General features: G+C 32.2%; 16 protein-coding genes, 2 long non-coding RNA genes and 1 other non-coding gene across 28 annotated transcripts; 8 read left to right on the forward strand and 11 right to left on the reverse strand.

The window, feature by feature from the left end:
• Window positions 1-7,031: 7,031 nt before the first annotated feature.
• On the reverse strand, window positions 7,032-18,845 carry LOC113398347 (terpene synthase-like). The gene is made up of 8 exons (XM_026637061.2): window positions 18,671-18,845; window positions 18,152-18,306; window positions 13,364-13,508; window positions 10,029-10,149; window positions 9,014-9,153; window positions 8,300-8,402; window positions 8,033-8,160; window positions 7,032-7,326 (listed from the first exon to the last, which is right to left on the reverse strand). Exons 1-8 carry the CDS (start codon window positions 18,713-18,715, stop codon window positions 7,231-7,233), a joined length of 933 nt encoding a protein of 310 aa, XP_026492846.1. The 5' UTR covers window positions 18,716-18,845; the 3' UTR covers window positions 7,032-7,230.
• A 721-nt stretch (window positions 18,846-19,566) lies between these two features.
• LOC113398344 (uncharacterized) lies at window positions 19,567-25,750 on the forward strand. Its single transcript, XM_026637057.2, has 3 exons — window positions 19,567-19,979; window positions 20,380-20,572; window positions 24,183-25,750. Exons 1-3 carry the CDS (start codon window positions 19,730-19,732, stop codon window positions 24,904-24,906), a joined length of 1,167 nt encoding a protein of 388 aa, XP_026492842.2. The 5' UTR covers window positions 19,567-19,729; the 3' UTR covers window positions 24,907-25,750.
• LOC113398326 (calcium-activated potassium channel slowpoke) lies at window positions 25,261-90,905 on the reverse strand. 4 transcript variants are annotated; one of them, XM_064215404.1, is made up of 28 exons: window positions 89,986-90,904; window positions 52,134-52,195; window positions 51,505-51,601; window positions 50,864-50,975; window positions 49,464-49,615; window positions 48,840-49,007; window positions 47,776-47,867; window positions 43,900-44,010; window positions 43,128-43,233; window positions 41,960-42,112; window positions 41,661-41,816; window positions 40,632-40,744; window positions 40,116-40,271; window positions 39,938-40,014; window positions 39,609-39,644; window positions 38,656-38,721; window positions 36,868-36,930; window positions 36,211-36,246; window positions 35,359-35,491; window positions 34,590-34,655; window positions 33,727-33,898; window positions 33,155-33,379; window positions 32,799-32,970; window positions 32,676-32,735; window positions 32,261-32,397; window positions 31,941-32,077; window positions 31,489-31,714; window positions 25,261-31,292 (listed from the first exon to the last, which is right to left on the reverse strand). In XM_064215404.1, the coding sequence occupies exons 1-28, from the start codon at window positions 90,298-90,300 to the stop codon at window positions 31,212-31,214; spliced, it is 3,480 nt and encodes a 1,159-aa protein (XP_064071474.1). In that variant the 5' UTR covers window positions 90,301-90,904; the 3' UTR covers window positions 25,261-31,211. The 4 variants fall into 4 exon arrangements, with proteins under 4 accessions (XP_064071474.1, XP_064071472.1, XP_064071473.1 ...); XM_064215402.1 differs by having other exon boundaries at window positions 32,676-32,970; XM_064215403.1 differs by lacking the exons at window positions 39,609-39,644; window positions 40,632-40,744 and adding an exon at window positions 41,134-41,246 and having other exon boundaries at window positions 32,676-32,970; window positions 89,986-90,905.
• A 6,901-nt stretch (window positions 90,906-97,806) lies between these two features.
• Window positions 97,807-99,780, reverse strand: LOC135193366 (uncharacterized). The gene is made up of 3 exons (XR_010309186.1): window positions 99,650-99,780; window positions 99,070-99,170; window positions 97,807-98,247 (listed from the first exon to the last, which is right to left on the reverse strand). It is a non-coding gene; the product is annotated as an uncharacterized LOC135193366 (long non-coding RNA).
• On the forward strand, window positions 98,977-219,709 carry LOC113398311 (uncharacterized). Of its 2 annotated transcripts, XM_026636972.2 has the most exons (8): window positions 98,977-99,004; window positions 190,280-190,364; window positions 206,178-206,326; window positions 207,040-207,211; window positions 207,688-207,919; window positions 209,003-209,152; window positions 218,099-218,864; window positions 219,493-219,709. In XM_026636972.2, exons 2-7 carry the CDS (start codon window positions 190,341-190,343, stop codon window positions 218,839-218,841), a joined length of 1,470 nt encoding a protein of 489 aa, XP_026492757.2. In that variant the 5' UTR covers window positions 98,977-99,004; window positions 190,280-190,340; the 3' UTR covers window positions 218,842-218,864; window positions 219,493-219,709. The 2 variants fall into 2 exon arrangements, with proteins under 2 accessions (XP_026492757.2, XP_064071493.1); XM_064215423.1 differs by lacking the exons at window positions 98,977-99,004; window positions 218,099-218,864 and having other exon boundaries at window positions 190,216-190,364; window positions 219,493-219,705.
• LOC113398352 (uncharacterized) lies at window positions 100,188-102,011 on the reverse strand. The gene is made up of 4 exons (XM_026637070.2): window positions 101,872-102,011; window positions 101,704-101,740; window positions 101,263-101,363; window positions 100,188-100,316 (listed from the first exon to the last, which is right to left on the reverse strand). Exons 1-4 carry the CDS (start codon window positions 101,911-101,913, stop codon window positions 100,188-100,190), a joined length of 309 nt encoding a protein of 102 aa, XP_026492855.2. The 5' UTR covers window positions 101,914-102,011.
• Window positions 106,744-108,115, reverse strand: LOC113398306 (uncharacterized). Its single transcript, XR_010309187.1, has 4 exons — window positions 107,981-108,115; window positions 107,696-107,785; window positions 107,278-107,378; window positions 106,744-107,029 (listed from the first exon to the last, which is right to left on the reverse strand). It is a non-coding gene; the product is annotated as an uncharacterized LOC113398306 (long non-coding RNA).
• LOC113398351 (protein spaetzle) lies at window positions 118,556-132,422 on the reverse strand. Of its 2 annotated transcripts, none has more exons than XM_026637068.2 (6): window positions 132,165-132,422; window positions 123,882-123,966; window positions 120,487-120,620; window positions 120,123-120,236; window positions 119,657-119,757; window positions 118,556-118,822 (listed from the first exon to the last, which is right to left on the reverse strand). In XM_026637068.2, exons 1-6 carry the CDS (start codon window positions 132,201-132,203, stop codon window positions 118,651-118,653), a joined length of 645 nt encoding a protein of 214 aa, XP_026492853.1. In that variant the 5' UTR covers window positions 132,204-132,422; the 3' UTR covers window positions 118,556-118,650. The 2 variants fall into 2 exon arrangements, with proteins under 2 accessions (XP_026492853.1, XP_026492851.1); XM_026637066.2 differs by having other exon boundaries at window positions 123,831-123,966.
• LOC113398307 (protein spaetzle-like) lies at window positions 136,232-138,575 on the reverse strand. Its single transcript, XM_064215429.1, has 5 exons — window positions 138,569-138,575; window positions 138,181-138,311; window positions 137,614-137,724; window positions 137,250-137,350; window positions 136,232-136,428 (listed from the first exon to the last, which is right to left on the reverse strand). Exons 1-5 carry the CDS (start codon window positions 138,573-138,575, stop codon window positions 136,257-136,259), a joined length of 522 nt encoding a protein of 173 aa, XP_064071499.1. The 3' UTR covers window positions 136,232-136,256.
• Window positions 156,001-163,124, reverse strand: LOC113398315 (uncharacterized). The gene is made up of 6 exons (XM_026636977.2): window positions 162,975-163,124; window positions 159,903-159,948; window positions 158,487-158,632; window positions 157,514-157,603; window positions 156,695-156,801; window positions 156,001-156,263 (listed from the first exon to the last, which is right to left on the reverse strand). The coding sequence occupies exons 1-6, from the start codon at window positions 162,999-163,001 to the stop codon at window positions 156,059-156,061; spliced, it is 621 nt and encodes a 206-aa protein (XP_026492762.1). The 5' UTR covers window positions 163,002-163,124; the 3' UTR covers window positions 156,001-156,058.
• On the reverse strand, window positions 173,291-175,791 carry LOC113398308 (phospholipase A1 VesT1.02-like). The gene is made up of 3 exons (XM_026636967.2): window positions 175,680-175,791; window positions 174,542-175,210; window positions 173,291-173,634 (listed from the first exon to the last, which is right to left on the reverse strand). Exons 1-3 carry the CDS (start codon window positions 175,789-175,791, stop codon window positions 173,414-173,416), a joined length of 1,002 nt encoding a protein of 333 aa, XP_026492752.2. The 3' UTR covers window positions 173,291-173,413.
• A 6,379-nt stretch (window positions 219,710-226,088) lies between the features above and the next one.
• On the forward strand, window positions 226,089-238,449 carry LOC113398309 (uncharacterized). Its single transcript, XM_026636969.2, has 8 exons — window positions 226,089-226,133; window positions 232,988-233,187; window positions 233,806-233,948; window positions 234,681-234,778; window positions 235,130-235,228; window positions 236,248-236,397; window positions 236,844-237,914; window positions 238,160-238,449. Exons 1-8 carry the CDS (start codon window positions 226,125-226,127, stop codon window positions 238,364-238,366), a joined length of 1,977 nt encoding a protein of 658 aa, XP_026492754.2. The 5' UTR covers window positions 226,089-226,124; the 3' UTR covers window positions 238,367-238,449.
• Window positions 238,450-239,059: 610 nt separating this feature from the next.
• LOC113398312 (methionine aminopeptidase 1) lies at window positions 239,060-244,220 on the reverse strand. Its single transcript, XM_026636974.2, has 6 exons — window positions 244,032-244,220; window positions 243,696-243,966; window positions 242,925-243,096; window positions 242,058-242,352; window positions 241,602-241,738; window positions 239,060-240,869 (listed from the first exon to the last, which is right to left on the reverse strand). The coding sequence occupies exons 1-6, from the start codon at window positions 244,189-244,191 to the stop codon at window positions 240,768-240,770; spliced, it is 1,137 nt and encodes a 378-aa protein (XP_026492759.2). The 5' UTR covers window positions 244,192-244,220; the 3' UTR covers window positions 239,060-240,767.
• Window positions 244,221-253,311: 9,091 nt separating this feature from the next.
• Window positions 253,312-361,605, forward strand: LOC113398316 (tolloid-like protein 1). 2 transcript variants are annotated; one of them, XM_064215418.1, is made up of 20 exons: window positions 253,312-253,330; window positions 301,795-302,043; window positions 330,733-330,983; window positions 331,075-331,649; window positions 334,760-335,075; window positions 335,992-336,215; window positions 338,033-338,211; window positions 344,424-344,654; window positions 345,372-345,509; window positions 351,671-351,874; window positions 352,891-353,003; window positions 353,359-353,507; window positions 353,625-353,830; window positions 353,957-354,132; window positions 356,049-356,177; window positions 356,657-356,883; window positions 357,371-357,485; window positions 357,953-358,133; window positions 358,572-358,822; window positions 359,513-361,605. In XM_064215418.1, exons 2-20 carry the CDS (start codon window positions 301,851-301,853, stop codon window positions 359,756-359,758), a joined length of 4,104 nt encoding a protein of 1,367 aa, XP_064071488.1. In that variant the 5' UTR covers window positions 253,312-253,330; window positions 301,795-301,850; the 3' UTR covers window positions 359,759-361,605. The 2 variants fall into 2 exon arrangements, with proteins under 2 accessions (XP_064071488.1, XP_026492763.2); XM_026636978.2 differs by lacking the exon at window positions 253,312-253,330 and adding an exon at window positions 288,976-289,088.
• A 671-nt stretch (window positions 361,606-362,276) lies between these two features.
• Window positions 362,277-365,385, forward strand: LOC113398319 (ubiquitin thioesterase Otu1). The gene is made up of 4 exons (XM_026636985.2): window positions 362,277-362,845; window positions 362,930-363,102; window positions 364,215-364,373; window positions 364,649-365,385. The coding sequence occupies exons 1-4, from the start codon at window positions 362,458-362,460 to the stop codon at window positions 364,856-364,858; spliced, it is 930 nt and encodes a 309-aa protein (XP_026492770.2). The 5' UTR covers window positions 362,277-362,457; the 3' UTR covers window positions 364,859-365,385.
• A 4,778-nt stretch (window positions 365,386-370,163) lies between these two features.
• LOC113398317 (calcium-binding mitochondrial carrier protein Aralar1) lies at window positions 370,164-395,498 on the reverse strand. 4 transcript variants are annotated; one of them, XM_064215422.1, is made up of 16 exons: window positions 395,237-395,498; window positions 388,450-388,588; window positions 387,846-388,022; window positions 385,465-385,556; window positions 384,387-384,581; window positions 379,605-379,843; window positions 376,014-376,104; window positions 375,737-375,796; window positions 374,042-374,117; window positions 373,176-373,384; window positions 372,216-372,296; window positions 371,888-372,100; window positions 371,607-371,729; window positions 370,894-370,996; window positions 370,656-370,746; window positions 370,164-370,407 (listed from the first exon to the last, which is right to left on the reverse strand). In XM_064215422.1, exons 3-16 carry the CDS (start codon window positions 387,973-387,975, stop codon window positions 370,242-370,244), a joined length of 1,869 nt encoding a protein of 622 aa, XP_064071492.1. In that variant the 5' UTR covers window positions 387,976-388,022; window positions 388,450-388,588; window positions 395,237-395,498; the 3' UTR covers window positions 370,164-370,241. The 4 variants fall into 4 exon arrangements, with proteins under 4 accessions (XP_064071492.1, XP_064071490.1, XP_064071489.1 ...); XM_064215420.1 differs by lacking the exon at window positions 395,237-395,498 and adding an exon at window positions 394,642-394,792; XM_064215419.1 differs by having other exon boundaries at window positions 370,165-370,407; window positions 395,241-395,498.
• A 1,090-nt stretch (window positions 395,499-396,588) lies between these two features.
• Trnac-gca (transfer RNA cysteine (anticodon GCA)) lies at window positions 396,589-396,660 on the forward strand. Its single transcript has one exon. It is a non-coding gene; the product is annotated as a tRNA-Cys (tRNA).
• A 13,963-nt stretch (window positions 396,661-410,623) lies between these two features.
• LOC113398318 (oxamate amidohydrolase proenzyme-like) lies at window positions 410,624-413,396 on the forward strand. The gene has a single exon (XM_026636983.2). It carries the CDS (start codon window positions 410,648-410,650, stop codon window positions 412,232-412,234), a length of 1,587 nt encoding a protein of 528 aa, XP_026492768.2. The 5' UTR covers window positions 410,624-410,647; the 3' UTR covers window positions 412,235-413,396.
• A 70,551-nt stretch (window positions 413,397-483,947) lies between these two features.
• LOC113398314 (uncharacterized) lies at window positions 483,948-487,544 on the forward strand. Its single transcript, XM_026636976.2, has 5 exons — window positions 483,948-484,735; window positions 484,947-485,046; window positions 485,915-486,004; window positions 487,231-487,386; window positions 487,474-487,544. The coding sequence occupies exons 1-5, from the start codon at window positions 483,948-483,950 to the stop codon at window positions 487,525-487,527; spliced, it is 1,188 nt and encodes a 395-aa protein (XP_026492761.2). The 3' UTR covers window positions 487,528-487,544.
• Window positions 487,545-576,716: the final 89,172 nt, after the last annotated feature.

Raw genomic sequence — 576,716 nt, forward strand, 5'->3', positions numbered from 1 at the left:
ACTACTGAAAGGAACCGGCAAGAAACTCAGTAGTTTCCACTATTTTAATTACAGAAAAAATTATATATGTCCGCCTAGAAATCAACAAGTACTTAGTCCACCCTCTTTTATCTTTAATATAATATTGTATTGAGTAATATGCCTTATTTATCAATTACTTTTTTTATATGATTTAAATTTTTAATGGGCCAAGTTAAAAATAGCTGTGGAATCCTTTTATAGAAACGAAAACCGTGTTCCAGGAATAATATATTAACTTTAAGTCGGAAACTAAGTGTTATTAGTTTACCTGTTCTCCTCGTGTCTATACAATGATTGTCAACGTTTCTTTCAAAAAGATCTATATTGCTGTGAATAAACATAACATTATTAATTACATTATGTAGTTTAGTTTTAGATGACGTAACGATTGAGCTAAATAATTATCCCGCTAAGTTTTTGACAAATGCATTCTTATTATATAGTTTTATTCTCTAACTACGTCGGCTCAATACATGAGTTTAATCTTTTATTATCAGTTCCTATACATTCGGTATCCATATTTACACTACAAATGTTATCATTTTTAATGCATATGCACATTCTTAATTCGAAAAGCAACAAACATACAAAATTAATCTCTTATTAATAATTATTTGTAAATATGTAGGTACTATCTTGATTTATACTAAAGTTGATTTATTTATGTATTTTCTGACATTAATTAATAATACAATAAAAACATTCGGAGATTTGTACTCATAAAATCAACAGATTATATACATTGATATTATAGTTAAATTAAAAAAGAAATGTTCTTACTATATATTTAAACATTCGGTTTAATCGAATAACTTTATTTTAATAAGAAGAGATATAGTGTCCGGTTTGTATTTCATATTACGCAATTAATCTATGTATTATTATAAATTATTCTGGTTTTACATACGAGTACGTTATTTACAAAAGAATACTCGACAAGTTCGAGAAGACTACATTACCAAGAATACACGAAACATCACATAACATCTCGAACACGTCCCAGGGCTTCTGTAACTTCTTCTATTTAGGAGAAAGATAGCTGGCCTCAGCCTTTGGCCTTGATCAAAAATGAATAAATGTACCTTCAATCTATTAATAATCTATCTTTATTGACTACAAGAATTTATCATTTATTTTATCAAACACGTGCTAAATGGTATAAAATTGTAAAAATATATTGTTAAATTTTATAACTCGTAAATTAGTAATTATTTGCTGTATAAATCACAGTTATTACCTACTATTACTAAGTTTATTTTTATAAGCGCGTGTTTTGGTTGTCTACAAGTTTTTCTTGTTCAAAGATATTTAATTAACAGTAAAAGAAAAATACAAGTAAAGTAACTTGCTATGTCCACCGCTTGGATTGACTTAAGGACCCTTGAGATGACTTAAGAAATTCTGGGTCTTGTGTATCTAGCAAACAGCATTGGAACAGCGTGGTGGAGTACGTTCCAAACCTCCTCAAACGGAGTGGTGGCCTTAGCTCAGCGGTGGAGCTTTTACAGGCTGTTCTGTTATCTTACTTTAATTTTATAAACTATATTTTAAATTTTGTTATAGAAGTTACTCATAATAATACTAGGTAATTATCATACACTTAATAAAAATGTATTCCTGATAGTGTTAAAAAAAAAACAAAATTGGGTGCGTTAAAGCTTTATTAATGTTTACATTGCTTATATACTTCCTATATTTTATAGAACAGCATCAAACATTAATTACGAGTACATTTTTGCTACTTCTATATTAAAATAATTCCATAGTAAATAGTGTAATATTTAAGCACATAAAATTTATAATGCAATATTTCGTATATATGACCCCACTTGAAAAAGGAATCAAATGATATTGATTTCAGACTTTATAACGTGAACATGATATCATTTGTCTCGCTTGTAGAACTCACTCGTAGAACTGTATAATTAAATACAGTTAGTAGATAGAACATTCCCCTTTTGTTTACTTTATAAATAGGTTAATTTTATTTTGATTTTTTTTTTTAATAATACCAATGAGTTTAATTTTTTTTTAAATATGTGTTGCATAACAAAAGGCCCATCGCGGCACTTTTATTGGGAATTTTTTGGTAAAAGATATGTCTTGCCCAAATAGTTAAAAAATTCCTATACGTCTCTCTTCATAATACAAGTATCTTGTCACAATAGACATTCCTTCTCTAAAAGAGTCTTAAATTAATTAATGGTGTGGAGAGACTTGATAAGCGGATGATAGACCATATTGAAAGATACCAGATCCGTTGACACATTGCCTCGTTTCGGATCAGGAAATTGTCCTCTTAAGAGCACATTTTAAAATAAATTATTGGCGAGAGATAACAACATAGCTACCTAGTATCTACTAGGTAATGAGGTTAATGTGGTTACTATGTGTATTTGTTTAGCAGTATTTAACGCAATACGGAAAACAAAAAGAACAACCAATTAGATTCTCAATTTTACAAGTTTTAATTTAATATAATTTAATAGAATGAATGGATCAAAACAAACCATAGACAATTTATATATCTACAGTGTTTCACAAAAAAAGAACTAAAACAAGGGAGCCAACTGAATTGTCCTGGTGTGCGTGACAGCTACGTTCGACACTCGTCAAACGTCATACTACTTTACTAGTGTGCGTTTACTTTGTGGTTAAGTTGGTCATTATTCTTTCTTCTTTGTTCTTTATTCTCTTTGACAGTATATTTAGACATATAAATAATCAAATTACACCATTTTACAACCCACCAAATTAACATCCGTAATATTAAGTGCTGGTGACAATAGATCTAATTTTTTATCAACATTGTTTAAAAAGTGTTTTTTTTTTTTTTCATAAAACTTATTGGCGTTTAATTTATTGTCATTCATTGGAAGACATTTGAATTCATCGTTCCGTTTGAAATTATTTCCATCACCATCAATCGATACATTATTTACTATATAACATTTCAGTGGGCAGTGTTTCCAGATGAAAATTGGATGAATATAATGTAAAATTAGCAAGTATATACAAATTAATACATTAATAAATACTGATTTTTTAAAAATAGTTAAATAAATGTCATGTGTAATTTTTTTTTTTTGGGATATCTTCGGTAGATGAGCAAAATATTCTGCCAAATTCAAATTTACAAGAGATGTGAAATGTACATTCTTAAAGGTAGGTTAAAACAAATAAGTGGATATAACAAATGGCAGTGCTTTTATTTATTTCATGCCTATATCCGACGCGGTTTTTAATTATTGTCTATCAATAATATTTCCAAGAAATTATTTATTCAGATAACCTTGGAATATTCATCAGAATAAATTATCATTTATAAAAAAGGCAGTTTTTTGTGTATGAAGATTTCCTAATATAACTAGATACATTAAAAGTTATTAATAAGGTCTACTCTACTTCACGCTCTGTAATTGCGAAATTGAAGGAAAAATTACTACAAAAGACTGATAATATAATTTCATTCATAAATATATTAATTATATTCATTCTTAATTGGTATTAAAGTCAGATTGCCATAATTGCACGTATTGCACATAAAATATATCAATATTAATAAAAATTTACTAAAATACATAAATATAAATTTGTACGATCATCTTTCCTTTAATAAAGTAATACTTATTACATACATACAATTAAAACTAACAAATATCAACATATAATACAAAGTAACCGATTGCGCTCTTTAAATATTAAAACTGATAATTCGGACGAGTTTTAAACATACCATTAAACGCACTTCAGCCAATTTCAAAGAAAATACAACTTCTCTGGATACTTTATTGTGTACAGATATGCATCTGTGTGTGCGCCCAAAACGAAGATACACTCTATTTTCACATGACTATTATTGATATTTTCAAGATAAGTAACCAGGCCCAAAATAAATTTTAAGAGAATTTCTAGAGCGATTCAACTATGGTACAAGACTTGGCCATCATCGGCGAGACGCCAAGATTTTTTGCACCACCTGACAAACAGATTAAGACAGGACTGAAGAAAACTCCAATAACCTGCACTAGAGCAGGCAACAGAGAGAGAGAGTCAAATTTTATGAAAAGTTTTAATATGTATACACGTTTTAAACCAAAGCATTATTATTAAGCCGAATAATACGAGTCCAGTGTAAAATTTGAGATTTAGGAAACTTCTTATAGGCGATCTTTTAAACCACTTGCCTTGACTTTAACGAAGCGTAGTAAATGAAATATTCAAACGGACTAGATATAATCCGTTTTTTATTTAATCGTATGTGATATTGCAGCTAGCTAAATAACTCGATTTTGTGTCATTATGATTTACGACATTTTCCTTTTTAAACGTCATATTATATAACTGATAGTAACAGTTATTACACAATATTATATACAAATACGTGTATTGTATATTAGAATAATTTTCATCGTCAATACCTTGATAATTAATTTATTACAACTTTAATCGATTTTGGATTGCTTTTTTTAATCGATTTATATTTTATAGTATTGCCAGCTTAATATTTGTTATCAATTTTGAGTAACTTATCTTTTAATTTTAAATGTATAATTTATACTGAACTCGGTAATGAGCGAATCTAATAAATTTAAAAAACAACTCAAGTCAATTAAATAAAAAAAAATAACATGTTAATGATAAATAAAGAAAAACAAATTTCGACTTTTTTAATAAAAAAAATCTTTCTGTAACCAAAACATTGATCAAGTCTTATCTTTGCACTTATTTACATCAGCTATATATTCAAGTACTGATTATTTATATTAAAAAAAAAAAAAAAAAAACATTTAAACAAAATACAATCGAACAAGCGGAATGAAAAAGCTCATAAAATATCAAAGCAAAGACAGTTCCAATTAACTATGACTATTCTATACTAAGTACTGTCTTAAAATTATACTGCAAAATAGAAAATACATCAGACGAAAGAAAAATTGAGGACTAACGATGACATTTTGTTTAACAGATTATAAATAATTACTGTAATAATTATAACATTATTGTCATTCGGTTTTATGTTAGGCTTTTATATTTCTACAGTCTAAGGTAACTTACTAGCTTATATAATTGTAAAAGCGTAAATTATTTATTTTAATATGTAACAATAAGGGTATATCCATAATTAACATTACGCCCACAGAATGGTAACACCACGTGCTCAGATTATAAAATAAAAGGCATATGGAACGCACGGATACAAAATCAAAAGGAAAGCGAATTACATAGTAGCGCTTTGTACAAGCCCTTCTGAGTAGGTACCAACCACTCATCAGATATTCTACCGCCAAACGGCAGTACTCAGAAGTGTTATCGGCTTGAATGGTGAGTGAGCCAGTGTAAATACAGGCACAAGGGACATAGCATCTTAAGTTTCCAAGGCTGGTGGCGCAATAGCGATGTAAGGAATTATTAATATTCTTACAGCGCCATTGTCTATGGGCGGTAGCGCCCGCTTACCATCTGGTGAGCCATTTGCTCGTCCGCCTACGTATATCATAAAAATAAGAACCGGAACTACCGGGTACTATGTAGTAACGTACAACGGTTAATGTTTAACATCTCACCACTAACCAGTTATAATAAATACATAACATCAAAAACCACATTACTGTCTGAATATAAACCCAAGTGAAATTATCAACATACATTTTACATCTTGCAACACTACAGCAAATGGCTCCAAACCAATCATTGTTTATTAAAAAAATAGTACATGACAAACAAAATATATCTAACATCGCGTTAACTTTATCTTTTACCGCAGTGCAAAATGTTTAATTGATAAAATTATAATAATAATAACTAAATAATAAAGATCTTAATCACCGTCTGCCTCCGATTCTGACGAAGAATTCATCAATGAAACTGGGTTCAACTAGGACAGGTCCGTGTGGTGTCTGGTGATAATATAACAAACCTTTTGTTTTATAATCTGAGGCAACTTATTCATTACAATCGCACCCCCATTCCCTCCCCTCTCTATTAATGTGGCGTCACACAATTATATCCGTTTCTTATTGAGTTTCAATAGAAGTAAAAAATGATGATTTTTAAGCTTTCAGTTTTTCCGCCACAGTTAATAAACTTTTTTCTTATTTTGGGACGAACTTATACATCCTTAAGTGTGAATGAGATGATTATTGCTCACTCTCTCTAACCATGATCGATAATCGTCTACTCAAGCGTACTTCACACTTCAGTTCAGATTCTGTTATATGGTAAATAATACTATTAACTTATTTTAAATGTACTTCAAGAGTTGAGTGTGTATAATACTTATTATTTTAAAGAAAGAAATATTTTAAACAAACGCCAAATATATAAGCCATCCATGACTAGGATTATTGCTGCGAATTTCATATTAAATATGACAACACTCAAAATTACCATTTCATTGATAATATTTAATATAAATTTAATTTGGGTAAAACACTAACGTTTGATTTCTATAAAATTTTGTAACTTTAAAGTCTTTAGCAACCTAAAGCGACGAATAACAATGCAAATCCATAATATTGCAGACATATTAGCGAATCGCTCGGTACATTGAAAGGTAAGGTTCGTTTATCTTTACCACTTCTGCGATTGGAATAGGCTATAATCACTTACAACAAAAATAAATATCCAAAATTAAGCCAAAATTAATTACATAAGTACAAAAAAAAACAATTAAGTAACTATCTACATTAATAATAATTATGTTTGTTGTATATTTACGAATAAATTAGCAATTTCATCGCTAAGAATTCGACGATTAAAATATTTAAAAAAACAAAAACTTTGGTAATTTGCAAACAAACCAATTAAAATTTCCAATTGAAACAAAAAATATTAATTTTATGTAAAAAAAAATTAAATTAATCATAGATTAAATTCACTTTTTTACATAAAAAATATAGATATATTTTTAAATGTAAATAATGTAAAAAAAATATTATTCTTAAATTATAGATTAAAAACGATAAAAAATAAATTTCAAGAAATCGTGACAACAAAATAATTTTCAAAATGACATATTATTAAGAGATTGAATTATTAGTAATTCTCTGAATATTTAGCAACAGTTTCTATTAAAACATACAACCATGCTCTTCCTGTAGTTCTTAATCGATGGTTTTTCATGTAAAGAGCAAACTGTGTGTGTATTCCACAAACGTTAATACGAACAGAAGCTTAAATCATGAAAAGAAAACATTAATTTTTAACTTATTCTTCATTGATGGCAGGTTTCTTGTCTCGTCGCCAGCTGAGCAGTTCGTCTAACAACTCTTCCAGATGTGGATTACCACCTAAACGTTTGACCTGAAATATAAATGAGCTAAACGTCAGTCACATATTTGTATGGGACGTATTATCTGTTTGGTAGTTGGGATATAAGTCCGGGGTTCTAATGTTCATTATCCTCTCAGCGTTTGGAAGTTGTTAGTGTTTGCTTTCCGACAGCTTTGATAGCGCGCAGTGGCGTTGACTCTGCTTCTGAACTCTTGTGCTGGCGAGCACATTTGTTCCCTGTGATAGGTCTTGCGCAGATGACTAGTCTCGTGGAAGTGTATTTAACATGTGCGATTCGCTTATAAAATCTCCATTTGATTTGATATCAAAATATAAAGTTGAGTAAGCACGATGTTCACGAGTGTAGTCAGATAGTTCAGGCTCTTTGTAAGAGTACCACACTTTGGTCTAGCGACTAGATAAGGTATTGGAGGAGGAAGTCAAATCTTTGGCCAATAAATAATATTGGGTATAAGAAACTCATACTCGTAATTTGGAGGGTAAAGAGAGACAGCTTGGAAAGTAAATAAAGCCTTTGACCTGTGTCTGATTTCTTTCTATAAAACGGAAATTGCACATGTCTTTGCACACACACACACACACATAAGCTACATTATTTCCTGCACCTAAAACTAGTCTTTCTGACTGAAAATGTCCATCGACAATTTCTAGAGGACATTAATCAGCGTAAGAGTGACATTTCCTGATGTTTCAATTTGAAATGAATATGATTTACCTCAGCTCTGGCCTCGTTGTCGAGCTCCTGCAAACGATCCCGCGTGTATTGGAAACTTCCAAACCTCTCCAGGAGTGAGATGCAGTAACGCTTCACTTCTACGTCTCTCGTGCGTTGCCTGAGAATATCTGAGAACGCTAAGGATATGTTTATCTTGTTTACATTTTTTTTATATATTATATGCAAATATATATTGTGTATATGAATACGCACACACACGCAATCGCACGCGCACACACTTATAAGACACTTTTGTATAAAGGATACGAAGTACTTGGTTATCCCCTTTCTGATTTTGTATCGCGTGTATGACGGGAAAACTGAATTTACCTTCCGTCAGATCTTCGCAATAGCTCTTGTTCTCGGAGTACTGAAACGATCACAATTATATTCAATAATTATTTCTCGAGATTTATTTGTAAATTGAATCAAACCTAACCGCCACCGCGGTTTCGTGAGCCTAATTGGCGCAATTTATTACTAAAGAAATATCATATATCTCTCTTAATATTCTTATGTTATAAATATAATTCGTACGCTATAAAACTTAGGAATATTTTTTTACACCAGTAAAAAAATTTTAGATTGAATCACTAGTTCTGTATATTATCCCCTACATACAAACAAACAAATTTTACCTCTTTGTCATAATAGTATAGTATAGTCGTCACTGAAGATAACATCGTCAGAAGACCTGCATGTCGGATTATATCCTGTGGCACATGCAGCCACATATGTATCGAAACAGTGTGGAGAAATATCTCCAAGCTTTATACTTGAGAGCTGATGGAAAAAGTGTTACTTTTGCTAAAATTTCACACAAGTTATAGTAGACTACGAAACATTAAATCAGACTCCAAGCTTAGGAGTTCCTATATCCTATAGACATGTACAAATTATCGATATTTTTTTTAGTGCAGATAGTTTATTAATTCGATATCGAAATGTTATATATAATATTAAAGTTGTTTGTAAACTTGCCTCCTGTAAGCACAAATTGCAATAGTCGTCTCTTATTTGAAAATATAGACCGAGGATTGATGACAGTTTGCTGAAGTCCGATTTGTTATCGCTAAAGAGCTGCATCAAGCGAATCGCCAACATGAAAAGACCGCCCGTCTCTGGAAAGAAAATAAGCTTTTTAGTTTATATTGTTTCATATTTTAGATTTTCGACTCATTAATAACTATGATTTTGACTACTTCGTTGGTCTAGTGGCCAGATATAAGGGCACAGATTCCGAGGTTCTGGATTCAAACCCAGATGGGGCCGATAAAGTGAATAATCCATCGAAAAATTCTCAGTAACAGCCGGACTGTTACTAAGAGGTTTGGATATTGGAAATGTGTACACTACCGTGCTTCGGAAAGTACGTAAAGCCGTTGGTCCCTTAACTCTTTCCGGTCGTGTTGGGATTATGAGGGCGAGGGAATAGTGCTGTGTCCACGCACTGGAGCACTATACTAATATGTCCCGCTTATTTGGTCTGGTCTGGTCTTGGTCTCCCTTGAAATTGGGCATCGTTGCCGAAATTAGCCCATGATATAATTTATTAATTTTAGTAATACAGCTAGACGACAAACTCTAAAATATTCAACTTATTTCCAAAAGTGTATATACGTCAATTAAAACGTCATAATAATGTAACATCGGTTCGGAAGCTGTCAGATTATTAATGACGTCACGGCTGCTATCCGCCATTCCCGGCGGCAATTTAACTTGTCATTAAACAGTATAGTCCTTGTCTTATTAACACTAAAAATATATTTATCGCCGCAGACAAACTTCAGCAATAATCTCAATGGCGTGCAATCGACGCATTAGTTAACCACGACGCAAGTAAAGCATTTGCGTTGATACGGCACAATGTGCACATAACCAGTTTTCCGTATACCTATGTTTAAATGTTCTCGTTAATTCCATATTCAAATTTAGGGTGAAAATTTTGATGACAATTAAAAAAAAATTGAGGCAATACAGCGAACAAATATCATACTTTTCATTGTCATCTCCTTATATTCCTCTTCAGTCGGACATTGGAAATTATCCCTCCAGTATATCTCTATACCTTGACCTCGGTGCAACTCCAGCAATTGTTCGGTATACACAGCGGTAGCCTGAAATTACATGATTTATTACATTTCACAAATAGAAACTTAGACTTAGTAGGGCTTTGTTTCTCTGGTTACCCACTCGTATTATTCTACTATCAAGCAGCAATACTTCGGATTGTCGTGTTCCGTTTTGAACAATGAGTGCACCAGTGTAGCTACAGGCGCAAGGGACATTACATCTCGGTTCCCAAGTTTGGCGGCATTGGCGATGTTAGGAATGGTTAATATTTCTTACGACTCCAACGTCTATGGGCAGTAGTGATTTCCGAGCCGAGATGGCCCAGTGGTTAGAACGCGTGCATCTTAACCGATGATTTCGGGTTCAAACCCACGCAAGCACCACTGAATTTTCATGTGCTTAATTTGTGTTCATAATTCATCTCGTGCTCAACGGTGAAGATAAACACCGCGAGGAAACCTTCATATGTCTAATTTCAAAGAAATCCTGCCACATTTGTATTCTACCAACCCGCATTGGAGCAGCATGGTGGAATATGCTCCAAAAACCTTCTCCTCAAAGGGAGAGGAGGCCTTAGCCCAGCAGTGGGAAATTTACACGCTGCTAATGATTACATTCCAGAAGGTCCCATATGCTAATCAGCCTACTTCAATAGGTAATATATAAAACTAAAATAGAAATAAACAATATAATATTATTGAACACTTCGAAGCGTATTTGGACTGTCTCTTCTCTATAGCGTATTTTATCTACAGAAGTAAGTATCTTGTTTATAATATTAGGTCGGCGAAGTTTTCATTAAAAATTTTCAAGTTAAATTAAAGTTGATATAAGTAGTTAAATAGTATATGTATGTATATAATGAATATATATTAATCACGAACTATTTGTAGTGCACTATATAGCAGAGCTATTAGCAAATTACATTAAATATGTAAATCTAAGATTTGTTTATCTTTACCCCTACGATTGGAATAAGGGGTTTACCCTATTTTATTGTATAGGCATGTATATTTTTAATTATATATGAATTTCATGAATACAAATTAAAAACAATCTTATCCGCAATAGAAATACTAAGCCAATACAAGATCACATAGAAATTTCTAGAATTATTACATTTATTTTTCAATATGCCGCTCTAAACAGGTATTGATGATTATCTAGAAATATATTAAAATACTTCGTGTAGTATATTTATATTTATAAGTATATTTCAGGCGGGGGTGAGTGGTCGTGTATGTGATAAAACATGCTAGGCTAATTGAAGTGCCGCCTTCAGGAATAAACTATACGTAACGTGCGTCAAATTTTGTTTACGAATATTAAACAAAACAAACATATGAATACATTTTGTCTTACAGTTAAAATCCTCTTCTCTCTTTTTTAGGCAGGAAACGAAATTTTACTCACATATGCATGTATAACTGTTACTCAATCACGCCATAACAGCTAAATGGATTTGAATGAAATGCACAGATAAAAAATATAATCTGGTATAACACTTTTAATCCCCGAAAAATGTAACTAACACCTGTAACCGCCCCACGCTTCCCCCTCTCGTATCACACGCAATCTAAGCTTCAGACGTAAATTTGTATAACGTATAATTATAATATTCTCTTGCTTCTTCACATTAAATATTATGATATGATCATCTATTCTTCAATCAACCTAAAGCGATATTTGTGCAAAATATTAGTGAATCGATAGATTATTATTATATTTTAACGTTTTGATAGAACGAGTTAGTCTTTTCGTAAAAATAGATTTCAAATAATATATATTAAAAGAATCAATTGATGGTCATTTTTAACTTTTTAAATTGCACGGAATTCAATTAACCTCTGATCGATCAAGTCAGTATTTACAAAGTTTATATTTGTATTTCAAATAGATATATATTTATAATTCATATGCATCAAGAGCAACATAATTACTTTTGTGATAAAGCTATTAAACAAAGAATATTATTATATTAATTAAGGAATAAGATTCCAATCACAATCCATTCCAATAACATAAGGAATAAACATAAATAAGCACAATAAGCAATATATGTTTATTTTACAACAAAATTACAATCAACTAAATAAATTCCGATAAAAAAATCGCTGCCCTTTAAAACTTTTTCAAATAATAATATATTAAGATTGTTTTAACGTTTATTAAAAAAGAGAATATTATGTACATATTTAATAATTGTTTAAATTATGCCACTCTCGTATGAAAACATTGTTATATGTAAGTACACATTAAAATATAATATATAGGGAATAAAATATATATTTTATATACTTTGTAAGTAACATACAGTATAAAGTACTGAAGAGGATTTCGTTTTTTTTTTTAATTGTAAAATAAAATAACTGTCCGTTACTAACCCACTGCTGAGCTAAAGCCACTTCCCCATTTTAGGATTCTGAGCTTATTGCATCACTTTGAACTAATTTGGGTTGGTGATACAAATGTAGCAGAGCTTCACTGATTTTAGACACATACAAGTTTCCTCAATATGTTTACCGTCACCGCTGAACACGAGACGAATTATAAAACCAAATTAAGCGCACGAAAATTCGGTGATGCGTACGCGGGTTTGATCCTGCAATCATTGCTGCAGCACGAGTTTTAACTAGCTTACCTAATAATACTTTCAACAACAAATTAATTAAATAATAGCAACTAAAAACCACCAAGGTTTTAACTGTTCTATCATGAGTCAAGAGTATATTTGTTATTTTACGAAAATATATAAAAACTGATTACTGTATCTAATTATATAAATGATTACGTACGTTGTTTAATGAAAGTGTTAAAATGAGATACGTAACTATTTAATTGCTACTTAAATATTTCAAAAATACTCAAAAATGGATCTTTAAACGAAACATTATTTTAGAAATCCTTAGTTTAGCTTTGGATTCATTTATTATTCTGATGCAATTGTTATGACAACAGTTAGCAATCACTATATTCTAAAAACTCCTTTCAAATTAAAATTGAGACAAACAATATGATCATTATCGTTGAAGATTATTGCCATTACAATCCTCGCTACTAAAATTGTCGCACAGTAAACATTTTTATTGACGAAAAAAAAATAAGTCAACCAAACATTCTTGGTTATCTAATCGGAAGACAACATAAAAATTATCTAACACCGATAAATATTATTTGAAAGAAAATCTAAAATGTGCGTATAAACGTATGTTTACATTTGAATTCGTAGATTAAGAATAACAAATAAGGTTACATTACCATTGGATGTCCAAGCTGCAAAGTCTTTTCAAGGGCGATGATTATGACGTAATTAGCTGCATTAATAGTGCTCGCTATACCATAAATGGAATGCGCCACTGGAATACCTCGACGTAGAATGGAATTGTCTTGTATGTCGTCCAATCTGTTAGAAAAATAATATATATTTTAAAAATAAACAGAGAAAACATATATAGAATTAATATTTTATGAATTCGCTCCTCGTGCGACCCTCGCCCCCTCAATGTTGAGTCGACGACTCAACACATCTTCAACGTACTGAGTAGCAAGCACACATTCGGAATGTAATGTCACTGACTGAACTTTACCCTTTGCTCAAATAAAAAAAAAAAAACTTTCTTTATTAATAGATATATTAGCTTAAGGTCTAAACGGCTATCCAGTTTCAAAACTATTATGTGTACAATAAAGGTAAACAAAACAAATAAAGTAATTTTTATGTTTCTAAAACTAACCCGCTTTACTGGTTTCGAAACCATGGAAAAACTGCCGGTGAGGCTCGAGAATTGTGTTAGTAGGTAAAAATTTTAGTTTTTTGTCATCATTATCCAGCAAATATAAACGGTTCCAGTGAATTTCCTTTTGTTACTATTTCAAAAATTATCTAACTACTCGTCTTGCGCATAAAGCTTTTGAGCTTCCTCCAAAACGTATCTGTGGTAGACTTTCAGGGACGTCAATAGTCAATTCCATTTACCTATTCCTATTCGAACCACAAGAGGACAAAATCCAAATGAATAACATTTGACATAGAATTGACGTGATATCATTGGTCGAAAGCATGCCTAATCTATGCTCCTCATTATTGATTGGTGATAAATGGGGTTATAAGTAGTCAAATGGAATATTGTTCTATTATAAATAAAGATATATTAAGCAATAACTTTTATTAATGTACAATATAGCTGAGCTATTTGAAAATTGCATAAAATTTGTAAATCTAAGGTTTGTTATTTTTGTTAATTCTTAGATTAGAATAGAATATACAAATATGTGGGTGGTTTTAGTTACGAGGTCATTAGCCCCAGCTTACTATATTTCGTTAGCATTGTAACATTGGTTTAGGATTGAAGGATAAATTAAAATAGTTTTTCGTATGTCACAAGCTCATTCCTAAATGTATTTCTTGCAAATTTTCCTCAGCCATAACGCCATTCGCTTGAACGATAAACAATTTTATTACTAAAATTATTACCTACGAGTCCGTAAAATCTGCTGTAAAATAAGTAGGTACTTAGAATAGGTAATTTTCTTTTTTTAAGCTATTATTATAACATTTTAATTTATTTTAAATTTTAACACAGCATGAAATTAATTTGTCATGTCGATAAACTAAATTTAGTAACGCAGCTTTTTATAAGTACAATAATATTAAATACTAAAACTATTTATATATTGTATAAGTTTTATACATATTTAGTAATTTATAGTATTCAAACGTCAAATTTCTGTGAAATTGTTTTATTATTGGTTCGAGCTGGATGTAGCTTATAAAGGTGTTTGTTTCGACTCGAAGTGATTTGTTGCTAGTGCGAGGTATTTGAAAAAGACTTTGTCGTGACAGTAGGGTAGGGTATACTGTCATGAATGTCTTAAAAGTATAACTATAAATATTTGTGGTCTGTTTTTCACTAAGCGTTACGAAAAAAATTATTAAAATTATGCATTTCTATACTATGCCGCTAAGGAATATTATCCAAAACAAAGACGTATAAGGCTGCATTTTCTAAGAATACTTAGAAAATACCAACAATAGAATTCATAGAAGTAATTGTCGTCCAGAGAAAATACTGGAATATCTATTTAGATGTTAATATAGATCTTCTTTTGATCAATTCGACAAAAAATTCGTACCAATTTTAGTTTGAATAACCAGCAGCTTATGAAATTCTCATACAACAATACTGCCTTTCCTGTCCGGAGCCTCAGTCTTTCGGGTTAGTTAAAATTTTCTTACCCAAATTCCTTAAAATAAGGCGAGTAAGAAAACTCGCCTGTTTTTCAAATAGAAAGGGAACCTAATTGATGATAGAAAGCTACTACTTATAATCGTTTATACTCTGGTTTTAGGTGCCAAATTCTCGTAAGCACAATCACCCATTTGCTTAATATTATAAATTTATATTTTTGTTTAATATTATATAACAGAAAGTGTTACTCTTCCTTGACCGAAATTTATAAAAAAAAAAAGTGAAAGAGCTGAAAACCCGCGAAAAAGCTGTTAAAACATTGACTGTAATATAATTATATGTGTGTGTAAAAAACGGCATTTACAATTTTACGATTATATATAGATCTACACATTCACAAATACCACCCACCACTTTAACTACGCAAGATTTATTACCTACACAAGTGTGTGCGTAAATAATGGTGCACTTTCATATTTCGATGGGTCGTCAAATTTGACGCGACCGAATGAGTTCAGGTGCAATACCGACGACTCTGGGCTGCAACTAAAACTTTTGCGACAAATAAACGGAATAACTTTTTATCGGTCTGACCTGGCGTTGAAGCTAGAACCTCAGAATCTGCGGCCTTATATCTAGCGACTTGGTAGTCAACGAGCATGAATTGTATAAGTACTATTGGAATGGAGCATAATTGCTTATAAATTCCAAAGCACTTAGATGCGTAACATGTACAAATTAATTAATAAAAACGAAGTCGCCCCCTCTAGTCTGTTGAGCGTCAATTAAACGAATGATCATAAACAACGATTAATCTTATAAGGCAAAACTGAAATAAGCACTGTTTCCAAGACGATCGTACCAAATTTAATAAATAATATACTTTGGTTACATACGGGACAGTAGATAAAGCCGTGGCATTGATCCCACACGTGGAACATCTTAACGATTTTTTCTTTGAGCACGAAATTAATAAAAGACATGGATGTTTAAATCTGGACAATGATCTCAAAATAGTTAATTTTAATTTGATAATTATTTCAGAAACTGGATTCAATGGGGAATTACAGATTCCCTATATTTTCATCTGTTGAGCAGTCATATATATTTAATTTATTGGCTGCCTCGTTGGTCTATTGGCTAGATATAAGGCAGCAGATCCCGAGGTCCTTAGTTCAAACCCCAGGACGGAACCCGAAAAAAGTAATTGAGGTCTTCTATCGCAAAATCTCAGTAACAGCACGCAGTCTGAAAGTTGAAAGTTTTCACCGTGCCAAAACACGTACAGCCGTCCCATTGCATAACGACAGTAAGGAAATAGAGAGTGTATCTGTGTCTGTGCACTATATAATAGGCCATGTATGGTTGGCTGGTCTCTTTTGAGAGTGGCCGCGGTGGCCAAAATTAGTCAGGGCGACATTATCAATCATATTTTAAACATATACACTTTATTCCAACCATAACAGGAAAAAAAGCCAAATAGACAACATTTGACAGCAAATTGACGCGACATAATGGTCGAGAGCTTGATTAGTCTATGATATTCACTATAAATTTGCGAAAAAATCGCATTTTGAACGTCGACGAAACTGTTATTGGAATTTTGGAATTAAAATTAAAATGGATAGTGGATAGTAGTTATAAATAAAGATCATAAACTCTAAGTAGTGCACAATATAGCTAAGTTATTAGCAAATTGCATGAAATACGTAAATCTAAGGTTTGTTACTCTTTTTCTTTCTTCCATTGGAATAGGCTATATATAATTATGTATGTCGAATTTGGACGAGATACTTCTAAATAAAACTATGGTGATCACTAAGGGCCTATTCAAATTTCTTTTTTAATAATTATTATTTAACTATTGTCCCAATATTTATATAATATAACAAGATTGTATTGACACATTTAAATGTTAAATTATTTAATAAATTCCCATTATACTCATTACTATGTAACTTTATTTAACAAAGGTCAATTGTATTCTCAGATAAATTATTATAATGATAAAAGAATAATAATTTACATTTGAATACATATTTAAAAATGTATTAATTTACATAATAATTTAAACGTTTTTTCGTATTGCCTTACCAAAAAAACATACTAAACCAATATACAAATTTGGATTGTCTGGAAGAGATGGCTAATTAGCCATGACTCCGCCCATTGTACAACACATCAAATATTTGTATATATTTTAAGTATTATTATTATTATTTTGTTTTACGTTTATTCCTAAGATTTTTCTGTATTTTATGTTTGTGGTGTACAATAAATTACATTAATATTAACATTATCAAATATCTAACTTATACCAGAAGATATTTGTTGTAGTTTTCTACTATTTGTTATTTCACAGGTTTTAAATTTAGACTGTTGATATGATGAGCATGAACTTCCTTATTTTTTTTTTAAATTGTAATGCAATCATAAAGGAAAAAATGATAATAATAAATATATACTTAAAAACAACAAAAGTTTTTAGTTATATCTTGATTTTATCAGGGGTCATGGGTTCATTATTAACCTTATAAAATGAAAATTTAAATACTTATGGTGTCAAGAATATATACATAATTTAAGACTTAACAGTGTTAATTTTTCTTAAGTATAAATTGTATTCAGATCAAGTAGGACTATACCAAGGTGCATAAAAGACCGAATGCTAAATTGATTCTGGTAAAATTTTATTTATTACAAGCTTTGAAATAAATAAAATTAAATTAAATATCTGTACATTTATTATAATATTTACCTACAAATACATAAACAAGTGCTAATATCTAATGCCTTATTCAGAACAAAATAAGAATAAATAAAAATTAAAAAAAGAACATGTATTTGCTTTACTTACAATAAGCTTGAGTTGTGTAACATCTGTACTATCTCACCGATGGCACGGAGTTTCTCATCGCTTACTCTCAACCAATAGTTAAAGGCCAGGGTGAGCTTGGAACGTATCTGTTTCCCCGGGACTTGTTGGATGTATGTGAATGGCATCAGGAGTTTCTTTAAGAAAAATTCAAGCTACATTGTAAAAGTTTCATAAATTCAAGTCTTTAGCAAACTAGTAAAGCATCAAATAATAAAAAAAAAATGTGTGCAGAGCAGTCAATTTTATAAGATATCGACTGCTGGTAGCAATATATTAAAATAAAAAAAAAATATACTTATTGGAATTTTATCAGAAATGAATTGCTAGATTATCATAAAATCAATTTAAGCTTCATATATCTTTATGCCTTGTTACCAAAGAAATTTATAAAAAACTAACCAATTTATATCAATATATTTAGGCGTAAAGATTTTATTTTTAAAAATAAATACAAGCGTGACGATAAAACTATAAAATGTCATGTACTATAAAACTTACCTCATCCTGATTTTTGTCACCACTTTTTGTTGTTATTTGGGACATTTTGTTATTGAATAAATTATTTTCCTTGTAACAAAAATTAATAATAACGAATTACTATCAAAAAATCGATTTCCACTGCAGTGGAACAGAAAATGACGTCTGACGTCTGTCGAGTGTCGAATGCCAGTTGTCACTTGCCACTTACTGCCTTACTATAAAATAAAATTGACAAATGACATTAGAACTAGTGTAATTTTTTTTAGATAAACATTAATAATAAAATGATATTTATTTACATAAGAATTATTTGCATTAAGGTTTTCATTATATACGAATAAAAAATAAAAATAGCTACTATACAAATCATGAACATTGATTGATAGAGATGACTGTGCATCAAATACATTTAATGGTCTGCACATAGGTTAGTAACCTATGTAGCACATAAGTTAGTAGGTTCCAGATTACATCTCTATCTCTGCCTAAAATATGGACTAGCATTAGTCTTTTAAGAAAAAATTTGTACTTTTAAGAAAAAATCCCAGATACCACCGATAAAAAAACAAATGAAGATTTATATGATACTCAAAAGTTACAATTAGCTTATTAATGTTAATTTCTACCCTGTAAAATAAGCTACCCTAACAAATTTTCTTAAATTATTATCATTATTAAGTTTATTTAAATTCGTGTTATTTTAAACAATTAATTAGTATACTGCCTGTATATAAATAAAAATTGTTTATTTTTTTAATTAATTTATACAGTTATTCGTAAAACTAGTAGGTAATATGTTTTAAAGATATTTATGTCTGTCATATAAATATAATTATTAATTATTTAATATGTACATAAATATCGGGCAAGATTATTGGTAACTCTGTAATATTAATCTGTCGTCTCTCTGTCGACTGTCATTCAAATTCTGTTATTGCTTATTGATTTGTTGACGATTTTGATATTTTGAAAATTATTTTGTATTAATATCAATTAATTAACCTGCTATTTACAATACATAAACAGATTAAAGACTAGGACAATCGAAATATGGAATTCGTGGATTATTAATTGATTATGTCGGCACGTAAATATATTTTATCCGCTCGGGAGAGAAATATTAATAAAATTATTGATTATTTGCCTCAAATATCTCAACAAAGGGCTAGCTATCGGTCAGTTCAAGAATTACCTGCACTATCTGCGAATTCTAGTAATATCGTTAACAGAAATCTTATTTATTCATACAAGATACCTCATTATGCAGATGATAGTTTAGAGAGAGCCAGTACACCGTTTTCTGATTTTTTCTCAGAAAGTGAAACAGGTAAAAAATAAAACTTCTTTATATAAAGATATAACGATAACAAATTCAAAATTCATAACTTTAATTGGTGTAAAATATTTTGAATGAACTTAGTTAAAATTAAAAAAAAAATAACTGTTCCTTAAAAACTTATAAAGTACACCAAACAAAACTAAAAATTAATAATACATATTTACACATAAGTGAAAGTTATGCAATATGTAAATGTATTCAATTGAATAAAAAAATGATATAGTAACAGATTGTCCTTTCAATACATATACAAAAGGTTTTTGAAATTATTATTATGTATTAAAGTCTAAAAATATCAAAAAATATAATCTTCATTTTAAAAATGGTATTATAGTGATGATGATCATTACTGGTAAAATACTAACTATGATTTATGCTGACTTTTCAGATTTTCATAGTGAAGAAAGTGACAGTAGCTCTGGTTCAGCCCTGAGAAGAAATACAGCAGAGGCAACCAAGAGTTTGACTGAAGAGTGGGAGAGGATTGAAAGGACTCTGTATGATGAGGAAGGAGAAAAGTGTTCTAGACCAAATATTCTTGAAGAATGCCGGCAATGGAGACAGCTGCATCCACAACTCAGGTAAAATCTGTACTTAAAATAGAATTGGTGCATAATTTTTTTTCTTTGTATATTTACAAAAATATTTAATTTGCAGTTTAGATTATTACATTCAACACTGGCACTCCTAGAGTTTAATTTAATTGATATTGCTAAATGAAAAATAATAATATAATTGCAGCTTTGTATTTCCTATGATAAATCAATCAGAAACTATTTATTTTGAGTTATATTGTATTTTTTGTAACTTTTTATATGCAGTTACTTTAACCGGGGGTGCAAAGTGTTGCCTGTTTTTACTTCCCTAGACAACTCTTACAAAGACCAATGTATAAAAACAACATACATTTAAACAAATCTTTACACACACATTTCAAAAAGTAACAATTCTAATACATAAGACATAAATTGAGCGAGGTAATTGGATTAAATTTTTCAAATTCTATTTTTGATATTTATTTCTTTTTGATTTGGTTAAAAAAACCTAAGTTGAAAGATAAAAATGTATTTATTTATTGACTGTGGTGAATTTAGCGATTTCATTAATATCTATGGTATGTTTTAAATTGTAAAAGCAGTTCTCGTATTAAATGAAATTCTGTAAAAAATATAATATATTCTGTAATTCCGTAATAATAAAATAGCTCCTAATTAATACACTTTCGTGCCTCGGACCGCACATAAAGACTTGGTCTGGCCCCTGACCTCTTTCCAGTTGTGTTGGATTTGCCATTCCAATCGGATTATCAGAGTAAGGGAAGATGAGGGAAGAGAGTGCACCTGTGCTTGCACGCACTGAGTACTATAATATGTCTCGCGCAGTTATGAAGATAATCAACATCAAAGTTAATCAACAACTATTTCTATTCGTTTCTCAATAAGTCGAATATCGACGGAGACAAAAAAAAATACCTATGAAGGAACAAAAGCTTTAAAAAGTTGGGGAAATTTTCAGCTTAAAGAGGCTTAGATTATATAGACGTTAATAAAAAATCCTTTGACTGCCACTCTACTCGTAAACACTTTCTTAAACTAGTATGACGTCTGGCGAGTGTCAAGCGTAGATGTCTCGCACATCAAGTCAGTAAATCAATTTGTTTTCGTTCCTTTATAGTGCTACACTCTATCTAAATATGTGTGTATATATAATCTAAAAAAGGAACATAAACATTTAACATTAAATAGTTCCGAGAATCGGTACTCCTACTTGTCATCATTGACATATATATGTTATAATTGTATACTACTAGACGATGTCCGTCACTGGATAGATTTTGCGAACAATTTACGGTCAATGGACCACAATTTTATTCTTAATAAGTTCGGTCATTTTGATGTTTAGTAAATCAAAATATAAAACGACATTATTATTAAAACGCGCGCTATGTTTACATGATTTCATATTTATTTATGGTTAGTAACTTAATTTATTTCATATTATCTTTTGGAAAAAATATTTGACGTAAATACCTAAAACAGTAAAGGACAAATATATATATTATAGTTTATAATACACTATCGTGTCAAAAGTAAATAGACACCTATAGGTGCAAAGAGTTATTAAAAATATAAAAGCGGGTAGTTATGAAAAAAATATTAGAGTTTAGATGGGACCTAATCTCAGTTTATTAACACGATTTTAAAATACCGCGAACAAGTGGGTCTCTAAAATTAAGCGATTTTACTCGAGGACGCATTGTTGGCTAATTTGAAGGTGGTAAATCTCAGCGTAAAATCATTGCTGGATTAAATGTGTCTTTGTCAACTGTTAACCGGGTTATCGTGCAAGATCAGGGAGACCCGGACCTTCTGAAAGACAAAAACGGGCGCTAGTTCGTGAAGTCTTAAGAAACCCCGAAATATCTGTGAGTGATGTGGCTTTATCTTCAAATTTATCACGAAGAACTGTTCAGAGGTACTTACACGATCTTGGCTTTTATAAAAGAGTAGCCAAAAAGAAACCTCTGTTAACAAAATTTCAAAAAGAGCGGAGATTTGACTGGTCACAAGAAATGATTTCTAAGGATTTTAACTTTTGGAGGCATGTGATTTTTTCGGATGAATCCAGATATTGTCAATTCAGCGACAATGGACGAAAATGGGTCTGGCGTCGCTCTGTAATGCAGTTAGAAGACCGATATTTGCAGCAAACCGTGAAATACGGCGGTGTGAGTGTTATGGTTTATTTATGGATGATATATATGAGGTATGGGCTATTTGGTATGGCGGAAGAAGTCGCTTGGTGTTCTGTGAAGGTAAAATCAATGCTGAAAGATATATTGAAATTCTAAAATAGGGATCTACCTCTACCGATCTTTGAAGGAAGAAATTTGAACCGCCAAGATTACGTATTCATGGAAGATGGTGCGCCGTCTCATAGAGCTCAAAAAACGACTGCCTGGGAATCGCAAAAAGGGCTTAAAATTCTGCCGTGGCTAGGTCAATCGCCCGATATGAACCCTGTTGAGAATGTCTGGCACATTTTACAAATGAATATTGCAAGAAGACCTAAAGAATTGGAGGCGATGTTGATTGAGAAATGGAGTAATTTAAGATAAGATCAGATCGATGATTTGATTGATACTATGCCAGCTAGAATAAAAACTCCATACGAAAAAAAAAGAAGTTCAACACACCATTAATTATCATGTATTAGTTTTTTAATTAAGTAATTAGATTCTTTGTAATAATTTTTTTTTTCTAAACTACCCTGTCTATTTACTTTTGACACGGTAGTGTACTATTAAAAACTACTATTTTTGAGTCAAATAATTTAACAATAATACTCTGAGAGGCAAACAGATAAAGATAAAGACTATTGTAACACATTTGCGCGATCATCTTGGCTTCTGAACTATAACTCAATTAATTAATTTAATTTTGAACAAATTGTCTAGTAGTATTAAATCAATGTTTGTCACTCGTAAAATATGTAGGCGTGTCTCGGCAATATTCTTAAAGTATACTTACTTTTATTTTTTCGAGTTATAAAAGTTATCGATTTAAAATTATCCATTTGAAGAGCTATTCGGTTAGACATATTAAACATAAAGTATCGTTCAAAAATGTATAATATTTTAGGGACACTAGACAAAATTAGTTTTTGTGAGTTATAGAGAAGTACGCATTAAAATACATTGTAGGAAAATAGTGATTATATTGACTAGTCGAGGACTCGAATTACACTAACTTAAGTTATATTTGAAAAATGTAAATGAAGCGTGGGACACACCTTGTGAGGCCCATGGTTGTTGAATTTTTACAATCAATCAAAGGACAACAATGCAATGAATACAATGAAAATAGAAATAAAAATATTTAATGAGTAGCCGTGCGCGCCACTTTGGCTTCCGCGCCGATTTATCAATATTTTTAGTAAAACATTTTCACGCATATTTACTGTCAGTGCGCCGGCTAGATTATATTATGTATATGCAGTGTGCGCTGCGTGGGTTGTCAGATGGACGCCTTCATAGTGATGTCGTTTAAGACATTCCGTTTCCTATAATAAGTCAGTTTATCGGATTTTCTCTTATTTAGATTTTCCCTCAGTTTTTGTCATACGATTCTGTATGTTTACCCTGTATGTCACTAAACATTTTTAAATTATTTAAATAATAATATGTTGCAGAATCGTTGGTAAAGCTATACCGCTACCGGAGAAAAAGTTCCATCGTCAAACGGAACACGAGGAGGTCATTGCAATGCATTACAGTGATTATGAACAGTTCAGTGAGAGCGAAGAGAGATTATCACAGAGTAGCACAGACGTTACCCCACAGAACTCGCCGCGCGTTTCTATTACAGATGATTTATACGAGCCAAAATTATCAAGAGAGAAAGTTTCTTTCAAATTTGAGGAAAGTTCCGACCTCCCAGACACCTTCTGTTCATTATTACACATAACACCGATTCAAATACGTAGCCCGTCGCATAGAAAGCGACCGAATCCCTCAATACTCCGTTCTGATCTGGCCTCATCGAGATGGATGAGAAATGCAAGGCCGGGCTCGTCGATCCACTACGAAAGGAACAGTGCCAAGTCTTTTGTTTCTCTCGATACAAGAAACTATAACAGTATTGTCACAGATAACAGTAAAGTGTTGAACGCCAGAGTTTTGACAGCAAAGCATAGAGAATTAGCTAAATTGGAACCTCTTTACACGCCCGACTATCCACCAAATGAGGGATCTAAAATTTGTAATGGAATACAAAATCATTTCAATGTCAGAAAAGTTTCCCTTCCTCCGCTACTTTTGGAAGAAGAGAAGAAAAAAGTATCTATTAGTTCAGCGAAGAAGTTACGCTCGAGGAAAATGTCAAAAGGTTATTTAGATAAATTTAAGCTTGGCTAGATAGAAATTGTCATGGGTTTGTTAACTATTTAAAAAAAAAATACATATCTGATTTGAAGAACTATGTAACTAGCTTGTTGTTATAAATGTCAGAGATTGAGAATTGACAATTTTTTTTTAAATTCTTTACCGTAAAAACCTATAGCTTTTAACACATACAGTATTATTAAATAAATTATATGTGATGTTAATTTATTAGTACATATGTGCTTGTAACATAGTAGAAAATGAAAATATATAAACTATATTATTTTTTAAATGTATTTTTTATCATAACATAAGCGTCCATTTTTAACATAATTAACTAATTATGAAGCTATTTTCATGGGTGGATGAAAAGTAAATAAAAACAACTTTTTCAAATACAAATACAGAATTTATTTTGATATTTACATTATTTGCATTTTATTAACAATCAACATCAACAATATTAAATAATTTGTTTTTGTGTTGTGATTACATTTCGAACAGTCGGGGTAATATTACATTTCCCGAGTTGTGCAGTCGTTTCGCTTTTTAGTGCACACAGCAACATTTCCTGCTACAAAATTATAACAAGCCAATATTTACTCTATTATAATAAACCGTAAGAGCTATATTTCCACAAATTTTGGCAGTTTGTATGGGAAGTGTTGCTATCGTACAAGTGTCGAGGCTTATGTAATATTACGTGAAAAATGGCAACACACAAAATTCGACTCGCTAATCAGGTCTCTATTTGCACTGTAACTATAAAATCGAAATTAGTTCTTCTCGTTTCGATTTTACAGTATCAGCTATTGGTCTAAATGATGATACAAGTCTCCGCTTTATATAAAATATTGTAAAAAAAATAAAATTAAAATAGGTTAATTCAGTGAGCCTTTGTGATGCTTCGAATGGAAACTTGTATAATCTTTCTTAAGCGCCTCGTTTTGAATCCAACCGCAAATATGGTGATATTAAATTCATAAATGGGCATCTAGAAGCGGTGAAACATGGGGTTACGATTTGAGAAATTTGAGCAACTGCGAAGAAAGCTGTGAGCTTGAGTTCATGGGTTGCCATGAATGTAATAACACTTTTATTAATTACAACATAATTATACAACAGGTCGCTATGAATTTAGAGTCGACGTATATTTAACACTATTAAATTATATTCTTACATATGAGCTAAGAGGTGAACATATTCAAACAACAGTATGGCAACCCGCAACATGAATGGCGGCATCGATGCCAATACCTGATCAAATTATTGGACAATTGCTCTGTCTTGGCACTGGCGCTAATAGATTAAAAATGACATTAGACATAGATAAAGCATTTTAATATATATCTTAAAATCTAAAGTTCATAAGTGATTAAATGTAAGCTTAGGTATCATCGATCATAAACTTTAGGCAGTCTAGATATTACCGTGGACGCCTAATATCAAGAGTCAGTGCCAAATCATAACAAAAAAACTTAGCATTTGACCGTCTTTACGTCATAGCGATCTCTTCCTTACTATTTTTTAATCTTTTCATTTACATAATATAAATTTAAATTGTTTTAATAGTTACCTCACAGCCATCATTATATATTGATTCTACTTTAATTAAGACAGGACTATGCGTATAACAACACGACAAGATGGCATCAGCTTACAAAAAGGGTCTAGCGTATATCCGTAATATAGAGCGTTAAGATTTTTTTTTTTAAATACGTATATAATACATAAAAATTCATCATTCTGTTCTAAAAACGTTAACAACCTCAAGCTATTAGCAATAGTCAACAATGTTGTTAATTCTAGGATTTTATTGCACACGGAACATGGTACTACCTAGTTGCGAATAGGCATTTAGTGTTTATATAATTTTCGACTTAAATTTTCGCGAGAGAAAGTCATTAAACCGAAACAATTCAGGAACTAACACACCGCCGATATAGTTCATTAGATAAGACGTTACTACATATTTAATCTTCGTCTGTACACGAATGCTTTGTGCGCGTGCACGGTACAGTGTGTGTTTATTTACGTATTATTTTATAAATAATAAAAAGTCGCTACTCGAATTCGAATACTAAATCCGTTTCAATACTAAATCTTTAAAGATCCGATTTGTACAAGGTTTTCGCGTCATAAACCTACTCGTGTACTGTAACAAACTATTTTAACAACTTTGGCCTCTATGTTGGACCTCTACAGAATTATCTATATTTTATCTAGCATTTAAACCGGTAAATGTGGATATACAAGGCATCTATTGATATGGTGTTTAGTTAAGTATTTTTTTTATACATTAGGGTAATTATTATATTATTAAGATAACTGAAAATTGACTACCGTTTTGAAGTATGTTACAAATCGGATCGTATTATAAGTAATCGTTATTTTGACGTAACGACGCATCATCACATAAAAATCGTGATCGGCGACGTGATGCATGCATAGAGCATAAAAATTTATTACGTACGATAACATTAGACCACATGCAACCACACGCAGAAGGACTCAGCAATATTCTCTCTTGTTAAGGCGATTATACAATTAGACACTATTTAAATTGCACACTGATCCACCTCTATAAACTTTTAATTGCGATAAATATTTGTAATGCTGTATAAAAATATTAAAGGAAAAATCATCATTTAGTATTACCCTTAGATGTAACATTCATAATTAATTCAAAATACCTATTAGCGTGTATTTTACATTTTTACAATGAGACGTCCGAATTCTAAACCTAACTAGCATACAGTGACAGAAGGCTAATTCCCAACAAACTACACACGACAGTATCGAATATAAAGTTTAAAGCAGCCGTAGCCATCTATTTTTAATGCAAAGGTGTATTTTGAAAAAATCTTACGTAACATACAAAATTACATTTGACTATTTACAAAGAGCTAGTAATGTTTAATAGAGATTGCAGCTGTTGGTGGCGGCACTCTAATCATTTGTTGGCGTCTACAGGCTCTCAGTGGCATGCATGGTTACTGCTCCGATGATTGCTAAATTCTTTTATATTTATTATCGTTCGACTCGAGGCGGCTGTTTGCATCCCTCACGTTAAAATCCGGGTTACTCAATCGAACCGTTCGCATTGCTATACAGAAATACAACAATAGATAGATAAGGATAAATTTTTGGACAGACCGATTACTTTGATTTAAATACCTATCGTGCACAACCATCTCGTTTTTTTTTTTTATAATTTTACGATCGATAAAGATATCTTGCGTCAACTATCTAGGTACAATAATTTTTCGAATTTATTACCTATACCTTGCCAATTTATCTCGTGTTATTATTTAAAAATTTATCATGTGAGAGTGCAGATACGAATAAACACTTCACGATTTTCGTTTTCAATTGAAAATATCAATCTCAAACAATGTAAAGACACGGAATATTAAAATTACGTTTTAAATATTAATAAATTACGCCAAAAGCCTCTTGATTATAATTTCGTTACGTCACTGCAGTGAATACATCATTACCTGATCAAGCCTATCGTTTGGCATAACGTTCGTCAAAGATGTCGCAACACTTAGCCGATTATCTTTATTCCTACTTTTCCATACTATATTATTTTTATCGTAACATTTATTTCGAGATTTATTAAAATGAAAACGCAATAGACGAATGTATTGGTGCAAAATTCGTTACGTTTTACAATAATTATATATTTTCACGTTTCTCCGCATTCGTGAAACTATTTGCACTATTCGTGATTTAAATTAAATAATTGGACTATTAGAATTTACACAAAAAATGGCAGTGTATTTGTTGTAATACTCAATTCCGTTACGAATTGCATTTAGCATTATAATTCGTTTGGACCGAGTTGATTAAACGACACTGACGTTACGTTGCGTGTTTTATTATCCTATGTATAAATAAGGCCGGTATTGCCTATCCTATTTTAATGGTGATCCTAATTATTAATCTAATGCCGCAAACTTTGGGTGAAACTGTGCTTAAAGATGGAATTCGACTTTGCTGAAATATTTTGACAAAAACAATCGATAAGTTTCACCTTATGTTATCAGGCGTAGGGTTCGCACAAACATAATGCACTTACATTTTTATTAATTTTATCGTAATCGTACAGTCGGCCAATAAATATGTTATCGATTTTAAGCAATGAGCGAATTAAATGCTATTTTAAATCGAGTTGTTTTGGAATTGATCTCGTGAACTTCATTATTGTCCGACTTGTATCTATGTACATTGAATTTAATATAGAATTTCCATAGCATCTTTCAGTAGGCACGAACCCCAATACAAAACTATATACAGGATGTTTGACAAATGATAATTTTATTTAACATTCAAAAAATTACACTATTATTTGAGGTATTTAATTCGTTAACGACTAATATAATGCGGTGTTAAACAGCGTGAATAAAACGCGTTTAGCTCGTTGCGGTGTCTATTTAACTATATTCCTATTTATTATAATTATGTTCATCGCGATCTTCATCAAACATCTTGTAATTGTGATTTAGTAATAAATTATTGCATTAAGTTCGATCACTAAATGATTCTATGTGTACGATACTAACCACGGTGATGCGAATTTGACTAATTTAGTAAATTCTAAGAAAGGAACTTCAAGTAACTGCCCGATGTTTAGTTTTTCTTTATTTAGAATATGTTTAGTGCAGTTATTTAAAGTTTTATCTTATCTAATACAATAAACTATCAAGAGTCCACAATCGTCAAAGCACCCGGAGTTAATTCTAATTACATCGCAGGCTTCAAAAGCCATATTAATAACAACGACGTTTTCAAAATAATATCACACATTTACAGCAAAATTACACTTTGCACTCAGCTCTTCACGTACATCCCATTGGATCAGAACATTCTCGCAATTGCAATGGTAGTATTATATTTTTTTTATATAATTTGTTTCAGTTCGTTTATTTATTGTGCAGCGCCGCAAACCACGTCCACTTTGACAATCCCCCGCCCTATTTGAGGAAATAAAAACGAAAAACCAAATACTTTAAAAAAATATTTATTAAAAAAATAAACAAAAAAAAAGAACTATAGTAATGGTGAAGCTTAATAATTGGTAAATGTCAATATTTTCTGTGCATAAGTCATAAACAGGATTACATAGAAAATAAAGCGTTCACCAAACTATCTACACTATGATTACAATAATAATAATAAGAGAAACTAAATAATATGAAAAAGAGGACAGTGAGCAATGGAACTGTATGCAGACCTCTACCATACCGTGCATTATAAAAAGCGATAAAGCCTTAAAAACTCTAAAAAACGACGAATTCAATGTGAATTCAAGAAAACTTATAAAGGTGTTAAAGTATAATAGAATAATGTATAAGTAAATATGTGATGTGAGAAGTTAACAATACGTCAATCAGTCGATGAGTATTTTAAATGCTTAATATATTTCTACGTAATATCAATTAGAAATAACCTTAGTGGTGATTATGAAAAGTAATCTACTTTATAAGGAATGGAAAATCTAAACGAAGCAAAATTTATATATGCAAGTATGTACCTTATATTTATACTTTGTCCAGATATATTGGCGTTCGTGCAATTAAAAGTTTAAAAGGTTCTTTTACATTGAGCATTTGATTACATAGTCCTTGTTGTAGTCTGCCTACCCTCAGTTTGGAAAGTGTAATAGTGTACAGTGTGCCTTTATCGATGGACATGTGCACGGTCAGAGTCATTTGTTACGATACAATCAAGTGTTAGCTAATATCACTGACATGACACGATCTAAATTCACGACTAAAATATACTGAGACATTGAAAGCTTTTCTAATACTATCACTCTGACATCCTGTATATGTCCAACGATAAGTGTCGTGTATCTATTCGATAACATCCTGTATAATTTGTACAAACTGTCCCGGTATTATGGGGCTATTATTCCCCAAAAAACAGTTTCGAGAAGCGACACGGATCTTCTAGAATCTTCTATTAAGTGCTCGAAGTGAGTGAAATTTTGCAGTGCAGTGTCCGAAAGGAAATGCCGTCCAAAATAAAAATAAAACTCAAACCCGGTATTGGCGACACAGACAAATCAAAGTGGGTGAAATAGGAGGAAAGGTGGAAGAAAAAAGTATAACAAACAGTTCGCAAGTGAGAAAGAAAAGAAAAAGGCCGAAATAAAAATAAAAAGTTAAGGTATCGCTGGATAACTAAAATCTGATAATATCGACGACGTCCGGGAGAGGTGGGCGGTCGAGGAGGTCGGGGCGGGAGGGTAGGATTGTCCTCGGGCGAGGGTCGCCAGGCCCCTAGATGTAGGAGTAGGGCCCGTCGGTGAGGGCGCTGCACAGCAATAGTCAGGACGCGTCGTCCTTGCCCGCCGCGCGCCGGCTCGACCGGTACTCTACGCCCGGGTCGAACTGCATCAGCACGAACACCTATAAAGTTACGTCAATTTTAATCCTCCTGTACACTACTAGTATTTATTTTTTTGGTAAAGGGTACTTGGTCATTTACAGATGAATGACGTGAAACAGAAAATTCTGACAAAAGTTATCGAACTTTTAAAAGTGGCATAGCCCAGGAATATAAATTTGAAAAAAATATTATTATTATAACGCCGGTAATATTTACCTGATCCGTCGGCAGCAAGCAAAAGTCATCAGGTGGGTTAGTGATGACATATCGCTTGCTGCTCGCGTCGCACGAGGACGACGTGTCCCTAAAGCGGTAAAGTCCGATACACAGCATGCCGTACGTCCGGAGCGCCGCCACGAACAGGTCGCCGTACTTGCCGGCCTCGCCGAACTGCGCCAGCGGACCGTCATACAGCGATATCTGACCGACTCGACACCGATCTCTGAGGGAGCAGAAATGTTTACGTTAATGAACTGTTATGCTTCCGACTTGGTTCGCTAACGTAACAGAGACGGTTTTCTGGAAGTTGTCCAAACAAATATATATGTAGTGACTTGTTCAAACAGATAAATACTAAAGGTAATTTGATTGCCTATCGATAATAATTTTCAAAAATCTTTTATTTTAGATATACGAAATTATACGAAAATTATAAGAAGAAAATTTACCTGTTAGCCAAGCTCTCGGGCGTGGAGTACCCTCCGCGGAGACCAGCTCCCTCTGCGAGGATTAACTCCAATTCAGGCGTGGCACCACCAGTGATCAGTGATCGAATCAGTGTTAAGGCATTCTGATTAAAATAAGTCTGTAAAACAAGAAGGAGTATATAAACTAAAGTTGTTTTTTTAAGATTTTTTTGTGTAATGTAGGCCACGAACACCACGAATACTACATTTGATAGTCATAATGAAGACTTAGGGATATTTATATCAGTTGAATCTGTTGATTGAGTTACTAAATTAAATTAACTGTAAAGAATAATACTCACAGTGGACATTAGGGAGTCCAACACGCTGACAGCGAATGCAGTGCCGCAGGCAAATGGTTGCGTTAGGTACAGCTCCGTGTCCGGGTCGTCATCATCGTCTTGGTCGAGGAACTGTACGTTGCTGTCGTTCACCAATTCTGTTCGAAATTAATGCCATTAGATATTTGATCTGTCATCGAAAGTCAGGTTTTTTTTAGAAAGATCCACGAACGGTCAGGCCACCCGATACTCAGTGGGTACCTTTATCCATAAGCATTGGCACTGCAAGAAGCTTAAATCATTTCTTACGCCGTCAACCAAAGACGTCATAATCCTCGTGCCTATATTTACACTAGGGCAGTCAACGGAAACACTTCAAAAAGGATAATTGCGACATAGGGTATGATATCCGCACGAAGCGATGCGCGATGCTCACCCGTGATCATGGGCACGTTGGCGCCGTAGACGGACCCGCGGCGCTGCAGCAGCACGGGCGCGGGCGCGGCGCCGGGCGGGGGCTGCGCGCCGCCGCCGTTGGCCGCCGCGCCCGCGCTCAGCACGCCGATCGTGTCGTCGAACGTCATCGCCTTGATGTTCAGCGAAGCCAAGATAGCTTCCTTGTCGGCCAGCGTCGGGTCATCGTTCGATGGCACCTTCGCTGACAGTATGCAGCACATATCGCACAGGTTCACGTTCACTGCGCGCAAGTCGGCCCGGCTTAGCGGTGAACCCTGGAAGAGAGCGTGTCGGATCGAAGTGTGCCTCCATTATTAAGATTTAATTGAGCTAATTCAAAATTGATAAAAAAAAATATCTGGAATAAAAAACAATAGCGTCATTATGAACTGTTATATACAGTTCTGTTCTGTTCTGTTAATACACAGTTATAAACAAGTATGATTTTGTCTAACTTACATTCAAAACAGAAATCTTGGGTAGATTCTGCAACATCTTCCACTCTCTTCTGATATATTCGACGCTGCCCACGATAACGACGTGCTTCAGCTCGTGGTAATGGAAGTTCGATGCTCGTAGTGGCATCACGAGGTTCCTGAGTCCTATTAGAGGCGAGTCTGGGTCCGCGAACAGGCACACTACCACGTGACCATTTAACACTGTCATAGCCGCTTGATTCCTGTCCTGTTAAGCAATTAAATTATTTTGAAATCATATTACACTAAAACTACATCATTTTAAGAACATTGGCGCTGTAAGAAATATAAACCATTTCTTAAATCACCGATGCGCTAAAGCTCTTTGGAGGACTAACCCTTCAAATACAGTAACACAACAAGTAAAATCAGATATAGGTATATTGAATTTTCCAGTAATTATGATCTTTATTAAGAACTAATTGGTATGCATTGTATTATTTTTTTCTTATATTTTTTTTCACCACAGACGGATAATAATCTTTTCCATAGTTTCCAAAATAGAACAGAAGTTACCTATTTATGTTAAATATTAATCATATAAATTATACATACTAATATACAATCTTCTAAATTCCTCGCTGGACTCCAATGGAACATGCCTGTGGAGTCATATTTCATTTCAGTCTTTTCGAAGTCGAAATCTTTCGACTGGTCGTCTGCTAGGCCGGCAGGCAGACTTACACCATTGCTGTTTTGATTGCCGCCACTACTTCTGCTAGTTGGCCTGAATTAAAAAAGATAAATTGACATTTATATTTCTGACGGGAATGTCTGTCAGTCGTGCGTCACTTTACACGGTGCAATAATGAATAAAAATATATATTTTTTATTCTTGTGCATGTTTCAAACACTTGCTTATTGAATTATTTGGTGATTTTGTTTAAATGGGCGTTTTAGCGTTTGATTTAATTATTAGGAAATTTAAAAATAAAATACTAAAATTAATTATCCAAGCATTTTCTTAAACAAATATTTTACTAAAACTATAATATAAAGGCAAAAAACTTTAACGGCATAAATTGTCATTTAAAGATCAAATGAATTTGTTTCGAGTATTAGAGGATAAAAAAAAATACGAAAAATTATCAAACAATATCATTTTGCAAATAATATAATAATTGCACAGTGCTCTAACTACACTACACTATCCAAAGTTGGTAAACGTAAATCGAACATTGATTTAATCATATTTTTACGGCATTCTACAAACAACGAATAAATACGTGCCGTGCGATCCGGAACTGTGGATACACAAGTAAAAAAAAATAAATAACCATTCCAACTCAACTACATGAAACGTAAACTACATACTACACGTAGCTTCATTCTACAAGACTGAAAGAACAACGTCATGTAGATACAAAACTACGAATATCAGAAAAGAACTAAGTGATATATAATTTTATAAAAATTACATGAGTTTTTTCACTTCGTAGGCTAGATGATAGGCTTGGTAATTGGTATCTTGGTCTTGCGTATTCCTGCAAACAGGGCCAGAGTTTCGTCTCCAATGTTATAAGGAGTCGTAAAAGTGCAACACAGTAAGGACAAATCATTAGACAGAGATATACATAAATAATTGTGCCGTGCATACAAAGTGCACTTCGTGCTAAGTAACAGCAGACATCAAATGCTTGTAAAAAGCAGCAATTAATTTGACATAAACAAATTTTACAGGGTTTTTGATTAGTCGTATGTTATTTGAGGCTTTTTTTTTAATTGAATATCGTTAAAACTACTTTTTTAAATATATTTTTTCGTGTAAGTATTCCATGATATACCGTTGAATTCCTTTCTTGTACCTATATAAATAAAAAACCTGTAATACCTCTCTGATAAATTACTTATCAAAATCCGTTATTTTATGTTTCGTCCTATATAAAATGTTAGATCATTGTCAACTACGTAAATTTTTTTTACCTCTGTAGATCCTGAAAAGTTGTTATATTGTTGTTGTTAAGAAGCTATAGAACACCGTCAGCATTTGCTTAAAAGAAATTGCTTAAGTTATAGGGCAAAATCGTTTTCAATATTTTCCATAATCTTACTATTTTGAAATTTCATGTCAACCATTTTTTATGGATCGTTGTTTTTTTTTTACATTTAAAGCGTTAAGGATAACTTAATAAATATATTTTGACGTATAAGAATAGGGAAGCTAGTTTAAATAAATGAATTACTTACGTATCCGGCGGTACTCTGTTGACGTTTGGTTTGACTTTGTTGACTTGCCTCGTGGTCGTTGTGTTCATGAGCTGGTTCGCCATCGGAGACAACAGGGCCGTTGGAGCCGCACTCCGATGATTACGGTTTATGACTGAAAACATTTTTCCATACATTTCTGTTTTTTTGTCTCTTTCTATTTTTATGAGTTTATTCAATGTCAAGCCAAGTATGATTTTAGAAGCAGTTTTGTCGTCATATTACAAGTTTGTTACCAGTAAAGTTACTATTGAAATCATGATGTGTAAAACCGAATTCAGTAGTGTATTATTATCATAATAAATCAGTAATGTCGTATATCTCATAAAACTCTTTAAATACGCGTAAGTTATATAACGGCCTTCTAATCAAAGATATTAAATACACATATATATTCCTAAATAGCTTACATTTTCATATTCCTAATAAAAAGATTCTGTTTTTCTTTCAAATGAAGTAAAATATTACATTATTGTTATCTATTAAATCTTGCATTCAATTCATCGGACAATAACAACGTTGATTATCGACGCACGGTGATTATTTATATATTAGTATGGTTTAAAATTGTTCAGTTTCTCCAACAGATATAACAGAAAATGTACCAGTATTATGCTAATATAAAACCTATTTATTGTTTTAGAATCAATAATTTTACTTACATCAAAGGATTACAAGAATAAAACTTTTTTAAACTCATTAATCAACTTATGTTATATTTATAGTCTCAAATAAACTTTAAATTCGGATTCAAAATTTTGTAATTAGTTCTAATCCTTGAGATTTATAGTGTCAGAAATATATATTATATGCTATATTTATATATGTACTTACGACTTATATCTTCTCCCCTCTCCCTAGCGATTTCACCTTGAACAATAATTTAAAAAGGAAAAATTATTATCCAAACATTAAGGTAGTTAATAAAATTGTATCAAGTAATTTATTTATAGGATAGAATTTACAAAATTCTACGACAAGAAGCTTAATAACAGATCATTCAATAGAGATGATAAAAAAACATTTAGATGCAATGCCATGACACAGATCCGCAAGCCTGGCGTTAGGATACAAACCAGAAATGAATAGATCCGCTTTAGAGTTAACCAAGAAGCAAAGATCAATGATTTTCTTACTTCAATCTATATTCGCCTCGTGAAAAGAAAGTGTGATGCAAAACAAATTATATTACTGTCAGGTTGTGTCAATATCAGGTCTTCATTTGTTTCGTGAAACCTAAACTTCGTCAATGGGAGGATATCGCTCGCACAAGCGTAAGTTAGTCTATGGGGTCATGCTTAGTGAAAGCAAGTTTAGACCTTCCAATGGCTTCCATAAGCCATCTGGTGCTCGCTATGAAAAGGCGTGGTGAAGCATCTAAGTGCAACTCTTTAACCTATGGGTAAGCATCTGGCTGTAAATGTGTTGGCCGATGAGAAAGTATAAGGAAAATAAAAAAAAATCACTCAGTCCCTTGAGCCTGAGATGTACCTCGAACATGGACCTTCTTGGGCAACTCTGGCGGCGTGAAGGTGGGGGGAGGATGGTGGTCATCTGCAAAACATCAGCACAAGTTCGCATTCCGATACACCACTCAATCGATAAAACAACCTACACATCGCAAATGTACTTGTTAAACAAAGTTGTATGACGAACTTTAATGAGATACGAGTACATTTATATTAAAAAGATGACAATCGGTTTCACCTCGATGGCAAGAACAGCTAATTGAAAAAAAAAAAACATTCATTTTTCAAACAATTCTAAGGTCATGACTAAAAAATATGCTTATTTTGATTTAACGTAAAACATTATTAGCTTAGATAAGTATTTATAAAAAAGGTGAAACTGATTTTTAAAAGACAAATTTACAGTGAAGAAAACATCAATATTTATTAATTTAAGTTTAGAATAGACATACTCAAAACATTCACATGCAAACACGCTACATCTAAAGTAACAGACAACAATAAAACATTTATTAGACAAGCTTGTGTGAATCTAGAACTAAACTACTGTTAAAAAACTCTTGTATTTAGACTGATTAATTTAAAATGAAATCATGACTAATGTTAGTGGGAATGGAATGAGAATTAAAGATGAAATTTGGAGTATTCTGAGCCTTCTAGTATTCTAATATTTAATATGAATCGAATTCTAATAATGATTTGCTGAGATCTTACACGATGGACAGTAGCGTATACCATATTTTCGACGGAATCTGATGCACTGATTAACCACTGCAAGGTCCTTTTATTTCTATCGAGGCGGGGCCATCTAATATTAATAAAACGTTCCCTACGCAAGATGATGACAATTAAAAAAATTCACTTGAATTATAAGCACGTTTAAAACTATAACGTTACAACATCCATTTCGGAAGGGCTATTTCGATGCAGTAAATTAAGGATCAAATATACTCCTAAGTACATTTTTATATTGATACGATATAATTTAACATTAACATGACCAAAATAAAATTACATCACAAATTTCTCTCTATGTTTACGGCTAATAGAGAGGCGAAAAATCTAACTGCTGTATAAAATGCACATAGATAACGTATACAAGACAATGATAACAGGACACGATATTGCTATAATTGTTGGTGCGTGCGAGTTGCGACCACCGACACCATCGCCTCTTAACACCACATTGACATTTACATTGAAACGTATGCACAATTGTTACGTACTTGCCCGGCCAACCATCTGGACGGCTCGTACGCCTTTCCTGAATGTAGCCACTGAATTGAGAAACAAATGTTTATTGCTCACTTATTAAATTACATTTAATCCTGTTTATTTTAGGATATTTGGACAGGAGATTAAGGCAAATAAAATATATATATATATATTATATGTAGGTATATATGCAGACAGAGATGCAAAGCTTTTCATTTTGTCTTATTTTTTAGGTGGCTAAATATGAAATAAGACTTTTGGTAACCAATTCCCAAAGAACAGTCACTCTGTGTTATCTTAGTACCATGATCTTAAAATTAAATCTGTTACAATTGTATTAATAATTTAGTATTGGTTATTGGTATCCAAAAGCACAACGATTCCGCCCCCCCCGAAACCTAGTATTTATTCACTGTCAAGCAATATCGCAGTTAAGTTCGTGTAGTAGCATTGCTTTCTTCTATTTGCGTGTATCGTTCGCTGGTGAAATAGCATACTTTAGCCCAATTTTATAACAATTTGGAGCGCTTGTTAGTTAATGCAAAAAAACTAGTATTGTGAGGTACGGTAATTTGCACAGTTCAATGCTCCGTACCGTCGACACTTCGATATGTATTACTTTGTTTCACCATCCCCGTCTGCATCATCATCATTCCGACATCTGGAAAAATCCAAACACTGACACATACGAAGGCACGCTCCTGTTCGACTGATTGGGGATTTGATGTTAGAACTAGAAGAATCAAATTTTTAATCTCCAAATTTTCAATAGTTGGATTTTTTGTAATCTCGTAATGGATTTGGGATTTGATTCTACTAGGGCGCAGATGATATCATAATGAGTAGCGACCGTATCTCTCGACCGTGCGTTAGTCACTGCCATTAGCGCAGACAAGCCGGGACTGTCGTATGAAGCCTTTATATCGTTTTAAGCTCACTCCCCATGATATAATTTTAGCGTCTTTGTTTCACTCTGGTTTTTCTGAGACATGCTTTCATGGATTTGCGTTATAGACGTAGTGTTTAAACTAGGTGTTCGGGAATAAATGAAAGTGCAAGTTGCTTTGCGAAATTCAACTCTACTTCAATTTCATGCATATGCCGGGGTAGGCTCTGAAGTGCATCATATCAATTTATATCTACGCCTTATCTCGAACCAGCTGACTCTAAGTTGTGCACCAGAAAATCATTGTGAAAATCAAAAATGTGAAAAACGTAATTTTTGTTTTGCGTTGGTGGTGTTTCTATAATATTGAATGATGCACAATCGAACAAATTCAGTACATAGAGATTTCTCAAGAGGCATAGAAAATGATATAGTGTCAGAGTGATTTATTGTATTTGGCATATGGCATATCCATTCACGAGCGAGCAGACAAACACAATGATCGCTAATATAGGGTGTAACGAGCACGGATCAAGAACGCTTTGCAGCCGATCCAGTCTGTGAGGTACGGACGCAACACCACTAAAGCAACTCAAAATTATATAGACACGAAAATAAATTGAAAAACGTCAATCTGTATGCTTATGTGTGGTGCAAGTTACCTATGTCGGCTCCAACCTTCCGCTGGTGCGCGGTCACTAAAATTTTAGCCGAATATTGAATTAATGTCTTACAAGTAAAGGACATATTGTGTGACGTATATATGCTGTGTACAAATTCCTGGAGTGTAATACGTGACATACATACAATTAGTTTACAAAATAGTGATAATTATTGACATTAGGACACAGCAAGTGATATTACGTTTCCAGAAAGTATGTCACAGAATTTCATTATTCATATACATAAAAATTATTAAATAATCAGTATCATCATTGTTTGTCGTTGCCATTAAACAGAAGTACTTTATCTAAGAAAGCAAGGATCTTACAATTTTTGCATTTGCATTTCTTGATGAGAGTTTCGTCTTTGATGTCCTCGTGACACGCTTTGCAATAGAACCAAGCTCTGAAATTACAAAATATGGGAAATTAATAAGTAAAGTTTATTATTAATAAATTTCCTATCGTTTTGATAAAAGATAACATCTTTTAGCGATACTATCTTACCTTTTAACTTCGTCCGCGGATTGGGCGATAAAAAAGCCTTGGGTGTTAGCATGTATCTTCACGTTTCTTGGGTTTATTGAGATCTTGCTGTCTGTACCTTCTTCACCTTTGATTTCGATTGCCAGTAACAGGAGTTTCAACTTCGTAAAGCATAATCTGCGAGAAATCAATTGCTTTATTATATATATTGTAACATTAATTAAGGAATCATTTATCATGTATTAATTAAAATATATATTATGTAATATTTATTTATTTTATTATTGAATTTTATTTAAACTGTATCATTCAAAAGTTAGGTTTATATACATTTTAAAATTATTGCACACTTAAAGTCGATACCGAATGCAGATTTTATTTAAAATTAAGAAATTCTCCACCATTCTGAAATTTACAATCGGTAATATTAGTTACGGATCATTTTTATTTAAACAATGACATTCATGTTAAAGTAAAAGCAAGTAGCATTAAATACTAAATGATATTAATGGAGTTGTAGGATTCTATAGGTCTTACTCGCTCGCTTGTGGAAAGCTCATTCCAGTGAACGATGTCGACAGAGTTTCCGTGTACATCTCGCACCCCGTACCTTGCAGGTAATCGTTCTGCCAAGCTTGCGTGTCGGGGGACTGCAATCAACCAATATGGAGACGCTGAAGCTCGTGCCGAGTTAGTTACAGCCAATCACAGATATGTTAACCTTACTAATGTGCCCGCCGTTTTTGTGGATCAAAATTTTACATTGGACAAATATTTTACAATATTAGTATCTTCTACTAAAGTCCTATCATTACTAATCTATTTTTTGATCAAGTTATTTTGTGCAAGTTTGGGAACTTGGGAATATTGACCTAAGATAACAGACTGTAAGCAAAACTATACGAAAAGCTGTGTAGTTGTGTATTGGTTGGCGGTTAGTGACGTCGTTTGACGACGTTATGGAATGGATATTGAACTGGTATAAAAGTTCAATTCGTAACGTTGACTCGGCAGCTCGCAAGCGTACTCTTTCACTTACTCCGCTGCGTGCCTGAACTGCATTCCAATAAAAGATGAATTGAGTGTCTCCGTGTACATCTCCATGCCGGTACCTCTTTTGTAGTCATAACTCCATTTAGCCTTTCGTCGGGACTGCGAAAATTCCGCATGCGATTTGTTAGGTAAATTTCGGAGCTCACCCACTTTTCTCGATTTATACGATAAAGTAGGACCAAAATCGGTCAAGAGACTAGCTAATTGCGCAGGAGATATTGTAGTTGTAAAGTATGTTCCCAAACACAGACGGGCAGAGGAACATTTTTTTGCCTTAACCCGGGGACTGAATCCAGAGCCCCAATTTTATTAACAAATTAACAGTTTATCTGACTCTTTACCGTTATAAGTTTGTAGTAAGTAGAATGGACCTGGACCTCGGAGCTTACAATTTGATAAGCTCGATAGTAGATTAACGAGACAAAAATAGTTTCTCCCAGTACTCGAAATGTCCCCTATGATCGTTTTAGGCGAGATTCAATCAGATGCCTGAAAAAAAAACAAAAAACTAACCGTTTTAAAACTTCTCATAGCGAATAGGTTTGCCATCATGGTGGAGAAACCAGGCGCTAGACAGCTCTGCGCGATGAAACCTAACTTTAATTCCGCCAAACAAATCACATCATCGCCTTGCTTCCAATCCCACGACGGAATGTTCAGGAGGTAGGCCTAAAAATGTATACCAATTAAAATAAGGTTATTCGTAATGGTTTTTCATGATTTTTTGTTCATATTTAACAACATTTGAATGGCCAAAGCCGTTCTTTACTTTAAGTATTATAATTTTAAAAAAATATGATCTTTCCAAATACCTTATTGTGATATTGCATCAGCTGGATTATAACCCTGATGTCATCTGAGTAGTTTTTAATGGAAATGACCCTCATGATGTTCGCAGCGTCTTCCGCGTCGGGATCTTGGCAATACTTGTTGGCTAGTACTAAACATGCGTCAGCTTCGTGCACCTAAAATACGTTATTTATGTTATAATATTTATAAAATCTGATACAGTTTTTAATAATTGCTTAAAAAAAATTAAATTTAAAAGTTTAATTAACATTTATGTAAGAAAATGATTTGACTATATTAGAACAATCTTCTTGTAACTTCACGATAAGTAATTATATGTGTTAGTAATGTAAATGGTACTTACCTAATTTCATAATTAAATCAAGAAAAATTGTGTACTCATTATTTTGTTATATCCTCAAATGATACAACATTTAGGAACTTAAATTGTAAATATCTATATTCATACTGACACAAGCGAAGGATAAGTTCTACAACATGGAAGATTTTAGCGTCAGGTTACAAATAAAAATGACTAATGCATTTTATAATTGATTTAATAATTATTATACGTCGCATTAGTTACTTTATCAGAAGAAGCAGATGGTTTTGTACGTGACATGCAACTGACTTAAGCATTCTTAATCAAGCCATGCATCTAGACTTACCGTAAACACTCGACAATATCGACAATCGACATTTGTACTTAAATCCACTAAAAGCCAATTTTTAAAAGGAAACTCTTTCATCGGCAACCATTAATGCCAATTTTTTTTTTTTAATAATTTAGCACTGTTCATAAACTTGTACAGTACAAGGTAATATCGATTGTTTAGAGTACATTTAGTGGCCAAACTCGCACACAACACCCAGTTTAGGTACAAACAGACACAAAATATGGCCGGGCCGGAGCGTGGCCACGACGAGGGAAAGACGCGCGCCGGGAGCGACTCCAGGCGAGCACGTGCGGGACAACCACACATATATTAACAACATTAGCGATAGCCACACAAACAGCCTTTAAGTCATGGCATTAGAAGGGATTTTTACATCACTCGAACGATAGAACGTCTTCTCGTATAATAGGTTTGAACGAGCATCGCCCTACGTCTATAGAAAAGACAGTCTGCACAGCATCAAACCGACACCACGCCCAAAATATCACATTGTCGTTTGAGCAGTACTACTTACTTTTACTCTCTGTAGATCGATTGGGTTCATAATGGTGCCTTGAAAGAATTCCACAGTGGTAAAGTGTCTCTTGAACAGGCCTTCGAGCTCCAGGTCGGGCGGTTTCCTGCCATCAACGCTCAGTTAACTTTACGGACAATATTTAGGCCAGTCCGCCGCCTGTCGCAGGCCGACGTTACCATGCAACTCTAGTTACCATAATATGCAGTAGTGGGGTAGGACGGGAGCACCCCCTACTGGCCGATGAGGCACCCCAGTCCCACCGTGCAAGCAATGATTGCATTAAAAGAACCACAAGATAAAATTACCAAAGTGATAAATCCTACTGTGACTATGAATCAGCACCTTTACAGAAGAAAAATTCCGTAAAATGCATATAAATGAATAAAAATATTGGTTCGATTAGACGCGTATCAATGATAAATAAGTAGGGCCGTGCGGTATCTAATTGCCTGCGCTATTCGGTCTTACTCTAACCTTGACTCGCTCAAGGTCGACGGCATTCATCATTGTACCCTGAAAAAACTCGACGGTGGTGTAGTGACGCTTCAGGAGACCTTCCAGCTCTAAGTCAGGCTCCTTTCTGAAAGCGTCGTTTGACCATACATGATTCACCACCTTAGAACTTTCTAAGCTGCCGTTCAATAACATTTTAATATCATGTCAACCACAGCTCTGTGCTCATCTTGTACTAACTCTAATACATACAACGTCATTATTATGTCTCTGCTTAATGTTATTACTAATATCCATATCGAAAAAGTTATATTACCTGTGTAAAAAAACAACCTCTACATCCACGTCTTCTCTGTCTTCGTGTAGGAAGTCTTTTAAGAAATGGCTCACGGATTCGTACGTTATATGTCCACATACGACAATATGCCTGAAATCGTACAAATATATTAAAGTACCAATCGCGATTGTCATTCAAATTGATCTATTATGATAATTATGATTAAAGGTAAGAAGCAGTCAAAGCTGTATTGTTTAACTTAGCCTTTATTATTTACTTTAAGTTTCGTAATTTTAAAAAAACAATAGCTAAAGAAAAAACTAAAAGATTCGAAGCTAATAATATATTAAATTATAATTTGAGAAGTATTAAAAGCAAGTTTCACAAAAGCTGTAGTTTTTTGTCAAAAGAAAAGAAAGAAAGAAGTAACAGCAATTTCTAGTTTTCATTATTCAACACTCGAAACCTCATCAGTTCCGTATTAAATGTTAATGACGTTTTCATAGTGTTAAATAATAACACGGGTGACACAAGCGTGATACGACTACAAGAAACTATAACAAGGCCTTCATTTGATGCTATGAGCTCAAATTTACATTTGTAAAACAGTCCAAATGATATTGGTATAATTTCATTGATAACTCACCGTCACCAAATAAAGATCTTCTTTATTAGTAACCTCCATAATTACAATCAGCTTTGTTCATTAATTTGTGACTGAATTAATCAATTTAGTTTTTCTCGTAGCAATTAATCAGTCAATGGTAATATACAAGCGATTATCACAAATAAATGAACAATCTCAGTTTCGTTCAGGATTTTGTAGCTATCTACCGCACTAAACACAAAATCGACAATAATATGACGGCAACAAATGATTTTGTTCCAAATGATAATCACTACATCAACAGTCCCAAAGCGAACTCGCGTAAGGTAGGATACAATATGATACGAGTAGATATCAATGTTATTTTTTTGTTATTTTATCGAAAACCGTTTCAAAGAGTCTATACAATTATGACTTCAAGGTGAATGTCCTAGTGATCTTAAAATTATATCTAGAGACAATGTTAAGAATATAGCACTGATTTTAATTAATTTACGTATTACATATATCTTTATAAAAATGCTTATCCAACTATATACCCAATTGTCTTTAGATAAATATAGATTGTTGGTAAGTACAAAAGGCGCAACGAGTACTTAAAAGCTTGCCTCTCAGTACGGTTCTTACTATAAATCATTATTGTATATATTGCGTATTTTAAAAATCTTTTGTGATCATGACTCAATTCTTTATAAGTTCGATAAAAAAGGGTCAGGCACGGCATGAGATTTGGGTGTGGATGTGGGAAGAGAGTAAAATGTATAGACAATGATGGAGGTTGGTGAGTTAAAATATATACAAAAAGATAAAGAGTGTGGAGCAACCGTTCAAACTGGACAAACACGGAAGAGAATTTAGTATTTATAAAGAAAATAAAAAGATCAAATACAAGACGGCAAGAACTAAACACAACATGCAATCTATTAATTCATCTAAGGTGTGGCAAAGGAACTGAATTCATTTTGATCATAAAACGTAACAATCTACTTCTTATGGCTGCATAAATTCGCAAACAATCTTTAAATATTTATAATTTAAATCTTGTATGAATGATTCGTGTATTTTATATTTCTATTATGATGTCAATCATGACTGATGGTATGCCGAGAACTAAACTAATTTGGCGTTAAAAATGTCCTCAATGCACACAGCCTTGCCACGCTCTATGAATTTATATGTTAATAATACATAACACTAAATAACCGAGGGGTCGATTCAAAAAGTACATTACAATTACAAAACATGAAAGAGGGCCAACATTACGAGTACAGTACATTTACATTAGACGTGCAGGCAGGGAAGTAGAGAAGGAAGCGAGCGGTTGGCACTCACTAGGTCGCAAGGGCTTCGGATCGTATCAACAGCCCCCCGCGGGCTGAGGGCCCGGGGCTCCGCTCGGCGCGCTGAAGCGCACGACGCGAGGAGCTGTCGACTGGTACACGACAACTCCAACAACACACTACTGTACCACTCAACATTTATCTCGACGTAACTAAGCTTTACGATTACCATTAACATTCCTCATTACGTACGTACGGTACACTAACAGAAAATATAAATGATACCTATATGACGAGCGTTTACACTAGCCACTATCTGCTTTTTACTATTCAACTGAATCAATACCAATTCACAGATAATTTACAATCAATATCGACTCAAAAACAAAGAAATTCACGGGACTCGCGTCCCGCCAAAGATAAAGTGAGAACACAGAAGCGTGCTAAGAGAGGAAAAGGAAGATATAGATTTACAACACGGAACACATTCAACGGAACGGATTGAAGACAGCGGCTCACCTGCGTCCCCGCTCATTCTTGAGGGTGCCGCCATACTTGGGTCTAGTGCCGATTAAGTCAATTATCTCTGGGATACAACTGGCAAATATCGCCTAAACGCCGACAGACAAAACAAGACATTCACATTCAAGTCAAGTGAGTAGTGAGCGGCGCGGAAGTGAGCCGCCAGCGCGCGCGGTGCGGGCGGCTCGCTTCGACGCGGCGGCGGAGCAGCGCGGCGCGGACGGCGGGGCGCGGCGCGGCGGCGAACAGTCGGTCGGAGCGCAGAGCGCGGCGGCCTCGGCGGGCCGCGGGGGGGCGCGCGGGCGCACGAGCGCGGGCACTGGCTGTGTGTGATCTCGGGACTCGTGGCGAGGTGCCGGAGCTAGCGCTACAGCGTGGCGACAGGCATCGTGTGCAAGCGAACAAACCAAACACTACTTCATCGACAGCATTACAAAACTTTACATCGGCTCTCTCCAGATCTAGTCTCGTTAGAAGGATTAAAAAGCTCAATGGTATCTCGAGTGTATTTTACGAAAAAAGGCATGTAGTAGTGCGTCGGTCGACCGCGCGCCTGTCTCTCGTGTACGGGGAGAGGGGCGCGGCCGCCGGGAGCTAACTCTTCGAGCATGCGCCACGGCACCGAGAGACCGATTCTAGTGAAGGATTAATAAATTTCATTAGCAAACTCCGCATTCAATCAACCAAGTCAGATCGAAACCGTGAGAGGAAGCCTGTGGAGCGGGGGCGTGAGAGCAGGGTACCTGCGGCGGACGTCCTTGTTGTACCGGCCGCCGTATTTGTTCCGCTGCGCCGCCAGCTCCGTGATCTCGGGGATCCAGCTGGCGAACACAGCCTACGATACACAGCAAACACCGTGAGGTGAGCGATTGCCCCCCCGCGCACCCGCCCCCCCGGCCCCGGCCCGCGGCCGTGAACCCTCGCGCTCGCACAAGGCTGTGTGGCTTGAGTGTCGTCTGTCTGCGTGTGGCTGTGGCGTGGTGTGGACGGGTGCGGGACTTGGGTGCCGTGCCGAGCTACGCTAGCGGGAGCTACATGACGGCAAGCCGTGACGGGAGTCGTGACCGGGTACATGCAAGGCCTGGATACATACGCTAACTATCGATGAACAGAACTTAAAAAGAAATCGGTATCGCCGGTTACTAAACTAAGACAATGGGCATTCGGTATAGACGCATGGTAGTGCGCGCACACGAGCCGGCCGTCCCGGGCAGTCGCAGGGATGGCCTCGCTCCCGCCTCACTTTCAAACGCGAGGCGCTGAGTGACGCAGGAGCGAGGTCCACCCTCGGCCCGCCCGCGTGGCAAACGGGTGTGCGCGAGTAGATAACACAATACATCTGACGGCACTGAGCAAGCTTTTGTAGAGGTGATGATTTGACATCGTCTCGGAGAGTTCGAGCGATTCAGACCGGACACGGCAGACGCGACGAGCGGCTACCGAAACGCGCGTGCCACGGAGTGATTCGCTTTCGCTCTCGATTCAATTTATACATCAAATTGATACCTTTTTCCATGTTCACGCTTCAGCTCGCCACTGTACTTGGACCTACTTCCTACCAGCTCTATAATTTCAGGAATGCTACTAGCGAACATTGCCTGCAACAGACCATGGTGTCGATCGAACATCGAGTCTGCGCGCGGACACCATCGTGTGCTGCACGACAATGTCCACCTCGAGTCTCGGTAAAACTATGGTGACGTATAGTAAATGAAGCCGATAGCGGAGCGAAAATAAAATAAAAGGAACGTGTGTGTCTACCGGTGATGTGAGCAACTGAACACAGCCAGGCACAGGTGCGCATGCAGAGATCGCGAGGTGGGAGGGGAGGGACGCGCGCGGCGCGGGGCACACGGCGCGCGGCTAGGCGCCTCCACTCCGACTACTGCGAGCCGAGGCTCGTCTCGTACCACTGTCCCCGTTGGGTGACTCGTGATTCGTGACCCCGTGTGCGCGTACGCACGTGTATGGCACGCATGTCCGATATTAAAGCTTGACAGTTGATAGATCCTCTGGCGGCACTTTGGTGGTAATCACATAACAAAGCAAAAGAAAAAGAAAACATTCATGCAATTAAAATATCGGTCGAAGTGAAGCTCGTCTCGATAGATGCTCCTTTGAAAGCGGGAAGTTAGAAGGTTGCACATTTAACGGCGACCACCGACAAGACGGGCTGTTGCGGCCTCGCCTCTCAGCCGAGTTACTTGACATGCTCTAGTGAGTGCACTAATCAGGCTTACGGTCATTCAACGAGCTGTGCGTTAAACCAGTAAGTATAGATCTCTACCAAGTCCCATGTGAGCTATTATGGTAATCTTATGAAAGAATCATTATATTTCCTTTTGCTTTGTTATTCAGAAGGGCTGAATGCAAGGAATCGCAAGCGTAGCGCGGTACGAAATATAAACCTTGTCTCGTCCTAGGATGCGAAACATTTACCATCGGAAGACTTAAACAACTTTTGACTTGCACCTCCTTGCAATATTTTACTTAAATCAATTTTGTGAATTCAAATTTAATTAGAATAAATATTTAACTGTTAGTAAATAAACAAAGGGAATGAAACTTACCAAGCCGACGAGGAGAAAAAAAACCAAAAATGTTCTGCCAAGAACAGTGTGGCAGAACACATCACCGTAACCTACAGTGGACATGGTGACTATTAGAAAGTACACGCATGTCCAGTAAGACAATGACTGCGCATTGTCGAACTCTAATGGATCGCCAGAGTTTTCCAACTGAAACAAAAAAATATGTCTTCTTGCTTTTAAATCCATACACACAATAAAACTGATAAGTTTTATTTTATAAAATAGGTGGACAGGCATATGGGTGACCTGATGGTAAGTGGTCGCCATCCCCATAGGCATTGGCGCCGTAAGAAATTTTAATCATTCATTACATCTCGAATGCGCGGTCAACCTATCGAGTACTAAGTTGTTATGTCCCTTGTGCCTGTAGCTACACACAAGTGCGTCTCATGATATAGTTATCTTTATATTGTATTTTAAATTGTCTTGTCTTTGTTTGGGCACGTGTCACCCAGATGCAATTCTAATGGAATTTGTCTTCAAACTCATCCATCGTCCACGAGAATGCAAACGCTGGCACAACATATTATGCAAATATTCAATAAGTGACTCAAATAATAAATAACAGATCAAAAACATATATTATACGATGTATCAACTTACTAAATGAATAATGCCGGCTGCTGTGAGCCATACTGATATAAAGATAGAAACTAGTTGCGCCAAACGAATTGAGCTCGATGTCTTTAATATATTGAGGTACTGCAAAATATCAGGCACGGTCATTAAGCGTAGAGCACGGAGAAACCTTAGCCCTGAAATAAAAGTTCCTCATTTAGAAGGAGGTCCTGTCATATCATAAAAAAACGTGACATTTTACAAACATATTTTTGTCTTCACACAAACTCGTTAGATAATTATAAAATTATTATTGGAAAATTTTTTAATGATATAAAATGTAATTTCACGCACCTACAATTTATTTAATAATATTGGTAACCTGTTAAAGGTAATGTTTTTTTTATGAATTATATTACGTACATTTGTGAAGTACGTATTTGTCGGATGATCTTTTGTCAAACATTAGGGTTCGTACAAAATAAAACAATATATAATTTATTTGTCGTAGTCCACAATATCATCAGTCATGTTTAATCACATTATTTCAACTCCCCTTCAAAGTCAGAAGGAATAACAATAAATTTCATGAAATATATAAACGTAGTTCTTCAGAAAGTCATCGAAAAAAGCTAATTTTACGTTGTCGAATTCACTAGAAACATCTGAAATATTCGACTTGCGAGAATAAAACTCATATTATAAATGTCAAAGTAACTGTCTGACTGTTGCATCAGTACTTCTAAATCGGTAATCCAATGATACTTAAATATGATATAGAGGTAGTAATAGGATCTGGATAAGGGTATTGTTGTTTTATTCTCACTCAATACCAATGAAAAATAATCATACATTACAAGCCACATCCAGTAACTAAACATCAATAAATTAACTGAGACCATTATGTGACGAATCTTCATCACTCATTACGTTGGTACTTAGTTCGTTACGCTAGTGCTTCAATGTTAAGTAAAACGACACACTTTATAAAAATATGTTATTGTTGTTACTATCCTATAGAAGAAACTGAACTATGTATTTTTAAATTGATTTCTCTTTACGCTTAATATATATGTTAAATTATTCTTAAAAGTTAACCACTAAGTTCCTTTAAGTGAATGTTGTAACATTATTTTGGAACATTAAACATTTTCAAACCTTTATTCGACTTCAAGCACGGCGGCCAATTTTAAGAGAGACATTCTATTTTCTCAGTTATAAAAATAAATAACAATGGCTTTCGTTCTTCCCAACGTACCGTACCGGAGTGCTCGGTGCTACTGAGATTTATGGACAGAAAAACCCAAGACCTTGTGGTCTGTGGCCCGATGTATATCAGGCAGAGGCAGACAAGTATGGATATAGGGCATATAAATTAGGATTGTATGGGATAAATAAATTTGAAATATAAACGTGTATTATAAAAGAAAAGAGAAACATCTTACCTATCCACGTTCTATCCAGGTATATTGATACAAAGGATGGGGGTATCGTGAAATAATCTACAAATGAATACATCTCGAGCATGAACCATAGTTTGTCACTAGCTGCTATAAACTGAAAAAGAAAAATTCACATTAGAATCTCAGTTTGTCAAGCGACACTATTTTTTTAAATTGTCTTCGATTTTCGAACAATAATTAACTTATAATATATAAACATTATAGATGAAAATTCGTATCTTTAGTATACTATAAAGTTTAAGTAATCATCAACCATTGATTCTCTATGACGATCAATTTAATTTTTATTTGACGAGTTGATGTTCCAAAACGTTTAACTTGCAAGGTTCTTTTATAAAAGAAAACGAAAGAATTGGAAATTCGATTTTACGAATTCTTCAGAATAATTATACTACAGCAAAAGAAAATTAAACGCAACTGCATTGTCATCGGAAATGATATAAAGGATGTGTGGTATTCCGATCCTATTGTGAACGGATTTCTAACAATGAGAAAATCGATCACATCCGTGGACCGATATATCATGTCAACGACTAAGAAAATTGTTTATAACGTTTTTTTTTTAATTACTATAATGCAGACGAGGGTGATAATTTAAGCACCACGATTAATTTACCACTTACTCGTATAAAAAAGTAGACCATAAAAAATATGTTAAAGGCAAGGTCGATCTGCTGGGTAATATTGTCACTCCATTTCTGGCATCGCTCCACCTCCTCACTAGAAAAAAAAAGTTCGATTGCATCAAGAACAAACTGATTTGGATAACACAAACGTATAAGCCTCTAATACAGACATCAGCTGCATGGTTCATTAGATACTAGTCAAGACCAGTATAAGAGCCGTAACACACGAAGCATCGGTACCTGAAGGATTTGTTCACAACATCAACTAAAATACGACACAAACTATACATTGCAGTTCGTTGGCTAAACTAACGTTTAGCTTCCAATTTACACAGTGTTATACGCTTTTAATACACATAAAGCATTACTATTTAGTGCACATATACTAGCATACATATATAATATAAACAGACTTTAGTTCTCGTCGATAAATCTTAGCATATCTTGACTAATATCAACAGAAGCCTGATACAGAAGCTAACATTTACTATATCCAGCAAAACATTTGATCACATTGATTTGTTGGGACTCACGTATTCCTTATGAATTCAGCATTATAAGATACGTTAATAATTAATATTTTAGCTACAATTTGCAACTAATCTAGCATTAGGAATGTTGATTACCTGGACGCGTCGATGAAGTAGATGATGAGCGATGCTATACTCAGAATGAACACCAACACTACCTGAAACAAGATACGAAACCAGTTATAGGTAAAGAAGAAAGTAGCTCGTAAATAGATAATAGAATTGTTAGTGATGTAGAGACTATTGTCCTGGTTCGGTACGTAAAAACTTTTTCGAATAGTTTCTCAAACTTAGTGGTGCTTGTCCGAATTTTTAGCTTTCGTGTGTAACGTGAGGGTTCTATTACCAAAATACCGAAACTAATAACTTTTACAAACTTGAATGCTCTGATGAATAATAATTTCAATTTGATAAAAAGAGGTCAGTAAATTTACATAATGTAATATCAGCCATTAGCATTTTCATCACTTGAATGATCGTTATCATAGTAAAATAAAGTATCTGACAAATATAATATGTGAGAATGTCTGATGATTCACATACAATATTAATGGAAATGTTGATTTTTATTACTTTAATTTAAATTTGCAGAATGATTCAAATTCGCAACACAATATAAAACGATATAACCAAGAAATTTCGGAAAATACTTTAAATAAAAAATCAAAAATTAGAGTTATGTATGTTGTATAGAATGTGAATACTCTATTTACTCTGTAATATAAATAATTGTAGCTTGTTGCGCCAAAATGTTGGTGTAAAATTGATTTGAAATTTGATTTGATGGATACGCTAGACACAAGATGAATCATAAGCAACAATCATCGACTTTCCTGTTTAAAAAGCAGACACAATAGTTAGACAATAACCATGAACCATATGTGACTCACGGGTCAGGGATATGGTAAAGCATAGAAAAAAATCAGAGCTGCGTCCTCAATTTATTCTGGAGTTGTGCGATATGATTCATCATCGACGTTTCATATCGTTTGTATTTTATTATTATCAAATGTGATGTTATAAAATGTTATTGACTAGTCAATAGTCAAATAAAACAAAGTCTAAACCTGTTTTTAATGTTTTGTTAACAGCAAGTCTGTTAAGTTTTTGCATATTAGATACTGTATCAATAAAACCAGTTCTATGTAACTAGACAAATACCAAGACTTGAATAATTGTAAAAAGTTTATTTATAAGAAATTGTTAGCGAATATATTATTGATTAAATTAGAGATTATTTATCTGGTAATAAATGTTTATAATACGAGTATATATTAAAAGATCTTTCTAATGCTTGAAGTCTTGCGTAGCAACGATTTTATACTTAATTAGTTGGTCAATTTAATAATTGCAGATATTATTGAGAGAAAATTTGTATCAATTTAACCTTAGGTCCTATCCGCTCCTATCCCTACGTGACTGCTCTTATGTATATGGGATTAAAAAGGAAATCCCTTTCCTTAGGCTTATTAAAATAATTTGCAGTGATAGTCATCACCATTAAAGGATATACGCAATGATAACATTTTTCATATTACACGGTTGGGATCATACAGAGTGGATATAAGGGGCCCTTGTCAACATTATTTGACCTGTATTATTGTTCTGCGCTGTTATAATATAATTTTTTTTTAATGAATTTCATTAATTTTATAATTAAAGGTCATTGATGCACAATACGTCTAAGCATAAACACATAATGAGCTTATAACTACTTTTAAATATAATAATTATCTATATTTTTTTTAGTTATATGTAAATATTTATTTCTATTTTATTTTTATATAAATGTTGCAATATTTGAAGTGGAGGTATACCTAATATTTTTTCTTGTGTTGGTAGTGCAAATTAGACCAATGAGGTTTAATAGGAATAATTTAAAACAATTGATTGCGTTAGCAGTGTTGTATTGTGTCACGTTTTATGACTGCATAAGTAATAATTAATATTCATAAAGGCACTTATTACTCGTTAGGTATACCTGTAGTGTTATGATCATGATATCATCCGGTGATGATGTTTGAAGTAATATTCTAATTTTGCTTTAAGGCTGCAGTCGTAGTATAAGATAAAATAGTACAGTAGTAATAATATTTTTAAATGTTAATAGCTAAAAATTAAAATAGTTTTATTTTATTATAGACTTCAATTCATTGTAACAGCTACCTACTGCTTCGTTCAGAAGTTAAGACTTCACAGAACAAAAGAAAAATACGAATTAACTTTCCGTACTAGAGAAATAGATAGATACTGGTTTATTGTAAACATAAACTCATAAAATGTACGAGGGTTTATATCTAAATTAATACATACAGCATCGAAAATAACCATACATAATCATATATATAAATATACTATGTGCCATTATAATATTCTCATAAATATGCAATATATAAAGTAACTAATAGTATCACATAAGTAACAACAACTCTTCTTTTCTTCTTTTTATAAATAAATATAAATATCAAAACATATTCGAGTCTATAAATGAAATTATGCCGATAATAATCGCTACATTATAAGGCTTATTAAAAAACATAGTAAGTATTTTTCATTTTTTTTTATTGTAAATATAGTTAGTTCTTACAAGTTTTTTAATTATTTCAAAATAAATTTTCAGGTTGAATGTATTTTTAATTACAATAAAAAAAACTCGCAGCTGTGCCAATGTTATAGATTTAATCACAAACGAGGTCATGGCACTAATGACGAGCGAGTGACGATAAAATCAATCAGTCTGTGTCAATCACTTTTGACCAGGGAGCGATATTTTTATTTAAAAAAAAAAACGAAAAAATTTAACGAAATTTTAAATATCGAACAGTAGCTTCCACCAAAGCAACTATAAAGTAAAGGGCGGTAGAAATCGATGTGTTACTATTCACCCCCTAAACATCGACTTTTGAAATGTCTATTAAGTTAATTGGTAGCTATTGTTATTACTAGCGTTAAGAATGTATTAATTAATTAATTTTATAGCAAAATCTAGTATACGTTTTTATACCAATTATTGTGGAATTTTTAAATGGTATAGAACCTTTTGTACTGCAGCGCCATATTGCGGTGAATTACATCATATCAAAGTATAATAACCATTAAAAAATACTTGTCTCAAATTGTATGGCAACCGGTCCAATGATTTCGTAGTTTATTCTGATACCAAAATTGATTTTCGTATAAGTTTTTAGTATCGCATAAATATCGCTAGGAATATGTTCCCAGCCTTAATTGGAAGTTAGTAAGACCCACTGTAATCTCAGTGCAAATATGGCTGTGGTATCTTTGTTCCTTATGACTAATACATCTAAGATGCAGAAACAAATTAAAGAACCTATTTTATTTTGTTTGGAATTTATGATATAAAACACACATTTGTTTACATGAATATTATACAGAACCGATTATGCAGACTTGAATGTTATACAGAATTCATAGAAACAATAAATTGAAAAATATATATATATATTCAATGTTTTACATAAACATGTTTTGTAAAAGGAAATTCAAAAACTATCAACAGTTTCCCCTAAAAAAATATACTACCGAAGTTGGTTTCATTCATAAAAAAACTACAATTGAGCATTCATTGTGCCAACTTAAAATGTCTGGGGAGAAAAAAGTTAGCAACTGCACCCACTTAGTCAAGAGCCGCCCACTTGGCAAGCCTCCGATACCATCTTAGCTAATGGCCGCAAAAACTCTGTTCTCTCCATATTTTCATTTGCAATAAATCAAGCATTCACGACGACAAATTGAGAAAAAACTTTTTGATTTACTGCCGCTAAAAATTTCATTGATATGCTAGAAATTGCATAAAGTCAACATTCATGATTTCAGGGTTTATTGGGTGCGAAGTTGTTTCAATTTCATTTTGGCTGTTTTTCGCTTTGACTAAGCTTATATGGAGCGAAAAAATATAGCAGTTTTCTTCCCTCAGCCCGGTTTCAACATGTATTAAACCGCTAATGAAATTATTATAAATGGTAAATTTTAGTAACAAAAAATACTTAATCGATAAGAAATACTGTACCTAAATACGAAGACTTACCTGTTTCTAAAAGGCTTGATCAAAGTCAAATTAATGGTCATTGGTCGATGGCAGCTGAAACGCCATAGACGACGTGCACGTTCCGTAACCATTCAACGAATTGCTTATATACCCAAAAATATTGTGCCAGCTCTAACAGGAATGAAAGTATCTAGTCATGCTTCTATAATCCCTCTACGCCAACGTTCGTATGCTTTACGAAAAAAGGAATTTTATATATTTTCTGAATCAAGTATCTTTGGGCATTAATATTATAATGATGTTTGTTTCGTGCAAATCATATTTTACAGATCTACACAAACGGGTAAATATTGAGCATCTTTAAATGATTCATGCTGTTTTAAATAAACGCTTAGTCGGAGAGACAAAATTAAATTATATATTACTATTCAATCAAATGCTGGTAAAACTATAATGTATACAATAAAATAGTGCAAAATTTAGTATGACATAGCGTGATTTTGATGCATCAAAGTCGAAATCACAGTAATCGTTTTTATACCTACATTTTCTTACAATATTTAAACTAAGTTTTAGCTTAATTGAATGGTCACAAAATATTAATCCATATCAAAATAATTATGCTATTGATTTTAAGCTTTTCGTGTAGACAAAACAACTCTTTGAAATTATCTGTACTTAAATTGTCGGGTTGATGTTGCTGCCATGTTTATTTCTAAATATGTTTTTTATTTTATTTACATTACATTACATTAACAGCCTGTAAATTTCCCACTGCTAGGCTAAGGCCTCCTCTCCCTTTTGAGGAGAAGGTTTGGAGCATATTCCACCACGCTGCTCCAATGCGGGTTGGTGGAGTACACATGTGGCAGAATTTCGTTGAAATTCAGGTTTCCTCACTAGGTTTTCCTTCACCGCCGAGCACGAGATGAATTATCAATACAAATAAAGCACATGAATTCAGTGGTGCTTGCCTGGGTTTGAACCCGCTATCATCGGTTAAGATGCACGCGTTCTAACAACTGCGCCATCTCGGCTTTGTTTTATTTATTTTATTTTAAATACTTTTTTGCACAAAATATAAATAACCGATATTATAAATAACAAGAAAACAATGAACAAACGGTGCGCGAAGGCGGTCTTATGCACAAGCGATCTCTCACAGGCAACGTTTGGTGAAAGAAGTTTAATCGGAGATCAGGTACGCGAATTTATTTATGAGAGAGAAAATAATGACTATTTAAAAAGAGTATTTACATTAAACTATAACAATAAATTACACATATCTCTACATGCCAATATACACACATAATAATATATATTTTATAATTAAGTATATACTATCAAATTATTTATACATAATTATAAACTACATATTATTTCATATATTTAAAAAAAAACAATGAATACAGATTATCACAGAGACTATTTATTAACAGATTAGTATAAAATTCTTAAAGTCCGTATTTTATGTCTAGTCAGATGTTGCAACGAACTTATAGCTACTGTCTACGTACCTCTGAATAATCCCATTCAGACCATTATAAAACAATGTTATTCATACAAACAAATGCATCAGGGACACATTTAATATCGCATAATATACACATGTATATAAATAAACATATAATAGCTCGCGTATGAATAGATCGTCTTATCTCGTTTCACTTAGATAACGGAAAATACATCAAATTTACAAGAGCTTATCCGACACATAAACACATGTAAAGAACTAATTTCCTCTTGAAGAGTCTTAATTTGTTTCCATTAGATTTAATCGTCTCGTTCATGAAGAACTTTTATTAGATTAATTCGCGTACATACGCATCGAAGAATCCAATTATCTTGATCCAATTATGCAGAGGCGCATACTGGCATCTTACAAGGCTGCAGCCTTGACTTGAAGGGTTGATTTGTCATCATACGGATGTAAGCATAGCAAGCCTTTTAATTTTCCTTCTCTCTATTTAATCCTCTACCATGCGTGTTGAGCGGCGATATATGTCTATGTCTACTCAATTATAAATTGCATTGCATAATTTATAATTGAGTAGACATAGAACTTGTTTAATAAAATATGTTTTTTATAGTTCTACAGTGCTATTCGATAAGATCGTTTCTCACTCGTGAAATAGTGAAACGTGACATAATCTTCTTAAATTACAATCAATGTCGCGTTTACCGTTGTAATATTTTCTAACATTCGGAAATTTTATGATCGTAGTTAGCGGTGTGTTTCGTGTTGGTTCTTCTAGGTTATATTACACAGAAAAGCCCTTGGTTCACTAGAGTAACTATAAAATCTCTCTCTTTCTCGCTCGCTCGCTCTCGAATTGAACTAAATATTAAATTAATTGCCGTGTTACATTAAAATCAGAGCTCTGAATGAATAAAATAGTAAATAATTTATAATAAGCGCAACATTAAATAATATCTGTAATGTTATAATAATAATAATTGTATAATTACACAATTCGTACAAAATAGGTAATTATCATTCATTTTAGCACGCAAACGAATGAACGAATATAATAGTCGTTCAATTATTTGCTTATTTAAGAAAGTAACAACGGGGATGATTTTATGTTAATATATCTTTAACAATGTTTGTTTTTGCCAATAAATTTAAAGAAATGATTCTATTAGAAATGTTATTTTATTATTTTCCAAATTTCTATAGTCTATAGAGTAACCTGTATATTCATTTATAGATCACGTTGAATGCGAATGAATGAAAAAACTGTTTTCAGTCAGAAATGTGTTTTCATATATGAAAACTCGGAAGAATCTTCAACTATCGACGGTTGATTATGAAAGGTATTCACAGTATTGATCGTTCGGATAGTTGTACTGGATATAAATATTATATTCGAGTGTAAATTGTTGATACTCGATATTATAAAAAGTTATATAGTATTTGCAAATGTACACTAACATTAATGCTTAGTATTGTTATGTTCCAAACTGCAGGCGCAAGGGACATCTTAGTTCGTAAGGTTTGTGACATATTAGTGATACGAGGAATGATTAAAATTTCTGACAGCACCAATGTCTATGAGCAGTGGTAACAACTTACCATCACGTGCCTCATCTGTCGACTATCTTTATACCATGAAAAACACTCCTATGGTGTTGGTAGAAAGCACATGAAAATTCAATGGTACTAGCCCGAAATGAAACCGCAATCATTGACAATTCAAATGTTTGTACTATTTGGCAAACTTGGCGATATACATTCTCGTCATCATTTAAAAATTACAGTTAAATATTATACAAACTTTTTAATATATTTATTTTAATTTAAAATTTAAATAATCAAATACATTTCTTAATGCAATTAAATAAAGGTCTGACGTTGACGTAAAATTTTATGCAAAATATTTAAAATGGTAAAAACAGCTTTAAACTAATGGCAGTTTAAGAGTTAAGATGCGTTATAACTGCAATAAATTGTAGCTTCTGAACACGGAATAACATTTTCACGGGCAATTAAATAAATATGCGCACTTTCATTTCATTACAGTTTCAGGTATTTGAATGGCGCTTTACGAGGAAACGTGGAACGTATTCAAGCCCATATTGTCACAAGCTTTTACTTTAAAAAAATAAAAAGTCGACTAAAAAAATGTATGTTTTTCGTTATTTCATTCCCATGTGTTATTAAGCTCTCTCGTTGCACTAGCGTTTAAAGTTACGTATTCGGATATCATATAAAAAAAAACCGGTTTTATTGAGATGTTATAGGTCTATTGACTATAAAGCTACATGTCCTGGTTTCAATCATCGGTGCGGGCTTTTTAAATTTTTTATTAGTTTTATTACTTTTGAGTTGCAACGTAAAGCCGTTGGTTCTGCATCGGAACTGTACCTGTACGCGTCGTAATTTCCGTTCCATATAATTACGAAAGTGTCAGAATAGACTTGAATATGTACATTTAATATTTAAAGAGTATTTTGATCGTGATGTATATATATTGGTGAAATGCGAAAAACAATTCTATAAAAGTATTCTCTGTTTTCTGTGCACATAGCTTTATAGTGGCATTTTATTTGGCGCAGCGTGTTTATTTATTAAATGCCATATTGCACGATACATAATATACTACGTAAAATGCTGGCTTGCCAACCTTAGGAAGCAGGTATGGATGTTTGTTGATGTGCAACACAGAAACTGTTTACTAGCACTTATACATAAAAATGGACATGCTAAAATATACAAACTCTTACTATATACAAAATATATATAAAAACAATTCGGATTCGTATATTATTACTTTTTGCATTAATTATCCGAACACAAAAACACTTTAAGGATAAATTTGTTCATATGTGCTTTGGTTGCACGAAAAAATACAAACAGCATAAACGTGTTTCCACAGTATTTAGTTACAAAACAAAGGAGTCAAATAAGGCAAATATTTTCGTTGTCCGTCAACACTTCACGTCACATCGCTCTTACGTTCATTGCTTTTTGAATAAACAAATATTCATAGCTTTCTGAAGAAACAAATGTTTTGGTATATTCAAATTGTTTAAAGTTTTAGTTCATATAATCGTAATATTTGCTAAATTTTTGGCCAAACAAATGTAAGTACGCCCGTGTTAAACTAAGTTAAATGACGCCTTTAGTAGCTGCCTAAAACAATTATCTTTATTTATCTATATCCGTCTGGCAGAAGAAGTTTATGTACATATTAATTATTTACATTAAGGTCAAAAGCTAGAAGCTGCAAGGTAGAAAGCTAACCGTTTTCTACCGTTGAATCGCAACAAAAATAAGAGCTCTCCTATTAGAAGAAGTATAAATAAGAACAGAAACAGTTCCTCATTATCAAATTCCCATTTATAATACAAAAATTATTGATTTCCACTTAATATTCACTTCCAAATTTTCACGCCATTTTTTTACGAATTCCTAAAAAACCTATGATGTCATGTCAATTCAAGGTTAAAGAGGTTTATTAATCTTTACTCCTCCTCGTAATAGGATATACATACATTTACAATTACAATTAAATAGGTTAGAACGCGTGCATCTTAACCGATGATTTCGGGTTCAAACCCAGGCAGGCACCACTGAATTTTCATTTGCTTAATTTGTGTTTATAATTCATCTCGTGCTCGGCGGTGAAGGAAAACATCGTGAGAAAACCTACATGTGTCTAATTTCAACGAAATTCTGCCACATGTGTATTCCGCCAACCCGCATTGGAGTAGCGTGGTGGAATATGCTCCAAACCTTCTCCTCAAAGGGAGAGGAGGCCTTTAGCCCAGCAGTGGGAAATTTACTTATATAATAAAATTATATACTAAAACCTTCTCTAAAACGCGTTGCAACTTTAGGTTTAAGTTAATGTATATATGTTTAGTAGTTTTTTCAATTGGGCATTACAACGAAAAAACCTCTCCTTATTTATTAAAAATAAATCGTAATGCATGTTATATAAAAAATAATTAAAAGTTGTATTCCTGTGATTGCTGTATTGTGATTCCTGTATTTGGTTTAAAAATCACAACAAAGTTCTGAGTGATGACATTCATTTACGCGAATTGGTAATAAAACGCAGAATCGTAATAAAATTTTATCGAAATATCAATTCGCATCTGAATACACAATGATGCATATTAAAGGTAAAATATAAAGCTAAGATAATATATAGATCAGTAAAGATTCATTTTTATTGCACACGAAATAAGAAAAACTAGAGTTGCTTTAACAAAATATGAATAGTTTTATGAATTTTTAATAACAAACACAAATATAATGTTGCTCAATAATTTTATAAACATATTTATATTTAGGTAGTAAAACCTACTGCTATGGTAGAACAATGACGGTTAGTACTTAATTATTTACTACCCATTTTATAACCAAGACTATCGTCGCTCAACAATGACTAAATATATTTTTTTGTATAAAAATATAAAGGTAGCAATTATTGTTTCATACACATTGTTTTTCCTAGCACTTAAACTAGAATAGAATGAGTATTATATTCTAGTTCTAATTAATATTGTAAGGAAATTATATTTTGACGTTAAAATTAAAATATCAAATATTAGGTTATATTGCCGTTACTTAAGCCGTCAGGTCGTCACAGATGCGTAAGCGATCTCGTGGCGATCACTATGATGGAAAGAGAATCGCTAGTTTTTAGTGGATAGCCTAGCACTACGCCAATAGTCCCACATACCCCCACGTGACATCACTATAAGTGAAAAAAAAGCGATATTCAATTGTCTGGACGTCACGGTAGCATGCGTAAGGCGCCCCGTTCCCTCCACCGCTGATTTGAATGTGATGTATGGCAATCAGCCATGGGACCTACATACCCCACCCCCTTAATAACGTGGAGGATTCGTGAAACCAAATCCCAGAAAAACAATAAAAATTTACATTTACTTAATTCATAGAAGAAAAAAAAAACAAATGAAATAATGACATTATTTTTTTTTACAAGATTTATATTTATTGAACCCTTAGAAATTATGACTTATGAATATTTAGTAATGTCTATTATTGTCTAGCGTTGGAAGCATTTCAATAATACAAATATTAGCTTAAGCGCATGAAGGTTTTCCGACTTCCTTGACCTTTACACCCTATTAGTGGGTTAATGGTGTCGGTGCTTCGCCTTGTATGTCCCACTTTCTGTTATTGGTTTAAAACGAATCAAAGAAATATATATTTATTGAATTACACGAATGGTATACATTGTACAGCGCTTTGTGATACACGCTCGCACACGTAAATTATATTCCAAGTGGGACTTGATATTATATGTGTGCGTTTGTCAAAGTAAAAATTTTAACGAAATTCTATTTTGTTTTGATTACTAATAAACTGCTATGTATTTTTAGCATAGCGTTTTTGTATTCATACATATTTATATAGACATGTCCAATCGTAATGTATCTCGTATATATTGAGAACAAAAGATTGCGTCGATTCGTAAGTCAATTTAATATTCAAATGAACGTCCAATTCAGTTTTCATGACATTTATTGCAGCATTTCTTCATAACAGAAATACTTATTTATTTATTCGTTTGTTTAAATAATTTATTGCACAACATATATATATTATCTGTCACAAGAGGAACCGAAAACATATAAAGAAATGGTTAATGGTAATGGCACATTATCGTTAACATATACTTGATGGTAGGGATTTGAGCAAACCCACCAGCGTTGGTCCAACCAACCCATCATATATTCTAACACCGAGTAGCAATAATTAGTATTGTTGTGTTCCAGCTTAGAGGGTAAGCGAGCCAGTATACACTTATTTTTACAGTATACTTTTCTGTTCCCAAGGTTCGTGACGCATTGGCAGTATAAGGGATTGACAAAATTTCTTACCATTTTTTCTTACATTGACACCATTGGTGACCACTTACCATCAGGTAGATTATTTGCCAATCCACCTGTACTATAAAAAAATAATAGACACTTAAGGGCTCCTTAAAAGCGGTTTATTAAAAAAAAAATTGTATTGCTACGTAATTGATCATCTATAAATTCTAGCCGAACGTCGAACACGTTGAAATTTTAAATTCGACTATGAACTAAAGTCAAGAACCGAGAGGTAAATGCATCGCAAACTAAGGGAGGAATTGGGGGTCGGGAGGTATGTACCCATTAGAGGTGGACGATAGATTCTACTTTGGGGATTATGCATCGATATCAATAGGATCTTTGTTCTCCAGATGAAAACTGAACTTAGGGTTCAGTTTCATTTAATTTCATTCAAGTAATATCAATTAAATAAAAACAATGACTTTAGTTTGACCATAAGAAGGCTAGAATCATACATTTGTAACAACCGAAGTTCGTTTAATTCATTTCATCTATAGATGTGATCGCATCTTCATAGAGATACGAAGTTTCATAATATTTTCCTATCTCTTTAAAGATAAAAAATCGTCAAATAAAAAAAAACACTTTTTTTTTATAGCCGAGTACATATTTCTAGAACGTCTTCCTAAGCGAATTACTATTAATATTTCTTAAGTATTTGCAGCTAGCTATCATAGGTATGATAGTAGCTTTATTAAAAATAACAATTTCAAAATAAACGTCAAAATAGTCATTAAATAAAAAAACTACTCATTTTTTTTATAGCTGAGTATATCGCAACACTAGGGGTATTTATTCCAGAGAGAATTCGTATTCATTATTATTCATGTCTTATATAGTATAGTGTGGTGCCACCCTCGTCTGGAAACCTATTTGGAAGGCATCCAAGTGTTTGGCGCTTCGATCAAGCCAATATTTACGGCTCCACGAGCTTTTATAAACAAATTTTATTCAAGTTAATATTATTCCACAAAAAATATACGAGTAAGTACCTTATATATCTTCTCATATGTACTCGTATTTTGTATTGGAATTAATTTGGATAAGTTATTTTGAATAATTTTAAGATTGAGAACCAAATCTGGGAACTATTATATACATGTGAATCGTAAACGAAGATCATGAGTTCAAAAACTACAAACTGCTCGCTCGCTCAACTCAGTGAAATTTGTATCAGACATATACGCAAACCATACTTAAATATATAAATGTTGCATTCACATTCGACATAGGTACTTACCCTTAATTATCAGAAGTATTCATTTAAAATATTAATTTCAAATATTAATCAAAACAGTTTTAAAACTAAATAAAAAAAAAATCCAAAAGTATTAAAAAACAAAGAAATTACGTCGAACTTAATTCTATATATTCGTGAGTTTTATAATAAACATGAAGTTTGTTATGTTTAGCTTTCAAATTGAAACAGTGCTCTTACAAAGAACCCCGTGCATTGTATTTGAACAATGCGGCCGGATTGCTTCCGCTGTCTGAAAACGCTATTTACATTACAATTAAGCTCAACCAACAAGGGTTTGATATAGCCTACAATTTTGATGAGTTATGAAGTAATCCTGACCGAATTTTGGTCGCGGAAGCGCCTCATTGTCTATCCAACTGCCACTTATGATATTGTATTGCAGTGCGTACGGAGGTTCATACGTACTTTTTGACAAATGATAGAGTGGATCCAATACGACTGAAGATATATTAGACTCGGAACTACAGATTTGTGGACTTTTTGAGAAATTGTGATACTTTGAACGTTTACTGATTATCTCATCACAGAAAAACCTGATATTTTCTTAACTATTACTGAGAGATTATTGATGGAAAAGTCAAACAACTTTTTATTCGCCCAACGTGGGACACAAGAATAATATTGCTTTTGTTTTTATTTTGCATATTAATCTTGATTATAATGCTGCAGTAATAATTATTTTGTTTAATGCTTGCATTGCTTAGGTATATCTTTTTTTAAAACCATACTCGCTTCTGTATAAAATCGATATCAAGTTGTACTTACATTTCACTGTATTTCCAAGTAACAAATTTGGATACTTCAGAAATAACATATGTTTTCGGAGAAACCGTACTTGGCTGAAGTAAACCGGCGATATTGATGACGAGAGGCGTGTAAGCTACATTACAAGATAAAATCATAATGTACTTTATTCTAATACTCTCTTACAAGGATATTTTTATTATAAAACTACCACCGGTTCAAAAGGTACATTTAACCAAGAAGAACCGTAAAGAAACTCCGAATTTACTCTTTTCGATCAACCAAAAAAATTATATCATTTATTAAATTATCAAGAGTAGTAATAAGTAATATTTGTCTTAAAAAAATGACTTTCAATTTTAGTTAAAAGTTAAGTAAACCTAATATGTTATGTCCCTTACGCTTTTTAAGCCTCTGGCATTAACACTTTAAAACGGACAGCAATACAAAGTTTATCAGTTTGGCTTGCTAATAAAACTAAATACCCATCAATGCTGGCCTGTATATATTACATATATTCAATTAATATTATCAAATCAATTGTTATGAAATATTAAAGCCAATTCTCGAAAATATGATCACCATACAAGTCACTGAGCAGAACAATAATTGATTTGATAAATTGTACGATTTATTGCAATTGGCACACGTCACAAGCACAACGTGCGATGCATTCAAATAGAAAAATACCTTTGAACATTTTCATTTCAGTAATTTACGTTCGAGTTTTTACTTCGCTTCGAGTTCACGATGCATTTGAGCGTGTCATAATAACGCTAATTGTAGTGCGATCGGATGATAAATCAGAATTATTTTTATAGATTATTGATTATATATTCATTATAGAATAGTTTTACTTGATTATAGGGATATTTGCGAACAAGTTTGGTTAATCCACTTATCATAATATATTCTAACGCCAAAAGTAATAATTAGTAATGTTGTGTTCCGGTTTGAAGGATGAGTGAGCCACTGGTTCAAGGAACACCACGTCCCGAGGTTGTTGGCTCATTGAACACTTACAATCAGGCTTATGTATTTGCCTATCTGTCTACCTATTTTAAATAAAATTAAAGAAAAATTAAATGCTTCTTCTCAAATATTGGATCATGCATTTTGAAAAGCGCATTAAAGATTTTTTTAATAGTTGCATACTAACCCAGGGAGCGAACATAAGCTTATAACCTCTGTTACTTGAATACATAGGGTTAGTTATTCTTTTGTGGGAAAAAGTAAACGCAATTAGAACGTGATTTTGGAAAATGTTCAAAATTGTTCTCTTATTATATTATATAAAGAAATAACGTATTAAGCCTTGAAAACCAACGTTCGGTTTTGGAAACCAACTTGGAAGCTGAATGGTACACCTATTTGGGATACGATTGCAGTCATTGCTTCTCAATTTTTTTAATTTTTTCATATCTTTATTGTTGGTTTTTGTTAAGATTAAGTATTGTATACTTTGTCTATTTATTGTCAGGTTATATTGTTTATACTTTTTTTTAATGGTGTCGTATCCTAAATAAATCTTTTCTTTCTTAAGCTGAAAGTGTTGCAGATAAAATATTTTCTGATCAGATTTTTTAGTTTCTTCTCGAGGTATTTCTTCCCGAAAAGAGTAAGTTAATGAGCAAGCGTAATCTTTCATAAGAGATAAAATACTATCTAGAATTGAATTGAAGAAGGTAATAATTGCTACTAATCTAACATCTCTAATAGTTTCTATTAGTATAAGATTAATTTAGAATATTATATGTTCCGAAATAAAAATGTTAAGAGATACGAATTCTAAATAAATTATCAGCCAATAAAAATCACTAGATGTGCGCTTGTTACGATGTATAAATTAAGATCAGGTGTTATTTCATTCAAAAACTATAATAAAACGATTCAAGAGAAACAGCTATAATAGTTCTGTGGCCTATTTACATATTTCGTTTGCAAAAGAAAGTTTCCCTGAAACGTAATATCTAGATAGTCAATAAGGTTCATTTTCGCATATCAATTATGGAAGCGATGTCGCACGCTGTGACAAGACGGTATATTTAGACGGGATAAATATAGTATACACTCAGATGGTTTGTGGACATAGCACAGTTGCCTTTGAGCGGAGTTGTAATTATCAAACGTTATGACCGTTGATCGGTATAAGCTTAAACGAATTATTACCTAAAACGGTAAGAGACAAAATATAGAGTTGCTGTAATGTCAAAAAAATAATCAAAACATTGCATAGACTTGATACTTAACTTTTTTTCGTAGAATTATGATGAATCATAAATAGTCCGAATTTTAAATGCAATCTGAACTATTTCTTCTTTCAAATATCTTTAATTTTTATAGGAATAGCATTTTATATGTTTCATTTTATTATGAACGTCATTCGCGGGGTCAAGATCAAATCTGTGACATTCTCATCGTTGTGGAGTTCGTACACCTTCATACCTTCAATTATCTACTTTCAAAACAAGTTTAAATTTGGTTAAAGAAGAAAATATACCTATTAATAGAAACTTAAATATAGCGCGGTTATGTAGAAAACGTAAAAATTATTACACATAGGTAGATGTAGTCTATCAATTGCCAGTTTTCAACTCAGCGAGTGTCTATTGTCTTGCTAAGATGCAAAAGGTATTAAGTACCCAGTTACCCAGTACAAGTATGGATTTTGCATCGCAAAGAACTCTGTTAATGTCTGACGTTTGAACTAGCAGCTTTTCGCAATTTCGCCTTCACTTATATATTTCTTGCTCTATGGGCACAGATCAGTTACAAAATATTTGGTTTTTCTTAATTTCCTAAATTATAACTAATGACTTGACTAAAGTAAGTTAAACTATTATTAGAAACCAATAAAATATATCTTTGTTTCCATATCAACTTTAAGTTAATTCGCTATTAAATTACATCATGTAAACTGGATTAAATTATAACTCTAAATTTAATTTATACGAAATATTAAAAAGTAAAAATTATCAAACACAATAAATGTCCATAATCTGAAAAACTGAAATCCATGGCGAATGAAATGTTCCTCAGTCATCTCTCAAGTGCTCTACTAGTACTACACTTCTTTGCCTGCACTAAAAAAATCGGCCGAATTTCTTTGCCAACATCTGAAATAAAAGTATAGAAACGGCAAGTATCTTTTTTTCATTGGCTTAGTAGAAGGTTTAATTACTTTCCTCGCTGTTAAGTATACTTGAAGCCGAATGTTTAGAAATCTGAAATGGTTTTCGTTCTCTTTGGATTTCCAAGTATAAAATATTCACTTAATTCTTCTTGATAAGATTATCTATACTAATACTATAAATGCGAAGGTAACTGTCTGTTACCTCTTCACGCCAAAACCTTCGACCCAATTTAGATAAAATGTTTGTGAAGGGCGTAGGTTACTTTTTTGTAATTTACCCCTCGAGGGGGTAAAATGGGGGTGACAGTTTACGTGTACGAATAGGTAAAGTTTTCAGCTAGTCCATTATAATTTAACACTTTGATGATAAAAGTGTTAATATTTTCATAGAAATATTTCAATAAGTACGTCCGTCTTGTCGTTGAGTTAAATTTTTTTTAAATGTACGGAAATTCATATAATTCTATACATATTACTAGACTGAGTTAACCAGCACCAAAAGTGTGTGTCAAATTAGAACTGAATCGTTTGAGTAGAAATGTTCTAAAGTATTACGCGATTAGAAGGTAAAATTAAATAAATGACGGTTGAAAGTTTCAAATATTGTTTTTTAAGTAAAAATGAGTGCGATATTACTACTAATAAATTCCACATTCATATTGAAATTAATCTTTAGCGAATGATAGTAACATATGTGACGTTGATAATATCATCGTCCAGATCGATTTTGGTTACAGCGGACATTCTCAAGGGAGACTAACAAAGCGCATAGAATAAATTTTCGTGCAAAAGTGTGTGCACAGATACGAGTTCTCTGTACTCTACTAATCTACTAAATACAACCTAATCCACTTGGTACAGCAAATCTGAACGGCCGGTAAAAGTACAGCAGGAACAAACGCTTTACGTGTTTTCTGAGGAATAGAAGCATATCAATTTCCAGACACCGGGTAGCTACTGAGAATTTATCGACTGAATAAATCAAATAATCTTTTGTTGTTCTGACCAAGGGCTTGAACCCAGGATCGAATGGGCATCTGCAAACTTATAAGCTAGCCACTGGGCCAACTATGCAGTCAATAATATGTATGTATATATATATGTAGTAAAAGCATACTATCTAATATATATGTCATATATGTAGTGCATGATCCCTTTGTCTTAGCTCAAAAGACGTAGACCGTTTACAAAGTCAACGACCCCAGGATTTGTAAGAACATTTTACAAGAAACGTCATCGTATCACAAAAGGTTTTCTCTCGTGTCGTTTACATCAATAAAATATTAAGTTCTTGGCCCATTTTTCGAAGTTTCCTTTGTGCGGTTGAAAGTTATTTTTTTAATTCTATAAAAAAAATACCATTCCAAACCGACTACGAACTGAACAGACAACTTTTGAAATAGTCACGGAAGTATCTATACAAAACGAATAACATTTTGAAAACAACTTGCGAGAATTCAGTGGAACTGTACAATGAGAACAAACTCGAAACTCACCGCTTAAACGATCGTGAAATGTCACAAAGTCATATGCGACATTGACTTTAATAAACGCAACATTTGTATCCTACAAGTATCAAAATAACCTATTAACGTAAGCGTGTTTTCGATCTTTCAAACATGAGAAACGAAATATATTCTTACGGCGAAACATTTAGACAAAGCAAATATTTTACATAAAACACTAGGTCTAGACTAGAAGTGACATTGGATCGATAGAATAACCGTGGGTGTGGCTGGATGAAACCATTACACTTGTATAGCGAATAAACAAACATTTTTAGAGCACCATTTAACACCACGCGTATCAAATCGCGCCATTAAAACATGTGACGTTTGTTAAAATATCGATGTTGCGTTAAAATCTATTAAATGTATGATTACTTGTTGTCTGGTTCGACTTCGTATGAGCAAAATTAATATAATGTCAATGAGTCCTCCCTTAAAGTTGAAAGTTGCTTCTTAATCTTTCTTTAAAATCCTTTCTTAGGTGAAGCTTGCATTATAATTTATACTTATGTTCCAAATTTCAGCTTTCTAGACTTTGCAGTTTCGCCTGCGCGTAGATAGCAAGACAAACGATTTTATAACCATATATATAGCGTTCTATCTATTTAAAAAACATGACTTTTATATTCATAATAGATAGGCATTGGTCATCATCACCAAAGACATTGACGTAGCAAAACATATTACCTATACAATGCACCGCCTATGCGCCCCCAAAATTTGTATCTAAAATGTCAGCTTGAGTGTATTTAAACCGATTCATTCACATCTACCAAGTTATATCTGAAAAAAATATTGATAATAATTCACCATCACAGTTACGAATATAGTAGAACTTAAAGAGTCAATTTAGAATGTTTTTGTCGTTTTTTTTTTTAAATAATTTATATGACATTTGCAAAAATTAAAACAAAATTCGACATCAAAAAACTAAGTATCATTAAATATTACATTCATACTTTCAGAACAATACAGTATCGAATACAAAATTATATTCCATGTGACAGCTTCGGATCGTGTCTTAGTTTAAACATTGTATATTTATATACAAAGGAATACAATATGACTCTCTGGAGAACTGTCCCATTTTTACGTGCATGTATATTTTAAAAGCTGTTTCTAGCATTTTCTTGGTCAATCAACTTTAATCCAATTCTCTAGATTGTTCTAGAATGTTGATTGTTGTAGAATAAAGGTACTAAAATAATAACTGTGATAGTGTGAATTATCCTTAATTATAACTGAAGTTTTGCAATTGTAAAAAAGTATTGAAAACTCTGTGGACCATTGGACTAAACGACCAATGTCAATCCTAACTTAAGATCGGTTCAAGACCGGGTAAGCACGGTGAGTTTTCATAATCTTCGTAAGGAAATCTGCATGATTAGGATAATACAATTACCGATTTTTAAACTCCAAACATTCTGCTTAGGGTAGAAGGTTTTCGCCAAGCATAGAGACTTTTATGGGCTCTTACTTTTTCTTTACTTGAATGTTTTCATATCTTAATTAAGCAATGGGTTAACTAGCAATGATTTGGAAAAAAGAACTTTCTGTATAACAAAATTAGAGTATATTTTAGAATGCATAAAGTTCTACAGTTGAATAAATGTTATGAAGTATACTTTTTTTCAAGGTAACCATAAAACATTTGTAAAGCAATTGAAAGCGACATCTGGTTGATTTTTTAAATGAGAAGAATGGTCTCATTTAGTACGAAAGTTTTCCAGTGAAGGGTTTGCTAGGTGCGTTGTCAGCTTTCCTTAATGAGGATGCCCGGTTTATTAAAATGTGAAGATACACTTTGCAAATACAGTAATTTTACTTTTTTTACAAGTGTCGTATTATTATGGAGTATCAGCTTGTAGCACACGTGGAAATGTTTTAATGCCGCAAACGTTCTTGAAATCATTCCTGTTTTAATTATTTTTAAATTTGTATCTGTTTATTTAATTACGTCTTTTGTCACAATAACCTTACCTTTTAACATAAATATTTTTTGCGCTTACAGACTGTTCATTACATTATATAAAACAAAGTCGCTTACCGCTGTCTGTCCCTTTGTATGCTTAAATCTTTAAAACTACATAACGGATTTTGATGCGGTTTTTTTTAATAGATAGATTGATTCAAGAGGAAGGTTTATATGTATAATACATGCACAATATAGTAAAGACTGATGTCGTAAATAAACGATTTTTTGAGTTTACATTGCAAATGCGAGATAGCAAAATAATGTACTACAGTATTGTATTATGTACCTTAAGAAAGTCTTCAAAAAAGTCCGCGATGGTATTTGTCTATCTTTTAAGGATAACCCACAATAACTATTTTTTATCCTTTACTTTTTACGAGAAATTATGGCTTATTTTCGAAGCGATTTTAAGCAATACAGCATTAATCCTTATCCAAATAATATAGATCAACATGGCCCTTTATAGCATGTAATTTAAATGATTATTTTCGAAGATATTACAGATTTAAAACACAGGGACATAGCGGTTTGTATAGTCTAACGACTGAAAAACTGTGAACGTTGTAATCTTACAACGCCCGTGCGTTACTACAGAATGTCTATTCCATAGTATGTTTAGTGGCAGCATTGCACCCGTGCGAAGCCGGGGCAGGTCACTAGTTTGTAAAATAAATTAAAGAAATCATGCAAAAAAAGAGATCGTAATTTTATTAAATATTGAAATCCCTTGATTGAAGAATGGCAAGGTTTTTATTTTAAACATGTATGGAGCCATCTCTAGATCTTTTATAAAAGTTTTAAATCTTTTAAGCCGTTACCGAAACTGTACAAAGGAAATACATGCCTTGAAGTCGGTTAAAAAAAGTGTCTTCGTGTGATTTGACCGAGCTGTAGCTGAGCTGTCTTCTTTTATCTAAAGCGGATGAAATCCTGTCACATATGAAGTCACCAAACCATAAGCGCTAAATATCCTTAACTCCCATTACTCAATAGACATCACATGCTGATATTCCAACATACACAAAAACACTTATTATCATTAAATTAATTAATACATTTACTGTTGAACTATAAACAAGTCTCAATCACAAACAGGAAATTAATAATTAATAGATATAATAATAATAATAACATATTCTCATTATGAGAATTAAACGTCTACGTTGATTTTCAGTGGCAGTTCCAAAAGTACGTCAACGATATTATGAAAAAAAAAAAAAAGACGAACCCACAAAAAGCCTATCAAACAATAAGATAACAGTTAAGTAATAGATTTCTATTTTTGTACCACAAGGGTGTTATTTATTGCAGGCCGTCGTTTCAATACAGCCCTACCCTGAATCGATATCAATAGGGTTATATTAAGTATGGAAAAACACGCAAACTCTCATCTGCCATCTATACAACGGCCTCGTTGCCAATGATTGATTAGTAAAATGTTTACTTAACTACAATCCATTTAAAGCGCTGTGTTGAGAGATTGACGATGTATCGAATGTACCAGCGTATCAATAAAGCTACGATCACATCTGTGACAGATAGCACAGTACAGGGCCCACTAGTTACAGCTGTTGCCGAAAACACTATTAAAAATAAAAAAAAAAAAACGATGGAAATAGTTATTAATATGCTATCGTATTTTTTTAATACGTATTCATTTAAAATTGCATAAATCTTTCTTATATACGTTATTTAATACATAAAACAATGTTTATGTTATTAAATAGAACTAGTAGAACCTTTCTTCTTTTTTGGGTAGGTAGCGCTCACTCCCGTTTCTTCTGTCAAACAGCAATATTCCGGTTTCAATAGCAAATTATCTCAAAAAAAAAAAGTTTACACAAGTCACAAAGAATTCGTTAGGGTTTGTAACTTCGTACACTTTTATATGTTAATCGGTCGGAAATATTTTTTTAATATTTATGACTGTTAAGTATTTCCCAGTATAACGTTTGTAAATAGCTCTTCCATTGTATCGATTTTAAATTTAAAGTGGAGTTCAAAGTGAAGATAAGTAGGCGTCCATCTTATTGAGTAAACCAAATCAATAGCAGTTCTATTGAGTTAAATTGCTTACATTTACATAAATCAACAACGATTCTTTATTCTTAAGGGGAATCTATACCCGGAGCATTAAGAGGTCTGTATTTTCCAATTAAATTGAACAATATTTTCAGTCGAGTGTTTGAATAATTAAAACGATTTGAATTGTTTTATCTCTTTATAAATCTTTTAGTTCTTTATAAAAATAAATCTTTTAATAAATATATTTTATCTGTGCTATACAAGTATAATTCTTGTGTTTTACGATTTATGCATCATGTATATATTTCTCTTCTTTTCTGTAGCCATCACCTAACTCAGTCCCTCTATTCCAGTGTGAAAGTAAACTGTGTAATTAGAGGCAAAGAAAAAAACGTCTAAAGCCCTATGAGTTCCAGTGTATTTATAATGTAAGAAATAACTTATGCCTATACGGGTATGTGGGCAAAGCTAAGTCCTAATATATTCATTCGTTTGACAACAAATCAAAAAAAAAATCGTCAAAAGATGTATTAAAAAAAAAACATATTGAATAATCTGTTATCAACGCGTTCATTAATCGCATGGTATGATGAAGTAATTTCACAGATAGTTAAGCAATTCATCAATATTCCACGGGGAACATGGCAGCATTACGTCGAAAAGCATATAATGTCGTGGAAAGTTATTAAAGGTGTTCATATAATATATTATTTTAAACTAGCGGTGCGCCGGTGATTCAATCGCTGTAGGAATAAAACATTATATACTAAGTTGTCGACTTCGCTCGCGTTTTAAGGGTCAGAGACAGATGTTAGATATTATAAACGCGAAAATAACTCAGGCTGTCTGTCTGTAAAGTTTTCACAGCTAAACCAATGAACCGAATTTGATGAATTTTGGTTTGACGCAAGCTTAAATCCCAATGATATATGCTATTTTTTGTACCATAAGCCTACCATCCTCCACTATACGTGGAAAAACCCATGACCGAAAATTAGTATAGAATAAACTTGCATATTTTTAAATATAATTTACTAAGTACCACGATGTTGAAATTAATCATGAAAATTCAGCGCATAATTTGGTTTTGCCGCGTTCACCGAATGGCGGAACGAAGTAATTTCAAAAGTGTTAAGCCTTTAATTCGTCAATATTCCACTGAGAATTTATCTTTATTAAATATTATACAGTGTGTTGCTGAAAAGTGTTTGTATTCTAAAAAGATAAAGCAATATATAAATATTGTAAAACTAGTTGGAATAAAATAGTTTTTTACTTGAGTTGTAAGCGAATTAGGTCATTTAAAAATGAGTTATAATCAAGTAGGCATGTAATTTAAGTGTTAAGTCATAAAATGGGCGACTGAAAAATATACAAGTATTTCATGTTGAGTATGATGTTCACTGTGATTATGATTATAGTTTATTCTTAAAATGATTTTATGGATCGAAGTTGCTTCCACTGTAAATTAAATATTAAATGCGAAAACGATGAAACGAATTAACAGCATTCAAAAATATATGATTCAATGACAAGAAATTAAATTGTTATTAAATATTCCGTGCGATTTAAAACAATAACATTAAATAAGTTTTAATAATCAAAGAGACGAGAGAGAGAAGGAAATCTCGCCCAGTACATCGCTTTTAAATCTCCTGTATATCGTTTTTTCCCTCGGCTCGGCTATTTCACTCTACTGTAAGCCGCGTAGAAGAACTACGTTCCAATAAAAACATGTTAAATGTATTTAATTTATTATAAAACTAAAAAAAAATTTAGAACATAAACAAAATTAATCACATTTATACACCGATAACCTTATAAATAAGTCACCATTACACACGCTACGCACACTGACACACATTGAAATCATTTGGCTTCACTTGTTCGTGCTACGCGTTCCGTCAATCTTATTCATTGGTGTGTGGTTAAAAATTATAGCAAGCCTAGACATTGTGAACAAAAATTTCCGACACAGAAGTTTATCAAAATTAAAATACATATATTTCCTTCTCGCTCTTACAAGTTATTTTCAATATTCATATCTTTTTTTAACTTCACTTCATGATTCATTTTAAACTAATTCATTATTAAATATTAATATATTTGATTACAGAATATAATAAAGCCTAAATTTTGTCTGACATTTATATTGTAAAAATAATCGATTTAAAATAGTTTTCATGTTTATTTTTATAAAACGTAGGTGTACTGGAAGAGTCACGTGTTAGAATTAATATGTGATTATAATTCAAAACAAAACATTTTATAAATATTACGCATAACGTAAGTGGACGCACGGGGACAGCTGATATGGCGGTCGGCCAAAGGAAAAGTGTATAATGCCAAACTAACAATTTTGACGTAACACGCGATCACACCTCTCACTCTTTCTAACGTTGTTTCATTCACACCATTGTTTCCAATGCCGATGTCAATGTAATTTTTACAAGTCAATTTTAGTCCGTATAATTTGTTAAAACGATAAGTACATTTTTATCAATGTTTAACGTTAACGAACGATAATTGGAAAAAAATTGTTTTTATTTTTTATTATAATTGTCTAAGGCTAGGAATAATCCGTTGTAGTTTTTGACATTTTTTTTTATATATTTTAGAAAGCACAAGAAAAAATGAGCTAAGCTAATAAAATAGCTATAATCATTTGGTGGTAAGTGGTGACTCTCGCTTATAAGATACTGACACTAAGAATCCAATGTCCTCTTATACCTGTAATTACACTGGTTCACTCAAAAATTGAATTATGAATAACCGGTGGAGTATTACCTACCAGACACAATGTACAAAACCCTTCTCCGCTGAAAAACGGTATACATATATAAATTCCCTTGCTTGAAATGTATAATTGTTCTTAAATGCACAAAAGATTTAAAAAAAGAACAACGCCAATGGAAGTTTCTAGATCGTCTAAGTGGGCGTTAACAAAAGAAAATACAACTAAATGAATCCCAGTTACATAAGACGTTCATTCTAAAAATCCAGTATCGTAATGCCACTCTAAGTCCGGACAAGCAAAAAGTCTACGCTCTTACGTAACTACATACGTATATCCAAGGCGAAATCTACGCTTGGAAAAAGCTTAAACGTTTCACCCCTTTGTACCGTATTTCTTAGGCCATAAACAAGGACGGGAAGCGAGCGCGGTAGCGGGGAATTATCGAGATAATTAGCTCTATGTAAAACCGTTCGGAACTACATTAGAGGAAAACAAGTGACGCGGGATATTGCACTTTATAATTAAGACAACATGGTTTATTTTTAGTTGCTACCATTGCAGATAATTTAATGATTTAAAAAAATAATAATTAAAGACAGTAATGTTTTGTTAACATGTCGTGATAATAGCAGGAAAGTCGTGATAAAATTATCTCTCTATTTCTAAATATGTTATAAATTTAACCTAAATGTAATAAAATATAATGTAACAGTCGAAATATTTGATTATTTAATAATATTTACTTACACCGGTGGAGGTGTGGGTGTGGAGGTGTACCTCTTATTTCGATTATGATTGGATCAGTCGAATCATCTCGTGTCGGAAGGTTATCTCACGGGCTCACTTATTGTGTATAAGTGAGCCCGTAGTATAGGATCAGTACCATTTATGGCATTGGAATATTATTATGATAGCAGGCAGTTATACAAAATTGTCAACAGGCGAAGTATTACAGTTCTAAAGGTACATTGATTGTATACTATTTAGTGCAATCTTGTGGCAAGCAGACGGTAAGCATAATAATAAAAAATAAATAAATGCAATATGACATTGACATTTGTCAGTTTTTTGGAAGAAATCACTGATTGCATAAAAATTGCACAGACGATGTATCAATAATAATAATATATGTACCTACGGCCTCAGGTGATAAAACGAATGGCAGATGGGGCGCACCGAACATCAAAGCGAAGTAACAAAAACTAATACAAAATCAGAAGCAAATGTAATTTAACGTTAGTGGGTGTTATTAATATTTTGTTAATACGTCAATAATACATATTTAAAATGACAACACTTGGCGTATTAACAAAAATACGAGTCATTTCGCACTACAGGTAATATGTTTATATATTCAATTTTATTGCTTCACTTTAATGTTCCGTGCGCTCAATCTGCCATTTGATTTATAATCTGTGCCTATTGCGTACCAATTACAGAAAATGAGTATCATGATATACAACTCATTGGATAAAATTAAGTTTTATTATTAACCGTCTTATGGTTTTTTTGTGATTAATGAATTATCGTATTAAGTCGGCACAATTAAGAATCATAGATACCGAATGATAAGAACCCATTCCGTATTTACAAGATGCTCGCTCCTCGCTTATCGCTTCAGCTTATGGTGTGGTTACACTGTTACAGCGTTCCTGCGAACCGCACAAGTGGCGGCAATCGATAGGACTCCTCCCATTGACCTATTTAGAGATTAGGTTCGTTCGAACCCTGTCTTGCGTTTTTGCTTACAACCGCTGAGTATTAAAGAGAGGTTTACAATGCTTTGTGAATATTATATTTCGTATTTCTCGTGTTTATTATTTTATTATATCTTAATTGTAATTGCTATATTTCTTGTGGCTTTCGATAAAATGCTATTTTATTAAAATCTACATTAGGCAATAAACAACAACGATTAAGGAATTTATGTTTATTTTTGACGGTTAGATAATTACTTTACTTAATATTGGCTACTTATTTATATATTTATAGTTATAATATACCTTCAAAGTAAAGTAATTTAAAACGTCTGTTATACTGTTATTGTAATTATTTTTCTCATGGGATGACACGCGAAATATATATATTATTAATATATATTTTAACTGTCGATAAGTTTTTTTTTAAGTTGGTTACCTAAAAATTTTTGTATTTAAGATATTTCTGTAGTTTTATCTATAATATTGAATTCTCTTTAATTATACAGTGCTATAAATGAATTAGTAGTTCTTATGTTACTTAATTTTTTATTAATAGTAATAAATGCCGAAGGTAGAACAGACGATTTGGCCATATGTGTTAACAACTGGCCACTTCTATTTCATACATATTTTGAAATGTATATCTCATTCTTTAAATATATATGTAAATAACTACTAGGTAACCATGGCATAGATAAGATCCTACCGGACCACATTACGAGATATCCTTGTAATACCATCTAATCAAGTAAACATTAAGTATATGTCCTTTGTATATTATACCTTCCAATCCCCAAATAGTTTTGATAGATCAATAGAGAGAATAGATACGCGTCACCAAGGAGAAATTTCGTTACGAAACACCCAGTACAGTCACATAAAACCTTTTCGCAGTTCATATAAGTCAATGAATGTTTTATCTTTTAAATAATCCATAGTAGAAAAACGTCCATTCAATTCCTTCGCTCGCGTTCCTGATGGCTTTCAACAGTTCAATGTATTCGACAGCTGAATCCAATATACATCACATTTTTTAAATACTAGCTTATGTAGCCCGATATCCAAGTTACATAAAGATTTAAATAGGTCACAGAAATGAACGTTTTAGATATTTTAAAATGGATAAAAGATTTATACGTGAACTACCTTTAATCGAGGACTATTCTGATGATATGATATACTTTTAGGATTCGATTTATTCCGGTTTAAATTCTTTGAATGCGTCACGAGTTTTATGTAATAAGCGCCACAAAACACAATTGTGAGATGTCAAAGAATTATATTATGTGACATTGTCTATAATAACATTAGCAGCCTGTAAATTTCCCACTGCTGGGCCAAGGCCTCCTCTCCCTTTGAGGAGAAGGTTTGGAGCATGTGGAATATGTGGAATACGCTGCTCCAATGCGGGTTGGTGGAATACACATGTGGTAGAATTTCGTTGAAATTAGACACATATAGGTTTCCTCACGATGTTTTCCTTCACCGCCGAGCACGAGATGAATTATAAACACAAATTAAGCACATGAAAATTCAGTGGTGCTTGCCTGGGTTTGAACCCGAAATCACCGCTTAAGATGCACGCGTTCTAACCACTGGGCCATCTTGGTTCTATCATAATTATAGCATTAAACGGTCTATAATAATTATAGCATTAAAAGTATACGCACCAAAACAGCGTATCACCGTTAGTCGGTTTACAATATTTCAGAAATTATACACGAAGCGATTTCTTATATAATGTTAAACTCATCGTTGCGACCGACGCGTATATAATTTAGAACCTTATATTTATTTAAGTTGATTATAAATTTTGTTTCAATGTTATTTAATTTCGTGATATGATTTGTACATCTACCGTCTACCAACATTAATTGTTATTTGAATTTTGTATAAATTGCGATGTATTTACAATGAACAATTATAATTATTGTTGAACTTAAGCAGGATGGTTACTCTGCTTGCTAATAAATATTGTTTATAACAATACAACAATTCTTTCGCTGTCCTGGACCACCTTTCGTTTCAATAATGACACTGAAGTTCTGTCAAGTTTGATAAGAAATCGACTTCTATTTACTACTATTTAATTGCTATTTAATAGTATTATATATACGAGATGTTTTTGTATTATATTTCTCGAAAATGATAAAGATATTCTAGGTAAGTTTTGACGATTTGGTATAATATGTAAGAACAACAGATAAAATAACAATAAAATTTGAATAACATTGTAACATTAAGAATATTCGAGATGTTATGAAATCATAATAAAAATAAAAATATATCTATTAATAGGTATTAAATATCTCCTTTTTCAAACATTCTCTCTTGCAAAATATAAGTTTTACGTAAAATGTCACATGATTACGCTTCTTGAAATTAAAATGTTTCAAATCCGCGTTGGAAACATCTTCAATGCGCTATTTTGTGTTTAAGCTAAGAATTTAAGTGTGTACAGCGTTCACCAAGTCGTGCTTCATTTCGACTATCTAACGCTTTGGAAGCATTTAAGATGAGCTAGTTTTGAATATTTCTAAAGAACTCACTGGATTTCACTACGGTTTTGTATTTAGACTTGTTGGTGGGCTAAATGTGAACTTCTTTTGAACATAAGCACGTGTGCGCCATTTTATTTAGTATGCGTCGTTTGATTATATTTTTTTTATTGTTGCTATTTCTATCTCTAACTAATAATAAAGTTGATATGGAAATCCTACATGTCAATTTTATATACATCCTAATTAAAAAAAAAATAAAAAAAACAATTTTATTATTATCTGTGACTGTGCGACGAAACATTACCGAAAGGATTTTTATGATAATCAGAATACTGTAAGATACAGTTCAGAAATAAATAATAACTGTTGTGGAAAAAAAAATTATGCCGTTTGAAAAAAAAAATGTATTAAGCCGACCGTAATTCGTTTCTCCGTTACTTAGAAATCCAAAGTTACGTCTTGTTACACACACAGTAATGTATACTAATAAAAGCGAAAGTAACGCTGTTGTCTGCTGTTGTTCTTTCACTGCGAAACCACACCACCTAATTTGATGAAATGTTATGAAGCTAGCTTGCACTGTAAGTACTTGGCTGCTTTTGTGCTCAACACCTGGTGACCAGCCAACTGGTATTTTATTAACGTGTTGGCTAGATACTAGATTCGGTTTATTTATTTATTGAAAAAATTACACCATCAGCTTATCACTAAGCACTTAAAATGAACAATATATATGAGTAACATTGAAAGTGATACGTCTTTAAAGGTGTAAACAACATGCGGTTCATTACATACTAGAAAAACTATTAATAAATTTTCTATATTCTAACAGATTTAATTTTTTATATCGCAAAGAATGGCACAGCCATCAGACAATTTAGAAGTGTTTTTGTTATAAAACAGCTAAAAAATATCAAAAACCTTATTTACGAAAGCTAAGGTGTTTGAACTATAAAATCTACACGAGAGGAGCCGCGGGCATAATCAAGTTTACAAGTATTTGTAAAAAATATCTAAATTAAGAATTTATAATTATCCCATTGCGAAGTCATATCTTTTTAGAATTCGGGTAACTTCTCATATTCTGGGTTGAATGCAACATGTCCGGGAAGTCAGGTTAACTGACTTCCCAGACATGAGATGTTGCAATAAGACAGTTTACAATAAGAGGATTCTTGGGTTTGCGTAATCTCCTTTTCCCGTGAAATTTATTCAACCACGCTGCTTCGACGCGAGGTCGATACACATTTGCCAGAATTTCATCCGACACATACAGGTTACCTCACGATATTTTCCTTCAACCGATATCGCGATGTAATATAAACACGGATTGACACTATAACTATAACTAGTGGTTTGGATTTACAGTCTTGGTGTTCTGTCCCTAAATATGTATAGGAAAATTAATCTCAAACAATGCTAAGTTTGATGCCATCGGATCTTCGTTTTTCAAAGTTGTTCGTGAGGACATACTTGAATAAATTTGACTTTTATTTCAAATGTTTTAAACTTAATCAACATTTTTTTTTAGATCTGATCTTTCAAGAGCTCGCATTGAAATAATTATAGACAAACAAGAAATAATAACAAACTGAAATGAATATAAGACAAATATCGTCCTCGCATTGAAATAATTATAGACAAACAAGAAATAATAACAAACTGAAATGAATATAAGACAAATATCGTCCATATTTATACCCTGCGCTTGAAGACTGACACATTATTAAAGTAAAAACCATGGAGAACACAGGATTCGGACGTGTATTTCTTTACCTGTATTCCAATAGACTACTTTGTAGAAATATGCCATAAGCAAATTAAGAAAGAACACCAAGAACTACTTCAAGATACGATGATTTTATCGATCAACCAATTTTGATTATTGATTGAATCAATCAAACTACAAATCGAAAAATAAATAAAACTATCTATCCATTTCCTCGAGGTGGAATAAGTTAAGTTTCAGTTCTCGATATAGCCTTCGGAAAAATCGGGTCGGGATCCGAGCGACGTCTACGGAAATAAACAGGTCTACTTCTAAAGGTCAAATCCGGAGTGAGCGCTCGATTCGCAAAATAGCACCTTAAATAAATATTTAATTCGATATTCCGTTTTAGGAATCGTTCCGGATGTTTCTGGAATATTCCGAAAGGTTATTCGTCTGGGGCGTTCGGATTTAGATGACACTGTCTTTGGGTCAATTGGATGATTGTCGTTTTGGGGGCAAGGGTTGCTTAAATAGAATCGCTCTTCGTTTGACGTTCTTTGAAGTTTATTCTGAGCTAAATTAAATTAACGGCGTTTGAAATATTTTTAAGAAAAATGTTTATATTTGTTATACGTACACAGAAAGTTTAAATAAAGTATATATTGAAATGTATGTCGTTGTACGAAACTAATAATTTTGATATTAAATATTTTTATGTCATAAAAAGTAAGCTTTATTTAAATATTGATAAAAACGTATTTTTTTATATTATAAACTAGTTTCGTTCACAGATAACAATTAAACAGCGGTTTGAACCGCCACGCGTAGGATTACCTATTAAGGTACCATATCTCCTTTTCTATACCTCTGACGACGTCTATGCCAAATATCATGATGAAACGGTGAAAGCGTAACACACAAACAAACAAATAAGCTCACTATTGCATTTATCATATAAGTTAGAATTCATAACAAACTAATCAAGGATTTATCTTTGTCTTACAAATATTTTAATTAGGACGTCGGTTTACATTACATTAAATTTATAATTACATTATTTAATTTAAAGTGTGTTCCGTCCATAACAAGCGAATCGAACTTTACTCGTTTATAGAGAATTTTAAATATTCATTTTCTTAAGCAAAGCATATTCGTCGAAGACATTAATAGTTTCTCACTATTTCAATCAAATCGATATAAATTCAACGCTACTAGAAACTTGATAGAATTTTCTAGAAACATTGATTACTTACATAAATTATCAGATGTGTGTAACAAGCATTTTAATTTCAGTTTCAGTAAATATTCAGAAAGTTTTAATAGCGAAACGAGCTAGTATATTTATGTATAAATATAATTTATAACACTCAGGAATAATATAGCTTTCTAGTCAAAATAATTCTAGAATGTTATTATTAGTTCTGGATTACCCCCTACAAACAAATGTTACCTCTTTATTTTACTTAATTGTTAAATAAAGAGACACAAAAAACATTTTAGGTTAACTTCAGATACATCTAAATCATTGACTTATAGAAAAAAATATTTCGCAGTTTCGTAAAGGCACTACGCCTCTTTTCATTTGATCGAAGCGTTTGGGTCACGGATTTTTTTCTCAAAAGAGTACAAGTAAACGTACAAGAAAAATAAACCTTATAATAATTATATTTAAAACTAAAATGGTGAATCATATAAAAAAAGTCCAATATAATAACGGTATGAATAGGAAGGAAAAAGATATATCGTTTCACGAACTTCTTTATTACATTGACTCAGGGAAGTTTTACGAAATACCGTTGGAACGAGCACAGAGTAAAAATTTATTTTATTGTAAAAAGTTATGACTTTATTTAGCTAGAGTTGTATATACAATTAAGCTGAAATGGAAATCCCTATATGTAAATACACAACGATTTATCTGTAAATATATACGGCTTCATCTATAAATGTTGTTTATGGGATGATTTAATTCAATATAGGGAGTCAAATGAATGATGATTGAGAGCGATATTAATGTTCAATTAAACCTCCGTTCGACGTTTGCTAGGTGGATAGTCTTTTAGAATAATCCGCAGGGTCTAGAAGGCCGATCAAAATGATTAGACCGGTCGACATTATTACGTGTATGTATTTACTATTTAATTCGTTTTATTTATTTTACCTAGAATATTTACCTACCGTATTGAATTAATCAAATTTCCTTATTTAATTATTCTTTCTATAAATAATAATAAATAAATAAATTATATAATTATTATTTAATAAATATATCCTCTAAATTAAATAGGTACGTCAAATTAAATAATAATATCGTAACATTTAGCATTGAAGGACTTCGAATGTAAAAATTAATAATATTTGTAAACATACAAATATTATAAAGAGTTAGATTATGTTAGTTTGTTTATTTGTGTGGCCGAATGTAGACAGACGGTCGTAGACAAACCAGTTGTAAAAAATAATAAAACAGCTTTAATAATAATTGTCGAGTTTTTTTTTTCTTAAAAGGTTACGAATAACCTTTTAGTTTCGCGAATATGTAAACGAATACTATTCGATCTTGAGCTTTTTTCATTCTCATTTTGAGGGCATAATAAGAATATTTCTCGAAAAATATTGCGAGAATTATAAAAAAAAAAGTGTAATCACTCTATGTATCAAGCATATTACCTTGACTATGAATTATATGTCCCATATATAAGTTTTACTGGTCCATTCTATCCTTTCAATCCCATCAAGCGTATTGTAATGGATCACTTGTCCTACATTGAGTTGAACAACTTCTTTTATTATCTGTGTCAGCTCGTCTGCCAAAAACTTAAGCTATGCAATGACATTTTATTTCTATTCATTAATCATTCTAAAGCAAGCTTATTTTAGTGTGAAAAAATATTTAATATTCAATTCCATTTTGGCATATATTTAAATAAGATTATATATTTTCGATTGCTATAAAATATTGCATAATATTCAAGCTATACAATAGGCGAACATTTTTAGTAATGGTAATACTGTATGACAGTGCTATGATAGATCAATGTAAAATGTTTATGACAAACGAGATAGACACTGAAAGCCAATTTTTTTTAAATTTTGGCTTTTATTTATGCCGAGAGAGCACTGATTATATCGCCGATGTCACGTACGATGGAGAAGACACGATGGAGATTGAATGTTCATTAAAATATAATTGAATTAAATTAAATTCTGTCAACTGTCAAATTGAATATAAGAAATATTAGACAGTTATTTGTTTCATTTAAATAAGCTATTAAGCGAATAACAAAATTGTACTTGAAATTGCTTAGTACGAAACTTAAACGAATATCTTAATTAGTGTGCACAGCTAATTAATATTTAATGCAAAGAAGCTAGGAACTTTTTTATCTAATATATATGTCCCAAATCTGGGCAAATTCCTCCTCTTAGCTATAAAGTTTCGTGATTTCCTTTGTTGTATTGTTGGCTTTGTTAGGGTCCCGGTGTGGATTGAATATACATTTGGGAGGAATTTTGCCAGCTTAGTTTTGGTCGCGATGGTATACTTTAACACCGAATACGACATGAATTATAAACACTAATGCTTGGTCGGATTTAAACCAGCGATCTTGGCTGTGATATGTGTTCTGATTTGTATCAGATTTATTTACTTGGGAAAGAATAAAATTTATTTAATAAGTTATATAAATAATAATTATTTATAAAACCATTTCCAATCTATCTAATAATAACCCAGTTCTAATTTAGCAAATGTTTATAGTATACATATTTAATTATTAGAATAAACGATTCAAGATTAAAAAACATAAAATTGTTAAATGTTTACGAATAGTAAATAAATAAACAAGCTTTAATAGTTAATTTTATCGAAACAGACTATTTATAAACATTTCACCTTACAGCATCACCGTTTCAATGGGAGAAAGCGAACGTACTTGAACTAGACACATAGATAACGAAATAAGGTCATGGACCATTACTCGCTGCGTGCTGACGTCGTGGATCTTGTTAACAAAGCGGTCGATGTAAGTAAGGCGTGGCTAAATTCTCGGCCGATTCTTTTGTGATCGTAGTATACGGGAGACGTGAATTGCGGAAGTATTGACTACAATGCGTAATTGTGTGCGCGTAAACCCTAAATGTTGACTTGTTCCTTTGTCAATATTTAGCATATTATTCGGGGTAGATCTTTTAAATTGCAAAACTGCAGTATTTGATTGCTGCTTTAAGGACTCATTGATAGTCTTAATTTGATATGGCGAGCAAATTCCACAGTAAATTAATAGGTTATTAATTTTTGCTCATAATCTTTTTTTTACAAATTAAGAATTGTTTGAAAAGTTTTTGCAAATTTAATTTTCCTTGCTATTTTCTTTACAGTTTTATCTTTGCTGTTATTTTTTTATTGTAATTTACCGCAGTTATTGAATATAATATAAAGCTGTAAATTAAAGCATAGCATATAATTGTATTTAATGTAACGAATAAAAAACTTTTGTGAAAGTATTTTTTTTAATTTCTCATTCCAAGATTATTATTATTATTATTTCATATTCTGTTTGAAACAAACATGGAAAGTTCGTTTTGTTGAACCTAGCGTTTTTGTAGCCAAATTACTTTGTTAAAATGTTTAAGGGTGAAATTTGATTGGATATCTCATACATATCTCAAAGAGTAGTCATCCTCCTGCCCTTATCCCAATTTTACTTGGGGTCGGCGCAGCATGTCTTCTTCTTCCATACTTCTCTGTCGGACGTCATCTCACAAGTAACATTCTTTCTAACCATATCGTCTTTCACACAATCCATCCATCATTTCTTGGGTCGTCCCCTACCTCTATATCCATCCACATCCATTTTTACAACATGGTCCTCATTCCTCCGCATAACATGCCCATACCAAGACAGCCGGTTTCCAGATAGCTTCTCGGTTACCGGTGCCACTTTCAAACTTCCTCTTATGTACTCATTCCTTACTCTATCCATTCGCGTAACACCACACATTCCTCTCAGCATTCTCATCTCCGCCACATGCAATTGTCTTTCAGTCATCCCTTTTATAGCCCAACACTCTGATCCATATAGAACAGCAGGAGTAGTGTGGGAAATAATATTACAGTGGACAAGTGTTGATGATACTGGCGCAAAAACAGGTGCACTCTCTGTTCACTCATTCTCATAGTCCGATGGGACATTAAACAGACGAGACCGTAGAGACAACTAACGTGCTTATTGAGGCACGAAACCCTATACCAACATAACTATCTATAATGTTTGAGAAAAAAATCCCAATAACTTTTTTGTTGAAGTTGAGTGGTTAGATCTCGTCCTCAACATCGAACTGAGTCGTAGACATTTTTTCGCAATGTAATGCAAACTAGTTATATTTATTAAATATTTTTCCTTATTTTAAATATATCTTCGTCTGTTATTATATTCGTATTAGTCGTTTTACATTCTTTATGTAAGTATACTCGTTTTTTTTCATCTGTATTGTTTTTTTCAGTCCATAGCGTGACGTTCATCAAGTAAATTATGTATAAATTTAATTATTGTCCCGACCCGATTCTGCAGCATTATTAGTTAACTACTAAAAAAACGATCACGCAAGTAAATTTTTATATATATTATATATACTCGATAGGTAATGTTTTATTTGCATATCATCTTTATAGATGATATATTATATATTATGAGTAAAAGTAAATAAACAATTTGACCATCTATAACAAGTTTGGACGTTATAGTGAATTCCTCTGCTTGCCAACAGATTCTCTTTTTATTTGGTAACTATTGAGCTGTAGTGTTAACAATAAAAAAAATGGAAATAGTATATTTGAAACCATATATGTTTGCCTTGATATTTTTAATGATGGTTGTGGTCGAATTTCGTTCACATTTATCGGTATTTTTCCCGCCCTTGCGACTGGATGCTTTCCATAGAAATTTTGGTATAATCGATGTTTGTGTATATTTTATTTTTATATTAAAGTTTGATATATTTAATCTTACTAGGTGAGTAATTATTAAGGTATTGTTTTAATTTCACGGATTAAAAATCGATACGCCGGGAATAAAAGATAGTTTATATTTTATTCCCGGCGGATTTGTAATGAAACTCGTATAATTGGCTTTTTAATTCGATTGATGCACTATTTTGTCTCATAAATATTATTAAGGCGTGTCTGGGTTAAACGATGAGACAAAGAAGTTTGATGCAACTCATCGTAAAATTCGCTAAAAATGAGCTACATATAAAAAAAAAATGTTTACAATCCATGTAATGTTAAATAATTTTCGATATATATATAGTGTTTTACAAATTATTAAATTTAATAATTGTTATTCAATAATTTGTAAATATTTTTTTGTAAAAAAAAAAAAACAAAATCTTAAATTATTTAGAAACATCAAAACCAGCTTCAATATTGTAACCTTATAATAATAAAAAAAAACCTTTATAATATTGATTCTCAAATATATTCTTTTATAAAACATCATATTTTTTAAACTTTATTTAAATATATATACATAATTATTATACCATTCTATTGAAGAATGAAGTGTTGAATTTAGAATATAAATTTTATTGTATACACGACGTGTAATCGTTGTTTTTCTTAGAAGAGAAATGCTGCAACAGTACCATACATTGATAATAAGCTGGGCTACCCTCAATAGTGTATGACGTCACTGAGATTCTGCAAATTGGGTCGAAGTTTAACAGTTACAATGCCCTTCACATTGCTTACATAATGCAAGGAGACAATAAAATAAAACGAACAAATAGCTCGTATGATTAATCAGATGCAATAAATTACTTAACATATTCTAATAGAAATAATATTAATATAATAATTCATATATTAGAAATGAATCTCGTGAACACAAAAAATGTTTTCATCCGAAATTTAAAGTGGGTCAGGCTTAGGTCACTGCCATTATTACAAGTGCGTATTGAGTAGGTAGGTCGAAGACGGCTTACGGGGGATATTGGGGATCGAGTAATATAAAACCTGAACGCTGAGAATATCGAATCACATTTATTTATTCAATAAATGGTAGTTATCACCATTAAATCTAAATGTTTATTTTAACCGCAAGTCGTTTCTAACGCACTCTGCATCTCGTTTAAAGCGATTTCCTTTAAATACATTTGAGGTACGATTATAATTAATGATTAGGTTTTGATAAAGAAAGTCATTATCATTAAACACCACCGTAAGACTTACGTCTTGTCGGTTGTTTGTGTTGACTCGTTTAAATAGTATGTAAATGGTACGCACCAGTATTCGTCCGGTGGTGGTCTGGCCGGAGATGAGTTCGCCGGCCCAATCCTTGGCCTCGGTCATGAAGGTGCCCTCGAACTCCTGTTTGCCCTGGCGCGCCGCTTTCTGCTCCTTCTGCTTCGGGTCGTTCGGCGACAGCTCGGGCTCCTTGCGGCAGCAGACGAACGCGCAAGCGCGCCATAACAGCACCACCATGAGCCCAGCGGCGAACGTGAAGATCGACGATAGCAGGAAGCACCACCATTTTCGGACACTGAGGCAGTCATATTCAGAGCTCGACGTGGTTGTCGCCTCTTCCTCGGACGAAGCCATTCCCCGAGGGCGCGAGGCATCCAGACAGGCGCGCCATGCACGTGCAGAGACGCGCGCGCTCGCACGCCGGCCCGCGCGCGACTAAGCGCCGAGCTACGAGGCCGATTGCCGAGTGGGCGCCGCGCCGTTCGATGCCGCGCGATCGATCCGCGCCTGCGCGCCCGCTACCGTCCGCTCATGCTGACCCGCGAACTGCGACCTTCTCTTCTTTTCTCTTCTAAACCCGTCACGCCACCGCTTCTTCCACCTTCGATGATGCTGCCAAATCTCCTTACCTCGTTTGCCACGGCTCTTGAGTTAACCCACCTACCTCTTAAGTCTCTAGGCTGTGAAAGCCCCGAAATACATATATTTGTTTCGGATATTTATTTAGTGATTTGACACTTTTAAGGGTGGATTTATGACAAATCTATATTTCCACGCTGATCTCGAATAACTGGGATATTTTTAATATTTCTCTGGTATCTTCTTTAGTCTGTCACACTTATAAATCAGTTGTAACGGACATTTCTGCTTCACGGACTCGCGCGGACTAAGACTGCGAAGATTTTTGTTGTCATTACACTGTTTCACTTCCGACTGAACTAAGTTCGAAGTATGGACTGCTCGTTGCTATACTCACTTCGGTGTTGCCGCTCGAAAATAACGTTGACTTGTTGTGACGTCGGATATATTTTGTGGGGAATGCGGAGGTTTTGGAGAGGTCAATGATTTCAGTTTTGCTTGATACGATGCCGCCCTCTGCGTGCGTCACTATAAGCTACGAAAACCGTAGACGTCTACGTAAAAGCTTCTGTACGCAATCTCAATACAGATAGAATATTAATTCGTTATATACATCAAATATTTAATGCTTTTGGTTAGAATTTTATGTTTTGTCGAAATTATTAAATGTTTATTTTAAGCTTCAATGTAAAATAAAGTAATCTAATAAATAAGAAAAGTTGGTGGCGATTATTTATACCTCAGAAAGAATAAGATTTGAGATTTTTTTTTCTGTACGAAATTTCTCGACGAATCTCTCGGATAACGAATTTGTACAAAATTATTGAATTTTATTGTTATAATGTAATATTAAACTTTAATATCTCGTAGAATATTGATTAAATTAACATTTAACGAAGTCATAGATTGTTTTTGCATTCTCAGACATGCATGTATGATGAATGTATACTTAAGATTCGTAGACGGTCTACAGACTAAATTCTTTACCTACATTCAACTCAATTCTTGTATAAATGAATTGATAGAATTATTTACAAGCTTATTAGGTTTTTATTATTATACCGAACAAAATGCATGTTAAATATTTGGAATCAAAAGTGGTCGCTATCGACGATCATTTTTTGATCAGATCCTGTGCCATTGCCGCTTGTAGTTAACATTATCGATTAATTCGTTTTTATCAAAACTGTATTATTTAAAAAACGTGGTGTTTTGAATAAAGTATTTAAAAATATGCTACTTATTAGTAGCTTTGCTTTGAGATCCTTGTTTAATTTGTTTTCTACAACTTTCCAATAAGATTCGCACGCCACCTTTTGGTGATGGACTAACTAACCACTTCGTCTATATAAGATCCCGATTTTTAGATCATACAGAGAAACCATGTAGTCGATGTTGCCTGTGACGAAATGACCAGATAGGAAAGAGAGCAAATATCATCAATGGCCAAAGATATTAGGTAAGAATATATAAATCTCTTTGCTATTGGCTAATTAGGATTTATCCTATTCAAATCCAATAAGGATAAATTGTCTAAATCACCCTTCGCGCATAATAACGTTATGTGACGCATATACGCGACCGTTAATTTTTGTGTATAACATTTAAGCGGGCTTCTTTAAATTTGGGTTTACTGTTAAAACACAAAAAATATATTTCCAATATTTTTATTGCTAAATAAATATTAAACTAAATCATTTAAATGTTAAGGAGATATGACAATAAATTTATTGCTCGTGTATTATTTTATGTGTGCGTTGTATTAATTTCTTTGAAACAAAAACAAATAAAAAGCCAATTTTGTCATAACCTTAAAATGATGAAACAATCCACTTAAGCTTTTTCAAAAATCTTAAAATTACATAGTCTTACGCAAATGCTTTCATACTTAATATTTAATATATCATACGTTTAATCGACTAGATTTAAAAATATAAAGAACTGCAAAATACATTTTTTATCTATAGGTATAATAATTTAGTAACACTTTTAAAAGTAATAAATGCTAAAATTGAAATACCATTCACGTAAGATGTTTCTTGAAAAAACAAAATAACACTTAATAGAATGGCATTACACACATCTATAAAATAAACTATATCTAAATTATTCCTTTAATATTCATTTAAATTCAATTTATTTTTAACGAAGTTTACACTCCTTGCTTGGTGAAATAACTCATTAATTGAGAAAAATCTCATTTAGACCAGAGATTAACTATTCTTTTATTTTTTAGTCTTGTTTTTAATCAATCATATCAAATCATAATATATAATATTATGAAAAAACAAGACTATGTTGGCTAAAGTAGGCATTTATTTGATATAATAATAAGTGTTTCTTTAATGTTTAGTAAAAAAACGTAGTTTTAAAGTGTTATTTATATTATTTATGCTTTTGAAATTTTTGAAGTGCCCACCCAATCCCATCCAATTCAAAAATAATCTATGTTAGTTTTATTTACACTTTTTCTGCATTTTTTTTGCTGTATTTATTTTTCTAAGCCATTTGATGACTATTTCAACTTAGTTGTTGCTACGCAATATATTTGTTATTTATTAATTTTTAGTATGTATATTCTATAAATTTTATTTATTCTATAAATAATTAGCCATCCATACTTGGCCTCATATTACTAGGGCCCCGAATGGGCTAAGATGGCTGATGATAACCTGAACAAGCCAATATAATTAATTATTAAGTAAATTCATTGGCAAATTACATTTTATAAAACAAAAAAATCTAGTAATGTTTTTTATATATCAAATGTATCAAACCAGCGTTTATTATAAATATGAAAACAAAATCCTTCAATTTTGCCAAAAGTTATTTGTAAAATGCAACTTTATGTTAATTTTAAAATATAATTACTGGATCTCTTAGTGTGTTAATGTAATTTTCCAATTAAAGAGTTGAAAGAACTTATTTTATTTTTAATCTACATTTAAATAATATGCACAGGTTATACATGAAACAGAAACCAGAAAAATTAACAAAAAGTATAACTTAATAATTAATTACTATCAGGCACAGATTCCCCGATCCATTTCAAGTATGGTGGATTTCCGTTTTTGATCGGGAGTGAAATTACTTCACAAACTTCATAAGGATGATTTGAACGTACAAATTCTGTAAGCTTGTCGACGAGCGATGTCCTTGTCTTTATCATCAGCAAAGCCTTAAAAGATAAAAAAAATTATTGAGCAATATAATTGTGTTGTAGTTAGAATGATGACAGATGTGAGTGAAAATGTTATTTTTTACCAACAAAAAGAAAAACCAGTGAGCGAGTCAGTATAACTACAGGCACAAAGAACATAACATTTAATTCACAAGGTCGGTGGTGCGTTGTTGTTGTATGGAATGGTTAATAATTCTTATGGCACCAATGTCTATGAGTGATGGTGACCACTTACTATCAGATGACCCATTAGACCATCTATCTACTTACATTATATACAAAAAAAATAGAGAATACATCTGCGTACATACCATAAATTTCAATGTTGCACAAACATTTTAATTATAATAATGCATTACATTAATCAATATTGATATATTTAAGAAGGCTTAGAGAATAGAAAACAAAATTATAATTCAAGTTATTTTTTTAAATTGCCGATTAACTATTCTGTTTTACTGAAGCAATATTACAAGGAATAACCATTCATGTGTCAACCTATACTGCAGTTTAAAGATTTAGTGTGCTGACATAATTACATGCATAACATTGTAGATTTCTTATTTTAATTTAACAGTTGTAGGGAAGGTTTTCTTTTTACAGTATCAATGTATGATATTAGTCATTTATTATCCTCCTAATATAAGTATAAAATACTAGTGTAAGTTTTTTTACTTTCATCAAATACTTATATATAAATGATCCTATCCTATATAACTGAGTATCTTCATTATAAATCCATTAATCTCTTGAGACATATTTTAAAGTATGCCTATCCACTAAATGGTACATATATATTTATTTTAAAACTTATTATTAAAATAGTAACAAAATATAACAGTGTAAATATTTTCACTACAATGAGTTGCTATTATAATTTGATTATTATAACTGCTGTTGTAAAAGTTTAATTGTTTTAATATATATTTCATAAAATTGGTGGGTTGATGGGAACATAGACCATCTAGCTAAGTGGTCATTATCGCTCATAGCATGTTAGAAATATTATCCATTTCTTACATTGCCAAAGCACCGAGGACACTAAGATGTTTTACCCCTTGTACCTGTAGTTACACTGGCTCACTCACCTTTCGAACTAGAATCAAAAATACTAAGTATTAGTGTTTTGTAGTAGAATTTATGATTTGTGAGTGGTCCCAACCCCCAAAAATGTAAGTAAAAGATGCATAATACCTCATTATCTTCATTAATTTCATTCTTCCATTCATATATTGATGTTACTTGAGGAACAATGTTAACGCAGGCAGCAAGTTTGTTTTTAACAAGCCCATGTCCGATTGTTTTTCCAACATCTGTGTTAGGAACAGTCACATATGCTACTGAATATTTATCTGTAAAATACAAAAACATAATAAGATTTTTTTCTACTTCACAGTGTAATTTATCAAAACAAATATATATATCATTGAGTAGCCAAACTATGAAAATATTCAAATCATTCATTTGTTCATTAATGGAAACTTGAATTTTGAACATTTTAATAGACTTTTATATAATAATAAAAGTAAGTGAATTAAAATAATACTATAATAATGTTATTTTTAAATCAGCATATTACTAGATTCTATAATATATTTTATGTTAGTCTTTATAAACGTATAAAAATAATATGGTTTATTTATTGTGTTTTATTTAGTTCACAATAGATAATAGTTTTATTAAAAATTTTATGAAGTTATTTATTCTTAATATTCATTACCTGCATCTATGCTGCCCGAAGACATATTTAATTCAGCAATGACAAAACAGGGTCTTAATACAGACAAATAAAAAGCCAGTAAGTGATTTCGGTTCACCAACGTAAGCATTTTATGCTCCGTTTCTGTTATGGATTTTTTATGATTTGTCAAATTTGTCCTACCAATTTATTATTTTACAAAACTGTTATAAAAAAATTGGATCATTTGTAAGCCGTTGACATTTGACAACTGACAGTTGACACTACAGTTTTACAATTTACGTTTCACTTTAAGTAGTGATAAATAATATTAAAATCTAAAAACAAACCTGATAGAAAGAAATTATTTACATAAGAATTATTCACATTAAGTCTTTAAATATATACAAATATTAATTAAAAATAGTTACTGTATAAATCATGACCGCGTGGAACGGTGGCAAGAATGCTAGCAGCATTTCCTCCGCAATTCCGAACCTCTGGGCAATAAACGAACCCTGACAACCCTCCTGGCATCAGTGGAGGCAATAAAGTGAGGTATTTTATTTTTAATGAAGCTTTTCGCACTACTATTCCAAAGTCAAGGTTTCAACAGCAAAGAGGACAAAAATATAATTTTGAATAAGACACAAATATTTGGTATTTATTAATTGTTCGCTTAAAAATGAATTTCTATGAAGTTTTCTGTTGTTTTCAGATTTAACTCGTTTTTAATATGTTAAGTGGTTATTTTAATGGCAATAATGATGCTGAAGAGTATAAATACGTTAAATGACAGTATGTATTATTATTATAAATACCTACTCAGATTATAATATACAAGGAAAGGCAAGTAAAGCGCGTGGTAGACCAAAGTGCCACCAAATTAAATATAAATAAAAACTTTTACTGATACGTAAAGAAGTGTCTTGGTGAATAGGTCACAATTGCTGTCAGTTTACTTATAAATAATGCCGTCTTCGGAGTACAAACAACTGTTTCCGAAAATAAAAATATGATGAAGAAATATATAAATATTTTTTGTTCCTCATGAATACGATCATAAACATAATCATAATCAGCCTGTAAATTTCCCACTGCTGAGCTAAGGCCTCCTCTCCCGTTGAGGAGAAGGTATGGAGCATATTCCACCACGCTGCTCCAATGCGGGTTGGTGGAATACACATGTGTATTCCATCAACCCTCACTGGAACAGCGTGGTGGAATATGCACCAAACCTTCTCCCCAAAGGGAGAGAAGGCCTTAGTCCAGCAGTGGGAAATTTACAGACTGCTAATTTAAATTGACCACAGCCTATCCCAATCGAAGAAATAATAAAGACAAACAAACCTTAGATTTGCATATTTTATGCAATTTGCTAATAACTTACCTATATTTTACTCTACTAACAATACTTGGTTACTATATTTTTATTTATAATACTTTATAGTGTGGACTAGAGAATAGAAGGCAACAGCTTTTCGCGACACCATAATTAATATCATAGACTATTCAAACTCTCAACTAATATCACGTTAATTCGATGTAAATTTTTGTTAATTTAGCTTTTGATCTCTTGTTTTTGGAATATGAACACAAAAGGCTTGCCCACAAAATGCAGAGTCGACTAAGCTTTCTTCTTTTAGGCCTCGAAGGTATTCGTTGCTAGCCAAGTATACGTAGCTTTAAGTAGGGTCAAGTCAATAAAATATTACTTAGATTATAGTAAATTCACAAATCAGCAACCAACACAAAAATAAACTTTGAAATAATATTTCACCTAAGATAAATAAATTAATGAATAATTAAAAAGCTATTTTACAAATAAGTTATTATTCAATTGCTTTAAAAAGGAGTAAAAATATTTTGATGTAAATCCATCATTTTGTGACTTGATACAATTTTATATGATTTAAAAAATTGTTATGAGGCACAAGTAAACGTTCTTAGTTTGAAGCTTTTATATCGTACACAATAATTAAATTATTTAACAAAATGATGTTAAATACTTTACCTAACATAAGCGTCATGATGGAGATTTCTTCTTTAAAAGTAAAAAAAAAGAGACATGATTATTTCGCCTGATTGGAGGAAAGAATTAATAAAAAACTGAAGAAAACTGCCGCTTTAGTATTAATAATATGATGGGAAACTCTGTGTCATTTGAACAACTGTAGCTAATGTTCAACGATTATTAGGATTTAGTAGTTCAGTAGTTGGGGCAAGAATTAAAAAAAAAATTTACTTGAAAAATGTTTTTTATTCAAAAACATATTAAATTAGTCGTCCTAAAGAACCGTACCGTATTAAATGACTTTTTAGTATTCTTTCAGAATTTTGTACCGAATAATTATAAGTTTTATCAAATATTGTTAAAACCTGACTTAAAAAAATATGAGATTCTCATAGTTTTTAAATATTTCACTTTTAGTTTTAAGTTTTTGTTTTTTTTTTTTAAATACGAATAACTCTATCCGTTGCTTTTTTTCTCATCAATTCAATTTAGATTATTAAGTCACCATAATATGAATGCTAGCAAAAATTATGCTTCATTATAATGTTCTGCGTGGTCCATATGTCTTTTGTTTTCATAATAATCTGAGATAAAGATAAAATAATATAATTTTTTTTATTCAGTATTGAAAGAAGAGTTTGAATATAAAAAAATCATAGTAATTGACAAAACTATTAATTCGTATGAAATAATTTACAAGAGCAACACGTGGGAACTTTAAAGTAGTCTGTTCCAATTTGTTTGTTTTTGTCAATATAGTACATTTCCTTGAAGGTAAACCTTTGGATGCATGCGCTTTCGTAGTTAAGTTCTGGTATGAGTTTCTCAGAACATTTTGATCTAGAAGTCCTGAAACGAGAAATGAAAACTTTAATGTAACACGAAAATGTAATCGGATATGAATTGCGAGATGATAAAAACACATTAGGGTGAAAGAAGTATTTGATTGTACTAAAAAATAAAGAATCCTTTACTACGTTTAGCGTTGTGACATCACAAGTCTCGTAAGTCGCTTTGTGGGTAATCCGAACGAATTAACCACGTCTTGACTATAACGCAATTTTATTTATAATTACGATATTTTTCTACTATATTACGAAGATACTTGGTTGTAGGGCAAACAGTAGCACTCAGTATTGTTGTGTTCCGGTTTGAAATGTGAATGAGCTAGTGTAAGTACAGGTACAAGGGACATAACCGATAGGAACATACCGATTTATATGAAATTTGGTGTGGAGATAGGTTGATTTCCGGGGAAGAACATATGTTACTTTATTTAATTTACCCCTTGAGGGGGTTTTATAAATTATGCGCTAGTAAGCCACAGGTTCATCTAGTAGCAAAAAAGACAAGTGGTCAGCCTGACTATTCTTTAAGTATACGTAAGCAAGCACTACTGAATTCCCACGTGTCTAATTTGTTTTAAAAATAAATAACTTAGTGGCTTTTAGTTGTACCAACCAGGCACATATTATTTCATCAATGTCACGTAGGAATAAATAATCTCATGTTCGGCGGAAACCTTTTACACGTTTAAATAAAAATAACTGGCAAAAACGCTTGAAGATTTTGACTTTCATTCTTGTTTATTTTTTTTTTAATTAACAAGTCAAACATAGTCCAAGGCACGGACGCATAAGTCTGTGAAGAAATAAAAAAATATATACATACTTGCAAATTTCGGAACGGTATGTTTGAACCGGATCTTCATCGTCATTTAGGATAAATTGCCACGTATTGTTTCTATTTTCAGCAATTTTAGGATGTTTATACTGTAATGTAAAATTCACTTCAAAATTACCAAATATTTTAATTGCTTTTTTATTGATTTATTGGCGATGTAAGAGATAGTTCATAGTTCTAAGTTCTAATGTCTTCGGGCAGTGGTAACCACTAAGGTACCATCGGGTGGCCCATTTGCCAGTCTGCCTGCGTATTTGAATAAGGCATAAGGGACATTATATCTTTCATACCAAGGTTGCTGGCGCTTTGGCGATCTAAGGAATTTTTAATATTTCTAACAACGCCAACATTTCTATGGTATATGGTGACCACTTACCATCAAGTGTCTCATATACTTGTATTCAAAAAAAAACAATGCGGATAAAAAATCACGTCAAGAAAAAACTTTCACGATATTGACTTTTGTTATTTTTGAATTTCTATTGCTATTTTAAGCCTAATTGAGAAGATTTTAATATTTATTAGTGGCAATATTTATTTATTTATAGAAAAGTGAAATATAGTGTACCTGCACTGTCGATTCACATAGTTTTATTTCGTTATCTTCTTCCTCGGTATAGTCTTCATCATCATATGAAATTCTTGTAAGAATTTTGGGATTTTTTCTTCGTGCCTAATAAATAATTTTGTGTGAAAAAAGGAACACATTTATAAGAAATATTCAACGAATAAAAAAACCTATTTAAATTTATCATCTGAACCGATGGAATCCGTAATAATGGTTTCCATGAAAGTTCTTCATATATCAGTTTTTACTTATAAATCTGGTGCCAAATTTTGGTAAAATAAGAATTTTGAGCGATGAGCAAAGCATGCAAATGCAGAAACAAAACAACATCAAAGGAAAACCTGCAAACTTTTGTCTTGTTTGTCGCTTTGACCAAACGGTTTACTCGCTTTAGGCCCTATTAGGGCAAAGCGGGTTTTTAAAGAGCCTTTAATTTGTAATAATGAATAATTATCTCTCCATAAAATCATATCAGATTAATGTTGTAAAATATAATTTTGCTTAATTGATATATATTATAACAATGGGGCGTTCAGTGCTAACCTACCTGCTTTTTTATATCATTCCCTGTGTTACTGGTTAACATAGTAAAAAAAAATGTTTCTTCATCTTCTTCGCTAATGTCGTATTCATCGTCAGCAGCGAATATAGTATTTTTATCTTTGAGCTGAAAAAAGAAAAAATGATAGCCGTATGAGGATACAAAACCAAGACAATAATTTAAAAATTGTCAGGATTTTTTAGCTTTTTTGAAGAGTCGTGATGGACCAGTGCTTGTAAGACGTGAATCTAAACCGATGATTATGAGGTAAGCCCGGGGCAAGCACCACTGAGTACATGTGTTTCATTTGTGTTCATTTGAGGTCCGCACTGAAGGAAAACATTTTGAGAAAACCTGCATTTGGAGGATGCGAATTTGCCACGTGTTGCATTCGATCAGCGTGCTATAGTTAGCTCCAAACCTCTTCAAAAGGTTGAGGAGGGCTTTGACTTTTCAGCACTTTAACTTTTAACATATTAAATATGTAGGTATATAACAACGTCACTTTTATTTTTGTTTTAATTTCGATCAGACTTACTGTTAAGATGTGATGTTTAGTCAATAAATGGCTAATTTATCATTTGTGCATTATACATTTTACCAATTTAATTGGTATTGGACTTTGTTAAGTTTTATTTAAAGTGTTCATTCAGACAAAATTTGAAATTTGTTTTATTTTTTTCTTGGCAAAAATATGTTATTCACATAGCGTTTGTTCATGCGAGGAATATGTCTAACTATGTTAAAACAAAAAACAAAATTGTCTTTTTGATTAGATGGCTATGTAGCAGGACTGTCGATGTCAGTAGATGTATTCTGTAAAAAGAAACTCACCGCTTAACGAGATCGTGAAATGTCAGTGTTATGCGACACTGCCTATAATTTATGCACACGTACCAAAATGTTGTATCACCTTAAATCGGTTGTCAACATTGAGTGAGATACGCCGTGAATTCTTTGAGTATAAAGAGTTATAACATACTAAATACTTATTGTGATACGAATTATTAAATTATAGTTAAATTTAGATATCCCGCTGGCACATCTACATAAGCTAAATTAGAATGCGTACCTCTTGAATTAGTTTCTTTGCTAACATTACTGGATAGTTTGAGACACTATCACAGATTCCAATTTTACTGCACCATCGACTGACCCTGGGCTGTGGTAGTGCTGAAAATTAAAAGTAAAAATATATTTATGGTAATTTGTTATTTACTATTTAATTATTTTAATGTATCTGTATAAAGAATGGCATACAAGTCCTAATAACTATAGAATAGTCATGGCACACTTTATTTTATAATATATTAGAGTAAAAATTATACTTAATACTTAATTTTTTTTTTGTTATTGGCTATGAAAATTGGCCTGGCACGAATTGTTCTGACCAATAAATATATCGGCGGAAATTATTTTCTATATAACAATATTATTTGTAATAAAAATTTCAACAATACAATAACAATTTCTTATGCTATAGATGACTGTAAATTAAAAAAGCAGAACTTACTGTCTTCACTACCAACTGCTTCCACTATCATCGGAGCCTAATAAAAAAAAAAAAACAATTTTAAAGTAACGAATCTTGGTTTATCTATATTATTAATTCGAAAGAAAATATTTCTCACACAATAATTAAAATTTACATGAATATTAATAACGTATACAATGTACTTACACAGATAATTAATATAACAAGAGCGTTGTGTACTTGAACCATGCTTACTTGATACTAGTTAGCAAATTTGTGACAATTTGATAAATAAAATAATTTTATATTGTTATATTAAATTATTTATACGCGTATTTATCTGTTGACCGCAATTAATAATGGTCATAATTTCCTGTGGCGAACTTGTATTTTTATCCTCAATTGCAGCCCTATTTTGACTTGTGACGCATTGTGTTCATAGGTTATCATACTTTTTTATAAGTAAAGCTATTCTGTAAAAACTAACTCTAATCTCATCGCAGAACTTTATCGTCATATGTACAGAACATCTTAATAAATTAAAACGATTGTTTGTACGTTTCCTCTAACCGTTGCTAAATTAGTAATCCGATTGTGATGAAACTTTGGTGATTCGATGTACGTTCATCAGTGAAGGTCTTGCTCAAAAAAAAAAAACGAACCTTATTATACCCTTATGAAGCCGGGAAGGGTAGCTAGTTGTGTATGTATAGTATAAGTAGTCCATTAATATTATATAGTATATAATTAATACACTTGTGTTATTATATATTATTACAAATTTCAAAATATCACCCGCACCACCTAGATGTCCGAAAATCCACAACAGCGCGATTTTTAAGACATTTTCTGCCTCGCACAACCACTCTGTGGAACCAGCTTTCGCCGGCGGTTTTTCCGAACCGATACGACTTGGGAACCTTCAAGAAAAGAGCGTACTCTTTCCTGAAAGGCCGGCAACGCACCTGCAAGCCCCCCGGTGTTGCAGATGTCCATGGGCAGTGGTAGTCACTTTCCATTAGGTGAGCCTCCTGCTCGTTTGCCACCTCTAACATAAAAAAAAAAATAAAAAAATAATGGGTGGATACGTGTTCTTGCCGGTTCTTCTCGGTAGTGTGAGTCCAGGGATAGCTTAAAATTTAATTAAATACTGTAATATGACGATTCAAAATTGCTTTTATTAACCAACTTGAATAAAGAATATTCTCATTTTGCCAGAAAGTGATGTAACTAAGTATTCTAATTATACTTAATACTCGCATCATGATTAGTCGGTTTTCAGCATTTCACGAATAAGTTATGAGGTTCTTTCCCCAGAATAACACTGCAGTTACTTCGGCTTAGAGTGTCGTGACTGAAATACAAAGAGACATTTTAACATGATTCAAATAAAACACCAAAAAATGTGATAGATGTATATAAAATATGACGACCTCCGTGGTCAAGTAGTGTAGTAGTTTTCATGGGTGCGTCACTCCGAGGTTCCGGGTTATATTTATTTATAAAATACAAATTGATAAAATGAATTTAATATAATGCAAAGTATATTTGTCAATTGTGAATTTTCATGTGATTAATTTTATTAGTGTTTATAAATATTCTCGTGTTCGGCTGTGGAGAAAATCACTGTGAGTAAGCATTTGTCTAATTTCAATAAAATGCAGCCACATGTGGATTCACCAACCCGCTTTGGAGCAGCGTGGGGGACGAACATTTTCATTCAATTCATATTCTATATTTAGAATAATTTATATTAAACTATACATTTGCCTTATGTACCTATCTATATATATCTTGTTAAATAACGTATGGAGTTTTATTGCAAAGCACCACCAAGGCTGGTACATAAATAAATAAAAAGTTTGATGTATAAATTATTTGATACTAAATATAAATCCTATGGTGTTTTGTTCCTCAAAATTTTAACAACGAAACAAAAACACATAAATAAATTACAAATAACAATAATATAAATATGTTATCATTAAAATGTTTTACGTAATTGTTCTGACGTAGACTGCGTCATGTAATTAAAGGATAAATAAAAATACTTATTTTTATTATATATAACGGAGGTAAATGAGGATCTCGTTATGAGATTCGTAATTAGATGGATGAGACATCGTAGCAAACTCAAATAATATTGTAGAAAGTTCTAGTAAAAGTAATGTAAATCTCATGTAAATTTCAGTTCTAGAAATGTCTATTGTTTCGTCAATCAGTAGGGTACTGAAAAAACTGATTTCCCCACACTGGATATCTTGAAGATATCCTCGTATATATTTATATTTCTGAGCTGAGCATTTTTCCTGCTATTTCTCAAATGCGAGTTCAGTGTTTCGTATCTCGCGTCGAATCAAAATCACAAGAGGAACGAAATGTACCGTAATTCACCTGTTTTTTGTCCAAAATAAGTTTGGTGTAGCAATGGATTGAAAAAAAAATCCAATTATCGTATCATAAATCCGAAAATCGGTAAATTCGACTGTGAATAAAATTAATAATAACGATTAAAAAACATTATAAAAAATGATGTATTTTTATATTAAAATAATGATATTAGTTCGTTTCTAATCATTCGGGTTTAGATAAGATGGCAATAACCGTATAACTTTATATTGCTCATTATAGTTTATTAGTTTATTAAATTAACAAAATTGTTGAATTAGTCATGAATTTAAAGTTTACGAGTTGTTTCCCTGTATACTATTGTTGCCACTTACAGTCTTCTTAGACTGATTCAGTATACTGTATAGTTCAATTGACATATTGTTTAATTAACACGAAATAATTTTTGTCAGCGAAATATGGGGGGGGGGGGTTTATATGTGACCCCTACCACCAGGTGGCTCATTTGCCAGTTTGCCTATCTAAATATAAACATAATATAAATATAAAAAGATTAGCTTGAAATACTTGATTTCAAGCTAATCTATTTTCAATATTTATATAATGCATGATTTTGTGTTAGTACTACAATGTAAATAATGCACTTAATGTCAGTATAAGTGAACACTGAATAGTTAAATCTTTTGACCGAAATCGATCAACACAATAAATAAATAAATAATAAATAAATGAATATTGGACAACATCACATACATTACTCTGATCCCAATGTAAGTAGCTAAAGCACTTGTGTTATGGAAAATCAGAAGTAATGACGGTACCACATACACCCAGACCCAAGACAACACAGAAAACTAATGAACTTTTTCTACGTTTTTTACTTTGTCTACAATACACTAAAGGTTTTGCAAATATGTACTGAACGTTCTTCAACACTTAACAATAAGCTAAAAACATTTTAAAATAAAACGAACAAATTTTGTAAATAATTTTTATTTCTAACTAAATAAATAATAATATAAGATATACTTATACTACGATTTCGTATTTTCCGTTTTATCATTTATTTGTAGAGACATTGATATAAATGCTGCCATCTTCAAATAGGTGAAGGTGCTTAAAATAATATAAGTAGGAACAATACATTTAGTGCCATAAGATAATTCTAATTGGAACGAAGTTCTTTTAGGAATCTTACATAAGAGTGAACTGGCAGAAATCGACTCGTAAGGAGAAAGCGGTATGCTCTTTCCAATCTTTTCCTACCGTTTTCATTCTCTATGTCACTTTTTATTATATACAGCTCTGTATAAAATTATTTACGGTAATTTTTCACACGGGATTTTTAATAAGATTTTTTTTTCTTGTTTTTTTTTTTCGAACTTCGTTAATTTTTTTCATTGTTTTTGTTCTTTAATAAATTATATATAACGAAAGAAAATTCGATTCAGCCGAGTGTCCCACTACAAATATCATTTTTTTTTTAATTTTATTATTATATAAGTGCACAGGCTCATTCAAATGCACATTATTATATATGTTCAATCATATTAACTACGAAGCTTATAATTTAAAATCATACATTTTTCTACCACACATTATAAAAAGGTTACACTTGTATTTTCTAGAAATAAAAGCATCAAAATAAATAATTCGAACACTGGCCTATCTATTTCGTTTATATAAAAACAATAAGTAATATAATTATAGTATATATAATAAATAAATGAATATTGGACAACATCACATACATTACTCTGATCCCAATGTAAGTAGCTAAAGCACTTGTGTTATGGAAAATCAGAAGTAATGACGGTACCACATACACCCAGACCCAAGACAACACAGAAAACTAATGAACTTTTTCTACGTTTTTTACTTTGTCTACAATACACTAAAGGTTTTGCAAATATGTACTGAACGTTCTTCAACACTTAACAATAAGCTAAAAACATTTTAAAATAAAACGAACAAATTTTGTAAATAATTTTTATTTCTAACTAAATAAATAATAATATAAGATATACTTATACTACGATTTCGTATTTTCCGTTTTATCATTTATTTGTAGAGACATTGATATAAATGCTGCCATCTTCAAATAGGTGAAGGTGCTTAAAATAATATAAGTAGGAACAATACATTTAGTGCCATAAGATAATTCTAATTGGAACGAAGTTCTTTTAGGAATCTTACATAAGAGTGAACTGGCAGAAATCGACTCGTAAGGAGAAAGCGGTATGCTCTTTCCAATCTTTTCCTACCGTTTTCATTCTCTATGTCACTTTTTATTATATACAGCTCTGTATAAAATTATTTACGGTAATTTTTCACACGGGATTTTTAATAAGATTTTTTTTTCTTGTTTTTTTTTTTCGAACTTCGTTAATTTTTTTCATTGTTTTTGTTCTTTAATAAATTATATATAACGAAAGAAAATTCGATTCAGCCGAGTGTCCCACTACAAATATCATTTTTTTTTTAATTTTATTATTATATAAGTGCACAGGCTCATTCAAATGCACATTATTATATATGTTCAATCATATTAACTACGAAGCTTATAATTTAAAATCATACATTTTTCTACCACACATTATAAAAAGGTTACACTTGTATTTTCTAGAAATAAAAGCATCAAAATAAATAATTCGAACACTGGCCTATCTATTTCGTTTATATAAAAACAATAAGTAATATAATTATAGTATATATAATAAATAAATGAAATTAATAACGATTAAAGTAGTTTCGCAAAAAAGAGGTTTTAAGTCTTTCTGAGGCTCTGCAATAGGCTCGGTATATCTATTCTCAGCGTAAATCTATTTTCGTATTTTTCTTCGGCGTATAATTATTTTAGTTAATTAATGTACAGGAACAACAACTTGGTATTTTAAATTTATTAACCGCTAAACTTCTTTTTTCTATATCTAAGTAAACCATTCTTCGGTATACATGCATTTGGACGCACTTGAGTGTATAGTCTGTACGGAATGGCCCAGCGGGACAGTTTTTTCTGGAAAAAAAGATATCCTATGAAATTTCATTTTACCACCTACCTGCGTCGGAACACCGTGGTGGAATAAGCTTCAAACCTTCTTCTCGAGAGAAGATGTCTTTTCCCAGCAATGGGATATTTACAAGATGTTATTTTGTGAACTTGTACAAATTTTAGATAGATTTATCTTTTATCTTAATGTTATAAGCGACATTGTACATGGGAAAAATAAAATTATCTATTTAACAAATAATTTCGAAACTTACTTGCATCTCTCTACTACAAATCCTTGGAATGCCTGCGAATGTCCGTTCAGTATGAAATGCCATTTTCCTCTCAAGTCTTTTGCTGCTTGCGGATAATAAACCTAGAAGTAGAAAAGTTTAAATAGTAATTTCGCCCATATATATATATATTATTTATGATATATACGTAAAATTAAAGATGGATTTTTATCTGTTTTTATTTTTTTAATCCCTCAAATTCTGTAATAAATATTTATTAAGTTTAAGAACAGTTCAAAGCCAAGCAGTCTAAGGCTACAAGCAAAGATATTTAACACATCATCTTGGGCTGTAAAAATCGCAATAATCCGTACACAGGTAAAAAAAATGTGTTTGATTGCTTTTCTCATTCGAAATGTAATGACAAATATTTAATTGATCTAATTAATTCATCATTTACCTCGTCTTTGAATGAGCATAATTTTTCGTAATCAACATTTTCCACTTCCAAATTTTCAGCCGTAAACTTTGTGAAGTTCTTCGTTTTTAGCTGAAAACGTGACATTTTGAATTGTTAGTGAATATTTTTACTTTATTAGGTGTAGGTTTAGTTTAGATAGTCGTATCAGTATAGATAAAGTAGAATCACTTTCAATGTTTATAAACTTTGAATGTTGTTTAAAATGAAAAAAAAATAATAAAATGAAATTAATATATCAATAAAATAAAAAACTTTTTAGAATACCTCTTCAAATATTGAAGTTACAAGTTCCACGGGGTAGTTTTCTACTTTGTTGCAAATTTCATAATATTCACAATCGCTGCCGATAATAGGTTCCAATATTGAGTCGTATTTTGTTTCATTCCAATGTAAAAGTGTTCGTCCTAAAAAAATAACAACAGTTTCAGATATAATTTATTTTTTAATTTGTTATAGGCAAAACCTGTCATGTCATTAGCACTTTTATAAATATTAACCATATCTTACATTGCCAAAGTACCATCATTTGGGAGCTAAGATGTTAAGACCCCTGTGCCTATAGTTAAAGAGTGCAATATTTACGGTTTTATAACATCCCGGAAAGTGTACTATTACTTGCCTCTGTTGTTAAATTTGAAGGAATGTTTGTACGAACGTTATTTAAACGTAATTTAAAGGTTATTTTAACAATTGGTAAGATCATAGATAAAACGATAACTAAGGAACGAAATTATTGTCTTCTGGATCTTTTTTTTAACATGATAACCAGTTAACCGTTAACCGTTAAGATCTATCTTAAAAGATTAATCCTTTTTTTAGTAAACCAGTAAAGGTATCAAGGGCTTAAAGTTTAAGCCTAAATGTCCAGAAAACTACTAAATGTAATTTCCAGCGTAAATACAACGGAAATCTTATAGTACTAAGTGTATGATTAATAATTATTTATTTAATCCCATTTTTTAACTCAGCCTTGTTTTTATCGCGTCAATATTTTTAAGCAATATTTTCATATAAAATTAATAATAGATTTTTTTAAGAGTCTGATATCTGTAGTTTATTTAATTGAATAAGAAAAGTACTTACCAATGGATCTTGCTCGAGCCGTCTGCAGTAAAACCTTAAATGAAATCACATATATTTTTTTAAAATAAAAATACGTTATCAATTATCTTAATAAATAGAAACACTGAAGGTCATATAAGGTTTAAAAAATATTTTTAAGTAATTAAAAGTATTTTACCATGATAAAGAAGATAACACAGCTTAGTTTCCTAGTCATCGTCAAGCTTTTCCACAAAAGGAAATTTATCTGCTACACGAGTTCGCGACAAAAGTTTTCGTAACAATTTGAAATGTCAACGTTATTGAGACAATGTTTTTTTATAACTATATTTAACGTTCTGAATTGCGTGAAAAAAATTACAACTATTTCAGTGAAGCGAACCATTTGACACAAAGTTCAAATCTTCAAATGACCCGCATTTTTCCTATACACCCGATTATATACTAATTTTCCTTTACGTCACGAAAGGCTTATACTAACATTTTCCCGTTGGTGTATGACGCAATGGACCTATCAAACGTATGCACAATATTTAATTAGATTCATTATTTTATGCAAAAAATGTGATTGTCTACACTCGCACGAGTTATTATTTTATTAATTAATTCCTTAAGTGGAATTAAACTGACATCATGATGAAATATTCAAAATGAATACAGCTTATTCAAATTGGCAATCAATGTTACATGAATTTCAGTTTTTAGGACAGTAGACTCGTTTATTTATGATAATAATTAATGGAGCTGACTCGGCCTGTTTGTCAGAACACGTTAGATCGAGAATAATATTAAACTTTAAGGACAAGAAAGTTTCGCACAATAATTTAATCAATAAACAATAATGATGTTTAACTAACTGATAATACTTAATTAAAAAATTAAACACAGATTACTATTTTAACTGTAAAGTCTTACTATTAGTATTAGTCTTACTAATGAGTTTTAACAGATGAAGCGAAGCGATTATTATTACAACGTCCACTAGAAATTTAAAATGGAAGGTAACAATATAGTTTTTTATTATTCTTTATAAGAAATGAGTAATGGATACAAAAGTACGATTTACATATTTTAAATTAGGGTTGTTGAGGAAGTGATTATGAGGAAGAGGAGGAGGAAGAGGAATTGTCACGCGCAAATTTATAGGATGCGGATGAGGATGAGGATATTTTTGGAGAAAGAGGATGCGGATGAGGAAGGTAGAGAAAGCGGATTAGGAAGAGGATGATAGGAAATTATAAATAACGTTTTTCTTTAATGTAGTTATTTAATAGTAACTTTAGTAGCACGCATCTATCTTCTATTGGTAAACTTGCACCATGCACTATAATTTGTAATCAATAACCTCAATTTGACCTAAAATGATTAACAAAACTCTAGCTATTTCTTTCACTAATTTTGATCAGTTTTATTAATCTTCTAAATAACAATAATAACTGTTTTTAGTTGAATTACTTTACGTTCGAGAGAGTGAAAAAACGTTTCTATAATGTTGGTATATATACATCTCAAAGGATATGTAAATTAGTTTTTAGGGCAGCAGTGCGATTCTGTTAGAATTCACTTCATATCTCACTCGTTAAATGTTGACAACTGACTTACAGTGATACGCCATTTTGATAGGGGTATTCTATATATTTTATAATCAGGCATATGACTTCACTTCACCTTATGGTAAGTGGAAGTGGAGACCAAACGCGAAGAGGACCAGTACAGTCAGCAAGAATGAGCTGCACTAGTCGCCTATGCCATGCCGGCCCGCAAGATGCCTCTTCAAGTCTCGTTTGAAGGCACCCAGGTTATAAGAGGAGGGGAACACGTGTGCTGGTAGAGAGTTCCAATTTTTGGCGGCGCGACAAAGAAAAAAGTTGCCAAATTTCTTTGTGCGCGATGGGTTCGATGTCACAGTTAGGCGGTCTTTCACACTCGTGATATGTAACGAGATTCGAGTTTCTTATTACAGAATAGCCCAGCAGCAGTGAGATTCTGTTAGAATTCACTTTGTATCTCACTCGTGAAATGTTGACAATCGACTTTGATTCATGTATATACGTGTAATTTTATAATTATTATAGTCAATGTTTTCTACATCGACTCGGCCGGGATTCGAACACGAGACCTCGGAACGGCGTACTCATGAAAACCGGTGTACACACTACTCGACCTCGGAGGTCGTTATATTTTGTACATATGTAATGTCTTTATTTTTCTGGTACATGTAATTAAGTGTTAAATAAATAAATAGTTTACAAATATCAATTATTTTCCTACATACGAGCCGCGATGATTCAGTATCTGATGTTCGATGTGTGTGTGTGTGTGTGCGAGGCTCAACGTTTATCGCAGAACTTTGGTACGATTTATAATGGAATGGGAATTACCCAAAATAGAACTCTTATAAATAATCTTATAATCTTATAAAAAATAATCAGCATATAAATAATCAAATAATAAAACTCTTTTATCTTATTAAATAAGCCATCTAATCGTTTTGGAGACTAAGATGTTATGTTTCTTACTCTCACATCAAACCGGAACACAATACATAATGCTGTGTAGCCGTAGAATAAGCTATAGGTGGGATGGTAACGTCCCAAACGGACTTGCTCAAAACCGTATGATCCAGTAGTATCGACTTTAGATCGGTGTCTGACTTTTCTAACCGTATATTCTGCAGAGCTTCTGTTAAAGACGATAAATGAGGATTCCTCTAAAGTTTCGAGTTTCGAGTAAACCCTTGAAATACCGTAGCACCGTTACATATTAAAATAACATTTTTTTTAGCTTATCAATTTGTTTTCTCATATTAAGTACACTGCTTATTTTGTTTGACTTAAAATCAACATGAATAAAATCTAAGTCAACAAAAAAATCTACAATGTGCGTTAACCTTGCCAAGTTTCTTCAATCGTTCGATACGTACGAATAATCACATTTTCGTGACTAGATAGGAGGCAGGTGCATGAATTCAGTACATTCACTACGGTGACATTCTCAATCGTCGAATACAATCCAATATTTTTTGTCTTTGAATATTATGCATGGAATTGTGAAATATGTCGCGTTCAAGCTGTATTTCGACCAGATATTATTTATTCGCCCAACAATTGGATCTCTTCAATGTCCAAATTCTACATGAACATATAAATTAATATGACAATTCATACACAATACAAAAACAAAACAAACATAAGTAGTACTTAAATTATGTAAAAACAATGTTTCTTAATTTACCTCAATAAATAATCATGGTTAAGTCAAAAACAAACAAATTAAACGCGTATGAATCATACGCATATAGTTCATTCATAATAATTTCAGAATAGAGCGCAATAATATTTATTCCATGAAATGTTCTGGGTCGCGCCGCAACAATTTTATTAAGAGTTTCCGTCGAAAAGACTCAATAGCAGAGCAGAGTTTAGAAAATGACATTGAATTTTGTGTTTAGATTAGGGTGTTCAGATTTTGTTTTCGTAACGAATTTGCGGTTCCATCGGATTATGATAGTTTAATAGATATCACTTGTATTTGAACACACACTCGTTTACTCTAAAATTATATCCAGCTGATCAATTTTGGACACGGCGGTCATTTTCAAGGAACTCAACTGGCTGGCTACCATATGACCTGTGCAGTTGACAGGCAATATTCAGGGACTTGGAATCTAAAGATAACCGTTGTCAATACGGAGAGAGATCTGAGATTGTGTGTGCGTTCTACTGGTTGCTCGGCTAAATTCTCCTCAATTAAATCCATAAAACACCATACACGAATGGCCTTACTATTGTACGTGGATTGAATAATAGAAACTTTTTTTTGGGAAACTTTATTTATTATCCAGTCTCACAAGAGATCTGGTTATCTTTTTTAAATTTTAATAAGGGAGGCAGATGAGCAGCTGGTTAATACAACAAGTGGTTAGCTTAATATTTAGAAATTGAAAGTTGCGGCCATGCAATCTAATTTGTTCCGAATTATCTCTGCAATGACTCACAATTTCGGCGAAAAAGCTGATGAGAAAATGATTTACACTCAGACGGCTCTGCACAAACCTATGAACCTGTATTTTTTGTACGGTTAGTTCCGGTTTTAAGTCAGACAGTATTATAAATTTCGATTTGTAGGGATTTCTATTATACAGGATCAATATTGACATATTACAGAAATTATGACGAGACTGTTATTATATAGCAGGCAGGATTTTCCAGTCTTAAATGTAATATTTGAATATGACGACTATACGGAATGCAGGGCCGGATTTATTAAACCTTTACCTTCAAGAAAATACTTATTATAACATCCATAGGTGGACGGGCGTATGGCCCCATGTGATATTAGCGGTGTATGAAACTTTGATAATTTCTTGCATAACCAATTTACCACCAACCTGCGAAACTGAGATGTTACGTCCTTTGTGCCTGTTACACTGGCTCACTCACCGTTCGAACCGAATAGCGACACTAACTATTGCTGCTTTACGGTAGAATATTTAATGAATGGGTGATACAATACTATAATATATTCTGTGACCAGTATCAGTGGTCTAGAAGTTAAAAAGATCATCAAAACATTAAATTCCAAGATCGACCCAAAGTATGTAGTATGATAAATTATTTTTAATGAGTAAATTATGTCCATATTAGGAATTAATTGTATGTATGACTCAAATTACAAATGTATTGAAATGTGGAACAGGAAATATTAATAATTTTGCTAACTTAATTATGTATCATCGTTGTTTCAGATATATTAAAACTGTTTTTTCCGCAATACAAAACAAAAATTTATTAAATTTTTCACAACATTATAATATAGTTATATTTTTTCGAAGAAGTTAAAGAAGAAAACTTTTACGATTTATTATTAACTATTGTCTATCGATAGAGTTACATCTCTAATAGTAACCGGTTCATTATTGTATGAGCTTTATTAAAAATGAATAATATAATATAAGATATTATTATTATAAGTGATGTAACTTACATTGGAATTACTTGTTACATAAATCTATTCCGATTCAACTTTGACCGAAACGTAACTGGATTGTTGTGTTGGTAGAATGGGAAAACGGCTGAACGGCAACTTCCGTTTCGATACGATTGCGATAAAGTGACAATTTGTTAGGAGTAGTTTGTAGAATTGGTGACCTGTTTACAAAATGTGATTCCTAAGCGAAGATTGTGGGTTCCAAATTGAAGCACTACAAAATTTTCATGTGTGAAATTTGTCTTTATGTGAAATATGCTTGGCAGTGATCTGAACCTAAAGATGCATAGTCTGTAGTAATAACTGAGAACTTGTATTTTTCTGCAATGGTTACTAAAGAAACTACTTAACCAATACACATAAAACTTATATCAGAAGACGCAGCGTGTTTCAGAGGTTTTAGATATAATGTTATTATTAACACGCTTTGAATTTAGATTTTTGACGTGCCAAGAGTGATTACATGTTCTTGTGCTTCAGTCGGAGAAATTATATCGAGGGAAGATTAAAACATCCTGTTCAGTAATTACTTACCGTAGCCGTTCCGAAATATGTCGAACTTTAATCCCAGAAACATTTATCAATTTTTAGTAGTTAAATTGCTATAAAAAAGTTCTGCAGAGCTATACCAACACCAAATTGACCACAAAACACGATTTTGAAATATCAGAAAATGATACGTGAAGGCTACAATAATATTGACTTTAAACGATACACGCATCAAAATAACGGGTCAAGTTATTAAATAAGTTTTAAACATTTCTAAAGGAAGATACCTCAATACTGCAAAACGAAATTTTAGATAAGTCCGATTTTAAGATAAGACAAATCGAAGGACCAAATTAGTTTAGGTGCCAACAGTTAAATTTTGATATATTGCATTAGGTATATGAAAAATTTCATTTTGATATTATTTAGTCTATTTTCCTTGTTTTGTAACGGATATTATCATTTCAAAGGTCAAGCAGCATGTTTAGCATAGTTGTGATCCGGTTTTAAGGGTGTGTAAGCCACTGTAACTAGGCACCAGGGACATAACATCTTAGCTCCCAAGGTTGATGGCGCATAGGCAATGTTTTTTACCTTTCACTGCTGGACAAATGCCTAATCCACAGAACGCCAACCACCCCCACTTTGGTTTGGTTGAAATCGTCGCGCCACTTTGTGGCCATCAGGTGGCCCATTTGGCCGTCCGCTTAACTTTATTATAAAAAAATCTGTATTTCGTCTAATGTGGATTCTATATCATTGCCACTTCTGTATATGTCGCCTGTTTCTCAATCCAGCCCTGTATTTATCCATTCTTATACAAAACATAATCTTTGCTCATGGGGAGTTCTGTAGTTATTAATTTTCCTTAAGTAATATCCGTTGCAAAGCGATAATGTAATCGGTTCATACATGAAAACAAACAGTGTATGCTCAAATTATAATTTACTAATAATTATTCGTTATTTGACGCAATTTTAAAGATATTAAATAAAAAAAAAACCTAAAACTGTGTCTGAAATATTTCTAAACTATAACATTTCATGATTAATGTACGTGCTTACAAGACCTTTTTTGAAACGTACGATTTTGTTTCTACAAAAAAATATATTTAATAATTAAGACAAATGCTCTCATTTCGATATGTTTAAGAAATGTTTTTGTAAATATCTATTTTCCGTTTCACTTTTAAACTAACATTATATTATCACCAGGATAAAAATCAATTCGCCGTAATTAATTCCCCTTAATTTGTATTACATTAATATAAACTAAAAAATAAACTAATAGGAAAATGATTGTAATCGAATTAATAATTTTGACGTAGTTAGTATTTTTTTTTTTAATGTTTTAAACAAAATAAATTTTGGAAAGTTTGTACGTTACTATTTGTACACAATATTTTAAATGTATATTTTGAAAACTTAATTAATTTTTTATTTATTTGTATTTGTAATTAATAATTGTATAGAAAAAACTAATAACAACTTTACGACGATGCGACGACGAAAACAAAATTGTAAACTTTTTGTCAACGGTGACTTAAATCATAATTCAGGTACGATCTCTCAATAACAGTTGTGACGAGTTTAAATATATTTCATATTTTTACAATTTACACAATAATACAAATCGTATTGCTGATTTCCAAAACCAATGAGGCACCGGGTTGTTTCAGAACTTCGACGTTGCATAATTGAAACTATCACGGAAGTCTTCTCATCGATCCAAAGACGTACTTAGCATATAATCATGTTGCCTAATTTATATTCGTGTCTATTTACTATTCCTTAGGCCAGCTCAATATACTGCAAATATACATATATAGAGCATGTATTTTAGTCTCGTGACCCGCCCCGATTTCGTACGGGTGCAGTTTCTTTATACGGAAAATTATTTCATATAAATATAGTATTCAGAAATAATATAGCTTTCTACCAGAGATTTTTGGAATTGGATGGTTAGTTCCGGAAATTAACCCTACATACAAAGAAACAAATTTTATCTGCTTATAACAAAAATGTTATAGTTGTAGCCTAAGTTCCTCCTTATTACATCAGCTATCTGCCCGTGTAAGTCCCGTAAAAATCGGTCCATTAATTCCAGAGATTACCCAGAACAAACAGACAGACAAAAATTGAAAAAAAAAACGTTATTTTGGTAAATGTACCGTATATACATACATATGCATTTAGTAAAAAGCGATTATTTTATTATTACAAACAGACACTCCAATTTTATTATATGTATAGATTTACCCATGTAAAATGGCTTTGCCAAATTGTCATCTAATAAAATACATTAATATGGTCTTACAGTCGATCAAGTATTGATCTTTAATAGTTAGGTATATTCGTATCAGTAACATGTATTTGCTTTTGATAATCCTTAATTATCTGTGCTTTATTAAGGTATCGTAGTAATTTTAATGTTAATCTGTTCAATTTTATTGTTTAGCTTAGTTTAGATTAAATGACTATATGGACGGTAAAAAGTTTTAAAAACACAATACAAAAACATAGGTATCACGCGGTCAGCATTTTCACATCGTTCCATACAAATCGTAAAGAAATTGTACAAATTTGCGATTTTTATACGGTATACCCTAGAGGTCGATACTGGGGTATTGCTTTTTATAATTTATATAAATAACATCGTCAATTTAGCCCGGTCAATCTAGACATTCGAAGTTACATAAATTTACAACAAGCTGAAAATGCTTTCACTTATTCAAAACATAATTTAAAATAATATTCAGAAATTCCGAATCATTCCGGTACCTGGATTTTTTTTTATTTGAGGTCAAATGTCGAAAATCCCGAAAAAAATTGTTTTTTCGCAATTTTCAGGAAAACGGTAAGTTTTATCGCAAAATTACTTTAGACAAAATTTGAAGCTTATAAAATTTTCTATTAAAAATGTATTTATACTTTTTTTCTTAGAGCAACCGTTTCTAAGGCATAGCGCGTTAAAAAAATGTAAGCGTCATAATATTTATAAATACACTACGTATCTATGAAGCTGTAATATAAGTAAAAATATTTCGCAATCGGTATAGGTACATAAGTATAACCAAAGATTCTTATACTCTTTGAGTATGACCACCCTTAAAAGCATTATTTCGTTACAATTAAATTCTATGAAAAAACTGGCTTTTTCAATATTAAACAGCTAATCATGTAGTTTAGTAAAAATAATAATGACGCAATATATACACTCTGATATTACATGCAAAGAATATTAAGCCACGAGTTAAGAAATAATCTTATTTTTTTTAAATTTCATATCATTTTTTGAACGTAATCCTTTACGACATGTTACAAGAACATCATAATCATCTACGACATATTACAAGAACATTAATTCATTCATTCATATTCATTTGCTCTTATCATATCAAACTGAAATGCGAAACTGCGAATCGCAGTTCATACACCGAGCGGGTGCAGAGAGAAATACTCCGAGTAGTCCCGGGACCTACCACCCGGATATAGGTTTGCATTACGCATTAAGGCTTATAGTCACTGCTCGTGTTACCCTCCTCACCTAGCCAAATTTAGTAGGTACCTACTATTTAATGTAAAATATTTAAAACAGAACTTACTGCAGTTCTTGACGGACGAAGGTCTTTTAGTAAGTTATTGAGAAATTTTCTTGGTATACCTCTCGCTAAAAAATCCACCGCGAATAAAATAGCCACATAGCCATTTTGGTTAGTTCATTTGTTATGTTGTAATATTCATTAATTTTTCCTGTTTTGTCTTTCGGTATGATAGTTTCCCACGGTGCAGTGAGCTCTAAAAGTGCTATACTTTGCCTGAAGAAAAGGAATATGGCCAGTTTGCATGAAGAAACCCCCAAATTTACTAGGATTTGATAGTTCTATTCATAAATATCATAGCCATTAAAATAGTCTAATCAATGCAGTAGATTGAGTAGGGCTTGCTTTTTGAATAAACATTTGAGCCCTCTTTTATAAAGTAAATTTATCTTTTGTTTTTGGTTAATCATTTTTTGCCTCTAGCTACTTAAAGCTTTATATGGTGGAACCTTTTCCGAAACGTACTGCATCATCTAGTACAAGTTTTATGTATATTATAGGTTAGTAATTTTCTCAGTTAGGCATTACAAAAAATACTCCTAATTAATATATATATAAATTAATGTACAACATTTGAGTAACATTTTGATACTTAACGGAAATTCTGATAATATATAAAAGTTCCGGAAGCGAAGATTCTAAGATACGATTTAATTACAACTAAACCTAAAAACACGTATAATTAAAACAACGTCAAATTAACATCAACGATTACTATAATAACATTGTTTTATGTTACAATATATTTGTAATACAACAAGAAATGTGTTATATTATTTAATAGTTTTATTCTTTACACAACTTTCACGACACAAGAACAACAACTGGGCACTTGGAAGGGTCTCTGAACGACTTCATTTTGTTCATTTAAGGCAACCATCTGTCGTAACATGTATTTCTGCACGCATCGCGCTTCGTAGCCATTTTGAAAATACGCCACCGCTGAGCAAGGCGAATCCCGGGTCCTGTAAAATGAAATAAAAAAAAAGTTATTAAACAAACACAGCCATACCTAGTATTGTCTTGTTTTAGTTTTAAGGGTCAGGGAATTAGGGCGTTTATTCTACTAACGAAATGTCACTTTATCGAATCGAAACGTAATTCTCGCCGTTCAGCCGTTTTCCTATTTTTTCAATACAGTTGCGGTTCGGTTGCAGTCAGTTTTAAATATAATCGGGATCGTATAGGAACCGATACAAATAAGTAGAATTAGACCTCAGTTACAATTAAGCTGAGGTTTAAATTTCAGAGGAATAATCGAAGTTACTTTGGAATAGAATCGAGAATGTTATAACCGTTATAAGTCAGTACAATTGCCCCCAGGGCCGCTGTGTTTACAACCACAGGACATAAGAAAAAAAATTGAAAGAAAGAAAGACAAAGTTTATTTAGAACACGACACAATTGAAAAAAAAGTATAAACACACCATCCAAAAAAAAAATAGACAAAATATATAACACTTAATTTTAATTTAAACAAAACACAACAATAAAGATAAAAAAAGAGAAAGAGACTTGAGAAGCAATGACTGCAATCGTGTTCAAAATAGGTGTATCACTCAGCTCCCAAGTTGTCTGCCAAAACCCAACACAGATTTTCAATGGTAACCTTTGTAGTTGTGACGGGCTGTGACAATCTGTCTAGATTGTAAAATAAATAATCATAAAATTATAAGGGTCATATCATTTCCAATGTTGGTGGTGCATTGGCGATGTAAGGCATGGTTAATATTTCTTCTTAATTTTCTATTTATGATATATCGATCGAGTACGCTGTGAATTGAGTTAAAAGTACTTACTGGCATATTTCTACTCGAAAAGTTTGCTGTGGCTTAACTTTATCATTCATAATGACGAACCATTCTTTATTGGCATCCTGAGCGGCTCGTGGAGCGTACAGCTGGAAAAGAAAAGTTATCAAAATTATTTCAAACATTCGTGTAATATTATAAGGTAGAACTTTGTGCAGTTTAAAATTGGAGTTAACCAGTGTTGTATCAGGGACAAGGGACATTTCATTTTAGCTTTCATTATTATTCGTAATGCATTGACGGAGTAAGGAATGTTTAATATTTCTTGGAATGCTAATGTCTATAGTGATTGTCAAATTATCATCCGGCGAAACACGTACTTATATATCGTGTAAAAAGTATGGAAAAATTCTTATATTTATTAAAAGGTTTTAACATGAGCTTTTTGGGTTTTGTACATATAATTACATAAATTACTTATAAATAATAAAGCATATTTAACCATAGAAAATACCTTTTGTACTGAATTGCAAAGTTCAATGTTTTCTTCCTCAGGTCCAATTCTTTCAGCTATCTGTGGTATGTCCAGAACATCTTTGTTGAATTTACTGATGTTATTTTTTTCAAGCTGTAATGTTATAATTTCTAATTTAGAATAAGGTTGAGGCCATTTAACTGGCGTTATTTAATGTTAAAATTTTTTATTCAGATTTAAAATAATACCTAATTATTTTTGCCTTAATACCTAATTGTTTTAAAAAGAGTATTTTTTAAATTATTAAATATAATAAGTTTTTAATGTGAGATGATTTGTTTTATTTTGTTAAGACTCAATTTGTGTGTTATTATTTAACGTATAATTTAGAGTCATAGCTTACTTCTTGAGCTAAATTCTTCACTAAATCTTCTGGGTAATTGGGTATGTCTTCACAGATGCCAATTTTCTTGCACTCATCAGGAATTACTAGATTGTTCCCAGCCCGTGACGTTAATCCCGGGAAGACGAAACCCACTGAAAATAAAAAAATAATATGTTAGTATATTATGTAGGGAAAGTATGTAAAGTGTGATACATAAAAAGTTCACATTTTTGCCAATAAATTTCATATTAATGCCAAATTAAAATATGTCCAAAATTCTGAAATTTCCGACTAATATTTGCAAATTTTAATAACACATTAAGACTAATCCGTTACAAACTAGGTTCACATGAAGGGTACTACTAATGAAAAAATAGTGCGATTTTTTGTATTTAATACAAAATACACAACAAAAAAATCGCACTAACTTTTCAGTAGCACCGCTGAGTTTGATCGGCGAGCATTAAAGCTGTTGTTTCAGCGCCTGAACTGTTTCCAGTCGTGTCAAATTTTCAGTCCCATTGTATTATAAAAGTAAAAAGATTATGAGCGTAACTGTATTATAATCAATTTTGTGCAGTTGTCTATATATTTTGATGTTGTACCTACATCTGTTAAATAAAATAATACAGATAATGTATACATTATAAGCAGTAAAACAACACCAGAAGAATATTATATCATAGGGACAGATAAGTATGAAGTAGTTTCAGCTATTTAAAGAGTAACTCTGTACATAGACAATACATACATAATACTAAAAGACAAAAGTTGATCACTTCTAGAACTGGCAATCACTTACACTGTCGATATGCAATCAAAAATATTTAACAAATTGCCGTATTATATAATTTACCTTCATTGCAAATCGTAGTTCATAAATAACTATTTATGTACGAAGTCATAGATAACATCTTTCATATAACTATTTATCATTTATTAAAAGAATCGTAAGTTTTCAGAATACTATTTATATTATATTCAGTTTACATTAGCAGCCTGTAAATTCCCCACTGCTGGGCTAAGGCCTCCTCTCCCTTTGAGGAGAAGGTTTGGAGCATATTCCACCACGCTGCTCCAGTGCGGGTTGGTGGAATACACATGTGGCAGAATTTCGTTGAAATTAGACACATGCAGATTTCCTCACGATGTTTTCCTTCATTGCCGAGCACGAGATGAATTATAAACACAAGTAAGCACATGAAATTCAGTGGTGCTTGCCTGGGTTTGAACCCAAAATCATCGGTTAAGATGCACGCGTTCTAACCACTGGGCCATCTCGGCTCTATTATATATTCAGTTTAACTTACATCATTTATCGAGGAATACTCGACGTCTTTTTGGACAGACTACAGTACCTAATATCTTGGATCGGACACGTGAAAATTACGTCACAATATTAGTAAAACCGGTTTATGAAATAGCAATAATATAAACAATATCTTTAACTAGACATTAATTCTAACATAAAGTTACAATCATTAGTATCGCCGATGGTATGATAATTATTCTTATTTAATTATGAAGGACATTAAACAATGAATCGTTAATGTTTATGATGGCAACTCGGTGATTTATTGCGCGTGCTTTGAACATAATTACTTTAGTTTATGAGATGACTACACTACTTTTTCTAAGTGCACATAGTCTTATTATCTTATGTTTTTTTTGTTCGATTCTTGATATCTGGTTAACTAACAATAGTATGGTATAAAATACGGCCTTAACGTTATCTAGGCAGTCTTTACCAGCCAGTGCTTATATTGATATGTGAGGGTTTCATTAGAGAATTTACACACAAGGGAGATCAAATCATAGTTCGCGTCGGCGTCGGTGCCAAGTGAATACATGTACCGCCAACGGTTATAAAAATTGTTGATTAACAGTATAAATGGACGACGCGTTCCTTAAGGACAGTAACTTAGGTTAATAATATTTACAATAAAATAAATTTTTGTTTAAAATATTAAATGTTAATTATAATTAGTAATTTTTTTTTTATGGCATTGGTCGAACATATGGGCCACCTGATGGTAAGTGGTCACCACCGCCCATAGACAAAGGCGCTGTAAGAAATATTAACCATTCCTTACATCACCTATGCGCCACCAACCTTGGGAACTAAGATGTTATGTCCCTTGTGCCTGTGATTACACTGGCTTACTCACCCTTCTAACCGGAACACAACAATACAGTGTACTGTTATTAGTAATGACACCTATCACATTGTATTGCGTTGTGAACAAAACCAACCTATATACATACTTATATAGTATTTAACTTTTACCCTTAAGAAGAACACGGGCTACTTTCTATACCTAACACATACACGATCAACTCAGGTAAAATGCGTACAAAGTCGCAAGCGACAACTAGTTATATAAATTTAACGATATGTCTTTTTTCTTTGTTTCCTATTAACGTGCTTTCTTCTTCTTCAAGTCAGTTTATATCACTTCTAGCATATAGACTCTATTTTTAAATATCTATTACTGTTTTATTGGCACGTCATACTCTTAAGAAGCCATGAGCAGCAGCCCTGCTAGCATATCGTGCGCGCATGCCAATCACCACATTTAAGGAAAGGGAAACTTATTGCTACATACAGCTATTTAATTTTTAATTAAAAAATATATACAATAGGAGGAACATTAATATTTTTTTTTTAGCATTAGCAGCCTGTAAATTTCCCACTGCTGGGCTAAAGGCCTCCTCTCCCTTTGAGGAGAAGGTTTGGAGCATATTCCACCACGCTGCTCCAATGCGGGTTGGCGGAATACACATGTGGCTTAATTTCGTTGAAATTAGACACATGCAGGTTTCCTCACGATGTTTTCCTTCACCGCTGAGCACGAGATGAATTATAAACAATTAAGCACATGAAAATTCAGTGGTGCCTGCCTTTGAAAACTTGGGCGCCAAATCTGGTAATAAATTGTCACTTTATCGCAATCGAAGCGAAAACTAATCGTTCATCCGTTTTCCTATTCTACTGAAACAACGGTTGCTTTCGGTCGAAGTTGGATCATAATATCATCGGGATCGTATCGAACCATATATATATATATAAAATCGCCACCAATTACGATTAGGCTGAGGATTATTTTTGTGAGAATTATTCAAAGTTGGATCAAAGTTGGAATCAAGAATAACCCTTATAAGTTGGTAGAACTGACCCAGTCCAATAAAACGATGAGATCCTCTACAATTTAGTATATCATTACGTATCTCTCCACAACCATTCTATACGTCTATAATATTTTTTTGGCATTTAAAAATATCTTGTCCATAACCACAAGCACTTGATAGTCTTTTGAAAAGCAGCATTGCATTGGAAACACGCTCGACGTTTCGATACGAACCTCTTTTAGTGACAAAAGGCTTCACAAATCTATTCAGGATTTTGTACGAACCATTCGGTTTGTGGTTGGCAGACCTCTCGCTCTCCGACACTGACCGAGTGTCACCTACGTCAGCGCCATTCGTTGATGCCTGAAACTGATGAAAAATTGCTTTAAAATCTGTAAAAGTGTAAAAAAGTATGTTTAAAAGTGGAAGCCTCACTGCTGGGCGCAGCCTTTTGCTAATTAGACGATTAAAAGTTTATACAAGCCGCTTCACAGCGGTTTCTTGTTAGAATTCCATGTCGGATTCCTCAAGATTTTTCCACTTATATAAACATATATTTGTTTAAAATTATTTTTAAACAGTTTGTAAGTGAGTCATATGTCATCATATTGTATATACAAAAGTTTATCGTAGAATTTTTTTTAAATTTTTTTCTTATCTGAATAATGTCGTATTTTTTATGTTATTTAAATGTACCGTGGTAAAATTAAAGTATGCGTAAAAATAAAGACTAGACATATTTCTTTTGTGACGTCATGGTTGTATCGTCTGTCTGTTTGTCAATTCGCTAAAAATCTTGCAATCGATATTAATGTTCCATGCATTTCATTTGATGAGTGGTTGTCGTTTTATCTTCTATAATAATTTCATCTAATAAAATATTCAGACTTATGTCGGAGTGTGCATCAACATAATAAAACTCCAAGACTGACTGACATACCACGCAGAACCTAAGCCTAAAAGTATATAATTTTGCACTGGAAAAAGGATCTCCTGTGCAAAATCATACCTCATGTTATATAAGGTAGCAACGTGAGCAGTATTATGGATTTTTTGTAAATCTGTTTTCTAAGGGGATAAAATAAGAGATTAAAATTTATGTGTTAGAATTTTTACGTCAAACATTTATATAATTATTTCTATCGCCGTCCTCTTAGAAACAACATAGAACAGTTTGTTAAATAGTACTCTTAATTACCTAGTTCACATTCAACGATTCCGAGTATTTGTTAATAGTCGAATACCAATTGGGCAACTTCAAACAATGGATTCCGTTTCTTGTCAATCATTAATGGAATATAAATATAAATTCAATTTGTAATGAAAATGTTTTTGGAAGTTCGTGGTAGGATTTGAAAAATATTACTGAATTAATAAAATTAATCAGAGGTAATTTAAGTCAGACAGAATGTTAACGCGTCTCCTTTTGTTCTTAAATATTTGAATACATATTCACAATGATTTTAAGGCAATATACTAATGTAAGTATAAATACTATATACGTAAGTACGTAAAAACTAAACATATCATGACAGAAAAAAAGTTTCTCGTATTTAATAGACAAAAAATTTGAAGATTCTCTGTTTTAGAATTTTCGTTATTATTTGAATGAATGGATTGAGTTCGCAATTATTTATTAATACTATAATATAATACAGTAGGTATACAAAATTTTTAAAATAGTCGTTGGAAAGTTTTTTCTAACAAAATGTATACGGTAATAAATACGGTTTAATAAAACTTATATTAGATAGTTCCAGTTTGTTATAATAGATGGCGCTGCTTGTATCGCACAGGCAAATGTGATTAATTATTATTTGGAAAGTACTTATTTTATCAAAGTGTATAAAAGATGTAATAACACTATATAATGTACTATTATTTAAGACTACAATAAGGAGGTAGATAATTAATTCGTTTTAGGGAAAATTTACTTAGTGGTAGTGATTTGTGCCAAACCATCAGGGTAGGTACTAGACACTCATCAAATGTATATTATACAACCAAGCAGCAATACTTAGTACTGTTGTGTTTAGGTTAGATTACTATTGCTTATAGTGTTATAGTGTAGTGTTGTCTTCGGGCAACTTTCAATCATGGTTAATTAAAAAAAAAATCATTCACGTAAGCAACTTTAAGGATGAATTTAAATATTTATCATTGCCAATTAATAACTAATTTAATATGCAGAAAAACCATAGAGAATGAAAAGTGCTGTTGTTTTAACGGCTGAATATTTTAATTTAATTGTATTTTACTAACACACCAATATTATTAAATTGATGGCACAGAATATCTATTGAGTTTCTTTTTGGTACAATCTAAATACCGATGCGTTGATGATGATGATAAATATAAATAAATATTGGACAACATCACATACATTACTCTGACCCCAATGTAAGTAGCTAAAGCACTTGTGTTAAGGAAAATCAGAAGTAACGACGGTACCACAAACATCCAGACCCAAGACAACATAGAAAACTAATGTACTTTTTCTACATCGACTCGGCCGGGAATCGAACCCAGGACCTCGGAGTGGCGTACCCATGAAAACCGGTGTACACACTACTCGACCACGGAGGTCGTCAAATGATGATGATGCAAATTTGATTTAAATAATAATAATACATGTATTAGGTTTGGCAACGCACCCGCAACCCCCCTGGTGTTGCAGATGTCCATGGGCGGTGGTAATCACTTTCCATCAGGTGAGCGTCCTGTTCGTTTGCCCCATATAACATTAAAAAAAATGTGTATAAAATTACCCAGCAGTAAAGTTTAATGCATAACAGTCTTGCCGGTCCACCCACTCATTAATAATACTATTCTTAATATTCAATACTTGGCATTGCTCTGTTATTGAGTTTGAACAAGGTATTAATAATAATAATAATAAGTATATCCACCTAGGAGAAATGACGTATCATAAAAAATAGTACTATATTTGTTTTTTTTTTTAACATATGGCGCATAAGTCTTATTTGCCGCAGATGATTAATTAAAATTGTTTAAGTAAAATTCATTATATTTAATTTTCCAAACACGTATTACTAAAACCTAGTTTGTACACTCTTGTGAGTGTAATATCATGGCATTCCACTTGTGGCAATAACACTTGCACCTGACACGCTCAACAGTTAAACGAAATACACAAGAATACAGGAAAATATAAATAAATTGATGTATGAATAATATTAATTCAGTATAACTTATGAATACTTGGTGACTCAAAGTAATTTACTAATAATATTTTAAATTAACGATTATTACACTGAAAGGTTGTTTAATATGCACACGTGTTAACAATTGGCGTCTTGTAATAATTAATTTTGATCATTGAAGATACTGGGTCTTCAACGATCAAATTTGTTCTATTTGTCTACGTTACATAGTATTTTAATAACGTTAGGTGAGTACTAATATTTGTTGTTTTTTATTCCAATGGAAAAAGTCGTAAAGACTACATAACGGGTGGTCTTCATATTATCCATAAATATTGTTTAATTTTCTTGAGTTAGGAACCCGGTACCGATAGTTATCGTTGATTAAATATTTGACGTTTTAAATCGTAAAACAACATGTATGTTACTTGGCATACGTGTTCTATTTTTTTCAACCCACTGGCGCCGCTATAAACAGAGATGCGATGCGAATATCTCATAGGAAATTCCATGTGGAAAACATTGTCATAGAAATAGAATTTCCAAAATCTATCATAAGAGTGAATAGGCATGTGATGACTTAAATTTCAAAGTTTAGTACACGCCACACAACAGGTTAAACAGCATTTACAAATTCAGATAAAAGTCTATTCATATTACTAAGTATATATCGATTTATAATCGATTGGAATAGATAGATTAGTTTATAATCGATTTTATCAAAGTTACAATTTGAACTGTGTTAAAACACTTTGATTTGATCCCCGGATAATATGTATGCCCGTATCATCTATTTAAATCAATGATTCCTTGGTGTTAGGGTTTTTTGCATACCCGTATGGGTAGGTACCATTCACTCGTCATAAATTCTACCGCCAAGCAGCAATACTTAGTATTATTGTGTTTCGGTTTGATGGGTGAGTGAGCCAGTAACTACAGGCGCAAGGGACATAATATTTTAGTTTCCAAGGTTGGTGGCGCACTAGTGGTGTAATCAGTGGTTAATATTACAAACAGCGCTAAAGTCTCCGAGGGGCGTTGCCATTACCCCGGTCGGCATTACCAAAATCATACAAAAAAATACATACTGTTTTTCGACTGTGACTTAGGACCAACTCAGAAATAACTTTTACTTAAAATAGATAATAATAATAAAAATATTACTTGTCCTTAAAACAATATTGTATTATATATAAATAAAATTATATATATGAAAAGCGTGGATATACTTTCTGGTTGTGTATCGTTGGTCCTTGGGGTAAGTTATAAGGCCCATTCCGTAAAAAAATTAACACATGAAAAAAAAACACTCACAAAAATTTACACAATATGTAAGGCCACCATATTCTCAATAGAATGGCGTTTTTATTTAATATACAGATTGATTTATAAAACTTCAAAAAAAAATGTATAACGGAGTCGATTACTACTAATTCAAATTAAATTTTTTTTCAAACATACCTTAAAATATTTTTTTGAAAATTGTCCGTTTTGTCCCTCTTAGTAACGATACATTTTTTTACGGAATGACTCATAAACTCGTGTTACAGGTCACCAGGTCTAGCTCTCGAGCGATATGAAATCAATTGCTTGGAATTTCTCAGATATATCAATATCAATTTATTTTCTTTGTTTAAAATATATAATTTAATACGCAAATATTATAAACAAACCCGAATAACGAAACAGACTATTGACAATTTTTATTTTTTTTATTTTGAAACTTCTCATATAAAGTGTCCATTATAAGTGTCACGTCTCACCACTGTTGCCAAAAAACGACTATTATTACTGAAACAAGTGGGACCTCGTCCAAGTCAGTATTTAATACTTCGACTAACTTTGACTAATTATAAATAATATCTGGATAAAGTGATTAATTTCTAACACTCTCTAGATAATTTAGTAATTATATGCAATGACCATTCGTTATGTAAAAATATGTAATCACTATGATTGTAACACATACAGTGTTGGTTTTATGGTTAAAATTCGTTAATAATCAATATTGAAAATTTTAAGAGAACATACCTATATGAATGAATGATTTTTTCTGCTCGCATTGCCAGTATATTTATTTATTCTTTATTAAACACCAATACTTAAAAATCATTTTAACATTTGGATTAAAACATAAGTTGCATGAACTGCAACAGGCGGCCATATCGCTAAAGCAGCGATGAGGCCGCCTGGAAGAATCCAGGCAACTTTTAGGCAGAGGACTGATTATAAAATAAATGTGCGATACAAAGAAGGGTCGTTTTTTAATGATAACATTAAAGATCTTCATTCGTCATCGTAGACTCAATAGAAAAAGATAGGAAGATAAAATATTCTAGATGTTGAAAAAAAGTAACTACTGAGTTTCTTGCCGGTTCTTCTCGTTAGAATCTACATTCCGAACCGGTGGTAGCTTTACTTAATAAAGTTTGTTAAATGACGATTCAAGAGTGTTTGTGAAAGCCTACTTGATTTTTTCCGAAAGATGAAACTGGGCCCCATTTCTAGTAACAAATTGTCAGCTTGTCGCAATCGAATCGAAACATAATCGTTGCCGTTCAGACATTGACCCATTATACAGACACAATAATCCATTTGATCCAGATTCGGTCAAAGTTGCTTCAGAATAGAATCGGGAACGTATCATTACCGTTATAAGTTAGTGGAATTTCCGCTCTGTTTATCCTTTGTCTATTCATTTCAAATGTATCTTCTAAAACACTTTTGACTCCAACGATTCAAATAAACATACTGTAGTTAACATACATACAGGTGACATACGAGTGTTGACACACATAGTTAGAATCAATATGCGAGGCTTTTGCCTTTACGATTGCCATTATCAAGCAAATGTATTTATTTATCTAAAATCTTTACAACTGTTTTTTTATCTATCTTTTATAGAGGCATAAAATAAATTATTCAATATTATATTATAATATATTAATTATCGTAATTTATGTGCATAGAATTTATGACATCATTCCCTATATATGGTAACATTTTTACAAATTATTGTTTACGTAGTTTTCGAAAGTATAATCTCATGCTTCATTCGACTTTCGGTGATACGCAATTTTGATACATGTATCTATTGTCTAACCTACCATTTTATAACACATTCTGATATTTCATGAACGTGTACTTTAGATCGTGGTTTGAGTTTGATCTTACAGGATGGCTCGGTTGGACTAGATTACCTTCCAAACAAAAAAAACTCGTCTTTATTAATATTAGTACAGACATACAGGATTTGTAGTTCTATCATATTCATACACAATAAAAAAAGACCTAACAATTTGCTATCTCATACAACCCCATACGCGAGAATGAAATAGCAACATGTTAAGTTATCGATGTATTTAAAGCGATAAGTAAAATGAAACCAATTAAGAAATTGACTATAACGAATAGCATGCAGACGAAACCGAGCGTAAAATGTAGATAATTTTTTTGTGTGTTCTATTACCTCGTCCAACGATTCTAAACACGAACAAGTCTTAGCACGTTGCACATATAAATAAAGAAAGTCACTTTTACTTTCGTATAGCAACATATTTATAGCCGGCATTTATCACCGGTCAAGGAAATTGTATCGATATGAAATATATATAAATATATTTTATTATTTATTAAGTATTATAATTATGAACTGTATTGCAATATATTATAGTGTATTTTAACTATTAATTCAGAATAAAATTGTTGGATAGTGTTACTTTTAAAAACATTGTTAATAGTCGAAAAGTAAGATTGTTTGTGTTTATGTAAAAAATTATGTCGATATTGATTGCTTGGGCTAATGCTATATATGTATATCCTTCGGTACATATTATATATACCGCAGGATATATATTGGTTATATATTGATGTGTGTAACAAGTAAATTATCATAATGACTTCTTCGCAAAAGTATAAAACTATCAAATACCATTATTATGTTTTGTACTGCCCCATCCCCTCTTAAACGTTTATGGAAGGTATCATTGTTTTTGCAAGAACGTTGTAGAAGTTCTTCGCATAGATTTTTGATTGAAAGTCTGAAACGATTTTAAATCGATTGCAATAATACCAGAAATCAATTCGTGCAACTTTTAAGTTTTTGCTAGGATGAATATAGACTACTTTTTTACATAAAACCTACGACCACCTCCCTCCTCCTCAACATACAAACGAAGATAAGTCATTATACATAATTAATACACAAAATAATAAATTAACTTTACCTGCATGAAATAATTCAACAGATATTTGTACAGTATGACAAACGTACATAGAAATAACAAGGGGTAATTACTGGTATAGATTTTATTATTATTCATAAATAATTTGTAATCATACTATGTACCTACATTGCAGTACCTAGACTTCAGACTTTTTGATATTGTAGCGAGTTCGCCAATTCATAATATAACAGTCATAACAGGTGGAGCTTGAACTTACCTAAACGAAATTAAATTTTGTTTATAGACTAGTTGACCGTTTTCGTACGGATAAAATTCAAACAAAGTTACCGCTAATAATGAAACGTCTAACTCAGCTTATGTTTACTCTATAAAATGATACTATGTTCCAAATTTCGAGAGTGGAGTCGAGAGTAATTTTGTTTGCACGTTGATAGTCAATCCGGCAAACGATTTTATAAATATAGATAAATCAATTTAAGATTACATTACATTAGCAGCCTGTAAATTGCCCACTGTTTGGCTAAGGTCTCCTCTACCTTTGAGGAGAAGGTTTAGAGCATATGTGGAATATGCTGCTCCAATGCGGGTTGGTGGAATACACATGTGGCGGAATTTCGTTGAAATTAGACACATGCAGGTTTCCTCACGATGTTTTCCTTCACCGTCGAGCACGGGAGGAATTATAAACACAAATTAAGCATATGAAATTCAGTGGTGCTTGCCTGGGTTTGAGTCCGAAATCATCGGTTAAGATGCACGCATTCTCACCACTGGGCCATCTCGGCTACTTATATTTAAGTTTATCTTAGAATATTTATTACTTATATTTTCATTGTACACAACAAGTAAGCTAAAGGAAAAAATAAACCATTGAGATAAGAAATCTTAGTCAATGTTTTAGTGTGACTTATTAAGCGATAAGAATTCACATTAATTATTTCTTTCAAACGAATGCACACATAGATACAATAAATTCTTATTTTAAAAGAAAAAGTTATTTAAAGTAAATAAGTTACTAAAAATATGACCTTGTATTTTTATTATTTTCGTAAACGAAATATCTTCAAAACATAACATTAAACTATCAGGAAACAGAACACTCTATATATGGTTTTCCGCTTAAATACAAGGTCCGGGCATATATTTATTATGTGTAAAATAATCGCATACTATGCGCTTTGTATGATACGTGTCTATTTATCAAACTCAAACATACCAGAGAAACCAAAAGAATGCACAGAAGAATCCAGGCCATCACGTCTGACTTATTGATTTAATAACATCGTCTGTTCCACTATACAGCGTGTTTCCTTTTTATGTATAAATTATAACCATTTTTCACTCGTCACTTATTTACGTCACAACGAACAAGCGGTTTATCTGCGACGCCACATACACTTATATCAGCGTCTGAATGACAACTGGCGTGACCGCTGACTCGCTAAATTGTAATGCTATTCACTGGCCGCTTTACCAAGACCTGTATTTTTGATTGTGATAAGTTCTTTATGGCCCTTGATATTGGTGCGCGGGAGGGGGTTGAGCTCAATTATAATTTGATAGTGTGAAATAAGTGTTTCCCATTCACGTATAAAGTTGAATACGTAATGGGAAAAATAATGGAATTGTATATACGATATCATTAATATATTTATATGAAATAACATTGTTCCTTGGTTGTATTCTTTAAAGAAAGTTGTTTTTTGTCCTCGCTATGAGCTCGTTTGATAATATACAGTGGATTTTACGTTCAGTAACGGCAATGAGGAATTTCTCTTAATTAAGCGAAGCATTGATAGCAACTGTAATAATAAAATATTGCAATAAAATTATATCTTGATTGGAATACATTTTGTATTGCAGATCGCAAGCGTATATGGAAGCGAAGACTTCCTGATTGTTTTTTCCATACAAAATATAATTTAAATTTAAGCAAATAACACAATAATTAATATTCTTGATTTATTTCTACACTGGCTCACTCAACTCAACTCATATCAACGATTGAAACAGGTAGGAGTAGTTAAATAATATACTATATTATGATTTTTTATAAACACTTTCATAAAAGACGAGAAATTATCTTTGAGAATTTTTACTGGCCCGATCCGAGCTACCAGATTAAGTACAACATTGTGAATGTTTTCTTTATAACATCTGGGTCAGTCCGTACCGTAAAAAAATGCAATTTGTACACTTTTGATAGTTTTAATTATTAATATTCGTATGTTAAAATAAAATACTTTAACTGATGTAGATAAGCATCAGTCTCTTCTTCTTTGACATGAAGATTGGAGACCTATTCCACAGTAATTTCTTGTTTGTTTCATTTAAAAAAATATCTGCTAATGCAAATAATACTGTGAATATATACAGAATTGAGTTGTCCTAGTTTAATGTTTTATATGTATTTATGGTATGTGTATCAGGATTTAATTTTTTATTAGTTTAGATTGAGTTTTAGTACAACAATGAAATTGTTATGAATTAGAAAAAAAAAACAGCCTCAACATCAGCATACCTATCTTTAGTTAAGTATTTAGCTGTGATAACATTCTAGCTTAAACCAGGATGACTATTTTACCAGTATCCGTACGCTAACAATTAATTTTAAACTAAGCAACGGTTTTCATCAATAAACAGAGTTTCAAGAGAAAATTTTATATGTAAAATATTAACCCTTATTAAAATATAAAATAATATAAAAACGACATTTACAATATACCGTTAGGAATATTTTGAATGGAACACGTAAATATTGATGGCGGTTCCTTAGTACATATACAAATAAAAGTCATTTGTCAGGAGAATCTATCTCTTTCTCACGTGTGGTTTAAATAAGGATAGCTGGTCTCTTAGCAATGCTACAGTAAAGGCACCATTGCATATAAATATGGAAGTTTAAATTAAGTCTAATCCTCAATCATTTACGTCCGTAAATATCTAATAATATCTGTCCAGAAGTTCTCGACTTTTTTTCTTTTCATTCGATTTAATTAAATTCAATTTATAGTATTTGTTATTTTTATAGTAGTATTAGGTACTTAGGTTAGTAAGTTAACCACTTGAAAGTGGTTATAAAATATAAATTATTATATTTATTTCGAAACCAAATGCCAACCAACCTTGAAAACTAAGATGTTACGTCACTTGTGCCTGTAGTTACACTGGCTCACTCACCCTTCAAACCGGAACACAACAATACTGAGTACTGTTGTTTGGTGGTAGAATATCTGTTGAGTGGGTGGTACCTACCCAGACGGGCTTGCACAAAGCCCTACCACCAAGTGTGTTTAAGATTTTTTTGCTAATGTCTAATGTTTCCGTAAATTTTTAGTCTAGTTCAATTGTGTTCATTCAGTCCTTCAAGAAAGATTTATTTCGTATCGTTTAACTTCTCAAACTAGTTTAAACTAGTTTAAACAAGTAAGAGTTAAATGATACTTTGAGATTAGTGTCTGATAGTTTGACCGGATAAAGTGAAAGCATCAGGCGCAGGCGTGTTTATATTTCGATTGACAGACAAAGAATAATTATAATTATAATAATCCTAAGTTATATTTTAAATGTGCTAGAAGATTACTATTAAGTCTTAACTACTGATCATCCCAAAATTTTGCATACTTACAAAGAAAACTCGAATAAGGATACAAATCCAAAAGTGTGTAGATACGATTATTATTAAGTACAGTTTTTAGTAGTATTTATTTATACATATGTTTTTGGTTTGGCTTTGTACGAGCTCGTCTGTGTAGGTACCACCCACTCATCGGATATCCTATCACCAGACACTATTAATTAATATTGTTGTGTATCGGTTTGAAAGGTCATGTTATGGACATAACATTTTTATTCCCAAGATTGGAAGCATATTAGCAATGTAAGGAATCATTAATATATCTTACAGCAACAGTACTTATATGTGGTGGTGACCACTCACCATCGCCTCCGTATTACATGAAAAGTCTGATAGATGATGGCAGTCATTTATAATTGTTTGTTCAGAAACTATGATTACATTCCAACTTCCCGGACTTTATTACGCTAATCGATCAGATGGGTTTTAAATGTATTTTTGGCGGGAGGCAGCGTGAAATAACGTCAGGCGTATAACTGTTAAACTGTTTTTAATAATATTCGCAAACCAAAAATGGATAAAAGTATTTTGCTATTGATTTTATACTAGTGGATCGTACGCGAAACTTCGCGTTTATTCAACAGGTTTTTAGAAATTTCGAAACCTATGACGGGTTTTGTATTGATTTAATTTCATTGTAAAATGACGTCTGTATGTTATTTTTTTTACGTTTTCCGTTATCTAAAATTAATTATTTGTTAAATCGTAACAATTTAGTAAATTGTAATCAAGAATCCTCTTTAATTTTCCGCACATTTAAGACTGAAGCTCTTGAAGATATGACCATAACTGACGTTTTGTGTGCAGCTATCGTTCCATAATCACTGGGACAGAAATTGGCTTACGCTATTAATATAAAAGATTCTTGTAATACATTAATAATTAAAATTAACTTTGATTCGTTAATAATATAGTATCAACAGTGGATATCGTCAAACATAATACGAGGGCTTAAAAAGGGCGTGTCTGTGCAAATTTATTTAGAGAGATGTTATCAAGGAAAACAGCGTGAGTAATCCTGCATGTATTATGTTGAAATGATTTCAAGTAAATAAGTATGTTTCTCGATTTACAGTAAAACATCGATTGTCTCGTTGGTCTGCTCGATAAAAGGCCATAGATCCCGCAGTAACGTGGTTCTGGTTTCATACCCAAGGTCGGATAGATAAAAAGTTATTGTGTTGTTCTGTCGTAGAATTCTCATTAACAGCCCGGTACATGGAAGTTGCAAGTGTGCACAGTTTAGTGTGTATTCTGTGCCTGTTGTTCCGGCGCCTGAACAATTTCCGGACGTGTTGGACTTGCCGTCTCATCTGATTATGAGATTGACGGAATAGAGACAGCGCCATGTTTGGGCACACTATAATAGTGCACAAGTGTGTTCTGCGTAATTGGGTAGTCTCCCATGAGATTGGCTGGTGAGCCAGAAATCGACCGGACAACATCAGCAAAACATCAGTTAATAAAGACATAATAGAGTTACAATTAAGTACCAACATATTTATAAGGAATTTTATTACATATAACAACTTCGTCTATTGCTTTATACTTAAGGGCTTGAAGAAGCTCTCACCTAATATATATAATTGAAAACTAAGCTTGAAACTTATTTATGATTACAAAAACTTCAACTTAACACAAGTTAGTAATACGATGGAATAATTTTATTCTTTACAGATTTTTCATAACGCAAGAACAACAACTGGGCACTTGGATGTCTTGCTTAACGATCTTATTTTCTCTGTCTAAGCCTATCATCTCTCGGATAATATACTTCTGGACGCATCGCGCTTGGTAGCTACTTTGAATATATGCCGCTGATGAGCAAGGCGAGCTATCGGTTCTGTAAAAATAAAATAAAATTTAAATTTGCCTCAATAACAACATAGAAAACCTCAAAGTATATTTCCATATACAATGTTAAGTTTGTTAAGAATTCACTTCAAACCTCACTCGTGATATGTTGCCAACCGACTTACTTCCTTCATTGGGGTTCAAGTCTATTACAATATTTTTTTTACTGTTACATACAAATTTAAATTATAAATAATATGAATTAAAAGATAAAAAAGTCATATTAATTAAACAATATTAAGAGAGTAAGTATAAAAAGTAAAAAGAAGAGGAAAAACAAATCATGAAAATACAAGTTTTAAAGAAGAGATACTAAATTATTGAGACATTAGAGATGAATTCACAAATTATTATTAGACTTCAACTCAAATATTCACCGATTGAGTTGAAAATGTTTGCACCTTAGCGCAGATCGTTTCAACACGAGCCTTCAAATTCAATTTATTTATTTTATAGAGCCCTAAAAATTTAATAGTGATTGTTTCCGTAGTTGTTACCCAGTCAACAACAATCAACAATATTTATTAAAATATAGTCAATTTTTTTGTCCAAAATCAGGCAAACCGTCGTCAAACAATGTTATCAAAGGAAAGTCATTAATATAAATTGTAAATGACGATTTAAAAGTGCTTGTTCGCTTTGGAGGGTGATTCACTATCAGTGTGACTTAATACACAATTGACAAAACATATTAGTTCCGAAGGTTGGTGCCCACGCTTTGGCGAGATATGGAATAGTTAATATGTTTTATAGTGTTTTTATAGTGTTGCTAGGGGCGGATATAATTGAATGGTTAAAAGTCAACATTACTGGCATATTTCTAATCGAAACGTTTGCCGTGGACGATTCTTATCATTAACAATGAACAACCATTGCCCATCAGTAGCCCGAGCGGCTCGTGGAGCGTATATCTGTAAACAGAAAGATCATTAAAATTATTCGCGTAATATTATAAGGTATAACTTTATGCAGACTGGGTAACTATCATCCAGTTTTTATTTTAGTTTTAAAGTTGAATTGTTACAAGCTCGAGGGATTATTTTAGTTTACATTTTTGGCGGTAAAATGAAGAAGTAATGCTAAAGTTAATGGTAGATAGTGAAACGTAACTCATGGTTTTCCATATGCCTTCCTTCCTACTAAACTGATTAAAACGTATTTACGTCGAAAGTACCTGTTCTTTTGATTTGCAAAGTTCCATGTCATCTCCGGATCCAACTCTCCTAGACCCCGTTGGTACGTACAAAGTATCTTTGTTGAATACGCTCATGTTACTTTTTTCAAGCTGAAACGTTAAAATTTCATATTTACATAAAGCTATCATTAACATCACTGATAAATTTAAAATATTAAGTTTAACTTTAAGGTACAATCCTAGCAGATTTAAAGTAACAATCCTGCTATCGGTTCTTTCAAACTAATGGTACAGAACTAATTTTAATAAAAGCAGATAATTTTTGCCTATCCTATTTAAAATACCTTCGGTCAATCCTGTCTGGGTTGTGGCCCTCGCTCATTAGACATTCTACCATCAAAAAGCAATACTTAGTATGGTTTTACTTGGCACATGGGACATAACTTCTTAGTTATCAGGGTTGGTGGCGAATGTGCGGTGTAAGGAATGGTTAATATGTCTATGAGCGCTGGGGATATATCATCAGGTGGACCGTTTGCCTATTTTCCGCCTATTAAAATATTTGTATTAACATATTATATATTTTATAACATAACAGTAGCTTACGTCTTCAATTAAACTCTTCACTATATCTTCTGGGTAATTAGGTATGTCTTCACAGATGCCAATTCCCTTGCAATCATCGGGAATTTCCAAATTTTCCCCAGCCCTTCTTAATTTTGGGTCCTCGAAACCAACTGAAAATAAAAATTGAAATATGTATGTGTTGATTTTCTACACACAAAGTCTATGTTTGTAGCGATTCATTTATGTTTATTTTGAACTAAAAATAGATATGTCAAAAATACTAAAATTTTCGCCTAATATTTGCAAGTATTTATGACACAAAAGTAACTCGTCTAAACTTACTAAAGAAAGACTACTATTACTAGAGAAATACTATTCACCAGAAACGTTGTCACATACGAGATGTTACAATAGACACAATGCTCACTGTTCATTGCATTGACCAATTATTAAACAAATTATTTTCAAATTACAATATTATAGTTATAAATTGTTAAAATTAAAGTAAATTGTTATCGACAAACTCAAATTCTAACTGAAGTAATGTAAAGGCATTTCTTGATATTAAAAATTTAATTTAAAAAAGGTTTGAATACGAAAGCCGAAGCTATGGTTGACTATTAAAAGTACACTAACATCTTGATGGCTTTTGAAGCAACTGTGAACATCGACAGAAAGATAGTCGCACATCATAGTCTTTTTTGAAAATTACTATTGGATTGGAAAGACCCTCGTTTTTCGTAAAAAGTTTCTTCACAAATCTATTCAGGATTTCTTACGAACCATTCGCGTTGTTTGACGACCTCCTGCCATCCGACGCTGATCGAGCAATCTTGCCGCCATTTGTTGTTGCCTGAAATTGATAAAAATATCTCTTAAATATAAAGTGTGAATCTGTAATTGCCTCTCAACTGAGTGAGAGAGTGAGAATCTCTTAAAGAGAGATAAATTTATAACCACGCTGCTCTACAGAGGCTGCTTCGTATCAGAATTCCACATACGTTTCCTAAAATGTTTTACATATATAATCACACGTTTATGTAACATTTTTTTTTAAACAGTTAGTAGGTCAGTCATGAGTGATTGTAAATATAAAATAAATACAAATATTTAACAAAGAATATGTTTTTAGACTATTTTCTTATCTAAATCTTGTAGTATGTTTTATGATATTTTAATGTACCATCGTAAAATTAACGTATTCGTAAATTTGCTGGACATGTGTCGTTTTTGATATTGTTTTGGTTAATTGCAATAGTTATTAAAATTTCATAATTACAAACTTACAATTTTTGTTTACGTACTTAATTATTTGTGACGTCATTCTCAGCAACAGCATAAAACTGTTTCAACTCATAGAACTTTTTACTAGCTAAATTTCAACCAACGATTAACGGTCGCCATTTGTAAATAGTCAAATACTAAACGGCCAACTTAAAACAATTGATTGCGTTTGTTTTAAATAATAAACGGAGTATAAATACGATATATGATATGGGCATGTTATGCGGAGGAATTAGGACCATGTTGTTAGGAAGGTCTTGAGCATGGCCATGGATGGATATAGAGGAAGGGGAAGACCAAAGAAACGATGTATAGATTGTGTAAAAGACGATAAGGTTGGAAAGAATGTTACTTGTAAGATGACGTCAGACAGAGAAGTATGGAAGTAGAAGACAAGGTGCATGATGATGAAAGTAAAATATAAATGAAATTTTGTAATGAATATATTTTTGGAAGTTGGTTTGAATTAATTACAAAAAAAATTAACACAGGCCTAATTTTAACGCATACATTTTCTAGTGTTAGTTTTAAAAACACCTTGACAATGATTGTTAAAGCAAAATAATAATCTAACCTTAAAGACTACATACGTCATTCAAGTACGTAAAAACTAAACTTATTATGACAAAAAAACTATATCTTCGAATTCATAGAAAAATATTAGGAAAAATATTTTGTGCCTTTGATTCTTCGTCATTATTTGAATGTCATGTTTGTTATGTTTATTATATAGAAGGTATATAAAAAATGTTAATAGTCATCAGCGGCTTTTGCCTCACAAAATGAATACTTATGGACTGATTATCTGATCATGTTTTTTTTTTAATTTTCCGCTAAATTTAATATATACAGACACGGTTTTATTACATTGAAACGTGTTGCTATCAAACAACGCGAATAATACGTTTTTTTTAAATTTCTTTTACTTGCAACATTACAAAGAATACACGTTGAATCTTTCTGACTTATATCAAAACATATATATGAGACAACTCAATCCCTTTTTACGTACTGGGATATAATAACATTTTTAACATTTTAAATAAATCTGCGGTGGCGACGGCGGTGGAATAATTATACTTGAAAATTTGAGGATTGCAAAAGGAATATGTTAATTCGAAGTTAAAATGCTCTGAGGTAAGCGTAGGATATATCTAAAAGTATAATTTAGTATATTCTCAAACACAAATCCATAGTCTTAGATTATTTATAAATCTCGATATAGTGTCCTACTACAAAATAACTAAAACAAACGAACCAACTCTATTGTCTAAGCGTGACAGCTACGTTTGACACTCGCTAAACCATACCTCTTTACTAGTGTGCGTTTTCTTAATAGTTGTATTTTATTGCGTTCTCAGATTTATTCAACAGTCTATCTAGACATGTAAATACTGAAAGCCCGTTGGTAAAAAATATACGAACCGCATTCAAAAAATAAAATTGCCTGATATAGCCGTCGGTGGAATCCCACCCCATCTCATCTATTGCTACTTCGAGATAATTTTTATACATTTACAAAAGTACAATGATACAAATATTAAGTACTTGTTACTTAATATTATATATCATCGGGACGTATTTCTTTCAGATAATAATAAGGTCCTCTGATGGCTGAATCTAAGGTAGCATCAGTTAAAGCTAAATTGACAATTCCTAAATTAGAATCACTTGCTGCGGCATTGGTTGTGAAATTATTATATTATGTTTTAGGTGTTATTCAAAATGCAATCGATATTCCTCTTCAAGCTGAAATTTCGATCTTAGTTGATGTTTATGTTATAAAATAAACCTTTGTTACAAGTTTTGACCATTCGTTGATAGTCAATCAGAATTCGTTTATCTAAAAATATTTAATAAATATCCAAATTGTACACACTAAATAAGAAAAAGAAGAAAACTAATCATTGAAATTAAACGATATTTTCACCTAGTCAATATTATAGTGTGACTTACTAAGCCATAAGAATTTATATTAAATATATTTTTCAAAGAAATGAATAAACAAATATAATGAAAATTACGATTATAATAGAAATAAACGTATTAAAAGTAAATAACATACTAAAAATATGATCTTAATATTTACTTTTTTTCCAACAATATATTTTCAACTAATAACGTTAAACTATTAGGAATTCCGCTTAAATACGAGGTCTGGATATATAATTTTTATTTAAAATAATCGCACACTATTCACTTTGTACGATACGCGTGTATTTGGCAAACTCAAACATACCAGAGAAATCGAAAGAAGGAACAGAAGAATCCCGGCCATCGCGTCTGACTTATTGATTTGATATCCTCGCCTGAGCGTGCTTCCTATTTATATAAATATCATAAACATTTTTCACTCGTCACGTCTCAATAAATATGTAACATTAGATTTTATCAACGACTACACATACGCTCATATTTAAATTCGACTCGCTAAATTGTATATTATTAACTGAACATTTTACCGAGACCTATATATTTTATTTTAATAAGCTCTCTATGGTCCTTGATATTGATGCGCGAGGGGGGGTTGAGCTCAATTATAATTAGATAGTTTGAAATAAGTGTTTCCCATTCACGTATAAAGTTAAATACGTAATGGGAAAAATAATAGAATTGCATATACGATATCATTAATATATTTATATGAAATAACATTGTTACTTGGTTGTTTTGACTAAAGAAAGTTATTTTTTGTCCTCGGTATGAGCTCGTTTGATAAGATACAGAGAATTTGACGTTTAATAACGGCAATGAGGAATTTCTCTTAATTAAGCGAGGCGTTAATAGCAACTGTAATAATAAAATATTGCAATAACATTGTATCTTGATTAAAGTACCTTTTAAATTGCAGATGGCAAACGAAATGGAACTTCCTGTTCCTTTTTCTCGTGTACTGGTTTATTCGCCTTTTAGACTCGAATTTTTAAGAACCTTGGCCTTTTTGTACCCTTACCGAGTGGAGCTCAGAGTTACATATCACATAAAGAATTGTAAAAATGGGGTATACTAAGTTTAACTGTATCACGCTTACTGGGCGTGATGTTTTTTTTTATAACTTTTTATTTAATTTTATTATTGCATTTAAATATAATAATGAAATTAAATTAAAATACAAAAACAATATAAACTTTACAAAATAAAATGAGCATTTTAAAGAAAGTACGAAAATAATTTTATAGTCATCACGTAATATTTTAATTAAAATTACGCACACGCATCTTTTTCTCGGATGTGGTTAAATAGGAAAGGAGACCGCAATAAATAAATAAGTTTTACAGACAGAAGAGGTTCTCGATATTTTTCGTTCGTATCAACCTTGGAAACTTTATGTCCCTTGTGCCTATAGTTACACTGACTGACGGCCTTTAAGAAGAAAACACAATTCTGTGTGTGTGTTTTTTCGGGAATTTAAACACTCAACTCTAGACTCTGGGTTGCTACTGAGAATTACTCGATGGAAAATCCAAAAGTTTTTACTGGTTCAATCCGATGTTTGTACCTAAACTCTCGTGTACTTCTATGCTAGTCACGAGCCTAGTGATGCAGTACATACATGTACCCAATACTCTAGTAGATGGCGTTAAATCACACACAGAGAATTTTTTTTTTTTAATGTATATAATTATATGGTCAATTCTTTACATCACAATTTAATCTACCGCTAAAGACTTTCTACACGTACACCTAAAACTACTAGTTAGGTTGTTCAACCCAGACCCATAACCAGGCCCGCCTTTGAGCTTTCAAGTAGGACATTATCACCATAGTAAGGTCGACTCTCATAAGTAATAAATATAATCCAAAATTGTATAGACCTGCTTAATATAAGCGAGTAAAGTATTCTTGAGAAGAAAGTCTTATTCCATATAACTTATATTATATATAAACAAGGAAGATCACTGATAAGGTCACTTATTTATAACTTGTAATGTACCTATTTTTTTCGGCAACTAAATTTTGAAACAGATATCTTGAACCGATTGAACTAAAATTTAGAATACACTTTTAGTGTGGATGACAATTTATGGTTAGATATGTGACCCTATTCTAAATCGAACATGACTTAACACCCAAGATAGCTGAATAGTTATTTTTAATGCACAATATCTATATCAAATAAAAGGGCATGCTGAGAATAACTCGAATAATAAAGTAACGTCACTCTAAATCCAATATGGTGGACATCTAAAGATGGCGGGATAAGTGTTTTATGCATTCCTACAATATGAGTAGCGAATGAGAAGACTCGTTGATAATATGCGTTTTAAAATAACCTGATCCAATCCGTATTCAATTTTGGTGTACTGGAGTTTTTGAACTTAGGCGAGATAGGCTAGGACTGATTGGCTTACTGTTCGAAATTAACCAGCAAACGACCTTGCAACAGTAAAGCGTTAAATGAGATGAACAGACTGATAACCTGTCCAGCGATAACTAAAAAGAAAAAAATAAATTAAAAATATATATCACTCATCGCATGTCACGTCATTACATTAACCGTCACTTAAAATAACGGCCGAATAATATTATAAGCGTTTTTATTCTAAGATTGCAAGATATTGCAAGAAAATTATGACACTGACAGACTTTGACAATTCAGTAGAGGATATCATATTTAATTTAAATCTTCTAATGACTAATTAGGCCATAAAAAAGTTTTTATGTTGATATGACACTAGACGTAGTCCAAAGATGTTACACTATTTTGGACCATGTTATCATACTATGTTAGTTTAATTTTATATGCAGTTGTCTGTTTAGTGCTTTAGATTCAAAAGGTACTAAGAGTTTACGACTTGATAAAGGAATGAATTTGAAAACTGACGAAGGTTTTCTTACTCTGACTGTACATAGTGAGTAGGCGGGCCTGCTAAATCAAAAGACCTCTTGAGAAACAGGAATCCAACAAGTGACTGACATCAATTCGGTTACGAATTTGAAGGTTTTCTTTCTAACTCGGGCGTATCACTGTAAACTTCGACTGCCGTAGCATTTCTTTCTTATCTAAAAATTCTGTTCCAGAAAAGAAACTATCTCAGAAAACATAAATAATCATGACTTGTTTTTAATTATTCCTCGTCTAGTTTGATATTGTTCGTTCAGACGTAATTTACATCGTATTATCGTTCAATAACTCTGCTCGAACTGGTTTGAACAAGTAAGCGAAATGATACTTTGAGATGAGTGACTTACAGTCAGACCGGATGAAGGGAAAGCGTAGTCATTAGGTCTGCTTATATTTCGATTAACACACAAATAATATAGTATATACTAATCCTAACTAATATTACCAATTAAAAATAAGTTTGTCTATTTTTTTGGTACGCTTTCATTTCTTAGCTACTCAAAACGATTATTATGATTTTTTTCATAGATACATTTATTGTTAAAAAAGTAAAAAGTAAAGTAAAGTTTTAAAAGTATTTAAAACGTTTAATATAATTAAATCATATTATATATAGTAATATTGAGAGTCGTCAATCAACAAGAGCAGCTTAAAAATAATTTCCAAAAGTCTTTGTCTTTGCATTTTTATTCCGAGATATATTATTAAGGAAAATATCGTAAGAAAACCTGCATATGTTAAAATGACTTCGTAGAAATGTATGTCTCGACTTGTGTTACAACATAGGCTTACTAAAGGTTGTACGTACAAGAGTTAAAATTTCATATTTGCAATTAAAATTATTATTGTTGAACTACTAAAATAAATCCGCTTAAAGTAATTTACTAGAATTTTGTTATTAAGTAATAACTTCATCTATTTCTATAAGTCACAATAAGCTCTATTGTAAAAGATACTTATATATCTATATAAATAAATAATTAATTTATTATTGAGTCGTTTTGATCGTTAAACAACAATTTATTTATGCGGTTTTTATGGAATATAAAATAATCATACCATGAATAAATTAGTTAGTTGTCATTTTACTTTAATCTTCGTTTAGTCTTTCATACTAACGTTGTAATTCCATTAATAAGACCAAGTAACAATAGATTTCCTAATAGTCCTAAATATAAATATAATTAATATTCACAGTGACTCAATAAATTCGTTATAAAAACTGTCGTTCGTTTACCTTGAACCTTTAACTTAGTCGTCAGAAGGTCAAACGATGTTTAAACGTACATATGTATCATACTCGTATTATGAATATGTAAAATTGCTCTTTTCCTGTTTAATGGAACTTATCAATTAACAGTTAACCGTTTGATAATAAATTTAATATATAAAGGGTTTACTTATAGACTTTGTTTAGCGTGTTTTTAGTTCACAGATTGTCTCTTTCGGTCTTCCTTGGTTTGACATTCGAAAGAAAAAAACAAAACATTGTTTAACGAATTGTAACTAAACCTGTAAACTTTTGTTTTTTTTTTATGGTATAGGTGAAAGTGACTACCGTTGCCCATGGTGATCTGCAAGTGATCGGCTTGCAAGTGCATGGCCGGCTTAGAAAAGTCTACGCTCTTTTCTTGAAAGTTCCAAGTCGTATCAGTGATAATACCATACCAGAAATATTTACGTTATTGCTATGAACGTTTGTATAAAGTTTCAATACGATACATTTAAAATGATGTGAGATTGTGTACGAGTTTTATACGTTATATATTTAATACTATTTGCTTAAATATATGCCTTCTTAATACCAAAACTTTGTAAGGGATATTTGTCAATCGAAAAATATTTATTCAATAAATCTATGATAGCATAATGTATCTGATGTGAATTATTCAAGTAGGCTCATATGACCTTGGCATCATCTAATGAGTTATTTTTATACAGATAATGAATATTTGCGCTGAGAAAATTTGGTCTAGTAAGAAAATTAAGTAAGAAGTAAATTGACAGACACAATCATATTATTTTTATTATATGTATTTAGTGACTCTATATACAGAGTAAGTGATAAGTACCTTCGTGTTTTAAGAATGAAGATTTTTTATGCGGCTTTCTGAAGTGTGAACTGCCAAAAATCGTCACGCAATGATCGTTTGGCTTTGCGTTAAGACGTTGGATCACTCTGGATCCTCTACCGATTTTTTCACGTGAAATGTTCCGAGGATTGATCGCGTCTACTGAATTTCTACTTCGGACATCTTGTCAAAATTCCAAGTTTTTCATTCACCCGCACCACCTAGATGTCCGAAAATCCACGACGTCCATATTCTGCCTCGCACAACCACCCGAACGAAACCAGCTTTCGCTAGCCGTTTTTCCGAACCGATACGACTTGGGAAACTTCAAGAAAAGAGCGTTCCCATTCCTCAAAGGCCGGCAAAGCACCTGCAAGACCTCCGGTGTTGCAGATGTCCATGGGGAGTTATAATCACTTTCCATCAGGTGAGCCTGGTGAGCTCGTTTGTCACCAATAACATACAAAACCAACTCAAGGGGAAAGCGTAACGCCCGAGAGGGGCGTTTCTCTTTCTCGCTTCCTCTGTCTAATGTATATACAAACATACATTACATTACATTACATTAGCAGCCTGTAAATTTCCCACTGCTGGTCTAAGGCCTCCTCTCCCTTTGAGGAGAAGGTTTGGAGCATATTCCACCACGCTGCTCCAATGCGGGTTGGTGGAATACACATGTGGCAGAATTTCGTTGAAATTAGACACGTGGAGGTTTCCTCACGATGTTTTCCTTCACCGCCGAGCACGAGATGAATTATAAACACAAATTAAGCACATGAAATTCAGTGGTGCTTGCCTGGGTTTGAACCCGAAATAATCGGTTAAGATGCACGCGTTCTATCCACTGGGCCATCTCGGCTAGATTAAAAAAAACGGGATTCCTCTCATTTTTATGATTTCTTTGAATAGTTTGTAACGATTAAACAACATTAGTATGAACTAGAATGTATTTAAGTCTCATGTTATAATTACGTATATATATATATTAAAACAAATGTTTATATAATTACCGTAAGATATATGCTTAACCCACATAATAAACTGGGCCCTTTTGATCTTTACATGATAAGAACAGTTTGAGATGAAATGGGAAAATCCTTAATACACAAGATATAATAATCTTAATCATTTCAAGATAACTAGTTTCCGCCTTAGTTTTAGCGGCTAGCTTTTTAGAGTTTAAGGAATTGTGGGATGTGGATGCGTAAGTTGGGGCTATCGCGTGTCTCATTTAAGACGGCCTTGAGGAGGACGGCAGCCGGCGTGGCCACGCTCTGCCATAAACATTAGCGAGGAATTTGGGGGAGACCAGATCACCTTCGTCCTATGAGCCAAGAGCAGAGCATAGCATGAGAGTGTCGCGGAAGTGTTGTATCAACACGATCACGCAGTCTCTCCGATCCGTGCCTAAGACGGCCATCGCAGTGACAAGTCAATCGAACATGAGCTGTTTGACATTTGCGGGCTGATTTTTTACTTCATACATATTAATCTCAGCGCACAATATTTCTATTAGCATTGAATATCTGTTCAGTTACGGAGACGCGACTCTCTACGTTTAACTATCGGTGTGCATTAACAAGTAGGTATAATTTTTTTTCGCTTCCTTTATACTTACAACCACGTGCTTCCTTCATAGTACGTCAGAAATTTATCGTGGAGGGGAAAGCCTTCGTGAGCGCAAAGATCTGCATTAATAGAATACAGAATCGAGTAAAAATAATTCAAAATACTTTGTTAATTTTAATTTATACTAATCATCAGAGGATGTCACTGAATTACTATATACTGGCGACACACCCGGATTCACACGGGTGCAATTTCAATTTATTAATAAAGAATATCATATGATATTTATATAATATACACCATATAGCATTCAAAAATAAAGTAAATTTCTACCAGTGTAAAAATTTAGAATTTCGTTCAATCCGGAAATTACATTACATACAAACAAACAAATTTTACCTCTTTATAATATTATTAAAGTGTTAAGTGTATACATATATATGACTTCCTGCTATAAATAGACTAATGTCAGTTATATAAGCATGCATTTTATAATGGTGACTTCCAATAAATACGTTTATATGGAAAACGTTGAAATTCTATTAAATAATATTGAATAAAAAATACCTTCGTTTGTTTTTTATATAAACATTAATTATTGCTTATTGATATTGCTTATTCTACCGTCAAGAAGCAATACCTTGTGTGGTCTATATCGGTTTGAGATCAACGATCCTTTGGTTTGCAGCGTATTTATTACATGAGAAACTGTTTATATATTTTTTAAATACCAGTGTATATGAGTTAAAAACTGAAGGAAAAAACTCCAATATGGAATTATACGTCAGAACTTACTCGTAGTAACTACTTATGATCATGCTATTTTGTTCATTACGCACCATTCTCAAAATACGTGTCAATGAACTCCACATTGAAACACAATTTAAGCTTGGTACTTGACTCAAATTTACACGTGTATATTGTATACTGGAATAGATTATACAGATGATTAACTTACTATTTACTATAAATTAACTTCTTGACCGATAGTAACATAACAATAAGCTACATATATATTTTTAAATGTTATGTAAGATACAATATAATTTCTCATACTTTGATAAATGATAATCTTATTAAATCAAATCTGTTTATTATTAAATTTATCGACCGTGAAAATACAAGATTTTTCTTTAAAAATCAATAGACAGTTTACTTGGTGGTAGGGCTTTGTGCAAGCCCGTCTGGGTAGGTACCACCCACTCATCAGATATTCTCCCGCCAAACAGCAGTACTCAGTATTGTTGTGTTCCGGTTTGAAGGGTGAGTGAGCCAGTGTAACTACAGGCACAAGGGACGTAACATCTTGGTGGCGCATCGGTGATGTAAGGAATGGTTAATATTTCTTACAACGCCATTGTCTATGGGCGGTGGTGACCACTTACCATCAGGTGGTACCCATTTGCACGTCCGCCTACCGATATCATAAAAAAAAAATTAGATTCGATAGCTGCCTAGATTAACATTTTACTTTATTGAAATTAGTATCGCAACGTTGAATATGTCTCATGAGTTTATTAAGTTTTGGAATTTATTACCCAATAACATTTAATTACTAATAAATGATACATGTTATGTGTTTTGTTGCAACTATTATTGGAACGTGATCATTACATGAATAGGAAAAAATCGACATAATTTAAACTCTTCGTAGTAACTATGCATTAATTTTTCCTCATATAATTATGCTGTTGTTAGTTGATGTTTAGGTTAGTTCTAATTTATCTGTTTCACGTGAAGTCCCTCTAGGCAGTGCCTTGGCATTAACAATAAATTAGTCGGTAATGATTTTGCTTTGATCTTTGTATAATTTTTCATAATAATTTATGGATTTATTATATACGATTTAACACAGAGCGATTCAATTTTGCGAGGATGACACATCTCCGATGTTCACGACTGGCTCCAGTAAACAGTATCGTTACATCTTAGGTCAAGTTAATAAATATGTACTTACAATGTTATATACAAACACGATGCTGCTATACGTAATTTATGAGAAACGAAAACGAAAATATATTTTGTCTATTGTTAAATTATTGAGTAGTTCCATCAAATTCCATAAGTGAATGGGTCTAAATTTATGTTTTACTAGGCTGACTCCTGTATTCTGTCACGTAGAATTAGAGTAAAGTTCATTTTTTTTTTTATTTTTATTAAACTGTTGCTATATAATTACTTGGTACAACGCCAATCGATCTTTTGCCCCGAATTGTAACACATTTTACCTCAAGCTTTTATTTGGAGATTTACCAATCTTAAATAAAAATATTTTTGTATGATATTACTTTGGTACCGTCCGTTCAGACAATATTCTTTACGACAAAATTCATATAATAAGTATACGTAAAAAATAATATGAACATAGATTACGTACTTCCGTCCACTTTCATGTTATGAGAGGTTACAAGTTCGAAAATCACCTGAAAGTTCTATATCAATCGGACAAGTAATGTAAGACATTATAGCTTGCAGGTATATAGCTAGCATATATAGGCTATATATCTTAGGGTCTTCCACTAAAAAGCTTATGAATCGGATTTTTTCATGTAAAGTTTTTAGTAACAGCAAACAGCTTGGAAGTTGGCAGTGTTTATTTTGCCGTACATCATAATTCAAGTAAAGCATCTGAACTCTTTACTGTATTGTATTGGATTGGACCACCATCCCATTGGAATATGAGAGTATTCACATTCTTTATAGAACGCATTGAATAGTTGTACACTATAATATCTCTCGGGCTGCAGTGATTGGTCACACTTGAGAAAATCAACCTGGAAAAGATCACTGGTCGTTTACTTTTTTTTTTTATTTGCGTACCATAATTCGTGGCAGAAACCATCCGTTTATTACGACATACAATCGTAATTGTTCTGATCCAATTAAAAGAAAAAAATATATATATCACACAAACATTCTGTGCATTCACTGAAAAAGATTAAGACGGTTATCGGTTCGTCTACAATTTATATCAAGTATTTTCATAAAAATCTAAAAAAATTACTTTGAATGATCTTTGTTCAAAGGAAACAGCCCATAGTAACAAGTCAATGATGAACGAATGTATGCAAAAGGCGACTTTGATTTCGGCACTATTAGCCCGTCGTGACAGACGGTAAACAAAGTTCTTTGTTTGATCAAACTCCGGCTGGAAGGACCAGTTAGCCTCGATAAGTGAAAGTATGCGAAATACTGGCTCTATTTACAGTACAATATTTTGGTGCTGCCATGCTGCATTTACAAAATGATTTAAAACATTAACTAACGTATTATATTAGATTTGATTCTGGATCTATATCCCGAAGTAAATGTTTTAAATTTGATACAATTTGTTATAAAATGTTAATTAACAAATGTTCAATAACGTCTAATAATATTTTACAACTATTTTGTGGAAGCATCACTTCAGCGTGTTGAAGCCGTATTCATTTATATATTTTGTAACTTGTAACATCGTATCTGTATATTAACCAAAACCTGTATTTTAAAATGTTTAAGGTTTTTATGAACCTTGACTGTTGTTGGAAGGGAGATTTGTATATTAATACGTGAATATCGATATTCCTATGTTTTTATATTAGTTTTTCGTATGTTTTGTTAGTACTTATTTAAAGGATATGTGATTGACAAAAAACTCGTATAAAAATTGGCCTAAAACAAAATCGATTAAATTCGACCACACTTTTGAGCCCTCCCCCAGAATTGGGCTATTAAATGCAAGAGGATTTTTTAAAATCCTCATGATGATGATTATCCGACCACCGATTCTGTTCTATATATATTAGTGACTCGCCCCGGCTTCGTATGCACTTTTCTAATAAAGAAAATGAGAAGCTTAACAAGAAAATATTTAATAGTTATATATATTTTGTAACGTTTACATATTTATTGTAATAAATAGATTGTAATAAATGATAAATTTGAATTAAAATACTATCGTGAAAGATTAAAATTTGACCAGAGCTGATTCAAATTTGTATGATTCAAGTGACGAGATCTAAATTTAATTGTTAATTGATTGATTGTCGATGTTGAATAAAAAATGTTCGGTTACTATGCCTCGTGTTTGTATAATTTGATACAAATTTGCCGCATTGTGTACTTTAAATTAAATTTTATCGGTTTACATAGCAAATAATAGCGAACAAAATATCCACGTGTTTGTCGTGTCAACTATGTAGGAGTTCAATACATATAAATGGGGCTTAATAATTATTTAGACACACCGTGTTTTTTTTTGCGTATCATTTGATAATTTTAAAATATTGTCTTTCTACTATAATATAAGACTATTATTTATTACGCAACAATTATATTTTTAAAGAAAAAACGAATACATTTACTGAAAAAAAACATTAATAAAATAATTTAATGAGATTAAGCAGTTTATATGTTTCCTTTATTACACATTTAACTTGTATATAATCTGGAAAAAAGATGTTCTACAACAGATTTCAAAACCAGAATAATCTATCTTAAGGTAAAAAAATTATAAGTCGTGCTTTTTGGAGGTAGAATTTGAAATTATTGGATGACGTCTCCCACAATAGGCTTGCACAAAGCCCTAATACCAAGAAAAAGATCATAACTCAGTCGAGTCCTAGAACAAAGGAATAATATAATGAACAAATGATTTTGATAATAACAACATTAAACTCGGTGAATTATTATGTTCGTCATTAATGTCCTGTATATGTTTTTAAAAGTATTAAGCGTAATGTTCAGGACGTATCCCGCTTCCCCGCTCCAGTGCAGATTTGTATATAGTATACATACATCCAAACAGAACGTAAACGATATTTTCCTCCACAAATGACAGTACAATAATTTAATGATCTAATAAATTTCAAGGTCAAAGAGCGCAACATGTCTTATATGACGTTTTAAAGTGAAACGAAAAAGGAACGTGCCACGTCTGTTAAGTATAACGAATAACAGCTAACCATGAAACTATATTTTAATGTTAACATGTTTTCTTAAAATGGAATAGATGAGCAATTTACTGTAACGATTTTCCTCGTCATCTGTAAATAATTGTGATTTTTGCAGTTGAAAAACTTGAACTTAAAATAATAGTTATTAAAAGTATAACTCCTAACTACTACTACTCTACTCCTTCTACTTTAACTACTACTAAAAGTATACCTCCTCAAATTTGAAAATTTGAATTACTCATGACAGTAGATTTATTGTTACTCACATAAAAAATAGGATGGCATTTTCACGTCTGTTATATTTTTAAATTCAGAACGTTTTCCGGTTTTTCCCCTCGCACTTTTGAATTGCCAATGTGTGCGTACGAGTATGTACATACGTATGTAGTTGTTACATACGTTGAAACAATGACAAATCTGAACTTCTAATTTTAATTACTCATAATAGTACATTTATCGTAACTCACAAAAATTAGGAGTGCATTGTTATATGTATAACTATAAATTACGTATATCTCATAAATAAAAATTTACTGATGTATTTTAAGATAAATATTTATTCACTAATTTTAATCACGCTGTATTTATTGTAATTTCTCTGTATCTATATTTTTTGAGTCTATTTTTGTAAAAGATTGTAGATGCTTGTGCGAGGCAGAAAATTACTTAAAATTCTCTTATTGTGCGTGAGATGACTAAGAGAAAAACAATACGAATTATATTATATTTTTTTAAGTTTAATTTATTAAAACGCCGACATTTAAACCCGAAGGCACTTGAATGGATCAATATGACGTTGTAAATCACCTTCATTTATAGAAATTGGACGATTTGGAGTTCATCACAGGATCTAAGGCATGGTCCCTATTTAAAAAAAGGGCAATTAGTACAGGAATAAAACAAGAAAATTCTTTTATGAATTTATTCGATACACTTAATTTGACTAGTCAATAGCATGCAAACTATTTAAATAAATTAACATTAAATTACTGTTACGTTTTAACAAAATCAAAATCCCTGAACACTTGACTATGAATTTCATTTCTCAAAAAGAGTAATTATAGAACTTGTTCTGTTTTCTTTTGATGGAATTAACATTTCGAACCGATACAAGCATTACATTTGATTTAAACTTGTAACATGACAATTCAAGTCTACGAGAGATTATGATTTTTTTAACAGAAAAACAATAGCTTAAAATCGAATGAAAGGCATTAATCAAACCAATTTAATTAATTGATCATTTCTACGAGTTGGAAATAGTTTAATAAATGCTATGGCAAGTTGTGTGAAAAACCAAACAATCACAAGAACTGCGAAACATAATCCTATTTAAATTACCTGTCTTTTAATATTAAAATATTCTATACAATTATAATCTAAGTCATATTAGTCATGTATGTAACTTTGTCGTTTTCCGTAGTTTACAACTAATAGAACAAATGTTTTAAATTGTGTTAGAATAATAAGGCTACGCCACAGTGCGAAGTAGCACGGGTTTTTTTTTCGCGACTTATCTTGTATTAATGCTAGATTGTATGAATATAATTGAATTAGAGATTTGTACAAATTGAATCGAAATTGAAGTCGCTAGCTAGTATAAATGCATAACATGATAATAAGTGTTTGTCTGCTTTTATGTAGCACAAAAACTTATGACAAATTGATATCGTGAATAATGACATTATATTACATAGGCTGAAAAGTCAAAATTTCATCCACCTCTTTTGTAGTTAGTACTAATCTTAAAAAGGCCACTGTTAAAATTTCATGATATTCTATTCATTATTTTGTGAGTTATTGTACTAAGAGTGACGATACTTTTGTTATTTTCAAAATAATGGATCAAACACAAATTCGTGTTTTTATTTTACCCTGCTTCTTCACGAGAAAAAATAGCGTTCAGGCGAAGCAATGGCGTGGAAAGTGTTATGGGGACTCTGCTCTATCAGAAACAACAATAAACCGTTGGTTTTCTGACTTCAAACATGGTCGTAGAGACACGGATGATGTAGAACGCAGTGGACGTCCAAATGAGGCGGTAACACTAGAGAATATCAAAAAATGCACAAAATCGTTTTGAATGATCGAAAAGTCAAAACATCGTAAAGATATCAAAAGAAAGTATTGGCTTTATATTGCATGAGCATTTGACTATGAGAAGGCTCTGTTTAAAATGACTGCCGCGTTTACTCACTGTTGACCAAAAACAAGAACGTGTTGATGTTTCTGAGCAGTGTTTGGCCATGTTTAAACGTAATAAACCGGATTTTTGCATCGATATGTGACAATGGATGATATATGGATCCATCACTTCACTCCAGAATCAAAACGATAGTCATCTCAGTGGACAGCAACTAGTGAACCTCGTCCAACGCGCCCGAAAACACAACAATCGGTTAGAAAGGTTATGGCCTCGATATTTTGGGATGTGCATGGTGTAAACATTCATCGGCTATCGTGATATGGGAAATAACATCAAGAGTGAATATTATATAGCGTTACTGGAGCGTCTGAAGGCCAAAATTGCAAAGAAACGTACGCACATGGCGAAGAAAAAAATGTTGTTTCATCAAGACAACGCACCGTGTCACAAGTCAATCAAAACAGTGGTAAAACGAATTGAACTTCGAATTGCTCCCATATCTATATACCATATTCGCCAGATTTGGCTCCCACCGACTACTGACTATTCAGAGATCTAAAAAAAATGCATGCCGGTAAGAAATTTCGCTCAAATGAAGAGGTTATCGCTGAAGTTAAGACCTGTTTTGAGGCAAAAGATAAATCGTTTTACAAAAGTGGTATTGAAATGTTATAGCGGCACTGGAATGAATGCGTTGTTTTTCATGGAAATAACGTTGATAAAAAAAGCTAGTTTTGAAAAAAAAAAACTTGTTTTCTTTGTGAAGCCCGGGACTTTTCAGCCCAAGTGTTATGTTAAAATTAAAGAAATACGTAAAAAACGTAGTACGTATTTTTCTTAAAATTAATCTATGCATAATATTAAATAAAAAGTTACTTTTCGAATTTATTTAACAGAAGACAATATTTTCAAAAAAGTCAATTTGGATAAATGCAGTTATCAAATGGATTTCGATCTGTATACGACAAAAACATATAAAGATTTTCGACATTTTTTTTTGTAAAACAAGCCTCTTCAGAATCCTTCTAGAATGGATACAATTTAACCCTGATTAATTCGTCCCATTTTACTTCTTAGGTTTGCCGAATCTGACTTTGAAATCTAGTTCTCTATAGTGACAAGAGCAACACACTGGAAGTTCTGCTTTGATCATCTCTGTTTCATTGTCTCCCTTGGCGACCATAACTTCCCATACATTGATCTTTTGTCTGCAGAATGTAACAAATTCTGGCAACGGTGAAAGTTCCTTAAAACACGGTGCGTTAGGAGTTCTGAAATGAGAAAATGTAAATTAATTAATAAAATTAAATCTTTATCTTTCGCGCTTGGAGTCTGATGATGATGTTCTTCTAATAGATTTTGACCAGATGCCATTCTCAACAAAAAGTAATGGAGAAGTACATTGTGCAAACAGGTGCACTCTCTATTTCTTTACTCACATAACCAGGCCTATTTTTTGGATTTAAAAAAATATCTTCGATTTTGATAGCTCAATTTTTGACGAAGTTTATAGGCTATTCAATGGCATGTAAAGGTAAACGAGAGCAGAGAAGGAGGGAAGCCCATATACCATCTTATTTACCAAGATTGGTGGTGTAAGATTTGACTTAAATCTCTTACAATGCTATTATGTTAATTGTAACCTTAATTTAAAATATTTTGTATTGTAATTTTATATATGTAATGTAATTTTGTAACTTACGTGCATGTCTCGAGACGTACTCGTTGAATGATGTCTTTACCAGGAACTTGGATCACTGTGCGCCAAGGTTCATCTCTCTTCGGTCTTACTTTGTAGAGGGGTTCGTACTGTTAGATAAAGTAATCAATGACCAACGAGACAATAAAATTTCACATATTTTTAAAATATCGCATTTAAACATTGATGTACATATGCAAAACATTCAACAACTATATTCTCAAGAAAAACCTGCTCGTAACCTTGAATATAACAATTTCCGTAAGGCGTTTATCTGCATTGTTACTAGAGTAGTATATTGCATATATGATTTGGTTGTTGTATATAGATGATTATATAAAAACTGAATCATATATGCAATTATGAATAGATTGCTATTTGGTAGAATTTTGGACCATTTCAGAACGTCAACGCAAAATTACGATAATAATTATCTGATCTATTCAGATATTGATATTATATATTTAGAAAAATACAAAGAATTCATTTTCAAGTATGTTTATTTTATTATATTTCTAAATTCAATGACAAGCAGCGGATCGCGATTGGCTGATGATGATAAAAATGAAGTTTATTCGAAATATATCTAAGTAATAAAATACTTCGAAGTCACCAAGATTTTGTTTGATATACACAAAATATTAATAAATATTAAAATGTGGTCACATGTAACTTACATACATACATTCAAAAATATATGTAAACTAATATTGATCGATAAATATGTATTATCACGTAGTAACCGGTTCAATTTGAATTAAACCAAATGGCAAGGTTATAAAAATCAAATAAATGATAGAATAAACTTGAATTAAAACTTACGGTCACTATACTCTCGCAATTGTCAGCACTATCGGGCCCGCCTTGACGGTTGTTAAGTTCAACTACCATTGATGGTTGAGGCACCACTTTCTGTAAGAACAAATAAATTCGTACTTGATAATCATACCGTCGAACTACTGCAAAATACCAATTCTTAGTATTGTTACATTTCTGGAGGAGAGGACCAGAGTAATTACAGGGATACATAACATCTTAGTTTCCAAAGTTAGTGGCGCATTGACGGTGTAAGGGATGGATTAATATTTCTTATAGTGCTATACTTATGGGTTGTTATGATCCCTTGCAGTCAGGTGGATTATTGAGCAAAATTTGAAATTCGTTAAGGCAGACGAATGTTAGTCGACTGATTTTTGTTACATTTGAAATATAATGTCACGCTTCATGATAAGTAATTTCCGTTTTTAGTTCTAACAAAATCGATTCAATAAAATTATGTCTCACCATGAGACTATATATTGTTGATTAATGTTTTTTATGATACAAAACGTTGCAAGATATGTTTCATGCAAACTACATCATTTTATGAACTAGGTAAGATGAATAATAATGATATTCAAAGTCGAATGTATAATTTAATTTTATACGTATCATTACATTAATCTCAGCAGCTTCATTCGGTTGACAATTTGGAGTAGGGTTGCTTATCATCAGCTCCTCTGCGATGTGTATGAGTGTCGCTCTAAGTAATTTATTACAATTTATTGCATGACATTTTTTATTTCAAAACGTATTATAAATATATAATTAATTCCTACGATACATAGGTAGTATACTCGTATATTTGATTAAACAATAATCAGATACGAAGTTCAATTAGTTACGAAATTTTAATATAAAAAATATTTAAAATAAATAAGAGTATGTTAACACTGTACAGAAGAAAACCAAATCCACACACAGAAATAACACAATATATTAATAATTTGCCAGGAATCACATCCGAGTAACTTACGTAATCCTTGAACATGTCGTTAAATTTTTCTTCTGGGTAATCTTTTGGTTTCACTGTACAATACGTGAGATCCTTGCACGAATCAGGGATATGTTCCGTTTCTTTGTCTATTGGTTCTGGATATTGAATCGAGGATGCTTCCATAGCTGAAAATTTATTCACTTTCATTTCAAACAATTCATAATTTGTCAATACGATGAGTACAGTTATTAAGCAGGTAAATTCATTCGAGAAAGGAGTAACTATAGGGGTAGCCGATTCTTATCCTTAGAAGATGGTGGTCGCTTCGTAGTGAATTGAAGATTCAAGCATTACAAGTATGCTAGAGCCAACTTGATTAAAGTATTATATAATACAAAAAGAGAGAATATAATTGAAAAATCAATCGTCACACATCACAATGTAAATAATATTCGGTGTTACTTAATGTTTGTGTAATTACAGAATTGTGTATAGAATTTGTTACAGTTCCGTCTTATTATGTCATATTAAATTTTAGAGGCAATTTTTCTTATCATATTATAGGACGTGCAATTAGACCACCACCCTATAGACAATGGCGCTTTTATTGATATTAATCATTCCTTACATCGCCAATTCACCACTAATCCTGGGAACTAAGATGTTATGTCCTTTGTGCTTGTTTAGCAAACTCACAATTTAAACAGGAACACAACAATACTGAGTACAGTTGTTTGACAGTAGAATATCTGATGAGTAGTGAGTGCCAATTCGAGGCTTGAACAAATTCCTACGACTAAGTGAGGCAATTAGGCATACTGTTGTTGAAATGTTTATTAATGGCAAAATATTTAGGTATTTATTTATCCTCTTGTTATCATTTACTGCATGAATCAGTTTGAATATTGGATCAAAATTCGTCAGGTTTCATCTCAGTACCAAATATCGACACTTTGTATTACTGAAAGTTGATCGGGACGTAAGAATTGCATCCTAAGTCATAGTCTATGTATATGCCTAGCCAGTCGATGTGAAACGGTGAGCAGTTACCATACACATTCGCTCGACTGCGTTTATAAACAAAATAAAAAATAACAGAATCTTTCTTTTAATAATAAATTCTTAACAAAGATACGATTTATATATTTTAATATTAAATGGACAATTCTTGTATGTAATTATAAATGTTATTATATCTCGCAAATAACTAACGATTTGGCTCAAATTTTGTATCTCAATCATTTTAAGTAGATATATACTAGATGATATATAGATGTTTCTCCTGAAAAATACGCTCTTTTGATTTTTTTTTTTAAATGTTAGAGTCGCTTGAAACTCGGTCGTGTTGAGAAACTCGTCCGTTTTCTATAGTCACAATTTATTATTTTAAAATGTTTGTTTCTTGTTTGAGTGTGTTTATGTGTATGGTATTATATAAAAATACGTTAAACTTACGATGCTTAGCGCTCGCTGCATATGTTTGTTGTAGACTAGCGCTGACCTGTGAACCAGATAATATATATAAATATAGCAGAGTTAAATATAAATAAACACCGTTTTCCTTATTGTATAAATTTAAAAAAATCAAGTTACCGATGATTTATAATACAAAATTGTATTTGAACATTTTATATGTTTTTATAGAATTAGTATTTCATTTAATAAAATCCGTTAAATACGATAAATATTAATATCGTTTTTGCTAACCTTACTATATAATGTTCAAGAATTCGTCGTTATTTCAATTTGTAAAGATTTGTCATAATATTTAAATAAACGAAGGTCTTTTTAAGGAAATACATTTAAAACCCGTGTTTTATAGGATTACTAAAGATCGTGATCAATAATTATGTTCATAATTACCGCATATGTATCATGCATTCTCAGTATCCGTTACAATAGACATTATATTGAAGAGATTTATTGTTATATTTATCAAACGAGTGTCTTCAGAGATTAAATATCGACCTAAAGTATACAAGAGTTTTCTTAATGACGTTTTAATTTTTAATAGAAACACTAGTATCTTTAATATTCATACATTAATTTATCTATTTAACTTATATTATATATTGCACTGAATAAGAAATATATAGACTTCGTAACATTCACTGATATGTTCAATAATATAGCGATTAAGAATATACACATAATTTTAAAATATTTTACAGTTATGTAATATAGGAAAAAAGAAAGAATCTACTCATATTAATAAAGTTTGTTCATACCTGATTTAAGTTCTTTTCTAAAAATGCAATGTACAAAATCTATTTTTGTTCCTACTACTGCCTTTAGTCCGTAAGGCAATTAAAGCTATTACGTCTTCTTTTTTAATAATTCAGAAGTAGATTTAAGTTACAATGTTGTTATATGTTTCATTATAATGTAGTTACAATGTTGTTATATGTTTCATTATACTATATTTATTTATTTTTACTTACACACACACACACGTATATATACATATAAATGGATCCTAATTTCCGTTCGTCTCGCTATAACTGGAGAAAGACTATCGATTTCATTCTTATTTTTTAATACTTATAGAACATACTTATACTCTTTCAGAAAAATAAACAGAAGACTTACAAGCGTGTATGCCATACTAGCAGTTTATACGGATTTTTTTTTAAATTATTTATTCCAGATCGAATTGTATATACAAAGCTAAGACAGGACAACGTCTGTCGTATTAGTATTACAATATAATTACATCCATAACTGCCCTTTCGGTCTAAAGTAGTCAATTAAAATTTATTAAATTTAATTTATCCATTTTAGTTCTAATTTATATCCAAAGATGGCATCTATGATCATCTTTTTGATATATCTTTTTCCTGTGACATATGGCTCACGATTATCGCTTAAGCTTGTCTGTTCTTTGTTTGTTAAACAAAATACAAATTTAGATTATATTCTAATGACAAATAATATTTATGATCTTAAGTTGTAAATCTGATACTTTAAATTCGCTTGATATTCCTTCAAGTTTTTGCAAAGACCATTTAATATTTATCAAGGTGATACATATAAGCACATTAGTAAACGTAAACATACAATGTTGATTATGTTATGTCTTATATATTATCGATACGTATTTATGTGTGTGTTATGTTTTATCATTTATCTCTTAATGTGAGATTTATTTTAATTTAATCTTTTCTATGAATACAATAATAAAGTTGAGCAACACACTTCAACTATACGCGATATATAAGCATTACAATAAAATCGATTATTCTAACTGGCAATAAATGATTTAAGTTAATAATTAGTTTTAATATAAATATACAATGTTATGTTATTTTTATATTCATAGTCAATTTTTAGTTTTACGTATAAAAATGATAGCATTATGGAATGACCTTAAGTTGCTAAAAATCCCCCTTTAATCAACAAGTAGGTACATTGAAAACAATTGAATTAAAATAATTGTAATTAAGCATCTGAGTCATTGATATGTAATATGAATGGCTTAACTGTGTGTGTGTGTGTTTACATCAATTATGAATTGATTTGAGCCTATGTGTAAAATGAATACGAAAAACTCAAATAATATTCCATTACGGTTACAGTTAAAAATTTGACAACGTATAATATTTTAATAGAGAATTCACTTAGCTTAGTCCACTAATCTTTTGTTAACAAAACGGTGTTCTGAGACCTGAATTAAAGTCAGTAAGTACCGTATAATATATTTTGGATGTATTTATGTTTATAACAGCATTAAAAAGAAACGACTATAGAATATAAAACTTAGAAGTCCAAAGGCTCAAAAAATTTGTTAATCGAAATGATCGGTTTTAAATTTGAACTTAGTGGAACACGTTTTAAGAACAAAGACTTTTCAAAATCTAAAGTTTAATTAAATCTTTTAAAAGATAAAATTAAAAAATAGCTTTACTTTTACAGCAGGCGGGATAGCTCCGCGTGAATTTGCATTTATTTTCTCAAAGAGTATCACTACAGATTTCTCTTTTATGCGTTTGAATTAGCTACTCTGATTACTTTATAGTACTATATATAAATAGACAGGCGATATGAATTCTCTTAATTTATATTAAAATGAAAGTATGTCATGTAACTAAGTTCATATTTCTTTATTTAATTTGTATTTAATGCACACGACGAAACTTTTAATCGATATGTGCGTTCATGAATACATACTCGTACATAAAAATAACATTAGATTTTATTTATAATAAGAGCTTTTATATAAATCTTAGGCTCGTCATTTTATACAGCAATTGTCAAATACTTTTGCTAGTCTTTTTTTAGTCCGTAGACCAAATGGTTAACAGGATCAAGTATTCTTGATATTTTATTTAAGTTGGGTTACTAACCTTTAAAAAAAACATAGTATTAAATATAGATAATCCGTATAAGGTATTAAGATATTCACAAAACTTGTTTAGTGTAGGGCAATATCATCTCTGAATTCCTTAACTATAAACAATTTAATAATCGACCCTCAGAAGTATACTTCTAAATGTATTTATCTCAATAAATAATGAACAAAAAACTTACAATAAAAACGAAAGTGATCGCCAACATCTCGACAATATTGTTGTATTCACTAAGATTGTAATGAACCGTTCGACACTTGAACTCGGTATGACAAAACGTGCGGCCGATGCAGGCCTAAAATACTAACTGGCACCAGACAAGCCGGTAAATGAGATAGTTTCTAAGTGCGTGCTTATGGCGGGAGATTATCGTCAGAGACGCGCAGTGCGCTGGAAAAACGCTAGTAAAATCAAACAACGCTTACCGTTATTAGGTTTCATAATTTAATAAATATTTAGTTATTAATCTTATTTATAGAGGGTCCATTAACAATTATGAGAAATTTATATAGTTATTGGGTAAATCAAAATCAGAGGAATGTACTTCATTCAAATATATATAATTGTAAATCGTAATTTAATTTCGAAAGGTTTCCATTGAAATTTCTTAAAAAACTAGAATATTTAGCGTGGGACTGGCTCAAACTATCTCGTGAACTGGCTTGTGTTTACTGTTTGCAATTAACAGACATGGCAAGCTATTCTCAATTCAATGTCTTGCATGCAAGTTACTTGCTAATTCCGGTAGCTAGCTTACCAGCTACTAATCCATTTTATATGCCTTAAGGTGTTAATAGTTATAAGAAAAACAGTAATCGAAAAATAAGTTATATACCGGATTCTCAAAGACTATATTTAGTCGTAACTTTTTTTGTTTGGGTATATTTATTTTGAGCAAAGGCTACCTTACCAATACCTTTACATATCATACCTTACATTATTAAATATAGCTTTTATTTTATAGATTTTTAAAACGCTTATACGTGATTGTGATGTCTTTGTATTAAAACTTTTGAAACAAGGATAGGTAACGTTTTAAAATACCAGTGTAAGTTTCTCTCAATATTTGCATGGTTTATAGTCAAAACAGGTACGATTGAGTGACGTAGGCACTATCGGGACACAAAAGGAAAACCCAGTTAGGGAAACAGGTAAAGTGTCAACTGGTATTGTTATTATTACGTATACGATGATCACAAAACAGGACAATCATAATACTTGCATAATTTGTTAGTTACGAAATACCTACATCACTCTCGGAAACTCCCGAGATTGCTTAATTAATTGTTGAAACATGATTAATATATATATATATATATATATATATATATATATATATATATATATATATATATATATTTAAGAGATTAATATTTAAGAGATTGCTTTAAGCAATAAGACCGCCTTTGCACGCTTCTCTTTTTTGTTATATGTTCTTGTAATGTTATGTACACTGTATCTTTTGTCTTTTGTGTGCAATAAAGTGTTTATAAATAAAAAAAAAAATTAAAAAAAAATGATTTGTTTGTTAAATACTCGGGTTATTTGCTATGCATTTTTAGAAAGCATACTGAACTATAGTTCAGTATGCTTTCTAAAAACACTTCGAACTAGGATTAACAAGTCTCCCGATGTTGCAGATGTCAATGTTAGTTATTTTCCAATACGTCATTATGGTAATTTAATTAAAGTCTTCCATTTTTTTTTTTGCTTTTAATTTTTTATATTCTTTATTAATATATATATATTATGATGATTTGTCTTTGTCTAACTGTTTGTTCTATTTGATGACGTTTTATTATTAAAATCTAGCGTCATTTTTAGCCCTTCAACGTCATTCCTTATCCTTAATTTCACATAATATGATTCATGGTCATTGTTTAACTGTTGTACAGGTTATTTTGACGAGAACCTGTCAACCGGTCAACAAAGTTAATAAACACGCTCAGTGTGTATATTGTTCAAAATTCACGTACAGATAAATAAATAATATAAAAGGGGCCTCTTAAATTTGAAGTTTGATTTTGGAAGTGTTACAAATAATTATTTAATAAATCAAAATAAACTAACACCTGAATACAGTATTTAATTTTTAATTTTAATACTTTGTAAATAGGAAAACCACTTATTTTCTAGTCGAGCTAAAGAGTTTATAATCTGAATACCAGTTGTATTAACGCTTAAATTGGTAGATCCAGTGTAATTAGGGGCAAAAGAGAAATACCACTTCAAGTTCAAGATAAGCATCGCATTGGTAACGGAATGACTTTTATAGGGTTGCCAGACTTACTATAACTAATTTGTTTTTTTTTCTTCTTTTTATGTTATAGGAAGGCGCTGTTAGTAATATTAACCATTCCTTATATCGCCAATACGGCATCAACCTTCGGAACTAAGATGTTATGTCTCTTGCATTTCATGGCATGGTCTCAGTTGCATTGGCTCATTCCCACTTCAAACCGGAACACAACAATTATACTAAGTATTGATGTTTGGCGGTAGGAGATCTGTTTAATCGATGGTACCTTAACAGACGGTCTTGCACAAAGCCTTACCTACCACTAAATAAAATAGTATACTTATTTTTTTTATATTAGAAATATTTTTTTAGGAAATTGTTTAGTTTATGTCTTCGCTGCGCTTTTATGAATTTTACTGACTTACATATACAATAAATGTGCTTATGACGTATCTTACGTTATTTTTTTTTTGCAGTGTGATTAATTAATTTTACTTGTATATGAAACGTAATTGGTCATTTATTAGCGAAGAAACAGGTGACCAATGAGGATTCAGTATTTTAGTCAGATTTGTAAATCATATTTAGCTTATTTTTCAGAACCTGCTAGTCAAGGTTGAATTTTGAGGAATCGCTCGTATCAAACAGTCATAATAAGCCACTTATTACCCGATACTAAAAATAAGAGGACGATACAATATATAAGATGTGAGTTGACCGTGCGAGGGGGATTTAAACTAAAACTGATTGAGGTAGGTCCTCAGGTACGTCTCATTTATAACATACTTATCCTATTTCTTAAATACTGGAAATCCATTTATACATGTTATAAAGTATATAAAAATAATATATTTTTGTATGGTTTTTGTATTGTGTTATGTTTATCATAATTAAAGTTTGACTTTTCATTAATGCCACATCCGAATTCGATTGTAAACTGCAATGTATTATTGGAGATTCGGGCAAGTCAGGTATTTTATTGAAATGTATTGAGTAGTTTTTTATTAGTTATATAGTAATACAGCTTAAATTAATGCGTTTATTAATATTAACTTACATACTATCGGCGCTTAACTAAATTAATAATATATAAATTTTAATTGTTTATTGTAAACATAACTTACTGTTTCTTACTGTATATGGGAGCTAGTTAGTCTAGTCGTCAGGCGGCTCACTTGATTCACGGCTTTTTAAATAGAGTTGCTTGCTTGTATTCTTTCGGGGACTCTTAATCTAAATGTGCATTTTTTGAACTGTGTGAGTGTGCACGAATGACCAACAGGCTTTAGAAAATTTATTTTCCGATCTTATTAAAAATATTATAAAATAAGTAGTTTTGAGTTCCATGATTATAAAAAGACTAGATAGGGCATCGTGCAAACCCGCCTAAGTACCAGCCACTCATCATATATTCTACCAGCAAAAAGTGTTGTTCTGTTCTAGTTTGAAGTGTCAGTAAGCCAGTGTTAATACAGGAACAAGGGACATAACATCTTAGTTTCCAACGTTGGCGGCGCATTGGCCATGTAAACATTGGTTACTAACGATTACAGCGCCGATGCTTTGTCTATGGTTGACCACTTACTATCAGGTGAGCCATTTGCCCGTCTGCCTACCAATTATAAAAAATCAATGGAATGCTATTTTGCCATCAATTTTATACCATTATAGATGTAGGAATGTATGATTCATTTGTAAATAAAAAAAGAACATGTAAACTTTTTATAATAAATATAATTAAAAAATAATTTGGGTTTACCAGAGTACGGTCATTGTATTACGGTTTTTGTCAGTCTATTTATAAAAAGATAGTCTCGAATCGTTTTTAAATTTATTTGATGGAATAATTAATTTTTCCGGTCGGATTGGATTGATCAATCGCTCTATGACAGTTTATCTGTTTGCACACACACATGTGAGCACTATAATATGTCACGCGCCCGGCTATTGATCTGACTATCACAACCATAAGTTGTATATTGAAGTTTAATTAAGCCCTCCTTAATTTAAAGTTATAAAAAATAATGTTTTACTTGTTAACGCCACCACAGCAAAAAAAAAACTGCGAATACTCCAATATAGGTTATATTTGCGCGTATATAACCTAACCTAATCTATTTTGACACATTTGCAGAATGTTTTTTTTTTTGCTGCGGTGGTTTTAATACTTGTGTACCAAAAATATACTTTATTTAATATATATATATATATTAAAGTAATAATTACAAACTATCGAAATTTTGAAGATATATATACTTTCATTCTTAACTCTAGGAATAAAAAGCCTTTAATTTGAAAATAACATTTTACATATAGGGCATATATTATCCATACTAATATACTAATATACTAATTATACCAATACTATTCCATACTAATTTAAATGCGAAAGTAACTCTGTCTGTCTGTCTGTCTGTCTCGCTTTCACGCCAAAACTACTGGACCGATTTAAATGAAATTTGGTACACAAATAGTCTAGAGCCTGAGAAAGGACATGGGCTTATTTGGAAAAAAGTGCTGAAAAGGGTTGAAAAGGGAGATGAAAGGTTTTAAGTTCTTGAAAGTATTGTAATATTTAGAACTAGAAGCATAACAATATATTTTAGGCTGTACACTTATAAACTAACATATCATGACACCCACTAAGGAACGAATTTTGAAAATTCTACCCCTAAAGGGGTGTAATAGAGGTTGAACGTTTGTATGGAAGTTCGTAATTTTTCAAGTTAGAAACATGAAACTTTATTTTTGGGATACTTATTAAAAAGGAGTAGATACTTATATAAGTGTTTCTGCATATTCTACTCCCGAGGGGGTGAAATAAGGGTTGCAAGTTTTTATAAAAGTCGTCATTTTTTAAGCTAAAAATATGAAACTTTATTTTTGGGATACTGATTAAAAATGATTAAATACGTATTTAAGTGTTTCTAGATATTCAATCTATAAGGGGTTTAATAGGAGTAGACATTTTGTATATAAGATAGTCTGGAAGTCCGTCATTTTTGAAGTTAGAAGCATGAAATTTTATTCTTGTGTCACTGATTGAAAGTGAGTAGATTCGCATTTAAGCGTTTCTGGATATTTTACGCCTAAGGGGAGAAATAGAGTTTGACATTTCGTGTACAGGTTAGTCTGGAAGTCCGTCATTTTGAAGTTAGAAGCTCGAAATTTTATTTTTGGGCTTCCGATTAAAAATGAGTTGATTCGCATTTCAGCGTTTCTGGATATTTTACGCCTGAGGAGAGAAATCGGATTGACATTTCGTATATAGGATACTCTGGAAGACCGTCATTATTGAAGTAAGAAGCATGAAACTTTTTTTTTTGCCACAGATTTAAAATGAATTCATACGTATTTAAGCGTTTCTGAGTATTCTATCCTAAGGGCTGAAATACACACCGGTGTAGTATACTAAGAGGTCTTACATGAACGTAATATTTTAAGTTAATTTGAAAATATATTCATATTCTACGCGGGCAGAGCCGCGGTTAACAGCTAGTATACTTATATTTTATATGAATCTATAAAAACGAAAAGTTTAAGTCTTTTCACGACTAATTAAACAGTATCGTCTTTAGGCGAGTCCTGCTCAAGCTTTTCTAGTATTTTATTTTAGTACAGTTAAGACCGCTAAGTATAAAAATGTAACTAACTCGCGTACTTATTGAGAAAAAACTTGATAAAAAGAAACTTGGATAATTTTTGAATTTCTCTACTAATTAAAATTATCGAATTTAAATATAGTTTATAAAGTATATTTAAATTCGATAATATCACTTGAAGTAATTATTCTTCTGTATAAAAAAATCAAAACTGTAAATGTAAATAAATCAGTTGATTGGTAAATAACTCTCACCATTGGCCAGTTTTTAGTGTCTTACTTCAGTGGAGAATAGTTCAATTGCACTTTTTATTAAAATGGTTTCGTTTTGATTACATATCCGAGATAACCCAGTGGTAAAAACACGCGAATATCAGTCAAAAATTGGAGATAAATAAACATTATAACAATATTTGTTAAGTAGATTTTTGTTAACTAATTAGGGCATCTGCTATTTCCGTATATCAACGGTAAAACTTTCAAATTTTCCTTTTGAAGAAACACAGCTTTACAACGAGCAAGCGCGGATAAGTTCGTCTGAAAATATGGATTTGTTGGATGAAAATTTGCTACATATGTATGAGGTACTTACAAGATACAAGACCTGAGGTAAATGTACGTACAGGCTGTAAATACTGTTATTCTTACTTTACATGAAAATACTACAAAATAATCCGAAGTAACATCATAGCATTAGGTATAATCAACCTCATTTATTAATATAAGGGGATTTTATTATAAATTTCCAGTATGCTCAGTAATATGTGTCACGGGAATCTCTTAACAAAAAACAAAAACATTACACTAAATATTATTGTTTGTTTCATTTCAGAAAATCGAATAACAATTACCAATATTATGAGCAAATATTTACATTGTAATTATGTAAAAAGGTTTTACTCGGACATCAAAATAAATTAATGTACGAGTCCAAGTAAATCCAAATCCAAGTAAAAAAGCTAACCGAATTTCCCACAATTCATTAAAGTCTTCTTGAAATTGACTGAAGTATGACGATAATGACGGTATAAACATTCTACATATGTAGAACCTTATTGTACGGTTTTCAATAAACTAATTACAAAAAAAAAAACAAAATACATCATTGTATCGAAACTAATTTTTTGTCATATTTATATGTCAAGGTAGTGGGTAATGAAACTATGAATGTGTGGTGAGTTTAGATTTCTCACCATCAGTTTACCTGCCCATATTCCAGAAATAAATAAATTTCATAAATAGTCATCTTCTTTTAAACGGTACATTTAGATGACTCATCATATAAACATGAATTATCCAGATCTATATCACTGAGACAAAAAAATTGAGGAAGGAAAACGAATTAACGCTTAATCATAGAGTAATTATTTCTGTTTCATACGTAATGGTCTAAACTAACCTAACACAATGTTGAACGGTCGTACATATATCGTATTATTTAAACGGTTATATTCATTGTCTCCTGTTTGACCTTAAAAAAATACTGTTATAAAATAAAAATAAAAAAATTGCAGAAAGTAATCTTTAGATTCTTAATTTAAAAAATAAAACACATGTTGGTTATATGAGAGCCTCACCAGGATCAGCTGTCAGCTGTCAGCAGTTTACATTGAAATAGGCCTTTAAACAACATCTGGTATTTACATATATTTTAAATAGGTTAACTGTAGATAAATTACCCATATGGGTAATTTATCTACAGTTAACCTATTAACCAGTTACCAGTTACCAGTTAACCTACCTGTTAACCAGTGGTAAGTACCACTATATAGTGGTACTTACCTAGGACTAATATTTGATTTAAACTTAATATTTTCTTAAATATTACCAACTGGATCTAGTTAAAACTAGATCTGATATTAAATAACGCAAATGATTTAATTAAATACAAGCCTTTAAAACTGTAGTTGCTCTGCGCTGAAGAAAGTGGCCTTGATTAAGAGCCTCGGAGTTAGCTCGATCAACGACTTTCTTGAGATACTCAAATTGAATTCATTAATTACAAGAATTAGAAAACTTATCTCAGACAAGTAAAACTATAAAATGGCTACTGAGAATTTTTCGAGAGAAATATCGAATATATTTTCTCGACCCTTAGGTTTTATCTTAGGGCCTCGGGATCTGCTGTCTTATATCTAACCACTAGACCAACGAGTTAGATAAAAAAATGAAAATACCTGAAGAAAATTATACCTGTTTCAAAGTATATTTACATTTTTTTAAACAATAGTATCAACGCCCTAAATAAATTATGGATTCAATAATATTCCTATGTACCCCTCCTTTTAAGCTTATCACTTGCATTAAGGACGACGATGAGAAAAAAAAAATGAAACAATGTTTTTTTATCGACGGTCTACAAGGCGGTCAAATTTTAGTTACTATCGCATAAACATTGTTAAATATTTATTTGTTACCTACATACTTTCAAAAACTATGTTTAAGAGTCGAAGTGGTTGCTTAGCTTTACACCGAATAAAAAAAAAAAATAATTAAATTTTATGAAAGATATGTTATACTACCAGTAGCTACTTTTGTAGGAGGCCCCACTATAAAAAAGGAAAATGAAAATCATAATATTATTTATTCAAGTAGGCTCGTAAGAGAACTTTTGAATCGTCGTGTTACAGTGTTGAATTAAATTTAAATCTATTTACGAGGTGTCCTGATTTTGCATGCGTCATGCGTCTACAAGGCTCTAAAGTTTTAAATTAAAAATTATTAGCTTCACTTGCAAATATGTATGTAAGAATCTTGAAATCTTGGAATCTTAATTTGACTCACTTCCCGGTCTTCGATTAGGATGAAATTTAACACACGCTCTGAGTTCTGATGACAATACATGACGTCATTACAAATCCAATATGGCGGTCTCCCCTAAATGGCGGACTGGCTGTTTGAAATCCACCCCCATGATATGGATATCAAATGAAAGGGCTTATCAGGAATACGAAAAAAATAGTCACGTAACTTAAATCCAATATGGCGGACGTCCAAGATGGCGGACAGGCTATTTGAAATGCACCCCCATGATATGGGTATCAAATGAAAGGGTGTGCTTTCAGGAATACGAAAAAACAGTCACGTGACTTAAATCCAACATAGCGGACATCTAAGATGGCGGATGGGCTATTTGAAATGCACCCCCATGACATGGGTATTAAATGAAAGGGTTTGCTTTTGTAATTTTTAGTGCGTGCTAAAAGCGCATTTTTTAGTTTTTTTAAAGTATTTTAGTATTATTGACCTACCCTATAATTTAAATTTGACTCCGAGTGATTTTTACGTATTATCAAGTAACTAAAAAAGTAAGAACACAAAAAATACCTTCGCAGTTTTAAAACTATTTTTAATATGGTATATCATCAAACTAATTAAAAGTTCTGAACTTTTTTACCATTTTGCAGGTGAATATTTTCCAAAGATTAAGAGAAAATTTTACGTTTAATTTTCATAACCCTTCAATTATGCGAACTTAAAAATTTTCCGACTATTGACTAATTGAAAGGTTGCCTTGATCTACTGCAATCGTCTAAGTAATAATTTATACTTTATACAACTTTAGCAACAAGAAATTTAAAAAAAAATCTATCAACTTGGCACTGCATGATAAAGATATTTGACATTTATAACGGTTTTAGATATGTATACAAATCGTGGCTTGTTTAATATCTACTCAGTAAACAAAATATTTCAGTAATACTAACAGCTTATTTCTACTTATTATATAAAATGTTTGATATAAGCTTGTATATATTAAGGTATATTATATCATATTATGATATAGAGTTTCGTGTACAATAATAACAAAATAAAACAGTTTTCAGAATAATTATTAAAGTGTAGTATTTATCCTATTTTTTCCTTATTTCACTTCTTGTATTTACATATAAAATCTAATTAGCTCGTGTTATTTTTAATATGAATTTCCGCAATAAATGAACTTACGCACATGAAGTGATTAATGCAATACCCAGTGGCACATATTTACGTCACGTTTTTTTCTAATAAATAGCAATCAAATGACTGAAAACAGTAACTTTGTCCTTCTTAACGTATTTTGTTTGAAACACAATAACATCGTGCCATAACATCGTTGAGCCGAGATGGCTCAGTGGTTAAAACGCGTGCATCTTAACCGATGATTTCGGGTTCAAGCCCAGGCAGGCACCAATGAATTTTCATGTGCTTAATTTGTGTTTATAATTCATCTCGTGCTCGGCGGTGAAGGAAAATATCGTGAGGAAACCTGCATGTGTATAATTTCGACGATATTCCCGCATTGGAGCAGCGTTGTGGAATATACTCCAAACCTTCTCCTCAAAGGGAGAGGAGGCCTTAGCCCAGCAGTGGGAAATTTACAGGCTGCTAATGTAACAATAACATCGTAAACCAAAAAAAACATATTTTTTTAATTCTGATAATCTTTAAGTACTACTTATGTATTATTTTTTGTTCGAAACTGTAACTGTTTTAACGTTAATGACTTTTTATTCTTCAAGCAATTAGAAGCGAACCAGGAAACCAAAATCAAACAATTAAATGTATTTACGTAACTATTAAGATAATATTTTAATGAACGCCAAACACAATAGTGCTATAAAATACATATTATAATCTAGATTTTCTTTTGTTTCCCTTTGTACTCAAAATATCAGATGTTAATTAATATAATCATATTACTTAGAGAATCGCGTGTGACATAAAAACAAACGTGAAAGTGATTCCATAAAAAATCTATTTTGTAAATTAAACAATATTCACTAAATAACCTTACAAATCAAGGAGTTATATTAGTGGAGACATAAAAAATGCCTCGTGCATCACCAGGGTTATAACAGCCAGCTATTGTTGTCTCATTTTCTTCACATAAACCTTGCGCAAAGGCTTTGTATGAAGGACAGGAGCGAGCCACGTACAATTCCGGATTATGAACTGTTTTCATCCAGTACCTGACGCAGGCTTTGTGATAGCATTTCACTGTTTCTTCGAGATTATCGCCTGAAAAAAGCATGTCATGGCTTAAACTTGGATAACACCTTACTGTAACCACCGTAAGACTCTATAATGATCGGACATACTTACAAAAATTTTAATAGCTGTCAAATGCGTACAATGACGTTGTAGCTCAGGTAACATTTATACTAATTTTATAAATGTGAACTGATTTAGATAAAATTTAGTGTACAGATATTTTGAGTCCCGGGTATAGACATGGGTTACTTTTTTTAATTCACTTCTCGAAGAGGTTTATGGGAGAGTGGAGACCATTTGTGAGCTATAGCTCCAGCCAGTATTATAAAATACTATACGGTGTACTTTATATAAAGTTGCAAGTTTACAATAAAATGAAAAACAAATTTGGTTTGTTTTTGCCGATTTACGTTCATGTATGTTTATGATAAAATAAATATCGTTGGTATATTATTCCATACGAGATCATGTACATCAAGATGAAATATGATGACGTCCTCCTGACCGTTTTTGACCACGATGGCCAATTTCAAGGGAGCTTAGTCAACTACGGAGGACATGGAATGTGAGTGTCTCATAATCCAATAAGACGGCAAATAAGACAGGAACAAGGCTTTAATTACTATCCGAGGTAGTTAGTACACATTTTCAATTTCTAGATTGCGACTTATAAACTCAATACAAAAGGTCCAATATAAACAAAATGGAAGGAAAATTTCTTACATCCAAAACCAATGGTAGCTTTAAAAATTGTTTATATTTAAATTTGACGACATAATAGTGTTTTAAAAAACTATTTAAATAAAGTACCTATATTCTGATTAAATTTTTGCAAAACTTTAATTTACTAAAATTATATCGGAATCGATAAGACGAGACGACGTTTATAAAGAAAACATCATCAAATTATAAATCTTAAAAAAAATTGGTATACCTGCATCACAATCTGGCTGAATTTTTCCTTCGTAATTGAAAAAGAAATCCGTATCCGCAATTGTTCTTGTCGTACCCAAATATCCAGCATTACAGTGGTACACTTCAACATACTTTCCAACGCCCGATCGTATATGATCCTCGACACGACTTTTAGAAAAACATGGGCCAGCCGGATCCAATCCTGTGATTCGCCATAGCTTCTGCTTTGTTATATTCGTGAATCTTTCACCAGCATATCCAATAATATGACTGCCCAAACTGTGACCTATACAGTGAACGTTATCTGGTGGGATATTCCTATCACAAAAATCTGATAAGAACTTTCCTAGAGAGGTCCCAATATAGTATGCATATTTGACAGACCGCGAATAACTTTGAAGTTTATCTTTGTTCTCGTAAGTGTAAGCTGAATGGTCTAATATTATAAGATAAATATTTGGCACATTTTTGTACGTTTGTCTGATTAATTCTTCGAGAACACTTTTTATGTGGCTTTTGTAACCAGGCACGAATACAATAACACGTCTACTGTTATCAAATTCAACAGACTTTCGCAATAAATCAGGTGCGGTGTCAATTCTGCTGCTAATATTTATGTTATTGACGAAATCATAAAAATAAACCCGCGTTTCACTCACATCCAGATTTAACGATCTGTTGTGGTCACCTGGAAGAGTAATAAAATTTAAATTTTCATACCAAAAATAAAATATATGCAATGTCTATATCTATAAGTAGAACTAATTAATGGAATACTGTGATACATGTGTTATATTTCCTTTCACGAATGCTTTAAAAACAGCTATTATTCGACTTTGCAATACATGATGCCTAATGGTACTGACCATCACGTGGATCCTTGGTGACCACTTGTACACCTATCCTCATACACTGGCACTGGAATAAACTTAATCTAAGATATAATTTGTAAGTATATATATGGATTGTGAAATCAATCAAATTAGTTGTAGTAAAAGAGTACCTAAACAAAGGACACCTGCACAAAGGCCAACTGACTTGAATTTAGATCACTAATATTGTCATTCAAACAACAAGTCAAAGAGTTCGGCAATTCCAAACGGAGTAAATAAAAAACAAATGAATAACTTGTAAGGAATCAATTTTCAATTACTCACACTTAATATTCTTTGAATAAAGTATACGAAACCGATCTTCTATCGTATCAGCCTTTGTAACCGTAATAAATAAAACAAATATTAGTACATAGTTATACGTCACGCGGATCATGACTGAGCCAATGTTTAATATTGAAGACAAAACATTTATATTTTTTTTATAAATAATATATTATGATATTCGGGTTTATTCACAATAGTTGGATGATGCTAAAAATTGTTAGAAGGTTTATTAATGTGACGTCTTTATGACTGGATATTACGTAAGAACAATTAATTTTACTGTAATTATATAAAAACAAAAAAAGAAAGATATTAAATATTTACCTTCTCCTCAACGGGAGAGGAGTCCTTAGCCCAGCAGTGGGAAATTTACAGGCTGATTATGTATTATTATATTAAATATTTATGAACTTATGATTTCCGAGTCTCGAGAAAAACTAATAATTTCAAGAATGTCAAACAAACAGAATATTCAAGGAACTCCTGATCGTTATAAAAAGATACACGTAATCGTTATAAAAAGTAAGTATAATATATCCTTCAAGTTTGCTTCGTGCCAAATTTTATCAAATTCGGTTAATTGGTTTCGATGTGAAGGCGTAACTAGAAGACAATTACACTTCCGTATTCATTTTAGTGTAGATTAACTGCATAGTGTGTCTGCTACCTTATAGGACAGATCCCTATCATGTGTTCGGGTCGGTGTTTATTAATCAAAATATACTTAATGACTCATGTACCAGGCTTAGGGACTTAGTTGTTTCTCGTACTTCAATAAACACGTAGAGCAGATAGTCCTTCATAAGATCGCTCTTCAGTTGTGTCAGATAATAAGTTCCATCTAATTGACAGTAGGGTAATTCCCGTGGTGGGAGTTATTGTGTGAGTTCAAGTGTATTTAACTTGACCACATAACAATATACTTGCAAATATCCTAACAATAATATAGTATTCGTATATGCGTAACATATTATGATATTTACTTTCAATTGGGAGCCGTGTTGCCCAGTGGTAACAAGACGTGGTCAAAACCAATGATTGTGGGTTCAAGCCCAGCACTCTGTTTTCATGTGCTTAAGTTAAATTAAGTGCATGTACTCGGAGGCATGTGATTAAATCTGCAAGTGGTGGATGAGAATCTATCACTTGTATCAAAAAATCCGCAAGGCAGCAGTGTGGCGGAGTAAGCACCAAACCTTGTCCTTAAAAAGTAGAGCAATGGTACATTAAATTGGCTTATGCACGTAATTGTACATCAGTAACCGTTCGTTTTCGTGGTACGAGTTACGAGCCGTCACTGTTATATTGGGTATTTATGTAAGCCTCGTAAACAATTCTTTATCCGTAAAATAAAAACAATTATACGTTGAATAAAGTAACAGACATGAGAGGATAACTTGTATTATAACTAGTTGTTAGATCTAGATAAGGTTAATCTTCGTATCTGAGAACCAATTAACCGCTAAATAAATGTATATAAATCATTTATAAAGAAATAATAAAGTGACGCAATTTAACAAATGAGAAATAAAGATATCTTCTCAATATTTGATACACCAATAATCGAACAATATTAAATTAAATTACGATGAAACATAAGGAAATTAAATATGTTATTCTAACTCCAGTTAATGTCCAACGTGTATTAAGTCGTCTTCGAATTATGTCGCGTTAATTTGATAAGGGGCTTAAGCTACGTCTATATATTTTTTAATAATAAGTAATTTCATATAGAGATTATTAAATATGGTATTTTGTAAAGTCCCCTTACAGATCAGTGCAACTTTGTTCAATTATATTTTACGATTTTTTTAACTTCAACCGCATGTTTGGGTTGTCGTAGTTTTAGGTGTAAAAAAGTAGCTTAGTCCTTCCTTGGAGTTCCAGCTTGCTGCATACTAAATGTCATCAAATTAGGTTTAGTGGTGGACAGACAGACATTTTCACATTTATAATATTAATATAGATTTAAGATCAACATAAAATATTATTTATATATATAAGTAAACTTTATTATTTATGTATATATATTAAATTGCAACATCGTAATTACTGAGTAATGTGAGCAAATAAAAAATTGCAATCATCATTGCATATCACATCAAGTCGAACGTTCTGTGAAATTTCTGATTTATTTTACTTGATAGAGTACATTTTAAATGAAGATATTTATTTAATACTTTCATTGGAATAAAAACAAATTACTTGGTGGCAGGGCTTTGTGCAATCTCGTCTGGGTAGGCACCACCCACTCCTTAGATATTCTACTGCTAAACAACAGTACTCAGTATTGTACTGGTTCACTCACCCTTCAAACCGGAACACGGTTTGAAGTGTAAGTGAAGCCTGTGTAACTACATGCACAAGGGACATAACATCTTAGTTCCGAAGGTTGGTGGCGCAGTGGCGATTTAAGGAATGGTTAATATTTCTTACAGCGTCATTGTCTATGGGCGGTGGTCATGACTTACCATCAGGTGGCCCATATGCTCGTCCGCCAACCTATGCCATAAAAAAATAGAAATAAGCTGTATTGCAGATTGTTGCTTATTACCAGTAGAGTAAATTAAACAATTTCACCGTCTAAATAATATTAAATATAAACCGTATCTCCTTTTCAATGATATTATGTATAGAATTCGGTCAAGCTGTTCCAGTGCACTCGAGACAAACGTACCTATAACACTAACATTGTCATTTACAATATCAGTAAGAATATTATTTATTTGGTGTTCCATCACTCAAACTCATCGCATCAATAATTAGTATTCTGTGCTCTGTTTTGAATGGTGAGAGCCAGCTACAGAACAAGGGACATTTTTACTCCCAAGATTGGTGGCGCATTGGCGATGCCATGGAAGTGATTGATTATTTCTAATATGTTGACCAATTACCAGGTGGTGTATTTGTCTATCTTACAATGTAAAATAATAATTACAATAAACAATTTACCAAATATGATTAAAAATGTTACGGAATGATCTCTTTGAACGCAGCGTATTAAAGAATTTGCGAATAAATAAAAATGATAACTGCGAACTGTACGCGAACTATGACACAAATGTGACCTATAGATAGATAGCGAAGCGTCGCTAATAATAATATGACGTACACGTGACGTCATTACGTGTTCAAATGGGATAATACTTTTCATTAATAAGGACAAATAAGGATAAAATATTTGCATGAATATTTACCTCATTTAATTATTCTTTTATATTGTGCTATCTGTATAGAGTTTTAATTTTTATTTTGTTTTGGAAACAATTAAATATATATTTAAATTCACTCGGGTGAATGAGCTTCGTACAAGATTGCATTTGTAAAATTAGTAAGAAAATAGTGGTAGTGCCACGCTGCGCAACTTCAGGTTACGCAGCTGATTCGCCTGCGGTTTTTCCGAACTGAAACTTTATGGGAACCTTTAATAAAAGAGCAACAATGCATCAGCAAGATGTTGCTGAGAATTCCATGGGCCGTGGTAGTCACTTTCATTAGGTGAGCCAACTGATTGCTTGTTTATTTTTCGTTTCATTCGTTTCCACTGACAAAATTTGGTGTTCCATTAATCCTTCAAACCGCATATTTTAATCGCAAGCAGCAATGCTTAGTATTATTCTTTTTGTATCGATTAGAAGGATGAGTGAGCCAGTGTAAATACATGTTCAACAGGGACATAACATACATACTAGCTCAGTATTAGCGATATAGAGAATGGTTAATATTTTTAAGAGCGCCATTGTCAACGTTGAAATTACAAGTTTAATTAGAAATTATAAAGAGAAATTATTAACATTAAAAATAAATATAATTATATATTTAAGAATATATAAGTCATGCTTGTTATGTTAATAAATTTAAAGCGGATGAAACTACTAATTACATAAAAAAATATATACTATAACCTTCTCAGAACCGCGCTGAATTTTCTGGTATGAGTTCAATATAGATAATATAAGATTTTTTTAGTTTTTTTTTCATTTAGGTATAAAAAAACTTATATAAAATATAGATGAACACACAACAAATTATACGTGGAATATAAAATTACTTAGTCACGATTATGTTGTAGAACAAATGTTGATAGATACAGAATGTTCACGTATAATTTATAATATCCTACATATTAGTATAGTTTTTAACATGAACATTGTAATTGAAGTCTGATTAATAATATTTTTTAATTCGCTCTTGATTAGTATTTCTATATACATTCGTATGTATATAGAAAATCGTCTTAAGGTACCTTTCAAATTTAAAGAGCAATTTTGAAAACGTGAATATTGCGTATTAGGAACACGATAAATAATATCATAGTATCGCGGGTCCGTCGAGATGTTCGAAGCATGAAAATTGACGGCTATTAAAATAATTTATTATTAATGAAAATCATTAAATAAAATTCGAATAAAAAAATAAATAAAGCTGTGTCGTGGGTCACCTCTCGTTTTATTTTATTTTGTTGGAACGAAATTGTTTTCGCTAAGTATTAAATAACACAACGCAATAAAATAAAATTACGATGACAAATAAAATAAAACCAATAAAAAATAGAAACAGACAGAGAGAGATATATATTGTATAATATGTATATGTTGTGATAAATGTTTTGTCTCTCCACACTTTACCAATTGGATATTTGGTAAAGACAGGGAGAGGTCGTTTAGAGGAGACATAACAGTTTTTCCTTACGTGACGATTTCCAACAGTTCAATCTAGCCGCGTAAAATAAATAAGAATCAAGAAGTTACGTTTATAAAAAAAAAAACTTAATATTATAATAATATGAAGCAACGAAGTACCATAGAGTAAAACATAGTGACATAAATTGTTTTCGTCTCTTTCTAAGACTCTATGACATTTTGAGTTTCCTTATTATATTATATACCTATGAGTTATGGCTCCGTTACATTCTTATTGTTTATTAAATCAATATATAAATAGGCAAGGGCTAAGCAGTTAGGTATGTTTTTTTTTATAAAATAATTGTAAAAAATAAAAGAAATATTAAAACAAGCAAATTTTTACATGCAAGTATATTTTCCTCAAATTTATAAGTCGTGATTTTTTATAAGGGTGTTGATGAGAAGGAAAATGGATTATACGCAACCCTCGTTTTTAGTCAGGCGTGGTGTTCCTTATTTATAAGGACTTTTGGTAGAATAACTGTTCAGTAGAACAGTACTGTACGGAACTAGTCTTGCTTACCAGGGACGGATTTTCTGTACGACCTAGACCCAAGCTTTTTCAATATTGGTGCCTTATGTTAAATACGTAAAATTAAAATTGAAAATACACACGGAGATAAAGATAATTAAAAGTTTTAGGAATTAGGAAATCGGAAATTTTTCATAGCTCAAGGTCAAATCCTCCCCTTGGCTTGCACGAATAAGTCGCTCACATTTCACATACGAAACACTCAGCAACAGTTTTATCATTGTATAATTGTATAATATGTATATGTTGTAAAAATGTTTTGTCTCTCCGCACTTTACCAATTGGATATTTGGTAAGACATTTCTATGCAAGTCTGTTATTGCTAGGACAATAGGCGTTGTGACAATCATAAGTGGATGGATACACTTTTACGTAAATACGGTGTTTCCAAATGTTGTTAACGAGGTGACATGTTGTTTTGACAGAATAATACTAAGTATTATATGAAATCATTTCCATTGAAAATATATTCGTTCTAGTTTGGTTGCGGAGTTCTTGAATGTAGTACAAATTAATACACATTTGTAAATACTATTTTTTTTTACATTACATTAGCAGGCTGTGAATTTCACACTGCTGGGCTAAGGCCTCCTCTCCCTTTGAGGAGAAGGTTTGGAGCATATTCCACCAAGCTGCTCCTATGCGGGTTGGTGGAATACACATGAGGTAGAATTTCGTTGAAATTAGACACATACAGGTTTCCTCTTGTTTTCCATCACCGCCGAGCATGAGGTGAATTATAAACACAAATTAAGTACATGAAAATTCAGTTGTGCCTGCCTGGGTTTGAACCAATGAGGCCATCTCAGCTCTATAAATACTATATTATAATGATATTATAACTAAAGCCTAGAACCAACTTATATTGCAGTTCAAATTCAAATTAACGTTAATGAATTATTTGAAAATAATACGAAATCAAAACAGCCGTTTAGAAGGTACGTAACATCAATAAAAAGGACCCGAAATTGAACTTTGTAGAACTCCCTTTCTTACACTAGATCAAAACGCAACCTCATAACAGAACGCGAGCCTGTCATTTTGTCTAGCACTGTTTGGACGGTTTTTGTTCCATACATTAATTAAATACAAAAATTAAAATACAGCAGCGATTTCTTAAAGTCACTAAGACAAAACCTCATTATACAACGGTATACATGATTAGTGATGTGAAAGGCGAGATCTGATCCTGACCACATGGCTACGACTGACTAATGTTTAATTAGAGAGGAAAATATTTGTATTCTACTAATATTATAAGTGTGAAAGTCTGTATTTTTGAATCAAAGGATTTGATAAATTTAGAAATAGAGATAGTCTATAACGTGACTTTAAACATAAGCAACATAACACCTGCCCCCTCTTAAGATGCGGATGTAACCGCATGCGGGGTTAAAAGTATAAGTCATTTCCAAACACAGACATTGCTATTGTTATATTTTTATTAAAATTAATTATTTCATAAAAAAAACATCTCAGTATTTACGAATGCTAGATTATTTTATTCATTATTTAAACGAATTTCACTTAATTTTAAATTCAATTTCATCACTTAAATATTTTTTAGTTTAATTAACATTAAGGCCTTAATTATGTATAAATAATAAATTTAAAATAGTTACTTTACAAATCATACTATAGGTATTTATACTATACATTTTTTTAAATTAGATTTACTATAATTAAAAAAAAAAATATTCTCATAAAAATATTAATGAACTATCATAATACACGAAACTCGACCGTTCAAGTCAAATGTTGCCATTATGTCAGAGCAGCGACATATGACGGCGTTAAATAATTTAGCAATCCTCTTACTAATAATATGTATTTTATTAAAACTAGACTTTACTGTGTTGCAATAAGACCAATTTTGCAGTGACTCAGTTAAAGAAATTTTCCGCGTACGCTATGCACTGTTTCCATTTAAAATTGTCAACTTTATAACAATTGGTCGTGTTATAACATAGTTAGGGATCTTAGTGATAAAATAGTTCTATGAGATCATAGATGTGAATTTCTACCGTTAAACAACACTAAATAGTATTATTGTCTTCCTGTTTTAAGGGTGTGTGAACCATTTTTATTACAGGATCAAGGTATTAAACACGGGAACTAAGTCTGCTTACCTACCTACCTTGCTTGCTTACTGAAAAAGATAACTCTATTTATTTTATATAATAACACTGCGTCATTATTCTGGATAATGTATCTGGACAACGGTTTCCACCAGTCTTAAAAATGGCTAACCCTTTTTAGCTTCTAAAAGGTAGTGCTCCTAGCCCTGCATCGTACTCATGATATTTCGTTTAAGATCTACGTATTCCATTTGGAAGAGCTGATATCAGCACTTTAATAAAATAAATTTAGTGTTTTGTATATACACGAATTTTATTAGATTAAGTTATTTATATGGAACTTTAAAAACGCATTTGGTTTCGTACTTTACTTTTAAAACATTTTACGGTAAAAATCCCCTGTAACAACCATTATTTCGTAAAACAAGGTATAATAGTACAAAAATTAAACAAGTTCACCTTAATTAAACGCATTGGGGCCAATGTGAAGTTGAAAGCTGATTGGAATAGGCTATATATTCCAATCGAAGAAGGAATAAAGATAAATAAATCTTATATTTGCGTTTGTCACGCGGTTTAATATATTGTAAACCATTTTTATCCACTTTAATTTACTCCCAAAGTTCCGATAACAGTTTCGTCGACGTTCAAAATGCCATTTTAAAGAAGATCTTAAAGAGATATTTTGGCGTTAATATTATTATTTTTATTTTAATATTTCAAGAAAAAAGTTTTATACTCAATCTATTTTTTATTAATGATAGTAGTTAAATTTATTATCATGAAAATTTAAATTAGAAAATGATGTTGTAAGTCTGAATCCAAGTGGATACGATCACGAGTTGAAAATTTAACATAATGCCGTACAATTTGAACAGTTAAAGTAAACGCTATGAATGTTTGCCGTTTAACTTCACTTCCCATAATTTTGTTCTTATTAGCATCGCTGCAGATTCATGTACTGAACTGTGTTCTACATCAAAAAATTCGATTGACGTATTTCTATGTTCATCGAAATCGGCTTCGAGACTAAAGCATTTTTCAATATTCCTTGTGTTTCCGATTTACCCATTCACACTCCAAAATTCATTATTTACAAACAATTGAATTAATTATACTAGCGTTTGTACTTGTTATTCAATGAATTGAGCTGACAATACAGATATATCTTTATTTTTAATTAAGTTATATAAACGAGCATAATTATAATACAATCACGAAAAGCAATCTCCTAGTCTGTCTGCTAAGGTAACACATACACAGCCTACACAATAGTAATACATAATCTTTTCTATAATAACGCCTTCCTCGTTATTTTTGGACGTTCTTTCAATCGTATTTACCATTAATATCAAGTTATTATATGTACTACGTACATCGTACAAATATTAAATTTGCAGTCCTTTTTTTAAATCTAGCAGAAACTGCTTTAAACCAGTTAACGGCGAAATCTCACATAGTAATCTATAATTATTTTTTACCTACGTGTGTATGGCACTGAACTCCCCTAAGCGGCTAGATTATCTCGATCCGACATTACTCCAATTCCCGTCACAGACTACATAGCCAGTAGCCACTAAATCATTCCCGCATTATAAACATATTTATTATAAACATTAAACCGTATTATAAACATTAAAATGGCACCTCGAACCCGCTCGAAGCCTGTCCTCTACTCTGATTGGTCGTGACGTATGATGCAATATTATATGTAACAATACAAATACTTTTAAGATTTTTTTTATAATTTAAACAATAAACTCTATTCCGTTACTTCCTCCGACGTATATATATATTTATAAACAAACAGATTATTTAGTATTTAAATCTTGTAGCTAGTATCATTATAATTGTTCTTAGGAACATAATTTTAGCATAGACAATTTTTTTTAAATAATATGCAATGATGTCAATTTTTTAAATATTTTTGTACGTCAATAAATTAATTTACATCTGTTACAAATAAGGAAACCCGTTCTGTTGATAGAGAAGAGACGGATTTATGTAAATTCTGTTTTATTTTGAAATAGCTGAATCTAGCAATATTTTTATTGGTCTTGATCGTATATTATGAAAGTAATATATTATGTAATATTGTTTCGAGGAATAACAATCCTATGTTCCAGTTTAAAGAGTAAGTAAGCCAGTGTAATAACAGACACAAGGTAATTTTATTATTTAATTTTTTTATTTTATTTTAGATCGAAAGTAGCCCTGTCTGTATGTCTGTTACTCTTTCACGACCAAACCATTGAAACGAATTTATTAAATTTGTTATATATTTGTTTGTTATAAAGAAAGCTTGAACCTTTTGGAAGTACAAAGGCTACTTTTTAAACAAAAAATCTTAAAAACAACAAATAAAATTAAAAATATAAATTAAAGATACAGACTACATGACGTATGTGTAGACTGGAATTACTAAAAGCGTAAGCCGATTTTAGTACCAGTGGTTATGGGACGATGCATATAAAAAATCGGTTATAGTCGCATTTTGAAGAGCTTCAGCCTTAGATGTGCAGTAAATTAAAGATAATCATCTTTAATTTCCTGCACATTCACCTGCACTTCATTGCAATTTACTAAATTGTTACGATTTAACAAAAAAATAATTTTAGAGAGCGGAAAAAAGTTACTCGGCCAGTAACTTTGTTAGTTGAATTAGAGAGCAGTACTACGGCTGTATAAGAATAAAAAATTAAAAAAACATAAATAAAATTAAAGTAAACTCCATTTCTAACTGAACAAAGTAAACTATTTGATATTAAAAAAAAAATTAAAAGAGGTTTCATCATTTTGGCGCCAAATATAGATGAGCGACTTGCGGTTAACAATGAAATGAAATCAAAACAAAACCTGTTACAGTTCTCGAAATTCCTAAAAATCTATTGAATAAAAGTGAAATTTCGCGGGAGACCCACTAGTATGTAATGAGTCACGATTCAAAGTAAAAAAAAATGGGAACATAATCTTAGAAAACGCATTAACGGTGTAAGTAATTTCTTACAATGACGCTTCTATGAGGTGACCACATGAAATAAGGTGGCAGGTTGGCTGTCTTGTAAGCATCTGGTTTGCCCATTGCAAGCCCACGATGAATTGGACTGGATTATACAATTTCCTATTACACATTATATTTATTAAAATTAAAACGAAACCAAACGGGAATTATAGTTTACCAAACAAAAAAAAATCCAAATCATGACATAAATGGAGGTTTTCTGAGGGATAAAAAAAATTATAACATTGTTCTTATTTCGAATTAATAAAGCAAGATGAAAGGTAACAGTTTAATTTTTAAAATTCAAATAATAATAGCATCAGATGTAAATTTTTAAAAGATAATAGAGTTACTAGTAGTAAAAACAATGTTGTTAATATTCATCTAATACTATGACCCCATTTGAGAATCAATAAAACGTTTTATAATCTGTATTCTAATTATCTTGTTCCGTTTTTAAATGGAGTTAATAAATAATAAATATTGGACAACATCACATACATTACTCTGACCCCAATGTAAGTAGCTAAATCACTTGTGTTATGGAAAATCAGAAGTAACGACGGTACCACAAACACCCAGACCCAAGACAATATAGAAAACTAATGAACTTTTTCTACATCGACTCGGCCGGGAATCGAACCCGAGACCTCGGAGTGGCGTACCCATGAAAACCGGTGTACACACTACTCGACCACGGAGGTCGTCCTTTAAACTTTCCTAGTTTATCACTTATTACTCATTATGGGATGCTGATAAAATTTAACTACTTTTATAATCTTTTTTTTTTCTTTTTTAGTAGCAATGCCCAATAAGGAATTACTAATACTTCTATTTACCCCTCCATTTAAGCTTAAATCTTTTGTTAGTAGTGGGGACGAAATAAACCCAAGAGGTTAGGATCTTTGACTTTTTACACCGCTTAAACCATTGCGCAATTGACGCTTCATATTATACTCGTATAGTTTTATTACTTTCGAGAGAAATAATGTTCTTCTAAAACTAGTTTGCTTCATATTCGAAAAAAGAAGGTCATCTTGTCAAGGAATAAAGCTAGACGTTCTTAATATTTATTAATGAATTACATAATAACATTTCCCCCCAACGTTCAGAGTAAATACCCAATCAACTCTTGCGCATACTCGGATGTAGGAAAGGATGCGATTCGGTTAGATAACGGTTAGATTTGAATGTAGAACGTTTGTGAAACCCCCTTAAAGATAGTAATTTGTTAAGCCCGTGCAATAGTTTAAAGTTAATTATGCAAAATAATAATGTAATAACATGTCTTAATATACAGAAAAGTTGTTACAGAAATATTATTAGCCATTGGACAAATATTTATCTTAATGTTAAAGTGAGTGATCTGTGTAGAATATATCACACACGAAGGCGCGCCCCTCTACAATTAATTAATTAATCTTTACTAATATTATAAATGCGAAAGTAACTATGTATTGCTGTCTGTGGCTCATTAAGGGGCAAATCACTGAACCGAATTTGATGAAATTCGAACTTCAAGGAAGGACATAGACTACGTTTTATGCCTAACACCTGACGACACTGAAAACGCGAGCGAAGCCGCGGTTGACAAATAGTTTTTAATAAAATAAACTTAACAAATGTAATGTAATTTTTTTTTTTCTCATTTTACTTCTACTTGTCTCACACACGAAGACTCTTTGTAAGGACAAGCGTTAATCCCTCCTACTTATTGCTGCTGCCTCATTTGCTGTGTCTCCTTCTTATTTGGGAAAAATTATTCATGTTATAAGTAATGTTCAAATATTCTCGCTTCTATATCAAAATCACTCACTAATTATCAATCTAAAATAAAAAATAGAAGCAATGCTTTTATAGTAATCAAAAATATAGTTAATAGAGCTGAGACGCCAGATTGGTTAGAGCACGTGAATCGTAGCCGATGATTACGAGTTCAGATCTGATAATGAAAAAAATGTGTCGGATTCTGTCACATGTGTTTCCGCCAACTCGAATTGGAGCAGTGGAGTGATGCTCCAAACCTTCTTCTTAAAAAAAGAGAAGGCCTTAGCCCAGCAGTGATACATTTACAAAAAAAAATATGTAAAAATAAATTTATTTTTGTTGATTTTGGTGAAAAAAAACAATGTTTTTTTTTTATATATTTTTTTTAAATAATTTTAAACATTAAGAAAACAATAACGTACATTTTAAAGTTTCATCACACGGCTTCTTCTAATTTAAAAAATAACGGTTACACAAAACGATATTAACATTATAGCAATTACATCTCCAACTTTCCCTAGAATATCTTAGAAATATATTATAAATTACAGCATTATTTAACATAATTATAATAAGAAGCGAGAAGTAATGATGTTGGATTTGGAAAAACGGTCTTAAATTTTTACTTTGTGTTTAAACTCATCAAATATTCTTCCACCAAAAAGAATTACTTCATATAATTCTGCCGTCATAAGGAAAAAAGACGCATCTAACATTTTTATCAAAATTGAGTTTCATCCATGCTTAGATGCAGTAAAACAGACGCATCTTTTTTTTTGATATCGGTAGGCGGACGAGCAAATGGGCCACCTGATGTTAAGTGGTCACCACCGCCCATAGACAATGGCGTTGTAAGAAATAGTAACCATTCCATCCATCACCAGTGCGTCACCAACCTTGGGAACTAAGATGTTACGTCCCTTGTGGCTGTAGTTACACTGGCTCACTCACCCTTCAAACCGGAACACAACAATACTGAGTACTGCTGTTTGGCGGTAGAATATCTGATGAGTGGGTGGTACCTACCCAGACGGGCTTGCATAAAGCCCTACCACCAAGTAAAAGCATCTGCCGGTATTTTTTATATTATTCTTATACTGATACAAGCTGAGTTAACCATGCATGAATAAGACGTATTATCGAATTATTTAACATGTGCAAATGGGCCTGATAAAATAAAAATGATAAAAATGGTTTCCAACGCCATTAGACATTGTCTTTGTAAGAAATATTAACCCTTCCTTATACCAACCTTGGGAACTAAGATCTTATGTCGTATGCGCCTGTAGTTATACTGGCTCACTTACTCCTGCTGTTTGGCCGTTATTTGTGGAGTGGGCTTCCACAAAGTCTTCTCACTAAGTATGCGAATCATTCTAGGGCTTCCTAGCGATTGAAGCCAATTTCACGAAGCGTTGAGTAAACAAGAGGAGTGAGCATCTATAGCGTTCAGAATTCAAAGCTTCTAAAGAAAATATCAAAAAATTGACTCGAATATTGTTCATAATCTTAAGAGATGTGTCACACTAAAGTCCTAGTTTTAGAATGATGAGGTTATGAAATAAGTATGTATAACACATCATGCATTAAAATGAAAGATTATCTTTTAATTTATTTATTATTTTATCTCCAGAAAGTTAACCGAGGGTATTCACAATAAAATATTGACGCAAGTATTTAAAATGAAAAATATATTACATTGGTTTATATCTAAATTACAAACTTAACTTTATAAGTAAGTTTTTACGAGAACAAAACTTCTATTATTTATTGACTGTTAACAAAATTTAAAGTAACAAAAGTTTTATTATTGTACTGCTGTCTCTATGAAATACCAGAAGTAACATATTCGACGTTTACATTCTGTAGTACCAATGTCTACGCAAATTTGACCAGATAGAACGCCTAGATTCCCGTTATGTATGATATGTATATTATCGAGGTATGATTGACGTGTTTCGGGAAGACAACCCGACGTTTACACGATAATGTTATTATCTTCCTGATCAATTACGACCACGGTGGCCAAACCTACTGGGCGGTCATATTATTGCGCACAAGTTTCTGCGCCAACACAAATACAATCTTTATTCCTTCATCAGTTGGGACGGCAATTGAGATCACCGGACCTACTAAACCAGCGTGGCATGTGACATAAGTTTTACCAATGTCTTGATTGTAATAACTTTTTCAGTCGTTACGATTTCTTGCTCAATCCAAACAAAAATGTTTTTTCGAACTATACAGTAAATATTTCAATCAAATATATAGATGTCCTACTTAAAGTTTGATAATACGATATTATGCGATAATTCTCATCGCAAAAAGAGCGGGGATTGCCATTTAAATAAAAAGAAAAAACCTTACGACCGACCGGTGAGAGTGACAGCAACCGCTCGACGACGCACGCGCACGATCGCGCGCGAGAAAGTTTACGTAATACAAATTTGGCGCCAATACATTCTGCCATTTTGAAAATATATTTACTCAAATTTCGAATTGATATTTTTAAATCTTATTTTTTTTTAATTAATTGTGTTTGTGAAGATTTGTTGTGAACTGGGTGTTAGTGACTTTCGCCGTAACACATACAGGATGACTAACACGCGTAATATAAAGGTAAATGTTTTTAAATTCTATTAACGTTCGTTTGTCTATGACTTTTAAATTTCTTCGCATTTCTTTTTGTTTTTAAATTTAAATAGCAATAAAGTTAAAATTAAAAAAAAGGTAGTAAGTTTATTCAAAAAAGAACATGTTTTCGAAGAAAGTATTGAAGTAATTTATATTTACCTTGAAAAAAAATTACACAAAAATCTCATGGCATGCTATTCACCGGCATCAACAATGGCGTCAATAAGAAATTCACATTGTATTAAGCGCATTTTTCCTGAATAAACTTATCAAGGTAGAAACTCGCAAAATTTCATCTTTTCAATAAATTTGTAGTCAGTACACTTTTTCTTCATATTGTTTAAGATGTATTTATTCATATTTGTTACGCTGAGATATTATTGTGTTTATATTTTTCTTCATCCTTTTTTTGAGGAGAATGTTGGAATGGAATGGAATGGAGAATTGATTCCACCATGCTGAACTAATGTGGGTTACTAACTACACATTTGTCAGTATTTCATTCGACACATGCAGGTTTCCTCACGATATTGCCTAGGTTTGAGCTTCGGTTTTCAATGATGAACGTAAAAATAATAGTAATAAATAGATATATTTAAATAAAATATTTATGTTGGCAACATTTGTAACAATCTGAATACTGTCTGATAAAATTTATTAGTGAATACGACACTGAAAACTGTTTGAAGAGCCAATCGGCTCTCACCAAATTATTATTTCGATTAAATAGCTTCAGAGCCAAATCCGACCCTTAATTTACGTCACTGCGGATTATTCTTACATTTGTTATAAGTTCTTTTTTTTAATGTACAAGTTTTCCTTGCGTTATGGACCGAAGAGATAATTTACAACTGTACAAGTACAAACTAAAATTAGTTCGGATTTATGCCTGCGATCATTTACTTAGATACGAGTTAAAGTCAATTGATACATCTTGTAGTTGCATAAATGATTTTACCTTCTAACCTTTTAGGTGACGATTAGGTAACATACAAGAACGTATTCATCAAAAGAAATCAAGAGAATGTGGCATCGTTTTGAAGGATAAAATTGAAAGTAAATTTTTCTATAACACTAAATTATAATTCCAAGTTTGAAATATAACTAATGTTTTTTTGATATCGTAATCAGACATATAACGATTACAAAATATATTTATCTTAAAAGATCGGAGAGATTGTTAATGTCAGCGTTACCGTTAATCTCAGCTACTACTTTTTGTTTTTGATAGTTTGTTTCACAAAAAATATTATAAATTTATGCTACTACAGCGCAGTTATCTAGAATTAAACCAATATGACAAACTGTTTGAAATACGCATGATGTAGGGAGATTATAATAAAAACAGGACTTTTATAATAAAAACATAAAACGTCTGCAACCGCTGGACACAAGCAGTATTCCTTTGATTATTTATCGGTATTGCTAATTAAATTATTAACTTTGTCACCTTATCCCAATTTTTCTCAAGTTTAAATTTGGAATAGTGTTGCATCGTTTTTCGTAATATAGGTTTTTTTTAATTTAATTAAAATAAATCAATTTTCACAGATAGTGAAAAAGTATTTATGTACAAAACAAGGTAAATACTTAACAAGTAATAGCAATCGAACAATGAAGTCCACGTAAGTGGTGGGGGGGTACTGTTATGTCTACATATATATATATTATATTATGTCGATGTTCTTGTATTAACACATCGCTTTGGGTTACTTTCACATTTCACTCATTCGTCTAGAAGAAGAAACACATTGAAGTTTTAACGACTAGTGGATTTTTAATATCTTTCACATAAATAATTCCACAGGCCTCTTTTATAAATATAAATATCACATAAATAAATATCCTATACACAATAAAATAAAATAATATATTGATCTACCACTAGATTCATTCAATCATAGAAATAACTTTAAGATGATCAAACATAAAAATATATCTTTTATACAAAAATATTAATTTAAAAAAAAATTAAACAATTTTCTTTTATTCATTATAGATAACTTAGTATTAATAATATATTTTTGAATTTTACGCACGATAGGATAAAATAATTAAATTGTATTCAATTAACATATATATATCTAATTCAATAGGTGAAGATACTATAAGCGCTATTGCTGGTAGATACATTCCAAATCAATATCTATCTCAATACATATCTCAATATCTACAAATTCAATTTTATCTTGTAAAATGTCAAATCAAAAGTGCTTGTACTTAAATAAAGTGAAGGTATTACTTGTTTTTTTTTTTTTGCCATCGAAACGCCAATTTTTTCATCTTTTATAATTCCATCTATAAGATTTCCAAGATTAAGTCGAGTACGATTTAACTATCAGATATAATCTCAGCCAGTCAAGTAATCAGATCAAAAATACGTCAAATCTTCAATTATGCTTTGTGATTTTAAATAGTAACAGCCCTTTTAGTTATTTAAGATCTGGACCATATCGACTATTTAAATATATTTTTTATAATTCACTTTTATATAGATCTTGTGAAGAATCTTTGCTGGTTATTATAATTTAAAAAAAAACTTCCATGACGTCATTAACTGCTAAACTGGTGATAGTACACTTATGTTAGTCATTTATGAACATTCACGTTTGGCACAGTTTGCATTTTTTTTTATACTTTACGCAATCTCGGTGAATGCAGATTATAAAGCAATCATTCTTTTGCATTAAACCGTCTTCCTCTCAAATGTGTATACCGTTCTATAATATATGTAAAGTATTCAACAAACTTACAAAACATTTTTTGTTCGGTAATTTAGTTGCTGTTTGATCCATTATTTTAGTCATAGTGACTTAAAATCTAACGTTCTTGCAGACAGCTTATATTCGTATGTATCCTACTCTCATTAAACAAGCATTCTAGAAATCGCTCCACCTTTATTCAAGAGAGTAGATTATTTATATACTATTACTACTATATATAAATTTAATATTACCTTATTGACATAAGCTATGTAATTAAAATGATCCTAAAGAGTACCTACTGAGTTTTGAACCGGTGGTATCATTACTTGAAAAAAGAACATTTTGATATGATTTGATTTAAGTATACTTGTGCCCGTACGGCTGGGTACAAACCACCCAGTCATAGTATATTCTACCGCCAGATAGCAATGCATATTATTGTTGTAGGATGAGTGGAACAATGTAAATGCAGGAACAAAATCGTGCCCCATGCTTGGTGGCGCATCGGCGATATTATTCATGCCATCCGTTATTTTAAAACCAACCAAACTATTATACCAGTTCAGAAGTAGTTTAAGATAATTTAAGTATTATGTGGTCACGTGAATTTGACGCCTACTTAAATTGGCACTAGGATTATTTAAATTTCTGATTCTTTATATCTGGACATATTTTAAATATAGAAATAAACTGACCTCGATGCCTTTATCGCTCACGTCAACATACATACCAAGACCTATCACGATGCAAAATATTATTATAAATGTATATGTTTCCACTTCTAATGTCCTTTTTTTAGAAAAATGTAACGCACTCCTATTACGGATACCAAATTATCTGTTCAAAACTTGTACTCGTGAATACGTATTAACTATTGCAAAATGTACTTGTTATCCTTAATTTTCCATACATTAATTCCTATGTTATTAATTAATATTATTAGTAACTCCCTAATAGATTATATTATTACAATAATTTACTTCAAATCCTAGCTATAATTTTTCAATGTAGGTAACGATAATTACATTAAAAACAAAGTAATCAATTTAGACGGTCAATGAACCATGTCTTGAGTTCGACTTTGTGACAACCCTTATAATTGTAATGACAATAAGTTACTTAATAAATCACTCTTATAATTTCTTCAAAACGCGCCTCAAGCAGTATCTATTACATCAACAAATATTCTTGATAGACATTATTTTTTTATATCAATAGTGTTGATTCCTGATACAATTTGTTTTTTCAAAGTTGCGAAGTTTAAAGTCACGAATAAAAAGCGTCGTTATTAAGACGACGAACCGGTGCGAACTGGTTTTATATGGCTACGTAAACCTCATTCCTTGTCGTAGGCCAGGTTACCTCGGCCATCGACTTGTAACGTAACCGTACGTCGAACGAAAGTGAATCCGTTTTGCTTTCTGAATATCACTGTTGTCGTTACACAAATTATCAACATTTGTCATAATATATATTGACGTATTCTTATTATCGATAGAAAGTTACACGTCACTAGTACCTATGATATTATGTTGAGCGAATAGTGTTTTTATTTGCAACTAGTCTTTACCCGCGACTTCGGTTTCATTATTTACATTTTAATACTAGTTCCTCATTTGGTATTTTTTAACTAGTTTAATCGTTTCTAAACTAGATCTTCGTCGTCTTCGTAGTTTTAAAGTCTAATCATCTATTAAAAACAAAATCAGTGAAATTTGGTCTTGGTATTTGCGTGACGCGCGTTTTCAGCGTGATCAAGCAGTCGCGTTGTTGTTTACATAATAAGTAGGTCTTTGACCCATATAGGCAGATCCCACCACTCACTCACATTAGGCATTATGTATGATAATATAATATTGTCAAACATTATAATATATTAAACAAATGTATTTCGATTTGAGACGAGACGCAGGTGACTATAAGATGGACCTAATCAACCTTTTTCCTAAAAATATATTATACTATAAATTCCTAAAATTACGCAATTAAATCGTTGTATTATATGACAAATACATTACATACATCAATGCCGGAAAAGATATATAAATAGACCAGAGAAAGTATATCGACCACAAAACCAAGTTTCTGAAATATCATAAGTCTATTGTAACACAATTCCCTAGGTAATGTTATTGACCGGTACACTGTTACAAAGAGGAGCAAACATTAATAAAAAAAAACGGAGCTACTGTTTTTAAGTTTTTTTTTTTAGATTGTAGGAAAGTCAATAAAAGGCAAGATACCAACATTCTAAGTCAAATGTTTCTTAAATTTGTTTTTCATTTTTATAGTAGCAATTTATTTATAAAATTCTAATTTTATTCAAATGTATTTTTTTAATTATGACAGTTTTTGTGTTATCTGTATTATACAGTGTTGCTATAAATCAAAAAATATAAGTATAAATTAGTTACATTGAATAAACCTAAAACCACATAATGAAACAGATAATTTACATATATAAAATAAAATAAATACGTTGTATCCGAAAACGATATTATGTCGGCTCATTCTACTTCCGAGACATAATCTCGTAATGGACAAACATAATGAGGACAATATTATGTAAGCGAGTATACAACCGCGTGTCAAGACGGCAGAGAACTGTTACGTGTCCAAAAAGGTAAAACGGAAACTAAACAGATGTGTTTGCGGTGAATACGCTGACGACCGCGGTCGGACAAATCATTCTTTGCTCGTAACAGTTGATACAGACATTTTTTTGTCTTAACGTGTTAGGCGACATGTTGCAATTACTTAGAGACAAAAAAAAATTGTAAACAAATTTCGAGAATTTGGTGAAAAATGTTGGTCGTTTAAATACTGAAGAATTATTAGCAACATATAAATTGTTAACTATTTTATTGGCAACGTATATCATCCATTGTTTATATGATTTTATAAACGAAACACTAATTAAATTTGAATCAAATTTCTTACGAATAGTTTACGGCATCAATAATAATTCCTATAATATGTAACGTCGCATAATTTCTTTACGAGACTGGTCTTACTTTAAGAAAGTAGTAATTAATGAACGTTCTTGGAACAGGGCGGGCAGGTAACCAGATGAAATTGAATGTCGAGTAAAACTTGAAGTTCATTTAACCGTAAGACGAATGTTAAGTAAATTGAGGAAATAACAATTACGATCCATACTCTCTTTTTGTACTTAACTTATAATTTTATTTCGTCGAATAGTCACGTAATGTACATATAATCTCAGTCGAATTTACATTTATGACAATTCTGTAAAATTACGTTAAAGTAAAGTATCTTTTAATTTTGTTACAAAATTAAGAAGGAAATATATTCATTACGTTAACTCTTTTTTTTTTTTTCGAACTGTACACCCTCATTACCGATATATTGATCCTGTGTCCTTTATCTAAAGTTTGTAAGAGATCGCTCCCTTTGTGATAAGATCGCCTGTTTTGCATAGTATTATTTTGTTTTTGGTAAGTATAGATTGTCTTATTTGTTTATTATATTTTTCTTATTAATTACTTAATAAGCAAATTGAAATACACACGTAATACACGACCTCTTTTAAGAAGTCTTAAACAGTCTCGATAAATAATAGCCATTACAAGTTGTATTCCTAATAAAAGTTTATTTTCTTATAATAAACATAAACAAATTTTCAATATTATATAATAAAGTTGAACCCATTAGATATTATATTATATGTTAATGACAAATATATCTTAGATTTTTTTTATCAGTAAGTATCCTGTCCCCGTGACCACAGACTATTTCGAAATAACGTCGTTTTGGGAATTCCGTGTCATGTCAACTCTCACCGGATCTCCGTTTACTCAATATTTACATAACGTAATATATATTTACTAATAACATTAATATAAACTTTTGTCAATATACTGGCTGTCGATAAACACAAGGTTCGAACCTATAAGAAACAAAGGCAAGACTTGAAAATTTCCTTTTTTCTTTTATGTTTAGTAAGAAAGGACTGAATGGCCAATAAACCAATAGATGGTGAGTGATTTCCACTGCGTACAGGTATCGGTACCGTTAGAAATATAAAACCAACATCGCTAATGCTCCACCAAGATTGGGTAGTGAGATGTATCTTGTGCCTGTATTTCCACTGGCTCAATAATTTAAAATCAGAACATAACGATTTGAGAATGAGGGAGCAGAGACCCAGACGGGCATACAAAAGCGTGTACTACAAATATGATTCAAAAATACGGCTTTAATTTTAATCTGTTATTATCGCAGCTTATGTTTATTTATTAGCGTTTGTGAACTGGGTTTACCAACTAGAAAAACATTTACAAAAATTTATGCAACCGCTTGTTTTTAATTACATGTCTCTACATATATGAATCTGAAAGTATACATATTTAACACGCGACCCGCGACTTCGCGCGGGTTTAATTTATTAAAAAAATATATGTCTTAATTTTTATTGTCAGTTATCCAACAGACTGACTTTTTCGCAGCGAACGACTTTTTTCGTCCACATAATTTGGAATCGTATCACCGTTGATATCAATTTTCTAAAGTATTCATATAAATATTATAGTGTAAAAGACAATTTTAATCTATATTGTATACCCAAAGTAACTAACATGTTATCTGATTATGGATTAATAATAAATTGAAGAAAACAGCTTTGAAAACAATCTTTTTTTTTTAAATAATTTGTAAGAGGCAAAAGTCGTTATTACGTGTATCTTAAAATGAGGACTTCTTTGTAATCCTTTTTAAGTTTACCTATAATTTTCTTACCTGTCTCTTTTATCACTCCTTCTAGTGAAATAAAACTACATCAAAATATGTTAAGTCATTTAGAAGAAGAAAGGGGAGATACTGACACAGGCAAAAAGCGATTTTAATCGTGTTGATTAGATTGTAGAGATAAAAATAAAAACCTTAGAACAGAGTATAGATAAAGAAATATACATATTTTGACATTATCAAAATTAACAACAATCCCTTTGATTAAAATGAGCAAAGATGTATCTCCTAAACGCATTTATAGTCAGTTTAGCGTGTTCAATGAAAACAAAACAGCTTTTTATATTACTATAATTTTATTACAGTTAAAGTCGAAGGCGTAATACCATTACGAATGTCTAAAGAAAATTTTATGTCAATAAACCTGAAGCCAGTTGTAAAATCGTCGTCAAACCTTCAATCATTTGATCCATGCGAGCGTGCATATCGTTTGATAAATATATATTGCTTACTTCCGTTAAAAAAAAATATTCGCACACAATAAGTATAGCTCTATTAATGAGTATGTTGTTGTAATATTGTTAAGTAATAACCTTAAGTTAGTCCATTTTTAAAGAATAGTAATCATGCTTGTCTGCAATGAATAACTAATGTTTCTGTTTAACCCTCCAGTTAAGCGTGAAGTTTTAGGAGTGGGGTGCCAATAATCCAAGGGATCAACCATGCGATTTGATTGGTGTACCTATGAACTACTAACGTTTCGAATTTCAATACCATTTTATTTTTCAGTATCTTAAAGAAGGACTTCTGAAGGAACCGCCTACTATATTTGATGCTTAACATGGCTATAACTTCTAAGTTTTTCAGCAATTTTTCCGGTGATAACGTTTACCCATCTAGGTAGGTACTGTAGTATAGGGGGTGACTTATAGCCTAACACTTCACTTCAAATAAATTTGCCTGAGATCAAAGTTTAAATATTTTTTTTTTAATATGATAAAAATAAGATACGAGTACGACAATCTCTTCAAATTAGAAACATTATATTTGCCAACACATTACAAGCCACATAATCTTTGCGTAATACATATGATAGAAGAGTTTACAAAGAATATGTTATAAATTAAATAATTATTTCATTTGATATATGCCAAAACCAAATACCGTGTTAATAATTGAGGTGTGGATGTATGGTATTTATTCTGGATTCCAGATAAGAATAAAAATGATATCAGCAATATTAGATGCTTGGAAGTAAAATTACAACGGATTTAAGTAGTTAAATGGAATTGCGATAAATGGTGATACATGTTTGTAGTGTGACCAAAATATTAGCAAATTGAGTTCGCATAAACGAGCCGTAGATATATATACATATTTTAAACATATGGTTTGATTACCTCTACTCTTTAACCCTGCTAAAATAAGCCAACATCATGATTCTAGAGTCGATCTTCAAAATTAAATCAATTGATAGTATTTGTGACAAATAATATATAGGTTTGATAATCACTAAAGTTATTCGTAATCATAATTTAAATTGACTTCAGCGAAGAGAACGTCTTAAAAAACTCGTTTCGTTTCAATGAGTTGCATAATCGTAATTGCGAAATAACAAATATGTAGATTTGAAGATTTTTATCACTAAGTGATTTATGGAGTTATTTATATAGGAATCCTAGTTTGTATATATTTTAATATCTAATATATGAAAATGTATGCAGATGCATGTTCATATTCTAAGCGTCTGTGCATCGATACTGATCGATTGAAGTAACACTTTGTGCAGTTCCTGTAAGCAATTCTTTGAATATTTCTGACATAGTATAATAAGTATCCGAACTGATGTGCCCAGTGGATAGCACGTTGAACAAAGGTCAAATCAGAAAATCTTAAATCAGAGCTAACTAAACTGTTAGTTTGATGTGCAATATATGTATGTATGTATATTGTATATATATTTAACGAATGAAAAACTTCCCAGCGCTGACATGCGCTGAAAAAAATGTTATATTCCTATCTAGTCTTAATATATATATAATGAGTTAAAGTTAGTAGATTATAACATAGGTTATATAACGCAACTTATTTGAAAGGGAGATATTTCGTTTGTATTTTTTGAGTGTCCTTTATTCACCAATATTAACATTTAGAATACCATTGTTTGATCTTCAAATATTTTAAGTATTTATGTATAACAGTATTACAAGGAGCAATATACGTTATAAATATTTATTACAACAAGTGAAAGAGTTTTGATTTATTAAACAACAACTAACTACCTGTAGCTTTGTAGAAAGGAAAAATTAAAAGAGAATTATAAAGAAATAACTTCCGTAACATTTATTATATTATATGATTGTAAATATATATACAAGAATATAATCTGTAGGGAATCCTATATAATTAATTATTTATATATAAGGTTTAATAATAATAATAATGTATATTCTAGTTCTATTTTGATTCAGTATCACGGAGTATAGTATATTATAAGTTTATTATATTGTATGAAATTATTCTATTATAATTAAAAACATTTACTAAAGTAAAATATTTAACAAAATCATTATATTTGTATAATGTATACAATACTTAATATTATCAGTGTTTAAGTTATTGCGTATTTGGTTTGACAGTTTTTGTCTCATATAATACTTCAAATATCTATTATTAATAATTTGCCATATTTCTAAATTTCACAAACAAACCATTGCGAATATTTTTTCCTACATCCAATTTTAGGCCAAGCAGACAAACACACAAATTGTTTACTTTCGAATTAATAATATAAGTATTTATACATTAAATGATTGATTCATTGTATTGTTAAAATCTCTTTGTCATGTTCATTAATAGGAAATAGTCCTTTCTTATGTTTTATTTATACTTCCCGCGTATTATGTAAACAATTAATACATAATCTCATATTAAATAATCGTTATATATAAACTCAGAGCCGATATGGACTCAGTGGCTAGAACGCATGAGTTGGTAATAACGAAAGTTGCTAAAATTATGAACATATTTCATGACGTGTCCACTGTCAAGTAAAACATTGTGAGGAAACCTGCATGTTTCAGATAAGTTGCCAGACGGGTCTACCCAGGTCGATTAAGGTTCTTTAAACCGAGCACCTCATTACGATAGCCTAGGAGTAACACAGTTTTAGACTGTTACTTTAAAATCTGATATTCAGTATAAAAAGTTTTGAGCCGAATCCTTCTTTTATTTTCTCACAAATTACATAATCCGTTAATTTTGTAGTTACGTAATGATACCGGATCTGCATTATATATAACATTTACCTTTATATATACTTTAATGCCTATTCAATATTCGGAAAACACCGATTTAGGTCAGACACAAAATGAAATGGAGGAGACATTTGTCAAAATCGGGCGCACAAAACACAAACTATAAAGTTTAATTCACAAATTAATAATAAACTATAAAGATTATTTATAATGTGTAAACTATATAGTATTTATAATATTTATTGATGATTCAATAACCAAAAAATAACGAAAGGTTGCCCGCGACACTTAAATATTAAAAAAAAATGTGCATTCTAGCGCGACGACTTTGTCTAGTACCGTCAAACTTTAATTTCATCTATTCAGGTCTATTTGATAGAATTAATGATAGAGGGGAAGCGCCAGCTCCAAATCGAAAGTCAGGTCATATCTAATTGTAATATTTCTGTAGTTTAGTCGTTTGTAGTCAATTGGTTAGGATATTGCCGTATTATATAGATTTATGATATCAATATTCATCAAATCTGATTTCCCATCACATATTAACCCACAAAAACAGTTGACAACAGGAAATAATACTCTTAACGTATTTAATGAGTTAAGCCACGAAAACAAATTAAATGAAAGTTTTTTTTTCATTCCATTTAACTTGAGCGTAATATGTTTAATCTTTTTAATATTCAAAATTACGTTAAAATAATATAAATAAATAATTTATGTAATTCAAAAGATTTTATATTTAATGTTTTTTTTTTTTGGTAAAGTACTTCTTTAAAAAGTCAAAGGTGCATAAGCTTTGTATTATCTGTGGATATTTTTTGTTACATCAACATATCTTTATAGGTATAGACTTTATGATTCTGACACTTTAAAATTTAATATAACTCATTATTATATTATCTGCCAAAAGTTAACTTGGAAATTATATTTTGAAAATAAGACATCGACATCGATAAAAATAATAGGATATGGTCAATTATAATAAAACTAATAAAAAAACATTGTCTTATAATTATTATTATTATCGCTCGTTCAAAAGCCGCATCGAAGCAAGCGGAAGGCGCGGCGCGCTGCGGTCGCCCCGCGCACGTTTAACTTTCGCTTTTCACTGCCAAGGCGACTTACAAAATACCACAGCTGAGAAATTAGTTTTTGCATATTTATTTTCATACTTAAACACAAAATTGACAGACGTATGGCTTAAATCAAGTTAAGTCAAATATATAATTAAGTTCGTTATAAGTGGTATTAAATTCCAGTTTTTGAAACGAATGTCATAGTCAAATTAACTAATTTGGCTTTTAGCTAAACGCCTATAAGTCGCCTATTGGGTTGCCACTGACCAACGATAATTGTATATTACAAAAAAATAGTTATTACATTTTTATTATCTTTAATATGTTTATAATTTTTAATTAAACTTAAAAAAAAATTTTAAATACTATGTATTAAAACTTTTGTTAGACCATGCCAGAATATAAACTATATAAATATATTGCACACATTGTAATATTCTAAATTTTTAATCTGGTAACATGTATATTGACAGATACTCGGTATGGCGGGAAATTAAGATTAATGATTTTTCTTTTTCCCTGGACTTGAAGTTGTAAAATAGAACTTTAAAATTGTATAATAAATTCTGAATCCTTTCACTTCTATAAATAAAAAAAAAACAGGTACTTGTTACGTTTTGGTCGCTTGTATAATTATAAGGTTAATGAAGAACTCATATTATGTTACTAAGTCTCTAATACTATTGCATAACAGTTCGTATTAATTAATTTATTACTTAACTATTCCTAACGCTTCTTCACGTATGTAGGTCTTATAAAATGTTTGCGTATCACTATTTTATTGATTCTTCTTTGGTCAATATTTTTATAATATTAAAAAAAAAAAAAATAAACTCCCTACAGTTCGTTGTATCTATTATTTATTATATTTTGTTTTTCAATTTTCGATTTTCATTTACAGTATTGCCGGTAATTGCGAATTAAAATTGTAATACATTCTATATATATTAATTTTACATACAAATAAAAAATACATAAGTGATATATAAAAAAAATATATAGTAATAGAAAACGCAGCTATGTCTTATTATAATACTGCAACTCGTAACGTTGTGTAATATATCTACATATAATAAATGTAACGATGCCGTGAGTAAAAAAAACTGTAAAATATAATCATCTGTGAACTTCATTTAAGAATAAAACATTATTTTAATTATTATATTGTCATAGCCCATATTCAGCTCTATCATTTTGTAAATGTCTAATTATTTTTTATATATAATCTGTGCATTAAAATAATCGATTAATAAATACTATAAATGTAAATAATAAAAATGTTTAAAGTATAGATATATACAGATAACTATTTGCGATGTATATTTAGGAAATATTAGAACCTTATCCAAATGTAGTCCATCTTCATGTTGATATTCCATAAAGAAGCCTTCAATGACTTGTCACGAATGACGCGTTATATTCGCATTTATAATATTAGTATGGATCAAAACGAACATGTTAATAAAATAACTAATATTATTATTATTAAAACTTATTATATTATAAAAAAATATTTCATAGTATATGAATTCGTCACCAAAAGGACGTCAAAAAAAATACCGCAAACTCTATACGAAATTACAAAATCTGTTCGTGGTTTTTAATAATGTTCCTGTGCTTATTGGAAACCTATAACTAGGATTATGCCGTCTATCATTATTTCAGCCAAAGTGTATCTTTTATAACCATAACAGAACGTTGGTGGTGAGGCTTTGGGCAAGCCCGTCTGGGTGCCAGCCACTCATCAAATGTTCTACCGGTAAAAACTAACGGTATATTTTATTCGGCTTGAAGGGTGAATGAGTCAGTGTTACTACTGACATAAGGGACATGACATCTTCATCATCGCGTTCCCAACGTTGGTAGCGTAATGGCTTCGTTTACCATCGGGTATATGGTGGTACCATAAATGTACCAGTGACATGTGCTTAATCACTACTGAAGCCGCTATAATGACATAGGTACTATAATAACTAAAGTCTAAATCCACGGGTACAGAACTCTTATAGATGATAAAAAAGTATGGAGCTAATACTTGATGAATTCCAGGCAGGATGTATATATTATATGTATACATATATAATTGTATTTAACTAACATGACTTTGTATTTTTAAATGTTGAAAAAGATTAACTACTGAGTTTCTTGCCGGTTCTTCTCAGTCGAATCTGCATTACGAACCGGTGGTAGCTGTCTTAATATGGTTTGTTAAATGACGATTCAAAAGTGCTTGTAAAAGCTTACTTGAATAAAGTATATTTTGATTTTGATCTTGGCACAAATCCGACACGCACTTGGCATTTTCTTTTAAGAACTCTATCTAACACATCGCAAACACTACTTATGTACTGTTGTAAGTTTCATTTTCGTTAATTGGCTTATGTATGAATAATATTGTATAAGTAGATACTAGATAGATTAGAGATAGATAGATACGTGAGAGAAAACCGTAGCATTTACAATTTGTACTTGTAGTTATAACAAACACAATAATTATGAACGTCATTTTAAAAATCAGCATTTTGGTAAATTATTCACCCATTTACTTTATATATATAATACTATATAATATTTAACATTTATTTACATAACAATCATTAACATTAAGGTCTTAACTACCTATATACAAATATAAATTAAAAATAATTTCTGTACAAATAATGACCGTGTGCAATGACAGCAAGAATGCTAGCAGCATTTCCCCTTCATCGTAATATGTGTTTATAAAAATGCTTTAACGTTTTACATGTGTATTTTCAAGTAAATATAAATCTTAAATAAGACAAGACGTATTATGAATAATTAAAATACTTTATAGTACGACAAATAAAAAAGTGTTATTACTAGAAACTAATTCCTAGCACACATTTATGGATGTATGTTTCAATATCAATGTCTTTAGTATTAACTGTTTATACTTTTCAAACAATTCATCCAAGTTTAGACAACACGATGTGTACAATACTTGCTATCTTCACTTGATGTTCGACGATGACTTTCATTTTTACTTGTGGACGTGACCGGATAAGCGAACTGACAAACGAGGCGTTATATTTATTTTTATGAATTGAATAAATTAATTTAGCACCATTTCATTAAAAAATAATGGTAACATTTGTATATTTTGGGCACAGATAATATATTCAAGTATAATAATAGATAATAATACCAATTAATATAATTATTATAGCTTCTTTATATAGTTACAACTTTCGTCGAAAATCTCGCATGTTGCGTGTCGAACCAACGATTGTTTTATGTAAATAAAACAGTAGTATATTGTTTCGCTACTGAATTATCTTGCGTTAATATTTATATTTGTGAACACCTCCTTCCTTGTTGAATTGGTTGGTTCTACCTTGAAATTTCTCCCAATCAATCCTTGAAATCAGTCCAATAAAAAGTTAGGTATTAAGTTTTTTTGGAAATCTTCTCGGTATCATAAAAATTCTCAGCAGGAGGCTGGAGCTTGGTTAGGTATTGTTTACACTACAGCTTTCAAAAGATAATGGTCCTGTAATTGAGCTATTTCCAGTTATTTCGAATTTAACCGTGTCTGATTAAAAGCCATTTATCTAAGTATAATTCTACACATTGCATACCTACCTCTTGTTTTACTTACGTCGATACTTCTTAAATAAATATAAATAAATAAATATTGGACAACATCACATACATTACTGTGATCCCAATGTAAGTAGCTAAAGCACTTGTGTTATGGAAAATCAGAAGTAACGACGGTACCACAAACACCCAGACCCAAGCCAATATAGAAAAGTAATGAACTTTTTCTACATCGACTCGGCCGGGAATCGAACCCGGGACCTTGGAGCGCCGTACCCATGAAAACCGGTGTACACACTACTCGACTACGGAGGTCGTCAAAATTCTTAAGTTATAGTCAATTGAATAAAATAACAATCAACATCAGTTTATAATGGGCAAAGATACTATCGCGTGAGAGACAAATACAAATATGTCCTACTATACTTCACTACTCATTCTACATAACAAAGTGATCAGCGAACTTAACCATATATATTTTTGTCCCAGTTCTGGTTCTGCATGGTGTGCTTGGCTACCTCGATGGCAGCACCGGCTCCAATAAAGCTGGACATCATTGATATGGCTGCTATCAGTCGAATGACACCACAACAGCTGGAACTTCTTGCAGAGGGATTAGCAGCAGAAGAAATAATGAGGTAAGATTACGTAATTATTACAACTAGGTATTAGGAGAATATAGTCCTTACTCCAGTAATGGATAACTCATTTATTGATAAAGGTCTAGTGAAAAAATGTTTTATTTCTGACTCGTTTAGATGTAGATTCTGGGATAAGCGCGTTGAAACAAATGAACTCTTCAGCTTCATAATATTAATATAGATAGTATAATAAACATAGCAAGGTTGTTTTGTTGTAGATTGGAAAAATCTATCATGTGCCTATAACTCATGGAATCGGGCAAAGACAATATTTATTTACGACTCATGCATATGTCAAAATATTGACCTATTATTATAACTTACACCAATCATAAAAATAAAATAAATGATAACATTAATTCAAAACAAACCTATTAGCAAGCAGATGAGCAAAAGGGCCACCTGACGGTATGTAACCACCGTCCACATACATTGGCACCGTAATAAATATTAAGTATTCCTTATATCGCCAATGCGACACCTACCTTGGTAAATAAGATAATGCGCCGCTTGAGTCTGAAGTTACAGTCACCTTTTGTTATGATCAGTCACCCTTCAAACTGGAGCAAATCAATACCAAGTTTTCTGTTTGGCGTGATAGGTGATACAAAGCCCTGCTGCCAAGTTGGTTGGGGAAAGTTTTGTTAAACTTTGTTGACAAATTTATTCGAATTTAAGACAATTTATCTGAAAATTTCTTATCTTCTTAGAACCAAACGATCTTCAGCTCAAGCAATAACATCAGCAGTGATTTCCAAAGCTTCGTCAGGATTACAGAGTAAAGTTGGTCTCCTTGGCCAGGCATCCGCTGGTGCAGCTTCATTCTTATCTTCAGCTTCGGGAAAATCTGGACACACTGAACAGGGATACTCGTATGAACCGGTAAAATTTATATAATTATATTTTTTTGTAAAAATATCTTCATAATATACTTATGTATTGTTGCGAAGAAATTTAGGGCACTTGTCGTCCTTTTCATGAGTAGGCTCCCACTAAAATGTTGAAAATCATAACCGATTTAAATCGTCTGAACTGATTTCAATTAAGCAATAAACGCTATCAAGTTTCACGGTTTTTTTTATTGGATATCACATTTATTTAGATTTTTTTTTAATTATCTTGATTTGTTTGTTTCAACAAATTATGTTTGTCAACTAAATATAATATGGGTGTACCTTTTATTATCCTACACACAGAAGTGTTCAATAATTATGTAGTAGCTTTTTGATAATCAATTTAAGCCGTCGGTCAACTTAATGAAACGAACTTTACTCATATGAGTTATTGGGAAACTATTGTTGCCATAATTAAATTCGTAAATTAAGGCATCATAACTGATCTTTTTAAACTATTCGCAGCAAGGAGAAAAAGTTGACTACTGGGGTTTGAAGAAATCCATCTTTTACACCTTGTTCCAAGCTGTTAAAGCCATTACTGGTGGAGTAACTATCCTGAAGGGTCAGCTCATCAAAGGAGGTGGTGCACTGGCATCGACCCTTGGAAAAGTGATATCATCCAAGGGAGACGTCGTTAGCAACTTCGGCAAGAAGATAGTTAGCTCCGCTGTTTTGAGTGAGAAGAAGCCAGGATGTAAGTATTCCAGAAGTTTTGCAACCCTCAGAACATAAGGTTTTTTTAATTGGTATTTCATACGTAACATGCAAATGTCTTTATAAAATCGATTGATATCTACCGATATTAAATTTAAATCATCTTTACCTACTAATAAATCATTTGTCATGACATAATCTAGAATGTTAAAATTAGTAATATATGTATGTAGGTTCATTTTAAAAGGTAAGCATTCACTTTTTAAAATTTTAACTTTAACGGGACGACACGAGTAACTGTTTTAAATTTACCCTTATGAAGTCGCCTGCAGCAATTTGTTAAACCTATAATGTAGACAAAACTTTTAAAAACACATCGTGACTGTATTTTTTTCGGTATGGATCGCCGAATTATTTTGGTTCAAGTGTTTTTACATATAAAAGATCTTAAATATTTTATATACAATCTGTGAGAAGACATAAAATATTATTATTATATTAATAATATTTTTGCATACATACAAAGGATCACTTTAATAGTTCCGTTATAGGAATTTTCATTATACATTGTGTATACAATACACAATGAATACAAGAATGGTTATATTCAAGAAGTCGTTATGCATGCTCATGATCCGTTGATGGACCGTTTTATTTACGACCAAGTTTGTTTCTCAATAAGATTCCTTGACCAGATAAAGGTGTATGTATTTCCAAGTCGTAAAAGATGAACTAAGGATTTTATGAATATTGATAATTCCATTATTGCCCACATGTATCTGATAAAAAGTAAGAGCCAACGGGCCTTAGCTTCCTCTCATTTTGAGGCTACAAGCTTATTCCACCGCGGTGCTTTAATGGATATATGTGAGACTTGATGGTTTTCTCCCCGTATTCAACGCCGAGCAATTTTATTTTTATTTATAATGGAATAGGCGTTTGTCTTCCATCTCACTTGATGGAAAGTGTAGATGAAGACGAAGGTGGTACACGCCCATCCAAAAGAAACCTGTTCACCCAACTCTTAAAGGCTCCAGAGTTGAACTTATCAGGAAAAATAGACCCAGGCAGGTCGTTCCAAATCTAATCAATGATGAAATTAATTGTAACATAATAATTACAGCAACAGCTGTATACGGACCTCCTCCTACTGCACATCTGGAGTACGGACCCCCAAGTTCTTACGGTGCGACTGCGCCTGCACAGTACTCGCACACAGCGCCAGCCGCGCCTACAGGATTTGCTGCTCACAAGTACCCAGCCCATTTAGATGGTAAGATATGTTAACAGATATATAAAAAAATAATAATCGTGTTTTATACAAACTTATGATTTGACGTAATGACAGTATTCGAACGACTCGAATTTATCGAAAAACTTTTAACTTCTGCACGTTTGACACTTATTACATCAACACACAAACACATAGACTTTTAATACACACACTTTCAAAAACACAATTTTGTTTATTTAACCAACTATCATATTTATAATATAACTATGATAAATATCAAAATTTACAAAATCATATCAGAAAATTGATTTCTGAATTGGAATTTTCCTGATACTAGCTAAAGTCTTATACGATTAATTTAACATTTATATATTACGTTATGTTATGTAACGGACAAGACTTTTAATGAACTTCAATAAATAATAATTTATCTTAAAGTTAAAACAAATAATTACCTATCATGGACAATCAAAGATGGCTCCTCCTTCACACATACATAATACAAGTGATATTTAATAACTATGATTCCTATCGTAATAACATTCAAAGGAATAAAAAGAGAAAGGTTCCTTGTTGTTTTTAGAACATGTTCGATTTTCAAATATAAAATTTAATAGTTTTTAACATCACAGCTATTACGTATCATTCCATAAAACATTCACTACTAACTATGGGATCAAAGTTTAAATCCTTTGTTAATGTAAACAGTCTTTTCATAAGCAGTTCGTAACGATTCTAACCGTAAACTTAGGTCAAAGTTTAACTTTTCCAAAAACTAAAGATGGTCAAAACGACGTGACGTAATTCAGAACACATCTGAGAATGAGAGAGTGGCGACCGTTACATAATGAGAAAATGTTAGAATATCGGTTTTGTATGGGAATATTTAGATTTATGTAATTTCATTGTTCACTTCGAAAATCATTTTAGTTTATGATTTTAGGTTGGACTTAGTTTGTTGTTATATGTAAACACTCTGAAGATTCTTAATATTAATATATGTAGGTAGAAGAAACAAAGCTAGGTTATTTTCCTAATCTGTCTTGTCACATGTGCCTGTTAGTCATGGAATCGAGCATTCTCATTGCCTACCACATTTGTGATTGAATTTATGATTTTAACGTGCAAAGGCATGCACCACTGAATTTTCATGTGCTTAATTTGTGTTTATAATTCATCTCGCGCTCGGCGGTGAAGGAAAACATAGTGAGGAAACCTGCACGTGTCTAATTTCAACGAAATTCTGCCACATGTGTATTCCACCAAACCGCATTGGAGCAGCGTGGTGGAATACTCCAAGCCTTCTCCTCAAAGGGAGAGGAGGCCTTTAGCCGAGCAGTGGGAAATTTACAGGCTGCTAATGTAAAAAATGTAATGTAAATGTTGACGGATTATTATAACTAACACCAATGACACAAATAAAATAAAACAATTCAAAGCAACTACATTAGTCGGCGGGCAAAAGCACCACCTAACGATATGTATTCACCAATGCCCATTAAAAAAATATTGCAATTCATACATATTCTTAAGAACTTTTACCAGCTCTTTTAATACTAGTAGACGACCGAATGTAAAAATTTGTTGAGAAGTTAAATGCTGACTAATACTTAAGACACAAGATGTTCGAATATGCATTTGCTCACTGGGTGTTAAATTTCCAAAATGACAAATTAATTTATTAAAACATCCATCATACATATAACATATGTAATACCTCCACAGAATTTACAAACAGAGTAAATATCGTTTTGTCGTAATTAAATTAAATTACAAAAATAACATAAAATTTTAACAAAACAAGGCCTCCATTGTTTTGATATTAAATTTCCAAAATGATAAATGCTTATAACAGAAGCCACAAAATCAATTTACAGTCTAACGTAGTGCGGACATAATTTGGTCTATGACAGTCGGAACTCCCAATGTAATCATAGTTCTAAACTCGCATAAATTAATTAATTTTTTTTTTAACCAAACATGCAACATTATTCAACTTTTCCCTGCATCCGTTTAACGTAATAAAAATCTTCAGTTATTTATGTAACGATTTAAAATGTATCATTAATGTACGATAACCTTACCTTTCACATCTCAAGTGCTTAATGAAAATAATGTTAATGTGTAAAACGATCATAAATTATTGTTTATTTTTATTTTTTTGTTAAACATACATGACGTGATTACGTACATCCTCATTTTCCTTTCAAGATTACTTAATAGGATTATTATAATTTTTAGAGAACATTAAAACAGTTATTAATGTTAATTGTGTTTTGAACGATGTGTACATTTTTACACACTTATAAAAAAAATACAACTTAACCCATATTTATTTTTAAACGTAATTGTTATTATTTACCAGCCCACATAATATATAAAAAAGGATATGTACAGAAATAAATGTTGCAATTTTGATTGGTTCAAATGCAGCGAATTTAAAATTTATGTCAACATACCATCGCTCAGTTATCGATATAACGAGCCGAGATGACCCAGTAGCTATAACGCGTGCATCTTAACCGACAATTGCGGATTCAAACCCAGGCAAGCACCACTGAATTTTCATGTGCTTAATTTGTATTTATAATTCGTCTCGTGCTCGGCGGTGAAGGAAAACATCGTGAGGAAACGTGCATGTGTCTAATTTCAACGAAATTCTGCCACATGTGTATCCACCAATACGCATTGGAGCAGCGTGGTGGTATATGCTCCAAACCTTCTCCTATAAGGGGGAGGAGGCCTTAGCCCAGCAGAGGAAAATTTCCAGTCTGTTAATGTTGTTGTTAATGTTGTTATGTTGCGTAATTGTATTAAAAAAACTATATAATTTATACGTTTAAAATAAGTAAATATGAACACGCCAGACTTATATTTCCTTTAATAAATCCAATCATATTTGGTAAAATAAAAATCAAAAATCTCCTGACAAATATTGGCAATTTTATTTGACGAACAATTATGCAACTCCTAGGAAAACGGTATCCTTCGTCGATATACACTGGCTCTGTAAGAAATAAACATCACTTCTTAAAAAAATCGCTTCTGCCTGTGATAACACTGGCTAACTCATCTTTCATACTAAAATATAAATAAACCAATTAAGACGGACCTGCTCAAAGCCCTATCTAAGAAATAAATCTAAGAAATCGGTATTTGAGGCAAGTGAATATTTTAAAATATCTACTTAAAAAAAACATAATGATTAACATAAGCACTTTCCCTTTCAAATGTAACCGTCGAAAATAACGTCATGTGTCGTTTAAAGAGAGGTTTCACTATTTCCTTACTTTTCGATGTAAAATTCAAGATATTTAGCTAATATTTTATTGAAGTCAGGTCGTACAAGTCACAAAGCGACACGTTACAAATTTGTTATGACAGTTCTGCAATCATGATTCACTTAAAGTTAGGAGATCCACTTGAAGTTAAGAGTGCATAATTAAAGAATAATATTTCTTGGAGAGAAGAGATAAAGAGAAGGTTTATACATCTCGCTGCTCCATGTGGATTCGTATCCACTAACACATGTAATCAAACAGCCGACACATGCAAATTTCCTCACGATGTTTTCCGTGGTCGTCGAGCACGAGCAATCTTGGGAATTCACGTGTTCAAACGATAACCATCTCAAATAATATTGAATCAAAATTCCAAGTTAATTAATATGATACTACTATGATGTAGCTTTATTAATGATCTACTTATGTATTACACGATTTCAATTACCTAAAATCATAGTTATTATTTCTCGCTCAAATTGTTTGAAGTTCGAAAATTTTAACTTCTATCCGTGTATGTAAAACAATGAGCTGATAGACAAAATGAACGAAGTTTGATGAGACAAAAGTTAAAGCATTGGTTATAACAGGAATAAAAACAAGCTTATGAAGAGAGAGAAATAATGATCAGATGTGTTTTTATCATAAAATGAAAAGACTACAATATGTTAAACGTCTTGTAGAGTTTATAAACCACTTCATCACGGTCTATTAGCATTAGGATCAAAGGCTGGTCACGACCCAGATATTAATCATCAATTATATAACCCTTCCTCCTTTCACGATACGTCCAGGAAGACGCACAATGAAACCGATACACCTGCTCAAATCTCGACTGTACCCTTTAGTGAAAGCGAATTATATCACCAGACCGGTATTTTGGGTATGTGAATAAATTCTGACGGAAGACATATCTGCTTATATTAAGTGGGTCAAGCGTTTAAACAGAGAGGTGAGGTATAATGTGATGTTTATTTATTACTTGGCGAACTGTTGTCGCGTCTTCCTGCATCTGTAATTTTAATGTATGAGGTTGTCATTTGGTTTTAGCTGAACATATTTGGCTTTAAGTTGTCCGGTTTTTGCTAGACTTTTTGATGGTTTTACATATTTATAAAAAAAAAAAACGACGACGAACGCTGGGCCTTATTCTGTTATCGCATATGATGTGTAAGATCTGACATTTCGCCTTGGTAATAAATCACATTAATTTTTTATCCGCTTTTAAAAATGGGTTGGTACCATCGGCCAACTCCAGCACAGCGCGCGCTCCACACTTCTGCCCTTCTCACCAAATCACTCCCATAGATTTCAGAAAAGGGAGAGCAAATATATTACCTGCCAAAATATGTTCAGTTTATAAGATTTATCAAAATATCCAGCCTGCTATAATATCAAGTCTAGCCTTTATTGTCAACTCAATTTTGATTTGTCAACTCAATTGACCTGAAAATTAACCCAATGCAACAACAAACCCAGTGCTTGGTGATTATTAATGATTTCCATCCATGTATTAGAAGGACAATATATCCACAGACTATATTCACAAATAAGTCAAATAGAAAGTAATGAGTATTATGTATTAATGTTTGCAGTTCCATTGTTACTAGCTAATGAGTTCAAACGCCTGTATTAATTCTATTAACATAATCTTCGTGTAGTTGTTATTTCAAACTTCAGTATATGTTATGTTTGCATGTATTTGTATAGCAGGTTATTAAACCGCTTACGTATTTAATAATACCATGCCAAGAGGTAATGCTCTATAATTAGCGTCAGAAAATGAAAATTGCAACTTCATTTCTGAAAATTAAATTTCTTTGTAAATAAATCTTAATCAAAGTTTTAAAAGGTGTATGTTTTAATTATAAACATGATTTGTTATTGTTTTGTTTTAGTAATAACTGTAATACCGTGTTTTGACAGTTAAAATAGTATGATTTTGCTAGCGCTACTTCCGTGCACGCATTGTAACGATCAAGTAATTGATGTTATGTTACTTTTATAAATTAAATATTACATCAATGTGTGAACGTTCTCTTAGGGTTACGCAATATTTTGACCTCATAGAGTACATGCCCGATGAGACCAGGGAATTATAAGCACGTTAGATACAACAAAGTCATATAACACTAGAAACTATACTTGCGATAGATAAACTATATAATGCACTTAAGGTGCTTTTCTATTGTTTTCGTTAAATTATGTTCTTATTGTTGTAATGTTATTGTTAAGCTCTGTTCCGGTTAAGGGGGTAAGTGAGACAGAGTAATTAGAAGCACAGTGTAACAACTCAGATCACTTGCATCGCAGCTCGTTAGCAAAGTAAATATTATTCTTCAGGGATTCTCAACGTTTTTGTGTGAATCCTCGTCCGTATATTAATAAAAGGTAGACCGACTACCAAATGTGCCTACTGTAGGTAAGTGGTCACCACCGCCTATTAGACATTGGCACTGCAATAAATATTAGTCATCCCTCACAACATCATTGCTTTAGGAACTTGGGTTAATTCCCTTGTGCCTGTAGTTAAACTGGCTCATTAGTATTATAAAAAAATTTGTGTTTTAGTTATAGGTCGTTAGCCTAGTCCATCCGTCGTTCAAGTTTGGTCTATACCAAATTTCATCTAATTCGGTTTAATCTCTAGCCGTGAAAAACAAAAAAACTTTCATTTTCGCATTTATAATATTAGTATAGATATTTTAATTATTATTTTCTACGTTGCTATGAGGAATAACTCGATTAACTTTGTCGTTTCATAAATTCAAATCATTTGTAAAAATACATCGGTAAAGAAGGCAGATTATTCGATACAAGATTATATAGATGATAAAAAAGCGTGGAGTTAATGCTTGTTGACTTCAAGGCAGGATATTACATACATATATAATTGTATTTAACTAATACGACTGTATTTTTAGATGCTGAAAAAGAGTAACTACTGAGTTTCTTGTCGGTTCTTCTCGATAGAACCTGCATTCTGAACCGGTGATACCTTTACTTAATAGAGTTTGTTAAATGACGATTCAAAAGTGCTTGTAAAAAAGCCTGCTTGAATAAAGTATAATTTGATTTGATTTGATAATTTGATGCTTATTACTACTATATATATTTAAATCAATTTATATTAATTTTATTGGGACTAAGGAGGCAAAATCCTGATTTGACATAAATATGTATTCTAACCATGCATCTCAAAATTGAATTACACGATATTTCATCAGAGTAATGAGGATGACGTCAACACTTTCCCATTATTTAATAAATTATTCATAGCTATTGTGTACTTTGTTATTGTAATTTAGTAATGCTCAATGATGGAAAATATCGTGAGAAAATCTGCGTGTTGAATGAAATTCTGAGACATGTATGTCCACGCGGTGAGTGATTTTATCCCTACATAGATATAGATCGAGATCTATAGAACTATTTCGGAGCTTGGTCCTGTGTACAGAACGTGCATGAATAATCCAAATTAGAGTTGGTTAGAGCGAGACGGATGCATTCGCCATCCCTCTCTCACCCCTTCCAAATTACGTCACTTACTAATTTATAAAAATATCGAACGTAAAAAATTTACGTGTAAAAACACGTTATATTTTATGCAATAATGTTTTAAAATATAATTTTGTAAACTGTATTTAAAAAATCGTCAGATAATTATTGTGAGAGTATACAGTAATTATATTAATTTAAACAATTTGTCTTAGTCTGATAATACAGCATATCGTATTTCTTGGCCCATAAACAATACTTTACAAAGTAAATATGTAATATTTAGTAGTCTATGACCAGAAAGAAACACTTTAACAATGAATAAGTCTATTTAACATAACTGAATAAATTTATTGAAGAAAGTCTATACCGAAAAAATTATTAAAAACACGGTTTATTATCATTATTAATAAATACCTTTGCTTGCAATAAAAGAGAAAAATTAAAAAAAAAAAGTACGTCACATAATCTTACACAATCGCCAGTGATTATGTCACAAAATTATACGACATATAATAGTCGCAAAATTAAAATTCAACACAAAACCAACACAACTTACAGGCATAAATATTAATACTTATTCCAGTGACCCACAATGTTACGTATTTATCGTAATATAGTTATTAAAAAACGAGCTATATGACACGGTCGAGCTGTTCTAAAATAGCGTTTAAAAATGTATTATTATGATTCGAATTGTAAGGACTACTTTCGTAACAGCTTCCGGATGATTTCGTGAAAGGTGTTACGACCAAGTTAAACATCTAGTGTTTGTGTCAACGTAAGAACTATAAATTACATTTAACCTTTAGGCTATTGGCCTTATTTAGACAATTACGTAACGATTGTTTTCAATGCGATGCGATGTTCTATGTATTATCAATTCATTATATGAGATTTATTTTACTGGTTATGGCTTTATGCAAGCCCGTCAGAATGGTACTAATAGTACCCACTCATAATATATTCCACCGCCAAATAGCAATACTGTACTGTATTTATTTATTTTATTTATTAACCCAAACTTAAAACTAAAAATTACAATTTTGCTACACAAAATTTTGCATGAGGTGCAACAGGCGGCCTTATCGCTAAGCAGCGATCTCTTCCAGGCAAACTTAAAGGAAGGGTACGGTCATTTGCTTGTATTTTCTTATGGTTTGAAGAGTGACTAAGCTAGTTGTAGTTGTAGTTCCCGTGGTTGGTAGCGCAAAGCACATAACATCTTAGCTACGAGGGTCGGTGGGGCGCATTGCCGATCTATGAAATGATTAATAGGTATTTCTTATAACAACAATATATTTGGGTGGTTTCACTTGGTGGTACCCATCACCCACTCGTCAGATAATGCAACAACACAGTATGAAAGTAGTATTTGGTGTGTTCCGGTTTGAAGGGTGAGTGAACCAGTGTAACTACAGACACAAGAGATATAACATTTTAGTTCCCAAGGTTGGTGGCGCATTGGCGATGTAAGGAATGGTTAATATTTCTTAAGGCGCCATTGGGTATGGGCGTTGTTGACCACTTAATATCAGGGGACCCATTTGCTCCTTCATTTACCTATATCATAAAAAAACAAGGTGAATATAACAACGTAGGCGCATATATTTTCTCTCACACCGTTTTAAGATATCGAACGATGTCTTATGATTATTTTCTTTAAATAAAAAAAAAAACACATTCAAAATTATGCACACATGCATATGTTTTATGTAACGATGTCGTAATCTAAAATATTAACGTGAGTTTATCATTAACGTTAAATAGTGTAAGTGTGCGAAAAAATACATTAATCAAACTTAAATAAAGCAATTACATAATAAGTAATTATTAGTAAGTAATTGATTATTTAGAAAAACAAAAACTTAAAATTAAGAACGGAAAAAGTAATAAAAAAATCTACTACTTTAACATAAGGTAATTTGTTTAAATAAATTTCATGATATTAAATTTAAACTCTTATTTTATAACTTCATTTTCTGAACACCTTACAAAAACCACATTACACATCTGTCAATTAGCTATCGATAATTTAATAAAATGCTATTACATCACTATTTATTTCTTAGCTAAGCTGGATTTTATTTTATAATGATCAATCTATATTACATTAGAAAGGTGCTCATCTATCATTGAAGTCCGTTGTGTAACTAACAGATAGTTGACGTAACTCATGTCCGACTAAGACGTTTTTCTGAGACAGGACGGGGTAAATTGAGCGGAGTTCATGCCGGTGTGGTTATCCTAACGCCACTGGGAGACACAATACCCAGCGGAAGTCAAAATTCAGCTGGCTATACACCTCTCGAACCTCCACCATCGGTACTAAACACAGTGTACTCTGCAATCAAAAACGTTTTCTCAACCAACACCCCATCAAAACAAGACTCCACGATCGTAGACCAAGTACCGCCACCGCCACAACCCGTTCCGCCTTTCAGACCAATGGGTTGGGGAGCGGTGAACTCTTACGGAGAACCAGCCATGGTTGATAGTTACACGGATTATGATCCTAATTATCAATATCCTCCTTATGACTACGCTTCTTCCAAACTCTCCGTCGCTCCATCCGCCCACAAGCATGTACATTCGCAAGGCCTGACCCCATCGAAAATCAAAAAGATTAATGCAAATTTAGATAAGTTGAACGCGTACATGAATGATAACCAAAGGTCTTCAGACGAACAGCCAAGATTAAATAAGGATTATGCAGAAATGTTGAAGAAAGGTCTCATACCGCTTCTACCAACACAAGTTGTCAGTGATAACGAGATAGGTGTACTACCAGCTGAATTCCTGCCTGATCCGATGACGTTTACGACGACCACGACAACAACAACCACCCCACCGACGACAACTAGAAATAGTTCAACTGGAACGGAAAGTACTAGACGGAAGAAAGACACCAAATTTATTCTTCGAGGAAACAGGATTGTTCAAGTGTGACAATTGACTATTGACTGACAGAGGTATGTTCACGACCCGACGCCGACAGACATTTATTTGACTTTAACTCAAAAGATTGACTGGTTTTACTGTTCTAACAATAATATTATACTACACAATACACGAAGATGTAAATAAGACATAATGCTTGACAAAATAACAGAAGGATGCGGGTTCAAATCCTGCTGCGACTACTTTACTTTGTCCTTAAATGTCTTCTTGTTTTCAATAAAGAACAAACAATGACAAAAGTCAACTAATAAAACTCAATTTTATTTATGTATTTTCATAATTGCAGATATATTTTTTATTAATACCACTTCTATTTACTTGGTGGTAGTTGTGTAAGCCTGGATAGGTACCACCCACTCATTCACCAGACATTCTATCGACAAACAGCAATACAGTTTCAGTTTGTAGAGTGAATGAGCCAGTGTAATAACAGACACAAGAGACATAACATCTTAGTTTCCAGGTTAGTGACGCATTGGCGATTTGATGTGACCACCACCACCAATGTCTATTGACGGTGGTGACCACTTACCATCAGGTGCTCCATTAGCCCGACCACCTACCTACATAATAAAATATACATATTTTTATAACCAATCGCTTCTTTATACTAATATCCTGATTTATTTCTGTTTTCAGAATCTCCTCTATACGGTTCCGTGCTCGACACTGAAAATTTACAGTACCACCATTTGTAAAAAAGCCAACATCAAGTCGAGATATTTATTTTCTTCGACGTCAAGGTCAATTTTCAATCGCATGTAACAATCTGTTTTTCTTGCTTTTTTGGTCAGCTAAGCTATTCTGTACAAATTAAACACTTGGTGCTCGATCCGTAAAATATTGAAATCCGGTTTCCGATTATACGTCGTTTAAATGTTATAATAATTATTGTATTCAGTAATGTTTTCTGACATTTGCGATGGATTTCTACGTCGAAGTACGAGTTTGCTCTTACATAATAGTTCCATAGGAACGGATAATATTTGTTACTAAAAGCAAATTTAACTGAACCAAAAATTGAATAAGAATTTTTTGTTTAATATTTATTGGGTGTTTTTCCTATTCAAATTATGTGAAGCCTCATTCCAATAATATTGTCTTATTTTTTAAGAAATAATATGTTTCGATTTTAATCATATTTTTATTTTTAAATAGCAACATTATTTAAATTGTTTATTTGTAAAAAAAAAAACTTTATAGGACTTTATAAATGGAGTGAGGTTCATAGAAAAATGTATATTCAGCCCATTTCAACTGAACACTTTTGTTCTACTTTTAAAATAATTTGATGGATGACCAGGAAAGACAGCCAAATGCTCTGCGTTGCGCGCTACTATCATAAACACAATTAATGTATATTTTACTCTAAGCCTACTTATGAGTGAATGGAGTATCAAAATAAGTAGTACAGTTTGTATAAAAAAAAGTCCTCAATTAAAACATGCTAAGACTAAAATAAAATTATCAAAGTCCGTCATCAATTTGCAGCGCAATGACAAAAATGATCCGGAAATGAGCTGAAATCAATCTTAGTTTAGAAGCTGAACAGATAAAAAAATGTTGGAAATATTTTACCCAATGCAATTGTAAAAAGTTTGATTAAGATTGTTGCCAGATTTTCGTACTTTTAAACATCATTAATTATTATGTATTCCTTAATTTTAACGCACCACGAAATTACAACTTTCTGCTGTTCATTTGAAGAAACAGTGTAACTATATTTTTTTACAGTGTGGTAGTCTTTATGACGTAATGAATGCGATAACTGATAATAAGTCTCTCGTTTAAATAATTAATTTTATAATAATGATAAAGGGAAATGTACAATTATTATTATTATTTTTAAGTAATATTTAAAATTGGATGATGGTCAATTTGATCATCATCGGCTATGTTGTGTTGTTCACTTTAATCTTTCGCGATAAATGCACACAGAGTTAGGTACTTAAAGGTTAGCTAACCGACTCTATATAAAATATAAAAAGGAATATTATTATTGTCTATATTTTTTACTCTGTAAAAATTACGGAACGTCTTTTCACTTTTGCCGTATGTAAATTGTAGAAATTATTCAATATTAAAAAAAAAAAACATAGAATGAAATCTGTCAGTATTACACTTTTAATATTCTTAATAATTGTGAATTTAGTATGTATGTAGTTCTTAGATTGGTCTTTTTGTACATAAATTATGCTCAAATAATAATTTATATCTAATGTATAAGTATTTTACACTTTTGTAAATAAATAATTTGAAAAAAGTTTTGTTTTATTTTTTAAATATGACTTGATTATGTAGTTATGAATAAGTGAAGTAAGCTACTTCCAGAATTATTAAAACATCTACGATGCCATTAAAAAAGCCATTTTTTTACGAATCACTGATCAATATCATGGAGTATAGATCCTTCTTCAAGATCTCACAAATGATCATGACGATTAAATAAGTTCTTAATTTTTTAGTTATTACATCAGAAAAATGATATATATAAATATAAGTGAACCAAGAAGGCTGATTTTAGTTACTAAGTTTAGAAAAGATTAGTTTAAGTTTAAACTGTCGACCAAGATTTCCTCCGGGGTTTTCGCCGTCATCTTGAAAAGGGGGTAAAAATATATTTTTAATTTTTTTGCATTAACTCGAATCTTCGACTTGATACGATAATTGTGACTGCAACGGAGGTACCGTTTGCTTTTATTATGCTGTACAAATTTAGTCGTATGACTTTTTCAAATATCGTTGATCATTGTTGAGTTTTAGTAATATAATATTAGGAACTAGACCAAATTACTTTTCCTCCCGTAAATACTCAGTACGACCATACGCGTTGTGTGTATCTATAACAAATGAGAAAAAAATTAAGAAGTTTATTTGATATTAAAATTAATCATAAGTATTTTTTGTTACAAAACAATTGAATTCTGCAAGTACTTGTACATCATAGAATTTACTATAACAATAGGGATCGATCAGTCTTGGTACTTGTTATTTAAGAATTAAATTAAAACAGTCACTAATTCTTCTTTAAAAATTGCTTAATTATTGTTTAACAGTTTTACAATCAAGATTAGGTGGCACAATTTTTTAAAGCTCCAATTTTTTGTTATAATATATAGTCTCACTATTGATAAATGGATGTTGGCATATCAAAATAATATTCTGTATCTTGTTTTGTTAAAATTAAAATATAAAGGTTGGTTTGCTCCATGAATAATTAAATTTTGTGCCTATATGATACGAGCTAAACGCGTCTGTCCTATCTATTGTAAGAGCGATCGATAAAGTTAGAAATTGTTGCTTTGTAACGCCATCTAGTGACAGGTTCCGCAAAGTGTAAAATATGAAACTGCTCCATGAAACACAGCCACTCCGTTATGTATGACTCTGCCCTTTCAAGCCTAAGAGGCTGAGGCGGTAGCCGAGGCTACCGGTGAGGAAAAACCCAGATATAGAAATCTTCGAAACCCGTACCCGGACTGGCATTTTAACCAGTCCGGAAGAACCCCACTCTCTCTGCTCCATAAAAAATGTACCAACTATTATGGTATATATTGTCGGTGTCGGAATATATCTAACTATCTAATCTCTTATTAATAAACTAACTTCCACTTTAATACATGGTATCGTGCCATCTATTGCCAAGTTGAAATACTATACAGAGTTTTTGTCTGTTAAGTTCCTTTGATAGTACGAAAAAATCTTGTCTTAAATTGAAGATGGCAGTGGCTTTAAGCATGATAAGTTGTCTATGCAAAAATAACGGAATTAAAATCTATGAACCAAATTCGTGGACTAACATATTTATGTATAAATCTTAAAGTCCCATGTTCAAATCTACAGACTTTTTTCCTATCACGAAATTAACAGTATTTCCAAATACGTAACAGCGTTTTTCCTGCGCCCGATCTCTCCGATCGTTTTGGATTTCCGTCTCATCAGATTACGATAGTGAAAAGATAGAAAGTATATTTGGTTTGCGCAAACACTGGTGCTCTAAAAATCTTCTACGCATTTGGCTAGTAGGCACCTGACTTTGGGCACCGAAGGCGAAATTCGAATAAACTTAAGTATAAAATATTTGAACATTGACCACGATTGAAATGTTTATTTACTACATTAAAAATAATTTATCTTTTCTTAAGCAGTAATAACGTCCGTGAGTAAAAGATTTATGTAATCAGTTTTTTGGCGTATGAGTTCAGACTTTTATTATTAATTTATTTAAATTGAGATCTCGGGGGTTGTGGATTTATTTATACTTTGATGGATTACTTATATTTAATGTACTAATTACTTAATGTACCTCGTATATAGCTTTGTTTCCTTTAATATGGACGATTATATCACAAATTACGTAAGCACAATAAAACTCCTTTGAGGAATTCCAAAAAAAAGTTAATGTGACTCTGTCTGAATATGAATACGCAAGAAGATAAAAAGGATTTTTGCCTTTTTAAAGAAAAAAAAATCCCTTACGTAACTGTACTGATATAGATTTGCCAGCATTATTTAAAAATATTATAGTTATCTATTTACTTCCTATGTTAAATTGACGGAAACTAAGTTTAACAAAACAGTTTTACGTAACCGATCAAACCCGCGATTAGATTAACACTTCCTGTTCGCTGCTCGCTCGCTTTCCAGCCATGGATAGGTGTAATCAAAACGAGTTATTGACATCGCAATGGTTATTGATCACTGAAAATTGTACTTTATGTTTGATTATGTATAGAAACTTATCGTTGGTCTATTGGCTAGCCAATGAAGCCGTGGACTTCGAATTCCTGAGTTCAAAAAGTTTATTGAGTTTTCTGTCGAGAAATTCTAGGTCTAAGTAGCAGTCCGGATTATGGAAGTTGACAGTGTTTACCAACACTCCTGTGCTTCGGAAAACACGTAAATCTTGCGCTTGGAAGTCTTTCCGGTCGTGCCGGATTTGCTGTCTCTAGAGATTATGAGGTGAGTGAATGAATAGGGAATACAGTGTGCACACACACAATTATAATATCCTGAACAGATACCTGGTCAACTTGGGCATGGTCGCCGTGGCCGAAATCAGTCAAAGGGATATCATCATAATCATTAACAGAAAATAGCTTTACAATTATATTAATCTTAGCAATTAATTAATCCACTGCTTATTCAAAAGTGTTAACGTGATACCTTCCCGACAATATATTGATAATAAGAATACAAAATATTGCTGTTTAGACGCAGAATGCTATTAGTATAATCTGTAATTTATGTTGCGTTTAGTGTTCTATGCAAAGATAGGCAAGCACCGCTTATTTTAATTTTTTTATGTTTATAATGTCCTCGGCTGTGTAGAAAACTGTCGTAAGGAAACCTGCACGTGACTAATTTCGATTTATTTCTGCGACATGTACGTCGCATATAAACTATTTTCATTCTACGAAAAAGAGCTGCCCGATCTACGAGTATTTATAATATGGAAGCTCGAGACTTCCTTCGTGATTTTTTTCTTTGTAATAAGTTACAAATAATAATACTTACAGTTGCATCAATATATGTTTTCAATAATATTATGTCTACTCACATTAATATTATAGATCATTTTGAAAGAAACAGTAAATACCATCGTATAGATACTATGAGTCAAAGTATACCTACTTATAAAAGTTAGTTTCCGACTTCGTCAATACATCCTTCCTGTAGCACGATATTCGTTTCTATACCTACAAAGATTACATAGCTATTTTTAACATGGTCTTAGTAAATTTAAGTCTCAATTCAAAATAATATTGATGAATATGGCATATTACTCACACCAAGATTATATAAGACGACCTCCGTGGTCGATTAGTGTGTACACCGGTTTTCATGGTCACGCCACTCCGAGGTCCTGGGTTCGATTCCCGGTCGATTCGATGTAGAAAAAGTTCATTCGTTTTCTATGTTGTCTTGGGTCTGGGTGTTTGTGGTACCGTCGTTACTTCTGATTTTTCATAATACAATGGCTTTAGCTACTTATATTGGGATCAGAGTAATGTATGTGATGTTGTCCAATATTTATTTTATTTAAGCATGGACTTAGTCTTTGATAATTTCCAGGTAGGATATCTGCGCTAATATTATAAATGCGAAAGTAACTCTTGTCTGTCATCTCTTTACGCTTAAACCGCTGAACCTATTTAGATGAAATTTGGTATGAAGATAGTTTGAGAACCTTGGAAGCACATGGGCTACTATATTTTATTCACCCCTCGAGGGTTTAATATGGGGGTGACGGTGGGTGTGCTATGTGTATTTCGCGACTAATGCCACAGGTTCAGATAGAAAGTACATAAAAATAATTGTACTTGATTGAAATAAACTCTATGATTGTCTGTAAAGTAAACAATTTTCTGGTGTAAAAGGATAACTACTGATTTTCTTGTAAGTTCTTCTCGGTAGAATCTACTTTCCGAACCGATGGTAGCTTTACATTCAATAACTCGACTATAACAATTCTAACCTACAATAATAAAATTAATTTGATTTGATTAATTTGACAATAATATTGAAGGTTTTTGGATACCCCGAACGGGCATAACTAAACAAACTGTTTATAGATAAATAGATAGATAAATTAATAGACTAAAACTGTATATGTATGCATATTTTTATATCATTCACCTAGATACCATATAAAACTGGCCTAGTACCCGTAAAGGGCCATAAAAAGTAACGACAAAACGAATATAGCGTTGTCATACCAAAGCCTTAAGAACTAAACAGGAAAAAATCTTATGAAACAAGAGTGACAAGTACAGATTAAAAAAAACACTATAAGAAAATAATATATGTACGTTTGAAAAGCTTGCAACAAATTTAAAGTACATGCATGTAATTGCAAACCAATAAAATATTTTTTTTTACATAATCTCCTATATAGGCATAGTAAATATATACCAAGTGCAAAATTTTTCATTAAAAAAACAATATCTTCTCAGTTAAACATTAACAATATTAACAAGAGACAAGCAAACAGCAAGAAAACTAGAAAATTTTGTGATTACAATCTGCACTAAGACGACTAACCGTTGTACGCTACAGTGAAGTAGTAGGATCGAGTTAGGGGGGGCGTCATAAAAACTACAGATGACCTATTTCATGTCTTATATCAACTTGTCTGTCCTTTACTAGTGACGTAACATTTTTTTTTTAAATTACTAACAGTGGCTGAATCGATTGTGTTTTTTTTTAATATGATGATACGATAAGTATTTATACGGTTTGAAATTTTGGCGCCAATTTTTGTATTCAACATGATTAAGGTAAATTTTATTTTTTTTTTATTAAATGTTATCTATTAAAGAAGGTTTTTATGTAATTAAATCGAAAAATTAAAGAGACAGCTATGCAATTTATACTAATTAATCTTATTATTTAGTTTTAAATAAATTAAAAAAATATATGTTTTTTAACCAGTTACTAATATAAAAACCGTGTTACGTAATATGATATATACAGGGTTATTGGTAATTCGACGTATTCCCGTTAGGAGGTAATAGGGGTGACTATTTCCGATAATTTTAACCCCCATATGCATGATGCAAAAGTGAACCATTTTTGAGTTATCGCGTTTTTTAGATTTTTTCAAAATAAGTCAAAAATGCAACTTCAAAAATTTATTAAAAAAAAAGTATCTATTAAAATCTATTTTTTATTCTGATTTATAAAAACGATTAAAAACTGGATATTTTTCAATATTTAAACAATAATTATCGGTCCAAATTTAAAAATGCGAAACGGAAAACGATATTATTTCAATTTATTTTTTTCCCTCAAATATGGCTGAAAAACAAAAAAAATCATTATGAAACTTGTTCTGCAGATTATTTTAAAAACATAATTGTTTACTTAGCTTTCCGAAAATGTATAAAAACTAGGAATTTATTTCAAAGCAACCGAATTAAAATGATCAGAAAGGACGCTGGTGGAAATTCGTATTCGAACATGACCAAATTCGTACGAAAGGTCGCTCTTTAAAATTCCCACAAAATTGATTTAAAATAATATCCAATGTAAAAAAACTTACATATTTACTTAACTTAATTACTTAATACAAATTTAAAATAAAATTTAGATACATAAACAGTTCAGTAGCTAAGTTACAATTAAGATATTTTGTATTATCATTTTAATCCTGTCTTATCATTTTAATCCTGTGCACGTTATTTACGAAGAGGATGCTGAAAGAAGAATTGCTTTCTGTAGATTCATGCTTAATTTAGAAGATGCATCTTTTTTGAAAAAAATCCTCCGGACCGACGAATTCAAATTTGATCAAGATTATTACATATTAAAAACTATTTTTAAGATCGTGTTTCAAACATGATAATTAAAGAAAATATATTGTCCATAATAAACATTTTTTAATTTGTATTTATACGAAAAATGAATTTGAGTATGTTTTTGACGTTGGAATCATAAAGTTAAACGCACATTATATACATTCATAACCACTGTTATGAAGTATTCCAGTCTATATATATTTTAAAGTATATTAATAGATGTTTTCATTTACAATTTGTTTGGTTGAACTGATTACTCTTAGATATTACTAGTAAAAAAATGTTAGTGTTAAATAGTCCGATCGAGAAAGAATAGAAGGTCAATAGATGTGTTTCTCAAAAGTTAAGCCTTGTAAATTTACGTATATGCCATAAATAGATATATATGTATATATAAATATGAATAATTATAGTTAGATAAAACTTGTGTTATATGTAAGTGAACTGAAACGTTTGACGGATATCGCTAAAAAAAAAGTGAGTTACTAAGTGGATTTATTATCCTAGATGGTTCAGACTGGACCCGATAGGTGGCATTGCGATCGGGAAGCAAAAAAAAATCAAAGTCAGGACTTCAGCTAGTGCAGTATATACTTATACTTTAAAATACACATGTGTGTGTGTGTCTTACTCAATCACTTTAATGATAACGTATGATGTTATATAGCTTTTTTAATATTAAAAAAAAAAAAACTTTAATAATAAATGGTGATTTATTTTAAAATAAACTGGATAAATTATTACGTTTTCCAAGTACAGAACAGGGAAATGGCTTTTCTTTTTCATACTGTTCAAGTGTAGAGAGAACAGCCGAACCGGTTCATCTAGATTTCACATCGCATATACACTTCGAGTATTTATCATCATCTAATTATCTGTTTAAGATAATGTGCTTGTATTTAAAATGATACAGAAACTATTGCAATTGCGCAAATACATGTGTATTTTTCGAATAAGTAAATTTTTTTTTTTTCATAATCTTGTTACAATGGTAAATATATTGTTACACAATTGAGCTTGTCTGCATCACCAACCAAAATTATGAAATAGAAAATTTTGAATTATGTATATATAATAATATAATAAACTCAGTAGTTACTCTTTTCCAACATTTAAAACACAAAGTTACATTAGTTAAAGTATTAATACAATAATATATATAATATATCCTGTCTGAAAGTCAACAAGTATTAGCTCCACGCTTTTTTTCGTCTATATAATCTTGATTTGAATATTTATAACGTGTATCGGCTGAACGTATCAGAATAACGTATCTCGACTCGAGACCGTGAGTCGAGTGAGAAAAACATGAATATTATTTAATACTATACGATAAAAAGGTTAGAGCTATAATTTGTTGATTTTCATGAATAATTATAAATTTAATTGTATTTAATTAACATTTGTAAATTAATTGATGGATAAGTGAACTGAGTTTCTTGTTTTTCTTGGTAGAATCTATATTTCAAAACCTTATCATTTAATATAATCTGGCAATATTATGATTCAAAAGTGTTTGCAAGTGCAAATTCCAATAAAGTATATTGGATACATGTAGTATTTGGATCTTGTTCTGGATTGTGAGGTTATTCCACTTCTGTTATAATCAATGAATATTTTCATTCTGGTTTTTATTCCAAATAAGAAAATAATATTTACATTTGTGGAATAAAGATATTTTTTTAAATTTCGGTTCAGATGTCAAAGGAAATAGCAATAACCACAATTATAACGACGTAACAATGTTAATGCAAATATAAAAAGAAAACATAGTTATCTGTACGTCATAATTAACATTCGAGTACCGCACGTGGGTAAAATTTACATAAAAATTCACTTTATAGCCATAATAACAGTAAGCCGGTTACTGGACAGAAAATATATCATGTGAGTAATTTCTCTAGCGGCTCCAGCAATTAGACTGAAGAAAACCGTTAGCGTTCTGCCTTATTTGTTGCACGTAACGCTCTAAATTTAACATCGTTGAACAAAACAATAAAACAGCAATTGTATGCGATTCAAATTATATACGTGACTTTCAATAAGAGTTGCACCTCCCATGGAAATTATGCGTTGTTATATTATTTTCTATACCGTCACTATCAAAAAAAAGCAAATTTTACAGGAGAGCTGTTTAAAGATTTTATGAAAACTGTATTTGATATAAAAAATTTAATGTTTATTTTACTGAGAAAATGTATTTTTAATTTGTAACGACTATTATTCTTAACGAAGGGAGGTATACATATTTTTTGTACTGTTATTTAATCATTAGTTATTCAATATTTTAAATTATAGTGACACTTTACTGTTTTGAAATAAATTATATATTAATTATAGTGTCATTTTATGCTCATAAGTGTATGGAAATTCAAAAATAATAATAATTCATATTTTTCATCTAGCCGATTCGATCTAAAAATTAAGAATTTGATCATTACTACTAGAGATACATAAAAACAAACTTCACCTATCTATATTATTATAGAATTGTTAAAGTATAGACGCCGGTAGTCTATACTCTATGGCATATCTGTATTAGTTCTGTGCTATATACGTCAATTAAAAAAATATTATAGTCATAATATAAATTATATAATAAAATCATGTTACTTTGAGTTATAGCATGTATATATTATTAAAACATGATTTATTTTTAATATAATAATGATTTGTAATTGTTAAGTCATAAGTATATAAGTCACGCTTTTTGTCTTACACAGATAATATAACCTTTTTGTGCAGATACCTTATACAAGGAAGTCGCAAATGAAAGTGACTATTCATTAGTCGAACTCATAATTTATGAAAAAATCGAATTTCTTATATAAATTATGAGATTCTATGACGCCTACGCACGCGAACGCACGCCGTCTTAAAACTTTTTATTTCTCATAATTTTTAATAATACTTTTTCAGTATAAGAATTCCTTAGTTACGTGATCGTCTTATGTGTAATTCATACGCAACGACAAACGAGATCATTGACACGATTTTAATGAAGTGCAATAATTAGTAAACTTAATACATTAGTTCATAACACAAGAATAAATTTACAATAATAATGTTTCCTGAAACAATAATAAAGTATATACCTACATTATGATCTATTGATTAACTGAGACTTAATTATTATGTAATTATTGTACTTATTATTTTAAGAAAGGCATACAATTAAATAGGTGATTTCATTTTGAGTGATCAAATTAGTTAATATACATTAGTACTGTGAAAAGTATAAATCCCTTACATAGACAATCAATCAAAAAAATTATAAGTTAACTCCGTTGTGTCTGAATCAAACAACCTGAATATGACCAAGAGATTTTAATTAGAAAAAACCTTTTTATTATAATTGGTGCATCATAGTATTGCCACTAGTAGGGTTGCCAAAAATACTGCTTTTTAGAATGAATAACGTAAATTATTTTTTTGTTCATTGGATTTTGTCTCTTTTACTCATTGTTATGTATATTAATGAAAAATAAAATAAAACGTGTCAAATTATTACAAATTTTAGATTTTTTTTTTTACTTAAACTTCAGATACTTAATTTCAATCAAACATACAAAGAAATATTATAAGGACTCAATGTCCACATTTATATTCTATTCTTTTTTCTTTTCAGTCATGTATCTACGCTAGTTTAGGACAAAATATTCATCTAATATCTATCTGTGCTAATATTATAAGAGTTTTTTTTTTTGTTTTTACGTAGGTATAATCTTCGAAACTAATGATCCAATTAAAAAAAAAAAAACACTTGGTAGAGAGCTAAATTATATCTGAGTAATATATAAATTATATTTATATAATATAATTTCTTTATTAATAAATTGTCTAATATATAAATTCGCCCTTGCGAAATCGATGTGTGTCACTAGTCACGTATACATATAATTCTATAACGAACAAATGGAAAAATAAGCGTTAATCATCTGTATAGTTGTCAACCCTAAGCGTGACGTTTCACTAAAACAGCATACTCGCATGATTGAAACGATTATTGTATGAATTGCTTACGACTTCGTACGAAAGTGAAATGAAGTGATAATGACCTTGAAAACAAATTTCTATTTCACATCTGATAGTTTATTTTGGTGTACTGAAACACTTTCACAGTTTAAATGCATCGACTGTTTATTAAATAGAAGTTACATAAATAATATTGAAACGTAGATATATGTTGCATGTGCGCAAAAACATTAAAGATTTTTCCAGAAATTTTGTGGTACTGTTAATTATTATCCGATTACACAGGGTTAGTAACTATTTTGTGGGATAATATATACGTTTTTATGAAAGTATCAAAAAAAAAGTTCAGAAATATTCAGTTGTAAAATTTAAAAGAATCGTTAAAGAGAGTTTGTATGCTAAAGGATATTATAAAATTAATGACTTTTCTGTTGATTTGGGCTCAACTTGGGACCGAGATAATGATGAAACTATAATTGTAAAATATGACAAAAAGTTTGAGTTTCTTTCCCCGGTTCTTCTCAGATGCGATGTGTTTATTTCCGAACCGGTGGTAGATTTTTGACAATCAGTAAGCAGTTATAACACTTCTATATTAAATAAATATTTTTAACTTCGACTTTGTCTATAAAACAAAACCGCCTCTCTCATAATTTTGTGATATTGAGTGCTTTAATTCGACTAAACATTACAATTTCCAACATGCTAAAAGACAATAAACAATACAATAAACTGGATAAGAAGTGTAAATTATTCTAACTTCCGGCCACGTTGTTTGACTTCATTCATTTATAATATAATTTTCTTTTTTTATATGATACATTCTATGATTTAATGCAATAAATTAATAATGTAAATATTGTCATATTATATAGGCGTTTTTATAACGCTTGAAATTGAATTGCGCTGTTAAGTTTTAATCTTATATTTATGGAAAAGTTATCGAAATTAGTCTTAAGTAGTAGTAGAGTAACTTTTGTCCTTTCTATTTGGCGAAATCACAATTTGGACACTACGAGGAAAACATAATAAATTTCACTTAGACAATGTTCCTCGAAAACACTGACCATAATATACTAACAAAACCTCGTCATCATCATCATCATTAGCCTATAAATTTCCCACTGCTGGGCTAAAGACCTCCTCTCCCTTCGAGGAGAAGGCTTGGCGCATATTCCACCACGCTGCTCCAATGCGGGCTGGTGGAATACACATGTGGCAGAATCTCGTTGAAATTAGACACATGCAGGTTTCCTCGCGATGTTTTCCTTCACCGCCGAGCACGAGATGAATTACAAACACAAATTAAGCACATGAAAATTCAGTGGTGCCTGCCTGGGTTTGAACCCGAAATCATCGGTTAAGATGTATGCGTTCTAACCACTGGGCCATCTAACCAAACCTACTTAGTTATAAATAATTTACTATCAATGATTCAACAATATAGGCGTTTACCTTTTCTGTTGAACCTGGGAATGCGTTCTCTCTTCTAATAAATACAACTAAACCGGTTGAAAACGTTTTTCCTGACTTATATAGAATACCTAACATTTCTCTAGATGGTATTGTGTGAAAATAAACCATATCTTTCTCTTTGATTTTTTTATATTTAAATATTATTTAGACCGACGATAGTTACCATAATGTAAACGGAATTGGAAGCGTTGGTTTGTTCCTACGGTAAATTTGAGGCCACGCGTTCGATGTCGGTCGAGCTAGTAAAATTTTGAAAAGAGAACAAAGAAAATCTTTTTATTACTTCTTGACCATGAACATGAATAGTTCTTAAAAGATTTCTAGGATAACCCAAGCTGATTTTTTTTTCTAATGTATTCAAGCATGTATCCAATTATTTCCAGAGAACCGTATTCTTTGTCGCGCTGTGGACACTATCGCATGCAGTCTATATAAGTCGCATGTCACCTATGACCAGATTGCGATCGCCTGTAGCATTCCGGCCTGGAGTTGTTCTCCAAAGACCTGCGTATCCTCATCCGCAGCGCATAGTCACAGCTTCTAGAAGAGCACCGTATGTTATGTACAGGAATACCCCACACAGGCAAGTTCCATTATAATATTTGAGTTATTTTTCGATGTAATGCAACTGCTCATCCACAGTTGATTAAAATTTAGTGGCGACGTTGTTTACGTTTTTCATAGTTCGATTATTGTATACGTAATATCTCTAAAATGGAATAAAATATGTGGATCACAATTCTTATTGTATTTAATAATAATAATTAGAAGAAAGCTGTCAATATTATATGTCATATTCACTCACTTACTCGATAAGGTCTCATTGAATGTGTATTTTCTTTAAAAAGTGCATGCGAGTCGCATACACGCTTAAAGTCGATTTGCTGACGCACTAATCTCGTCAAATAGAATAAGAAAATATAAACGCACTTTTTATAAATGAAACTAGACTCAGACTATAATAAATTTGTACTAATTTTATCGGAGTTTCTTGCCAGTTCTTCTCGGTAGAATCTACATTCCGAACCGAAAGAAATGACAGCTTAATATAGTTTGTTAAACTTAATATATATAGTTTGTTAAATGCGATTCAAAAGTGCTTGTAAAAAGCCTACTTGAATAAAGTATATTTTGATTTTGTAGAAGTATTTACTTCTAATTGAACATCACAAAATCGGTAAAATTATATTGATTCTTCTAGATACACCATGAAGCATAATATGAGCCCGGCACCCACACGGAACGTTTTGAATCATTGGAAGACGACACGTCTACCGCTCCCTAGCCCGACAGCCGAATACGAGTTCGTGAGGGCCTCTCCGCCATCAATCGTACATCCTGACGGTACAGGTTGACTGGCTGAAACGCACTTATGCACTTATAGCACACTTTTCTATTCTTTAATTTACGTATTTTTCTGCATCTACCTAAGTGAATGACGCTTCAACTGTTGAAACAAAATTGAATTTCAAAAAAAAAGGTGTAAAATTTCAAAAATATTTTCTTATTTTTTTGTCTATATCGATTAATTTGATGGTCTGTTATTTTACCCATATTTTTTTTTTATTAGGCTTTGCAACTAATTCCTAAAGCACTGCCATGAGGCCTTTTGGTTGAATTATATTACATTATGAAGAGAAAAAAAAATCTGTACTAGTTTGGTAATGGTTGATTTGCTAATGAAGATGTCTACAAACCCAAACACGCTTACACTGAACGCAAAATCGTATTAAAACTTATAATTTCTCATTCTCTCGTGCACAATGCACTTTTGTATCATTATTTGTCCGCAGCACTGATACTGAATAATACTCGTCAATCAAATATATTTGCTCGATGCTAACCGTACAATATTGATGGTGTTTCTTATAGAACATAACCTAACCAAGACTTAATAATGCGTCCAAAAAAACAACTTAACATTTTCGAATATTTCATTTGTGGTATTCTTAAGAATTCACAACAATAGATAATTAGTTATTAAAGGAAATACTGAGCAATGTAAAAACATCGACGAGTGATATTCGCATGTGGCTGTGGACAAAGGCAAATCCGTTCAGATTTGTTTGAATGTAGGTGCGATCCACACAATACCAGCGCCCAACCTCAGCCTCTCCGACAAACCAATAGTGGTCGCTGAGGCAGATAGCAGTGCTAAAGATGCTTCTGAAGCGGTAAGTTTGTACGTAGCTACTCTTATCAGAACGGTGTTGATACAGATTGAAATCAGTTTTAAGGACCAAAATATTTCATAATTTCTTAAGCTTATTTATTTATCGCTTTATAAAAATTACCTTTTATAATATGTAATATATTTTATTACTTGTACTAGAAAATTGTTAAATAAAAGTATGAAAGAATTGTCATTTATCTATTGAAAATACTTTTTCTTGCCCATCCAAGTAAGAAAAAGCAATTAGTAAATTTAAGCAGATAAATAAGAGCTGTAAATGACTAATTAAATCAAAATACAAAAGCAACCTGCGTTCTTTATGAGAATATTAAAAAAACATTACATATTTCAGCCAAAACCAACATACGAAGTGACGGAAAAATATTCAGATCAACCAATGTATCAAAATAATCCCAAAATTGAATCACCCATTGGATTTTCGAAAGCTTCTGTAAGTACAATTTGTTCGCGAATGTATATACCTATTTATAAACATTTGATAAATATATAATTCTAAATATATATTTTTATGATTACATTGTAATTTATATTTTTTCTCGTTAATAAACAATCTATCTATTCCATAACACTAATAACCTATTGATGTAATATATATCAATGATAAAATTTATAATCTTTGTGCCGGGTTTTTTATCGTGACTACCGGTTGACTTAAATGAACCTCTACAGTTAAACACTGTGAGCTCTCTGAAGAAAACGAGACCTTAATTAAGGGCAGTCGCGTACACATTACCATATGTAATATTTGAGAAAAGTTTTAAGTTATCGAAATCAAATTTTGTTCAAGTTCATAGCTGGGTGTATCGAGTTCCGAGGTAAAACTACTAAGATGTGTGGACTATATTTAAAAACATAAAATGTCATAAATACTTTATGCAAGTTGTCTGTATTCACTCACCAAATATAAATTAATAAAGGCATAGGGGACATCAAAAATTCCAATCAGTGTGAACTATACAGGATAGTCTATCAGAGCTTTTCAACGGGAACAAAGTGGAAACTCATCGCAGCAGTGCAATTCTGTAAGAATTTATTTCGTATCGCTCATGTGAAATGTTGTCAACCAACATTACGGTGATACGCCATTAAATACATGTATCCTATAAATGTCGTAATTACTATAGAAAATGTCGGATATCACATTCTGACATTTCACACTCGAGTTGTGCGTCGAGTTTCGAATTTCTACTTAAAGAATACCTCTACAGAACACGATAAGGAAATGTCAGTAAGCAATATGTGGTATTGACTACAATAATTATAACATTTAGCTTACATCAAAATAGCGTATCACCGTAAACTGGTTTTCAATATTATACGATTGAAATAAGAAGTCATTTCTTACAAAAATAGCACTGCTGGTACTAGAACGAATGAGTTCCATTTAATTAAAATACTGCTCCGATTTTATACATAGATATGTTTCAATAAGGTAACTCTAATTTTCAGTCAATGTCAGCAGCTGATCTCCAGAACATAGTAAGACACAATGCAGCATTACAACTTGCTTCAGAATATGGTTTTCCAGCAATTCAACTCTCCCAACCAACAGTAGAACTGCCGCAACCTACAATTATTCCACACCAATTTTCAATGCAGGTATGATAATTACGTCATTCCTTCTAAACATCGCTTACTTAGACAATTTTTCTATTTAATTGATCCCACTTAACGAATTACGAGTAAAAATAGGAGAAAGTCTTAAACATGACGGTTTTTGTACACATCAATTTGTTATTCAAATGAAGATTTTAAGAGCACATTGTGTTAATTTAATGAGATTTTATGATTATTGGTGCTAAATACCATTATAAATTTCTTTGCTCACGAAGGCGCGCCCCTCCTCGCTATATTATGTATGTGCATTAGTATGAGTGACGGTCAGGCTTAAAAGATGTATTTGCGTGAGATGACTAATTTAAGAAAAAATTCAATTTACGTTATATTCTTTATAGCGCACCGATGATTTAACATAGAGGGGCGTTCCTTAGTGACTGAACAGATTATATGAAACAGTCTTCCTTATTTAAATTTTTACATTCTAGGGATTTCATGGATTGACAAATCAACAAGATTTCATGCACAGAGGTCCTGAAAGTATAATAATACCGCAAAACGCATACTACCAACAGGACCCGATGTTTTTGCACAGGCTTCAAAATCAAATATTACAGCAATACCCCGCAGTTGAGTTCATACCATACACGCCAGACTTACAACCACAAGTACAAACTCAGTCACCAGAAACGCAAACATCACTATACTTATTACAAAATGAGCAAATAACAAAACAAGTTCCAACATCCTTTGTAACCAGTGATAATAATCAAAGGAATATCGTCCAAAGAGAAACTCAAGAAGGTTCTATCGCATCAATAGTTCCCCATGCATTTACTGCTAAAAACGTTTCTGAGAATTTAATTGAAATCGATATAACGACGACTGTCATACCTCAGAATATTACTTCAGAAGTTGTAACTACTGAAACGCAAGCTCCAACGACCACCACTAAAAGTGTCGATATAATTAAGGAAGATAAAAGAACAACTCCTATATATTACGCCCAAATAGGTCAAAGCGTAGGTAACGTTATAGCGAATGGCTTTTACTCAGCAATAAACGACGTCCGAGCTGCTTCAATGGATGCTGAAAGTAATCAAAATGAAAATATTACAACTACAACTGCGTCAACAACAACACAACGGGAAGTCGAATCTTTATTAGTAAATGAAGAAAAAGATACAAAACTTGATGATTTGAAGAATTTATTGGTATCTCCTTTCGAAAAAACTGCTGAATCAGTAAACGTTGCTTACACTTTGTTTAGGGCTAATGAAAAACAACCAAAAATTAATCAAGACGGAGAAGTATTCGCTGGACAGCTGGTAGAAGCAAAAATAAGTGAAGATCAAGAATTTAATAAAGAAAAGGCTACTTTAGCCAATCGCCCACCACTTCGACTATTTGCAGTAACAGAGAAGAGAGTATCGGAGATTACTCCACAAAGAACGGTAGTAAAAGCTAAAATTCCACCTAAAAGTAAGCTTACTTTTGACGATAAGACCGGAGAGCCAGTTTTAAGGATATATGCTAGCTACGTTGATAACCCAGTTCAGGTAAATAAAGTATACGTTTAAGAATGTCACCTTATTTATTTCAGAATAAACATTGCACTGGTGATGAGATTCAGTTATTTTACTGCCAAACATATAAAATATAAGGCCCAATGTAATACAAGGTACAAGGGACTTAACATCTTAGTTCCCATGACGAGCGACGTTTTGGTCATTTTAGTTCCCATGGTTTGGCCAATTTGGTCCATATGATATTAAGCGTATTTTAAATATTGTTTTATTTCCAGAAAGAAATATTAACCACAAAATTGACAAATATGAAACGTCCAAATGAAGTTACAAGAAAGCAAGATAATTTTGATTGGAAAACGGATGCTGTCAAAAGTCTAGAAAAATCGATAAACAGTGATGTCAATCATGGATCGCAATTCGGACTGAAATTAAAATCCAGAAGCGACGATTACATTCCAATATTCGAAGACTATGAAGTGTAAACCAAATACATACATTAAGTTTAATATAATAAAATCTCTTTTAAATTTTAATTGATATTAAAAAAAGGGCAAAAATAGTATAATTAATACTTTAGGTAGCTTGTATTTCACATATACTGAAAAAATAATCATAATAAACTGCCTCAAAGTTCTTATGTGAAGCAAAAACTATTTTTGGTTTATCTGAAAAAAGTTCGTGTTTCTTATTCCAATCGAAGGAGTGTAATAAGCCTTAGATACGTGATTTGCTTACAGCTGTGCTATATTATGCACTAACAGTTCTTGGTTAATATATCTCTATTTATAGTAAAATAGTATTTCATTTAAATACTTATATCAACTTTAAGTTCTCGACCAATGATATCGCACCAATTTAACGACAATTTTTTTTTACCACTCTTCCGATTGGAACTGGCTATTCGCTTTTTTTCAGAATAGGTAAATACATTGTGTCGTTTTCTAAAATTTAGATCGAATATAAATAAAAAAAAAAACCCTGAATAATTTACCAATAGATTTCTAGTTTTAAGATACATTCATAAGGACGATTTTAATGTTAATTGTAAATATGTTTTAATAATATATAAGTTTAGGGTCTTAATTTATTTTTTGCATTTACATTTTTATATTACACTAACTCATTTATTAATTTATATTGTTAAATGCCAAATGTACTAAATAAAACTAATTAAATATCGAATAAAAATTTATTTCATTTCATAGACCTATCACAAATTATAAAAAAAAATATATTTCAGAAAACATGTTTATTGTGACGCATCCTTTACATTTAAAAATATCAAGTTCGAAATAGAGTTATAATTATGAAGCTGAAAAATGTTGTATCATGAGCATTCGCTTAAACGTATAAAGGAATAGGATACAATGTCTTTAGTTAGGTCTTTAAAAACTTTGGTCACTTTTTTTTTATTAAAAAATAACTTAAGGAACATTATCATTCATTCAATTGCATACATGCAATTAAAAATAATATTGAATTAGTATAATGTTATAAAATTCATCAACTGTTATATGCAATGGCGTGCATCTATTACGCGTCTCAAATTAGTTTGTACTTCGGAAGACAACAAACACTTTTTTTTTTCTAGAAGTAAATACAATAATTCAAGTCAAAGTTGAAATCCTTACAGCCAGACATACCTTGGTTTATGGGTTACTAAAAAAACAAGACATCGTTTATTTTTGTTGAATTGAAATATATGAAGAAACCTTATTCATTAAAACCAGATTAAAGAAAATATTAAGAATGTCGTATGTTTATTGATTGAATCATTTAAATTTGTTATATAGTTAGTATTATTGTCATTTGGGTTAATACATATAATAAAACTTTAAAAAACCTACTACCGAAAATGTATTATGATATTCTGCTCCCTATGGATCTTATCAAATCAATTATTCGCATATAATATTTAAAGATTCAATTCAATTTTCTATATTATATATAACACAGTTTAGGGTTAAATCAACAAGACTGTCTTGAAAAAAATCCCGTCAGAAAGGGAGATTTGGTAGCCTAAATCTACCGCGTTATCCGCTATCTTGAATGAAATTGAATTCAATGGGAATTATTTTTGCTCATTATGTTAAAATTAGAGTATCAAAATGGCTGATTGAATTTTTGCAAGATCTAAAATAACGTTTATAGTAGCATGTATAAATATTGTTGTCTTGTCATAAAACATGTGCACGCCACAACATTATGTACTAACACATTTTAGGAGCAAACATTTTATATAATACCCATTTTTATATCGACCAATAACCATTACCGAAAGCTAATAATATCTGTCTATCAAGGATTCATTAAGGATCAGTCTAATTTTAATCGACATATGTATATTCACAGGAAGTAAGCTCATTGTTATTAATAATCGAATTAATTATTGGCCGACGTTAAATTAAAACTACTTTTTTTTAATATGATACTTGTATTATCGTATACAGCCGAGTTAAAAACAAAGCCGGATTTAGTAATAATGAACACAACTCATGAAAGACATAAGATTTTACCGATGTGATGTTTTATTCAAAAATCAACGAAACCACTCCTAAACATTCCAAACATATTTTATATTCATCCACTGAGTACATATATTTGGCGTTTTATTTAAACTATTGTAAATTGACTTTTTTGGCGTATGGTATTATTTTGCGGACGGTACTAAGAGCATAATATATATTGTTACTTAATTTGTTAAGTTTTTAAACAATTCCTAGACCATAAATGACATTTAATATCAAAAAAGGGGTTGAAGGGTTCTGTGCTGTTGAACTATTCATGTATAAACAGACATACAGGTATAGAATTTTTGTTAAATACTGCACAATATGTTGAGAATATTTCACCTCAGTGGATGTTCTGCCTAATATTATCAGACTACTTGAATTTTTCAAGCTGGTCCATGAACCACGGACGTCCAGATGCCCGCTGTGTAAGTATGTCACAACCAGTCTCTGTCACTAATAAAGTTTGTTCAAACTGTAAAAAGAAAACAAATTCATATTATTAACGACTTTTATAAATGAATCACTGAAATGCTAAATAAATGCTCGGGTGAAATTACATTATTCCACAATATTTACTAAAATAAAATATTTTTATGCTATCTGTATCGAGAGTTGAGATCTGCTAATCTTGTAGCATACATAGCTACACACTTTTTGATGTCATAGCCAGGCGGCAAATGGGCAACCTGATGGTAAGTGGTGACCACTGCCCATAGATATTGCTGATAGAAAAAATAGTAATCATTTCTCATATCACTAATGCACCATCTTCTTTGGCAATTGAGATGTTATGTCTTTTTATATTTTACACTGTCTACAAGAAGTATAGCTGTTTTGTGGGAGAATATATGATGAGTCAGTGTTATCTACCAGTCAGGCTATTAGTTTAGAATCAAACTAAAGTTATCAATATATTTTACCATTATTTATGGTAAAAATAGATATCTTCATTGACTTTTCTGTTACCAATAATGAACTCTAAAAATCTTACATTGAAAGACTTTCGACTAATTTTCTCTCTATTACATTGACATAAGGCATAATATAAAACATATAAATATATATATATAAACCATAGCTTATATTCATTCTGAGACTATGACCTCACCCTTTCTTTAATATCAACAAAACTTGTTATAAATTATACATCACATATTTTAAAGTAAAATATAAGTTATATTGTTATAAATAAGCAATGTTTTACCTGTGCAGATCTTGAACCATCAGCAGTAACAGCAGTCCAGTGATCTGGCCACTGCTCATCACGCCAGCCACCTTCATTTATCATCGGCTCTATTGTGAAACAATGTCCCGGCTTCATCACACCCACTGCTTTGTTCTCTGTGAATAAAAATCTTTAGTTAAGGCATTACAATTTTTTATCATTAATAACTAACTAACCACTGACTAAAATATACATTACTGTATCTTTATATTTATAATTCAAATAAAGTATTGTTAAGTACAAGCTTTTATACAAAGCAGATATAATGTTTATATATTATTACTATTATAAAAATATTGCTATAATAACAGCAATTGTAGTTATACAATCAAGTTACATCAAACAACACTTTTATAACCTGTACACTCTTTGTACCTTCTTCGTTTCTTTACCAAATATCTTAAAAAAAAAACAACGACAAGTCACTCAACTCACTTGCATAATGAGGCACATTGGGTGCTGTATGAAACAATCTATGTATTCCATGACCACAATATGATCTAACTACACTCAGGCGATTAGCCTGTGCATGCTTCTGTATTACATTCCCAATTTCTCTGTACTTCTCTCCTGGCTTAACAATCTCTATTGCCTTTTGTAAGCACTCATACGTAATCTGTACAAGTTTTCTAGTTGTTTCCGGAACATCACCAACAAAGAATGTCTCATTTAAATCGCCATGGAAACCTCTGTGATAAACTGTCACATCTACATTGCATATGTCACCATCCTATAAAACATCAAATAGTTAGAATTAGTGATTAAATTATTAAAACAAAGGCATAGTACCATTAGAAATGTACATATATTATGATGTATAGTCTATAGCACTATATGTGTAGTGATGAAATAGGAGGAAGTATCTTTCAGATCCATGATCTAACATATTATAATTATGTACGATTGTAGAGGACAAATTAATATTATTATATTGTTGTTGCATCAGATTTCTTTCTTTCTTTACAGTTGTTTAAATTAATAAAATCTTTATCCCGTTTCAATACAAAACTTTGACAACTTATTATGGAATCATAAAATTTTGAATTATTATAATAATCTGTAAACATCCCAGTGCAGGCTTTCTTTCCTGTTTAGCAGACAGTTAAGAGCTCTTTTATGTTGCTCAATATTAATTTTGATAGGTATAAATGTCGCAGATTTTAATTCAACACATGCACATTTGCAAACAATGGCTTCTATAGCTACTGAACAGACAAAGACAAATTAGGCATATGACAATTTTCAGATGAGATTCAATTGTTTTTAGTACTGGGCTATCTTAATATTGAATTATACACGTACCTCTAAAGGACGTGCATCTGGTATGCCATGACAAATAACCTCATTGACTGATGTACAGCAACTTTTTGGGAAATTGTGATAATTGAGAGGGCTCGGGTAGCACTCCCTTTCAATACAGGCTTCATGTACAACCCGATCAATTTCATCAGTAGTCACACCGACATCACATACCCTGTAAATAAAATAAATAGATTATATATTATATGTTTTATTATTTAAACTGTCAAGTCTCTACAGGCTTGTTACTCATGTATTTGGTGTATTTTTCTATCAAATTAAAAAAAATAATCCAAGTAATTTCAAAAGTATGCAAAAGCCATCATAAGCTATGGCAATAACCATTTCTGTCACCATTAATTCTAGCTCTTATTTGAATGACATTGTACTAGTGTACACAAATAACATTGGCAGCAGAATTAACAATTTTTGCAGCAAGCAGTTTAATTTCATTTGACTTTTTATAATAATTCACACAAACAATTAAAATATAATTAATCAGATATGAACGAATAGACAATGGATGCCAGTTTGTTTTATTACATATTATTCCAATAAGAACATTATAATTATTATATTTCAAATATTATACAAAAGCTTCTATGTTATGTTTTATGTATATTGTCTCATCATCCTTCTGCCCTTATCCCAATTTACTTGGGGTCGGTGCAGCATGTCTTTATGTATATTGTCTATAGAATATAAAAAAGATTAGTGCTTCATAGCACAATTATAATATTATTTTTTCCACTAATAACATAAAACAAGTCTTACTTAGCAGCTTCATCTAAAACTTCTCTCCCAAGACGGCAAGAGACACGCATTCCTTCTATTTCCTCATCATCGAGCACTTTTATTTGCCCAGAACCTTTCGCTGCATTTTCTGAAGCCGGGAAACCGGTAGGATGATCGGCATAATCCGGACGGCCTATATGAGCCGGCACCGTTCGTTTCGCTCCCAAAGGAAAAGGCCTCAGCTTACCAGAAAAGGAATAAGATGGCCAAGGATTGTATTCCACTCCAGGTCCATCTGTACTCTCACCCTCTATAACAAAATCATAATGAAACATTCTATGAAAACTCATTCAAACATAACCTATAAACACTCACTCGCTAACGAATGTATGATTTTATGTGATTTCCACGACTTCTTGAAACATTCCTGATTGCAGAAGAAAGAACCCTGTATACCCAGTTTAATACATGTTGGGCATTGTAACATAGCAAGTGACTTGCACCCGGGAGTTTCGCATAACACACTCGCTTCCATTTTCACTTAAACTGAATGTCAATTTACTTGACAAGTGACCAAGTGTCAATTAATGTTTGTAGAATCATAGACAATTTATGTTTGAACGAAACGCCTAAATATCTATCAACAGCATCACATGTAGAAAAAAAAATCTAGGAGCAATAACAAGAAATTGTTTTTGTATTATATTTATTAGATGAAATTTTTTTTACACAATTCAGTATACTTTTCTGAATTAATATTCGGTAATGACATAAAACTCGATTCGCTCTGAAAAAATGATTTTTTTTTCTTTTGCAACATTTGTTTGACGTAGATTTACTGCTTTTTTATAGGTAATCTCAATTCAAGAATTTATCAAGAATCAATTTATAGGTCAAGCCTCGATTTATATACTTTAAGTTGACGTCATCAAAAATATCTATCCATTAATTCAATATAATGATCATTTTACATTTTATTTAATTGATATATTAGATAAATAAACATGCAAACTATACCTCGTGCAATTTAAATTTAATTTGAAATTATACTTACCAAACAACATCAACTACAACTATTTATCTAATACTTGCTATGATATTTCCTCTGAAATTCCCATAGTATTATATTTTATATACTTACTGAACAAGGTTTGTCGAAGCTGGCAGAGCAGGCCGTCAGGAGAATCGTAGCTCATTATAAAAATATTTCTAGTACGGATGTATAAATAATTGCAAGCCGTTAATAGTTCACTGACATTCATTACAACAAGGTACAATAGATTTAAAGAACTGAATATAATAAATTAAAATAAAAAAGTTTCCAATACACGCGATGGTATATTGACGTTACGTTTGACTTTGAAGCGGTCTATTTTTACTGTGTTTATTTTCTTCCAGCCATGCTTGTCCAGCAAATAGAGATTCTATAGACTTGAAATTCCAAATAAAAGGCTTGATTTTCAATTTGTCTACAAATCTTTATTTATCATATAACAATTTATATACTATATAGAATGTTTTCTATATTAGAATAAAACGACGACATTATACGATATATTATTTAATTTTATGCTGAATACGACCGCTGATTTATTTTAAATGGTGTGATATTAAAAACATAGGTAAGTCTCTTATATATCACTTAAATGTCGACAACTTCGTATACTATCGTAGAATATATGCTTATAAATTGCAAATTCAAATATTTAAAAATAAGTGGATCATTTTAATAATTACCGGTAATAATGTCGCCTAAATCTTGTTACTGATGTACTACACATTGTGCAATTAGTGGTTCTAAATGAATAAGGATGGAACGTCAATATATATTTTTTTAATTTTTCCTTTGACTTTATCAATACGTGGAACGTCTTAATATTTATCGTATTTAATAAGAAAAGTTTTATAAATCGTTTAAACAGGTTTTATCCTATGAAGCATCTTTTAAAAATAATGAAATGTCATAACTACCCGAAGATCTTTAGGTAAGTTCTTGAATACTATAATGATCTAGCGGTGAAGTAATATATAGCACGCTTTTGGATGTCATTTTTTCAAACTATCTTATGCCCTTTCAATTTTAACATCTAAATAAAAATTTATTAAAAAATGTTCCTACCGTAATACTCAATATAATTTAATGTATGGTATTAAATAAATCTAGATTCGAAAATTCTGTTGAATTCTCAATTTATCAATCCTTATAAAGAGATTTGCTAAATGACAATTCAAAAGGGTTTTTCTAAGATTTTTATTTCCTTAATTTAACTTGTTATACATAAATGTCGTATTAGGGTGATTAGATTAATTTAATAATACTGTGTATTCTTAATTCGAATGTCAAACCAATGATAACGTACACGTCTTCTAAACAACATTTATAAATAATGCCATTAGTGTTTAAAAACCAACTATACTATATGAACATATTACTGATTAACTATAATTTGATACATTATGGATATTTGGAAATGAAGAAAGATAATGATTTCAATGAGCTACAGAGGATCGGAGTGGTTTCCGGGCGAGCAGTCCCACTCCAAACGTTCGCCGCACTAATTTTCCGGCCGAGACCCTATTAAAGGAAATGCAAAGTAAGATATAAAATTTTATGACATTTTATCATTTTGCGAGTATTAGCTTTTGCGGAATGTCCTATTTTGGAAGTTAGATTAGGATGACGATAAAATGTGAGAGATTTTTAAATTAATATGTAATGAGATATATTTCAGGTACTTGTTGCTATGGTACTGTTGAATATTATAATTATAATTCACTTATATATTTTTTTTATCATTACCAGGACAAAAAATATTAAATGTCAATCAAGGGAATACATATATATTTTCTGGTTTCAGTAATTATTAAAAAATACATATAATTTTATTACGTATTTAAATAATTAACTATTTAAAGTTTTTTTTTTATATTTTTACATACAAACATTAAGAATACAGCAGTTTTCACTGGTGGTACTAAAAGCTGGCGCATTTGCCTTCCTATTATTGGTATTACTTGGGTCGAGTATAGGCTTAGGAGCGAGTGTTCAGGGGGTCTGCCCGAGGCGATCAAAACGGCGACCAAATATGATAGTAAGTCTTACCCACGAATTAATCAAATTAACAACAACTTTAAGTATCTAGAAAAAACGAACAGGTGTAGAGGGTTGTTATCTTAATTAATAAAATTAAATGAAAATAAAAAACTGCCATAGAAACTACACAATAATTTTATTTTTTTATTACATATTACATGGGCTGAAAAGTCCCGGGCCTAACACATTATATGGCGCTAATTTTATTTCATCCACCTCATTTTCAGTTAGTACTAATCTTAAAAAGACAACTGTTAAAATTTCATGATATTCTATTCATTAGTTTGTGAGTTATTGTACTAAGAGTGACGCTACTTTTGTTATTTTCAAAACAATGGATCAAGCACAATTTCGTGTTTTAAGTTTACACTGCTTCTTGACGAGAAAAAATTGCGTTCAGGCGAAGCAATGGCTTGGAAAGTGTTATGGAGACTCTGCTCTATCAGAAACAACAATAAACCGTTGGTTTGCTGACTTCAAACGATGTTGCAGAACGCAGTGGACGTCCAAATGAAGCGGTTACACTAGAAAACATAAAAAAAATGCACAAAATCGTTTTGAATGATCGAAAAGTGAAGCTAGTTGAAAGAATCAAAGTTAGCTGATATCGTAAAGATATCAAAAGAAAGTATTGGGTTTATATTGAATGAGTATTTGACTATGAGAAGGCTCTGTTCAAAATGGGTGCCGCGTGTAAACGCGGTCAACAGTGAGTAATCACTGTTGACCAAAAACAAGAACCTGTTGATGTTTCTGAGAAGTGTTTGGCCATGTTTAAACGAAACAAACCGAAATTTTTGCGTCGTTATATGACAATGGATTATACATGGATCCATCACTTGACTCCGGAATCAAAATGATCGTCATCTGAGTGGACAGCAACTGGTGAACTTCTACCAACGCGCCCGAAAACACAACATTCGGTTAGAAAGGTTATGCCCTCGATATTTTGGGATGTGGATGGTGTAAACATTAATCGGCTATCGTGAGAAGGGAAATAACATCAACAGTGAATATTATATAGCGTTACTGGAGCGTCTGATAACCGAAATTGCAAAGAAGAAAGAAGTTTTGTTTCATCAAGACAACGCACCGTGTTACAAGTCAATCAAAACAATGGTAAAACTACATGAATTGAACATCGAATTGCTCCCATATCCACCATATTCGGTAGATTTGGCTCCCAGCGAATACTGACTATTCGGAGACTTAAAAAAAATGCTCGCCGGTAAGAAATTTCGCTCGAATGAAGAGGTTATCGCTGAAACTAAGGCCTATTTTGAGACAAAAGATAAATCGTTTTACAAAAGTGGTATTGAAATGTTAGAGCGGCTCTGGAATTAATGCGTTGTTTTTCAAGGCATCAAAGCAAATTTTGAAAAAAAAAACTTGTTTCCTTTGTTAGGCCCGGGACTTTTCAGCCTATGTGTTATGTGGGCGGGCAAATAACCCACCTGATGGTGAGTGGTCACCACCGTCAATAGGCACTAGCTGAGTAAGAAATATTAAACATTCCTTACATCGCCAATGCGTTGGATGCTAAGATTTTATGCTAAAATGTCAGATACACTGGTATTTACTCACTCTTCAAACCAAAATACAAGAATTCTAAATATTGATGTTTGGCACGAGAATATCTGATGAGTGGGTGGTACATACCCAGACGAACTTGCACAGAGCCCTACCACCAAGCTTAATACAATATAATAGCAAAATTGGATAGCTAACGCCTATTTGTATTATTATGTACTACATATAACATTATAGATATAGTAGTTATCCCCTAGTTTACCTTGTATCACCATAAACCCTATGTAAATATTGTCCGTCACATTGTAAGATAAAGCAACCCTTACGGAATTATTATAAGCGTAGTTAACTTAAGGGAGGGGATTAGAAGTGTCATGCATTACTTCCCTAGATATCTTTAATAATATAATAATAATAGCCTTTATCAAATCACATGGCTTTTTTTCTTTTTAAAGTCAGATATTGTATCGCTGTAAAAATAATATAATAAAACGAGAGATGTTTCGGGGCACCCGCTTGGGACGAAGTTGCTTTTGCTATATCATATTTTGTGTAACATAACAGACACAATGAAATAAATTTTCAATGTTTGAGAATAATTAAATGACAATAACAAATTATATATTAAAATACATAAGTGAATTAAAAAAATGACAAAAAAAATAGTTGAAATAGTATGATATAAAATTTAAAAGAGCTAGATGAACGAGAAAGAGACGGATAATTCGCCTGGAGCATAAAGCTTCATCCTTACAATTTCTGCTAGTTGTAAAAGAAATTTGTTCCAACAATACTATGCTAAAATACACCTATTTCATATTGTCTTATCATTATGAGAAGGATCCGTCTAACTATCCGAACGTCATTACGTCAAGCTGTCAGATTGGTGTTAAATTCAATCCATAGATAATACATATATACTGAATGAAACGATTCAATCATTATTGGCGGGAATAAGCGTGAAATACGGTCAGGTATATCATTGTTACTTAGTTTTGTTTTGTATATATACTTATATATGTAATATTTTTATTAAAGTATTTTTTTTTGACAAAAGTGCACAGTTAAACCTGCTACCTGAACTATAAAATAAATATATATATTTTCTTAAATTTAAAAATTAACTTAACATTTGAGGTTTAGGATTTTTTTTTTTTACTATTTGTCAAACGATTTTCTCTTTTTATTTAGTAACTATTGACATGATTTATCATAATCAATAAAAACAAATTAGAAATAAAAAAGGCGTCCTCACCTCTCGATGAGACGATTTCGAGCTTATATCTTCACGTCTCCTCAATACGTGTTGGTGTTTAACTTTGGCAGAACTTCATTGAGCACACGATATTTTCCTCCACGGCAAGCGACGAATTATAAATACAAACATAACACATGAAAACTCATTGGTGCCTGGTGGTCACTGATCGCCTTAAGCCGTACGCAGAGCAATCTTTAGTTAAGATACACTTTTTCTTTTCCCTGGATCGTCATGTCTACATAATGCGAGTCGATGTCATGTCCAAGCTATTAGCATTCAAAGTTTCGTACGTAAACTATTAAAGCAAAGCAACCCTTCGAATAATTATTTGATGTGTTCCGCATTAAATTAATGAGGGATTCAGCAAATATTACATTAAGTAAATGTTTTATAATTAGGTATATCAAGTTGTAGGAAGTACTGAGTTACTCCTCATACCATCGTCGTCCAAATATGGACATAAATATTGCAAGTACAATAATTTTAGAAACAGCTACGAGTGATGACACGGTTTGATCTTTTAACTATAATGGAGTACAATTCTAATATAAACATTAATTATTGATTAGAATATTGGTAATTTTATTATTAATGGTAATAGTATTCTTTGAAAAGAAAAATAATATCTATTTTATATCAATAACGTCACCTATCTATTTAATGTAATTGACTAAATATATAGGGAGCGTTCTAAAAGGAATAGTGACATATTTAAAATGAATAAATCCAAAAAGGACAATTTCGCCCCAGAAGCAACAGCGAAGAAAAATTACTTACGTCTTCAAATAACAAGCGTTCACCCATGAATATAATATTCATTGACAACGGACACCTCGGAAAAAATATTTATTTGAAAATAATATATTATTTAGAGGTTAATACTAAGGATGTAATACATAATATATTATATAACCCATGCATATGTATATGTTTTTACGTTTATAAGCACGTAGGTAAGTGTTACTTATGAATCAATAAAAGAGGTAACTTTGCGTTCATTATCTAATGGTTGATTTAAAATACGGACAAGAGTTAGTTTATTTCCAAAGTAATATTATTAAGAGAAAAAAAATGTTTTGTTTTATGTTCGTAATGAATAAACACTAAAACTATATAGTCAATTTAAAATTTCTGTGATTTACGAGATTATGTTACAGTGTAATAATATAGTCAAGAATCGATTAAAATCATATAGTTCACATCCCTAGTTGATATGTCATCTTGATATAAATTGTACAAATGGTGCAATATTTGATGTTATGTCTTTATAGTTCTTTTAAATGTATTAAAATATTAAAAAAAAATAATAAGTAAGTATTAAGAAAAAAAATAACATCATTCTGTATAGTGTATGAAATTGAGATTATTGTCTCAGTTATTACAGTTTATGTTTATGAGACGAAATACTCTATAATAGCAATCATTGTTTTTTACAATAACTTTGAGACAAATTTGCAAAGCGTTAGACCAGATTATATTTATACTCTATAAAATGTTACAATAGTTCGACAGTGTTCTACTAGAGAAACTCGATTCAGATCACTAACCTGTATTTATTTTTATTCAAAATTGTCCCGTCCATTGAATCTACAAAAGGCGCAACAATTACAACCATCACTATGAAAATACGCAAAAAAAAAAATGTCTTGTTTTTTTATTTTATTGAATCTCTATTATTTGAGAATATAAATGTATTCATTCATGAAGATGTCTCTCCAAGTTAAATTAATTAATACAAAAATAAAACAATTATATTCTAATTTGTATTCTTTTGCTGTCTTTACTCTTAGACGTATCACGCACAGAAAGATATTTTCTAAGGGACTTACTCTTCTAATGCACGCCGATAATATTTAGCGTGGTGGGGCGCACCATTGTTAATGATAAAGATAAACAAACAACAACAGAACAGTAACTTAAAGGTGGGTTGGTAAATTTTTGGTAGTGCATTGTCTAGCTAATATAATATGTTCAAATTTTTCATCAGCGAGCCAAAATACGAGTTGCGAATACTATGTGAACATTTGTCGGTATCCTACGAAACCCCTTTGGGTGCTATGTAGTTACGTTACGCGTTGGCTTACAAATTGATGTGTCGTTGCGAGTACACACAGTATCGTTTTGAATTTCTATGTAATATCTTTAACATTAATAATAATTTTATTTATTTAAGCATCATTTTATATCATTAACTAAATGTGAACGATAAAACCTGCTTTATTGTAAAACTGTAAAGTTATTTAACGCCCGCCAACAAAGCGACATTGCTCTATTTCTTAGAACATTTAAATTTCACAAAATAACATTAACTGAATCTTGTACTCGCAACAAGCCATTTCTCTATTTTACGAGCAGGTGTTGGTAAAATAGAGAAATTGCAACGATGTGGCGCGTTATTTTGGTTGCAAAGAAGTTTTACGGGAAGGATCAGGATTAATTACCTAAGGTTACACTATGGCACAATAATGACAAGTTAAATTTAAAACATATTAAATTATATTTGGAAATTTTACTAAAGAAATTTTATTTAAAGCACAGGTTACTCACATTAGGTCGTGGCCATAAAAAGTTTTGTCATTTTTTCAATCGCGAAATTCACAGTAACAGTCCGAAATTTTTTTGTGCCTCAGAAAGCACGTAAAACCGTCTTGGTAAAAAGGACCTGAAATAACAAGACAAAAACCCTCCCGCCTTTGCAAATAATAGGTCATCATACCTGAGCTGCTTTAGCACATTCCCGGCCCCATGAGTCACATTAAAATTTGTGGCCCTTGCACTGTAACGCCATTAGCAAAAAAAATACACTATAAGACTTTCGCGGCCCCTTGACAGTGTCCCCAGGCACGTGCCCCGTTATTGGTAATGAAGGCAATGCTTATATGACATAGTATATTGCTAATACCATTTCATATTCTAAAAGTAATTTCCTTACTGGAAAATACACTTTACAGGCCGTTTCGCGGAAAAATTTGCTCATAGTAGAAAGCTACTTACTGATCGCAGATAGGCATAAAATACCATTAAATAAGTATCTACAGTTTCGTAACTTGTTACTTTTAATAGCGACTGACCGAGTAAATTTTATATTAATTTATAATAATGTGAAACAGGTAAATTATTTGAGGCCAGTAAAGTGAATTCTGAGTGAAAGATAACCACATAATTCATCAGTAAAGGGTTTTGAATTTTGACAGGTACATCTTGTACCCAGAGGCTCTTAAGTTGAGACGCAGATGTTACAAGCTGTTCCACTAATCTCTTACCTTAGGATCTAAGTATTTCTCGCAAACTTGTAATTAAATATCGATTTATTTTTTATAGAGCTTCATAATTATTTTTTAATTCGACGAAAATTTTAATAGTTTTGTTTCGATATTATATTCAAAATTAATCACGGTGGGTGCTTTAATAAAATTTTACGTAATTAAACAACAATTATATATTACATAATTCCACCTACCCACATTGAAAAATGTAGTGGACACTCCAACGCTTTATCTCAAAAAGAAGATAAGCCTAGCGTGAAAATGTATAGGCAGTTACTTTTTACATTATTTCAACAATAGCAACACCTAAACTAAGAATGGTAACGTAAGTGTATTCGAATAAGCTACTATTAGCACGTTTTCACTTTTCATATGTTAATCTGATCTTGTAGAATCACCCCTGCCGGGGATGCGTCAGACGGTCTCGGGTGAGCGTGGAGGGTGGACGTTTGCAACCCTCAGCTTTTAATCGACTTGAGATCGCGAAAAGTTCGATACGCGTGTGTGTGAAGTTATACGAATTATTGTAAGTATATATTTCATTTTAAAGTATTATTTTTTAATTAGAAATTAAATATTTAATTGTAAAATAAAATTTCGTTGAAAATGTTTCGTACGTAGAAAAATCATTGCTATTATAAAAATAGTAGCAAGGATAAGGAAAAAATCAAATTAAAAAAATCTCTACTAATGACTATTTTTTCAGTCATGTCATTTATTGCATACAAATTAAAGAGGTATTTTATTTATTTAATAAATGATAAAAGAGGTTCTATTTGTTCTTAAAATTTGAATCCATTTCATTCAAATAGCCGGGATTTATCATCCAGTTATTTGTAAGTAAGTCACATCGCGTCGTAATGGCTGAATAGATTAGAACGTAATTTGGTATTAAAATTGTGAAGATTTTTTACCGTGGAATCCCATCTCAAAACAGGAAGTGGAATTTTCTTGAATAGTATTATAAATGCGAATATAACTCTGACGGTTTGTTTGTTACTTCGCCTCGACTAATAATAAGCTACTGAACTTATTGCTATGAAAACAGATATAAAGGTAGTCAGGGTGAATAAATACAAATAAATTATAACACAACTACATTGAACGGCGAACAAGTCGCGGGAACAGCTAGACCAGTAGTTCCCAAACTTATTTTTCTCGTGGACCACCTATTGGCATGTGTCTGTAACCACAGTTTGAGAGAAACACTAAATTATGAACTAAATTTAAATTTGTTTAATATTGGTGCTATGAATTGCTCGAATACGAAAGTTTGGACAAGTAACAGTCGCTTGCCTTATTAAAATATTATCTGCTTAGTTAGGTACTTAAAACAATGTAGGTAGGCCCTTATAAAAACTATGCTTACATTTTTGCTCTTTACTATCAAAAGCAGATAAATTTTCGTAGACCCCCATTAGCATCTTATGGACCCCCATTTTTTATTCACGCCTACGTAGACCCCCAGCAAGTCTCCCGTGGACCCCTGGGGGTCCACCTGGACCACTTTGGGAATCACTGAGCTAGACTGTAATCTCTTTTTACAATTATAGTTGATATATTAGGTCTATTTAAGTCAATTTTCCAATTACGTTATTAGTTTTTAAAATATAATTCTTAAGATATTTTAACATGGTCTGTTATATAATTTAAGTTACACTTTAAACATTTATAATAACGGCTTTTGCTATTTACTTGGTAGAAGGCGATCGTATTATTCGCTGATTTTCATGCAGGATAAATAAAAGATTTGTGCAGACCCTTCTGAGTTTTGTGCATGACGATTGGAGGAGCATTATAAAAATCTTATTTTAGTCATGTAGTAATTTTAAACATTTGTTTTGTAGGTCGCAAAAAGTGGTATTTTTCAAGCGCCCTTAACTAATGAAAAGGCATTTTTATAATTATACTAGCATGCTGTCGTTTTTGTTGAGGAAAGTACTATACAGATTTGAATGGAGTTTGATAGCTTATATAAGAACTGGAAACTGACATTTAAAACGTCCGACTTGTAACGTCTAAATTCTGAGCGCATGAAACTAAGAAGTGCAGCTTCTTATATATTATAATAATATTACATAGTAAAATCTTGTACGAAACGCGCTATGTCTTCTAGTATAATTATACTGAAAATGTTTTTAATAGTTTTTCCGTTGTAACAATAACAATAATATATTACAATAAAACGTCTTATTATTATTATAAAAATTCTAAATTTAAATACAAAGTAATCAAGGTACATCTTAATTTTTTTTTTATAAATATTCATATTTTAACTAAATCTTTAATATGGTAACTCTAAATCTACGTTAATAAAATTAAAATACAAATGTTCATCTAAGTTTTTAACTTAATAAAAAAGGTTCGAGCCTTCCGTATCGTTTTCAAACGTTTTATTATAGACCTTGAGTGGATGAAAAGTTTGCAAGGTTTAACACAAGAGTTTTCTTTCAATTGAAAGCGATTTTATATGTAACTCGGCGACGAGAAGTTTCGAAGGGGGCGATATCCCTTCTCAGACGTAGACGTGGCATTCAATAACTTTGTTATTTGATGAATCATCGAATCGAGAGAGTACCCTACTTCAATGGAACCTGAACAAACGCCTTTTAAAAAGTTAACCTTTTTTTTAATTTCTTATAATTGCAATACCTATATATATAATTATAATTATAGTATGTAAATACAACATGCTTATAAAATTTTATATTTCACTTTAAAGTAAAAACGCCAGTATTGAATTATTTTTCAATATTAAGGCAAATGTCAGAATCTAATTATTAGGGGTCATTTTCGTCCTTATATGTGCCTTACAAGACAATGCTCTGCTAATTTCAGAGATCCATATTATCATACAAAATTAAAATGTCAAGTTCCAAGTGATTGTAAGTAATTACCGAGTTACCTATGTTGTTATTTTTTTTTATTTACATAATTTTTTTTTCAATGTTGTAATGTATTTTGTAAGAAAATGGGAATTGCAAACAAATAAATTATTTAAAATTTAATAAAATTAACTGGATGTTTTTTTAGTCTGTTAAATAAATAGATTGAAACGAGTCCGTTTGATCAATCACTACAATGTAAGCTGAATTCATTTTGTTCGATTTTACACCTGCTTTGGCAAACTCGTTAAAATCTACATAAAACAACTTCAAAGACTCTTGAATCTATATTGTTATTTAACGCGTATCAGTCAGCACTTTTATATAAATATTAAATGAGTTTTATTATTACATAAATACAATGCCAAGATTGCTCAGTTGATAGATCATGTCAATCCTAATCGAGATCAGAGGTTCAAATGGATGTATGTATGTATGTGTGGGTAAATTTTTGCAACTGAAATTTATAAGTGAAATTCGTGGGTTTCAAGGTTTTTGCAATTTTCAATTTGAACCCTATCGATTCATTAAAAAGTAAATTATATAATATATATAGTACACACCGCTTGTATCTCCATAATATTACGTATCTTGGAAAAAACATTGTAGAAAATATTCTAGAAGTTGTGACGTACATTCTCGAATAAAATTAAGCTTCCAACCTTTATTACTTAACCTATTATACGGGTTTACACTCTTTTATGGGACAACGTATACGCGATCACACATCTTCGAAAGACGTTAAATTTGCTGATTTACAGCCTACATAAAGGCTTTTTGATTGGTCATAAAACTCTCTGAATTCTATATATTCTTGATAATTCAATTCAGTGCTATTCCTGCCATAACCAGATCGTTAAACAGCCTCAGAGTTCCGATGATATCCGGACTGTATTAATTTCCATTTTCAACGATTCCTCCTGGAAATTGAATCAGTGAGATAGCATCGCCTCTTTTTATTAGTTGTCGGCGAAGTCTCTGATGCGAAGGATTACAATTAAATTAAGCTTATCGTTTCATTTTTTTTAGAACTAAGATAGTTTAATTCTGAGACGAACAGTCCAGTACGTCTTTACTTTTTCTCAATAACAATACGCTGACATTTTGGTAAGCTTCATAGGTGGGGTGTTGTAGGTTGATGTTGCTTCTCAATAAAAACTTCATTTATTGAACCAATTCATTCCCTTTTTTACTATAGTATAGACGTGGACTGAAAATAATATGTATAATATAATATGTCCTGCATATTTGGCTGGTCTCCGTGTAGATTAAACGCCGACCGAAATCGGTAATGATGACGTAGTATAATTATTTAACCTTCATTAAATTCTTAGCAAACTCATGCCTCTCCTTGCTTTTGTCCATCCTTTTACAACTATTCCTTTCCAAGCGCAGTCTCTACTAACTATACTATACACTTAAAATTTAAAATTATACAATTTTTTTTTATTAAAGATTATTATAAGAGATTACCTCATAGTTACATCCATTATGTAGGATTTAATACAACAATACATAGCATGTTATACGCTGAGATTGTAGACGAAGCTAACATATTCGGCAAACTGTGATAAGTAATTCATAAATTAATATTTTATTAGTCTAATTACTAATACTATAAGACGTCAACTAGGCTACACAGATCGCGAGTACCTTAGATCGCAGATAGAAAATAAAATTATTGGGTTTTCTGTCAAGAAATTCGCAGTCTCTATAAGTCCAGTTGATTATCTATACTAAATACTAATATTATAAATGCAAAAGTAACTCTGTCTGTTACCCTTTCACGACCAAAATAAATTTGGTATGAAGCAAGTTTTAACCCCAATGTACAAATAATAAAATATGTACGACATAGGCAATTTTTTTTATATCTAACACCTCACGACCAACCCCTTAAACGAGCAAAGCCGCCTGTGACAACTAGTTTACTATATATCCTATTCCAATGGAAGTAGGAAAAAAGATAAACAAACTTTAGATTTACGTATTTCATGCGATTTGCTAATAACTCAGCTATATTGTGCACTACTAAGAGTTTATGATTAATATATCTTTATTTATAATACGACAATTTTACGCTTAACTACTTATTTTCACTTTAATTTTACTTCCAAAATTCCGATAACAGTTTCGCCGACATTCAAAACGCCATTTTTTCGCAAATCCATAGTGAATATCATAGATTAATCAAGCTCTCAACTAATGATATCGCGTGAATTTGCTGTCAAATGTTGTTTGTTTGGCTTTTTTCCTGTTATGGTTGGAATAGAGTATACATAAGCCTTGATGCTGTGACACCTCACTTGAGAAAGAGATAGCATTATGTTTAGTTCCTTCAAGTCAGTTTAGATTCTAAGGCAACCTGATCAGCATCAGTATGGATTGTTTACAGACAATTCGCTAGACCCGCAATTTTGTCCATTTCATATGGGACACTGCGATTAAACTTCGATCTTATGTAACCCAGCTTTGCCACATATGTAACTGCTAGATATATAAACACGTTTAATACAATCCTCATAAATAAATAGTTTACTGCATTGCCACAGACTCTACTACCAGAGTAATTGCTGTTCAAACATTGCTTGCGCTTGTGGCCTACGTGGGCGTTATTTCAGTAGTTAAATTATGAACTGATTACATCCACTGGAAGATATCGCTTTTCAGCGATGTGGAGTATTATAGTTCGTTTATTTTGTCTTTGTGTGCGATAAAGAATACTAATATTATAGCGTTTAAAAACATAATCATTATTTTGAATTTGAGGATGTTCATAATTATATATTTGTATCTTTCGAACACCGTTTTTGTACACTTTCAAATGTTTTTATTGATTACTCGTCAATAACTATAAAAGAAAAGAAAATCAATTTACAAATAGAGGAAGTTGCTAAAGATAAAAAAATACGTAGATTTTGATTAAAATGTTTGTGTATTAGAACAAAATAGTAAGTATTTTAATGGATAGCTTTTACCATCACAGTATTTTATTCATGAAATAATTAATTACTTTTTGATATTTGCGCTTGCCCGTGTGGTTACCAATACAATACAATAAATAAAAAAAACACGCAAAAGCAGGTTTTATATGAAATATAACGATCATACTTCAATTACGAAGCTTTACCTGTAATTTGACCCAGATGGGAGGGAAAATATAAAACAAAAAAAATAAAAATAAACGTTGTTTATGACAGCTACAATTTTTAATGTTTGAGCTCTTTACACAAGTTTCACCACCTCACACAATGGCAGGCGTATACTTTTGTTTAAAAGGATTACAATTTTTATATTTACCTTACGGCCTCTTTAAGCTAGACCTTGGTTCATTTTTATTGCTTAAAAACGTATATTCAATTGGATTGGAATTGAAGTTACTCTATTTAAAATTGAAGCATTGCAGTAACTTAATATTTGGGATATGTCAAATTTATAAAATAACTTAAATTGTCTATGTCTAAATGTCAGTGTCTTTGATTTGTTTGACATTACGCTAGAAGGCTATGTAAGAGTAGGGTCATGGTTAATAATGTTATAATAATTAAGCTTATAGTGAAGAAATTCCTAAACAAGGCTTATAAACTTATAAGTGATTATGAAAAATTAAGTCAATATATAAAAACTCTAGCAACAAATTGTAATAGAAAACACTCGGACCAAATACACCCGGTAATATCATTCATGGATCATAACCCTAATTTACTTACATTGACAAAAAAATAATCATCCTCCTGCCCTTATCCCAATTTTACTTGGGGTCGGCGCAGCATGTCTTCTTCTTCCATACTTCTCTGTCGGACGTCATCTCACAAGTAACATTCTTTCTAACCATAACGTCTTTCACACAATCCATCCATCGTTTCTTGGGTCGTCCCCTACCTCTATATCCATCCACATCCATTTTCAAAACCTTTCTCACAACATGGTCCTCATTCTTCCGCATAACATGCCCATACCGAGACAGCCAAAAAAATAATATTATTTAAATTTATGAATTAATACCCTGAAACCAAAGACTATTAATAAAAACGAAATCAATATTAATGGATCGTACAAAAACACGTTCAAATTTTAACGAGTAATTCTTTTTCGTGAAATTGGGTAGATTAACTAAATAAAGTGCTCGATCCGCATTCGAGTGATTTTCCTCTAAAAGGTTTTTCGCTTTATTTTTAAATTTTACAAAGGATTTTTACATGTTTCAATTTGATTGAAACGAAGTAACGCTTTTTGATGTCCGATTGTATTTTAAAATAGTTTAGATTTGTGTTTAGGTGCGTTCTTCTTCTCTTCTCTTCGGATACTAATCCCCAACTACGGGGCAGGGGTAGATACAATACTTCGTCCAGCTGGTCTGTCTTGGTTAGCTCGCATCAGTTCATATTGATGTTTTTCCCTCTGCTATAACCGACCTCCACCAGGTCGGCTTGAGGCGGTCAACATTACGTCGAATGCGCTGCCATTGGCGTTTTCATTAACTGTGAAAATTATTGAACTCATATATATTATACTAATTTGTTATTAGAGTATGCTTATATGCTAACTTAACTTAAAGCTAACTTTATATCAATTTCAGACCAGTTGTGTGGAATAGTGGTGATCAAATTTTGTATTTATATTGTTAGTATAGATTCTATAGTTTTATAATGTTTATAAGGCTACTAATATATTAATTATAACACCTTAAAAGCTTCTGAGCAATAATAATCTAATAATAACTCAAACTTTTATTGACATTTATAAGGCTTTGCTATATAAGTATAACAAATATTATTATATAATATGATTAATATTGTATACGTACATACATACGTATGTACGTATACAATATTTATTAGTATTTGTGTACTAAAATATACTTACATAGAAGTATCATATTATATAATATTAATAATATTTCATATATACCAATGGTTTGGAAAGCAGCTTCCATTTCAAAAATAGATTAGTCCACATCGGCAATTATAGTTTTTAATCATTGCGCTGGAACGGGCGTTTGGTTTAAGTTTGCAAGAAAAGATTGATAGATTAGACAAGTCACAAGAAACACAATATTAACAATATTGACGTAAGTATATTTAATTTCTACATCGTACAATAAACCTTAATACGAATATAGTGGAAACAGAATTCCGTTTGTTGCAAATGTTATGTTCGATTATGTTTTACAAAGGACTAAATGAGTCACGACAGAACGTTTTCGCGAACGATTCGCGAACATTACTATTATTATTCTAATAAATGACCTGGACAAAGGTCGGCTCGCCTGACAAACTAGGCCTGGATTATTTGGGATAGAGGAATTCCAATAATATTTCACTGGGCACCCTTCGGCTAGCCAATGGATTAAACAGCGAGCGTTAAGCGTATTGATCGGTAGCAATTACATGCATCGAATTAAAATAGTGATTTGTAATTGGAAAGGTATCGGGTATGAAATGTCAATTCATTAAACAAATTCAACCAATATATATAAAAAAAGCGGCCAAGTGCGAGTCGGACTAGCCCATGAAGGGTTCCGTAGCAGCAAGTAATAAGGTTTGTGTTTATGAAAATCTAATTTTTATTTTTAAATTTGAGTTGATTGATTGAAAGGTAAATTGCAGTTTACGATTTATTTATTAAAAAAAAATTACTTGCTAGATTTCGTTCAAACCAATTTTCGGTGGAAGTTTGCATGGTTATATATATCATATATTTTTTTTAGTCTTATCATTCTCTTATTTTCGATGTTACAGGGGGGAGGGGGCACACATCTTACCACCTTGGAAGTGTCTCTCGCGCAAACTATTCAGATTAGAAAAAAATGATATTAAAAACCCCCATATCATTTTCGAAGACCTATCCATAAATGTACACGATGTATGTAGATGTACACGTATGCATTTGATGAAAAAACAATTTTTGAGTTTCAGTTCTAAGTATGGGCAACCCCCAAAATTTATTGTTTTTTTTTTTCTATTTTTGCGTGAAAATCTCAATGCGGTTCTCTGAATACATCTACTCACCGAGTTTCAATAGTATAATTCTTATATTTTCGGAAAAAAGTGGCTGTGACATACGGACGGACAGACAAACAGACAGACATGACGAATCTATAAGGGTTCCGTTTTCGCCATTTGGCTACGGAACCCTAAAAATGAACGTGAAAATATTATTTTTATTTTTACTTCAGTGATTACATTTCTGATCAACATAACCATTATAAAAGTGATTATAAATCGCAATCTTGGTTAAACCAGGAGAATTATTATATTAATAATCAAATGATAGCTACAATAAATTGAAAATTCTTCTTAATGTCCTCGTCGAACATCAAATTGAATATAGTACAAAAATATATACATAGGTATATATTGGTTATGTATTTATAACATCATGTTATTGTCTCTAATAGTACCAGGATGGCTCTTTAATTTTTCGGCCAAAGGATCGTACCTAATTACGATACAATGACTGCGTGTGATAGTGGAAAAATGCTGGCACCATTTCTCCACCATCACACGCAGTAATTATTAGTACAATAGCTATTTAACGAAATTAATTCTAATTTATTCAAGTAATCTTTACAAAAAAATATTCAATCGTCAATATTTCAACTCTACCACTTTCTCGGAAAGCAGCTTCCAGTGGGAAGAAATGACAAGAAGCTCTTTTCAAATAAACCAGATTTACAATGGTGTACTAAAACCATACTAATACTAATTCTTAGTTATTGTTCTAAATCAGTCCTGCGTTGGTATATCCGAGCCTAAATCCAAGTACCTATCTTTATCCAAAATGTTGTCATTTTTATCGCAGGAATGCTCATATTCTCCATCTACGGTACTCAATACTTTTTATTCTTCAACTCCGCTTTATTTACAGGAGCGTTTCAATTTTTAAGTTCTACTCATAATATGACTCTTCGTTCTGAAGATAATTTAGGTTTAGAAATTCCTCATCATTCGAGTTCATACTATACTAATAATTTTACCGTCCAGTCTGTTCGTCTCCTCCTGTTGAAGTAAGACGTGCACAATCAATTGTTTCATTTAAAACCACCTTGAAACAATACTATCTTGCACTTTATATATTAATTATATATACCTAATTATATACATACATATGGATATGCATGTGTAATTATATTATGTTTATCTCTACTATGAACACCCCTACTACCTCTTTCTATCTCTGTTTCTTTTCTCTACCTTAAGGTAGCCTGGAAGAAATCGCTGTTTTAGCTATAAGGATTTGTATCTAAATAAAAATATGGTCAAACTACGAATATTAAGTATTAATTTTGCGATCCTGTTAGACAGATTCGAAGAATCGATTCAATTAGTCAAATATGAAACTAAAATGACAATGTAAAATCGCTATCCATTCAAACCTTAACGTTTTCGGAGTAGCGTCGTCTCTGCACTGGTTTGGTTGTGACGTGCCATTAATTTGGGTGCAACTACCGCTTACTCAGGATCAACGATTAGCGCTCAGTTAATTCCAGTGACCAACGAATAAACTGTATGTTGTCTTTACTATATTCATTTCATTCGTTTCTATATTCATTGCTCTTAATGTAATGCATTCTTTTTTCAAATTGTCATTTATTAAAAAAAGTTCCACCGGTTTTGAAAATGAATTAACGAGACTTGAAAAAACCCTATGAACCTTTTATATTTTATTTGTATTTGGAAACTGTTGGCAATTTACGATAATTATCTTAGAAATAACAAAGTTAGGAATCGATCGCTTCTATCTCAATACTACGAACTCACTTATTATTTACAGTAACCTTTTGCACACGAACTTTCAATATTTTTTTTAAAGTCAGTTTGAAGATTTTCTGGATTCCCGTTAAAACGGCAATGGTAATATATACGTCATTAGAACCTTACAAAGGAATTTTTAACTTTGCAGTCGAGTAACGGGACTAATAAGTATGTTTTTGTTTCTGGTTAATGTAATAAGTGTGACAATTTCCTACAATTTTTTTGTGATATTTTTTAAAACATACGTAACAAAAATAATACTGAGAACTGGAGAAGTAACGGTCAATGTTTAATTTTTTTAAAGTAATTATCGTATCTGTATTCAGTGTTGTAGTATAAATTGCCTTAGTATGATGTTAAATATCATTTTTAAACGACTCTCATTCGCATGCTTTATTGCTATAAGCCGTACAGAAATAAACCGTATCTTAAGAATGCAGACCATTTTCACCTCGGAGGCGCGTTTGCCGGCAATTTCGCTGGCAGATCTTGATTCATTCAATTTCCTGCTACGAGATTAATTTGTCAAGTTGCGCAAGCAAACTTATATATTTTTCTTTGGTAATTAATAAAATAATTACTTAAAGCATATCCTAGCTTTTTTAATAAAGAATTTTTTTTATTAAAGAAGTACGTGGATGGGTAAATGTTTCACTTGATGGTAAATGGGTACCATTCCTTGCATAATTTGGGTACCGTGTTATTACATCCCCTCCATTTGTAGTTACACTGGATCACTCATCCTTCAAATCGGAACACACCAATACCGAGTATTATTTTTTCGCGACCTACCGCGATATATCCTGATATATGATGAATGGTACGTAGCCAGACAGGCTTGCACAAAACCCTACCACGTAAACAAATTAAAATATTTAAATAAACATATATCTATTCAATAATAAAATAAATTGAACTCCTAGTATATTTTTATTTTTACCGAACCAAAATGAAACTAAAATATTTAAAGTATCAAATAAGTATTTTAATACAATACTGAATTTAACATCCAGGAATGTTAATATTAAACGACAAATGGTTGACGTAAATTGGTGTTAATGCTTTACTAATTCCATTGAAATTTTTTAAGAAGTATCCATTAAAAGTCGAACTTGGCATGTGGTGAGGTTTTTGCTTTTGTTGGCTTTCTTATTGTTCAAGATGAATGGAACACCTCTTCGCCGCCCTACTTTCGAGCTGATAGTAAAAGAGCCATTTTTTACATTACCTTGTACTATTTTTAAACATTTTAACCTTTTACAAAACATTGTTTTAATAGATAATGTGGCCATTTAGTCGCACTCGTACTTAAAAACAATTGAAAATTACATTGTTCGTTTGAATATCGGAAATGTCGAATTCCCTTTGAAGATGAGCTGTTTGAATACAAATGATACGACTCGATGGACTAAATTGTTTTACAAATTACTTGATTATTATTTTGAATTGTCATCAAATTAATTGAGGGCAATAGTATAACACACATTTATTTAATTTATTGTTTATAATTGTATGTATTTTTACTAGAAATAAGTCCGCATTTTTTTTCAATTATCGCGACTTATGGGCCCTGTTTGACATCCCTTATTGATGTCATTGAAATCCTTCGCTGTAGTGGCTTATAGAGATCCATATAAGTAAGTAAAAAAGTCGAGTAATGGCGTATTAATGTCCCACTGCCAGGTTAAGGCGTCTTCTGCCTTTATTTAATTTAATTTAATTAAATTATTAGGTTTGCTAGCAGTTGTTACATTTTGATGATACAATTTATTAATTTACATACTAATTACTTTCTTTAAACCTAATTACTTTCTAAATGTACAACTATATTAAAGCAAACACGACATGTACGATTAATATATACATCCTGTTTAAGTGGTTCTAATTTGACAAAAATGTAAAAAATTATCACATGGTAGGAAAAATTAATTATATTAATCATATTATTTATGAAGAAAGTTTTGAAACTTATTCCTCAACGCCGCTTCAATGCGTATCGGTGGTGTTCCGCACTGCTCCGAATTGGAGCAGCATGGGGCAGTATTTATTTAAACTAGAAACATGTAGGTTTCCTCACAATGATTTCCTTCCCCGCCGAACATGAGATGAATTATAAAGATAAACACAAATTAAATACATGAAAATTCAGTGCTTGCCTGGTTTTGAACCCAGAATCCTCAGCTCTATAAGTAAGTACCCGAGAATGAGAATGAAGAGAGAGATTTAAGCTGTGAATCTCCAGCACGATAAAGACTCCGATTGTTCGATTGCTAACTGAGGAACAAAGATAAAACATCTACCGACACATACAGACTTCCTCGTGGTATTTTCTTCCATTGTCGAGCATGAAGTGAAACATATTGCAGTCAACAAATTAAATGGTTGCTTGCCGAGGTCGAATCAACGCCCTTTAATTATTTATCCAATGAAATTAAAATGTCTACATGGTTATATTATAGAAACGATTTTGTTGCTTTAGCAAATTTATAATGATTTATTTATAAAAATTCTTACAAATATAAATAATAATTATGAACTCCTTTAAACGGACCTCCTTACTAAATTCGACTGATAAGAATAGGACTTGAACAAAACTAAATATACATACGACTATAGTACGAGTAACTGTTCTCCAAGTAGCTTTAAGCCCTATATTGTTTCAGAGTCGTCATTTGAATAAGAATATAACTGCTAAGCCGACTATTTCAAAGTATTTAATCTTATTTATCTGTCTACTTAGAATTTACTTAAAGCGTCATTATTGAATTAATATTGTTAGAAGATTAGAACGACCCGTCCCCGACTTAGTATGAGGATAATATAGGTAGGTATGATTTGCTCGCGTTTCGTATCGCGGGATTAGAGTTCAGCAGTTCGGTGAGAACTGTCTCACCGAAAATATCATCGTACATTTTACGGTGGATTTTATTCACTTGGTGGTAGGGCTTTGTGCAAGTACATCTGGGTAGGTGCCACACACTCATCAGATATTCTACCGCCAAAAAGCAATACTTAGTATTGATACGTTCCGGTTTCTGAGTGAGCCAGTGTAATTACAGGCACAAGGGACATAACATCTTAGCTCCCGAGGTTGGTTGCGCATTGGTGTAATGTAGGGAATGGTTAGTATTTCTTACAGCGACAATGTCTACGGGCGGTGGTGACCACCTACCATCAGGTGGCCCATTTGGCCGTCCGTCTACCTATGACATAAAAAAATGAATGCTTACAAAATAGCGATGTAGTTGAAAACAATTCGATTGCGATAGAATTAAAATTTAAGGTCATTATGACTCGACTAAAAAGAAGTGTTGACATATAATTTATCTGTAGTTAAACACACAATTTTATTACTACAACCATGTCACATATGAGATGTCTGTGACTTTTGTTTTTCAGGAGATTTCTAAATGTCAATCACATAGGTAGATAAGCAAGAAATGTAACAAACCCTTCATTAAAATAAACATACATATTTATTTCAATATTACGCAACTAAATTTAAAAAAAATCACTATGAAAAATGCAATGCATTAAATTTTTTTTTAACTTGAAATATCTATAACACGTAGATAAAACATCGCAATACCTTAATATTTAATTATATTTCGAAAGAGACGATTCAAGTGTTTTTATGAATCTAATTAGAAGATTATTTTTCGATTTTGTTTTGAATAAAATATTGGACAACATCACATACATTACTCTGATCCCAATGTAAGTAGCTAAAGCACTTGTGTTATGGAAAATCAGAAGTAACGACGGTACCACAAACACTCAGACCCAAGACAACATAGAAAACTAAACTCTTTCTACATCGACTCGGCCGGGAATCGAACCCGGGACCTCGGAGTGGCGTACCCATGAAAACCGGTGTACACACTACTCGACCACGGAGGTCGTCTAGAATTGAATAACATGTAAAGATTATACATTTTAAATTTTCATCAAATAAACTAAAATATTGATATACATAAATAAAAATAATATATAAATACTAGCTGAAACCTGCGTTTACCCGCGCGAAATTTTTAAAACACAAACTGCCAACCCCCGTTTTTCCCCTTTGGGATAGTGTTTCGTAAAATACGTTCTTAGCAGATACTTACATCCTAGGAACCAACCTGCCAAATTTGAAGTTTGTAGGAGATATAGTTTCAGAGATTTCGTGATTAATCAGTGAGTGGTATTTCGCTTCTAAATGAAAATATCTCAAGCAATATATATACATAAAAGTAACTGTGAATTTCCCAATGCCGGGTTAAGGCCTCTCCTTCCTGTTTGGAAGTTTTGAGCTTATTCCACCACGCTTCTCCGATGTGGATTGGTAAAATTATGGAAAATGGAAAAATTAACATATGCAGGTTTCCTCACGATAATTTCCTTCACCACCGAACACGAGATGAGTTATAAGCACAGATTAAGCACATGAAAGTTTAGAGGTCCTTAAACCCGCAATCATCGACTAAGATGCACAATTTGTAACCACTGGGCCATCACGACTCTCGGAGTAAGAGACATAAACTTGTCAAATCCATTAAAAATAGCGGAAGAAAATTTGACCTTTATTATTTTCAGCTTAAGAATCTTCAACAGTATCCATAGTAAAGACTATTTTTAACGAGTAGAATGTTCCAGAAACTAGAACCTTTAAGGGAACTTTGTTATTCTTCGTTTTGTTCGAAAACAACTCCTCGGATCCTTGGGATTAAGTCTACGACACAAAATTGCAATTTATTGAACCAGTGATTTCAATTAGATTCATTTTATACGAATTGCAGAAAGTTTTATTATAAATGATATGGTAAATCGTTATAAAAATGCTGTTAGGCCATGACATCGTTAAGGCTTTTGTACGAATGTGGCAGATTTTCATCCGGCATACGAAAGACGTACTTACGTACTTCACGTTGTTTTACTTCACCAAGCATAAAATGAATAATAAATAATATATATTAAGTACTTCAAAATATGTGTGTCATTCCTGGATTTGAACTGGTAATTATCGGTTAAAATCATTGTGACTCATCTAGTGTTCATCAACATCAAAATATTGTATTAATTAAATTATGTACTCACACATACGCACGCTCGCACACATGCACGCTTATACTGGATATCGTAAGCATAGAAAACAGAGTGTATGTACAATTACTTCTGAATGTAAAGTTAATTTGAACACCAATTGTTCGTGAAAATCATCAGCAGTATGATTTTTATTTTTATATATCAGAATATTTTTCATATACTAATTATTGCTATTTGAATACTCATTTGTATATAGTATTTAATTATTATTTTTTATTATTTATTATAACGAGCCGAGCCGAGATGGCCCAGTGGTTAGAACGCGTGCATCTTAACCGATGATTTCGGGTTCAAACCCAGGCAGGCACCACTGAATTTACATGTGCTTAATTTGTTTATAATTCATCTCGTGCTCGGCGGTGAAGGAAAACATCGTGAGGAAACCTGCATGTGTCTAATTTCAACGAAATTCTGCCACATGTGTATTCCACCAACCCGCATTGGAGCAGCGTGGAGGAATATGCTCCATACCTTCTCCTCAACGGGAGAGGAGGCCTTAGCCCAGCAGTGGGAAATTTACAGGCTGATTATGTTATTATATTATAACGAATACTCCGATTAGCAATCTCGTCTTAATATTAAGTACCACGTAATAACTTGTCCATTTAAAAATACAAGCAAAGTTAAACTCTATAATATTTAAAAACATATTCACAGATTATTCGTAAGGCATATTTTTTTCAGCTTGATACATAGTGCCATAAAAGTTATCACTATGCGATATTTTACACATTTTATGTTCCGACTTCATTCGAAAAGAAAAAATATGTTACATATTTATGGCCGTTATTTGTTAAGTATTAAAAGCTAGGCATTGAAAGCCGAGGTGATAAAATTTAAAAAAATGGAGTTGATTTTAATACTAGCTCTTGGTTGTAATATAAAATGACCAGCTTCAGTCAAATAACGGTCCCGGTTTTTTTGTACAGAATCTTGTTTTGTTTATGATTTAGTTAGGCGGACCGAACAGATGGGCCACCTGATGATAAGTGGTCATCACCGACCATAGACAATGGCGCTGTTAGAAATATTAACCATTCTTTACAACGCTATTGCGCCACCACTTGGGAACTAAGATGTTGTGTACCATGTGCCTGTAGTTACACTGGCTTACTTACCCTTTAAACCGGAACACAAAATTACTGAGTACTGCTGTTTGGCGGTAGAATATCTAGTAGTAGTGAGTGGTACCCAGACGGGTTAGCACAAAGCCCTACCACCAAGTAAATCTTCTCTGGGAATGTTGAATATTTTTGCTACGTTTTAAAGCCAAATTCTATTTTTTTATTCAATATATATACGGTAAACTTGCTTATTTTTTGTCAAAAATCTAACTTAGTGAAACGATTCGGACAAATCAAAACTATGCCTTATTAAGACAACAATGAATACGTAACCCATTGCATTATTTTAAATATATAAAGTTAAATCAAACGCACACACACAAGTGAAATGTAAAACAAGCAATCTCAATTGCGTCGTAAATCGTTTGAAAGTATTTTTCAACTTAGGGTTCTGAAATGTTGGTTTTGCAGACAAACCTCACCTCTCGTTGGTTAATTGTATAGGTATTAATTAAAAATTTCCACGTTGATGAAAGTTTGCGTGTGTGTGCGTCGAGAGGCCAAAGTTATAGAATTATTTTGTTTTAATTACAAATAAATTAAAATAAATCACATGTATATTAATTTGTTATTAATGCAATTATTATAGCTGCGAATTTATAAAGCTGGTGGTGTTATGTTCATACATATAGCCACAGGCGTAACTATCTATCTATCTATCTATCTCAAGTCGAGATGGATTGCCGTCCTATCAGATTTTGAGTGAGACAAAGATAGTGTTTATTTGAATACAAGTTTCAAATAAATCAGCCAGGAGAACGTCATCGAATGAATTATTAGAAACTCCTATTCTCCCATCAAATTCACCAATGAAAATAGTCAATTGATTAAAATAACTATTAGAGTAAACTTAGAAACTTGTAAAGCTGAGGTTAGAACAAGAGGCCCATTTTATATTTCAAATTTGAAAATGACCAATCAAAGGGAGTCCCCCTCTAATCGAGAGCTGGCAGTTTCTTTGACCAACTACTAATATTTCTCAATTTTGTTTATAAACCTTAATTATATTATAATATGGATTAAGTATAACTTATAACCATATCGTATTGTGTTTTTATAAGTTCTGGGAGAGCACAATCGCCTTATCGTAACTGTTCAGTATATTTATTAATTAAAATAAATAGTTCAGTGCAAAGTTTCGGAACGGACATAAGCTGTATAGTGAGTATCTTGCATATTTTTGAGATATTGCTTAATATACCGACAAAGTTGAAGAGAAGAATGTCGGTTCAGACGCTTTGGAAGCAAACGCTACCATAACTATAACAGATATAAGATTTGTAGATCTTCACAAAAAATAATTCATAACTATATGCACTTTTTTTATATAGAACAGTAAGCATTCTATGTTAACATTTGTACTTGTTGATAATTAATAATTGTACATTTGTGGAGCGTCGAACAGAAACTATAAATAAAAGTAGTAGTGGTTAAATCCCAAGACACTCTCTCCCCCCACTTGCCTACGTCTATTTACATTTGCACATAATAGTTTAATAATGATCGTAGATAACATAAATCGTTATTGCCTCAATAATCACAAGAATTATCTGCCCATAATGTCTGCATCGGACACGAGTATTCACTTACGTGAACGGTACCGTATTAGGGAAATGTCGATGTCCGGCTACCGGAATGATTGCTCAGATAATACGGGACAATTACCCAAATTGAGCATATATGGTTCTGTATCAATTTACTGAGCATCCACTGAATACTATATTGTGGTACTTATTGTAATAAGGAAAAAGTAACCGTCATCTTGAAAATGTCCTACTGGACTAAGCGTTCACTCGCCTTAAGATAAACTTTTTGAGCTTATTCCACTACGCTGCTCCAATGCGGATCGAACACGTGTGGCAGATTTTCATCCGGTTTGTTTCCTCGTTATGTTTTTCTTCCATGAAATATATTTTAATAACTAATTAAGTGATATTCGCCCAGCTTTGAACTTGGAATCATTGTTCTTACAACTGGCCCATCTCAGATTTGCGGTGTGTTAATAAACCTATTATATATAATATTAATGATTTTTGTCCGATTTTTGTCCCAGTAATTATGGGACGATCGTTGCACTTAAAAATCGGTTAAAGTCATTTTGAAGTGCTCCAGCCGTAGATGTGCAGAAAAATAAAGAAGATTCTTGGTTCTTGCAATTTACTAAATTGTTACGATTTAACAAAGAATTTATTTTAGAGAGTGGAAAAAGTTACTGGCCGGTTAGAGAGCGATACTAGGGCTGTATAAGAAAAAAAAATGAAAACGTTAACATTCTAATTGAACTAACGTATACTATTTGATATTAAAAATTTCATTTAAAAGAGATTGCATCATTTTGGCGTCAAATGTAGTTGAGTGACTTGCAGTTTACAATGAAATGAAATCAAAACAAAATCTGTCATAGGTTTCGAACTTCCTAAAAAATCTATTGAATAAACGCGAAGTTTCGCTACCTACTTGTTTATATCATATTTAGAAAAACAAAACCTCAGATACGCTAATGAAATAAAATGCTTTTTATCGTGCGAAGCAAACTGTGTGCGATGGAGTGCTAGCTTTAACAAAACTATGCATGAGATGAATTATCTAGATTATACGTTAATTAACAAATGAATAGCTGATATCGACGTATAATTGATCAGTTGTAATTCTATTCTATTTTGTAATTAGTAGAATGGTCCAGTGGTTATATGCAGACCGAATGTCGTAACAGTCGTCCTAGTAGTAGTAGTAGACCTGGAATTTCATATGATGAAATAGTGATAAATATGTACAATTGTACACGTGTCAACTCATGAGCCATTTGTAATGAAAGAGAAACTTTTCCTAGCAGTGGAATATTTTAAGACGATATGACTAATGGTAAATGAAAAAGAAAAACACACGGATCTAGAATAAGTACAGCCAGCAACAACAATATCATGGACTACTTTATTGAGGCTTATTACGGGCTGGAAAACTCGAGGTCCTGATTGTCGACCAAATATAAAAAATATTTATTATTCAATAACAGCCGAAGTTTGAATGTTGACCATACTGATAGTTCCTTGCCTCGGAAAGCACATAAAGCTGTTGGTCTAATGATGGTATGGTATCCTTTATATGATGATGATGATGATGATGATAACGACTGCCTCGTTGGTCTAGTACCTATAAGGTTGCAGATCCAGAGATCCTGAATTCAAACTCCAGATCGGCCCGATAAAAATATATTTAAAAATTCTCAATGACAGCCCGGAGTCTGAAATTGGAAGCGTATACACTGCCGTGCCTCAGAAAGCAGGTTAAGTCGTTGATCCTGCGCTTTAACTCTTTTCAGTCCTGTCGGATTGGCCGTCCCATTGGAATACGAGAGTTAGGGAATAGAGAGTACACCCGAGTTTCCACGTACACTCGTGTGCTTTAATTTGTCCTGCTTAGCTGGTTGGTCTTTAGCCACTCCGGCCGAAATTGGCCATAATCAGCATTTATAAAAAGCTGATTATGTTGTAAAATCACACATACATAAGACTGTCTTTGTAAGAGAATATCTCGAAATTCGAAATTCGAAATTAAATAATTGTATATGTTCGAGGAAAAATAAATGTTAAAGCATACAATTTAAATTCACGACGAGCCGCCATTTCTTTAGAACTAAGTTCAGAGCGTTGATACTGTGACAGCAGTAATTCAGGGCGAGGGATTTGGCGGAAAACGGTGTTGCCATTCTTATTATTTATTTTTATGTTTTTATATGTTAATGTTATATTGAATGTAGACACAATTTTTTAAATAATATATTATTGTTGTTATTTATACAAAGTTATAATGTTAGGTTAACCACCTTCTATCGAAAACACCCGATTGAAACAAATTAGTGGCGCCCAAAGCGTGCGTAGGCCCGTAATAACAGATTTAGCGTTTTATTAAAAGCAGGCGTTTCGCGAGTGTGCAGGTGACAGTGATGGATTAATTGTATAGGATTTTTAATTTAAGGGTTGAAATTCGTTTAGAAAGTTAAATACGCTGGTATTTTTATTAGCACCGTCCATTTCCAAGTTGTACAATAAATTATTTGTGTCACTCACAAACAGGAGCATTTCAAAAAGTAATCGTAAGGTAGTGTTTACTTTGAATTAAATTTAATTAAAGTAATGCTATTTTAAGTAAGCTTTCACAATCACTTCAATCAAAGAAGTTTATATTTAATTAAAATACCGTCAATTCAGAATATGTTCTACAGAGAACCGTCAACACACTAAATATATAAAATATTTAAAAAAAAATTACGAATTCTAAGTACGGCCTTATTTATCAACTATGTTATTATAATCGTTCCGTTATATGAAATAATTCAGTTTCAATTGCCTTATTGGCAGACTGTTTTACACGACGATTTATACCTACTACAAATTGCAATAAATTAAATAAATAAAAAAAATAATAATAATATAGCTAAGGCATGATGATGAATAATGAATTAAGGAAAATAGAATGCCTTAATATTAAAAAAAATATTACCTTCTAAGACTTCTGCGTCCGTGCGTTTTTGAGTTACCTAATTGTATTCTCAATTGAGTTTAGTAGCATTCTGGTACATAGGTATATTATATATACAAAACTGCAATTATTTTGAATAGAAATCATCATTAATTGTACATCGTGGGCAGGTTAGTTAAGCCTTGACCCGAGACAATGGCAATACCGCAAAGTGCTACGATATTTGCATTTTCTCCGAGCTATTTGTGTTTAATTGCTTGCTTAACAAGCGATTTGAATGAAATAAATAAACATTTATTTAAAACATTTACACTATATAAACATTTTATTAACGCAAAGTAAAACATATTGAACTAAAAAATATATTTACTATTAAAAACTTTATTTTAATTGATACAAATTTCTACCCACAACCGCACACTGCTTTTATGTTTCATTACGGTATAATCTATCTATTATCTAAAACGATTTCTTTTTGCGTGATTGATGTACATAAAGAGATCCATTTTTACGAATTTAGTAGGATTAATAGAATATACCTGTGTTCGGTGTACTATATGATAACTAAAGAGCAAAATATACAAGAAAATTGTCAAAATATATTAAATAAATAATATCCCCTTCCGTGACATCATGTTGATTAAATATCTAGTATAAATTTTATGAAACTAACTTACTCTGACAACAACTTTAGACTTAATAAATGACTCCGAGTTGCTCTGAGAGAAAAGAAACGAATTCACTTTCTTTCAGAGCAAAAGTTGTAAGATACATTTTATATTGTAAATTATTACGTTTCCTTTTTTATATTTAAAAGGTAGACACACCACCCAGAGACATTATCATTCTAAAAAAATATATATATATCATATCGCCGATGCGCCACTAACCTTGGGAATTAAGATAGTATGTCTCTTGTAACTGTAGTAGCACTGGCACAACAACTCTTCAAACCGTAACACTGTTGTGTTAAGGTTTAGTATTATAAGCTTAGTACTACGTTTTGATGGAATATATGATAACTATGTGGTACCTACCCGGACGTGATTAAAAGGCACAAAGCCCAACCACGATGAGCTTGTACATGTCTAAAGTAGTTTATCATTTTATTTTACGTTTTATTTCTATCGCTCATGTCGTATTAGCTCTGTTCTCGGAAGGATTATCTTGTCGACAGTTTAAGGAAGCAAACATAAGATAACCATTTCATTATAAATTATATAGTTTCTAGTACAAGCTGTTGATCCAATAAATGAAAAAATATCTAACGCTATTTTTGTACATATTATAAAAGTAAATTTCAAAGCTTCTTAAGTCCGGGTTAAAATGTTATAATGTATAAGAAAATAATTAAATACTTTCAGTAATGTATAAGACTATTAATACAGAATGATACCAAAACTACCCTAGGTTCTAAAATAAGAATATTTGATTTTCAAAAAATCTATTGATTTTACTATAAAAAGTAAAACAGTATTAAACTAGGATATTGCTTGTAGAATAATCTGACAAAAAACCAGATTTATTGAATATGTATAAGTATAGTTTTTATTTGTTAAAAGATTTTTTTAGAGGTAAATTTGTGATTTTTTTCTATCGAATCAAATTAATTATATCACGTTTTCAAAACAATATCTAACTAGCATATATCCTGAAGATTATCATATACTTTTTTGATTTGGTTTACTGTATTGGATCATATACTTTGATGCATTATAAAACTTGCATTTAGCTGCTGTAATCCTCTTAAACTGGAATTTGCTCATGTGACAACCATCGCTTTAAAAATGAAAATTAATTGAAATATCAATAATAAAAATATTTGCGAAACCTAATAAATGATAATTGATAATTATGATTAAAAGGACTATAATAAGTTTTACAAGTTAACTTGTCGTACGGCGAGTTGGTAAGTGATATTTTTTCGATTTAATACAACCACTCAAGAACAAGGGTTCGCATAGAACTATGATAATACATATTAATGCAGGCCCTTTTATTCAGATTTAGGTACAATATGTATCTAAATATTGTCTTTGTATGTCTTGCAAAACAGCCTATGAAAGCTATCTAACAATAATTTATTATAATATGGTTGAAAAAATGACTACGTGTGCGTCTCGGGACGCCCGACAGAAGTAATAACTTAAACTAATCTAAGTTGAACTATTTGATATTAACATTGTTTATCTTAAGAAAAGCTTACGTCATTACTTAAATTTTATGAATATTAATATGATAATATAGGGAAAAGTTATTAATAAAATATTTTATTGATTATAAAATATATTTTATTCTTAGTTACAATCCTTGAATATGTTTATTAGAATTTTGTGTATGTACATTATTAGTATCATTAGTAACTGCCTACCGCTGCCGTATGATAAAGGGAAGCCAGACAGACTGGCACCATAACGCGTTACCTAACGATGAGTTTTACCCTCCCATAAAGATGGCTTACTGAAAAACCCGTTCAAGCATCACTAATTAATTCCTAAACTAAGTGACAATGAAGGAAATACCTACCCATTAAATTGCACTACCATTGCAGGAGCAGTGATGGAATACACTTTTCCTCAAGAGGAAAGGAGTTCTATTACCAACAATAATATATTATATATATAATATAGTATAATTTTATAGGGTGATTTTTTGTCGTATTATTGCGATGTAATCTGTATCTTTAATATAAATAAATATGTCACTGTGGAACGTGACAGAAATCACCAAACCATATCCGTGACAAATAGCAATAATGTCAGATACAAAATAAAACGACATACAATCGAATAAACCAGCGATGTTGGTCGTAAATACATAAAGGACGAGGCAAATCCATCAATGAGATAGATACGAGATTGCTTGGTCCATTTGCCTTCGGGCCTAAAAAGGCTTAAAATATCTGGTGAAAAGAATAAATCAAAGTGTATTCGGTTTCAGTAAATATATCTGTTTGTAAAACGTTCATACACATCTGAAATCTATATAATATATTTTATTTTATTTTATATAAAATACTTGGAGTATCACACTAATGTTTTTTTTTAATCTCCATCGATCGTTGTTCGTATTTTTTGTATCACTTTTAATGTTTTTTTTGTATTTTATGTGCCTGTATGTTTTTGTTTCCAGACAACACCACAAATATAATTTTAGAATCACAGATGACTATGTAAAATTTTAATTGGTCTCGAAATACTGCTACATTTTGTTGAGTATAGGTCTGGTGATTTTTTTTCGCACAGGTAAAATAGGGGTCTACAAATAATGTTTATATTGCAGGACAAACATAAAAACAAAAATCTTGAATTTTGGGTCAAGAATCGCGGTTGTACGCAGAACAATTCACCAAAGTTTCATCACGATCGGATTAATGGTTTAACATCGCATAGGGGGCAAACATTATTTTTTTTAATTCAGAAGAAGAAAATTGTATAATACTAATTTAATTAAGAGTAATACAGATACATTCGTTTGTCCTTTTCTTGATTTAAACCAAACGTAATTATTTGATAAACTAAGAACATTAATCTACTAGTTTTCGCCCTCGTCTTCGCTCACGTTTTAGAAGTTGATTGTCAAGTATTATTCGCACTATATCTTTATAAATTATAGCCTATATGTTATTCTGATGTGTTAGTTATATTATTGTAAAGTTTCATTAAAATCTATTCAGTAGTTTTTGCATGAGAGAGTAACAAACTTTCGCCTGTATAATTTTAGTAAGGAAGTAAGGATTTTACTCAGAGGCTGAAAAAAAAAACAATATAAATTGCATATGTTCATATAAAGATCTAATATACTGAGAAGTCGAAAACTTTTATAAACTATGTCAAAGTAGTAATATAAAATGTATGATGACGAAATACATTTTCGGAATTGCCGTAATCAACTGTGTGACTGAAATAAGCATGCAATAAAACGTAAATGACAAGAAATGTTACTAACTTTTTGCCCTGAATTTGTGCTCCCTTTTGTGAAAATGACGAATATTTAAACATCGTTTAAGCATTCGAAGTGAGTTATAATAATATTCCATACTTTTGATCATTAGTGATTATACTAAAATTAACTGCTACTATGCAATATCGTAATAGATCAGTTTTTTTTAACTTCAACGGTAAACGGTCACCACTGCAAACAGCTATAGGCTCTGTTAGGGTGGTTAATATATTATTAACCATCTGTATATCGTCAATGAGCCACCAATCTTGGGAACTAAGATGTTACCTGTTGTGACACTGGCTCAGTCACCAGTTCAAATTGGCACAGTTATATTACCCTTACCGTTAGGTGACCAAATTAATTGTATACCACTCATAAAAATCTGAAAAAATCAAAATTATATTTACATAACAAAACTTTTGCTATAAACAAAGCAAATTTCATTCTCCACCAGCAAAGCCACAGGAGGCGAGTAGTTTGAATAATAATGTTAGAACGAATATAAAAAAGGCAGTCGCTCCGAGATAACATTCAAGAGTTCGCATTTAACAATGTTTTCTCTTGAACGTAAAAATTTCATTAGATCACCCGGTTTTATACTTTCATAAAAAGTATCAAACCAAGGTCATACCGAATTGTTATTTTTTTTTAAAAACTTTTAAACTGTTATAAGAAAATTCCATTCTCTTATAAAACGAGAGACGGACGAACAATTTGGTGAATTATTTTTATCTTACTCAACAGGTAAAGAATCAGCTCGGTTAAAGGAGAATTAATGGAGCGTTTTTAGTGTAGGCACACTTTGTCTAAAGTCTAAATCATATCCATATATGAAAATTATTTTGCTTCGCTATTTAAAAATAATGACTTCGGGTCGATTAGATAAAGTTAAAGATGTGGATATGAGCCAGCAGTAGGTATACTTAAAGGTTAGAGCACGATCCATTCAAGGTATATTACATTTTTACATACATTACATTAGCAGCCTGTAAATTTCCCACTGCAGGGCTAAGGCCTCCTCTTCCTTTAAGGAGAAGGTTTAGAGCATATTCCATCACGCTGCTCCAATGCGGATTGGTGGAATAAACATGTGGCAGAATTTCCTTGAAATTAGACACATGCAGGTTTCCTCACGATGTTTTCCTTCACCGCCGAGCACGAGATGAATTATAAACACAAATTAAGCACATGAAAATTCAGTGGTGCCTGCCTGGGCTTGAACTCGAAATCATCGGTTAAGATGCACGCGTTCTAACCACTGGGCCATCTCGGCTCGGGCCAAGGTATATTATTAGAAGAAAAATAACATTTGACTTAATGTGAATATAAATGGAAGAGGTTAATTACGATTTCTTTATACCGTCTTTCCTTTTCAGCTCAGCGTTAAAACTTCAGAGCCCACAAAGGCAACCCGAGTGATCGTTATTTTACCTATTACAAAGGCTTTACTGCTCTCATAATAAGGTCCTCTTATATACGATTTCAGATTCTTTAATCATCTTACTATTATTATAAATGTGAAAATTTGGATGAATGGATATTTGTTACTTAATCAAGCCAGAACGGCTGAAGGGATCTGAATGAAATTTGGCACAAAGATAATTTTTATCCTGGAAAAATGTTCCTAATGTCTGAGACAGCCTCTCTCGCCCCTTCGTCATACGCTGTCGAAGCCGAAGGTGGAAACTAGTTCGTAATGTTAGTGTGCGTACAGATCATGTAAATTTAAATGAATGGAAGTGCCTTGCATGAGCAATCTCAAAGAGTAACTTTATTTTATTTTAAATATGACTGCTCTGCGTTTAAGAAATAGAACATACATTCTTCAGATTGTATAAGATACAAGTTATGTCTCAAGTCCTATTTAAATCGATTTTTTTTATAATTGTTTGATATCTTTGCCGATTATGAACCGATTGTAATTCATTATAAGTAATGATTATTTTGTTTTTTTTTTAGCCCTTAGGTGGGGATAACTAAAATCCTGGCTTCATGAAACTAGTCTTGGAATATTATATTAAAGTAAAGTGACCCTCCAGTTAATGTATGAGACATTCTGGGACAGGCTTCTCCTCCTGCAGAAGAAGATTGGAGCCTATACCACCACGCTTCTCTTCGATGTTTTACGCGACTGAAAGCTTACTTTACTACAGATTATAATATAAGAAGACTATCAGATTGAACAATAAATAATCAAATAGATCGAAAATCTCTGAACTTTCAACCGGAGGAAGGAAGATCAAAGTTATATAAGGCACCTCATTTATAATGTCAGTACGCGCTCAAATTGATAAAAGGTATAAAATATATATATATATATACCGTGAATTGTCGTGTCTGATTTTGTATGACGAGGGTCTCTGTGATCATTAGTGGGAGTGGTAGATATTATTCTATTGAAATACCTTTTTTATATTTTACTTTACATTACATACATTAACATTAGCCTGTAAATTTCCCACTGTTGGGCTAAGGCCTCCTCTCCCTTTGTGGAGAAGGTTTGGAGCATATTCTACCACGCTGCTCCAATGCGGGTTGGTGGAATACAAATGTGGCAGAATTTCGTTGAAATTAGACACATGCAGGTTTCCTCACGATGTTTTCTTTCACCGCCGAGCTCGAGATGAATTATAAACACAAAAAAGCACATGAAAATTCAGTGGTGCCTGCCTGGGTTTGAACCCGAAGTCATCGGTTAAGATGCACGCGTTCTAACCACTGGGCCATCTCGGCTCTTTTATATTTTACAGCCTTCAAAATAATTACATTCAATAACAATTTAAATTGTTTTATTTTATAAGTAACTATTGTTCAAAATGAGTCGCAATGCCTATATATAATATATATATATACTCTCATTCCTTACACTTCTGTACTTTGATCTGGTGTATTTCTGATATATCTATTGTCAATTTTCAGTTCTCACACAATCGGCATATTTTTTTTGTTTATGACGTACGTTCCATCGTCGTTACTAATATTATAAATCCGAAAGTGAGTTTGTTTGAAACGTTTCCAAGGCCTTTAAGTTTTAAAAGTTCAATATATACCAAAATCCAAATTTAACAAGACAAATCTGACAAATTGTTCAATAGGATGTTCGACCGATGACATAGAGTAAAAAACAAAGCTATTTTTCAATACATTTTTCAACACATCCAAACCAAATACATTAAAAGTGAACACAATAGTACAGAAACTTTTTGCCAAATCAATAGTCACCGCTATTAGTACAAAGCGGGAGTATATTGATTTCTTAAAATAGTCTCCAATAGGAACTCAGCCGTACCCTTATTTGCGAGACGTGACCAAGTGGTAAACAGGCTGTCAAGTGCGTGCAATAAAGCCTCCACGAGTACCGGCTGTATTACAGCCCTTAGGAAAAGATTTCACTTCGGTTGATATATTTTCACTTGGAAATTTTTACAATATAAAACAATTTATTCCACATACTGCACATTTTAGAATCTGTATTTTCATTCAGTGAATTAATTTAAGACGGCAAAATTTAATTAATTTCTGTACACAATTCAGAAGTTATGAAATTTATAACGCGATAGTTTTAGATACAATCAGACATTCCTCTTTAAAATATTAAATAAATTAAATAATAAAATACTTTATTTTATAACGCAAACACTTAAATATTTTATAACGAAATTTAATGAAGGATATTTCTTCCGAGAAACAAATATAGCTACACATAATAACTTTCAATTCGTTTTAGAAATAGGTGTTTAAACTTATTCAATTAATATTGAAAAGCCTCAGGAGCGTCAAATTTGAAAGGGCTGAAACAGAACTATTTCTCATCCTGTCCAATGTAACCAGAGTAAATGTTTGAACTGGAAGTAATTCATTCATTGTTTGGCCCTTCACAATTCGTCGCTAAAGCGTGGCATTATTACGGTTTTTCAATCGAAAGCTAAAATAGTCCTTTCGATTTTCACAATCACGTTCGTGACGTCACCAAACTTTGGATTTGGCCAAAAATGATTGGAATATTTACGTTAATTCGGTGCAAAGGACAGATTGACAAATTCATCTATGAATTTTTATTCAGTGCTTGTAAATGCAATGCTATACCCGGAAACTTCAAATCTATCTATAAAATAGGAAAACGAACGGGGCTGTATTTAAACGTGCTTAATCTATGGCAGTATTAATTGACATTACTACATTTTTGGATAGAAAATGCCGAATGCGTAAATACTATCAATACATCAATACTGTTTAATATTTACATTATAATTTTGGCAAGAATGTCAGCTCCCCGTCACAAAGCCGATTCTCTAGGCGAAAAATGTTGAATCAATCAATTGAAAAATCGTAGTATATTTGCGAACCAGAGTGGCTACGTGTGGTCCAGTGTTTCCTATGTGGTCGGTTCACCCCTTCGCCGTCCTGTGTGTAAATCGGATTTGATCTGAACGATTGTAGACTTTTTACTGCACAGCTCCACTCTGAATCTGATAACATTTTATAAAGTTATAATATAAAAAGAATTTCCCGCGTAAATTCTTTAACCGGAACCCTGCGATACATTAAATTGACACAGAAGACGTATGACTATTCAAAAGTGATTGTAACGAAAACATTAAAGATTTTTTTAAATAATAATAATAACTCTTTATTGTACATACACGAGAAAAAAAACTTACATTCAATAACACAATATTTTAAAAAAAAAAGAAATGTACAACAGGCGGTCTTATCGCTTAATATTGAAATAAAACAGATGAACATAACTATTAAATGCTAATGTTTCCACGGAAAGAGCTGTAACAGCATGGATGAAATAAAAAATTAATAATTTCAGAAGCATTGATCATGTATATTAAATATATAATGATATACAGAAAATCTTTTCTGAAATAAAAATGTATATTTACAAAAGAAAAGAATAATCTCAATAATAAATTCCCAAAGTCCCAATTGAAAGGCTGGCGTCAGGAGATAGAGTAACGACCCAGGATCCCTTTTCCTTTGTAACGTTTTATTTGTCACATGTCTATTTAAAGGTTACGTAAAATAGAAATAATATATTAAATACCGTGTGGTGCATTGATTAACGAACTTGCCTTTTCAGTTAAGGATCGTCGGTTCAATGATATTTACATTACTGCTGAAACATTCATTGCAATATGACATGGTTCTTTGGTATTAAGCGCCTTATGTTTTTCTTTTTCCTATTTTACTGATTCTTTATTCTGTATTTTGAATATTTTTTTTCAGTTTCACCAGCAAATCGTGTTATGTCATAAATAAGCTCATTCTTATTAATGATCTAATTATAAAATTTAATATATTATTATAAAGCGTACTTAAATACATTGATAAATGTAATATTGATGTATAAATAAATATATTAAAAGAGGTTGTAATGTATATTATTTATATTTTCAATTACAATTTAAGGCAAGAAAACTGATGAGTATTTTCTACAAAGGAAATATACGGATCCCGTTTTTGATTCAACTTGTTAGCTAACAAAAATATTTAATGTAAAGTTTTTTCTGTATAAAATGAATACCATGCGAATTAAAAGACTGATATTAAACCTATTATTGTTTCAATTATTCACTTCAACCAAAAATTTACTTTACAATCAAATCTATAGATATAAATATATATATTATAAAATCTGGAGAGTTTGTCCGTTTGAACCCTTTGACTAACCTCGAATTCTAACAGTCCGATTTAAAAACAACTTCTGCGTTAAAGTCAAAGTCAAATATCTTTAATCAATATAGAATGGTTACAATTGATAGTCAAAAATCTACCACCGGTTCGGAAATAAACACCTCGGACCTAGGACAGGCGAGTAACTCAGCGGGAGTTTATTTGATGTAAAATTTTACAATTATTGTTTTCATACACTAACAATAAATATATTTTCGTTATTTGAAACAACCTGAAGGCGAATGAAACAGCTTGGAGGCGTTAAATAAACAATTTATTAAAAACGTAACAAGTTACGTTACATCATACCTACGGGGCAAATAAGTTAAACAGCAGCAGCTCAAATAGCAGCCACAGATAATAATAATCAATTATATAACCAAATAGCTAGTCTTAAAATATATTTTTGTGCTCCCTGAAATCTCTTCCAAATTATTTTGTATGCATCGATGTCAGTTTTATAAAGATTTCTTAAACGCGGCACACAAATATCAGGCGTTAATAAATCCATAACATGCAGTAGCTGCAATTGATTTAACAATGACATTGTAACTTTAACAATCTGAATGGTAAGGACATGAATACATCAACGCTTCAATGAAAACGGAAGAGAGGACGAATACGAGATCTTTTTTACGGTTCCGTAGCCAAATGGCAAAAAACGGAACCCTTATAGATTCGTCCTGTCTGTTTGTCTGTCCGTCCGTATGTCACAGCTACTTTTTCCGAAACTATAAGAACTATACTGTTGAAACTTGGTAAATAGATGAATTATGTGAACCGCATTAAGATTTTCACACAAAAATATAAACAAAAAAAAACAATAAATTTTGGGGGTTCACCATACTTAGAACTGAATATAAAAAAAAAAAAATTATACAGACCCATACGTGTATGGTATCTATGTATAGGCCTGCAAAAATGATATAGAGGTTTCTAACATATTTTTTTTCTTAACTGAATAGTTTACGCGAGAGACACTTCCAAAGTCGTAAAATGTGTGTGTCCCCCACCGTAACTTCTAAAATAAGAGAATGATCAAACTAAAAATATATATGATGTACATTACCATGTAAACTTCCACCCAAATTTGGTTTGAACGAGATCTAGTAAGTAGCTTTTTTTTAATTTCATAAATCGCATTTACCTCTCATTCAACTCAAATATTAAAAAAAACACATTTAATTTCATAAACATAAACCTCGTTACTTGCTGCGACGGAACCCTTCATGGGCGAGTCCGACTCGCACTTGGCCGCTTTGTTTTTCAAATAGATGGACAGACTGGCACGGCCACGTGTTGGTGCATTGGCATAATATGAAATATTAACCATCCCTTGCAACGTCAATGCGCCACTAACCTTGAGATTCATGATGTTATAGCCAATAGTTACATCAGCTCATTCACCCTTCAAATCGGAACACAAAAATACCATATATCGCTGTTTGGCGATATAATATATAACGGGTTGTTACTTACCCAGGCCCAGTGGCACGCACATAACCCTACTACCAAGTAAAAACTTAAATTTATATACGATGAAACTTTAGGGCTGTTGTGGCAATGGTCTTAATTAGTGATGTAATTAGAGACGTTCAAGCAATAAAGTCAACTTCGAACATACGTTACAGCGACTACACCGTACCGACGTCGTACCGCGCAATGCTATTATACTATAATAGCATTACGTACGGGTGTTACTTAAGTATTGTTGTGTTCCGGTTTGAAGGGTCAGTGAGACAATGTGTATTTACCTACTGGCTCACTAACCCTTCAAACAGGCACAGAGGGCGTGACATTTTAACTCCCAAGGTTGGTGTATACCATGTACAGAATGGTTAATATTTCTTAACGTCTATGTGCGGTGGTGACCATTTACAATCAGGTAGCCAATTTACCCATTCTCCTAACTATATCAAACAAAAAATATATATATTATATGTGTGCAAATGCTGTTATAGTCCATAATGACCCAAAGTCTTTAATAACGCGTTAATTCTTATTGAATACGATCTTTCCTTTCTGTTTATTGATTTTAATCGATATACTCGTAAATCGATTTGAATCGTAAAATATCAATTCGATTTAATTAAAGTCTAAATTTATAATATATTATTACACTAGCGGAACCCGCAGCTTTACCATCACGAAATTTATAAAACTGTACCTATATCACGCAAACCGTCACCTACAATTTTATATCTGGAGGGGTGAATTAAAAAAGTAGCCTATGTTCTTCTCTGTGACTAAAACCATCTCCGTACTTACAGGTAACAGACAGAGTTACTTAGGCATTTACAATATTAGTACAGATATTATACAAATTGGTGGATAAACTAGAGTCGAACTTGTGAACCATTAGTATAATATAATATTTTTAATGAACCAGTTAGGTATCAACGTTCAGATTTAACGTAATGTTAAAAATGTACAATTACCTCCCAGCAAATGACGCTGTCTTCTCAGTAAAAAACGCAGGCTAAGTCGCTCGTTCTGCAGCATAAATCGCGCCGGCTATGCGATCAAGCATTAAGGTGAATTAAGCGAAAAGCTCTAACTACCTAACGACTATCATTTCACTTAGCTGAAATTCAATTTCAATGACTATTTAAATTTAAAGGTAACTGAGCTATTACGTTAAAGTCATGACTATTTTTAAGTTTTAAACAGAAATTATTCGTTGCTAGGACTTTTGGGTGAATACCACTAATTATATATTCTATATAATATATTCTATCGCCTAACAGCAATACTTAGTACTGTTGAGTTCCGATTTCAAGGGTGATTGAGCCAGAGTAACTCCAAGTACTAGAGACATAGCATCACAGTTCCCAAGGCTAGCGCCGCGTTATGTAAGTAACGGCTAAAATTTCATACGGCGACAATGTCTATGGAGAGTGATGACTACTTACCATTGGATCATCTATGTCATCCATATAGCAACTATATCATAATAATTTGTAAAAATAATAGTTAAAAAAACTAAAAAACATGATTTTAGCACGCACTAAAAATTAATAAAACAAACCCTTCCATTTAATACCCATATCATGGGGGTGCTTCAAATAGCCAATCCGCCATCTTGGATATTCGCCATTTTGGATTTAAGTCACGTGACTATTTTTTTCGTATTCCTGACAGCAAACCCTTTCATTTGATATCCATATCATGGGGGTGGATTTCAAACAGTCAGTCTGCCATCTTGGGGAGTCCGCCATATTGGATTTGTAATGACGTTTCTTAGCTAGTCATGTATTGTCATCAGAACTCAGAGCGTGTGCAAAATTTCATCCTAATCGAAGACCAGGAAGTGGGTCAAATTAAGATTCCAATATTTTCTTACAAACATAGTGACAAGTGAAGCTAATATTAGCGTATTAATAAAAGAGGCAAATTCAACGATGGTAAAAACCTGGACAAATAATATTGTCTATGAAACGGGTAATATTATGTTGCGCTACATTTTTTAGCACATATATAAAAAAATAAATAACTCATATCAGAGAAACAATACTGAGGGTTGGAGCTCCATTGGAATATGCAGAAGTGAAATAACGGTGCGATATCACTGTCTTAATCCAAATTATATCTTTGTGGTGTTTACAGTTTGCAGGGCTGATTAGTTAACCAGATAAATGGATATACGACTCAATTAGGAAAAGCTGGTAGAATTCTTGATATCATTCCACGCCGTAGGATATTTTTAATTTTGTTTTGCTAGTTTCAAATTTTTAGGTAGGCAGTCCGGCAAATTATTCACCTGATGTTAAGTGGTCACCACCGCCCATAGACATTGGCGCTGTTAACGTGTCGAAATATTAACCATCGCTTACATCGCCAATGCGCCACCAACCTTGGGAACTAAGATGTTATGTCCCTTGTGCCTGTAGTTACACTGGCTCACTCACCCTTCAAACCGGAACACAACAATACCAAGTATTACTGCTTGGCGGCAATACACCTGATGAGTGGGTGGTACCCGAACGGGTTTGCACAAAGCCCTACCACCAAGTTTAACTATGTGAGTGTAATACTAGCCGTGTATCGATGGGATATCTCATCGGAAAACCTTGCAATGTTGTTTTTTTACTTATAATCAGGCGTTTAGAATCCTTCATCCTAATTACGATTTATTTTAAAAAAATCCATCTTTTCCGTCTTTAACTCGTTAACATAAGCTTAAATGCCGATTTTTATATTTCTAGCATCAGCTATGTTGAATTTCCATACAATTTTCATTAGTCTTTTACAAACTTCGTTAGACCTTTTGTTTTATTTACAGTGCGTTGTAACGGTTGTAATAATATATGTTAATTTACGAAATCACCTGATATTTAGTGTAACAGCTAATCCTTTCTCAAGGTTCAAATTAAAATGATTAAGTCTTTCACTGAGGAATTCTTATTATAAGTCTAAATTAAAAGGCAATTCTACATTTTCATGCCACGGATAGCACGTAAAACCATCTATTGAATAATTATATTCATTTCAATACTCAGTTCATGTGAACTTAGCTACTTATATTGAATAAAATTAAATACAAACTGTCAATAATTATATTTGACATAATTATCGCAACCAATTTAGGTTACCGTACGAACAATAGAACGGCAATAATTGGATGTTTCTAAACGATATATCTGAGTAATTAAGTCTATTTACGAAACGAGATAAACTTTAACATAATAATGAATGACTTGTACACAGTTTTGACAGGCGTCTGTCGTCACTTATATTAAGTACAGTCAACATAACATATATTTTTTTTTTTGATTAACAATAATGCACGATTTGAAGTCTATCAAAATTATAGAAAAGAAATATTTTGAATGAAATTCATATAACACTAATTATAATATTTAATATTGTCAATTTCTTGATCAATGATGATTAAACTTTGTAACTCTTAGATAGTTTCACATTTGGTAATAGATTTAATAATATATTTATTTATATTATAAGCTAAAATATATTTAATATGGACGTTACAATAACGTACTCTTTTCTCAGTGAGCATTTACAGCATCGAAATATGAATAATACTTTTTCAATGTGTCCAGCTTTCAAAAAAGTAATTCATAATAACATTTAATACGTTAAAAAAAAAAAAATTGTTTGTTAAACACACATAAACGTAAAACCAGGCCCATTTGTAGAAAAATAAAAATTCTGGATATTTTTTTTTCGTTCAGTACCGGGATGCTCCCGAGAGTGACCTAGGCTATCAGTTGTCAACGGGATGCCGTGACGAATACTTGTCATTTGTGTTTTAGTTGTAATACTAACGCGAGTTCCGTGATAGTGTTTGGTGTTTCATTTAATCTGTAAGTAAATTTATTTGTGTTTAAAAATGGTGTAATTATAAAGATATATTTGAAGTAATAAGGGTTTATTTCTATCATTGTTACTTCTGGACGAATACTTTACATGTTTTGTAGCGATTATAATTAGCAGTGACGAATTAATTTCTAAACATATATATATATATATATATATATATATATATATTTATAAGCAAACAAAAAAAAACGTATTAGCCTTCTCAGTTTTTGCAATAACTGGTACATTTTTCTTAAAATAGTTCTGTCTTTTCTTGTAAGTGACTGCTTAATAACTTCTTAACTTTTAAACCGTTGATTGACTTTGTAATTGTCGATTAAATCTTAATAGCTATAATAAAATCAACGAGTTCAATAACCTTTACTCATAATATACGCATATTTACCGCGTATTTATTTTTAATTTATTTTAGTTATAAAGTCAAATAACAATTCATATAATATTTAAACCTCAATCCAGAGTTCAAGTAATAGGTGAACTAGAAATTTAAAATTATTTTATCCTTGTTACTTTAAACGTATTACCAATGATTGAATGTTATTCAAACTGAAATAGATTGATATCAATTAATAAATAACTTCAAAACAATAATATAGTAAATTCAATTTGAATATTGTTATGGATACGTATTTATTAATTTAATTGTTATATCCCTAATACATTTAATGGAATTTCACGAACTGCATCGATCTTTATTGCTCTCTAATAGTTTTTTTTTTAATGGAAATGAAAATAAAACTGCACGCAAAGGCCTGCATAGATGCGTCATTACTAATAAGAAGTCTTTATGTCATTATGGTATACGTACTACTGTTGTAGTCCTCATTCTTAGCAGGAGTTTTTCGCTTAACTGAAGAGAAAAATAGGAACATCAGTAAATTGCTTTAGCTATAGTTTCATGCGTTGCTTGGTATTGTATCTTGTTACTGACAGTTTGACGAATTGGTCGAAATTTCTAAATACTCTTTGATTATCGTACCGTTAATTATTTTTTTTAAATACGTGCTCTTTTACACAAGTTTTTTTCAAATCTATTTTTATTGTGTTAGATAAGTATGTTTAACCGAAAACAGAATTTGTGAATGTCCTTTAAAAAAAAGTTTAAAATTATAATTAAAGAAAACCAATAAATATATATGTATAGGTAATAAGATCAATATATAATCTTTATTATTATGATAATAATTATGTAACATTGAATTGAATAAGATAATCACCACGTAGGTACACAGGGGAGTAGAGAGATGTGGATGGATGGTGAATGTCAGTGTTATGCAGTGCCATCACGTCATATATGTCAGTCTTACCCATTTTGGGTAGATGCGCAGATGTTTCCGAGAGCCGAGATGGCCCAGTGGTTAGAACGCGTCCATCTTATCCGATGATTGCGGGTTCAAACCCACAAGCACAACCGAATATTTATGTGCTTAGTTTGTGTTTATAATTCATCTCGTGCTCGACGGTGGAGAAAAATATCGTGATGAAACCTGCATGTGTCTAATTTCAACGAATTTCAGCCACATGTGTATCTACCGAACCGCATTGGAGCAGCATGAAAATTCTCCAAACCTTCTCCTCAAAGGGAGAGGAGGCCTTAGCCCAGCAGTGGGAATTTACATGCTGTTACTGTTCTGTACTGTTGTGCGCAGATGTTTCACACCAAAAATAGACGAATCAATTAATTTAAATCCGAATAATCAAGCAGATTCAGTTACAAGACATGCAATGATATCACGTATCCGAAGGTGCAATTATATATAACATAAAAGTTCAATAACCTTCAACGCTTGAAATAAACATTGTTCAGTGCCGTTTTTAACAAACCTACGGGTATCTTTTTTATAATGACGTGTTGATAAGATTATAATGTAACGACAACTCGATGTACGTATTTATTTTGTTTACTATTGTATATTATTAAATAGTAATTTTGAAAATACATATTACGTTTTTTTTTTTTAATTTTATAAATCGATTTATTTCAAACACCGGTTTAAACACCATTCCTCTCATTGGATAATCAATGCTGATATCTCTTTTTATGTTCATGTACTACTCACAACTTCGATGTACGATTTAAAATATAATATATTCAAAACAAATGAAATCAAATTCCTTTATTCAATAAAGAAGCATTACCCTTATTTAATGTACGTCAAATTAAACACTAAAACCGGCTCGGAAAAGAAAAGAAACCCTGACATGAGAAAAACCGGCGAAAGATTTCTTTTAGAAGTATTTTTTTTAATTTTTTAATTTAATTTGTGATATTTATCTAATTAACAGTTTCATTAACAGATTTATGAAGCTGATTGGCAATAAAATGCACTCACATTAAACAAATGTAAACAAGTGTAAGGATAGCATGTCTGTTTGTAGCAATAAGTAACATTTAGTACTGATAAATTATGTTAATGTTACAATCCTTTATAACGATTGTAAGTATGAAATCATATAAGCAAATCGGTTAATAGATAGCTGCTGTCCCAGTGTAACAGACTAGGAATATCCCTCTCAATTGAAACAATACATCAAACACGTGATATTGTTATTACATTAACATACGTTAACAGCCTGTAAATTTCCCACTGCTGGGCTATTTTATTTCGTGCTGTCAAGCATTATTATAGTTCATGTTTGTGTACGAAAACACTATTGTCGCAATTAAATGAATAGTAATCTTCGCTAACAACTTACATATTTCACTCGTGAAATGTTGGAAGCTAACTTACGTTGACACGCTTTTGTGTTGCGAGTGTCCTTTGCGTGTTACAATTATTGTACTTCATGTCAAATGCCATTTTCTATCATTTCACGATCGCGTTCCGCTGTTAGGTTCGAGTGTGAATACAGAACAGTACTGCAATGAAATAGATCAGAATAGCTCCTCTACAGGTCTGATTCCATTTATTGGTATTCTTACTAAAAATAAAAATTTTAAGGATTTCTCTAGATAAAAAATATATCGGTTCATTTCATGTTCATGACACATGCATGTTTCCTCATTAAACACAAATTAAGCGCATGAAAATCCAGTGGTGCTTGTCTGGGTTTAAACATGCTAGATGCACGCGTTCTAACCACTGAGCCAGCTCGCCTCATTATTATTATTGTGATTCAATAATTATTATTGATTGTATTTGAGCCCTGGATTTTCGTTTCTCCTGTGCAATAACAACTCTAACTCCATTCGTCGTAAAACTTTATACGTTCATATTTATAGTTTACTGTCTCTATCAATAGGCGTTCAATCATGGGATTCAATTTCATACATCCTTTGTGTCTATTATTATAGAATAACAACCTTTATAACAACAGATATAACCAAAATGTGGGTGTTACCTGGAAATACTTATAGTTAGGCACATTACAGTACATTTTTATTTATATTTGTGATTTATTTCATTGTATTAAGTATAATCTCTACTGATATAAATGTGAAATTAATTATGTCTGCTACTCCTACACAGCCTTACCACAGAACCGAATTTGATGAAATTTGGTACGATGCAAAGCTTAAGCCCCAAAGACATAGGCTGCCTAATAACTGTTGCCTATTTATAATAATAATAAAGCCTTTATTGCTGTTCTTGTTTGTACAAATAAATTTTATATAAAACATTTTTCAATTTTGACTTAAACTTTGATGTAAAATATCGGTTCAAGGTCGTTGGTCTTCTACAGCTTGTCTTCCGACAAATACCTCCTCTAAAGATGTCCAGTCATACCTATCTTTTGCTTTGCGAGTCTTGGACCCGCTGCTTTTTTGATATCGTCCTCCCATCTCATAATTTGTCTACCTCGGCTTCTTTTACCATCTCGCAAACCAAGCCGCGGCCGACAACTAGTATCTTATAATTTATGTTTTCATTGACCCAAGATAGACATCATTACAATATTTCACTAAAAACGACCTGCAGAGGTATTTTATAAAAATAAAGTCGTTACTCACTTCAGAACACGAGCGTAAAATCACAGTGTGATATGCGACTTTACTAATTACTATCACCGTAGTTCAGTTGTCATAGTAAGACACGAAATTAAATCTCATAGAATAGCTCTGCTGCACCACAGACCTGCAGACAAACGAGGTAAAATGTTACCCAAATTAAAATTTAAAAGAAAGTTTGTTGTGGTTATATGTTAATAAAATCACCGTTTGACTTCTAGTCTTATTAATTAGGCATTGGCACAATGTGCCTTATAAAACGCAAAAGAAGAATTTAGCACATTTTTACGAACTGCCTATCATGAATTGCTATATGAAAAAAATATCAAAACCGTTTTTGTGGTGTAGCCGTGAAAGCGTAATAGCCACGACGACGGGGTTACTTTGACACTATCATATTTAGTATAGATTCTTCTATATAATGCAGACGAAATGTACCTTCATCAGATTTAGAAAGAACTCGACAAATATATTTTAAAAACTAAGCTAATAACATCATTAATTGATCTGATACAAGTACCTTCAATGAATTATAATGTCTAGGACTTAAGCAAGCGAGCTGAAAAATAACTCGACCTTGGGTCAAGATGAAATTTCAGTTACAAAATTGACTGTATCAAGGGTCCACGCGAAATGACTAGCACAAATGAAAATAAATATGAAATACTCATCTGACGGGCGTTCACCCCATGCCATTATTTACTCATTCAGTCGTTATACAACATCATTATTCAAAAAGGAAAACCTGCAAACTGTGCTAATCAGTATGCAGTAAGATTTTAACACAAATATTTTTGTTTGTTACTGCAACGCATTAATTGAAATTAGACTGTTATGTCTAATAAATACGCTATAGTCAATAATTCGAGGTTTAACTTTAGTAGGACGTTCATTTTCATCAGTATATGTTTGAAAACAAAGTCCGCAATAAACTCAAAAACTATCGAACGGATTCTCACACAACTTTTACCAATGAACGTAGTTGTTGGTGAGAAAGGTTTAGGTAGCGTTGCGGTATATTAGATTAAAGTTTAGGGTACGTTGAAGATGTCAGGAAACTCAGGCAGAATGGGTTGCCTCACGTTAACCAATAGTTACTTAAATGTATTACGATAATAATATCTACGTGTATATATATATATATATTTATTTATTTTTTTTTATTATGTCCGGACAGACATATGACACCACTCCACCTGATGGTAAGTGTAGAGGTGGAGTCCAAACGCAATTTATTAATAGTATAGTAATTTATATATTCTTAGTTTTTTGCGTGAGTCTTTGACCAATCAACGCGCACTGTTGATGGTTTAAGGTTATGAATTTTTGGATTTCCGTTGATCCTTCCTTTTTGTCAGCTTTATTTAATGTCCAGCGAAGCGGACGGGTAACAGCTAAATTTGTTCTCGGAAGGAACAGAACTTATCTGACTGAGTTCACATTAATCTTTCTTAAATTAATCTTAAGCAAATATTTCGGGCTCAAAACCAAAAACCATAAAATTGACAAGTTTTATTTTTTATGGGTTTTTTATGGGTAAGTTTTATTAATATTTCGTCTTTTACAACAGATTAAATTTACAATGTGATTTAGAAACACACGCGAACACTCATTAAAACTTTTCTGACCAGTTTGACGAATTTTCGGCGAGTTTATCCTCTGTGGCTTAGAGTTTTGGATGCATAGTTGCTAGAAACTTTTTAGGCAGTGGGACTTAGACTTAGTAAATACTATTATATACTATACTAAACAATTAGAAAAAAAAAAAACTTTAACACTTATTAAACCTTAAACAAGCAAACTCGTTTTCGTAACGCGTTCAAATATACATAATACATGTACATGTACAGTAAATAAGTTTATTTATTTACTTTATTATATATATTTTATTACAAAAAACAAACGATTAAACGGACGCCCGATTTCGATATGATTTTGTCCGGTAACAGAAAATAAAGATCAAAGTCCTGCACATCTAAGCATTCTTCTTTTGTGAAGACTTGAAACTTATTCCAAGTCTTCACAAGAAAGAATTAAATTCGACCGATTCGATTGATTCAATTTCCTTACGAAATCTATCTTATTGCACGAGACGAGCGCGAGGGGAGCACGAGTCAGAGCTTCAGTCGTACTTGCTCGTACTTGAACCTGCAATCGTCGATCGATAGCCACATATTTTATCCACCGAGCCATCACAGTTCATTACTTCCGCAAAACTTGAATGTAAATGTTTTACGTCTATTTAATTTATATATAGGAGTTATACTAATCTATAGGTATTTATAAGTTACTATCGGGCACTTTTTCGTAGAATAAAAATTTCATCAGGTATGTATACGCTTAATTGAATCTTGCCAAATTATTTAATAGTCCTTGTATTAAACTACGAACAAATATTATAATTGTGAATATACCAACCTAGGAAAAACCTAGGAAAAACCTGGGAACTAATATGTTATATATCTTGTGCCTGTAGTTACACTAGCATTCTCCCCCTTCAAACCGGAACACGACAATACTAAGTAACGCTGTTTGGTGGTAGAATATTATGTGTGAGTATCAACCCAGACCAGTTTGCACAAAGACCTACCAAGTAAATACTTCTATTAATGAATTTCTTATATAACACGTCACAACTACTCATCCTATAGTTATGAAATCTCGCATTAGTTAGGAGTACAGAAGCAGACGTAGAGTAACTAAAACCTCCGTCTCACACGCGCGAGAAGCCGCGGACGGAAACTATAAAAGTATATTTTGTTCATAAATAATTTCATAGAAGGTATATATATGATCTTATATAAAGTTACGCTTGTATATGATTACATCGTGTAGTGTCAATAGCTTGTGTGCGGTTGAATAAATCATAATCGCGACTCGGTTTTAAAAATAGATGTTTATATTCTTTCATTATTTATACGAGTACATTATTCGATAGTTGGTACATTGTAATTGAAATAATGCGATAAGGTTGAAAACGAGACGGGATGCAACTTCATAATGACGATGTACTTATTGTGACATAAATTTATTGGGGAATTACAATCATATTATAAAAATATGTTTGTTTAACATAAGTTCTAATCATCGTTAGTCTATCACAATCCACTGCTGGACATGGATCTCTCCTAAAGTGCGACAAAGTTCCCAGTTCTCCGCCTTCCGCATCCAGCCGGGTCCCGCCGTCTTCTAGTTTCTTTGTCATTTGCTCGACTGCCAAATTATTTTAAGAAAAAAAAAGTTTACGTTCGCGCAATGTTAGACACATATGATTTATTAATATTTTCAAGAGAGTTCGTAATATATTAAATTGTAAATACTTTTTATTCAAACATGTAAATTCTCAAATAATGCTTTAATATCATCCGCCTGTATAACTTTATAAAAACAAAGTCGGTACCAATATTACAAAGGACTTCAAACCCTTCGGTTAAAAAGAAGAAAAATGTACCAGACAGATCAACAAAATGTGAGGAAAAATCGAGATTGCAGGCAAGCTTTTTCGGTAATAGGCTTTTTTTATTTTGTCGTCTAGCTCCGCGGCCATCTTTTCGCTCCCTTTCTAAAGATTTATCAAAGGGTTGAAAGATTAATATCATTTATTTTTGTCGTAGGTTTTAATTAGTAAATAAAGGGCATGATACTCAGTACATTTCACATTTTTTTTGCGTCAAAACAGATTCACATAATATAACGTTACAAGTAGACTCTACGATCAATTTATATTTGATTAAAAACTGTGACTTGACTTAATTCAGTATACGCTACCTTATTTTAATATTAACTACAATATGTATCAAATTTTTTAATAAAAGTAGGCTTCTCATAAAAGCCACAATCAGAAACGAACGTCTATAATGCCTATTAAGGTGAGACCACGCTCTATTGTACTAATATATGTATATTTAAATAACAAGACAAACTGTCAAATGAGACAGCAGATGGCGAGTGAACATCACCGACCATAGACACTGGCTCTGTAAAAAACATATAACAAAACCTTACATTCAAAACCGTTCTTACATCAAACCGGAACACAAAAATGAGTAGTGTATTGTTAAGCATTGGAATACACGATTATGGATGAGCCCTACTCAGACGACCTAGCTTCCGAAAGGCATCTTTTCCAAATGTAGTATAATTTGGACAACGAAACGCATAAGATACAAATCAGAATAAAAATTATATTAATCACTAAATTGTCTCGTTTTAATACTGGAGATCTCGAGATTCCGAATTCAGAAGTTATTTACTGTAAAGAAATTCTGACTAGCATCTTGGAATTATGAATTTAGCAGTTACATTCCCGTGCCTCAGAAAGCCCGTAAAGCCATTAGTCCTGCACCTGACATGTCTCAAGTCGTTAATGATAGGTGTCCCGGCGAAATAAGACAGTATCAGAATTGAGGGGGTTCACCCGGGGAACACGTATGTGTGTATATTTTCATGCACATGGTCTGGGTTCGACCCATTATTATCTTTCTATCTTTTTGCGCTTGTGTGTTGTCACGTGATAAAAAGTATTCAAATGCTTTGTCAATGACTTGTGTTTTTTTAATTATACTGTTATTATAAATGCGAAAGTAACCCTGCTTGTCTGCCTGTTACGTTTTCAAGCTCAAATAACTAATACGTAAGGTATATAATATATAAATCTCGAATACCAATTAAGGACATGGGCTATTATTTCATACATAATTCTTGACGACCTCTTAATAGAGAGCATATCCGCGTGCGACAACAACTAGTCGTCAATATAATATAGTCAGTAAATACGTTAGTTAAATGGACAGTTCATAGAGCAGGATGGGTAGATCGAATTTCTTCATCACAGTTTTTATTCTGTAATTAATAAACATGTAAGTTAAGAGGCAATTTTATTTTATTTATTTTCATTACTCACATTAAAAGATATAATAAATAAGGTTGCATTGGGCACAAAAAATCCAACTATATAAAGAAATAAAAAAGAACATTAGGACTATATAGATACATGATGTCGTTTTAACTGATTTCGCCCACGGCCGCCAATCTCAAGTGAGACCAGCCAACTTAGGGCATATTATTGTGCACCAATGTGTGTGCAAACGTAGGAGAACCCGCTATTCCCTCACTTTGACAATCCGATGGGACGGCAAATCCGACACGATTGGAAAGAGCCTTTACGTGCTTTCCGAGGGACTGGATTGTGCAGATTCCCAACTTCCAGACTTCGGACTGAAAATAATTTCGAAACCTATGACAGTGTTTTGATTTCATTTCATTGTTAACTGCAAGTTACTCATTTACATTTGGCGCCAAAATGATGAAACCTCTTTTATACGATTTTTTTAATATCAAATGGTATACATTAGTTCAGGTAGTCTTGGAATCTGTGGAAAATAATTTACTTTAATTTTGTTTTTCATTTTTTTCTTATACATCCATAGCGCCGCTCTCTAACCCGCCAGTAACATTTTTCCAAAGGAATTAGGAAGGAATCCTCTTTAATTTTCTACACATCACCGCTGGAGCTCTTCAAATGAGACCATAACTGATTTGTTATATGTAACCTTCCAAGACACAACGAAAGCTAGTTTGGAATTCAGGGCTGATATTAAAAAATGTAAACAAAACTTGTGTATAAAATAAATAAATAAATCCCATTAAAAAAAAAACATTGTCCCATAATCACTGGGACAAAAATCGGCTTACGCTATTAATATATAAGATAATTGGGATCATGTGCAACGGATTCATCACAGGTACCTGTTTAATTAACTAAACTTCTATTTCAAACTAGTCAACTCTTTTACTACAAACATAGTAACAAAATCTTTGAAAATTATAGGTAAAAGTCCGTTCTCCTCACACAGAGTATTTGAACCTGATGTGTATGGAACACAAAGAAAGGCACTCCATACTGTTACGTATCTCGCTTATCATTTAGTGATAATAGTGACCGGGCCTCCACGAACTTCAATCGATACGCTCTAAGCGCCATTATTGTTTAGTTGAAAATAAACTTTGATACAAATACAAATAGGTCGATATTTCATTGTTGTAAATTTGTAATATATTGGTTGAATTTAAATTAAAGGTCAAAGAACACAGCTGATTAGTTGCAACAACGGTTGGGTACTTAGAACAAACAGTTGTTTTGACGTTTGATTGATATTTTTTTTTAACTTAAATGTTTTGCTTTTGTTTTTTTTTTATTGATTTCTGTCTGCATTTATTTTCAAATAATATAGAGTACTAAATAATTATAATATTTGGGAGCTAAGATGCTATGTGTCTTATGCCTGTGAGGGAACTCACACTTCAAACTGAAACACAACAATACAAAGTATTTATTTTCATAAGTATTTTTGGTGGTACAATATGTGATGAGTGGGTGGTATCTACAAAGATGGGCATAAAGTCCTGGTAGGGCTAAGTAAATGTTTAAACACGAATAACATACACTTTCCGTGTCACGTAAAAAAACCAAAATATTCCGCTATGATAAACATTCCCATCTGAATTTATACCCACAACAAAAGGCCTTAAAAAACCCCTATATTTCATCAGCATCGTTAAGCTTTGTTCTTCCGAAACACAGAAAGCAATTTCCCTAAAATGTACAATTTATTTGTTTAAAGAAAATTATAAACAGTTATTTAATTATTAAAAAAAAATGTTTTCTTTTTATAGTTTAGGTAGGCAGACGGGCTAATAGGCCATCTGATGATTAGAGGTCGCCTTCGCTCATTGACATTAGTGGTGTAAGAAATATTAAACATTCCTTATATCGCCAAAGCCCCACCAATCTTGAGCATTAGGGTGTTCCTTGTACCTATACAATTACACTGTCTCAATCCCACTTTAAACCGGAACTTGATTCCGATCAAGTCAAAATTAAGAATCAGATTACTTTTTTTTTTTTATGTTTATATTGAATATAGTAAGTGTTTTTTTTTCTGAATGTTTATACAGTAGTTATCTTACGCTTCACACGACCCATTCAATGAGCAGGTTAATTGCCTGTCAACCAATTCCAATTACAATTAAAAAAATATATCCATGTTTTCGTTGTAACCTCGTATGACATTCTGCCACATCGATTACCGATATCGATTTTGTACGAAATAAATGAAGTTCCGGTGTTGCAGATGTCCATGGGCGGTGATAGTTATTTTCACCAGTAGAACTAATCATAAATAAGGCTCGGTCTTAAGAGGATGTACGTAGGTATGAATATTTGTATGTAATTAAATACCTCTCATTTTATTTTATACCAGCTACTCGGTTTGACCTGCGATTACTACTCCGCTCCGTAGTCCGTAATTTTATATAGATGTCGCTTTATCTGCGCGTCAAAAAAATTACGGGAACACCTGTCCAAAAGTTTAAACAATCAATCCAGTATTCATAAAATATAAACTGAAAAAAATTATGCCGAATTGTACAACTGATACTTTGCCAGTATTGGGTTTTTTTTTAATTTGAATGACACAAAAAATAAACTAGACATGCTTCTGAATCGATAGTCATCATCAGCTCTTAAAATTTCAGTATGTAGAACTAAATATAAAATTTTCAAGACTTTTCTACCTTGCTGATCGTTTAAAGTACCAAACAAAATTTTAAAAATCGTTTAAATATAACAACATAAACAATTACACGGTACATATTTCATTATATGATTAACGGAGATTCCATAAATGTTTAGAATTTCTGAACTATTCGTTATCATTACCGTACAGTCACCGGACGAAAAAATATACTCTCGCCTCAAAAAGGGTGTTATCTCAGCCCTGACCCTACGAGTTATCGTAAAAAGTTCATTTCGGAGTAGCGTTTATTCGTCCTGAAACAGAGATAAACAACTTTTGGTTTCCTTTTGAAAATAAACAGTTTTTAGATAGAATTATTAACTACTTGTAAATACGGCACTGCGTGAAAGGTCACAGTGTAGCCCGCTCCTTTGGCTTAAAAAGAAGAATCGTGTTCGTTCTTTGCTTGATCGTTATTGGACTGTTTGCTGTCGAACATCAGAAATTCTATTTCTTTATGATTTATTTGACCACTGAGCAAAATATTAAACTCAAATTGAGCAGGCTCTGTTTTTTTGATATAATCACATTCAACATAGTACTAGTGTATGTCGGCTTAAGATAAAATATATAAATTTAATCTCATTTTTGATGTACATGTATACACATTTTTAGAAAAACATTTTGTACATACGTATAGAATGTTTTTCTAAATATCTTTTTATATAAAGATTTTGCCAATATAGCATTAATTGGTTGATACATTGAACAAAAAATTCTGATCGATAAAATTGTCATAATCAAATGAATGTATATTTGTCATAAAAATGGGCTTAATTTTAAGAATAATCTTCAAAGACGGTTCTCGAGTTTGGTCCGTTTCTAAACAATAACTTAATAGAGGAATGTTAATTTCACCCAAAATTGGTTGTCACTGTTGAAACTGGAAATTACTGAACAAACTATTCCGACCCAAGTTTCGGGGAACTTTATAACAAAGTCGAAACGCAAACTTCGCAAGTTGCCACATTACGCAACATCCGCTAATCATCTCATCAACAAGAAACGACTTGTTTAAGATACACAATACTTAGCCTTTAGGCCTTAATTTGATTCGATTTAAATATGAACTAAAACCTCTTTCGTTCACTGTTTACAGCAGAGATTTTTGAAAACGGAAAGTTTTTATTTTTATTTTATTTAACGTGTTATTTTTTGTTTCAGGTATACGATATTGTAAAACTATGTCATAGTGTCGTGTTAAGTGAAAAGTTATCAAAATGACGTTGTGGTTTAGCAGTGCGTCCGCTGTGACGGTTTGCACGGTACTGACTATATTCATGTGTGCAGCGTCTTATCAAGTGTCAGCGGAGGGGAGAGACGATCCACATAAATTCACGATAGAGGAACTACTTTCGACGCAGTTCGAAAACAAAGACTCTGATGATCTCGGGATGGATCCTTGTAAAGCTGGTAAGTATTTTATTAATAATAAAATCAATTACCATTTGTTTTAAAGCTTTTAAAATGCAAGTTATTGATTCAATTTAAGATAATTCGAGTCTTTTTAATTATATTTTAATACAATTGAAATGTAATATTATGGGTCATAAATAAATATTCGTTAATTTAAAAAAAATGACACAAAAAGACTAGAGTATTTATTAATATCTAACGGGGCGCGGTTACTTTGGTTGTTGATTTGGATAATTAATGAATCGAGTAGTTAGCAATAATTTTTGATGGCTAATTTACTTTTAAGAGCGGGTCACCCCGAATGGAGTTGTAAGTGTCATGGCAACACGAGCCGTTACGTTTTGACAAGCGACTCGAATGCGATGGTTGCTTGCAAACCCATTTGCTCTTAATCGATTAATAATTGTAATCATTTGATATGTTTGTGGTGTACAATTATTGAATCAATTAATACAGTGATTAGACGATATTAAATACGTTTTATTTTGCGAATATCTCCATTGCACGCCCACATAGTCTTCCAAATGTCGGATCAATCCCCGAACCCAACTGTTCTGCATCCTGTTTCTCCGACATATCTTTGGTAATGTCACTTATTTTTTTTTATTACTTTTCACATTTTACTGTCTTCTATGATATTTTCTAATGTATCTAAGCCTGCTGGATGTTGTTGGTTTTGTATAAGGTAAAATTAAATTATAAAAGTAACCATTCATATGCATTGTGATGTCGGTAAATCAAAAGATGATCTAGTAAGTTTCTCGTCTACACAAAATAAAAAACGATCGCTTATTTTATGAGCCGTTTCTACGTAACAGCATTTGTATATGGATAATATTTCTTAAATTCGACTACCCGCCCTGACGTAGCTGTACGCTAAGTTACTAAACTTATGTAAGCAAATATAAGTTACCCGAATAGGGCCAAGTTGTCTCTTCTCTCGTATCCAACTAACGTACTCAGTACTAATAAGATTTGCTACATGTCCTCTTCTTGTTCTCATTTGCTTTAAAATAGCACATTATATTAATGTGTTTCAAGTTAATGTAACCGAAGCTTTTTAATTACTTATTTTAAAGTTATTTTTGTACGCTTACATTTTTGCAAACTTTTTATAATAAAAAAATAATAATATTGTTCTGCTCTTTTTTTAATTTATTCAGGAAGAAACTGAATTTATCATATCTTTTTATGTCTAAGGCTCTATAACATTAAGCGGGAAACATTTTACACAGAAGTTTTTGTAAAAAATACAGACGATACTGTTTTTTTCATACCTACCAGAAAGGTCTAGAAGACGTTAAAAAGGTACAAAAGAAGTTAGCTTCACTCTTAAGTCGCTTGTAAGATGAACACGTGTGGCATTAAAACCCTCTTAACATCAAAAGTCTGCAGAAGAGTATAGAACTGGAGTTATAAGTCTACGCAATACGCATTCTCTGACTTTTTCCTACAATCTTGCTTGATTACCAACACCAAACTGATTGCAAGGAAAAAACTACAAACTAGTATAATATCTCTCAAACACCGGTAATAAATTTGACGTTTTTAATATTTTTGGTTTTACGATGATTTCAAGTAACTTTTCGAAAAAACTTGGATATTGACAGCAGTGCTACATTTAACTATTGACGAAACTTCATGAATGGTCACATATTTTTTTCTACTGATCTCGTTTTTTTTTTTATGTTAGATAAATATTAACGGTTAAATTTAAATTCAAAAGGAACTTCGTTTCATTTAGACTCTCTTCAATTTATTTTTGGAAGCTGAAATTATCCATTTATATGACTGAGGAAAAATCTTGCATATCATAATCAGCTCCAAAAACGGAACCGAATGAACTGTAATTTCGCCCACAGTTATTGTGCTGTTGACAATACAATTAAATTATTTCATTATATTCGTCTTATAACATTGATTGAGTGTTATATTTTTAAGTTCCTTTTTAATATCATTTCTGATTAAGATGACGATAGAAATAATTATTTATTTAAAAAATTCCATATCCTATCCGCTGTTATCTATCACCAATATAATATTGTATAGAGGTACATACCTATTAATTATAAACATTATATTTGTTGAAAATGTATTTATAATAAAACGTAATATGAACAGAAAGTATTAAAATTGATAACAATATTGTACCAATTATAATTTTAGATGAACAAAATACGAACTGGTCGACAATGATTGACATCATGAAGGTTCGAATTTTATCACCAGCAAACGTTCGTCCGTAAATTGAAACCGGCGCGCCATAAGCCTTTAAAGTCAATAGCTCTATCCTCCATCAACCCGCCCGTAAAACTAGACAATGCCCGCTTTCATACCAAAGAACTGAGTGTGAAAAGTTTTGCGAATTTTTTTGATTACCGGAATGAAATCTTCTTTTGATTGCTTGATATATATAATCATTTATGTGTCTATGTATAAATATTTTACAGCCTTATCTCAGTGATTTTATTTGTATTATTTTCGTGAATGAACTTTTTAAATTAATGCCGTAAATTTTTTTGCAAGATTTTTTTTTTTTTTTATTAATGTAATCTCGAAATATTAAAACAAGCGTAAGTCCATACTCATGACAGATAATTAAATCCTTTTTGCATCAGAAACGTTTTCAAACGTTACTTATGAGAACGTTACAATTTAATTCGTCCTTGAAATTATACTCACATCGCAAACTTTTCTCTTCAAAGGGACGATTCAAACGTGTTATAAAAACATACTGAGTATATATCAATTTAGATTTTGGCTACGTCACAAAGTGTGCATAGTCATGGGTAACGACTAGTATTCATATCAAATTTATTTAAAGTTTATAAGTCTTTAGACAGATTTATAGAAAGTAGTAATAGAGTTACTGCTCACCTTTAAGAGCTTATTTCTAGGGATCCGTACCTCTAAAGGAGAAAAGGAACCTTTATAAGATCACTTCGTTGTCCATCTATCTGACTGTCTGTCTGTCTTGACTGTCCGTCATGACCCTTTTTCTCAGGAACGCATAGAGTTGAAATTAATACCAAAAACTGAAATGTGCGGTCTATTGGAGCGGTGAAAAAATCGAACCTACATCTACGCAATCAAAAATATGGTCTTTTAATTCGTATTTCCCATATATTCGTAAAGGTTATCAAAACCTAAAGGTTACTGGGAATCATTTGGCAAGAAGCAATATCTTGTAGCACAAGGACGGGAATAAATCCGAAAACCCGTAAATATTTCAGTATTCTGTGGTGTTATGGAAGCTTCAATTCGCGAGTACGACACACACTTGTTTGTTGAAAAATTTGCTTTACCATTTTTAGTCAAAATAATACATTAGCAATCTTATTATAATTTAAGATTATTATAACAGTTTCGTTCAAATCGTATTGGTTAAGTTTATACTAAAGTATGGTACATGTATATTGAAATCGTCGGTTAAGGTTCACGCGTTATAGCCCCTGGGCTAAATCAGCTATTATATGGGTAAATGATCTGTACTAATATTATAAATACGAAATTTACTCCAACTGTCTGTCTGACTGTTGCTCTTCCACGGCCAAATCACTGGACGATATTTGATGGATATGAAGCAAGCTCAAACCAAGAGACAGGAAGTTACTTTTTGAAACCCAAAAGTGCGAGCGAAGCCGCGGGCTACAACTCGTTATTTATAAATGATACATTGGTGATAGGACTTTGAGCAAGCGTGTCTAAATACTCACCATATATTCTACCGCCAAACAGCCAGTGTAACTACAGATACAAGGGCTATAACAATTGGTTGGCCAAGTTGGCCCAAGTTGCTAACGTATTGGTGATGTGAGGAATGAATAACATTTCTTACAGTAACATTGTATATGGTCAGTGGTTACCAGGTGGCCCATTTGCCAGTCCGTCTAATAATAACTTATATTTCTCGTACCCTCTATGTTTGTCATTTGTAGGACGAGATTTCCATAAACATTTTATAATAAAATCTTTCGAGATGGAACCTCGCGAAAACTCGTTAAGGAAAATTATTTAAAGAGAACGCCGCCTATAATATTTCGTAATTACTTCTTTATCTAATCTTGTAATAATTTTATCTTTTAATATGAAATGATTTTTAAACCCTACTTTTGAGTGAAACACCGGTGGAACCCAAGACACTCGACATCACTATTTTTGACCAATAACCATTAAAATATCTATTTGCGCGTTTACCCTCCAAAAAAACTATGTCAATGGTACATACAAAGAATCTTAAAACTTATTGGTAGGCTATTATAGAATACAAAACTTTTATCTATTCGACAAGACTTAAAATGGATTTATTTCTCGTATAAAATAATCGAATATTTAATATTTTAAATAAATATATTTTATGAAAAAATATATAATTTTATTTAGATTTACTAGAACCGAGTTGTTACAACATAAAACATTTAATTTTAACGTTACATATAAATTATTTGTTCAGGGTAAACACAACATGCAAAAATATAGCCCATAAATTTTACGACCTCCGTGGTCGAGTAGTGAGTACACCGGTTCGTGGGTACGCTACTCCGAGGTCCCGGGTTCGATACTCGGTCGAGTCGATGTAGAAAAAATTCATTAGTTTTCTATGTTGTCTTGGGTCCGGATGTTTGTGGTGCCGTCCTTCTGATTTTCCATAACACAAGTGCTTTAGCTACTTTCATTGGAATCAGAGTAATGTATGTGATGTTGTCCAATATTTATTATTTATTTCTAAATGTGGTAAAATGTTATAGTAAATGCCTATACTTTCCTTAAGAAAAAGACAGAGCTTTTTCTAGCACACTACCCTAGTACGAGTTGTAGAGTCACATGACAATTTTTGCCCGAATCGTACAGTTACCTCACGATGTTTTTTTTACTACCGAGCACGAGATAAACTAAACAATAATTAACACATGGGAACTCAGTTGGGCCTGTCCGAATAGGAACCCGTGAACTTCGGTTATTATCCACACGTTCTAGTGGTCCATAGCTGCTCTTATTTTAGTGTAATAATTAGTGTTCTATAAATTGCAATATTTATTTTTATATTAAAGCCGCCAAATAGCAGGCGCTATCTAATAAATTTAAAAAGTCTATTACCATAAACAAGTGTAATGCTTTTTGATAAAAGCCTTTACTAATTCATATTTACGACATTTAAAGTGTAAATGAAAGTAGAGCGGCTCCGCTTTATAGATAATAGATAGGACACATCGTCATTAACACCTGCCGCCTTCTCAGAGTATTTTCTGAATTAATAAACCTATTTTTCTGAAGCAGGGAAATGTGTGGATAATATATATATATTCTATAAGCTATTCCAACCACAGAAGAAATAAACAACTTTGGCATTTCATTTTGATTTAATTTGTGATATCATTCGATATTTCGATATTTTGAATAATCTATTGTGTTCATTGCCCTGAATTCGCAAAACATATCATGTTTTGAATGACGGACGTAATTAAATTCAATAGTGTTCCATTACACATAAAGTAATTAATCAGTAACTCTTTGTAATGCATAATATAGCAGACCTATTAGCAAATCTCATAATATACAAATCTAAGGTTTGTTTATATAATTCATTCGAGTGGAATAGGCTAAATAAATTCTCAGTGAGCCCGTGCAACTAAAGCCACACAAGACATCTTAGAACACACTCGTCAAATGTTAATGCACCGCCTCCTTGTGACGTAGCCGGATGTCATAGTATGTAATAAATGGGCTATCTGAAGTAAAATATATACCGATATTGTAGAATTATATGAAAGAAATTAAGATTAATGTAGTCATCTATTATCACACTGAGAAACCTTGAAAGAACAGATATTAAATTCAAGGTTATTTTCCAGTAATAAATGATATAAATAATTGATAACTCGTAAAAAAAAAATATCTCAATTATTTTAAAATTACTAATTACAATGTCTAAGCTTAACTGTCAATATATCAATCCGTCGAGACTAAAGTTTACGTAACACTGTTTTTCAATACCACAAGTGTACGCGCACTTCACATAAATTGCGGACAGGTTTACTGCGCGTTTAAAAAATGGCGTTACCCGACCCTACTTTTGCACACGTTGAGATGACTGCTTAGCATTTTTTTGCTTAGTGAAATGCGTATCGCGTAACACACGGACTGGTGGGAAGTACGTCTGAAGGATAATTGTATTAACTAACATATTCTTTATTAGAAATGCAAAAAGGGGACAAGATATCGGTGGAAAACAGTATCTAAGTTCTGGATTTCTTGCCGGTTCTTATATTATAGATATATACATATAATTCTGTAAAATGACTTGAATGAATGATTCATAAGTGCTTTTAATAATTTTATTGGTGTTTCAAGATACTAGCGTTTCTATGAAAACGAATCGTTTCTATATAGTTGTCGGGCATAGATATAAAACAAGATTATCAATACATTTATTTCCATGCATATAAAATTATTTTAATTAATATATGTACTGAAAATATAAAAGGCGACATCTGCGGAGTTTCCTGTACGTTCTTTTCAGTGTAATTTACATTTCAAACCAGTGGAAACTGCGCAACTGAAATTATTATACAAATTTAATATGACGATTTAAAATTTATATTAATCTTATTTAATCTCTCAAAAAATCGTTTATTCTGACTGACTGTCAACGCTAAAGATAAACAACCGAATCTAGAACGCTGAATTTGAGACCTTACTAATATATAGACTTAAAGAAATTTAAAGTATCAACTTTAAGGCTTTAAGGCAAATTTATAGGATCAACTTAAAATGGGAGGGATAACTTTGTTTTCAATACATACCATACGAAATCCGAACGGACCGCTAGTAATATATGACTTAAGATAATTCAGGTGATCATTTGCTTTAAATATTAAGCCATTGTTGAAAAGAATATCGACACGATAATTGGTGTAAACGTAGCTTTGCATATATTGTATAGTTTGCAAATCAAATGTATAATTCCTTAGTTTTAGTATGAGTACATATGTATATTGATTCAATAAAAGATTATTTGGTAGCAGTATTTAAAACGGGATATTTACCATGTTTTTTATTTTTATTTGGTGGAGCTCGATATTTCGACATTATCTACGAATGTCTTGTTCACGAGTTAAAATCTTATATTTGGTAGCAGCCGCCCCCGTCCTATAGACAAGAGCCAAGTGGATTCTAAGGAATTCCTAACATTGGTTATACGCTCTTTCGATACAATACATACTAGTAGATATATCATACAACATTATCTTAAAGTATCATTTCAAATTGTTATATAAACAATTTAATTAAATTAAAATTTCGAAAGCGTTATCTAATTATGTGTTATTTATTCAATAAATTGATATTGAAAGCTGATAGACATATTATCGGTAACAATTAAATTTAGAAATAATAATATGCAATTCTAATTTAGCCAATTTTCGATACCATAACATAATACACATACTAATAATCTCATATGATAAACTACAAATCTGCGATAAAGTCATTGATTATTAGTTTTCCGAAATCAATGTGATTGCCAATGGATAGTGCGTACGAATTCCATACATTCTGTATTGTCCGAATCGGACGTCCGAAAACAATAACGCATCATGTTATGTAAAAAATATACTGAACCACAACCAAATAAAAAAGAACCGGTATTGTATAATAAATAGAACATTAATGTACTTTGATACCAAGAAATGACTTAAACTATATTTAAAAAAACGTCATCCAATCGGCTCACAACACGAATGTGCATATTTTAAAACCGACCAATAAAAATTTGCAATATACGTTCTCTATTCAAAACTGACGAACTACGAACGACGCGAATAAAAATAATATTTTTCACACGTCGACATTTCTCCCAGCCAGTATGTAGACAGCTGACATTTGAAAAAGCTCTGAAGGCTGTAGCGCGCCCACTACTAATAAAGGATGACGTGTGAGGGCCCTACGCGTGTCATTCGTGGAATGAGCGTGTGATGGGCTATGTGATTACATTTGCTACGTTGCCGAGTTTATTACGTTTTCGACTGATGTAGTTTCGAATATAAAATAATTTTAGGAACTGCTATCTTTTGGGAGTGTTCATATTTATTATTATTATAACTTGCTTTCATATTTTTTGCGTACGATATTATAAAATAGGTTCTTTGTGCAGGCTCGGCTGGGTGGTACCACCCACTCGTTATTTATCCCACCGCTAAGCATTACTATTTTTATAGCTGTATTCCGATTTGAATTATTAACAAGCCAGTGCAGTTACATAAAATAATATAACAATAGGAAATTCTTTCTTAATGAAAATAATTTAGAGTGAAAAATTATTAAAACTAAAAGACTTAAGTAAGAATTAATATAATTTATGACATAAACAATATTTTTAAACTTAAGCAAAATTACTTATTTTAAACCTTTTAAATATATATAATAACTGTATTTTACAAAACTAATTTGAGCAAATCGTAAAATTTTATTTATCAATTATGTATTCGTTTATGATTTTAAACGAGACGCAGCTGAATATAATTTTGAATTTCATTCGTTTCTATAATAAAATCAGACGGGCAGTTACACGTTGTTAATAAAAATAAATAAGCGACGTTTAACATATTAAGTGACGTTTATCATGGTTCAAAGAATCACGTCTTATGGTAGGTCAGGTCTATGGTGGATAGGTATACGAAGTAATAACTTCGGCATAACGCTTCATATATAAACTATATTCATTCTCCACTCGCAGAAGTTCACTCCGTTTAGAATATTTTCAATATTGAAATACATAAAGTGTCATCACAATATATTTATAACGACGATAGTAATTATTTTGATAGAAACAGTGACAAACATTGCATGATCACGAAGAGCGATGAAACCGCATGATATACCAAGAATCAGTCTCTTTAAGGTCAATTTAATCTTCCTTGGATAAAGCATTATTAACGGCTACAGTAAAATCTCGCATACACTTTTAGCTTTATTAATAAATAAATAATTGAATTTATGTTAAGTTAGCTCAACTCTTAAAAGGCTGAAAGATAATGAGAGAGTACTACAAAAAATTTACATAGGCTATTATCGTACCCGTTGCAAACACAAGTTTATTTGAATATATATATGAATAGAGATTATTCATTTTAAATAAGCATTTCTAGTAATATATCAAAAAGAATTACTCTTTTTAGAAGTAATTTAATAAAAGTTTCGTAACAGCTCGTAAAAATCCCGCCGCTGGGAAAAGACTACTGGGCCGCTCCTCTTAAGTAAATTCGGTATATATTACGCTGAACCTCAACGATTTCAATTGGTACATATAATACGCCAGAATACTAAATTATGTAGGTATATATTACTCTTTTTAAATATCTATCGTTAAAAAGGAAATCTTTAATTAAAAATTAAATCAACGACCTACTCAAATATTATTTCCGTTGATCTTTAAAAAACGTACAATAAATTTAATCATAAGAAAGGCTTTAAAAGTTTTAATCACTCAATGAACCCTAAAAATATTTCACGGTTCTTTGTCGTCGAGAAACATAAGGCGTTGAAAAATAATTTTAGACATTATCCGTATAGCTCCTTTGATTCAAATAAGAAAAAAAAATATATTTTTTTTTTTTAATATTAGTGAAATTCAAGGCGTGAATTTATACAAAATATTATTTTTACATCATGAAAGTGAAACAAATTTTTAGATCTGATACTTATATCTTCAACGAAATTTAAAATATTATTTTTAATTTATAACCTTAAGTATACTTACTTAAAAGTTATTTTGTATTTTTTCTTTATATTATGATTTTTATTGCATTTATAGTAACTGAAATTCTATAAAATGACATGTACAGATATGCTTTAGTACTAAGAACTAACAACGATATTGATGCAGTCTTAGACTGCGTCCTTTATTTTATATTATACGAATTTAAAGGTCATATAAGACTGAGACTCGTTCCAGAGACAAATATTTCCCTAGCTAGATAAATACTTCTACACGACACGGGGCCCAAAACACACAGTATTGTATCCAGCATCTCGCTTTTGACAACAAAACTTTAGAACTTCAGAGATACAATATTACCTGTAATATTTATTGTACAATCCCATAGCAATTTATTAATAATCTTAACTGAAATACAAATAATTGCGAAATTAGTATATTTAGAATAAGATAGTTACAGTTGCAAAAACGTAATTCCCACAGAACACACACACACACACACACACACAGCTTTTTCATTGATTTTAATAAATATGAACATACAGAATAATTTAACTAAATTAATTTTATTTAAAATATCTATATCCATCAAAAATTACATGACACTACAACTACAGTTCACTTTAATATACCGCAACCCTCACTTGACTATTAAACCACGAGAACTACACGCAAAATAAGATTTACGAAGATTATACAAGTTTATATATTCTCATTCGCACCTCAAAGCGAATTTGTGTGCTTAGGTTTACCAACTACGCTTCACATCAAAGGGTATTTGCATCAACGTGTAATTTAACGGCAACAAACCTTTGACACAGAGATATGTGGGAAAAAGTTTGGTGACAAAGAGTGTTCCGTTTTTGGGTGAATTTTAAAATGAAACGATGTAAGGATAACCTTTTGTAAATAACATACCTTGTTTTATAGCAGGAAATGAGATTTACTTGGTGGTAGTGCCGCGTGTAAACATATATTTTACCACCGAGCATTAATATATATTGTAATATTCCGGTTTGCAATGGGTGAGTGAGATGTACAGGCACAAGGGACATACCATCTTAGTTCTCAAAGTCGGTGGTACATTGCCAATGTAAGGAATTATCCTTACCTCGCCAATGTCTATGTGTGATGGAAACAACTTGCCATCGAGTGGCCCTTTTATTCGTCCGTTTACCTACATCATAATACAGGAGCAGTTGAGCCAACTGACGAAAAAAGGTCACCACCACCATATACATTGCGACTGTAATAAAATACAAGCGATTCTTTAAACCATTACTGCGCTGATACTATGATCCTGTCATTACCCTTGAGCCTGTAATTACACTGGCTGGCTTACTCGGTGGATGGCACAGACGCTGACGGGTCTCCCCAAAGCCCTAAAGCCATTATCATTGAACCTCATTTGAATAAAACGCCAAGCCGTATTTAATAAACAAATTATAACATTTATCTCAGCTATACAATAATTTACACTTAAGAGCGTAGTTAGTTTTGAATGAAATGAAATCGAAAATTTCTAAAAAATCTTTGAAATAAACGCGAAGTTTCGCGAGAGACCCACTTGATTTCAAATAATGTCTACAGCAACAGCCATTATAATGAACTATAGATAATAGCTTAAGAGTAATAAATAGTTGTGTTGTTCGAAGGGCGGTGTCATAGCTAATTAGCCGTCACTTCCAGACAACCACTAAAGATATTTAAATACATATAGATTCTGTGGATCAATGCTTTAAACTTGCATAATAACTAGCTGAACCTGCGGCTTTACCCGCGCGAAATTTATAAAACACAAACTCCCAACCCCCGTTTCACTCCCTTCGGGGTGGAGTTTCGTAAAATCTGACATGTTTACACCCTATAAGGAACCTACCTGCCAAATTTCAAGTTTGTAGGTTTTATACTTTCTGAGATTTCGTGATTAAACAGTGAGTAGTACCTATTTCGCTTTTATATATATATATTCTTTATTATTTATATAAATAGCAATTAATGTTTGTGGTAATTCCTTACAACGCAGGTAAACACTACGAAAGATTTATTCAAACTTCATCACTGAAACTTAACTGTTTGTACAGTTAACAATAAGTAAATCGGTGCTAAGCCAAACAGCAGTTTTAATAGCGCTTTTGAAAACACGCATCTATAAACATGTAAATCGGTGTTGAATCTTCTGTTTATAAATAGCACACCGACGTTACTGTGCATCCGACGAGATATCCTATAATATGAAATATACATACACTAATAAAATATTGTTATACAATATAATTAAATAACTTCGTCTAAATTATTATACAGATATAGGTCACAGTTTTGTTATGGATTTTTGAGAATATAATCGTCCGATCTCAGTAACGATTACTGCCTGGTGTAAACCAGTTCTTCCGGGCCTGTTACTCCCGTGTGAAAGAGAGTCTACGAAGTCGTATATACCAAACAAATAACATCGGAACAGAAATTTGTATGACCTTTAAAAATATCGATCTCAGTGGAAATCGATCTTAGATTAAACGAATGTTTAAGAATATTCCTATCATGATTTTGATGATTAGTTCGATATGGTTGCTTATACTTTAACCATAAATATGCATTTATTTCCAATCCCATTAAATATGTTATAATATTGTAGAGTTTTTTTAGATTTGTAGGTGCTCAGTAAGCCCGAATTTCGATATATTGTTTGATCATTGATTGAGACTATAATATAACATAACATAACGTTAACTAAATACCAGTGAATTGTCTTATATAAATCTTTTATATAAAATTTATGTTTTGTGCAAACATATATATTTCGACACCGTTTGAACGATCGTCGTGAAGTTGACACATTGTATTTTTTATGAAGAAGGTAATAGATGACCACTTTATTGCGACCTACTGCTAGATGGCGTTGCAGCATTTCATCTTCCATATCATCCTGCCGATTGCCATTAAAATTGATTACTACTAACTAAATGAAACTAATACTAACTTAATATTATTAATGTGGAAGTAACTTTGTTTGTTTATCACGCTTTCAAGTCTTTACTCAACCAATCATTATGAAATGACGCGGTTGTCCACGTCAAAAAATCACGAGCGAAAACTATATTATAAAGGAAGACGTATGACATACGTATCGCTGGTCTATTGACTAGATTATGAGTGCAGATGACGAGATCGTGAGATCGAAACCGGCTCGAGGTGCCGAGCTAGGAACTTGACAGTGATGAACGACAACGTGCTTAGGAAGTATCTTTTGCTTCAGAAAACACATGAAGCCGTTGGTCCTGCAACCTCCGGTTGGGTCAGATTGCCGTCCCAACCGGATGCCATCACACCGGTTTTCATGGATACACCACTCCGAGGTCCCGGGTTCGATTTCCGACCGAGTCGATGTAGATAAAGTTCATTAGTTTTCTATGTTGTCTTGGGTCTGGGTGTTTGTGGTACCGTCGTTACTTTTGATTTACCAAAACACAAGTGCTTTAGCTTACTTACTTTGCACATTGGGATCAGAGTAATGTACGTGATGTTGTCCAATATTTTATTTATTATTGTTTATAACATCGGCTGCTCTTTGAGCTCGACATACAGGACATCATCATTATTGTGAAAAATATAGTTTTTAGATCTCATATGTTCTAAGTAACGATTCATTATTTTGTATTGTAGCACGGAAAGTTATGTATTTTATTTATTTATATGTATGGTAACAAATCAGGAAACAAACTTATGGAATAAGAAATAAATAATCTTTAGAAAAAAAAAAAAAAAAACAAAATATTTCCTCATAAAAACAATATTGTTACACAAGGCATGTTTTTTTTCTGTCGAACCGATTAAAAAATCCAATGATCGAAGGTTAAGACCCAAGATAATACAAAGCTATACACTAACAGCTGCATAAACAGACTTGTTTTTACAATTTATGGATTTACCAGAAAAAGATAGAAAGAACTACAACGCTCAGATACAAATCATGGGACCCCGAGTACTAATCACGGATTGGGCCCAAAAAATACCGTCACGGGATTTCTAGCAGATGTATGACATCACACTTAAAATAAATAGAGATTCATCAATAAAATAAATATATTTTTATTATTTGTTTATTATAAGTGATATTAGTACAAAGTTTCGATACGATCCTTTCCGTTTTGAGAATTTTAAGAATTTTATTAAGCAAACGCATACCTATACTGGGGAGTAATTGTTAAATCTGGTGCCATAAATAAATTATTTACGTCATCTTAATATAATTGCATTATTAAAACTTCGAACGTATTTATAAATAATAAAACTGACCTAGTTGCAAACATACATTTTCGTTTAACGTCCAATTCTCAATGTAGTTGCCAAAAAAAACCTAACATTATTATAATGTAGATGGCAATAGAAGCACCTTTTTCAAGGATCTTTATTGACACAGTCCCAAGAGTCCTGCTTTGAAACGACTTCCATGGAAGAACCAATCTTCTTCCCATGAGACAAGAGCTATATTAGAGTAAATATATTTAACGTCGACCGTGTGTACGGACACGCAAAGCTTCACCTCATTTACTGATATTGTATACGTAACGTTAGGACGTTCAACAGTAAATGATGGTGTCGAACTATGATATCAATAGTGTTGAGCAATGTATCGATAAAAATTCAAGTTTCGGTTTTTATTTATAATTATATCAAAGAAATACAAGTACGTTTTATGATAAATGATTTCACATAAAGGTTACATATCGCTAAGACTATTTTGTTATTTTTATCAATTCCAAATTAAACTTAAATATTAAAAAGTTTAAATTTCTTGTAGATTGTATTAATAATGTTACTATGTATATAATAAGTATCTTCCTACAGAAGTAGCAAGCTACTTTATAAATATACCTCGCATTTTGTACTGATAATAAAAAGAGCTAGTAATCATCATCATCATTATTTTTATTTCAATACTTATGTTTATAGATAGGAATTCGCTCCTCACTAGTGCACAGGAAGGAGGCGGCTCTTTATATGAACGCTGTCCAGGCATGGAGCGTACACGACTGTACATTCGTCCATTGTGTGAACATTCATCGGAACTGTATCGAAATATATGGTACAGTCGAGTGGAAATGTCACATGTGGAAATGTTACAAATAGTCTCCGTATTTATTCAATCGTAGATAGAATATCATAAATATATTAACCATTTTGTATTATTGTCTGTTTTTATTAGTTTAATTTAGTAAAATAATGTTGATTAACTCTTGCATTAAATTTATAAATTAAACTAAAGTAGATTTTTAATCGGAATTACTTTAAGTTATATAGTATTTTTTCTTATTCTAGCTTAGCCTTTGAATACTTTTTCTTTTTGTGTTACCGAACAAAGGATCAAAAGTTTAGCATCGTAAAAGCCTGCTTTTTCAGTCTTCCTCTCGGTAATTATATTCAAACGTAAATACTTACTTATAGCCTATTCCAATCACCGGAAGAGTAAAGACAAATAAACTTCTTTAAGATTGAATCGTAATGTCATTGGTTGAGATCTATAAAATGGTATAGTTTTCACTATGGATTCGTGATAAAATGGCATTTTGAATATCGGCCAAGCTATCGAAAATTTGAAAATTATATGAAAGTGGTTATAGATAGCTTTATTTTATAGTGTTGTATTATAATTAAGGAACTGTTTGTAGTGCATAATATAGGAGAACAGTAAGTAGGCAAATTGTATATGATATTTAAATTCAAGGTTTGTTTATCTTTACTCTATCTCCGATTTGAAAAGGTTATATGTACCAATCTTGACTGCCTCGTTGGTCTAGTGATTAGATATCAGTCAGGTCGAAACGATTAAATTATATTGGGTGTTATGTCGAAATATTTCAACTAACAGCCCGGAGCGTGGAAGTGAAAGTCTGTACACCCCTGTATCAGTAAATACTAAGCACTTAAATAAGTGCTATAGTGATATGTTATGAATATATATAAAAAAAATAATTAAGAACAGTCTGTAGTGCATAATATATAAGAGCTATTAGCAAGTCATAATGAATATATATCAAGATTAGTTTACATTTTCTCATTTTTGATTGAAATAGATTTTGTTTACTCTGACAGTATAGATTTTGGTAACTTATTGGTTGAATATTAATCATTATCTTTACTTATACCTGTATAAGTAAGTACCGTTAGGAACAATAGTCTATCATTATAGTTACAGGCCAAAATGTTTAATGCAAAATGCATAATATGCTGTCACTCAATACGTCGAAATTATAATATATTTTGTATCTATAATTATAATTAACCTTATGCGCTGTAATTTAGAATTACAAAACATACATAAACTTCATTTATTTATACTATTACTATTTATAATTAACTTAATATAATTATTGAATATCGATAAAATAAAAAATAATATAAATCTTATGTCGATGATTGTACTGTTATAATCAATCGAGAGGAGTGCTCCATTCATGGATACATCTATGGGAAACGTTCAATAAGGATGAACAGACAAGCCTATTGTGCAGTACTTATAAAATACTCACGTGTTACAACACTATGCCTAAAATTTATGTGTATAAACATAACCATCTATATTTCTCTGTTCTCTCGGCTCTATTTATACGTGATACAAAAGATACGGGAATCAAATAACGCTGTTTTTTTTTATTTTGACTATGATGATTACGTACAATGCGTTATCATCTCCTTGAAAAATATACCGAACTAACTTACTAATATTATAAATTTGAAAGTTTTGATTTATAGACGTTTGTTACTTAATCAAAACCAGGATATAGGGATCTGATTAAATGTATCACATTCGTCCCTCCTTCCCTAGCACGCGGGCGATGCTGCGGTAACATGTTTCAAAAGAAATTAACCGGCTGGTTTCAAATGCATCAAGGGTATGAAATGTACCTAACATTACATCCGATACCTATTCTACGGATACAGGGTATTCTAGCGATGTTTTTCGACACCGCTGAAAATGATATTAAATATTATTAAAAAAAAAAAAATTAACACGTGTCAACTGATTGACTTTTGCTCTGTTTCCACCCGGTGTTTTAAAGCATACTAACTGGAATACGAGTAAAGATGCTTCTTAATCAAATAAAAAACTAATATTTTTTTATCTGTCAACAGTCACAAACCACACCATCAATAATTTTCGCATTACGACTAAAAGAAAAATGGCGGCTGTGACAGAACGTTTTATTCATTTACGCATCATTGAGGCAACGAATGACAAATTGAAAAGTCACCGTCAAACAAACATGTTTTTATACTTATACAGAAAATCTTTGCAAAACATTTTTATCGTAGTAATTGAAGTAACTTGTAAATTCATTTTTATTTTCTATCCGAAATAAACAATTTTCCAAAGTTGACAGTTGAATTATATTTTTAAATATATTTTTTTGTGTGATTATTGAGTAAGTTCGTGTGTTTGTTTTATAATTCGGATGAAATATGATACCTATGATAAGCACTTAAGAACGATTATTTAAAGATACTTTTTTAAATGGCTCTAAGCTTTAAAAATGAAGCCAAAAAGGTGTTTGTTCTGGCTGTAACCCATAATGTCAGTATGATCAGCCAGAAAAAACAATGAAAAAATAAATGTTAGCTACTGAAAAAAAGGAAGAAGTGGCGCACGTGGACAACAGACACGCACACATGAAAGCGAATTTACACCCAATGTTAATAATTGCTAATTATGTATATATATATATATATAATTTTTTTTTTTTTTTTAATTTTTCCTTCGGTCTATGATCTGACACAGACACTGCACGACCTAAAACCAACCTTACACCGACGGCCAATTATCGAATATATGTCCCTTGTAAATGTTACGCTCTCTCATACTTCAAACCGAAACACAACAATACAAAGTAGGGACATAGGTATATCTGTTTGGTGGTAGAATGTGACGAATAGGTGGAACCTACTCAGACGGTTCTTAACAAAACCACAGGCAACCAGCAGTAATCACATTATTTTATATTCATTATGTAAATTAATTTTAGAGTTTATTTAAAACATCGTTGTTTACATTGCGTGGAATATTTATTTAAAAAAAACGTATTTTTATACAAATACTCGAACGCGATGTAAACGCGATGAATATGCGCAAAGTAGCATTGAACGCAAAAATTGAATTGCAAAAGATTTACTGATTGTACGAAGTATTTACATAATATTGTTTTGATTGATTTCGAATATACAAAAAGTCATATTGATTTGCGATTGCTACTGTATTTGTTTATTATTTTTATAAAAAAAAAAGTTTAAACAATAAAAAAATAAAAATAAAAAGTTATACTTTCTTGTTGTTAAAGAATCTGCCTGCGATTGGTTGTTGTCTCGGTAAGTGCCACCACCCACATATTCTATCGCCACACATCTATTATTTGTGTCATTGTGTTCCAGTCAGGAGGAATTAACCAGTGTAATTGTAGGCACCAGCTATGTAAGATCTTGGTTTCAAAGTTTGGTGTCGCATTAGCGATGTACTTCTTACAGCGCCAATGTCTATGACTACTTAGCATTAAGTGTCCATTTACACGTCCACGTAATTTATTATAAAAAAAAAATACCTCAGATCTGAGAAGAACCTGATGCAGTCAAACAGTTATCAAAATGTATGAGTATTATTAATATTTGATATTAAAAATGCGTGGTGCGTGCAAATCCTATGTGATTTATGAAAGAATTAATGATTACATTTTATTTAATAAGCTCACTGGAAATAAACTGGAAAAAAGAGATTACCAAAAAAAAAAAATTGAATCAAAAGTAAAATAAATAACGTAGAATTTAGTTTTAGAATGATTTGAAATTTATTTTATAAAATGGAAGAGAGTCAGACTTTTGTAATAAATGAGTCTTTCATAAAAATTCGCTCAACAAATTCCCGACTAACAAGGCGGAAATATAACTAAGAATTCATTCGTTTAAATCCTACAACAAATGTCAATCCAACAGGAACTGAAAGCAATAATGACTCAATTTAATATAAGCAATGATATTTTAATATCAAATAAGGTAAGATAGATATGAAAGTCTCGACTTGTTCCTTTTGACTAAAAGGCTGGCGTTAGATGATAATTTCGGAGTTGGCTCCAAAATGGCAGTCTCAGGCGGCGCTTCGAATAAAATACGTCCTATACTTAAATGCACAATTCCGGCTTCTGCTAGATTAAACCAGTATAAAGCGGCTCAACTAAATAACGAGCTTAACTTCCTGGGACAGACTTTTATTCATTTTATTATATACATATTTTTATATGATTCCATTATTATATGTATGTAGTTGAAATTATAAAATGGGAGCACATAAGTAGGACCTATTATAATTGATATATTGTGAGTAATTTTTTAAGGCTATCGATATGTGTCCTTGTAAGAAATGCTTTATAAACTCATTTGAGACCCGATGAAAACAAAAAGTAATATTTCATTTACGCATACATTACCAAATAATTGACGCATGTTTCAAAAATCTATGAATCCAAAATCCTTGTTTAGGATGTGATTCTTCATCGGAGTGGGTCATCATAATTTATCACTCAAAATCTAATTTTAATTTTATTTCTTTTTTAAATAATTAACCATAATTATCTTTACATTTATACAAATTCAATTCAAATCAATTTGCAATAAATCCTTCCAGTTAACAACTTGGCTATGTCCCAAAATGGAAGATACAAATAGATTCCTCTTGGCAATTAACAGCGTATACCCCACAAGACATGTCCTAAAACAACCCCTTAAGTAGCAATTAATTATTAACTCTATGCTTCACAATTTAGAGTTCGTTTTAGAATTAATATTCTATTAAATGTAACAGTACTTTATGGGTAGACTCGTTCCCAAACAACATTACGGTATGCTTTATAACTGTGTTAAGTAATTTTAAAGCGTGGAGTTTCTACATTTTCAATAAGCCTCGAGTAATTTAAGTTGGAGAAGTTGTCGTGAATGGTGTTATATATTTCGAATTAAATGATAGTCTTTTTTATGTACTATATAGTCTATACTAAACTCTGAGAAGACTCTCTGTGTGAGAAATATGGCGGGAATGATTAATCACGTGAATATCCCATGTTATCGATTTAAGGTGCCAAAGAAAACTTCTTTTGAGAATCTGTAGGAATAAAAATATCGCCATAAGACTGTATAAAAATAATAACTGTAAAAATAAATAATAAAATATAGCCGTTATTTTTCTGAAAGAAAACATTCTTGAAAAAATGGACGATAATTTTGCGTGTGTGTAACAGCGTGGTGGAATAGCATGGACGCTTTCTCCTCACGAAGAGAGAAGCTGTGCAGTGTGACGTATTTTATGGACAGTTATGGTATAACATTCAAAAATAATCTTGACTTTAATGATGCAAAAAGTGTAGAAGTATTTTGTTAAAAAGCAAAATATGGTCTGGTATGTTCCAGTTGCAATGGTGTCTAAATCAGTGCACAGACACAAGGGACAAACCATTTAGTCCCCTTTTATCCTTAATTACATTTTTTAAAAAGCAAAGTAATCAATTTTACCCTTTTTTATTATGTAGGGGACACGTTTAACAGGTACCAGGCTGCGGGCGGAACCGGATGATGTGAAATTATTTTCTATATAAACCCCTTCGGGCTGTATTTCGCACAGATCGAAGGGACAGAATCGTTGTGTTGTTAAATAAATTTTGTGTGGAGCTCCGGTCGCATTTTGCAGAAATTTTATCGGAGGCTCCTTTATCCAGAATGGGAGATACTTTGGTCTCAATGATCCTCGGCATTCTGATTTACCCCGATTCAACCGCCTCGTCCCGGTGTAGGACTAAGTTTTTTTAATAAAGTAAATAGCTCTAAGAGCACACAATGCTCATAATGAAAACATCGAAGCCCATCACATCGGGCTAAATTATACGGTTGAAGAATATGTCTAAATATTATAAAACAAAGTGACCCCTCCCGCCTCCGCGTCTGTCTATCTGTTTGTCTGCCTGAACGCGATAAACTCAAATATCGTTTATTAATAAATGTAAATTAGAACTCGCACTCACACATCCAAAATTCACTCATAACGTGTAACTTTAATGCATCGCCATTTCTGTACCGTGCCATAAAAACTATCATAATATATAAGCTATGAAAACTAATTATAATCATAACAAGAACTCAACAGAAGTTGTATGAATTAGTCATTCCAAATTGGTATGGTCCAGAAAATATCCGTAAAAATCTGTTATAAGGACATAACCTTAATATATTATATCAAGCTGCCAGGAACACTTTACACCACAGACTAAATAATATATTAGAGGTGGCTGATGGTAAAATATAAAGTCCTTTTATTTCCTTATTAAATATTCTCTCGCCATGCAGCAATACTTTGGTTACTGGTCTAGTTAAATAATGTTAAAATAAATTATACTAGTACTTTTTTAATATAACAATATTTTCCGAGATAGTCTGGTTTCTTTCCCTTTTATTTTATAATAGAAATAAAATGTACGATATAAAGAACTTAGTAACAGAAATAAAACGTACTATCCATCAATTTTGTATTAATATTTCTTAAATTTTGAAATGTTAAGTACAAAAATTTTACTCTAGTCGTGTCCAAGTATAATGTATACGATACAAGTGAAACAGAATTCATTTTATAAAATCCAATGCCATTTCTGACACTTTCATTAATCTGTGTTCGTCTGAGGTTACTCCTCTTACGGCTCAACGGAACGGTTATATTGCCAAATATTGTCGAAATATGGCCACTTATCAAGAAATACAGTCAGAATAAACATATCCACTTTTATTCCTTACATTTCATTTCGTTTGCATTTAAGATGGAGATTTTTATAAATCAGAGAAATTTCAGTCAAGTTATCTATGTACTTGCTTAATACCAAATTTGATCAAATTCGGTACAGTGGTTTGGCCGTAAAAGATTATCAGACAGACCGACATACAGAGTTACTATCACATTTATAACATTAGTACAGATAAGTTTAACCATAAAAGTAAACTTATATAAACAGTTATTTTAAATGAAAAATTAGGTCTGTGTTTTAAATTCCATCTAACTTATGTACGAGCGAGTGAAGTAACCAGTGATCAACGAGCATAGATTATATTTACAGGTATTATTATTATTTTTAATTCCTAATTATCCCTCCAATTATGCTTAAAGCTTGTACTAGGGGAAGGGGACAGGATCGAACCTGCAACTCTTCACTTAGTTAGACGGAACGTAAACCATTGCGCTATTTATTAATAGAGCAACAAAGTATGAACAACAAGTATAGAAATAAAAATACTAAATGCAACATTAATTTTATTACTTCATTTACATAAGAGATAAGAAAGAGCTATAAAAATATATATTAAGTGAAAACAATGACTAACATTTGAATACGCCAACAACTGAAAAAAGCAACATAATTTACTTACTTTTGTTTTAAATATTTAATGTTTTTTTTTTTTTTGTAATTTACAAATGTCACCATTAAAATGTCAACATCTAAATTATTTAACGAAATTAACATGCTTGTATCTTTTAACGTTATAACTTTAAAGTAAATGTCGCAACACTTTGATATTTTTAACGTCATGTTTTACAGTCAACTTCGACTTTGCCTGTAAGAACAAAGTCTAATTAAGCTTATGGCTTTAAATAATAATTCCTCAATAGTAGAATTTATTTTCAATTAATCAGCCAAAAGAAATGTATTTATTATACATTAGTAGTTGTCGTCCGAAGCGCCGCGCCGTTCGCGATTTAGGGGTTTGTCATCAGGTATTTAGTATAAAAAAAGTATGTCGTTGGTTTTATTTCAAGTTTTCTTTTTACCAAATTTCATCACGTGGCTTGGCCATGAAAGACCCTCAGACAAACAGACGAAGTTATTTTGGTATTCATAATATTAGCATAGATTACTAGATGCTATGTTTTTTACGAAACAATTTTCGCTTCTGAATAATACGAGTGATACAAAATGTTGTTATCTGATTCAATTGTGTGCATTGCGCCTTCTGATTAAATTATACATAAAGATTTCGCAACGACGCAACACGACAAGCAAGAGCGGTATATTCATATGTTTATTTCTATATTTCATTATATTTATTGCTTAAAACTTACTTATAATAATAACGAAAATATTCAGTAAAACATTTTTATCACATCTAAATTGTTATAGTGACAATTATAAATTTCGTTATAATATAGCTTAAATTGGAAAATAAATGAAAAGAAATCTCTCTTTTTTTAAAAATGACATGAGATATTATCATCATCGATGTTTTTCTCATTGCTAGGTACATCTTCATCAACATCACTGATAACCTATGCATTACGTGCTGATAATGATGAGCAACTGAAATCGATCAGATTGGCATTGCTTACCTGATAGTAAGTGGTCATTACTGCCCAAAGACAATGGCGCCGTCAAAAACATAATTCATTACATCGCCAATGAACCACCAACCTTGAGAACTAAGATATTACGTTCACTCACTCTTCAAACTGTAACACAACAGTACTGAGTATTATTATTTGGCAGTTTGTGATGAGTGGCTGGCACCTTGTGTCTGTTGTAATAATACTTAGTATTGTTGTGTGGTTGTCAAGTCCTACCACCAAGTAATGCAAACACAAGTGCACTCTCTATTGTTAAAATCTGATGGGAAGACAATACGACACGAACGGTAAGTGTCCAGGCGCAACTTTCTAACTTCAGGATGGATGGATAAGCGACCAATATTGTATAAATGAAACTTTTGACAAAAGCCTATTCGAATACAGAATATTTTGAGTGGGATCGAAACTATAGTATTACGTAATATTAAAGTGAACTAAGTACTTAGTTAAATTACAAACGCCAGGATTTTTACTAGAAAAGCACTTTGCCAATATCAAGATTTGCACATTTTTCAATAAAAACTTTAATATCTGAAGATAGAAATAATCAGTTCATATCCAAGCTCTTGTTTTAACGAATACCTTGGCATTAGATTTGAAAAAAACTCTAGTTAGAGAACTCTAAAATAGAGATTTCATAAAAAGTTACACATTTTGCGAGCTTGATTAAAAAATAAGGTTTAGTTGATAGAATATAATATACATTTAAATCTTCAAGTCTTTAGAGCTATAGTCCAAATATCTTTATTATATACATAACACCTCATCGTTGCCTCCATTGGTAATAGGAAGGCTTTTGTATATAAAATAGATAGGTGGACGAGCAAATGGGCAAACTAATGGTCAGTGGTCACCATCGCTCATAGACATTGGCGCCGTTAGAAATAATTACCAATTTTTACAATACCAAAGCACCACCAACCTTGAGAACTAAGATAAATATAAATATTTGACAACATCACATACATATTACGTATCTAATTCACTCACCCTTCAAACTGTAACACAACAATACTGAATATTATTATTTGGTAGTTTATGATGAGTGGCTGGCACCTACCCAGAAGAGCTCCCGCACAAAGCCTTACTATCAAGTAACGCCGTCATGTCATTTTTCGTCCAAAGATTCGATTAAGGAAATACTCCTAGCATCCTTGCCGTCATTCCACGATAGTTAGTTATTCAAAGGCGATTTCTTATTATTCCTTTTATTTTTAGTCTTATATTTTGAGTAAGTGAATCTTAACCGAAGATTGCGTGTTCAACCCGGGCCACCGCCACAGAATTTTCATATAAATTTGTGTTTATAAATCATCTCGTGCTAGGTGGTAAAGGAAAACGTCGTGAGAAAATCTGCTTAATTTCGTTTCTTCAACTGTCCTTGCCGTTGTTGTATATAATTTATAATTCGATTGATATTATTTTAATGTACCTGCATAGTTTTATTGCGAGGCAGCATCACAATTTAAATTTTTAAATTTTTAGTTTGCAATTTGATGACCGATTGCATTTGCATTGAACTCTGCTATGTTGGCTTCTTCGTTGACTCGGAATCTTTGTATAGTAGCATTCCATGTTCTTAATAATTTTCTTAGAATTCTGATTTCCTCATCTGGTCTGAATGGTACTTGGCTAATTTTTCTATAATCTCTCTATTATGGATATATGGATACTAGTGTCCGCGCCGCGTCTTCACTGTTGTCCATGCAGTGGGAACTTTAAAGACTGTTACTTTATTTTTATTTTATTCTTTATTTTAATTAGTTTATCCTCATTTAAGTCCTAATTAAATATTTCTTATCGTAAATTAATTTCAATGATAAACAAGGCTTTCTTTAATTGTACACATCTCGTAACTTGTACTAAACATATCGTATCGTTGATCCCTAATACAATTTAGCGAAATTGCGCCTGGAACAATATATTTGCCCCAGTCATCAACACGACGTAACAACGGTGAACAAACAAGATTTATGAACTCGTAATAGAACTTTTATAGTTTCCACTTCAGAACAAATAGCGTGATTGTGGCGATTGCTTTTATTTTAATCGCACATGAATGTTCATTTCACATGACAGCAGAAAGGAATGACAACATAAATCAGCACTATGCGGTTTTTTTTTTACAATGTTGCCAACATGAAAGTCTTATCTCTTTTTAACGGCCAAAATTGCATTCGATTTTTTATGACTTTATAGAACAGAATTTTGAATATATTGTCATTTTATGCAGATAATAAAAACATTTACTCTTTCTAGCTTAGTTCAGAGAAGGAGATTATAATTCGGCTTTATGTTTTGGAACGAAGAACGCGGCTTGCAGTAGAGTAAACTAAACAGAATTCGTCATGGGAGGATAAAGCGATATCCCCCCTTTAGGCGATCTTCCCCTCTCGTCTTTCTCTTTCTCTCTGTTTCTGACTAGTATATACGGTTTAAAATATTATTTAAACTGATTTTTCTTTATTGTTAATTCACACGAATTTTTTAATGAAAGCAACTTCGTTCCAACCAAGTGTTCTAAAAAGAGAGGCGACATTTTTTATGAAAGGTTGATAAAACAAGGTTTTAACTTCAATAACTGACGTAAATAAAAAAAATTGAAATCTAGATGATACGGCACTTGTTTATTTACACGGAACTGTCCCATTTGACCAATATTTGTAGAAGGTCCTGCAAATATTTAGATTTTTAATATTCTACTAATAAAACATTCTGATGTAGCTGAATGTTATATCTTTGAATAAATATAAAATGAAAGTTTTTTTTTTAAATTATAAAAACATATTTTAATGTAATTAAAGCTAAATTGTTTTTTTCTTTATATATTTATATAAATGATTATTTTTCAAGTCATATTTTAGGAAATTTAAATTTTAAGTTAACGCTCGTGTACCTGTGTGTTTCTTTTTTAAACATAGGCAGGCGGACTGGCAATAGCATATACATTGGCGCTGTAAGTAATTCTAACGATTCCTTACATCGTTATGTCCCTTGTGCCTGTAGTTACACTGGCTCACGCATCTTTCAAACCGGAACACAGCAGTACTAAGTATGTATTGCTGTTTGGCGGCAGAACATACAATGAGTAGGCGGTAGCTACCAATTAAAAACAAAAGTTTGTGTGGTGACGTATACATACGTACGTATAACTTAATATGTGTCTGAAAGGGAGACTGTACAAAAATAAGATTATTCAAAACGACATATAAATTATAAATTGCATAAAGTTGAACAATGGTAGTCGGATCCTACCAAAAACATATATATATTTCATCGTTTACAAGTGCAGTTTATTACATAATGATTTAAATAATACACTAATCTTATGCGTAACGCAAGGACGTTATAATGAACGCATTTTATGTTGTTTTTTTATGTTTGCGTAAAAGGATACACAGAAATCACGTTTCGCATGCCCTTTGAAACCTGACGACGGTAATTTACTCGCATTCTATTTACGCCCTTTTCATAGCTAATCAATAGTCGCCTTTTTGTTATCAGTTACGTGACAAGAATGAATTGGTGTTTTATTATATTCTATATTAGAAAAATCATTTTAGATAATGGTATTTTAAGATTTTACAGCTTATGACTGCTCGTGACGTCACATCGGTCATTCGGCATTTCGACACCTGGTGCTCGACCTGATCGTAAACTGTGGTGATACACTATTTTCAAGCGTGTCATCTCTTAAATATTTATAACTAGCTATACCCGTGTCTTTAATCGTGCGAAATTTATAAAACAACCTATAGCTCACTCTTCAAACCGGAACACAACAATACTAAGTACTGCTGCTAGGCGATAGAATATAGTATTATGACTGGGTGGTACCTAAAAGGACGGGCTACCAATCCCTACCACCAAGTAATGCAAACACAAGTGCACTATATTCTATCACTGTTATAATCTGATGGGAGGGTAATACGATAGGAACGGAAAGTGAATACAATAATACTAAATATTGCTGTTTGACGGTAGAATATTTGATGACTGGGTGGTACCTACCCGGACGGGCTTGCACAAAGCCCTACCACCAAGTAATTCTATAATAAATTTATTATTTATCACCTAGAACGCTAGTTTTTAGAAAGGTGCCTTAATGCTAAACTACCGATTAAACAGGTATAGAAACAGAAGATCACGCTTAAGATATAAGGACAAAAGTCATTCTCGTATTATTGCCATTTAACTAAAAAAACATTGTAATAATTTACACCTTGGTACTAGCTGGGCTTGTATTCAGAATATGTTGATTCTAGCAACTAGTATCGTTCTTCTAATCAACATTTTACTGTAAAACCACACAGCAGTCCAAAATCAATCAGTTACTATGAATATTCATGCATGAGCAGCCATTGTATACCATGCCGTCCAATTCGCGTCGTGTAGTATGGGAAATTAATTAATTGGCAAGCAGCGTTAGGCCGCAGCTGGCCAGGAACACGGGGTCATTACGTTTTATGGCAACACCAGATGTATATTGTTAATCGCTTGCAGCGATGTTCGCGAATTATTGCGAATTTGAATTTCGAATTAGATTATTCGACATAATTGAATCGATGTTCACGACGCGTGAATTGATTGCCAGTTTGTTGTATACTTTTACCTTTAATTATAAGCTGTGCCTTTGTTGGATTACCTGTATGCCTATTACATTCACCAAGTCAGAGGACTATAAAGATCGGTTGACATGTATGATTAGAACTCCGCTCTTTAAAGACTCAGAAAACAAACGCAGAAGACAGACTCCAAAGCTTTATAATAGAAATAAACGGGTATCTATTAATTTGTTCGACTTATTAGTTGTTGATATTAATTGCAAATTAGTCATAAATTAGAACAGTTTTATGAGTGTACGTATTCTTGTTTCTATTACTTTGTGTTCCACGTTTTAATAGCTACAGTCACGCCAATGGTGCAATGCGGGCTTGATTTAAAAATATGTTTCTGTGCCATCGTCGAATTATTCATGAAAATTAAAAAAAAAAATCTATCATGTTTGAAATTTAATTTACAGACGGCTTATAAATAATTAAGTATAAATATGTTTTTTAATTAGAGTTAATAAAAGAACTCCGTTAAATTGGCAGTAATCCTCTTTTCTGATTATGTTAGGGATATAATAATCATCAAAGACAGATTAACCCCTAGTATGATAATGGTAACATGGACAGGCTTAAGGATTTCCTCTGGGAGATTTCACTGACAAAATTTCTAATGAGAGATCCCTTTCATAAAACGATTATTTCGCTATACTAACCAATTTAAAGTTAGCCGGGTTCTTATTTTGGAGATTTTTATTTATTTTCGTTTTAACCAATCACATTATTATAAAATTATCTATAAAAGGTAAAGCTTAATATAAGGTGTTTTTTTTTAGTTTTTGGAATACTTTTATGCAATTATTTAATATTAAATATTTTATGAAAAATATCCTTGTTTTAAGATAAAATAAAAAATCTGTGATTTACAAAAAACACTTTTTTAATATAAATTAATAAAACCATATAATTTATTTTCATAATAAAACATTATAATTTTGTTTCAGAAAACTTCCAAGGTGACATTGCAATTCCAGATGTCGATTACTTTAAGCCACCAAACACTGCCCCAACCACATCTAAAATAAATAAATCACTTCAAGAAGAAGTCGAGCGACTTAAAAAAGAGGTGCTTCTAGAAGGACTTCAAGTGGAAGAGGAAGGCCTGCCTGATATATTAAGAAAACGAACTAAGCAACCACTACCACTTTCACAAGAGAAACCAAAGAAATATAATGAGGTTTCTGTTATATCTAAGGTAAGTCATTTTAATCACAACAATAATTCTATTGTTTCATAAAAACCATCAAGTAGTACGACATTAATATAAACACTTTTTTTACTTTTAGGTAATTCCCCCAGGCCTTGATAGATCTCTCTTAATGAAAAATGGTAAAATTCCTCCTGGCGAAGATTTAGATGATCACAATCTCAACAATCAAAGTAGACTTAGTAATTTAAACCAAAGTAATATCGTAGACAATTTAACGGAGTCTGAGAGCTTAGAACAAGATGGCGTCTTAGTTGTTAATATTTCAACGGATAATATATTAAACCTCGATGAACTTTATCCCAATATTCAGATGTCAAACTACTCAAACAAAATGGACGAAATAACAAACAAAATACAGAGCAATAGTCGCGAAATAACTGGTGATTATAATAATAATTTAAAATTCAAAGATCTTCCTGAAAATATGACAGTCGCTCCAGCTCCGACGAATGGAGTTTTGCCAACGAATGAATTAAACGAAGATAATGAAGATTTACAAAAATTTCTAAGAAATAAAACAAGTCAAGAACTATATGACAAAATTTATGAGGCTAATGATCTTCTTAAGCCAACTGAAAGCTTACAGAGTTTAATAGGAAATACATACAATCATAGACGACGGCGAAGAAGAAGACACGGTAATGGAAGACGGTAAGATACTTAATAATTAAATAATACAAACACGACTTAATTATACCTGGTGGTAAGACTTTGTGCACACCGTCTGGGTAGGTACCACCCACTCGTCAGATATTCTGCCGCCAAACAGCAATAATTGGTATTGTTTTGTTCTGGTTTGAGTGAGCCAGTGTAACTACAGGCACAAGGGACATAACATCTTAGTACCCAAGGTTGATGGCGCATTGGCGAAGTAAGGGATGGTTAATATTTCTAGCAGTGCCTATGCACTGCTAGAAATATATATGCACCATACTAACCATCATAGACATAGATCTATGAGCGGTGGTGTCCACTTTATATCAGGTGGCCCATTTGCCGATCCGCCTACCTATTAAACATAAATAAACATAAGGGTCATTAATTTCAGAAATAGAAATTTCATTTATTCTTAACATAGCTTTAATTATTTATGATTATCGAGATTTGTTCTCGTGATCTTGATCTGTGGTTGTGTGCCGTATTATTTACACTGAACGCACGTATATTTGTTGTACGAGTATATACTAGCATCCTCAACACCAAAGTTATGCTACGTAACGATTCTCACCTGTGAACCCTGGAATACGTAGGAGAAATTATTTTATTTTGTGTTGTCATGGATTATTACAGTTCATTATTGTGTACGAAAACACTATTGTCGCAATTAAATTAATCGTAATCTTCGGTAACAACTTACACATTTCACTCGTGAAATGTTGGAAGCTAACTTACGTTGACACGCTTTTGTGTTGCGAGTGTCCTTTACGTGTTACAATTATTGTACTTCATGTCAAATGCCATTTTCTATCATTTCACGATCGCGTTCCGCTGTTAGGTTCGAGTGTGAATACAGAATAGTACTGCAATAAAATAGATCAGAATAGCACCTCATTAATTGGTATTCTCACTAAAAATAAAAATTTCAAGGAAATTTCTAGAAAAAAAATTGGTCAATTTCGATTGCATTTTTCTTCAATGTAATCTTTTAAAATAAAATACTCGTGATGCAAAAAGGTTATCCTGCTATTTTTGAGTGTATTTACATTACATTTTTACATTAGCAGCCTGTAAGTTTCCCACTGCTGGGCTAAGGCCTCCCTTTGAGGAGAAGGTTTGGAGCATATTCCACCACGCTGCTCCAATACGGGTTGCTGGAATACACATGTGGCAGAATTCCGTTGAAATTAGACACATGCAGGTTTCCTCACGACGTTTTCCTTTACCGCCGAGCACGAGATGAATTATAAAGACAAACGAAGCACATGAAAATTCAGTAGTGCCTGCCTGGGTTTGAACCCGAAATCATCGATTAAGATGCACGCGTTCTAACCACTGGGCCATCTCGGCTCGCTTTGAGTGTATATAAAAATTAGCTGTTACCTGCGGCTTCGCTCGCGCAGAATATGAATATATTTACAAATTAACTTAAAATATTAGGTAAATTTAAGACCTCTTTGTATACCACATTGGTGTGTATTTCAGCCCTTAGGGTAGAACCCAAAAACGCTTAAATGCGGATCAACTCATTTTTAATCGGTAGCCAAGAAATAAAATTTCATGCTTCTAAATTTAAAAATGACGGACTTCCAGAGTAACCTGTATACGAAATGTCAACACCTATTTCTCCCCTTAGGCGTAAAAAATCCAGAAATGTTTAAATACGTATCTACTCACTTTTAATCAGTATTCCAAAAATAGAGTTTCATATTTTTAGCTTAAAAAATGACGACTTCCATAAAAACTTTCAACCCTTATTTCACCCCCTTTGTGGTAGAATATCCAAAAACACTTAAATACGTATTTACTCATTTTTAATCAGTATCTCAAAAATAAAGTTTCATGTTTTTAACTTAAAAAATGACTGACTCCCATAAAAACTTTCAACCCTTATTTCACCCCCTTAGTGGTAGATTATCTAGAAACGCTTAAATATATATCTACTCATTTTTGATCAGTATCCCAAAAATACAGTTTCATGTTTCTATCTTAAAAATGACGGATTTCAATACAAACTTTCAACCCTTATTTCACCCCCGTAGGGGTAGAATATGCAGACACACTTAAATAAGTATCTACTCCTTTTTAATCAGCATCCCAAAAATAAAGTTTCATGTTTCTAACTTAAAAAAATACGGACTTCCATAAAAACGTTCAACCCCTATTTCACCCCTTTAGGGGTAGAATTTCCAAAATTCGGGTGTCATAATATGTTAGTTTATAAGTATATAGACCAAAATATAAGTTTTACGCTTCTAGTCCTAAAAATGGTAATACTTTCAACAACTTACAATTTTTCATCCCCCTTTTCAACCCATTACAGCACTTTTTCAAAATAAAAAGTAGCCTATATCCTTTCTCAGGCTCTAGACTATTTGTGTACCAAATTTCATTTAAATCGGTCCAGTAGTTTTGACGTGAAAGCGCGACAGACAGACAGACAGAGTTACTATCGCATTTATAATATTAGTATGGATAAATTCAAAATCGATGTTTACATGATGTTAACCACATTAATATTGGCATTACAATCGGGAATTGCACCGCAAATAGAACACCCGATGGAAAGTACTGACAACCAATGTATGTTGACTTTGTTAGAATTATTAATTAATACTTCCATCCATTGAAACTAAAGTGTTTTGTCACTTGTGCCTACGGTTCGGGCTCGGCATACTTCGACGGTTACATATAAATACAGAGTAAAGTAAAGTTCCCAATGCGCCGTTCACCATGGCAACTTATATTTATTTATTTAGACAGGCCAACAGCGAAACATACAAAATATATGGGTAGATTACACTGGTACGCAAGCATTCACAAAAACCAGTCACTGACATGCTCCTGCAGTTAATATACAAAACTAACTATAATTATAACCACAGTTTAACTCTGTGTATTATGATGATGATATGCGGTTAGTTTCCTCTTCAAACCAGTACATCTGTCGTTGTAAATGTCACGGTCCTTGTGTCACTACACTGGCTCACTCAAGCTTGAACCGGACCGCAGCATTATAGAGTCGAATTTTGACAAAAGTTTTTAAAAAAGTTAATTAATGTATAATTTTCTATTTCAACTAAAGACATTTTTGTATTTTTTAGGTTAAGGAATATTCAATCTGGTGAAAGGACGAATAGCAATGCCTTTATATATTCCGATGAAGACAGGAGTAATGAAATATCAAAAGAAAAAAAACTTATTCGACATCGAAAGAAATTAAGCGGCAAAGCACATGGAGAATATAAAAAGTTTGAAATACCTGAACATGAGTTTGAGGAAAGATTCGAAGCCAAACCGCCCCCTAAGAAAACATTCAATAACACTCAAAGCAAAGAAAATCAACATTTTCAAGATTGGTTTTTTCGGAACAGCGACGATGATTTAGAAGCTAGTGAAAGCAGATATAATTATACTGAGGTATATTTCCATATTCAGATTATCTAATGTTATGTTTAATGACTTACAAAGTTTATAAGGAAATTCTCAACAATGTTAACTGTAAAAATAGCAATAAAATCAATATTCCGTCTAGCGATTCGTTCATGGTTAGTCGTAAAGCTATAAAAGTACAAATTGAAAAACTTTTCTGAAGTCCTTTCCACAGCGTCGCAGGCCTCGGGCTGAACGGTTGTAAAGTTTTAATGTATCCTGTAGACACTCCAACTGGCGCTTACTTTGTATACTAAGAGAATTCTTTTGTTAAAGCGTAGATTAAATTGTTTTAAAGCCAACAACATATTATTAGCATTAAGTAACATAAGTTATGTAACATTAAATAATGTCCCGTAAAAGTCCCACGAGCCACTGTTCAAGAGTTTCTCCTCTTCGTACTTCAGTGCAGTTCTAGAGAGTATATTATGTAGCAGAGTTCCTTACGTCAGATGTGCGCTCTCTAAGGATATTTTGTTTTACAACCAAGCATGAGTAAAAGTATAAAAAAAAGATAAGTTCATAAAAAGTGAGTGATTCTTCTCTGGATTGTCCTACCTTCTGTTCAGATCCATGTCATCTATTCATCTGCCCAAGGGGATTTTAAAATTAAATGGATATTCTAAAAGTTAACAAAATTAAAATGACCAATTATCCGTTATGTAAGTAAATTCAGAAAATAAGGTAAGGTATATTCAATCTTCGAAATAAGAAGTCGTTTTTTTTTAGTAACGTCTACTTGAACAAATTTCTAAACCAATATACATAAAACTTACACCATAAGATAAAGCGCATTTTAGAGAAAATCTTAATATATCATTATTAATTTTATAAGTAGCTGCGTAATTACACTCGCTTTTAATTCAGACAATTGGCAATAAATTATTAAAATATTTGTTTCTAGATAAAAACAAGACATCGTACCACCAGAGCGGCTACAAATCGAAAAGAACGAATCTGGGAGAACGGTGTGATACCATACGAAATCGATGGTAACTTCAGCGGTGCACATAAGTCCCTGTTCAAACAAGCGATGAGGCATTGGGAAAACTTTACGTGTGTCAAGTTCGTGGAACGAGATTCAGCTCTTCACAAGGATTACATTGTTTTCACTGAAAGACCTTGCGGGTGAGTCCGGTTCCTAACAATAGTTGGTTCAAGTTCAGTTCACATTAGTTACGTAATTATAAAGCGACCAGATTAAGTTGGTTTAAACTATATTATACGTATGTGTTTTTTCTTTTTATTACTTACGTAGAGTTGACAGCATTGAACACCTGATGGCAAGTGGTCAATTACATCTATAGACATTAAGCGCTGTTAGAAATATTAACTAGTCCTAACATCGACAAGTTTGGCCTGTAATTTCACTAGCTTACTGTTTAGTGGTAGAGTAGGAACTTACCCAGTCGGGGTTTCACAGAGCCAAGAAAATATCATTATTATAGTAATAAATTATATAAAATGGAGAACGTGTAATTGCATAAATCCAACGAAATGAGTCAACAGTCGCCAAAATAAGTAAATTTAGGCCAATTCAACCAATTTATCTTACAAATTAGCAAATTATAGCTTTGCATGACATGTTTGATGGACCAATTACCGGGCTCGTAATTTGTGACTCCAGCAGGATATGCAGTTTTGTCAGCCGTCTGTTCTTCGACCCGATTTTCTGTAAATCTTGTACGAGTCAACGACGAAACTTTTATATACAAATATTATTCCAAACATGTACTTTGAAACTAGAGCTAAATGCAAAATTTCGGCATAAATTGTAATTTTATAGACTTTTGACAATTTTGAAAAAAGTCAGGGCGATCGATTGAATAGAATAGGAGTCTTCTTGTAGCGAGTTAAAACAAAATGGATGGTATAAATCTATCAACTGAACTATCGGTTCCAGTAAAGTATAAGAAAAAACTTGAAACACACCGCAGAACACGATCGTGAAATCTCGGAAGTGATAAGTTTCATTGACTATAATAATTATTATAATACTTAAAAGAAATATACAAAAAAATATCGTAGCACGTTAAATTTTGTTAATATTTTATATCATACGATTTTTAATATTCGACAGTTCATTTCGCGGTCAATATTCAAATATACAATATGCAACAGAAGCATGAAAACACTATTATTGGTTGACAAAATTTTACACGACAGTATGAACACCAAACGAAAGTAATCATAATATATTTTTTTATTTCATTTACCGTTTATAATAACCGGTACACGAGATTATTAAAGGTTATTTATTAATTACTATTCATTGCGGGCTATCGGTTCTGGCAACAGTTGCACACTACTAGCGACTAAGGTCCTTTCGCTGTCCTTTAAAAATAATTGCGACAGGGCTGCAAATGATAAATTTCATTTATTTAATTTATCAATAGTAAATAACGCAATACATTTTGATGATGATATGCAGTCCCGTTTTGCTTCGAAAAGGACATTTACGAAAGACAAAACTCTACTAAAACAACCGTCACAGGAATTTTTACCCTCAAATCTTTATATATGTATATATATAGCCCTTATTGTTTTGATAATTTTACATATATATAACGGTAATATTCTTCACATATTAATGACAAAAAGCTTTTATTATACTTGGTGGTAAGGCTCTGTGTAAGCTCGTCAGGGTATCTACTACCTACATCAGATATTCAACCGCCAACCAGTTTTACTTAGTATTGTTGTGTTACGGCTTAAAGAGTGAGTGAGCTGGTGTAAATACAGGTACAAGGGCCATAACATTTTAGCTCGAAAGTTGGTGGCGCGTTGGTAATTAAAGTAATAGTCAATATCGCCAATGTCTACGTGTGGTAATGACACAATAAAAAAAAAACTTAAGAGTTACAGTTACATTTAAGGGCTGTTACTATTTTATCTATTTTGTCAGTTCTATTTAATATTTAAAGTGATTGTTTAAATGAATACAGATGCTGTTCCTTCGTCGGAAAGCGAGGTGGAGGCGCCCAAGCTATATCGATTGGAAAGAACTGCGACAAATTCGGCATAGTGGTCCACGAACTTGGTCATGTGGTCGGGTTCTGGCACGAACACACACGACCAGATCGGGACCGACACGTGCAGATTATAAGAGATAATATTATGACTGGTGAGTAAATCCTTTTTGGGGCACAGTATTCTTTTCTAGAATGAGATTACACAACTATTTTAACTTGATCTTTTAAAACAATTTAAAGATCATATTGTCAAAACAACATAATATAATAATAATATATTAAATAAATAATGCATACTACTCAAGATTATAACAAGGATAAAAAGCGTGGTCTTAGTATCGATTGACTTTTAGGCAGGATATATAAAAAATAATAATTGTTGTTTATTGACATACTGTGTAATTAAAATGGTGGAAAAGAGTAACTACTAAGTTTCTTGCCGGTTCTTCTCGGTAGAATCTACTTTGCGAACCGGTGGTAGCTTTAAATTTAATCAACTGTGTAAAATGATAAAATGACGATTCAAATGTGATTTTATGAGCCTACTTAAATACAGAATAATAATTTCATTTTAATTTAGAATTATTTTTTCACGATTCTAGAAATAAGAAGATATATATTAATGGGGAAGCCATAGACTCGGACAATAAACAGCAAGAATTTATAAATAAAAAAAAATAACAGACGATCACGGTTTATACTTATAATCTGAAATTTAGATACAACTATTTTTTTATTAACAATTATAATCTTATCTGCGAATATATTTTCTTAAATTGGAATTGAAACGTCATAGAATGATTTTTGTCTATATTGTGTGATTAGTTTTACAGCGTGCGTGAGAATAAAGCTTATGTTCATCAGCTTGTTATGTCTATTTGACACGCAATGTCACTTTATTTGACACATGCTCTAAAATTTAATTACTAAATACATTTTAATTATAATAAGTATTATTTAATTGAATGGTGAAAATAATAGCAATAATTTAATTAGAAATGTATTCCAAACAATTTTTTGTTATGAAACTTTAAAATGAATTTTGTTACTATACGCAAAAATTAATCTGAATTAATAACCTTCCCTTCTTTAGAGATCGTTATCCATTCAGCAAAAAAACAAATTGTACATAAAAAAAATTATAGTAATTCAAAGTATCACGCGGTTATTGAAATTGTTCTGTCAGACATTATTAAAACAAATTAAGTCTCAATTCTATAAGGATGGCAACAAATTTGCGGATTCTTTGGATTAATTTATCTTAAACCTTTTTATTTTAAATCCTCAATCACTTAATTGCCAGCCCTACTTAGAATCTTCTATTATGAATAATTACCATATAAAATCGGAATAATCATCCACCGAGCATTGTATTGAGGTCCCAAAATGATTTCGTGTGGCCATTGTTCCCAAGCAAACATTACTTGAGCTAAGAACTGAAAGAAATAAAATGTATTACAAAATGGCGTCCTCTCAAAAGAATAATATCTGAATAGACCTTAGAATAAAAATAACTAGAAGTTGATAGTGAAAATATCAGAAGTGTTGTAAACATTTTTGTGATTCTATTTATTAATACACATTAAGAACATGATTATAATAATACGACCTCCGTGGTCGAGTTGTGTGTACACCGGTTCTCATGGGTACGCCACTCCGAGGTCCCGGGTTCGATTCCCGGCCGAGTCGATGTCGAAAAAGTTCATTAGTTTTCTATGTTGTCTTGGGTCTGGGTGTTTGTGGTACCGTCGTTACTTCTGATTTTCCATAACACAAGTGCTTTAGCTACTTACATTGGGATCAGAGTAATGTATGTGATGTTGTCCAATATTTATATTTATTAATTATAATGTAAACCAATAGCTTTTACCGTCATGTAATGAGGTGGATCTGTATGTAATAACCGACAGGGCTGCACAGTACATGGAGCAAATTCTAGTTACTTTAACGGTAATGATACGGTTCTGATTCTATACCAATCCAACTTTGACCGAACCGCAACTGGATCGTGCGTTTGTAGAACATGAAAACGGCTGAAACGACGGATAATGTTTAGATTTGATTGAGATATATATCTTATTTGTTAGTAGAACCCTGGCCCCGAACCCTTACTGGGTAAAGTGTAAAACATTATGTGAATCTAGATACTTAGAATTTTTCATTTTCATCATCGCTTCATTCAGCGCTTATGTCATTTTCGTTACGTTAAATAGTTACTACAGGACAAAAGCCTAGCCTCCAAAACATTGGATATTATTTTAGTATACTATGTACTTCAATTCTCGTTTTGGGAATATAAGCACGAGTGATTCGTTTCTTCAAGTTCAAGATTATTTGACACAACATTCTATAAGTAATTTGAACATAAAAGTACTATAAAAATGTATAATTTTCTGTAAATATAAAGCCGAAACTCTGTCAGTTACTAAGTAACTCTATGTTCTGTGATAGAGTCAGTGTGAAGTGCGTAACGTAGCCGCGTCTTTTCTTCAAGTCGGCACTTGACCTGAATCCAACGTGCGTTTCAAATCTTCATGGTTTTCACACCGTTGCATAACATCATATCTTGAAGTCTCTGTTTTTTTTTTTAATTTTATTTATTGCACACTAGTCTTACTAAAATATATTTTTGAAGTGATAACTTCTTATGGGAGGGTAAACCGCTTCGTTACGTAACGCGGTACGGCGCCAGTCTGTCTGGTCTGTCTGGTTTCACTTTCTCCGATACATTCTTAGTTACAATTCTTGAATACGTATGTACGTACATACACAAAATTCTAATGTACATATTAAAGAATTGTAACTAAGAATAAATTATATTTTATAATCAATAAAAGATTTTACTAATAAATAACCTTTCCTTAAACAATTTAAACATAAAAAAATCAATATTAAATAGTTCGACTTAGATTATTTTAAGTTATCACTTCCGTCGGGCGTCACGAGACGTACACGTATTTTTTTAATTTATATGCATAAACTTACAATGTTATATGTTACTAAAATGGGTTAATTCATAAAGCCTTGAACCAACAATGCCATTCGAATTACCCCTTTAATTCGCGGGAAACTCCTAGTTGGCAACAGTACAATAATTACGTACGTTAAGAGATTAGCATCGCCCCGATGACACAGTTTCTTTGACCTATTACCGAATGTTACACGGCATTGTGAAAGACACGACTACCATTGTAAATGTCACGTCATGTCTGTCAAACCGAGTCATGGGAATCCGGAAGGAAATATCATCTTCCTGTTTATTTACATATATTCTTATTTATTGTCCTCGTGCCTTCTGATTGTGACCGACATTCTAAACGACATTCGTAATAATGTAATCATGAACTGCATTTGAACTCGTTGAAGTGATAACTAAGTATTGAAATAAACAATTTATATTTATTAGCATTGTTTTTGTTCTGAAATATTTCATATATAAAATCTCGTTTTGGACGATGAATGATAGATTATCATTAAAATGATTTAAACAGTATAGCTGTTGTTATTGTGATAACAGTTGATTGTTATAAATTGATCGTGAAATAACTATTTTTGTTTATAAGTAGATAATATACATATTTAAACAGATGCATCGGTTGGAACGAAGTTGCCATTGTTATATATTTTGTATTAAATAACAGAAATGGATTTTTTTTTTTACAAAGCTTGAAAAATATATAAATGACAAGAAATAAAATTGTTATAAAAAATCCCATGCAAATAAAAAAAGATTAAAAAAACACATTTATAATAATTCTGTTTAAAACTGTTTATAATAGAAAGAGATAGAGAGATAGAGAAAGAGAGAGATGGAAAGATCGTCTGGTCATCTGCATAACGCATTATTATTACAGGACAATTTCTGCCAGTACACTCTACTGTAAGCCGCGTAAAAGAACTTCGTTCCAAAAACATATTTAGTAAATTAAAATATACTTTATTGAAGTACGAACACTTTTGAATCAATCAATCAACAAGATTACATTTTTGTATTCTAACAATAATACTAACTCCAAGATCTTCGTCTAGTATCTAGTACTGTATAATATGTCTTACAAATTATTCCTTTTTTTAAAATGAGCTCTAAAATTACTAAGCGTTAATGCAAAACTTACATTATTGCTGTTTATTCTGGCCGCGAATTAAATAGCTGAAGCAAATAAACTGATAAGGTGCCTTATAATATTCTGTAAGCTTATCTTGCGAGGTTTGTTTAAGCAATTTACGACACGTCTAAACTATTTACCTAAAATTTTCAGCTACTTAGAAATTTGGAGGTTTAAGTTCGGAATCATAATTCACCACTTGTTATTTTGGAACCATGTTCGTTTTATTTAAAAAAATAATTTCGAACTTATAATATAGGTCGTTATTTACTTGCTATTGTTTTTCCAAAACATAAGCTACATTTAGATAATCTTTGAAATATCATCCATTACGGATAATGCGTGTTCTAGTGATAACCTTAATGATCATTATGAACTGGGCAAGCTAATTGCAAGTGGGTTCGAGCACGCCGACAGCTGCCGAGAATTAAATAAGTATTACATCATGTCATACTAGCCCACTTATTCCCTGGTGATCTTGATAATCAGCTCATAGTAGAAAATAAAAGTATAAACGTGACAGCAGATAGTCATGTCTATAAAAGCGGCTTAAAGTAATGTTAGAAGTCCTTGGACCAAGAACTTACTGAAATTTAAGGGAAATTATTCTAAGACAGGACAAGGCCGTTCTAAGACATTGTTCCTTTATTAATTCAGATAAATTTGACGTAGGTACCAAATGTACATATATGCCTTTGTTTTAAACATTTAACTATTAAAATAATTATGTAACACTGCAGTTTAGTTCGATTTGAAGTCATTATTATTTATTCACCAAAATTTTGATAATAAATGAATTCAAAGCTACTTTTAAAATAATACTCGAAAAGTTAGCTTAGTTAGGCTATGTTTTAAAAAAAAACAGATATTAAGTGTTAAAGGTCACAGAAAAAAAGGAAACGAATTAATTCGCCATAGACATTTTACAAATCACAACACACAAAAATTTATAATTGCATAATAGTTACACAACAGATTTGAAATACAACGCAAACAAATATCTCAAAAAAAACAACCTTTACATAAAAGCACAGTAATAATATCTTTACCAGAATAACAAAAAAAATCGTCTCGTTATGTTAACATTGGTGAAAAATAATTACTCAGGCAAAATTCATAGACAAGCTTTGAGCATAAATAACCAAAATGCCAGGAGTACACCGATATTCTAGACATTCAAAACTTGGTATTTGTTGAAGAAATTTAAATAATTTTAAATTAAACTCTAACACTGTGAATTAAGGTCGAATTTTATTCACAGCAGACCGTCTTAATTGTCAGAGATAAGCAACTGTAAGGTTATTGTTATCAATTTAAATCTTCGTCAATTTATAATGGTTTTGGTTTGGAAAATTTACCAAGTATTTTGCATTTAATTTCTAATTAACTCTTGACTCTTGTCATATCTGAAACGCTACCTGAATATACTTAAATTAAAAAAATATATTAACATTAAATTTCTTAACAATTCAACAGCCATTATTTAATTTTATCAATGTTAATATATTAAGTGCGAAATCATAGATTTAAATCAACAATTTTGATATATTATTTGATTAAAACATTCCTTAATTCTTCAGTACGAAATATAAGGTGGTCTTTATACACAACACAATAAGATAGATCTCTTCTCTATTCAATTCTCCTTTAATAGGCTTACTTTAAAGTCAGAGAATTTGTTATCAATTGGCCGATATAAGTTCTTAACAAGGATTATAAACTTCTAAATTAATTTCATTTAATCTGCTCTCAATGCTATTGGGAACTCGAGAAGTTTGACGAAGTTGATTACTTTTTACCTGCTACGTCTAGATTGAAAAGCTGTGAAGTGTTATAAAAATTCTAGGTTTCTCTTCTATTTGAGATTTTTATAGCCGGAGCAAACTCAGATTGCCATTCAAATGTTGAATGAAAAGCAGTTGATTTTATTGATTCTAAATTATTCTAAGGTTATTTTTTTGTATACATCCGGGCTTAATACTTATATAAGACTAATATTATAACTGCGCAAGTTACTCTGTTGGTCTGTTTGTTATCTCATCAAGACAAAACCACAGAACTAATCGTAGTTAAATTTACCACAGACGTTGCCTGGGCCTTTAATGAGGATATAGGCTAAAATAAATTTCAGGATCTATATGAAAAATAAACTTGATAAGATAAAATCGCGCGCAACAACTACCTCTTCCTGTTATAATTATAAACCTCATCTAACACCCATATATAACATCGTTTTAATGTGACGCCTTTTTCCACAGGACAAGAATACAATTTTAACAAGCTAACCGAGGAAGAAGTGAATTCTCTTGGACAGACGTATGATTACGATTCCATTATGCACTACGCTCGTAATACGTTCAGCAAGGGAACGTATTTAGATACCATTCTACCACTCGAAGTGCATGGAAAGAAGAGACCGGAGATTGGACAGAGAGTTAGACTAAGTGCCAGCGATATCGCACAAACAAATTTACTTTATAAATGCGCAAGTAAGTTTAATAGTTGTTAACTAATCTATCTATTTATCTATATATATAAAAGCGAAATACCAATCACTGATTAATCACGAAATCTCAGAAACTATAAAACCTACAAAGTGGAAATTTGGCAGGTAGGCTTATAGGGCGTAGACATTCGCTAAGAATGGATTTTACGAAAATAGTTGGTAAAACCGGGGTTGGACGCTTGTTTTTTATAAATTTCGCGCGAGTAAAGCCAGGTTCAGTTTTTTATAAGAACTTTTTAGTTCATCTAGTGGCTAAAAGACTATTATCCCCGAGTTCTTGGATTCAAATCCGGTGGTGGGGGGGTGTGTTAATAATAAGTTACAGTGCCTACCTCATTAAGCACTTTAATTCTATGGCCGAAAGGAAGGAGACTTGCAACTATTCCCTTTGCCGATTTGCAATCCCATCAGTTATAGGATTTTAGGATTATGATAGTCAGGGAATCGTGACTCCACGTGGGTTGGCATACAACCTTACATTACAATACGACCTACGCAGTTGAATAGTGTCTCTAGAAAATGAAATCTATCAGTAGAACATCATCAATATTGTTATGACAGTTGTTAATTATAATCGAACGATATATTTTTCATCGTCTTTGTCCATAGACAACGAGAAACACAACAAGAGAAATATCGTTTTATATTAAACGCTTATCGTGTTTTCTTACCCCACGTAAATTTTTGTCTTTATACATAGAATGCGGTAAAACATTCCTGGGTAATTCCGGATGGTTTAATTCTCCTGGTTGGGGCACGGACACGCCTGCGACACCAGACCGCTGCGAGTGGCGAATTGTGGCTACGCACGGTGAACGTGTCGTGCTTAATATTACTGGTAAGTTGCTTTAACATCAGTAACTCCTATTATATTCATAAATCTACAAAATCGGCCAAGGTTATCTTAAGAAACAAATTAGTAATAATTAACTATATTAGTTCTAGTTATAATTAACGTAAAGTTAGAGATAAGAAGTTGTTCTGATAACAATCAGGTTGGACCATTACCGCTCTCAAACAACCCCTCCAAATTAGTAGTATCGACACTTTACAAGATCTTGTCAAAAGGGCTCCTTGTACTAACCTTATTAAGTTACCAACCAATCTTATTATAATTAATGTACCTAATTTATATTAATATTTATTTATATACCTGAGTTATATGATATTAAAATGCATATATATTTTTAATGCTCTTATAAGAATGAAAGGAGTCTATTATTTATTAATTTTAGTTACATTTTAAAAATGGAAAACCAATTTTAACCCCTTCATGCTTAAACCGCTGATCCGATTTTGATGAAATTTTGTATGGAGATAGTTTAAATGGGATGGACTTATGTCCACCTCACTCATTCACACTGATGGTGTAAAACTACACAGACAACACATAAACATGTGTAGTAGGTAAAGTTTTATTAATTTCGCGCAGGTAAGACTGTAAGTTCAGCTAGTATCAAAATAAATCACGTATTAAGTATACAACGCTTTTTATAAATATAAAAAAATCTGCTTACAAATTGAACCAGCAATTCAAGAGAATAAAATATGTCAAGAAAACATATTAAAAAAATATACGTGTGCGTCGTGGGACGCCCGACAGAAGTAATAGCTTAAAAAACGTCCGGAATCCGTTATCGCTGGGGGTTAGAGTGAGAAAGGAAGAGCCTATCTACCGCTGCCGTATGCGTGAGAGAAAGGGAACAGATTGGCGCCGTAACGCGTTATGTAACGAAGCGTTTTGCCCCAGAAGAAGTTATAACTTCAAAAAATCTGAGAGAAAAATATTTTGTTAGTAAAATAGCTAATTGCCTACCTAAACCTAACCTAAGCGGGTTTCACACACTGGCCTTTTGACGGTAAAACAATGACTACTTAAGAACTACAGCAATGCATTCCATGTAAATACTTTTGAAGTTGTATAATATTATTCTAAATGCCGATGTACACCCCAGGCACAGACTGAATATGTATATCGAATTCAAGTAATGGATTTACGGTACGCGAATTAATGAATTTATCGTTTTCCTACACAGCCTTAGGCATACCGTCTGTATCAATAAATCTTTATACTCTAGCTCATATTGAACAACGATTTTAGTCCTTAACACTTAGCGTTAAAGGCTACATTGTATTCAACTATTAATTAATTTAAATAACAATTGTTATCTAGTTGTATGTTACTAAGATTTGTAGGATGAAATACATTATATTAACAATATAACATAGAAACTAAAATAATATTTTAAATGTTATTTCAAGAATATAATTATTATACTTGGTGGTAGAGCTTCGTGTAACGTCTAAGTAGGTACCACCCATTCATCAGACATTCTACCACCAAACACATTGTTGTGCTCCGGTTAGAAGGATGAGTGAGCCAGTGAAACTATAGGTATGAAACATAACATCATAGCCACCAACGGCGCCACCGTTGGTGACGATGTAAGAAACAATTAATATTTCCTGCAGCACTCATGTCTGTAAGCGACGGTGACCACTTACATCACGTGGCTTACTTGTTTGTTCGCCGAACTAAACCATTAAAAAAAAACCATTAAATATGTCTTAATACCAACAAAATTATAACGCAATTGTAACAATAATTAAATTGACATATTATCTATGTTCTAACAATAACATATATGTATATATATATACACATCATATAATACATACAAGGCTCCAAAAGGAATGGTAATCCATAGATGGCAAAAGACACAGAGGTAGACAGACTATGAGATGGGAGGACGACATTAAACAAGCAGAGGGCCCAACATGGACTCGCAAAGCAAAAGCTAGGATTTATATTATATAAGATTTATATGAGATTTCCATTCAATCTTTAGACGTTGTCGAAAAACAAACTGCAGGAGATTAACGATCGTAAGCCGATATTTTACTTCAAAAGTTTAAGGGACATTCAAAAAGAAAAATATATTATTATTATTATTTATATAAACTAGAACAGCAATAAAGGCTTTATTTATTTATTATATATAAATAAAAAATATTGTTTGAATGTTTGTCGATGTGTGCTTAAACCATTCATCCGGTTGTGATGAAAATTTAATGGTTTCTTTTGGGTACGTGCACGAAAGTTCCCTGGCCAAAAACCTACCCGTGCGAAGCTGGGATGGCTAAGATAATATTAATTTCTTATGATAAATCTAATGTAGGTACCCAATGGATTTAAACGTCTTATGTAGAATAAGAAATTCGTATTTCTTTTAACATATCAAATACAGCGCCATTGATGTGCTATCAAGATTCATTGATACTAAAGTACTTTAAGATGAAGCTGATTTCTTTCACATAATGTAGGGAATAGACTAATATCCTCTGGGAATGAAAGCAAATGCGTTAGACGCCGAAACATAAAACTCAGACTAGAATTTATTTTTTCTCAGTAAATACTTTTTTTCATCGTGACGTGACGTCATATTATAGTAGAAAAAAACTTATTTAAATATTACTTGTCCTGCTCGTAATAAGTGGAGCTATAAGGGATAGCAAGGCTTGTAGTTCTGTTAAATTGATATATTATAAATATGGTATAGAACAGAATCACCACCGAACTTAACAAAGTTAAAATATTATTTCAGTCTTATAGTAAAGTAAAGCATATAATATCCCACTATTGCCCAATTGCCCGTTAATATCCCACTGCTGGGCTGAGGCGTACTCTCCCTTTGAGATGCTAAGCGCTACCTCACGTTAACGCTTCTGAATGCAATGAACGCACGAGATAAATAATGAACACAAATTAACACAAACTCATATAAAAATTCACTAGTGCTTACCTGGTGAACCCGCCATCATCGGTAAACATGCAAGCTTTCTAGCAACTGGGCCATCTCCCTACTGGTCAGTTCAATTGCTTCAGTCTCTTGCGAAAATAATTTGCTCCGAGGCTCAAAATATACAAACTATTTATAGGACATAGATAAAACAAAGTATACATTGAATATTCATTGAACGAAATGACAGATCACTGATAAAGAGAAATGAAACCAAAAGAGTATCAACTACAAAACCATAAAAATGGGTCAAAAGTGATGTCTGCAAATTGTGTCACTATAACTGTAAAAACAAAAACAAAATATAATAAAAACATTTATATAAAAACCTTTAAACGTCGAATAAAAAATAAATGTCTATTTCTCCTCTCGAGGGAGAGTTTTGACACGTAAATATACTACCACGCTGTCATTATGTGGCAGAAAGTCATCCGACCCATTCTTTTCTTCACGATGTTTACCCGCATAAGACGAATTTTAAAGACACGATTAATCAAAGGATAAGTTACCTTATTTTCCTTAACTTAAAACTTATCTAAGACTAAAAATTTAATATTCATGTTTGCATAACTTAGCCTATAAAAATTTAAAGCTCATGACAAAAAAAATATTGATAAATAAGGCGTATTACTCAATACAACTGTTAAAGTAACAAATGTTAAAGATAAAAAGTGTGGAATTAGTATTTTTTTATTTCTAGACAGGATTCATATAAATTGAATTGTCTCTTACTCTCGGCCAAGCTTACGGTTCTACAACAGGATCCCAGAAAGCGTTCGAAATGCGTCTGTTGCCAAATTGAACAATAATTTTAAGGAACGCTTGTGTGAGAATGTTATTATACAATTAGTGAATTTATGATTGTTAGCACACCTTGGGAATGAAACGATCGCCTCCTGAATATACTATTTATATTCAATTGTGTAAAAAATAAAGTTGACAAAAAAGAACAAACCCGCTGAGTTTAATTCGCCAGTTCTACTCAGGTCAGGGTATTTTCTTTTCCGAACCGGTGGTACTGTTTAATTTGACCACCAATAAGTAAGTGTTATGCTTCTTTATTGAATCAAGGAATTTGAGTTTAAGTTTGATTCAAAGGTGCTTTTTTGAGCCTACTTGAATTACGAATATTTTGATTTTGATTGGACGCAGATATACAGTTTGATTTAGTTTCATTTCAAATTATATGTATTAATATATATCCATTTTCAGTATTGTTATAAATAATAACAATTCATTACGAATACAAGTTGCGGTTACATGTCACGTATAAAATTAATCTAAAATTAAAACTAATTGGAAACAACCACGGTTAATATATGGTCAAAAATTTATTATTCGCAGTAGTAGACGTCTATATTTTTTATGATTTAGGTAAGTGTACAAAAAATGAGTCCCCTAATACTAAGTGGTCACCTCCGAGCGTAGATAAGTGCGCTGAAAGAAATATTAAAAATTCCTTACATCACAACAAGTTACAATTTTATTCTGATATTTTTTAACTACTGTTGCAGTCTAGTTTTATACAAGACTTATTTTTACTCGTTTACGGCGAAGCAAAACAGTAGTAATAGGTCCGTATGTATGTATTTAAGTAAAAAATGTATACAATGCGTCACCACAGATAGGAAGTTTGTTTAAAAAAAAATATTTAGTTCCAATAAATGATAAAAAGACGAAATGTTGTTTACTTTACATGTTAAATTTATTTTTACTTTATTATAGATATTCGGTACTAAATGAGGTTTTTAATATCTACAAATATATTATACGAACTTTTAAAGTAAAATTAAAGTTACGTAATTAGTATCATAAATAATGATATTTTTGGCCCATTGCTTGGGATGCGTTCATCTTAACCGATGATGCTTCAAACCTAGGCAAGCACCTCTGAATTATCATGTACTTAATTTGTGTTCTTAATCTTGAGCGTTCTCAGCGGTAAAGAAAAACATCGCGAGGAAACCTTTTCAATGAAATTCTGCCACATGTGTATACGCCAACCTGCATTGGAGCAGCGTGGTTGATGCCTAAACCTTCGCCTCAAAATAAAGGGGAGGTTATTATAAAAATAAATGATAGAAGTACATGATAATTCTTCGATATATATCATAATAAAAGCTATAAAAATGTAGGTTAAAACGTTATATAGTTCACAAACAAGGTATAAAACGATTTTTATTCTGTTTCCTTGCAAATGACCACTATAACAAGGACCCGTATTTTACGCCACATTTCTCTCGTATTATCGCAATGCTAAAGAATTGGGGTAGGAAAAGGTTTCACAGTAAATTGGCCATTTGATACAAGTACCCGTAATTTATCCTTATTTTTACATTATTTGTACAAATTCTGATAGTTTTTGTCTCTAATATGACGCCAGTTAAGACCGATGTTATTTTGTTTTTTTATCAAAAGGTAGGTATTTCATTATCAAATTATGCACGCCTCTGACCGAATCGAAAGAGTGCAATTTAGTCTTATAGCTAGCTTATAAGGTTACAGTACTCCAGATCCATGGGTCAAACTCGAGCAGGACCACAAAATTTCAATCTTATAGTTAAATGCACATACCTGTCCTCTTACAAGTTTCGTTCACCAAAGGTTGTCTGTGGGAGATCATTATAAGCGATAAGACCGCCTTTGCGCACCATTTGTGGATTGTTTTTTGTTTCTCTTATGTTATCAGTTATTTATAAGTTGTGCAATAAAGTATTTAAAAGACTAGAAGTCATTGTAGTAGGAAGAAACCCGTAGTCTGAAATTTATCAGTATTTAACAAATTCGTAGCTCGGAACGCACGTATATAACATAAGATTATTAGAAATCTGAATTGATTTGTATTGTAAAAATATTGATCTTTTTTAAAATTTCGTCAGCTAACCATGTCACTAGATTTATTTAGTTTGCGGCGCTTCTAATATATATACATATACAGTCAAGAATTTTCAAATTATTTTCCCTAATACCAAAATAAAAGGTACAAAATTTTATTCAGTACATTTTAAGTATCAAATTAACAATCACATAAGAAGACTTGTAAAACTGGTAAGATAAACTCTCTTGAGTTCAAATCAAAACTTCCTTTAAAGAGTTTTATCATGTTAGGATCTTGTATTAAAAATAAATTAGTACACCAGTAGCATAAGCGAATTAAAATTAATTAGAATTTTAAACATCTAATTGCAATTTTTTACAGAGATCGATATTCACAAATCCGATGGCTGTCGCTCAGAATGGGTTGAAGTTATTGACGGTTACATGCCCGATGCTCCGGTGCTGGGCCGCATCTGTGGCTCCGGGAAGGGCCCCATGATACGATCTACGGGCTCTCGATTAACCGTCGTCTATCAGCCAGGTCCCAGACCAAAACCTTTGAAAGGATTCCGAGCGCACTATGAAGGTAAGATAACAAACATTGTGTTAAAGTTTATAAGCTTCCTGTGTATTTTGAAAATATTACCAAATTTGTGTTATAACTTTTTTTCCTAATTTATCTATTTGAATTTATTCGACTATAATATTAAATTATGTTAAGGTCTTGTTGCTTTTATTTTTATTAATAATTAAAAAGTTATATTTGTTATTGTATAGTGTCTTATTTTGAAAGAAAATTGAATATATCATAAAAATATCAGAGTTTCTTTGTTAGACATTATGTGATAAATGAATACATTGTTACAATATTAAAAGTAATTTTTAAGAAGTTCACAAACAATAACTATTAATTTGACTACAAACGACTTACAATATTTTATATTGATTTTCCTTATTAGTTTCGTATTTTCTCGACCAAATGTTATTATCTTATTGATATTTTAAAATAGTATAAATATAGTAGTATCTAATGAATCAAAGGACAACACGATCTTGTTTTCAGCACCGAATCCAATAACGCAGTCGTAATTCAATTAACAATTGACATAACAATTCTGAGATACCGTAACCCCGTGATTACCGAACATTAATCATATTACTTCTTCATATATTAGTAAATATTTTACCAGTGGTGTCACGTCTATCCTATGCTTGTCTAACGATCCGTTTTATTCAATATACTACAAAAAAAGTGGAAACAATTGCGGGCGAAAAAAAATCTACTCTTCATTTAATATCTATACTAAGTATGTAATTATAACGTCGATGGGGACATGTCCATTTCAAATTCTAGTTCGATAGGAATTGATTCTTTGTATATAATGAAATTTATAAAAGTACCTAAACTACTAGGCTTTGCAGTATTATCAGTACTGGATCATAATTCGTTTCATTTGCGATCGGCGCAGTGTGTAAACTGCACTTACAAACACTATTAATTATTGGACTTGATTTCAGCGTATCCTGTACTGTTTGTAGATACACTAGAAAAAAAAGTTATTTTGTACTTTTATACTATTTTTTTTTCAATTCATTCCGCAGCTGTGTGTGGTGGAGACATAGAAGTGGATAGCAGCGGTCATTTAGAATCTCCTAACTATCCAGATGATTACCAACCCAATAAACTCTGCATTTGGAAACTGTCTGTGCCGCAGGTAAGACATAGAATATTTATTCTTACCACTACTTCTAGTTGGTCTACTACTACTGGGTCGAATCTATCTTTTAAGATTGATAGATGACGGGTCTTTCTGTCAAGATCTGCTCGATAACAAGCCGAACTTTGTAAATAGATAATATAAACACAAATGGGTAGCATATAAAATCATTGAACATGTAGAGAAAAGGGATAGATAGAGAAGGATAAAGAAAGAAGAGGAAGGAATAGAGAAAAGAGAGTCCAATTGTGTCTCTACATAAAGATTTGACACCACGACTAAAATAATATTTCATAGAAGCGATTCGATTTAAACATTACAATCGAAACAACCTCATCATATTTTTTTGCAGGATTATCAGGTTGCACTAAGATTCCACTCATTCGAAGTCGAAAACCACGACACATGCAATTACGACAAAGTTAAAATAAGGGATGGAGACTCTATGGACAGTCCATTAATAGGCATGTTTTGTGGACACAAAATTCCTCCGGATATCAGGTAACATTTATAGCAAAAATGAAACAATTCGGAGCTACATTATTAAAGTAAATAAATACTCATTATATTAGTTTTAATAAGATGACTTTTTTTCATTTAAAATTAACAATTTTTCAGATCGAACTCCAATAAACTTCTCGTTATCTTCGAGTCAGATAGCTCAGTGCAGAAGGCTGGTTTTTCTGCAACCTTTATGAAAGAGTTTGATGAATGCGCTTCTATTGATCATGGCTGCAGCCACTCTTGTGTTAACACTCTCGGCGGGTATGAGTGTGCTTGTGATATCGGATACGAATTGCATTCTGATGGAAAGAAATGTGAGAGTGAGTATCAAACTCTATTACTAGAAATGTTTGTTATCATTTAAATGAAGTAAGAATGAAAATTTTCTTCCAAACAAAAAAATCTCTTCTTAATTTTTATATTAATATTTACACTCGTACGTTTAGATGCCTGTGGTGGTGTTCTTTACGGTCCAAATGGTACAATCACATCACCATCTTTTCCTGACCTTTACCCACCATCCAAGAACTGTCTCTGGGAGATTGTCGCCCAGCCGCAACATCGTATCACTCTTAACTTCACACATTTCGACTTGGAAGGCAGCAACAATATGTATCACCAGGTATGACATCATAAAATTCATTTAAATGATTACAGAAAAATATTACACTGAAAATTTGTGAGTTCATTTTTTTGGGTATATCCCATAATAATAGCGAATTACTATCATAATAATTTGTGAATTAGTAAATATTTTCTGACGGTTTAATAAATACTTCCTATCTTATATGATCTACATAAGCATTTGATAAAATCCTACATCAATTGTAAGACTTAATTAAGTCTTCATCAGACTGTATTAAACTAGAGTTACCATCTCTAGGGCAAGGTCTAGTTGTAATTTGTATAATAGACGGCAATTGTCATGAACGAACACGTCGCGCACTCGCAGATTTTACTAGAAATATGAGCGTAACGAAGGAACGTAACTCGCAAATTTTATTACAATGCTTATCAAAAGCAAAGAAATCTGTGTTAAATAAATTTGGTAGAGTAATAAAAAAATATTGTAAGCTATCAGAAAAATTATGTCTAGAATGTTATTAATGTAATATCAATTGAAATTTATATTTTATGAGACTAGAAATCTATGTGATGCTTGAACAATATCAAAGCATTTATAACATATTATGACCATAGTAGACGAAAGTATAATTTTATAGGAGAGATAAAAAATAAAGCTAGTCAGTAGATATTTCTAAGTTTTGACTTAATAACGTGTTTTATAATTAACTGAAATGTCCGTTATTTAAGTCCATCTATACAACAAAATCTGTTTCAACTTTGATCCAAATTATATGAACATTGTTTTTTTTATACGCATTTTTAAAAATAATATATATTTAAATATAAGGTTGGTATAATAAGAGTATTACTACAGTACATATTAATTATTTTTATAATGAATACGTAGTTTACGCCAATGATTAACAACCTATTCGCATGCTATAACATACCTTTTAATAGTGTCCCATAAATAGCCGACTAAAATTGTATAAATATTTTATGGAATATTTTTGTACTGTATTTTGAAAAGGAATATGCTATTTTTTTATGTTACGCCCATTTATAAGTGTACGTAAATATGCGTGGAATTCAGATATTTTTGGAACTCAATACTAGTCAAGAGATATATTGAGCTTATTTTCAAAATATAGAGGTGATAGTAAGGTTCGGCTTATAATTCCGCTTTTATGATGGAACTGGACTAATAAATTAGGATCTTAGACTTTGTCGGTCAAGATCTGAATTCAATATATATATAATATACTACTATTATATAATAGGTAGGCGGACAAGCAAATGGGCCACCTAATGGTACGTTGTCCCCATCACCCCTTTAACACTTAAGCTGTGAGAAATATTACCCATTCCTGGATGTCCGCGTCATCGATTCTTCGTCTTTATAAACATCAGTCCAGAAGAAGAGAGACATAGATACATATGTTTAAACATCGCTATCAATTGAAAGAGCAGCGATCTGATTCAATAGTACAAATATTACACTAATTTAGCTATTTATTGTTACTATATTAAGGAGTAATTGCTTTTCTTTACTCGCATACAGAAAATGAAAACTTAATTACTCATCATACTCCTTTTTCACAAGATTGTCTTACGAGTATAATAAATAAACATAATCAGCCTGTAAATTTCCCACTGCTGGGCTAAGGCCTCCTCTCCCGTTGAGGAGAAGGTATGGAGCATATTCCACCACGCTGCTCCAATGCGGGTTGGTGGAATACACATGTGGCAGAATTTCGTTGAAATTAGACACATGCAGGTTTCCTCACGATGTTTTCCTTCACCGCCGAGCACGAGATGAATTATAAACAAATTAAGCACATGTAAATTCAGTGGTGCCTGCCTGGGTTTGAACCCGAAATCATCGGTTAAGATGCACGCGTTCTAACCACTGGGCCATCTCGGCTCACTTACGAGTATATTTCATTTAAATGTATTTATATTTATTTTAAGGAGTGTGAATACGACAGTGTCACGGTACATTCGAGACTAGGGGATGACGTATTGAGACGACATGGGGCATTTTGTGGTTCAGTTCTGCCACCACCGGTCACGTCTGATGGATCCGTGCTAAGAGTTCAGGTGAAGTATATGCAATAAATTAATTTCACGCCCTTAAAATATCAGCATACTGGATCTATCAAGACTTTACAGAAGTGAAATTAGATTTGATCCATTCCATGTAATCTATTAAAAGGTACTCATAAACAAATCTTTTCAATATGTACTTTATACTAGGTGGCTTTAACGATTACTTTTAAATCAATAAAAGAAAATAATGCTAAATTAAATGTAAAACTACCACTCGTTCGAAATGTAGATTCTACCGAATAATCCCGTATTGAACTTCCGTTTTTATCACTAAAAGAAACAAACCGTTATAAAACATTGACGATATTTCAAACCAAATTTCATTCATAAAAATATGTTTAATTATTATTGTCAAATCTAAATACAGTCTTTAATTCGTAAGGTAATAATACCTTAGTTACAGTATAAATCAGATCTTTTTATACAAAAATTAAAATTTAATCATTTTAATATAAGCCATTATATTTCAGTTTACTTCAGACACCTCAGTCCATCATTCAGGGTTCGCTGCCACGTATTATATTGACGTTGATGAATGCGCAGACAATAATGGCGGATGTCAACACGAGTGTCACAACACACTAGGTGGCTACGAGTGCGCATGTCATAGCGGGTTCACACTCCATCCGAACAAACATGACTGCAAGGAAGGCGGCTGCAAACATGATATCACACATCCACACGGCACTATTTTTAGGTAAGTCTACTTTGTCACCGATTATGAATATTTTTTTTCGGAAATCTTTGAAAAATCTTCTGAACTTTCTGAATAAGCCTAAAGTTCACATACGATACCACACAATAATTTCCTCACGACATTTGTGTTTTTCTGAGTATAATCCGGGAGTCTACAAGTCTATTAAATTAGGCATCTCCCAGACAAGCTCGTTACCATCTTAGTCTGCATCAGTATTAAATCAAAATATGGCAATACTTGCGTGAATTAATGTTTAATATATATTGGTGATTTCCATTATAAAAAGTGAGCCAGTATAATACGAAATAGGGTATTATAACAAACAATGGCACTAGTCTGATGAAGTACATTGATGAATTGCAAGAATTTTCCAACATATATCGAATATTATGTACCAATATTTATTATAATATTTAAAATGATAGTGACTATTATTCTTAATGTTTATTTTCAAAACTATTGGTAAAACATTACATATTATTTTTAGTCCAAACTATCCGGACACATATCCTTCAAGAAAAGATTGCGTATGGCAGTTCTCTACAACTCCTGGACATCGAATCAAGTTGATATTTAACGTCTTCGAATTAGAGCCACACCAGGTGATTACAGTTTTCTTGACATATAATACCTAATAAGCAGTATCACTTATATTTGTTTTTTAAGTCTAAGGCGGCAAAAATTGTACTTTCAACGCTGTAATCCAAAGATTGCAGATTTTCAAGTGCATAAATGATGTACCTACTACTCTACCTGCATGATGGTTAACCTATTCAGTGAGATAAAGAGTTGTGATTTCTTAAAAATTGTTCAAAAGCATAGTCTAGTTATTTAATCTTTATGAGGTGCAGCTCACACAAAACATTACTTCTATTAAAAATACCCCGAACCTAAATATTTATTGGAAACTTTTCAACGCTGTTTAAAGAAACCTAAAAGTTTTAGAAGAAATTGTACCTCATCTGCAGTGAAGTTATGTGCAAATTAAACCCGAAATATTGATACACAATTTATCATCACCTGTTTTTGCCAAGCAATTTTTACTGATTTAGTGACGGTATCATTGCAGGAATGTACATACGATCACGTAACGATCTATGACGGAGCATCCGCTGATGAGAAGACATTAGGACGATTCTGTGGAAGTAAGCTACCACACCCAGTAGTTGCTTCCTACAATCAAATGTACGTTGTGTTCAAATCAGACGCTTCAGTGCAGAGAAAAGGATTTTTGGCAACGTATTCAACAGGTACGATTTCATATTGCAAGTACTATTATTTACACAGTATAGCTATGGTAATAACAATTGCTATAGTAATAGCAATTAGAACGAAAGTCTGAGAAATTTAACGAATTTTCAAATAATGCAATACGTGAATCTTAAACTAAGGTGGTGGGCTTAAATTTAGACGAGCACCACTTTCGTTCGTGGGCTGTAAACGATATCATCGTTTGAAAACCTGCATATTTTGGATGGAGATCTGCTACGTATGTTGCCAAATCAAATCGAGGACTTAGCCCAGCTACAAGCAAATTTAAAGATTGATATTACTTACTAAAAAAGTCAATCTTTAATAAAATTTATGGACCAATAAGATCAATACGATTAATAGTTGTACAGTTAAAAGATTAGTAAATGACGTTGCGGCATTCAACAGTCAAATACAATTTCATTGTATTATTTCAGCATGTGGAGGTTACCTGGCGGCATCAGAAACTGTTAAGCATTTATATTCTCACGCGCGCTACGGGCATGATTCATATGAATCTCGTTCAAGGTGTGATTGGAGTATTGTTGCGCCTGTTGGCCAGTTCGTCAGACTGACATTCTTAACTTTCGACTTGGAACCCGAAGACAACTGTGGTTACGATTACGTGCAAGTTTTCGGTGGCTTGGAAGGCAGTGCTGGAAACTATGGCAGTTTCTGTGGTACAAAGGTAAACATATTAGCCAAGTAAATTATATAGGCTATCCTTTAAACAGGGGTTTTCATACATTAAGCCTTACCCGTATAAAACATTCCAGATAGCTAAAATTGCTATTTAAAAGTATGGTATTTTTTTATTATAAGAATTAGAAACAGTACGGTTATAAAGACCAATATTTTATTGTTAATGTTATCGTTGAGATTATTTCTTATCGCTTTATTAGGAGCAATTTTGATGAATTTCAGTCATATCCCTGATCCACAATTACTGTCATTTAACCCCTTTAACACAAGAGCATATATATATATAATAACTCCAAGACAGAAAATCGAGTAAATGTTCCAAATATTCTTCTTCTACCTTGTTAAACAGGAATCAATAAAAGATTTTTTTTATATATCTCATCTCATTGTGTAGCCAATTAGTCGGCATGACATAAATATTGTCACATGCCACATACGATTAACCAATCTAGGGCGAACCCTATAGATGCGCATAACCACTCAGAAACAATATTTATAGCTTAATAAAATTTGTAGAAGATACTGTCTCAGCATAAATGAGCCATTTTATTCAGGTCATTCATTTAGTTCTACGTGTTTTACGATTTTATTTATAAATAAAATATCAAAATCATATTTATTAAATTAGTAACCTCTATACAAATTTATTTACAGTAATTTTTTTTTTCCTCAATAGATGCCGCCGGAGATAGTTTCCACAACAGATGCCTTATTAGTGAAATTCCGAACAGACGATTCAATAGTATTCAAGGGCTTTTCAGCCTCCTACCAAGCGGTGAAACCAGAATTATGGAGTGGTGAAGACAGTTCCGAAGGCGGTGAAGATATAGAGGAGGAGGAAGATGAACAAATGCCTCCATTAGTTGTAGGTAGGAGGGGTTTACGAGCTCCTTTACCAAGATTCGTCCGTCGGCCAACGTGACGGTGGCCATTACGACACACCCGACACAGACGACTGCATCGTAATGCTCATAACCAGTTCAAACTGGAAAACAATCCCTTTTAGAACCGTTTTCAGTTGAATACTAGCAGCCAGTTTATTTTGTAACTGTGAACATTTCAGTTATTTTGTTTTTTTTTTTAACTGGTTAACCTACAGCTAGAAAAACTACCAAGTAAAAATAACGCTTCTTTTTCTTTTTTACATGCATTTATGTAAATTGACTGCCTTAGACAGATATTCATATGCGTACCCACCTTTATATTTGCCATTTATTTCTGTATTGCCATTACATTATACCATTTGATATTTTGCCACTTGAAAATCTGTTTAACGTAATCAAAATAATTTTATATTTTAATAGTAGCATTTGAAAATGAGATTGAAGTTCCACTAGCGACTGTAATTAATGTTTGAGTTTATTTGATATGACTGAGTGTAAATGTAAATAAATTATTTGTAGGGTTATGTAGGTATTATACTTAATAGCAGTTACCAATTATACTCATTAGTGATTCCTATTTTTATTTGACAATTCGCTTTATCAACTTTATAATCCATAGTTAACAAACCAAAGACATAAACTATTTGAGTTCGAAGATATTATGCTACAGTTCCATATATACATAATATATCTTACAACTATTACTAATAAGTTCAAAATACTGAAAATAATGTACTTACAAGATTTTATGATTCATTCTACATTTAGAAATATTTTATTTCAATTAAAAAAAGCACGATTTAGGATGAAACTTATATGACAATACATTTTAGAATTAAGATTATATTTAATATATTTGTAGATGGAAATGTTGTTACAAGTCATATCAAAATAATGATATTAGCATTTAAATTGGACTACGTACTATATATTAGAGTTTGGATGTATGAAAATCGAACTTAAAACGCCATAAACAAATAATTAATAAGTACACTTTAAACCAAAGACGTAATGATAAACAGAATTGCATAACGGTAAAAATTGCGAAAAATTATATAAAACAATGTAGGTAGGTATAAATTTATTCATTCACAAATAAGTGGAGTATGTTTTATTATAGGCGTTTTAATAAAATAAACTTAACAAATATAATATAATTTGTATTTTTTTTGCTGTCTTTACTCTGAGTTGTCTCACGCACACTAAGACATCTTGTTAGCAGAGCGTTACACCCACTCATATTAATGCTCGCCAATATTTATTTAACGTACGCTTTCGTGAGTGAATAGATCTATATTTAAATTATTGAAGACTCGCTACCACGTGTCAAAAAAAGTGGGAGCAGGACGCCGTTGATCGAACGCCATCGTGCCGCTTCACACTTGTTTCGACGACTATAAAGAAGGAAACAGGGGAAAACATTGAATAAGAATGAAAAATAAAAATAAAGTTTTTCAATAGTCAAAATTATTCAGATCAAATTAATGTGTAAAATTAGTGTGTATGATCCCAAAAAACGACAATCAGCACACTGCAGTTTTCCTACCGACGTTGTTACCTCTTCAGGCAGCGAGTCTTTAATACTGATATCTAAATCGTACTTGTTAAGCCGCGCTGGTGGTCTACGAATGCGCTCCATCGTCTTGGCTTACAGCGCCATAGCGAGTTACTACTTAATACATACCTACTAATAACAGTTTTTATGATTATTATTATTATCGTAATATGGCGATGATGAAGGGAAACTTAAATGATTTGTGCCAAAATGATACTTATTGATAAACTAGCGTAAAATAAGTTAGTGTTTTGTAACTTAACGCGCAAATATTTATAATATTATGTAGCAAAACTATATTATTTTTATTAAAATTATTGTGAAAATTCATTATTGTTTTATTGAATTAAGAACAGTTTACACCTTTTATTTGATATGTGCATCTGTGACAATTTAATTGAAATTCGTGTCAATAAAATATATCAACAGCTACACTTACATTTGAAGCCGCCGAGATGTCTTATGGGGTGGATAGCATGACACGGGTTCGGATCTTAGCAAACACCTCTGAGTTTTCATGGTCAGCGATAAAGATATATATTTTTTACGAAAACCTACATGGACGAATTTCTGACTCATAAGAACATAACAAAAAAAGCAGACGTGTACTCTCTACAACAGTACCGTCATCTATTTACCTAAGTATACTGGGTATTAGTAGGATACTAAATACCATCACTAGGGTTGTGCTTGTTGAGCTTAACATCGCTGTTTAAAATAAGTGACGTAAAAGAGTATCCATTTAAAACCGGTAGTAGCTTCACGATTCTTTAATAGTAGAAATATTTTACAGAAGTGCTTATATGAGCAAACATGGACGATGTATAATGAAATGAAAAAGAAAATTTGATTCTGTTCATCATTTAATATTACAATTTCAAAATACTTGAACTTCAAAAAAGTTTATTTTATTTTTGCACGTTTTTTTCTGTGCTTGGTTGGCAGTCGACAAAATTTTAATATGGCAATGTATAAAATTAGAAATCAAAGTCAATTGTTGGCTGTCACTTTGTTTTACTTTTGCTTTTGTCACTACTCATTATAAAAAAAGTCAATCGCCTATTTATACGTAACGTTATGTTATTTATTTATTTCGACCACTTTTTATCCGCGTCAATTTGACGAACTGTTACAAATTATCAATTAGATTGTAAAATTAAACAAAGAGATATATTTTTAATAATGGCATCGCTAGCATTTAAAGTTAAAAGTAAAAACGGTCAGAATATATTGAAAGATTTGACCTCTGAAAGTACTGTGGGTGAATTAAAAATGTTTCTCTCCAGTCTATCGGAGGTTAGCTGTGAGAGAATTTGCGTGTTGTGTGGTTATCCGCCCAAACCTTTAGATATTAGTAACGACAATAAGACATTGAGTGAGATCGGGCTAAAGACTGGTGAAACGTTGATTATCGAAGAGAAATCTGCCCCATCAGCGCCAAGTGTAGCGAAATCTGACGTCACTAAACCTATAGAGAATGGAATATCACACGAAACTATAGGATGCAGACCAGGAATTTTAATGAAAAAAGTTGTTCCTTCTGATAATTCTTGTTTATTTACTAGCATAGGTAACAAAAAGAAAATCCTTAAATATATCCTTTCTTCGTCTACTGATTACATACATTACATAGAGCATACATATCTTTTTTCAGGTTTTGTATTAAATGGCAATGTTGATACATCAGTGCATTCTCTGATGCGTCAGATAATAGCCATGGAGGTGGCTAGTGATCAAGATACATATAGTGAGGCAATGCTAGGCAAGCCGAATTCTGAATATTGTGATTGGATACAGCAGCCTAGCTCCTGGGGTGGAGCTATTGAGGTAATCACATGCACAATTAAAATATAAAAAAATAATTTATAGTGCTAACCTTTAAACAATAAAACAATCTTTGGTTACTTTGATGTGTGTATCCTATAATTTGCTTCTTTGCACTATCATGAGAACCCAACCCCAAATTTGAACCTATAACCTTCTTGGAGACACACTTTACATGTTCTGCTAAACATATCAGCCCTCTTTGTAGACATGCATTGTAAGTTACATGGATCTGTTGACATACTTTAGTGCATGTTAAGAGCCCAATGAACAACAACTATCCTATTGTTTCGTGTTCAACAACCATTTCCAAACAATGCCAGACCACCTATAGCCTATTTAATTACCAGTGTTGACAACCAAACTTATCTTTGACATAGATGTTATTATTTATAGGAAGTTATAATAGCATCTGGGTACTATATTGTTTATTTTCTTTATTTAATATACGAGTCTCCAACAAAAGATACACACTAAATACATAGTCTTAAAATTAAACAATATAATGGTTACAAGTTGTGTGTTTCTTCAATTATACAAGACCACAGCATGCACTAAGCTTAAGCAACAAAAATAATTTAAATACAATTAAAATAAAAAGTGAAAAAGATATACATAGCAGAAAAAATCAAATATAAATTAGTAACTTTATTTTTCAAATAAAGTATAGTAGTACCAACTAGTTGTCGCCCATGGATTTATTTGTATTTTAGAGGTTGGTCATCAGGCATGTATGTTAAGCATGAAAAGCTAGCCTATGTCCTTCCGTGTGGTTCAAACTTGCTTTATACCAAATTTTCTTAAATTTCATCCAGTGGATTGAACGAGCAAGAGATAGACCGAGTTACTTTCGCATTTATCATATTAGTACAAATAGATATTGGTTGACATATTGTAACCACTGGGTCATCTTTGCCATTTTCCATGTGATAGTAGCACAGACATTCCATGTCGCCCATGAAAAGACCGACCGAGATACTTCTAGTTTTTTGTAACGAAATGAAAAATTGATATAAATAATAATAATAGTCTGTTTAGTTATTAATCTCTGTTTTTAAATGAGTTATAACTATTATGAAATAATTTTAACTATTACTTATTTACATACATTTCAGGTTGCAATCTTGAGTCGATTCTATGGTTTAGAAATGGCTGTGGTTGACACTCTTAATGCAATTATAAACAGATTTGGTGAAGACAAAAATTATGGACAACGAGTTTTTCTTCTCTTTGACGGTGTGCACTATGACCCACTTTATTTAGAACAATCGGATGTGAGTATGATACATAATCTAATACAAATTTCTATATTTGTTAGCTTGATTTCAAGGTTTTTGATATCTTGGCTTTAAGTTGGATATTACTTAAAGATTGATACAACTTATACGATGAGTTTTCTGTATATATATACTTATATAAATAAACATACAACCATTTAATAACACTTATATAGGTGTAAAACCATAACAAGTTACTAAAAAGCCTTTTTTATTTTTTTAACCACAGATACAACATAAAGTCAAATAAAAGCTTGTCATTACTCTTTCAGGGTGGCATTCAAACAGTTTTTCCAGCAGAAGACATGGATATTTATAAGGAGGCTGAACAGCTAGCCCTCGAGGCAAAATCGTCACGACAGTTCACCGATTTGAACAAATTCACCTTAAAATGTATGATCTGCAACAAATTATTGACAGGTCAAGTAGAAGCACAGAAACATGCAAAAGAGACTATGCATACAAAATTTGGAGAAGTATAGCATTTGTGGAGTACAAAGAGATTGTTACTAAATCCACTTGTTATACTAATGTTGCTTAGATAAAATTACATAACATTTTATAATGATCTGCAGCTTAAATAAGTCACAATTGTAGTTTCCATAAAATTTTTACAGAGTTCAAATGTTTGGAGAACTACATTTCTAATTAGCGTTATTATTGGGGTTTTATATTTAAAGTAAATAAATTTATTTGATGGTGACAATATTAACATCATCCGACCATGAAGTTTACAATAGTTAAATAAAAAAAAAAAACTTGCCAAAACTATATTTTAAATAATAAACATATTGTTCTTAATTCTTGAACCTTATCTCATACCTATTCAATTTAATATAAATACGAATAACTAAAGCGCTTTCTCTTGTTCAATGTCTTAAGGTCACTTCATTTGGTTTTAAAATCCTCACCAACTTAATTATGATGTATTTTTATATATTTCTATGGACATTAAATAGTTCTAAATACCCTTTTGTTAGTTATTTGTATAATAAATTAATTTAACTTGTTTGTGTTTAATTATTGGAACGAAGTTCCTTATTGCATTTAACTGCAGACACTTTAAGATAAGTGTAAGACTTTCGACTGTCTCTACACTTGCTATAGTATGTGTGTTTACAAGCAAATTATGTCTGTATATTCTACAGTTGTATAAACGAGCGCTGCACGCGTCAGCTCGCGTATTCGTATTTTATAATGATAAAATATTTATTTTCATAACTAATAAGAAATATTTAATTATTAAGTTAAAAACCTTCAAATGTTTTTTCTTTTTTCATTGGGTTTGTTATATAATATTTACATATACAATGATTATACAGCAAAGGAACTTCGTTCCAACCGGGTGTCTAACGATACTTTATATGTCTAAAGTTAGAAGTCTGAATCAGTCCTGAGTCTCTTGAATAGTGACGTCAACAAATTAGTGACAGATATATAAGACGTTTCTGAAATAACATTATCGAAATAAAAACTGTAAACAAGTGACTAGAATCGAATTTCTTTATTAGGCAGAAAATATCAAAGCAATGCAAAACTTTCTTGTGATGCCTGATGTAGTGATTGTTTATTCAGTTTTAATTTCTGGGTGAACAATAATAAGCTTTAATATAGATTTTCTAGAATTGTAAAGAATAAAAAAATACAACTATTTCAGTATCAGCAATCCTAATATTATAACAATTATTACACTGGTTTAAAAGAATTTTTAAAGTAAAACTAATATCTATATGCGATAATAAACATATTAAAATTATATCTTAGAATATGTCGCTATTAAAGTAAAAGGATTTTAAGTTTTGTACTAAAATATAAGCGATATTTCATTCTTAAGAAGTACAAGTTACAACTATTGAAGTTTTATAATATCGAATTAAAAATATTAATATTTTCAAAATTTTCTAATCTTGTACACATTCCTGTATTTTATTAGCATATTAATTTTTCATGTTTATTTATTAAATTTAATATCTGCTTTGGGAAAAAAACCTTGTTCCCCATTGTATTTTTTTAAAGTATGCTCCAGACATACCATTAACAGGCTTTTGAACATAAACTCTATTCCAATCAGAACAGGAAAAAAGTCAAATAAACAACATTAGACTGCAAATTTACGCGATATCATAGATTAATCAAGCTGTCGACACAGCTTGATTAATCTATGATATTCACTATGAATTTTCGAAAAAATGGCGTTTTGAACGTCTACGAAACTTATCGGAATTTTGTAAGTAAAATTAAAGTGGGAATAAATGGTTAAGTGCAATAGTGTTGTATTATAAATAAAATTATATTAATCATAAAACCCTTAATAATGCATAGCATAGTATAGTTATTAGCAAATCGCAAGACATACGTAAATCTAAGGTTTGTTTATCTTTTTTCCTACTTCCATTGGAATAGGCTATATAGCTGTCATTCAATCTATGTATGGTCAGTCTATATTATTTAGTAAAGCAAAGATGTTATAATGAAAAACAATCAAGGAATTGAGATTGTGATGTTATCACTAATGTAGACTATTGACTCGCGCCTCTAAAATATATCAATAACTACATAATAATTATAGAAATAGTATATATGATTAGATAAGAAATTTGATTCAATAGTTGAAACTACGAATTGGGAAATATAAATGTAAGTAAATATTAATATGAGCTTTGTAAAGAGCACTGCCAAAACCGCTTTAAGCTTATAAGACAAAAAAATATATCAAGAATTTTTTGAATATGAATTTTTCATGTTAACTAATATTAGTTATCAGCCAATTTTACTAAGAATTTTCAAAAATTGTTCACACAAGATATTTCATGGAATGTTATGAGATAATATAAATGATTTTTTAAATAATACCCTTTTATTTTCCATTTCATAGTACCACAGAATTTTATCATACATTTATCTGCTGTTTGGAAATTGAATAATCTAGCGTAGTTCGTGCCCCGCTGTCACCTTTGCCAAGTATTTACGACATCTTACAAAGTTGTTATCTAATATTATAACAATAAATTTAAATTTTGTTGTCGTGACAAATTTGTCTAATCATGGCTACACTACAAAATAGCTGCAGAGTATGCAGAGTATGTTGTACACTAAGGCATAAGGGTCTTAATAACATGTTTACAAGGTCGTTGGTACATTGGGATGTATTTGGTGGCCCATTTCCTATTTATTTTTTATTTCAAATAGGTTGGCGAACGCGTAAGTTATCGCCACCGCCCCAACATAACACTATACCCTTGTGCCTATTATTACACTGTATTACTTACCCTTCAAATCGCTCTGGTATATAAGTATCGCTGTTTGGCGGTAGAATATGTTATGATGAGTGGGTATGAACGGGGAACAGAAGTCGTCGTCATCATCATCATCATCCTCCTGCCCTTATCCCAATTTTACTTGGGGTCGGCGCAGCATGTCTTTTTCCATACTTCTCTGTCGGACGTCATCTCACAAGGAACATTCTTTCTAACCATATCGTCTTTCACACAATCCATCTATCGTTTCTTTGGCCGTCTCACACTTCGAGCTCGCTTCTTACGTCGCACCCGCCAGTTCCGGTAAAGTATAATAATTTTTTTATTGTCTACTTACTACTTTACATTATATTGTATATTAAATATTTATTATAAATTGTGATTCTATAATTTCCTCTCAAGTCTGACAGAATTGTCAAACAGCAAAACAAGGTTCTGATACCAAAACGAGATCTCTATTAAGCTCATAAACGAAATAAAACACAAATAACTTTATTATATTTATTTTCAACACAAAAAATGTACAATATCAATAAATACAGCACCTAGTCACATCGGCATCTTGTCTTCATTTCTATAATTCAGTTTCAACACCGTCGTTCCACAGCACGTTTAATAGACATACATAATATTTTGTAACACATTGTTCAAGGAAAATATACATTGTGTAACAGACCATCCACATGTTTTTTATTTTTAGGTGTTTTATTACGTATATTTTTAATGTAAGATTTATCATTATTATTTTCACGAACTATGCGTAGGATTTTTAAATTCCCGCGCTTTTTTTATAGTTTATAAGCAAATATGACAACCCTGATATAATGTTTATATATATATATTTTAAGTAAAACATTTTTTTTTAGTTTTGCATAGATAAATACGACAAGAAAACAAAACAAAAGATTCATATGTATTTAACTTTTAATATGATTATGTACAATTTTCACTGATTCATTATATTTTATCCTAAAATTTATTAATCTCGTAACTTTGAGCTCTATCTACATAAATTAGTGCAGTATTTTATACTTATAAACTTTTTTACTGATTCCTTATTTAATCTGTGGATGTGCCCAAACTCGTGAAATTGGAAATGAACAGCAAAGCGAAACATTTATATTAATAATATCCCAGAAACAGTGAATAATCTCCGTTGGTAATTTTAAATTATTTTATAATAAAAAAAATATCAGAAACAATATTTAAGTAACTGATTTATTTAATGTTTATTTTACTATTATATAATAAAAATAACATCATGGATAAAAATATCATCACATATTCTGTTATCATCATATTTGACAGTTTTTTTTTTTACGGAATTGATATGACGTTTTTTGTTTTTCTTGAAACTTAGGCCATTTCAAATTAAGAACCTTCAAGAAATATTACTTTGAATTGTAATTCGAGATAAAGAAACATATTTAACGTTTCGATTTTAAACTACAATAAATAAAACCAGTCGGAACCACGATATGATTTATAAAATGAACAAAGAAACAATAATAGTACCGACCACTCATCATAAATAAAAGCAGTATCGAAACTAAATGCTATTATAAAAATAGACAGATTAAATAAAAAAATATTAAATATTGCATTGATTGCCAAAAAAATATATTAAAGATAAAAGCTGTGAGATAAATCTTAAAAAATATAAATTTTCGTAAAAATGCTTGCGAGGTGCGTAGGACTATTGTTTAAGTTTTTTTTATCCATAGCTAATAGATAGGTATTGTTTTTTTTTTTTAATAAAGCAATGTTTCCCAACCTTTAAACGCGGGATCAATAAAGATCACAGACAACTTTATATTATTGATCTTCATATTTATAATTATTTGCTTAATTTATTAAGTTCTGAAGTCATATTGTAACTGATTAATTTATATATTTTTTTAACTTTAGCTTATTATAATTTATTACTAACGCGTGTGTTTGCTAACAATTCTTTTTTCCGTACAAAAATAGTGTTTTTTTTTTGTTTTAACTCACCTACCGACTAATTTAAAACCGCGAAATAACAATAATTAAGGTTGAGAAACACTGTCTTGGACATTTTTACCTTATTATTACTATTGCAGTGCGAAAAATATTTCTCTTATCGTATTTAAATTTCAAATCACTCATATTTGACTATACATTTTTTCCTAAGTTTATTGAATAAATTAATATTAAAAGCAACACACTCGCTTGGGCAGTATTTTATACTCTATAATAATTGCTTTATAAATATTGATTAAAGTCATTAAACTAAATTTTCATCGGATCCGTTACAAACGTTGGAACCCACCCATCTGAAAGAAAAATAAATCGAATTTATTTTGGTAAATTGTATTGTGGCTTAGGATTAAATTATCTTGAACATTTTACGTTTACACGGTTATGTTACGGGTACAGAGATGCTATGAATTCACGCTCGTGACAGTTAATTTTTTAATTATTTATTATTTTTTGTTATTCAAAAAGCTACCAATAACTTTTCCTCAGCATGTCTTGGTCGTGTTATCAAGATTTTCTAAGTAAGTTTAGTACAATTGTTTATATTGTAAATTCTGACTTACTCATATGTCGATTAGGTCCAAAATCCGTAAGTCGATTATTCGATTCAGTTTTGCGGCTTCACGAATGAGAACCTCGGTAGCGAGATACCGAACTTGGTCTCCAAGCCGGTCAGCACCGGCATCGCGACCTGGTAGCCTCCGATGTGGTGCGGCTTGCGGGCCGTCTCCTCGATGGGAGTCGATATCGTCAGCTCTGATCCCGTCGGGCGGCTGGAAATTGAAATTAGTTCTAATAACGACTCCAACAGATAGTATTACTAAAAAAAATCAAACTTCTGTTAATATTGTGACATTAGTAGTGGAAACACATAATAATATGACCACGACTCATGGACTTTCCGAAGTTAATTATATACACAATATATAAAAATATTGATCAGATTATCTTATAACTTTTAAAAGGAAAATCAACATTCTTGCCACAGAACATTTAAAAATATACAATAAAATATACTTACGATCCACCGAAGTCAACATAGAATAGACGCTGTAAAATTTCATACGTCACCAACGTAACGGCGAACTGAGGAGACGAACGGAACACACGGGCTGGGGGAAACAATACACCCAATGAATATTAAGATTAGATTTAAACAAATTATTAGTAACAGCCCATTAACGTCCCACTGTTGGGCAAAAGCATTCTCTCCTCACTGAAGGTTTGTAAGACATGCAGTTTTTATAAGAACTTCTTACCTACGGCACCCTTCCAGAAGGCTCTGGCGCCTTCCTCAGCGTAAATCTTTCTAGTAGCATCTATTAAACCGTTGTATGTCGTTTGTCCTGATCGTGCCACCACCTGTAATTATAATGTTGAAATGCATTGATTGACGTGGATGTCTGATTTCGATTAACGTATTACGTATCTTGGAGCCAATTTTCTGGCAAGCAGCCATCATCGGAGATTAGCAAACTGCGCAGGGTATTATACTGACGGTGTTCTGATCACATTTAGATGTGTAGTGCTTTTCTGTAACAACTAACTTCTAATCTCAGTCTAAAATCGTCTTGCGGATGATTTGCTATTTTGATGCGTGTTTCCATTACATGCTATTATTATTATGCCAACCCGATCCCAATTTATAGCCTATTCCAACCACAAGAGAACAAAAGCCAAATTTATAAAATACATACTTCCAATCCCGTTCTACCCCCTTAAGGGTGGAGTTTCGTAAAATCATAGCGGATGTCTACACCCTATAAGGAAACCTGCCAAATTTTAATATTTTCTGAGATTGCGTGATTAATCAGTGAATGGTATTTCGTTTTTATATATGTAGAAGTTCAATCAAGAACAGCGAGTTGCATGGATTATGTAAATCTAAGGTTGGTTTATTTTTATTCCTCCATTTGCAATTAGCTATAGAGGCGCTCGTTGCGCGTTGTGTGTGTGAGGGGGGAGGGGGGACCTGCAGGCGCGTCTTGATGACGTCGGCGGGCGTGACGAGCGAGGCGGCGGGCACGCCGGCGATGGCTCCGGCCGCCAGCAGCGTGAGCGGGTGGTTGTAGCCGTTCTCGTCCGCGAACTTCGCCTGGGGGGGACAGATACAGGTCGTTAGTGTTTTAGTGCTGTTTTAGTGACACCTTTGAATTAGTGATGATAGTATCTCCTTAAAAGAAGAAGGAGCTATAGCCCATACTTTGCTTTTTTGTTTTGCATTTCGTAACAAAAAAAAAGTAAATATTTTACCTTGACATGGGCATAAGCTGGGAAGTAAATTGCACTGAAGGGGACGTCACGAAGCAGACAGGCCTTCGCCCCCTTGTACAGTCCGAAGAGTCCGAGGTCTTTGACAACGGACAGAGCTCGAACTTTACCACCGCCGGCGATCTCGCCCGCCACTTGCAGACGAATTTTAACAATCTCTAATGGATTTGTGAAGACTACTTGAGACGCTCCAGCCTATGGGAAAGTTGAATAAGACTTAGGAAGAACAAATTTATATTAGATTTTTGCGACAAATAAAATAATAATAATAATATAAATATACTAAGTAAGTACCGTAAAGACTACTCACACAAGCACCGGCGAGTATTTCACCACCGAGCGTGATGTTTCCTTTCTTGTCCATTAGCTTGTCTCGAACTAAGTCATTCATCTGTAAATTCGAATTCAAATATAATTATTCAACATAGAAGTACTACAAGATCTCATTGAACGTTAAAATTCTAGCACCGTTTCGGAAAGAAACACCTCAGAACTGAAAAGAACCGGCGAAACAAAACTCAACGAGATATTTTCTTTGTCAAATAATCGTGATTACAATAAATAAATTATTCATCATTGAACCGGCCCGGAGTTGGACTTGCGAGTCGTTTTATTTGCACGGCGTCTCAATAAATTCTTCATTTAGCTTTTTCTATGTTTAATCGATTCATTATTGAATTATTTGTTATTATTAGTTTGATAACTTAACATTTTTTTTATAAATACTATAAATTATAAATACACAAAGTTCAGGGGATTATATTTTGGGATGTTTTACATTTAATATAATTAAATACAAGTACATTAATCTTACCTTTATAGAACATCGTAAAAGCTTTAATATTTTTTTAGTAAAAACATATGTAATAGTATAATTATGTTAAAAAGTCAGTAAACTTAATTAACTAATATTATTGTAAAATATTATTTATTTTAAAGTTTTATGTACAAAAAATATTTAATTATGTTTAAAATTATATCACGATAATTAAGAATATAAAAATGAAATAAATTATTACTGTTTATGTAAGTGTATTTTCTTTGTAAGCTGACAACACCGGAGTCATTGTTAAAAAATATATTTGAATGACTCGTTACTGAACTGTTGAATGGGTTTTATTTGGCGAAATATATTTGAATGACAACTAAAGGAGACGAAGAAATATTTCAATAACAAGTAACTTAACAATTTAATTTAAATGATTTGAGGAACACCGACAATAATGAAAATAACCAAGTAGTCCTTCTACAGCAGTAGAGTCCCGCTCACCGTGAGTTTGATGGCCTTCTCCGGCGCCACCCCGATGAGCTGCGGCACGAGGCCGCGGTAGAGGCCGAACACGCCCTCGTGGCGGATCACCTTCTTGAAGCAGTCCCACGAGTTCCGGTACGCCACCTCGCCGATGAACGACCCGGTCCGCTGGTTCTGCATACGCGTCTTCACCAAATCTATCGGGTACACCGCGGATGCTCCGACGGCTGTCAAAGAATTATATTTGTTTTCAATACTATAATAATATGAATAATCTATACTTATATTATAGATGCAAAAGTAACTCTCTCTGTCTGTACTATTGCTCTTTCACGACCAATCACTGAAGCCAATTTAACGAAATTTGTTACGAAGCAAGCTTGAGCTCCAAAGAAGGATATAGTCGGATTGAAATATAATCGGGCTCATATATAACCGATGTAAATAAGCAGAATTAGCCCTCAGGTACAAATAAGCTGAGCTATATGTATATATATATATATATATATATATATTTTTTAATAGCATAGGTTGGCGGACGAACATATACATCACCACACAAGACAATGGCGCTGTAAGAAATGTTAATCATTCCTTACATCACCTATGCGCCACCAACCTTGGGAACTAAGATGTTATGTCCCTTGTGCCTGAAGTTACACTGGTTTCCTCACCCTTCAAACTGGAACACAACAATAACGAGTGCTGTTGTTCAGCGGTAGAATCTGATGAGTGGGTGGTACCTACCCAGACTTGCTCAAAGCCCTACCACCAAATAAAGTTGTCAGAAATAGTCGAAGATGATTCGGAATAAAATCAGTAAAGTATCATATACGTTTTATATTAGTAGAATTGGCAGGTTATATTATTCTCAGTAAACTTACCACCAGCAATAGAACCAAGTGTGAATCTGTAAGTGCTCTCGAGGATTTGTATCAGCACGCCTCTTTCTTCGGGACTCTGAAACAAACATAACGTCATCGCATACCGATCAATATATTCATACGTAAATGATTGAAGTGTTTCAAGCAAATGATGGACTTTCTGTAACTTGATTGTGTCGAAAATAAAAAAGGACAAATGACTTTCAAGAAAAAGTTAATTTGCAAACGTTGACATAGCGGATTTGAAATCTTGATATTACAGTCGAATATAGCTAATTGTGATCTTGATATTTTATGATGGTTTCGATTGCAGCCTTTACTAGAATTATCTAGAATGTTTTGTATAGATCTTTTCATTTACAAATGCGCCTCTTCACGTTAAATTAATAATTTTATTGAAATAAACTCATAAAATATAAAATTAATTTGTATTTTTTTGCTGTCTTTACTCGCGTCGTCGCGCGCACTAAAACACCTTGTATGTACGAGCGTCACTCACTCGCACCAATGCACGCCAATAATAATTGATTGTGAAGGAGCGCAAATTCTTGAATGAATAGATTCAATAAGCTGAAATGTAGACTGTATAACCGTCAAATATATACAGATTGTTTGTATGAATTAAAACAAATGTAAACCCTATTTAATAACCTTAAAATGAAATCTATAAATGTACTTTGGTGCAGATTTTTTCTACACAATCTTTAAGTAGTTAAATTATAGGAACTAAAAGACCTGTAATCCTTTTAACTCGCGCGAGAAAGAGATAACAATGCTTTTAGTCCTATCATATTTAGTTAAGAGATTGAGTACAATCAAATCGGCACTGTATAAACAATGTTATGTGATGTAATGAAAATACTAAAAAAAAGTTTCTGAATACTTACCTTTAAAGTGTATGAAATATTTTTGTGATATACTAATATGTCATGGTTATTTTTTTGTAACCACAGATCATATAATAATTTACTTGAAAAAGAAATTAAAATTTGTTTTTTTTAATTTGATAACCAACATTATCGATTCTGAATTTATTCTATGATTTTGGTTACACATTTAAAATCAACGTGTAAATAAAACCATATGAAATTACTTGTTATTCATTGACTATATTGTATTGAAATAAATGTTAAAAATGAGATTATATCTTATTTAACATCTCATTCGTATGGCTTTATTATCCTTGATATTTAAAGATACGATAGACGATAAGAATATTAGAACTTATTTAAGCTCATTGTCCAACACTGTTGTAGTTTCGAATTATTCCCGAACACATAACAGTTCATTTGTGTTATAAGTACATATTTACTTCATTAAATTGTCCATCGTATCGTTATATCATAACTTATAACTTATAAATGATTATTGATATATAAAAAAAAAACTATTGATAGATTGATAAATATAGCGAGATGTTGGCTATTTGTTAAACATATATAACAATTACATATAATACATATATATTATTTTGATACGGCGAATTTCATCCAATTTCATACAAAATTATGGAAGTATTCGATTCTATGGTCTAGCTGATAAGTGAACGTACTGACAGAATTTTGTTAGCAAAAGACACAGACTATCGATCTATTGGGTACTTTTGAATATGGAACGTCGTCTGAATAGCCAAAATTTCACCGTCGGAAGAAGATACATAGAAACATCATAAACTCCAATGTCCTTTGTACTCACCAAGATGCTCTCCAAAAAGTATATTAATCGAAAAGGTTCTCTTATCGTATTTACCTCCTCCTTTTGAGCATTGAAAGAAAGAAAAAAATACACAGCGATAAGTTAGTGATGTTTCCGATAATAACTCTTATTTATAACAACATATAGACTAAAATGGTCTAAACATACATTAAAATCGTGTTAGTCTCGCGCGGCTCCTGCAAGAATCGTCCAGGTCTCGTGTTAAAGTTAGACAGATGGAAATGAACATGGAAGGGAAACATATGGAGGTACTCACCGACACCGCTTTGATTTCTGCAACTCTACGCGTCACTTGCTTGAAGTACTGTTCAGGAGTTATAGCATTGAGGTCGTTGTAAATGATCCTTCTGAAAATGAAAAATAAAGATATTTTTTTTTAGTGCCGAGTCCAAACATTTTTTATCAAAAACAAACAATATAACCGTTTCACCTATTATCGAATTTAAGATCTATTCACTCACGAAGGCGTTCCACCCTAAGTGAAGTTATTTAATTTTAAATAAAATTATAATGTAATTTTTTTTTTTTGCTGTACTTACTGTGACGCACACTAAGACATCTTGTAAACACGTGCGTCCCTCACTCTAATGCACGCCGGTATTAATTTAACGTGAAAGGAGCGTGTGCGTGTTTAGATCTATACTACATTTTGTCTGTGTTCTCATTTGTAAGGTGTTTTTGAGTGTATTACATATATTTAAAATGTATGTGTATTACGTTAGTGTTTATATTATTGTCGGTCCACGCTTAGACCACATATTGGCCCAGATGACACTACGGTCGATTAGTAATTGTTAAATTAAACGCAGCTATCTGCTGTAACTGGAACTCTATAGTTTTTGGATCTTAGTGCGTGATGTAAGTGATGGAAGCTTGGGACTTAATATTTTTTTGTCGATACTATTTACCGACAAGGAGCGCGATCCTAATTAAGTTAATTAACAAACTTTTTACAAACAGGAATCGAACCCGGAATGATGGATTTGATACATAACGTCGGCTAGCAACTCTGAAGACTTGTTTCCACAGACTCTATAAAAAATCTTTACTAAATATTCTTTAATACAAATAAGAATGACAAACGTCTCAAATTAGCAAATGTCAAATTAACATGTATTTTTAATCAAATTAATTTTATTCAAAAAGTATTCCTAATTACATTTATTACTAAGCATATTGAGTTTAAAAACTTTAAAAAAATTTACATATAGTAAATATTTATTTAAGTTTAATTTAAATGGATGCAATCATACTGGCGCCCGATTATGTTAGTATTCAAACTAGGATATTATAAGAAAATTACTTTTTTTTTTATTAAATTGTTTTTTAACATAGAATTGTTGTTTATGTAAATCTATTTGTGGTGTTGAAAGAATTTACCTGGCTTCCAGAGTACTCTCTTTTGAGCATTTGTTTAGTTTAAAAACTTTTCCAAATTCTACCAATTTTTTTTAATTTTGCCTCAAGAAAATTAAAATTTAAATATATTTTTTAATGACTCATTACTCAATCAATAATCACACCTTACAACATTACAATTGGCTACCTGAAACTACAGCGATGCGATTCTGTAAGAATTCAGTTTGTATTTCATTCGTACACACAACCGACTTACGGTGACACGTCATTTTGCTACCTAACCTATCAATTTAAGCGTCAATGCCAATGGTTTAAGGGTCTAGCTATATAAAAAGTAGAAGGTTGGATCCTGTACCCATGGTCTATTGTCATCCCTAGCACAAACTTTAAGCTAGGAGAGCTAAATAGGAATATTAGTTATTCCTAATAATGTAGTATTGCTACTATTCTTCTTGCTACAATTCTAGTCAATAACGCATATAACATTCTCATATTTCACGCTCGTTCCTTGGTGAGTTTCGAGTTTGTTTCTTACAGAATAACTCTAATCCCAATAGATTGTTCGGCGATATGATTTTGATATATATATTTAATGTTGATTATAATTTATACGTTAAGTCTTTTCCTATAAATGCCATATATCATACGATAAATAGCGATCACGCGGAGATATGATAACATTTGAATTGTATTCAATAAATGATTGGAATTGCTTTGCAGATTTCTAATTTTAAAATATGTTTTAGGCAGTCTGTGTATCAATTACAAAAAAAATCACTTAAGGTAAGGCGTCTTTTATTGACACGTCTGCAATTATCGTGTATTATTTGTTTAATATTTTATAGAAGGATATATATACAACTTTTATATTGAATTCTTGATTTGATTAGAAATGTTCAAATTTTCGGCTTTTCTCAACTATAATATGCATGCATTATATGTATAAATTCTCTAGAATCGCTGTTTATTGATGCAAATTGCATTAAAATCTGGTGTTTAATACTATGTAGAGATTCATAAAATATAGCAACGACATTAATAATCGTAAGTTTCCTATTATTATAGATAAATGTTTAGACTCTGCGTCTCTTAACCAATAAACCTTCAACATAAACCATTTTTCTACCCGTGAGAAGCCGCGACGCGTTACTAGAGATAAAAATTTTTCTTAATAAGTATCCGGTCCCGCTATCAATAATTTCCTTAACATTTTATGATAAAATCTGATATATATTTATATCAGATTTTATCTGATGAACGTCCGATAAAACGTGTATTAAGTTAATATGTTTATCATACACTGACAGACGTTATCATCAAATAATCTCTAGCATTATAAAAAGGCTCTGTTCGTTTGTCCGCTAATCCGATTTGTATGAAATATTTAAATTGTTACAGATTTTACGAAATATTTAAAAGTGACTAACCTATATTAAACGATATTGTCTGTATATAGATCTATCCATACACGAAGGCGATCTCCTCTCCCTCCACGCTAAGTATTTACCGCCGTGCATTGGTAGGAGTGACGCTCGTGTTCAAGATGTCTTATTTTATTATTTATTTATACTTTATTGCACCCAAACTTAAAACTAAAAATTACAATATTGTCTTAAGTGTGTGAGACGACTTAACTTAAGTGTTTATATTTAAAAATGAATTATTTTAACGTGGAAAGGCATGATTTTATAGACCTATAATAATTATAATATAAGAAATGAAATTCAACCCTATTTTCAAAATGTCGGAGATCGCCCATTCGAAATCGAGGTCGAAAATTTCAAGTTAATCTTTTCCCACCCTAAAATATATATAAAAATCAGCAGGTTTGTTTGCATTTCCAAATGTATATAACGACTGGACTATAGTATATGAGACGACTATGAGTAACGACAGCAAAAAAATACAAATTAGATTATATTTACATAACATAAACATAATCAGCCTGTAAATTTCCCACTGCTGGGCTAAGGCCTCCTCTCCCGTTGAGGAGAAGGTATGGAGCATATTCCGCCACGCTGCTCCAATGCGGGTTGGTGGAATACACATGTGGCAGAATTTCGTTGAAATTAGACACATGCAGGTTTCCTCACGATGTTTTCCTTCACCGCCGAGCACGAGATGAATTATAAACAAATTAAGCACATGTAAATTCAGTGGTGCCTGCCTGGGTTTGAACCCGAAATCATCGGTTAAGATGCACGCGTTCTAGCCACTGGGCCATCTCGACTCTTATTTTATTCGAAGATTATATTTGTTGAGTTTATTTAATTAACAAAATAATTAAGTTAATTGCGCTTGTGAGTGTACAGATAGATAATAATTATAATATTAAATGGCTACAAGCATTAAATAGCGTATCATCATGAGTTCGTTCAAAAACATATCACGGGTGAGTGAGAAATAATGACAAAGTTACCCCTTGTATTGCAGTCGTATATAATAGTGCTTAGACTGTCGGCTGTTTAAGTTTATGTTGTCAACTCACCCGTTAGTTTGATGCATCGTATCGCAGAGCGTGAAGAGTATGTCAACTTCCAAGGGTGTGATTTGACTCATCATTTGCGCGGAGTGCAGGAACTCCTCCTTGGTGACTTCGTAAGTCCTGTGTCCGTTCGTAGCGTTGAGGTACACGCGTTTGATGAGCTCCATGTTGTTGAGAAGAGAATTGAACGCCATGTAGTAGGGAAAACTGATTTTACGTTCGCCCTGGAGGAAGCTCGAGGCCTGAAAAATAAACATAAATATATACAATTACTAACTGTGCCATCCCTCCTTATAATATGTATAGCAAGTAGATGTTTTCAATAATTCTTATACATAAATACTATTTAAAAGCCTTCTGCCATAATAACCTTAACTCAATAACATTGGACTTCCGTACAAGCTGCCATCCCCTGTTTTAACCCCAAAAGGGGGTTGATGTCTAAATATACCTTATTAGCACACCTCCACACCATCTATAGAGTATACTTTTTAAATTTCAAGTCTCTTACTTCAAAAATATAGGGACTTTCATACAAAATTCCAATCCCCGTTTCGTTGTGGAGTTTCGTAGGATCCGTTCTAAGCATATATCTACATCCTATAAAGAACGTACCTGCCAAATTACAAGTTTGTAAATGTTATTGTTTCTAAGATTTCGTGATTAATCGCTTTTATATATGTAGAAGTTCAATCAAGAACTGTTAGTAGGGTAAAATGTAGCTGAGTTGCATGGATTATGTAAATCTAAGGTTTGGTTATCTTTATTCATATCTTTAGGCATAGTAATTGTATGCTTGCTGCAAGCAAGTGGGTGCTTAAATGAGAGAAATCCCTTGCCCACGAGGCATAACATATACTTTATATATCTTACTTGTTTTGACATGCAATATATCGGCAAATCGAAATAAACTGACTAATTCTATAACCTTTCGCACACTAGGCTTCTTTAACAATATTTGAAATTTGGCCACATATACATTTTAAACGCTTTCGTGGATCCTGTTGTAAAACCGTACACATAGCTCCTTGCGTCTCGTGTCAGCGACATGTTCCCCTTCTTAGGTGTGATATTTGAAATCGCTTCAAAGAATAAGCACGGCTTTTATTTCTCTTTTGAATTTTTTTACGTCTTTGTTATTTTTGGTCAGTATAATAAAGAGTCAAATACGTATATATATTTTTAATAATTATAATATTCAGAACACCAATATACAACATGTCTAATGCCAATTTTGGGTAAAAAAGATGGGATCGAGATGGAAGATCTTGCTTAGGATGGTATGAGAGAATTTAAATAGACAATTTCCTTTTGCAACAGTACTGCATCCACGTCGGAAACCGTCATAGTCGTAGAAACATTTTATATTAGTAAACAAACAGACCAAAATTACAACAATCAAGTTTCAATTTAAAATTAATTCATACATAGCAACAATATGTATAACATAATTAATGACATTACGTAAACCAATAATATTGCCCCTCGCAATTTATATGGAGCGACTTCGCCCGCTGAATCAAATAATTACAAATTTTTGAGCAAATTAGAGAAAGAAACGCCAAAATCCAAAATATTCATAAATCCTGGATAATTGAAGATTGCTCCATTTTCGTAACGTTGATCAAATTCAGTTAAACTACGAGATAATCTGAGTTTAACTAATAGTTAATCTGAGTTTGATCAACGTTTCAAAAACTGGAGGCTTCAATCCGATGGCCATTGGTCGGTGGCATCTAATGACGTAGTAGCGACAATTAAGCTTTCAGATTAAACTCAAATTATTTAATTTGAAATTGATCGGTCTTTCTAAAGTTGGAATACATTGACTCATCGTTTAAACTGTGTTGGTAATTAGTGTACGCGTGCCTTTTATATATTTAACATACTATTTGTCTACTGTTGTTGTTGTTGTTGTGTAGGGGTTCATTATCCAATATTAGTTATATAAAATCCTATATACCCTATTAATGTCCATTTTCTCGTTAGAAAACGCTAAGTTTCCCCCACGTGATGTGGGACGAACTCAGCGGTGTCCAGGATCGCTTTCGCTACCGTGACGCCCTGACGGTCGGCCTGCCTATGCAGGACTCCAATTCCTAACCTACTTTTAATGTCCTGATCAAACTTGCTTCATACCGAATTTAAATAAATTCAGCTCGGTGGTTTGGCCGTGAAAGACATACAGAGTTACTTTCGAATTTACACTATTATTAGAGATATATATAAATGAATATATGTTCTAGATACTTATCTAATTAAGTAATATATTTAATGAAGTTATTGAATGTTACTAGAGTCAATTAAGATTATTACAAGGACGACTTCGTCTATGTAATATCGATAATAGTGCGAAAGATAAACAAAAAGACATTTTTATCAATACGATAACGTTATCCCCACTATGAGTTCAGTGTCACGGTATTGCGTCAAGAGCTGATGTCAATGCATGCACGAACTAGTTTTGCCCGCTATTTTGCTTTTACGATTATTGAGCATGGAATGGTTTTGATTGATAGGATATGACGTCATGGACAATGACGGAAAACGGCTATCGTTTTTTTTTTTTAATCTCGACCGAGCAGGGGTCTTAACATACCGGACGTGAATTTGAACACGCAGATATCAGTGAGACGTAATTTTGAATCGATTAAATACATCCTATATGTTTTAGGGCAAATTAATTGCCAAAGTTAATTAATTTTTTAGTATAATATATAAGTACAAAACAAATAGACAGACCAATGCGATTATATAATTCCAATAAAAGGCAAAACAGTCAGAGACGATTCTCGAAAACTTACGACAAGAAATGCCATTAAATTGTTTTAAATCATAATATTTATGCGTAACATGACATATCTCAACACAGTTGCAATCGACTGAGACATTATCATAAGCCTTCAATCACATAAATATTGATTGCAATTTACCGTGTCATTTCGTATATCGCTTTGACGGTACGACAAATGGCACATTATTTTATAGTTTTTATTAACAATACGATTAACAAGTCTAAATTTAATGTGGATGCAAATACGAAACGCATTTGTATAAACATATTTTATACTAAAATATTTACCAAAACGCGTTGCATTTTCTGATATAAGTTTTATAGATATTGGTTTAGTAGTTTTTTCGGTTAGGTCATGTTACAGTGTTGTCAAAGTTACCACCGGTTCGTAAAGTAGATTCTAACGAGAAGAACCGGCAAGAAACTCAGTAGTTCTCATCACTCTTTTCCACCATTTTAATTAAATCGTATGTCAGTATAGAACAATTAAATTTTTGGACATTGGATTATGAAAGCGAATAGAGAGCTCTTATGTTTGCTCACACAATTAATTACAAATATTAAATAACAATAAATAGATCAATGGCCAGATTGAATGCTGCAACAAATGACAATCTAGCGTCATACAATGAGATGTAAAAAAATATAACTTATATAACAAAACACCACAAATTTCCAGTTGTGATGTTTTGACCTCTGCCGCCCAAAGCGTGACGTCAGCGCGACGTGACAACAGTCTTATCAAAAAAATATTTCAATAAGGCGAATGACTAATGCAATAAAAAAAGGAAATGAATCTGGAATTATATTCGGACTGCAATTAATTAACAAAGTAATTAAACTATCGAAATTAAACCGATCAAAACCGGTTTCAATCTGTGGTTTTTTGTCACAAGTGTTGTTCAATGACATATGTTGTAAGGGGTCGATCACATGACAATGAAAATAATTTCGTTCCGAACGCTTTTCGATCGTCAAAGATCAACTGATAGAACATTTAAAATTGAAAAGGACATGTAGTAAAAGGCTCGGTTTAAGTCGGTTTTTTCATGATTCGAAGTTGCCACATCGTTCAAATCCTTCGTTTTGTATGAGTAAAGTAAAATAACAACGATTAAATTTCAAAAATGAATAATTACTATTATGATATTTAAAGAATATTTGAGTAAAGTAACAGCCTGTAGATGTTCCATAACTGGACTAAGACCTTTCAAAGGAAAATATTCGGAGTCTCCTCCACCACGCGCGGCATCTCTTACACAAACATTTCCTCACGATGTTTTGCTTAACCGCCGAGCACGAGATGAATTATAAACCCATATAAGCACATGAAAATTCAGTGGTGCTTACCCGAGTTTAAACCCAGAATAATCGGATAAATCACGTCTTTTAACTAATAGACCATCACGGCTACGCTATAAAAATATTTAATTTCATTTAATTTAAGTAAAAACTAACTTAAAAATATCCTAATTTTAAATATCATTAAATGTGTGTGTGTGTTGTCATTCTCACTTAAAGTGAACAGTGTAAGTACTTATGAGAATAATACCTTTAACACCTAATGACAACATTATAGAGTATCAACTTAAATTTATATGTCAATAATAATTTGCATGCGAAATACACGTGATGCAGTACGACCTAGTTACATAATTTAAGAGCTCTGTATAAATTATCGCCTTTTTTAAATAATAGGTAGGCTAGCATATTTGCCTCCCGAAAGTGATCACTACGAACAACATATCGTACAAAGACGTTGGTGCTGTAAAAGATAAAAAGATGCGCCACCAAATTTGGGAGGTAAAATGTTATGTCCACGGTGGCTGAAGTTACCCCGACCCAAGCGGGACCACAGTCGAAATTCAAAGTCATTTTCTATACTCGACCAATGATATCGAGTCGATTCAATGTCAAGTTCAAGTTGTTCTGCTTTACTCCTCAAATGGTTGGAACAAACAAAATTCGTTTCAGTTTTATAAAATACTTACCATGATAACTTTGTTCTTCAATTCCTTGGTCAGCAAGTGGTTCTTGACACTCAGCATGATGTCCCTAAAGTCGCCGGCGGTGATGAAGCCGGTGCCGTCCTTGTCGCACTTCTTGAAAGCCTCCACTCCATACTCCTCGTGGAAGTCGTGGAGAAATTGACTGAACTCGGGGTAGGTTACTAAACGTTTCTTGTCCTGTAGGAAAAATATTAAGTCAATGAAATTATTTATTTAAAATTTTACATATACACGCAACTAATTTCATTAATGGTATTATTATTTTTTGCTTTGAGCTTAGGATAGTTTAATTAAATAAAAAAATAGTTAAGTAAAATGGTTTGATTTTATTTAAATTAAAACAAATGTTCAAACTGCCTTCCTTCAGCAGCAATACACGCGACATCTTTTTAGAAAAAATCGGGTTATCAGACGGGAGAATCTTCCGTTATTTACGAATTCTACCGCTTCTGCTATTCTTGCTCAATAAAAAACTTCAATGATTAGATTAATTATAACTCAATTACAATTTAAATCCATGAACAATTTTGTGTTCAATGTTACAATTAGTTGGGTATTGCCCCTCAACGCGAAACCGCGGATCTAAATGCAGTTGTGACGACAGACTATATATTAATTCTTAAATACTTTTAATCTTTTTGAAAGCAGTTCTAACAAAGTAGTTCTAATAGAAAATTTAAAATGTGATTTATGAATTATCCACATTTAAATGAACGATCTATCTGAAATTAATTGATAAATAGCTGAATTGCTATTTAATGTAAAGTAACCCTATGAAATATTGACAGTACAAATCGAATTAAATCAAATTTCTTTACTCAACTGAGAAACAGTTAATTTATTAACTGTCAAACTATAAGACCTGACAAGAACCGACAAAGGGCGTCAGTATGTTTTGACAGATTCTGTAGTTTTCTGTAAATTTTCCACAAAAGAAAAAAATTGCCAGAGGGACGACTTTTATTACTCTTGTTGTAAAAACAATTACTGACTCTATGCAGTCGAGTAACAAGAGTAATTAGCACACTAAAAAGATAAAGATTACGACAACAATGTTTACCTTTCCAAAGTACAATCGGACGAAGGTACTTTCCATGTTGAATGGCAATTTTTTGTGCAGCGCCGTCTTACGCATGACTTCCGCGAACTCATCTGTAAAAATTCATTATATTTTTTTTTTTATTTAACTCTTTTTATTTTATTTATAGCCAGCAGACAACAGGAAGGCAGATAGACTATTCGATAGACTCTTTCCGTATACATTGGCATTATATGGAGAACCATGCGAGCTAAGATGTTAAGTTCCTTGGCTGTTACACTGACTCACCCTTAAAACTGGAATAAAACAGTTCATTGCCACCAACTTTAGACATATATTTAAATAAAATATTAAAAAAGAAAGTTGCTTAGCTGTTCGTTCCAATAAATGTATAAAATTAAGTAAATAATTATATACAAAACCATGTTTCTGTAAATAAATTGCTTTCATTTATTTCAGTGTGTATTTTTGAAACATTTTTTATTTAACATAAATGTTATATATTCGTCATGTACAACTTCTAACTAAAAAACCTTTGATATAATTGTCATCAATAAATCAAAATACAGTTATTTCAATCATCATTAAAGTCATATCGTTTGTGTTTAGATATTGCACATTACATACATCCATACATTGATTAATTTTTGTAGTGAAAAATCTGCAAATTAAAATTAACTGCAATTTTGTTTGAATTTCGTCCATACTAATAAATAGAAAACAGCAGTACTCAGTATTGTTGTGTTCCGGTTTAAAGGGTGAGTGAGCCAGTGTAACTACAGGTACAAGGAAGATCTTAGTTCCCAAATTAGGTGCCGGTTGGCGGTGTAAGAAATAGTTAATATTTCTTACAGCGCCATTGTCTATGGGCGGTGGTGACCACATACCACGAGGTGGCCCATATGCTTGTCCGTCAAAAAATCAATCTTGGGTTACGTTTTATTTTGTAATACTGATAATACTACTAAACAAATATCGTATGCATAACACTTATATTACTTATAATCTAAGATGCAACGCGTTACGTTACGTTTAAGTATTATATTAGTTGATGCAATTGGTGATTAGATTTTGTGTAAGGGTACTTAGTATTATGTGTTATGTTATGTTTGTTGGAGCAGTAAGTCAGTGTAGTTCACAGGCACAAGAGACATAACATCGCAGTTCCCAAGGTTGCTGGCGCATTGGCGCATGTATTTTGTCATTATGTCTATGGGAAGTGGTGACCAGTTACCATGATCTGGCCTATTCGGCCGTCAGCCTACGAATGTTATAAAAAATATGCGATTCGCAGTTATATATTTTTGTAAGGTAGATATATTGTAAGTTTATCTTATTAATGTTAGGTTCATTTATTTTTTAATAATTAATTACATAGGTTACATTGCATCTCCTCTCTCTAGGTCAAACTAGATTGTCCCGGACTAAACTGGTATATCGTTCAAGCGTGGGATAAACCGATTTGGCCCGGGACAAACTAGTTTGGCCGGTAACATGCATATCGATCTACGTAACACTAAGCACAACATTAGCATCATTTAGGATTTCTATGTTGAATCTTGATATTGTCATCACGAACACAACAGAAACAAACTAACAATATCGTATATTAAATTATATGCTGGCTAATTTAAGTTTAATTTTCTTTACATGTGGATTGGAGCAAAGTAATGTATTTTTATTTTAAATTCATTATAACCCATAGATCTGTTTTTTTTATAATAATAATATGAGAAAAAGGCAAGTGAATAACCTTGGTGCAGTTCTAAACGTGGGGTTATCATTTGAGAGTATGTTTGATAGCTAGTCTATTAAACAGTACAGATAAAATTATATTATAATTAATATCATATTATATTTGAGGGCCTCATTCGTCTAGAAGCTAGTTATATGGCCGCGGGTCCCGTGATCCTGGGTTTAAGCCGCAGTGTGCATAACTACGCAGACATGTTATAATATGTCCTGAGTACCTATTTCCCTATTCGGTTAGTGTCCCTTAAGATTGGACGCCGTAGCCGAAATCGGCGACTTCATAATATTTAAACCTTTTGTTTAGATTTAAAAGACCCAAAGTTCGCTACTACATTGTCTTTAAAGTGCTGTAATCGCTTAGATTGCGAAGTCAGTTATCATGTCACCAATTAACAGGAAATTATTTTTATACTTTGAAATTAAGTTTGAGAGTTTTTTTTAAATATTATACACGTGGTGTAATATTTTTATATCATATAATATTACGACAAATCAATTAGGAAAGAGACATAAGGAAAAGAAATGCTCAAACTTATTGGTACACTAACAAAACAAAAATTAAAAATAAATTAGTAGGAGTAGTTCTAAAAAAATTGAGCTAAATAAGCAAATAAAGGTAATTTTGTATTTAATTAAAAAGGGTTACTTACCAAACGCAACAAGTCCATTTCCGTTAGTGTCGAAGAGTTGGAATGCTGTTTTGTAGAGAGCGTCCGGAACGCACAGCAAGCCCTCGAAGGCCTGGAACTCCGAGAATGATATGTACCCATCCTTGTCCATGTCGACGATGCCAGCGATGAGCTTAACCGATTCCTTGTTGTAGTCATCTGGAAATAATAATAATAATAATTCTGTACCTTAAACTATGGACACCTATGGGTTATGGGAAAATTAGTCCCAAAACCGTTAAAATTCCTCTTAAAATACTGCCCTGAATAATTTTGATACTTAGCAATAGTAAATATAAAACAAATTACTTGAAATACTGTGATCAACAATTTTGATACTGGAATTTATTATTAATTAAGTTATAAGTACAAATTGGTGTTTATTTCAATTCTTTGCTGAATGCATGTGTTTAGTTTTTTTTAGATTATTTCGACAGTGTTATCTAGAATTAAAACGATACGAAGGATATCGATCTCCGATTTCTATGGTTAAGAGGATAAAACCTTCTAGACCAGAAACCAGAATGGAATTCTGTATTATTTAGGCATGCGTAACAGTCAAAGTCAATTATAAACGCTACTATACCTTCATCAAATAACCCAAGGAACTTTCGGACGAAATCTTCACTAGTGATATGCTTTTCGCCATTTTTCTCTACCGTTGCATACTTCGAGAAAATTTCATAAAGTCTGTCTGTGTCGGCTCGTTTCAAATAACCAGCCCCCTGAAAAATAAATTGAGTTACAACAAGAAACACCGGTTGATAAAAAATAAATAACATGATTCAAATGCACAGGAAAACCGATTAAGGTCGTTGCTCTGATTATAAAGATTACAATTGAAAAAAAAAAACGAAAACGTACATGAAATATTGAAATTTTCTGTCAGAATACATTAAAAATAACGATTCTTTTTTTTTATTTGAAGAATTCGATCAATAATAGTGCGATTTTCATTCGAAAAAAAAAACAAATGCTGAGTGTAGAGCAGCGTAAAAAGGATAATGTTCTTTTTTTTTAATCAGAGCAAAAGGAAATAAATATAGTTCCATCACATCTATTTATAACGGCTGGTTTAGATTTAGTGGTTTGATAGATTCAGACGCTACTGGCATTGATTGTTAAATGCATATGCAAGCGAGGTCACGTAATAAACTTTTATCAATAATAACTATATCCCTAATCCGGCAGTTCTCGGTAGCCAAAGGCTACATAATAGCCTAGCATTTTTATGTATTCTAGCATATATGTACATTACTAAACTATTTATATTCGGAAACTAATTCTAACTAAGTCTAATTTAATCCAAATAAATATATCTATAACTGAATGCTCCTTAAAACTATTCTTTATTAAATACTATTGGAATCCTATTATATATAAGGGATGGGCCGAAATTCGATTCAAATGCCAAACATTCATTGCAAGAAAAAGTAAAATTATCTATCAAAATTAAGGTAAAATTGTCGACACTATATAACAGATCAGCTGTTTGAGTTTGTATAGAAAAGGGAAATATTTTTTTGAGATTTCAATATTGCTCTCTTACAAAAGGTTGTTACATTGTTTGTTACATCAGTATGTAGGAGTTTATTAATATATCAGAGAAGAAGAGATAATTAAATTTTTAACACATTGTAACTTTTTACTAGTTCTACACGACGTGTGGCTCTCGAGAAAACGCAGCGAAATTCAACCGAAGTTTGGCCGACTTTATTTTCACCGAATTTCGAATTTTATTAAATCCACATTCGGCCCATCTCTAATATATAATATTTATATATAATATAACTATATGTATATATTGGATTGGGAATTTAAAAGACCTATCTAAGATACATAATGAAGTATTTTTTATTATGAATGTAAGTTTGTTATTAAATTATTATGACGAATTATTTTATGGATTACTGTTTTTATAGTGCACAAATATATTTTAATTTAGCCTATGTCCTTTGCGGTTCGAACTTGCTTCATACATCAAATTTCTTGAAATTTGGTTAAGTGTATTGGAGATAATAGAGTAACAGACAAACAGACAGAGTTACTTTCGCGTTTATAATATTACCACTGACCCTGATTAAGTGCGTAGTAACAATCAAGAGTCATTGGACTGATTAATTTTAAATATTTTTATAATTATTAATTTATCTATAGCGTCGTCAACCGTCATTCCCCATTTTACACCCTCGAGCGGTAATAAAAAGTAGACTATAACCCTCCCTGGGATTCAAACTATCTCCATACAAAATTTCATCTAAATTGGTTCAGGTTTAAGCGTGAAGAGGTAAGAGTTTCTTTGCATTTATAACATTAATATGGATTATTTATTTACTGTACATTACTTATCGATTATCAAAAAAAATCTAACATCGGTACGGAATAAAAAAAGGTCACGCCTGAGAAGCCGGCAAAATAAAAATAGCGAGACTATTGTTTAGGTTTTTTTTAACGCTTATGATTATGGATTTATATAAAAAAACACCTAATTTACAATATTACACCTACCCGCAGTCGGATTATCCACGAGGCAATGTAAACAAAAATTGAGAAATAAGTTTTTGCGTTTCTAGTTAATTTATCGTGTAGCGTTGTGCGTTATTCCAAATTTGAAATAAAAAAAATTATACGTTACTGAATACGTATTAGCGTATCATGATTTTTTTAGTTTTTTTTTTAAATATAATTGGACATTCTTGGATAAACCAAATATTTTCAAATGACTTAATTTAGTCAAAATGTCTTTATTATGAATAAAATAGCACTGTGGAAGTAACATTTATTTTAGGAACTTAGAAAATGATTAAGTAAAGTGTGAACCCCTTTATTGAAGAGTCTTCTCGACATAGTTAATCTGGCCCTGCCCACGTTTTATGCTATGAATAATATTGTTTCAATTTTATATAGTAATATTATTAAAGTATCGAATATCGCCCAATTATTATTAAACCTGAGAATCCGGTTGCAGGTTCAAATGCAAGCACTGCTAAATTGTTCGCATACTGGCCAACATGAATGTTTCTTCTTTTGTTTTTATACTTTTTAATACTTCGGTCAACCTAAATTGATATATCTCTATATGTCATTTGCGTATGTACCTTCCAAACATTTATAATATAACAACGAAACCTAAACATTAATTGTTACCTGATAATAATGATAAGTTCACCGTTTTGTCATTTCAAACTACGAATTTTCGAAATAATGTCATAAAATCGATTTCAGTAGCGGCTCAAATCGATAACACTAAGAAATATATTATCTTTAAGCATCGCCTTAGATGAACAACTTAAATTAAGATAATTTAATACTCTATTATTACACCATTTGAAACGAAATATATTTTAATATACATGTGAATAATTAAAGAAATTGGGGATTGTTTTAAATTATGAATATTGAAGTCACAATATTACTGATCTGCTAGTTCGTTGACTAGTTTCAGTAATGTAATTCACAGATGATACGTGACGATAGATGACCTCTCAACATTAGATTTCCTATTTGCCCGTCAGCCTTCCTATGAACAAATTATATACATAATGTTACTACCCATATATCTTGTGATCTTATCTTTTTAAACATAGTAAGCAGATATTTGAATTTTATTATACCGTAGTACTTTTATTTCCTGGTATAAAATTAGCTAGCCGGTGGAAATATATAATAATAAATAAAAGTCATACATTTTTTTTAAATATAAATAACATAATAATCATTGTCAATAAAGAGGTTTTAATATAGTTATTGTGCAAGTAGACGTAGAAATATAATACTCGTAATTGTGTGTACTATATTTTATCTGTGGACGCTTTAAGAAAAAACCATAGGTATAATGATTTTAAGAATAGTTTGTACATTTTAATATGTATTAAATTATTATTTCTAGTCAATATCGATTGTCATTTCACAACGATTGTTTTTTTTCTTCTCCTAAACATAAAGCAGACCCGAAAACATTGCGCTTAAAAGAGTATAGTTTTTCAACAAAAGAGCGGATATCAGTAATACAAATAAATAATAATAATTATTGAATAATTATGCAAGACACATCTTCCACTTTTAAAATAGTAGTCTGAATAATGATTTACATAAGTATATACAAATAAAAATAGCTACTGTAAAAATCATGACCGCGTGGAATGTTGCCAAGAGAGCTATCCGCGTTTCCCCGTTGAATGAAATTGAGATTCAACGGGGAAAGTGTACGGGGACTGATCGAAAAATTAATCACCCTTTCTGTCCCCATGAACAAATTGGTTTAATGGCTACAAAATAAAAAAACTTAATTTGAGGAGAATATTATAAGCAACTTCATATGGACATAGTATCTACAGGATTAAATTTAATGTAAAGTTCGGTAAGCCCATTGTAACGAGAAAAACAGAGAAAGACTTAAGTTGTCCTTTTTTATGATATATGTAGGTATGCGTACGGGCAAATGGACCACATGGTAAGTGGTAGCAGTGAGGGTGGTTACCTATTTCTGAGTTTTTAGCGTCTTAAGTTATTAAATTGGCATTATTTATTTAAGAATAGTATAAATCATTTATATAAATTTTAATGACCTATATACTTATATTTGCAATGCGGTAAAAAAAAGCATCGGGAATAAAACCTGTTTGATTCAAAAAATATCTGACATACTCTTAATTTAAATAATAAAAGAATTACTATGTAGTATTAAAAAGAGTTCAAGGTTGTTTACATGCAATGCATGCCAAAATAATTATGCAATATTGATCTTGTGTAGTACGCTGCTAGTTCGTAAATGTCCCATTGCTTGACAAAGGCCTCTTGTTCTTAAGATTTGAAGCTTATTCACCATTCGGTTCCACTTTCGTTTAGTGAAATAAACCAGCAAATAAAACAAGCAAATGACATTGAGTGATTTTCCTCGATTTGAAACCGTGATTTTAGGATAAGATACATTTATATCCGTGTCTCTTCGTAGGAAGGAAGGTTATCAGTTCCAAAAAAAACTCCTTTAATGGAGGAGGATTTTAAACTTCATTAAATACTTCTTCCAAAAAAAGCCTAATTACTTAAGATGATTCCACCACATTTAATCTTGTTTGTCAGTAGTTTACAACCATTGATGAAAGACTGTCGCTAGTCAAAGTAAGGTCAACTCAGATCAAGAGCTCAAACATTGTATAATTATTAGTTTTTCTCCTTCATATTTATATCAGTAACCTCCGAAAACTTAAAATATTTGCAACTATTGAAATAGCTACTTTTAAAACTAAACTGAGAAGCAATTTTCATTCAAACAAAAAAATTATATCCAATATATCAAATGATAAATTTGTTTATTGATCAAAAGATGATTAGCAATTTATTATGTGAGGATAAGAAGCCACAAATTGTTCTAGATATTGATATTTTAAATTATATTAAATAACTTTTACAATATATGTGCTGCTAACGAGACATATGGTTTATTTTATTCCCATAAGCTGACCATTACATTTGCTATCCTCATGGTACAACTATTATAAGTACTAACTTATATTTCGCTTATAAATGTCAATAAAAAATAATTCCTGAATTTACATATAAAGAGAAGGACACAAATGATAAAATAATAGCCATTTTCCTTTCGAGGAATCAGTTTCAATCTGAAATATATTTACATATCATATTACTAAATCATGAAATATTTTAATCATACTCCAAACAAGATTTAAAGGTAACTTTCAAAACCTTCGCTTTGCTGTGACATGAAATATTCATATTTTTAAAAGCTATTGACAAAAACAGTAACAGAACTATGTATGTATAGGACAAGAGTAATGATATTTTAATTAAAATTAACCATCACTTTTATCATTTTGTATAGTATAAACCTTAAATATCTGTATAGTACATCAAATCATATTGCTTTATGCTAATCTTTACATAGTGGTTTTAGATTACATGTAGCCTTTGGTAAATATAAGTACTAAATAGAATGAATAAAGTCAATGTACAAATAAATACATTCATAATTTTATATTTAATCACAATTACAGCAATTATTGTGATATATTACCTCCTTTTTGTAAACTTTTGAATATTTTTCTTTTTATTTTGACCAGTTGTTTTATCCAACCAGTAATTAACCAGTAAATATCTTCAGCAGTCAATTGTTTCTTTTACATTTAATGAAGAATTAATACTGTGTATTGAATATCATGTATAGATAAATGTTTTAACAATAAATAGGAAACAAGATAGGTTATCTTTTACAATTGCTTATAAAGATTATTATTATATAATAATCTGGTATTTTCGTTTTGGTCATTGTGGAAAATATCACACTTTAGGGTCACAATTCGTTATCTGCCATTTGTATTGAGCATGGTAATATCTGCACATAGATATTGTTAATGTTGTTTCTAATTAGAAAAAAATTGTATTAACATAAATTGATATCAATATATGTTAATAATTTATATAGTAGGTTTATAAATATTCATAAAATAAACTATTTCATGCCAATTTATAGTTGATAACCTAAAACTATTCTCTATATATTCGTAGTAAATAAGATGCAAACACTATCATACATTGCTATTAAATTTAAATGCCATTATATATACCATTTATTATGTATTACCGTCAATAAAATAAAAATTAACAAGCTTAAGATCAAACCCAACGATGTAGAACATATAATTATTTTCCTTGTATTGCACTCACTTTAATTGATCACAAACCACAAAACAGCCACATAAAACTAATATTTTATCCTTTAACACCTTATATATTGTGTGAATTAGAAAAGGCAAGTTACCCGATGAGCAGTCATTGTGTTGGGAAGATTCAAATTAGACTGAATTGATGAATATTGGAATAGTTGACGTAACAGATAAGAATGTTATTATCTTGTGTGCTTAAGCAATATACATATTCCACATGGTCATAATACTTCCATCATTCAAGAAAGTTGGCATATGGTAAATACGAAAAATAAACTAAGTTCCACTTAAAGGGAGCTACCACAGTTAGTCAAACTTATCGGGTAAGTCAGTATTTTTTACTTAAGCTTCGAATTTCAAATGAGTTTTGTTTTTTTTTTACATTTCCTTGTTAAAGGTCAAAGAGGTTAGTTCTGCTGATTATCTAACAATCTGTCGTAATAAACAATAGCTAAGAATAATTTCACTAAACCTTATCTTTAAATTGTATACTGCTACATAATAAAGCCCGTTGTGACAATATTTAGTAACCTAAGAACGCCGCAGATTTGACGTTCCTAAGTATTTCAAGGGCAAAAGCTTCAAGGGCGTTTATACCACGAAAATACCGCATACTGACGACCGATAAGGGGTCAAAATGATAACACATCAATTCTAACAAGATATTCTTCTGGAAAATAATAAACTTACCCACCTCTTGACAGCTGGCCTGAGTAATCAAAGAATTTGACAAGAATTTAAACATTACAGTGTTTTTTCGGCACTACACAGTTTTTCACTTAAATAAAAATACTGTAATGTTTAACTTAGGGGGTTTGTGTATAGTTCGTGATTACGTCACCGGTCACGATATATAAAATAAATAAGTAAATCTATTTTAGATTTTCACGCACTATGCTCATGATCAACCGCCGGGTTTTGCGTTCCGTTCGCAACTTTATTGTAATTTTGCAGCCTTACCTACTGCTTGACGATAGCAGGGTTGTCAACTTATTAAAACATTGCAATTTTTCAAATTTTTAATACTTTTGCAAAAAATCCTAATGTTACAAATTATGATATTCATTTTTTTACAGACAGTTGTTAACAAAATATATTGCGTTTATTATTTCTATCGCATGTTTTAAGACCGTACAAAAAAAAGCATATAAACTTTTACGTCTACCTATTTGGTACGTCTAAATCTGTACGTTACAATTACACTATGATTATTAAACAACCTTGTGCTTATTAGCTAACTTTTATGGGGAGTATCGTTTATATAACCATGTAATTGTTTCTTGAATAAAATCATAATAAAAAAAATAATGACTAATAATTTTAAATTAATCTAAAATATTGGAAAATAGTTTATAAATATTGTTTGAGAATTGACTTAAGGAACATGTGAAAATTTTGGTACCTACATATTACAATGAAAATTAATGATTAAGTATAAATGACTAGCTGTTAACCATCGGCTTCGCTGGGCAAAAAAAAAAGGGGGAAGGATCAATTCAAAATCAGTACCTTATAACCGTTTACGGACGATTCCGCGTCGATTGGTCATAGTTACATACGTTCATCAGTTTTAATTTAATGTGATTGTCGCACAAAGGAAAAAAAAAGGTTAAATAATTTACTTAATTTTATTTCGACAACCTATCTTTTTCGCGACATCTAGTGAAAAACAAAGTCTAATTTATTTAGCTCCAATTTGCGAAACAGCATCCTTTTTAGTTTGTAATTCTTAAACGTAAAGATAGATGGCGCAAACAAGAACTCATAAAATCTCTAAAATATCATGAAAATGAAATAAAAAACATTACTTTATATACTAGCTTTGATTTACTTTTTAAAATTAAATGAATTTTATTTATTTTTATTATTAAGTAGTTTAAAAATCATAGTATTATATATTTGTTTTATTTGTCAACAAATTTTTTTTCAATATAAATGTTAATTTCTTTCTTTTATTGTACAATATTATAATTGTTTAATTAATAAATATAAAATCTCATCACTTTAATACTAGAAGGCTAATTTCACCATTCATGTCAAGTGGGGATATAGCTCAGTGGTAGAGCATTCGACTGCAGATCGAGAGGTCCCCGGTTCAAACCCGGGTGTCCCCTAAGAAATTATTTTTGTTTATTATCCTGTATTTTTTTTGTTTCGTTTTTCTGTAAATGTGGCACTTTTGTATAAATATCATATATACAATAGCAAGCTTTTAGATGTAAATTTAACATGTTTCTGTTGTAAACTTTTGTTTAGTTCCTACTTACCTTATTCTCAATATATAGATACTAAAACTAAATAATTATATAATGCAAAATGCAGTAATACCGCCAACGCGAATAAGCGTTTTCCTATAAACATAAATAACGTGTCCAAAGCTCTGAAGACTGGCATTCGAATTTCGAATAATAAGTTCGTTAGCGAATTCGGCATGTTGCGGTCGCGAGTAAACAAATGCACGTCACAATTCTGCCGCGGGCTTGCAAAATACGCCGAAAATGTTTTACTAAAAGTTCAGTTGCATTTTAAGCCTTATGTGCATATATTTAAGTCGAAACTATATTGTAAACGATTTAACCAATTTATTTCTGTTTATCGGGTTATAGCCTTTAGGCATGCCAGCTACATTGTAAATCGCGCATGCATGCGCCATTTTTACTTGCTCTCTAAACGCCTACAATGGGTGTTAATTTTTTAAAGAACATTTTTTGTACTATTTGGTCGAATGGATACAAATCTACCTTATTTATATGTATAATTATTTTTTATCTCTAAGGGATTTAGTTTGCCAAATTAATATAGTATACACATATCATTTTAATCGATAAAATTAATTACACTCAATAAGGTCAATGACCTCATTGTTTTCATATCTATCAAATGATGCATGATGTATCTATAAATATATCCACGAGTACTAATATGTTGCCAAACATAAAGCTGTGACGATATAATTTATTGTTGAAGGTAGAAACGTACCTACATGGATAGTATATAAATGGTGTCAATAATTAAATATTAATTTGTAATCTATCTTTAAAAAAACATTTTGAAATTTAGTGATAAATCAATATTAAAATCATGTTATTATTATTATATACATTATACAGGGTTATTGGTAATTCGACGTATTCCCGTTAGGAGGTGATAGGGGTGATTATTTGCGATAATTTTAACCCCCATGTGCATAATGCAAAAGTGAACCATTTTTGAGTTATAACGCTTTTTAGATTTTTTCAAAATAAGTCAAAAATGCAACTTCAAAAATGTATTTAGAAAAAGTATCAATTAAAATCTATTTTTTTCTTCTGATTTATAAAAACGAATAAACGCTGGTTATTTGTCAATATTAAAAAAATAATTATCGGTCCAAATTTAATAATGCGAGACGTAAAAAGATATTATTTCAATTGTTTTTTGGTTTTTTTCCCACAGAAATATATTGAAAACAAAAAAAATCGTTATGAAACTTGTCCTGCAGATTATTTTAAAAACATAACTGTTTCATCAGCTCTCCAAAAATGTATAACGACTAGGAACTTATTTCAAATCACTCGAAATAAAATGACCACAAAAGACGCTGGCAAAAATTCGTATTCGTATATAATTATGAAATGACTCAATCGATCTTTAAAGATTTCAGGCAAGGCATAAAGTCTTTTTTTTTTAAATTATTTTATGGACTATGTAAGAATTATTTACGGTAAAATGGTTTTAATTATAAGGTACGTAGTTAAAGTTGACTCAATGAAAAGCTTTTTTATGTTTTCGATTTAATTTACGAAAGATAATTTTGAATAGGTCTTGTCCCGTCAATCAGCTGTGAAGTAAATAAATGTACGGTATTTATATTTGTAATGAGATTTAATTATATTGGTCATAAACAAATTCAATTTTCTTATACCAGATAATCTATTACTTTTATGTATGAGTTATTTAATGTAAGGTTTATAAGATTTAGATAGATTACTACATAGAAAGCCTTTTATGTTATGACAAGAGGTGAAATTAACGACATGAGATTTTAACCTTAATTACAATATATTAAGGTCGTATTTTCAACGTAAATAGTTTCTGAGACCGTATTAGTAGTAAAATGCATATATACTGGCGTTGAGAGGTTGTTCTGGTAAACGCAATTTCCGTAATAATGCTCCACATGCCTCTGGACTCTCGTGAATAAGGATAGTCGATCTTGTCTATGGGTCAGACATTTTGAATATAGAATAGAATGTGATAAATTGTCTGTTAAATTTAAACACAATATTTATGCTCATTAAATTAGTAATTAAATGATTATAATATACGTTTCGACATGCTTTAATAATGGTTAAATATATTACAGGGAAATATAAAATAAATAAACGAGTATAAATTAAAAGCCTAACTACAAAGTCTACACGTTTTTGGGTGCTTTTTTTCGATAAAATCGGGCTTTCAAGGTGCGTAAATATTAAGAAACAAAACCGTGAAAAGCATGCTTCAATGATAGTATATTGAGTATATTCAACAGATTTGCTGAAATTGGGTATGTTGTATGTCAAAATAAAGATATATTTAAGAAAATCTTAGAGATCCTAAATAAAATAATTACCAAGTGCGCCGACTTTTAAACCACATGGGTACCCATATGATGTTTCCTATAGTCCAGTTGTTTGAACACTCGATTCTGCGGCTTCAAGCCCAGCAAGCACCTCTAATGTTCCTGTGTTTGCAATTCATCTTGTGCTCGACGGTACAGAAACTCTTGCTGTACCGATGCGTCGAGTGAAATTCTGATATGATCTGTATATCCATCAAACCGCTTTGAAGCCTTAACCCAGCAATGGGACACAATAGGGCTTTAGGTGCTCACATTTTTTTTTATTTGCATTTTATGTTTGCAGAAGCCCCCGAGCACTCACAGAGACGGCGCCCCTCATCTTAAAAGGTTTCGTATTTATTTCTTTTGAATTAATTTAAAACATTATCATTAAGCCAAGTTTATAATTATTATTCTTCTTATTGTTTTAATTATATTTTCTTTTTACTGTTTTTTGGCATTCAATGTATTTTTACTGAATTTTATTTTAGTTTTTTTTTTAAATAATGTAATTGTAATTTTACAATTTACTTGGTGGTAAGGCTTCAAGCCCGTCTGGGTAGGTACCATCCACTCATCAGATATTCTACCGCCAAACAGCAGTACTCAGTATTGTTGTGTTCCGGTTTGAAGGGTGATTGAGCCAGTGTAACAGGCACAAGGGACGTAACATCTTAGTTCCCAAGGTTGGTGACGTATTAGTCATATAAGGAATGGTTAATATTTCTTACAACGCCATTGTCTATGAGCGGTGGTGACCACTTACCATCAGGTGGCCCATTTGCTCGTCCGCCTACTGATATCATAACAAAAAAACAATTTTAATGAAAAATTGATATTTATCTTAATTTTAATTGTATATCCATACTTTACTAATATTAATATTATAAATGCGAAAGTAACTTTGACCGATTTCAATGAAATTTGGTACACAAACAGTCTAGAGCCTCAGAAAGGACATAGGCTACTTTTCATTTGGAAAAAGTACTGTAAGGGGTTGTAAAGGGGGATCAAAGGTTGTAAGTTGTTGAAAGTAATGTCATTTTTAGGACTAGAAGCATAAAACTTATATTTTAGTATGTATACTTAAAACTAACATATCATGACACCCACTAAGGAGCGAATTTTGGAAATAGAGTTATGGGAGTCAGTCATTTTTTAAGTTAAAAACATGAAACTTTATTTTTGAGATACTGACTAAAAATGAGTAAATACGTATTTAAGTGTTTCTAGATATTCTACCTGTAAGGGGTTAATAGGGGTTGACATTTCTTATATGGATTAGTCTGGAAGTCCGTCATTTTTTTAAATTAGAAGCACAAAATTTTATTTCTTGGCTACCGATTAAAAATGAGTTGATTCGCATTTAAGCGTTTCTGGACATTCTACCCTACGGGCTGAAATACACACCAATGTGGTATACAAAGAGATCTTAAATTTACGTAATATTTTAAGTTAATTTGTAAATATATTCATATTCTACGCGAGCGAAGCCGGGGGTAACAGCTAGTCTAAAAATATACGTATATTAATGTTAACTTAGTCAGAAGTTATTATTTTTATCTTGAATCCGTTACTTTTGTAAATAGAGATCTGCTTGTTGTTTTCAATAAATAAATAAAACATATGTTTAGTTATTTTCGAGTAACCGTTGAAGAAACGTGAAAAAAAATACTTATAAAATATTATTTAAACGGATTGCTTTCTTTTAATAAAAACGGTCAGTAATTCCTAACTAGGTATATTTGTAGCATGTGCCAGTATAAGTAATATAAGCGTATTAGAATAAGTAATTGTATAAGGCTTTCATCCGGCCGTCTGGTCAAAGCCTACTTAATATTCCTTTCTTAAGCAAAGGCTTCTCAGAGTTGTCAAAGCGCTACATCACAATAAGATTATAAAATTTCTAGTGTACCAATCGACTTTGGACTCTTTGAACTTCGAGATGAAAAGACATCGGTGATAATTAATTCTTTTCAAAGGATGTCCGGAGACTATTAATTAACCCACCTTTGATTTTTCTGAAGTATATCTTTAGTTTTGCAACAACAGCGAATTTGAAGATTGTCTATTTTGTCAGAATAGTATCTTACATTCTCGGAATTATAGTCTTAAAAAAATAAACGATTTTTAATTGATCCGTATGAACGTCCAATTTTAATAATAAATTAAAACTTTATCACAATAAGTATCAGGCTAGGTAGGTAGTAGAAAATTTAAATATAAAAAAGTTTCGATAAAAAGTTAAACGAATCAGAGTGTCGGGGTAATAGAATTCCTTGAAAATGTAAAAAATTATAATTTATAAATCCAATTTATCAAAACGAGGAAACACAGATTGGGTCCGATAACGTAATATAAAGGAAGGTATGAAACGAGTAACAAAGAAAGTTGGGAGTGGCAAACATGTTTTTGCTTTTCAAAAGTAATAAGAGCCGAGTTATAAAGAGACCGGCTGTCCGACGGCAGTAAATAAATCGAATTTTGTTTGTCCTATGTCTTAGGGACAGCGCACACTTCAGACTAAGCATTTAAATTGATAATTTATGTACGGTGGCGAACATGCAAGTTGTTAATAAAAATAATCTCAAATAAATCATCTCAAAATCTATATAAAGAGGCAAAGACAAAACAATTTTCCTCTTCTATTCAAACGATTATTTTTTGTATAGTAATTGGATTTTTAAATTATTTTTTAGGTATTGTCGATTGAGGCTTAATGCTATTAACGTAGAAAACGTGTTCGAAATACGTTTTCATAAAATAAAAATTATAATTGTTATGGTCGATTTTCATGCCATGAGCGACTTATGAGTATTATTCGTGTAGTTATGTAATAACTATATTATTCATAGTCATATACATAAAATATAGTCATTTTATTAAATAAATAATTCTTAATTCAAAAATATGAAACTAAATAATTTATTATGATGGGCGGTGTCATTAATATATTAAAAGTCATTTAAAAAAGTAAAAGTAAATATATTTTAAAATATTTTCTTAATAATATCAATGAAAACTACTAATATGTTGTTTTGATGTAATAACACTATCTATTGCTAAAATGTAGTCTGTATCTATGACAAGAGTTGAGATGGCCCAGTGGTTAGAACGCGTGCATCTTAACCGATGATTACGGGTTCAAACCCACTAAATTTTCATGCGCTTAATTTGTGTTTATAATTCATCTGGTGCTCGGCGGTCAAGGAATACTTCATAAGGAATCCTGCATGTGTCTGATTTCAACGAAATTCTGCCACATGTGTATCGACCAACCCGCATTGGAGCAGCGTTGTGGAATATGCTCCAAACCTTCTCCTCAAAGGGGAGGAGGCCTTAGCCCAGCAGTGGGAAATTTACAGGCTGTTAATGTAATGTAATGTAATCTATGACATTCGTAGTGCTTTGCAGTTTCATCCGCCCTTATTTTAGACTATAGACGTGACAAGCGTGACCTTTATTACTATCTGAGTTGATGTCAATAATTGACATTTTTAATAATTAAAACAATTAATAAAGAACAAATACATAAATAAATAAAGTCGTATTTATATTCAACTTTATTAATATTTATACGAATTTAGAATACAAAATTTTATAGTGTAATATTAAATTTCGAAGTACTTTTATGAAAGAATATCCTTCACCGTCTATTTGGGTAATGGAAAAGTTTATGGATAAGCAATCAAATAGATGGAAACGTTGGTAGGTTTCATATTTTCATTACTATATAAAATGAAACAGAATAACGCTAACAGTTGCCAGTTCTTTATTATAATTACAATATATATACTTATGTTATGGTATATTGACGAATGGGTAACCTAGTGGAAAGCTGTCAGCACCGTCCATAGACATTGTCATTGCAAGAAATTTTAACCATCGCACGTGACATAGGCGAAATAGTCTGTGCCCTCTTGGCACAAATAAAAGCCAGAATAAAAAAAAAAAATTTAACCAACTCCTACATCTCTAGTGCCTCATCAGTATTGGGAACTCAGGTGTCTCTAAAAACAATAATACTAAGAATTGCTCTTTGGAAGGAGTTGAGAGACGGACAGAGCTCACCACCAGATAATTGTACTAAGATTTTGATAATTACGATAGAACTTCATATAGATGACAATTAAAATTCGCTTTTAAATTTTTATTTGTGCATTTCAGTCTGATGTTTGCGCAGCTTTTCAGTAAAGTTTCTTTGTTGCAGTCAAAGGTCTGCTTGATCTAGACGCTCTGAATTGTCACAGGACTTTCTATTTTAAGAATTCCACAAGCAGGACGCGATATTTCCGCCAGACTAAAGTTTTACTTCATTATTGTGCTATTCTTTGGTCTACTGTTACCTTATGCGTTTGTTTTATAAATAGTGAACTATTGTTTGATGATCATTGGATTATAATATTATAATATTACTTTATTTATATATGTATTTCTGTGCTAATATTATATATGCGGAAGTAACGCTGGGTCTGCCTGTCTGTAACGTTTTCACGGCTGAACCACTAAAGCTAATTGAATAAAATTTGGTACGAAGATAATTTGAACCCCAAGGATTAGGCTATTTTATCTACCTAATACTTAAGCCTTCTTAACGGCGGGCGAAAACTAGTATATAAGTAAAAAACATGTTTCTCCTCTCTTTGTCCCATCTTCAAATTCTTTTTTGTAGCTTTTGACGAGGTAAACTACGTTTTGATATCGTTGTTATAGAAAAAAAATAAAAAAATATTGTTCGGAACATGCAAATTCGTGTACCGTGTGTATTAGGGTACACGAATTTGCACGTTTTCTTTTAATTTTTCACTATGCGAACACTAGTAGATATAAATGTAGGTAATAAATGATTGTCTGTCGGCCTTTTTTTTAAGTCTTGGAATGGTCCAATGTTGAAACTCGACGTGTATTAAGTTAAAAGTATGACTATATTTAATTAGAAAAAAAAAATCTACCGAGCCTACAGTAAATAATAATGTTTTAATAACCCTTTAGGTAAACAGAAACGTAACATTTTACTAATCCCGTCGAAAACATCAGACGTGAAAAAGATTTTATTTTCTTTCAAGCAAAATTTTTCATTTAAAGCCGCCACTTTGATGTTATTCTTTAAGATTGGAGGCAAGCCCTCAATTAAATAAAAAATATAACGTTAGGACTCTATCAAAATAATTTCAAGTAAAAAGCTTATATTTATTACGCTGTTGATCTTATTACTTCTACCGTCTTACATCGAAGAGAACAATCATTGTCACGTCATATTTAAAATTATTCGATTTAAAAACATAATTTTAGTTTAAAACATTAAAGAAGCAGTATTTTTTATTTATTAAAGCGCCTAATAAAATCTACAACGCAATATGTAGTATCAGCAACAAAAATAATAATAAAAAAGTTAGTAGAAAAGAGGTTTTATTAAAATTAAACGTAATGAAAGACTTGATCGTTTTAAGAGTCCACAGAATAAAACTAATATCTGTCTGCCATTCTCTGATAAAACTTTCACACGGATCCGAACTTGGATGCAATAACAGGACTGAAGTTTGTGACTCCTACTAAAGTTACTTTCAGTTATTATAGGAGTTACATACGTCATAAATAATGTTCTTATCTACTTAAAATTTTAATCGTTTTATTCATTCAGCACTCCTGGCACACCCAGACTGTAACGGTAAACTGGCCTTGATCACCGACACATCAGATACGGCGATAGGCGCAGTTTTACAATAGTTTAAGGAAGGTCAGTGGCAACCGCTAGCATTCTTTTCGCGAAAACTTATGCCCTCGCAACAGAAGTACTCACCATATGATCGCGAACTCCTCGCCATCTACGAGGCAATTAAATATTTTTGCCGTATGGTTGAGGCGAGGAATTTTATTATTTACACGGACCATGAGCCCATCGTTTTTGCGTTCCATACGCGTAGGGAGAATTGCTCGCCCAGACAGTTTCGGCATTTGGATTTTATAGCACAATTTACTACTGATATAAGGCACATATCAGGGAAGGACAATGTTGTGGCTGATACACTGTCTCGCGTCGAGCAAATTTCTCAGCCTATCGACATGACTGCACTTGCCAACGCCCAACTTTCCGACCCTGAGTTGCAACAATTGCGGAGTGGTAATGACTCTTCTCTACGCCTTAGGAAAGTCAAGCTCCGCGAATCCAATGCCGACTTGTACTACGACGAGGCGTGCGGTACTCCTAGACCATACGTACCAAAATCAATGCGACGGCAGGTATACGACAGCCTACACTCGCTAAGCCAACATCCCGGTGCAAATGCAACGGTCAAGTTGGTGGCAGAGCGTTACGTCTGGCCGAATATGCGGAAGGACTGCAGGGAGTGGGCTCGTTCCTGTATAGCGTGCCAAGGTGCAAAGGTGACACGACACGTGTCGTCACCTATAGGCAACTTTAAGCTGCCGCGATGCCGTTTTATGTTTGTCCATATCGACATTATAGGTCCCTTGCCACCATCCCAGGAATATAGATATTGTCTCACAGCCGTTGATCGCTTCACCCGATGGCCAGAGGCAATACCACTTAGGGATATCACGGCTGAGACAGTAGCTAAGGCCTTGCTGCATGGATGGATCGCATGATATGGATGCCTGACTGTCATCGTGACGGATCGGGGCAGACAGTTTGAGTCGGCACTCTTCGCGCAATTGTCCGAAATTGCCGATTTTCAACATCGACGCACTACCGCATACCACCCCGCATGTAACGGACTCGTGAAGCGGTTTCATAGACAACTGAAAGCTGCCATCACTTGCCATGCAAACGCTAACTGGCTGGAAATCCTTCCACTAGTCCTGTTGAGTATCAGGGCTACATTCAAGGAGGACATACAAGCCTCACCCGCTGAGCTGGTATATGGCGAGACCCTTATTTTACCAGGCGATTTCTTTGAGACACAATTCGATGGCATAGAGGACGTGACGTAATACGCGGCACGACTTAAACGACACGTGCAATGTCTCTTGCCATCGTCAGGTTCCCGCCACCACAGCAACCGTCCCGTCTTTATATTCAAAGACTTGCCAACTGCTTCCCATGTCTTTCTAAGGGATGACAGTGCCCATGGGTTATTTAAGCCGGTTTACACTGGTCCACATCAGGTACTTTGCAGAGGTGACAAGGTTTTCAAACTTCTGGTGCGAGGAAAAGAGGTCACAGTATCAGTAGACCGACTGAAACCAGCCTACATGCTGCAAGACCCTACCAACACCAACGTTCCCCCACCACCACAATACATCACACCTACATCAACCGTACCACCAACATCACCATCTACCACACTACCCCATACCACATTCACTGGCGTAAATAAGAAGAAGGACACAAGGACATTTAAAACAAGGTCAGGACGACACGTTCGATTCCCAGACTATTATCGCCCGTAACACGGTCTCTGGAGGGGGTGATGTGGCGTCCCGCCACATTTATTTGTTTTAATAAATATAAATGTATAAAAATTTTATATATATATATATCATTTTTATAATTGTACAAAATTATTATACTCAACAAACAAACAAAGTTCCAGCCGTGCGACGATAATTTTTTATATTAGTTACATACGTAAGCGATCGTACGATCGCGCGCCTCGCTCATTCGCCGCCGCTGCCCGCCTACCCCGGCAGCTAGCGGTCAACGGCAACGACGCGCGCGGAGACTCAGTGGGATCTCGATCTCGATGCGCACTGCTTTGCTCCATTTTATGCTTTGCACTCACTTACGTCTTAGTTACGATCGTTGCTTGTTTCTTTTTGTTTGTTTGCTCATGCTATATTCCTATTGACTGTATCTTCTGTCTATGTAGACTTATTGTGCTGTGCTATATTTATAATGTGAACAATAAACTGTTGACTGTTCACTGTTTTTTTTGTTATACTAAAGACTACTAACCGCGCACATCCAACTACACCTGTGTTAGTGTTGGCTAACACGCGTGTTTTCGATTAATTTCGTAGTATTTCATTGTTTTAAGAGCAAATATTTGGTACATATATGCGTTTATTGGTATTATTTTTTTTTTAAATATTTGGTGAGTAGCATAATTATACTTACTTTATTGGATTTTAAGGAATAAGGTATCGATTAGATTTGGTCTTCAATACATAATCCTCTTTCCCTAACCTCGTATCAAATCAGTGTACATGTTATACATATTAAATATAAAATTGAATACTAGTTTGTAATACTTGTCATTAATTGTATCTAATAGGAGCAGCTTTAACACTACTAATACAGTAAAAATCCTTTTTTTCTCGCGCGGCTGCGTATGCGGCGGTTCAGCGTATACCAGTCACGACCTATGCTTGACGCTGAACGCTCGTCGCTTTATCCCACGCCGCGCAGTATACGTTGCACTGTACCTATATTAGTTATTAGTTGCTTATAGTTCTATCCTGTATTCTATATTTCCACTGTGCTGTAAACTTTTTATTCTTGTGCTTATCTTGTGTTTAACACTGAACTGTGTAACCGTTTTCTTATGTGTTTCAATAAACACATTTAAAGTGAGTTGGACTTTGATTTAGCTATTCGTAACAACACACGAACATTACACACCAACCACCAAAAAAGACACGGTCAACATGTCAAATGGAGATGAAGCTTCTATAATTTTTAAACCAACAAAAAATCTTAATTTTCTTTTAAAAACTTAATTAATTAGTAGGTTGTATGTTATGGGAATGGTTATCAAAATGTAACCGATTCTGCAACGTAAAGCATGAAGATCAATCTTAACTCAGGACGAGCGAATAAAAACCATTAAGTATGTAATTCAGCCTCTAATAATGCCAGTTTTGTTTAGACTTATGCGCGTGTGTTGGTGTATCAAACTCACTGGTTCTTAATTTAAAAACCATTGCTTTTTTTATATACAATGTGTTCACATATCAACGTTTTGTTTGAATTTTTTTCACAGTTGTTGTTAAAAGTTGCTTTGAAGTTTTCTGGGATATTAAAGAACGATAGGTAGCGAGTTGTATAGGGTAAATGTTTATAAAAATAATAATCAAAGATGCATTGCAATGCATATCAGGAATAAGTTAAGTAGTAAATACATTTAATGACATCCATATACTTCGCTGACGTTATCTAATATTACATTTGACAATGAAAACGTTAGTACCGTCACCTTTTCGTCAACGTAAGCCCTTCAATGCATACAAAAAACTTCATTTTCAATATCGTTTCTGGGTCCAATATGTCCCAGTTCGGGCATCCCTCTAAAACATATTTTACGAGTTCACCCCACTATACAAAAGGGTCATAGGGTGGTTTATGTTCGAATACGGCTATTGGAATACGATCGTATGCCTTAATTCGCTTCTTGTTGGAGCGCGTGCGAAATAAATCGTCTACTCTTGATAGAGACGCTGAGATCGAAATGAATTTATTCGCTTGTGTATAGTAAACAATATAGATACATTTCCGTTCACATTTTAAATTTAATATTCAAAAGTACACACACAAGCACACATTTTCGTTTCCAAAGAAGAATAATCGTAACGAAATCAAAATTAAAATAGACTGTACCGGAGTAGGCTTTTAGAAGCACTTCTGAACCGTCATTTTACAAGATTAAATTAAAGTTATTGCTGGTTCGGAATTCAGTAGTCACTCTTTTCCGACGATTAAGTGTATAAGTTTTATTAAATACGATTAAATTTAAAATTAATATTATGTAATTCAAGTTTTTTATTTTTTTTCCTTTACAATAGATAAGTGGACTGGCAAACGGGTTACCTGGTAGTAAATGGATCTCACCGCCCGTGGATGACACTCTAAGAAATATTTAACAATATAATAATCTTTTTAAAAGTATTAGGCCTTATTTAACTAAAATTTTTTTTACATAAGATTTAAATTTAACGGCAAACGTAAACGTAACGTAAAATAACGTATGAATATAGTAAGTAATCGTTTATTTTGTTTATAATTATATAATGGTTTTTCCTGACTGACAGCCAAAATTAGCTATTCTAGGAAGTTGACATTTGGACTTTATTTTACAATATGAGCATCCAGTACGAAAGGATTTTTGGATATTTCAACGTTAAGGGGATAAGTGGGAGGGGTAAATCTGTATTAGTTTTACCCGTCCGCAGTCGGAGCCGGTAACTAGTTTTTTTAATAGTCTTTTACAAATTAAGCCAGTTATTTGAAACTCAATGGACATTTCTCTGATATCTTTTACTTAAAACGAAGTTTGAAATGTTTGACTGTTCGACGCAAAACTTTTTTCCAATTAGTCGTGAAAGATGTGACTTAAGTAAAGATGGCGGCCGCAAATTAAAATAATTCATCGTTAAGGTTTCCCTTTAGATGAATGGCTGACTAGGGGTTAATTAAACGTCAAGAGAATTTTATTTTTTGTGGTTTCAATTATAAAATATATCCTTTTAAAAGCGATGAAAGTTTTTTTCTTCCCTTTACAAAATAACCTTGAGGCATTTATAACAACGTCTTTGCCTAGCCCTGGAACCATACACTATGGAATTGATATGAAAAAAAAAATGAATACAACAGTCTTTTATTTGTACGGTTGATGCCTTCTAAGTATTACGCATATTGTCCATTTAGCATGTTACAATATTTGAATTAAGTTATCAATCGCTTTTATCATAAAATCTAATAGTAAAAAATGTATAATATAATAAAAACAATGAAATATATATTGAATACTATATAATTAAATGCCATCCCATTTGCAAGAAATGAAAAATATGTATATGTATATTTATTTTATTGATTACGTAAGATTAGGTTTTCATTGAATCATAATTTAAAACCATGCTTTTCTGTAAATGTTTTTATTTAATTACTTTTACAACCTTGGCCAAATCAAATGGATTTAATAATAACGAAATTTTATCCGTTATATATTTTGTGCAATCATAATACCTTTGAATGTAACAGATAATTACATTCAAATCTTTTCCTTACTGGAAATTCGTATTTTCCCGTAAAGGAAACTCATAATGCGATCCGTTTACCATAATTCTAATCTTTATTATATTTTATCTATCTTTCATAGACAGTTTACGGTCCTACGAACTCCAGGGAGTAATTTTTGGTATAAACCTAGGTATTTATGACGGAGTAGTTTAGAAGCTATCGGGACATTAAAATTTATATTGCGAAACCAGGCATTTTAGATTTAAGCTCTATTCTGCCCAGGCTAACGATATATTGACGACAAAACTTTCTGTGATACTTTAGAGGGTTAAAACTGTACGATAAATATTATATGGAACAATATGGGTACCTATCGAGTTATCTAAGTATAATGGTCACAGGTTTACTTGTAAAACCTTGTCTGATGTATAAAAAGGGAAAAATAGGAATTTTTTATGGCAAAATTTGATAACTTGATAAGATTAATCTATATATTATTGAAACAATTCCTCTTTCTACACAGATTTCGCTATTTCTTAATCGAATAAAATAAAAATGCATTGCTTTTTTTTCAGATTGTATAAATTTCAAGGACTTTGAAATGGAGACAAGTAATATGGCTCCCAGAGGAATGGTGGTAACACCACATCATTTAGCTTCACAAAGCGCGTTAAAGATTCTAAGAGAAGGTGGAACTGCTATGGATGCTATGGTTGCTGCGGCTGCTACAATCTCCGTAGTGTATCCCCACATGAATAATATTGGAGGGGATGGTTTCTGGCTCATTGTTCCTCCTCATGATGAACCGGTGGTGATTGAAGCTTGTGGAGCAGCTGGCAGCTTAGCAACGAAAGAATTTTATGCGGATTATGATAAATTACCATATAAAGGGCCCAAATCTGCAATCACTGTGGCCGGATCGGTTGGTGGGTGGGAAGAAGCATTAAAATATGTATCTGAATGTGGCTACCAAAGATTATCCATTTCGACTTTATTAGCAGATGCAATAACATATGCAGAAAATGGTTTTCCTGTGTCATCTTCGCAGGAAAACGGTACTTTGAGTATTATTAAAGATGACAGTCTTTCTGAGGAATTTAAAAATATTTATCTACCAGATGGAATAGTACCTAAGACTGGTCAAAGATTTTATCAAAAAAGTCTTGGTAAAACTTTAAGAGAGCTATCGCAACAGGGTTTAAATAGTTTCTATCGAGGTAATTTGGCGAAATTGATTGCGAAAGACATGGCGTCCCTAGGTATACCAATCACAGAATCAGATCTTGCAAATTACACGCCCGTTAGACGAACTCCTTTGAGATTACTTCATGAACACGGAGAAATATTCAACCTACCTCCACCGACACAGGGCTTAGTTTCTTTATCTATTCTCGCAATCTTAGACAAACTACGCATCAGTGGCGAACATGAAGGTCAATTTATTCATGCAACAGTTGAGGCTACAAAACAGGGATTTATTTTGCGAGACCAGCATATTACAGACCCTTGTTATATGAATGTTCATGCTCCATCACTGTTAGCGAGTCACGCGATTTCCAAAATGGCAAGCAAAATTAGCCCTAATCAAATATCTTCGAATGGAAAGGGTGAGGGCCCAGGGGATACAATTTGGATGGGGGTTATGGATAGCAAAGGATTTTCTGTTTCATTTATACAGAGCTCTTATCATATATTTGGAAGTGGTGTAGTTTTACCTTCTACAGGCATTCTGTGGCATAATCGTGGTATTTCGTTTAATTTAAAACAAGGCCATATTAGGTGCTTAATTCCTGGGAAAAAGCCATTTCACACATTAAATCCAGCGGCTGCACGTTTAAATGATGGCCGAACAATAATTTATGGTACCGAAGGAGGTGACGGTCAACCTCAAACACAAGCTGCCATTTTTCACAGATATGTTGTTCAAAGAATGAATTTGCAAAAGTCAATTTCAGCACCAAGATGGTTATATGGACGAACACTTGGAGAAATTAATGATAATTTGCATTTAGAAGACAGGTTTAGTAGTGAGACTATTGAATACCTCAAACAGAGAGGTCATAGGGTGGTGATGTTGCCTCCGTATAGTGGAACTGTAGGACAAGCTGGTATATTGGTTAGGCACGTAAATGGTTTGCTTGAAGGCGCATTTGATCCTAGAAGCGACGGTAGTGCAGTTGGGTTTTAGAATATTACCACACAAATGTTTATTATCATGGTGTTTTTAAACTAGGTAAAAATAGTTTGGGTTTACATGGAATTTTCATTTTGTTACTTACATAACACGCATTTATTTTAAAAAGTATAGTAAAGCGGACTGACTGTTTTGTACCATAACCTGTACACCATCCGAATTAAATAACCATGTGATCGTAATCCCCAATAATTTAAAACAATATAATTTCAAACTAAGATTAAGTAATTTAAGTTGCTGATTTATGTTGCCGTATTCCATGATATATGATAACGAAAAAACTCTTCAAGGGACGAGAACTGTCAACCTCAGTTAATAAAGCGTATCCAACCCAAAACTGTCAAACAATCTCACTACAAACTCTGTATCGGATGAACCCAAAACTTCGTGGACAACTTAATATGTATCTAATAAAGCGAGTTAGATTCTCAAATGAAGACGAATGCGGCCACTTCATTATTCTGAGAGTTTAATTCAGTGTGCTGTTCGGACCATTTATCCGCATTAGCGCCAGCCGGTGACAAATTAGTGGATTTATTACGTTTTTATACGATGTTTTGAATCTACTCCCCCAGTGGGCAATAGAATTGACAATTGTGGAGGGTTTAAGTTTTTCAGTATACAAAGTTTTTCTAATTAAAAAAATAACCTGTGAAAATGAGGACATTTACAGACCCTGACCAGAGGGTCCCTTTTGAAGAGATGGTTTGGAGATTATTCGAACACGCTGTTCAAATGCGTATTGGTGGATACATACGGCGGAAATTCATCCAACTCATGAAGGCATTACTTATGATGTTTTCCTTTAGCGTTTTATGTTAAATTTCTTGATGTTTACATTTGGTACAAATTTAAAGCTAACCTAACCCAACCTATTATTTTAAGTATACTGGTTCTTTTAATCAAGTTTTTTTATCGAGTTTTTAAACAGTAAATATTTACTTAAGGGTTTTATTAAAATTTAAAGTTGTGTATTGCAATTTGCAATAAACAGCGTAAATATATTTCATAGAGTCACATTGAAATAGAAAACAAACCCCGACCTGTATTTATTTTATATTGTACAATGTTGTATTTAATTTAAATTCGAGTAGGATATTTGGAATAAGATTATAAATTATTATTTTTTGGTATGTTAAATAAATTTAACAAAACCTTGATCTGGGACTATATGTATTTGAAACATATTTTATAATATTATAAGCATTTTTTTTCACGCTGTGGAAACCCTCCGAAAGGTACCAGGGCTACTGAGGGCAAGAACTCGGTTTATGTCGGATAACCTAACCTAACTCAATCCTACTATTGTTAAAGATAAGTTTTGTTTAACACTATATTATTTGAAATAATACTTTTGAAGATATATCTGATTCAAATGAACGTACAAAAAAACAGGTAGTCGTATGCAGTCATACTACTTGTTTTTTTATAAATAATATTTTGGCCTTGGCACTTAAATTATCCAAATTTGAATCTATTAGCCGTGAGAAAATTTAATCTAAGTTTTACAATAAAATTACAATACCCATTTTATACTAATCATATTTCTCCTTTATGACATACTTTAAAAAATATATAATTATGAACGTTACATAAATATACCTATATCATATTTTCTTGTTAAGCGTAATTCTCATCTAATAAGCGCAATCTCATTTTATTTAGTAATAAATTGCACACGTGCGAAGCTGGGTCGGGTCGTTAGTAAGATGTGTATGTATAAAAACTTTGTATTTGACATATTTTGTCAATACTTAAAATATAAAAGTTGGGCAAAATTCCAAGACGAGAAGTATTTCAACGATACATTAATACCATAAAAATAAACCGCATCAAAGTAATTACATACCTAGTAAAATCAAGAGTTACCTTCGAATAAAATTATCGTTTTAACTTGGCAATTTGAATTAGTACTTTCGAAGATATTATAAGATGTTTGAAAGAACGCCTGCGGGAAAAATATGTGGAGCGTGTAAGTGAGTAAGGTATATTAATACTCAGTACGGGTGAGGAGATCGTCTACCGCGATACTGATTTTATTACAATGTTTGTTTATATAGACTTGTATATTAAACAAGTTTGATTTTTTATTTGTTTTGGTAAATTATTACAAAGTTTAGCTACCTAAAATATTTAGTACTTTTTTCAGACTTGGTGACTTGGCTATATATTAACTACTAGCTGTTACCCGCGGCTCCGCTCGCGTAGAATATGAATATATTTACAAATTAACTTAAAATATTACGTAAATTTAAGACCTCTTCAATTTCTTTCGTTTCTTCAATTCAGAAACGTTTAAATGCGAATCAACTCATTTTTAATTGGTAGCCCAAAAATCTAGTTTCATGCTTCTAACTTAAAAAAATGACAGACTTCCAGACTAACCTGAATATGGAATGTTAACCCAAATTCCCTCCATAGGCGTAAAATATCCAGAAACGTTTAAATACGTACCAACTCAAATTTAATCGGTATCCCAAAAATAAAATTTCATGTTTCTAACTTAAAAAATTACGGATTTCCATACAAACGTTCATCGTTCACGTTCGTTCACGTTCACCCTATTTCATCCCTTTAGGGGTAGAATTTCTCTTATTAGTTTATAAGTATACAGACTAAAATATAAGTTTTATGCTTCTACTCCTAAAAATGACAATACTTTCAACAACTTATAATCTTTCATCCCCCTTTTCAACCCCTTACAGCACTTTTTCCAAATAAAAAGTAGCCTATGTCCTTTCTCAGGCTCTAGACTATTTGTGTACCAAATTTCATTTAAATCGGTCCAGTAGTTTTGACGTGAAAGCGAGACAGACAGACAGAGTTACTTTAGCATTTATAATATTAAGTATGGATATAAAATAATTTAATATTATCAATATTGCGATCATCGACGTTCGTGCTCTTACTGAGCCTCGTGGAATTAGTCGTGATGATGGTAAGAGACCTAATGGATTAACATTGGCTCCCTGGAAACGAGGAAAAAAAAGATCTAAATATTCGGGTCTTATGTCAAATTACTTTTTTGTCCCATTTGCTGTCGAACTTGGAGTAGTGGTACAAAAAGCTTCATAAAAAGTATTACACCTCGCGTTATTGCCTCCACTGGTGACAGAAAGGCTGGTTCGTTTTTAGCCCAGAGGATCGGAATTGCGATTCAACGGGGAAATGCTGGTAACATTCTTGCCACCATTCCACGCGGTCAAGATTTATACAGTAACTATTTTTAATTAATATTTGCATATATTTAAGCATTTAATGTTATTAATTATAAATATATAATTTAATATTAGTAATAATACAAACAGTAATGTTGAGTAATGCTTCATTGGTATTCGTCTATTTTGCTATTAATCAAATGGGCAGTTTAGTAGCTGGCTTATCAGGTTGCGGATTGTGAGGTCCTGGCTTTAGGAAAGGGCAACAGGCGCTCTAGTTCTTGAGCTCTAAAATATGAGATATTTATAAAGATAAGACAAAAACATCCAATCTATAAAAAAAATTATGTTCATTCACAATGTAATCTTTCAATGTTATTTTATTTCTCATTGTTAATTTGTATAAATAAATGAAAATTTGTAATTTTTTTTTTTCGTAAAGCTTATTAGGACTGTATTTTCATTTTGTATAGAGTTTTTTTTTAATGGTAAATAAAATGGTAACGGTAATGGCTTTTTGGTAAAATGGTAATGTTGTCTTCTGTAAAGGAATTTACAGCAGCAGCTCGAATATTTGTAATTAATATAAACATTTTATAATTAAAATAAATTCCAATTTTCGCCTATTAATTTACCCTCATTCAACGTAAATGCACTGTAAAATATTAAGTTTTACACACATTAGCTGTTACGGTATTCATATTTTGATTGACTGAAGTTATAAATTAATTATTCGATACATTAAAATTTCCACATTATAATAGCATTCGGACGTACGATAATTTTAAAATAGTCAATTTTGATTTACAATCAAAGCGTTCTTTGTTCGATCCCTTATCGTTCGAATAAACGTGAATTATTGTCGACCACTGTTCAGGAAAGGAGAGGAATATATCAAAAAGATTGTCTAATTTAAAACGCTCCTACACAGTTAAGTAACTAGATACGATTTCACTTTCGTATTTCTTAAGAAGTTGAAACCATATTTTCTTTTAATGGGATATTTTCTTATAAGATTTAAAGCGCGACGCTTTAGTTTTAATACGCAAAGAAACGAAATGATTTAGGTATGTAAGATTTAGTTACATAATATCTTATAATACTAGAAGACGAAATTGTGTCTTTATAAAGTTGATTTACGGTTTAATTTCCTAATAACTATACGCAGTGAGCCTAAAACATTTAAGAAATACGGAATGGAAAATCTTTCCGATGGAAGAAGGAGAAAATTACTGATAGTGTTACACGTTTAAACATATGTATTATACAACAAAATATTTTTCGTACTTAACGAAGTAAGCTTAGTAAAAATATATAATTTAATTCAAAGTTGTGTTAGCGAGTAGCCCTAGCCTCCAATATGGCGTAATATAATTGCATTATATCATTAATTATATCACATTATTATTATTATTACATATTATAAATATAACAGGAACTATTAAATTTGCTTTATTATATGTACAATTATTATTGTAATTAATTGATCAATAATTTATACAACATTAATTAATATTATTTTATATGGAATAACATTTAATAGGTACTGGCATATAACACTATTTCTTATTTTAAAAATGATTGAGCTGTCATAAGGAAAACAATTGGATGATTGTGAGGCATTGTAAAGAAATATAGAGAGATTGGAAAATCATTGTAAAACATCATTTTATTTTACCATCCCGAACTACTGAAATAACAGTTGCTTCTGCAAGCGTTCTCGTCAAATATTGATAGGACTGTTATGTAAAATATACTTCAGATATTTCCTCTAGTTTCAATACGTCACGCGTTCACGATGAGAAGCCCACGTCGTGCGCAGAACATCTCTATTATAATAATTAGTCAACGTTACATTTATGGCTTTAAATGCTAAGTAACATGTAACTACATGAAAGCGTACTAGTAAGCTATCTTAAATTATAATTATTTTCATTATTGACAACTGTATTTTCAATTTCATTCGTTCATTATGACTATAATGGGCTTAATATTTTGGTTTCGACATCAAACCATCAAACATTTCGGTCTTTTTGGATCGAAGTTCTTTAACGTTTACAGTAGAGTGAACAGACAGAAATCGTTATGCATTCTCCAGGCGGGTTTTCCCTATATTTCTCTTTCGGCTGTTGGTTTGCTTATAATAATATAAATAAATCGCCATTAAATCAAAATTATTTCTACAATAGATGTCATAATGTTAGTTAAATTACAGAGTTTATAGCTGACTTATAACTTATGATTTTCGGAGATGTCACATATCTTTACAAATTTTCACCCATAAATATTTTTTTCATGTAATACAAGAAGACGGGTAAGTCAAAGCTCATGTTATAGTATTTGGACTGTTAATATTAAAGAAGTAATTTAAAAAAAAAACGGAGAGGAAAATAAATAGAAAAGAGGTTGTATTTTAACTAAACAGCAGTGTGACGTCACAAATAGGATAGTCAGTCGACTTACTTCGACAACCTAAAAGACACATTGGACCCACGAGTGCCAACGCTGATTTTCAGTGGACGTCTTACAATAATTGATGCCTACGAACGACAACCAATGATGATTGTGTGAATGAGTGACAGGTAACACGCTGACAGGCTTACACAAAGACCCCCAAAGACCTACAAATTGCAGTGCAGTTGGCATAAAATGGGGACTTATCAGTGTTACATGAAAGCAGTACTACATATTATAAAATAATAATTATTACAGCTATAAAATTAATATCAATATATTTGTTTCATGAGATAAATATCATTAAATAAATAAATAAATATTGGACAACATCACATACATTACTGTGATCCCAATGTAAGTAGCTAAAGCACTTGTGTTATGGAAAATCAGAAGTAACGACGGTACCACAAACACCCAGACCCAAGCTAATATAGAAAAGTAATTAACTTTTTCTACATCGACTCGGCCGGGAATCGAACCCGGGACCTCGGAGTGGCGTACCCATGAAAACCGGTGTACACACTACTCGACCACGGAGGTCGTCAAAATTCATTCGGTCGTCATTATAATGATACAAAATATTAATATATTATAATACTTTTCCATCAATTCAGAAAATAACGAGTAGAAGATTTCAGAACATTGAATAACATTTTTGACACGTTCTTAACAGACCCCAAGTACCGATTATGAGGTCTTATAAAACTATTTTCATAAATAAACTTAGATATTATTCAACAGTTTATAATAGATAATAATAATAGTAATACCTATAGGTAAAACTTATATTTATTATATAGATATAAATAGCACGGACGATCATTAAATATCGAATTGACTCGCAAGTTTGAAACTTTATTGTTTCTGTTGGTTTGTAATATTATAGGTATTTCATTACTCATATTAGGCGATCCACACATTTATGACTTAAATATAATCTTGTCTGGGTAAAGAGTCAAATCAATTATATTCTATTCAAGTAAACGTAAAAATTAAGAATTTTTGAATCGTCAAAATTTCATAACTACCACCGTTTTGGTAAGCGAGAAAGCGGTGGTCTTTAATGAGAAGAAAAGGCAAGAAACTTGCATAGTTGCTCTATTAAATAACCAGATTTACAATTATGTTAGTATTCAAAATTATTATTCTTAATCAGTCCTTTTTTGGAACCCGAACCTTAATCCAGGTATCTTGACCCAACTTTAGGGCGTCACGGTAGCATGCGAAAGCGATCCCGTGGCGCCCGCCAAAAAGACGAAAAGGGTACCACTGGTTTTTTTAGTGGGTATTCCGTTGGCGTGTCCCACATACCCCCCCACTTCCACATGGGAACAAAAAAAAAGGTATTTTGATCCAAAAAGCTATTTTTTAATGAATAATAAAATATATTGCTTAATTTTGTTATAATATATATTTTTTAAATTTGTTTATTGGTAAATTTATTATATTTCCCGGTATTTCATTACATATAGCATTGTCTAAAAATGTTATCTGTACCGTATAAACTTCTAAACACTACATAATCTATACCTCTATACTAATATTGTAAATATAAAAGTAACTCTGTCTGTCTGTCGCTCTTTCACTGTCAAACTAATGAACCGAGTTTGACGAAATATGTTATGAAGCAAACTTTAACTCCAAGGAAGGACATAGGCTACTTTTTTGCCTAACACATGAAAACCAACCCCTAAAACGCGACAATTAGTATATAATACATATATACGTTTGTTACAAAGATATGTATAAAAGTCTCAGACGGCATTGCTCTATCTCTTAATATTTGATAAGGTCGAATAATATTTTTTCATTTGTAAGTATCTTAATTTAGGCCGTACGAATTTAGGAAGGGTAACTAATCACTAGTATTATTATGTATATAAAATTTATAATCATGATAGTTAAATAGGTACCTTAGATATAGATTTAGGTGGTTTGGATACAAGAGAATACAAAAAAAAAGTTTTTTTTGTTTTTTATAAAAAAAAAATACCAGCAACTTTTTTTTTAAATTTATGCCAGAGAAAATTCTCAGGAGGAATATTTTTCGTAATAAGACCAGGGCTTGTAATGTAAGAATGTTATATGCTATTAGCTTTCATTTCTTATTATCAAAAAGGGTAAGCGTATACGACCCATTATTTTCTTAGTTCACAAGGCGAAGTAAGGGATGCATAATAGTTCTAGCAGCGCATCAGCGACATCAGTCTATGGGCGGTGGTGACCATTTAACATCAGCTAGGTGATTCTGATTATTAGACATAAAATATGTACGTTGTAAATAAAGTATCTAAGCTTGGAATTCTCATTGTATTGTTAAGCAATTGTTTTTTACGAACAATAGAGTTGTTAGAACTGAGTTACAATTCCTTTGCAGATTACGATTAATTGGTTAATCTAATAAAATAAATTATTATCAAAAATGTTTTTCGAATACCTTGGCAGCCTAGCATGGGTCACATGGTAAGTGATCACCACCGCCCATAGACGTTGTACTGTAAGAAATATTAACCCCTCACATCGTCAAATTGTCACCAAACCTGGAAACTATGAAGACAGAATCACACACGCACACATTTTTCATTGTGTCCTCGACTTTTATGTTTATTTCGTTAGTGATAAAGTTTATTTTAGTTTAATTATATTATTAAGATAAAATGTCGTCACATGTGAGAGTACTTGACTCTGTTCTTCCATGTCGGAGCTCACTCAAAGTTGGAATCTCAGTATTGTTTTAACAGAAACTTTATTTGAGTTCAACAAAGATTGAGACGGGTGAATCTTTAATTTAGTTAAAGTTCATCTAGGTGTTACACAACATATGTTATAATCGTAGAACAGTGGTTGCAATAAACGTAAGATAACGTAAAATCCCACTGCTGGGTTAAGATATATCTGGTGGGGAACTTAGTTATAGTTCAAATCGCCACGTTGTTTCATTGTTTAACTTACACCAGACTTCAGACATACTATGTACCTATAATATTTTCCTTGCTAAAATTATTATTATTGGTGTAGAATATTTCCTTGCACTGAGCCCTACCATCAACTAAAATGGTTAATCTTAAAGATTTACCACCAAGGTCAAAAATTCCATATAAGACCATTATTACTATTTTGTTTGAAGTTTGGCGCTAAAGGAACTTATTTGTGATATTCATCCAGATATATTGTACACAACCCTTAGTCGATATTTTGAATTAGGAAATAAATAATATATAAATAAATTAAATTCTTTAAATAAATTTAAGATTTATAGTAATGCAAAGGTCGTAATTTATTTCTACGACATTTCACATTAACAATACGTTGAATTTTATAAATTATCTCTGAGCTCTGTCGAGACCGTTACATTTTCCATTGTATGTTCACGTGTCAAACTACAATGTAGGTTCTAGTCGGACATAGAACGTTAAATGTTAAAACTTCGCAATATGAAATAAATTGAAAAATTATCGAAGAATTTCGTATTTTAAATATAAATAATTAAACGAAACAAACAAAGTTTTATTAATAGATATTATTTAATTAATTAAACTATATTAAATAATTTAATATAAATTTAAATCAATTATAATAATTAATAACTATCATTGTAATTATTCGCACGGGTAAAATTCACAAGCTACCCCTTCCACTTGTCGCCCTTGTAATTGTAATTTCCAAAAAAAATCTTAAAGTCTATATCCCGAAGGGTGCTAAATTGCAATTTAATTGAACTTATAGTTTTGGATATATCGTGATGATATAGTCAGCGGTAGTCCTTTATGTAAATGTAGATGATAATACATAAGCGATAATATACACAGAGTATTTAATTATAAACAAACATACGAATATAGAAAAGTATAATACAGTAATATAAAGGATGGCAACACAGAACTTAAACTTTGTGATATTGTGCCTAAGGTTGTCTGCCAATCAAATGTCGTATATTCTGTCACGTTGAAATTGTTGATATGACACATCCAGTGTTCGCTATGGGAATAGCGCGGGTTTATATACGATGCCGCGTATTATCTTGCCAGTACTTAGTATACAAATAATATTATGTTAAATATTTTCGACTGATGTATGTCATAATAAATAAAAATATCGAAATTTTATAATAGCCGAGTATAGTTGCTTGTTTCGGTCCTATTGTTACGTTACAATGTATTCGTAAAGCTTTGTTACGTACAATGATTACATTTTTTTTATGAGAGCATATTATAACTGGACGCTGACGTCCAGGTTCAGGTTCTGCTGACAGAACCATAGATTCGTTTATCGATTCAAATATTATAAATGCGAAAGTAACTCTGTCTTTCTGTCCATCTGTCTGCCTGTCTGTTTGTTTGTCTGACTGTTGCTCTTTCACAGCCAAACCAGTGAAACGAATGTGATAAAATTTGGTATGAAACAAGCTTAAGCTCAAGGGAAGGACATAGGCTTTTTTTATGCCTAACACCTGACGACCAACCTCTAAAACTCAAGCGGAACCGAGGGCAACAACTAGTTTATTATAAATTAAAAAACATGACCGCATAACAGTTTACGCGCTAAAGTTGAAAGTTTAGTCAAGTATTATAAGCACCCCTTATTCCCCCATCTCATTTCTATGCGTCGTATTTTATTTCAAGAGATGTTTTAGCTCGATCTCTGACGTCGAACAGTTTTATTCTTTGTAATATTCTTCGAATAACAAGTGAAACATTCAGAGGTTAAATATTTATAACATTTTATATTATACAATAATAGAATAATTCAAAACATAATTTTTTATGATCTTGAAATAAAGACTTGGATTGTCGCAACTTATATTCATTTTAAATACAATATACTGTTGTTTTTTGTTATAAAACGATTTCTTTGATGCTAACGAACAGTAGTATTGAATAATAAAAAAAGGTTTTATATTTTAGTTTCCGGCTAGTTTTGTTGCGTTTCAAATTTAAAGCTTTTTATTCTACCGGGCAAATTTGTCATTGATCACTTTGGATGTGGTCACTTTCGCCCATGGATTGTTCACTGTCAGTAGTGTTAAACCACTTCTTACATCACCTACAATGTCAATACGCCGCTAACCAAAGGTTCTTAGATGGCTAGTCTTTCGTGCTTGTAATAATAATTACACCGTCTCAGTACCAACTACCCGTACTTCCAATCAAAACAACGTTACGAAGCATTACTCTTTGTTTTTATAAATGGTGTGACCCTTAAAAAATTTACCACTGGTGAACAACAGCTAATAGTGTATAATATCTATTTATTGTCTATGAAATCTTGTCTGTGTAATAATATACAGTCAATAAATAAATTCACTGTAAAATATTGATATATTCTGTTTAGAAACATTTTAAAATGACTGGCAAAACTGATGGGTATAATGGGATGAAATTTGGCATAGGCATATTTTTAGGACTACTAGGTGAGCACTAAAATAGGATTTTACATTATTCAACCCCTAAGAGAGTTAAATGGGCTATGAACATAGTTCATCATTTCTGGAGTTAGAAATATAGTAATTGGTATTTAGGCTTCTGTTAATGGGGTAAGATTAGTTGTACAATTCATCACCCAAGAGGGTGAAATTGGGGATGAAAGTTTGTATGATAACTCGACTTTTTTTAATGTTTACCGCTGTTTTCCGACGGTAAGTCCATCAGATACACGTCTAGTTAAATAATAACTTACATGTATTTTCACAAATGTAAATAATAAAATACATGACATTGTTTATAAATAAGTTCAAATAATTCATTCTATTTAAATCGATAGCACTTAATATCAGAATTATTCATATACTTAAAAATATCACTTCAAATGTAAAAGGGGCTTAAATATTTAAAGAGTTTGTCTCCAGCGAACGTTTGTGGAATTTATAACAAAACCAGACCAGACATATACTAAGTAAAAATGGAAATATTTGATCTTTCATTTTTGTGTATTGGAAGTTTTAATTTACATACATTTATTTCTCTTTGTCCCATTTGCAGTCGAAGTACTTGGACCTTCGAGTAGTAGTGCAAGAGCCTTTATTAAAAGTAAAACACCGCCTTAATAACATTCAACTCGTGACAGGAGGGCTGGTTTATTTTTTGACTTTTTTTGACTTAGGATCGGAATTGCGACTCAACGGGGAAATGCTGCTAGCATTCTTGTCACCTTTCCACGCGGTCAAGATTTGTACTATTTATGTTAAAAAATTGTATGTTTTTCTGTATAATAATTTTGAAGTCAAAATAGAACCCGTATTGTAATGTTATATAATATCATTATAACTTGTATTTTAAATAGTTAAATGAACAATAAATAGCAACTAAGATAAAAAAGGTCATGCAGGCTTAGTCTATGGAGATTGAATGAAAAAATGTGACAAAAAGATAATATCCCAGAATAATGTGGAACTTTATTCAGTCAAGTTAACGTGTTCTATTTTCCTTAAGATATTATTAACGTTTTAACCAATAATCTATGTAGACCGGTGCATACAACACGTGGTTCTCGACCGAAGTTTATCCGGACACTTAAACGGGTAATAAAAGGATTTTTACTCGATAAAAACCTTCCTGTCCTTAGAACGGGACGGAAGGACTATAGGATCGTTTCCATATAACGCATCCGTCGCCCCTTCCGAGCTTATATAAGAGAGAAATAATTATTTCTATATTTATAAAGAACTAGTTGTCAACCGCGACTTCGCTCGCTTTTGAGGGTTTGGTCGTCAGGTGTTAAGTATAAAAAAAGTCTATGTTCTACCTAGCTTGAACCCCACAAGCTTGCTTCATACCAAATAAATAAAAACTTAAAAAAATCATAAAATATTATTCAGTGGTTAGGTCGTGAAAAAGTAGCATACAGACAGACATATAGAGTTATTTTCGCATTTATAATATTAGTATAGACACAGGAACATCGCGCTATAGCTCACTGAATGTGAGATCTCTGACGGGAGAGGTAATGTTACTCGTTATTATAAGTATTAGTTAAGATACTTTACTGTCTAGTGTTTGTGATCAAATAAAAGTTTTTTCTTATCGAGATAATCTAACAACTCATTTCATTACGTAAGCGAAGTGAGTATAGAAAATATTTATTGTTATAATTACGAGCATATGTTTACGAATTAGTGATGAGCGCTAGTATCAAATATAATAGAGCCGTTAATGTCCCCGCCTTAGAATAAGTACCGTCAGCGTCAAAAGGTATAAAAATTTAATATAAAACGTTTTTATACTGCTACATAGTTATTTATCGCAAAAAAATAACCGACCAAAGATTAATGTACTTGTTTAAAGAACACGTCACGTGATGGTAAATGTCTACGTTAAACCATTGACATATAACCTACTTCTTAAGCTATCAATGCGCCTTCAATCATTGGGTCTAATATGTTATGTATCTTGTGTCGTAATTAAATTGTCACTCAAACTTCAAGCCGTAACACATTAACACTTTGTGTGGAAGGGTAATAACTTATGAGTTAGGGGAACTTGTAAAAGGTCATGTGTGTATTTTATATTATGTTCCGATGTTTCCTTCGAATTGATTAGACTTTGTTACAAATTCGAGACACAGCACTAGTAATGCAATTAGTACAGAGAATATAAAATAAAAAAAAACATTATATCGAATACCATTACCAAAAAGTGTCACGATTTTTGATTTAAACTCCAGTGCTCTACTATTAAAACCTTTATTTTTTACAATTTTGATCGATTGGCTAACAAATTGGTTTGGATTTATAGTTTCTGAGTTTCTTGCCGGTTCTTTTCGGTAGAATCTACTTTACATTTCATTAAAAAATTTTACATGATTCAAAAGTGTTTTTATAAGCCTACTTGAATAAAGAATATATTGATATTGATCTTATAAGTCACTTTCACTGTTCTCTCTTGGTAATTGAATTTATTTCGAATATATTGACTAACCACAGGCCCTTTGATACTATGTGGTCATTTTGACCCATTGAAATTCGTATTGTAAGTAATACTAACCCTCTCTTCATCATCAATGCGCTAGTAACCTTGGAAACTAGGATGTTATATCCCTTGTGCCTGTAGTGATATTGGCTCACTCACATTTTTCTTTATACATACCTTATAAAGGGCATATGCAAAACTCTACCACAAGAACTACTAAGAATTATATAATTATATATATATAAATAAATTATGATAGAACTTCATTTAGTAAACAACAAAATAACTGTCAAAAAACTGCAGTAAATGTTTTGTTTTTTATTATTAACATTTGTGATGCTGACTGTACATGTGGATGAAATGGAAGAATGTTACAATGTGTTTTACATACTCGCAATACAATTTATTAAACATATTAAGACGTGTCGCAACAGACACTTACACCGAACGTAATAAATTCCTCGTCACAATTATTATTTCATTCATTTCGAACACTGGAATACGGCTATTAAGAGATTAGTTCACGAACTGGGGGGAAGAAACTCTTGTATTGTCATTAGGAATATTTAAAGTTAAAACAAAGAATTATGAACTTTAGTAGCATGGATATAAAGATGATTATACGTGTGAAATTATCGTGGTATTTGTCAAGAAAGTTAGTACTGCAACCACAAAAACAGGTGTAGTGTAAGCCAAGGTTTGAAGGGATTTATCGAGAGAGTACTTTTCGGCTCATTAGTTAAGTGGTATTACACTTTCCTTTGAACAACTTTGTTTATTTTACTTTGGTGAATTACGAGATTCGTTAATGTGGCGATTTCTCTTTTGTGTTGGAATAAGAATTCTCATAAAGTTTATCTTTGTCAAACGACACGATACTATATTGTCTAGCAGTGAAAATAAACGTGCAAAAAAAATAACATCGATACAGAATGTTAGTAAATTGAACTAATCATTCTTGCATTGTGCATGTATCTGATAAGAACTAGTATGTATATAGGTATACATTATGTATGTACGGAAGTACACACACACACGTATATAAATAAATTATTATTACTTCTTCATTGACAATTTGAATCGTTAAGTTCAAATATCTTTTCTTTATTTATATTTATTGAAAATTATTTATTGTTTTGTTGATTTTATATAACATACATGGACGGGTATCCCTGTGAGATGAGTATGTTTTATGTTCACTAGAGAGTCCCAAACTTATATATAATATGTATACTATGGTAACGAATAAACTGCTTATGTATTTTCTTATGTCATTTCAGATGTATGACAACGCATACGGCGTAATGGCATACGCAAAATGGCGTAGAGCTTATATTAACAAGTATTAGCATCCCATAGCTTAACCGAATATTATAGAGTAGAGATTTCGATCGCAAAGTAGGTAACTTTTGTATCAGTCTGTAAATGTCCCACAGGGACACCTACCGATGCATGCAAGTTTCCTCACGATCATTCATTCACCACTGAACACAAGATGAATTAGTGTGTACTACTTAAGTACATTCAGTGGTGCTTGCCCGGATTTGAAACTGTGATCTTCGATAACAATCTTTTGTTCTTCAAGTTACTTTAACTTAGCGATAAAGTATATTTCATACAAAAATAATAATGAATCTATTTTTTTTATGATATAGGTTGGCGGTATGATAATGGTTGTTAACCATTTCTTTTATCGACAATGCGCCACCAACCTTGGGAGCTAAAGTGTTATGTCCCTAGTGCCTGTAGTTACACTGGCTCACTCACCCTTCAAACCGGAACACAACAATACTGAGTACTGCTGTTTGGCGGTAGAATATCCGATGAGTAGATGGTACCTTCCCAGGCGGGCTTGCACAAAGCCCTACCACCAAGAAATTCTAAGAATATATTATTTCGTATTCTTAAAAATAACTATTTCTAAGAATATGTAATTGGTAAAGTCGAACTTATTATCGTTGGGTTAATTGCAGTTATAATAGTATCCCTTTTTTTCATAAAATGGATAATACTTCGATATACTTATATTTTTAATTAAAGAATGAAAAAGAACTTACATATTTTTTTTATTTTTAATATGCAAGCCTGGGCACTAGCCGCGTGTGCCCCTAGTGTAAATCCTGTTATATTTGTAGTCCTGGGCGCTAGCCGCGAGTGGCCCTAGTGTAAATCCTGTTATATTTGTAGTCCTGGGTACTAGCCGGGAGTGCCCCTAGAGTAAATCCTGTTATATTTGTAGGCCTCGGCACTAGCCGCGAGTGCCCCTAGAGTAAATCCTGTTATATTTGTAGGCCTGGGCACTAGCCGCGAGTGCCCCTAGAGTAAATCCTGTTATATTTGTAGGCCTGGGCACTAGCCGCGAGTGCCCCTAATGTAAATCCAGCGCTGGACGCATGCTTCCAGCGCTTAGAAAATTAAATTGCTCATTTCAGTCAGTGGTTTCGGTCTTGGTATATGCTATTTTTACATAATTATAATTTTCTTTTAATGAGAAAAACAAACAGTTGCATTAAATTCTTACTGAATAAGTATAAGTATACACATAATACTAATTATGTGTGTACGTTTGTTCTTAACGCCAATTCTTTGTATTTTTATCCATTTATCACATACATGATTTTAGAACTGCATGACTTTCTGCAATTTCGTTTACTATGCAAAATATATGCGATGGACGAAAGCTAGCTTGAATATTAAAAGTAAATGTGGGTATGCAAATGAGCCTTTTAAATTTCATTAGCCGCTGAAAGCAGCTTTAAAAAAAATAAGAGAAGTGCAACTAAAATCTGATTTCGCTGTAAGCGACCTATTGATATCGGTCTGATTTCCACGCATTAGCAGAATGATACTTTTGAAAACAGTCCGCTTTATGCGTTATTATTGTGGTCACTGTACCACTTTAACCCTCTTTGATGTCACAGATTGAAAAACATACGTGTATTCGATTGTATCGAACGCCAGTATGAACAGAGGTGGAAGGGGTATATCGTTGGACTGTGTAGGAAATTTAATTCCAGGGTAAAACCGCAGTCTACTATTTGTTTTTATGGGATACTGTTGGCCACTGGATATTGTTATTACAATCGTTTCGAAATAGCCCGTTGTGCTTACTGGATGCACTTATCAAGGCACGTACTTGGCTAGTTTGCACGCCATTCGCGTCGGATTTTTCGTATTGCCAGCGAAAAAATAATTTACGGCGCGATGGCTTTTTTGTCTGTATTTGGATATGAATTTCGATGTTTATTAAAGTTTCAAATATTTTTTAAATAAAATATCAAGTTATTTATTCATACAAGTAAATTGTATCTCACTAATGGTCGAAGGTATGTCTTTATTATTCTTTCTTACTTACTTACTTACCCTTTTCTTGATAGGTGACAGATATCTTTGTTCGAGATTTCACTGTCACCCATGAATACTCCTTTATAATATTTCCTTAATCGTTGAGTAAGGGATGATGATAATTTCATTAAGTAAAAAAAATCACCTACTGTGTGATTCTGTAAGAATTCACTTCGAATATCATACGCAATCGCGATACGTGATCCTTTTATACTTTATAATTATTATAGTCAATATCACCATCTGACATTTCACGCTCGTGTTCTACGGTGAGTTTTAATTATTTCTCACAGATATATTTAATTTTAGAATACATATTACTACGCATATTTCATTTTAGTTAATATTAGGAATTAACATTTGATGACTTATATTGTAAAATATTAACCAATACGGTTCATGGAATAGACGATGTAAATTTTACTTGAAATACTTCACTATGACTTTGGCTATTAATACGTAAAACATACGCATCCTTAACATGATATCTTATAAATCAATCATTGTTGTGCAATCTCTAACGGAACGGCGCAACAGTGATTATAAACAGTTTTTCTTTTTAGTGTTGTTTATTGTACTAACATTGGGATAAGAAAATTTTTACTAACAAATTGGACGTATATTCTGATCTTTCTTTATTATTATTATTATATACGATCTTGTGATCGGTAATGAAGAAAACATCGATTGATGTAAATAAGCTTTTTTATCGCATATGTCAGGTCAACTACTCATTGATATTAGTTTCGTAAAAAAATAACCATATCTTAAATCGCCAAAGTTCACCACTAACCTCGGGAACTAAATTGTTATGTCCCTTGTGCCTGTTACGATGGCTCACTCATCCTTTAAGACATTAATACTAAGTCTTGCTGCTTAGCGGTGATATATACAGTATTATAAATGTAGTTTGTTTGTTTTCCACAAGAAAATCCGAATAATTCGTTAATTCGAAATTTATTCTTTTTAATAATTAAATTAAAATTTAAGCGCAAATATTTATAAAACCATAAGTCTGTAACAGAGAATGCATTTTTTACATTGCGCCGCGTCGAAAATTTACGCATTCCCAACGAAAATCAACAGTGTAAAATTATTGCCCTGCTATAAAACTTTGTCGACAAAGTAAAAATTCATACACCGCCAAATGGAATTGGACACCGAAATAAATTAATTACAGCGTAGACACTGCTGATGAAATAGTGAGCCGGAAATAATTCAGTTCCTTTGTTAAAATAAAAGGTTATATATTCGGTTTTAGCGAATTGTTTGTTTGGTATTAAAACATTGTGTTCATAGGAACTTTATAGCTTAACTGGACACAGACTGCTTAATGATATTACGGTTTACGGTTTAAAATTACTTTATTTCTCAAGATTATAATAATTTCGAGTAGAAATAAACAAACTATACAGTCATAATTTATAATAGACAGAGCGCGGAAACAAATAAACGGTATACGAAAAAATAGTAGAATATTTTTTTTTCAATTAAGTATATCAATAATTTGGTCTTGTCGGTTTACACGGTACTAACACATTAACGCCACCGCAGCAACAAAAAAAATCTGTGAATGCACCAATATATGTAGGCGAAGTTCGGACAGGTTAGGTTTTACTTTATTTTTTTTTTATTATTTAAAAAAAATATTTTGGCGTATTTGTCGATTTTTTTTGTTACGGTGGCGTTAATGTGTAAGTGGCGTTTACACTTATGTTATTGATCTACACTTGATTGATATTTATTAAAGTAACAGATTCGAATCTCACCATTCGGTCTTAGCATTTTTATAGACACGGTAAGCCTTTATAGAAAGCTGCCAGCAGTGTCTTTGCCAGCACGTCATGTTTAAGTGAGCCCGTTTTATTTTTCAATTGAGTCTGTTGCATTTATTCTTGCATTTAAAATTAATAACATCATGCTTACGACGTTACCTATTAAGGGTTTGTCTTTGCGCGTAGAAGTAATGTCAGAAAAGAGTAACTACTGATACGTTACGTTTCATAAAATTACGAATTACGTTACGTTTCATAATACTCTGTAGAATTACGATTCAAAAGAGCTGTAAGAGCTCACTGAAACAAAGCATATTTTGATGATGATATTAATTGAACTCACATTATTGATTACAGAAATTATAAAACATGCCTTTTTGAGGAACTCTCATACCAACTCTGTAAGAGGCCTGCTAGTCCTGCTACTTATTTAGTTTGAATAGAATAAAGTTTATCTCATTATTGTTCGAACAGATTTTTAAACTGGGAATATCATTTATAATCGTTTCGAACTTAGTCAATGAATCTCCGATTTTCGAATAGAAGCGACATGATTACCACCTATGTACCTATGTAGAGGCTTTAGAATATAGTTAGAGTTGGCTAATAAGAATTTTATCATTTCAAAACTGTCATTTTTTTTATGATATTGTTAGGCGGACGAGCAAATGAGCCACCTGATGGTAAGTGGTCACGACCGCCCATAGACAAAGCTGCTGTAAGAAATATTAACCATTCCTCATATCACCAATGCACCCCCAACTTCGGGAACTAAGAGGAACTCACACACCCTTCAAATGGGAAGACAACAATAGTGTTTATTGCTGTTTGGCGGTACAATATCTAATGAGTGGGTGGTACCTACCCAGACGGGCATGCACAAAGCCCTGCAACTAAGAAAGATCAACACCGATTTAAAGTTGTATAATATTTTTATATATTATTATAAATGTGAAATTTAGTTTGTTTATTTTTTTGCTTCATCATAATAAATATGTTTATACGATTTCAAAATAACATAGAAACTAACACCCGCCTCCCCTCTGACAAGTGGGCGCAGCTGCGCGCGGAAACTAGTATATTTATATTTAATAATAGCACCGAGAAACTGTCTTCCCGATTTATCTTGTAAATATTAAAATCACAATCTACACGTTCCGTGTGAAAAGTATTTCTTCAATAGTCAAGTAAATTGCTTGCTACAGAGCCATTGAACGGTTTGCCACGCGGAAATAAATTGAGCATTCAGTTGGAAATTTTAAGGAAATACTTTAAAGTCTCACAATGTACAGAAAGGAATACACTGAGCTTTGTTTATCGTCTGATGTTATTTATAACTCAATACTACACTCTCTCTTTTGACGTGATAACAAAATTTGGCCATCACGGGACGTCATGTCAATTGACGGAATGTCAAACAACATGACGGTTATCGTAATGACATAATTTCAATCAAAACATTCGTTTTTGGAACGAAGTTCTTTTACGTGACATACAGTAATACACTAGCAGAAATCGTAACGTAAGAAGAAGTCGCTATGTCTGATCCGGGAGATCTTTACGTCTCTTTCCTATACCTGTCTCTTTCATATACGGCTTATATATAATTTTTTTTATTGTTTTCACTCACACTGAAATCATTATAACATCATAATTAATCCATACTAATATTATAAATGCGAAAGTAACTCTGTCTGTCTGTCTGTCTCGTTTTCACGTCAAAACTACTGGCCCGATTTAAATGAAATTTGGTACACAAATAGCCTGAGAAAAGACATTTTTATTTGGAAAAAGTGCTGTAAGGGGTTGAAAAGGGGGATGAAAGGTTGTAAGTTATTGAAAGTATTGTAATTTTTAGGACTAGAAGCATAAAACTTATATTTTAGTCTGTATACTTATAAACTAACATATCATGACACCCACTAAGGAGCGAATTTTGGAAACTCTACCCCTAAAGGGGTGAAATAGGGGTTGAACGTTTGTATGGAAGTCCGTAATTTTTTAAGCTAGAAACATTATTTTTGGGATACCGATTAAAGATTAGTTGATACGTATTTAAGCGTTTCTTGATATTTTATGTCTAAAGGGAACAATAGGTGTTGACATTTCGTACACAGGTTAGTCTGGAAGTCCGTCATTTTGAAGTTAAAAGGTCGAAATTTTATTTTCGGGCTACCTATTAAAAATGAGTTGATTCGCATTTAAGCGTTTCTGGATATTCTACCCTAAGGGCTGAAATACACACCAATTTTAAGTTAATTTGTAAATATATTCATATTTTACGCGAGCGAAGCCGCGGGTAACAGCTAGTATGGATATAATACAGACTAAAATAAATAATAAAAAGGTTGCGTTAAAAAGGTATAAAATATTTGTTAATAAAACATTGTTGTCCGTAATTAAATGAAGGGTTACAAGTCAATTCATCAGTAACAAGATAATTAATATAATCAGAATGCACGGCTCGCTCACTCGAGTGACAATACAATACCTTTGTACTATGTAATTTACTTTACTATGGATAAAACGATCGAGATTAATAATATTGTAATAATGATCAATGCCTTGCATCTGAATAAAAACTATAATACTTTTTTTAAATAACACATGGCATGCACGCACTAGGGAATAAATTAGAATATTTGGTATAAAGAAACAAATTCCATATTCCATCATTCTTAAGAAGAATTTCTTGAACTTATTCGAATACACTTTATCCAATCCCGTGGACATACGTAACAGAATCGTCCATATTCCTCTAGATTTACTTTACTAATTATAAAAACAAATCAAGCACATGTAAACATAGTGCTTGCCTGAACAATCAATATTTCATATTTCAGTTTTATCAATAAGGCGTATCAATAAATTATCTATAATTCAGCTGTAAGGTGTACTTTATTAGTAATTAAATATTAATTTACAATTTGTGAAAATAATCTCAGAGTCTTATGTTGTAACGTGATATCGTTATTATGCAATTCATAATACAAACAGTATTATGTTTTCTTCATAAGGGTTTTTTAAACATTGTGTGCTATACTCGAAAATACTAGTCCAGATAATGTTTTTATTAATTATGATAACGATTATGAATTATGCCATATCTACAAATACTATTTGATATATTATTATTCGCAAATCTCGATACATGTTTGTTTGTATGTTGAGGAGTTTTGGTTGGGTGTTTAATGATTCAATTCCAATATTATTCTTGAGTGCCGTTGGACTTATATTAACATTTTGTTTATTAGTAAATTGCAACTGTGCGAAGCCGGGGCGGATCGCTAGTATATTATATCCTTAGCTAGTAATGTCATTCGCATTAGTTCAATTCTTAGGAATTATTAATGGATAGCTACATCTGAAGACGGTTCTTGTTTACTAGTTCAAGCAATACAAGGTTCGATTAATTTCGTCCTTTATACTGTTCAATTATATAATGAAATCAATTTGATCGTAGTTTCAAACATTGAATACTGTCATCATTTGAAAACGTCATATAATTTAATTTAAGATATTCGATTTGGAACCCCACTGCGACGGCTTAAGATTTATTTTTAAATTGTAACGAATGTTTTGTCGCTGAATCGGAAAGATAGAATTCATGCATTGCTAATTGCATAACAATACAAATCAAATGGCTGCTTTCCTTGATTGCGGTTCTGTTGTATTATTATAAATTTGTATTCATAGTTTCTTTTGTTACGTTTTCATAAATTAAAAAATGTAGAAACTATTTTATGCTAAAAATTACGTCAATGAAAGTAAATAAGTTTAATCTTCTTTCAGATCGTGATCGATCGTGAAAAATGATTACTTTCTTTGGGTGTGCGTGATAGTGAGTTGCACATTGGCGTAAGACATAAGAACGTGTCATTTTTGATCTCTTGGTTGCGAATATTCTTACGCTGAAAATTATGATCACGTGAACAGGTTACTTTTATAACACATTTTGAAAAAAATTAACAAAGGCATTAAAAGTGTACATCATAATTCAAAGGTAATACAATAACTATAACATAACATAACATAACTTTCAAATTAATGTTACGTATATTAATTGCTTTGATTCAATTCGTATATAACAGATGTTTATAAGTATAATATTTAAGATTTACTTTGTTTTTTTTTGAAAACACAGATTTTTTTATTAAATAACTTTACGAGAAAGTACCTCTTTGTTAAAATATTTATTTTATTGGCGCATGTTGTAGATACTAATAGATACGTTGTTTTTTAGATTTTAATACAGGTATAATTTAAAATAGAGTGTGCATGTTTAATGAGCCAATAATCAAGATCTAGAAAACTACACATCAATTTGAATTTTGTATTTTATTAATTTAGCTCATTTATTGGGCACCGTCAAAGCCTTTGTAACTTAAAGTCACAAGCCTAAAGAAGAGATCAAATATTCATAAACTTTACTATGTGAAAAGATTTTCCTTTATATAGCCAAGTGTAAAAACCGATGGTCAGTTTTCACCACCATCCATAGACATAGAGAGTATATTCAAGCACAGGAGCAACGGTTCGGATGTACTTTTTTTAAGACGAATGGGCCAAGAAATTTAATTTAATGATTTTATTATTTTTATCCAATGATTAAACTTAAATTTTTAGATAATTAAAACCGATTTACTTTTATCAACCTTTATTTTGTTAACCTGAATGAAATAGTAAATTTAATCCATACACATATATATAAAGTACGGTATAAACAACAGACGGAGAGAACAATGTTAAAAAAAAAACCTTGCAGTATTAATAAAATACACGTCCAAGCGATTCGTGAATTTGCATATAAACTTTAAAAAACAATTCAGATAAGCGAAGGGATGTAATGAAACGCATCGTTAGTCGCAGTAATCAACGCTCTTCGAAAATGTTTTACAATTCAATCGGCCACGCAAGTTGTTAATTTGTACCGTTTTAATGAATAATAATTACGTGTCACCTATAGATATGGAGAGGGAATTTTTTAATGAAAAAACGAACGTTAAATCGAAATTTCCAGGCAGACTTTGTGCAATAGAATCCGTTCTCAATTGAAAGTTATACTGCTGATAAAACTTTGTATCGGTGTTTTCAGTTTTCTGGTATGTCTCATTTATGCCTCAGCCCCCCTTTCCCTTTAAGGAGGAGGTTCTGGAGTTAATTCCACCATGCTTTAATGCGAGTAAGTGTCACACGTGGCAGTATTTCATTGAAATTAGACACATGCAGGTTTCATCGAGAGGTTTTCATCGCCGGATGGCTATGATCGTCTCGTCATTAGAACCGAGCATTGTGTAAGGGGTGAGTGAGGCAGCGTAAATATAGCCGTAAAGTGTATAACATTATTGAATTAGATTCCGTGTTGTCACATTCTTCGGAATGGTGTATGCTTTTTGCTGAGTATTATCAAAAGTATACCTTCAATCAGTTGAACCATTCGCTCGTTCGATAAATTATAAATATTGTATATTTATATACTAGATTCAATCCTTTAGGCTATTGGCAATCCCTCTGAACACAATACTTTACGCCAAATTGGAGGCGATATTCATATCACTAGTAATCCGTTAAAACCAGGTATTGCTTTTATTATGTTAATAAAAACGAAAGTATTTTCATATTTTAATTTTGGTGTCATAGTTTCATTTGAATGTCTTATATATGTGAAACATATAATAAAGTGACCATACTGTTGACATAATAATTTATTATAAGATTATTGTAATTAATCTATTGTTGATTTGATTATTTAAGTTGTTGATTTGACTAAAACGAATTTCATAATGACTCCAGCTGGCAGCTACGGGGTGTTCCTTTCGGGTTTGTCATGAAGTACAATTGGGTTCAGATGATAAAATAGTTTGTAATAAAGATATAAAAGTTTTTTATGAAATATGAAGGCTAACGGGCAAATGGACCACCTGATGGTAAGTGGTCACCACCGCCCATAGACAATGGCACCGTAAGAAATTTTAATAATTCCTTAAAACTCCAATGCGCCACCAACCTTCAGAACTAACTTATTATGTCCCTTTTGCCTGTAGTTACAATATTTTGCAAATAATTTGAATGATGAGCGAACCAGTGGTTACACTGTGTGTGTACCTGTTGTTCATGTGCTTACGGTGTCAATGTTTATAGTAGTAGTGGTGACCATCAAGCAGCACATTTGCGATTCTGCCAACCTATTTTAAATAACAAAAAAAAAATAAGGTAAGTGCTATGTGCCTACGAGGTAGTTCTAGGAAATTCTACAAACTAAATGAGACTGAGTTGACCTATTTGAGCGCCTGCAACTACACTAGACTGGGCAGTCTAAATACTAGGGTAGCATAAATTTATAAGCGGATAAAATGTTCGTCGGTGTACTAAGAATGCCGAGTTGCAAAGGAATTCTTCAGAAAACATATTATAACAAATAGTTGAGGAACGTTTAAGTGTAGGCTGTGGTTACTTTAACTTGGTTACACATTGTATGAAATTACATTTGTTGCATCAAATTGCATCAAAACTAGTTACAAAAAAATGTCCGTAATTATGTTTTAATTAGTTTCGACCCGTGATTTCGCTTGTAAGTGAGGGGTTAGGTGTCCTAGTCGTTTTCGATATCTGTGACCAAAAAAAAAAAATGTTGATCGGTTGAATAATTTATGAAAACGTAACAAACTTATAAAAACTCACTGGCCACTATTTATATTATTAGATAGAATCGTACATTTATCTATTTCAAGTATCTTTAAAAATTAAATTGTAATATGATATTAGTATAATATTTTACTGCATGTTAACATCTATTTTTAATATTCAAAACAATTGAATAACACAACGAATATTTAGTCAGTGTATGTGTTCTGGAACGAAGTACTTTTACGCGGATTACAGTAGTGTGAACTGGCAGAAATCGTCACGTGAGGAAAAAGGGTTATCTCCGGGCGACCTTGCCATCTCTTTCCCTTTGTCTCTGTCTCTTTTCATTGCACACGACATTAAATAATATTATTTAAATTTATTTTTTGTTATTGTTTTTATTTACACGGGTTTTTTAATAACAATTTCGCCTTCGTTCCAACCGCATGTCTCACGAAACCTGTTTTTATTTCGAATATTATCAATTACCGCTTAAATACAATTTCATGTTAATTATAATGATACATGTCCACGTGATAACATAGCCTAGGTTTGAATGTAACAACTCGATATTTACTGTACTAATTAAATTCTGTTTCAATTCAAGTGAAGGAATAATTCCGTTTTCATTTGCTTTACGAATAATTCCACCGATAAAATTATACAGTAAAACGCCAGAACATGTACTAAGGCTTTGTTAGGGCGAAGATTTGGAATTTTAATCTACATGTTTTATATAAACATAAATTTGATCAATCACCGCCCAAGTACGATAGCAATTATAAAGCTTGATTTAATTAATAAAAAAAGTGCTAACATTTTTGGAAGTATAATTGTAAAATATAAAACGGTAATTTTTGTAACTTTAATACTATTGTATGTCCATGAGTATCATTATTGTATGATGTTATCAGCTTAGATAGGTTAGTGTATGAGAAACCCGAATACCATTTTATATGGAAATATCAAGACTATTTAGTGTGTATACTAAATATATTTCGAAAGAAACGCAAAAAGAATACGAAATTACTGTTTTTTTAACCTCAATCTTCAGATTTTACGTAAAAAGTGTTATGACGTCTTTTTACGACTGGATTTATACAGATTTTCCTCTTTTTATTTTAGTATTCACACAGGCTCACTAGTCAGAAACACACTATTACAAAGTATTGCTATTTTACAGTGGAATAAAAGATAAGTTAAGTAACAGTGGAAATGTACCATTCGGGTTAATGAGGAGGAGGTCAATTAGTACACCTCACCGCTCCAAGGCGGTTTGGTCGATACATTTAAAAAAATGTTCATCCCACATGTCCACTGTACATCATAATAACACTCATCTCATCACGATATTCATTATAAACATCAATTATTATTAAGTACATAAATAACTTTACTTTGTTTCTATGATGATGTAATATTCTAAGAGTGGATTCCGTGCTAGGCGCTTTGATGGCGAAACAACAAAATAGCGCGATTTTAAAGGTATTTTCTGTCTCGCACAACCACCCTGTGGAACCAGCATTCGCCATTGGTTCTTCCGTACCGACATGACTTGGGAGCCTTCAAGAAAATGACCTACACATTTATTAAAGGTCGGCAATGCACCCGCAAGATCCCCGCTGTTGTAGTCCATGGACGGTGGTAGTTTCCATCAGGTGAATCTCATGCTCGTTTGCGACTTATATCATAAAAAAAACAAGTGTTTTATATTCTCTTCAGCGCCAGCATCTATGATTGAAGGATACTGTACTAACAGGTAATTAATTTGCTCGTCAGTCTTTTTAAAATTAATCGAAAAAAAAAAACCTGATCCTTCAATCTTCAAATTGAAACACATAATTTCACTTATGCAATGCGGAATTGATATTTAACGGAATAAATGATGAAAGCTTACAACAGTATGTTTACAAAGCTCTATAACCAAATAGAACGATATTAATAACTCGCTAACCGAACCTAAAAATAAGCAATTACTGAAATACAAACAGAGGTTAATAACCGATATCGATCGGACAAACTTATTTTATTTATAGCAAGATATAATTTCCCATATAATATATATTTTTCGCTAAAATACAACATAAATCATGTCCCAATATTTCAGGGATAGCGAAATACATCATAATAATAATCTAGCGATGTCGAACGATGCCATCGAAAAAAAGTAGTTAAGAGTTATTCCCGTCACGCGCGCTGTCGCTCCATTTTTCTGATCCTCAAATACGCGTCCTTATTATTTCTGCGTTGTAAGAAATCAAAATGAAGGTGTCGTAATAGCTTCGGGGCTGATCACGGGCACACCAAATTATCTCTGATCTTTGATCTCATTTTTATATACACTCAATTCGTTTTCCAGTGAAATTACTTTCATAAATTTTTACACCAATTTTAGTTAGAGTAGGATGTTTGTGATACGATTATTGAAAAAACATACAGATATTGAATATGTTAAATTATAGTAAAACAAAAACTAAGCGAATCACCTGAAACTTATTTTACGTCAAAAACATTCCGCATTGAAAAGTTGTACACAAATTCGACTACGATATTACAATACATTGCGCCTTGACTTGTTCAAAATGAAAATATTCAAGTAGGTTCTTAAACTTACTTATGAATCTTAGTGTAGTAAGTAAGATTAATTTTCTTATTAACCAATCATTGGTTTTGATTGCAAATTAATAATATTACAATAAAATTAGTAGGTATTATAGTAACTATTTTTACATTCTACAACATACTCGTATTCTAGAAATAAATAAATATACGAATTAATAAATTGAAGTTGTTAAGTAAATTTGTGATTAATAAATTATTATAAATAAATTAACGTAACTATTATAATCGGATCATTAACTCCGAAGATAATACATGTGGGAGATAATATTTTTAATCAAGTTCCGGTCTTATAACACGGTTGTGTAATTGACTCAAATGACAAGTCTTTATAAGACGCTCGACAGATGTCAACAGGTCAGAAGTGGTTCAGTGTTGAACGGCACTATCGGTGCTCTGAAGTGTTTATTTGGTAATAACCCAGGTGAGCGTATTGTTGTATTTATTCCGTAAAAATGTCTTCTAACTTAATTATTTTATATGGAATTTATTGTAATCAGTATTTAGAAATATGTATTATATTAAATATACTTTGTTTGCTTATAAATTGGTTTTACTATTTATTTTGACTTCCGGTCTCTCATACACATTAAAAAAAATCTATTTATAACATTAACTACGGATAATACATAAAATTTATAAAAAAATGTTAAATATATAGATGTATGTATATACCATTTTAACACGTTTATTCTCCATATTATGTAAATAGTTTTCATCCCCGTTGAGTCCGCCGTATTTTATTGTAAAGATACATCTAACTTGTGCCGTGGTTACTAATGTACAAGGGTTTTCGAGGATTCAATAACTTTCAAAGAAAAGTATCTTAGGAAACATATGGGTGGATGTTGTTATGTTAAAACAAACTTTACTTGTAAAATTTGTATTGCTTGACTCGTATGTGAATTATTGTTACCGATAGTCACGCTTTTTGGAGTCACTGGAATGTAAACATTATTAAACGATAAATTTGAACTTAATTTAAGATATTGACAAAAAAATTTAGACACCTTATTTAAATAATAAAAGAAACATATTTAATATTATTATTGACAATTGACGTTGTTACAACTGAATTGTAGTCTGTAAGAACTCATTTACACTCACTCGTGAAATTTGGAAAATTATGTTTAATTAGTGGTAGGGATCTGTTTTGTTGTATTCCGAAGGATAAGTAAGATAAGATTCAGTGTGTTACACAGAGATATAACACCTTAGTTTCCAACATAATTAGTGATACGAGAATGGGCGATTTCGTTCTTTTTGCATTTTTATATCATCGGTAATCTAGAAGGTAAATTACTGCTCACATCTCTCGATAAAGATTTTTATCCTTTGGGTATTTACATAATTATTGAACCTGTATATTTCGTATTACATGAGATTTTTTTACCCACCACATGGATTAGAAAATTTTAAGCTGAAATATTGAGTAATTAACAGCCTGTAAATTTCCCACTACTGGGAACGAAATTCAACGAAATTCTTCCACATGTGTATTCCACAAACCCGCATTGGAGCAGCGTGGTGGAATATGCTCCAAACCTTCGCCTCAAAAGGGAGAGGAGGCCTTAGCCCAGCAGTGGGGAATTTACAGGCTGCTAATGTTATGTAAATGTTTTAGTTTTCAGTAATATGTGAATTTTGATATGAATATATAATATATATATATGTATATTATCATCCACTACTGGTTTTGATTTAGTTGGTCAGTATAAACAAACCACCTGAGGTAGTAGGTGGACTGTGCAAACCTTGCTCTTATAATTAAAAACCAAATGAAATTTATTAAAAAACTTGACAGAATTGTTGCTCGCGGTTTCGCTTTTTTAAGATTTGTCTTCATGTGTTAGATATCCAGTTGCATATGACCTTCCTTGGGGTTCAAGCTTGCTTCATATCAAATTTTATCTAATGCGGTTCAGTTGTGTGGTTGTGAAAGAGAAACAGACCGACAGACCAACAGGCAGAGTTACTTTTGCATTTGGAATATTAATATAGAAGACAAATAAAATTGAATTGTCTTTCTGTGCTTTAAAAATAACTGTCTATTTGCAAATTACCACACACTAAACTAAGATTGTGTTTTTCGGTTTGTCCGTTTGTATGTACGGCGTAATCTTTAATAGGTAACAATTTCATAACAATTTAAAGTTTACCTACGGATTTTTAACGCGATTTTTTGTTCACGTATGAGTGATGTCACTGATATTTTGATTTGTGCAGATGAAAATATTACACCTAACATGGTGGCATATATAAGGAGGACGGAGAATTACGATAATTCTTTATCATGTTATATCAATATTAACTTGATACTGAATATACATCAAGTACATCAAACTAATATTATATATCCGATACTTTTGTATTTATATTAGTTAGTTCTTCACGCTTTAACGGACGAACGGAGTTCGATGAAATTAGGCGCACACAGATAGATACTTTTATCCTTGTAAACGATACGTTCAACTACGACGCATACGAATTCATAAAATTCGATCGTTTTATTTTTTATTGCTATAGTATCTACGATACAATTTTTTTTTATCAAAAATACAAAATATTTTTTTTTTAATTTCGTTGGAATTTCTTATTACTTGGAAAAATCGAACATTCTTAAGTTTTCACGTATCAGTCTTTACGAACATTATCTCCAGATTAGTGCACAAATATAAGCACTTAATCCGTGCACCAGCTAGTTCTTAACGAAGAGAAGCTCTAACGACTCATTCACACCGGGCTTTTTTTTCCGTTTAACTTGTAAATACCAAATACTTTATGGACATAAGAAATAGTTGTCGGCAATGGAATTGCAGAAATGTTTAGAGTAAGACAGATATAGTGCGGTAGTAGGTTTGATTCTTTAATGAATATAACGGCTTCGAATCCGGGCCAGTAGCGCTGAGTTTTCATCTTCAAGGCTTTTCCTCATCTTGAAAATATAGAGTTTGATTAGTCATATTCTAAGATGCTGGGTTGAAAATATTTGTTATTTCCTTACGAAGAAGATTACGAAGCCCGTCTGGGTAGGTACTACCCAGTCATCAGATATTCTACCGCCAAAGAGCAATACTTATAGTTGTTGTATTCCGGTTTGAAGGGTAAGTGAGGCACCACAACCACAGGCACAAGGGACATAACATCTTAGCTACCAAGGTTGATGGTGTATTGGTGTCTATGGGCGGTGGTGACTATTTACCAAGAGGTGATCCATTTGCCTGTCAGCCTACCTATTACATAAAAAAAACGATCTTGAGAAATTGTGGATACTACAGTATAACCACTTCAAAATCAAAATATACTATATTCAAGTAGGCTTTAAGAGAAGCTACCACTGGTTTGGAATGTGGATTCTACTGATTAGAACCGGCAAGAAACTCAGTAGTTACACTTTTCCCACATTTAAAATAAAAATTTATGTTAGTTCAATACAAGTATACATGTATATAAACCTACATCCACCAACCCGCACTGAAGCAACGTGGTGGTATTTGCTCCTAACCTTCTCAAAATGGAGAGGAGTCCTTAGCCCAGCGGGGGGAAATTTATACGCTGTACATGTTGTCGATGTATATAATCCTACCTAGAAGTCAAGAAGTATTAGCTTCACGCATTTTTATCATCTATATAATCTGGTATCTGCTTTTTGAAAATAATCAGTAGGAAATATCAATATAAATATTCGAGTCATCTTTAACATCATATAAATATAATATAATGTACAACAAAATAAAAGACCAAATAATGAAGCTATTTCTAAAAGAACCAAGTTCAAGATACAACGATTCAAAATATATATATAATAATAGATACACATGTGGCGTAGAATTTCGTTCAAATTAGACACATGCAGGTTTCCTCACGATGTTTTCCTTCACCGCCGAGCACGAGATGAATTATAAACACTAATTAAGCACCTGAAATTCACTAATACTTGCCTGGTTTGAAATCGCAATCATGGGTTAAGATGCACGCGTTTTAACAGCTGGGCCATCTCGGCTCAACTCATATGCGTTCAGATAAAAATGCCGCACGAATAACGATTTAATAAATTTTTAACGTTCCAAGGGTGAAGCCGCTTCGACTAATGCCAGCCTGACATCTAATGCAGGCATGGTTGAGCTCAGCTAACTAATGGCATACAGCTTATGACGTCATTAATTCTATGCATCACTCGATCCTTGTTAATGACGCATTAAGCGCACGTGTTAGTAAAGATCGAAGCTAACACAAAAGACGAGTCGTGATGAGATTATATTAGCGAAATGACGCGATAGCGTCTAAGTTTAAATCATATTAGATTTTAGGTTGAACATAGATAGATCTATGTTTTGTTTTAAATAATTTAACATACGAAGGCTGACATAAAAATGAACCATTCCTTACAAGGTCAATGCGTCACCAAGCATTGGAACTAAGATAATGAGCTCTTTATGCAAAAATCTTAAAATGACACAGGGCTACTCAGGGTTTAAATCGGCCAAAGTAAAATTCCATTCTTAGATAAAATTAATGAGAGGTACCCAGATGGATCTGTAGAAGTGTAGTTTTTATTCTGCTTTGCTACTATTTATTATTTTTTCCATTTATAATTAAAATATATATATATATATATATATATATATATATATATATATATATATATATATATATATATATATATATATATATTCATACACAATGATACGCAGTTGGATGGACCCCTCATTGGTTAATGATGCATTGAGTGTAACTGGAGTTTACGGAATTGTTAGGATGATAAGAAAAGTCAACGAAATTTCAAGATACAATACGGCATCATACTTTGTCACGGTAAATTAAACTTTGGTTTGTTTAAATATATATATAATATACATTTTGTTTGAACCTTTACTAGCTACGTAACTTTGGCCACGTGTGGTGTCAGTGTTAGATCGAGAATCTATCACTGTTAATATCCATTTTACATTAGCAGCCTGTAAATTTCCCACTGCTGGGCTAAGGCCTCTTCCTTCGAAGAGGTTTCCTATCGTCGGGCAATTAACAAGTTACTTAAAAAAAGTTCCGATTAGATTATTTTCCCAATTCTAGTTCTAGTTTCTATTTTAAGACCGTGGGATAAGACAATATCATTCATTTACATAATATTAAGTCACAAATAAGACAAAATACTTTTTATATTGAGTGTAATCGCCGCTTTCTATATGATGTGATTCTATAAAAACTCGCACAATTAGTCTACTAACCATTATAGTGAGGAAAACTGTCGCAGAATTATTTCTTACACTATGAACGAAACTTTATCTACCCTCATCATCTTTAATCGTAGTAGACAGCCCTGTGCTAATGAGAAAAATAATGAGCGCCCGTGGGGCTCAAAGCTGGCTTTAATCAACACCTCCGTGTATCGGAGTAACGGCTTATTTTTTTTTTTTTTATTTAAACCTAGCCGATACTGACTCATGGCCAAATTGATTCCGCCTCTGATTAAATTTATGCCTCACTGCTTTAGGGTTGATGATTATGAATATGTTTTTATTTAACCCTCCACTAACTAGGTTATTCAATCGTGACTGGGAAATCATATTTTATTTCAATAATGTAAACAAACCTTTTTAGTCTTTTTACAGCCGTATTTTTTATCGAATATCGAACGTATTAAAAGGTAAATCTTTAGTCGGAAAGCAATTTGTCATACGTCATATTTGATTTATGATCACGTATTAAATATGACTCTCTTAAGATTACCACTTATAAAAATGGCATATAAAACCTTTTTAAGCTTAACAGCCGCAAGGAATTCATATATACACATAAAAAAAAATACATTTCATTTTACATAAACGCAATTATAGGTTACGGCGTAACCCATTTTAAGTACAGACTCTGATACTCTGATAGTTAGAAAGGTAGAAAACATAACTTATACATATCGGCTTAAGTAAATAAAGTAACTCTTTATGAATAGCAAGATAGGCTCTTTCATTTAAAATGGGTTACGCCATAGAATATATACGTTTAAATAAAATGAAGTCCTGTTTTTTTTTATTTAATAACGATTGAAATTCAATATTTTTGTACTAATTATAGGGAATTGAATAATATAACATAACATACATAAGCAGCCTGTAATATTCCCACTGCTGGGCTAAGGCCTCCTCTCCCTCTGAGGGGAAGGTTTGGAGTATATTCCACCACGCTGCTCCAATGCGGGTTGGTGGAATACACATGTGGCAGAATTTCGTTGAAATTAGACACATGCAGGTTTCCTCACGATGTTTTCCTTCACCGTCGAGCACGAGATGAATGATAAACACAAATTAAGCACATGAAAATTCAGTGGTGCTTGCCTGGGTTTGAACCCGAATTCATCGGTTAAGATGCACGCATTCTAACCACTGGGCCATCTCGGCTCTTTAGGGAATTGAATAATCGTGGATAACTCACTATGATTCTCTCTTCCCTATCCTTTGGGACCGTATCAGTTTATATTGTATTTTGTATTGGTTTTTGATCGCTCCTGTATACATAAACTTGATACACACATGTTTACAGAATATCATATTTTTATTAAAAGAGTGTTTGTATAATAATATACGATTTAATAAAAATTTTAAGGAATACGTTATGAGTATTATGTATGGATGTCATTTTATTACTTAGAACTCGCTGTACGTCCGAACTTTGTACGGGTGAAATTAGGAATTTATACAGGGTTACCTTTAATTATGAATATGTTATATGGAAAGCAAGTTTTGAACACTGAACACATTCCAGTCGTAGTTTTTGTCGGATTAGGAGAGCGATGGAATAGAGCGCTGTATTTGTGATTGCTCTTTGCCTGTACTGCCATCCCAACAGATTATTCCACGGAGAAATTTTGAGAGTTAGAGCGCACATGCGCATTACATCACATACATTAGCAGCATGTAAATTTCCCATTGCTGGGCTATCGCCACCTCTCCCTTTGAGGAAAAGTTTTGGAGCATATTCCACCACGCTGCTCCAATGCGGGTTGGTGGAATACACATGTGGTAGAATTTCGTTGAAATTAGATATTTTCCTTACGATTTGATTACCTTACGATATTTTCCTTCACCGCCAAGCACGAGATGAATTATATACACAAATTAAGCACATGAAAATTCAGTGGTGCCTGCCTGGGTTTGAACCCGAAATCATCGGTGTTCTAACCACTAGGCCATCTCGGCTCTCATGTGCACTATTAATAATTATTTATTGGAATGACCAGTCTTTGAGGTTGATATCAAATTATATAACAGAACGTAACCATTATGGTAAAGCCAGCAAATTAAAATAAAATTGTAGCTCAATATGTTACATTACTAAAAGCAATATTCCAAGTATATCCGGGCAAAAAACTAATACATATTTTAATTTAAATCAGTAAACTCAAATCTACTTGGCTTCTCAATAATAATTCTGACCGACGAGTTACCAAAATTGTTATAACATTACATTTCATTAAAAACAAATATCAAATTCCTGTAGTCAAAATAATAAATATTGGTTTTCATTTGTTTTAATTTATATTTTAATTATATAATTGGGCTTTATTGACATCAAACATATTGTTCATACTTTAGGCAATCTTTAAGGCATTATACATATTTTGCACTATTAGAGAGACAGATGATCCAGAACTAGTGTGTAGAACTCTAGAAGATTGGGTGTGCAAACCAGCAATAATATTTAAAAATTATAACGGTCTCGGAGATTAAGGGTTTTACTTGTGTAAAAACTTGCATTTATCTGATGAAAATACTTTTCACGTGTTTCCACCAACTCGCATTGCAGCAGTGTGGTGATGTAAGCTGCCAATCTTCTCCTCTAAAAGGCGTAGCTGAGCAGAGGGAGATTTAAAGTCTGTTACTTTTATTATAAAATTATTGTGTCAATTATGATAATAATTTAAAACCTTATTAGTTTCAACTTAAGTATGTTCTAACATATAATGCAAGCATCGTTGAGCTGAGCTAACTAATGGCATACAGTTTATGACGTCATTAATTCTATGCATCACTCGATCCTTGTTGATGACGCATTAAGCGCACGCGTTAGTAAAGATCAACACTTAACACAAAAGGCGAGTCGTGATGAGATTATATTAGCGAAATGGCTTGGTAATGTATGGGCTAAAAAATTAAGGGTGCCTATGGATATATCTAGGTATTTTTAAAAATGCTAAATGTAAGGGAACGCTCATATTCAGAACTATATGGTAAGTGGTTAAGATACTAGCAACTATAGTTTTCGTCCCTGTAATTATACTGGTTTACTCTATCTTTAATCCCGAAAACAGCAATATGAGTATTGTTGTGTTCCGGTTTGTAGGATGAGTGACCCAGGTACAATGGACATAACTTCTTAGTTCAAGCGTGGCTCTCTTTATGATTGGAGTTGCTGAGAGGATGAACATTGGATTCTGCTGCCTAGAGGGCTCAGATCACATGACGGTGTCTCCTGGAAATAGCCTTGTTCATCAAAGGGAGCACCTCTAAAGTGAGCATCAAGCGCACCACCATCGATGATCTAACAAGTTAAATGCCAGGTGCCTTGACCTGTCGACTGGTGCGATTACGAATCAAAGTGGTCGTACTCTTTGAATACTTTCAATGTTCTTGAAAATAAGCGAGAAAAACCACGGACATATTATCCCACAAACGAATATAGCGTGGATGCCATGACAGTCGACTCTGAAAAAGGCGACGTAGCCGTCTGCTACGGCTGCCTAAAAGCCTCGAAAAAACACGAAGTTATTGTATACGAAGACCTGGGTTTCCTAAACCAGGGGTCAATGTACCTTTCCCCGCTCTGGAGTCACAACTAAGCGGATCTCAGCAATAAAAAACCAGCGACGTAGAAAACGGCCCAAAAACACAAAACAAAAAAAATTAAGTCGGCGTGGTTCACGTCATTCAAGAAGGACGGCGAGCTCCAACTGCAGCCAAGATCTGCTGACGGTTAGCCGAAAATAAAATTGTAAACCGCCAGAAATAAAAAAAATAACGCAACGTCAAAATGAAGGCACGGGTAACAGAGAGCCCGTGGATGTCAAAAAGTCAAAGTCAAAAATCTTTATTCAATATAGAAGTGTTTACACTTGCTTATTTTAGTCAAAAATCTACCACCGGTTCGGAATTTAACACCTCGGACCTGAGAAGAACCGGCGAAAGAAACTCAGCGGGATATATTTTTTTTCCATTTTGCATGTACAATAATAATTATATTTTAGTTATTTGAAACAGCCTGGAGGCGATAATTTCATTCCCAAGGTGTGCAGTCAACTAAAAAGTCATTAGTGTTGTAATATCCTTTAGCACACAAACACACTTTAACGATTCTTTTGAATTTTATAATTGAATCATTTTGAACGTTTTCTGGGATCCTGTTGTAAAAGCGTATACATTGCCCCAAAAAGAGTTACTAACCCTGTGTAATCGGGTACTTGGAGTAACAAGTTTATTCTTGTTCCTAGTATTAATAGAATGTACGTCACAATTTCTGGGAAAATCATTTATGTTTTTGTTTTTGTGCATACATAACATTATCAAAAACAAATTGAGAAGCGACAGTCATTATTTTAATTTCTTTAAATTTACCTCTTAACGAATCTTTTGGGTCCAGGTTATAAATGGCACGAATAGCCCTCTTCTGCAGTACAAAAATGGAATTAATGTCAGCTGCATTACCCCAGAGTAGGATGCCATTTGACATTATACTCTGAAAATAACTGAAATACACAAGGCGAGCCGTATCCACATCACTCAAAAGTCTAATTTTTTTTTACCGCATAGGCCGCAGAGCTGATTCTATTCGCCAATTTATTTATATGGGGGCCCCATTGGAGCTTAGAGTCTATTGTCATTCCAAGGAACTCCGTTGATTCTAAAACATCTAATGCTTCCCCGTTTAAAAGTACACTCGTTTTGACACATCTTACATTGGGAGTAGTGAATTTAATACATTATGTCTTTTTACTATTTAACATTAAATTATTAACACTAAACCAATTTACTATTTCAGAGAGAGCATTGTTCACATCGTCATATATTGAAAGACGTCTTTTTATTTTAAAAATTAAAGAAGTATCATCAGCAAAGAATACTATCTCGAGTTTATCACCTAGGAGATTGGGCAGGTCATTTATATAAACAAGGAAGAGAAATGGTCCAAGAATTTATCCTTGAGGGAGGACCCCCACAGTAACTGGAGACCCGGGAGATCTCTTTCCATTTACATCAACCCTCTGAATCCGATTGCTCAGATACGAAATCAGAAGACTGAGTGCAGTGTTTCTAACTCCATAATGACTAAAGTTTCGTGTTGCACATGTTACATTTTTTTATAGAGAGACTTAATACATTATGTCAGGATATTTTAAGATAATTTCTATTTCTTTATTATTTTATTATATTTAAGGTTATAAGACAATAGAAGATTATATATGAAACACAAATATTTATTTAGCCATTATAATAGCTGTAGTAATCGTAATATTGTATCAATTAATAATTACAATAAAACCAATTACCTTCATCAAAATATACTTTATTCAAGTAGGCTTTTACAAGCACTTTTGAATCGTCATTTAACAAACTATTTAAAGTAAAGCTACCACCGGTTCGGAATGTAGATTCTACCGAGAAGAACCGGCAAGAAACTCAGTAGTTATTCTTTTTCAATATCCAAAAATACAGTCATTTTAGTTAAATACAATTATACTAACTTTGTATATATAATACTAACTTTTTATATTGATAATTGCAAAAACACAATTCATATATTCATCAATAATTTAACAAGCAATAACGATTATACTATATCACAAAATTATATAGTACCTTAAATGTTAGCAGCAACTTGCTGGTCCAGGATCAAAGTGAAAAATAAACGTAAAGTGTTCTGTACCGAGCTTCCATCACTTATATAAGCCTCACTACAAATCACGTGACTCACAATAATGAACAGAAAAGTCAAAGTACCCTCTTATTTAATATCAATGTTATCAACACAATTCAAAAATAACTTAAATTAAAATATTGTTATTACAGAATTGATTAAAACATACAATACATAGTGTAAGCCTTGTTTGTAATCGTCTAATTATTTATTTATTTCTTACTTAATCTGACACACACAATCAAAGGCCTTAGATAAATCACAAAATATCCCTAAGGCATCCTGTGACTCCTCCCAGGCCTTGTAAATATTTTTAACGAGCTCAACACCAGCATCGGTTGTCGTCAGATGTGGTTCAATAAATAAAAAAAAGCATCTTACTTCCTTGGGGCACATTGGCGATGTAAGAAATAATTTATATTTCCAGCACCAATGTCTATGGGCAGTGGTGACCACTTACCATCAGGTGGTCTATTTGTCCGTTCCCTTACTTTTATTATAAAAGAAGAAAATCAGCTCTATTACCAAGTAAAACTAACGCTGATATAATTAATACGTTATATTTTATTGAAAACATTCAAAAGCGAAGCATGTGTTGCAATGTCTGTAAAATTTGTTATAAATAATTGCCCGATACAGTTCCCTCTAACGTTGGACGTTGACGTCAGTGTCAGAGGTTTTCACGCAAATGTCACCAACTGCACGAAGCTCCAACTCAATCGGAATGGAATAAACACGGTTTGGAAAATTGGTTATATACGGAAGGAATATTCATTTTATATAAAATTATTTTTTAGAGAAGAGTATTGACGAGCAAAAGCAAGTATATTAGATCTAATATCTTATATATTAACGAAATAGTAATACTTATCGCATTGATTCTAGGACTATTTTTCTATTGAATGTTCTTGTTTAATGGCGGCCGTGTCCGAAAATGGTAAGGGCCGTATGTTTAACATGCACGGGCCGACTCCGATTAGCTTACGTTCAGTCTTCGTACAAGACAGACGACCAGAAAATCCCTGTTCTGTGATGGTTTTCAAATAAAGAAGAAGAAGACGTAAAATAAAATATTAAGTGCATTAACTAGCATAAACTTTTCAACAGTCTGTAAAAAAAAATGTAACCGTCCAAAATTAGATCTGAAATTTAAAAAAAAGTAAAAAAAAATAATAATTAAATTAGTAATTAGTGAGGAGTTCCTCGATGTGAAGCCAATCCTGGATGTAGAATCAAATCATGGTCAATATAAAAATGTATCGTCATCGATACTGAATCAACATGTAAAATTTCAACTACGTAGGATAAGATGAAGTTAAATATTAGTTTGTAAAAATAAAACACTCATTTCAATATAAAAAATTCTGACAGGTGATTTTTCGTTCCTCCTTTATTTAACTCCAGCATAAACATTAAAGGTTACGACACTTACAGTCGTAAAACAAGTCCGCTGGAAACCGAACCGCATCATATAAACTAAAAAGATTAGCCATAAGTTTATAAATCTTTCTAATCTCAGCGCGGAGGGTACGCCTTTAAATAAAAAATACGGCAAAAGGATACCTTTGTTCCGTTTGAGCTTTCGACTCCGGTCTTAGACTTCAGGCGTTGTTGGTGGTACAAAGAAAATACTAAAAGTAAATTTACTTAGTATATAAAACTATATATATATATATATATTGCTGCGAGCGACTGATATACTCAATGATACCACTGAACGAATTTATTAACTTGAAGCGACCGTTTTGAAATATCGATAATGACAGGGTTTTATCAAGTGACAATTGTGTAGTACCTATGAAATGTCGACATCTTACCATACAAAATATAATATCACTTATAATATATTTACTTGGTGGCTTTGTGCAAGCCTGTCTGGGTAGGTACCACACACTCATAAGATATTCTACCACCAAACAGCAGTACTCAGTATTGTTGTGTTCCAGTTTGAAGGGTGAGTGAGCCAGTGTAACTAAATAAATAACATCTTAGTTCCCGAGGTTCGTGGCGCATTGGTGATGTAAGGAATGGTTAATATTTCTTACAACACCATTGTCCATCGGCGGTGGTGACCACTTACCATCAGGTGGCCCATTTGCTCGTCCGCCTACCGATATCACAAAAAAAAAGATCGTTTTAATAAAATGTCGTTAATATAACGGTCAATTTTATATATTTTTAAACTTCTGCAGCTGCTTCCTGTTTGTGGACTGTAGCGTGATGTTTTATAGTCTAAGACACAAAAAGAGGGCTATCTGATACAAAAACGTACTAATATAATAATTATATTTTTTTGTGCTATAATAATAAATTAATTAATTAACCTTCATACAAAATAAAGTGACAAGAGAGCCCTTCTGACCTTTCTTGTACTTAAATGTTGAAAGTATAATTCGTTCTCAGCGGCGTAGTAAAATTCGTGAGAAAACCTGCTCGGATAAATTCCTACCACGCCAAATATTTCATCCATCTTCCAAATCTTCTGTCCGTAAGTATGGGAAGCCTTTGAACTGTAGTGAGACAGGCGACATTTACAGGCATGTCTCCACTCCGTACCCATTGTGTTGAGTTACCCGTCGAGATACTTTTAGGATGGAAAAAAATAATTTTAATTTTACATCATCATTGCACACATAAGCGTAATTTGCATCAAAGCTAATTTAACACCAAAAGTGAATTTGTCAATAAAACCCTCGTTACTATTGAATAAATCAAATATATAATAAGTGTTCATTACATAGACAAAATAAATATACCTTGCGAACGGCAAATGTCAAAGGAATACTGGCGCTGTATATTTGACCATTCATTCGTGATTGATACGTCACAGCGATCGGTTGTGGCCTTTGATTAAAACAAGTCATATTTTATAAAAAACTCAATGTTTTCTGTTCATTTAAAATAATTACCTATTGAATGGAGTTTAAATCATTACATATCATCACCGTCAATAATAATCCATTTAAAGTTTAAAAAAATATTATTTTAGCAATATATTTTTTTTAAATTAGGTTTTGATATTCATGAGTTTACGGACGAACAGTGAATAGTTTTTTCTTATCGCTTGTCCCATCGCTTGTACCAAACTATCCGTAGCAGGCGCAACAACGAAACGACCAACCGAATCCCGTCAGTAAATCTCGTAAAAAGGATTTGCCCCTTGTACCCACGTCGATTTACAACCAAAACACAACAGACGGTCCACATCGGCGTGTTTTTGCACTTACGTGAGATACATACCGGACTTTCATTTCTACACTATTTTATACGATCCAGATTTGATCTATTACTTGACTATAGAAACGAGATGGCATGTTTATTTATGGTCTCGATATCACAGATACTTTAAAATATCCAGTCATTTCTAGCATTTATATTGTATTTGTTCCAGCTATTTCGGTTTGCGTTAAACGTTAGTGCTCCGCCCTCATATTGAGTCGTAGCATTGTATCATAATATACTCTATCATATTTAAGATTTTATAATATAATAATAATAAATCTTTATTCATTAAAAAAAAGAGATTGAACAGAGCAGTTTATTTTTATAATTGATTGGTTTCAAATTAATCTTATTTCAATCAATTGGGTGTAGTACTGTACTCCTCGCTAGGTTATAAAATAATCTCTAATAATGGGTAACAGTCCCGTTCAATTCTTTGAGTGTTTCTTAATCATTGTGTACAACACGTGAACACGTTATTAAGATTTACAATTACCATGGTTATTTTTATTACTACAAGTATTTAATGGATATTCACCATGTTTTTTATTTTTATTTGGCGGAGTAACTGTACCTTGCAGTATCACGAACGGAAATACTACAAAGATTTTGCCCAAACATTAATAATAACACAATTGAAAAATCGGACGTAAAATAGCGCACAATCTACATATATCGAACCTAACTAGCTGATACCCGCCAGCTTTGATTTGTATTAAATATAAAAGAGGAAGATTCTAGTAGGAAGTCCCCAGTGTTGGGCTCTCCGGAACTGGAACATACCAATTATTGCTGCTTCGCGGTGAATTTTATGATGAGTAGGTGGAATCTACCCAGACGGGCTTGCTTAAATCCTACCACTACCTATCCTCGTAATCCTACCACCGAATAAGTTCTGCTATTTATCATATCCAAATCAAGCATATTGTCATTGTATGTAATTTAATATACGCACTAAAAGAATTGTAATTTTGTGTAAGTATTGTATACAAGAATTATCATTGATAAGGAAATATTTTTGGTGTTGGAATATCAAATAGCCTCCACGACGTCACAATATAATATAGTGTATTATTTGAATTTTAAGAAGTAAAAACAAAGTCATTAATAATTAATTTACAGTTTTTTTTAATCGGATGGGGCATGTACTGCATGGAGAAGTGTGCTGGATTTAGTTGCATTTGCTTTTCTTTAAAATAACAAACTTTTAGTCCAACAATGAGACGCTTACTGACTGTTAAGCCACTTTACTCATACGACGACGGGTAGCAGTACGATTCTGTAAGAATTTACTTCGGCCCTCACTTGTGAAATATTTATACGTGGACCATATACATTTTATAATTATTATAGTTAATATTATCACATTCTGACGTTTCATGCTCGTGTTCTGTGGTGAGTTTCGAGTTTCTTCTTACAGAATACCTACACGGTTGTGAATTTGAATGTCATGTAGATATCTTGTCACTTTATAAAGTGTAGATTTATGATATCAGATTGCTAGTTAATTTTTAGTTAAAACCTTTATTTATAATATCTCTAATATTAGAGATATTATAAATAAACTCTAAACATCAATTATTACATACAGACAATATAAGCTGGTAAATGAAAATTAATAAACAGTAAAAAGTTTTTAGTAAATTAAATATTTCATTGAGAAAACATTCCGCTAAGCCAGACCAAATAGAATTCACATTTCGGCCCATCTATTCCACTTAAGATTGTAATTAATTTCAATTAGAAATAAAATATTATTTTAATATCCATTTCAGGCTCTCCTTGTTACTACAGTACTAACAATCTTATTATAGCTTTTAGTTATAAAACTCGTTTTAAAAGAATTCTAATTGTATTATTATTTACTTGAATATATAAATTAATACAAAAATACAGAAATTAATTTTGAAGAATGACATACCTAACATGCTTATACGAGCTTACTTTAATAAATTATATTGATTTAAATATTATTATATATGAATGACTTATGTTGAAAAAACATACCGTCACAGTTCAATAACCTCAGCCTTTTTCCATTATTAATACTCGGACCAAGACCATTAACTACCTGACCAACTGGTTTTGACGTGAAAAATCATTTCTGAACATAACCTTTCGCTGTTACATCTACGAAAACGTCGTCAGTCGACGTTTTCATTAGGCCATCTACAAACGAGCGTCTGTTTTCAAGACAACGTTATACAGTAACAGCCTGTTAATTTGCCTCTGCTGGGCTAAGACCTCTGCCTCTGAGGAGAATGTTTGGAGCATATTCCACCAACGAAATTGAAATTAGACACATGCAGGTTTCCTCACGATTCAAATCAAATTAAGCACATGAAAATTCAGTGGTACTTGCCTGAACCCGCAATCGTTGGTTAAGATGCACGCGTTCTAACCACAGGGTAATCTCGGCTCTGTACAACAGACAACTTTATATTGTAACCAAAGTTAAATTAAACTGAATGTTGTACGCACAATTTCATTATGTCTTGAAATGAAGCGAGATTACAGATGAGATAAGGCAAATTTTAAATAAAACTCGTGGTTTGCAAGCAAACTAAGTATTTTTCAAGAGCCTTATTTCTGTGAAAGACTTGTGCACCCTCCTTAAGATATATATTGAAAATTATCTGCGAGGAAGTATATTTGTTTGACCGGTAATGTTTCTTTTGTAAAATTATTTGAAATAAATAATTACATAATTAAACTGGATATCCCGAAACGTGTGCCAATAAAAATTTCGAAGAAATTCGGAGTGTTTAATAAATGGAGGGAGGAGTGTTTGATAAATAAGGCATATTACTCAATACAAGATTATATTAAATATAATAAAGCGCGGACTTAGACTTTATTCATTTCTAGGCAGGATATATAAAATTTTAATTGTACTCTACAGACATACTCTGGCAATAAAATGGTGCAAAAAAGTAACTATTGAGTTTCTCAGTAACGGTAACGGTAACGGCAGACGTAACGACAAACGTAGTGTAGGACGTCCTCAGGCACGGTGTATATAATAGGATATCAGGCCGAAACATATTGATATGACATCAAGACTTGGTATGACTCAATAGTATTGGTTCTGGAATTAATTCTACTCTTATTTTTGTAATATAACATAACAAACATAAGCAGCTTGTAAATTTCCCACTGCTGGGCTAAGGCCTCCTCTCCCTATGAGGAGAAGTTTTGGAGCATATTCCACTACGCTGCTCCAATGCGGGTTGGTGGAATACAAATGTGGTAGAATTTCGTTGAAATTAGACACATGCAGGTTTCCTCACGATGTTCTTCTTCACCGCCGAGCACGAGATGAATTATAAACACAAATTAAGCACATGAAAATTTAGTAGTGCTTGCCTGGGTTTGAACACGAAATCATCGGTTAAGATGCACGCGTTCTAACAATGGGCCACCTTGGCTCAATTTTTGTAATAATATGCAAAATTTTATGTTTAAAAAAAAATAATTCGTTGTACTCGTATGTGGCAAGCCTTATGTATTTGCTTAGATTGCGGCGGCATATCGACACGGTAATGGATTCTTGACGTTGAAATAAATGATAAATCGTCCAATACATTACCCGTTGGACGTGAGATTTTAAATAGTATGAGTTGCTTTCGAAGTTGTTTAAGTAATTCGGTAGTTAAAGTTGATATTCTATGAACTCATAAATTCGATGTAATTTTGATATCAGTTTTATATACGATCCACTTATTGTTTTAAGGTGTTTATAGAAAGCAAGAAACCAAAACAAAAAATGTTATCAACAACAACGGATGAACAGCAGACATTACCGACGGAATACAATATTATTACAAAAATTATTATTACAAAAAGTATAACTGTTTTAACAAGAAACGAAAAAAAAATATAAAAATAAAAATGACTGTGAATATTTATATCATGATACATATAAAAAAGAAAATTGACGGATGATGTGATTTCCAAGAACGCTGCCGAAACAATAATCGTGTATATTACAGGAATACTTTTGTATTTTTGAAAGATTAGTATATTTGTTAAATGTCTATACAGAAGCGTTATCGTTCGTCTGTTGTAGATAAGAGACAGCTGTTTTTGTGTTTGTTTACATTCAATCATATATCTGTCACTCAGTATGAATCTTTATACATAAATTACATTTTTATGTTCACCGCATACTCAACATGAACGCTTCTTATGTGCACATCTGATCGTATAAAAGATTTCCTAATATTTCAATGTATTTATTATTAATTATAATTTATTTATTTTAACCAATCAATAACTTCACAAAAATACTTTTTGGTAGGGTATCTAATGAGTAGGTATCACCCACTCATTAGAAATTTTAGCGTCAAATAGCATTACTCAATATTTTCCGGAAAATTGTGTTCCGGTTTAAAGGGGAAGTGAGTCATTGTAACTACAGGCACAAGGTACATAACATCTTAGTTCCTCAATGTAAGGAATCGTTGATATATCTTACAGTGTCATTGCCTATGGGCGATGGTGACAGCTTACCATCAGGTGCCCCATTTGCTCGGCCCCCCACCAATACCATAGAAAAGGCTTTTTTCTAAAATATACAAGAAGAACATATAGGAATTATTATAAAATAAATACAGTAGCATTAACGTCATTGTCCGTTATCAAAAAAGAGAGCCTGTATTTGGAATGGTTGAGAGAGTGCCGTGGGATATCAACTTGAAACGATTGCTTTTGTTATTCATTATGTATTAAATAACAGACGATTAAATAAATAAATAACGTTTAAATGAGAGGAAATAAAATTGTTATTAAAAATTCACCCAAAAATATGCGTGAATTAATAAAATAACAAAAACGAAGTTAATATTATAGAAAATCGTATAAAATAGAAAGAGACACGGAGAAAGAAAAAGAGGGAAAGATCGGGGAAGGGACGCAACGCTTTTTCCTATCGAGATGATTTCTGACAGTTCATTCTACTGTAAGCCGCGTAAGAACTTAGTTTGCAAAATTATATGTAATAATGCCATCTCTCAGGTAGGTTGGAGACGGACGATGAACTCTAGCAGTAACTTTTATTAGTGACGAAAAAAATATTATTCTTGTGTTCTCTCCGAGCTCGAACAAAATGTTATTATTTGACTTAGTTTTTTTTTTTTTAATTTATATAAGGTTTTATTTTTATAATATAATTTATTCTTCTTCTTAGCTATTTAATAGATCAAAGACTGACGGGAACAAAGCTTTGATAGCTATCGGTACCTATAAATATTATTTAGGGGGTGATTACTTTAACACTGCTGTATTCTTTTTTCTAATGTCAATTCTATGAAGAAAGAAAGAGAGAATCCGTAATTCACTTGGTGGTAGAGCCTTGTGCAAACTCGTCTGCGTAGGTACCACCCACTCATCAGATATTCCACCGTCAAACAACGGTACTCAGCATTGTTGTGTTCCGGTTTGAAGGGTGCCAATGAGAATGAGCCAGTGTAACTACAGGCACAAGAGACATAACATCTTAGTTCCCTAGGTTGGTGGCACATTGGCGATGTAGGGAATGGTTAATATTTCTTACAGCATCATTGTTAATGGGTGGTGGTGACCACTTACCATCAGGTGGCCCATATTTTCGTCCGCCAACAAATAGCACAAAAAAAATATACATGCTACGCTTTTAAAATACTTATATTTTATAAAAGCGTTAGAGGTTTTAGTCCTAAAAATATAAAATTCAACTGAATACGAATAATTAAACGAAACAAAACGATAGGCGTTGATAAAAATATCCAGTTCAATGTGTATATGTACGTTAAACCTAATAAATTAGCCTCACTTCGACCAATGAGATATAAATTTTTCATTGGTATTAATATAATAATTGACTTTTTATTTGAAGTTATTTTAGTATTTATTTATAGTTTTTTTTCAGATTTTTGTAAACACTAGAATGTGTTTGTAAATATATGTAACGCTACTTCGGTAAATTAGCAGATTTATATTCGATGCACTAGTTATAGTTCCAGGCTACAGACAGGCGCAGCGATGGACTTTGTAATATTACATAACGAAGATGATATTAACACAAAAGTGATCTGGAATTGAACCCGCGATTTTCGGTCATGATTCACGTTTTCTTACCACTAAACCATCACGGCTCTGCGAAATTATAGGAGATACGGTTCATTCTTAAGAATCACGTCATCAATTTTAAAGGTAAGAAAAACTTGAACAACTCGGGAATTGAATTCGGTCGTTTACGAAAGCAAAAAGTCTGCTGTTTTTTATTAGAAATTGATAATATGAGCTTTAGCAATAATTCTTGCAATGAGACCATCTGATAAAATAAAACATTTATTTTTCATTTTTATGTCAAAATTACTGGCCTATTAATAAATTTAAATTAAAAGAAAAACATTGATGAATAAAGCTGGACACGATATTATATTAATGATAAAAAAACGTGGACCTAGTTGATTTCACGGCGGCACACACATAAATGTGACACAAACTTTGTAATTAAAATGGCGGAAAAGAGTAACTGAGTTCGATACCGGTTCTTGTCGGTAGAATCTACTTGCAAAACCGGTGGTAGCTCTAAATTTAATTGAAAAAAATATATTTTGATTTGAACTTGGATAGTTGTTCGATATTCTATTGTGACTTTTTTTTCTATTGGAGTAATTTAAGGTATGATATATCAATCCTCCTTATCAACACTGGATGCACTCACAGACATCGCAGAAAAAGAAAACTTTATTTTGAGAAGTAATTAGATTAACTAACCATTGGTTCAACTGATTAGTGGTCAGCTTTAAGAAATATTCACCATTACTGACTGAGTGAATGTCAATCCGATACAACCAGAGAGAAATCAAAGGTCAAAAATATATTTAAAATTACGATAAGAAAACGGTATTATTCAAATTAAATGTTTTTTTATAAAATAACAGTGATCATAACAACGTACGAAAACCCTCATCAGGTAACCAGTCACTCTATTAAATTTGTTTGGAGGGAATTCGTTTTTCAATTTTTATATTTTCAGATTTATAACAAAAGAATGATTCGACCGAATGATTCGGAATAGCAGAAATCTATTCGAATCACTCAAATGTTCCCGTGATTGATCGCACGTCCAATGTTTTTCCCTCGCATTATTGATGTGTTGTGACTTTAAGTTGTACTTGTTTGTTTTCCATGTTTTTTTGTTGTGATGGAATTTCTTCCATGATAAATTATTTGTCGTTTTTCCTCTTATATAATACTGTCAATAGTATGTTTCCTTTTGCCAGTACATTCGTTTACGGATTTTTATGAAAACGTATTCTTCTGAGTCTTCAATATAATCTTATATTTTGGTCTCCGATCATTCAAAATACATGGCTCAGTGGTTAAATCTCAACCATGTATTGTATACGGTGGATCACTCGAAAATGTCCGTATTGATTATAGTAATACTTTTGTTTTTAGTTTTAATATTTCGTGTAACATAATGTGAAGTAGTTCGTTCAAGTTTCTCTGGTTAAAATACGTATAGAAATGATTAAATCTATTCTTATAAATGTGGAGACAATTTTTCAGTAATGCCCAACTCAAAAAAACCTATTAATAAATATTCAGAAAATCTATACCACAACATACAGCACGTTTCGGAGAAGTTCATGTTCGCGTATGGTAAATTAAAATATAAAAAGGATAGTGTCAAAGGAAAAACAATGCGTCATGGAACCTAAAAATAGATGTAAATATCCAACAACCTCAAGCTTTCATGAAACATGACTAAAATGCATAAAACACTGAACGTTTGTAGTGTGAACTAAAAGAGCGTTGTTAACGTAATGACGTCAGAACGAAATCTTTGTAGACGTGTTCTACATTTGTAATTTTGGACTAACACATAAACGTATAAGCTGTTCCTATCCTGTTCGTATCCTTGATAAAACAAAAAAAATAATTGAATGTACTGTACTGACGATTTGCAGGAAGGATTCTAAATCGCCCTTGCGTTTAGTTCGCACCAATACATAAGATCTCGACATTAAAAATATAATGTTGGCATTTTTGGAACCTTGTGTTTTATTGCAATTAAATTATCAAACAAAACTATAGAAGTGTTTTTTTTTTGATCGTGAGTGTTCACTCATGGTGAAACTCTTCTCACCTAGTATGGTGTTTGAGGTTAGAAATTTGGACAATATGGTGGAATCTATTTTAGTAGATAAAATATCGTATAAACAAACAAATAATAATAATTATTTTCACACTAACCGATAATAAATGTGTTTATTCCAATCGTTGGTTTTGGTACGATAAGAAAGAAAATTACGATATAAATAATTATGATTTTATATTGTATAGGTGGACGAGCAAATGGACCATTTGATGGGAAGTGGTCAACTCCATCCATAGACATTAGCGTAGTAATGAATGAAATGAATGAAAGATGTTAAGTTTTCCTTACATTGCCAATACGGTACCAACCTTGGGAGCTAAGATGCCATCCCTCTCGTGCATGTCCGCGTAAAAGCTCAAAACGATTAAATACAATCTACCATAGTTTGAAGACAATCAGAAGATCATTGATGATATATGTATATATGTTAATCTATAAACACTATGTAATTAAAACTGGAAGGCATTTTTTTCAATTTTGTTTTGTTATTTATCGTGATAGAGTTTAGAATCGAATATTCGTATAAAACCATAAGACCAAACGAAATACTCCGGGGCAAAAATGCCGCGTGAATGCTCATCAACGATCATCCTGGGGATCTAGTTATATCGTTATTCAAGACTTTGTAACTTCGTGTTAAAATTCAAACAATGTTAAAGCAGCTCCTGCGAACAGTAATAGTCCGGATGGCCCACAAAATAGTCTACTCATTATTTCATAACGCCTCGTAACGTTATCCTAATGAGGAAGTAATGAATTTTCAACTCCGTCATAAGCTTGGACTTTACTTTCAAACGCAAGGACCACGTTCAGTCATGAAATTTTGTATTAAATTTTAAATGAATATGGTATATTTTATACGTTTTATGTTAATACTAGCGATGCGCCCCGGCTTCGCACGGGTGCAATTACTTATTAATAAAAAAAAAGATTAGTGCACGTGGAAAAAAAATAATACGTAGTTTTTAACTATATATTATATAATATTTTTTTAACTGCCATGGTGAACATTTTATAAATACAGCTAGTTATCCGACGACCCGTTTAGCACAGAATTTTAAACAGAAGTAATTTTAAATGTTACTTTATTTATGTTACGCTGACTGTAAAACATATTTACAAATTATATATACAAACCTTCCTCGTTTATCGGTCTTTTTATTAGTAAAAGCCGTATCAATTCCGTTGAGTGGTTTAGAAGAATAAAGCGAAGATACGGGTGGAAACATAGAGCGACTTTTTTGTATACTATTTATAGAATATAGATTTAAAAGAACAGATGAGGTAAGGACTACACCTTGCATGGCTATTGGGACTGCAGTTTAAAGCAAATTCCATATTATAGTTGATGATCTTTAATTCGTGAAGTCACTAAAAATATTAGTATTCCTTTGTTTATTTTATATATTCCTACGTTCATTTTATAAAATGTTATTAGGAGATTATTAGGCAGGATTTTATTTTTAAAATTACGACCAGTTGGCCACTTATCGAGAAGTATTTATTCCAGTCACATCCGATCTTTCATTTTTATTATTAATCCTTGACCATCTCATTACGTTCTCACGGTTTACCCGACAAATTTCCAGAGCCTAGGTATTTCGCATGGAAGTGAAGTTAATTTTCAGCACCGTCCGTGTAGCGCTGGCTTAATACTTTTTTACCTACTTAAAGTTTCTTTTGTACGTACATTTAAACTCTTTGCTAGCAGTCTTTCGTGTCGTATCGAAAGCCTTTTAGTTACAGGATATGACGAAGTTCCAAAGATATTGTTATTTTAATGTTGACGAGAAACATTTGAGTTTTAAATAATATTGTGATAAAGGGCTGATAACTTTGTAGTTTATTTAGATTATGATAGTTTAATTGACATATTTTTGTCCTAAATACAATATCCTTATTAATTTTATTCTATTCACTCTGTTCTATTGTTTATTAAGTTTTTTAGTATTTACGTGTACTAATATTATGAATACGAATATGACTCTTTCTTGATCTCTCTGTTGCTATTTCGCGACCAAAACATTGAAGCGAATTCGATATATATATTTCTTATGTAATAGGTAGGATGGGAGCTGATAGAAATTTGCCACAATAATAATAATAATAATAATAGTTCTCGAGAATGGTTGTATCACACTGTACTGGGACCGATCTATAATCACTGACAGGACTGTTGTCGCCAACAAGCCTGATATAGTGGTGATAGATCGGTCAGAGCGCCGCACGATAATTATTGACGTCGCCATCCCTCATGACGAGAATCTCGTGAAGGCTGAGAAGGATAAGCAAATAAAATATCTTGACTTAGCTCACGAGGTTGTCGACATGTGGGATGTGGATACAGCAGTTATTGTGCCGATAGTCGTTTCAGCGAATGGCCTAATGGCCAAGAGCCTCGACCAACACCTTAAGAGGCTCTCGTTAGGCAGCTGGGTCAAGGGCCTGATGCAGAAGGCAGTACTCCTCGGCACGGCGCGTATTGTGAGGAAGTTCCTCTCTCTGGGGCCCTGACCACTGGTGGCTTGGACCTTGTTCCCGCCACTGGTTGGCCTCTGTATTTTATATTTTTAAATATATTTTATATATTTTGTATTCTATATTTAAAAATCTATTATGCATGAGTGTAAATAAATAAAGAAAAAAATAATAATAATAATAATTATTATTATATATATATCCAATAATAATTATTATTATTATTGGAATTGGAAGCTGATAGAAATTCGCCACCACCGCCCAATTCGACGCTTAAGAAATAATAACAATTACGCACATCAATGCGCACGAACCTTGGCGGCTAAGATGTTATGTCCCTAGTGCCTGTAGGACCAATACTAAGTATTGTAGTTTAGCGTTAGAACGTGCCGGGATAGCCTAATGGTTAGAACGCGTTCATCTTAACCGATGATTGCAGGTTCAAACCCAGGCACGCACCACTGAATTTCCATGTGCTTAATTTGTTTTTATAATTCAACTAGCCTATTGTTAGAGCGTTTCTGAAAACGTAGCTAGCCATCAAATAAGTGAAAATGATAGCGAGATGTGATGATATATTGTACATGAATATGATTTTAATTTGACTATTTTGATTAAAATGTAAGAACTAATCTTTTCACACAGCCTCTTATAAAAGATTAGTTCTTAGTTCATTTGGTGCTTTAATGATGCAATCAATGAAATGTAAGACTATTGTACAGATTATAATATTCAAATCTAATCAAATCAAAATATACTTTATTCAAGCAGGCTTTTACAAGCACTTTTGAATCGTCATTTACAAACTATTTAACAATTAAACTATTAAACAAACTATTTAAAGTAAAGCAACCACCGGTTCGGAATGTAGATTCAGGCAAGAAACTCAGTAGTTACTATTTTTCAACATCTAAAAATACAGTCATGTTAGTTAAATGCAATTCTATATGTATGTTATGTTATGTATTCATTGTATGATGTCAAAATGTAATTTGTAAAAAATAAATGTACTCGGTGATGTGTTTTGTTTTATTTTAAAAAATAATAGCAAATGTTAACATAAGTATTTCTGTTTGACGGTAGATTGTAATATGACGAGTGGGTAGTACTTATTGAAACGGGATTGCACAAAGCCCACCAAGTAAAGTTCGGAATGTAAGGCTGCTCATTTGATGTAACACAATATAATTTACACTGCAGCTATAAACTGAACAGCGAGTTTATCTGATATTACATTTTAGTAATTTCCACTTTATTACACAATAATAAAACAAAATATAATTCATAAAGATACAATATTTCACAGCCGCCTACTACGAGAGCTGCGAGAAGCCATTAATACCAGCACTAATTAGTCTACTAACTTGCGTTTAAACTTCCGAGGGCTTAATAACAAAATTAAATTGAAATAGCTACATGTAAATTAACAATATTCAGTTTACTATGTGACTGTACTATCGTCTAGTAGCTAGTTACAAAGTCGCAGATCGTAAGGTCGTATGTTCGAAACCTCAAGTCGATCAACCTCAAGAAATTGGCAGTTACTTTTCTATAGTCCTGTACTTGAGCTGTTATGGTTGTCTTGAATTTGCCATCACGTCGGATAATACTATAATTTGTCTTGCGAAATTTCTAGTTTCCCTTGACCGAAATCATTTAGGACATCATCAATTAAATATACTGAAAATCAGTATATGATATATAGAAATACTCTTTATAAAGTGCTACTGAAACAATCTTACACAGATACGGAAAGTCTTGTAAAAGTTTCCAATCTAGTACACCAACATATTATACATACATATGGTCACACGTGCATACACTTTCATATAAATTATTTTAATGTTATTTCATTTTCCTTTATTAATCAAATCAATAAATCTAAATAATTTTACAAGGTTAATTATAGTACCAAGCTACTATAGGGTTGGCTGTTCTATCCATGAGTACCGGCAAAAACCGCAGAACTGAATATGTTAAAAAAAAAAAATTCCAGTAGTAGTTAATGACGACCTCTGTGATCGAGTAGTGTGCATACCTGTTTCCATGGGTACGCCATTCCGAGGTCCGAGGTTCGATTTCCGGCCGAGTCGATGTACAAAAGTTCATAAGTTTTCTGTTATCTTGTATCTGGGTTTTTGTGGTAACGTCGTTATGTCTGAAATTCCATAACACAAGTGCTTTAGCTACTTAAATTGGGATCAGAGTAATTTATGTGATGTTGTCCAATATTTAAAAAAAAATATATATTTATGTACCTTGTATACACATCAACGAATATTAACACCAAGTTTATTAGCTTATTATAGTGTTTGAGAGATTAATACCCGGGAACCCTACCAGAGGCACTTCAATCCACAGCCAGCACATCATTAAACATTAAATTGGTATAGTTACACTTATTATATAATTTTGGTTTGTTGTGTTGAATAAGCTTAATTTTATTAATTTACTAAAATTTTCGGGTATTCTAAATACGTTGTATTTTATTCTAAAACTCCTTAAAACTTCGTCATTGTCTTATGATGCTTTCAGCATTAATTTAAAGTCAATTTAAAACATTGTTAAAAGCATTGAATGTTAATCAACTTATCTATCACCGAATAAAACAATTGAATTTTCTAAGCGTTCTTCATTTTGTTTGAATGTATCGAACAGTGCAGTGGAATTTAATCTAATTCGTATGAAATGGTTCGGACTCTGGTGCCAACTATTATGGAAACAAGCGGCTCAGACTTCTTTTGTTTTATTTGAAGTTTAGAATACTTAATTAGTTTTAGTATCTTGGTAGTCTTTGATCAAAACGATATTATTTACATTAAAGTTTTTCAGAATATATCTCATAAAGACCAGTACTGAAGGAAATTAAAGCAATATTTACAAATAATATTTGTAGTTTATATTTACACGGAACGCGAATACTAAGAAACGTTAGCATGTAGCGTCATAAGATTGCAGCCGACTGTGTTCCAATATCCAAATATGGACCTTAAGCATAGCGTAGACAATTTAATTTCCTTTAACATATCTAAATTGTGACTGATTCGATGTAACGTATTTGATATGAAACGTATCTAATATTAAGGAGAAAAAGTAGTCTGTAAATGTCTTACTCATGGAAAGAGGGTTAACTAAGCTTATTCTCCTCTTTAAGAAGAGGCTCTACACGCTGCTTGAACATCTGGCTAAGTAGTTCATATGTGTGCTGCAAGGCGCTTTAATGATAATCGACTAAAACAATTAGATGTCACTGATATTAAAATTTGTTAAATTCTTCTTGGTGCACTATATGAAACAAATCGAGAATCTTGCCACCGCGATGTAGAAATATCAAAGATTTGATACAGCGCCACCTAGTACTCAGAGGTAAAAATCAACTCGTAAATTACACGTGCTCTGCTCTAATGTGTGTCAGTAGATACTCGACGAAATTTTATCTAACACATGCAGAATTCCTTACGATGTTTTTATTCAACGCAGTGACAATATACATTAATAAATTCATACATACATATATTAATTCCAGTGTTCCAGTGACCATCTAAATCGGCCACAATTAAACATATTTCATTCCTACATCTTATCCTAATATTGAAATACACCCAAATAAATAGAAAAATTTTCTTTGTTACCTACTTGTTTTCTTTTTTTTTTAAAGTTTAGGGCAAGGCATACTTGTTCATATTGAAATACTTTTTTCTGATTCTTTTGTTTGTTATTACTCATAACTCATATTTTCCACACATCCACCGTGCACGTAGTTTGGGTAAATATCAGCCTCTCATCAGCTATTCAACTGACAATCAGTAATACCTTATGCCGCCGCATCCCGATTGAAAAGATAAAAAGCCAGTTTTCCAAGAGTTACAGCATCATTGATATTATGATTGGTGGTGAAATGAAGATGTAAAAAGGTTATACTTCGAGCGGTGCAATTGCTTATTTGCCAGTGTTACAATTTACAATAAGTCTAAACGGAATGGAAGAATACATTTTAAAAATGGAATACAATGTTCAAAATGTTTAACGTTCGAAGTGAAAAAAGTGTAATTTTCACGAATACGAAATGCTTCCCGTTTCATTTGAATGATTTCAGAATATTCACATTATTAGTTGCTCAAATATAACTTCATTCTATACAACTTTGAACAATTTCGAACGAATGTTACGGTACAACGTTGAAAAGAAACGATCTTCATTTATCAGTGCGTAATAGTATGTCGTTGCTAAGAGGCCATCACGCGCTGTCGACCAAACTGAACGAAGTTGATAGTTGATAGTTGGCAGCGCCGTATTCCCTTACAAATTAGCGTTACATGGAGCTAAGTTTGGTCTTTTGTATTTTGCGCTCGTTGGTTGATTTGTTATCGGTGAGTGATCGCATTATACCCCCTTAGGCTGCATGCATATTATAGACATTTCATATTTAACCGATGAAAATTATAATTATGCATCACTGTGTAGTTATATAATTTTAATAAGCCGTACCTGAGCCTCTAAGTCTGTAAAACAATTTACAGGGAAACGTAGGCGAACGTAACGTAACGTTAGACTCGAATGTCTATCTTTACTAATAAAAGTAACAGTCTGATAATATCTCACAGCTGGTTTGAGGTTTCTTCTCCATTTGAGGCGAATGTATAGAGCTTATTCCACCACGCTTGTCTAATAAGGATTGGTGTACACATTTGGTAGAATTTCAGAAATTAGACATTTTCGGTTTCCTCTTAATGTTTTCCTTCACGGCCGAGCAAGAGGTGAATAATTAACACAAATTAAGCATATAAAAGTTCAGTGGTGCTTGCCCGGGTTTGAAACTGCAATTATCGGTTGAAATCTAGCTCTGAATACATGAGATATTATTTTTAAACATACATATATATGTAAGTTTAAAAACAATATCGTAAGTATAAATATAACTTTTACCACAAGATGCAACTTGGTTTGGGAGAAGGTTTTAGTATATAATATTTTATGAGCTGTTTCTTAAGACTTAAGACTATTGACGTAACAATTGTGAATTATGTTTTTTATAGCAATGAAAAAAAAATTATAAATTTTTCTATAAACTCAAAATCTTTTCAGTAACTTTATTCTTATTTGTACGTAATGTTTACATCACACAACCAGTCTTTGATATTCGATTATAACAGAAAAACCGATTTATTTTCTTAAATCATTCCCTTTAGAATACATTGAGGCGTTACACGATTTGACGTATTGAAGTATACCATAATTCCATAGAAATGGAAAGCAATGTTATTCTCGTCGAAAAGGAAATTTTTAAACAAAATTATGACATTTGACATTTCCAGCACAAAGACCACTTGAAATTAATTACGGAATCTTCGGAAGCGATGTATTCAAATCTCGACCGGTTCCAATTGAATGCCATTCATGGCAGCCCTATTTCGACAAGGAATTAATTTATGTATGATTTAAGATTTATTTGAAAAATACGAATTGAAATTGTTCATAAAAGGAAGCCGCTTTCAATGGTTGAATTAATTTTTTTAGGGTTACGCTGTTAAAATATTGTGTCTTTACTTGTTTTAAGTTTATACGTAACTTCTTCAGTAGTGAACTAATTTTATAATTTTGTTAGTTACAATTAAAAAAACAATTGCACAAGAATAAGGTTGAAACTCCTAATTCATATAATTTAGAGTCTCACTTTTTTATTTGTTAAATGAACGACTAGTCAACGGGTCGTTAGATTTGAAGTGGTCACTTTCGCCTAGTGATAAAATATTACAGTTTCTTTATACTGTAACTCGAAAATGGCTAGTACCCGCATAATAAACTATAAAATTTGTTGCATTTTCCAAACTGTGTGACACGTTCAAAGTAATCAAACAGTCTTGTGTCCTAGCAATTTTTTTTATGACTACGGAACCCTACAGTTTAAATTTCCCAAATAATTGTTTATTCGAAGGCTTCCTATTATATTCGTATGCTACGGTTTTGTTGATAGGAATCGTTTTATATATTTTTATTGGAATCTCTGAATAAATATTTAGATTTAAGGGAATAGAAGCCATTTTAGTCACTTGAAGTTCGACAGTTATCAGGACAGATCAAACTCGGATTATTCGATAGTTTATGTATAAAACATGAATTAATCTTTGTATATTTGTAATATAAACCATATATCTGATTATGCTTTGCTTGTTGAGTTTCTTTATATACGCCCGAGAAGGTGGCATGGTAAAAAAAACAATTCAATATTTTTTCTATGTGGACTCTTATTATACTCTTGCGAATCCAAAACGGGCGAAAAAAGGACGAAGAAAGAAGATTTTTTTTACAACTTTTTAAGAGTAAAAATTATGTAATAAATGATTTTTGCGAAACTTTAATCGTTTACGCCTCGCACGAAACGGAAGCTCTCAAAAGACATCATTTTCCCCCGCATATTTAATTGATACACCGCTCCTGGTGGTCACAGCCTAATGTTATATAGTCTCCTATAATCAAACCCTGAAATATTTTTTTCAAATCGGACCGATAGTTCAACCAGACAATCAAACAAATTCTTCATCTTTGTAATATTAATATAAATAAGTTAATTAGTATTAAATAAATAACGTTTCAAGACATTTAACTAACGAAGTAAATTTGATCAGATTATTTGATTACGTAATTTACGTTTAGTAGGAACGTCATTCGGCTGTTTTTGGCATGGTGTGAACAAACTTCTCAAGCCTTTAAGCCAATTCCGCAAGCAATACTGATAAAGGTAGCTAACCACTCAAAGTGCGCCAAGCAATACAAAAACTATATTTAATGATTATAAAAAATGTAAAGCCTATTTCAACTAAAGCGGGAATAAAGGTAAACACAACATAGATTTATATATTTCATGCAATTTGCTAATAGCTCAGTTATATTGTGCATGACTGAGAATTTTTGAATAATATATCTTTATTTATAATACAACACTATTACACTACTTGAGCCGAGATGGCCCAGTGGTTAGAACGCGTGCATCTTAACCGATGATTTCGGGTTCAAACCCAGACAGGCACCACTGAGTTTTCATGTGCTTAATTTGTGTTTATAATTCATCTTGTGCTCGGCGGTGAAGGAAAACATCGTGAGGAAACCTACATGTGTCTAATTTCAACGAAATTCTGCCACATGTGTATTCCACCAACCCGCATTGGAGCAGCGTGGTGGAATATGCTCCATACCTTCTCCTCAACGGGAGAGGAGGCCTTAGCCCAGCAGTGGGAAATTTACAGGCTGATTATGTTATGTTATGTTTATGTTACTATTACACTTAAATACTCACATACTCACTCTAATCTTACTTCCAAAGTTCAGATAACAGTTTCGTCGGGCGCAATTTTTTCGCAAATCCATAATAAATATCATCTATTATTCAAGCAGTCGACAAATGATACCGTGTCAATTCGCCGTCAAATGTTGACGGCTTTTGTTCTCTCGTGGTTGGAAAAAACTATAAGAACTTTAGTTTGGTTTATAAATAATGTAAAAACCATCATTGTATTAAACTTATTTCATATACTGAGAAAGAATAATATGCAATATATAAATATTTACTAAGCTATGATGTAGACGTAGCTTACGTAATTAAAAAAAAATGTGGGTCAAATTTTATATTGAGATATAAATTTGATGAAGTGTATAAAGTATGTGCTCATGTCTACTTAACGAAGATGTAGACGTAGCTTTGAGTTATTAATTTATTTTTTTTTTTCTATCTTTAAAAATGTCCTCCGAATTACATTTTAGAGAATCAAGGTGGACGCCAGCCTAACAGGCTTAAGCTGAAGTGCCTTGTTAGCTCAGGTCCATACCTGCGCTTTACTCTTGCATTAGCGATGTTATTTTACCCCCAAGCACAGAAACACGCAAACTAATGTCACCTGAAGCAACAATCCATCTTCAGCCGAAGTTTCAAAAGCGAAAATTCGATTACGTCCGGAATGGTGAAGTTTCGAACGTGTAGCAAGAAAATAAAATCTTCATTTTCATCTCGATTGATAATAAAACTTTTCGTGTGACTTTAAATTTTCTATTATTGTTGTACCTTTATCTTTCGAGAACTTGTATTGTACGAGCGTAAAATCACTTTTCCGTCGTGGATTTCGACTTTACAAGACTTATTGCATCGGATTGCTGTGTTATTCTTTTTCAATATTGGATTTTTCGAACTGGCAATACAGGTAGAACTGAACTTGGCAATTGACAATCCATGTAATCGTGAATATTATGACAGAATGTTTTTAACCTACTTCGAAAATATTTTATAAGCATGTCTAATTACGTCAATTACTGCTAACGCCATTTGGAACTAGACGTTGACACATCAGGATTTTTACAAAGATTAGACCAACGCCTATGCAATATCCAATACCGAACTTTCTCTTGGATATATAAGAGACGAATTACTTGAGTTTTTAGCCATTTAATATTTTTATAGATCGTCGTGTCTCGACGTAAGGAGGCATGTCTCCTTACGTCGATAACTGCTAACGCCATTTGTAACTAGACGTTGGTACATCGGGATTTTTACAAAGATTTTGGACATACGTATTAACAACGTATGGTTGTTGTACAGGTTGTTACTCCAAAATTCACAAACAATCTAAACTTCTAAAGGATTTCCGGTTCGAGGTATATGAGGGTTTGACAAGGGTGAGATGCGCTGCAAAGGGTGAGAAATGTACCACGAGATAACCAAGTGAAATCGTCACGTTATGACAGTGTTGGTCATTTTATGTCAATGACCACTCAGGTAGATACATCTACCTGAGTGGCTTCGTTCTAAACTAATAAGTGTAATATGAATGAAATGCCAAGTCCGTTTGTGTTTCTGGCAAAGGATGTGCCAACTAGACTGTCATGTAAGAGGTATACGTATATTGGGATATTGCCGCAGCATTTTGAACATTTTTCTTTTATGTCGACTTAGATAAATTAGTATCAAAAAATTTAAAATCTAAAAATATTTTTTTAATGTAACTTTATAATATATGATATTGTCCGTTTTATTGGCGCTAAGCAGCATCATTGTTATGTTCTAGCTCGACAGGTGAGTGAATGAGTTTAACCACAGGCACAAGAGACATAATATCTTAGTTTCTAAGGACGGTGGGACATTGAATACTTAAAATGATTAAAATTTCTTACGGTGCCAATGTTAAGTGAAGGTGATCACATATCATCAGGTGGCCCATTTGCCTGTCTACCTATTCTATAAGGAAAAAATGTATTTCTAATAAGATTAACAATGTTTGAAATAAATAACAACATTATTATATTAAATTACTAATTTATAATTTAAATGATTTACAGTAATTAACAATGTAATTTGTAAGTATTGTCAGGAGTTAGAAGGTGAGGCAAATTAAGTGTGATTTTGTTTTTCAATCTGAAGAAGTACTAAACAAAACGAATATATCTATACATATAATAAAATTGGAGTGTCTGTTTGTAATATTAAAATAACCGCTTTTTACTAAATGCATATGTTTGTATACACGGTACATATAAAAATATTTTTTTATTGTCTGTCTGTCTGTTTTTTCCGGCTAAATCTGAAATCAAAATTCTGGAACGGCTGGACCGATTTAGACGGGACTTTCATTGGCAGATAGCGGATGTAATAAGGAGTAACTTAGACTACAACAATAACTTTTGTGTTAAATTCAAACGCGCACGTAGTCGCGGGCACAGCTAGTATATAATATACTTGTTGTGTTATATGTGTATAATTGATATTGTAGAATTATATAAATTGTTGATCGAAGACGTAACATGTTAGATTATATATTTGGCACTTATATATATATATGTCGGAGGAGCAGGATGCCGAACAGTTGGGTTCGGGGATTGATCCGACATTTGGAAGACTATGTGGGCGTGCAATGGAGATATTCACAAAATAAGACGTATTTAATATCGTCTAATCTCTGTATTAATTGATTCAATAATTGTACACCACAAACGTATCAAATGATTACAATAATTCATCTCGATTAAGAGCAAATGGGTTTGCAAGCAACCATCGCATTCGAATCGTCTGTCAAAACATAACGACTCGCGTTGCCATGACACTTACCACTCCATTCGGGGTGACCCGCTCTTAAAAGTAAATCAGCCAAGCATTATTGCCAACTACTCGATTTCTTAATTATCCAAATCAACAACCAAAGTAACCGCGCCCCGTTATATATATAAAAGGCCACGACCTGACTGACCATTGAAGATAGCCTTGAAGACACAGCCTTTATTTTCTAATGCAATGTTTTGTTTTGTAGTGCGCCTTCACTATGAAAGCATTTTGCGAAATTGTTATTTTATTTATAAAAACACACAACGTAACACTAGAGACTGCACAATAGGGAGACGTGACAATTGTACTTCTTGAATTTTCATCCGCCGCGAATAGGTTTGCTTGCTTGCCTTCGTTTTTGCATATTTCTACCACAAGTCTAGCCCCGGCTTTATATTAAGATGCTACATAATAATATTATAAATTCATTAGAAGATATCACCAATAAAAAATAACGTACAGCGATATTTTAGTTCGCTGCTAAGGGGGTAGTCTGGATAACCCGATTTAACAATAAACTTTTGAGCTTGGCAGTTAAAATTACCCATATTAAATGTCCCTAAATCCCCATAAGCCGTGACCAATTTCGGAATACTTTACAATAAAATTAGGACTAAAACCAATTTATATATTTCACATATTATAATATGACATACTCATATAAATTTATACATACACGCAGTAAAATAAATAGACATGTTAAATACTTCTCTGCTCTTCCTAAGAGCACTTCTCATTTTCTTTATTAATAAATTGTATCTGTACGAAACACTAGTTAGTATGTCGGTTCACTAGTTTCTAAGGGATTTTCTATGATATAATACCAACTTAGTTGATATTGATTACATCCATGATCCAGATGCTTCCTGGAATTAAAACATCCAAGGACACAAAAGTCAGTAACATTTTCAAGTAATGTATCTTCTACATCATTTATTAATAAAATTCTCATCCTATATGAGAGAGACCGGAAGGCAAAATAAATGGTAAAACCAATTTATACGTAAACAAAGTATATTTAAATTAATAACAGGTAATACTTATGTCTAAACACTGATCACAATTAATTCGATATATCGCATAATTAAGGTAAATTACGTATTTAACAGTATTAACACAAAAATACGCTCACCTGGCTAAGCAACAAATAAACAGTTCAGAGCACCGATAGTGCCGTGTTCAACACTGAATCACCTCCGTTCTGTTGACATCTGTCGAGCTTCTTATAAAGACCTGTCATTTGAGTCACTCACACAACAGTGGTATAAAACTGGAACTTAATTTAAAATATTATCTCCCACATATAATTAGTTACTCCTAATTTAGAACTAAACTTTGTTTATAGATCGTGTAATGTCGGGCAATTGTGTCGACCATTAGCACGGTTTTAGTTTTATAACATTTACAAAGGCGAACTTTTCTTTAATTATACATTCTGATTTAATATTTCACATTTACATTAAACCTAAAAGTCATTTTAGTAGAAGTATTAAGTTTGGAAGCAAACAGTGGTAATGTTTATTGTTGTCAATACCTACAAAAACTTTATAACAAGAACAAAAAAGGCGAACACCTGAGATGTCTTAGTGGATAAAATATAGGGTAAAAGTCAGTCACCTCCTTGTTGTTCATCCTAGGTATAACAGAGATGGTACAGGTTTAGGTAATCTTTACGGAAAGGCCGAACTAATTAAACACCTAGTTTGCCTAGTCGCAAAGACATCCTGGTGGAGTGGTGGACACAAAAGAAGACGGCTTTCGAGTTGGCCTCGTGTTGACAAACGAGGGGATCACTCTTGCTCTTGAGGTAAGCTTAACTGAGCCGCTAGCAGATTAGAGTACTGAAGGATGAGTAGAAGTAGAGTATTTGAAGCCTGGATAAGGCAGTAAAAATACTCAATAGGGACATAACAATTTAGATATCATGGTTAGTTAGGTATTAACAGCCTAAGCGAGTTTTACTTCTTGCAGTGTCAGTGTCTACGAGCTAAGGTGACCAAGTAGTCAGCAGAACTACATTAACAGGCTCTAATCTAAATAAATAGTGTAATCTTAAATTCGATTGATTAGATATATATTAAAAAACCCCAATACCTATGCTTGAGAATATCTTCCAGCCAGTCGAGTTACCAGTTTATTTTCCTACTACGAATGAAAAAACAGCGTTTTTAGTCCATTTATATTCTAGATACGGAATTTTCAGGTAACATTGACGAGTATTGAGTAAATAGGTTTTCTGTATTTTACAAAAGCTACAAAGCGAAATTTCCTTTAATCAAAGAATTAAGTTCATTGTGCCGTTAACAGTGTGGCGGGTAATACTTTTTTTATTTTAAATTAAAAGACGATCAATGTTCGTGTTTTCGTTAGCGTTGACTTTGCACGTGAATATATATTATTCGGGGTATCAAATATACTTTATTTTTATTTATTTGAACATGGTCAGAGTCAAACTTAGTCAATTTGCATAAATTGTTTACATTAACAGCCTGTAAATTTCCCACTGTTGGGCTAAGGCCTCCTCTCTCTTTGGATGGAGAAGGTTTTGGAGCATATTCCACCACGCTGCTCCAATGCGGGTTGGTGGAATGTACATGTGGCAGAATTTCGTTGAAATTAGACACATGCAGGTTTTCTCACGATGTTTTCCTTCACCGCCGAGCACGAGATGAATTATAAACACAAATTAAGCACATGAAAACTCAGTGGTGCCTGCCTGGGTTTGAACCCGAAATCATCGGTTAAGATGCACGCGTTTTAACCACTGGGCCATCTAGGCACTCGTAAATTATTTACTAGAATCTAAATATGATGATTATAATTTACTTAATTTCGTATTAAGACTCACTGACCTTGTAATGCAAATATAGTATCGCTCCTATACGAATCACTGCTAAGAGCCCATCAAGGAATACCTTTAGTAACGATTCACCTACAAGTAGTCAAGACTTCTTTTAATGCAGTGCAGACAATTATTTCGTTTTGAGCTAGCGCATATGCGGTGAACGAGAGAAGAGTATATTTTACGTATTGTGGCCTAAAAACAATCGCGACGCTCTGCAATAATATTAGCCGATGCGCTGCAGAAACTAGGCATACCCTACATCCAGCACGAAATTACTTAAAATGGATTTAATTATTATTTTCTTTAATTCTGTGATTATTATCATATCTAGAATATATAGTATAACATCATATCCAAAACCTATCAAATATGCTGGCAAATAATTTCTTGAAATGAAATAAACTTAAGAACATTTTCTAGATTTCGAGTTTATATAACTCATATGTCATAGATTTCATTCCCAAAAACACTAAAATTAACAGGTAATTTGACACAGTCACGAATATTTTTTATTAAATTGGCAATTCCGACCTAGGCTGCATTTTTACAACGGCAACAAAAGTAAACTTGCCCGTAATTAGAGTCTTGAACAAATACATTACGTCGTAAACAAGACTGCCCATAATCCTTTTTAGTATTATTGTGTCGTAGTATTTGACCATAGTGGTCCTAAATGTTAGTTTCATACTTTAACGCTTGAAAATTGACGTAAATGTTTTATATGAAGACTTTAGAAATATATAAAATTATAAAGTATTGCAATTATAACAGCAGTCAATTGTCAATTTGTGCTACGTTTAACTTATCCTCGTTTGAATGGAAAAGTATTAATTGATAAAATTGCATTACGTAAGATCGTTTCGGGCACCAATTATATTAAAGATGAACTACACGCCAATAATTTTAAAAGGCACTCGTGTATTTATTTCTTTGCCTTCGTTATTTCTAGAGTACTGTATTTTGAAGGGATAGTTTTACTGACGCAGCTGTACAGTGTTTAACAATTTACGTGTCTTTTTTGCGTCCCTATTTCCATTATCTAATCAAGGCAACATTTTATAGAGTTGTTTATGTGAACTTAAATGTCTTCCCCATAATATTTATTGTAGTATGGCAAGTTGACTCATCAATTGGTTCGTAGCATTCAAACAAAGAGTGATTGCTGAGTAGGAGGTATTGGAGATTGTTGTAAGTGGAAGAATCACTGCTTGTCCAGACTGCTGTTGCTACTGCCACTTATTGCTTTTATTTTTACAATGAAAAAACGGTTTTCTTTTCTGATTTTGACGCTGTGATTTGATTTGTTGAGAATCTTTCAGCTTATTTTTTTTAATCTTTATTATTTATATATATATATTTAAAACCATTTACAGAATATCCTTTTGAAAGTTTCCGTTACAGTATACGATTCAATCTTACCTCCAAGATGTGCTAATTGATGCTTCACATCGAAACCTGAAATGTGTTCTTTATTTATAGGATGTTTTCTTATTAATGCATTAGCTATTATAATAATAAAATAGTATTTACGTTTAATTTTAAATCTACTTCTACCTTCTAGGGTCGAATTGATGAGTCGTTTTATTTTTTTAAAATGTTGTTATACTATGATGATTGTTGATTATTTTAGTTCGAACGCGGGCAAGCACCATTGAATTTTCACGAGCTTAATTTGTATTTATATTCATATCTTGCTCAGCAGTAAAACCTACACATAATTGGTGGACGATAATTTGCCGTATTAGAGCTGAGTGGTGGAGTCAGCTTCGAACCTAATCTAAAACGGAAAGAGGCCTTAGCAGTAGAAATATTCTACAGCTGCCCTCAGACCAGCCTGTTAATACAGACTAAAATACTTTACTTTACCTTTAAATATTTATGAGCATTGTTTATTATTATGTAACTAGAAAATTCTTAACCGTTTGAAGGAAGATTAAGCTACAAGGATAGCCTCACTTTATGACTTAACGACACTGTAAAGAAAGATGTAATGAAAATTAAGAGTGGGAACACACGGTCGAAATTTCGTACCTTTCATAAGCTAATTTAAAAATGATACAAACAAAACTATACTTTAAATATATTTTATGTTTTGAAAATTAGTATTAGAGGATGCGAAATGATCATCAAATAAATATCATGATAGATAACTCAGAAGTAAATATTTTTAACTTTGTTGTACTACATACATATATTTTAGTCTTAAATATTTTTCACTAAAACCTTTGTTTTTGAGTTATATTTAACTATATAACTTTCTGCGATATTATTAAAGATTATGTGTAAGCTATAAACTATTATTCCTAGATTCTATTATAACTAGAAGCATGAGTGAGCCAGTGTAATATTATAGACACAAGGGATATAACATCTGATTTGATGGTGTAAGGAGTCCTTTGCTGTTTTTGTAGTGTTGCGTGGAGGCGTCCACTCACACCGTTAGGTTATCTATTTGCTGGTCAGCCTTCTTAAAATAAAAAAAAATAAGTAGAGTATTTTTTACGTTATTTTATAACTTTTGTGTTTGTTTGTATGAAAACAAAATCGTAAATAAAAATTATGAGCCACTGTCGATTTTTTGTCTTTTATTTCTGACATAAGTTTGTTACGAACTTTTTTGGACGCAGAATTGTAAGTACAATATCGAAGTTGAATTTGGACGCAAATATTTATATGTAATATTAGAATTAACAATTTTACTTGGAAAAAGTTAAATTTTTTTGAAGTGGATAGATTTTTTATGTATTTTTTTTTTAAATATGTTTTTTTAACGATGTCAGCAACAATCTGACGTGTGTTCTCGACGAAAAGAGCACGCGATACTAACTCTTATATACCCAAGCCCACTTTTTATAGTCGGCTATAATCACGAATTAAACTTTTCATAGCACGTATAAAATTCACTAAATAAATACCGGTTTACCATTTACAGCTCGGTCGTTAAATCGCAATTACAATGATTAAATTCTTGCTGTTAAATTTTTACTCAGAACGTGTACCGTATTACGAAATACGTAAAACATACTTATCATATTATTTTAACATTATATATTTGTTTTAAGACTAAAATACAGGGCAATACGAAAATTTTTATATGAAATAAAATTAAAAACGACCAATAACACGAATTTTTCGTTGATCGAAAGCCATTTAGGAAAATAATTTGAAAGATCCCGCTAGCGCAACTCATATTTCTAAATGAGTTTTTTATTACCAATGAATTATTATTGCGCAATTTTGTAGCGACGGGGCAATTAGAGAAATGGCTTCGATTTTTATCACACTAACATCAAAAGGTCACAAGTTGCGATTATAATCAAAGAAAAATAGATTTTTATACAACATTTTTAAAGATGAATTTCCATTGTGCGAAGAACATACGGTACCTTTAAATGCTGTTATGGAAGGATGGTGTTGCATACTTAATACTGATAATTGCAGTGAATCAGTTGAAAATTGCATAGTAGTAATAACAGAAACGAGGTGGCAAAAGATTAATTTGATAATAATGAGTACAGTCAATGACACAATTGTCTTCGAAAGATATTAAAATTTTATCTTTAATATACTTACAGTCAATTGATAAGTTCTAAGTCGTTAATACTGTATTTTCAAAGAGTCACAACTAACCACAATGAGTCACTAAATACTAAGCGTTGAACATTGGTCAGTTCCTGGGTATGTAGAGTCGCGGCTGATGTTCTATAAGCAATTGAACTGAAACTACGCTGACCACTCATGATTCAGACTCTGCAAAGCGTAACCTGGTGGCGTTTCAGGTGATAAAATGTAGAGGACGCCTTACAATTTCCTATTAAATTCCTAATTCCTTACTAAAGTATTTTATTTATCTGACAATGGCTTGGAGCTTTATACAATACCTAAACATACCAAAAAATATTTTTTATTATAAAGTTGTTTGACTATATAAGTAAGCTGTATATCAACAGCAGTCGCTAGCAATAAATATTATGAATAATTTTTCATCTTAAGAAACTTCTTCTAAGCGTAAAAATATAACAGAGATCCATCAACTTTCTCGTAATGAAAATACCGTCTTGTTAAAAATGAAAGCAAATCTTGTTCAATATATAAAATATTATGCACTTTATAATTTTTCTCTTCATTTATTTAAGGCTACAAATAGTTTTTATTGTATATATATATAATGTATAGGCAAATTACTTTATATCTTAAAATGTTTACATTTACTATAATATTGGACTAAGGACCGTTCGCATGATAGCTACGTTCAACTTTTTTCAATCAATACACATTTTTTATAAATTATCAAATGGAGTAAAACGTTTTCACTGGATTGCCTATTAAAATATGGCCGCAGGTATTATTGAAAAAAATATATTCGTAATTTTTTTAAAACAATTGAATTAAATGTTTTTTAAAAAAAACACAAATTCTAGGGCTTTCCGGATTGTAATCCTTTTTCTGTATAGAGGCCGAGGTTCTCAATGATCGTCTTCGTGGCCATTCGTCGTACGATTCGTCTTTGGACTTTATAAAAGAGCCCATTAATTAAGCAATTGATGGAATTCCATCCAATCCACATACAATTTTTTTATACCTACATACGAGAAACCAAAGTTTATAAAATATTTGTTTTCAATCCACCTTTGAAAATGTTTGAGTAATTTCTTTCGCATTACATTTAATTGGTATTTTATGTACCCATGTATTTTCTGGCAACGGTGCTCTAATCTTCGAGATTATATTATTTTTAATTTTGGTAGGAAATCGAGCAAATGAGACACAGACTTTGACACCGTAAGTAAACATCCCTTACAGCGTCAGTGCGCCACCAACCTGGGGAAGTCTGTTATTATGTCCCTTGTATCGGACTTATAGTGGCTTACTCACCCTTCAAACCGGAGCACAATATTACAAAGTATTGCTGCTTGGTGGTAGAATATCTGATGAGTGGGTGATACCTACATAGACGGGCTTGCAGGAAGTCCTACCACCAAGATTTTTATACATAAAAAGGTTTTCTATTATATGCAAAACTTAATTAAATTTAAATAACAATACTTGTCTAATGAAATAATTCTTATTACCAACTTTTTCATGTAGAAAATGCGTTTATTAAGAAATGGAACGTGCATTCAACTTTGTTATTTTGCCTATCTATTTGTATAGCAATAGCCTTTGCAAAAGTACCAAATATACATTTTTTTTTTAATCTATTTTTTATTTGGGACTTTTAAGCGACAAAGCTAAATGTCAGTCCCATCGTTCCCTTAGTAACAATTCCACCACCAACATATACAACATTTAAAACAGAATTAACGCAAATGATTCCAGAAACATCCGATCACATCGAAACTAATTGAATTGAAACGTGTATTAATTTAATTAGTCGTATTCTATTTGAAAAGCCATTTAAAACTATTGAAATTCGTGCAAATAATGAATCAACTACATCACTCTCTATTTGTATTCGCAATTAACAATTTAGTTTGAATTAGAATTCGGTGTCACGTAATTAGGATGCAAAATGTATTCGCCTTTCGATTAATTAGGCTTTTAAACGATATCAAATAGACATTAATAATAACTGAATAGTGTTTTCGCCGACGGGCAAGTTTGTATGTGACGTATTTATTCGTAGATGTTTGTCCAGTGTTCTTTTATTTTGAATTACGTTACAGAATTGTCGTGTTTGCATCGTATTGAATATAATACAATTTTATTAATTTGGAAACATTTGTGATATGGTTTTGTATCTATTAAATTTCGTTGTTGTCAGTTTGTTACTTTTTTTTACATATGCAATAAAACATGTAAACAGTTAGTATTTTAATTACTTCACGATTGCAGCGCCATCTATAAGGTTCAACTTAAATCATTCAGGGACACACTCAGATACAAAAATGAAAACTTCTAAATCGGTCCAACTGTTTCGAAGGAGCTCAGTTACTTACACAAGATTTATAAAATAAATATATAAAATTAATGTCTAAATATAGAGTTTGAATAAAATTATTAAAAAATACATATTACATTCTATTCAAATTTGTATTCACTTCTGTCTGCAATAATACATAAAGAAACGTCCAATGAATTTACTCGATATACAAACCCAGAACCGTCACAAAGTACAGTCACAAAGTCCAGCAAAATGAACGGGTTTTTCGAGAGAGTAATCGAAAAGTACTCAAAAACCGCTGGATTTAGAACCGAAGTCGACAGAATTACCACGGTAGCACTTATATTACAACGAATTTTCGGGCAGCAAGTCCTCGACCCAGAATGGACGTGGAAAAAATATTTCGTTCATCAATTGCTGAATCTAATTTTGTTCGTGTACGTTTTCTTTGGCACCTTGGAATGTTTGAAGAGAACGAATGACGCTGAGCTTGTAGCTGAAGCGTGCTACACTCTCATTATGATTGGCATATTCCCATTAAAGATGCTACTTTTTATCAGCAACAGATTTACTTTCAGAGAACTTTATATAACTGCTAAAACTACTCTTATCACAGTGATCCAATCAGATTCCGTCGTTAAAGTTAACAATGTTCTCCAAACTAGTAGAAAAATCGTTTACGTGCTATTCTTTATGGTATTAGTTCCTTGTTCGATCTATGAGCTGACAACTCTTTGGAATTACGTAAATGGAATAAGGATCTTACTGTCAAGGTCAACGTTGACTTTGATGCCAATGTTCACGCCTTATTACGAAATAGCTTGGTTCTTCCACAGTGTATTTTTATTTGAAATATCTTCAACTATCATCCTTGACATGTGGTTCGTTTTGTTGATACACTTTTGGTGTTCTGCGAGTGACAGCTTAGTGGAGATATTAAAGGTACCAGCAAGAGCTGATGATGAAACCAAATCGTCGTATGAGAAACGTCTAAATAACAGTTTGGGTACATTTTACAAAATTCACATCCAGCTAGTTGAGTAAGTGGATAATTTTAATCATATATTAAATTCAACTATATTGGTTTTGAAAAAATGTTCGCCAATGATGCGGCAACATAGAGCTACTTCATTTACGAATGAAATAATCACTACTAATTTAAATGAGAACATATTAATATGGTTTTAAACCACGGTTCATAATATTTCAAGTATTAATTAATTCAAGCGATCATGTTCAATATTTTTTCAGGTACATGAAAGCGTTAAGTAATATGTACAAGTGGCTTGCGTTTGTTCCACTTTGCAATGCTGCGATGTGCACTTGCCTTATTTTACTCTTGATGAGCAAGGTATGTTTTTTTATTTATTTATTTAACAGTACTCCAATAATCTTCTGTTAATTTTATATTTGAAATCTTCTTTAAGTGTGTATATGTTTTTGTATAATATAAAGGTTATTGACACGAAGTTAACAAACTATTTCAGTTTTGATATTTCAGAATATTGTTAATTTATTGAGTTATACCCAATAATTATTAACAATATTTTTTTTTAGGTAAACAGACCGGCAAATGGGCCACCTGATGTGAAGTGGTCACCACCACCCATAGACATTGGCGCTGTTCTCTTACTGGCGAAGGCCAATGTGCCACCAACCTTGGGAACTAGGATGTTATGTATCTTGTGCCTTTAGTTACACTGGTTCACTCACCCTTCAAACCGGAACACAACAATATCAAGTAATGCTGAGTGGCTGCAGAATATTTTATGAGTAGGTGCTACCTACCCAGACGGGTTTGCAGAAAACTCTACTAAATATTCTGTAAATTCTGATCTACTATTGCGGCGTACTTACAATTTATAAATACTACGCTTAAATTACATAATTAATACTTAAATAATGAAATCGCAAAACAAACCCCAAATAAATTCACTTATCATTAACTTATTACTGTTAAATTTTAGTCATCGTGGCGTCAAGAATCCGTCATTACAATGGCGACCATTTTGATTTTACGGAGGAATAGTTTATGTTCAAGACCGTACACGGGTCAACTTTTTAATATTTTTTTTATTAATTTATGTTGTTGCTAATCTTAGTCATTATTATAATCATTTTTATCGCATGGCTGGACGTGAATTAATGAATATTTAATATTATAAAAAAGTCAGAACTTTAAAGAATTTTACAATTAATGTATTTTATGGACGTTAAAGGAAATTAATTGGAGATTTGCCCCACATTTATTGCCGATGTTTGCTGAGATTTTCGCATACAACTGGTTTGGAGAACAAATTAAAATAAAGGTGATTTTTTTTTATTGACTTAATAATATATTTGTGCTAATAGTATCAAAATACACATTTCAATTGCCTTATTCGAGATTCGATCTTATTTCAAAAAAATTGATTGAAGTAAAATAAGACTACACTTAAATATATACACAATAATAACACAGTCTTATGGATCCTATTGAGTTACGTGACAATTGGGTGTTTCGTAAAATTTCAAACATATTTTATGACGTCTATTCAACCGAGTTTTGGCCACGTCGACAAATCTTAGGGAGACTTTAACTAGATCAGGTTCAGAACGAAAACTGTAACTCTGCCAATTTCAGAACTCTGAGACTATTCAGATTTTTTGACATAAAAAAAACTCACTAACTATTAATACATCATCAAAAGTGTCGCTTAATATGTATTCATTATACATTAGTATTCAGAACCGAAAAGATCAGGTTTTGAAAACTTTACGACGAGAAAATTAAGTCTAACTAGTATAGTTAAATCAAAACATTTCTATGAGCTGATTTACTAGATGATTGCAAATGAACTTACATAGTTTCAAATGGATTATTCACATTTCACGGCATGTTAATGCATAGTCAAACAGGTTGTCAGCCGCACAATGTTATTATTATAGAATGCAGATAGGCTTTACTACAATCACCTACGATACAAAGATACACATAAACAAAATAATAATTGAGGAGGAACCAAGCATAATAATGTTAGGAATATTATTAAAAAGTAGTAGTTTATACCGCAAAACAGCACCAGTAAAGTTGATCTAATAAATCTGTGATAAATATATATAACAAAATTATTTTTTATAAACGTACTTAATTTTTTGTACACAAACAAACACGCAGGCACAGATACACATCGAAACACTGATAGAAACATATCTTTGTGAACCTAAATACTTCTTAAAATTGAAACAACTTCTAGGAAGATTCGCGACAGTCCAGTGGAAATGCATTGGATACTGAGCATATATTGCAGACTTAAAAATCTAGCAAGCCCAATCTGTTTTCGTGTGCCTAATTTGTATTTATTAGTATTCATCATACCAAAACTAAATGACATGTTTGATAAAATCAAAAAGAAAATAAAGGAGATAGATAGTTTAATTAGAGATGAGGCTGTGAACAGCATTGGGAAATATAATTTTACTTCCAAATAATAAATTACGTGTGTACCTTTGCAGAAAAACTAACATTGCCATCTATAACCTAATACTATTTCAGGCGAAAGAACTTCACAAAACGGTAATTAATTTTGATTGGAGAAACCTAAAATTGAAAGATCAAAAAAGTTATTATATAATAGTGACTTATATGACAAAAGAAAATTCCATCAAAACAGCAGTTGGAAATGATCTGTCACTGATTACAATGACTGCTGTAAGTACATATTAATGTAGACATACATTGATAATCGATACTGTGTTATTCCATCCTCAAAATCAAATATCTTTGTCCGTTTTTCAGGTACTCAAATTCAGCTACCAAGCCTTCACTGTTTTGCAATCTATCGATAATTAGGCGTTCCTCGTGCTAACGTCCATATCAAATTTATTTTTGTCGTAGATTCTGTATTTTGCTGTTAATGCTGTTTTTTAAGTATCCATGTCTTTGTAATGATAATAACGTTTTGGACGGTTTTCGCTATGTCAGCCAATCGCAAGACTAGTCACCTACTCAGGACATATTATAGTGTCTGAACAAATACAGGTGCACTCCATAATACCTCACCCTATAGGACAGTATAATACCTGATAGGACTGGAAAAAGTTCAAGCGCAACACCAACTTTACAAGCTAACTTCGGTACGGGAGTGCACACAGGTACAAGAAGTCAATTCAGGTCTTAGGTTTCATGAGAGTTGCTTTTAAATATATTGGCCTGATCAAAAACAATAATGTACAATAAAACTTATAGCTTGTTTGGCGTTAATCGGAGCAGTTGTTCATCTTATATTATTGTTTCCACATATAATGTAGTCTATACTCTGCACATTAAAGAAATTAACAAATTGGAGCGTGGCTGATTTTGGGAGGTGGGAGAGACATTTGTGTTGATCGAATACTAAGGCAGTTTTCATTCAGGAGGCTTTGGACGCATTATGTGATCCATATTATAATTTTTATTTTATTTAAGCGAAGCGGAAGCGTAGGAGCCGAGATGGCCCAGTGGTTAGAACGCGTGCATCTTGACCGATGATTTCGGGTTCAAACCCAGGCAAGCACCACTGAATATTCATGTGCTTAATTTGTGTTAATAATTCATCTCGTGCTCGGCGGTCAAGGAAAACATATTATTTATTTATTTATTTGGGAAACAAACAATTTTAAAAACACTGTAATATAAAACAAAAATATAATATAAAACACAAATCAATCAAGTTTCCACTTAAAGCTAATACACAAAAAAAAATATATATATTTACAATTAAAATTAAAATTAAAATGAAAACATTGTGAGGAAACCTGCATGTGTCTACTTTCAACGAAATTCTGCCATATGTGTTCCATATGTATTCCACCAACCCGCATTGGAGCAGCGTGGTGGAATATGCTTCCTGGTGGAACCTTCTCCTCAGAGGGAGGCTGCTAATGTGAAAGCGTAGATAGTCAGATTGGCAAATGGGTTATAATCTTTAGTGGTCATCACATTGTCATTGGCGCTGTTAGAAATTTTAACGATTCTTTAGATACGTCAATGCGCTACCAACCTCGAGGATTGAGATGTTCTGGAAACTGGCTCACTCATCTTTTGAACCGGAACACAAAAGATCTAAATATTCGTTTTTATTAAGTAATAACTAATGTTTGCCACTATATATACAAAAATAAATCATTTTTACTATTAACAATATAAATTCATGTCAAATCAAAATGGAACGCCAGAAAATGAAACGAACAATATATTTTTTTAAATTGTTATTTTTAAAAGTTAATTTGAATTTGCATTTTTGTAATAGAATAAAAGTATATTCACACCAGACATATTATGAATTGGTATTTTAGTGGGTAAGTTCCTATTTCTATGACATAAGACAATTAAACGGACTAGTCATATTATCTGCTATTATTTCAGATTAATATGGCGACGACTATGATTTCTATAATATATCTATGATATAATATATTATATTTGAAGACCTCCGTGGTCGAGTAGTGTGTACACCGGTTTTCATGGGTACGCCACTCCGAGGTCCCGGGTTCGAGTCAGGGTGTTTGTGGTACCGTCGTTACTTCTGATTTTCTATAACACAAGTGCTTTAGCTACTTACATTGGGATCACAGTAATGTATGTGACGTTGTCCAATATTTATTTATTTATTTATCTATCATGCTTAAAATTACACTGGCTCACCAACCTAGCGCACTAAAACACATCAGTCAAGTCAGACTAGTTTTTTCACAAAAAAATAATTGTAAAATAAATTATCGCAGTTTATATACAAGCATATTTAGAATTATCACAACTATTTTATTGTTGACTTTTCTATTAATGTTCGTGACAGAAAAATATTAGAATGCAGCTTGAATTTTTAAAACTTTTCAACCTTAAATATAAGAGAAATCGTACGTCTATATTTTATATTTAAGAAGTAAGCGGGTAATTCACAAACATGACTACAACGCATCGATGCACTCAACTAAGACTTTTTTTTAAAAGGAAAAAAAAGTTTGTCATTTTTTAAACCCTGCATTTGGTTATCTTTTATATGAAAAAGGAAATACGAAAAACAACAGCGTTGTAAATCGTATGTTTCAATATCTCGCGATATATTATGCTATATATAAGCCACAGAGTAAAAATTAGAAGTGGTAAAGTCAAAGTCAAAGCGTGAGTATCCCTAGTCATAACTTCGAAATTTCATCATTTTTCTTTTAGTGGTAGAGTATTTCAAGATAAATGTTTTATATGGAATGATTGATTAATACACTTTTGATTCAAGAATATTTCACTTCGTGAGGACGAAACTCATTGGTTTCCTTTTTAGCTAAAACATAATAAATCAACAAGTTAGGTTAACATTTTAAGACATTTTATTCGTGTACATACTAATGGCATTGTTATATATTTTGGTAATAATTAATCTGCTTAGAATTAATTGATTTATGTGACTTATTAGGTTAAAATAGGGCACAGGAGGTTTTGGCTAATTATTATATTGGTAACTGTCGTCAGGAGAGCGAGTAATAGCCGTGTCATTTGAAGGCGGCTGGATCCACAAGTCAGTACAAAATACAAGAACTATAATACTAATAAAAAAACGTAGGAAATTAGCTTGATATCATTTCTATGTAACTATTATTCTGTGCTCAGACTCATTATTTCTGTAGCACAACGCGCTCGATACGGCCGACCCGATGATGTAATCAAATACAATTGCAGAGGAAAATGCACATTTTAACACCCGTGAAATCCCTTTGTGGACTTTTCGCTGACTTCGAATATGCCAGTTACGATCGTAATTAAATGATTCGATATTGGGTTCTGTATATTTGTCAGTAAATCTTTCGTTTATCTATCACTGATTATGATATAATGTATAAAAATTGCCATTTTCAGCAATAACTGACTGCAGCGGGTCCATTGTTTAGTATTCCTATATCCTTTTCTGCACCTCGGTCTCGATATGATCGACTTGACGATGTTGAGATATGAAAGCGTAACAAACAAACAAAATGACTTTCGAATTTGATATATTATTTAGATTGATAGTTGATGCATAACATTGTAAGATACGAGATGGCCCAGTGGTTAGAACGCGTGCATCTTGACCGATGATTTCGAGTTCAAACCCAGGCAGGCACCAATGAATTTTCATGTGTTTAATTTGTATTTATAATTCATCTCGTGCTCGGCGGTGAAGGAAAACATCTCGAGGAAACCTGAATGTGTCTAATTTCAATGAAAATTCTGCCACATGTGTTGCATGCGAGCAGCGTGGTGGAATATGCTTCAAACCTTCTCCTTAAAGGGAGAGGAGGCCTTAGCCGAGCAGTGGGAAAATTTACAGGCTGCTAATGTATTGTAAAATGCATAACATTGTAATATTCTTAGCATTACAAGAAAATATTCATTTATCAATGAGAACTGATAGGTATTTTATGTCAATAAGATATAGATTGGAGTGTGTTTATTTAAATATTGAATCCGTTATATGTATATCATTTCAGTTACAGTATAATTTTATTTATTATTTAACTTAACGTAGGGCGCGTAATGGGTACCCCGAGAACCCCCTCTAGGTGTTGGAGGCCCGCATAGGCGGGCCGACTGTCAGGGCGTCACGGTAGCATGCGCAAGCGATCCCGTGGCGCCCGCCGAAAGACGGAGAGGGTACCGCTGGTTTTTTGGTGGGTAAACCCGGCGTACCTGGGCGCACTCGGCGTCCAGGGCTCCGGGGAGTCCCACACGCCCCCTCCCACCTTCCATCACGTGAGGGAAGCGCGTAAAGCGTTTTTCCAGCGAGAAAAAAAAAAATGGCGCGTAATGGGTAAGTTATATTATTAATGATAAAATAATATATTTTTATTTTTTAAGGTGTGCTATAATATATTATTTGAGATTATAGTTGAAGGACTGAACGCTGCTAAATTAAAGAGGCACAATCGTGTCATGATTTATAAGATATAATGATAGCACTCCTGTTGATGCTTTGTACAAGTCCGCTATAACAGAAACCACCAAGTAAATACTTAATCTTCTCTAAAAAATTAATACATTTGCTATTCAACAATTTTGGTAAATAAGCAAATGTAATTACAGTCATAAGAAATGCACAATTAAGTAGACCCATAGTTGGTGGTACGTTGACATTTGATATGTTAATTTGATTCGGCCTCCTTGCTTATCTACTGAGTTGTATGTTAATTTTTGTGTATGATATAATATCACAGTTCTCATAGTGTAGACTTTCTTGTATTTTATTGTCTTCATTTGTATTTTATTTAAGGTAATTTCTTAAATCTACAAACTCTAGAAATAATGTAAAGAAACCGTTACAATGCGAAGGAAATTAAGAGTAATATATTACAATTTTTATATCCTCATTAAACAAAGTAATGGACTCAGCTCTTTATTTTATGAAATTTTATTTTCTTTTATTCAAAATAATATTTTAATTGGTTCTTGATTCGGAAAAAATGATATTGAAATTTTTTAACACAGTAAGAAACAAAGTCCATGCCTGTCTGAACGCGATAAACTCAAAAATTACCGAATGGTTTTCATTTCACCAATGCATGGAATGATTAATGAGGAAGATTTAGGTGTCTGTGCTGTACACTTCATTATGGTTTTGTTTACATTGGCTGACGTATGATGATAATTGTTGAAGAAAAAATCGATATATACGTTTTATGTTAACATAAGGAGTTTGTCCACTCCACCGTCTCACACCATACCCGGGATAGTGACGTCACACACAAAAAACGGTGTCGTGAGACACCCGGTTAAAGCGAAGTTGCTTTCGCTATTTATTATCCATTAAATAACAGAAAACAATCTTTGAGAATATTTAATGACAACAAACAAAATTGTAATTGAATTAAAACAATAATGAAAAATAAGTTTAAATTATATTATATAAACCCGTAAATAGCCCAAATATATAATAAACAAGAAACAGACAGAGAGAATGAAAAAGAGAGGAAAATGTTGAAGGGGGTGTAAAGATTTTTACTTACGTGACGATTTTTGACAGTTCACTCTACTGTAAGTCGCGTAAATGAACATCGTTCCGAAAATCCTTGTACTGAGAATTATGATACAATGGCTGCTTAAACTGTTCTGTCACTGACCAATATCGCCGCGGGTCACTCGCAGAGCGTCAACAATCGTTGGCTAAAATATTTTCCCGATATGTTCTGTGCGTGGAACGCTTCGTCGCCAAACTGGTGTGTGAGGCGTGGTTTATGACCGTGTATGATGATAAAAAAAAACATTAACTCGCTTTTTCTGACTCAGCCAAAAATACAGGTGAACTACAACTGAGAGAACGGGAACTATACGGATATGTAACGCGGATACTACGGTCACTATAACCGTAATGCTCGGGTGTGATACGCTCCGCTAAGGGTAGGGTAGGTAAGGTGTAGCGCTGTGCCGGCGCCTTTATGCCGGCGTAGTTAGGTTGATGGCGCTGTATAGTGCCCCGGTGGGTGGATGCCCTCACCGATTACAACTGGGCTGCGAAAGCCGAAAGAGTCATAGCGGTGAGAGGCATCCGAGGGTACCGTACGGTATCGTGGACTGCGGCGACACTTCTCACGGGCGATCCGCTTTAGAAGGTCCAGGCGGTTGTTCTCGCGGAGGTGTACCGGTTCCGGGTCGAGGCGAGGAACCGCGGTGACCGTCCAGGCTCGGCGGAAATCGGGCGAATCAGGGCTCTAGCCCAGCAAGCCCTAATCGTTCGATGGGAGGAGGATCTGGTGTCACCCACCGCAGGCCTGGCGACAGTGAATAGCGATACGTCCCCACTTGAGTCGCTGAGTCAAGAGGAAAAGGGGCACGCTCACTTTCAGGATGACACAGCTACATACCGGGCACGGATGATTTGTTAAGTACCTGCACGGGATAGCGCGGCGGGAGGTATCACCCTCCTGCCATGCCATCACCGGCCAGTACCACATACCACCTCCCCACTTCCACGTAAGGGAAAAACGTAACGCGTTTTTCTAGCGAAAAAAAAGGAAGGGTGTAGCGGAGCGTCAGGCTCCTTTGTTCGACCAATGTGAAGCCGGGACTGGCTACTTAGTCAAATAATTATTACGTATGGATTGTGGTATTGGTTCATTTGATAATTATATAATATAATTGTGCTAAATTTAATTTATTCTGGTTTCCATATTATTTTGAACAATTAATACGTTTTATTCAAAACTAGTAAATGTTGTTAAAACAGAGGTTAATTCTGATGTTTTATTATAATATAGTAATTCAGTTAATGCAACTCTGATAGTTATAATATACCTACTTTATAATTTGTGATTGCTGATTACCTACATAAAGTACAAGAATTGTCATATTGTATCGTAGTGGTTAATTGCCTGAGACGTACGCTATGAACTCTGTACCAGAAGCTCATACCGATGACGGACGTGCCGCTGATCTATCGCAGTTGCCGTCATATACATATATAGTTCTAATATCTTAATAATGTTTCGATTTATTCATTACTTTAGTAATTTATCAGATTTTTCGTTTTTTAACATTCGATAGGTGAAAATGAATTTTTCATATTGTTGCTTTGAACTTTGTTGTCACTACATAAAATGTATTACGGAAATTCGTTATTTGCATCGAATATTGAATTCGAACTATATTCTGAATACGTTAAGGTCTAAAATATTTCACGTACAATAATATCAATATCCGAAACTCGAGGCAATATTTGCGCGACGATTTTTTTTTCATACTCGAAACGATTTTTGTTTTTCATCCTTTGACGAATCGTATTGTACACTTGATTTTATCATTTTGGTACTATTTTATATTAACCCAATTAAGGATATTGATATTATTGCTTCTCTATTTTTAAATACGTCGCATATCATGTTAGTTTCGAGTGAAGCTAAGAGTGGTAACGCCCTCCCGACTGACTTCAACGGCGAAAAACCAACTAGGAGATATCAAAGTACTCGAATGTGTCCATAATTAGGGCTTTAATGTAAATTATTTTAATAAATATAAATGTCACTGATAGACACTTCGATGTTATTAATTTATGTAAATGGAAAAAGAGTATGTTTCTTTGTTTTAGGGCATAGGTGGCAAGGGATCACCTGCAACACCAGTGCACCAGTTGCAGGTGCGTTGCCAGCTTTTTATCGATATATTTTGGTCTCGGTATAAACAAAATATACGTAAAAATAATAGCGTGAATTCGTGTGTTCGTGTTGCTGGTAGGGCAATGGTCAAGCCCATCTGAGTAGGATATAACATGTTAGTTTTCAAGGTCGGTGGCGCATGTGAGGGAGATAGTTCTTACAGCGCCAATGTCTATGGGCGGTGGTAACCACTTAACATCGTGTCGTGTCGCCCATATCATATAAAAACTTCCTTATATAACATAAGGAACTGCCTATATAAGATCCTTATATAAAGAACAATTAAAATTGACCTAAATAGAAGTGGTTTACTTTACTATTTTGGAAAGAACAAGCTATTAGTTTTATATTAAAAAAAAAACACAGGGTAATTCCAGAATTCAAAATTGGTGCTGAAATTTCGCAATCACAAAATCTAGGATATTGTAAAAGTCTGTAGTTTTAATATTCTGCAAAAAAGATGGAATTATGTCTCACGTTTAGTGTTCCATTTCAGCTTTAGTTTCGTTTCCGGAAAATTGCGTTTTATTTGAAATGGAATGAACGCTTTATTACTGAAATCGGATGTATAAAAGGCAGAGGATCGCGTCAAATCTGTGCGAACTTTGTCGTTTTTGCGTGCACTCCGGGCCTTGGACTGTGACAGGACTTTAGATAAATGATTTTTTAACTTTGATTGATGAATTTTTTTAAAGGGAAAGGTTTCGGCACTTTTTGTCAGTGAGGTCATACGGATTTTTTGGATGGACTTTTTGTCGTTAAATTAACTGCTGGAGTTCGGTTGGACATTTTTATGTTTATTTACTGTACACCTAATTTATTTTTTTCATTCATATTGACACGAGTATAAATATATAATTTCGATATATTACTGAAGACTCGAAAGATCGAAATATTCCTTAGTTTCCGTTTAGAGAAATACAAAAAAATTAATAATTTAAGAGTCAATGTGACTGTCGGTATTGGTGTAATCGGTAGGCGGACGAGCAAATGGGCCACCTGAGGCTAAGTGGTCACCACTGTGTACTATTTGGCAGTAGAACATCTGATGAGTGGGTGATACCTACTCAGACGGGCTTGCACAAAGCCCTACCACCGAGGATTTTGATTATTTTTTTTTGTAATTTACTATTTATATACATATATATTGTATTACATGCAAGAGGCTTAATGTATAACAGGCTAGGAACCAAAACGTAGTAAGTTACTAGTAAGGACTTGTCCTTGAGTAAGGTGAACCCCTCTCGTTTAAAAAAAATAAAATGTATATACAATCTATTCAAAGTTCTTTAAACAATAGTTATAAATTAGGCCAAACCTAAGACTATATATGACCAATGTAACTCACACATACAATTTGAATGGATTATTTGATATATGTCTTAAATGCTAACTTATACATGTTGAAATAAGATATTTTAACTATCTCGTTTAGTTTAGTGGCTAAAATCGTATGGAGGCAAATTATGAGATCAGATTACTTATAACTCTGGCCATAAATTTAATAACAGTTTGGTGTTGGGAAATCCTCTGTGTTAGGTTCCCGTGCTTCAGAAACATGTTAAGTTAACGGTTAAGGTATTACACAAGTTAACTTATTCAATTTTTTATTTAAATTAATAGTTAGGAGGACGGATAAATGGTCACCACCGCTCATAGACTTTACATTTACAGTCTGTAAATTTCCTACTGCCAGGCTAAGGACTCCTCTCCCTTTGAGGAGAAGGTTTGGAGCATATTCCAAGTCGCTGCTCCTATGCGGGTTGGTACACACGTGGCAGAATTTCGTTGAAATTAGACACATGCAGGTTTCCTCGCCTACCAACAAGAGCTTGCACAAAGCTCTACCACCACATCGAATTGCCATTTCATATTGATAAAAATAAATGTAGGAAATAGGATAAAAAATATCTGAGCATAAAGTAACATAATATGCAATAACTTCGAAAATGTTAAAATAACCTTTGGAACAGTTATTCCACGGTAACATAACCGTAGTAAGCGATCCGGTTCGAACCGGATCAGACCGGCTGAGCAATACCTTTGCTTTACGATCATTGCCACCCGGGCATTTACTGGGAGTTAAAAATTCTCACAGTTCCAATGTTACTCGGCTGAATGTCAACTACTAATGTTTCTCGAAGTTTAAAATATTAAAATAAATATAAATTTATCACTAGCTAATCGTCAATGCGTTAAAATGTATCTTTAAATATTGTTTTAAGTAATTATTTGACATGATTTGTGAGCGACTTAGTACAGCCACTAGATATAATTGCATAAAGGTAGTTATTCAATGTATCATACCAATTTAGAAGAATTGATAACTCTTATCAATTCGTAACAATTAGGTAATTAGTTTACTATAGTATCATTATTGAAATTTGAGAAGCTAAATATCATGTATTTTACTAAGCCAGTGATCAAATTAACCAGCTTACTAAAACGACGACATCCAATATCGAAAATACCGAAAATTTCGTAGCGCTGATGTAACAAAGAGAAGCAATAAACACAGTATAGCGATCAAAGTACTTCGTGTCGTATCTCTCCCGGGACAGCGGTCCGGCATTATGAGCTAGCTGCTAGACCATAATGCCGAAAGGAGAACCTAACCATTATCTAATAAATATTTAACAAAGCGAGTTTCAGTGATAGAGGCTCTAAAATAATCCCGTGAGGTGAGAGCGGTAATTCAACTCTTTGCTGGCCCGCTAGAGGGCGCCGTACATGTGTGATGATTAAACGAGGTAACGTGACTCCCAAAGGAAACGAGAAATTCACAAAACTGTAAGTCAAATAAACGGTTTAAAAGATCTGCCGAACTGGCTTTATTGATGAAGAGAATTTAAAAATGCGTATCGGAATATTTTTCGAAGCGTTTTGATTTATTCAAAAATCGAACAACTAATGTTCGTTTTTTGACTTTTATTTCGCATATTTCATTTTGCTTTTTTTTTTCTTTTCGAAATCATAAATGGATTTATGTTCACATAAATTCAATAACGTTTAAAAATGTATATGACATTTTATGTATGATACATTGTTCATGTAATATATAAACGATATATGCTTCTTATATAATATCATCGAATTACATGACATTATATTAATTTAAAATATTTGTTCAATGATATTTCTTAATATATTTTAACCTGTTGAACCTGTGGCTTTACCTGCGCGAAATTTATAGTAAAATAACTGTAGTATGGTTTGTGTACTTTGTCAACCCCAACTCTACTCCCATGAGGGCTGATTTAAAAAAAGTAGCCCATATCATAAATCAGTTCAGCGTTTTAAGCGTGTTATACCCTGTACAAGAAAGCTTGATCTTTTTGACAGGTGTAAATTTTTCTGATCGACATAACTTTGCAATGACGAACATATTATTTTCTTAATTTAATGATTTTAAAAATTGTAAAAATATTTAAAAAAATACATATAATGTAAAAGTTCCTCTACATTCAAGCGTTATCCGAAAATTTTAAGATTTTTTCTATTATATATTATTGATTCAAAGTAAAATTTAAATAGAAACACTGAAAATAATAGACGCTTGTACAATGTTACAACGGTCGGACGGTAGGGACGGGAATAACAGGCACTACACTGCTACAAATATCGATTACAAAAATCCTTATCAAAGATCATTGTTAAGTTATTGTTACGAACGGGGGATTATTTGGTTGGGGTCTCTTTGGCTAGTGGTTGGGGTCTCTTTAGCTATAACTCTTTTTAGAAAAATAAGTTTAAAAAAAAATTGAATTCTAATTTGAATTACGCATTCCATCGTTCCATCGACAGTTATATATGTTATATTTTCTGTTTCTCATCACTAGCCCGTCTGTCAAAAAGATCAAGCTAACTTGAACAGGGTATAAGAGGTTACTGATAGAGCTACTTTCACATTTATAATATTAGTATATATGTACAGTGTAATGTTTACAGTGCTTTGTAAATATACTGTAAAATTGTTTCATTTTATCGCTAAGACCATCAAAACATTTAAGGTAGATTACACAAAATCAATACAGCTTAGTCTTAATCAGTGATTACGTCTTTCGCAGCGATTTTACAAGAGTAAGTAAGTGTTTACAGTGTTACGCTTAAGGCATTACATTAAAGATTCAGAGTGTTTTGCTTTAGACGGTATATTGTAATGAATTTCACGTGTCTGTAGGATTTTACACGTATTTAATTTTATTGGTATTATACTAATTGACATTTCCATTTGGTACTGTTACTTACGTTTCGTGTATTGTTTTAAGATATTACATTACATTAACAGCCTGTAAATTTCTCACTGCTGGGCTAAGGCTTCCTCTCCCTTGAGGAGAAGGTTTCGAGCATATTCCACCACGTTGCTCCAATACGGGTTGGTAGAATACACATGTGGCAGAATTAGACACATGCAGGTTTCCTCACGATGTTTTCCTTCACCGCCAAGCACGAGATGAATTATAAATACAAATTAACCACATGAAAATTCAGTGATGCCTGCCTGGGCTTGAACTCGAAATCATCGGTTAAGATACACGCGTTCTAACCACTGGGCCATCTCAGCTCATTTAAGATATTGGTTCTTGATATTCACTATGTTGTATCATCTGTGGTGCTTTTACGATTATAGCGTAGCAATTGATGAATCTTGCAGTCGATAAATCAGTAATATGGAGTATTACGCTAATGCATAGGTCCATAATACTGATTTATAATTTTTTGATTGAATATCAATCCGCAACAAATATTTGATAGCAACTTTTGCTATGCTATAAACGTAATTGCCTAACCTAAACATGTCTTTAGGTTACGCATACAAAATATTTTAACGTCAAACAGTAATACTTTTTACTTGGTGGTAGGGCTTTGTGCAAGCCCGTCTGGGTAGGTACTACCCACTCATCAAATATTCTACCGCCAAACAGCAGTACTCAGTATTGTTGTATTCCGGTTTGAAGGGTGAGTGAGCCAGTATAACTACAGACACAAGGGACATAATATCTTAGATCCCAAGGTGGCGCATTGTTGATGTAAGGAATGGTTAATATTTCTTACAGCACCATTGTCAATGGGCGGTGGTGTCCACTTACCATCAGGTGGCCCATTTGCTCGTCCACCTACCGATATCATAAAAAAAAACAAAAAAAGCTTATTATTGTTGCAGTGTTCCGATTTGCCAATGTAACAGACTAAAGTCGCTTACTTATTGGCGATGTAAGGGATGAGTAATATTTCATAAATGGCCACTGTCTATGGGCGTTGGTGCCTACTAATTACCATCAGGTGGCACGTTAGCCAGTCTGCCTCCCTATATAATCTTTTGTTTAATCTATTTAGTTTAATAATTAATAAAATATTGCATTGTAACCAGCAACAAAAATGGTGCAATAATTTATCTAAATCAATCATTGGTTGAATGGAAGTGATGTTTCATATTTATTAAAAAAAAAAAGGATCAATGATATCGATGCGTAGCAAAAATATAAGCCATCCATCTCTACTGAAACCACATATTTTTATTAATACTATTTTCTATAAACTAATCACTTGCATGTTTATATTTTTTAAATAGAGAATATTTTTTTTTTTTAACCATGAATTCCAATATTATATTTGTGATAGAACATATTTTATTTAAAAAAAGTATGCATTACAGTTTAATTTGAAAGTTACATAAAAGCACGAATAAAAAATACTCACCGAAAATATCAAATTCAATGGCATCGCAATGTATCATGTTTGACTTGATTTATTTTCATTAAACTGTCAGTGCGATTCAATAAAAAGTAATACCAACATTCAAAAAACATTTTTAAAACTTCACTTTACGAGCATATTAGGTTAGTTAAATGTAAATCACCGGTTGGGAATGTGAATTCAACCGAGAAAAACCGTCAAGAAACTCAGCGGTTCTCTTTTAGACAGATTTAGTTCAGATCTATCTAATTCTATCTTTGAAATGAAATGCTTACGTTGGTATACTGTATATATCGATATTTTTTTTTTATAAGTTTGTATTTAGCAATGATTTCAAGAAGAAAACAGTATTATAAAAACTAAATTGTATTAAATCAATAAAATATAAAAGACGGAACGCAATTCAAACAAAAGTGATGTCTATGTCGCAATCAACTCAAGTTAGTCAGTTAAAGAAATATCTAGCCTCTTTAATAAACCGTTCAACCAGTCGCCTTAATATTATTAATCAGTTCATCTCCTCCAAATCGAATCGAAATATGCTTTATTTAAGTGCAATCTTAAAGAGCTTTTAATCGTCGTTTTACAAAATTGAATTTTACTTTATCTCAAGAAACTCATTAATTACTCTGTTCCAACAATTTAATAACATACATGTTAAGGTTAAGATGCATTTGTTCTAATCATTACTTCATCAAGTAATTTCGTAACACATATCAACAAAATCCATGTTGTGACAGTGTTGTGGGGGAAGCTCTTTACCTATCATTATAACAGTTACTGGCTGTTACTAATTACTGATTCAAATGCTATCTCTGAATAAAGATTCTATCACAATTATGCATTGTTCAAATTTATATCAAGTAGTAAAATTCATATAATATAGAGCTCGATATAAACATAAAAGGCCACAGTTAAGTGCATCCGTTGAAGCTTTGTTCTCTCAGATTATAGAACATGCTGAGTCGGTAGTAAAAAGCCTTACCAGCGGTTCAGATTAATGGGTATTTAAAACTATTGAAATTGAACAGCGAATTCACTTGGAAAGAATTCGGATAGTGAGGTTTGAGTTAATTAAATTTGTAATAATAAAATTAGTTTATATAATTACAATGAATACGAATGTTAATACTAGTTTCGTTGTCAGTACCCAAAGTGTGTGCGAAACTTCAGCTCGGTTAACTAGAGTTGACTTAAAATTCAGATACAAAATTAAAATACAGATACAGATATTATAAGGTACTATTCATACTGCTAGAGGGATTTTATTTTCCAGCAAAGATTTAGTGAATTTTAGTTTTGTTATTAGTATCGTTATACACATAAGTGTGCGATAAATATCTACATAAATATTATGTGTATTTTCAATGAATATCCGAGATGTATATACATATTCTAACTTTCTTAGGTAATACATAGATTTAAAAGAGTGTCAACGTTTCAAAGACTTCAAAGAATAAATTATGACACATTTTCACCATTTAGTTTCCAATTGAAACGGAATTCAAGATGCGAGAAATGTATGAAACTGATCAATGTTTCTTTCATCTAGTTTCTCCCAAGATAAAAACTGAATCGTTCTGTCAAACTGAATAAGGAATGAATGCACCCCATTCGAATGCATACCGTGTTTCTTGATATTTTTATTTATTTAAAATCTTTTTATTTACAAAAAAAAATTAGGTTAGGTATTTTTAAATACAACTATTTTTTATTTTATTTACAATAGCCAGCAATAATATTACATGCTGGTTTTTGATTATTAATGATCTTCAACACAAAGGCTTCCCAAGACATATGTTACTCCTGTTACGTTATTACGTGAAACCTTCAAACCGAACCATCGCAGTACATATTATTGACGTTAGCGGCAGAATACTTAACTGTATGGGTACCACAGAGGGGCTTGTGCGAAGCAAAATTTGTTTTGGCAATTCATAAATCGAATACTGTTCCGTTACATAATTCTGAAACTAGTATTGACACACATTAAATTTATAAAAGAAGCGTGAGCATTCTCACATATTTGAGTGTGTGCATGTGTGTGTGTGTAGTAAATAAATACGTATTACTATTCCTGCTTATAATATTATTATCAGTCTGATGTGTAAACGTATGTTTGAACAATTATATATTCTTTCGTATTTCCACGATTCACAAGGGACATAACATCTTAGTTCCCAAGGTTGGTAACGGATTGGCAATGTTATATATGATGACTATTTCTTACCATACCAATGTATACGAGCGGTGGCGATCACTTACCATCAGGTGGTACATTTATCCAACATATTTTGAAGATCTCCAAATTAAAAATCAAAATATAATAAATTCAAACATTCACTTGCGAGTATTTCTGAATAGTAAAATTACAAGATTAAATTAAATTGAAGACTATTTCCGGTTATAACCGGTTCGGAATATAGATTGTTCCGAGAAGAACCCGCAAAAAAATCTCTACTCTTACTCGAACTCTTTTATTAATATAAAGTAATGTATTGATATATCAAAAAAAAAGTTATATCTTTAATTTAAATTTTATATAACAAAAAGGTCACCGAAAGTCTATTCCTATAAATATATCAATATTACAATTAATTGAAACATTTTGGATGACCCACATTTTACACAGAGTGAAATTTAAGTCCTCCGCTACATTATCTGTTTAACACCTAGACAGACATAGAGATGGAAACTGTAATCGCTTCAAAATATATGAAAACCAAACGTAGCAGTATCTGTTTGAGGAGAAGCTAAAACGTTCGATAAAACAATTTAATAAAACATGCGCTTTCTGATAAAGATCTTTACCAAGCAAATAAAATCCGCTTAAAAATTATTATTATTATTGAGATGAAAGTTTATGGAGCTCACATGTTACTAACAGGCCGATTAAAATTGAATTTATACACGATACAAGAGGTTAGGAAGATGTTAATCCACTGTTATCATTATTTTAATAGCAGGCTATAAGAAAAACGTATAGTTTCCCCTTAAGCTCAAGCAATACATAGAACATTATTGTCCATGTTTCAAACAAAACATTGTGATTTTTATTACTTTATTAAGTAGGCATGAGATCAAATACCTTATTAATGGTCAGCCGGCACTACAAGATACATAAATCACTTAATGATATCACATCACAGGAGATCTAAGATCCTGTGCATCTTGTGCACATTAATACACTGGCGTAGTCGCACATCAAGCTGGACCAAAACTAAATAATTTATTTAATAATTAAAATTTGCGTGGAGCTCTTTAAGGGTTTATTTGATTTTTTTTAAGCAATTTCAAAATTTATAAAGTTAGCTTTGAATCGTTTTGTGTATTTTTCTTAAAAACTTTGCAAAGGTTATCAATTGTATTGATTCTTTTTATTACGTGGAAAGAAAATTTAATTTGAATCAAAATATTATTTTTTCAAATAAAAGCACTTTTGAATCGTCATTAAATTTAAAGCTACTTAAATTAAGAATTAATAAGAAACTCAGTAGTCGCTCTTTATATATATTATTCTAATTTATATATACATGCATACATTCAAAGTCAATATTAAATATATACAGCCTGTTTAATTTAAATATATAGGATATTTTATGAAATCAGTATTTATTGCTTTTGTTAATACAACTTTTGATATAATAAAAAAATGCCGTAGGAAACTGCGTTTCTAGAATTGTCGTTGCAAATTAATATTAAACCTGTGACAACTTAGACAATACACGTATCTGAGACAGGTACATTAAACGTAACTCATAAACCATAGACAATAGGTGCAGCAGAGGCGCTAACAATAGCGGAATGTTAATTGCCGTCGTTTGCCGGGACACTGATAAATGTTGACGGTTGTCAGCTAAGGATTTTGATTGGTACTCACTCGGTATTAAATAAGACGCGGTTTTGATTCTGATCTACCGGTGGTTGATTAAAGAATAAGTCAACCTTCGTGACTTTTTCAGACGACCGAATTACATGGAAATCTATTTAAATACAGACGGTCATTCTCGATTGACTCGTTGATAAATTTAAGTCAAAGTCAATAAAATATATCTTAAAGTCAAAGGCGTTAATAGGATTGATAGTTTTACTTTAAAAAATATGTTAGTAGCCTAGCGTCCGACCGAAGGTCAATTTCTGGTCGAAGCCAAAGCCGATTAATCGGCTGTAGCCACAACCTTCAGCCGGGTCCGAGGATGAAGGTTTAATGACCGTAAGAAATCCAGTTCAAGATTGACTTAAGATGAATAAATATATATTTAAAATCATCTTGCAACTTACCAAAAATCGAATTAATAACACTTCGAAATAAATTTCCGACCATTTTGAGCGGAGCATAAGGTCTGGTTTGTTTTTTTGCTGAAGATGGCTGAACTCGAAGCCTAAATGGAGTTAAAAAATAAAAATAATGTTTATATTTTAGATTTAATTATAATTATTATATGTAGGTTTAATACTGTACTAAACCGTTAAGTTGTGATAAACGCGCAGTATAAAATGGGTAGTGCGTGAACATTCCGGGATCTTGTCGTGAATTTAATCTCAGGATAGAACGAGATTCGCCGCAAGTATTTCGCAGGCATCTCTATAATTTGATACCACTTTGTATTTTTAGGGTATTAGGCTTGTCGCATTTGCTACGTGTTTAAGACTTGCGATATAAGTATAAAAGTCATAGGCACGATACTTAATGTAGTCTAAAATATATAGTAATGTATCGTATTTATAGGGGGTAAGTCTGGCTCAATAAAATTGACTCATTGATTACCTTTCTTAAAAAAAAAACAAAATTATTTTTTCTTTTGAGATGTACGAATGAAAAATTAATAAAAATTTTATTATTAAACTATGTAATTATTAGAAACCACGTATCTTCTTGTTATTCTTTTCTAGGAAAACGATCAATACAAACGTCAGAAGGGTTATAACTCGGTCTAGTTGGCAAAACATTGGCATTCTAAGTTAATGACTCTTACAATGCCAAGAGCGTCTTGCTAAGGTCTCAGTCTATTACTAGAATTACTAACACAAATAAGAAAATTCCTCACGAACAAAAAACGCCGTCCGCTTCGAAGAATTGTTGTCTCTTCACTATCTAAGTAAATAAGTAGAATGAAAAAGAAAACAGAAAAAATAGGTTTGAAACTTGCACATAATATTAGCATAGATAACTCAACGAACTATAAATAAAAGGCGCGAACGTGTGACAGATTTTGTATCGCGTGTAAGTGTTTACGAAGTTTCGGCGCCTTGGGAACTTTTTACATCTTTTTACCTGAAGCGGTTAAGTTGGAAAGTTTTAGTAGTGATCTTAGTCTAGGAGCTGTACGCTATATAAGTCACTACGATGATTATTTTTCTTCTGTTGATTAATTTTACGTAAAAAGATCAACTTATCTTTGATTAGTCATTCTTTTGATTTCCACTTTATTACGTCATAATATTAATGGAGTCATTAAATATGTACTTTGATTCATTATTTAAAATAACTTGAATAATAACGACTCGGATTGCAGAGTAATGTTTCATAAACATAAAACTCTCGTCTTGTTTTTATTTCCGAAATTCTTAATCCAAAATATAATCTGTGATATTAATTATGTATTTAGTTATCTGTTTATCTATGTACAATTTTTAATGTTATGAAATATTTTTCTAATATTTAGTACTTATTTAAAAAGACTAACGTTTCAGATATTTGAATTGAATTTGAATGAATTCAAATATCTTTATTCAACATAGAAGAATTACACTTTTTTATAAATTATCAATATTCCACCAGTTCAAAAAAGAGAACCACAGATAAAAAGTAAACTGTGTGCTATTCTAGACTTAAATCTATCTTTGTGCCAAGTTTCATTCGGATCCGCTCGGCCGTTCTAGCGCGATTGACTAACAAACGTCCGTACATCCAATCTTTCGCATTTATAATATTAGTAAGTTTGTGGAAATAAAAATAAAACATGCAGGCAGATTAAATAAAATTGCATAAACACGTTATAATGGACAAGACACTGAGGGCACAACGTCTGTGGCATATGATTATTAAAGAAAAAAAATCTACCCTCTTTCATTCTCATCGTTATTTTTATAATTTAGTTTGCAAAACTGGATACACTTACGTAAGCGGCGAGTACGAGAACAAACAATATAAAACGATCTAACTTTAATTGTATCGTACTAGATTTAAACACAAAATGCAACAATATAAAAGTAACATAACATAACTCACTAACAGTTTATAACAGTTAGAGAAAATATTCAAATGATGTTTTCATTTAAATATTAGAATAAGAGATGATTCGGTTTTAATATCATTTTATGCGTTCAATAATAAATACATTAGGAGATACTTGTCTATGGTAAGTAGTCACTTTTTAATTTTTCGAAGTTTTTGTGTATTGAATAGATAGGTGGACGGTAAAATTGCCCTATTTCATAACCAGACGGGCTGGAAGCCCTAAGACCAAGTTACTGTGTAGATATGTGTTATTTAGTAATATACCGATACGATTTAGGAACCAAAGGCCAACAACGCACCTGAAAAGCCACTGGGTGATACAGATGTCCATGGACCGTGTTAGTCGCTTTCTATCAGATGAGCTGCCTGCTGGCTTGCCACCTTTACCATAAAATAAAATTAAATAGTAATACTGAGTATAGCTTTTTGGGCAGCAGAATTTGTAATTGGTAGGTTAGGTTAGGTGAGTAAGTAGTTTCGCGAGGAAAGGTATGCGCGCAAATACGTCGTCGAAGCCAAGCCAAGCCTTCGAAGCCTGAAGAAGACAAAAGCGGCGAGTCACCTTCCAACTTACGCAGGTAATGACTTGCCACGGTTGTTTTAGAGAATACTCGTGTAAGAGGGTGACGTGGAACGTGGAGACGCAGCTCCTGGTACGCAGGATTGGACATGAATTCTCCCTGCGAGCAATGCTTTGCAGAGAATCGCCTTGAAAGACCGTAGCCTCAGTCTGTGAGACTGTCATAGTCCAGAAGATAGAGCGGGAATGGGAAAGCTGCTGTCTAACAGCCCCGATGACCGGGCCTTAAAAAGACATGGCACAAGTCGCCATAGGCGCCCATGAGAGCCACGCTTTTTCTATTTCACCTCTCGAAGATCTCCTTTGCTCTAAGGAAAGCTCCGCCGAGCCATGAGTGAAGCGCTGCACGGGAGCGCCTTTCTGAAGGCTACCACTGCGTGAAAAAAAAACGTTAGTAAATATTGCTATAATAGAAAAAATACCAGAATTTTTTATTCATTACGGCGATATTTGGAAGTCAAAATCAATTTGAAATAGAAACAATAAACTTAATGATTATTAGAAAGAGATTGTTTTTATATGAAAAGAGAATTATTTTATTTTATATGTATAATGACGTCATTAGAAATATAATATGGCAAACGTACGATTAAATACTATATAAATCTCTTAAGAATTTTGGTTAGACTTTTGTAATTTTCAATTCTTTGTTACTCTTAATAATGTTTAGTGCTCTTTGTATATTTTGTCGAGACATTTGTTAATTTAGTAAAAACGGCAATACAGATTATAAATTGGGATTATTGCTCATTATACTGGCTCATCCCTCGTGACTCGCTAGTCTAATTCCGCTTCGTAAGTTAGTTTCAAATAATATTTTGGTGAATGTGAATATATTTTAAATTTATTTCCATACATTTCATATTTGGAACTTTGTCTAATTAAGTATCAAATATATTTTATTACAAGTTCAAATACACACCACAATCGATTTCCTATTTTAAACACATTAATAAATGGGCTATATTATTTTCAATATATAATTTAAAAAAAAAAAAACTGCTAGCATTCTTGCAACCATTCCACGCGGTCAAGATTTATACAGTAACTCAAACTCAAATTCCTTTATTCAATATAGAAGTTTATTCAATATAGAAGCTTTACACTTACTTATTGATAGTCAAATTAAACACTACCATCGGTTCGGAAAAGAAAATACTCTGACCTGAGAAGAACCGGCGTAAGAAACTCAGCGGATCAATTACTATTTTTAATTTTAATTCATATTTGTGTATATTTTAGTACTTGATGTAAATAGTATAGTAATAATTATCTCTTTTTTATTATGCGTTCAAAGTCAAAGTCAAAAATCTTTATCCAATATAGAAGTGTTTACACTTGCTTATTGATTGTCAAAAATCTACCACCGGTTCGGAATTTAGCACCTCGGACCTGAGAAGAACCGGCGAAAGAAACTCAGCGGGATTTTTTTTTTTTTGTTCTTTTTTTTTTTTATTGTATAATTTCACAAAGTCTACATAACGTACCATATTAAATTTGACTTAGAAGTCAAAGCTTATATTGGATTTAATTAAAAACAAAAATATCATATGTTATTGGAAAATTTCTGGACTGGAAAAACTTTATAATATTTGACCCGGGCTTTTAGCCTGGACCACTAGATCTACTGTGATAATAGCTAGCCACTGGACTAACGAGGCACTCAGTGGTAATATTTAATAGAGTAAAATAAATAGGGAAATGTTAGTGTTATACAAGCATGATTACATTATAAGTTTTGATCATTTCAACTCTTGTCTCCTCGTCTAAATGTTATATGTGCCGCGTCAAGGGGTTGAATTTGCCCAAAACTCAACACTTTAGGGAAATCCGGACAAGGGAACTCCATTACTTCGGGGCCACTCGCAACCCTGCTTGAGTTTTTACGCAAGGATTAGAAGTCATAAATCATTATTTTGTACGAATTGTTTATTGGCGTAAATGTTATTTATGGGACTGCGGTGACTTCACTATTATTCTGTACATTTCTCATCGAAAATTTGACATGTCATTATTATGGAATCAGGTTATGCTTACATTATTCACCATAAACTCGAAACTCGTGTAAATACGCGAAGTGCAAGAAACTTATATGCGATGTTTACCAAAATTGTTACAACTCAAGGTCACACATATGAAACTAGCGTATCGGCGTAAGTCCCTTTAAACATGTCACGTGTGAGATACGCAGTGAGTTATTAGACAAATACTATTACCCTTCACGATGACAGGAACATAAATGAAACTAAACTCATTAATAGTGAAGTTAATCGTTATAAGCTTAATTTGAACCGATTTTTGCATACGTATTTAATATGTTTCTCAGTATTTTATTATTTACAACGTAAAACATAGAGGTATTTTTAATATTATCAATTGGCGGATGAGCAAATGCACCACCTGTGTGGTCACTATCTCCCATAGGCAATGACGCTGTAAGAAATATTAATCATTCCTTACATATACTTTCATTGAAGTCGTGTTTGTACGGATAGAGTTTAATTATGTCATATTAGACACACGTAACAGCCTCTAAATGTCACACTGCAGGGATAAGGCTACATCTCCCTATTGAGGTCTGGAGCCTACTCCACCGCGCTGATCCAATGCGAGTTGGTGGTTGTTGCAGAATAAGTAGCAGAATGTGATTGAAATTCGACAAATGCAGGCTTCCTCACGATGTTTTTCTTCACCGCCGAGCACGAGGTGATTTTAGTAAACACAAAGTAATCACAAGAAAATTAACAAACAAGTGGTACTTGCCTGGGTTTGAACCCGCAATCATTGGTTTAGATGCACGCGTTCTAACCACTGGGCCATCTCAATTATGTATTAGACATATAAGGGAATTATATCCAGACGTTGAACAAGAACGAACGAACAAGGAGATTGTTTATATTACTTCATCATAACTACAGCTTCAAACTTAACAAGACTTAAGTTAGCTGTGACAAGTTTACGTCAATTAACCTTTCAATTATTTACGCATTAGGCGTTTTCAGGTCAGGTAAAGCTCTGGTTTCTTGATAACATGTTTCATGTCATTATATTGCGAAAATTATATTAAAACACTGCCGCCTTATATATTGTATAGTATCGTCACATATAAAAACGGCCAAATGCGATCAGATTCGTGCACTGAGGGTTCCGTACCACCAGATAGGTAGACACTGATGTAACAGCAAAATTTACAAGGTTTTTTATACATTTATATCCGGTCCTTTAAGGCGGATGGCCTTTCGATGGGAGTGAGTATCTAATTATATACGTCATAACCATTACTTAGCTTTCTCTCAAAGTGATAATTACAGACTATAAAGACAAGAATAATAATTTCGTTCTATAGCACATTATTTATATATATCTATGTATATATTTAAATAAGGAATTATAGAATTCTATTAAATATTTTTAAAATGATTGTTATTTATTTTAAAAAGTATATAATTCACATATAGGGTATTTTAACACCGTAATAATTTTTGGATTTTTGATATGACTGTAAATTTATACGTATGTGTACGTGTACGTGAACATCCTATATATGTGTGTGTGTGTAGTGTGAGACTAAGGGTTGGAAACGTGTCAGACTATTTGTTACTTAGTTGTGTTAATTATGTATTGATTCTAAGAGCTATTAATAGCTTTCAACTTTACTGTTACATCTTGCCCTTTGGGGATTGGAAAGGTCAATTGATATTGATTCGTCAGGAAAATGGACGCCAATCATACTTTTCGTTGATTAAAGGAACGTATTCGCTTTACTCGTGAAAATATTATTGTAACAACTATCAGTGTACCAAAACGGATATCCTATGTTTTAAACAATTTCATTACAAACCCAAAGATTTTTCTTAAGTACTAGAGATTTTTCCTAACCTGTGTTGCACTTACCGTCATTTTAGCGGCCTTTAACGCTATAATATAAGCTTAAGTACCTATTTACGTATTTCGCATTGAAATATGGCGAACTATCATTTTATCTATCAAACATTCATCCCATTTCACCCTCTTGTGTGATTAATTTATACATATACTGAAACGGGCGCCTAAATATCGTTTCCCATATTTTAAACATTGTATAAAGGCGAATACAAGCTTTCAACCCAAATTCACCCACTTGGGTGATGAATTTTAGAATAAAATATATAATAAATATTTTTTTAAAATAGCTGTAATTAATAACATAGCCTTAATGACTATCTTTACATCTTTAACATAAGCCTAAATACTGATTTCTATATTTCAAACATCAGTAATGACGAATTTCCATATAATTAATAATTTCCGTAAATTTTCTATCAGTTTTTATATACGTTACATATAAAGTCGTATATAAATTCATTCAGTTAGAAGCGCCGGCTTAAACTGAGCATTGTATGTCAGTCAGTACTTTTAATACTCAATTATTGAGATACATTAACATAAAGTAATTATATAAAACGTAAATATACAAATTTTAGTATACATACTGTATTGATGTGTATTAGTGTATCTGATTTGTTGTTAGACGTAAAAGAACAGCCCTTAGCCGGAGACCACGGTTTCGGGAGTACTATCGAGTTTTAATGAGGAGACTTTTTATATATAATTTTGCATTCTTAATATTTGTGAAGGAAAACATTTTGGGAAAACTGCAAGTCTGATATAATTATACACATTGACTATGCAGCCTGCAATTAAACAATGTTGTGAAAAAAATCCCCAAGATAAATCGCGTATCTCCTGCTAATAATAATACATCGTCTTCCGAATGTTATGTACCGTATAATACTATAAAATAAAATATTCATTAAATTAAAAGGTTTTAGTTATCTCATAAAACTCTTTAAACCTGACTGTATTAAAACTTGCAAAGACAAATTGTTAGACACGTATAAATTACAAAAGCTATAAGAAAACTTCGTTATTTATAGATAACGACTCTTTAAAACTATATAGTATCAGTTTCGTTTACTAGGAGGTTAAGAACTATGAAGCGTATTTTTATATAGGGACGTTGATAAATTACAGGAGATTGAATCGACATATTTTAAAACACGCTGTATATCGTTGTAACTGGAAATCAATAGATTGCTGTTTACAGTAATTGCCAATTGTTTTCGGTTTTAATTTAAAATTAATTTGTACATATTTTTGTTTTGTATTTAATTATATATACCACTTAATGGTGATATAATTAATAATGAATTTTATTTATATAGTTGAAACAAAAGGTTGAGTTTCGGGCTAAAAACATTCTTTATCAGTCAGCTTTTATTTTATAATTTGGCAGCGATCGAAAACGCTTGGACCGATAATGTTCTCTTTGACTACCTTGACATAAAGAGCTATATCTCAAAAATTATGCAACATATTAACATACCCTATAGTCTTTCTGCGTCCTGACTCCTGACACTATATTACTCTAAAATATATTGAAGGTCAGATTACAGTGAGAATGGAAAAACTTATAAGCAAATAGAAATATATAATATATATATATTTAAATAATATAGGTAGGCGGATTAGCAAAGGGTCACCTGATCATAAGTGGTCGTCACCGCCCATAGGTAATAGGTAGTGGGTAGTAAGCCTTAAGAAATATCAACCATTCCTTACGTCACCAATGCGCCACCAACCATGGGAACTATATAAGATCTTATGACCCTTGTGCCTGTAGTTACTCTGGCTAACTACCCTTCAAAGCCACCAAGAAAGTATGTCTAGCTATCAATTCCGGCTTCGTTCGGGTAAAATAATGTTCTATATAAAACATCACTGTCATAATACATTGAAACAGGTAATTATAACTATTGATTTTTGCGATGCACAAATTTAAGTCATGTTTTCTTACGACACTTCCAGCTACCATTGCCATATTTTAGCCAATTTATTCAAAAACTTAACGAACTATATACTTAAACTTTCTTCGTGAAATTAGTAAAAATGGTATATGTTATAATGGTACTAAAGAAAGTGCTCTAAATATATATGTATTTAGGGCTCACTTTACGTTAATCAACCAACCCATTGCCAGGTTTCCGAAACAAAACAAATACGCCCAAGTAAGCAAAAAAAATATCGTGGATAGGTACTCGCAGAGGAGAGCGATACCTCTAAATCTTACGTGTAAATGTTCGTTGTTTATTTCATATAGGAGATTTAGCAGATGGGCTAGTGGACCACTACTGCTGATGGTAATTATTCACCACTGCCCATAGACTGAAATAAATATTCATAATCCTTTATATTGACAATGCGCCACCAACTTCAAGAACATCAATACAAGTATAGCTAATCTTGTAAAACTTAAATATAAATGCTTAATTTTAATAAATTGGATACTAAACTTTAATTTAATTTAATTTCTTCTAAAAGTTATATATGGTTAAACATCAAAGCAGAGACAAGTGGATCTTGTAACCGAGACCCCACTGAGACCTCGGGAGTCCATCAAGTAACTAAGTTAAAACCGGCAACTATCTTCACGGTCAATTTGAAACATGTCCCAACACTAAGGGGGAGTGACGTCACGGGGACGGACAAGTTAAATTGTGCGGGCGCGCAATAAGCCTGGCCGTGTAAGGGTCATCCTCCACTGTGCTATATAAATTAATTGCGAAGCGTAGCTACTAGCTATATGTATACCAAAATCTTGACTGAATCGCGTTGCATATTTTAGTACAAGATAATTACTGCATATCTTATGTATATTTATTAAAAATAGTTACTATGATAAATATTTAATATAAAATGATATGTTTATAAGGTAGATACATATAATAGAAAATGTATAATGAAGTCATGTTTAATTTTAATTTACAGCACTGTTTTTAGTTTAACTTATAACTCGATGGAGCCGATAGGTAGCTCCGAAAGTAATTATTTAAAATTATAATTATACATGACATTCTTAGGAAGACCTAATTATACAACAAAGATTTCACACGTGATAATTTATGGTTTGTCATTTTATAAATATAATTAGTTTAACACTGAATTATTTATCATAGCTTACATTCGCTTGGTATGCAGTGGAATTAGAGCATAATTCAAACCGTATATAATACACGAGGCGCCACTTACGGTACAGGCCGCATTCACCCATCGTTATTACAAGGCTTATGTGCCTCAATATTAATAATATAGCCTCCTTAATGTTTCTAAATAGTTATAGTTATATTCTATTGCGAGTAATAATTGTTTACAGTGTGATTATTTGGTATAGCTATAATTTCGTTATTATTGGATTGAATAGTATCGTTAATCTGTTAATCTTTACCGAGCTGTTTTCAGTTTCGCCAAGGTTAAACTACGCCCTCACAGGTTCTAGCGTGATGTTAATATATTATTAAAAACCGAACAACACGCAACTAACATGTCTCTTATAATTCAGAATAACAATTTAAACGTAAATACAATTTCTAATCTTACACTTCGTAAAACGAACACAACCGTTTAATTAATTAGACCAATTATTACGAATTATCAAACTAGTATAATTGAATGATAAAATGAAAAGGACCATGAATATTACAAACGCTAGTATCTAACGACCACCGCTCGTAAAGGCCCGCACCAAAGTGAGTCTGAGGGTGTCGTGATCCCTCTAACGTAGCTTCTTTCGTCTACCCGACACTGTTTACAAATAATTGGACGGTAGGAAATGCTGGCTGTGTTATTTTCTTGAAAACGCTCTAATAATATTTTTGATTTTTTTTTAAATTCTTTTTTTAGATCAAAAAAATTATAGATAACATCAGTGTAGATGAATAATATGTCCTCAGTGTCCTTATCATTCGTTCGTTCATTCCTTTTGTTTGACGTTGGATGGAGTAGCCCTCTTTATGTCAGGTATATCATTGTTAATTAGTTTTAAGAAGAAAATGAAGATAATTTTATCTACGAACCGGATCACACAGTTCGAATTAAGATGATCAACAAAAAAAAAACTAATCAGAATTGAAATAGATTAAATTATTATTAATACAATGTGCGTTACTTCCATTTGATTGAATGTCTGTTAAAGTCAGTTAAACTGTTTCCGATTGCTTTCAATTTAGCCGTTGATCAACTAAAACTCATAATAACGCATGATATTATACTTTGTATAATAAACTAACTACTGAACTAATTATCAAACCAAGCGAGCGATATGATTACATCGCTCAAAGCCTTTTCATGAAAACTAGGATAGTGTAGTCTGTATTTTATGTACAACAATTATCGTAAAACATTTCGCCAAATATTTAAAGCGATATATTCATGTTTGAATGGCTCTTGTATTATACAACAGATACGTAACGACTAAAATTGTAGGAACATTTCGATAATGTAACGTCTTAATAAAGCCCTTTACGATCTGTCTTTTTATTTCATATAATTTTAAATTTTTAAATATGAAATTATAATAAATAGATTAATGATACTCTGTGTTTTCCTTTTGACTCTTGGATCAATTTCTTTTTTAATAAGTCTTTAAATAAATAACAAATCAGATGTCGTAACAAATCACGTTTTTGTTTGACTAAATGAAAGTGACTGAAATATATACAAATTTCATAAAGATAATAGAATTAAATCGTACAATAAAATAATATTATAGTTGTTTACTTTTATTGTATTGATATCAAAGCGGCACAGACGTTGAATGAATAAAATGTATCTTTATCCCAAGATCTTTGTTCTGAAGTTGGCTACACTCATAAATATTGATTAAAAGTATAAAGATCTCAACTTTAATATATATTTTTAATGACCTCCGTAATCTCTTATACAAAGTTTAAGAAAAGCAAAGGAAAAAATTAAATTTATGTTGACATAATGAACTATCTCGAAGATGTTTAATAAAAATCACATACATTATATACCAAGATGTGAAAATTACAAAACAATTTTGCAATTCAATTCATTTTTTTTCTAAGTCCGAATAAATCGAACAAAAATATTGCAAATTGTATTTCAAAATTCAACTAGAGGTTATTATAAAAAAAAATATACCCTGAACGATTTCGGCCACGTTGACAGTCTGCGCAGGATTTATTGCAGTGCACAATAGTTGTGCGCACTTGGTGCGCTTTATTTCTAAACTTTCGTAATCTGACGGTACGGCAAAACAACCGGAAATAATTCAGCCGCAGTATCGACGGCTTCTCGGGGAACGGCAGCTTAATCAACGCTACATTCCAGATTCCAAGTTGACTAAATTAATTGAGAAATACCCTAAAACATTTTAATATCATTGAAATTAAGGATTCAGGATCCAAAGAAATCCTTCTCTTTGAGGAGAAGGTATGGAGTTAATCCTACCACGATGCTCCAATTAATTGCAGAATTTAATTAATATTAGACACATGCAGTTCTCCTCACTATGTTTTTTTATCTTCGAACACGAGATATATTGTAAACATTAATTGAGCTTATTGAAATTCAGTGGTGTTTGTCTGTGCTCAAACCCGCTAACATCGGTTAAGATACACGCGTTATCCACCAACCAACCAACACAGAGCCATCTCAGTTCACTAACAATATGTTAGGCATAAATGGTTAATCGAGGTTTTTCGTGCAACACAACGTAATGTAATCAAAAATGAAAGTTACATGATAAAAATTGTAAGATATTAAGTCGGTAACATTTCCTTGGCCACGGGCGAAGAATTAAATTACTTTTAAAGAAAACCGAAACTTTTAATTCACTCTGGAACTTTATGTTTTATGATAATCATTTTCTTAAGCAAGGATGAAAGTAAACGGTATATTTAATTAACTCTTTCCCAAGGTTATAAAACGCATATAATAAAATTCTAAACGGTGATTATACAAATTTGGCCAAAACGGCAGGTAGGACAGGTAAAATGTGTAAAAACAGTTAAATATAACACAAAACGATATCATTTTAGAAGAACAAGGCTCAGGCTCTGTTTAATGTACTTAGTAATATAATTTATAACAGTTTAAATTGATACAATGTTATGTATCACATATAAAATAGGTTATAATTATAAGAATCATTTTTAGACAACATTAAAAACAACATACAAGGCAATAAGAAAGAATATGACTTATAATTAGTATACATTTGTAATTTGAAGTGATTATTATGACTAATTCATATAGTATTATTAATTTATTCATAAAATCTATTGTAGTTATGTTTTTCTTTGTAATTAATTAGTGAATTTGATGCGAATTCGTGTTAAAACATACTGAAATCTATCACACGCGTTCTAACCACTGGGCCATCGCGGCTGGAAAACATTAACCTTACTACTGGGTATTGGTATGTGGCGGTAAAATATTTGATATTTAGGGGTAGGTTACGCCAAGTAACTACTATCTACCAAGCGGTTCACCATCATTTTCAGGATATCATGTTTTTGTTATATTGCGATATTAAAAATATAATAAATAAACGTTCAAATGAATTGATACGACAATTATTCTAAATAAACTAGAATCAATTGATGTGTTTTAGTAGGTAGGAATCCCACAGAACCCGGTATCTCCCCAAAGGTTCGTGTACCTTTCTGAAGGGATACGTCGCGTATAAAAAAAGAATCGATTAGTTTACACACTGACTTATTTAGTTTAATAAAATTTTTAGGAGAAACTAATTTATTTATTTAAAAAAAAGATTAACAAAGAAAGAAATTTAACAAATTACAAAAATATTACTAAATTAAAATCAAACAAAAATTCCAACTTAAATTAACCAAACAATTAACAATCAACCGTTAATTTGAATGCAAAAAGGATTAACACGCTCGCCATGAAACGATGTCTATAGGTTACGAAAGCCGACGAGATAAACCCCTTGAGTGGGTAGGCAACTATTTTTATATTTGTTTTTGTATGACGTCACGGCAAAGTATTCAAATTATTGAGGTATGCTGATAATATGTATAAAAGTGGTAAAGTTATTTGTAAATATTATTATACTTAGAAGAATGACACCGTTATCTTTAATACGCAGGAGTGAAGTAGATGGAGCGGCGGCGACTTGATTAGCGTCGGTAACGGGTTGACAGCTGTTATTGAAAAATAAAGAAATTATCTAAAATATAAAAAGAGGAACGATTTTAAAAGAGTAAATTATAATTTAAGTTTCCTACCATGTCTCATCCAGCTAATTACGAATCTGATAACGAGGTCCTCATTTACTCCCGACAAATACTAGTTTCATCAGGATGTATTTCCTCGCTGCAGGTAAAAACTCAAATTACGTTATTAAGTTTTGCGCAATATTTGGTTAACGTTGTTGAAACTTAATCTCTGAGTCATGTCGGTTCTTGCATGCACAGATTACTATTTTGGATCTCTAGTATTATATTAGAGCAACATGGTAGAGCGATCTCCAAATAATCCATTATTTTCTTATTTACCAAAAGATTTTGATTGTATTATGATAGGACTTCCTAAGTCAGATTTAGCTACATGTTTTCAAAGTCACTAGACCCCTTTAGGTAAGAACAACATCGTTGGGGTTTTGTACACCCTTGGTGAAACCACTTATCAGTGCTTCCGTATTAATTCTACCACTGAACGTTGTTTTGTATAGATGTCTTAGCTTAAAACTTCATTGAACCGATGTCATTATAGGAATAAATAATTTAAGAATAATAAAATATGTTTTTAAGAATAACAATAAATTACTTTTAAATTCTACATTCTACATCTAGCAGTGCCAGTATATGGGCGAAGAAGATTCTAGACGGCTCATTTGCTCATCTGCTATGCCAAGTCTCTCAAATCGTCTCATTAACGGACTACCCTTTCATAATTCTATTTGATTTTTTTTTGTATTTGTTTCATTTCTCTTTCTAAATGAAACTTTTCAGCTTATCGTTTAATTTTTTTAAATTGTTTTTGAAATAATATTCATTTCCCAGTATGGAACATATCCTCTAAGCTACGATGATGCGTTTTATTTAAATTCAACGGTTGTGACATCACAGTCTGTGTTTTATAGAATTTCATGACGGATTTACATTTCGAATGGGCCAATTTGTACAACATAAATCTTGAATTTGGAATCTTTTTTTTTCTAACAGTTGCGGCAAATGGTTGATTTATTTGTTGTAAATTATTTCTTTGCTGGGATAAAATTTATAAAAAAAAAATTCGGATTTCTTTCTAAACATAATTTAGCAAGTTTGTATATTATCTAAAAAATGATATTCACATTATTCATCGTATAAGCAGATATTCAAATGCGACCAAAATTTCACTGAACCAATTTACTTGAAAGAAAATTCAGGAAATATTGAAATCTTTGAGTTTGTTCGACAACTCTCCGGTTTCTTGATTATTCAATTTCTTGTTACATTACAGAAACATTCACATTCAAAATAGGTTCCTTAACTTTTTAATAAGTTGTTCTAAAGTTTAGGCAAAGCGTTTATAGGTCACGCCTCTGAATAAGCTGTTCAATACGTCTTGTATTTTTAATGAAGTTTAAAAGTTTTGTTCTTTATTATTTGATTTAGTAAAAGGATTTAATTAAGAAAATTGGAGTATAACGTCTAGCCTCTTAGTAAATATTTTTAATATTAAAAATATTGCTCGATTGGTTGTCCTTGGTAAGATATAAAATCAATGTTAGATATTAAGTATATTTATGAAATTATCATTTCCTCCATAATGTATCTAAGGTCGGGCCTAACTTATTATAAGTTGGCTTTGGTCTTTTCTTTGGATATCTGCAACACCAGGGGGGTTGCAGGTGCGTTGCCGGCCTTTTAGGTAGGAGTACGCTCTTTTTTTGAAGGTTCCCAAGTCGTATCGGTTCGGAAAAACCGCCGGCGAAAGTTAACTATATTATAGACCCCTATTAACATTAAATATTCCCAAATTTGGGACATCTTCGTTATAACGAGCGGTAGTGAGCATATAAGATAACTCTGTTAGCGACCCTTAGCTTAAGGGCCGGGATCTTCATACATTATAGTTTCGAATAAGCCTTCTTGGCGGCTGAAAATTTTAGTGTTTCGCCAATGTTGGTTCTCTTCTTGTAATTAAATTTTCCTCATAACGTAGGCTCAATGTGTATACGTATTATTAAACTGTCACTTTGTCTGTAGGTCGACTGAAAGATCGGGTAGATAAGGTTTTGGGTGAAACAATTTTGTCTAAGTTTATCGGACTACACATCAGACATAAAACATATATTAAATAGAATAAGATTTATAAATAAATAAATATTGGACAACATCACATACATTACTCTGATCCCAATGTAAGTAGCTAAAGCACTTGTGTTATGGAAAATCAGAAGTAACGACGGTACCACAAACACCCGGACCCAAGATAACATAGAAACTCATGAAAACTTTTTTCTACATTGACTCGGCCGGGAATCGAACCCGGGACCTCGGAGTGGCGTACCCAAGAAAACCGGTGTACACAACACTCGACCACGGAGGTCGTCTAGATTGTCGTCGATTAGACTTATTTAAATCAAATTCGATTTTGTTTCTCCTAATTCTAATAAAGTTTGTATGTTTTGGTATTGTACACTATCAGGAATACGAAAAAGGATGGCGATTCGAGTCTTGACCGATTTCGGCCACGGGACGGCCAATTTCAAGGGAGACTAACCAACTAAGCAGGATATATTATAGTACATGTGTGATTGCACAAACACAGATGAAGTAATTGACAACACGTGAATCTTAACTAAGGATTGAAAGTTTAATTGTGTGTTAAAAATTAATATATTTTTTAATTTAAATATTTAAAAAAAGAACCAGTTAAATACGAAAAGGTAATTTCTTATACCTTTATCTATGATGATGATGTGACGTTATGTCGCTCTATCCGATTTCGGCCACGGTGCCCATATTATAGTGAATATGTGTGTGTGCAAACATATGTGCACTCTCTGCATGGATGGTATGGACGGCAAATTCGACAAAACTGGCAACACTTTAAGTGCAGGATTAGATTAGCAGGTATTAAGTAATTTTCAAGGCACGGGATTGTACACACTTTCAACTTTCAGACTTCCGGCTTTTGGTGACATTTATTTCGATGGAAAAACCCGGATTTTTTTTATCGGTTCGACTTGGGGTTAGAACCCAATGAGATGTCAGACAAATGCGACAGTCAACTTCTTCAAAATAGGGTACCTAACACCTGATTCCCACTCATGGTAGAAGCCGTTGATGGAAACGAGTTATACGATATACATTATTTTTCATTTGGTGAATAAAAGAGTTCAGAATATAATCCAAATACTTTACTTTTATATTCAAAGTCATCACGAACAAAGCCGTCGCTCGTTTTACATATTTAATGAAAGCAAGTGAGGAGTGGGTATATGGACAACGTATGTTTACTCAACCGGTGTTAAAATATATGTACGTATGTATATATAGAAATACATGATATTGAAAAAAAAAATTGGGACTAGAAACAAGTTCATTATCATAGATTTTGAAGACACAATATTATTTATTTCCTTAATAGTAAGTTTTGAAAACATATATTTTTATGTTATAGGTAGTAGGAGGGTCAAATGGGTCACCTGATGGTACGTGCTCATCAGCTCCCACCGCAAGTTAATATTACTCATTCTAGATCTTGCAAGTGAACTGAAGACTACCTCATATTTTACTGGGTGGTAGGGTTTTGTGTAAAACCAGTCCGGGTAGGCCTTAAACCGCCAAGCAGCAATACTTAGTATTATTTGTGTTCAAGGTTGAAGGGTGAGTTAACCAGTGTAACTAAAGGCACAAGGGACATAATATCTTAGCTCCCAAGGTTGGTGGCGCATTGGTGATGTAAGGCATGGTTAATATTTCTTACAGCTCTGAAGTCTATCGGCGATGGTGACCAATTACCATCAGGTGGCCCATTTGACAGTCCGCCAGCTAATTTCATACAAAAAATCTAAAGTGAAGTCGCTAATTGATTTAATATTAAAATTAAAGATACAAATAAACATTTAATTTCTAAACAATACATTTTACACAAGCAAACGTGGCACAGACTTGACGTCCCTGTATCATCATTATATACGTTTATAAAAAATCATTTTTTACTTCAATGACAAAAAAATTTTTTTGCCTCCGGCGTATAATCAGTATCCATACTTAACATACACAAGACAGTTACGTTAATATTGAATGGAAAACGTTTTAACTTAAGCTATTTGATTTGCCATTATTAATATTTTAGTTAAGACCATAGTGTCTAAGATCGCTTAAACGGTCGTCAATAAACGAGCTCTTAAAGTAACCCTAGTTGAAATCGCTTTAAAAATTTTTCTCAAATATTATATTCATAGAAGCTAAGCTCATATCGCACAGAGTCAGAGATCGCTTTAAGTCAGCCGTCCACTGGCTATCACGCAGTCGCGCTACGAAACGCACTTCTCAAAAATCATTGTATCGAATGAATTGAATCTTTTTCTGGCAATAATTAGCCGTGTATTTTAATTTTAAATATAACTTTCTGTTCGTCGTCAATAACCGATTGAACGCTGAAATTAATTACTCGCTAAAAACATCGTTATTTTTTTCCATAATATAATTTGAACAATTTAATGAATTTAATTTGAAAAATTGGAAATATAGTATGTAATTTGACAACTCATATAACATCTTTTCATAATCGATTTATCAGGTGCAACGTTTGCGTAAATTTCGTGAGGAAATCTGCATGTGTCGGGTAAAATTCTGCCTCTTAAATATTTACCCATCAGCCCGCATTGGAGCAGCGTTGTCAAAAAACTTTGAAAACCGTCTCCTCAAAAAAACGGGGTAGGAGAGGAGTAGGCCTTGACTCAGCCGAGTTCAAACTAAACTAAACTTTTTATAAATAAAAAATAAATACAGAAACTGGTAGATATTTTTCTTGTCAGCTGCGTAATAAAGAAATAATAATAAAACCTTTTGATATCGCTATATAGCGCTTTACTTTCAAAGGATGAGAGTACTTAAGCGGTCTCAGCAGTAAAGCAGTTTACTATCCAAGATCTTAGAAGCGACGTCGGCTTGTTTGCGACTAGAAGTCTATATGGATACTCAACTTTGTGCAAGTATAATTTGATAGTACGTAAGGATTTAATATCGAATTGCTTAAAATATACAATCCAAATTCGAAATTCAAATTGCACTGTGAAATTTTTATTTAAATAATACCACAAAATAGAAAAAAATCTATAGGTATTCATAAAAATATATAAAAAAAGTCCGCGATGGTATGTGTCTTAGGGATAACCCACATTGCACTCGTGCGAAGCTGGGGCGGGTCGCTAGTATATGTATAAAATACTATAAATATCACAATTAATTTTGAAAAACATTTTTAATTCAACAAGTATATATTAGTGAATAATTCGAATTATTAAAATTTCAATAGAATATAAAAGTAAAGTGAAAGTAGAGTGGAGACACCTTGTTTCTTGGGGCATCGTGTATGCACAGAGTGAACCAAAGTGCCCCTATAAATTCAGTCGTGTAAGTTTAAGCGGCCGCATGGAATAACAACTTAGATAGACTCGAAACTGATTAAAGAAATTCTCTATTTAAATATTTTATATTTTGCTAAATTATGATGTATTTAAACATTTTGATGAGGATTATAAGTTGAATTACAATATTATGCTTTTATCTATTTTTACAGAAATTACAATGGACTAAAATATTTCTGTTTTAAATAAAAAATAAAAAAAACTGGTGTCGTTCGAATATTATTTTTCAGCGTGTTTAATGATTAGATTCAGATCATATGCATGTAGGTACATATATCTTCTTTAGATCTATCTATATTATATACAAAATGATTGTTAAATAGAAGAATATAAAATAGAACTACCGTTATTAAATGATTTGACGACCTCCGTGGTCGAGTAGTGTGTACACCGATTTTCATGGGTATGCTAATGCTACTCTGAGGTCCCGGGTTCGATTCCCGGCCGAATCGATGTAGAAAAAGTTCATTAATTTTCTATGTTGTCTTGGGTCTGGGTGTTTGTGGTACCGTCGTTACTTCTGATTTTCCATAACACAAGTGCTTTAGCTACTTACATTGGGATCAGAGTAATGTATGTGATGTTGTCCAATATTTATTATTATTATTTATTAAATATACAATTATAAAGAAACAATATACTTTCTTTTTAAATCTCAATTTAGGAAACTTCGAGTACTTATCAATTTTCGTGAGAACACAAATGTTCACAATGATGTATTGTCATTATTTATGTACCAATTTTGTTATTAGAATAAATTGCGTTACAGAGGAAAGCGTTTCTCTAAAAGAAATTTCATCTATTGAACCTCGAGGATGACCAATATCAGTTGTATAATAAGAAGGTACGGTCAGAAAAATAAATTATTATAAGCAATTTATATTTGTGCTCGAAAAAAATATGTCTAAACAGTATGTATATGTATGTCTTGACAGAACAGCTAGTTGAAATCTTATTTCTTCAGAATAAGAGATGAGGAACTGTACTCTGCATAAGTTTTTCCAACTTTATTTTCTTGAATGAAAATTTTAGTACGAAAACGCATTGTAGATCACGTTTAAAATTTAAATGATTATAGTTGACTTATAAAGAATATGTTTATGTATTTATAAGAAGTATTAACATTGGAGCCTTAACTATATAATAAATAAAGATATGTATAGATCACGACCGCGTGGAATGTTGGCAAGAATGCTAGCAGTATTTATATCGTTGAAACGTTATTCCGGTCCTTTGGCCAAGAAATGAACTAGCTCTCTTATTGCCAGCGGTGGCAATGTTTTATTCTTTTATATATATTTATTTACAAACGTCACAAAATTTTCAATTCACTTGAATATTTTTTTATTTCTACAAGTATGAAAGTCATAAGATTACTCTTTTAAACTTATATAATTAACCTTCATTATAGATTCATAAATATACGTTAATGTCTTATGTAATGTTGGAAAATCTTTTATTGTTAATTACTGCGTATCAAATTTGGTCCCAGTGTTTGTATCCAAACAATGAACTTACAGACCAAGCCATAGCACCTCACCTCCACGTATGCATGGAGTGAACCAAAGTGCCCCCATAAATTTTGGTCGTGTAAGTTAAGCGGTCGTACAGAAACAAAGTTTCACTAGAAATGAAAGTAATTTAATTAATAAAATACTCATTTAAACAGTTATTATCGTGGTTATTCTGTGTTTGGTTTTTTCTTTCGATGTCGCCACATTGATTATATTTAGTATATCGTGTTTTTTTTCATTCATTTATCTTAATATCTAACAAGAGTAATTTTTTTTTAAATGTGAGGAATTAAAGAAGTTTACATCATTAAGGGACAGTTTTTAAGTGAACGCATATCATGAGTCGTCGTGTCCAGGTGAAACACATAGATTTTTCTGTCGTAGTCGTAAGGTCGACAGAAGTGAAGCGGCATCCAATTGTACAAATCTTCGCAAATGGGAGAGCAGAACTGTATACAGCTCTGGGATTATACAGGTTGATTTTACATTACACTCTCAATAAATTAAATGCTATATATATTTTTTAGATTCATCTCGTGCTTACCGGCTTAGAATTACAAAGTCAGGAAACACTGCTGATAATATACTTAATAAACTAAATTTTATCATATAATTGTGATTAAAAAAATCTATGAAACATTGAAAATATATCGTGAGATAACATAGAATTAAAATGTATGCGCTTGTTACTATATGATTACGCCCTAAGGTTGAGAAGAATGCCACATTGAACTTTTATTTGCAATACAGATCAAAAACATCCTTTAATTAAATAGGCTCATACAAACACTTCAGAATCTTCATTTTCAAGATTGAATTAATTTAAGGTTAGGAACTCGCAAGGAACTTTCCACTGGAATTTATTTTATGTACTGAATTCTATATACCGAAATTTATATACGGAAAAAAGTATCATTTTCTTTTCTTTCAGTATATATAATAATTATTTTATCATATTAATATTATTTTTCAAGTACACGGCCTTATTCAGGAGCCTAGTTGTATAAAGTATATTTCGATTTAGATTACATTTAAAAAAAAAAAACATTTTCTTTTCGTTACGTCAATAATGTAATAGATATATATTAACCCATTTGGCGCATCTGTACCTGATTGGGTACAGCAAAACAATTGAGGGTAGTTATCAAATTTTAAAAGTTAATGTTGTTTTTTTCGCTCCTTTTAATAGAAGATATACAGTGTATTGAAATAAAAAACAAATTAAGCGAGTTTATTCATAATAGATGTCACTGAGAGAATTACAATTTATCAATATAATCATTAAATATAGGTAAGTAAACCATTTTATTATTTTCTAGTGTTTACATATACCCAAATTTATTTTATGTATATTTGATTTGTAGTGTACGTCCTTATGTATCAAATAAATGATAAACTAATGTTTTGCAACTTATATTTTCAAAGTAGTCGTACTTGAAACACTACTGTACCTAGTTGGGTACAACGGCCGCATCTATATAACGATTGCACTTTTTTCTTCAGGTTTTTATTACAATGAGTTCGAAGCGTCTTAACGTTTCTAACTATTACAACGGCTTAGAGGAAGCAGTCATTGCTGTTTTAGAAGATAGTGACAGTGAGGCTGATTACGAATTCGCGGTTATACCACCAGAACCTAGCATCGTGACAGATGAAGAAGAAGGTGCCGACGAGGCCATGATTACTGCCTCTTTACCCCGGGATGTGCCTGGTAATATAGAGGTATTTAGGAGTAATAAGGATACAATTCCATGTGGGGACCTTGACAGCAGCGATGATGAGCCTTTGGCTGAAAAAGCAAAGAGAAGTCGTCGTCAACAGCCAGATCAGCCAGTATGGCGTACGTGTTCACCAACATACTCTACTACAACTCAAGAAAGAACTGAAGTTATAGCTAGACAGACACTAGTAAAAGAACAATTTCAAAATCTTACCCCAGTACAAATATTTGAAAAAATATTTGATGATGAAGTGATTAGTTTGATAATTACAAACACAATTTTATATGCTAATCAAAACAATAGACACACCTTTCAACTGGACTCTGTTGACTTGAAAAAGTTTATAGGCATATTGATACTATCTGGGTATCATAAGTTACCCAGAGAAGATTTGTATTGGTCTTATGATGAAGACGTAGGTGTCGAAATGGTGTCGAGATCCATGCCAAGACAAAGATTTCGGGATATCAAAAAGAATCTTCATTTCGTAAACAACGACGAAGCAAATAGTACCAGGGATAAAATGTTTAAAATTCGGCCATTAGCTGATATTCTAATAAATAAATTTCTTCAGTGGGGTGTGATGCACGACAATATTTCAATTGATGAATCGATGGTAAAATATTTTGGCCACCATCCTGCTAAGCAGTTTATCCGAGGAAAACCAGTGCGGTTTGGCTATAAAAACTGGGTAGCAGCAAGTTCAACGGGATACTGCTATGTTTTTGACTTGTATTGTGGAAAAGCTATCGAAGCTTCTACTGATCCTTTAGGATCAAGAGTAGTCAAAATGTTACTTCAGAAATTGGGGACTGATCCAACTAATCACCAAGTATTTTTTGACAACTTTTTTACTAATTATAATCTCTTAGTAGATCTCAAAAAAGAAGGATATCGTGCGACTGGAACAATACGAGAAAACAGAACAAAGAAATGTCCACTAAAAAGTACTAAAGAGATGAAGAAAAAAGACCGTGCTTCGTATGATTACAGGTTTGATAAGCAAAATGAAATACTGTTAGTGAGATGGAAAGATAACAGTGTTTGCACAATAGCGACAAATTATGATACAATTGAACCGTTAGGAGTTGTAAAACGATGGTCTCCTGTGCAGCGTCAAAAAACTGATGTCAATATACCAAAGCTGTTTCAAACTTATAATAAAAATATGGGTGGAGTGGATGAGTTGGATCAGTCTATTTCACTTTATAGGATTGCAATTCACGGAAAAAAGTGGTGGTGGGTTTTATTTACCTATATGGTAGATATGGCTATTGCAAATGCGTGGCGTTTGCATGTTATCAGTCACAGTGATAGCATGGATCAGTTACTGTTTCGACGTACCATTGCGAGATACTACTTACGCCAAAAAACACAACATAAGGCTCGATCTTCGTCGTCATTGGTCCCAGGCTTGCCTCAAGACGGTATAGGACACTATCCTCAAAAACTTGGAAAACCTTTACGATGTGTTATATGTCACGCAAGAGTTCGCTGGCAATGCAAAAAGTGTCTCAAAACATTGTGTGTAGAAAAACAATGTTTCGAAAATTTTCATCTATAATACGCCGCTGTACACAATCGAGTACACCCCCCTCTAAAGGACCCTGATTATTTTTTTCTACTTTTTTCATACTTTTATTCTTATTTGATTTCTAAACAATAGTAAAATAAACGTTTCATAAAAATATCACTTTTGTTTTTATTTTGGCGGTTAATGGGTTAAACAGTACAAAACAATTACAAAGGTGTAGTTTGTCGTTTCCAGTACACAGACGCCATTGAAAACTTTCCCCTAAAGGCGTATATTTCTCTATACCAGCGTCCCGGTGTCTAATAAAGTGGTCACAGTCGAAGCAAGATTAACAGCTACGTTCCGTTATCGGCAAGAGGTGTTGTGCATAACGGAAGTTTTATTTTCATTAAACGGCATACAAACAAATTTCAATAACGTTTTATTATTAAATCAAGACATTTACATGCACTTCTATTCGAAGAAAATAATTTAATACAATTTATAGAGTGGTGTCCGGAGGTCGAAATGACCATGATCATTGTCGAGGAAAATCTATATGAATTTGCATGTTTCGAACATTTTTTCTTCTCTTATTTCAATTTTTTTTATTGATATCACTAAGCCTTCTCAATATCTACGAATCACAAAGGAAATCGGTTGACAAACAGAGGAGAAAAATATACTGAGCTGCTTTGTATGTACCTTTTTAAGCGTACGTGAAATTGTAAGAACGTAACTATTCGTATTATCTGATACTGGATACGGTCGCTAACATTTTTTAAACTGTATAATATTTAGATTTTTATATAATTTTTCTAATTAGATTTTGATAATTTGTCTTAAAACGTGTTGTCATCATTGGGACATCGGGCATAAATATACAAAATATTTCATCATCATCATTAACAGCCTGTAAATTTCCCACTGCTGGACATAGGCCTCCCCCACATATGTATCCACCAACTCGAATTTGAGCAGCGTTGTGGGATAAGCTCCAAATCTTCTCCTCAAAAAAAGGCCTTACTCACCCAGCAGTGTGACATTTAAAGTTACTTTACTTATAAAGTTGAAAATAACCTTCAATTAGTTTGTGTCAGTCAAATCATTTTGACCCTACAAACCCAGGCAACCTTTGCTGAATTTTGATGTGTTTAGTTTATGTGTATGCATCTTGTGTTTGTGCTTGGCGGCACCGAACCGCATTGGAGCAGTAACGTGGACTAAGCTTCAAACCTTGAGTAGAAGGTATTTGCTCAGCGTGGAATATTTAGAGGCTGTTGCTTTACATTTTCATTTGTATATTTTGAAGCGATTATTTTAAGGACTGGCATAGATTAATTGGAATATATCCTGTCAGAGTTTTTAATGTTGTTATTTACACTAAATAAATAAATAAAAATAAGACGGAAAACATTGTGAACTAAACCTTAAACAGTCACATGGGAAGTTGTATAAATTAAGAGAACAGGCGACAAAGACAATTTCTAAAATTTATCACTTTGTACGTGAGGCGAGTTTATTGGCAGAGCGTTCCCTTATTTAATTTAACGTCGCGTTTGTTCAGTTTCATTATTTTGGCGAGAAAACGGTTCTACATATTGCTGCGGTGGAATTAAACGATATGTAATATTTTACTGGTTCTTTCATAAAGATAATCTTCTTACGGTGCGACTAGACAACAATTTCAAGGTCAAAGTAACAATTTGAAGGAAAATGAAATTTTCGATCGTCAATCGTTTCTGACGAAAAATATTTGATTCGTGTTCACTTTAGTTTTTTAATTTCTTCTTTACATATATACTATTAGGTGGATTTTTTTCCGTATGTCAGTTATTTTTTCTTTTTTTGAAAGAGTCGTTCGTTGGCGTTGTTTTTTGGCATTGGGGAGTATGATTACATGATTGTGTATTAAGACAAAATTAATTTAATTCTATTCCGTCATGTTAGAACGCTCCTTAGATGAAGTATACTCTCACAGGTATCCTTATCCGTTTGTCTCTCGAAACCCTAAATCGGGCTCCACTTATCTTGGTACTTTCAGTACTCTCCCCAAACGACGATGCTGTCAAAATCAGTACAATTCCATAAGTTAATAGAAGTTTAAATATTTAGTAATATATAATTGAAATAATTGTATAAATAATAAATGGATAATTAATTTGGTTGGCTGTCTTTTTTTTACTTATATCGCCAATGGAAACTTCCAACCATGGCAACTAAGACGTCTTGTCCTTTGTACCTGTAATTACACTGACTCACTCACCTTTCAAACCGGAACACAAAAATACTCAGTTTTACTATTTGGCAGTAGAATATACGATGACTATAAGTACTTATCTAGACGGGCCTGTCAAAACTCGTACCACCAAGTATTTAACTAGAAATTATTGTGAATTATAATGTAATATTAACCTTAATGTATGTATTTTTTATTTAACTGTTATAATTATATTATATATAATTGATTAATTAATTTAATGTTAGACATCGGAAATTTCTCAGTAATTTCATTAAATGAAGTGGTCATATAATAATATCTTGACGTAATAATTATTTTCTGATGCGTACATAGCAAAAATTATAGTACTTAGTTTTGTGTTAACATATTCATTTTAAATGTTATTTTACTTTTCATATTATCCTAGAAATATAAATAATATTTTTTTAAGTACAGTGTGGCGTAACCGTAAGTACTCCTACTTTGTTTGAAACATCCCGGAGGGAGACTCGTGCTCCAAGATTATAAATAGCCCGAATAGAATACGGTAGTATTCTGTAGTATTAAATAATACGCTATAAGTAGTGTTAAGTATATTATTAATGTTATAAACGTTGCTTCATGATATATACAAAATTTCTATTTTTTTAACGTGCTTCATTTGTTTTTTAGCTTATAATCATGTCTGCTAATCCCGAGGATCTTGGGTAAAATCGATTCGTACCAATAACTTATTGGGTATTTATCAATGACTAAGCCTTTGTAACTATAAGCACAAAGGACACCTCAGTTTCCAAGGTTGGTGGCGCATTGGTTATGTAAGACATAGTTAAAACTTACCATAAGGTGTTCTATTTTCTAATAGTAGTTTGGAGTTAAAAGTTGTTAGTAATCCACTCCTGTTTCGATTCTGCTACTGAATTTCTCGACAAAATAATCTATTTTTTATCGGTTTGACTTGAGGTTTGAACCAAGAACCTTGGGGGCTGCAAGTTTTGACGTTATCTACTAGACCGACTAAAATGCAAATTTAATTATATTCGATGCTATATATATAAATGAGAAATAATATTTTTATATGAATGTAAATAGATAGTTCATATTATAAATGCCGCTGCAACTTCAAAATTACAATGAAAGCATCGATGTACACTTTAAAATTATTTTTTTTCTCATTTTTTTTATGTATATTAATTAATTAAGGACACTCAATTGAGGGACTGTCCTTGAGTATATAATTTAGTTTAAAAACGAAAAGTACCTTGTAAACAGAGTATATGTCTACAAAGTATAGTTTTTGGTTCCCCAATAAAAAAGACATACTCGCATCTCCGAAAACTCTCTTACTGTTAGAAATAGGTCCCAGTTTCTAAATTGGGAAACGTGTGTCTGATACACAATCAACAATTGGACGTTTCTGCACGAGATTAATTATAAACACAATTTAGCACACGAATAATCAGTGATGACAGTGGGTTCATCAGTTAAGATTCACGTGTGTTTTAGAACACAGGGCCGAGTCAGCTCTTATGTATCGTCGAGTGTGTAGTGAAATTATATGAATGCACATATATGTTTACTTTTGGCTTAAATATTCATGTCGTATTATATTATTAATGTTGATTTAATCATTGAAAGAGTCTAAAAACACAAATGACTAATTAAAAAAGTAATTATCACTTTGATCGGTATATTAATCAAGAGCCAATAGAAAGAGCACGTGCTTTTTAACCAAGACGAAGAGATCTTATTAGGAAGCTTCCACACTTGACGTTTGTATCCACCAACCCAAATCGGCATAGAACGGAGACGAAAAATCTTCTCTCTTTTTATAAAAGTAAAGGCATTCGCCCAACAGTGGGATACTGAAGATTATTACTTCTTTATATTCCGTTAATAGAAGTCTTTGTTAAGTAATAGAACAGACAGGCTTGTTACAGTTTATTAGTGTATAAATGAACTAATATAATTTATTTTAATTGAAACAGTCTAGTCGGAAATTTAATTAGACGCAGCGCAAAGGTGCTGACACAGAATTCGATGCTCAAAGGGAAGTTTTTTCGAGTGAAAACTTTTTATAAACGATCTTCCGTGGTAATAAACAGCTTAGCTTCCGGAGTGCGGCTTGTAATTTTGTTCCTCTCAGTTCATTGGAGTTTAAATATTTTAACAAACTCTGACAAAATTAAAGGCTTCCATTTTAAGACTAAATTTTATATGAAGCAGGTTTTTCAATTTGTAATACTTTTTTGATAGTAAATATTTTTTATTTATTTTTTGTATATGTAACAACTGATTTTAGTTCATTTTATTAAGTGGCAAGCTTAAAATATTTATCTGAGAGTAAAATGATTCTACTTCAGTGCAGTGTTACAAACATTCGTAAATTTATTTCATACATTAAGGCTCGATAGTTTTTAATTTGCTGTTTCGAAATGAACCGTCTCTGTATGTATTTGTAAGCATTAGCATTAGCAGCCTGTAAATGTCCCACTGCTGGGCTAAGGCCTCCTCTCCCGTTGAGGAGAAGGTATGGAGCATATTCCACCACGCTGCTCCAATGCGGGTTGGTGAAATACACATGTGGCAGAATTTCGTTGAAATTAGACACATGCAGGTTTCCTCACGATGTTTTCCTTCACTGCCGAGCACGAGATGAATTATAAACACAAATTAAGCACATGAAAATTCAGTGGTGCCTGCCTGGGTTTGAACCCGAAATCATCGGTTAAGATGCACGCGTTCTAACCACTGGGCCATCTCGGCTCTTATTTGTAAAATACTATACTATTTACTTGATGGTAGGGCTTTGTGCAAGGGTAGGGACCACCCACTTATCAGATATTCTACCGCAAAACAACAATGTTGAGTATTGTTTCAAGGGTGAGTGAGGCCGTGAGGCAGGCACAAGGAAGATCTTATCTCCCAAAGATCGGTGGTGCTTTGGCGATGTAAGGAATAGGAAATATTTCTTACTTATCTAATGATTGCGTTAGAATATCTGATGAGTGGGTGACCTGTCATGACGGGCTGGCAAAAAACCCTATCATCAAGTAAACTATGCCATCACTTTTAGGTTACCTTAGTTTATTATTAACGCATTAGTGGAGCAAAACACATAGAACAATGTAGAGTTTTATAGTCTAGTCTAGGTGTGGGTAAATAAATTAATTGAAATGAAAATATGGCAAAGCTACATATTCATATACTCGTATTTGTGTCAAACTTATTTTCAAGTTTGTTACAAATCAATATGTATTCTCTGAAAGTATAACTTAGCATAACTCAAGAACAGCAGACATCTTCATCAATTTAAACGAAGCATTTTTCAAAGTTAGCTATTTGTTTTACCTTTTGAACTTGCGAGACGTTTGGAGAAATTCCAACGCTGTTATGTATGTACACGTAGGGTTACCTACTTCTTAGTTGTAAACCTAAGTTTGTGACTTCACTTCGAAATTGGTAGCAGAAAAATTGGAAAGCAAGAAGGGAGTAAAGATTCATCGTAGTGGACCTCGCAACTCTTCCTTGAACGAGTGCAATAAAAGAAAAGTGTATGTACAAATACAAGTACATTATGATTTGTGACACTGTCTGTTTGAGTCTCACAACCAACAGAATACAAAATTCAGGTTCAAGTTCGAAAAAAATCACAGTCTGTTGCTATACACATGATTATACGATTGAAGAACGATTTTGAAGAGGTTCGTCAAATAAATCTCAAGAGGTTTTCGATTTTTGAAATTTGACAGCCCTATATATAAGATATTAAAAGGGGTAACGTCCTTAGTTCTTAAACGAGTTCATTTTGTCGACAGAGAACTCAAGAAGTTCTGCACTTTGTGATAATATATCGCTCTTGTCTTAATGACTGCTCTTGTTAGCTCGGATTAAGTGACCACACACCAGACTCCGGTTGAAGCACGATGAAATATAATGCGGTTAAAAATATATTTTTATCGTATACGACTGCGAAAAGTATACCTTTTAACAAAACAAAGATAAGCAGATGCGCTTTTTAATTCAATAGGGTAATATCATGGCCATTTTATTATTTAAAATATTCTCTCTTTTTGAAGTATTTTTCAAAAGTATATTATTAAGCGAGTTCTTTCGTATACTTTAAAGTTTCGTTTACCTGACCACGACAGGTGCAACTCGGTTAAACGTCGGGAAAAATAATAAAAAAAATATATGCTCCCGTTTAAAACCCGAATATAATGTATGAAATATAATATTTCGTGCAGAATAATTCTCGGCTACTGTATTTGCAACGCGAAATAACCTTCCAAAAAAAAATGTAAGGTCCTTCTTAACTAGTTCGGGTTATTGCTACTATAAACTTGCATGTAAATACGTTCATAAAAACATCAAAATCGATATTTCCACGTTCAGGCCATATTATTTTATTCGACCATTTCATCTCCATACACCCACATACAACACATGCGTCCAGTACATGGATAACAGTGTTTTACATGAAAAAGAAACGATCATATAAGGGAAAAAGCAATATCTTGTTAGTGAATGTATTTTATTAAGGTACAAGAGATAAGCGATCGATTATATTTGTTTATATATGGACATAGATAAAATATTATAATGCTAAAGAGTTTGAGAACGAGCCAATCTCAGTATCTGCCAGTAATATTTGAATACATTGTTTGCCTTTTATTGGAGAAGGTTATTTTAAATAACATAATGCTACGACTGTCAGGCGTTTAGCATCTTTCGACGCGAGTAAAATTCTTCGGAGCAGCTTGTCGCTTATAAAAAGGTATACTAATCTGATGATAACCAAATATACTTCGGTCTCTATCAAAGAGACACTGTAAATAAAAAAGACATTAATTATATTGAATTACTACTACCTTCTAATTTATAGTATGAATTTTAATTATAAACATAGGTATATATTTTGTGTTATCAATCGAATTTTATCACCTCCACTGTTGAAAAGAGATTGTTCATCTTTCGCCCCCAGAATCAGAATTGCGATTTAACGGAAGGTAAACGAAAACATTTTTCCATTTTATTTTAATTTGTAAACAATAATTACGTAGAAATTTATTTAAAAAATGTCGTAGTTAGTAATTGTGCCATATCTAAAACTTTTATAGTACCAATATTGCAGATGTATTTTTTTTCAACATTAGCACGCTAATGCTTCACGCTTGAGTCAATATTTTCTTGCACTTATGATAAAAAGCCACTATGTGAAGGATCGCTGTGAATACACTCATCATAGCAACGGTTCGCACTCGAATCTTTTAGCTTTAGTATTGACAAAGGAAAGAATTTCGTATTTGACATTGTGGGTACGATTGTATATTTAAAGGGTCGCTGAAAAATGTTTTATGAGCACCGAGTCTAAGTGTACGAATAAGTGACTGAATAGGTTTAATATGGGGGATGGAAACTACGACAAAGTCACATTTCATACAGATATTTTATTTCAGCTTGTTTATAGCAAAATACTTTGTCTTAATTAAACATATGTTTTCATATTTCCTGGCTATATCAACATAATAATTTTATACAATTCACACAATGTTTTTATACTATACATACAACCTTTTTGTCTATACTAATATTACAATTTTGAAAGTAAATCTGTCTGTCTGTTGCTCTTTCCCACCATAACTACGAAACCAAATTTGATGAAATTTGGTTTGAATCAATTTTAAACTTCAGACAGGTACATAGGCTACTATTTATATTAATATTTTTATGTCTAACACCTGATTACCAGCTACGAAAACTTGAGTAAATCCGCGGACGACAGCTAGTAGTAATATTTATTCACTGAAGTGTTATTTTCCTGACCGCTGGCCAGGACGGTTAGATTAATGGAGAATGGATATTCATATGATGTATTATACAGTATACAAGAACGTGTTCATATATAGATGCACTCTCTAATTCCTTACTCGTTTTGTAATTATTATTATTAAGATTGTTTCTGTTCTGTACATCTATACATAACACAGTCTGTCTATCTGTCGGTCTGAATGAACCTCAAAAATTACCGGACGGATTTTCATACGGTTTTAATGTCATGAGGATAATTTAAATGTATTTAATGTACAAGTTTATAATTTAGGTTTTGTTTAAATCGTACATATTGTCGCTGATTGTTGTCAAAATTGACTTTACTAGGACTTGACGTATTGTATGTATTACGATATAATCACTAAATAGAGCAAAATATACTAGCATTCAAATTTAACTATTTATATTTGGTCCTTAGTATTTCTAATTACATAGTCTCTCAACGTTCGTACACAGGAATAGTTTGGCTAGAATAACTGATGAATGGGTTCCATACCATATATATAATGCATGAATGAAGAATAGAATTCGTTCGAACATTATTTAGTTAACATAACATTAACACCCTGTAAATTTCCCACTGCTGGGCTAAGGCCTCCTCTCCGTTTGAGGAGAAGATTTGGAGCATATTCCACCACGCTGCTTAAATGCGGGTTGGTGGAATACACATGTGGTACAATTTCGTTGAAATTAGACACATGCAGGTTTCCTCACGATGTTTTCCTTCACCGCCGAGTACGAGATGAATTATAATCACCTGAAAATTCAGTGGTGCTTGCCTGGGTTTGAGCCCGAAATCATCGATTAAGATGTACGCGTTCTAACCAGTGGGACATCGCGGCTCCAAAAAATTGAGCCGAGATTTAGTTAACGCCGAGTATTATATGTAGTTGAGATATTCCAGTGGTTAGACATGAATCTTATCTCCGTGAATGTTTTGATATCAAACCTGACCAAGCACCATTGAGTTCTACAATGTCGTGCTCGGAATGGAAATCGTTGAAAAACTTGCACATTTCAGATGTAATTCTGATACATGTATTTATATGGTATATCTACCCGTATTGGTAGAATAAGTTTCAAGAAACTCCCAAAACTCCCCAAAATCAGAGGAGGTCTTTGCTCAGTAGTGAGAAATTTACAGGCTGTTACTTCTAATGTATATTCAAAACAAAACAAATACTTTTATTGAATATAAAAGCAATTCACTCACTTATTGATTGCTTTGTCACTCTGTTAGGTATTTATAGATATAACACTTAAAATAATATTAGTCATAAAAAAAATAGAAATATTATTATATAAAAATAACTTACTAATATTAAAATGTTAAAGTTTGAATGGATGATATTAAAGCTGTCTTTATAAACGCAATGTCATAAGGTAAATAACAATGTAATAGGTCTCACATAATGTCCATTGTAACTTACCGTGTAAATGTTTAATAATAATTGGGTCTCGAATAATGATCCTTAGCTGTCTAGTTTTTTTTTATACAGCTCTCTCACTTTTTTTCCCGGAATGTGCTCGAACGAGTTGACGATAAAATCTTTTATCATGTTAACGATGTTTGCATTTCCGACCTTAACCTAATAAGACAGATGCTTGATATTGTATCACGCTAGTCCGATGAAGGGATCTCAATGACGTTCGGCAAAGAGATAGATTATATTCTGAAATTGGAAATAGAGTACTCTTAATCCCTAATAACTAGAAATCCCTCACAAACGTATATATTTTGAACCAACATTAATTAATAACTACCACAAACATGCATCGTTGTATGAACAATTATTTAAAAAATATAATTTCAAATTGAAATTAAAAGTAGATTTATATGTTTTATATCAATATGCAAAGAATTGCTTAATTTTCTTTATAAGACATAAAAATGAATGTTTGTATGCTTTTCTAGTATTTGCTTCTAAGCCCGTCTGGGTAGGTAACACCCACTCATCATAAATTCTACCAAGCAGTAATACTTAGTATTTTTGTGTGTTTTTTTTATACATAGCTTGGCGGACGAGCATATGGGCCACTTAACAACACATGATTGTAAGTGGTCACCTCCGCCCATAGACAATAGCGCTGTGAGAAATATTAACCGGAACACAACAATACTAAGAACTGTTATTGGCGGTAAAATATCCGATGAGTGGGTGGTACCTACCCAGGCGGGCTTGCACAAATCCCTCCTATCAAGTGAGTTTTCGTTTTGAAGGGTGAGATAGTACAATATCTCAGTCACAAGTCTACAGCGTATTCGTTATATAAGAAATGGTTAAAATTTCACCCGGCGACAATATACTTCGTAAGCTAGCGAAGGTGTTTTTGCTCTAAAAAAATATTGTATGTTTGTCCTTTAATATAAATATTTTACTGAGAATATTCTAACTGTGCGAAGCCGACACGCGTAGTTAGTTCATTGTAAAATAAAAACACAATGGAAACTATATTACTGCAATCCCAGCGTGCATTAGAAATCCATCTCTATACATAGACCATTTTGATGACGTCACGGGTTCGGCGACTCGTTGTAAAATATTTACAACCTAAACCTATAACTGACGTGCTAGTTATTGCAGCGAAATCCTCTTCGATATCGGAGTTTCGATTCAATGCATCGCGTGTCTTTTGTTCTCGTTGAAATGAAATGAGTTTTGTACGATTCGTAATTCCTACACGCTTTGAGTTAAATTGAGTATTGATTTGTATTGTTTTTAAAATATAATGAGACTTAGGAGATACATTATATTTATAACATTCATTAGGTGATTAAGATGTCTATCGAAAATTAAAGTTTCATATAAATTTTATTATACGCATAAATATATTCTTTAAATAGAAAGTCAGACGACTAAATGATATTGGTATACTAATATTATATTAAAAATAAAAAAGCGAGAACTTAGTATTTATTGATTTCAAATCAGGATATATATCAATTTAATTCAACTCTATAATTAAATTGGTGGAAAAGAGTATCTACTGACTTTCTTGACGGTTCTTTTCGGTAGAATCTACTTTAAGCTTAACATTTTATTCAACACTGTAACATGACCATTTAAAAGTGCTTTTATGAGTCTGTGATGATGTTAATTGGTACATCATCATTACTGGTACAAATAATGCCTCTTACGTTGGTAGAATTTATATTCTGAACCTTTACATTCAACTTCATCCAGTAACATGAATCAAAACTGCTTATAAGAATGATGATCGTAATTTGAATATCGAATATGTTGATTTTGATAATGAATCATTTATAGCAAATAAATCGTTCATTATCTCGTTTTGAAATGTCAATAAGAACTTCGGCTTTTCGGACTGGCGGAAAACAGCAATACAAAGAATAGTATTACGGTAACATAAATTTTTATAACTTACCCGAAAAATATAATAAATATGTATATTTTTCTATAACGCGATACGGTTTTTTTTTTATTATCAAGCAATGCGTGATAGCTGAGCATTAAGACCTATTTATATAAAGTTATTCGATCAACGCGGGTACAAATAAAATCGATACAACTGTGAAAATAAAAAGAATAATTCCGATGTATAAAATCGTAACGGTTACATTAGGATTCCATATCATTAAAAATTATTCGTATCGGTATAGAGTGGTATTATTTGCGCATACAAATTTGCGGCGAATGCTCGTCGACCACGTCATTTGCCTGTAGGTGTCCCCTTACGCGGGACCATATTTACGCTCGGCGGGTAGTGATTGTGGTCTCACTAATGTACAGGTGGTCAAAAACCACAGCTTCAATTTACAACTACTAATTAGAGTTTATACGCAGTAACAGTCAATTTAATATCGGGGACACTGTTTTAGCTTTAATCTATTCCAAACGGAATGTAATGGCGTTTTATGTATGGATAAAATTTTAATTACACTAGCTTACATACACTGGAAATAACATTTTGTATTTAAAAAATAAATAAATGTAGTAGTTAAATTACCTGTAGGTAAACTTTCATTGAGCCGTGATGGGTGGTTAGAAGACGTGAATCTTAACCGATGATTTTGAGTTCGAATCCGGGCACGGCCACTGAATTTCCATGTGCTTAAATTGTTTATTTTTCATCTCGTGCTCAGCGGTAAGGAGCATGGGGCAGATGAGAATCTGTTACGTGTACTCGCTAACCCACATGGGAGCAGTGTAGTGGTGTAGGCTCCAAACCTTTTCCTAAAAAAGGAGAGAAGGCTTTACTCTAGTAGTGGATCCCTTGCAGGCTGTTACTATACTTTCGTTTTAAACTTTAATTACAATCAAAATATATTTTAGCAATGTAGGCTCTTACAAGCGCATTCTAATTAAGGATTAAGTTAAAACTAAAATAATTAGTGAGATTAACCAGCAAAAAATAGTAGTACATTTTTTACATAGATGAACTTATATCAAGTAAACAACTTAAAGTGTACGTTCTATTTGGATTTAAAGTAATGTTATCTCTGCGTTTTTATTACTCTAGTAATTACGCATTATTAAAAAAAAATAAGCATATACAGGGTAATGTAAATAAAATTAGAGAAGTAAGGAGACTTTTTATTATAAAAAGAATACTTTTATTGTATCTCGTGTTTATACACTGATTATATATCTAAAACAAAATTGTTTTGAGAGAAACAATTTTGTTGTGACGCAGCTGTAAGTATTCATACTTTGTTAAAACATCCCGAAGGGAGTCTCGAGTTCTGAAATTATAAATAGCCCATCACTGAATTCGTATAATTAAAGTAAGCCTTGTTACAAGAGTATTTTTTATGGCGTTACCATTACACTGGCGCCCAACGTGGGGCAATGTACATTTTCATCTACTGGAGTGGATTGCTCATATCCGTTATCTACCGGTGCATGAATAAAGTGTAATAATGTTTTAAGTTTTTTTTCATGTATGCTTTTTTATAATGTAATATCATAATAAATTCCCTGAGACATACAGACAAACTCAACCTTGGTAAGTAAAAAAAAAACTTTAGTAAATGAATATAGCGTTCTTTGCGGGTAATGGCTGGCGATCGCATTATTTGCTTTTAGACTTAATAAGGTCTCGTATTTATGTTTAGTCGATGAACATTGCGGTCACCTTAACGAAAATATTCTTAGGAATTTTTGTTTCGTTTTTTGATATTTCACATTATAATATAACATAATCCCTTGCTTACAAATATTATCAAATTCAAATTCTAAAACTTCATTATTATGCATTATATATTTTATATGCACATAAAAGCTGCTTATTATTTTTATTGATTATCAAAAATCTACCAAGTGTCCGAAAAAGAATACTTCCGACCTAAGAAGAACCGGTGAAAGAGACTCATCCTTACTAAATTACAATCACAATATTATGTCATATTGTATGTAAAAGAATGTTCTAAAGCATCCGCCAGCGCCGAAATAGAACGTAGAAATTATTTCCTCGAAATTCTGTACTCGACTGTTAAAACGAACAAAGCTTAAAATTCATAGTATTCTTTATGCGCTATGGAATACTTGCATCATAGTTTGTAGCATAAAATGTAAAAGAAAATGCACAATGATAGTATCGATTTGTCTCCTACGTATCTAGAGTTGCATAATTTAAAATGAACGACAAAAATTCCAGCGCAACAGAACCATCAACATAGATTCACGTCGCAATGAACTGACTCTCAGTGTATACGGAAGTAAGGAGTTTGAACCTTCCACGTAAATGATGAACATTTACTATGAAATATAACGTAATGTTATTCCTAAAAGTAAATAAAAAACAATCGACATTTGTTTTTTTTTTAATGTATTCTTGTATCAAAAGTTTTAAAATGTTTAATTTAGTTTTTGTTTCTCCCCTTTTTCATGTCAAATTAGATTAACCCAAACTTGAATATATTTTGTACGTAATATATTTATTAAATTCAAATCAATATAAACTTTATTCAAGAAGGATTATATGAAACAGGATTAAAGGATTATTTTTCATTTAATGTAAAGCTACCAACGGAGTGTAGATTTCTACGAGAAGAATCGACATAAAATTCGGTAGTCCTTTAAGAAGATTTAAGAATTATTTACGAATTTATTGCACTAGAATTTAGTATTGGATACAATAGCATATTCCACTTTCCTTTTAAGACGTTAGGGTTGACACAATAAGTTGTTTTTTTTATGTGATAGGTGGAAAACGAGCAGGAGGCTCACCTGATGGAAAGTGACTACCACCGCCAATGGACATCTGCAACACAACACTATATATTATATGATTATTATCTGTTTACTATGTATAGTGTAGAGATAGTATAGTGAAAGACAAGGTTAAGATATTTTATAACGCTGATTTACAGCAGTTTTGTGAATTGTATAAAAGGAACCTTTTTTTTTTTTTTTTGTTTAACGAGGAGGAAATGCATTTACGCATGCCGCCCGGTCGGGGGACCGGGACGGGTATGTGGGACTCAACCGGGGCCTAATGCCCCGTGCCAGGGCACGCTGATGCTAATGCCCTGTCCTACCCACTAAAACCATCCTCGGGTTTCCACCATGCCGCCGAGTGGTGAGGCCACGGGATCGCCAAGGGCATGCAACCGCGACCCCACCAGCGGCAGCCGCCGTGAGGCGGCTGAATATTCATGGAAAGCGCGCCTAGTGCGCGCCTTCCCCCTCATCCTCCACGCGGGAATGTGGCGAACTCCCCCGAGTCCGCCACTGGAGGCTGGGCGTCAACGAAGCTGACGCCCTGCGGCGGATAAGATGGTAGGCTCCGCCGCTGACCGCCGGTGTAAAACACCTGGGAGGCTCGAGTAGCGAGCCCTCCCACTCCCTCCTAGCCAACGAGGCCACTCACATGGTCCGCCCTGACGCCGATCAGGGACGTACCAGGAGCGGCCCCGCAGCATCCCTCCCGCCAGTCTTAGCCGTGGCCGACGAGCAAGCTCAAGCCGGCCCCGTTGTCCAGGGTACACCACGAGGAGGTGACTGACATGTACCCCGTATAAAAGGAACCTAACCTAACGTAACATGGCGCAACAATACGCAGACGAAGCCGCAGCCACTCACTACGAAACGTTACTTAGTTTAGTTACATTGCAATTTAAAATAATCACAATACGACAAAGGGACGATGAAATAGTAACAAAAGTAGTTTAAGTTCGTCGTACGTAATTATTGATAGCCAAGTAGTATTCAGTTTTAACTTTATAATAATAATATAATAATAAATATTGGACAACATCACATACATTACTCTGACCCCAATGTATGTAGCTAAAGCACTTGTGTTATGGAAAATCAGAAGTAACGACGGTACCACAAACACCCAGACCCAAGACAACATAGAAAACTAATGAACTTTTTCTTCATCGACTCGGCCGGGAATCGAACCCGGGACCTCGGAGTGGCGTACCCATGAAAACCGGTGTACACACTACTCGACCACGGAGGTCGTCAAATTCAGACTGCGAATTCTATCGAGTATCAGTAAAAATGTCAATAGTGCACAGTTTATTTGAAATTATTTATACTATCCTTGTATACGATCAGAGATAGCTCAGTGATAACACAATGACGAAACATTATACTGAATATTAATTTCAATTGAATACTTCTCTCGTTTATTTCTGGTCGATAAACTATGTAGACCTACTATTTCTCTTATTCAAAATGTTTTCTTATTTGATTTACTGGGATCCTTCGCAGGGGTCAGGACAAATATTTATATACAAAGTACGACACCTAAAATTACAATAAATACCTAGGGTTTTACAAATATTTGCTATCCTGATATAAAGGAATTAGATTTGAGGAGGATCGTGATAAAATTTTCATGTCGATTCTATTCATTGACTTAATATCCAATTGTCAAGCAACTTATCACGTGGAATTTATATTGCGGAATAAAAATAGTGAGAGTATCTAAAATATCGTCCGAATATATGGTGGCGCTTCTGAAGTATACCATCTCTGGGATAAATTAATTTGGGAGAACTTGAGGTTTTTCTGTATCCTTGATTAGATGGGTAACACGATACAAATAAATATACATATATACTATATTATTATGTGTGTATTATTGGGACGTAGCTATGTGGAGTTTATTATTATACATTAGTATAAATATTTTTATATTATAAGGTTGTCTGTGAGAGATCGCTATAAGCTATAAGACCGACTTTGCGCACCATTTGTTTAATGTTTTGTGTTTATATTATGTATTCCTGTGTTGTGCAGTAAAGTATTTTAAATAAAAAAATAAAGTATCATTTTATAACGACGATGTCTTTCTGATTTTGGCAGTGACTCAACGCAGGAGGTATTCATATAGAGCACGAATGTTTACGCAAACATTTAGATATCGATGTATTCCTTTACTCTTATGATTTGGATGGGAAAGTAATATGACATGTTGAAGTTAAAGTACAAGAACAACAGCTTAACGTGCTTTTCGAGGCACGGGATGAACTGCCTTTTTTTCAAAAATTGAATATCATACAAAATTGTACTATGAATGTCATGTCGAAAAATAACAATGACCTGATTCCAAGTTTGAACTCAAAATCTTTATGTAGTCTTTTAAATCTTGCAATAAGTCAAACGAGCTAGAAAAATATAAATCAATATATTTAGGATGCCGAAGCAGATATTATTAAAATAAAAACAATTAAATTTTATTAAATAATTTAATATCAAAACATAAATACGAAATCAGGTTCTCGTTTAATTATATAAACTTAATATCAAAATAAAACACCAATCACTGATACAAACAATAATTCAACGTACTTACGGTTTATACACTTTTACACGGTTTTATAACACTTTTACAACCCAAGCAAAAATTGCATCCATCCACAAATCGCGTCGATAACTACCGTTCTGTACTAAGTAAATAAGCAATATACACTCAGAGTTTTTTATAGTGAAAATGAGTTCTCTATATATTTGCTTAATTATCATATTGAGCAAAATAATTTATTATAAAGTCACTTAAGTAATATTATAAGGTGTTCATGATTTCATGATTAAAAATATCGTTGGCTTTCAAGTATTAATTTAAACTCTTCTAAATAATATACCCTATAACCTTATATATTCTCGAAAAAACAAATAAAACTGGTGACATCGACACGAATCTCGCACACGAGACACAGGAGGAAATAACGGCGGAATAAGAACGTGTGTACATTGGAATAAATCCCACGCTTTGATCCTCTCAGATTAGACAAACAATGCTTTCGTGTGGAAAATCTCTCGGAGCGTGCGCATTTATAATTAATCATTTAAAATTATTTTAATTCTAAATAAGTAATGGAATATTTTAAATGAACATAAAATTTATAAACATAATCTCTGTGTACCTTCGTCATACTGACCGAGCATAAATATAATGCAAATATGAAGTCATAATTTTTTTCTCTTGTTTTTAATCGACTTTGACATGTAACATTTCTGAAAAAATATCAGTATCTTAATATAAACATGTAAACATAAATTATGTGTAATCTAAAGCCTGTTACTTGGGCTTATTTCGGTTTAGCTATGTTTTATATATTTTTATTATATCGTATCGACATTATCGGCAATAAGGAATTATTTATTTTTAATTACATACAAATAGATAAGGGCAATTGATCACGTGGTCTGTTCAGAGCTGCCCAAAATTTGGAAATATCGTATTGTATGAACAATGCAAACAAACGATAACGTAAGAACGTCTTCATAATTCGTTAAAAGAGTAAACTTCAATTTCACTGCCTTGGCTTTGTGACAATAGTTTACGATGTTAACAAATAAGTTAATTCGGTACTTGACAAAATAAATGACGACACGATCAATGATACGATATTATATCATGACGACTAAATATGTACTGGATTCACGCAAAATGTTTAAAGTTTCAGTATACGAGTCACTTGAGCTAATATCGCTTGAACGAGGCGTGCATTGGCTTCATTTAATCCCTAGGTAAACAAGGTGTTCTAATTTTGTCTAAAAAATCTTTAATGTTTGCGTTAAATTGATAAGAGCAGGCATTGTTACTTAAATGACTAGACTAGACTAGTCGACTCTAAATAAAAGTACTGCAATAATCCTTTATGAAATTTTCAAAAATATTATTCGTCGCTACCTGACCGGCCTAACTGATATTTATTAATAAAATCAACCAATGTTACTATTTTAACTTTAAAAATGAAAAAATAACATGTACTTTATATATATTTTAGGCCAAACATCCAATATGCGCGTTGTTTTACCTAATGCTGAGATAAAAATCAATTTCGCTTTTTGTAATACTATACATAAATAGACGAACATCTATACGTTTATTTTCAGGTAAGCTAGCTTACACTGCAGATCCCGCTGTCTCAGGTATAAAGACTGGGGTGTGTGTTATTCTCAGTTTTCCAATCTTGTGAGATTGTAATGTTTACAGCAATGTTTGGTCGACCATAACACCTCCTGGGTAGATGGTTAGACTCCATTGAGAGTGGCCGAGGGCAGGTCAATATGTCATTGTCAGATTATATTCTGATTATATAATACCAGAGATTTGTGCGGCTTCGCACTGGTACTAATACTTCGTACTGGTTACTAATAAAAAAAATGTGAAGAGCAATTAGCATGAAAATATTACTTAGGTTAGGTTTCATAACGTTTATTTATTCGGCTATATAAATATATGGATAAAAGAAAAACTCGTTCAAAGCTCTATTTTTTTTTTGTCTAATTTTTTATTGTTACAGTCTGATATCCGACTACCCATTTCGCAGCGAATGAATTATTTTGGTAGCATGTAAATCGGAATCGGTGATACCTTCTAAAATATATTTTGTTCTGTATTCAATGTCCAAGGTAACTAAGAAATTTATTTAATAAAAATAAAAAATAAAAAAATTAGAGGAAACTTCACATATAGCTTATATTTTTTTACTAATTAATAATAATAGATAAATATAATTATTATGAGTGTATCTTAGAAGATAGATAGATGTTTTTTGTAGGCCTTTTGTAGATCTATATTTTTTTAGAAGATTGTTTCGGTGTATATGCTAAGGTTAAGCCAGCGTCGGTCATGTAAGCGTACGAAATATTTTTTTGGATAAAACACCGTGATAGTTCAGCCATTTTGTACACATTATTTACCAATAATACACAGAGAGTAGTATTGAAATCAAAAATGTAAGCGTTTAAAGAGACACAGACAAAAAGCGACTTTGATAATATTTATAGATAATGAGTCAAAATAAACCCATGTTAGTGAATCTGATGCTAAATTAAATTTATTTATGGTAATCTTGTTTGTAAAGCGTAATTTATCTAAGCCGTAGAAATATATAAAAATTTAATTAGACTCGCAAGTAATTATCAAACAATGAAATAAAATTAACATGAAATTTCATTCAGAGTATTTTCACATGAAACACGTATAGTTAATTTTAGTCCATCCGCAGTGGACACGAGGATAATTCAGAGGGCGGCCACGCTCAAGCTAACATACTACAATAAAGTACATACCGGGTTTCGTGCATATATTAAGGGCTGGTTATAATATTATGCAATTCAAGTGAGTATAATTATTAAGGTTGAAAAAATTATTAGAAATATTGAATAGACACTAGAGTCGACGTTTTGCGAGCTGTACTCTAAGTAATTTCAAACTTCCTATCTAGAATTTTTTTTACAACTGAATTCCGATTTTTATGATTAGAATTGTTAACAAAACTGTATGTTTTAGCATCACGATATGTTGGGGTTTAAGAAAAATATCTATCTCAGTATTAGTAGCGTTGTTTGAATTGCACTGGTTTAGCTGGAAGTCTATCTTCTATAAACAGCGTTTCCGGTTGGGTTTTTTTTTTTAATATACATCATTCTGACTCACACATCCTTTAAATTAGAATATAAATAAATACATAAAATAATACTCATTCGAGCGGACGTTCACCCGGCCCTTTGATATTGATAAAATATCCAAGTTATAGACTTAAAGTACACGAAGTAAGTAAAATTCACAAGTAAATCACGACTATTGTTCTCTGACAACAAGCAAACCACAGTAAAGAAGTACTGGATTTTTGATTGTGAAACTGTCTGCCTGATTAAAAAATATGTATTCCTTGTTTCTTAATATTATGAATGTATTAAAAGTATCGGATGAATTGATTTTCCGTTACATGATTTAATATGTGGACTAAGAGAAAAACAATGAATATCTACCATCTCAATCCCAACAAACTCAACTCGAAACTTCCCGGTAAATTTTATTTAATATTCGAAATTTAAAAACCACAGAATATCTTTTAAGTCATCGATACACATATGTATAATATATACATCGAACGTAAATACGGTAACTCACTGACAACTGATTAATTATGCATTAAAATACAACAATAAAATTAACTCGTACAGAGGCAGCCCTAATGAGATATGCAAATTTTGTGTTTACGTTTCAACGTGCCCCCTAGATCGATAGCTCCTGTATTAATAGTGTGATAAAAGTAATCTTTATACTTAGTATATGAGTATATATTTAACGCTGAAGCGTTAAATTATAACATTTATACAAAAAAAAAATTGTATACAATTTGTGTTAAAAAAAAAATGCTTAATTTTATAAGTATTCTTTGGCAAAGTATATCTGTCTATTTTAAATGAACCCTAACATTAGTATTTTTTTAATAATAATTGTTTGTTTTAAATTATACTGTATGTCATTGCGTGCTGAAGATATGTGTGTAGCAGCGTGGAATCAATTCCAAAAAAACCTTTATTTAAGAGTAATTACAGTTTTTGTAACGCAGTGGTCTGTGGCATTATTGCAAGTTTAATATCTACCTCTAGGATGCACATGCACTGAAAACATAATATTTGTATAATAGACGCAATAACATTACGTGGATAATTAAAAAAAGGACTCTTACACGTTTTGCCAGGATTAAGCATCCATGTTCCACCGGCTTATTTAAACTTACATGCAACGCACGTACTTAGCTTCGCTTTGTATTCATATATATGAGTCATTACACACGGCCGTTCATGAATGACATTTATGTGCTGTGTGGCGGTGCATTTAAGAATACAGATACAAATTTCCGTGTAATTCTTTTCATTTAAGCACTTGAGCACTGTATACACTATGTTCTATATATTTCGTTTAGTTCTTTAAAGCGGTTAAAGCGCTTCAGCGTATTAAAAAAGTTACTTCCTTCAGTCCGAGATAATTCAGTTGCTGGAGCACGTGAAGCTTAACCGACGTTAGCAGGTTTTAATCTTGATGGGTATCACTGAGTTTATATCTGTTTAGTTCGTGTTAATATCTCAATGCGTAGGCTTTGAATTATAAATTTATAGGTTTATTAACACGTTATAATTTGGTATTGTTTAAGAGGTGAATATACGTGAAATGACTTCACGAGTTGCATTGATTCCTTTTATCGCGGTAACCGTTATCGAAAAAAAAATTTAACAGTGGTTATGTTAAACTACGTCATCAATAGTATTTGCTGTTCTTCTCTGAAATATTAGAAAAAAATCGTAATCGATGCGCACAAATCACGTTGCAATATCTGTGCCACCTTTAAAATAAGTGTAGGACAAGTCCTTGTGATGAACTTACTTATGATACTTTGCTTGGTTATGAGGTTTACTCGCCCAATCACCCTAAGTTAACGATGTATGTAACCTTTCTCTTAATAAGTCATATTTATTAAAGGTTTTAAATACATATATCCACAAAATTGACTTGAAGCGGCGTGGTAGAAAAAGCATCCAAACCTTCTTCTCTATAGAATAGGAAGCTTTGGTTCAGCTGTGGTAAATTTCGACGTTATTACTTGATTATATCGCAAAAAAAATGTAATCCAAATAAAGACTGAATAAAAAAAAAACAAATTAAATGTTGTCTGGTCAATTATAATTGTACAAATACTGGAACTGAGGATGTTAATCGGGCGAATCGTGATGGCATAAAAACATTTTAAGAAGTAAAAGGAAACATCGCTTCGTAAATTATCACCATTAATTAATTAAATAGCTCTCTTCACATAAAATTTTTAATACGTCTTTGATGTTGTCCGTTCGCTTAGACCTGTTTTAAGCCTTTGATCTGTTTCCAACTAAACAAATGTTATCTTGATATTTACCTTGTCAATTATATATTACATAGATTTAGTTTAGTATAGTTTGTTTCCACTCAGTTAAGCGTAAATTTGTGGTGTTTTAATATTATAGGAGATAGATTCTTTTATAAATTCGGTGTTTTTTTATAATATAGGAAGGAGGACGGGTAAATGGTCACCATAGAACATTCCTTAAATAGGAAGGAGGAGGGGTAAATGGTCACCATAGAACATTCCTTAAATCGAACCACCAACCTTGGGAATTACGATGTAATATCCCTTTTGCCTGTAGTAACCCTGGCTTATTCACCTTTCGAACCGGAACACAACAACTCTAAGTACTGCTGTTTGGCAGAATATTTGATGTGTGGATGGTACCTGGTCTGGGTAGAAGGGCTTGCACAAACCCCTTGCCCTTTGCCCTACTAGTCTTAGTTTTAAACATTTTATATATTATATTTTTTTCTTTCTTTGTGTGTGTATCAATTGTAACCTTATTGTAACGCAATTGAGTGATTTTATTCGTACAGTTTTTTAATTCTTGAGGAAACCCTTGCACCTACTGCAGCGCTTGCGCCATCAAATAGCTTTCTCTCAAGTTCTCTAGTATATTATAGATTACTGGTGAGTCGAACTCTCAAGTAAATACCACTTTGACAGAATTATATTCTGAATACACAGCGCACACACTAACGCGTTTTATTCACAATGAAGTAATGACATACACAAACGTAGTATAATACTTTCCCCGAGAGATCATCAAAGAAGAGATTTCAATCATTTTTTTTTTACAGTCTTTGTTTTCGATTATAAAAGTGTACGACGAAGCAAAAGAGATAACTCAGGAACCATCAGACCGTGAAATTGGATCAAGTAGTGTCTACGCAAAATCATTACGCTCTAGTATATTAGACGTATTATATATGATACTCGTAAGTTCTATAAGATACGGAGATGAATATATTGAATAAAGCATATTATTATGTTAAATTATATTCAATACATATTTTATTTTACTAGCCGTTTCTACGGTTTCGCTCAAGTTAAATGTGCGACTCAACGCGAGTCGTAACGTGTTATAAAGTGTATGTCGCAGTCAACTAGTTCATTAGTCTTTTTAATAAAAGCCTGATATTCGTGCATATCAATAAACAAACTCGTCAGATTAATAATATTTGTATAGATAAATAGAATAATTAAATTTAGAAATAGATAACCAGGTTAAGTATATCTCATTGTTAAGAATTTCCATTATAACAATTCTGGACGTCTGGTAATATCTAGAGGAATTATTATTATTCCTGAGTGTGTATGTTATATGTTATATTATAATGATTATATAAATCTAGTTAAGCGTCAATAGCGCAATGGTTTACGGGCCGCCCATTTTAAAAAGTCGCAAGATCGATCCTGACGATTGCCCAAGGGGGCAATCGTCGTCCCCTCATTATCAGTAATTACTTAATTAATTTTAATCATTGCTACTTTTCTTTTAAAAGATAAATAAAATTAAAATAAATGATGGAACTAAACCTTTGTTCACAGGGCTTGATTAAACCATAATATATGAACCTATTAAGTATGGGACTATATATAGATGACTCAATATTGCTATATTTTATTAATATTCTAGAGATCTTAGTTGTGGGTACGATAAAATTCCAAGAGGTTTTAACCTCGAAGTTTCACATCACTAGGCTTCTAGTAAACCGTTGAACTTAGACTACGCAAGTCTATTCACTTTCGTCGATGCGATGCAAGGGGTGACGTGCTATTTTGAACTCACTTCACTCGTAAAATGTATAAAAGTGACTTACAGTGATAAGGTATATCAATACGTGTATTATTATTATTATTATAATGAATCTTTTTGACATTTCACGATCGTGTTGACTTGTTGGTTTCGTTTGTAAAAGCGGAATAGCTCTACATATTAGGATTGCCACGTATTTGGTGAATAACTTTTACTGAACCATAATAGCAATTCGCATATTTCCAACTATAGTCTACTCCAGCCATATAAAGATAAAAGCCAAATAAATAACATTTGACATCGAATTAACGCGATATTATTGGCGGAGAGCTTGAATAATCTATGACATCCGTTATGGATTTAAAGAATGGCGTTTTGAATGTCGTTGTCATTGCTATTGGAACTTTGTAAATTTAAAGTGGATATGAGTAGTTAAGGCCTCTTCTCCCTCTTGAGGAGAAGGTATGGAGCATATTTCACTATGCTGCTCCAATGCGGGTTAGTGGAATACACATGGCAGAATTTCGTTGAAATTAGACACATGCAGGTTTCCTCACGATGTTTTCCTTCACCGCCGAGCACGAGATGAATTATAAAAACAAATTAAGCACATGAAAATTCAGTGGTGCTTGCCTGAGCTTGAACCCGAAATCATCGGTTAAGGTGCACGCGTTCTAACCATTGGGCCATCTCGGCTCGGCATATATATGACATTACATAATAAATAAAAATGAATATTTCTTTTTATGTCCTCTATGTATTCCGAAAATATAAATCCTATTGTGATGAAACTTTGGGGAGTTACTCTACAGGCACTAAATATATAAAAAGTTTGCTATTATTGTCCTTTAATATAAATGTTTTATGTGAAGTCGGAAAGATAAATTAATAAATCATATTCCGACGCAGCTTAAATTTAACACGAATAAAATCATGACTAAGTACATAGTTTTACTTGAAATATTAATAGAGGAATTTTAAAATTAATTTGCTCGGAAACATTTTTTGGGTCAAGAATCTTGCTATTTAAATGTTTGTAATGGTATTAATATTCACAAAGTATCAAATATAATGGAAAGTTCACTTTAATTAAAATTAAAAACCTCCTTAAAATAAACCACATTGACTTTCGGACGACTGTTTATTTATTTCTTTAGATACACATAACTTTATTCATTGTCATTGGTTGGAAAAGAAAAAAAAACTTGCATAAAAACAATTTTGTAACATAATAATTTTCATGCTGATATTTTTGCAAAAAATTTATGATGATCAGTCACGATCTTAAGACGTGAGATCGTAACAAACAACCAAACTCCAAAAACTCCTAAACTTTTAAGACCATTTCATTCAATTACTGCAATAAAATATTTTTATTTGCAACAATGCATAATTCATATAATAAAACTGACCTTATTTGACCTTTTTATACGTCATATCAAAGAGCTCAAAACTTATTCTGACTGAATCAATTTCAGGTCGTACTTTGTAATATTTCATTTTTTCGACGAGGAACTGATATCACACTTAGAAGCGGGTTAACCAGTCAGCTGCGGGTGTGAAAGACATGTATTTGTCAATGTCTAGCGTCGAATAGCAGACATTAAGATTCGGCGCTGTGACGATTGAAGTGACTCACAGTCCATGAGAATTCAAAATTGAGTCGCATTCCTATTTCAAAAATGGTTTAGAATTTGTTTCATCCTGGTTGATTTATAATTATAATGACTCTAGCTACTCGTCCAGACTTCGCTCGCCTGTATTACGGATTCTGTCATACATGATTTTGCTTCTATTGATTGTAGCGTGATGGTATTTAGCCTCCCTCGTTAAATGTTCAAACTAACACTGTTTTATTTTTTCAAATCCAGTAATCTTGATATTAGTGCGTTCAACAAAACAAATATTCTCTTCAGCTTAATAATATTAAGTACAGATTTAATACAATCGAAATCGCTCAGGAAGATACGATTTTATAAACATTAGCTGGTTTGGTTGTTATACAGCAACAATCATTATTAATTCTTTGTTTAACTCACGATTCTCTCGCCCACTACTATGGAATTGTGGAAATCGAACAGTAGGTTTATCTGATGACTACCACAGCCATCTTTGAACACCGGACAGATTGCAGAAGTAGTGCCAGCCTTCTAAAAATGTTTTAGCTTTGAATAGGCTCCTCTATTTGTCACAGAAAATATTCTGTGAATGTCAGCGTCCGTGTGTCACCTGTGTCCATAACGTGCGTAACTCGGCGTTGTTCCATCGTGATTTCGTTGAAATGATTGCGTCTTTATATAAAATTATGTGTTTGTTTGACATAGTAATTTACTTCTTTTTGCTTTTGCTCCGTAATGTCTGTCCCTTGACAGCGTCGATGTTTTCCCGCTACGGTACTACCATTTGTATCTTTTTCGATTACATTTTATTGTGTTATAAGGTTTATGTTAGCACTTATTCTCCCGAAACGTGTTTGGTTTTAATAGTATTTTTAAATCAGTCGGTTTATGGTTCACACCAATATATTTTTAATGAAAATAATAAAAAAATCAACAAAGAATCTTATAATTCGACGTAATGAAATTGGATCGTATATATTTTGTAGGTATAATCGTCTATTACTTTTTAATTTAGCATTGTTATAGCTGGTATTTTCACAGATATCGTATCATACAAAAACGGAATATATGATGCTAAAATAAAACCACTCCGTACGTCGATCGGACGTCATGCGTCATAATATTGTCACGCTGGAAATATCAAACGCTAAACCCTTTGTGATGTGTCAGATAAACAAAAAACCAATACGTTGGACGTTGTGTATTGATGTGGGCGTATAGAATATATAGCTCCGTTTTAAATTGAAATTTCATCAAGTTGATATATAAATTACGCCAGTAGGCTAAACGATATTGTAGTCTAATATCTCGATAGACATATTTATAAAATTAAATAGTGTTATACCCCAAAAAAGTCAGGAATTATCTCTGTAATTTATACCTTCTAAGAAGTTTTTCACATTTAAGATATATAATATTAACTGACACAAAGGAAGGAGGTTATCAATTAATTTTTAGTATAAATTTTTATTTTAAAGATTATAATATAAATATAATATGTAATGATTGTTAATTCTGAACTTCATTATTTATAAATCGATTTGTAAAACTCATGTTTTTACATCCTGTTCGGTCAATTTGAAGAAAAACAAATGAAGACTTTTATTTTGCTAAAATTAGGTGTCAATATGAAAATTTAAGTTTGTGCAAGGCAGATTTGAAAAGGATAGCATTGGCTACCTATATCATTTTTATTAGTCTCCTTATTAATATGCTTTTAAAACAATTTGAAGATAAATTAAATAACGAACTACACTTCAATTCCATCACCAGCAGTTCAGATTATAAGCGAACCGCCTTCTTACGGGTGCAATGTATTAATAATGGAAATTATATTATTTGAATATAAATAATAGCCTATAGCACTCAGACATTATGTAGCTTTCTATGGGTGTATTTTTTTTGTTATTTGATTATTATATAAATAAATCACCCCTACATACAAACAAACAAATTTACCTTTTTATAATATTAGGGCCATATTGTTATAATTTGCATAGGAATCTCGACAGATGTGTTATCCGTGTCTTTGGTATGTATTTAACGTAATTTTTTTTCTTTTATATATAATAGGCTAAAGGGCCCCTCCGATGGTAAGTGATCAACCACTGCCCAAAGACATTGGCTCCATAATGGCCAAAGCGTCACCAACATTGGGATCCAATATGTTATGTCTCTTGGCCTGTGGTTCTCGCTGATCTTTCGATCCAGAATACAATAATATTAAGTATTGTTGTTTGATGGTAGAAAACAGTAGCGTAGGTGGTACCTACCCAGGCGAGTTTGCACAAACTCACTACCACCAGGGTCTGTGTCCAATCTGAATTTGTCTGTTATTAAATTTAGAAATTGTAAGTCCTAAATGAAAATCAGCGAATACTGATTCATATTTTTATGTAATCACGAGTCTATATGATTAAATATGTATAAATTGTACGGCACTGCATGTATCTACGGTATTTGCTCTATCCTGGTACCTTACTCATGATAAAGTTCGTCGTCGAGTTCGCTTAAAACAAAAAGTTCTTTTGTTCACTCCAACCTTAATAAGTTTGTAATTAACTTTTTTTTGTTTTCTCGTATCTTATGTGCAATGATGTATGTTTTCTTTCTTAAATATTATTTTAATTAATTTTAAATTTTAAAATTATTATTTGTATGAGTATACAACTGATATGTTAAAAGATCGTAAGTCGATATTTTATAGTTGGCTTGATAACCAGCGAGGCAGTTACAAAAGGTATTAAGTTATAGTACAATTAAATATATCATAAGCCTTTATTCAGTAATAAAGGATATTCTCAAAGTTCAATAGCTCTCATTATAAGCGAGCTCTGTCAAGGCTTACTGATACTTCAAAGGTTAACATACAGGGTGTTCCATGTTATTATACCTTATAACTTAAACAAACCCAAATGCTAATAAACTACATAACAAAACCCAGCATAGAGCCAGCACACAATTAAAACTTGTCTCATTAATAACTAGAAATTTAGGTCACAGCCGCTGAGACTTGGCTAAGGCTCTATGGACACTGAAAACTGCATTAACTTGAAATTGCGTGATAATTAAAAGGCATAAATATTTATAGATTACCTGCTTCGTTTGCGTTAATTTCGCATTTAGAAGTATTTTGTTTCTTACAAATGAGACTAATTTTGATTAAATATTTATTTAAAAAAAAAAATTGATAGTAAAAAAAATGACTCTTGTTTTTTGACTCGATATTGAACGAAGATTTTTGTCATGTTTTCCTGTATTTTAATCTGAATAAAATGTATTTAAATTTCGAGGTAAGTATCATATATATATATGTCAATTTTAATATCATATGTCAATTTTACTGCTGACCGTACTACTACATGTAGACTTACATATTTATACGGAGTGGTACGGTCAGTAAAAAAAATATATATATACATAGACGTTTGTGTAAAAATTTCACTTTTTAATTGAAGAGGAAATTTACAACTCTACTTATAAAGTTATTTTCTCGCTTCATTCTTCAAGGAGAGGTATTCTGATATTAAGTTTTCGATATTTCATATTGTAAGCTATTCATTTTTAAAAATTTTTACATACATTATACAATTTATTTCAAAATTACTTTTAGCGAAGATGTTTTAGCATGTCTAGAGAAAGGATAATTTCTGTATGTGTGTCACAAGCATTAAATATTCCACACTTTTTAAATTTAACAAATTTTATTAAAATAACTCGTGATAACTTGTAATCCGTATGACTTTTACACTTAAAAATATCAGTTAGTTGGAAAAATTCAGTTATTTTTGAAATATTTAATGTAAAGTAAATATATGTTAATATTTAGGTAAAGCTAATTTCGTGCAAGGGAAGGTATTGTATTTAAATATTATTTTTAAGCTTTTAGTTTAAGTAAAAAGTCTTATTTTTAAATAAATACCATATTCTAGTTTTTATATTATTAAATATGATGAGACTCTTTAATTAGGTTTAATTTGCATGAAAAAATCGGTATCCAATCGTCAAATATATTGAGTAATACACACAGATGTATCGAGGACAGGTGACAAAATCCACAAGGTGCCCGCCCTTGTTCTGCTAGGGGTCATTTCGCCTGAAGCAAGAATGAAGATTAGCTTATTGAATAAAAAAAACTTTAATATTGGTGAGTTATCGAGGAGGTTATCGAAAAAATTTAAATAAAAAAATAAAACTTTTTTTTATTAAAGTGGGTTGTTGTGGAAGTATTAGTCATTGTTCGAAATTTCCATATTTTGGGGGGAAAGCATATTATATACTTCGACTAAATTTTTATTAAAAGATTTTCAAATGAAAAAAATTACATGAAGCAGAAAAATTGCATATGGTAACTACGCGACTCCGTGAGGGTAAAATTCGCATTTTGTATACCAAGTTTATTTAGTTGACCTGGACCTCAATAGCCTTATAAGCTAGTCAACAACTCAAAAGTCGATATCACAATGATAAGAACATAATAAGTATTGAAGTAACAGCAAATCTAACCTCACCCTGTATCAATTCGACCTACACAACCCCTATCTATTATCTCATGCGTTCATTTAAATATCTTGTAAACCCTTTGAACTAAACTCATATTTTTATAATAATTTCGTGGTTGATAGCGATGGACAGTATTAAATACATCGGGAGGTAACCTGTAATAAGAGCCGAGATGGCCCAGTGGTTAGAACGCGTGCATCTTAATCGATGATTTCGGGTTCAAACCCAGGCAAGCACCATTGAATTTCATGTGCTTAATTTGTGTTTATAATTCATCTCGTGCTCGGCGGTGAAGGAAAACATCGTGAGGAAACCTGCATGTGTCTAATTTCAACGAAATTCTGTCACATGTGTACTCCACCAACCCGCGTTGGAGCAGCGTGGTGGAATATGCTCCAAACCTTCTCCTCTCCAGCAGTGGGAAATTTACAGGCTGCTAATGTATGTAAAGATGAGGTAACCGGTATATGTTTGATTAAATATTGCAATATGTGTGAGCACCAACTCAGATTGGAGCAGCGTGGTTAAACAAGTTACAAAATTACACTTCAAAAAAGTAGATATGGTTTTAGCCCGGCTTATACAGATTAATTTTTATAGCACTTACTCAATATACAGCTTTACTATTTTACTCGACAATAGCATGTTAAATGTTTAAATTTTATTTTAAATTAATTCATAATGTGCACCTCTTTGCTCGTCGCATTATGCTCACGTAACTGATCCGTCGGATGTTTTGTATACTTTTTACGTGCACGAATATTGCGTTACGCGTCGTGTACGTTTACTGTTTAGCTAATGTGTTTTTTACGACTCAATTCAGTATATATATGTCATTTACTTTTTACGATAGTTCGAGTATGTTTAACAAAGTTTTGTTTTGTTGCAAGGCAATTTAACGCATTACATTCGGTATTTGAGTTTTGGTTTGGTGTTTTTTAACTACAGAGGTTTGTGCGGATTATCAAGTGTTCTTTTGAACAGGCAAAGGTAAGGAGCTTATTGTTTCAGGATAATTCGTTGTGGATCAACAAATAAACGTTTAAATTGTTTTGAACGCATGTTATTATCGGTGATTTTTTACCGCCATGTACGAATTGAATTGTAAGCCTTAACTTAGCACTCAGTAGACTCTAAACAGATTTAATATTAACAGATAATTCATCAATTAAATTCAATGTATTTTATCGACTTGGTCCAATATAGCGTTAAAGGAGTTTAATTATATTTAAACACACAAGTTCAGACACATTTGAAATATTACATTGATTTTGCCTTTGATAACAAAAAACAAACTAACTGCGGATATAATAAAGGTTTTTTTGAGTTTTTAGTGTCAAGACAGACACAAGGTATACAGTGTTTATATTATGATGTAGATTTTTTTAAATATAAGCTTATTATGCTGACGTAGTTATAGAGAAAAATCTCAAAACCTTGTTCTTACGAACTATTTAATTTTTTTATATAAAATGTAAGTATGTGGTAAAGAGCCGAGATGGCCCAGTGGTTAGAATACGTGCATCTTAACTGATGATTTCGGGTTCAAACCCAGGCAGGCACCACTGAATTTTCATGTGCTTAATTTGTGTTTATAATTCATCTCGTGCTCGGCGGTGAAGGAATACATCGCGAGGAAATCTGCATGTGTCTAATTTCAACGAAATTCTGCCACATGTGTATTCCACCAACCTGCATTGGAGCAGCGTGGTGGAATATGCTCCAAACCTTCTCCTCAAAGGGAGAGGAGGCCTTGGCCCAGCAGCGGGAAATTTACAGGCTGCTAATGTAAATGTAATATTTAATATATACGTGTCATAATTCATCGTGTCAGTGGTGTTATACGCTATGGATTTCCCGGATAAGGAAGATCTTGTTAATAGTCCATTAAGTTGCCGCGGCACGCGACGACATGCTTCGGATTGGTTCGCTATTTATCGTTGGTTTGGTTATACGGCCACAAACAGAGAGTTCTCTGAAATAATAATCTCGAAAAAATAATTTTGATGAAAATTTTATTGGTGTCAATTTTTGCGAACGAATATTACTTTAAGTCCAAAATGGAGTTCATTATTTTAATACAATCTATGTATATACTTATTTGTTGTGAAAATAAACTATGATCATTTAGTTTAATAAAATACACACACGCACACATAGACAAGAAGCCTCTCATGCGAGCACACTCGCTCACAGATATCTGCGCACCCAATTTTAAGATCGTAGGTGTGAAAATTAATACAATTATATATATATATATATATAAAAGAAATACTCTTTACTCAAATATTACAAAATGGAGCTATAGTATTATCCAAATATACATAAACATTCAATTATTGAAAATTGTAAAGTAATGGTCCGTAACAGCTGGCAAAAGGCCTTTTTATAGGTTCTTAACGGTTCCAGAAGCATCATGATGATATCCTTAAAAAAAATCCTTACTTATATTTAAATATTAGATCTTTCGTTAAAATCTTTGACCTTCTCTGGTTATTTAAAAAAACTTCAAACACGTTTATATAATATTTAATTATCCATTTAACAATGATAATTATAAGTTCAACGGTTCCAATGGTTGGTAATTAAAAACAACAGGTTTGTGTACATTAATATCGCTAAACAAACATCTTACATAAGTCATGAACTCGTTACATATTGTATAACATATATATCTCCCACTCATTGCAATACATTGCCGATAAATTTTAATAGGCAGGCAGACTGGCAAATTTTTGGGGTAGGTTAAATTATGACTCAGCTATCCATATTGAATAAGGTGAAGAAATGAAATTATTTACACATTATTACTCAGTGGTATATGAACCCATACCACTGATGTCAAGGTCATCTCGTACTACACAGTTCTATCGACACAAAAACGCAAATATTATTTTAATTATAATTTACAGTACCTATTTAGTTTTAGAATAAGTTTACTCAAGTCAATGTTTTGTGCATGTACTAGGTATTACTCAGGGCTTTTTTAAATTGATTGAGGGCTGAAATTGAATGTCTTCCTTCTCATGGCCCCAAACAAAGATTTACCTCGTATTACTCCATGAAGCATGTTGACCTATTACGTATGTGTGCTCACACGTACAAACAATAAATAAATGGAACAATACGATTTAGTAACTATTGTTAGTTATTGTAAGCTAGCGATTCATCACCGGCGTTGCTTGCTCCGTTCTCTCCAACCATTGTTCCTTATAGAATTGTACACTTCACTGCTCATTGAATAGTCACAAGATAAACGTGGAATTTATAATAACTGTGTATTTGGAATTTGCTTGCGGCTCTGTTGCCAGATACGTTTTATTCTTGACGAGCTTCGTGTTTGTCATTACGCAAAAGATTTGTGAAGTTTTGGGATCGTGTTCCATATATTTCCTTGTCTAGAATACGTGGCTTGATGTGTATATACGTATTAAATATATAATGTTACTGTTATTATTTATTTACTTAATATGTGATAACAATCCCGTACTGTGAGTTCTACAATTTCGTTCCAAGTCTTTGGGCTTCCTTCCTCAGTCCTTTAGGCTACTATAATCCCCTATCTTAAAGTATATTTAGAGAAAAAATTGCAATAATGAGTAATGTCTTAAAAAGCTCATTGGCTAATGTCAAATTCAACGGAACATAAAATATTACACAATATATAATAGCCTTCTCTTAGTCTCATTTTTTTAATTCGATGAACAGCTGTCAAAGGCAGCAGTACTAAAGGTTTTTGTTGGTGTTGGTGATAAATTTTTTTATAATCTAGTTCTCTGAGTGAAAGTTGCCCACAGATATTTTATTAGAAATACCTAATTATAAACACGAAAATTGCTAACTATTTCAGTGAACACGGATCATAGAAAGTACTCTAACATATCTGCGACTTTTAGTTGAAGGATTTACTCAATCCGGGCTCAACTACATAGGTACCCCAGCAGTTTAGTTATTTATTGTTTTTCATAGGAGAAAAATATGTTGAAATATATAATTGGAATTTTAAAATCTAGGGTCCGATCGAAGAATGTTCTTTTTTATTTTAGAATTTTAATTAAGTAAGCATAACAATCCCTCAGCCAAATTTATTATTCACACCAAAACCCAGAAAAACTTATGTTGAAAAGGAGCACGGCCTTGGAACAAAATATTGTCTGAAGTAAGGATCACGTGATCTTTTTATGTTCTCAACCCCCCCCCCCCCCAGTCTAAACGTCTTTTAAGTTTTACAACTCTCAAGTCACTCAAATCGTAAAGCAATATGAAGCAGGGCACGCCAGGGCCTCACCCCACCCGTCGTCATTACTACTGTTCTGGGGTACACCTCCAGATCTTCCATCAGTAAGTTATAACTAACTGAACCTAAAGTGTAACAAATGAACAACGTTATAAATATATTATTTCAAATTCAATGCTCGTTTAAAATCGCTCTCTTAACCCGTGACACATACATTATTAACACACAAGTCAAACTCCACGAAAACCTGAACCTCTAATGCTTATTCAAATTCCAATTTGTCAGTTTATAAACATAAAACATTACACACTGACGTTACGACGCATAAAAGAGATGTCAAACGGATTGAGAAGTTTACGGGTGTTCATGACTTCACAACAACGTATCCCTTACGTGTATACATTAAGGGTTGTTTTGGCATGTGCTATTTATTTAGCGGTAATGCCGCTGTGGGCTACATTTTCATTGTCAAATAAACGTAATTTACGTCATGTTACCCCTTACCTCGGGCTATGCAGCGAATTCAGTGATAAGACTATTTTGTTATTTATTACTGAAGATAGACCGAGCACATTGTAGTAACATTGTTAATGTGACAGTAATTGCTTATTATGGTATCTCTATTGATAGTGTTCGAGAATAAATATAAATCATTATATTATAAACTTGCTATTGCCCACTACGTATTCTTGGAGCACACCGTCATCATCTTATGAACATCTATTTAAATGACAAGACAAAAGAGTTCAGTGTCTTACTCTTTACGTGAACCGATTTATTTTTCTGTTCAGTATTAATCTTCCTATTCTGAAATCTGTTTATTATTTAAGGCTGCTTTCCGTTCCGGTTTGAAGCGTGAGTGAGCCAGTGTAACTATTTCCAAAGTTAGTAGCGCATTAGTGTCATGAGGAACAATTAATATTACAGTACCAACGCCTGTGGGAAGTGATGACCACTTACCATCAGGTGGCCCGTTTGCCAGTCTCACTTACCTATTAATTATACGGTATCTACCTTAAATTAACGGCATATAAAATAAAATAAAATCAAATCATAAGTATTTTATTCAAGTAAACTTCACAATGCAGCGATTTTGAATCGTCAATATTTAAACACTACCACCGTTACGGAAAGCAGCCTTCAGCAAGAAGAAACGTCAAGAAACTTGCATAGGTGCTCTTTTTAAATAAACAGATTTACAGTGCTGTTTTTCACAATTATTGTTCAATCAGTCCTGTGATGGAACACGAGCCTAAATCCAGGCGTTTTTTTCCAAAAAAGTATTATTTTAATTAATATTAAGATTTATTTCATTATTTAGTTTTAATAAACTTTTTAATTTTTTTTAATGGTAATTTGATTATATTTTCCGGTATCTATTATATATGCGTATACCAATGTTTTCTTACATTTTTGGGCAAACGGAAAGTAGGTATTACAAGTTTATTATTTCTTGTATTAATAGTATGTATATCAGCTTTTATGGAATATTTTTGTATATTCTTCTGTATAAACATTATATTATCGTAAATATATTATGAAGCAGCCGTTAATACACCTATTTCTTTAAATTTTTCGCATAAAATTGACGTGTTATTCTTTTGTATTTAATTTTCCAGACATAAACAATATTTAACGATCCAACAAACACGAGTATGTTTAACACATTGAATATACACTTGAAACAGCTTAAGACATATTCAATGTTATTCGCAATATGGAGTTATGAAAATTGAAACAATTATCACCTTAAAACATCTGTTCTGTAAAGCGGGCCGTGTTAATCCGTTATTTGTTGTATGGAATGAATAATTCATGAGATGAGAGATACACCATTGATCGGTACGGATTATTTATCGTTATCCTACCATTAGGCGATGTCGTTAGGAAAAGACGATGATCGCATTTGCTGTAATGACACTGGATTCGATACTATTATTTAATATGTTGGTGCTCTATGCAAGCCCGTCGATGTCGGTGTCTTTCATCCAGCGGCGATTGTGTCGCTTTAATGTATCTTGATTAAATTTGATTACGTCAGTGTTACGTAAGAGTTACATGACGTGTATGGGTAAAATTAATTTACGAAATGATTATTTACAAATTGAATGAGGTCATCGTACTATTTGTCCTTTTTTATTAATAATCGATGATGAAATTTAATAAAAAATTGTAAAAAATAATTTGCTATTTTAACAGTTTTAAGTATTTTTTTTTTGTCTAATGTCATCGTCAGTTTATAGGTTAATAAATTTTCTATTAGAATATACGAGTACAATAGTTATTTTTTTACGTACTACATTTAAAACCCTGTTTCGATTTTGCATACAAAATTTGATACAATTTTTATGTTTTTATGTATAGTTAAATTTATTGGAACGATGTTTACAGTACTTAGTTACAGTAAGGAAAAAAGCGTTATGACACCCCCCCCAGGCGAGCTTTCCCTCTCTTTTTCGCTGTCCTTTTCTTTTATTTAAACCCATTTCTGTTACAGATTTTTTGTCACTTCATAATTTTCGAACTTGCTCTGTTTTATTGTGTCCTTTATCTCATAAAAACCGGTTGTCACAAGACATCTCTCGTTTTATTTTTAATCAAAGCGTCAAATGTTCGAACATTGTTTAGAGTCTCAACGGCCTCATAGATGGTTTACGCTAAATTTCCCAATGAGATAGCGTATCGGATTCATGGCTTGTAAAACCTGATGAAAGGGACAGAACGAGCTGTGGGCACATTGAAAAATGATATTTCTTTTCAAATTGAATTCCTTTAAAGATAAAATCATGATTGATTTTAAAATTATTCTATATTCAAAAAATACAATAAATTTACCTAAGATTATATATGTATGCGAAGAACTGAAAGAACGATCGAACTAAACAAACGATCCAGTGATATTATCTTTGTGCGCGTGACAGCCACGCTTGAAACTCGCCAAATGTACTACTACTGTACTAGTGTATAACTTTTTAATAGTGTGCATGTATTTAGTGGCCAACAGTTGGATACTATTTTTATCGACGCTTTCTAAATCTGAATCTATCTATAGATTGTCAAAGCCGACATACAAATAATCTAAGGATCATACAATTTTATAACCGAACATTTACAACACACAAAAATTTAAAGTATTCGTTTTAATGTTTTGGGTCCTGTCAGATAATAGTTGTTATCTGTTGACTAAAATGATAAAATAGCTTATCTCACTACGATATTCTTTGAGCTCGAAACGGATTATGAGATACAAATGGACGTAACTGAATATTTCTTAGAGATTCATGTATTTATCAACAGATTCACTGCTGCTCGATATATTAAAGTTTTGTGATCTTTAATTGTAAGTATTATCAATTATATAACATAACATAACATAATCAGCCTGTAAATTTCCCACTGCTGGGCTAAGGCCTCCTCTCCCGTTGAGGAGAAGGTATGGAGCATATTCCACCACGGTGCTCCAATGCGGGCTGGTGGAATACACATGTGGCAGAATTTCGTTGAAATTAGACACATGCAGGTTTCCTCACGATGTTTTCCTTCACCGCCGAGCACGAGATGAATTATAAACACAAATTAAGCACATGAAAATTCAGTGGTGCCTGCCTGGGTTTGAACCCGAAATCATCGGTTAAGATGCACGCGTTCTAACCACTGGGCCATCTCGGCAATTATATAACAAGTATTTATAAATGTGATTGTGTATTTTTACTAAACCTAATGTTTCCATATCTTCGTAGGATTAACAAGATTTCAAAATTCCATATAAAATTTCAACCAGTTTCCGAAATTTCGTACACAATTTTTGTGCACGTGAAAATACAATCTTATGCAGACAAAGCTGATGCAAAAACGGTTTAAAAAAAATACAAAGCATACATGTTTGATTTATACTGAAACTTTTTTGTGTTAATTTTATTATTTACAAATATTCAATATAAAAAAAAATAGCCAGCAGGCGATCGTTTCATTGCCAGTGTGCTATCAACCATTAACTCACTCATTGTGTTACCTTTCGCACACAAGAGCTCTTTAACGATCTTTTTAAATTTTGCAACACCGCCATTTTGAACGCTTACTGGGATCCAGTTGTAGAACCGTATTCATTTAAATAACTATATATTATTTTTAGTTTTCTTTTTTTTTAAATTCAGAATGTTAACGTCATAAGTCACCTTATATACCATATGATGTATATGCTATGTAAGGTAAGTCACGTTAACATTAATTATGTAAATAAATTAAACAACATATGAAACGCTGTAACTCAAATGCCTTCTGTAGTTTTATTATAACTTACTCAAAGAATCCGACTTAACAGTAAGGGTTGTGAACACAACAACCAAGTTAAATACGCCTAAATAAACAACATACAACTTTGTGTGTTTGTTCTTATGTTACGACGTCGAGATAAAAAGTTAAGCAGTTCTCCGAGTTAAACAAAAGTTCATTCAAGTCGACAGCTCTCTGAGCTGGCTTATTAGTTTGTCGGTCGAAAACGTTTCAGAATTTTAGCTGTAAAATGAGAACTTTAAAATACTCTTATATAATTACTTAAGTTTCTTTCACTTGTAACTTAAGTCGACAATATGGTATTTAAAATATGTTTTCTTTCTACTGTAATAAAATTGTTTTAATATAGTATACAATATTTATAGTAAGCATTAATAAATCTGTCGTATCGTTGTAGGGCTTTGTGCAGGCCCGTCTCGGTAGTCAACAAACAGCGATACTTAGTATTCTTGGGTGACGGTTTCAAGGGCGAGTGAGCTAGTGTAACCACAGACACACGAGATATAAAATCATAGTTATTAATAATTAACCCAGGTTAATTAAAAAGTATCGCTTGATAGTATATTAATAATTAATTTAAACACACGCAATTGTAAATAAGCTTTTTATTATATAGACTCAAATTGTAGAATTTATAACATAAATATAAATATATATTTATATTGATATTCTGGTGACAGGAGGGCTAGTTCGTTTTTAGCCTAGAGGATTGGAATTATCGGAATTTCGATTCAACGTGGAAATGCTGCTAGCATTCTTGCCACCATTCCACGCGGTCAAGATTTACACAGTAACTATTTTCAATTCATATTTGTATATATTTAAGCACTTAATGTTATTATTCTTATGTTAATATAACCATACAAATAAACTGTTTCGTCTAGTTTAGCCATTCATACTTAATAACGTAAAATATTTGTAACGTTGAATAAACAACAGTAGTAAATATGCTCAGAATTGAACACATTAAAACATAGGAAATGTATGTAATAACAAATTAGTAACATATATATCAGAGCCGAGATGGCCCAGTGGTTAGAACGCGTGCCTCTTAACCGATGATTTCAGGTTCAAACCCAGGCAAGCACCACTGAATTTTCATGTGCTTAATTTGTGTTTATAATTCATCTCAACATGCTTATATAAAACAATACGCAACCTATTAATAAAACTTATCGGTTGAAATATTAAATACAATGCAAATGGATGATTATTATGACGTGCTCGTTACAGTACTGAACGGTGTGAAGGTTTTGCACAAATATATGCATGAGAATAAAAAATAAACTATACTTAGTGGCTGGGTTATAAAGCAAATGTGGCATTTCGAGTCATTAACATTTTTAAGTTCTCTGTCAATAAAATCGGGCAAAAACTGCAGCATTTCTTCGGTTTTCTGGTTGTTCACAATTAAATCGACAGGACATATCACCCTCCACCCTTACATCCCTTACTCCACTTTTACTTGGGGTCGGCGCAGCATGTCTTCCTTGTCCATACTTCTCTGTCCAACGTCATGAAAGTGACAGGACAGTGAGTACAAAAATAAGAAGGCGTCACTGATCGTTCATTATTGATATTCAATATTTAATTAAAGGCTTTATTTTCAAACACAGAATATATTTCTTATAATTAATTAAAATCCCATCAAAACATAAATGTGAAATGAGAGCCAAGTTCAATATTATGATATAGGCCTTGATTGTTGACTTCAACGTCAAAATAAGTGAATATTCCTTTTTCCATAATATCAACTTCCATAAAATTTCTGTACAATCATCAACTATTCGAGTAACAAACGTTGCAAATATCTTCCCCATTTATTAATAATACAATTTGTATAAATAACATTGAACAAAATAAATAATATTTAATTAAAAATTACTCAGTAGTTGGATGAAATATAAATAATAATGAACGATACCGAATTTTAATAATAAAGTAGCGGTCATTTCGAGCGCACATCCCATATAATGTCGGCCACCGCATTAATATTCTGATTATAATGTGTAGACTGGAACGAGCGTTGATGAGATAATGCCATCGGTTTTGGTGCATTACGTATCTATGGCATAAGAAATATACTTTTCGTAAAACATATTACAGCTAAAGTCTTAAGTTGATTTAATCATTCACATAAACCCTCCTTGGTATTATATTTTGACAATGAACAAAGCGACAAATCCTTGTATTAATAAAAGGTTTTTCACATATATGTGTGTATGTTCTTTTTTTAAATAATCAACAAATGCTATTCGTCGTTACTCGTAACGATAGTGTTCCTTGATGCCCTCTGAAAAGACGGAGTGAGTATCGCTGGTTTTTAGTGGGTAATCCGGTGAGCATGGTCACACCAGGCTTTCTTGGTACCGGTGACTCCCACACATCCCTACTTCACGTGGGAGAAACGCGTAAGATAATTTTTCCAGCAAGAAAAAAAAAAAAAAGACTATCACTTAATAAGATATACAGATATATTATAAATATAAAAGTTTTATACGTTGGTTTGTTCTGAATTTACGCAAAACTACTAATCTGACTGATTAGATTCTTTTATATTATATTCGTTTATTGTTTTACGATGAACAAAGGGTTTACAGTATTTATATTTTTTGCGATTATGAAAGGTCTGGGCGCTATACAAACGAACGCTGTCCAAACTATAATATTGATATTCATGTACAAACTTCAAATGCCTCCAAGTGGTTTCTACAATATGACGGCTACTGTCGGCTTTGTTACATAATTTCCATAAATAATATTACTATTATTATATTTAAGTCCTTGTGTATTATTATTCGCCTCGTTGGTCTAGTGGCTGGATTTAAGACCGCAGATCCTGAGCGTGGGTTATAGCCCAGTTCGGACCGATAAAAAGTAATTGTGTTTTTCAGTCGAAAAATTCTCAGTTGCCTAGATTCTGGAAGTTAAAAGTGTGTATACTATATTGCTTTGAAAAACAGGTAAAGTTAAAAAAATTACCTATTGGCGTATTTTATCTATTTGGGATCAATAGAAACTATTTGTACGTAACGAACGTGGAGAATATTTTAGCACGATTCGTATCGGGTGATAGTTTGTAAAAAAATATTTTGATAACTCAATAGTACAAGAGGTTTTTATTGTCATTTACTTGGTGGTTTTGTATAAGCCCGCCAGGATAGGTGTCACCTACTCATCAGATATTTTAAAACTTATTAACATTACATAATATTTAAGTGCTAACATATTCTACGTATTATTGTTGTGTCCCAGTTTAAAGGACGCGTGAACTAGTGTTAAAACTGCAGATAAAAAATGAAATCAACAGACGGTCTCTTGGCTTTTAACAATTTTAACAATAACATTAGCTTACCTCTTACCTTAAGTGGAAAGAGGAATATTACTAATACACGTTTTTGCTTGCTTGACTCAGTTGTTGATACCTTTGTTACACTTTTCATTGTTTAAATACGAATTCTATAATTAATTACAAACAATAAAATAAAGAGGCATTTCAATGCATCCTACCCGTATTTCGTATGATTTTAGGAATGGATACCTATACCTATACTATTAATAATACCTATAATATATTTTATTTTATTTTTACGTAATATGTTGTTAACTCACTCGACGTAGAATGACTACCATCACACACGGAAGTCGGAGGAATGAGTAGGTTCTTTTCTTGTTTCAATACCGCACACATCAAAAAAGAAACAAAAAAAAATCAAGCTGTTCTTATTTCAAAATTATTGTTTATCGATAGAATAAAAAAAGAAAGCTTAAAGGTTTCTGGTGATCATATATTAAAAGGAATTTAAATAAATTGTATTTATTAATAGTTCGATTTTAAACAACTGATTAATAAATTAATAATTATTATTGGATAGGCATAATTTTGATCGTCTGTCAATCTGCTAAAGACAGGTTGATTGATGAAGGTTCTATTAACTAGCTTATCTATATAAATATTTCATCTTTTATTGTATTTAAGTATGGTTGATATGACAATAAAAATAATGGTTGAAATTTGGTTGTATGATTGTTAATTTAAACAGCCTTGTTAGTGTAGCTAACTTTCACGGCACACATTCCCCAGTTTTGATATCTCGACAGTGTTAATAGTTACAAGGTTGTTGAATTGCTTAAGAGTAGCTTGGTGTTTGAAAAAATGATGCTCCGAATATTATGTCATCCCTCCCTTACGGGTTAGTATTGGTAGGATATATTTTTTTAGAATGTCAACCAACATTCTGTGGCAAGGCCTAGTGTAAGCCCATTTGAATAAGTACCACCCACTCATTGGATATTCTACTGCCAAACAGCAGTACTTAGTATTGCTGTGTTCCGTTTTACACAACTTAGCTCCCAAGTTTGGAGGTGTGTTGTTGTGTTTTAGGGATGCGTAATATTTCTTACAGTGCCAATCAGTGCCAAGTCTGTGGGCCGGTGGTGACTACTTACCATCAGGTTCGCGTCCGATTACCTATACCTACCTTATAATATTATAAAAAATATATAACTATGCAGGTTTGTTTACGATCTTTTTTTTAATAAATAATTAATTTGCCCGGGTTTGAATCTACAGTAATATTTTAATATCTATGTAATTTATCCACTGAACCATTTTGAATCTTTATTTTAATGATGAAAAAGTAATTGTAATGATTCGTTCAAATTCCTTTTAAAATTAAAACTACTTCTAATACTTAGGATTCATTTACATCACAAAACAATACATAACAATTATTTTATTTATGTAGTTTAATTATAAGCAATCGCCTTAAAATTGTACCACCGATATTTTAATATCACATTAATCGCTTTGTTTACTTAAACAACATTACTGTTGACAAACGCTTCCTGCTTATAAGCGACGACACTTCGATGGGTTTAATTAATATCTTGCTTACTAACAAAAATAATGCGCGTGCAATACAGAACAACTGACGTAAGGACAATTGAATTCAACCTTTTTGCGTCTCATCATTTTCACTCAAATTTACCCTTAAAATTGTCACAATGAAGAATTCCTTAAGAAAATAGCTTTCGAACAGCTTATAAATGTCACACTGTCGGGCAGAGGCTTCTTCGACACTTAAAAGAGAGATTGAAGCTTCATTGTAGAATTTCATTTAAGACATGCAACTACTGAGCTAATTTCAATTTGGGGAGAAAGCTTAGAGCTTATTTCACCACACTACTTCATTACGGGTTGGTGGATATACATTTAGCAGAGTAAGATTCAAAACATGTTTTACCGCCGAGCACGGGAAATTCAGTGGTGTTTGACAACGGGTGAACCCGCGATCATAGTCTAATATTCAAGTTTTTAAACTACTGAGCGATCTAGTGAACACAAAATAATTTATAAGCACAAGCTAAGCACGCAAAAAATACTTTAAATAGGATTTTAACTGTGCATTTATTCCAGTGAATTTTTCCGGATAAAAAGTCCATGTCACTCTCCGAACTATAAACTATCTATTGAGTTAAAAAATGGTCAGCCCGTTGCTCCGTTGCTTTGTTGCTGCGTGAGAAAAATCCTACAAACATAATTTTATAATGATATAAGTACCGAATCGTAAGCTGTATGCATTACAATGCAGTCATTCAATTAAACCTTATCTCAATGTGTTCTTAAAAAAAGCAACGGATGTCTAAATTATGATTTACATAATAATATATATTGGTATTATAATTATGATCTAGGTATTACTGTAAGAGTGCCTGATCACTATTTAGAAACTTTCTAATTGGCAGAAGTAAACAAATTTAGTAGTTAACACTTTTTCACGCAAAGGAAACCCCTTGAAAAGATACGCGGGTCTCAGAGGAGTGAGAAACTAACTTATGTAGAATCTTGAGCCGAGATGGCCCAGTGGTTAGAACGCGTGCATCTTAACCGATGATTTCGGGCTCAAACCCAGGCAGGCACCACTGAATTTACATGTGCTTAATTTGTTTATAATTCATCTCGTACTCGGCGGTGAAGGGAAACATCGTGAGGAAACCTGCATGTGTCTAATTTCAACGAAATTCTGCCACATGTGTATTCCACCAACCCGCATTGGAGCAGCGTGGTGGAATGTGCTCCATACCTTCTCCTCAACGGGAGAAGAGGCCTTAGCCCAGCAGTGGGAAATTTACAGGCTGATTATGTTATGTTTTATGTTATGATTATGTAGAATCTTTACCCATTAAAACCTTTTCAATAGACGTCTTCGGCACGGAAAGGAGATGCCCCGATTGTGTCTCGGCGTAAAATCATTAATTGAATATAATTTTTTTGTTATGTTGAACTAATTAGTGACAAGAAAATAAATAAAAATAATCATACAAATGTTTATTGTTCCTCTAACATCTGATTCGTCTTTGATGTAATCATCTACTGATTTGATTTTAAGGATTTGCCTGCACCTGAGATAGTTATTTTTACAATGTCAGATAAATTGTGTCATTACAGGTACTGTGATGCTCAGTTATTTTAACTTATATAATAATCGCATCTGAACTGCTACAATGCAAACGAATGCTTCCGGTTAAGGCCCCGACCATTTCATTATGTTATCGAGCATTTATCTAAAGGTACTCGTATCTTAAAAATACTTTGTTGGATGGAAAAAAATATTATTGCTGAAACTGAAATGAAAATGAAATTCTGACAAACACAATGCGTTATCTATTGTGAGTCTGGAGTCAGGCGTCAAGTCAAATTTTACAAGCAATATAACTGTGGAGATACAGGTAAAAACGTTTGTGAGAACTGAATGAGAGGAGCAGATCCTAAAGTAATATTTTTAGAACTAGAATAAAATAACTATTTTTTGAACGAATGTTTGATGATGAATTTTATTTATTTGTTAAACTTATTATATAAATATAGTTTTGTAAAAAATTGCCAATTAAAATACTGTAAACAGAAAATCACTATCACAGAAATAAATAAATATATAAATTAAATTTATAGACTATGCAAATTTTTTTTTTATAAAATAGTTAAGCGAATAGGCAAATGGGTCACTTGATGGTGAACGGTCACCATCATGATCGCCCATAGAAATTATAATTATTATACATACATCTCCAATACACCACCGACTTGGGAAATAAGTTATTATGTCCCTTGTTATAAGTTCCACTGGTTCACTCACCCTTCAAACCGGAACACAACATAACATAATATTAGCTTCTTGGCAGTAGAAAATATGATGAGTGAGTGGTACCCAGTTAATGCTCTTCTGATTTGAAAGGTCAATGAACCACTGCAATTGTAGACTCAATATGACGGTACATTGACCATGTACTTTCTGTATCCGTGTTTATAGACAAAGGGACTGACCACCGAGTGACTCGTCGTCTTTATTATTATTTTTTTAATTATATGGATTAAATTCTCATACCTATATTTTACTTTCATAATATGAACATGAAAACATTTTGTACGGTATATTCATTTATTATACATGTATCAAATAATTTAATTTGTCAGTATTTTACTTTTAACTTGTCAGCTCATTATTCATAAGAATTTCTTACAGACGCTCAGTGAAAACATTTATAAAAATAAAATAAAAATTATCGTTCGTACATAGAATCGGAACGCTTAGTGTTTTCAAAGAAAACCTCGTTATAATAAAACGATTGAATCCTGTTCGTTGCTAAATCCTATTAGATTCAAATATTTCAAGAAAATATTGAAGGTAAAAAAATATTTTGAATTTACGATGTACTTAGTCTTACATCGTAATATGCAAAGTATTATACGTGTAATATTGAAAGAGTATTTAAGTATTCTTTTTTAAGAAAATTAATAAGGTAATGTTCAGAAATTAACGAGCTACAACTTTTTTTATTTATATTTTTAATAATATTTTGATCAAACGGATTTCCATTCCGATTCTGATTGTGTTCGATAAAAAGGTTTTGTACCAAATAAATATTTCTCAATGATCTCAGTGCCAGCAATCTAAAATAGAAATACAGTAGTGTAAAGTATTGATATTTTGCGCGAGAATAATTGATGAATCAGTTCCAGAGAGGCTTGCATAAAACCCAATAGGCTAACCCTTTTCATTATTAAATTCAAAACTTTCCAATTTAACGTTTCGATATTTATACGAAAACGATCGAACGAACGAACAATTATAATAAATTATTGTTATTTTAATTATTGACATGTATTAAATCGAATGACACTATTTTACTGTTTCAGTTCGATGTTTTAATTAGTATTAATTTTATTGTTATATAAGGAATTTTATACTCCGCACAATTAGCCGACTCTGCGGAACCAGCTTTCGTTTTTCTGATTCGACATGAGTATCTTCAAGGTGGTAGTTTTGCTTTAAATAGTTTGTTAAATGACGGTTCAAAAGTGCTTGTAAAAGCCTACTTGAATAAAGTATATTTTGATTAAGGTAATTGGTTTTATTGTAATTATTAATTGATACAATATTACGTTTACTACAGCTATTATAATGGCTAAATAAATATCTGTGTTTCATATATAATCTTTTATTGTCTTATAACCTTAAAATATAATAAAATAATAAAGAAATAGAAATTATCCTAAAATATCCTGACATAATGTATTAAGACTATAAAAAATCTAACACGCTCATCCTTGGCTTCTAGATACCCAGATTACAATGCTCAGGAAATACTGACAGAGGGGATTAAAGCATGTGGAAGGGGATGTGCCTGTTGGACTATCAGGTTGTAGGGTTTGGTAGTGCTGTGTTCGAACAGCTACTTTTGCATTATAATATATTATTATGAAAAGTTACCCTGTCTTTGTAGAGTAAGGTTGTATTTACTTGATAGTAGAGCTTTGTGCAAAACCCGTCTGAGTAGATACCACCCACTCATCAGATATTCTGTCGCCAAGCAGCAATACTTGGTATTGTTGTGTTTCGGTTTGAAGGGTGAGTGAGTCAGTGTCAACTACAGGCACAAGGGACATAACATCTTAGTTCTCAAGATTGGTGACACATTGGCGAAGTAAGGAATGACTAATATTTCTAAGAGCACCAATGTCTGTGGGCGGTGGTGACCACTTAACATCAAGTGGTCCATTTGCCAGTATGCCTGCCTATTGCATAAAAAAAGAGTATCTTTGCTCAATCAGTACTATTAAAGGAAAAATTTATTACGAAATGAGTTTTTTTTTTATTTTGCACATAAAGCTGATCAGCTTAACTCGTAATAAATATTATTCAACACGTGCGGTCCGGAATAATAAATAAGACTTCTGTCATTTTGCGGTTGTACAATTTTAGGACTTTCATAACGAATTATAAATTTGCGGACAACAATTTGTTACAATTGGTGAATCGCTCTAATTACGTTATTATCTAGTTTTATTATGAAAACATTTCGGTGTGACATCGTTCAAAACGTTCTTTCTACATGTATAATTGCTCGCGATTTTAGACGTTATGCTCGATGCGTTAAGTGGGAAAATAGAATAAATTGTTATGTGAAATTGAATTTATATTTTGTGAACTGTACGATTGTCGGTATAATGTAAGTCTCGCATTTCGTACAAATTATTTAAAGTGGCCTATTTGTGGTCGTTCGGTTGATAAGCGCACCTATAACAGTACATTTA

The sequence above is a fragment of the Vanessa tameamea genome, chromosome 7, assembly GCF_037043105.1.
Source record: "Vanessa tameamea isolate UH-Manoa-2023 chromosome 7, ilVanTame1 primary haplotype, whole genome shotgun sequence".
Lineage (NCBI taxonomy): Eukaryota > Metazoa > Arthropoda > Insecta > Lepidoptera > Nymphalidae > Vanessa > Vanessa tameamea.

Excerpts from the sequence above, each read along its gene's own strand:
- LOC113398347 (XM_026637061.2), bottom strand. The coding sequence starts at position 18,715 with ATGTCCCAAATAACAACAAAAAGTGGTGACAAAAATCAGGATGAG. Across the intron at positions 9,154-10,028 it reads TAAGGAGATGACAATGAAAA|AGACGGGCGGTCTTTTCATG; the intron begins GTATGATATTTG and ends TTTTCTTTCCAG. Across the intron at positions 8,161-8,299 it reads AGGGGATAACCAAGTACTTC|ATATTCTCAGGCAACGCACG; the intron begins GTATCCTTTATA and ends TAGCGTTCTCAG.
- LOC113398344 (XM_026637057.2), top strand. The coding sequence starts at position 19,730 with ATGTCGGCACGTAAATATATTTTATCCGCTCGGGAGAGAAATATTAAT. Across the intron at positions 19,980-20,379 it reads TTTCTCAGAAAGTGAAACAG|ATTTTCATAGTGAAGAAAGT; the intron begins GTAAAAAATAAA and ends CTGACTTTTCAG. Across the intron at positions 20,573-24,182 it reads CAGCTGCATCCACAACTCAG|AATCGTTGGTAAAGCTATAC; the intron begins GTAAAATCTGTA and ends AATATGTTGCAG.
- LOC113398326 (XM_064215402.1), bottom strand. The coding sequence starts at position 90,300 with ATGGCTTCGTCCGAGGAAGAGGCGACAACCACGTCGAGCTCTGAATAT. Across the intron at positions 49,008-49,463 it reads CAGCCGGCATTATTCATTTA|TTGGAAAACTCTGGCGATCC; the intron begins GTAAGTTGATAC and ends TTTTTGTTTCAG. Across the intron at positions 39,645-39,937 it reads GAAATGCAAATGCAAAAATT|TGACCGCGCACCAGCGGAAG; the intron begins GTAAGATCCTTG and ends CTAAAATTTTAG.
- LOC113398352 (XM_026637070.2), bottom strand. The coding sequence starts at position 101,913 with ATGGTTCAAGTACACAACGCTCTTGTTATATTAATTATCTGT. Across the intron at positions 101,741-101,871 it reads TTGTTATATTAATTATCTGT|GCTCCGATGATAGTGGAAGC; the intron begins GTAAGTACATTG and ends TTTTTTTATTAG. Across the intron at positions 101,364-101,703 it reads AGCAGTTGGTAGTGAAGACA|CACTACCACAGCCCAGGGTC; the intron begins GTAAGTTCTGCT and ends TTTAATTTTCAG.
- LOC113398351 (XM_026637066.2), bottom strand. The coding sequence starts at position 132,203 with ATGGCCTGGATTCTTCTGTGCATTCTTTTGGTTTCTCTG. Across the intron at positions 123,967-132,164 it reads GCATTCTTTTGGTTTCTCTG|TTTCAGGCATCAACGAATGG; the intron begins GTATGTTTGAGT and ends ATTTTTCATCAG. Across the intron at positions 120,237-120,486 it reads TGAAGAATTTAGCTCAAGAA|CTTGAAAAAAATAACATCAG; the intron begins GTAAGCTATGAC and ends ATAACATTACAG.
- LOC113398307 (XM_064215429.1), bottom strand. Across the intron at positions 137,725-138,180 it reads TGAAGAGTTTAATTGAAGAC|CTTGAAAAAAGTAACATGAG; the intron begins GTAAGCTACTGT and ends TTAACGTTTCAG. Across the intron at positions 136,429-137,249 it reads TTTCGATTAGAAATATGCCA|AACCGATAGCTCGCCTTGCT; the intron begins GTAATGTTGACT and ends TTATTTTTACAG.
- LOC113398315 (XM_026636977.2), bottom strand. The coding sequence starts at position 163,001 with ATGTTGGCGATCACTTTCGTTTTTATT. Across the intron at positions 158,633-159,902 it reads TGCAGCGAGCGCTAAGCATC|CTATGGAAGCATCCTCGATT; the intron begins GTAAGTTTAACG and ends ATAAATTTTCAG. Across the intron at positions 156,802-157,513 it reads ATTGCGAGAGTATAGTGACC|TACGAACCCCTCTACAAAGT; the intron begins GTAAGTTTTAAT and ends TTTATCTAACAG.
- LOC113398308 (XM_026636967.2), bottom strand. The coding sequence starts at position 175,791 with ATGATCCGCGTGACGTATAACTATGTACTAATATTTGTTTTATTTATT. Across the intron at positions 175,211-175,679 it reads TTATTCAAAGAATATTAAGT|GTGACCACAACAGATCGTTA; the intron begins GTGAGTAATTGA and ends TTACTCTTCCAG. Across the intron at positions 173,635-174,541 it reads TCAGCCAGATTGTGATGCAG|GCGATAATCTCGAAGAAACA; the intron begins GTATACCAATTT and ends TGCTTTTTTCAG.
- LOC113398311 (XM_026636972.2), top strand. The coding sequence starts at position 190,341 with ATGACTAACACGCGTAATATAAAG. Across the intron at positions 207,212-207,687 it reads AGGGATACTCGTATGAACCG|CAAGGAGAAAAAGTTGACTA; the intron begins GTAAAATTTATA and ends AACTATTCGCAG. Across the intron at positions 207,920-209,002 it reads GAGTGAGAAGAAGCCAGGAT|CAACAGCTGTATACGGACCT; the intron begins GTAAGTATTCCA and ends TAATAATTACAG.
- LOC113398309 (XM_026636969.2), top strand. Across the intron at positions 236,398-236,843 it reads CACACCAATTTTCAATGCAG|GGATTTCATGGATTGACAAA; the intron begins GTATGATAATTA and ends TTTACATTCTAG. Across the intron at positions 237,915-238,159 it reads ACGTTGATAACCCAGTTCAG|AAAGAAATATTAACCACAAA; the intron begins GTAAATAAAGTA and ends TTTTATTTCCAG.
- LOC113398312 (XM_026636974.2), bottom strand. The coding sequence starts at position 244,191 with ATGGAAGCGAGTGTGTTATGCGAAACTCCCGGGTGCAAGTCACTTGCT. Across the intron at positions 243,967-244,031 it reads AATCATACATTCGTTAGCGA|AGGGTGAGAGTACAGATGGA; the intron begins GTGAGTGTTTAT and ends ATTTTGTTATAG. Across the intron at positions 243,097-243,695 it reads GTTTTAGATGAAGCTGCTAA|GGTATGTGATGTCGGTGTGA; the intron begins GTAAGACTTGTT and ends TTTTATTTACAG.
- LOC113398316 (XM_064215418.1), top strand. The coding sequence starts at position 301,851 with ATGACGTTGTGGTTTAGCAGTGCGTCCGCTGTGACGGTTTGCACGGTA. Across the intron at positions 335,076-335,991 it reads GCAGATATAATTATACTGAG|ATAAAAACAAGACATCGTAC; the intron begins GTATATTTCCAT and ends ATTTGTTTCTAG. Across the intron at positions 358,823-359,512 it reads GCAGTTTCTGTGGTACAAAG|ATGCCGCCGGAGATAGTTTC; the intron begins GTAAACATATTA and ends TTTCCTCAATAG.
- LOC113398319 (XM_026636985.2), top strand. The coding sequence starts at position 362,458 with ATGGCATCGCTAGCATTTAAAGTTAAAAGTAAAAACGGTCAGAATATA. Across the intron at positions 362,846-362,929 it reads TTGTTTATTTACTAGCATAG|GTTTTGTATTAAATGGCAAT; the intron begins GTAACAAAAAGA and ends ATCTTTTTTCAG. Across the intron at positions 363,103-364,214 it reads CCTGGGGTGGAGCTATTGAG|GTTGCAATCTTGAGTCGATT; the intron begins GTAATCACATGC and ends CATACATTTCAG.
- LOC113398317 (XM_064215419.1), bottom strand. The coding sequence starts at position 395,291 with ATGTTTAAATTCTTGTCAAATTCTTTGATTACTCAGGCCAGCTGTCAA. Across the intron at positions 388,023-388,449 it reads CCTTGGGTTATTTGATGAAG|ATGACTACAACAAGGAATCG; the intron begins GTATAGTAGCGT and ends TATTATTTCCAG. Across the intron at positions 372,101-372,215 it reads AAATACTCGCCGGTGCTTGT|GCTGGAGCGTCTCAAGTAGT; the intron begins GTGAGTAGTCTT and ends ACTTTCCCATAG.
- LOC113398318 (XM_026636983.2), top strand. The coding sequence starts at position 410,648 with ATGGAGACAAGTAATATGGCTCCCAGAGGAATGGTGGTAACACCACAT.
- LOC113398314 (XM_026636976.2), top strand. The coding sequence starts at position 483,948 with ATGAACGGGTTTTTCGAGAGAGTAATCGAAAAGTACTCAAAAACCGCT. Across the intron at positions 484,736-484,946 it reads ATTCACATCCAGCTAGTTGA|GTACATGAAAGCGTTAAGTA; the intron begins GTAAGTGGATAA and ends ATATTTTTTCAG. Across the intron at positions 486,005-487,230 it reads GAGAACAAATTAAAATAAAG|GCGAAAGAACTTCACAAAAC; the intron begins GTGATTTTTTTT and ends ATACTATTTCAG.